We start from the raw sequence: 483,595 nt of genomic DNA, 5'->3' as shown, positions 1-483,595 counted from the left end.
ATAAACATGAATTGTATTCCATGAAATTGTGTACTGTGTTAGTCGTATTAAATTATTTGTGTGATTTATTTCAGACATATTTTGTAAGTTATTGTCGTGAGTTTCGCCGTGTATTAACTAATATCCGAGAGAAATGTGGGATAAATAAAGGAACAGAGGGAGAGGATTGGTCAGATTTTCAACATTCATTACGTCTCATTCAAACTTGTGGTATGTATGATTTTATCAGAGGGGAGAGGTATCCGAGCAGTAGAGTACAAGGGCCTGCCTTAATCACGAAAACTTAAGCTAAAATATCTTAAGGAATCAGCCATTTCATTGGTTGAGGGGAACACCCTATTACAAATTGTAGCTTTGTGCCAATGAAAGGGCAGAATTCTTGAATACTGGCATGTTGACAAGAATGTCGCAGGTTTGAATCATTCGTGCCGTAGTCCTAGAAGATCCCTCGGAATTTTTTCTACTTGGTTCTCACTTTGTCAGTGGTGGCAAATGTTGGACTGACAAGGAAAGTTATCTTAGTCGTAAAACTGGTTAACCAATGTACACATTGTGATTGTTCGGATGAGACATAAAAACAAAATTAATACAGAATAAATTGGCAGTTTGGATTTACAAAGTTGAAATGAGGAATAGATGGAAATACTTCTGTTTATTGCAATAAATATTATATTCCTGGTAATAAATATCGTATTCATGGTAAAAAATATTATATACATGGTAATAAATATTATATTCAAGGTAATAAATATATTCATTGCAATAAATATTATATTCATTGCAATAAATATTATATTCATTGCAATAAATATTATATTCATTGCAATAAATATTATATTCCTGGTAATAAATATTATATTTCTGGTAATAAATATTGTATTCCTGGTAATAAATATTATATTCCTGGTAATAAATATTGTATTCCTGGTAATAAATATCATATTCATGGTAATAAATATTATATTCCTGGTAATAAATATCATATTCATGGTAATAAATATTATATTCATTGTAACAAACATTATACTCATGGTAATAAATATAGTATTCATGGTAATAACTATATTATATTCATTGTGATAAATGTTATATATTGATTGTAATAAATATTATATTTAAGGTGATTTAATATTACATGCTGAGGAATTAGATCAAGAAGTGGTTAGCTCAATATTACATTCTGTTGGTAAACATATTGGTACTGCCTCGCCATCTAGAGATGGAGAGAAAAGGTATTAAGTCTAATAGTTGATATTATTTAAGATGCATTATGTCAAACTTAGATAAAGAGCTGGTCGTTCTTGCTACAATAGTTCAAAAATAGATATTTATAAATGAATATTTTGATAATTTCAGTTAAATTACTTTATTCTGAGCAATGTTAAGAGTGTTTGGAGTACCATTTCTTTGATAAACAAACTATTAAATAGCGATTCTGTTTTAATCCATTCAATTTACGACCATGGTAGTTTTCCTATCTATAAAGTGTTGATAGAGATACACTGTAACCAGGGTATCATTTAATCTTTAAATTGTTGTTTAAAAATACATAAAAGTTGTCTTAAATATCCCATATCACTTAATTTGTAGGCCCACATGTGTCCAGTTTAAAGCTGACCATTTAATTAGGATATCGAGTGTCTAAATTACAAGCCCTTAGTTTCCTAACCCCTGTTAAAAATTCAATTGTTATTCATTAATACCAGTAACCTATTGGGTCGTTCGTTACCTTACCATTTAAACAATGATTTATTTATTTCCGCTAGAAATACCAAGAACAGAAACAGTTTGCAGTTTCAAGCCAGCCTGTTTCTAGAGAAGAAAGAAGATATAGAGGCTCTAGAAACTATGATGATAAAACTTGAAGAAGGTACAAATACTTCATTTCAATAGGCAGTGGTGCAGGACAGAGGGTCTGACAAGGACAGCTATCTAGTCGTTCAGATAGGATGGAAAACCCAGGTCCCAAGTATACATTGGCGTGCACGTAAAAGATCCCTTGGCTGTTGGAATTTGATATAAGAGGCCATAATGCCACAGCCCGGGCAAAATTTCCCTCATAGCACACTGTATGGCGTATGCACGTCTTCATTAACCCAGTCGGAGCAGAACAGTAGGAAGTTAAACCCCATTTCATTTCATTTCATTTCTTAATTTTTCAGGTGACACACCATCTAAACTAATGGAGATCAAAACTGAAATGTGTAAATTAAGTGAAGAGGTGCATAAGTTTGGTTTTGAGATTGTTTTTGCACAGCTGGAGAAATATCTCACAAACATTTCTAACATGGAGGTAATTATATGGATCTCATATAATGATGGTGGACTGTTGGGGTGGGATGGGTCCGGGTTGAGATGGCCTGGTCTAAGGCTATGTAAATGAAATAACTGATGAACTTGAATTATATTACAGGCGAAGCAAAGTGTTTGCTATAGCCCCAAAATATATACAGATCTGAATAATATGCATTATAAATTAAATGTACATACATAACATTAAAGTATATTTAATCCCAGGGAAAACCCCAACCAATGCTCCAAATATGTTAATTGCTACACAAAATGCATGGTGTTTGTTTGCAAATACCTACAGTGCAGTAAAACGAATTGCTACATAAGTTTAGCAAATCTCACTCAAAACAAAATGATACTGAGAAAAAAAATGTTATGCAAATTATCTCTCATTAGAATATATAATTATACTGTTGTCATATTACAGATTTATTCAAATTATCTCTTGTTAAAATATATAATTATACTGTTGTCATGTTACAGATTTGGACATCAAAGAGAGCTGAAGGAGCTTTAACATCGGATTTACCAAGTTTTAGTTTATCACCACAAGAATATATAACAAAGGTATTTATTAATATGATGGCCAATCTGATTAAAACACAGATCCTATTTCATCTCGTTTTTTATAGTTCAAAATTTCATTTTACTTTTCTTTACTACACTAGGATCTGGATGAGTTGTTATATAACCCATGTTCTGGTTGATGTGAAGGATTAGCTAATGAAACGATCTGTATGACCTCTAACGTGACCTTCCATTACAACAGGTCAGATCTTCATGTAGTAGAGGCCATCGAAAGTATAAAAAGACGAAACTAAATATAGATCTGTATTTTAATCAGATTGTATGATGGGGGTTTGATGGCCGAATGTTTACCGTGTGCGCGTTGTACCATAAGGTCTGTCAACTGGTGTGGTTTCGATTCCCCAGTTATACGTAACAAGGAGTAGGGTAGTCTGTCCAGCCTCGTGGGTTTTCTACGGATGTCCAGTTTCCTCTCACTGATAAAGACCGCTACGCGCAAGCGAATTATTGAAATAAACTAGAATCACATGTTAGTCCTAAAATTACCTATTTTGTGTTGAGTGGATGTTAAACCCTCTCTCTCTCTCTCTCTCTCTCTCTCTCTCTCTCTCTCTCTCTCTCTCTCTCTCTTTAAATTAAATATTATGTTATACATAGAATGGAGGTCTGGGTTCGCTCTCTGTGTTGGCCGAGAAAAGTTCCTCTGGATTGTCCACATGGTTTCACCTTGTCAGTAGTGCAGGACAGAAGGCCTGGTAAGGACAGTTTGTAGTTGTTCTGGTGGAGCAAAACAACAGGGTCCCATGTGTACACATTGGCGTGCACGTAAAGGAACTCTTGACATTTGGAATTTGAAATAAGAGTAGGCCTTAGTGTGGCTGTGGACAAAATTTACCACACAGACATTACATGGTGTGTACTTGTCTTCATTGGTGTAGAACAGTAGGACATTAAACCATGAATTTTGAGATTATATTAAATATTTTTGTAACATCAATTTTCAGATTATATTAAATATCTTTAAAACATCAATTTTCAGATTATATTAAATATCTTTAAAACATCAATTTTCAGATTGGTCAGTATTTGATGACGATACCACAACATTTAGAACCGTTTATGTTACATGATAACCCTTCATTAACAACAGCACTAAAATATGGTAAATTACCATACATTGATGACCAGGGTAAGACATTTTAACTTTCATCTTTATTAATAGTGCGGGGGGAGGTGGATGGCCCGTGCGTGCTGTTAGCACATGCACGCTGTATCATAAGGTATGTCATTGAGTCAACTGGCATGGTTTTGATTCCTTGGTTGCACGTGACAAGGAGTAGGGTAGCCTGTCCAGCCTCATGGGATTTCTCCGGGTCCTCTGGTTTCCTCCAACTGCTAAAGACTCCTAGGCGCAAGCAAATTATTGAAATAAAATTAAACCTAGTTGTGTCGAGTGGACATTTAACCCCATCTCTCTCTTTCTCTCTCTCTCTTTCTCTCTCTCTATTAAATATTATGTTATATATAGAAAGGAGAAAAAATAAAATCTGTTTTCTTGTTTTATTATCAGATTTACCAGATCATCTAGCTGATTTATGGTTAGAATCAGTTGCCAAGGGAACAATGCATATTTATTGTGAAGAAATCCTAAAGATTCATATTCTATCAACTCATGCTACAAAACAGTTAATAACAGATATTGGTAAGATTATTTTGTTATATATCTAGAAGTAATGATTTAAAGATGCATTATGTTATGTAAGAGCTAAATCTCACTGAAGACTTAATGGTTTATTAGCATGTAACGTTTACATCAGTATATTCAATTTTATAAAGTTGTCAATGGTGCAGGACGGATGGAATGACAAAATAAGGTCTCATGCATACATTGGCGGGCACGTAAAAGATCCCTTGACAGTTGGAATTCGATATTAGAGTAGGCCATAGAGCCAATGCTCCCGCGAAATTTCCCTCATAGCACACTGTATGGACGTTAAGCCCCATTTCATTTTTCATTATCTATTTTTAAACTATTATAGCAAGAACGACCAACTCTTTATCTAAATCTTACATAATGTATCTTTAAGCCACTGTAATCATATAATACATTGTTATATTTTGTTAAAAATCCCAAATTCAAATGATTGCCTGGGGTTTTTTTATATGTCTGTCCTGAACTTTTCAGAAATATGTAGGGAAATGATTAACTTTTGGAGTTGTTCCACTTTCTAGTGAAACTATGGGGATGCTTGATTGAATGTACCGTAATTCAATTCTCTCAATCCTAAAAATATTGACAATTGAGTGAAAAGGGGCATTTTTGGGTTACACTGCATCATTTGACTGCATAAGAAAATATCTCAACCAACCATGACAGCTGAAACTTATTCGTTTTCTTTAATTACGTCACAATGCTACTCACGCGCTATTGTGACAGGACCGAATTCCATGTCACTCGACTGCAGTTTGGGACATTCTGGACTGCTAATCGAGCATCCTCTAATAGTAAGTGCAAGGGGACTGCACCTCTTATAAGATTGTCAATCCAGAACATCTGGAATGGACAGAACTGAAGAATTCAATTGGAAGTCAGATTCTGACACCGCAGTAAATTAAATTTACGTTATATTTTCAGAATATTTGACGAATGTATTAGATGATTTAGGACTAAGGTCAACAGAGAACATCAGTAATATTATTGTATTGTTACATGCCACTCCTGAAGAATTTACTGATAAAGCTGAAACAATGCCACAAAGATTAACGCATGCTATCAGTGCCATGCGACGTATAGAATTATAGATTTCAATTATAGATGTGGGTTTAATATTTAACAGGGGCCCTCGGACTAACAGGTTTACTTGCACCTCCCATTGCGGTGAAGAATATGTGACATGTTGTAAAACAAAACTAGCTTGATTCACATTTTCAACACCCCACTCATAGATCATTTTTCTCCTCGGATTTAGGTCATTATATTTTTCAATGGATGCAAAGATGAATTGTATTTATTTTTGCGAAACAATATATGTTTTTAAAAAATTTCCAATCAAAGCTGATGGAGCCCCCGACAACTCTGGGCCCCAGGACCATGTACGACAGTTTGAGGCCCAGTCCATCACTGATATTTAATATACTTGTGAAATTAAATTATCTAAGGCAGATCCATAGCTACTGGACGCAATACGAAGCCAAGGACCGGGGTGCCCAAATCAGTATGGGTGACCCATAAAGCCGGGTGACATTGGTTGGGCTGGCCTCGCTAGCTACGGGCCTGTAAGGGAATGCAGTTTAATGGCTGTTCAATACAAACTAGGTTTTTTTGGTTCTAGCATGCTACATAATTATGAGTGGGGATCTTTAGCAATGGGAGGAAACTGAAGGAACTGACTAAAAAACACACAATGTTACAGGATTCCCGCGGTCCTTGAAAATCCTTGAATATCCTTAAATTTAAAACTTCATTTTCAAGGTCTTGAATATTCTTGAATTTCGCGGAAATAGGAAAATATCCTTGAATTTCAGTTGAGATCCTTAATTTTGTTTAAAATGTCTTCAATTCCTTTTAACTATGAGATTTTAACGATAGTTGGTAATGTTTTGGTTATTTTTAAGATGAAAAATTGTAACTTTAGGCTAAAAAATGTCCTTGAAAATCCTTGAATTTGATGTATATTTATCCTTGAAAATCCTTGAATTTGAAGTATATTTATCCTTGAATATCCTTGAAAAAATGTTTGACGAAGCCGCGGGAACCCTGTGTTAGATGAGTGACTCTACTCATTGTCACATATAATCAGTCATTATGAAATATGTAAAGACAGCCCTGGTTAAAGTGGGAAAAAGTACTATTTGTTATTGACTAATATTGTTATGTTTTGTATTTAAACTTATTTTATAATAAAAGGTGAAGAAATATATCAAGACATGTTATTATCTTTTGTATTTGTTTGTGTGGATGCCGACGGCATTGACTCAGCGAGGTAGACGCTGGCTCTGTAAACAAGAGGTCTTAGGTTCTCTCCCAGTTTCGGCTGAGAAAGTTTTTTTTTTTTTTTTTGGCATGGTTTCCCCATGTTAGTTGTGCAGGACGGAGGGCCTGGAATAGAAAAGTGTCTAGTCTTTCAGATGGGAAAAAAAACAATATGTCCACAATGGCATGCACTTAAAAGAGATATACATTTTTTAAAACGCCATTTAAGAATCGTACACAGGGCTGCCGAAAGAATTTTTATGTGGCGAAGTAAGACAAAATTTGCCCCCACCCCCACGGTATGCAAATAAAATAGTGTTTTCTAACTTTATCCCTGCATAGCCAGGGTAGAGCATCAGCAATCTGATCTGGGACTCTGCACTCCGGTTACCACCCACTATAGAGGGCAACCACACATCCTCGATTGAGCCTGAAGAGTTCGAATAAAACAAAACTAGTAGCTTCCCGAGAGAAATCTATCAGTTAGATGACTGTTTAAATACAGATTTGATGCCATCCTTTGATGTTGGCGTACCATTATTTCCAATAATATACGGGCAACTTGCCAATCGTACATTATCTATACTAGATGAAATATTGGACTCGCGTGACTTATTTCATTGAAAAGCATGTGCGGGATAGTGTCTGTATTTTAAGTTGTTTAAAGGGGGGGGGAGGGACAGAATAAAACAGTTGTATTTACTGAAATATATCCTGAATTTCTCCATTTAGTGATGCTGTATTCACTAACAATAAATTAAGTTCTATTTAAAATGTATCCTCATTTACCATTAGTTTTCCAATAAATTGTGCATGTAATTTTAAGTTACTGAATTTTATTGTTATGTGCTTCATTAATAGTAAATTGTGCATGTAATATGAAGTGTGTGCATGTTTAATAGAATATTATTGTCATTTGCTTCATTAATCATAAATTGTGCATGTAATATGAAGTGTGTGCATGTTAATATAATTATACTGCTAAAGAAATAATTACACCTGGTATCGTTAATCATTCCCGTCATCATGTCATTTTATAATCACCACTGAAAATACATCTTTTTATGGCCAAACCAGTTTGATTAACTGTTCTTCGAGAACACCTGTTAAAATTTTCCTTGTTATTTCTTCTGGAAAAAGACATATTTAAAATCAACAGTACTTGGTTCTGCTTTTCTAAAGCTTTTAGTGCCAAATTTTTCAGTTTTGAAATTTTAAACAAAACATCTTTCACTTGATTTAATTTTCTATTTATTTATCAAGTTCACGAAGAACAGAAAATCAAATTAATGTGGCCTAAAGCCCTAAAGGGACAGAATTCATGAATATCCATTTAGCCCCCAAGTTCACAAAGCATTCTTAAACTTAAGTTAAGGTTTTACTCAATATTGTTGACCTTATTTTAACTAAAATATAGCCCTTTATAAAACTTTTATTTTATTATAACAAATACATCAATAAGAAACTATGTGCAAAGTTTTGTGTTTTTGGATCAAAGATATTTCTCATAAACAGTGGTTGAAAGTTGAGTAAATTCTTAACTTAAGTCTAAGAATGCTTTGTGATCTTGGAGCCCATTAATGTAGAGACTGTTATAATATTCTAAATAAGCAGAGTTTAAACAAAACAAAAAAACATAAAGAATCTTGGCTTGTGTGGAAACGATTGCAGAGTTATTAATGCTATTTTACAGGTTGTATATGTGTGTTTTTAAATTGGTTTCTTAGGAAACACTTGTCTGTGATATCACCCTAGGTGGAAATGAAATGAAATAGCCACTTATATAGCAGTTGTATTTTTGCATGCAGTGTCGCTGTGGCTCAGTGAGTAAGGTACAGGATCTCGAACCAGGAGGTCCCGAGTTCAATCCCAGTTTAGGCTGAGATAAATGTCCTCAGGATTTTCCAGCGTGGTTTCCCCTTATCAGGAACACTGTCTAGTTGTATGGATGGGATGTAAAACGAGATCCTGTGTACACGCTGGGTATGCATATAAAAGAACCTTTGACAGTTGGAATTAGAAATAGAGATCTATAGCACCATTGTTAGGGCAAAATTCTCTCATAGCAGACGGTATGGCGGATGCCCGTCTTCATTAGTCCAGTCAGTGCAGAATACTAGGACATTAAACCCTGTTTCATTTCATTTCAATAGCAGTACATATAATTTTGAATTAAATTTTTATTTTTTGCATGTTGTCCCTTTAATTGAGAAATATTTTTTTCTGGAGTAGATGATAGAATAGTAACAGATGTGGTAAAGCTATCTTAGATAAAACAGTCAGTCATTTAAATAAGTATCAGGTATTACCCCTCATTTAATTCAGAATGATGTTGTCATCACCACTGTCTGTTGGTAGGATTGCTGGGGGAGGCAGGGGGGGGGGGGACTTTAGACCATAAGATGTGTCATTGACTCAAGGGACGTGGTTATTTGTCCTCGCTTGTACATGACAATTAGGAGTAGGATCATCTGTCAGGTATTGCCCCTCATTTATTTCAGATTGATGTTGTCATCACCTCTGTCTGTTGGTAGGATGAGTGCGGGGATGGACAAATGTATGCACTTTGGATCATAAGGTCTGTCATTGATTCAAGGCACGTGGTTATGTTTCCCCGCTTGTATATGACAAGGAGTAGGATCATCTGTCCAACCTCGTTTTTCTACACCCCTTGGTTTCCTCCCACTTCTATTGTATAAACACACACAAATTATTGAAAACAAGTTGAACCATATGTTAGTCCCAAAATTACCTAGTTTGTGTCGAGTGGAAATTAAACTCCATTTCTCTCACTCTCTCTGTTGGTAGGATTGTTGACTGGGTCATAATTGATTGAGTTGTCAATTGAAATTGCTGTCGCCAATATTCACTCATCCACAATTCCTTATCTGATCATTGCTTGTCTATAAAATGGCCAATCTGATTGAAATACAGATCTATATTTCGTTCCGTCCTTTTATACTTTCGATGGCCTCTGCTACTTAAAGATCTGACGGGTTGTAGTGAAAGGTTGTGTCAGAGGTCATATGAGCGACTTTTGACCCTATGATATTATTAATCAATCAGCATTGATGTCTCTAGTGGGTTACCCACAGTTCCGTGCACCTCACGTCAAAAACTTGCCGTAACAGATCATTTCATTGCAGCTGGCTAATCCCTATCATCCAGAATGCAGGTTATATAACAACTCTTCCAGATCCTAGTGAAGTAAAGACAAGTAAAACAAAATTTTTAACTATAAAAAACGAAACGAAATAGGACCTGTGTTTTGATCAGATTGTAAAATAGATGAAGATATGAGGCTGATCTCCATATATAGTGTCTGAAACACTTATTTTTTTGTATCATAAGGTCTGTCATTGAGTCAACTGACGTGGTTTAGATTCCCCGGTTGTATGTGACAAGTAGCTAGTAGGGTCGCCTGTCCAACCTCGTGGGTTTTCTCCGGGTCCTCTGGTTTCCTCCCACTGCTAAAAACCCCTACATGCAAGCGAATTATGGAAATAAAATAAAACTTTGTGTTAGTCACAAAATGACATAGTTTGTGTCAAGTGGACGTTAAACCCCATTTCTCTCTTTCTCTATATATATTCTTGTGGTGATAAACTAAAACTTGGTAAATCAGAAATTTTTAACAATAAAAAATGAAACAAAATAGGATCTGTGTTTTAATCAGATTGTAAAATGTCTGAAGATATGAGTCTAATCTCTGGATATAGTGTCTGAAACACTTATTTTTTTGTGCACATTTTTTGCTTGAAAAAAAATCAATTACGACTGTACTGTGTGCCTTATACATTGGTACAGTTAATACAGTAGGTATTTGATTACACATGGTTATATACAGTATACTTCTGTCTGGTTTTAGTTCTAGATAAAATTGGACCTGAGGGAAAAACCAAGAAGATAAGATAATAACTCAATAAATACCAACCTAACAATTGTTTACATAGGTTCTACTGAGTGCTAACTCAATATAATGGATCTCTTTATCTGATAATGTTGTGTGTAGTCTTTAGACTGTGAAAAACAGCAGCAGAAATTGATAATAGGTTACATCTGAATGTAGAAACTGGATTTACAAGCCTTTGGGTCATGGATAACTCAATAACTTGTTAACTTTTTGGATTGTAAAAAAGACAAAAAGCTTTTGATCTTGAATTAAGGTGATGAAAAATACTAGTATACCCACAGGTGCTTGTAACTCTTGATAGGTGCACTTTCAGATGGAGTTGTTATGATTGAACAAGGCATAGAAATAATTAGAGTGGAGTCAGGAATATACAGAAATGAAATAAAATGAAATTTGGTTTACTATACGGTCCTACTGTTCTGCTCCTATGCTGGGCTAATGAAGATGGGCATACGCCATCCAGTGTGCTATGAGGGAAATTTTGCCCGGACAGCGGCACTACGGCCTACTCTTATATCGAATTCCAATTGCCAAGCGATATCTTTTACATGCATGCCAATTGTACATGGAACCTAAGTTTTTCATCTCATCCAAATGACTAGACAGCTGTCCTTGTCAGGCCCTCCGCCCTCGCGTCTCCATTTTTAAATTAAATCATTAAATGGCGATTTTATTTTAATCCATTTACATCAGTGCCATCCGATTGTCTAAAGAGTTGAATACAGACTTGTGCAAATAAATGTCTAAATGATAATTTATATAACATTTGAATCCAAATTAAAAACCTGCTATAGGCAGATTTAGCTTTTCCTTAATGCATCTTTAAAGATCAGACAGGGGGGTTGGATGGCCGAATGGTTAGCATGTGCGCGCTGTATCATAGAGTCTGTCATTGAGTCAACTAGCGGGGTTTCGATTCCCCGGTTGTACGTGACAAGGAGTAGGGTTGTCTGTCCAACCTCAATGGTTTTCTCCAGGTCCTCCGGTTTCCTTCCACTGTTAAAGACCCCTACGCGCAAGCTAATTTTTGAAATAAAATTGAACCATGTGTTAGTCCCGAAATGACCTAGATTGTGTCGAGTGGATGTTAAACCCCATTTCTCTCTCTTAAAGCTCAGACATGAATTATTGACATTTACATCATAGAGAGCATGATAAAATGCAGTATTATGTAATTATTGGATATTTAAAACAAGTTATTTTTGTAAAATTATATTTAGGTTAAGTATATACATTGTACTTATCTTTGACAATAGTGAATATTGACATATTGGAGGTGTTCAATATTTTTATAAAATTATATTTAGGCTAAGTATATACAAGGTACTTATCTTTGACAATGATATATACTATTCAAAAAAAGTAGGGGATATTTGATTTTGGGGGCATAATACTAAAATATGCAAATGACTACGAAAAAAGTCACTATAGAACCTAACAGAAAAAACATTTCCAGTTACATGTGACGCCCAAACGCACCAATAGCTACCGCATGGAATGCAGGTGATGCTTGGGATCATCATGGGGGTCCAACCCAAGATTTGCACGACTCTGACTTTGAATGTTACAGTCATTGTGGCATTGAATTCCAGGGTGGAAACATCAGTTTAATTGTTTTGGTGACCAGAAAACAAATTTTGATATGCGTCGGCTTACCCAAAATGAAAGGTTACGTGCCCTTGGCATGCTACAGATCGGCACAACACAGGCGGTTGTGGCGCGGACGATGAATGTTTCTCAGTCTGTCATAAGCAGGCTATGGTCCAGATACCGTGATACACAATCTGTACAGGACAGACCACGCTCAGGTCGACCAAGGGCAACAACTCAAGCCCAGGATCGATTTATCCGTACCTTGGCCTTGAGAAATCGTGTCATCACAGCAAATCAGATCAGCGCTCGTCTTCAAACAGACACTGGTGTGAGAGTGAGTGGCCAGACGATTCGGAATCGACTGCATAGGGGTCACCTTCGCGCCCGACGTCCTCGCGTGATCCCTTGTTTGAGAGATCATCACATTCAGGCAAGACGTCGTTGGTGTAGGGATCGTCAACACTGGGATAATCGACGCTGGAGCAATGTGATGTTTTCAGATGAGTCAAGGTTCACTGTTGATTTTTTGGACAGACGTAGGAGGGTGTGGAGTCGTCGAAACAAGCGCTTCCAAGACGTTAACGTCATCAGACATGATCGATTTGGGGGTGGTTCTGTTATGGTGTGGGAAGGCATCACTGTTGCTGGAAGAACGGCTTTACATGTTGTTGCAGGGTGAGTTACAGGCCAGTACTACCGGGACAACATCTTGGCAGTCCATGTTGTGCCGTTCGCACGACGTCATGGCCGCCGTTCATCTTCCAGGATGACAACGCAAGATGTCACAGGGCCAGGATCGTTACAGGTTACCTCCAACAACAGAACATCACCACATTACCTTGGCCAGCACTGAGTCCCGACCTCTCCCCCATCGAGCATGTCTGGGACATGCTTGGACAGAGGTTACGTCAACGTCAACAACGTCCTGCCAATGTCCAAGAACTTGCTGCTGCGTTGCAACAGGAATGGGACAATCTGGACCAAAATGACCTTAGACGTCTCATTAGGAGTATGCCACGTCGGATCAATGCTTGTTTGGCAAACAGAGGAGGATTTACCCGTTACTGACTTGGTTGTGATGCTGTGGTAACTTTGCTGTTTGACCCCGGGTATCATTTTACCCTTATAATGGTCAGTCTGTGCCTTACTTAGTCTAACGATCATTTGGAATAAATCGATGAATGTGAACTTCATTTCATTTTGTCATTTGTTTCTTCGTCAGTTTCATTAGGTGACTTTAATAACACTTAAAAATCAAATATCCCCTACTTTTTTTGAATAGTATATATTGACGTATTGAAGGTGTTCAATATTTTTGTGGGGTCATGGTGACTGAGTGGGTAAGACGCTGGCTCGCTAGCCTAGAGGTCGAATGTTCGATCCCTGCATTGGCCGAGAAAGTTCGTCCAGATAAGGACAGCTGTCTAGTCGTTCGGATGGGACAGAAAACTGAGGTCCCGTGTACACATTGGCGTTCACATAAAAGATCCCTTGACAGTTGGAATTCGATATAAGAGTAGGCCATAGTGCCGCTGTCTATGCAAAATTTCCCTTATAGCACACTGTATGGTGTATGCCTGTCTTCATTAGCCCAGTTCGTAGCAGAACAGTAGCTAAGACATTAACATAGGCGTAAGAGCTCAAAGTAATTCAGGGGGGCATAAGAGAAAATTGCCCGAAATCAATACCGTTTTTTCGGGCATACATATCATAAGAGAGCTTCGGGTATATTTTCGGGCATGCAGTGGACAAGAAAAAGACGAGAAAATACTTTTCGGGCAGTGTGGATCTCATAGAAATAAGTTAGTTATATTTTTTCTCTAAACGTTAATAGAAAAAAAAAGGTCATCAAATTTTTCATTGCCCGAAAATAAATTTTTGGGGCCCCCCCTGCCCCCCGGCTTCTACGCCTATGGACATTAAACCCCATTTCATTTCATTTCATTTCAATATTTTTGTAAAATTATATTTAGGCTAAGTATATATATACAAGGTACTTATCTTTGACAATAGTGTATATATTGACATATTGAAGGTGTCCAATATCATAAATGGTGTATAACTGTTATAATACAACTTATCTCACTGTGGCTGAGATCTAGAGCAAATCTGTATATAAGTGTAGGTGAGGTCCATTATAAATTGAAGTGTACAGCTCTATAGTTGATAACAAAACTCTCAACAGTGAAGGTAGATTTTATGGTTGTTGACATCAGTTGTGGCTAGATTTTTTTACTTGTTTCTATTATTATATCGGTTGTAGCAGAACTGTTATTATTACCAGACAGCAGACATGAGTGTGACAGGAAAAGTAGCTATTGTGACAGGTGCAGCAATGGGATTAGGAAAAGCCTTCTGCAAGATCTTGTTGGAAAATGGAGCGAAGGTATGTGGACTTGAATATATTATTATTTACCTGGTTTTATTTTATCAATGAAACATGTTTAATTGTAAATAGTCTATAGTGTGGTGTATGTGTGTGTGTGTTTTTTATTTTTCTGAAATGACCTAGTTTGAGTAAATGGTTTAACCTCTCTCTCTCTCTCTCCCTCTCTCTCTCTCATATTCATCTCTCTCATTCATATTCATCTCTCTCTCACATTCATCCCTCTCCCTCTCTCTCTCTCTCTCTCATATTCATCTCTCTCATATTCATCTCTCTCTCATATTCATCCCTCCCCCTCCCTCTCTCTCTTGGCTGTAAATAGTCCACTGTGTAAAATATTGTTATGATGTGGTTAGAGGCAGAATAAACAGGGAGGGGGGGTGACTTGGCCCCAATTCTACCAAAAATAAATATTTCATTTATTATGTTTTATATATATGTTTGTGTCAAATAAATCAATATCTACCATACTGACATAATAAATCTTATCTTATCTTATCTTACAAATTGCATTTGTGTGTGTCATGGACAATGACCAGAATATGCTCCCTTTCACTTCACTGTTAATGCAAGCGCCACACCGACATTATCATTCTGAGGACCCATGCAAGCTTAATTCAGCCAAGGTGTGGGTGTTTTATAGTGTATGAATGTTGATCTACATCCTGAAGGAAACTAAATAATATGTATGCCAAGTTAGAAATGTGATCGATATATGTTATGCAGTGGGTATTGATCTAACATATATTCAGTGTGTTTTCTCACAGTTTGTCCTTATATAAATAGACTCTATTCATGTATTTGCATTTATTAGAGTGTAAAATCATCCTTTGTTATAATGTATTTGTGATATCTTGGAGAGAGAGAGAGAGAGAGGGGAGAGAGAGAGATTAACCTCCACTCAACACAAACTAGGTCATTTTGGGACTAACACATGGTTCAAATTTATTTCAATAATTCGCTTGCGCATAGGGGTCTTTAGCAGTGGGAGGAAACTGGAGAGAGAGATGGGGTTTAACATGCTCTTTTTAATATGAAAATATTTAAAGTTACAATTTCATATTTTCTAAGAAAGTCAAAACCTAATTATTTCTATGTCTTTTGCTCAATAGGTTGTCAACTCACTATTATACGATCATAGGTGTCATTCTCACACTTAAAACTCATTTACACCAGAAATAATAACACAATTACCTCAAAATTACTTCCCTTGTTTTCTATTCTCCACCATGGAGTAGTTACCTTCAAACGTTGGAATTTGAAGAAGAAAATGATATTTTTGCCAATTTCTCAACTGGTAATAGTGAATTAAAGAATTAATAGGATTATTCTTTAACAAGGTAGGACTGTTTATAGATACCATCTATTTTAAGGCTTTATTTTAATAAATTTTTAAAATATAACTTAAAAATATGAAATTGCAACTTTAAATGGGTGATAATTCATATTATTTGTGATATCTTGTCTGATAGTATGATATAGTTTAGTAGGGCGATAAAAGGGAATAGGAGATTAAATTCCCAGGAGCTGGTGACTCTTTTTGCTCCCTTTTCTTTAGATTTATATGGAAATTAATGTCTTTAGATTTATATATTTGTTGATCTTTATGTTCCTCTGGGTGAGTACCAGATGTATACTTGAAACAAGGTGGCACGCTGCGTGACAGATTAGATTTAGTAGGCTCCCAGATACCCTACTACGCTTATTGGTAAACCTGGCTGTGTGTATATCATTGTCACTTATATATTTAAAATTAAATAACTTTCATCATAAAATTCCAGATGTGAATAATAAAGGTATCTATACATTAATTTCCTCATTGAAAAATAATTTTATTATCAGAATTAAATACAATAGATAAATATTCAATTTACAAATATGCAAAGTCTGTATTAATGCAAAATATCAATATATATTTTGAGAGAGAGAAATGGGGTTTAACGTCCACTCAACACAAACTATAGGTCATTTCGGGACTAACACACGGTTCGATTTTATTTCAATAATTCGCTTGCGCGTAGGGGTCTTTAGCAGTGGGAGGAAACCGGAGGCCCCGAAGAAAACCCACGAGGTTGGACAGGCGACCCTACTCCTTGTCACATACAACCGGGGAAACGAAACCCCGCCAGTTGACAGATCGTATGATATAGCGTTTGACTCAATGGCAGACCGTATGATACAGCGCGCGTGTGCTAACCATTCGGCCATCCAACCCCCCCATATCAATATATAAATAAATTTTCCAGCGTGGTTTCCCCTTGTCAGGAACAGTGTCTAGTTGTATGGATGGGATGTAAACTGAGATCCTGCGTACACGCTAGGTATGCATGTAAAAGAACCATTGGCAATTGGAATTCAAAGTAGGGACGGAAAACCAAGATCCCGTGTACACATTGGCGTGCACCTAAAAGAACCCTTGACAGTTGGAATTCGAAATAGAGAGCTATAGCACTAAGCCAAAATTAATTTATCGGTCAAATTATTTATTATTGTAAACTGTAAAACTTGTAAGGATAGATTGGTAGGCAACAAAATATACTCAAATAGCCCAGTCAGACGCTCGAGCTGACCCAGTTCAAAAACCCTTTTGATCGTTAAACTTAACTGTCAGTGGTTCAGAATGGAGGGCCAGACAAGGGACAACTTATAGTCATTTGAATGGGACATTTGAATTGGTCAGAATGGTGTGCACGAAAAAGATCCCTTGGCAGTCGGAATTCGATATGCAAAATTTCCCTCATAGCACATTATATGGGGTATGCCCATCTTCATTGGCCCAGTCGGAACAGAACAGTAGGACGTTAAACCCTATTACATTTCATGTCATCTTTGTCATCTTTGTAGACATTTATTAACTCGTTAAGTTTGTAGGTCGTTATATAACATCCTGGATAACTGCCACTCACTGTGTGTAGCGCGTAATATAACGCCTTGGAGGTATTTTCCCTAACCTATTCTTAGAACATAGTACATAGTTATTCGTCACTTCGTCAAATTAATTACACAATAGGGGGTAGTTAACTTTTTAAAAACATCACGCTTAACAGGTTAACATGGTAAGACCATAATCAACTCTCGATGCCATCTGATGCTTCCGATTTTCATTAGATTTGAATCCGATCTACCGTTCGACAGCCATTGATGATAAAGCGCAAGAATGGATAATCAAGACTTTTTATATTTTTGTCACCATGACATTTGGGACTACAAAGATTTTAAAATGAATATTTCTCAGTATTATAGTGAGAACTGTCAGCTCTTTATCTAATCATCAATAATTTATCTTTAAGTAAATGTTTATTTTTTTTTGAGTCAAAATTTTGGTCCTGTCATTCACATTACATTAATACACTTGACTGAACATGAAAAATGACTTCTAACTAAACAAGTCCACCAAATAGATATCAAGATAAAATTCTTTTGTTCAGAAATTTAAAGAGATGGTAGTGAGAAATTGAACCTTTATTAGAAATGATAAACCCTGCTTGACATGAGCTTTATTGAACCTTAAAATTATTTCATCGATCAAATTAAATCACCTAACCGAGATAAATTTAAAGAGAGGGTGATGAGAAATTAGAAAAGTTACGGTTCAACTCTGTTTGCTATGAGTATTATTGAACTGATTTTTGACAAAATCTAGTTTCCTAATCTCATTATCCATGAAAATATGTTTTTGACTCAAGACAAAAGTTAAGAGTCTCTATTGCATTATCCATGGAAATGTAATATGTTTTTGACTCAGGACAAAATACAAGTCTCTCTATTGCATTATCCATGGATACGTAATCTGATTTTGACATGGGGCAAAATATAAAGCTCTCTATCTTATTATCCATAATCTGTTTCTGACTTGCGACAAAATTTAAGGTTCGCCATCTCATTATCCATAAATATTTAATCTGATTCTGGCTCTGAAAATGCACCAAAAATGGGGCAAAATTTGAGGCTCTGAACCTCATCAAAATGGCCAATTAATTAAGCGTTTCAACCGAATGGAATATTCAGATAGTAAAATTAATAAATTAAACGTAGAAAGTTGAAGTTTGATTATGATTTTTCAACATCATATTAACATTAGAGATCAATCTCACAGGATCTCATAATGTTAATATTAGAAATTAGAGTAAAAACGGAAACTATTGAATGTAAATCAGTTTATATATATTCATATTACATTATTATATGCATTGTGACCCATTTGTGTCAATTTCTAGGTCCCAAATATTAGCAATTTAGCTCCTTTAAAACAAATATAGCACAATTGTCAAAGGAGCTAAATCGTTTCTGTTTTTACTGAAATTTCTAATCAGTTAGGTTCGGCGAAATACGCCAGAAGTCTCAATCGAATGGCAATCTCTAGCGTCTGGTTATTCCAGTCTACGCTGTTAGTATTTATTGCGCATGCTTTCCAGATGAGAATATAGCGTCACCATTTGACATGACTTATGGAACATGCCTAGCCTCATTTTTCGAGTCCCTTATTACAAATAGCGCTGAACATTGTAAAATGTTTATTTTGTCTTAAATATTGGATATCAGAAGGCCATCTTTTCCCAGTAAGATCACAACATCAATGTTGATTTAAACCGACAAATAATTTGTGTTTTCAATGTCATAGATTTTGGATGATATTGAGTTAGAGACTTAAAGCTAATTTAATATTGGGTGTTGAAAAATTAACATTTGATGACCACACCACTAATTGTAATGATAGATTCAGATTATTCCAACATTTTGAAGTGAGAGTCCGGTCACTAAATGTTTCACTACCAAATCCTTCATTATGATCATTTGCCAGCAACAATTTACCAGTTTCCTAGCAAACACAACCATTAGATTGATAATAAATGATGATATCAGTTTAACCTTCAACAAGATAACCAGATACATAGAATTCCTTTTATACTATACATAGATTTATATCCATCATGTAGATATAACTAGACTAGAGGGGGGTTTGGATGGCCGAATGGTTACCGGTTATATCATAAGGTCTGTCATTGAGTCAACTGGCGTGGTTTTGATTCCCCGGTTGTACGTGACAAGAAGTAGGGTTGCGTCATCTGTCCAACCTCATGGGTTTTCTCCAGGTCCTCCAGTTTCCTCACACTGCTAAAGACCCCTACGCGCAAGTGAATTATTGAAATAAAATTGAACCATATGTTAGTCCCGACATGACCTAGTTTGTGTCGAGTGGACGTTAAACCCCATTTCTCTCTCTGTATATATATAAGTAGACTACATCAGAGTTCATTGTTGAAAGTTTCTTAGTTTGTCAGTTTTCCGGAAGGTGCAGGGGAGTTAGGTGGTCGATTGGAGAGAGAGAGACAGAAATGGGGTTTAATATTTTTTTTGTTTTTGTTTTTTTTTTTTTTTAAAAATGGAGTTTAATGTCCACTCGACACAAACTAGGTCATTTTGGGACTAACATATATATGGTTCAATTTTATTTCCATAATTTGCTTGCGCGTAGGGGTCTTTAGCAGTGGGAGGAAACCGGAGGATTCGAAGTGGTCGATTGGTCTAACTTCTGAGCTGTATGTCATAAGGTCTGTTTTTGAGTCAAGTGGCGTGGTTTTGATTCCCAGCTTATATGTGGGTTTTCTCTGGGTCCTCCGGTTTCCTCCCAATGCTAAAGATCTCTGCCTACAAGCGTATTGTTGAAATAAAATTGAACCATTTGTTAGTCCCGAAATGGCCTAGTTTGTGTCGAGGGGATATTTAACCCCATTTTTAAAAAAAAAAAAAGAAAAACAAAAAAAAATATTGCTTTATAGGAAATTCACTCATATGTCAAAGTTTGAATTATGAATTGTTTTGTTTTATTGTTTATATGGTTGCCAAGGTTTGAAGGAATGGCAGCTATAAGTCTATTGACATGTCATTACACCATCAATATACAGGCAAGTGTCCAGAGGGTTGGGTTGTCGAGGTTGGGGGGTGGTGGAGGGGTCCAAGGGTCAACACTCCACTCTAATTCTATTCATGAATGCATCTAAATGAGCAATAATAGTTTCTGATTTTATAAAATTCCCTGGTAAATCGCCTGACCTCATGCCAATTAAACTTGACATCTCCATCATGGGCTAAATCTATTTGTTAAGGCCAACTCAACTTTCGTCAAGGTCGCTGAGATGTAAATAAGGTTAGGGCACATGATTGTTGGCAAGTTTTTAGGTTAGGGTTAGGGTAAGCATTAGGGCTAGATCCAGGGTTAGGGTTGGGATTAGCGCTAGCCCTGTTTACATCTTGTTACCTTTGACCAAACTTAAAGTTGGCCTTATCAAATAACATGCCTGGCCTTTGATATATCCCTGTTGTTAGTTCCTTGTTGACACAGCAAGGTGTGTGTCTGTTCAATCTAAATAGATATGCTAATATAATTTAAGCCAGCACTCACCTGAGGTGCCCAGACCACTAAAGGCAGTGAGCCACATAGATTAAAAATATCCCAAAATTCGAAACATGTAGGCCTATTATTTGACTGTTTTCTTATTCAAAGTCTGAGTTTAAATTCTGAATACACCTACACATATTCAACACTGACAAGGAGTAGGGTCACCTGTCCAACCTCATGGGTTTTCTCCGGGTCCTCTGGTTTCCTCCCACTGCTTATAAAGACCCCAACGCGCAAGTCAATTATTGAAATAAAATTCAACCATATGTTGGTCCTGAAATGACCTAGTTTGTGTCGAGTGGACCTTAAACCCCATTTCTCTCTCTCTCTCTCTCTCTCTCTCTCTCTCTCTCTCTCTCTCTTTCATATTCGACACTTGGTGGATTTTAAAATTTAGTAAAGAATGTTGACTTGATTGATTTCAGCTTTCAAAACATCAAGGGGATTATTTGTTGTCCTTTATGAACCAAAGCTAATGCGTGGGTGTCTGTCAACCTAACTTATCAAAAACATATGTATAACATTTAATAACAGCTTGTTATTCAGTTTGCTATACCTAACTTCTGTCAAACTTTTATTATTATGACATCTTTTCTACCGGGGCCCTGAGTTCACAAAACATTCTCAGATTTAATTTAAGAATTTACTCGAAATTGTTTGCCATATTTTAACTAAAATATAGTCCTTTATAAAACTTTTGTTGTTTTAATATATCAAATACATCAATAAGAAACTATGTGTAAAGTTTTGTGTTTCTGGATAAAAGATATTTCTCATAAACAGTGTTTGAAAGTTGAGTAACTTCTTTACTTGAAGATACTTTATGTAAGATTTAGATAAAGAGCTGACCATTCTTGCTATAATAGTTCAAAAATAGATAATGTAAAATGAAAATATTGGAAATTTCATTCAAATTACTTCATTTTGAGCGAACATACTATTTGTAGGGCCGATATATAGGAAATTATAAGTTGTTAAATTGTTGCTGTTAATTATTTGCTGCTGAAATAAAGCGTTGAAAATCCATTCCAAGAATCTGTATTCATTTCTGATACTTAGAGAACACACGTCGACGAGCTACATTCCCTGAAAGTCGAACGGTGTTACCTTTCCCAAGAGAGAATTTAACTGTAATAAAAATATACAGGTCACAGAATTTATAGAATTTATTGTTTATTATGAAGTAATGTATCAAATTGCAGTGCGAACATTTTCCATTCTGTACAATTAATCTGCTTTGAAGGGATTCATGTTCTTTATAAAGATTACCCTTACTCATAATTTTAATTTCTTTTAAATGTGTATTTATAAAATAAATGTCCTTGGACTGAAAACTATTTCTTAACAGAAGATTGACTTTTTTGTATTGCACAATAATATAATGTTCAAAGTTCAATTTATTAACAGCAAACACACTTGTGAGCACTCTATTTATTTAGCTAAGTAAATATATTACGACTATATGAAAAGGAATCGTATCCATATAGACATGATAAAAACAAGTGTTTAAACTCTTAATTCTAGTTTATTTTAATCTTTAAGAGCCATTCCACGAGAAAACCATGCAATATCATGCAGATGTTCGAAGGTGGGGGTCGGCCATTTTAGTTCATATTCATAGGGTTTGGTAGACCCATCGAGCCTACTCCCTAGCCAAAATCGCCGATTTCAGAAATCAACCGTTTCCGAGATACTGACCGATTACTTTTTTCGGCTGATTTTTGCCATTTTTAGGCAAAATTTTAGCTATTTTTGTCGCACTACTACCACTGTTACATGACCATGGAGAACTAGGTTTTGGTTTTTCGTGATAGTCGGGGTCTTACCCGATCACATTATCATGGTAACCCGGTTCAAATTCATTTTCCATAGGTGTCAGGAGACTACACAAGATATGTGTCTGGAGATACCTGAAATGTACCCTATCTTCAGATCGCGATAACTCCACTGGAGCAGGGTTTGCGATAAAAATTAAAATCAATATATTTGCAGCTTGACCAATTCTAACAACATAAAAAATAAAATCTTTGTCAGCTAACTTGCAACAGTATGAAAATTTGTATCGAAAGTTACCAAGTTACAGTTTTTATTGGGATACATCGGCGGATTATTCAGGTACCCAATCACCTATATTGTTATTCCTGTTACTAAATTGGTCAATATATCAACTCCAGCTCCCCTTCAACCCGCTTTGCCAAAATATTCAGTCTCGGTGTGGTTTGGTATCCAGTCTACAAATCCAAGATGGCGTCTCCCAGTGAATTTGGATTTTCGCAAATTCTCGATCTAAAATGTCGATCGTGATTATTTAAACATTTTTTTTTTTATGAAAAAATGAGAAATTTCAATTCAAATGATGAAAGTCGACAATTATGCAAAACAGACCCAATTTCCATGAAAATCGCCTATTTGACCTTGACCGTGACCTTCAATCGCGAGGTCATCAGGGATACATGCAATTGGAAGTTCACACGTTGCTCTATCAACAAACCATATCTCATTCGAAAATATCGAAAAACAAATGAGTTAGAGTTGGGATTTCAAAAAATTTCTTGTCGGACATTTTACCGAAAGTAAAGGGGCATAACTCTGATCGTTATTTAAGCAGACGGATTCATACCACAATTAAAAATCATGTGTCAACAAAATATTCAAATCCCGTATACGTAATAACAATATGAGCACCTCGATATTTTTGATATTTAATTCTCCCGTCTTCATTAGCCCAGTTGAAGCAGAATAGTAGGACGTTAAACCCCATTTCATTCCATTCATTCCATTCATTCTATCTAAAATACCGTATGGTATTCAAATTTATTAATTGACACGTATACTATTACTGTCTCCCTGATGTCTACTACATCGTTAACACAGTTCATCGCGTGCATTTTGCATACCGATAGTTCATTGGCCAATCACGCTATTTTACCGACATTTCGCCTAATAGTTTGGATGCAGCTATGGCGGGTGTGGCGCCAGGCAGGGTAAGCTTACTCTTCCGGAAACCTGTTACCACTGTTTGTCGTGTATTTTGTACACGAGGAGCAGTCCATTTGCTGATTACACTATTTTGCTTGAATACACTATTTTGCCTATAACGTTTTTTAGGACTTCGTACTTGGTTTTATTTTATTTATATTCGTACAAAATTACGTGTTTTCGTAATGTATTGATTGAATGAAAGCTTGCCGATCCTGCTTCGGCTTCAAGTTCATCTCTGTCCATCTCTTCAAAAATGTGGGCGTATCTTGCATGGCAATCGCTTATTCATTATTTAATTCCCGTATGGTATTCACATTTATGTCAGTAATATTCCTACAAAATTACATGCTTTCGTAATACGATAGGATGAAATTTGTCGATCCGTGCCTGCTTCAATCAAATTCACGGCAGTAATATTCCTCCAAAATTACGAGTCTGTGTTTATACGGCAGCAAATGAAAGAAAGACGTCCGAAATGAGAATTACTTGTGGTGATGTAAATCATTTTCGTAAAATGGTATTTTAAAATTACATTGATAGTTAAATCGCTTCTAAAAGACATACAGAACTTTAGCATATGGTGAACGACACTGTTAACATATAACACATACAGTAGTTTCGTTGTTGTTGTTAGTTAGTTGTATTTTACGTCCGCTTCCACCGAGGTGATATCGCAGAGAAGTATTTTCGTAGTAAGCACTGCCTTATAGGGTAAGCGATTTTCGTGCGATAATCGAGATCGAGGGAAAGTGCCACTGTAGATGGGAATTTATATATGGTGTCTTAAAAGAAGTAGTTTCATTACGGAAAATAAGTTAAAGGTTTAATAGGATGTTATATACTATTAGGATAATATGTGACATCAATGATTAGTTTCTACGTGCTGTCGGTTGATATTAATGAGATTAAATTGTCCGGCAATGGAGAAACAACTGAGGTAATCACGTAGATAAGGTTGATACTCACTCTTATTGGATTGATAAATAGTCCTACAAAAGAGAAGCAATGACCTCTGTTCAAGACTAGATTGATGAAATAGTGCAGGACATGTCCGGAATGTACGGACGAAATCCCAACACTTAAAAAGCGGAAATTCGATGCGAAAAGTGACGAATTTCGCAACTTTCGACACAAATTTTCATACTGTTGAAGGTTAGTTGACAACAATTTTATTTTTTATGTTGTTAGAACAGGTCAAACTGCAAATAAAACGATTTCCACTTTTATTGTAAACCCTGCTCCAGTGGAGTTATCGCAATTTGAAGAAAGGGTATAATTCAGGTGTCTGCAGACACGTATTTTGTGTAGTGTCATGACACCTACGGAAAGAGAGGTTGCACTGGGTGACCATATAATATGGTAGGGTGAGACCCAGACTATAATTACCCACCAAAACTTAGTTCGCCATTGGTCGATTAACGGCTATAGCAATGCTACAAAAATGGTCAAAATTTGACGGGAAAATGGCGAAAATTACCCGAAAAACGTAATCGGGCTGTATCTCAGAAACGATTGATTTTTAAAATCGGCGATTTTGGTTGTGGAGTACGATCGATGGGTCGACCAAACCCTGTAAATATGAACTCAATCGGCCGACCCCCACCTTCGAACCTTCTGCATGGTTTTCTCGTGGAATGGTTCTTAAAGCCACTGCTCCAGGGGCGGATCCAGAGGGGACGATGGAGTGTTTACCCCCCCCCTTCTCAGATATATAAAAACAATTTTGAACAACAATACATTTATGAGAAAAGTGTCAGGTTCACGTGCTTTATCTTTTATCATCAGATGGTGGGATGCGATGGGCATTCAAATCAAAGCACAAGATAATGATACAGACATATGTGATATCACAATTAATGAAATTGAATCACAATTTCATCATCATTCATAATAAAAATTGACGTCAAAAGGGGTGTTGGATTCCTTTCTTTAAAAAGCGCAGTGTGTATGTATGCCTACGTAATTTGGAGACGATGATGGCATCATGCATTGGCAACTGTCAACTGAAAAACCACCTCCTGCAAAAATTCCTGAATCCACCCCTATGCTTGTTATTTGATAGATTTTTAAATCCCTCTTGAACTACAATATTGTTAAGCTTGAATATCAGTCCACTAATGGTTCAATTCTTTCTAGTATTTACAAGTATTAAAATACATTATATAAGATTTATATAAAGAGCTGACCATTCTTGCTATAATAGTTCAAAAATAGATAATGTAAAATGAATATATTGATAATTTCATTCAAATTACTTTATTCTGAGTAAAGTTATCACTGTTTGAAGTTTTGACAAGATGTGTGCATGGATTGTGTATTATTGTAGCAACCTTTTAATACTAAGCCTCTATTCATTATTTTTAAACTAAATCATTAAATGTCAATCATGTTTCAATCCATTTAAAACTTTGCCATCCAATAGCTCTAGTCTACACATCCCAAACTTAGGCTGCCTGTCTACATGGTGGTGGGGGTGCATAACTTTAGATTAACAGGTCAATATTAGTTATCCCCGTTAACTACAGATTAAAAACAACTGGTCTAGTTAGCTACGCCTGAGAACATCGCTGTGTGCAGTATATAGTCTAGAGAGTTGATTATAGGCTTGTCATATTAATAAATCTCTAAATAATAGTTTATATAACATTTGAAGCAAAAAAAAGAAAAGCAGCTCTTACATAATGCAACTTTAATGAATTGTAAATTCTGCAACATTCATCATACTCTGCCGACTATATACCAGTAAACAGAATATGGTCAAAGTTCACATTGATTAAAATGGCTGTTATTAACCCACATAAACAATTATGTTTTTAATCCAATTATCTGCCAATTATCTTTCCTTCATTAAATAATCCAATTTGGGTGGATTTTAAATCATGAAAAATTAGATATTGTCTTGAAACAGCAAGGCTACACCAATTTGATTTTGATAAATAAATAGCCACATGAATCATATGAAAGATGTTTTGTTTAAAATTTCAAACAATTGAAACTAAAAGCTTTTGAACAGTACAACCAAATACTTTGGGTTTTTAAAAAAATCTTTTTCCTGAAGAAATAAGAAAGAAAGATTTTACAGGTTCTTCCACTACTAAAGACCCCTATGCACAAGCAAGGTATTAAAATGAAATTGAACCATGTGTTGGTCCCAAAATAACCTAATTGGCTATTGATTTATCAAGACTCCGAAGAACATAAAATCAAATTGGTGTGGCCTTACGACAATCAGTAGCTATGAATATTAATATGCAAATTATTTGAGTTGTTTTTTGAATTAGAAAAAAGTATTTTAAATTGTAATACCAGAGATGTTCAGTGAACCCATGTATAAATCACCTTGTACAAGGTGATTCACTGACTGCCTTTTGTATTTTTCTTGATTTTTTCTGATCTCATGACAATCCTATACTCTCGTATAACAACTCTTCGTCTTGGGAAGAATTATTAGACCTGAAAAAAGTCAGTCAGTAACAACAATTGCTTTCATATTTTTATGTCACTAGCAGAATCTTCCAATCTGATTAAAACACAGATCCTATTTCGTTTTTATAGTTCAAAATTCGGTTTTACTTGTCTTTACTACACTAGGATCTGGAAGAGTTGTTATATAACCTGTGTTCTGGCTGATGTGAGGGATTAGCCAATGAAACGGTCTGTTACGGCTATTTTTGGGTGTGAGGTGCACGGAACTGTGGGTAACCCACTAGAAACATCAACGCTGATTGGTTAATCAAATGTCTGACATCATAGGGTGAAAAGCCGCTCGTATGACCCCTGACATGACCTTCCACTATAATCGGTCAGATCTTCATGCAGTAGAATAGATAAAGAGCTGACAGTTCTCGATATAATAGTTAAAAATTAGACAGTGAAAACAAAATATGCTAAAAATTTCACTCAGATTGCTCCACTCTGAACCAAGATATTAGCCATTGAATTCTAGGCTTGTCACGGTCGTCGATTATCCATTTTTATGTTAAATTATCCATCACGATATGTATTCAAATCCAGTAAATATCGCAGGCTTACGATACCATCGAGAGTTGACTATGGTCTGGATAAGTTAATTAATGTCCAATTAATAATAACATTTAATAATAACATTTAATTCAGGCCTAAATAAAGACCTGCAATAGACAGATTTAGCTCTTGCATAATGTATCTTTAATGACACAACAGGCAGTAATATAAACAAGCCACCTGTCAGGAATTGTTTTTTATTCAAATAAATCCAGATTATCTACTGTTGATATTTTGGATTTATCTTCTTAAGCAAATGTTAGAAAAGCAATTAGAGGACATTGTAGCATCGATTAGAGGAAATTTTAACATCGATTAGAGGACATTTTAACATTGATCAGAGGACATTTTAGCATCGATTAGAGGACATTTGAGCATTGATTTGAGGATATTTTAGCATCGATTAGAGGACATTTTAGCATACATTAGAGGACATTTTAGCATCGATTAAGCAATGAAAAATTAGATATTGGCCAAAATACTTTCCAGTCTTCTCATGTAGAACTCAGTGAGGAAGACACTGGCTTACTAGCCTGGAGGTCTCCGGTTCGTACCTGGTGTTTGCTAAGAAAGTTCCTCAGGTTTTCCTAGCACAGTTTCCCTTTTCAGGCCCTCTGTCCTGTCCGTCTAGTCGTTTGGATGGTTCTGTGTACACATTGCCGTGCACATAAAAGAACCCTTGATAGTTTGAAATCTATATAAGAGGAGGCCGTGGCTTCGCTGTCTGGGTAAAAAATCCCTCATATAGCACACTGTATGGCATATGCTCGGCTTCATTAGCCCAGTTGGAGCTGAATAGTAGGACGTTAAACTTCATTGTATATCATTTAGAACTGTGTTTATTTACAGGTTTTTATGACAGATGTAAATGAAGCAGCAGCACAAGTAACATTAAAAGAATTTCAAGCTCAATTTGGTGTTAATGTCGTGACCTTTATGAAATGTGATGTATCGTCTAAACAACAAATGGAAGGTAATATTTTATACGATTGTTTTCAACATTTTATCAATTGATGAGACAGGAATCCTGGGAAATATATGACCTTAAAGGAAGGGGGGGATCAAGTCATGGGAAATGAAATGAATGGGGGTTTAATGTCCTACTGTTCTGCACTGACTGGCCTAATGAAATGAAATGAAATAAAATGGGGTTTAATGTCCTACTGTTCTGCACTGACTGGGCTAATGAAATGAAATGAAATAAAATGGGGTTTAATGTCCTACTGTTCTGCACTGACTGGCCTAATGAAGACGGGCATGCGCCATACAGTATGTTATGAGGGAAACTTTCCCCGGGCAGCGGGACTATGGCCTACTCTTATATCAAATTCCAACTGCCAAGGGATCTTGTACGTGCATCTCAGTGTATACACATGACCTCGTTTTTTTTGTCCCATCCAAACAACTAGACAGCTGTCCTTGTCAAGCCCCACTTCCTGCACCACTGACAAGGGGGGAAACTAAGTTGGAAAATCAAACATGCAGGAATCAAACATGTGACCATCAGACTAGCGAGCCAGCGACTTATCCACCAGGGTTCCCACAAATCTTGGGATTTCAAATCAAAGTTGAGTCAAGTTCAAAGTCCCATTCAAGTCATCAAATGAGTCAGCAATTGATTTTGAAAGACCAGCTAGGCCATGGCGAATAAGACAAGTTCGAATTACGTCTCCCTAGGTCTTTTAAGTCAAGAGAATTAATGTGACAAGTCTTGATGGTGGTCGTCTGCTGAATGGCGATTATCTGTCTGTCGGTGGTCATGAGTTAGAACATTTTTAACAATGACAACAGTGCTAAGTCTCTAACTCAATATTTTCCATAATATTCGAAATTAAAAACACGAAATAGGATTCAATATTGATCAATTTCAATCAATATTGATGTTGTTATCTTGCCGTGAAACTATAGAATCCTAATATCCAAGACACAATTAACATTTTATTATCAGTACCCTATGGTTTCGGGTGCCATTTTGTAATGAACAAATAAAATCATATCCTACAACACTAAGTGGAAGTAATTAGTAAAGGCTGATTCACAAACGACAAAATGATAATTTAAAGAACATGTGGAATGGACTAAGCGGACGTAAACGACTGTCGTTCACTTGGACTGTTCACATACTTCACAGAACGTAATTGATTAGAAATTATAATATTGTTTTCAAAAATTGAATACAAATCACTTTATATACAATCATATAACATTAATATCTGCTTTTAAAAGTATTATTCGTCTATTTCAAGGTTAAATACAATAGAGCCATGCGGTCTTTAAACACTAAAAAGTGTAGTAAGTAATTTAGTAGATAAAATCTAATTTTGTAAATAATCAAAAGAAAGTGTGTCAACAATATGTAATTTTTATTCTAATAAGATCATAAATGTCATATCAATACAGCAAAGGTCAACAAATTATTTAGTAAATGGTCAATTTGTATACGTTTCGCCTCTCTGATTACCGCCAACAAAATGTCATTCTTCTACCAAATAAAATATCACTTTACTAAATACTGGCAAGATTGTTTTAATAGGGATTGATTCTTTTTGCTTCAACTGTGCTAATAAAGATGACCATACTCCATGCAGTGTGCAATGAGGGAAATTTTGACCAGTCAGAGGCATTATAGCCTACTCTTATTTCGGATTCCAACTGTTAAGGGTTCTTTTACATTCAAGCCAATGCACGGGAGAGAGAGAGGGGGGTTTAACGTCCCCTCGACACAAACTAGGTCATTTCGGGACTAACATATGGTTTAATTTTATTTACATAATTCGCTTGTGTGTAGGGGTCTTTAGCAGTGGGAGGAAACCGGGGGACCCGGAGAAAACCCACGAGGTTGGACAGGCGACCCTACTCCTTGCCACGTACAACCGGGGATTCGAAACCACGTCAGTCAACTCAATGACAGACTTTATGATACAGCGTGCGCACGCTAACCATTCAGCCATCCAACCCCCCATGTGTACACGGGACCTCGGTTTTTGTACCATGCAATCGATCAGATGCTGTCCCGCGTCGAGTTCACAAAGCATTCTCAGTCAAAATTGTTCGCCTTATTTTAACTAAATTATAGCCCTTTATAAAACTTTTGTTGTTTTAATGTATAAATACATAAATAAGAAACTATAAGTAAAGTTTTGTGTTTCTGGATCAAAGATATAACTCATAAACAGTGATTGAAAGTTGAGTAAATTCAAAACTTAAGTCTGAGGATGCTTTGTGACCTCGGGGTAGGTTTGTATAAGGCCATATAAAAAAATATTCCTGTTCTCAGATAATCCCATATCACTTACAAAAGTCTGCATGATGCATTTTTATTTTTAAAAATTTAAGATACATTATGGGAGATTGGTAAAGAGCTGTCAGTTCTCGCTATAATAGTTAAAAACTAGATAATGTAAAGGTAATTTGTTGAAAATTTCAGTCAAATTGATCCACTATGAACCGAGATATCAGCTTTGTAAATTTCTGCCTAGCCTCGTTCATCATTACTAAAGTTAGTACGTTGAAAAGCATAGTCTCGATTATCCATTGTTTTTGATTTAATTATCAATGAGCGTTTGCAGCATATAGGATTCTAATCCAGTCGATATCGAAGGCTAGCCTTGACATCGAGAGTTAATTTTGGTCTGGATAAGTTAATTAATGTCTAATTAATACTTTAGAAAACATTTCAGGCCTAAAGAAAGACCTGCAATAGGCAGATTTAGCTCTTGCATAATGCATGTTTAATCTGTGATATTTCATCATAGAAAATTATCCCACAGGTTTGTGTGAAAATTGACAATATTAATCTGTGCTTTAATTACAATTACATATTAGATAATTACCGGTAACTAGTGTCATAAGAACACACATGTCATGTTACTTAATCTGTGATATTTCATCATAGAAAATTATCCCACATATTTGGCTACAGTTTGTTGTATGCTGTCACCCCCTAGTAGGTCGTTGATTTTTATACGCCCACATTTTCACATTTTTACGTGGTTAAAAACAAATTCAAAGTTGTTTTCTCAGAGGATGTAAGTTTTTACATTTACGGAACCTTAGATGCTATAAAAGATGGTTTTATGATACCCATGACTTTGTTTTTAACCACTCCTAGCTACTGGTGTCAATGTATCAAGTTTATTATGAATTGGATCCCAACAAAGTTGGGGGGTTGGATGGCCGATTGGTTAGCAAGTGCACAGTGTATAATACGATCGGTCATTGAGTCAACTGGTGGGGTTTCGATTCCCTGGTTGTACGTGACAAGGAGTAGGGTTAGGGTTAGGGTTAGGGTTAGGGTCCAACCTCATGGATTTTCTCCTGGTTCTCTGGTTTCCTCCCACTGCTAAAGACCACAACGCGAATTATTAAAATATAATTGAACCATGTGTTAGTCCTGAAATGACCTAATTTGTGTCGAGTGGACGTTAAACTCCATTTCTCCTCCCAACAAAGTTTATGTTATTCTATTGGTTTTGGATTCCTCTCTCTTTCTTGGGGGCGTATACTGTGGTCGTCCCTGTTTGTGGACACCTTATAGGTCACAAGTTTTATCTGATTTTGATGAAACTTGAAATACAGGTTTATATCTTTTTCATATTGGCATGTATCCGGCCGTAACGTCATGGATTATGGCCCTGATTGTATGAAAAATCATGTTTTCAACTTGTGGACACTCTAGAGGTCACAATTACACAATATTGTAGGTATAATCGGACCAAAACTTCCCGTCCAACTGACTGCTCTCCATATGTAAATAGTGTAAAGTATGTAATACCAAGGTTGTGGACTCTCTAGAGGTCACAATTTTTATCTGATTTTGATGAAACTTGAAATGTATGTTTATATCCCACAAATCTGAGTTCCTGTTGATATTCGATAAAGTTATTCTGAGGAAATCAGTTTGAAAATGGGGTCATGAAGAATATGCCCGTATCAAGATGTCGAAATTGACCAATGAGTTGTGAGTACATTCGGTGAATGTTTTAAAGACAATTAGTTCTGACCAACATATATGAACAGGATCAAAGCCATGATCCTTACCCTACAAACTATAAAAATTTGACATGTAGAAATTAATTGGTTAGTTGTTGAGAATTTCTAATGTAAAATGCTATGAGAAAATGAGCCCAGTAAACATTTCCCATTTCAACGCGATCCTGGTGTCAGTCCCAAAAGTTCCTCATTATTTTCCAGCAAGGTTTTCCCTTGTCAATGATGCATGATGAAAGGCCTTGCAAGGACCATGCTTAGTCGTTTGAATGGTACGGAAAACTGAAGTCTCGTGTACACATTGGCATACACGTAAACAAAAACGTTGACAGTTGAAATTCAAAATAATATTTCTCATAAAACACTATATGTCGTAGGCCCATCTTTATTAGCCCGGTCGATGCAAAATGTTAGACTTCATTTCATTTATTTCATTTCCTCCCAAAAACCAGTCACAAAACATAAGGTCTCACTTAACTTTTTATATGCTCACACTGACCAAATGGCATGAAATGGGAGTTTAACGTCCTACTGTTCTGCACCGACTGAACTAAAGAAGACGAGCATACGCCATATAGTGGGCTATGAGGGAAATGTTGCCCAGGCAGCAGTGCTATGGCCTACTCTTATATCGAAGTCCAACTGCTATGGGATCTTGTTTTTTTCGTCTAATCCAAATGACTATACATTGTCCCTTGCCAGGCCCTCTGTCCAGCATCTCTCACTTGTGGGAACCATGTGGAAAAATCCTGATGAACTTTCTTGGCCAATGCATAGATAGAACACGGGACCTCAAGGTTAGCGAGTTAGCGTCTTACTCACTGAGTCACAGTGACTTCATCTCACTGACAGCAATATACTTCCACATAAAAAGTTATTTACAAACTGAGATAATGTTTAAAAAGAAATGTGAATTGATTATTGAAACAAATTATGTGAATATTTTGGGAATATCATTTTGTCACGTACATATGGGTAATCAAAACCACGCCAGTTGACTCAATGACAGACCTTATGATACAGCGCGCATGTGCTAACCATTCGGCCAACCATCCCCCCACCCCACATGCCATTTGACTCATTGATAGACTTTATGATCTAAAAGTACATGATTGTGTTAGACGATTTGGCCAGTTAATCCACTCAAACTTTTCAGGTGAGAGATGTGTGAAATAAATGAAATACATTATTTAACCTTAGATGAAGAGCTGGCAGTTCTCACAATAATAGTTAGATAAGAGATAATGTGACAGGAATACTCTGAAAATTTCAGTTAACTGAAATAGGCAGATTTAGCTCTTACATAATGTATGTTAAACCTATTTGATTTAAATCAAAATATTATTTTAAATTCAAAGGAAACTTAATAAGAGCTTAATTCAGTTATATTTGTATCTTTTGCCTGAAAAAGATGACATGAAATTAAATGGGGTTTAACATCCTACTGTTCCGCTTCGACTGGGCTAATGAAGACGGGACGTGTGCAGTAATACTGCAGTATACACATAAAGTAAATAATTGCATGACTGTTTATCATTAAAAATTTAGTTCATCTAACCCAAAAATACTTTATTATTGCACTAACAATCACCAAGACGAAAATTTAAAAGCCTTTTCACATAAAACTTTCATTATTTTTCTCTTTCAAATGTCAAATCTGTTTTTTTTAATGGGCTGGTTGTTTAAACACATAATAAACAGAATGAAACTAGGTTTCTCCATGTTATATCTACATATATAAAATGGCAGTTATTGTCTCTCGACATATGTTCATGATGAGATGTTATGAAGGAGAAAGTTTTAATGTAAATATTTATGGAGTAAAGACGAACCTGGAGTAAAAAATAAAGATATTAAATTAATAATATCAGAGGTGATATCAGGTTATCAGTTGACAGCAGCCTCACATCAACCTAAAGGCCACCCATAATATGTCATGAAAATTAAAGGAGCTAAACCTCTTTATTCAGTGGTTCTCAACCTTTTTTTGCCAACGGCACACCATGGAACACATGAATAAATAGCAGCACACCTGGCTAAATGTATATGAAAAATATTTGAATTTTGCAAAATAAAAACATGGCAAGTAATAGACGGCATACAACCGTAGACACAGACTAGTCATAGACACATCGAATGACTCAAACTAAATAAAGAAATGAAATGAAATGGAGTTTAACGTCCTACTGTTCTGCTCCTAACCTGGGCTAATGAAGACGGGCATACGCCATACAGTGTGCTATGAGGGAAATTTTGCCCGGGCAGCGGCACTATCGCCTACTCTTATATCGAATTCCAACTGCCAAGGGATCTTTTACGTGCACGCCAATGTGTACACGGGACCTCGGTTTTTCGTCCCATCCGAACGACTAGACAGCTTTCCTTGTCAGCCCCTCCGTCCTGCATCACTGACAAGGGAGAACCACGCCGGAAAAACTGGATGAACTTTCTCGGCCAATGCAGGGATCGAACACCCGACCTCCAGGCTAGCGAGCTAGCGTCTTACCCACTTAGCCACGTGATCCCCAACTAAATAAAGAAAAACACATCTATGAACACCAGTGAATACTCAATTCGGATCAAGTGGTTTTTCGCATTTTCTCAGTGTGCAGTCCAAAACTTTGTGGCACACTTAGGAAGAACACTGGTTGAGAATCACTGCTCTATTATCTGTAATATTTGAAATTAAGGGCCACCCGTAAAAAGGCATGAAAGTTAAAGGAGCTAAGCTTCTAACTCAATATTATCCATAATATTCGAAATTAAAAATATGAATTAGAATTTAAAAATCAGTACAAGACGTCAAGTACTTTTTGGACATAAGGGTTTTGGACACCATTTGTAATGAACAAAGAAAAATATATCTCAGAAGACAATGTTGAAGTAATTAAAATGGCCGATTCACAAACGATAAAATGATAATTAAAAAAACCAGGTAGAATGGACTCAGCAGACAAATGACTGCCGTTCAATTTGGATTGTTGATTAGAAAATACAATAAAAATATAAAATTGGATAAGAATCACTTTTTATACACTCATATTACATTAATGTGTGCTTTTAGAGACCATTTTCGTCTAATTTAATTCAGGTTCCCCAAAGAATAGAGCTATACATGCTTAAAATGGTTTTCTTTAGGTCCTCCGGTTTCCTCCCACTGTTAAAGACCCCTATGTGCAAACGAATTATTGAAATAAATTTGAACCATGTGTTAGTTCCAAAATAACCTAGTTTGTGTCGCGTGGACGTTAAACCTCATTTTCAAAGGATGAATCCTATCGATATTCAGAGTTCCGCGACCAGGATGAATCTTGTTAATATTTTCAGCAATCTAAGATTTTCTGTTACAGAGATATGTTATTTGTATGAATAAGCTTGTGAACACTATAGAGATTAGATTACTTGAAGGTTAACATCCAGTTTTTCCTTACGGATAATTTGCTGTTGAGATATACTTGCTGTGTGGGTGTATTTCCAAACTTTGATTGGTGTCTTAGTGATATTCTTATAACATAATTTTGTTAATGTACTTTGATTGGTTTGAACTAGTATGATATCAAGGACGATAAAGCAGCTAGTAGTGAGTGTTTCTTTGCCTGGCAACCCTTGTTTTGGTATTTTATAGATGCCTTTAAAGCTACTAAAGAGAAGTTTGGTGGACTAGATATTGTATGTAATAACGCTGGTATTGGTGGGGAGACTGATCCTCTTTGGGAGAAGGCTGTAGATATAAATCTGGTAGGTATCTAAATGGAAATGAAATGAAATGAAATGGGGTTTAACGCCCTACTGTTCTGCTCCGACTGGGCTAATGAAGGCGGGCATATGCCATACAGTGTGCCAGTGTGCTATGAGGGGAATTTTGCCCAGACAGCAGCACTACGGACTACTCTTATATGCACGCCAATGTGTACTGTTGTCCCTTGCCAGGCCCTTTGTGCTGTACCACTGACAAGGGAGAACCACGCCAGAAAATCTAGATGAACTTTCTCGGTCCTATGCAGGGATTGAAACTAGAAAAAAATGATGGGCAGATTTATCTTTTACATAATGCATCTGTAAAGTTGCTTACAAATATTGTGCATTTTATCAACATTAAAATGTCCTTCACACGCTTGCCTCACTAATCACGAGGTTGTGGGTTCGCTAGTCGTATTGGACAAGAAAGTTCCTCGGATTTCCCTGACAAGGAACAGTGTCTAGTCATTTGAATGGGACAGAAAACTGGTATGAATTTGTAAACTGGGACTTCTCTTTGAAAGATAAAAGATAAGGCCAAAACAATTTTATTTTTAGTTCTTTGCTACCTTGATAAATAGCCACATTAATCATGTGAAAGATGTTTTGTTTCAAAATTCAAAACCCGTCTTCATTAGCCCAGTAGGAGCAGAACAGTAGGACGTTAAACCCCATTTCATTTCATTTAAAAATTCAAAATATTAAAATTTGAAACTAAAAACTTTTGAACAGTGCAACCAAGGTACATTTGGTTTTTAAATGAATCTTTGTCCAGAAGAAATAAGAAATTTAATTTTTACAGGTGTTCATGAAGAACAGAAAATCAAATTAGTGTGGCCTAACAAAAATTTACATATTTTCTCTTATTTTAGTGTTAGCCCCCTTAAATTCCCCTTAAACTGTAAAATGCCTTTCAATGACTGGCATTAGATTACATCATGATGGTATTATGTAGATTAGTGATGCAGCTAGTTGCTCCAAGGATTTTCTATGTAAATAGAGGGATGTACACAATTAAACATTTGCCTCATTAAAATTCAAAGTTTGCAGGTGAAAAAACAAACAGTCTATTCATACTGGGTCTGAATACATATTTTGACAACGTATGTCATAAGCCAGTGATTCTCAACCAGTGTGCTGCAGCACACATCTTCCAATGTTTGCTGCAAAATTTTGAATGGCACACTAAGAAAAACCACATGATCCTAATTAATTATTCATTGGTGTCTGCTAATAAGTTACTCCCCTGCGTGATCATATTCCATAGAATTGTGTATCAATATTCCTGATGTGCGGTTGATATGACGTTTAATCATCTGAATGGTATATATTGAAATTTTTCAAAGAATTTTAATTATATTTAGGTTATTTAAGGTTGAGTAGAGAGAGGTATATACTGATAAGTAAATTATGAATAATACAGGGGGGTTGGATAGTTGGATGTCTGAATGGTTAGCGCATGCGCGCTGTATCACAAGGTTCTGTCATTGAGTCAACTGACGTGGTTTCGATTAACTGCTTGTATCTGACAAGGAGTGGAGTCACCTGTCCAATCTGGTGGGTTTTCTGTGTGTCCCCCGGTTTCCTCCCACTGCTAAAGACCCCCTATGCACAAGCGAATTATTGAAATAAAATTTAACCATGTGTTAGTCCCGAAATGACCAAGTTTTTGTCGAGTGGACTTTGAATCCATTTCTCTCTCTCTCTCTTAAATAATACAGCCACAATAACTGCAGGATCTTTAGCCTACATACAATATATCATTATCTGATGATTGATGTTTTCCTCCAGTATTTTAGACATATTTATCTCTTAGAACTGTCAAAAGCCCCGTAAACATAAGATAAATCTGTTCTTTCAGACCATATTAATTAATAATAACACATAAAGACACTTATATGGATATACTACTTCTGAATTTTATCATCATGCTACGTTTCAGTACACATTTGCTTGATAACGATATCTGTATGTGTATCGAAACGTAGCATGTTAATAAATTTAGAAGTAGTACCGTATATCCTTATTAGTTTTTTTAATTAATAACACATATTGTAGACTACAATATTCATAACACATTATAAAATATGTTCAACCAGAATGTCCTAATTTTGAACCCAGCATTGGCTGAGGAAGTATTTCAGGAGAATTTCCAAGCATGGTTTCCACTTGTCAGGGCAAGTAATGTGATGTATAGTCATTTGGATGGTACAAAAAACTGAGGTCCACTGTGTACACATTGAGGTGCACGTAAAAGAACACAGTCTGCTATGAGGGGAATTTTGCAACAAACTACTTTTATATCAAACTCCAACTATCAAGGGTTCTTTTACGTGAACAGGACCTCTATTTTTTCATCCTATCCGAGCAACTAGACACTGTTCTTGCTAAGCCATCTGTCCAGGACCACTAACAAGGGAAAACCAAGCTGGATGATCCCAGAAAACTTTTCGGATAACACCAGGATCGAACCTTGGTATTAATGACCAATTGTGATAGTTTCTCGAAAAACATCGGCATCGAACCATGGAACTCCTGGTTTGTGAGGCAGCATCTTACTCACCAAGCCACAGCGTCTCCCTAATTTAAAAGATGTCTCACATAGATCTAGAATATTACACAATTCTATTTTACGGGTTCTTTACAGGTATGCCAATGTGTACACAGGACCTTGGTTTTTCATCCCATTCGAACGACAAGACACTTGACAGGACCCCATTTTTTTTGCCCCATCCATGCAACTAGAAACTGTTCTTTGCCAGGCCTTCTGTCCTGCACTACAAGGGGTAACCATGCTGGAAAATCACGGAGAACTTTCTAGACTAACACCAGGATCGAACCCTGGACGTCCTGGTTAGCAAGTGAGCATCTTATTCACTGAGCCACAGCAACTCCCTCTATCAAAGAAATTAATGAATATTATGATCGATATCACTCTTACTTCTTTAATTGTATTCATAAAACATAATTGTACTATATTCATAAAACCGGTGTGGTTTCCCCTTGTCAGTGTTGCAGGATGGAGGGCCTGACAAGGACAGCTATCTAGTCGTTTGGATGGGACAAAAAAAAAGAACCCGTGTATACATTGGAATGCAGGTAAAAAATCCCTTGGCAGTTGGAATTTGATAAAAGAGTAGGCCATAGTGCACCTGCCCGGGCAAAATTTCCCTCATAGCACACTGTATGGAGTATGCCCGTCTTCATTAGCCCAGTTGAAGCAGAACAGTAGGACGTTAAACCCCGTTTCATTTCATTTCATTTTTGCCTTCATAAATCAACATATGTTAAACAACAAGGATACATGCCTTATCAAAATGATATTTAATTCTTCTTCTGACATTTCTTAAATGTCGGTAACATGCATGTCTTCAATTCTTTTTGAAAACATCTTGAAGGAGGTTAGAGTATTATTCTTACATCATGTGAATACATCTTACATGAGGTTAAAAGTATTATTCTTAGATCATGTGAAAATAACAGTGGAAAGCTTTTACACTGATTTGTCAACAAAATGGCAAATGTTTTATATGGGTGGAGTTGCATCTATCGCGTACATTAGAATTCTTCAGTAAAAGAAATACTTTTGTACAAGCAGATGGGATTGTTTGAAAACAGAAAAACTTTGGTTCAGTTTCTTCAGTATTAATGTACATGTATTTAGAAATAGATAATCATTCTTGATTCATCTTTTCCGGAGTGGTTTCCCCTTGTCAGTAGTGCTGGACAGAGGGCCCGACAAGGACAGCTGTCTAGTCATTCGGATGGGGTGAACAACCAAAGTCCCATGTACACATTGGTGTGCACGTAAAAGATACCTAGACAGTTGGAATTCGTTTTAAGAGTAGGCCTTAGCGCCGCTGTCTGGGAAAAATTTCCCTCATATCACACTGTATTGCGTATGCCCGTCTTCATTAGCCCAGTTGGCGCAGAACAGTAGGACGTTAAACCCTGTTTCATTTCATTTCATTTCATTTCCTTGATTCGTCATTATAAGACTGATAAAGAAACATGTTACAGCACTACAGTGGTGGTTCTAGACAGGGGTGTCTAGAGGACCTACTCTTACATAACAGTATAAAAATTCACTTTTTAATTTGTTTCCATAAAACCTGTAAATTTGATATTTTCATTGGCTCGGTTTGACATAATTGAATGTTATGTTTGGGTCCAGATAACCGCCATAAAATCACCATTGACTACCCAACTTTTCAAACCTAGGAGGATAACCCCCAGAGGGCTCCTCTAAATAAATATCCAGTAACATATAAACATGTTGATGTAGAAACACACTTTTTTTTATGAGAACAATAGACGCCTACGGTATTAGAAATACAAAACCAATGTTACTTTCTCAGCCAATGCAGGGACTGCACATGCGATCTCCAGGCTAGCGAGCCAATTTAAACTTTTCAGTTGCTAAGTATAAATGACAAAAAAAAAGAAAGCTAGTATGTTAGTTGAAGACATGACTGTTGTTGTAGGCGACAAACAAGTTGATTGACTTCTTAAAGATACATTATGAAATGAAATGAAATGAAATGGGGTTTAACGTCCTACTGTTTTGCTCCGAACTGGGCTAATGAAGACGGGCATACGCCATACAGTGTGCTATGAGGGAAATTTTGCCCGGACAGCGGCACTACGGCCTACTCTTATATCGAATTCCAACTGTCAAGGGATCTTTTACGTGCACGCCAATGTGTACACAGGACCTCGGTTTTTCGTCTCATCCGAATGACTAGACAGCTGTCCTTGTCAGGCCCTTCGTCCTGCATCACTGACAAGGGGGAACCACGCCGGAAAATCTGGATGAACTTTCTCGGCCAATGCAGGGATCGAACACCCGACCTCCAGGCTAGCGAGCCAGCGCCTTACCCACTTAGCCACCGTGATCCCCAAAGATACATTATGGGAGATTAGATAAAGAGCTGGCAGTTCTCACTATAAAAGTTAAAAACTAGATAATGTAAAGGGAATTTGCTGAAAATTTCAGTCAAATTGATCCACTCTGAACCAAGATTTTTGGGATTGAATTTAGGGCCTAGCCTCGTCGTCATTACTAAAGTTGGTACGATAAAAAAACATAGTCTTGATTATCCATTTCATGATTAAATCAAGAATGAAAGTTGAGCAGCAAATGGGATCCTAATCCAGTAAATATTGCAGGCTAGCGTTGACATCGAAAGTTGATTATGGTCTGGATAAGTTAATTAATGTCTCATTAATAATTTAGATAACATTTCACACCTAAAGAAAGACCTGAAATAGGCAGATTTAGCTCTTGCATAATGTATGTTTAATAAACATGTAATAATTAACCCGTTGTACTTTAGCCGAAAGCCGAATGATTTATGATACCCTAGTGGCTGGTTTATTGTTTTACCAATCGGCTAAATAAACATCAATCAGCTAAAGCTGACAAAAAGCAGCCTTTTAAGAACAGTGCTGGTAACCTATATTCAATATGTTACTCTGATTTCAGAAAGGTTGTATAAGAGGAACACATTTAGCTCTACAATATATGAGACAAGATCAGGGTGGAAGAGGTGGAGTTATTGTCAACATATCATCAATGGCAGGTACAAAATATTCACTAATTAAATTACTCATTGAGTCAGCTTGCGTGATTTCGATTCCCTGGATGTACATAACAAGGAGTAGGGTCGCCTGTCCAACCTCTTGGGTTTTTTACGGGTCAACCGGTTTCTTCCCACTGCTAAAGAATTATACTGAAAAATATTGTATGTTTTAGTGAAAAATATTGTATGCTTTACTGAAAAGTATTGTATGTTTTACTGAAAAGTATTGTATGTTTTGCTGAAAAAAATATTGTATGTTTTACTGAAAAAATATTGTATGTTTTACTGAAAGTATTGTATGTTTTACTGAAAGTATTGTATGTTTTACTGAAAAGTATGTAAAAAAAATGTTTGCTTGAATTTTATGAATGCATATTATTTAAAATTTCAGGTTTAAATCCTAATCCATTTGGACCAGTTTATTGTGCAACTAAACATGCTATTGTTGGATTTTCAAGAAGTGTAGCAGTAAGTTAAATAACTATTTGGTTCCTTATATTTCAAAGAGGGAGTTGGATGGCATGCGCTGTATCATAAGGTCTGCCATTGAGTCAACTGGCGTGGTTTCAATTCTCCGGTTGTATGTGGCCAGGAGTAGGGTCGCCTGTCCAACCTCGTAGGTTTTCTCTGGATCCTCCAGTTTCCTTCCACTACTAAAGACCCCTACGCACAAGCGAATTATTGAAATAAAATTAAACCATGTGTTAGTCCCGAAATGACCTAGTTTGTGTCGAGTGGAAGTTAAACCCCATTTCTCTCTCTCTCTCTCTCTCTCTCTCTCTTATAATATATTTCTAAAGGGAAAACTAAAAAAACATACAATTAAATGCTTTTTCTTTAGTAATGAGCAATGAATAGAAATGTTACACTTCATGAAATATTTTTAAATTCTTCATCAATCTTTTTTTTTTAAAATGCCCAAATTGTGAGCCTTGCATCAATTTATGCTTAGTTATTGCCCCTGACATCAAATTCGAGTAAATGCTCAACAGGTAAGAGTTTTATAAAAAAAAAACCTCAAACTTAGTGGAATTATTTGGCTAATCATTAGCAGGAATCCTTTCCGAAACCAGACTCACACATTATATTTATGCATAGTTATTATCCCTTAATTAGAAAAGCTGTTGATAAGTGCCTATTTGTTGCCTGGCAACACTATGTTTTACCACCGAAGTGATATCACAAACAATTACGTGTTATACATACAAATGAAATATTTACAAAGTGATTAGCGAATTCGTAGAATAAATATATTTTATATTCTATTTTCAGATGTTTCCCGAGACGGCACAGAATGGTGTGAGGATCAATATTTTATGTCCTGCGTTTGTTGATACGAATCTGGTATCATCTTTAGCAGAAGAAAATTGTTTAAGTGTCAGTAAAGCCAAAATATATGCACACAAAGATGGTTTAATGACGTAAGTTTTATAGGAAAATGTCCTACCATGGTTAAAAGTTTTATAGAAAAATGTCCTACCATGGTTAAAAGTTTTATAGAAAAATGTCCTACCATATAAAAATGCCCTACCATGGTTAAAAGTATTATAGAAAAATATTCTACCATGGTTAATAGTTTTGTAGAAAAAAGTCCTACCATGGTTAAAAGTTTATAGAATAATATCCTACCATGGTTAAAAGTTTTATAGAAAAATGTCCTACCATAGAAAAATGTCCTACCATAGTTAAAAGTTTTATAGGAAAATGTCCTACCATGGTTAAAAGTTTTATAGGAAAATGTCCTACCATGGTTAAAAGTTTTATAGAAAAATGTCCTACCATATAAAAATGCTCTACCGTGGTTAAAAGTATTATAGAACCAGCGGCTGCCAGGCAGGATACGCCCACATTTTCGAGAGATGGATAGAGAACAAGGTAACAAGAAAGTGATTTTTCCTACAATCAAGGGCCATAATTCAGGAAATTACAATTCAATATGCGCAAATATCGAAAGGAACTGAGATCTTTGTGTTATAAACTTACATTTCAAGTTTCAACAAAATCAGATAAAAATTGTGACCTCTATAGGGTCCACAACCTTGATATACACATGTACCATATTTTTATGCTATTTGAGAACGAACGGCGGCCATTTTGTCTGTCAATTTTGGGGCGATTTTCACAAAATTCAAACTCAACTGTCCTTAGGGTGGAACGGTAATATAATAATACAGTTTTTTAAATCGGTCCACAAGCTAAAAACATTATTTTTCGTACAATCAGGGGCCATAATTCAGGAAGTTACGGTCCGATATGGGCAAAAAAAGAAAGGAATCGAGATCTTTGGGTTATAAACTTATATTTCAAGTTTCAACAAAATCGGATAAAAATTGTGACCTCTATAGGGTCCACAACCTTGATATACCATATTTTTACGCTATTTGAGAATGAACGGCGGCCATTTTGTCTGTCAATTTTGGGCCGATTTTCATGAAATTCAAACTCAGTCGTCCTTAGGGTGTAACGGTGATATAATAATACTTTTTGTTAAATCGGATAAAAATTATGACCTCTATAGGGTAATCAAGCTAAAAACGTGGTCATAATTCAGGAAGTTTCAGTCCGATATGCGCGAATATCGAAAGGAACCGAGATCTTTGGGTTATAAACTTACATTTCAAGTTTCAACAAAATCGGATAAAAATTATGACCTCTATAGGGTCCACAACCTTGATATACCATTTTCTTACGCTATTTGAGAACGAACGGCGGCCATTTTGTCTGTCAATTTTGGGCCGATTTTCACGAAATTCGAATTCAGTCGTCCCTAGGGTGTAACGGTGATATATAAATGCAATTTTTTTTAAATCGGGAAAAATGATGACTTCTATAGGGTCCACATGCTAAAAACGTGATTTTTCGTACAACCAGCAGTCATAAATCAGGAAGTTACGGTCCGATATGCACGAATATCGAAAGGAACCGAGATCTTTGGGTTATAAACTTACATTTCAAGTTTCAACAAAATCGGATAAAAATTGTGACCCCTATAGGGTCCACAACCTTGCTATACCATATTCTTACGCTATTTGGGAACGAATGGCGGCCATTTTGTCTGTCAATTTTGGGCCGATTTTCACGAAATTCGAACTCAGTCATCCTTAGGATGTAACGGTGATATAATAGAACGGTTTTTTAAATCGGAAAAAAATTGACTTCTATAGGGTCCACAAGCTAAAATCGTGATTTTTCGTACAATCAGGGGCCATAATTCAGGAAGTTACGGTACGATATGCACGAATATCGAAAGGAACCGAGATCTTTGGGTTATAAACTTACATTTCAAGTTTCAACAAAATCGGATAAAAATTGTGACCCCTATAGGGTCCACAACCTTGATATACCATATTCTTACGCTATTTGGGAACGAACGGTGGCCATTTTGTCTGTCAATTTTGGGCCGATTTTCACGAAATTCGAACTCAGTCATCCTTAGGGTGTAACGGTGATATAATAGAACGGTTTTTTAGATCCGATAAAAAATATGACTTCTATAGGGTCCACAAGCTAAAAACATGATTTTTCGTACAATCAGGGGCCATAATTCAGGAAGTTACTGTCCGATATGAGCAAATATCGAAAGGAACTGAGATCTTTGGGTTATAAACTTACATTTCAAGTTTCAACAAAATCGGATAAACATTGTGATCTCTATAGGGTCCACAAGCTAAAAACGTGATTTTTCGTACAAACAGGGGCCATAATCCATGAAGTTTCGATCCGATACATGCCAATAGAGAGTCCACAAACAATTGTGGACGGACGGACGGACGGACAGGGGCGACTGCATAATACGTCCACATGAAAATGTGGGCGTATAAAAATATTCTACCATGGTTAATAGTTTTGTAGAATAATGGCCTACCATGGTTAAAAGTTTTATAGAACCAGCGGCTGCCAGGCAGAATATACGCCCACATTTTCGAGAGATGGATAGAGAAGACAGCTAAAAACAAAGTGATTTTTCCTACAATCAAGGGCCATAATTCAGGAAATTACAATTCGATATGCGCAAATATCGAAAGGAACCGAAATCTTTGGGTTATAAACTTACATTTCAAGTTTCAACAAAATCGGATAAAAATTGTGACCTCTATAGGGTCCACAACCTTGATATACCATATTTTTAAGCTATTTGAGAACGAGGGGCGGCCATTTTGTCTGTCAGTTTTAGGCCGATTTTCACCGTTAGGGTGTAACGGTGATATAATAATACGTTTTTTTAAATCGGATAAAAATTATGACCTCTATAGGGTCCACAAGCTAAAAACGCGATTTTTCGTACAATCAGGGGCCATAATTCAGGAAGTTATGGTCCAATATGCGCGAATATCGAAAGGAACCAAGATCTTTAGGTTATAAACTTATATTGCAAGTTTCAACAAAATCAGATAAAAATTGTGACCTCTATAGAGTCTACAACCTTGATATACCATGTTTTTACGCTATTTGAGAACGAAGGGCGGCCATTTTGTCTGTCAATTTTGGGCTGAATTCCACGAAACTCGAACTCAGCCATCCTTCGGGTGTAACGGTGATATAATAATACGATTTTTTAAATCGGATAAAAATTATGACCTCTATAGGGTCCACAAGCCATAATTCAGGAAGTTACGATCCGATATGCGCGAATATCAAAAGGAATCGAGATCTTTGGGTTATAAACTTACATTTCAAGTTTCAACAAAATAGGATAAAAATTATGACCTCTATAGGGTCCACAACCTTGATATACCATATTTTTACGCTATTTGAGAACGAACGGCGGCCATTTTGTCTGTCAATTTTGGGCCGATTTTCACGAAATTCGAACTCAGTCGTCCTTATGGTGTAACGATGATATAATTATACGTTTTTTTAAATCGGATAAAAATTATGACCTCTATAGGGTCCACAAGCTAAAAACACGATTTTTCGTATAATCAGGGGCCATAATTCAGGAAGTTACGGTCCGATATGCGCGAATATCGAAAGGAACCGAGATCTTTGGGTTATAAACTTATATTTCAAGTTTCAACAAAATCGGATAAAAATTACGACCTCTATAGGGTCCACAACCTTGATATACCATATTTTTACGCTATTTGAGAACGAATGGCGGCCATTTTGTCTGTCAATTTTGGGCCGATTTTCATGAAATTCTAACTCAGTCGTCCTTATGGTGTAACGATGATATAATTATACGTTTTTTTAAATCGGATAAAAATTATGACCTCTATAGGGTCCACAAGCTAAAAACACGATTTTTCGTACAATCAGGTGCCATAATTCAGGAAGTTACGGTCCGATATGCGCGAATATCGAAAGGAACCGAGATCTTTGGGTTATAAACTTATATTTCAAGTTTCAACAAAATCTGATAAAAATTGTGACCTCTATAGGGTCCACAACCTTGATATACCATATTTTTACGCTATTTGAGAACGAATGGCGGCCATTTTGTCTGTCAATTTTAGGCCGATTTTCACGAAATTCGAACTCAGTCATTCTTATGGTGTAACGGTGATATAATAATACGTTTTTTTAAATCGGATAAAAATTATGACCTCTATAGGGTCCACAAGCCAAAAAACGCGATTTTTCGTACAATCATGGGCCATAATTCAGGAAGTTTCAGTCCGATATGCGCGAATATCGAAAGGAACCGAGATCTTTGGGTTATAAACTTACATTTCAAGATTCAATAAAATCGGATAAAAATTGTGACCTCTATAGGGTCCACAAGCCAAAAACGTGATTTTTCGTACAAACTGGGGCCATAATCCATGAGTTTCGATCCGATACATGCCAATATCGAAAGCAGCCACGATCTTTTGGAGATACACCTATATTTCAAGTTTTGTGAAAATCGGATAAGAATTGTGACCTGTAGATGGCATAATACGTCCACATGAAAATGTGGGCGTATAAAAATGTCCTACCATGGTTAAAAGTTTTATAGAAAAATGTCCTACCATGGTTAAAAGTTTATATAAAAATGTCTTACCATGTTAAAAAGTTTTATATAAAAATGTCCTACCATGGTTAAAAGTTCTATAGAATAATGGCCTACCATGGTTAAAAGTTTTATAGAAAAATGACCATGGTTAAAAGTTTTATAGAAAAATGGCCTACCGTAGTTAAAAGTTTTGTAGAAAAATGTCCTACCATGGTTAAAAGTTTTATAGAAAAATATCCTACCATGGATAAAAGTTTTATAGAATAATGTCCTACCATGCTAAAAAGTTTTATAGCAAAATGTCTTACCATGCTAAAAAGTTTTGTAGAAAAATGTCCTACCATGGTTAAAAGTTGTATAGAAAAATGTCCTACCATGGTTAAAAGTTTATATAAAAATGTCTTACCATGTTAAAAAGTTTTATATAAAAATGTCCTACCATGGTTAAAAGTTTTATAGAATAATGGCCTACCATGGTTAAAAGTTTTATAGAAAAATGGCCTACCGTGGTTAAAAGTTTTATAGAAAAATGGCCTACCGTAGTTAAAAGTTTTGTAGAAAAATGTCCTACCATGGTTAAAAGTTTTATAGAAAAATATCCTACCATGGTTAAAAGTTTTATAGAAAAATGTCCTACCATGGTTAAAGGTTTTATAAAATAATGGCCTACCATGCTAAAAAGTTTTATAGAAAAATGTCTTACCATGGTAAAAAGTTTTATAGAAAAATGTCCTACCATGGTAAAAAGTTTTATAGAAAAATGCCCTACCATAGTTAAAAGTTTTATAGAATAATGGCCTACCATGGTTAAAAGTTTTATAGAAAAATGTCTTACCATGGTAAAAAGTTTTATAGAAAAATGTCCTACCATGGTAAAAAGTTTTATAGAATAATGGCCTACCATGGTTAAAAGTTTTATAGAAAAATGTCTTACCATGGTAAAAAGTTTTATAGAAAAATGTCCTACCATGGTAAAAAGTTTTATAGAAAAATGCCCTACCATAGTTAAAAGTTTTATAGAAAAATGTCCTACCATGGTTAAAAGTTTATATAAAAATGTCTTACCATGTTAAAAAGTTTTATATAAAAATGTCCTACCATGGTTAAAAGTTTTATAGAATAATGGCCTACCCATGGTTAAAAGTTTTATAGAAAAATGGCCTACCATGGTTAAATGTTTTATAGAAAAATGGCCTACCGTAGTTAAAAGTTTTCTAGAAAAATGTCCTACCATGGTTAAAAGTTTTATAGAAAAATATCCTACCATTGTTAAAAGTTTTATAGAAAAATGTCCAACCATGGTTAAAAATGGTGATTCAGAAATTAATATCCTGATTAAGAAAGTTGTTTAGATTGTTTCAGTAAATCGTCCTAACAACTTGTTCTTGGTTAAAACAGGAATTTGAAAAAAAGAAATGCTAGCCATAGCGCGACTTTCCCTCATATTACACTGCCTGGCGTATACCCACCTTCATTAGCCCATTTCATATTTTTGAATAAGGATACATGCGTTACCGGTACTCTATATTTCATTCATTTTGAATATTTTCATTTTTTGACAGGCCAGATTATGTAGCAGAAGGTTTCCTGGAATTAGTCACAGATAACAGTAAAAATGGTGCCATTCTAAAAATGGGTAAAACATTTGGAAAAGTGTATCATGAAACCTCAAGAGCATAAATAATCATCTTTCATACAACAGTTTTTATAATACAATTCATCTTCTCAAACAGTAACCAGAATCATTGAAACTTCTAAAATGTTTTATTATCTGTTTGTGATTAAAGGATGACCACACTAAACACAACAATTTTATGGATACACAATGACCAGGCCTGGAAATAACGGTTTTAGATGTACCTGACAAAATGTCAGGCACTAATGAAATAGTACCTGATATTTTCAACTTAGTGCCTGACATGTTTTAATAATATCAATAAAAAAGACAAATCGATGCCAGACAAAATGACAGGCACCAGAGGTTTTGTGTCGGACAAAACCTGATCTGTGCCTGACATTGTCTGTGACAGGTGCCTTATTTCCAGGCTTGGCTTAGTTGAATATTAAGCGACGTTACGACAAGGATACTCTTGTCTTTATCAAGGAAATGATTGGCTTGATAAAGACGAGATTATCCTCGTTGAAACATCACTTAGTATTAAACTCAGTAATTGTGTATCCATAAAATAATACCTTGTGTTAATATGTTCAATTACTAAATGCCAATCAAAGAACACAATAAAATACTATGTTATAACATTCAATCAAATTTAGACCAATACCATGGTCTTATTCATAGGCTACGCCTTTATAAATGAACATATTTCCGACAACTTTCTTACTTTTCACGGCTTAATCTACGCAAAAATGTATTCAGATTTGATTATTTAATTAAACATGCATTATGTAAGAGCGAAATCTGCCTATTGCAGGTCTTTCTTTCGGCCTTAAATGTTATATAAATTATTAATTAGACATTTATTAACATGACAAGACCATAACCAACTTTCTATGCCATCAAATGGCTCTGATTTTAAATAGATTAGAATGGTTTGGCCATTTAATGAATTAATTTAGAAATGGAGAAACAAGGCTAAGACTCGTATGACCAGTAGGCTACACGATCAATGCACACATCTTGTCAAAACTACAACCATTAATAACTTCGCTCAAAATAAAGTAATTTGAATGAAATTTTCAATATATTCATTTTTCATTATCTATTTCGAACTATAATTATAGTGAAAACGGCCAACTCTTTATCTAAATCTTACATAATGCCCCTTTAAGAAAACAAAGCCAAAAATATCAACATTAGATAAACCCCCATCTTGGATTGTGTCACATGGTCTGTCAGGACCTCATAATTAATTCAACGTCCTGACAGACCGTAGTGACAATTGAATCAGAATAAAAAGAGGCAGCTTTAATGTAAATTTAAATTATCTTAAAGGCTCAATACCACTCTTGTTGTAACTGAATAATATGTCCCAATCTTTATTCTGGTCAACAAATTATACTATTTTACAATATTCCAATTAATTGATGATACAAATTTCATCTTAACACACCTAATTTAAAAAATTGGACAAATTCAACTTAATGATTTGAAAAGCCTAACATAAACCTTTTCGACTGTGAATTGGATTTAAAAATATTTTCGAACCCTCTGGACAAGTAAAATAGGATGTAATAGATAATTTACATAACAGGTAGGACACTTAAACATCTAATACTTAGAATAAGGCTATTTTTTATTTTCTGGAGCTGTCAAGCCAGCAAGAGTGTTATTGTCCCTTTAAAGAAGATCAAAATATTGTATTATTATCATCTGTGTGTAGGAATTTCCATTTGCATATAAATGATCGTTTACCATTTCAATTTTTTTTAAATAAATTGTGGATATGGAGATGTTATTTTTTGGACTATTTTTTTTTTTGGTGTTATTGTCAGATTTCTTATCGGCATGGACCTAACTTCTATAACCTCATAATAATATCCGTTATTTTATAATTTGTTATAATATGTTATTATGTTATTAGATTTATATTATATATATATATATGTAGTTAGGCCACACCAAAAATACATGTGTTTACCGTTATCCAAACGTCCCTCTTTTTTTTTTTAGCCTAAATCGCTTACCTTAAACTTTTTTCTCATTCCCCAGGCTCTATAACTCGATGTTGATGTGATTTACTCTTGACAAATTCCAACATTGACATTTCTGTATTATTTCTAAGATGCTTACTCGGTAATTAAGTTAGATATAGATAATACCATGGACCGTATATACACGGTCCATGATATTACAATCCACACAAAAAAAAAGAAAAAGCTTGTTCCCACTATCATGATTTGTGCTACGATTGAAATCATGGAGTTATCGTGGTGATCCTATCAGGTTGTATTATATACTGTTGATGGTATCGAGACGTATCTGTGTGTACCAGATCGAGGACTCAACAGGGACAATCCTATCATAACGCATCGCACGACAGTGGGAAACTAGCATTAGTCAAATGGGAGGGCCTAGTAACCATAAACACAGGTATTTTTTTTTTCTTGACCTTATGTACATTGATATTTATATTAATGTAGTTTAGGACTCTTACTTGAATATATTTTGTTATTTATCATTTATCAAAATCTACCAGGCCATCATGTCAAGTAATGGCAATATTTAATTACAGTTAATCCTTTAACACTTGGTATATTTAGATAATGACTACCTCAATTCCTTGAAGATAATTAGTGATATATTAATAATACCGGTAGATCCATGAAAAGTCCGAAACTGTTGTTCCTTAGACCACTTCAAACCTTCTGAGGCCTAGTTAGTATGTTTTGAGGCAGTGTAAGAAGCCCTAGTTAGGATGGTTTGGAGTGATCTAAGGAGACCTGGTTAGGGTGGTTTGGGCTAGTGTAAGAAGCCCTAGTTAGGGTGGTTTGAGGCGGTGTAAGAAGCCCTAGATAGGGTGGTTTGGTCTAGTGTGAGAAGCCCTAGTTAGGGTGGATTAAGGTGGTGTAAGAAGCCCTAGTTAGGGTGGTTTGAGGCGGTGTAAGAAACCCTAGTTAGGGTAGTTTAAATTGGGGTAAGGAGACCTATTTAGGACAGTTTGGAGTGGTCTAAGGAGACCTGGTTAGGGTGGTTGGGGCAGTGTAATAAGCCCTAGTTAGGGTGGTTTGAGGCGGTGTAAGGAGACCTAGATAGCGTGGTTTGAGGCAGTGTAAGGAGATCTAATTAGGGTGGTTTGGACGGTCTAAGGAGGCCTAGTTAGTGAGGGTTGGGGCGGTGTAAGTGCTAAAGGGTTAAAACAATATTCAATGAATAACCTGCTCGGCTGGCAAAATATTAATGTAAGAACCTTGATGTAGCTAACTATTTCTAGTGTGTTGTGTTTGTTTATATTGTTTACATATATTATATTAATATACTTTATAAATTATCTTATCAAGTTTATGAGAACATCAAAATATTGGACCCTATTGGTATCTATCAGATAGTTCTTGCAGTCTTATCTTTTTCAGAATAGTTGGACTAAAAACTGACTATCATTTTTTAAACATTTCTTTTAGGCCAAAAGTAAATTAGATTTATTGCAAATAATTCTGTGAAATAGGGCTAATATATTGATCTTCTGTGCAGAGAGTTTTGTGTTATTTTCAAAATGTCAATAAATCTATTTATTTTTTTTTTTTTATTACATCATGTTCACCTTTTAAGTCAGATGTCATGTTGATCATTCAGGGATAATCAGCGATTAAAATGGTGTATGCACAAAATTGGTCAGGCACAAGGTGAGGGGAGTGTCGCTCTGGGGCCCATGAAGCTCCATAGTCGGTGTTCATGCTGCAGAGCCCATGATTCGATCCTCGATCCCTGATCCCTGATGCCCTACCCTGGCTAAGCAGGGTTAAAGTTAGAAACCCTATTTTTTACAAAGTTGGACAGTATGTTTATTAGATCCCCACTTAAATTAATTAAGTTAAACCTTAAAGTGCACATAAGATCACCTGGCGAAATTTTCTGTACTTAAGAGAGGTCTATATTTGCAACTTTGAGTGAAGATGGCTGAGTTAAATTTAATCAGATTGGTGTGAACTTGCCGTAAAGTGCATATAGTAACCAATGGCTACAAGTACAGTAAAAATTTCGTTGGGTGACCTTATGTGCACTTTAAGATGTAACATTAGTAATGATGGTGGGAATCTATGTCCTTGCACATGAAAAAGTAGAACCAAAAGCTTTTAAGAAGAGCAACCCAAGTATTTGTGTTATTTTTGATTATTTATTCCCTGTGAAACAGGACCAACAATTTTAAAACGGAAAGTTCAAATTGATGTGGCCTTTAGCTTCATGAAATAAATAGGAAACTTAAGCTATTTGGATTCTTCAAATTAAGTCTGATATATTATGTTTACATTATAACTGACCAAACTGTTAATGCCAACTATAAGTTAATTAATCTGCATGCTGTGATAAAATTAATATCAAAACAACTGAATGATAAAAATGTATTAATAAACCTTTTTTTTGTGAACAATATTTTTGTTCAGTAAAATAGATTTGGGTAAAATCCATGATCTATGTAAGACATCTCCTTGTAAATCATTGCTTTACATGGCAGGCACGTGGTGAGCCATGAATTTGTAGGGGGAACAAGATCCTGTCAGGGCCCCAAAAAACAATATTTATATGTGTGTACAGGGTTGGGGATGGGGTGGCAGTCCCTCCCAGTGCCACTGGGTAATATTGGGCTGTGTGGAACATGCTAGTCGATTTGTAGCATATCTGACCCGTGGTATATGTTTGACACTGGTTGAGCATTACTGGGATGGAAGGGGAGGGGATCTAGTGATATAACTTTGCGCCTTAAATCAAAAGGCCTGTCATTGAGTCAAGTGGCAAAAGGTCATACTCTTATTTCGAATTCTAACTGTAAAGGTTTCTTTTACATGGATGCAAACACGTACACACAGAAACTCGGTTTCCGTCCCATCCGATTGTTTAGACAGCTGTCCTTGTCAGGCCCTTCTTCCTGCACCACTGACAAGGGGGAACCATGCTGGAAAATTCCAGGAACTTTCTCAATCTTGACCCCGAAAAAATCGTGGACCTATGATATATATGAGCCAGCATCTTAAACGCTGAGCCACCCGACAACCCAAACTGTTGGGACATTGCACATGCAATTTTCATACTACCGGTACTGATCAGCAGGCCCATTGGCAAGGGAGGGAAAAGCTCCCCTGAAAAAATATTTTGCCCCTCCCCCCCCCCCCCCCGGAAAAAAGTTGCTGACTATAGATCTAAAATACCTACTGTAGACTGTGCCCCCCTAAAACCTTCACTGCCTTTCTGCTTTATCCTTTATTGTCAGATGGTGCGACAGATGGGCACTCAACGCGTGACTTAATGATATAGATAGACATATGTGATATCAGTATCACAATTAATGCTTTGCATCAATAAAATTGAATCACAATGTCATCGTATTAATTCATAATAAAAATTGACGTCAAACAGGATGTTGAATTTCTCTGTTAAAAAGATCAATGTGTATGTATATACGCCAAAATAACGATAGAGACCATATATTTCTCAAAAAATTTCAAGTCGAGGGGGGTGGGGGGAATACATTTTCTCAGAAACCTGGCCCCCTCCTGCAAAAATTCCTGGATCCGCCCCTGATTACGTAAGATCTTATAAAACCTTCGAAGGTGAAATCAGTAGCCTATATAATTTTTGGAATAAACTGCAAAAATATATTTGTAAACCCATACCAATTTTTCTTTTATTGTGCGGCGGCCATGACCTGTAAAATATTATGGCACAACAGCTCCGTGCTGAGTTACGGGTCAATTTTGCAATAAAAGGGAAATAACTCCTGTTTGTACGAAACTGTACACTGAAACCGCACAGCAATTGTTTGCCATACAACCAATATGGCGCCTTACATGAAAAAGCAATGAAATGTGATAAAAACATGTTTTTAATTATTTGGACAGGTAATAAATGGCAATGTATTTGTTTATTCTTGGAATATTAATAAAGCTATCTTCTGAAATTATCGGATTTCATCTGTGTAAGGGAGCGTATATATATTTCTTGGTAGGGTACGATAATGTCCCCTAAAGTCCTAATCAAATAGGATTGATTACCGGTACAATGGAGGTCTAGGACTCTTTGTCATGTTCAAATTATGATGTGCAATAAATATCCGAGGAACATGACCCTTGTCCAACTAACAGAGAGTAAGGGCAGAAGAACAGCACGAAACATAACCAAATAGAAACCCAGAAAACAAACCTGCAGCAGAAACATACCACCATTACATGACATACAAAAATAATGAATTGCAGAGGCGAGTAGTAGTAGTAGTAGCAATCAATGTTAAACATCAATGTGACCCATTCACTGTATAGTTTATAAAACCTTTATAGTTATATCGGCCTGGAGGTACATATAACATTAAATTGAGTACTGTCATGAATAGAGTTGATCAGTAGGCCTACAACTACAAGCATTGGATAGATTGTAATGGAAAATATACCAAGAAATAATTACAGTACTACATGATAGGGCTGTACGATATTCCTGATATAGTCATTTATCGCGATATGGTATTTTCAGACCCAACTACGATATCATGTGGCCAAAAATCGTCGATAAAGTGGTTTATCGAATATCGCCAAAAACTTCAAATATCGAAACAAATTACCATAAAAATAGATAATAAATACACTATACAGCAGTGGAAATTAGCTGACAGCAATAAACTATAATAAAAATAATGTTTTGAGAATCGTTAAATGTTGAAAACACTTGCGCAGTGTCCGCAGCCGTTTTCACTGCATCCTGTATGCGTTACTTTTACTTTATTTTTAGTCGACAATAAATTGTCAGTTGTTACTACATGTAAAGCTTAGGCCTACTAAACGCCTGAAATTTCCCACTACCGCGGCTAATTACCAGGCTATAAATAGGTTGTCATGTTTTTAAAAAACGAATATTTTTTAGAAAACTCGACGAAACTTAATTTCTGAAAGCAAGAATAAAACGATCTATAAATAGATTACTGTCACTGTTAGGCCAGGAATACAGCAGCCAATCGAATGCGTGAATGGAAGATAGTCCGGATCATTTAATACTTGAAGACCGCATCCACTTACTTCTGCTGCAGGTGATATTTGAGAATTTTCTTACACACGGTCACAAGCAGACTCTTTTTAAACATCAGCGGTTGTATTTAATTTTTATCCAAAAAGGATGTTGTTTTGTTCATTTTAATAAGTTTAAAGTGTATGAATAAAGCAATTCTTACCCACAATCTTACTCACACTGAATCAGCTTTAATGCATTTATATTTAATTTATTTAATAGCAAAGTGACATTATTATTAAATATCGCGATATTTAACTATATCGTTGAAAAAATGCCAATATCGATATCGTCCCTTTTTGCAATATTGTACAGCCCTACTACATGATCGAGTCATGACATCATTACAGGCCCATGTGTGACTGTACAATGCTGTGGATGCTTAGGGCCTCACCCCAGGATCCATTCACTTGCAATGTCTGTGTAGTTTGTCGATCGTGTCCACAGGTTTTTTTTTATCAGACTTTGTTTGCATGTAGTGTACTGTGTGGTCCTCCTGAATGTTGACTGAGGGAAGGTTTTTCTCCCTCCCCATAAAATTGAAAATCGCTGTTCTTTACAAAGTTATGGGGGGTTTATTATCATTTATATGAAACTAGGAATGATCTTACATGCAGTTATTGATCTTCAGAACCATTTCCCATACACACAGCTTAATATCAAATCACTCTCCTTAATTTCTAAATAACTCTTCTTAATGAAACTTGGAGAGCATTTTTTAGGTTAGCGATTGTTTCAATTTGTTGATTAAAAAGTGCCTTTTTCGGCTCTCCTCTAAAATACAAACAACAACGGCTGCTTTGTGTTAAAACATCAAATTATTTTGTAGCACTGACCCCTTATGTATTTCAGATTTGATCTAGATTTAAAAAGAAAAAGAAACTCTAGTGTAAGTGGTGATAAAAGATCAGGATGTATTCAGTATATAAACAGATACATCAACCAACTGGTATAGAACACAGTATATACTGTAATCTATACAGTACAGAAGAGAAGAACCTGGTGATAGCTGGTGTTAATCAACTTATTATTTATAGACTAAATATTGATGCTGAGGTATATATATCGTTTATAATTTTGATATTCTAGAGCAGGGATGGCCAACTGTTAATCAAATCTCGGTACCACCTGATATCTCCGATATTAAGTAGATTAGAATGGTTCAGACATATTTTGATTTAATTTTAACAGTGGTTACATTAAATGCACACATCTTGTCAAACCTTCAAAAGCTAATATCTTTGCTTGCAATGCAGTAAATTGAATGAAGTTTTCAATATATTCATTTTTCATTATCTATTTTTGAGCTATTAAAGCAAGAATGGTCAACTCTTTATCTAAATCTTACATACTGTATCTTTAATTAAAGCAACGTTAATTTTGTTCCATGTTATATTTTTGTATTTGTTATGTCAATTGCTAAATGCCACTCAAAGAAGATATTCATTTACCTGTATTAAAAGATATTGTTTTTTTATGTACCGGTATACACAACTTGTGAAAAACTTCTACCATATTTTATTGCAGGTGATCACCAGTAGTGATAGTGAAAATACAGAAGGTACGTATTTGTTCAAATGTTTTTCTTCTATTGATTATGTATTATTGATGTTTGAGTAATTGACAATACAATTGAAATAAACTATAACACATACTTATGAAAGAGTAATTACTAATTTATTTGGCCCACGTTTCAAATGCTATTTTCTCAAAATTTGTGAAACATGACCGAAATAAATTAGTAATTGTTCTTCCATAATTATACGTTGTACAGAGCTCTTTTCCAGACAAAATTTGGGGATCACGTGGGTAAGTGGGTAAGACGCTAGCTCGCTAACCCGGAGGTCGGGTGTTCGATCCCTGCATTGGCCGAGAAAGTTCATCCAGATTTTCCGGCGTGGTTTCCCCTTGTCAGTGATGCAGGACGGAGGGCCTGACAAGGAAAGCTGTCTAGTCGAGGTACCGAGGTCCCGTGTAAACATAGGCGTGGACGTAAAAGATCCCTTGGCAGTTGGATTTCGATATAAGAGTAGGCCGTAGTGCAGCTGTCCGGGCAAAATTTCACTCATAGCACACTATATGGCGTATGCCCGTCTTCATTAGCCCAGGTTAGGAGCAGAACAGTAGGTCGTTAAACTCCATTTCATTTCATTTGATTTCCAGACAAAATTTCTCTCATAGCTCACTGTATGGCGTATGCTCGTCTCCATTAGTCGAGAAAGGAAGGACGTGACAAAGAGTAGAGTTGCTTGTCCAACCTCATGGGTTTTCTCCGGGTCTTTCGGTTTCCTCCCACTGCTAAAGACCCCTACCTGCAAGTGAATTAATAATATAGAATTGAATCATATGTTAGTCCTGAAGTGACCTGATCCCTTATCTAACTAGAGAATTGATGTTTAGATCTGATGTATGATATTGTATTTTATTATTGTAGAGCTACGTCGTACTAAGTTAGAATGTGTTGGAACATATAGTTTATTTGGTACTGTTATGTCTTTACAATCTGTAAGACTACCTGGAGCTGTTAGAGATGCTTTAATATTAAGTTTCTGTGATGCTAAGGTAAGAAATGATACAATGATACTTTAACACTTTAACCCTTAGACCACCACAAACCGTCCTAACTAGGGCTCCTTACACCCCCCCAAACCATCCTAATTAGGGCTCCTTCAACTGACCCAAACCGTCCTAAATAGGCCTCCTTAATCCACACCAAACCGTCCTAACTAGATATCTGTTGCAAACCTTCCTTACTAGGGCTCCTTAGACCACCACAAACCTTCCTTACTAATGCTCCTTAGACCACTGCAGACCGTCCTTACTAGTGCTTCTTAGACCACTGCAGACCGTCCTAACTAGGGCCCCTTAAACCACTGCAAACCATCCTTACTAAGACTCCTTAGACCACTGCAAACTGCCTTTACTAGGGCTCCTTAGACCACAGTAAACCGTCCTACTAGGGCTCCCTAGACCACTGCAAAACCTCCTAGCTAGGGGCCCTTAGAACACCCCAAACCGTCTTTACTAGCACTCATTAGACCGTCCTAACTTTGCTTTTAGTGTGGAATTAGAGCTATATATAGTTCATATTATTATTATTATTATTGGGTTGTATATAAATAGTATTAATTATTTCAGCTATCTGTACTAGAGTATGATCCAGCTACACACAATTTAAAAACTTCTTCTTTACATCAATTTGAAGAAAGTGAACTCAAGGCAAGTAGAAACTATACATATATTCGTTGATGGATTTGTAATAAGTCTTTTGATTGGTCCTAAAACTTTTATTCCACACAGGCCAAACCAATACGAATTTCATGTTTGAATAAGGGAACCAAGTACTTTTGGTTTTTGAATTCGATCTTTTCCTGAAGAAATAAAAATTAAAATTTCAACAGAAAATCAAATTGGTGTGGCCTTTATATACAAATTCTTTATTTGTTTGAATAATAAATTAAGGGACGGGAGAAAGGGATTCTGTACTTGATTTACTTTTATTTTGGAATAATGGATCATGTTGCATAAGTTAGAGGTGTTATTGCACAAGGTTAGGCGGTTGGATGGCCAAATGGTTGGCGCGTGTGTGCTGTATCATAAGGTCTGTCATTGAGTCAACTGGCATTATTTTGATTCCGCTTTTGTATGTTGCAAGGAGTAGCGTCGCCTTACAAACCTTGTGGGTTTTCTCCGGGACATCCGGTTTCCTCCCACTGCTAAAGACCCCTACTCGTAAGTGAATTATTGAAATATAATTGAACCATAAGTTAGTCCCAAAATGACCTAGTTTGTGTTGAGTAGAGGTCAACCATCCCTCTCTCTCTCTCTCTCTCTCTCTCTCTCTCTCTCTCTCTCTCACAAGGTTTCTCTAACAAATCCCTAAGAGGGAGCTACGTTTGTTCAGCAATTATGACGTTGGCTGGCTAACTAGTAGGTCCTGTGTTCGCTGCTGGTGTTGGCAGGGAAAGTTTCTCTGAACTTTTCTGGGTGTTTTCACTTGTCAGTGGTGCACAACCGAGAGCCAAACAAGGACAGCTGTCTAGCCATTCGGATGGAATGAGAAACAACGAGGTTCTGTGTACCCTTTACAGTTGGAATTCAAACTAAAAGTAAGCCGTAGCGCCGCTTTCCTGGCAAAATTTCCCTCATAGCACACTATTGCGTATGCCCGTTTTCCTTATCAACAGTTTGTCCAGAACATTAGGATCTTAAAGCTTATGTCACTAGTTTATTGGGATTTTCCGACGTGGTTTCCCCTTGTCAGTGGTGTAGGACGGAGGGCCTGACGAGGACAGCTGTCTAGTCATTCGGATAGTCCTGTGTATACATAGGATTGCACGTAAAAGATTCCTTGGCAGTTGGAATACGATATAAGATTAGGCCATTGTGCTGCTGCCTGAGCAAAATTTCCCTCATAGCACACTGTATGGCGTATGCCCGTCTTCATTAGCCCAGTCAGAGTAGAACAGTAGGACGTTAAACCACATTGCATTTCATTTTCACTTATATCAATTCATTTGATTTGATGAATTTTGTAGGGTGGTTTTGTTAGACCACAAGGTATACCTTATGTCCGTGTTGATCCTGACGGAAGATGTGCTGCCATGTTGGTGTATAATACACATCTAGTTATTCTACCATTTAGAAGAGATGCTGTTATAGATGATATTGACCAAGCTACACCTGGAGGGTAAGATATTCCATTACATTTTGGAGCCACTGTGGCTAAGTGGGTAAGATGCTGGCTCGCTAGCATTGATCACTGCATTGGCCAAGAAAGTCCATCGGGAGGTTCAGACATGGTTTCCCCTTGTCAGTAGTGCAGGATGGAGGGCCTGACAAGCACAGCTGTCTAGTCATTTGGATTGGACGAAAAGACCGAGGTCCAGTGTATACATTGGTGTGCACATAAAAGATCCCATAGAATTTGGAATTCAGTTTCCTCCCACTATTACGAAACCCTAAACTCTACGTACAAGCGACTTATTAAAATAAAATTGTACCATATTAGTCCTGAAATGACCTTGTTTTTGTTGAGTGGACGTTAAACCCCATTTCTCTCTCTCTTTATAGTAGACAAAGATTTAGCTAAGATGTACCAATTTCAATAGTTTTGCGTATTTTTATATTTTCAGTGGTTCCTCCCCCATCATGTCAACGTATATAGTAGATCTGAGAAAATTAGATGAGAAGATAACTAATGTTATAGATTTCCAGTTTCTCCACGGTTATTACGAACCAACTGTATTTATTCTTTATGAACCTTTAATGACTTGGGCAGGGTATGTACAGTTATTCCTATATGACTATTAAATAATACTTTATTATATCGCGATTAACAAAGTTAGGGAGAGAGATATTATTAACAATTGCTGGTGATTCATTATCTTCTGCGGTGATATTCCACTGATCATTCCGGGAGCCACAGTGGCTCAGTGAGTAAGACGTTGGCTCGCTAACCTGGAGGTCCAGTGTTCAATTCCTGCGTTGGTTGAGAAAGTTCATCAGAATTTTCCGGCATGGTTCCCCTGGTCAGCGGTGCAGGACAGAGAGTCTGGCAAAGGACAATGTGTAGTCGTTCGGATAGGACAAAAAAACCAACATTCTGTGTACACATTGGTGTGCATGTGAAAGATCCCTTGACAGTTGAAATTCAAAATAAGTGTAGGACATAGTGCCGCTGTCCGGGAAAAATGTCCATCATAGCACACTGTATGACATATGCCCGTCTTCATTAGCCAATTTGTAGCAGAACAGTAGGATGTTTCATTTTTAACTTCCAAAGTTTGTAATAAATCAATGGACGGCCTGGCAAAGACAGTGTCTATAGTCATTCGGATGGGACCAAAAATCGAGATCCAGTGTAAAAAAGCCCTTGACAGTTGGAATTCGAAATAAGACCAGGTTGTAGTGCCACTGTCAGGGCAAAATTTTCCCCATAGCAAACTGTATGGTGTATGCTGAAAATTAACATGTTAATCCACATTTCATTTGTAGCAAATGTATAATTAAAGATAAAATTTGTGTTTATTTGTAGTCGTGTTGCTGTGAGAAATGATACGTGTTGTATCGTCGCTATATCTTTAAATATACAACAGAAAGTTCATCCTATAATCTGGCATATCAATTCATTACCATTTGATTGTTTCGGATCCATAGCAATACCAAGACCAATAGGTATGTATTCTATTGTCATACAATCTGATGAAAATACAGATCTATATTTCGTTTCGATTTTTTATATTTTCGATGGCCTACACTACATGAAGATCTGAACAGTTGTTTTGGGAGGTCGCGTCAAGAGGTCATGCGAGCGGCTTTTGACCCTATGATTTCAGACACTTGATTAACCAATAATTTGTTTCTATATTACAGGTGGTGTACTTGTATTTGCTGTTAATTCATTATTATATTTAAACCAAAGTGTTCCACCATACGCTGTCTCTTTAAATAGTATAGCAGAATCAAGTTCAGCTTTTCCTTTACGTAAGTTACCATTGTATTGTATTACCAGTATGCTTAAACATACATTATGTAAGAGCAAGTCTGCCTATTTAAGGTCTTTTTCTCGATCTGAAATGTTATCTAAATTATTAAATAGACATTAATTAACTTATCCAGACCATAATCAACTCTCGATGCCATTGCTAGGCTACGATATTTACTGGATTTGAATACAATTTTTGAAAAATAATTAAACATAATAATGGATAATCAAGACTTTTTTTTTTATCGTACCGACTTTAATAATGATGATCGAGACTACTCTAAAATTCTGAAGCTAATATCTCGGTTCAGAATGGGTCAATTTGGCTGAAATCTTCAGCATATTCTATTTACGTTATCTATTTTTTAAAACTATTATAGCGAGAATTGTCAACTCTTTATCTAATCTCCCATAATGCCCCTTTAAGAACCTCACTCAGTAATTAAGTTAAAAATGCTAGAAAATAGATAATTCAAATCCATGACAAACAAAGTAAAAAGAATATTTCCGACCAACCGTATACACAGGTATATTTTTTCTTTGACCTAATATAATTGTTTATGGATATTAATAGTATTATTATAAGTTTTTATGTTTATGGATGGATATTAAATGAAATTATATTTAAGTGGAATGAAACTGTTACACCACATCAACCAATTTTAAATTTCTATGGAAATACTCTCAAATTTCTGTTACAAATTTAATCTGTTGCAGACAAAATACCAACACAAGGTATTACTGAATTAAATAATTTAAACAAAGATCTTATCTTAAATTTTTTTTTATAACAGGTCCTCAAGAAGGTGTAAGAATAGCCCTTGATTGTTCACAGGCGGCCATGATATCAACAGATAGACTTGTCTTATCTCTTAAAGGTGGAGAACTGTAAGTTTTTAAGTTGTTACCATTATACATTTAGGCCGGTTGCGCAATCTGATTAAATACAGATCTATATTTCGTTTTTTGTTTTTTTATACTTTCTATGGCCTGCACTACATGAAGATCTGACCGGTTGTAGTGGAAGGTCACGTCAGAGGTCATGCAAGAGGTTTTTTACCCTGTGACTTCAGACATTTGATTAACCAATCAACGTTGATGTTTCTAGTGGGTTATGCACAGTTCCATGCAGCTCACATCATCCAGAACACGGGTTGCATAACAACTCTTCCAGATTCTAGTGTAGTAAAGACAAGTAAAACAAAATCTTGAACTATATAAAACGAAACGAAACGAAATAGGGTCTGTGTTTTAATCAGATTGGCATGTTGCGTGGCATGCACTTTATATCATAAAGTCTGTCATTGAGTCATATAGCGTGGTTTCGATTCCTAGCTTATAAGTGACAAGGAGTTCGGTCAACTGTCCAATCTTGTGGGTTTACTCCAGGTCCTCCTGTTTCCTCCCACTTCTAAAAGATACCTACATGCAAGCGAATTATTGAAATAAAATTGAACCATGAGTTAAAAATCCATTTTTCTCTCTCCTCAGAATCATTCTGACACTTTGACCCACTCTTGCTTCGATTTTATTCTGATTTTGAAATAAAATTCCTGGACAACTTTAATATCTTTTCATTAATCTATAACTGATGTTGAATAATTTAAAAGCTTCTTTTTTTCATTTATTTGTAGCTATGTTTTAACACTGGTCGTTGATGGTATGAGAACTGTTAGAAGTTTCCATTTTGACAAGGCAGCATCCAGTGTGTTAACAACCTGTGTAAGTAGTTTTACATGTTTTAAATATTGTTCCTCGCTATAGTTTAGATTTCGATTCCCCGGTTGTACATGACAAGTAGTAGGGTCGCCTGTCCAACCTCGTGGGTTTTCTCCGGGTCCTCTGGTTTAATCCCACTAAAAAAGACCTCTATGCGCAAGTGATTTACTGAAATAAAATTAAGCCAAATGTTAGTCCCAAAATGACATAGTTTGTGTCGAGTGGATGTTAAATCCTCTCTCTCTCTCTCTGAGTGATGTTCTATATATGACACTAATGGTTGTATATATAAAGTTTGAGTTTGCAGAATTTGTATTATTAATTGGTGTTTATTTTATTTTTATTATAGACGTGTCAATGTGATGATGGTTATTTATTTCTGGGATCACGATTGGGTAATTCTCTGTTGTTAAAATATACCGAGAAAGCTCAAGATAAAACGGATAAATCAGAAGCAGATAAAAAAGCTATGGTAAATATAACATTCTTTTGTGAAATTAATTGTTAATTTATTCTATTAAAGTCGAATGATTTGCCTCCAGATAATGAATAAAATATCTAAAACATGAATAACATTTCTAGTATTCTTAAAACATTTTGACTGCTAAAGCTTGGGACAGAGTTCATAGAGGATTTATTAATCCCTGCAGGATTTTTCACCATTTGGTTTTAGAGTTAGGAAGGTAAGTGGGTAAGACACTGTTCGCTAGCCTGGAGGTCCGGATTTTCCGACATGGTTTCCTCCTAGACAGCTGTCTAGTCGTTTGAATGGTACAAAAAACCAAGGTCCCGTGTATACACTGGCGTGCACGTAAAAGGTCCCTTGGCAGTTAGAATTCGATATAAGGGCAGGCCGTAGTGATGCTGCCCCTTCCAAAATTTCCCTCATAGCACACTGTATGGCGTATGCCCATCTTCATTAACCCAGTTGGAGCAGAACAGTAGGACGTAAAACCCCATTTCATTTCATTCCCCTGCAGGATATGTCACCTTTTGGTTTTAGAGTTAGCACTATTGGGTGTATTGAAGTAATATAAACTGTTATTTTAATTCTAGGAACCATCTAATAAGAAGAGGAAGGTAGAAGGAAGTGAACATTTAGCATCAGATATAACGGAAATAGAGAATTTAGATGAATTAGAAGTATATGGTGTTAGTGATACAGCTGCTAGTACAACTATTACATCTTATGTCTTTGAGGTGAGAATTTTAACATACTGGATATATAGAAATTTAAGTGTCGAGGAAGTGAACAACCTGTCAAAGTACAGGCTAGTTAGGGGGGGTTGGATGGCCGAATGGTGCAGGAAAGTGAGCCTGGCAAGGGACAATTTATAGTTCTTCAGATAGGACCAAGAAACAGAGGACCTGTGTATACATAGGCGTGCACGTAAAAGATCCCTTGAAAGTTGGAATTTGATATAAGAGTAGGCCATAGTGCCTCTGTCCGGGCAAAATTTCCCCCATAAAACAATAGACTGTTAAACTCCATTTTATTTCATTTCATTTCTCTCAAATACAATATTTGTTAACTACTTCAATTTTTCAGGTTTTAAACTCCATTTCATTTCATTTCTTTTTGTTAGATTTGCAAATAGCCTTTTAACGTTTAAATTTGTTGTATACTATAGGTTTGTGATAATATATGGAATATTTCTCCATGTGGACAAGTCGAGATGGGTGAACCAGCGTTTTTATCAGAAGAATTTGGTAACTCTATTGATCCAGATCTAGAATTAGTCACTACGTCAGGTTATGGTAAAAATGGTGCCTTGTCTGTTCTTCAGGTAACATGTTTATCACCTTTTAGATTTACAAATTAATGCTGTGGGATATACCTGTTGCCTGGCAACCCTATGTTCATCACCTTTTAGATTTACAAAATTAATACTATGGAGTATATCTGTTGTCTTGCAACCCAATGTTCAGATTTAATTATTATCGTTATTGTGTCATTATTTTAAAGCTGAATTATGTAAGAAATAAATAGCTGACGTACACTATTAATCATCATACTACAAATTATTAATTAAAGATGCATTATGCATGGTATAAATAGAGAGCTGGCCATTCTTGCTGTAATAGCTCAAAAATAGATAAGGAGTAGGGTCGCCTGTCCAACCTCGTGGGTTTTCTCCGGGTCCTCCGGTTTGCTCCCACTGCTAAAGACCCCTATGCGAAAGCGAATTATTAAAATAAAATTAAAAACCATATGTTAGTCCCGAAATGACCTAGCTGTGTCGAGTGGACGTTAAACCCCATTTCTCTCTATCTCTCTCAAAAATAGATAATGTAAAATGAATATATTAAAAATTCCATTCGTATTACTTTATCCTAGACTATTGTGTCATTTGATTAGATTTTATGGGATTCAGCAGTTTTCTTGTGCAAAATGATGAAATTTTTATTCTGTACTAAAATTTTACAGTTACACTCTAGCTCACTGATGGATGTTTGAATAAATTTTATTTTGTGTTTATTTTGATTATTTATAGAGAAGTATACGACCACAGGTAGTAACGACCTTTGAACTACCTGATTGTATTGATATGTGGACTGTATTTGATGCTCAAGATCCAGAAGAAAAGGTCAGTAAAGAAAATAATCCTATCCGTTGCGATAGGATTGTCCCAAATGAGTCCATGATCTGCTACGTGCAGATATGTTTCGATACGATGAACAAGATTGCTACGACTGATATATGATAGTATCACCATGATTACTCCACAATTAAAACCACCATTTCAATCGTAGCACAAATCGTGATAGTAGGAACCTAGCATTACCAGTACGTCTCAGGTTTGATCCAGGTTTTGTCCGAGAAAGTTCCTCAGGATTTTCCGTCCCAGTTTACCCGTGTCTGTGGTGCAGAACGGAGGGCCCTGGGAAAGACATTGTACCGTACGCTCATTGACGCAGATGAAAAGATCCCTCGACAGTAGGAATTCGATATAAAATAAGCTGTAGTGTCACTGTCCGGGCAAAAAAGTAGGATGTTAAACCTTAACCCCATTTCATTTTTATTTCAGGTTCCAACAGAAGGAGAAGAAAATGAGGAAGAGGCAGCAATCAAGGGAGGTCACTCTTTCCTTATTCTCAGTCGTCCTGATTCTAGTATGGTTTTACAAACAGGAAATGAAATAATGGAGTTAGACCACAGTGGATTTAGTACACAGAATCCGACTGTATTCGCTGGAAATATTGGTGAAAATAAATATATTTTACAAGTTTCTACTAACAGTATTAGACTGTTGGAAGGTGGTAAGTTAATTCTTCCTCTATTATATCCTTTATTTTCTGTCCATCTTTCTTTAATTAGAGAGTTTTAAGTTAATCATTCTTCCATTAACCTTCTCATTCATTCTGTTCATCTTTCTTTAATTAGGAGGTGGTAAGTTAATCATTCTTCCATTATATCCTTTATTTTCTGTCCATCTTTCTTTAATTAGGAGGTGGTAAGTTAATTCTTCCTCCATTATATCCTTCTCATTCATTCTGTTCATCTTTCTTTAATTAGAAGGTTTTAAGTTAATCATTCCTTCATTACATTCTCATTCATTCTGTCCTTCCTTCTGTAATTTCCGAGGGTGTAGTGGTCTAATGCGTGCAGATTAGATCATAAGGTCTGTCATTGAGTCAAGTGGCATTGTTTCGATTTGCCTGTCCAACCTCATGGGTTTTCTTTGGATCCCCAGTTTCCTCCCACTTCTAAAGACCCTTAAGCACAAGCGAATTATTGAAATAAAATTGAACCATATTTTAGCCCCGAAACAACTTAGTTTGTGTCAAGTGGATATTAAACCCCACTTCTCTCTATATATATTCTATATTGAGTCACATCCTTTGAAAATAAAAAAAAAACATGTCCAATCTCTCTCTTTAAAAAAAAAATTTGTATTCAACCTTTCTTTAAATTGGTTTACTTTCTTTTAAAAAAAAAAGAATTTGTGTGCAATCTCTCTCCCTCTCTTTAAAAAACCCAAAACAAATAAATTGTGTTAATATTTTCAGTAAAACAACTGCAGCATATACCATTAGATACCGGTAGTGTTATAGCACAGTGTTCAGTAGCTGATCCATACGTTGTTATTATGATGGAAGATGGTCAGATTATGTTATTAACATTAAAACAAGATAGTTACGGTTCCGGTGTTAGATTAGCTGTTACTAGACCACAAATATCTACAGTATGTATTTAACTATTTCTTCGCTTATTTTCAGAGCTGTCTTAACAGCATTGTAGGCCTTGTCTTCAGGGTCAACTGGCGTGGTTTCAAATCCCTGGTTGTACGTGACAAGGAGTAGGGTCGCCTGTCCAACCTTGTGGGTTTTCTCCGGGTCCTCTGGTTTCCTCCCACTGCTAAAGACCCCTACGCGCAAGTGAATTATTGAAATAAAATTAAACCGTATGTTAGTCCCGAAATGACCTAGTTTGTGTCGAGTGGACGTTAAACCCCATTTCTCTCTTCTTCAGGGGTCTTAGTAAAATAGTCAAATGAATTACGTATAAGGTGTTTTGTTTTAAATTTTAATAATTTGGAACTAAACCTTTTGAACTGTGCATCCAAGTACTTTTGGTTTTTAAGTCTTGTTTAAAATAAGTCTTGTTCAAAGTACACCCTGCTTGGTGGGTTAGGTCTAAATATTAAGGCCAACTGCATATTTGGTCAAAGGTCACAGGATGTAAATGGTGCTAACACTAACCTTAGCCCTAACCCACAAAATTTCAACACTTGTGTCCAAACAAAGAACCTGCGGAACTGTGTGGATGGGTTGAACGACACTGCAGATAGAAAATAATAAATTAAATATTCCGGTTATTATTGAATAATGAACAGAAATTTATCAACATTTTCTTACTTTGTTGGTGCTGATTGGGCTCTGAGATCTATACACGGAATATTCGTTTGGATGCAAGTGTTGACATTCCCTTAATTAATAGTTATTATTTCATTGATAATATAATAATGTTCTTTTTGTTAGAAATTCCCTTTTATTAGTAGTTATTATTTCAATATAGTAATGTTATTGTTATTAGAAATCCCCCGTATATTAGTTGTAACAGCCTATAAAGATTGTATATTTTTGTTGTTAGAAATACTGAGTATTAGTTGTACCAGTCTATAAAGATTGTTATATATTTTTGTTGTTCGGATGGCCAAATGATTTTGATCATGAGGTCAAGTGTGTGGTTTCAGTTCCCTTGTTGCATGTGACAAAGGACTAATTTCGACTGTCCAAACTCTTGGGTTTTCTCTTGTTGCTCCTTTGGTTTCATCCCACTGCTAAAAGTTAAACTATATGTTAGACCCAAAATGACTTAGTTTGTGTCAAGTGGATGTTTAATCTCTCTCTATCTCTCTCTCTCTCTCTCCCTCTCTATCTCTCTGACATCACTATCATATTCAGGGTTACAGTGAATCGCCCCATTAGTAGTTCCTCTCTCTCTCTCTCTCTCTCTCCCTCTCTCTCTCTCTCATTACTAGTTATTATTTCATTGATATATAATAATGTTGTAATATATTGTTGATAGAAATCACCTGTATTAGTTGTAACAGCCTATAAAGATGTGAGTGGTATGTTTACGACATCCTCCATTACAACAGATGACAACATGGTTAACAATAAATTTGATAAAACAGATAAACAGCCACAAGCAGAAGACAAGTATGTTTATTACAAATAATTTTATCAAACTACGACCCGATCTACATGGTTTGTACACATGTATAGGATTACGTTTCAACAAGTGTTCTCTTATCGTTATCAAGAACAAATCAGGGGCTAAGTGAGAAGGATGCAATGACAAGCTTTGCATCATGGTTTTGAGTTTTTGAGCCTCCTTAAGTTTTTGCACCCCTCACAAATAGTAAAAATCAATCGGTTCCAATGCGGTTTTCAACATTATAATATTAATGCTTAAACAGTATCAAACATATACGGTGGGTTAGATATGCTACAAATCGACTTTAGCATGTTCCACACAGCCCAGTATTACTTGGCGGTACTGGGAGGCCCATTTTCCCCCGCACACACATATTAATATTGTTATTCGGGGGGCTCTTGACAGGATCTTGCTCGTCATGCAAAGTCATGGGTCACCACACCCCTTGGAACAAATGATACATCGTGCTATATGTATACAAACTAGTGATTGTTTTCCATATTACATTATTGGCCGAGAAAGTTCATCCAGATTTTCCGACGTGGTTTCCCCTTGTCAGTGGTGCAGAACGGAGGGCCTGACAAGGACAGCTGTCTTGTCCTTCGGATGAGACGAAAAACCGAGGTCCCGTGTATACATTGGAATGCACGTAAAAGATCCCTTGGCAGTTGGAATTCGATATAAGAGTAGGCGATAGTGCCGCTGCCCGGGCAAAATTTCCCTCATAGCACACTGTATGGCGTATGCCCGTCTTCATTAGCCCAGTATAGGAGCAGAACAGTAGGACGTTAAACCCCATTTCATTTCATTTCATTTCCATATTACATTGCTTCATGTTGTCACATTTTATTTTTACATGCTGGGTGTTTTCCAGGCTTATGAGTTACAATCTTAAAACAATATATACCTATCTTCTATGAATATAATAACCTGTAGACTTATCATGCAGATGTAATAAAGGACGTATTATATCATCATTCCCGCCCAGAATGTGCAGTTAATGACTTCGATCATTGTTAGCACTATTAATTTCCATTCATAACACAGTAAGTCCTGTAGAAGTATGTCATCTTAAAATACTTTTGTATTCAAAATGACTTTAATATTTATACTGCAATAGGCAGATTTAGCTCTTGGCATAATGTATGTTTAAATAATCATACTGCTTTTATCATGTGATGATGTTTCTATTAATAGTAATATAGAAGATGAAGATGAGATGTTATATGGTGCTTCTGATACTTCAGTATTCGGTTCATCATTTACCACCAATACACAAGAACAATCTAATAGGTAAAATACTCTACTTTAATTTTCAATCATTGTGAAAGTGTTTTGACGTCTAATTCGTAATGTCAGCTGGTTGACTGTCACCATTCCGAATGGTTCAACACCAGGGCCGTATCTAGCGGGGGTGCAGGGGGTACATTGCACCCCCAGAAAAATATGGCGCCTCGAGAAATGCCCCCCCCCCCCCAAAAAAATAAAAAAATTTGATAACCTTTCAATCATAAAATAATACACTTGATTATGATCACACAGCGATGCTCTTAAGGCACTGATCAGTCGGTCTTTTTTTAAGGGCGCCCACATTCCAATGGGTAACTTGGGCATTATTTTGGCGCCCCAACACTCTGCTGCACCCCCACTTTTAAAATCCTACATACAGCCCTGTTCAACACATATGCTTTAGATTGTATGGTTTCTATTCCCCACTTATATGTGACAAGGAGTGGGGTCACCTATGAATTTTTTCCAGATCCTCTGATTTCCTCCAACTGCGTGCATTCGAATTATTGAAATATAATTGAATCATATGTTAATCCCTTAATGACCTAGTTTGCATCTCTGTCTCTCCCTCCCTCCCTCTATCTATCTATCTATCTCTCTCTCTCTCTCTCTCTCTGTCTCTATCTCTCTCTCCCTTAATGACCTAGTTTTCGTCTCTCTCTCTCTCTCTCTCTCTCTCTCTCTCTCTCTCTCTCTCTCTCCCTTAATGACCTAGTTTGCGTCTTTCTCTCTCTCTCTCTCTCTCGCTCTCTCGCTCTCTGTCCTCTCTCCCTCCCTCTGTCATTCTCCCACATTTATTGTCTGGTAGACAGGAGTAGATTTCACATTCATGTCATGTCTTACAGTAATTATTTTATACAAGTCTAGAATCTAGATTAGATCTATTTGTTCAATAAGTTTAATGTATGGGTATATATTTTTTCCAGTAAATTTAAGAAGAAAACAGAGAAAGTCATCACTCCTACATATTGGGCTGTACTTTGTAGAGAAAATGGAGAACTTGGGGTATGCTTAATCTTGTCTCCACTTCTTATTTTTTGCGGTTGTACGTGACAAGGAGTAGGGTCTCCTGCCCAACCTCGTTGGTTTTCTCCAGGTCCTCTGGTTTCCTCCCACTGCTAAAGACCCCTACGCACAAGCAAATTATTGAAATAAAAAATTAATACCATATGTTAGTCCCGAAATGACCTAGTTTGTGTCGAGTGGACCTTAAACCCTCTCTCTCTCTCTCTCTCTCTCTCTCTCTCTCTCTCTCTCTCTTATTTTTTGGGGTCGTTAGCATAGCTAAAATATTTACCAAAGTTATGATGATGAATTAGTTTTTAGAATTAAAGACAAGATAACTAACAGACAGGAAATAATTCAATTCATCTTCCTTGGGCAACACCAATTTAATTTTTTTCTTCAGGGACTTGATAATTAAATAGTCACTTGAATCATGTGGGGGGATCATGTGGCTAAGTGGGTAAGACGCTGGCTCGCTAGCCTGGAGGTCGGGTGTTCGATCCCTGCATTGGCCGAGAAAGCTCATCCAGATTTTCCGGCATGGTTCTCCCATGTCGGTGATGCAGGACGTAGGGGCTGACAAGGAAAGCTGTCTAGTCGTTCGGATGGGACGAAAAACCGAGGTCCCGTGTACACATTGGCGTGCACGTAAAAGATCCCTTGGCAGTTGGAATTTGATATAAGAGTAGGCCGTAGCGCCGCTGCCTGGGCAAAATTCCCCTCATAGCACACTGTATGGCGTATGCCCGTCTTCATTAGCCCAGGTTAGGAGCAGAACAGTAGGACGTTAAACCCCATTTCATTTCATTTCATTTCATTTGAATCATGTGAACGATGTTTTGTTTAAAATTTCAAAACTTAATAATTTAGAACTAAAAGCTTTTGAACAGCACAACCAATGTTATCTTTACCATTTATAATATATAAGCTTTTCTTTGTAGATGTATTCCATACCTGACTTCAAAGCTTGTTATTTTGTAAAGAACTTTCCTGGTGGTCATAAAGTTTTAGTCGATAGTGGGCAGGGTGTAGAATCAGTCAAAACAAGGTAAATATATTGAATTTCACTTGAATACAATTAAAACTGGAACCCATTTCAAAAGAATGCAAGCTAATCGATTTGTGAAATATATCCAATCATTTTCAAATTGGAATCGGAATCTGGAGTCCAAAGTTCATGTGATAGCAACAAAGTATAACAGGAACCAGTTTGATTGAAATGGATGCCATTTGGTTTATGTAATGCACCAATCGTTTTCAAATAAGGAACTGGAATCCTGATTTCAAGTGATGGCAGCAAAGTAGAACAGGAACCAATTTGATTGGAATGGGTGCCATTTGGTTTATGCAATGCACTGGTCATTTCCAAATAGGATACTGGAATCCTGATTTCAAGCAATCGCAACAAAGTGGAACAGGAATCAATTTCATTGGAATCAATGCCTTTGGGTTTATGTAATGCATCCAGTAATAGGGAACTGGAATCATGATATCAGCTGATCGCAACAAAGTGCTTAATCTTTTTTTGTTTTTGAATAGTACAAGTTCTACGAGTGAAAACCAGGATGTTAAGGTTCAGAAAGAAAGAGAGAATTATCTTGAACTGCCAAAAGTGAAAGAGTTGTTAGTCGTTGGACTTGGATACAACAAATCTCACCCATATCTTTTTGTAAGTTTATACTTTGATTTCTCTAAATTTTATGGTTTTTATACGCCCACATTCAAATTGTCCTCATCTCTGTCTGTCTGAGGGGAGTTGGATGTCCGAATTGTTAGCGTGTTTGCGTTGTATTATATGGTCTGTCATTGAGTCAACTGGCGTGGTTTCGATTCCCCGACTGTACGTGACAAGGAGTAGGGTCGCCTGTCCAACCTCGAGGGTTTTCTTTGGTTTCCTCCCACTGCTAAAGACCCCTACGTGCAAGCGAATTATTGAAATAAAATTGAATCATTTAAGTCTCAAAATGAGCTAGTTTGTGTTGAGTGAATGTTAAACCCCATTTCCCTCCCTCTTTCTGTCCATCCGTAGTTCACAATTGCTTGTGGATACTCTATAGACTAACGCTATATTCCAATTGACTTAAAACCTATTCATGTTGTTTATAATCCTGAGACGAGGGAGCCTATTGATTTTTAGCGATATCAGATTATTAGTGCCAGAATAATCTTGTGGACACTTTTACCTAACTTTTGGTTTTTTGAATATCATTGATATTCATAAATGTTGAATGTGAACAAAAAACAGGTCCTAGATGCAAGCTGGGTATAATAAAGTATGTAATCTTGTAATAACCTAGTTCTAGTTTATGGGTAATAAACAGCCACAGTGGCTAAGTGGTTAAGACGCTGGCTCGCTAACCTGGAGGTCGGGTGTTCAATCCCTGCATTGGCCGAGAAAGTTCATCAGGATTTTCCAACATGGTTTCCCCTTGTCAGTGATGCAGGACGAATAAACCACAGTCCCATGAATACAGTGACATGCAGGTAAAAGATCCCTTGGCGGTTGAAATTTGAGTGGGCCATAGTGAAATGCCCTGGTAAAATTTCACTCATAGCACACAGTATGGCCTATGCCCATCTTCATTAGCCCAGTTTAGCAGCAGAATAGTAGGACGTTAAACCCCATTTCATTTAATTTCCTCATGGTAAGAATTTAAGTAAAACCCTGTTTATAAGTAAACCAAAGTGTAAACACATCTTTATATTATATAGGCCAGAGTAGAACTGTTTATATATGAAGTTTGCTTTAACACTATTTTTTTAGTATGTGGTTAAGCATTTTAGTAAAGCACTGTAAGCACATTTTTATTAGTTGTTCGGATTGAACAAAACACATGGGCGTGCACTTCAAAGAAACCTCGACAGTTGGAATTAGATATAAGAGTAGGCTGTAGCGCTGCTGTCCGATCAAAACTTCATGTCACAAATTTCTATTTTTTATAGGCTAGAGTAGAAGAAGAACTGTTTATATATGAAGCTTTCCCCTTTCAACCTAGTCAAAGTGAAAAACACAATCATCTGAAGATACGATTTAAGAAGTACCAGCATGATCTCATCTTAAAACAGAAGAAAACAGCGAAGAGTAAAAAGAAAGGAGAATTAGATATAGAGACATCTATAGGAAAGAAATCATTTGTTCAATCTATGAGATACTTTGATGATATATCAGGATATGCTGGTGTAAGTAGTCATAGATGGGGGGTGGGGGGATGGTGCACGCTGTATCATAAGGTCTGTCATTGAGTCAACTGGCGTGGTTTCGATTTCCTGGTTGTACGTGACAAGGAGTAGGGTCGCCTGTCCAACACCGTGGGTCTCTTCTCCTGCTGCTTCAATACATGTGGGGTGGGGAATGGCCGAATAGTTAGCCGGTTGTATGTGACAAGCAGTAGGGTCGCCTGTCCAACACCTTTGGGTCTCTTCTCCTGCTCCTTCAGTACAATTGGGGTGGTGAATGGCCGAATGGTTAGCGCGTGCGCGCTGTATCATAAGGTCTGTCATTGAGTCAACTGGCGTATTTTCGATTCCCCAGTTGTACGTGACAAGGAGTAGGGTCGCCTGTCCAACCCCATGTGTCTTCTCCTGCTCCTTCAGTTTCTTACCACGGCTAAAGGCCCCTATGTGCAAGTGAATTATTGACCATCCCAATTCCTTGAAGAAAATTAGAGAAAAGTGATATACTTATTATCGCTACAGGAATAGACCGAAACAGTTTGAAACTGCTGTTCCCTAGACTACCTCAAACCACCAGAGATATGTGAATAATTTTCCGTATTACAGAACCATCTACTAGTTTGTTCAGGCAGTTTAAGTAGCCCTACATAGGACAATTTTGGGCTGTCTAAGTGCCAAAGGTTAAAAGTATGTAATAATATTTGATATTTTCTGTTGTAGGTTTTTCTGTGTGGTGCTTATCCTCATTGGTTATTTATGACCTCTAAAGGTGTTTTAAGAATACATCCAATGAATATGTAATAATATCTGATATTTTGTATTGTAGGTTTTTCTGTGTGGTGCTTATCCTCATTGGTTATTTATGACATCTAAAGGTGTTTTAAGAATACATCCAATGAATATAGATGGTCCTGTTATATGTTTTACACAGTTTAATAATGTCAACTGTCCGAAGGGTTTTCTATACTTTAATCAACAGGTAGGCCAGTAAAGATTGTCATATTAAACATGCATGTACTGATATAGATAGAGCTGGTCGTTCTCGCTATAATAGTTTAGTAAAGAACAGGTGGGCCATCATGTAGCAGATAAATTTCTAGTTGATTTTGATAAGTTTATAATTGTATTTGTTAAGTTTATAATTATATTTAACAAGTTTATAATTGTATTTGTTTGTAGAGTGAGATGAGAATTTGTGTTTTACCTACTCATGTTACATATGATGCTCCGTGGCCAATTAGAAAATTACCGTTACGATGTACACCACATTATATCAGTTATCATAATGACAGTAAGGTAAAGTACCCAATATTTTATCATAAAGTACACCATATTATATCAGGTATCATAAAGTACACCATATTATATAAGGTATCATAAAGTATACAATATAATATCATGAAGTACACAATATTTTATCAGTTTTCATAAAGTACACCATATTATATCAGTTATCATAAAGTACACCATGTTATATCAGTTATTATAAAGTACACCATATTATTTCAGTTATTATAAAGTACACAATGTTATATCAGGTATCATAAAGTACACCATATTATATCATAAAGTACACCATGTTATATCAGTTATCATAAAGTACACAATATTATGCCAGTTATCATAAAGTACACAATATTATACCAGTTATTATAAAGTACACAATATTATACCAGTTATCATAAAGTACACAATATTATACCAGTTATTATAAAGTACACCATATTATATCATAAAGTACACAATATTATACCAGTTATCATAAAGTACACAATATTATACCAGTTATTATAAAGTACACCATATTATATCATAAAGTACACAGTATTATATCAGTTATTATAAAGTACACCATGTTATATCAGTTATTATAAAGTACACCATATTATATAAGTTATTATAAAGTACACAATGTTATATCAGTTTTCATAAAGTACACATGTTGTCTTTATCATTATTGGTATGTTTTTATGAAAATAGCCTGTATAATATAAATGTAGGTTATTAAAATAAATGTGTATGTAATATAATTGTAGATTGTTAAAATAAATGTGTATGTAATATAATTGTAGATCGTTAAAATAAATGTGTTTATAATATAATTGTAGACGTATGCAGTTGTTACAAGTACACAAGAAATTTTTAATAAACAGGCAAAGGTGACATCAGATGAAAAAGAATTTGAAGTTGTTGAAAAGGGTAGGTTAATATATCTTGGAGCCAACATACATTGTATTTGATAATGTTTCAGTTTTTTTGTAGGAGTTTTAAAATGAAATTATTTCTACTTCATGTGGTTAGCTTGTTTCTAGTCTAACCAAAACAGCTAGCTTGCTAACCAAGAGTTCTCGGGGTTGCTCCTAGTGTTGGTCGAGAAAATTCTCCAGGATTTTCTGGTGTGGTTTCCCCTTGTCAGTGGTGCAGGGCGAAGGACCCGACAAGGACAGTGCCTAGTCGTTTGCATGAGACGAAAAACCACGGTCACGTGCACATAACAGAACCATTGACGGTTGAAATTCAAATTAAGGGCAGGCTGTAGCGCTGCTGTTTGGGCAAAATTGCACCCATAACACACTGAAGAAAGCAATCCTGTCTTCATTAGCCCAGTCGGAGCAGAACAGTTCGATGTTAATCCCTATTTCACTTCATTTCCTGTATAGTCTTATGTTTACCAAAAAAAAACAAACAGAGATGATATTTAAATATAAAAAATATATGACAAAATATCTTGGCAAACTATGTACAGACTTATGTCAACAGATTTCAAGGCGGTGAACATGAATCAAGCTAATATTAGGTTATAAGGGGAGGTTATGTAAATAAAAAATGAACTGGGGTTTGAGGTCCTATTCTTCTTAAGGTACTATTCTTCTTACAAGGGGAGGTTATGTAAATATAAGATGTAATGGGGTACTATTCTTCTTACAAGGGGAGGATATGTAAATATAAGATGTAATGGGGTCCTATTCTTCTTACAAATGGGGTTTAAGGTACTATTCTTCTTACAAGGGAAGGTTATGTAAATATAAGATGTAATGGGGTTTAAGGTCCTATTCTACTTACAAGGGGAGGTTATGTAAATCCTATTCTTCTTACAAGGGAAGGTTATGTAAATAAAAGATGAAAATAATTTTATATTACAGATGAACGATTTGTGTACCCTACAGAAGATGTTTTTTCTCTTAACTTATTTACACCAAGTACCTGGGAATTAATACCTAACTCAAGGTGAAAATTTATTTTAATACTGGGGGAGACACTGTGACACATGGGTTCACTCCTGATGTTGGCTGAGAAGGTTCCTTGGGATTATCCTCCGCAATTACCCATTATCAGTGGTGCAGGACAAAGCGCCTGGCAAGGACAGGGTTCAGTCCTTCGAATGTGACGAAAAGATGCAGCCCCATGTATACATGGAAAAGCATGTAAAAAGAAACCTTGACAGCTGGAATGGGGTGAGGGGTGGGGGTTGTATCATAAGGTCTGTCATTGAGTCAAGTTGCGTGGTTTTGATTCCTTGTTTGTACATATGTATGTGACAAGGAGTAGGGTCGCCTGTCCCCCATGTGCAAGCAAATTATTGAACCATATGTTAGTCCCGAAATGACCTAGTTTTGGTGAGTGGATGTTAAACTCTCTCTCTCTCTCTCTCTCTCTCTCTCTCTCTCTCTCTCTCTCTTCTCTCTCTCTCTCTCTCCCCTAATAATGTAATTCCATAAATAGGCCAGTTGCTGATCATATTTGATAGTATATTGTTATGTTTATTATATTTTAGTTTTGAGTTAGAAGAATGGGAACAAGCTACATCATTGAAATGTGTGCGATTAAAATCTGAAGGAACTGTATCAGGATTAAAGGGGTATATAGCTCTAGGAACCATGTATTGTTATGGTGAAGAAATACATTCTAAAGGCAGAGTAAGTTATTTTAAACACACAATTTATTATTTAATAGAATTTCACATAATCAATTGTATTTACTCACTTCAAGACTTTGTATCGGGTGTTGGATGGCCGAATGGTTAGTGCGTGCGCGCTGTATCATTAGTAGGGTCGTCTGTCCAGCTTTGTGGGTCCTCCGGTTTCCTCCCATTGCTAAAGACCCCCTACGTGCAAGTGAATTATTGAAATAAGATTGAACCATATGTTAGTCCAAAAATGACCTACCTTGTGTCAAGTGGACATTAAACCCTATTTCTCTCTCTCAGGACTTTGTAATGGAAAAGAAATGAAATGGGGTTTCTGTTTTGACTGGGCTAATGAAGACGGGCATACACCATACAGTGTGCTATGAGGGAAATTTTGCCTGATCAGCAACGCTATGGCCTCCTCATCCAAACGACTAGACAGCTGTCCTTGTCAGGCCCTCTGTCCTGCACCACTGACAAGGGGGGTACCACGCCAGAAAATACACTGACCAGGAGATCCTTGGTTTGATCCCCGTGTTGACTGAGAAAGTTTCAACTATTCAATTTTTTTCTTTTTTCCTTGTAGGTTTTAATATTTGAAGTGATAGAAGTTGTCCCAGAACCAGGTCAACCGTTAACAAAAACAAAAATAAAGGTCAGTGGTTAAAGAATTTATTTCAAGAAATTGATTCACATAAGACAACTTTTAAAACCTGAAACTGGGGTATTATTTGGTCTTGCATATTTAGCCCTAATTTCTTTCACATTCATTCAATAACAAATCTTCATTTGAAAATTTGTTAAAAACATCCAATTTACAAATTGTTGATAAATAAACGGCCCAATTGATTATTAATGTCTTTAAACTTTAGAAATTAGATGATTTGGGGTGATTTTTATGAATTTTCAAACAAAGATTTTACATTAGATGATTTGGGGTGATTTTAGATGATTTTTATGAATTTTCAAACAAAGATTTGATATTGAGTTAGATGATATGGGGTGATTTTAGACGATATTTATGAATTTTCTAACAAAGATTTGATATTGAAGGATAGTAAAACAAATAAAACCTCTTTCTCTTTAATTGTTGTAGCTTGTATTAGAGAAAGAACAGAAAGGACCAGTTACAGCTATGGCAGATGTTAATGGTTATTTATTGACAGCTATTGGACAAAAGGTAAAATATAAAAAAAATATTATATTATCTATTTGTTATAAACATTAAAGGTAAAAACAGTACTAGTATGAACCTTTAGCACTAGGTACATATAGTTTTAAATACTCCAGTCCCTTGGACAAAAGGTAAAATAATATGAAACTTATTCCTTTGTACAGTAATATTATATGATCTGTTTGTTATAATCAATAGTTTAACATATAGTACTTTGTATATGTAAATATTGAGTAACTCATTTAATTGAAGATAATTAGAGAAAAGTGATATATTAATATACAGATACACACAGGGGATTGTATGGCCAAATGTTTAGCGTGTGCACGCTGTATCATAAGGTCTGTCATTGAGCCAACTGGCATGGTTTAGATCCCCGGTTGTACGTGACAAGGACTAGGGTCGCCTGTCCAACATCTTGGGTTTTCTCTGGCTCCTCCAGTTTCCCCCCACTGCTAAAGACCCCTACGTGCAAACGAATTATTAAAATAAAATTGAACCATATGTTGGTCCCGAAATGACGTTTAACCACATTTCTCTCTTTCTCTCTCTCTCTCCCATGTTGTTTAACCCCATCTCTCTCTCTCTCTCTCTCTCTCCTGATACACACCTGAACAGTCCGAAATTGCTGTTCCTAGATATGTGAATTTCTATCCATATTATACGACTATTTAGCGTATAATACAGCAGTGGTTTAAGGCTAAAGGCCTTACTTAATTTAGCTATGTCATATGTCATAATAACACAACTTTATAGTTTTACTACTTGTTGGTTTATGACATACAACATTTCAATACTCTTACAGGTATCTTGATCAAGCAATGGTCATTAATGAATAACAACCTTACATTTATAGTACATCCATGAATAGGGTCCAAAGTCACCACCACATTAATTATTTACTGTTTCATCACCTTCATTATTCATTTCAGTTATATATGTGGACATTAAAAGATAATGATTTATCTGGTGTAGCGTTTATAGATACGTTTATCTATATTCATTCTTTAGCAACTATTAAGAATCTGATAGTAGCTGGTGATCTATTGAAGAGTATAGCTTTATATAGATATCAAGAAGATTATAAAGTTTTATCATTAGCTAGTAGGGTAAGTTTTAATTATTTTCTTCCGCAACTTTTGGAGCCACAGTGAGTAAGACGTTGGTTCGCTAACCTGGAGATCCCATGTTCGATCACGGTAAGGGGGGTTGGATGACTGAATGGTTAGCATGTGCGCGCTGTATCATAAGACCTGTCATTGAGTCAACTGGCATGGTTTCGAATCCCCGGTTGTACGTGACAAGGAGTAGGGTCGCCTGTCCAACTTCGTGGGTTTTCTCCAGGTCCTCCAGTTTCCTCCCACTGCTAAAGACCCCTATGGGCAAGCAAATTAAATAAAATTAAATCATAGGTTAGTCCCGAAATGACCTAGTTTGTGTTGAGTGGAAGTTAAACCCTCTCTCTCTCTCTCTCTCTCTCTCTCTCTCCCTCTCTTTCTCTCTCATGATCACAGTGTTGGCTGAGAAAGTTCATCGGGATTTTCCCGCGTGGTTCCCCGTGGGCCTGACATGGAACAGTGTCTAGTCGTTTGGAAGGCATGAAAAACCGGGGTCCTGTGTACAAATTGGTGTGGATGTAAAAGAGTCCTTGACTGTTGGAATTCGAAATAATAGTAGGCCTTAGTTTTCGGTGCAGAAAAGTAGGACGTTAAACCCCATTTCCTTTCATTTAATTTTGGTTTATCCCATCATTTGTACGAGTGCTCCATTGTAGTTGAGTGGTACTGCACTGGCTTCGCAATTAAAAGAATGTCTAGGGTTCAAATTATGACATGTCTCAAATTTACCAAAGTATATGTTGATGAAACTTAAAACTTCAAAACCAAAATATCAGTCAGATTAAAAGAAGATGCTGGTTTATATTGTTTTCAGAGGATGCCAGAAGATGCAAAATATTCAAATTATCATATTTTTGTAAATACTAAACAAAATTCAACCATTTTGTGGATTGATATTTATTTTGTAGATTAAACTTTAACAAAATGTTCGTTTAAAATCTCTCAAATGACAAACAACATTTTTAAGAGATATTCCTTTTAGATAATGCTAATTTAAAGTCTCTCAAATGACAAACAACATTTTTAAGAGATATTCCTTTTAGATAATGCTAATTTAAAGTCTCTCAAATGACAAACAACAGTTTTAAGAGATATTCCTTTTAGATAATGCTAATTTAAAGTCTCTCAAATGACAAACATCAGTTTTTAGAGATATTCCTTTTAGATAATGCTAATTTAAAGTCTCTCAAATGACAAACAACATTTTTAAGAGATATTCCTTTTAGATAATGCTAGTTTAAAGTCTCTCAAATGACAAACAACATTTTTAAGAGATATTCCTTTTAGATAATGCTAATTTAAAGTCTCTCAAATGACAAACAACAGTTTTGAGAGATATTCCTTTTAGATAATGCTAATTTAAAGTCTCTCAAATGACAAACAACATTTTTAAAAGATATTCCTTTTAGATAATGCTAATTTAAAGTCTCTCAAATGACAAACAACAGTTTTAAGAGATATTCCTTTTAGATAATGCTAATTTAAAGTCTCTCAAATGACAAACAACATTTCTAAGAGATATTCCTTTTAGATAATGCTAGTTTAAAGTCTCTCAAATGACAAACAACATTTTTAAGAGATATTCCTTTTAGATAATGCTAGTTTAAAGTCTCTCAAATGACAAACAACATTTTTAAGAGATATTCCTTTTAGATAATGCTAATTTAAAGTCTCTCAAATGACAAACCACAGTTTTAAGAGATATTCCTTTTAGATAATGCTAATTTAAAGTCTCTCAAATGACAAACAACAGTTTTAAGAGATATTCCTTTTAGATAATGCTAATTTAAAATCTCTCAAATGACAAACAGTTTTAAGAGATATTCCTTTTAATAATGCTAATTTAAAGTCTCTCAAATGACAAACAACAGTTTTAAGAGATATTCCTTTTAGATAATGCTAATTTAAAGTCTCTCAAATGACAAACAACAGTTTTAAGAGATATTCCTTTTAGATATTGTAATGTGCATGGGATTCCAATCCCTTAATGACAAGCAGGGTGTTTCAGAGATTATATATTTGTAAATATTGTGATTATATATTGTATAATAACCAGAGGGTTTAATAGATTGTATATATGTAAATATTGTGTATATATACTGTATATTATATATTGTGTATATATTTTGTATATTATATATTGTGTAATACATTGTATATTATATATTGTAGGATATTAATCCATGTAAATATTGTGTATATATATCATATATTGTGTATATATTGTATATTATATATTGTAGGATATTAAACCATGTGAAGTTTATGCTGTTAATTTTCTAGTTGATAATAACAATCTTTGTTTTATAGGTAAGTTGACCAAATAATATTACTAATTAGGGGTGTATTCAGGAATTTGAGCCGAAGGGTGGGTGGGGGGACCAGGTTTTAGACGCCGTCAAATTTGCCAAAAAGTCTGTTAGATAACCCGAGAATTTGATCAAATCAGAAGCTCTGACACAAGATTTCTCCTCATTATTTCTGTTGATGAATTTGATCGGAGGGAGGCGTCAGGTTTGGCATGAAGTCTGGGGGATTAACCAAGATATATTAAGACATAGATGCTCTGCGACAATATTGATGCTTATTTAGACGGAGACATGTATTGGATTAGAATATAGTGGGGTCAAAACTGCGGCAATTCTTATCGTGTTTGGCGTTAATTTGATGAATGTAGGGAAAAAACCAATAAGATTTGCACAATGAGATGAGGCAGGCTAGTGTCGCATGGCGCTAATCTCTCTCTCTCTCTCTCTCAATCTGGAGGATTACTGGAGAATTTTATAACATAGAAGCTCTGAGATAATATTGTGCTCATTTAGATACATATATGTATAGGATTAGAGTGGAATGAGGCCAGAACAGACGCAATATGCTTTGCATGTTTGTTTGTTCAACGTAATTTTAATGAATGTAGGAGAAAACAATATGCTCTGCGCAGCCCTCTCTCTAGATATGCATCTTCTAATAGTGTCACTTTACTGTCACAGAACTACATGAATTCATATTTGCTATAAGAAAATGTGATAGACTGGTTAAATGTGAATATATTTTTCTTTCCAGTTTCTGACAGAAATAAGAATATTTTGATCTATAGTTATCAACCAGAAGGTAAGTTATAGAAGGATTGCATGATGGGAAATAATAAACTAGAGGCGTTTTTATTGACTTGCCAAATCGATTTGTATTTAGTGGAGATGTCATGTGACAGTATAGGCAATTTCAAAGCCGATTAGCTTTAAACAATTCTTGTGGCTGGACAAAGTTGAAAAAAACACATGATTTGGTGATTTTTGGCAATCGCTTCGGAAATCAGTGTCGATAAATTCGTTGATTAGGGTAACCAATTTGAATTAGATAAGATGAAAATTTGATTGAATGCATATCACTTTGGCTAATCAGTAGTCGATAAAAATGCCTGTAAAAAATATCTCTTATTTCTAGTTTTGAGTCTGATAAAAAGAGTTAGACCAGGGGTGTTTGGGTAGTTGACTTGTCATCGATCAATAACAAACTTGTACAGGAGTTTGGTCATCTGTCCAACTTTGTGGGTTTTCTACTGTTTTAACCCACTGCTAAAATCCCCAACACGCAAGCAAATTATGGAAATCAAATTGAATCAAATGTTAGTCCCAAAATGACCTAGTTTGGACGTTAAGCAGAGGTTCTTGATGTCAGTAGTTGTAACCTTTGCCTTTATTTTCATGACAACCACTGCTACAGCCTCCCTGTGTCTACTTCATTTACTGGAAGCTGGTTTGAGCATGGTAATGCTCTGTGCGAGGTAGTTCTCTGGTTCACCATGGATGGCATGGATTAAAATGTATTGAATCCAAAAAACCACATGTGAGATAGGCCATGTTTTATTTAACTTCTCCCAATACAAAAAAATTCTACACATGGGAGATAACTCCTGAGGACTCCAATAAAAAACAAAGGGGAGGGAACTCTTCCTTGAACGGTGGCATTACTATATGATAGTATTGTTTGTTAGCCATTGAGACAACTGCTTCATATGCTTGTTCTCTGAAATAATCATTAAACATGAATTATATTTGATTCCAGCACGAGAAAGTCATGGAGGTCAAAGACTAATAAGAAAAGCAGATTTTAATTCTGGTTCACATATCAACACTTTTTTCCGTGTTCGATGTAAACTCTCTGATCCATCTATAGATAAGAAAACATTGGCTCTTGTCGAGAGAAGACATGTCACATATTTTGGTAACTATTAAATTCATTAATAATGATGAACACCTTCTTGTGAGGATGACAATCTTTCTAGTTTTATTTCTATGTAGTTTTACCTTTAGTAAAAATGAGGGGGTTTGGGGGGGCCTGTCATTGGGTCAAGTGGCGTGGTGTCGATCGCACACTTGTACTTAAAAGAAGGAGGATCACCTGTCTAGTCATTTGGATAGTACAAAAAAACAAGGTCCTTTTACACATTGGCATGCATGTAAAAGAACCCTTGAAAGTTGAAATTCGAATGAAAAGTAGGCTGTAGGCAAAAATATCCCTCATATCACACCGTATGGTGTACTCCCATCTTCATTACCCTGGCCTTGGCAGTTGGAATTCGATATAAGAGTAGGCGATAGTGCCGCTGCCCGGGCAAAATTTCCCTCATAGCACACTGTATGGCGTATGCCCGTCCTCATTAGCCCAGTATAGGAGCAGAACAGTAGGACGTTAAACCCCATTTCATTTCATTTCATTTCATTTCATTATACACCATTTCATTTCATTTGATTTATATATTTTTAATTTATAAATTGTACATATATTTGTATTGTAGCCACGTTAGATGGTAGTTTAGGGTTTTTACTGCCAGTAACAGAGAAGGTATATAGAAGATTAACTATGTTACAGAGTATAATGTTAACATTAATACCACATTTAGCTGGTCTTAATCCTAGAGCTTATAGGTATGTTATAATACAAAATGGGAAATTTTCCACCCAGAAATTAAAAAGCTGAGAAATAAAAAAGCTGAGGAAAAAAATGTTAACCCTAAATTTTTCACCCAGAAATGAAAAAAAAATGTTTACCCTAAATTTTCCACCCAGAAATAAAAAAAATGGATTTTTTTTTTATAATACAGTGTTCATAATAATTTTGTCCTGGAGTAAGGGTGAAATTGAAAGTAATATTTGAGTCACTGAATTCACACCACAATATTCCAGACAAAACATCATATTGATCCAAAAATTATAAATATCCAACAATCCTAATAAGGGCCAGATTACTTACTTGTGGGCCATAGGCCAAACCAATCAGTGGGCCCTCAAATCTATATGCCTACTCTGTGTCATATACTTATTTTAAAGAGGCTTCATAATTCTAGCCCTATATACTTACTGTAACAGGTACCCCGTAATCCTGGCCTTGTATATACTAATCGTACAGGTACCCCATAATCCTGGCCATATATATATTTAAAATACAGATGTGACGTCATCCTTTGATATGACGTACCATTATTTCACATAATGATACAGGCAATGTGCCAAGCCTACATTATTTATACTAGTTGAAATTTTGGACCTGTGTGACGCATTTCATTGAAATGCACGTCTGGATAGTGTCTGTATTTTAAGTTGTTTAATGGTCTCGTGTTTGACATTGTATAATATAAAGATATAGTCCTTGTACTAAACGCACTCGAGCAGTATCAATATATTAATTAATGTCTCACACTCGACCATTAAAATACTTATTGTATAGGGGCAACGAATTAGTTTCAGTGAACCTTAGGTCTATGGCTCATGATGCCTATTGGTAATTCTGGATCTGTAAATTATAGCCATCTAAATTTCACATTACTTTCTATTGCTGTCATACCATCAGTAGTCTTATTTTGGAAATAAAAAAGAAATCTGGAGTCTTATTCACAAAATTTAGACCTATAATATTTTAAGAATGCTGCCATTTCATTGGCTAAAAGCAGATATTTGTACTAGAATTTTAATTCTCGGCCAATGAAAATCCTGAATTCTTTAAATAGTTTAGTTTTTTATACCTATATATAAATAATTTATAGAGCTGTCCAGACTACCACACCTGAACTGTGTAATCCATGTAAGAATGTATTAGATGGAGAATTATTATGGAAATTTTTACATCTAAGTTATAATGAAAGAAATGAAGTCTCTAAAAGAATTGGTACTTCTACAGATCAGGTAAAAATACACTTACATTCATTAACCCGTTAAGTGTGACGTTTTTTTAAAATGTTAACTACCTACTATTGTGTAATTAATTTGACGAAGGGACGAAGTACTATGTTCTAAGAATAGATTGGGGAAAATACCTCCAAGGCATTATATTACACCCTACACACAGTGAGTGGCAGTTGTCCAGGACGTAATATAACGTCCTACACATGCTGCGATCGTGGGGGAATTGCCAAGGGATTCCCCCAAGTGACGAACTATGTTCTAAGAATAGGTTGGGGAAAATACCTCCATGGCATTATATTACGCCTACACACAGTGAGTGGCAGTTGTCCAGGACGTTATATAATGACCTAAGCACTTAAAAGGTTAATATATGCTTGGTTAAATTAAATTTTTATACATCCACATTGACATGTGCTTGTATATTGTCAAAAGCCTGATTTATCCCATCCGCAGTATCCTCAGTGGTCTCATTCCGTTCTACTCCACTATACTGGGGTATTGCCGTATTCAAATTATCTACCCTTGATTATAGTTTGGTTCTATGAACCAATCCCCATTTCATTTCATTTTAGTTTTTGTCTCCCAAAAAATTAATATGCGACAACCTTTATGGACCGGTGGACAACTTGGCTACTGTGGGCATAAGTTCCATTGCCTGGCAACCTATCTTTATTTTAAAACTGAATTAATTGATACATCAAAACCCATGTGAACTATTTACAATAAACAGTTATTAAATATACGTTATTCAGATTATTTTGGGTTTTTTTCTAGAATGCACAAAAAACTTTTAACAATCCTTACTTCTAAAAATAGCACAGAATATTTGCACCTGATATCATATCAATGTTGAAAGAATCAAACATGAGTTATTGTTAATATTGCACCTTTATCGTATTACACCTACAGCTCTTTTCATATGTTGGAAATTGGTCAAAGAAAACAAAATTACTGCACTGGTTTCTTAGTTAGGCCAAAGCTATTTGATTTTTTGTTCTTCGGAAAAAGGGGGGTTGGGTGGAACGTGCGCATTGTGTCATAAGGTCTGTCATTTAGTCAACTGACGTGGTTTCGATTCCCCAGTTATATGTGACAAGAAGTTGGATCGCCAGTCCAACCTACTTGTTTGTGTTGTTTAAAATCTGTTAGTTTCAAATTTTTCTGTTTTGAAATATTAAACTATCTGTCACTTGTGGGGGGGGGGGGAGTGAGTTAGTGATCAAATGGTTTAACGAATGCGCATTAGATCACGAAGTCTGTCACTTTGACCCCCCACTTGTACTTGACAAGGAATAGGGTCGCCTGTCCAACCTCGTGGGTTTTCTTCTGGACCCTGGATAAATTTTATTTATTGAAATAAAATTGAACCATATGTCAGTCCCAAAATCACCTAATTTGTGTCGAGTGGAGGTTAAAACCCATTTCTGTTTTCACATTTCAAAAGGCTATTTATTTATCAAGAACCTGAAGAACAGAAAATCAAATTGTTGTGGCCTGACTGCAGTTTTTTTTTTCACACTTAAATCATGTTTGATTTCTATTTACAACCACGGAAATGATCAAAAGAAGAACTTGATAGTCTTACTATTAGTTTGTTTTGGGAGTAGATTTAACGATTCAGGGGATAATATAAATTGCCTCCCTCATCCTAACTTCCCACACGTTTGGGTTGGGAGATTCCGGCCAACATTTATATTAAACAGTGATTGGTCAACAGATTAAGATTAGTTAGTACAAGTTGTTATACACCCACACTTTCATGTGAGAAACTTACAATCAATAGAATACAATATCAAACACCATCATTTTATTCAACGTTTCGTCAGTAAAAAAACTAATTTCTTCAGGGTTGACAAAACGGATAAAACAATGGTTTTTTGATATTGTATTATATTATTTATTGTATACGTACTTTCATATGGACATGTTATGCTGTCACCCCTGTCCATCTGGACGTGGGGGTCACGGTGGCTGAGTGGATAAGACGCTGGCTCGCTAGCCTGGAGGTCAGGTGTTCAATCCCTGCATTGGCCGAGAAAATTCATCCAGATTTTCTGGCGTGGTTCCTCCTTGTCAGTGAAACAGCTGTCTAGTCATTCGGATGGGTCGAAAAACCAAGGCCCTGTGTACACATATTTTTATATCCCAAAGATCTCAGATGGAGTTGCCATGTAATGATTTGTTACAAGCTCTATGATTGGTCATTTCCATGGTACAGCATAATCAGAGAAAGAAGAGAGAAATGGTGTTTAAGATCCACTTGACACAAACTAGGTCATTTTCGGACTAACATATGTTTCAATTTTATTTCAATAATTCTCTTGCGCATTATAGAGGTCTGTAGTAGTGGTAAAAAAAAAATAGATGACCCGAAGGAAACCAAGAGGTTGGACAGGCGACCCTACTCCTTGTCATGTCCAACCGGGGAATCAAAACCACGCCAGTTGACTCAATGACAGACCGTATGATACAGTGCGCACACACTAACCGTTCGACCATCCAACCCCCCCGGGGGGAGGGGGAATGATTCAACCTGTGTGCTTTGGATCATAAGGTCTGTCATTCAGTCAAGTGAATCATATGTTAGTCCCAAAATGACCTACTTGTGACATTAAATCCCATCTCTGTCTCACCCTTTCATATAATTTTGAATGTGGTAGTTTTAAAAACAAATTTGTTTTATTTTTTAGTTAATTGATGATCTCATGGAAATTGAAAGAGTTTCAGCACATTTTTAGACGTACAACAGATTAAATCTTGATGGCTGGAGATGTTCATAACATTTCTAACATTTATATGTTCATAACAGATTAAACTTGATGACTGGATTGTTTAAGTGGCATTTAGTATCTGGATGAGAATAACACATGACACAATTATATAGAATACAAGTTATGCTTGAAAAATTCATTTCTGGTGATGTTTGGACAAGGGTTCTCTTGTCTTGATTAAGCCAACCTTTCAAGTAACTTGTATTCTAAATAATTGTGTCATATGTTATTCTCATCCAGTTACTAAATGCCACTTAAACAATTATATGGAATACAAGTGTTCTCTTGTCTTTATCAAGCAGATCTTTCAAGTAACTTGTATCCCATTTAAAGATGGGTTCCCGCGTACAAACTCGGTGATTTAATGGTATATATGGACCAAAAACATATTCAAACTAATTAATTTGTCATAATTATGCTTCAAATCCTTCTCAAACATTGTAATTGCGAAGGAATGCCCTGCTATTAAAATTCGATCAAACCAGGTCATGTTTACGTCACATCTTGGGAATCAGAGGAGAATTCATTGCATACATAAGACGATGTTGTCTTTAATTGCTTACTATTTATTACAAATATCGAATCCTAATTAAATTCTCGGATTATCCACTACCCGTGTCTTTTTCCGTCATTTTTATCTCAGAAAGTATTGTACGTTTAACTCTTCATAAAGTTTATCTACTTGTACATCAAGCGCTCAATGTTCGCTTGTGACCTTTGACATCACGCGTGCAGAAGTTCTTAATCGTCGGGCTGTTGATTAGGGGAACCCTTACATTTTTGTCCTGTATACGCTCCATGAGTGTTTTTCGGGGAATCCAGTATTTTTCTAGTAAGATTGGATATCTCTACTTTCCATATATACCAAAATTGCCATACTTTTATTGGAAATAACCACCCGATAAATACTTTTCTGGGAACCCATCTTTAATTGTTACTTGTGTTATTGATGCCTGAAGTTATTCATAACATACATTAACATTGTATAGTGCTTTAAAGACTAGCTTTGTATATAAGAAATAGAAAAAAGATTTGATCATTTCAGACATTTGTATATTAGCCTTTTCAATTTGATTTTCTTTTGAAAATCACTTTTCTTTTTGTATATATTATTGCGAATCATTCATTTTGTTCTGTTCACATTTTAAATCATATCGCGTAAATATTTTCATCCTCTTGTAACATTCATTCAAATATAATAACTTGTCCATTTATCAAGATCAAAAGTTCATTCACCCAGGTGAAGAGTAATAGGACGTTAAACCCCATTTTATTTCATTTATGATTTAGGTGTAATAGAACTGTAACGAAACCTCATTCTGTCTATGCTGCATGTTAAAATATTTGCCCAGTGCTTTAATAAATGTTTATAGTAAATGCAGCATACATTGTAACAATTGTTGTATTAATTAGGCCACAATAAAAAAAATATCTGTGTTTATGGTTATCAAACCGGTCTCTATTTTTTCCCCGAAATTGCAGACCCTGAGGTGTTTTTTTTTCTCATTTCCCAGGTTCTATAACTTCGTCTTGGTGTACTTTTCTCTGGACAAATTCCAACACTGAAATTTCAGTATTATTTTCAAGAAACTTAGTTAAACAAAACCCAAGTAAACACAGGTATTTTTGTTTTCTTGGCCTAATATAAAGTGATCCCAGTGTTTTGTATACTAATTGTTATAAATAAAAAAATATTATCATCTCTGTAGTTTGTTTATTTAAAAGGAAATATATGATAAACACAGGACTTCGGTTTTTCATCCCATCCAAATGACTAGACAGCTGTCCTTGTAAGGCCCTCCGTCCTCCACCACTGACAAGGGTAAACCATCCTGATGAACTTTCTCGGCCAATGCAGGGAATGAACACGCTAGCGAGACAGAGTCTTACCCACTTAGCCAACACAGCTGAAGATGATTAAGAGAGGGGGGTAACGTCCACTCAACACAAACCAGGTCATTTCGAGACTAACATGGTTTAATTTTATTTCAATAATTCGTTTGCGCATAGGGGTCTTTAGCAGTGGGAGGAAACCCTAGGATCCGTAGAAAACACACGAGGTTGGACAGGCAACCCTACTCCTTGTCACGTACAACCGGGGAATCGGAACTGCGCCAGTTGACTCAATGACAGACTTTATGGTACAGCGCACACGTGCTAACCATTCAGCCATCCAACCCCCCTTGATGATTAAGACTACAGTACATATAAGAAAGTCTTATGACATTGTCGTATGCGACAAGGAGTAGGGTCGCCTGCCTGTCCAATCGCATAGGTTTTCTCCAGGTACTCTGGTTCCCCCCCACTGCTTAAGACCCCTATGCGCAAGCGAATTATTGAAATAAAATTGAACAATGTGTTATTCCCGAAATGACCTGGTTTGCGTCAAGTGGACTCTCTTATGACATTGTCAAAAATATTATATACTTCGATCAAAGACTAGATCTTGAGGTCAGTCCAGCACTGGCCAGAACATCGGTCTCCAAAACAGGGTTAGATCTAAATATTAAAGCCACCTGCAGATTTTGTCATGGTCACGTTAACCCTAACCAAAGACCTAGTTATAACCCTTACCCAAACTCAAAATCATCAACAATAATGACATGCCCAAACTCTGTTTATGTTCTTGACTTACTGTCACCCCTTTTTAGTAGAATGGTTAGTGTGTGCACGTTGTATCATAAAGTCTGTCATTGAGTCAGCTGGCACGGTTTCGATTCCCCGGTTGTATGTGACAAGGAGTAGGGTCGCCTGTCCAACCTCCTGGGTTTTCTCAGATCCTCTGGTTTCATACGCGCAAGCAAATTATTGAAATAAAATTGAACCATATGTTAGTCCCGAAATTACCCAGTTTGTGTTGAGTGAATAAACTCCATCTCTCCATTAGAATACACATATTGTTCTGTCATTTTAGTTTGTTTTAATGATGTTGCTGTTGGAATCAATTCTTATCCAGATGTATAAAAAAAAGGTTACATTACCATAAAAAAAAATTATAAAACACATTACAGATAAAATGACTTTTTTTTACAAAGCTTGACTGGTTTGATTTATAATTTTATGATAAAGACGATATTAACCATTAATCAATACACTAATCTGATTATAGCCACACAAGCCTTGTAAAAACATTATAGAGAAAAGTTACAATGAATGAAACTTGTCTGGTTTAATCATATTATCCATGAACATAAAACCCCCCTTTCCTCATTTATCTACAGAGTTATTGTCCTTCATAGACTTTTTGTAATTAAAGAGAAACATTCTTAGAATCAGAACTAACACAGTTATATGGGAAACAATCACTGGTTAATTATACACAAGCACTACGTTTCGATAAGTATTCTCTTATCGTTAACAAGTACAATGACATTTAGTAATTACATATGGCTTCACATTGTACATGTACATGTCGTTTGTCTGTCTGTCTGCCTGTCTGTTCGGGGTTGGCGGCTACACTAGGTCTGCCCCGAGTCTGAAATTTGGGGTATAGGGGTAGCTCGGACCGGGGAGTAACATAGGCCAGGTGGCGTTAGTCTACCACTTCCTGTTTCGGAGTTATGACCCCCGAGCGAAGCCGGGTATCCTGCTAGTATATAATAAACCAGTGATTGTTGTCCCATATAGCTGTTTTAGTTTTGATATGTTACTAATCATTAAATTCCACTGAATGATTAGATTATGTGGATTAACTGTATAACATAATCATGATAACTACTGGCTTGCTGACCAGGAGATTTCCCCTTGTCAGTGGTGCAGGATGGAGTGCCTGATAATGACAGTGTCTAGTCATTCAGATGGGACAAAAAAAGAGGTCCTGTGTACACATTGACATACACATAAAAGAACACTTGACAGTGTAGGCCGTAGCTCCACAGTTTGGACAAAATTTCCTCATAGCCACAGAAAAGTATGACGTTAACCACATTCATTTCATTTCCGGTGTTCGATCCCTGCATTGGCCGAGAAAGTTCATCGGGCTTTTCAGACGTGGTTTCCCCTTGTCAGTGGTGCAGAACGGAAGGGCCTGACAAGGACAGCTGTCTAGTCCATCGGATGAAACGGAAAAACAGAGGTCCCGTGTATATATTGGAATGCACGTAAAAGATCCCCTGGCAGTTGGAATTCGATATAAGAGTAGGCTGTAGCGCCGCTGCCTGGGCAAAATTTCCCTCATAGCACACTGTATGGTGTACGCCCGTCTTCATTAGCCCAGGTTAGGAAAAGAACAGCAGGACGTTAAACCCCATTTCATTTCCAGATGAAATTTTCATGGTAATCGATCATGCGGCGCGAGGGCAGAGACTGAGCTATCCCTCAGCCTTTTATGTGAAGTTCCAGACGGTGATCGGTCTAGGCATCGAGCGGCACGATGGGCGGAGACTGGGTGAATCTGCAATCCCTCAACCTTCTTTGTGATTATGTAGATTAACGGTATAACATAATGATGACAACTACTGGCTTGCTGACAAGGAGATTTCCCCTTGTCAGTGGTGCAGGATGGAGTGCCTGACAATGACAGTGTCTAGTCATTCAGATGGGACCAAAAAAGAGGTGCTGTGTACACATTGACATATACATGTACCTAAAAGAACCCTTGACAGTTGGAATTCAAAATAAGAGTTGACCGTAGTGCCGCTGTTTAAACAAAATTTCCCTCATAGCCACAAAAAAGTCATATTCCTGAAGTAATGGCCCGAGAAATCCCTCTCGGGCCATTGCTGGATTGGCTTCTGATACTTGCGCTTTTGAGGGAGTGTGTCTATTCTTCCCGTTCAATCAAATCTACCCAAAAGCACAGCAACATGACAGCCCTTCGTTTAATCAGGGGTCTTCCCTAAAACTTTGGACAGTGATTTAATTAAAAACGGTGAAAGTGTTGTTCGTCTCAAAACAATATAGTTTACTTTATATCCACTAACAGTTGATAGCCTTGTTTGTCACACAATTAGTTTTTCTGCAATATTCTGCTATGCACTTGTTAATTGGGCATAATAAAATCGTAAGTCATGACGTAACGTTATGTAAACATATTTGGTCCAATTTGGAGCTCTGTTTGGTATTGTTACGCAGTAAGCTATTGGTTGTTAATCGGACTATTGACCAGTCATAATTTAGAACAAGAATTTGCTTTGTTTACAGCAGTGAGTAGTGGGATTAGCTCTAATCAAACGAAACACTGCGAGGAGTATGCAGGAAAGTAGGATGTTAACCCCATTTCATTTCCATTCCACATGCTGAAAACTAACCATGTGGTCAAAACTGGACATATGGCTCAACTTCATTTAGACTTCATTTGTTTTATTATCGAAATAACAAAGTCAAATAGAATCAGTCGAGTTTATTATTTACACAGATTAAGATATAAATCATTATTATATTAGGAAAGGGGATTGTCAATACGATAATTTTGGGATAAGGCCACACCAGTTTAAATTTCTGTTCTTCGGAAACGAGAGAGAGATAAATGGGGTTTAAAGTCCACTCGATACAAACTAGGTCATTTCGGGACTAACATATGGTTCAGTTTTATTTCAATAATTCGCTTGCGCGTAGGGGTCTTTAGTAGTGGGAGGACACGGAGAAAACTCACGAGTTTGGACAGGCGACCCTACTCCTTGTCATGTACAACAGGGGAATCGAAACCACGCCAGTTGACTCAATGACAGACCTTATGATATTCTTTGGAAACACCTATTCAACATTCTGCCTCCAATTTCTTTGGGAAAAAAAAATAATTTAAGAACAAAAAGTACTTAAAGAATTCTAAAGCTAAATCTGCCTATTGCAGGTCTTTCTTTAGGCCTTAGATGTTATAATATAAATAATCAATTAGACATTTATTAACTTGCCAAGTCCCAGGCGCGGATCCGGGGGGGGGGGGGCTGGTCATCACTGTTCACTAGCTGCAGCACCTGCAGCCAGCAATGGGATTCACAGATTTTAGTTTCTGTTTAATGAGGCCGCGACGAAGACTCTGGGGACTACACCAAACCACTAATGCATGCGGCACTCTGATGATTACCCTTTGCTCCAATGTATGCCCCCCTCCCCTCGACAAAATCCTGGATCCGGGCCTGAAGACCATAATCAACTCTCTATGACATTGGATGCCTTTGATTTTTAACGGATTTAAACAAGATTGGCGGTTAACGATTTAATCAAAAAATGGATAACCATGGCTTTGTTTACAATCACCGGTAATAATTTTATGACAACAATCAAGATTCCGCTATCAGCCATCAGCCCTAACGTCACTCTAAATGAAGTAATTTGACTGAAGATATTCTCTTTTCGTTATCTATTTTTAAACATCAAGAACTGTCAGCTCCTTATCTAAATCTTACATAATTCATCTTAAATCTCACTTCTCAAAGGCCTTAAGTTCCAAATATTTAAATTTCGAAATTTTAGCAAAACATTGCACACAAGATATAGAGTGGGTACTAACGATTAAATTGGGTTGGCCTCAAAGTAGTCCAGCTCTGAACGTAATGAGACCTACGTTCAGAGCTGGAGTAGCCTCAAAGCTGAATGCATCTTGAATTTCTCTTCTCAAAGGCCTGAAGTTCCAAATATCTAAGTTTCGAAATTTTAACGAAACCTCTCACACACGACTTGAGACTCTGAACTCTGAAAAACAACTAATTAAACTGGTTTAGCCTAAGAGCTGAACTATAATATTCATGAACATGTATATGGTTAAGATTTGTTGAGTTATTCCAGGAACTGTTAATTCAGCTCATGATACGGTGTATCTCGGGAGTATTAGTCAGACATCATGTTTGATAGATAATTGACTGACTTATACAAGAGGTGGTATTTTATTATTCCTTCTATTCATTTGATTCATTCCATCACACAGTCGACCAGTGTCAGTGAACTACGATTTATTGTTGACACAAGTTAATCATCACTTGATCTGTTCAATGTTAGAAACTGGTTTTATGTTAACACCATGTCAACATTTAGTGAGATCAGAAGTAGAGGGTGAGAGACATGAAGAGGGAGAGTTGGGGTTTAACATTCATGCAACAAGAACTAGGTCATTTTGGGACTAACATGTGATTTTATTTTATTTCAATAATTCGTTTGCATGTATCGGTTATAGCAGTGGCAGGAAACCGGAGAAAACCCATCAGGCTGGACAAGCAACCCTACTCCTTGTCACATATAAGCATGGGATTGAAACCATGCCACTTGACTCAATGGTTGACCTTATGAAGTAAAACACAAGCGTTAAACCACTTGGGCAGGTTGGATGGATGATGAATAGTTAGCGTGTGTGCATTGTATCATAAGGTCTGTCATTGAGTCAACTGGCATGGTTTTGATTCCCTGGTTGTACTTTCCTCCCAATGTTATGCACAAGCGAATTAGTGAAATGAAATTGAACCATATGTTAGTCTCGAAATGACCTACATGTAGTTTGTGTCAAGTGGACGTTAAACCCCATTTCTCTCTCTCTCTCTTAACCCATTTGGCCACCCAACCCCCAAGGTCAGACTTCAGATTTAGATCCATGCGTAGGGTGGGGATGTCAATGTATAATAAATGTTAGCCATAGGAAAAACCAGAAGTCCATGTATATCTGATTGACTTTTACAGGTCATCGAAAGTATGAAAAAATGAATCGAAATATAGATTGATGTAGGTTGTTGTACGTTGATTAATCAATGTCTGATGTCATAGGGTCAAAAGCCGTTCATATGAATCCTGACTCAGCTTTTCACTACAACTGGTCAGATCTTCATGTAATAGATGCCATCGAAAGTATGAAAAAATGAATCGAAATGTAGGTTGTTGTACGTTGGTTTATGAGTCTTCATTTAAACTAATGGTTCAAAAGATTGCTAACATTCTTTCTCTGTGGTTTGGTCTGAAATTAAATAGTTTTTGTATCAGTCAACACCATGTCAACATATGTATAGTCCAGCCAAGAAGCTTGTCCTCTCTTTGGGGATATACCAACAGCTCCCCTCCGTGTCCTCCCATTAAAGGTAAATAAACCAAATCTAGAAGAGATATTTACAAAAACTCTTGTCAGTTTTCCAGTAATCTTTTGTTGGTCAGGAAGTTTAAAAAAAACAAAACAAAAATCATCTGAAATGTGTCCTTTTCCAGATGATCCATAAGCCCTAAATCGATCTTGGCATGGATTTTATTGCATTCGATAAACACAGAGAACTACCGGTAATTTGGGGGCCTCAAAATTCGGCCCTGGTCAAGTCAGCAGTAGCACAAATTACCCAAATCTACCGAAATCCATCATTACTTCAACTCATTGAAATAATCGATATTCATTATTCATAATTTACCATTTTTTATGCCAAATTGTCATTTTTGATTTTAAAAATGTAGCATTTGTGTTTCCAAAGGTGATGTTAAAATAATTGTGGCTTTAGGTAGATTTGGGAATTACATGAGTTTTGTCCCTTGGTTACAACTTCCAATTGACTTGGTAATCGCATTTTGAGAGGCATTTTGAAACATAATTTTTAATTAAAAATGATAAGAACAGTATATGATCCAACCTACGTTGTGATTCGAGTTGAAATAATGGTGATTTTGGGTAGATTTGGGTAAATTGTACTACCCGTCAGTCAATTATGTATGAATGGCCAAGTTGGAACCGATATAATTGTCTAATCTGCCAATGCACCGTTATTAGAGGAGCTTAAACCCTATTTTTTGGCACCTAGAAATGTACACAAATGCGTAGCAACATATATATAATAATTCAATTGTTTCTGTTTTTACTGTTAATTTTTAATCAGTTACATTCGGTGAAATATGCGAAGAGTCCAATTGAATAGCAGTCTTTGGTGTCTGGTTATACCACTCTACACAGGTAGTATTCTCCTTTTGGGTATGTTTAACCACATTTATCTAGTCGCTTCTTTACAAATGGTGCTCGAAAGCATTCTGGCACACGATGCGCATGCCAATTTAATAATGTTTATTTTGTCATAAATATCGGATACCAGAAGCGCATCTTTTCAAGGTAAGATAACAACATCAATGTTGATGTAAATTGACCAATAAGTCATGTTTACGATGTTGGAGACTGTGGATAATATTGAGTCTTACCTCCTTTAACTAACCTTAATCAGTTAAATAAAGATAATCTGTTGTACCAACTGCTGGGTTAATATCTACTATATATACACAAAAAGCTGTTTTATATCAGGATCATATTTGAATGTCAAATTTATAAAAGATTACTTAAAACTTTGGCTATCTTCCAGTTTACAGGTAGAATATGAGAATGTTTTGTTTTTTATGCTGTTATTCAGATCAAATTAAAAGATTTTAAGATTATATTATGACCAAAATGTAAACTATGGGAACCCATCACATGATCAATGGTATTGTGTATTTGATCCCTGCCCAGCAATGGCGGAGAAAGTTCATCAGGATTTTCCGTCGTTGTTCCTTTATGTCAGTTGTGCATGACAGGGCATGGAAAGACACAATGTATAATCGTTCGGATGGGATGAAAACCTGAGTTTCCATGTACACATGGGCGTGCACGTACAGTTGGAATTTGATATAAGCGTAGGCGTCATTCCCCCATGTCAGTTGTGCACGGCAGGGATAAAAACTTGAGGTTCCATATACACATGGGCGTACACGTACAAGATCCCTTGGCAGTTGGAATTTGATATAAGATTGAAGAGTAGGTATCATTCTCCCATGTCAGTTGTGCATGACAGGGCATGGGAAGGAACCATCTGTAATAGTTTGGATGGGCGTGAAAAACGTGAGGTTCCATGTACACATGGGCGTGCATGTACAAGATCCCTTGGCAGTTGGAATTTGATATAAGAGTAGGCGTCATTCCCCCATGTCATATGTCCATGACAGGCCATGGGAAGGAACCATCTGTAATAGTTTGGATGGGCGTGAAAAACGCGAGGTTCCATGTACACATGGGTGTGCACGTACAAGATCCCTTGGCAGTTGGAATTTGATATAAGAGTAGGCGTCATTCCACCATGTCATTTGTGCATGACAGGCCATGGGAAGGAACCATCTGTAATAGTTTGAATGGGCGTGAAAAACGCGAGGTTCCATGTACACATGGGCGTGCACGTACAAGATCCCTTGGCAGTTGGAATTTGATATAAGAGCAGGCGTCATTCCCCCATGTCATTTGGTGCATGACAGGGCATGGCAAGGAACAATGTAAAATCGTTCGGATGGGATGAAAAACTGAGGTTCCATGTACATATGGGGGTGCACGTACACGATCCCTTGGCAGTTGTAATTTGATATAAGAGTAGGCGTCATTCCCCCATGTCATTTGTGCATGACAGGGCATGGCAAGGAACAATGTATAATCGTTTGGATGGGCTGAAAAATTGAGGTTCCATGTACACATGGGCATGCACATACAAGATCCCTTGGCAGTTGTAATTTGATATAAGAGTAGGTGGTAGCACACTGTATGGCCTATGCCCATCATCACGGAGCTCCATGTAAGCCAGCCAAAATCTTACACATTGAGCCACCACGGCTTACTGGACAATGACACTATCCAGAAATATATGATATCGGTGAAGACAACCACAAGAATGTGTGTGTGTGTGGTACTGTGAACCTAACCCTAACCCTAGCTGTTCTGTGTTTAATATTCCTAAAGTGGTGAATAGATTCTGGTATCCAGCCAATTTGATTATCTTCAACATAGATATATACCTACTTTAACATAACAACAGCCACCATTACATCCAATAAAACACACACACAAATTTGGCAAGAATACATGTATATAGACTTTAACTTGTTAACATTGGTGTCTGCTCCTTAAAAGCACAGAATAAAAAAAGACAAAGAGAAACAGAGAGAAATGGGGTTTAACTTCCAATCGACACAAACTAGGTCATTTCGGGACTAACACATGGTTCAATTTTATTTCAATAATTCGCTTGCGCGTAGGGTTCTTTAACAGTGGGGGGAAACCGGAGGACCCAGATAAAACCCACGAGGTTGGGGACAGACGATAAAAAAAATCCCCAAAACACAGAGGAATTTTGGTTAGATCTATTTGATAAGGCCAATTTCAAGTTGGGTCAAAGGTCACAAGATGTAATAAGGTTAACTGCCGCAAATGCGTTTTCCGGCTATTCCAGCCCGTGAATACAGCAACTTCAATTTGGTCCAAAATAGCCTACCTGGCCGACACGAATTCCAAACAACCAATCAATCATCTCGGGGTATGGGGGCCTCACCCTCCCGGAGAAAATTTTGAAAATTTAACCACCGCAAATGCGTTTTCTGCTATTCTAGCTCACGTAAGCAACTCCAAAGAGTATCCAATGGTTTTGTAACGGCAATGCCATTCTGAATTACAATCATCCAATCAGACTGTTGCAGCTGCATTCACAAATAATAATCGATACCCGAAAAAAGGCGCACAAAGTAGAGTGGCTCCAGACAAAATTTTTTTATCCATAGTCAATTCTTGGTATTCAATTAAAAGAAAAGTAAAATTAGTGTTTTATTAGGGCTCGATGACAGTTAGGGAAGCAAAACTAGAAATGTCCGAAAAAATTTCAGGTTTACAGACAGCGGCGCCGGTTTTCTTCGAGAGGCGAAGAAGTGGAGCTGACCTTGTATGAACCCCCACAGAAAATTTTGGAATATTTGACGGCCGCAAACGCGCTTTACTCTTATTCCAGCCCGTAAAATTAGTGTTTTATTAGATTTCAGGCACTTTATTTTGCCAAGTAGATGAAATAAAATTTGTTTTCACTTTACCCGTCCGCCCGAAAAGTCAGCTTGCCTGAAAGTTAGGGGGGCAGCTGCCCCCCCCTGCCTCCCTCTAGTTCAATATTTTCCATAAAATTCAGAATTAAACACAAATTAAAATTCAATATTGGTCCATTTTGATCAGTATTGATGTTATCTTGCCGTGAAAATATGTGATCCTAATATAAAATTAATTAATTAATCACACATTTATTTTTTTTCAAGCAAGTATCAAGCAATCAAACTATACACTAAGTTTCATCACTCTCTATCAGATAGAATCAAGATTATCTTGTTCTAAGCATTGACCAATGAAATTGATTAGCTCTGCTTAGCTTCAGCTCGAAATGTTAATCATTGAACTCAGTCAAGACATTCACCTAATGAACATCTACATCAAGTCTAAACATTTTACCTCAATTAAAAGCAGAGTTGTTAAGTTCCAAAGTCTTGACCAATCAAATTGCTTATCGCTCATTATAGCCTAAGCAGAAAATCTGATATGACAAATGTCTGATTTGTAAAACATATATTGATTTTCAGATACAAATGTTAATTTTAGTGTACAAATGTCGAAATACGACAACAAATGAAGAAATAAGAATTAAGGACTATGAATTAAGAAATAAGGACTAAATAGCGGCGTTTACAAGATACAACCAATCCATACAACCGTCTGATGCAACATATTGGACGACCGTTTACACGATACAATGGTTCTGTTCGTTGTATGGCAACATTTATTCCTTCTTAGTAACTGAATAAAATGGCAGTAAAACGACACTTCTCATCCCCGTCTTCGTGTAGTGTTGATGCCACTGGTTCAACAAAGACATTGCTTCCTATACAAAGTTATTAGATTTTTTAATTCAGTCTAGGATAGGTTTAGATCCATTTTAGAGGACATCAAAGTACTCGAGGCGTCAGAAGAAGACATCTTTAATCAGGAATTCTGGTTGCCAAGTCAGATATGACGTTGTCTAATAAAACGCACTTTGATTGGCTATTGCATGGGTTAGTCCATTCCATTCCATGCAATAAGCTGTCCATCCGACCATTTGTCTGATCAGTTGGTCGGATGCGACAATTGTATGGATTGATTGTATCGTGTAAACGCCGCTTTAGAACACTGAATAAAGAGCTGTTTGGTCTTCCATACCATACGCCCTTTAATCAAAGTAATTAAAGTTATCAGAGGCAAAAACTGCTTCAGTAATTTAATAAGATTCTTTGTTCTAAAGGCTCTATATTGTTGACAGTAGAGAGACAAACAGAACCTGTCTATAGCCCCAAACCAATGTCACATTGTTTATCCTGCAAGCCATTGTTCTAAAGTTGAGGGACAAACTTATTGACAGAGAATGTATGGGAATATTAAAACCATTAATTGTTTGTAATTTACTTAAAAATACATTATACAAGATTTAGATAAAGAGCTGACCATTCTTGCTATGATAATAGTTCCAAAATAAATAATATAAAATCAATGTATTGAAAATTTCATTCAAATTGTTCAATAGCGAGCAAATAAATATTAGCTTTTGAAGATTTGACAAGATGTGTGCATTAATTGCAACCACCATACTGGTTGATTGAAGCTAAGCCTCGCTTCTCCATGTTTGAATTAAATCAAAATATGGCTGAACCGTTCTATAACCTACCTAATATCGGTGATATCCGATGGCGTCGAGAGTTGATTATGGTTTTTTCATGTTAATAAATGTCTAATTAATACTCTATATAACATTTAAGGCCTAAAGAAAGACCTGCAATAGGCAGATTTAGCTCTTGCATAATGTATGTTTAAATACCCACCAAAATCTTGGTTTAGTCATGTTTATAATTAATGTGCACTCTAAAAACAAACAAAAAATTTACAACATATTTGTGCTCATGGAATGAAACTTGAAGCAAATTATGCTAATCATACTTATAATAACAATTTGTAGGCAGACTTCTGGGAAATGTAATCTGCATTTTTTAGACTGGGTTAAAAGAGAAATCTCAAATATATTTCAATAACAAAAACTAGCTAAACATACATTATGCAAGCCCTAAATCTGCCTATTTTAGGTCTTTCTTTAGGCCTTAAATCCAGACCATAACCAACTCTCAATGCCATAGGATATCTCCAATCTTAAGTAGATTAGAACAGTTCAGCCATATTTTGATTTAATTAAAAATAGAGAAGCGAGGCTTAGCTTTGAACAACCAGTATGGTGGTTACAATTAATGCACACAAATAATGTCAAACCTTCAAAGGCTGATATCTTATTTTGTATTATCTATTTTCAAACTATTATTATAGTAAGAGTATCTAGCTCTTTATCTAAATATTTCATAATGTATCTTTAATTCTGTGTGGAAGGCTGTTGGAACACTCTTTTCTTGAATATCTAAAACATTCCATGAGAATATTCTAAGTTATTCAGTCATCAACAAGAAAAACACAATCTTTATAGTTAATCACCCGTGATGTTTCTTGTTTTAAAGGGACTGTCAAGTGTGGGTTTAACAACGCAAATTAAAATACTGATTTACATCTACCTAACTCAATTCAGGAATTTCATTATTCTCCTGTTCATTTTCAAAGAGAGAGAGAGAGAGAAATGGGGTTTAACGTCCACTCAACACAAACTAGGTCATTTCGGGACTAACATATGGTTTTTAATTTTATTTCAATAATTCGCTTGCGCGTAGGGGTCTTTAGCAGTGGGAGGAAATCAGAGGACCCGGAGAAAACCCACGAGGTTGGACAGGCGACCCTACTCCTTGTCACGTACAACCAGGGATTCAAAACCACGCCAGTCGACTCAATGACAGACTTTATGATACAGCGCGCGTACGCTAACCATTCAGCCATCCAACCCCCCTCATTTTCAAAGCCATACCCATGTCCAATTATCAAGTTGAGTTTGAGATGTGGTTTTTGACTTGCAATATGCTGGTGAAACTCTTTATAACACAAAATACATGCACCATGATAATGTCCCATAGATTGGTAAAAGATTTAATTACCTCTTGGCAAAGTTGCAAACAGTATTAAATAGTCACATTTATCAGGTCACCCAAGCAGGGGCGTAAATGTGGGGGTGTGTGGGGGGGGTACACCCCCCCAGGAAAAAAAATAGTCGGTCGCAAAATCAGTGCAGTCGGTCGCAAAATAAGAGCAGTCGGTATCAAAATAAATGCTCACTGCACACGTCACGCTACTAACGCAAAACTTTAGTATAAAATAACCTTGTCAACTTAATGTGTTTCACTCTTATTCTGTTGTGAGTATGTAGGTCTAAGAACAAAATTTCCCCCAGGGAGAAAAATAGTCGATCTCAAAATAAGTGCAGTCACTGCAGTCGGTCTCAAAATTATGCATCGCCGTCTTGATTAATTAATGAGGTAAACAAATAATGCCAGAATAGATCCCAAATACTAGTCGGTCGCAAAATCAGTGCAGTCGGTCGTAAGATATGAGCAGTCGGTATCAAAATAAGTGCTCACTGCACACGTCACTCTACTCACGCAAAACTTTAGTATAAAATAACCATGTCGACTTATCATGTTTGAAAAAAATGTTTTTCACCCCATGGCAAAAAAATAGTCGGTCTCAAAAAAAGTGCTCACCGCAGACGGTCTCAGACTAAATGAATTAATGGGGTGTTTTCTGACCATCAGAATTCTGCAAAATCTCTCCCCAAAGTCCAGGGCATTTCTGAGACCAAGTAAGCGCCCCATTGAGGTAAAGTGCCCTCAGGCCCAGTCCTCAAAAATTAAAAGCTCAGTTACATATCGGCGCTCAATTCCATTATGCCATCATTCTTCAACTTCTTCTCTGTCTTATACTATCTCATCACTATCATATTCACAGTTACAGTGAATCGTCCGGTTAGTAGTACCACTATAAGTGAGTGAGTCGTGGGTCAAAAAATTGTAGAATTGTTAGTTCTACTCTCACAAAACAGGCGACATTGACAGATAGGCCTCAAGATTCTGTCCCATTTCTTATCCTCTCATTAACGAGAATTTGGATTCATTTGCCATGACATTGACTAAAATTGTCAGGCCCAGTCCCAAAAATTAAAAGCTCGGTTACACATCTCAAATTTGTTCGTGCCTGCGGCGCTCGATTCCATTATAACATCATTATTCCACTCCTCTGTTGTCTTATACTGTCTCAGCACTATCATATTCACGGTTATACTGAACTGCCTAGTTATGTTAGTAGTACCACTGGCACTGGTGTGTGGGTCGTGGGGCGTCAGACTATACACAAGTTCTGTCAACTCTAAGAAACAGGCGGAATTGACAGGGGGCAGATCTCGAGATTTTGTCTAATTGACTCACATTTCTGGTCCTCTCGTCCACAAGAATTTCTCCCAGCAATGACCTCAAATGCAAGATATTGACTCAATTTTTCAAAATTTTCTCAGGTTGCTCTGTATAGGCACAATCATATATATGACATAAACTTTATGTCAACTTAAATAAAACTGCTTTCCAGCGAGACAACGATCGGCAAACAACTATATAATTATACAATACCATCTTTGTTCTACCGGGACGCTTAATGTTATAGCCAGTATTTTGTTGACATTCATTGTGGGGTGGGATTGTGGCTGGGGTGGCGCCCTAGATTAGGACCCCCCCCCACCCCTATCTAGATCCGCTACTGCACATGGCCCCTACAAAACTCGCACCTGTGGTGCTCGGTTCCTGACTGCGTCACTCGTACTAGAGTATGGGCATCAGTCGGTCGCATTTTGGCTAAACACCCCCCAAACAAAATCGTTATGTACGCCCCTGCACCCAAGGAAAAATTGGGGACAAACAATATAAGCAATTATTTCTAAGCAGCTCCATATTTTTTTGAGGAACCTTGTGAATGTTGGGACTTCTCTTTTTAAGGTAATGTACTTAACTGCTAAATTGTTTTAATGGCATTTAATTGCTGTGTATAAATTTGAGATGAGAGTTCTAATAAACAATTTTGGCAATGATTCCAAAATAGAGAGTTGTTTTGAATTTTTTGGGAGAAACCCTGTGAATATTAATTGGACCTCTTCTTTGTAATGTAAAGTTAATGTAATTTTAACTGCTGTGTACAAGACAAGTTTTTGGCAATCACTTCCAAACATACTTTTTTTAAAATTAGGACATCTCCTTTAAAGGTAATGTACTCAACAAGAGTGTAGAAGACTAAGTTTAAATTTGAACATTTGATTTTGGGACTTCTCCTTTAAAAGTAATGTACTTAACTGTTGTTAGATCTATTTCACAAGGCCGCCTGCAGATTTTGCAAGGTCACGAGATGCAAACAGAGTTAGGGCGTGTGATTGTTGACCAGGATTGTGACTTAAGCTCTGTTTACACTTGGCCGCGATAAGCGTGCCGTTCTGGGCACGGTACCAGGCCGCGATAAATTTCAAGAAATTGGCCCGTTTACATTACTGTAAAATAACCGGTCTCAGAACCATGCCAAGCACGCCAAATGTGGAACTCTTCACAGAAAAGTTAACTTCAGTCCCTATACAAATTACCCAGATGAAAACAATTATGATGGTTGATTTAGTTTGAGCAGCCATTTTGACAGAACTGATGACAGAGCTGTCAAAAGTCTGCGGGGAAAAAAGGTCAAGGTTCATTTGGCGCATGCGCAGTAATCCGTGCTCAGACCGGTTAGCGTTTACACTACGAAAATTTAAAGCGAACCAGTCCTGGTACCGTTCCGAGACCACCTCACTTCAGTGGGCCAGATTGGCACCATACCAGGCGCGGCACGCTTACGTTTGACCCGTTTACACTACAAAAAAGCGAAGCGTGCCGTACCTGGTACCGTGCCAGGTACGATTAAAATTTGTAATGTAAACAGGGTTATTGGGTTTGGTTTAGGGCTAGACCCTGGGTTAGGGTTAGATGACGTTGTGAAATCGATCTAACCACTTAACGGTAGTGTTGAAGACCAGTTTATGGCAATCACTTCCAAATCTTTTTTATATTGGGAGAGAGAGAGAGAAATGGGGTTTAACGTCCACTCGACTCAAACTAGGTCACTTCGGGACTAACATATGGTTTAATTTTATTTCAATAATTCTCTTGCGTGTAGGGGTCTTTAGCAGTAGGAGGAAACCGGAGGACCCGCAGAAAACCCACAAGGTTGGACAGCCGACCCTACTCCTTGTCACTTACAACCGGGGATATTCAAACCACGCCAGTTGACTCAATGAAAGGCTTTATGATACAGCGCGCACATGCTAAAACCATTCGGCCATCCAACCCCCTTTTTTATATTGGGACTTTACCTTTAAATGTAATGAACTTAATAGCAGGACAAATTTATTTTGAAATTTTTCTCCTTTAAAGGTGATGTACTTTTAATTACAGTGTAGAAGACCAGTGGGACTTCACCTTTAACCCGTTAAGCGTGACGTTTTTAAAACGTTAACTACCCCCTATTGTGTAATTAATTTGACGAAGTGACGAAGAACTATGTACTATGTTCTAAGAATAGGTTGGGGAAAATACCTCCAAGGCGTTATATTACACCCTACACACAGTGAGTGGCAGTTGTCTAGGACGTTATTTTGAACATTTTTTTTTTCGGGAACCCGTGAATATTGGCACTTCTGCTTTAAAGGTAATTACTTGCACTGCAGTGTTCAAGACCAGTTTTTGCCTGTAACTATAACATAATTAACTTTGTAGCAGAATGTTGATGTTGGGGTAAAAACTAATATTGTCTAACCTGCAGATATATGCACACTAGATTAATATCAAGTTGGGGATATTTACCATGAGATTATGAAACAAACAAGCATATAGAAGTTCCTTGAATCACATTCAGAAGTAGAGGTATAATATTCATAATAACACAACTTAATGGATTTACTACTTCTTAGTTTATTACATTCAACATTTCAATACTCTTACAGGTATCTTTATCAAGCAATGATCAATAATGATTCGTTTGTTCGTTTCTAGAGTTTTACGTCCACTTTCACCTAAGGTGATATCGTAGACAATCAATAATGTTGATCAATAATAAATAATAACCTTACATTTATAGTACATCCATGAGTAAAAACAATTTAACAATCAAAACATAACATTAATTAAGACTTATAACAACAACCATTTCCCTTTGAATATGACTTCACTATCTCTCTTAAATATAACAGATTTAAATTGGGGACTGAAGCCACCAACTAGACTAAAATGTAATCCTGCAATCAATACCCCTTATCTACACAATTGAATAGGTTTATGTCTTTAAGTTTATCTTCTTAATAATATGGTAATATAACTAATTTAATATATTAGGCATAATTAATTAGGTTGATTCCACTCCCCTCCTTCCTTATGATCAAAATATAAGCTAACCACTTATAATGGTTGTTGTTATAAGTCTTAATTAATGTTATGTTTTGATTGTTAAATTGTTTTTACTCATGGATGTACTATAAATGTAAGGTTATTATTAGTTATTGATAATTGCTTGATAAAGATACCTGTAGTAAATCCATAAAGTTGTGTTATTATGAAGCATATAAAAGATTCAAATGAAATGAAAATGAAATAGGGTTTAACGTCCTACTGTTCTGCTCCGAACTGGGCTAATGAAGACGGGTATACGCCATACAGTGTGCTATGAGGGAAATTTTGCCAGGACCGCGGCACTACAGCCTACTCTTATATCGAATTTCAACTGCCTAGGGATCTTTTACGTGCACGCCAATGTGTACACTGGACCTCAGTTTTTCTTCCCATCCGAACGACTAGACAGCTGTCCTTGTCAGGCCCTCTGTCCTGCATCACTGACAAGGGGGAACCACGCCGGAAAATCTGGATGAACTTTCTCGGCCAATGCTGGGATCGAACACCCAACCTCCAGGATAGCGAGCCAGCGTCTTACCCACTTAGCCACTGTGACCACCTGATTAATATCAAGTTGAGGATATTTACCATGAGATTATAAAACAAACAAGCATGGGGAAGATTAACTATTTATTTCTGATTAATTCAATAATAATTTCCTCAGAATAACATAATTAATAATATAAGATTTGACAACACAATACATACTAGTTTTCTAATACACTTAAACATACATTATGCAAGAGGTAAATCTGCCAATTGCAGGTCTTTCTTTAGGCGTGAAATGTTATCTAAATTATTAATTAGACATTAATTAACTTATCCAGACAATAATCAACTCTCGATGTCATCGCTAGCCTGCGATATATACTGAAGTAGGATTTACTGCTTTGTGCTAATTCATGATTAAATCAAGAAATGGATAATCAAGACTATGTTATTTATCGTACCGACTTTAGTAATGATGATCGAGGCAAGGCCGAAAATTCAATCGCTAAATTCTCGGTTCATAGTGGATGAATTTGACTGAAATTTTCAGCAAATTGCCTTTACATTATCTAGTTTTTAACTATTATATTGATAACTGCCAGCTCTTTATCTAATCTCCCATAATGTATCTTTAATATCCCTAAGTCATACATGTATTATTTGACAATCATTTTATTGAGATCTACAATGTGAAATGAAACAAGCCAACAGTATTAAGGCTGATGCATGCAGGTCTGTCTTAAGGCGTGGGCATGCTGGGCAGTTGCCTGGGAGCCCAATCTATATTTCATTTCATTTTTTTATACTCTCGATGGCCTACACTACATGAAGATCTGACCAGTTGTAGTGGAAACTCGCGTCAGAAGTCAAACGAGCGGCTTTTGACCCTATGATGTCAAGTCATTTGATTAACCAATCAGCGTTGAGGTATCTAGTGGGTTATGCACAGTTCTCTGCATCTCAAGCAAAAAACTTGCTGTAACAAACTGTTTCATTGGCTAATCTCTCTCATCATCCAGAACGTAGAATATATAACAATTCTTCCAGATCCTAGTGTAGTAAAGACAAGTAAAACAAAATTTTGAACTATAAAAAACAAAATGAAATAGGATCTGTGTTTTAATCAGATTGATGGGGGCCCCACAAGGATTTTGTTGGAAGTACAAATACAGTAAAATTTTATTCAACTGGACAGTTCTCCGGGGGCCCACAAGAATTATAGGGCCCTCTTGCTTGTCTATGTATTTTGTGACTTGCTGTAACATTTAAAAGCTGATTTTGTTGTAAGTACCAATATAATAAATATATGTTTATATATGAGTGGTTGCGTAGGTAGGGGCCCCAGAGCACTGCTTTGCCTGGGGGCCTATAATGCTGTTAAAACTGCCCTGGACAAAATAATTTGATAGCACTCACAAATTACTGGTACATACAGCAACAGTCAGACTGGTGTTCCCCGTCTTAATATCCTAGTTAGCACGTGCGCGCTGTATCATAAGTCTGTCATTGAGTCAACTGGCGTGGTTTCGAATCCCTGGTTGTACATGACAAGGTCGCCTGTCCAACCTCGTGGGTTTTCTCCGGGTCCTCCGGTTATCTCCCACTGCTAAAGACCCCTACACGCAAGCGAATTATGGAAATAAAATTGAACCATATGTTAGTCCCGAAATGACCTAGTTTGTGTCGAGTGTACGTTAAACCCCATTTCTCTCTCTCTCTCTCTTAATATCCTAAACAAATACTTGCATATTTATCTTTTTATAATTTATAATGTGTATATTTTTAATGCGCTTTATTCGCAACATTTAAGGTTATGCTCAAAGCGCGATACGATTCCTACCTCTGTCTTAAACATACATTATGCAAGAGCTGAAATGTTATCTAAATTATTAATTAGACATTAATTAACTTATCCAGACAATAATCAACTCTCGATGTCATCGCTAGCCTGTGATATTTACTGGATTAGGATCTGATCTGCTCTACGCTCATTCATGATTAAATCAAGAAATGGATAATCAAGACTATGTATTTTATCGTACCGACTTTAGTATAGATGATCGAGGCTAGGCCCAAAATTCAATTGATAAATTTTCGGTTCAGAAATCAGAGTGGATCAATTTGACTGAAATTACATTATCTAGTTTTTAACTATTATAGTGTATCATTAAAAAAAGCATCAACGTATGCTGTCCAAAGAGCACAGCAGGTTATTGTGTAATTGTATCCTACCAATGTTATCGACGTAAAACAGAAATGAAATGAAGTGAAATGGGGTTTAACATCCTACTTTTCTGCTCCAACTGGGCTAATGAAGACGGGCATACGCCATACAGTGTGCTATGACTGAAATTTTGCCCGGGCAGCGGCGCTACGGCCTACTCTTATATCGAATTCCAACTGCCAAGGCATCTTTTACATGCACGCCAATGTATACACGGGACCTCGTTTTTTCATGCCATCCAAACGACTAGACAGCTAGTAATTTGGTATCTTAAAATATTAACATTTATGTTAATCTTATAGCAGATTTGGTGGAAGCTGTAGTGGCTCAGTGAGTAAGATGCTGGCTAACTATAGCCAGCCAGGAATAGTGTCTAGTCGTTTGCATGTTACAAAAAACAGAGGTCCTGTGGTGTGCACTTAAAAGAACCCTTGAAAGATGGAATTCGGAATAAGACATTGTGTCATATATTGATACAACACTCAGACTAGTGTCCTCGTACAGTATCAATATATGATTCGCTGTCAATCATTAATCCATATAATCTCTCCAAGTCAGATATTTGTTAAATAATTCACAATGTGGGCAGTTGAATACGATACAAATAAATTAGATTAATAAACAAAAAGGGAATAAAATATAACAATGTAAAAAAGGGGTCCCCTTGTATATTATATATATAAATTCATAACAATTAAAGATGCATTATGTTAGATTTAAATAAAGAGCTAGTCGTTCTTGTTATAACAATTCAACCAACCTAGGGTGTGGGGGGGGCAATGCCCCCCTGAAAAAAAATGTTGCTGATGATACCTCTAAAATACCTACTGTAGACTGTGACCTGTCCCCCCACAAAAAATTTAACTGCCCCTCTGCAGTCAGCAAGCTGGCTATGTGCCTGCCCCCTTCAATAGGTAGATTTAGCTCTTACATAATACATCTTTAATAATAACAGCAGTAACATGCAACAAAATAACACTTCTTTGTACCATTATAATTATTATAACAGTTTTATTTTAATGATATTCAGGAGATGATTATTTTTAATGACAACCAATGGGTTTCAATGAGGTAATTATTTTTCAACAATTATGTTAATACTAGGATCTCACTTAGTTCAACAGTATAAATGTTAATACTAGGATCCCACTTAGTTCAACAGAATAAATGTTGAGACTAGGTTCTCACTTAGTTCAACACTATAAATGTTGAGACTAGGATCCCACTTAGTTCAACAGAATAAATGTTCAATCAATAGTATAAATGTTCAATCAATAGTATAAATGTTAAGGATCCCACCCAAGCAGCACTTTGGACCATCAGTGAAATCACCCTTTCTTTAATAACTAACTGTGATATTACCCTTTATTTAATAACTAACTGTGATTCCATCTTCTATTTAATAACTAACCCAAGATATCACCCTTTATTTAATAACTAACTGTGATTCCATCTTCTATTTAATAACTAACCCAAGATATCCCCCTTTATTTAATAACTAACTGTGATTCCATCTTCTATTTAATAACTAACCCAAGATATCACCCTTTATTTAATAACTAACTGTGAAATCACCCTTTATTTATTAACTTACTGTGATACCACCTTTTATTTAATAACTTTCTGTGGTATTACCCTTTATTTTATAGCCAATTGTGATATCACCCTTTATTTATTAACTTACTGTGAAATCACCCTTTATTTAATAACTAACTGTGATATGACCTTTTATTTAATAACTGTCTGTGGTATTACCCTTTATTTTATAACCAATTGTAATATCACCCTTTATTTAATAACTAATGGTGATATCACCCTTTATTTAATAACTAAATGTGATATCACCTTTTATTTAATAACTAAATATGATATCACCCTTTATTTAATAACTAACTGTGATATTACCTTTTATTTAATTACGTTGATATAACCCTTTATTTAATAAGTAACTGTGATATCACCATTTATTTAATAACTAACTGTGATATTTAATAACTAAATGTGATATCACCTTTTATTTAGTAACTACCTTTGATATCACCCTTTATTTAATAACTAACTGTGGTATCACCTTTTATTTAATAACTTACTGTGATATTTAATAACTAAATATGATATCACCTTTTATTGAATAACTAACTTTGATATCACTCTTTATTTAATGAGTAACTGTGATATCACATTTTATTTAATAACTAACTGTGATATCACCTTTTTTTTAACTAGGTAAATGTGATATCACCCTTTATTAACTTACTGTGATATCACCCTTCTGTGGTATTACCCTTTAATTAATAACTAATTGTGATATCACTATTTATTTATTAACTAACTGTGATAATGAATGTCTTGGTATCTAGTCGTAATGTGCAGAGTTGGATTAAAGGGAGGGGCTGACAGGGCTGCAGTCATGGGCTCCAATGCTAAAGGGGCCCCCAAATTAGTTCTAAAATAATTTTAATACCATAAATAAATATCTCATATTAGGGTAGAGTTTAACAAGGGGAACACAGGAATTTCGCAGCTACGGTAAGACAACCATGGCGCCTGTGCCGGAATATGCCCCCTTTTCACTATTGAATACGATAGAGTTTAACAAGGGGGACATAGGAATTTCGCAGCTATGGTAAGGCGACCATGGGCCCTGTGCCGGAATATGCCCAATTTTCACTGTTGAATACTGTCAATTGTCAAGCCCCATGTAAGCTTAATGTGGTCCAGACAATGTGTGTTCATCCTGCCGATGCAAGATACTGACATTTTTTTGGACATAACTGAAATGTTGTTAAATGGACAGAGCACACAGATGCAAGACGTCACAAATGAATGAATTTCTAATTTTCACACAGTTGAGTGATCCACTGATACCATTCGCACATTTTTAGTATTTCTAAAAGAAATTCCTGGTTGCCGTGGCACTGGTTCACAGCATAGCACTTGTTTACACTTACAACGAAATTCTGCCGAATAAAAACTATACACAAGCGGATTGGCAGCATTGTTCCACAGCGGGCTGTAATATCCCAGATCATAAAACGCTCGTCTTAATGGTGACAAATTTGAATCCAAATGTCTGAACGAAACAATGACCAAGTGCGGTAAATAGCTCAAGATAAATACAACGGTAATAGCAAAGAAAATTTTGAACGTGCTTATATGTGTATTGCAATTTGGCTGAGAAGATTCTGGTTGGTCTTGGCAAAGTTGAGCCCTTTTTTGATTGCATCGGATCAGCTCCCTCCACATTAATATATACAAAACAGACAACGTAACGATTATTCCAAAAAACAAAATGGCCAGAACAGCTTGGTATATGAAATAAAGAACACTTTGTCGTTCTTCATCCGTAACCACGCACATTGTTATATTAAATTTTAAATCATTGAAGCTAACTTCTGATCGTAAACCATAATCTAAAAACAGTCTTAAAATACTGGGTAAGATAGCTATCAAGATTGAAAAAAGACAAAGTTTTTTGGCTTGCTGTAGTTCGAATACAATAACCATAGGTTTACTGATCCCATAATATCTTTGATACGCAATGATCGTAAACAGTACTCCAGACGCAATGGCAGTGTAAAGTGAGAGAAATGGCATCATAGTACATAATATATCCATGTCCACATGATCTTGTCCGATCACCAACGCCAAAGCTCCTGGCACACTCGTAAGACAGTTTAAGAGATCCAATCCTGCTAAAACTTGCACAAATAAAGTGAAAGTTGATAACTTTGATTTAAAGTGATAAATATATAAGACAAGAACGTTACCAGTTGTTCCGACAACTAAAATGACAAATAAGAATATAAATCTCGGAAGTAGAAGTAGAATCCTTGCATTCCGAATTTCCGATTCCAGGGGAATGTCCAGGTCAACGCTTTCCGTAGATAAAAAGCTAATGTTACGATCTGTGGTACTGTACATGTTGTTGTCTCGATGTCCTGTTGATTGGTTAATTTTGATAAAACATCATAAACCTTCCATTGAATAATGAATCTGAAATTATATAGAACAATAAATTTACACAAAATCAAAATTATATTAATTTATTCATTTTAATTCCCATTTAAACATACATTATGCAAGAGCTAAATCTGCCTATTGCAGGTCTTTCTTTAGGCCTGAAATGTTTTCTAAAGTATTAATTAGACATTAATTAACTGATCCAGGCCTTAATCAACTCTCGATGGCATCAGATTTCTCCGATATTAAATAGATTAGAACGGTTCAGCGATACTTTGATTTAATCAAATATGGAGGACCGAGACTTAGCTTCTATCAACCAGTACGGTGGTTGAAATTATTGCACACGTCTGTCAAACCTTCAAAGGCTAATATCTTCGCTTGCAATAGAGTAATTTGAATGAAATTTTCAAATTATTCATTTTACATCATCTACTTTCGAACTATTATAGCAAGAATGGCTAGTTCGTTATCTAAATCTTACATAATGTATCTTTAAGTCGTCAAAGATCACAAAGTTTAATCAGTAGATTTTTTGTAACAGCTGTCAACTATATCTGCAATGCTTTAACTTCCACGAGAGAGAGAAATGGAATCTTTAGGAGTGGGAGCAAACTGAGGACCTGGAGAAACCCCACAAGGTTGGACAGGCGACCCTACTCATCACGTAAAAGCGGGGAATCGAAACCACACCTCTTGATTCAATGACAGACCTGATGATTGATCTAAAGCACATGTGTTATACCATTAAACTCAATAACAAGCAATCAGGGCTGGCTTTATCTACTCGCAGACCCTAGGCTGTCGTGTCAACCCCCAGATATGAAAAAACAGGAGCCCAGCAATGAAAAAACATGGGAATCCAGGAGATTTTTCTATTCATCAAATAACATCCTTTTTATTCATCATTAATTCTATATTCACAAGTTTTTAGCATTTTATTAATATACACAAGGCTTTAGCACATTATACACAAGGCTTTAACATTTTATACACAAGTCCTTAACATTTTATACACAAGTCTTTAGCACATTATACACAAGTCCTTAACATTTTATACACAAGTCCTTAACATTTTATACACAAGTCTTTAACATTTTATACTGTTCGATCCCAGCTGCATTGGCCGAGAAAGTTCATCCAGATTTTCCGGCATGGTTTCCTCTTGTCATTGATGCAGGACGGAGGGCCTGACAAGGACAGCTGTCTAGTCATTCGAATGGGATGAAAACCTGAGTTTCTGTGTAAACATTGGCGTGCACGTAAAAGAACCCTTGACATTTGGACTTCGATATAAGAGTAGGCTGTAGTGCCGTGGTCCGGGCAAAATTTCCCTCATAGCACACTGTATGGCGTATGCCTGTCTTCATTAGCCTAGTTCGGAGCAAAACAGTAGGACGTTAAACGCCATTTCATTTCATTTAACACTTTATACACAAGTCTAGGATCCCCAGGCCAAACTTGTCAGTGGGACCACAAACTGTAGAAATGATGGCATGTTTCTAGGTCCTATACGTTATTGTAAAAGGGGAGTCCCCTGAGGGGACCTTATGGTTTTGAATACATTGTATAATGAAATACGCAGTTTACATTTGAAACAAGTTTATTCCCTGACATGCTGCTCGACAAATTAGTTTCAGTGGACCCTGAGATACCTGTTGACCCTAGGCCAATAGCATATTATTGGTAAATCCAAGTCTTCCAGACATATATAAATCATTAGAATCTATTTAACCACAGGAAAAATAATTTCCTGTACTCTGTTATTCTCTCAATATTTTAAAATTTTATTGACAGTTTAATATAGTAGACAAAATAGACCTGGATCATTCTGTCATTCTTTGATCCTCATGTTTTTTTTAGATAAACCAAAGCATATTACACTGTAATCTTGTGCATTTAGCTCTAATTTCTTAGAGTAATCCTAATTTGAAGGATACGCTGATGAAAGCAAGATTCATCCATCCACCACGGGATCCGCAAACCAGCGGAGTTACGTTTCAAAATCTATTCGAAAATTGTATCAAGAAAGACTGTGATATCTGCTACAAATTAGACCAAAATATCTACTTTATTAGTGGTAAAACTGGCAAGAAATATTCCTGCCGCACGGGCTATAATTGTTTAAGTAGAAATATAGTCTACCTATTAACATGCTCCTCCAAAAAATAATACGTACATAGGAGAAAGCAAACGTGTCTTTTCAAAACGAATAAAGGAACACTATGCAGCTATTATACACAACAGGCCAAAGCCGGTCACACTACACTTCAACTTAGATAGACATATGAGTAGAAATGTTATGATTAAAATTATAGAGCTTTTTAAGACTGACCCAGATAACGGCAAAAACGATGCCGTAAGGAAAGCCAATGAATTCAAATGGATTCACACTTTAAGAACATTCGCACCGGATGGCATTAACGATAAGATGTAGTCCCGAGGGGTCCCCCACTTAATTATTGTTTACTCTAATTTCTTTCACCTTCATTCAATATCAAATCCTTGTTTAAAAATTCGCAAAAATTGTTTAAAATCACCAAATATCATCTACTTTGTACTTGGTGTCCAGTTAGATGATGTTGATTTTTATGAATTTTTAAACAAAGATTTGATATTGAACGAATGTGAAAGAAATTAGTGCTAGATACACAAGATTAAATGATACACAGGTTACAGCGTTAATTACTTCAATTTTTTGTGATTTTGAATGATTTTTAATAATTTTTAAACAAAGATTTGATATTAAAAGATAAGAGGATACTTGTCGAAACGTCGTGCTTTTAGAATAAAACTAGTGATTGTTTCCCATAAAAACTGTGTTCTGTTAATTCATTATGCAAGAGCTAAATCTGCCTTTTGCAGGTCTTTTTTTAGGCCTGAAATGTTATCTAAATTATTAACTAGACATTAATAAACTTATCCAGACCATAATCAACTCTCGATGTCAATGCTAACCTGCGATATTTATTGGATTAAGATCTGATATGCTGTTCTTGTCTGCGATATCACCTCGGTGGAAGCGGACGTAAAATACAACAAACTACTACGATATGCTGTTAAACTTTCATTTATGATTTAAACATGAAATGGATAATCGAGACTATGTTTTGTATCATACTGACTTTAGTAATGTTGTTTGAGGATAGGCCAAAAATTCAATCGCTAAAATCTCGGTTCAGAGTGGATCAATTTGACTGAAATTATCAGCAAATTCCCTTTACATTATCTAGTTTTTAACTATTATAGTGAGAACTGCCAGCTCTTTATCTAATCTCCCATAATGTATCTTTAAAGGGGGCTTTCTGAAAATCCATTAAGTTGGACAGGTGACCCTACTTCTTGTCACGTATAAGCTAGGAATCAAAACCACGCGGGGGTTGGGTGGCCGAATGGTTAGCATGTGCGTGCTGTATCATACGGCCTGTCATTGAGTCAACTGGCGTGGTTTCGAATCCCCGGTTGTACGTGACAAGGAGTAGGGTTGCCTGTCCAACCTCGTGGGTTTTCTCCGGGTCCTCCAGTTTTCCTCCCACTGCTAAAGACCCCTACGCGCAAGCGAATTAATGAAATAAAATTAAACCATATGTTAGTCCCGAAATGACCTAGTTTGTGTCGAGTGGACGTTAAACCCCATTTCTCTCTCTCTCTCTCTCTCTCAAAACCATGCCACTTGACTCAATGACAGACCTTATGATCTAAAGCACACTCTTTAACCATTCACCCACCTTTCCCTATTTGAAAATTGGGTAAATTTTCAGACTTGTGAGAAGGGCCCCCGAATTCACAAAGCATTCTTAAGTTAAGCATTTACTCAAAATTGTTTGTCTTATTTTCATTACAATATAACCTTTTACAAAACGTTTGTTGTTTTAATGTATCAAATATATCAATAAGAAACTATGTGTAAAGTTTTATGTTTCTGGATCAAAGATATTGCTCATGAACAGTGACTGAAAGAAGAATAAATTCTCGACTTAAGTCTGAGAATGCTTTGTGAACTCGGGGACAATAACTGATATACCTCTACATAATACACTAACATCGACATTAAGATGGCATATTTAAGTAATGTGAATTTAGATCCAATAGTAAATGTTTAACTATATTGTGCTAATCCACGCAGTATTACTTAATTCAGTGAACTATATTTTAATGGATCTTAATCCACCTTAATTACTAACCATTTATATCTATTTTATATTGTTGTATATTGTGCTAATTACTTAATTCAGTGAATTATATTTTAATGGATCTTAATCCAGCTTAATTAGCTCCCCATTTATATATATTTCATATTGTCTTACATATCGTGCTAATCCACACAGTATTACCGGTACTTAATTCAGTTAACTATATTTTAATGGATCTTAATCCACCTTAATTAGCCCCATTTATATCTATTTCATATTGTCTTATATATTTGTTTAATCACCTGTCTCCAGTATTCTTTGTTTTACACTTTAAATTGATCTTATGAATTGTAATTAACGTCTACGGGCTAAAACATTTTAAGTTACCATGGTATATATGTTGTTTGTATAGACGATATATTTATAGGATTAATGCCATAGGCGATGCATGGGGATATATAGACCCAAATGACAGAATTAGAGGGGATCTTGCCTCACACGTGTCATTGGGAGATCAGCTTAGATCACATTCCTAAGGAAATGAAATGAAATGGGGTTTAACGTCCTACTATTTTGCACATTCCTAAGGACAGAGCTCACTTTACCCTGTATTTGGATATTTGGAGACACAAGTTTATCTCAATTCCCATATCCATATTGGAGCTAATTTACTATTAAGCATTGAACCAATAATTGTTACATTAACTGTCTGCTGTAAGTTATGTAAGTTTGTTAATCAAAGAATAGAGAAATATTAACAATTAACAAGATTCCTGTCTTCATTCATTCAACCACCAGAATTCAAGAAAATACATAAGGATTCCACTTGTGCAATATCTCTAATGTGCAAAACCTTACAAATTTTTTTCTATAAATTGTTGATGTCAAGTATTTTTTTCATCTATCATTTTAACCCTCTTCTGGTCATTTTTCATGTTTGTAAAAAAAATTGTTTTTAAGATTAAGAGTTCAGTAACATTATACAATGTGGGCGTGAAATAAATGTCTTCTTAAAGAGAGAGAGAAATGGGGTTTAACGTCCACTCGACACAAACCAGGTCATTTCGGGACTAACATATGGTTTAATTTTATTTCAATAATTCACTTGCGCGTAGGGGTCTTTAGCAGTGGGAGGAAACCGGAGGACCCGGAGAAAACTCACGAGGTTGGACAGGCGACCCTACTCCTTGTCATGTACAACCGGGGATTCGAAAACCACGCCAGTTGATTCAATGACAGGCCTTAAGATACAGCGCGCACATGCTAACCATTCGGCCAATCAACCCCCCTGTCTTTTTAAAGGGTTAATGCATGTTTTGTATTTTCAATAAAATATTCAAGTTCTCACGACTTTATCCAGACTAAATATGTTTCCGGATTGATTATTTAACATTTAATCCAGGAAACAAAATCAATGCTTGATAATGTCCTGTCTTGAATTTGATCGGATTTTAAATTGACTTATTTGGTTTCTCAGCTATCAAAAAAAACAAAACGGTGACGACTGATATTTCTATTAAACTTTCAAAATATTGTAGTTTGCAAGGTATTGACATAGAACTAATGATACACCAAGTCTTGAAAAAACAGGATACTCCCCCCCCCCCCCCCCCCCGCAAAAGAAACCCCCCAAAAAACAGAACCCAAAGAGGAATGTGTTTGAGTAATTGAAAATTTTGTGCGACATATGCAAGTTTGCCTCCAACGCTGCGGAGGCCATTTGGAGCATATGTTGGAAAGAACATGACTTTTATGCAAAGCATTCAAGAAAACTGAAACTTTGTTGAATGTTCGTTTAAGAAATTTGCTGGATTTTTGTAGGATTTAATAAAAATTTGATGGATTCTGGTTGTTTTTTGGGGGTGTCACCCTGTAAAAGACTTAAAATAGTAATGCGATTAACTTTGAAAAATAGAAAGACAGAATGTTGCGGCTATGATAGATCTACAGATCTGAACACTACTGCACAAACCACACGTAACCAATCTCTTTAAGTCAAACAATTTGCAATAAATCTCTTTAAGAACTGAAGAACTTACAAGTAACATAGCAGTACCCCGGTTTATAGCAAATTTTATTATAAATATCCTCTTTTATTATCTTAAAAAAAAATACTGGTTGTCTGACATTTAACATAAAACATCTTTATATCTGAAACAATATCCAGGTGGTACTCTTGTAATATGACATAAACCCACAACTCATTCTTCAGAGACCAATCTTGTAATATTATATAAACCCACAACCCATTCTTCAGAGACGGTATTATTTGGTTCCAATCTAGGTATTACATAAACCCACAACCCATTCTTTAGAGACGGTATTTGATTTTTCCAATCTTGTAATATGACATAAACCCACAACCCATTCTTTAGAGACGGTATTTGATTTTTCCAATCTTGTAATATGACATAAACCCACAACCCATTCTTTAGAGACGGTATTTGATTTTTCCAATCTTGTAATATGACATAAACCCACAACCCATTCTTTAGAGACGGTATTTGATTTTTCCAATCTTGTAATATGACATAAACCCACAACCCATTCTTTAGAGACGGTATTTGATTTTTCCAATCTTGTAATATGACATAAACCCACAACCCATTCTTTAGAGACGGTATTAGTTGGTTCCAATCTCGGTACTGGTGGAGAAGATTCATCAGGATTTATTAGGACTTTCAGATGGACAAAATTTATCTCATAGCACACTGTATGGTGTAAGCCCGTCTTTATTAGGCCAGTTGGAGTAGAATAGTGGGACATTAAACCCCATTTCATTTTATTTATATATATATATCCATGTCTTCAGAGATGGCCGAATGGTGAGCATGTGCATGCTGTATCATAAGGTCTGTCATTCAGTCAACTGGCAGGGTTTTGATTCCCCGATTGTACGAGACAAGGAGTAGGGTTGCCTGTCCAACCGCGTGGGTTTTCTCCGGGTCCTCCGGTTTCCTCCCACTGCTAAAGACCCCTATGCACAAGCAAATTATTGAAATAAAATTGAACCATGTGTTAGTCCTGAAATGACCTAATTTGTGTCGAGTGGACGTTAAACCCCATTTCTCTCTTACTCTCTCTTTTGTCTTCATTATCCCAGTTGGAGTAGAATAGTGGGACATTAAACGCCATTTCGATTTGTATTAGCTGGGCTATAAAACAACATTTTAAATATGAGTTAAGATAAAACAGACAGTTTATAATCATATAAAGATTGTTTAATCTTCCAGCAGGACATTAATCGGACTGTTATCCCATTATTTATAAAGGATGTTTACCATGTACTTATACTCATTAGTTTTACAACTAATAATCAATAACAACCCACAGAGGCCATAAAAACAAATACTTGGAGAGAGAGAGAGAGAGAGAGAAATGGGGTTTAACGTCCACTCAACACAGACTAGGTCATTTCGGGACTAACAGTGGGAGGAAACCGGAGGACCCGGAGAAAACTCACGAGGTTGGACAGGTGACCCTACTCCTTGTCACGTACAACCGGGGATTCGAAACCACTCCAGTCAACTCAATGACAGACTTTATGATACAGCGCGCGCACGCTAACCATTCAGCCATCCAAGCCCCCACAAATATTTGGATTCTGGGTTGTGGTTTTACGTGGGTTTATGTCTAATGTCTGTATGATATTTGTTTTAAGCCGCAGGGAACACGTTAACTGCCGTGGTTTCGAATCCCCGGTTGTACGTGACAAGGAGTAGGGTTGCCTGTCCAACCTCATAGGTTTTCTCTGGGTCCTCCCGGTTTCCTCTCACTGCCAAAGACCCCTACCCACAAGCTTATTATTCACACACTCTCCCTCTCTCCATTCTCCCTGCTGTCTCTCCACTCTCCTTCTCCCCTCTCTCTCTCTCTCTCTCTCTCTCTCTCTCTCTCTCTCTCTCCAACACCTTTCAATTTTAAAAACATTGAAGACAAGTGTAGTTTGTTGAGCGTTCACAAACAATTATGGTCAGCAGGACCATTTACACAACACCTGCCCAATACTACCAAATACTAATTAAATATTATCAGGTTTCCCCTTGTCAGTGATGCAGGATGGAGGGCTTGACAAGGAAAGCTGTCTAGTCATTCGGATGGGACGAAAAACCGTGGTCCCGTGTACACATTGGCGTGCACATGAAAAGATCCCTTGGCAGTTGGAATTTGATATAAGAGTAGGACGTAGTGCCGCTGCCCGTGCAAAATTTCCCTCATAGCACACTGTATGGCGTATGCCCATCTTCATTAGACCAGGTTAGGAGCAGAACAGTAGGACATTAAACCCCATTTCATTTCATTTCATTTCAAATATTATCAAATACGACCACAAACCACTTCATGGGAGCACAAAAAAAGTCACAGAAAATATCATAAAAAAATAGAGATTTCAATCTCGTTCAAAGAAGTTAGAGATTTGATTGTTGATACAACATATTAGTTTTTATCATAAAATCTGACGATATCTTAATACAAAAATATAAAGAATTACTTCAAAATCAAATTACGTCCAGAAACTTCCCAAATTATAAAATTGACGTAACACTTCAAAGAGGAAATAAAATTCCATAACAAGATCACATCACAGGCAAACTCTAATCAATTCTGACATTAACCAAGATTACATACAGAAATTCACCATGATTGATAGCCATTTGGTCAAAAATTTGGGGAAAAAATCAAAGTATATTTAATTAAAAGTTTACAACGCAGAGACATAAACATATTAAAAACATGATCGTGATATTTATATATCTAATTGATGTAGTAATTTTGTACATATCAATATCGTTTTTCAAAGATGGCCGAACAGAGGGATGTCTGGATTTATAATCTCCTCACATAACAGACCCTATCTTATTACCAGAAGCAGACGGCGATTACCTCATAATTAAATAATTATACGTAGTTTGATCATCTTCTGTAGTCAGACTTAAATTTCCTAGCAAATATTTGGATAGCTTGGAACATTTCTCTCGAATATATGGTTTATACATGCAACGTGTCAATACTCTTACAGGTATCTTTATCAAGCAAAGACATAGAAATAATTATGTTTTGACTTTCTTAGAAAATATGTAATTCTGGCTTTAAGACTCTTGTCATTACTAAACAAGTAGAAATGATAAAGATACCTGTAAGAGTATTGAAACGTTGCATGTAATAAACCAAGAAGTAGTAAATCCATAAAGTTGTGTTATTATGAATATTACATATCTTATATTTAAACATTTTTATTCATTAGCAAAATTTGTCATATTTATCAATTAAAAGATTTTCAGACAAATCAAACACTTAATTCTATCTCCACCATCTCTTTATTGGTAATTACCAAAATTCACTGACAGCAAAACCATCGCCAATCTGTCAATATCAACGATTCTAACAAATCAAATAATGGAATCATGAATAAACACTTGCCTTGTTTTCATAGTTCTCCCTAAAGCCTGAAAAAACACGTTCAGTTAAACTCTATTTCTAGGGCTTTTTCGTTCTCTATTACAGAATCACAGAAGGGAACACTGGTTTCCAGTGCTTTCATAATATAACCGCAAGTAAGAAAATACTTCTCTGACATTCATGTGTTATTTTGTTCTTCTGAAGTAATACTTCAACATTCTTTTTTTATTTCTTTGATAAAACTCAGGATGAAATGTTGCTGAAGAGCAGTTAGTGAATTAACCGCACCATTTGATAAATCAGAGATAGAAATGTTAAGTTAACGTTATATTAATTCCAACAGATCTATTTCCAGACCACCGATTTTATATCTCATCATATCAGAATTCATTAAATCAATGATGGGGGGGTGGATGGCCGAATGATTAGCGTGTCGTATCATAAGGTCTGTTATTGAGTCAACTGGCATGGTTTCGATTCCCCGATTGTACGTGACAAGGAGTAGGGTCGCCTGTCCAACCTCATAGGTTTTCTCCCACTGGACCCAAACGCGCAAGCGAATTATTGTAATAAAATTGAACCGTATGTTAATCCCAAAATGACCTAGTCTCTCTCTCTCATGATTGTACGTGACAAGGAGTAGGGTCGCCTGTCTAACCTTGTGGGTTTTCTCCGGGTCCTCCGGTTTCCTCCCACTGCTAAAGATTCCTATGCGCAAGTGAATTATTGGTAATAAAATTGAACCATGTTAGTCCCGAAATGATCTAGATTGTGTCAAGTGGAGTTAAATCCCCTCCCTCCCTCTCTCTCTCACTCTCTCTCTCTCTCACTCTCTCTCTCTCTCTCATACCCATTTCTCTTTCTTTCATTAAATCAATGAGAAGCCATAAACTATTAAAATCTGGCATCTAAAGCCATTATTTTGACAAGTTATCTGTTCGGAACATTCACCTTCTTGCTACAGTGGGAATCTATTTAAGATATTTTAACCACAGCTAAGAAATGAACCAACAAGCATCCCATGTTAGTAAAATAGAATTAAGCTTATACTCCTGCCAAAAATAACACGCATATAAAATCTCTTTTATGTCCAACAAATACGACCACCATTTAAGCAAGAAGTATTAAGTTTTCTATAATGAGCCTATTTTGCCGGGTATAAGAAATCTCTGTGCCAACAACTTTTACCAATGGATGTTTTGTTTAATGTTACGAAGCATGTGTATCATAAAAAGTAAATTACGTCAAAATAAACAATCCTTGATTATATGTTTGTTTTTATCTTTATATTTTATCACAACTTTAAGGCCAATTTATTTAATGCTACAAAAGACCACATTCATTTGATAATCAATGTTTTATCAGAACTACAACTGGCGTGGTTTCGATTCCCCGGTTGTACGTGACAAGGAGTAGGGTCGTTTGGCCAACCTCGTGGGTTTTCTCCGGGTCATCTGGTTTCCTCCCACTGCTAAAAGACCCCTACGCGAAAGTAAATTATTTAAATAAAATTGAACCATATATGTTAGTCCCAAAATGACCTAGTTTGTGTTGAGTGGACATTAAACCCCATTTCTCTCTCTCTCTCTGTGTCTCTTATCAGAATTAAAGATGTATTATGTTTAAAGAGTTAAATCTGCCGATCACAGGTTTTTATCTTGATTCAAATGTTATATGAATTATTATTTAGACATTCATTTACATGACAAGACCATAATCAACTCTCTCGGCCATAAATGACTCTGATATTAATTGGATTAGAACAAATGTGTCATTTAATCAGTTAACATTAAAGTTGAAAATCAAGACTAGGCTATTCTTGTCCAAACTTCAAACATTCATAACTTTGCCAAGAATAAAGTAATTTGAATGAAATTTTCAATATTGACTTTTTTCTTAATTATCTATTTTGTCACCTTCAGTTTACTGACCAACCAAGGTGATGCGAAAAGAAAAGTATCGCATACTTATCGAGGTCCTGTGTACACATTGGCATGCACGTAAAAGATCCCTTGACAGTTGGAATTTGATATAAGAGTAGGCCATAGTGCCGCTGTCCGGGCAAAATTTCCCTCATAGCACACTGTATGGTGTATGCCCGTCTTCATTAGCCCAGTTCGGAGCAGAACAGTAGGACGCTAAACCCCATTTCATTTAACAATCATATGAAATACAAGTTACTTTAGAAATTTATTTCTAGCAACATTTAGAGGAGAGTTCTCCCATCTTATCGAGCAAAGAGAGCTTACTATAAAATTATTTTTTGTTGGAAAATAACATGCCAATTTAGGTGTCAATTTCATGCAGTTTATTCCATCCCTTATCTAATTCCCAGACCAGAAATACTTACGAACATGACTTGAATATCGCTGAGATAAAATATGTCAGATTGCCACTGATGCTGTTGGGAATGAGTAGAACAGATGTAAATCACATTATGATCGTTTTAAAATAGTGGTTTAACATGATTTATACAGATTAATATTTCAATAAAGTCATTTAACCTGGTATTTCACATCATCTTCAATCCTAAAGGTAATTAGGGCAATGTCATCATTAAACTATAAAATATCAGATATATCTCCTGAACAGAATATCAGATATATCTCCTTAAGGGTATAACAGTTTCTCGTACAATATATGCTCTGAACAAAGCAAATTTCGTCCACACTGTTATTTACACTGACATTAATTTAACACTAAGCATTTTGCAATGCCAGTACTGTAATAGTAAGTGCAGGGGGACCGCACTACATGCAAAACAAAAATCTACAAGATAAACCTGCAGAAAAGTCAGAAAATAGACATTGCACCCCAAAAAACAAATATCAAATAAAGTGAATAAAGCAATCCTGAAGATGAATATTGTCCGCAAATTTCAGTTAACATTGATTGATATTCAACAGACATTGAACACACAACAATGCTAGTAAACCACATTACTATGCCAATAAGCCCCATTGTAATACCAGTAAAACACATTGTAACAGATTACAATGCCAGTAAAATACAATGTAATATATAATGCTAGTCAACCACATAGCAATGCTGGTGAACACTTTACAATATCAACAAGCCAACAGTGAGGCTGATGTCCCCCGCCGAAATTGCAAAATAAATAGATGACACATATTAATTAATCGCACATTTATTTTTTTCACTAAGTTTCATCACTCTCTATCAGATAGAATCAAGATTATCTTGTCCCAAACCATCGACAAATGAAATCGATTAGCTCTGCTTAGCTTCAGCTCGAAATGTTAATTATTGAACTCAGTCAAGACATTCACCTAATGAACATCTACATATACATCAAGTTTAAACATTCACCTAATAGACACCTATGCCAAGTTTGAACATTCTACCTCAATTAGAAGGAGAGTTATTGTGTTCCAAAGTTTCTACCAATCAAATTGCTTATCACTCTGCTTACCCTCAGCAAAAAATGTTCATTATCGAACTTAGTTAAGGTATTCATATAATAAATCTATACACCAAGTTTCATCAATCTCACTTAATTAGAACTAAAGTTATCGTGTCCCAAAGCATCAACCAATCAAATTGCTTATCTCTGCTTACCCTAAGCGGAAAATGCTCATCTTCGAACTCCATCAAGGCATTGACCTAATCAACACATACACCAAGTTTGAACATTCTAGCCCAATTAGGAAGAGAGTTATCGTGTCCCAAAGCATCAACCAATCAATTTGCTTATCTCTGCTTACCCTAAGCGAAAAATGCTCATCTTCGAACTCCATCAAGGCATTGACCTAATAAACACATACACCAAGTTTGAACATTCTAGCTCAATTAGGAAGAGAGTTATTGTGTCCCAAAAAGTGTGACGGACAGACAGACGGACAGACAGACAGACAGACGGACGGACAGACGGACAGACAGACGGACGAACCCATTTTAATAGTCCCCTGCTTTCTTCGAAAGGCGGGGGACAATAAAACATATGACAATGTCAATACTGCACACCTTATCAGCAATTTTATAATTTAGTACTTTATATGTTTTCTTCTGAATATTTCTTAGTAGTGGGGGGTTGGATGGCTCAGTGGTTTGCATTTGTGTCCGTGCGTGCTGTATCATAAGATCTGTCATTGAATAAACTGGCATGGTTTCGATTCCCCAGTTGTATGTGACAAGGAGTAGGGTCGCCTGTCCAACCTTGTGGGTTTTCTCTGGGTCCTCTGGTTTCCTCCAACTGCTAAAGACACCATAACGCACAAGCGAATTATTGAAATAAAATTGAACCGTATGTTAGTCCCGAAATGACCTAGTTTGTGTAAAGTGGACATTAAACTACTCCATTTTCTTCTCTTATTAATTGAACTGAGATATTTGAGCTTAAAGATCTTAACCCATGAGAACAAGCATGATCTGTGTGCATCAAGATCTCCGCAGATATTTTCTCAACCAGTGTGCTGCAAGGTCTTCCTAAGTGTGCACACTAAGAAAATTTCTCACTAAAGAAGCCAACTATTTGACTTATGAAATTCGAAACACTGCAATATAGTTAGTTCATAGCTGTGTTTTTCTTTATATAGAGTCGTTCTATGTGTCTATGACTAATCTGTGTCTACGGTTGTATGTCGTCTATTACTTGCCATGTTTTTATTTTGCAAAATTCAAATATTTTTCATATATATTTAGCCAGGTGTGCTGTTCCAAGGTGTGCTGTTGGCAAAAAAAGTTTGAGAGCCACTGACCTAGGATAACTTTCTGTTTATTTACAGCCTTCTAATCTCTTATCTTTCGTTTTATCCCTAAATCCTTCACAGAAGGACAAAATATCACCCCATCTCTTCAGATTATCATGATCTCGACAGATATTTCTCATACAATAACCTAGGACAATGTGCCATTAACTTTCTGTTTATTTACAGCCTTTGTTTTATCCCTCAATGACAAAATATCACCCCATCTTTTCAGATTATCAACATTTACATGTCATTACAAGTGTGAGCAGATTATCTACTAAGGACAAACCAATATGATTTTCTGTTCTTCGGGAAAACCGGTTAAAATTTGGATTCTTATTTCTTTGGGGCGAAAAAGACAATTTAAAAACCGAAAGCAGTTGATTCCATATATTTATGTTTTTAAATTCAACAAAACATCGTAGGCAAGAATTGAGTTGGGTTTTTTTTTTAACAAAAGCCAATCTGATTAAAATACAGATCTATATTTCGTGTCGGTTTTTTTTTTCACATTTTTGATGGCTTCCATTACATGAAGATTTGACATGTCATGGGTCATACAAGCGGCTTTTGATCATTTGATGTCAGACATTTGATTAACCAATCAACATTAATGTTTCTAGTGGGATACCCACAGTTCTGTGCACTGCACGCCAAGAACCCACCTTAAAAGACTGTTTCATTGGCTAATCCCTCACATCAACCAGAACATGGGTTATATAGCAACTCTTCCCGATCCTAGTGTAGTAAAGACAAGTAAAGGGAAAAATTTTGAACTATAAAAATGAAACGAAATATCAGATGTTTTAATCAGGTTGAACAAGACCCTGGAGAACAAAACATTAAATTTGTTTGGCCTAAGCTTAAAAGAGAGAGAGAGAGAGAGAAATGGGGTTTAACGTCCACTCAACACAAACTAGGTCATTTCGGGACTAACATATGGTTTAATTTTATTTCAATAATTTGCTTGCGCATAGGGGTCTTTAGCAGTGGGAGGAAACCGGAGGACCCGGAGAAAACCCACGAGGTTGGACAGGCGACCCTACTCCTTGTCACGTAAAACCGGGGATTCGAAACCACGCCAGTCGACTCAATGACAGACTTTATGATACAGCGCGCGCACGCTAACCATTCAGCCATCCAACCCCCCTACCTAAGCTTAAAACACCATGATGCAAAGAAAAATTGCATGTCCTATTTGTTATTTCTCTATCATTATTTTAACAAAACATTTATGTACTGCTGTTTTCATCAAAATGCTTTGATGTACTTTACATAAAAGTTAACTTTCTGAATGATTAAACATTGTAAATGAATATCAACTGCAAGTTTGTTAAAATAAATCTGATTTCAATTTTTTCTTAAAACATAAAATAGGTATCGATTGGCAATTTGCGTAAATTAAAAGGAAGACTAAAAAAAAATGAAATGAAATGAAATGGAGTTTAACGTCCTGCTGTTCTGCTCCGAACTCGGCTAATGGAGACGGAGAAATTAAATGAAATGGGGTTTAACGCCCTACTGTTCTATAGTAAAAGGTGATCAGAAATTTATTTAAAGCGATAATTTCATATTTTTAAGCTATATTTTTAAAATGTATTAAAATAAAGCCTTAAAATAGATGATATCTATAAACAGTCCTACCTTGTTAAAGAATAATCCTATTAATCCTATACTTCACTATTGCCAGTTGAGAAATTGGCAAACATATCATTTTCAACTTCAAATTCAACTGTTTGAAGATAGCTATTCCATTAGTAGGGTAGAAAAACAAGGGAGGTAATTGTGTTATTATTTCCTGGGGTGAATAATTTTTAAATGTGAGAATGATACCTATGATCGTATTATAGTGAGATGACAACCTAGTAAATCCATAAAGTTATGCTTCCTTTCTGCTTCATCTTGGCTAATGAAGACGGGCATATGTCACCGAATAGTGATACTAATTTTTAGTTCTTTTTCAAATTTTATTTTAAGAAAACCTAATTTAATTCTTATCTCTTTATTCATGTACATAGGCAATATAGCTAACATTAAGGTTATTAGTCTGTCTGTCTTTACTTTTAATGTTAATATTTTGATTTAAAGTCTATAAAGTAATTACCTAAAATCAACAATGGTCTTGACTGTGTTATGACAATGCAGTCAGATCAGTGCCAAGCAAGTGTCAATGCTTTTTACTTAATTTTGGGCTTAAAGCTTATTAACTAATTCTATTAATTATATATTATTTACTGTAAAACTTTTACCCAATGAAATTTATATATTAATTTAACTTCTTTCATTTGATTCGTTACTATATATTTTTATCCCTAATTTTATCTTTAATCTGATTTGTTGAAATGATTGTCTTTTTGTCTGTATGCAAATTAGTTTGTTTAAAAGACCCCTACACAGACAGAAGAGAAAAAATGAAAAATATACCGGGAGATCAGATGAGATAGGAGATTTATAAATTTAAGGCATTTATTAACCCTTTGATATGATCTTGTAAATAATGTATTTTTAAACTGTATATATAAAGTAATATAGAAATGGATTTGGAATTGGACTTATAATGCACAGTGACCACCTTCACTAGAATACTTTCCAAGGAATGAGCTATACACCCCCAATCCTAGCTCATTCATATGTATGAAATATTACATACATGTATGTATCACCTGGGTGCATATTCAAACACAGAATAGCCCCGAAACATGGGTGATATAAATGCCATGCAGTGTTCTATGAGGGAAATTTTGATCGGATAGTGTCGCTATGACCTACTCTTATTGAATCATTTATGACATGTGTTTTTATTTTGGGGGCCAAATTACTGTAAACACAATTATACCTTAAATGAATTACAGTAGCAGGTGAGACTATTCATTTTTCACTTTGTTCATAATTAAATGTTTGGAGAACTATGGTAATCATTTTTGAAAATAATTTGTGTTTTCTAGGCTATACTAACGATAATTTAAATTTACAAGATAAAACACAGAGTGCTAAAATTGGAAGGATTCTGAGTAGAGTAAGATGATTTAAATATATGATAGCTAGTGAAAGAGGATAAAATTAGACAGAGAAGAGGTTGTTACCTAATGTTCAATGTTTATCTAAACTGTAAAGTTTTAACATATGGTATCTGATATTACATGTACAATGTCAGCAACACCACAAACAGAAGCTCATAAAAACACATATCACCTTATACACAGATTAGTTTTTTTATAGTTTCTCTTATAACCTCTGATATAAATAGTGGGCTTAAAGAGTTGTATGGAGCCACAGTGGCTAAGTGGGTAAGTGGAGGTAGCGTGTTCGATCCCTGCATTGGCCGAGAAAGTTCATCAGGATTTTCCGACGTGGTTTCCCCTCTTCATAGAAGCAGGACGGAGGGCCTGACAAGGACAGCTCTCTAGTCGTTTGGATGAGACCAAAAAACGAGGTCCTGTGTATACATTGGCGGGCAAGTAAAAGATCCCTTGGCAGTTTGAATTCGATATAAGAGTAGGCATAATGCTGCTGCCCGGGCACAATTTCCCTCACTGTATGACATAATAATGCAGGTCTTCATTAGCCAGTCAGAGCACAACAGTAGGACGTAGGGGTCTTTAGCAGTGAGGGAAAACGGAGGGCCCGGAGAAAACCCACGAGGTTGGAATCAATGTGAAGTCATTTACCAAGTTAATAACAAGGAAATTCTTTACAAACAAACACCAGAAAACTACCGGAAAACCACTGGAAAATACCATGTTATAGCCTACTAAATACTGGAAAAACACTAAATACCAGAAAACACACTATGCCGGAAAACACCCTAAACACTGGAAAACACCCTAAATAGGTAACCAGAGCCTGGTCCTCTGGAAAACCTAACGCTAAGCCTAGCCTAGTCCTCTGGAAAACACCAGAAAAACCTAACCCTAATCCTAACCCCCTGCACACAGAGGACCCTACTCCTTGTTACATACAACTGGAGAATCAAAATCACGCCAGTTGACTCGATGACAGACCTTATGAAACAAAGCGCACGCGCTAACTATTCGGCCATCCAACCCCCTGTAGGCCTATATGTAAAAGCATAGACATAATAATATACGACTTTTGCATTAGTGGCGGGGTGTGGGGGGAAAAGGTTCAGACCACTGAATTTCTCTACTTCTACCTGAATGCAGAGCGGCAGTGGAGTTTTTAGGGGGTGCACAGTCTACAGTAAGTATTTTAGGGCTACGGTCGCCAGTGAGGGGAGGGGGCAAAAACATTTTTTCAGGGGGGCATTGCCTCCCGCTGCATGGCTACCGGCCTGATCTCAACAGACACTGATCACCTATTTATGTGAATATAGATCAACAGTCAGAAGAATTAATGAGTTTATAGCAAAACATTAGAGATGTCGAACAAAAAAAATACCTGATTACTCCAGACAGATCAAAAAATTATGTGTGCTCTGTCTGTCTGACTGACCTGCACTCAAAGTTAGTTGAGTGTTCTGATCATATTACGACTAATTAGTTTGTCAGTTTGGTCTGGATAAAACAAATGAAGTCTGGTTTAGTTAGACATCCCTGACCCATATAGATCTAGTTTTTTGTTTATATTATCCCCACAGCTGTCCCACCGAAACTAGGCCAAAACTAGCTCAAGACAAAAGCATCCTACAGATTGGAATACTAGCCTTGAAGAATCTCATTTGATTTTTAACCTTAGTGTTTAAAGAAGGTTGCCAGGCAACGAAACATGCTGTCAATAAGGGTTATTGCATATCTATTCTTTTGTAGGTAATTGGGGGCATTTACACAACAATTTCAGACAGATCAGATTATAATATTCGTCATTTGAGGGTTCACAAGGTTCTACAAACTGAAACAATTGCCATAACTCTGGAAGTAATTTATAGAAATTGTTGAAATTTGACAGGCTTTTGGGTTTTATTAATTTAAATAATGCATATAAATTTCATACAGTAAAACAAGAGCCATAACTGTAGAAGTAATTACGGAAATTCCTGAAATTCAATAGACCTCCTTTTCACAAATTTAAATGATGCGTATAAATTTCATACATATCGGATGACAATGTTCAACAAAGAGAAACAATTAAGGGCCATAATTGCTCAAATTCAATATAGGTTTCATTGTTTCACTAATCTAAAGGATTGATATATATAAATTTCATACAGATGATAACTTTTGGCGTTAAAGCATTCACAAGGTTCAACAAAGTGAAACAAGGGCCATAAGTCTAAAAGTAATTAACGGAAATTGCTGAAATTCAATAGGCTTCAATATAAATAATATTGAAAGTGTTGGAGCGTTCACAAGAAAATTGTGGACGGACAGACCAACAGACAGATGGACGGATGGGGGCGAAGGTAATATACGTCCACATTTCCAAGTAGGCGTATAATAAAATATTCTGTGGTATAGATAAAAGTGCAATGCTTGCCAAAATTCTGTGACCTGTTTACATAAATTTTTAGTCGCCCAATCTGTGTATAAATTTACCATAGTTCTAATTCCTGGTTACCTGATACTGTCTAATTTAAGGGTATCTAAAGCAGCAGATTGAAGTCTTATTAATTTTAGATATCTATCTACCTTTAAAATAAACATAGAGAACAATTAATCTTTTATTGACAATTCCAACAATTTTCTAAAACTGGTTTATCTGAAGAAGAACAGAACACACTCTCAATTTCAAGAATCTAAAATTACAAGGAATGTTTAAAGTGAATTGAATTTTTCAACACCCAATATTAACATTATGAGATCACGTGAGATTGCATCTTGCCCGCGAAAATCAGTGCGTGCTTGCCCAGTCACAAGCGAAGGACGTGTTTCGAAGCTCTTTGCTTATTTGTCATTGTGTCTTTTTTAAAAAAGTTTTTTTTTAATATTTGAACATTTCTGTTACGTAGTAACAACGAAGATTGTATTGACGTAGTCAATAATTTGCTAAAGCAGTTTACTTTTTAGTTAACTTAAAAGCAGTTTGTTTTTTGGGGTTCATAAAGCACATGGCTGAAAAAATGGCGAAACATGCTCCTGCTACTAAGCAGATTCTAAAGGAAGATTTACAGGAAACCACGACTGGTGGTAAAAGAAAAATCCAAAATCCATTAAAAGAATCTGGGAACGTAGTTCCCTCTAATTTATTAATTAATGACTATACCAGACACAATATATAGGTTTGACTAAAAGATTTAAGTTACATTTCTGTGTTGATAGAAGAAAATTGAGAGAGAGAGAGCTAGAGAGAGAGAGAGAGAGAGAGAGAGAGAGAGGGGGAGGTTAACATCCACTCAACACAAACTAGGTCATTTTGGGACAAACACATGGCTCAATTTTATTTCAATAATTTGCTGGCCCATAGGGTTCTTTAGCATGAGAGGAAACCAATAGACCCATGAGGTTGTAAAGGGCATTTTATATCAAATTCAAACTGTTAAGGGATCTTTTACGTGCATGCCAATATGAACACAGGACCTCAGTTTTTCGTCCCATGCGAAGGGATAGGAACAGGGGAACTAACCAGCTCTCTCTCTCTCTCTCTCTCTCTCTCTGACTCACACTCACAAAGACAACTTAATAATATAACCAGAATGACTATGCTTGCCTGGTTTGTAGCCAACATTTGGCAGATTATAAAGTTCATGAGGTTTTATAGTCTATAAAAGAGTTAATAATTAGATTTAGTACTATATCGGAGAAGATAAGTACCAGTTTTACAGTCATCTTTAAATAGACCCATACTCTAAGAATAATTAATGACTGGATAAAGATACCACTTTCCCACACCATACTTAATTCAAACAGACTGATGTGGGCATTTGGTCTTAGATTCCTGTTGGGGATAAAATAAATGTGTTAATTATGATTATACTAAAGATCATAGCTAGAACTAAATTTGGTATTTGGCATAGTTTTTAAGTGATCAATGTGAAATGTACATTACCCTACCAGGTATACAAATGCAAAACTTGTGTAGAATCCGCATGCAACAGGAATATGAAAACCTTGAAGAAGAAGAGGGTATACTTCTTCGAAACGTTGGTTTAATAATATCTTACGATTAAAGGGAAAGCCGTGTTAGTTAGTGTTGCTTTTGTTTATCTACTTTTTTAGGTATACAAATGATTGACAACCTCTGGCACAATTCTTTTGTGCGTAGCCTGTATAACAAAACTGTTTGTAGGCATATGTTTCGTTGCCTGATAATGAAAAACGAATATTTAAATCTGATTGAAAAATACTAAATCGGTGATCCCTTTAAAAATATATGTGTTATTATACAGAACTCTAATTCCAATTTTCTAATACTGATATGTTGATTAGATAATATATTTCAAAAGAAAGAGTTTCTTTCATGTTAAAAATATTAATCAACTAGGTTAAACTTGGCTGTAGCATTAAAACCATGACCTGACCAATATACTTTGACCCCATCATCTTATAATAAGGTAAACAAGCCAACAGTGAGGCTGATGTCCCCCGCCGAAATAGGAAAATAATTAGAGGACACATATAATTATCGTGCCCCAAAGTATCAACCAATCAAATTGCTTATCTCTGCTTACCCTAAGCGGAAAATGCTCATCTTCGAACTCCATCAAGGCATTGACCTAATAAACACATACACCAAGTTTGAACATTCTAGCTCAATTAAAAGTTATCGTGTCCCAAAGCATCAACCAATCAAATTGCTTATCTCTGCTTACCCTAAGCGGAAAATGCTCATCTTCGAACTCCATCAAGGCATTGACCTAATCAACACATACACCAAGTTTGAACATTCTAGCCCAATTAGGAAGAGAGTTATCGTGTCCCAAAGCATCAACCAATCAAATTGCTTATCTCTGCTTACCCTAAGCGGAAAATGCTCATCTTCGAACTCCATCAAGGCATTGACCTAATAAACACATACACCAAGTTTGAACATTCTAGCTCAATTAGGAAGAGAGTTATTGTGTCCCAAAAAGTGTGACGGACAGACAGACGGACAGACAGACGGACGGACAGACAGACAGACGGACAGACAGACGGACAAACCCATTTTAATAGTCCCCTGCTTTCTTCGAAAGGCGGGGGACAAAAAAAATAAGTGTTCAGGGTCTTGTTCAATAGGGGGGTCAGATGGCGGATTGGTTAGCACGTGCGCGCTAAATCATTAGACCTGGCGTGGTTTCGAATCCCCGGTTGTACGTGACAAGGAGTAGGGTCGCCTGTCAAACCTCCTGGGTTTTCTCTGGGTCCTTCAGTTTCTCCTCTCACTGCTAAAGACCCCTACATGCAAGCGAATTATTGAAATAAAATTAAACCATATGTTAGTCCCAAAATGACCTAGTTTGTGTCAAGTAGATGTTAAACCCTCTCTCTCTCTCTCAAATTCGGCTATCAGATGGTGAACATAGATAAAGGTTAGTGGGTCTAGTAGTTACCAGTGGTTTCACCATACCAATTTAATCTTTAGGTCTTTAGGGTCTTATTCAATAAATAAACCACTCACCTCATGTGTGTGATGTCTTGTTAAATTTCAAAACATAAATACATGTATATGGAACTAAAAGAACAACTAACTACTTTTTGTTCTCACATAAGTTTTTTTTCCAGAGGGAAAATTGGCGGTACAACTTTTAATACAATGTAGGTTTTCCAAGAGCATAGAAATTTAATTTGTTGTGGTCTAAAGCTGTGATCTGTATTACCAGGAGCAAATACTACGCTGGGATTGACAGGATTAGAATTTGTGTAAGCAGATGAAATGGATTATCCAAAGTATCTACATACGCTTATACCAAGTGGATTGGTGACACTAATCCTAATGTGAATGGTTTAATGTGAGCACTTTAGAACATAAGGGCTGTCATTGCGTTAACTGGCGTGCCATGTCCAACCTTGAGAGTTTTGTTCGGGTTCTCTGGTTTCTTCCAACTGCTTAAGAGTAAGACCTCTACGATTTATTGAAATAAAATTGGACTATATGTTAGTCTCATAATGACCTAGTTAAACTCTCTCTCTCTCTCTCTCTCTCTCTCTCTCTTCTCTCTCTCTCATGTGAATGCATCCTTAGCATCCTTAGATGATGATACAGCTAGAATTTCATTAACAGTGCATACAATGTTAAAGTGTCAATCTCGATTATATTTTGGAGAATAAAACTGCTTAATTTTGTATTTGAAAAGCTCTTAAAAAAAACCTAACTCAATATACGTGATGACGTGATGCGTTTTCAAACAACTTAAACCCGTCAGTCTTCATCTGTACTATACGGTAGCTAGATAAAACCAGACTTTTATTTTATAAAAAATAATGTGTAGGTGAAATTTACAGTTCGTTATAAAATACTGAACATGCATCACACACTGTTTTGACCTCTACAGGAACGGTAATAGATTATCAGGTCATCCAACGAAAAAATTGACCCGAAATCTTAAAAGGGGTATGTGTCCTAATAAGCGGTTTTGAAGTTCACGTCCAAACGACTCAAAATTTTGAGCTGAAATTTTGAGACAAGGTAAATACGAATTTCCTCTATATTTTGGCGCTTAAATTTCATATGTACGCAGACTTTTATTTCTGAGACCCTGTTAAAATCAGGATGGTCCCTTCAATATTAATCAAATGAAAATTCCATTTGTTTATCTCACTGACCAGGAGGTTTGGATGGTGGCCGTGAAATATCCTCACGATTTTCCAGTCGGTCATGTAAAAGCGTCTAGGCATTTAATAGGTATGAATAATTTGGGTCTTGTGTACACATTGACATTTACGTCAAAGAACTCATGGTAGATGAAATTCAAAGATGGCTAGGCGAAAACGCCACTGTCTTAGTAAGATTTCCCTTATAGCACATGGACAGTGTAAAATTTCCCTATAACATATGGACAGTGTAAAATTTCCCTCATAGCACATGGACAGTGCAAAATAGCATGGACAGTGTAAAATTTCCCTCATAGCACATGGACAGTGCAAAATAGCCCTCATAGTACATGGACAGCGTAAAATTTCCCTCATAACATATGGACAGTGTAAAATTTTCCTCATAGCACATGGACAATGTAATATTTCCCTCATAGCATATGGACAGTGTATGCCTGTCTTAAATAGGTTGGTTATAAGTGCAGAAGATAAAAAATACTGGGAAATAAGATTACGGAGAACTGGTTTGATAAAATAATACCATTATGAACCAAGCAATTTTGTTGTAGTTTACTTAGAAAGCGGTAGGCCTATGTTTATTATTTATTGGGCCCTAGGCCAAAATCATCAGTGATACACTGGCACGATAAAAGAGTTTCAGTGGGCACCCAGACACACGTGAACCCTTGACCAATGACCTTCTATGCCTATTTGGTAAATCCAGCCCTGTCTGTAGTTACCAATCTAGTAATTTTATAGTAGTTTCTACAGAAAGCGATAAGTTTACTTAAGTCAGGAATTAGTTACCAATCCATGTAGTTTATATTGAAGGCGATATGTTTACTAAAGTCAGGAATTAGTTACCATCTAAGTAGTTTATATAGAATGGGGTTATTTACTATAGTGATGATTAAGAGCTATGATATTTATCAACAATGGATGAAGTTAATATTAAACATAATACTATCACAGAACAGTTGTTATATATATAGCATTACTACAAATACATATACTTTACAGTTTGTTCATATATCTTCTTGCTGGACTGAATGAAAGGCATATTCTATGCTGAATTATGATTGGTTAACAAGCACTATAACAGCCAATCAATTACAGAATGGGTGTTATTGTATTACTACAAATATGTTTATATATATTCCCTACAGTGCCAATATTCACATTTCGCTGGACTAACTGAAAAGTATTTTCTAAGGTGAACTACGATTGGGAAGTTATTTATTATTGATATTTTGGAGAGAGAGAGAGATGGGGTTTAATGTCCATTTGACAAATGAAATGAAATGGGGTTTAACGTCCTACTGTTCTGCTCCTATACTGGGCTAATGAAGACGGGCATACGCCATACAGTGTGCTATGAGGGAAATTTTGCCCGGGCAGTGGCACTATCGCCTACTCTTATATAGAATTCCAACTGCCAAGGGATCTTTTATGTGCATTCTAATGTATACACGAGACCTCAGTTTTTTGTCTCATCCGAAGGACTAGACTGCTGCCCTTGTCAGGCCCTCCGTCCTGCATCACTGACAAGGGGGAACCACGCCAGAAAATCTGGATGAAATTTCTCGGCCAATGAAGGGATCGAACACCCGACCTCCAGGCTAGCGAGCCACGTGATCCCCTTGTCCCCTTGACACAAACTAGGTTATTTTGGGAAAAACATATGGTTCAATTTTATTTCAATAATTCGCTTGCGCTTAGGGGTCTTTACACTGTAACTTGGGTATCATTTAATCTTGTTTAACTAGCACTAATTTCCTTCACATTCATTTATTATCAAATCTTTGTTTAAAAATTGGTAAAAATCATTTAAAATCACCCAAAATCATCTAATTTGTACTTGTGTCTAGTTTAAAGCTGACTGTTTAATTTTGATAATGAATGTCCAAAGACCTGCAATAGGTAGATTTAGCTCTTGCATAATGTATGTTTAGAAGAGAACGTCTATCAGCATTGATGATCAGAAAGTCAATATTTATCTTATTTTTAGACTGCTACTACAAGATGCTGCCTTTGTGACAACTGTCCGGAGGACAATAATTATTTATGCTTGTAAGTTATAACAGAATTATGCTACAGAAATAACATTGTGGGAGATCTCATCTACTATTAATGATACTATAATTATCAACGGTTCCTAAGTGACTAATAACATAAACCCACATAAAAACATAACATTGTACTACTTTGCTTAAAGCAATATTTTCCTATATGTTTCATTCAAGATTCTGAGTCATTGAGTGAACTGGCGTGGTTTCGATACCCCGGTTGTACGTGACAAGGAGTAGGGTCGCCTGTCCAACCTTGTGGGTTTTCTCCGGGTCCTCCGGTTTCCTCCCACTGCTAAAGACCCCTATGCGCAAGTGAATTATTGAAATGAAATTAAACCATATGTTAGTCCCGAAATGATCTAGTTTGTGTCTAGTTGACGTTAAACCCCATTTCTCTCTCTCTCTCTCTAGATTCCGAGAAAGAGTTCCCCTGTGGCTTAAAACAAATATCATACAGACATTATAAATTAAGCATAAACCCAAGTAAAAACAAAACCCAGAATCCAAGTATTTGGCTTTTTGGAGAAAGTAATGGAATGGGGTTTAACATCCACTCGACACAGGCTAGGTCACTTCCGGATTAATATATGGTTCTATTTTATTTCAAATATTTGCTTGCATGTAGGGGTCTTTAGCAGTGTGACAGACGACCCTACTCCATGTCACGTACAAGCTGGGAATCAAAATCACATCACTTGACTCAATGACAAAAATGAAATGGGGTTTAAAGTCCTAATTTTCTGAACCGACTGGGCTAATGAAGACAGGCATATGCCATACAGTGAGCTATGAGGGAAATTTTGCCCGGACAGCGGCACAACGGCCTACTCTTATATCCAATTTCAACTGCTAAGGGATCTTTTACGTGCATGCCTAGGTATACACAGGACCTCGGTTTTTCGTCCCATTCGAACAATTAAACAGCTGTCCTTGTCAGGCCCTCCGTCCTGCACCAATGGCAAGGGGAAGCCAGGTCGGAAAATCCCAATGAGCTTTCTCGACCAATGCAGGGATCAAACAACAATTAAACAACTTATAATTTCCTATAAATCGGACCTCCAACTAATATATAGGTTCCCTAAGCTGGTCTCTCCAACTAATGAATCATCTTAAATACATTTGTCTTTTTATATAAATTAGTTCCTATAAAAGGTGTTGACATAAACATATAACTATTGAAAGATTATTTCTTAAGGCATTTAAAACAATAGCTAGAAGAAACTTAACAGATCAACCACTTTAGTTGCCAGTCTGTCATAATTTGACTGACAGATTGCTGTCTGCCTCTAATGACTAACCAACCAAGCATTAATGAATATTAAAATATGGATCCGAAATTAAAAACAGAATTAAAAAATAGTAAAATAATTACCTAGACATTGGTCATACTTCACCGAATTGTATCCCATGAGTTTTCAGTTCAGTTACTAAATACCATTCAAACTTATTTACATTATAGTTAATCATGCATGAAGAATAAAAGTGATATATCCAAAGGGGTACAGATACTGGTCAGAATTATATAATTTTATCTTTAACCAAGCTGGGATGACCTCAACCACTCAACCATTACTCCGTGTGAAACAATGAGACCTCCTGCAGCTATGGAACATTCCAAGTCGTTATCCATTATTGCACAGAAACTCCATTTCTGCTTTAATAATGCTAGTTAATAGAGGAGAATCGGTCGTTAGCCATCAATCTATCTGACAAATTAATATAATATAGTAATTGGAACAATTAAATTATTATTTTAGAAGTCTTTCATATTAACTGACGACCTTTAACACTTACTTTTCAAAATAATAACCGAGTTTGGTAAATATCAAAATAATTATCCTTCAATGAATATTTTATTTAGATCAACTTAATTTGTCGAATGAAAGGACTAGCATGCTCAAATCTATTTGACAGAAATCGCATTGCTATAGACACTATGGAAAAGAGGTGTGGTCTTTGAATGGTTGAGAACAGAGAGAGAGAGAGTTTGAGAGTTTAACATCCACTCGACACAGATTAGGTAATTTCGTGACTAACATATGGTAAAATTTTATTTCAATAATTTGTTTGTGTGTAGGGATCTTTAATTAGTAGTGCGAGGAAACCGGAGCACCCGGAGAAAACCCATGAGGTTGGATAGGCGACCCTATTCCTTATCACATACAACCCGGAAATCAAAACCACGCCAGTTGACTCAATGACAGACCTTATGATACAACGCGCACACGCTAACCATTCGGCCATCCAACCCCCCCCCCCTGTTTAAAAAGGTGCTTTTCATCATAACTTTAATTCAACAGACGGAAAGACAAGCATGCACATAATATTACACGCTTAAATCGTCGAATGGTTGAATGCGTGCACTTTAGATCATAACATCTGTCATTTGTGTCAAGGATTTTCAGACATGGCATTGAAATCTATAGTTGTCTCCTGTTTCACAAGGCGGGGACTAATAATTAAACAAAAATTATGCAAGAGCTAAATCTGACTATTGCAGGTCTTTCTTTAGGCCTGAAATGTTATCTAAACTATTAATTAGACATTAAAACACTTATCCAGACCACAATCAACTCTTGATATTTACGGGATTAGGATCCGATTAAATCATGAAATGGATAATCAAGACAATGTTTTTTTATCATACCGACTTTAGTAATGATGATCGACTTTAGTAATGATGATCGAGTCTAGGCCCAAAATTCAATCACTAAATTCTCGGTTCATAGTGGATCATTTTGACTGAAATTTTCAGCAAATTCCCTTTACCTTATCTAGTTTTTAACTATTATAGTGAGAACTGCCAGCTCTTTATCTAATCTCCCATAATGTATCTTTAATATGCTGATTGATGAAATCATGGATTGCAATGGCAAGCATTTCTTCCATACTAGTACTGCACACAGGATTCATTCATAGTTGTCATGGCCTTTTTGGGGTTATATCTTTTAACCGATCTGATTAAAACATGGATCCTATTTCGTTTCGTTTTTTATAGTTCAAAATTTCGTTTTACTTGTCTTTACTACACTAGGATCTGGAGGAGTTATTATATAACCCGCATTCTTGCTGTTGTGAGGGATTAGCCAATGAAACGGTCTGTTATGGCGAGTCTTTAGCGTGAGGTGCATGGTGCACGGAACTATGGGTAACCCACTAGAAACATCAACACTGATTGGTTAATCAACTCTCTGATGTCATAGGGTCAAAAACCGCTCATATATGACCCATGATGCGACCTCCCTGTACAACTGGTCAGATCTTCATGTAGTGTAGGCTGTCGAAAGTATAAAAAAAAAACGAAACAAAATATACAATTGTATTTTAATGAGATTGATCTTTTCACTGGCAGCACTCTGGGGATTATCCGAGAACATGTACATCCTAATCTGAATTTATAAAACATGGAGGCATTTATATAATAATATATCAGACACACATCTATGGATCACAATTACTGAGTTCACTGAATTATTCCTGTTCAATTACGGTACAAAATACCATCGGAACAGTTTACATGTATAACATTACGCTAACATTTACACAATAATTGTTCCTAATAAGAGTTAATTAGTAAAATATTTGTTTGATTGTATATTTCGGCTAATTAGTACATAAATAAATGACTCTTTGTAATAATTAATGAATTATTTTTTATTTATCACAGTATCGTATTAATTATGAAAATGTCAGATCCAGTAGAATAATGTGTGGTTTTGATCGTTATTTGACAAGCTTTAAATTCTTGCGGTCAATGACTAATTGTGTAAGAGGGATTAGGATTTTATTGAAATTGCTCGATTGAAAGACGATACAAATATACCGTTTAGAACACAAAGGTCAAACCAGTTTAAAATAATAAAAGCTTGAAATGAAATGAAATGGGGTTTAACGTCCTACTGTTCTGCTTCGAACTGGGCTAACGAAGACGGGCATACCCCATACAGCCTACTTTTATATCGAATTCCAACTGTAAAGGGATCTTTTACATGCACGCCAATGTGTAAACAGGACGTCGGTTTTTCATGCCATCCAAAAGAAAAGCTTGAAATGTACATGGGCTAACGTACAGTGAAATTTTGCCCAGACAGTGGTATTACAGCTTACTCTTATATTGAGTTCAAAATGGCAGGGGATCTTTTACGTACATGCCAATATGTACACTGGTTTATCATCTCATCCTAACGACTAGATTTTGTCATTGCCAGCATAGGCGTACGGGGAAATTTTTTACTGGGGGGGGATGGTGGTGGTTGGTGCCCCAAAAATGTAGTTAGGTTCTTAGTATGTTACATAATAATCATAATATCTCTTTTGCGATGAATAAGTTCTTAATTTCTAAATCATCAATAAAAGAGAACTAAATTTTATTTACTTGTAATATACACAACTAAAAACAGTTGTTTATGTAACTGTAATTTGTGGCATACTGTACTCCAAACAATAGAGGGTTCTAGTCTTAAGATTTCTATTTAAATGCCTAACTATAGACACTCTGAATTTAAATTCGCTGTTAAATTGGACGCATTCAAGAACACAATATTTTTTTATACAACTTTTACAAAGTACAATTGTGTGCCCAAATTTTCCCAGCATTTGGTGCCCAAAATGGGTGGGTGGCCGCCCCCCCCCCAGCCCCCCCAGCTCGTACGCCAATGATTGCCAGGCCCTCCATCCTGCAACACTGATAAGGGGGAACAATGCTGGGAAATCCTGGGAAACTATCTTGGGGTCAGTGCCTATTAAAATCTTTTATGTACAAGCCAATATGTACACTGATTTTCAATCCCATCCTAACGAATAGACATTGTCATTGCCAGGCCTTCCATTCTACAAGACTGACAAGGGGGAACGATGCTGGGAAATCCTGGTGAAACTTTCTCGGTCAACACTGGGACCGAACACAGGATCCAGTGGTTAGTGCCAGTGCCTTTCTCACTCTGCCACCACTGCTTCCTCTTTGAGAAGGGTTCAATTCCCAAACAGGCTGATAGTGGCCATGGGAACAGGTTGGCTTGAAATTTGGGGCTTTAGTAAAATTAAGGTGTGTGCAATTAAGCAGTTTTTGTGGAAATTTGCGGTTCCATGTAGTTCTCTGGGTAATTAACTGTAAACTTTGACCATTGGTACTGTCTTTTTGCTTTTAGTTTGTGTTCATTAACATGGTTCGACTTTCAGGGAAAGTATATATAGCTTGTTGACATGTGTTTATTAAGTATCAGAAATGAATACAGATTCTTGGAATGGATCTTCAACACTAGTTTTCAGGAACAAATAATTAACAGTAACAACTTATAATTTCCTACACATTGGACTTCCAACTAGTATAACACTACTCCTAGTGTTTTTAAACATACATTATGAAAGAGCTAAATCTGCCTATTGAAGGTCTTTCTTTAGGCCTGAAATGTTATCTAAATTATTAATTAGACATTAATTAACTTATCCAGACCATAATCAACTCTCAATGGCATCGCTAGCCTGCGATATTTACTGGATTAGAACCCGGTCTGCTGCTTCTAATTAAATCAAAAAATTGATAATCGAGACTTTGTTTATCGTACCAACTTTAGTAATGAAGATCGAGGCTAGGCTCAAAATTCAATCTCTAAATTCTTGGTTCTGGGTGGATCAATGTGACTGAAATTTTCAGCAAATTCCCTTTACATTATCTAGTTTTTAACTATTATAGTGAGAACTGCCAGCTCTTTATCTAATCTCCCATAATGTATCTTAAAACTAGTTTCTAACCTTTCTGAAATGGGTGTCATTTACCCTGCAAAAAATGTCCAAATCTCTAATGCTGAGGGAGATTCATTTGCAATTATGTGTTTCTAATTAGTCTAAAAATTAGCCCTGGGGGAATTCACTATGGTATTATGAATGTAAATTTTGATCTGAATCTAGATGTCTTTGGATTGAGCAATTTGATTTCATATTTGTGATACAATCTATCACCTTTAATGGTACTCACGCCATCCTACATGAATATCATCAATGATTAGCAGAATGCCCGGCTTCGCTCAGGGGTCATAACCCCGAAACCGGAAGTGGTAGACTAACGCCACCTGGCCTCACGCCACCTGGCCTATGTTACTCCCCGGTCCGAGCTACCCCTATACCCCAAATTTCAGACTCGGGGCAGACCTAGTGTAGCCGCTAACCCCGAACAGCCCGGGGGTTATAACCCTGAAACCGGAAGTGGTAGACTAACGCCACCTGGCCTATGTTACTCCCCGGTCCGAGCTACCCCTGTACCCCAAATTTCAGACTCGGGGCCGACCTAGTGTAGCCGCCAACCCCGAACAGACAGACAGACAGACAAACGATAGTCACAAATATTAGTATAGATAGATTAATCTTGAGCCATTATCTACTTGTGGGTCCCTAGGCCAAACTCATCAATGGGTCCCCACATTTATACAAATCTTGGTCATAGCCCATCAGTTGTCATTTGAGTGTTCACAATGTTCACCAAAGTGAAACAAGGGACATAACTCTAGAAGTAATTAACAGCAATTGCTGAAATTCAATAGGATTCTTTGTTTCAATCATTTAAATGATGTATATAAAATTCATACAGATCGGATGATAACTTTTGTCGTTAGAGCATTCACAAGGTGAAACAAAGTGAAACAAGGTCCATAACTCTAAACGTAATTAACATGAAATTGCTGAAATTCAATAGGCTTCTTCATCTCACTAATGTAAACAACATATATCAATGATAACTGTAGTCTGTTAAGTGTTTATAAGAGATTGTGGATGACGGCAATATTTCCATGTGGGCGTATAAAAACTATCTGCTGAATTAATTGTTGGTATGTTACACTTGATGTCCGAAACTGTAGTTTACTGTAGTAACCACAGAACTCAAATCTCCACACTTTTTAATGATATACGGGTCACAAGTCGAGGCTTCTCTAATCATTATCAAGCAATGATAGAATATGAAAATTCTCTGGGCAGGGGCGGATTGGGCCATCGGGGATTCCGAATTTCGTCCGAAAATTTCATCGGATTCACCCGACGCTGTCGCCAGAAACGTCTGCCGATGGTTCGTAACTCAAAAAAAAATTCAATTTTAAGGCCTCAGCAAAACTTGATGATAGCTGGTCTTGACGATACAATGATAATACGTTAATTAATAATATGGCGATATGATAATTTCACAGGTTGATGGTTGTAAATTACTTGCAGGTCGGGGTTTTGGCCTAAATTAATCGATTTATGAGATATATTATTTTACAGAGATTATAATCACATATGCCACCAAATCGCATATTTGGGGTTCATTTTTCAAAATTTTCATGGGGGAGAGCCCCCAGACTCCCCATCCGGGCTTCACGGTCAGTAAAAGGGGCCGCTCCGACACAGGAGCCAGAGCCGGTTCCCGGCCCCAATCCGCCCCTGTATGGAGCCTGGGATAATACAGCTTTAAACTTCTCATTTTCATAAACCTTAAACCTTAAACCATAAACCATGTGTTAATAATTTACAAGACTATACAACAATCTGGTGTTTATTATATTTGTCACTGACTTACGGCCTTCTTTATACAATAAATACAAACCGAACCATATAAACCTCGACTTTATCCTAAATCTTGTTTACTTTATACTAAATAATCACAGTGCTGTATGATATATATATATATTAAAATTTATCAACAATTATAACATGTTTATATAAGTTATCTCCCAAAATGACTGCGTACAGGTCTATATATTAAAATTTATCAATAATTATAACATGTTTATAAACTTATCTCCAAAAATGACTGCATATTGGTCTATATATTAAAATTTATCAACAATTATAACATGCTTATATAAGTTATTTCTCAAAATAACTGCATATTGGTCTATATATTAAAATTTATCAACAATTATAACAAATTTATATAAGTTATTTCCCAAAATGACTGCATATAGGTCTATATATTAAAATTTACTATCAATAATAATAGCATGTTTATAAAAGTTATTTCTCAAAATGACTGTATATCAAAATTTACTACTAATATACTATAATAATAACATGATTTAGAAATATATAAATGAAATGAAATGAGGTTTAACGTCCTACTGTTCTGCTCCAACTGCACTAATGACGGACGGGCATATGCCATACAGTGTGCTATGAGGGAAATTTAGCCCAGGCAGCGGCACTATCGCCTACTCTTATATCGAATTCCAACTGCCAAGGGATCTTTTACGTGCATTCCAATGTATACACGGGACCTCAGTTTTTCGTCTCATCCGAAGGACTAGACAGCTGTCCTTGTCAGGCCCTCCGTCCTGACAAGGGGGAACCACGCCAAGGGATCTTTTATGGCATGCCAATGTATATATCAAAATTCACTATCAGTAATAACATGTTTATATAAGTTATTTCTCAAAATGACTGCATATAGATAGGTCTATATATTAAAATTTACTACCCATTATAAACGTTATTTCTCAAAATGACTGCATGATATATATTATATCAAAATGACTGCATGATATTATACACTGTAGATATTAAAATTTACTACCAAAAATTTACTACTAATAATAATAACATGCTTATATGTTGATACAATTGATTCACATATGTTTCTCATATCGGAACTGATTTTATTCCTGCAAAATGTCAACCTTTTACAGTCATTTTATCAGTGTGACATGTACACACTACTCAAATGTATATATATTTGGTTGCCATGGTGGTTCATGAGTATGGCAGTGGCCGGAGGAAACCGGAGGACCTAGAGAAAATTCACAAGGTTGGACAGGCAACCCTACTCCTTGTCACGTACAACCGGGGAATCGAAACCACGCCAGTTGACTCAATGACAGACTTTATGATACAATGCGCACATGCTAACCATTCGGCCATCCAACCCCCCTGAATGTTAAAGAAATCAGTGCTAGATACACAAGATTAAATACCTGGGCTACAGTGTATACCTATATTAAGGAAAAGTTAATTGTGGAAAATGATTTATGGTATTTTCCTTAGCTTTCATGAGCCTCGTTTAAAGAACCTCAACAAGATCACATCAGACAAAGAAATGGAAAGAAATTAGGTATTTTCATTGTTTGACAGTTTCAGCTAAAAAGAATTTCGGGTCAATAATTGTTCTATTTTCCTCTTCACCCTTTCTTGGGACTAAATGCAACATTCTTTAAATTGTAAATAGATAGTTCTAAAATAGCTAATATAATTTTCCTGGATAATATTTAAAAAGGATATGTAGTCTACTATCATGCATTATCCAGACACAAATACAGTGAGATGATTTTGACTCAAACCACTCTAATAGCCCGTTCAGACGCTTTTTTTTAAACCAGTTCATAATCGCTGGGTTTTTTAAGACAGCATCGTGTCGCGTTCACACGTACTATAAGCCAAACCAGTTTAACTATTCTGACCTCTTCGGTCGGAGGTTAGAGTTAACTACGCATGGGTAGCTACATATTCTTTATTCGGTTCTCGCACGCGTTCGATAACATTGGCACTGTCTGACCCCGATATTTTCACAGGAATGTAACTTACTGCGTACTGCGCATGCTCAAAGCAAGCTGGAGCCGGGGTTTTTAAGCCAACTGTTCAGACGGCTAAGATGAACCAGTTTAAAATAAAAAGCATTCTCGAAGACGGGTCGTGAGCTGGGTTTTTTAAACTGGTTTATTTGCCACACATTTGCGTTCAGACGCTTAAGTTAAACTGGTTTAACGATCCCCAGGGTTTTTAGACCAGTTCAACTTAAGCGTCTGAACGGGTCGCGAGCTGGGTTTTTTAAGCTGGTTTATTTGCCCCACATTTGCGTTCAGACGCTTCAGTTAAACTGGTTTAACGATCCCCGGGGTTTTTAAACCAGTTCAACTTAAGCGTCTGAACGGGCTATAAGAACATTTGAACTTTTAGGAAAGATTATCGGGTACTCCAAAGATATTGTTCATCAGATGGCTAGAACAAAGGGTTGTAAAAGCCCTTTACCCTTAATTAAGGGTCGTGAGCTGGGTTTTTTAAACTGGTTTATTTGCCACACATTTGCGTTCAGACGCTTAAGTTAAACTGGTTTAACGATCCCCAGGGTTTTTAGACCAGTTCAACTTAAGCGTCTGAACGGGTTGCGAGCTGGGTTTTTTAAGCTGGTTTATTTGCCCCACATTTGCGTTCAGACGCTTCAGTTAAACTGGTTTAACGATCCCCGGGGTTTTTAAACCAGTTCAACTTAAGCGTCTGAACGGGCTATAAGAACATTTGAACTTTTAGGAAAGATTATCGGGTACTCCAAAGATATTGTTTATCAGATGGCTAGAACAAAGGGTTGTAAAAGCCTTTTACCCTTAATTAACCTGTTGTATTCACTACAATATATCCGGGATGGGTCTATAAGATAAGATTAGATTTATTGTATCTAAACACCCATTAGCCATTGTCAGGTTCATTATGTATTTGTATTCTGCCTCAATGAATGAATGTATATAAATAGAATTACTAATTGTCTAATCTGTCTAAAATCATAAATTTATAAAAATAAAACTGACATTTAAATTACACAGGTGCTGAATGAGAAATTCCCATAACACTATTAATCGTTGTACAATCAATCAATGTTCATATTGATAAAAAATAATCCCTTGTCTTATACATTAAATATAGGAGAAAAAGAGAGAGAGAGAGAGAGAGAGAGAGAGAGAGAGAGAGAGAGAGATGGGGTTTAAAGTTGCAATTTCATATTTTTAAGTTATATTTTTAAAATTTATTAAAATAAAGCCTTAAAATAGATGGTATCTATAAACAGTCCTACCTTGTTAAAGAATAATCTTATTAATCCTATAATTCACTATTGCCAGTTGAGAAATTGGCAAAAATATCCTTTTCAACTTCAAATTCCAACGTTTGAAGATAGCTATTCCATGGTGGGGAATAGAAAAACAAGAGAGGTAATTGTGTTATTATTTCCGGGGTCAAAGGATTTTTAAGTGGGAGAATAATACCTATGATCGTATAATAGCGAGTTGACAACCTATTGAGCAAAAGACATAAAAATAATTATGTTTTGACTTTCTTAGAAAATATGAAATTATCGCTTTAACGTCTACTCGACACAAACTAGGTCATTTTGGGACGAACAAATGGTTTAATTTTATTTCATTAATTTAATTGCGCGTAGGGACCTTTAGCAGTGAGAGGAAACCAGAGGACCCAGAGAAAACCCACGAGGCTGGGCAGGCGACCCTACTCCTTGTCACGTACAACCGGGGATTCGAAACCACACCAGTTGACTCAATGACAGGCCTTATGATAGAGTGCGCACATGCTAACCATTCGGCCATCCAACCCCAACAAATATAGGATTAAACTAGCCTACATGTATTTTTTATAAAATGCATTTTTCTTAGTTATCTTGTAAAATAATTTCAATTTAAAGATGTATTATGCAAGAGCTAAATCTATCTATTGCAGGTATTTTGTTTAGGCCTGAAATGTTATATAAATTATTAATTAGACATTAATTAACTTATCCAGACCATAATCAACTCTCGATGGCATCGGATGGCTCTGATTTTAAGTAGATTAGAATGGTTCTGCTATTTAATGATTTAATTTAAAAATGAAGACGCAAGGCTAAGATTTGAATGACCAGTATGGTGGTTAAGATCAATGCACACATCTTGTCAAAACTACAGCCATTGATACCTTTGCTCAAAACAAAATAATTTAAATGAAATTTTCAATATATTCTTTTTGCATTATCTATTTTTGAAATATTAACTAAAGATAAAATCCAAATTTTAGTAGATACTTCAATTTTGATTGGCTAAGCACTAAAATCAATCTAATCCAATAAAATTACTAAAATTTGGATTATATCTCAATTAAAATTTCATGAAACAGGCCCCTGATCTTTAGTAGTGGGAGGAAATAGGAGGACCAGGGACAAAAACCCACTAGGTTGGACAGACAATCCTTCTCCTTGTCACGTACAAGCAGGGAATCAAAATCATGCCACTAGACTCAATGACAGACCTTATGATCCAAAGCACATGTGTTAAACCATTGCCCCCCTCCCCCCAACCCCATGTGTTATAAAAACACATCTGTATTATTTATATATTGGAAATAATTTCTATATCAAATAATGAATATATTTTTATATTTTAACTTGATAATATTTAATTCATTATAATTTAAAATATTTGAAACCAATCTGGAGACATGAGAAGTATTTTCTTGATTTTAATGGATATACCTGTCGTCTCACATTCTATTACCTACAATTTTATAATCTTGCTAAGTTATTTTCCACTTTAATTCTATAACAGACCAAAATTCTAAAATAAAATATGAAACTTGAATAAAAGCTGTCTCTATGTAAACTTCCCAAATAAATAGGAAATGGAATGGGGTTTAATACCTTGTCAAAAAAATACTTTATATCATTTTGAGACTAACATATGCCAGTTTTTATTTTTATTGAGTGAGATTCTCAGGGAAAATAGGAAAATCATTACACTTCGCTTAAACATTAAAAGAGCTATTTCAATCTATAGGGTGCTTTTAATGTAACGCGGGTATCATTTAATCTTGTGTATCTAGCACTAATTTCTTTCACTAATTTCATTTAAAATCACCAAAAATCATCTAATTTGTGTCTAGTTTAAAGCTGACTGATCAATTCTGATAATGAGTGTCCAATATACAAGTATTTAATTTCTCGATCACCTTTCAAAAATTAATCATTATTCATCAATAATCAATGGGTTGTTTATTTTTTAAAAGTAAAAGGAAGCCATAAGTATATACATAACAAACACTAATCAAAGCGATGATGACAAACTCTAAATAATTACAGTAAACCGAAGCCATAATTAAAGGAGCTATTTCAATCTATATGATGCTTTATTGTCAAAACTAATATTCCACACTATATAGTATCAGGAATATCACTCTCCACATCAATAATCATAGCAGAAGCCCAACTTTTCCTGGTAAGATCACACCATCAATGTTGATTTAAATTGACAAATAATTCATGTTTTCAATGTCGAAGAAGAATGAATGAGACTTAGCTACTTTAAGGGTAAAATTCAAACAAGAATCTTCAAGATTAATATTTCAATCTATAGAATGAATTTGCCAAGACTAATATTCCAAACTACGGTATAGAACCAAGAATCGCACCAATATTATCAATAGGTCTAGTCCTTCGTAAAAAAACCCAATCTGTACGAGTAACGTATATTCACTAAATCAGTGTTGGCTGATATACGAGAAAAATAGAGAAATTCAGGCACCCAAACCCTTAATTGTCCCCCTCCCCAAAAATCAAATAGACCAGTCCCTGAGTTCGCTAAGCATTCACAGGCTTAAGTTAAGAATTTATTCAACTTTCATTCACTGTTTATGAGAAATATCTTTGATTTATAAACACAAAACATTGCACATAAGTTTCTTATTGATGTATTTGATACATTAAAACAACAAAAGTTTGATAAAGGACTACATTTTAGTTCAAATAAGGCAAACAATTTTGAATAAATTCGAAACTTAAGTCTGAGAATGCTGTGAACATGGGATCTGAAAGCCTTAAGATTTAAATACTTTAAGCTTGTTTGGTTGTAAGTGAGCCCTTAATTCAAATTACTTGATTGCTGAAGGAGATTACATAACAGTAGCTACATAATAAAGTTACTCAATAAAACACTTTTTTCTTTTCTGACCTAAATAAGGGCTTTAACGCTTTGGTACACATGAACAAAACTTTTATAGGAAAGCCCCAATAAGTGACTGTTTGTGTCCAAAACAGTTATAGTTCAAATACATGCCATGCTATAGTATTTAGGAACAATTAACCATTGATTTGAATTAAAACTTTTATAGTAGTCTAAGTGAATGTGTCCAAAACAGTTCAATTAAAAGTATTTATCAATATCTATAGAAATGAATAAAAAATAAGAGATAAAATGTTTGACCAACCTATAATTAGTATTAATTCACCAGTTTGTGATGTTTTATAACCATTCCTTATAACTGCGGTGAAATCTGTAAAAACACCAAATATTTCACTCCTGTTTCAGCTGACTGGTTATGACAGACATCCACTTGATTTTTGTACTAGTCCTGTTATTGATAAGTAGTGTATTCAAGAACACCAGTTGGCTTCTATACTGGGAGAATCCATTTTAACAGCTGGGGAGCAATCTACAGATCTGCTACTGTGTGTAGGTTAAACACAGGGCCAAGAAATGAACACTCTGAAAGAGAATTTTATTTTTAAAGAAACCGAATATTATAACTATTCATTTTAAACAAAAATTTGACTTTGAAAGGGACACTCTAAAAGAGAATTTTATTTTTAAAGAAACCGAATATGATAAATATTCATTTTAAACAGAAATTTGACTTTGTAGAAGATTTGAATAAAAAATGAAAGGAACACTCTAAAAGATAATTCTATTTTTAAAGAAACCGAATATGATAAATATTCATTTTAAACAAAAAAGTAGACTTTGTATAAGATTTGTAAAAAATAAAATGTTGGCAATAAATTATAGAAATATGCTTGTTGCCAGAATGATCCATTATAATTAACCACATTCTTCATTTTAATATTGGGGGGGGGGGGGGGGGTCAGCATCTGTGTCATAAGGTCTGTCATTGAGTCAACTGGTGTGGTTTCAATTCCCCAGTTGTATGTGACAAGGAGTAGGTTGCCTGTCCAACCTCGTGGGGGGGGAATCACGGTGGCTAAGTGGGTAAAACGCTGGCTCGCTTTCCTGGAGGTCGGGTGTTCGATCCCTGCATTGGCCGAGCAAGTTCATCCAGATTTTGTGGCGTGGTTTCCCGCTTGTCAGTGATGCAGAACAGAGGGCCTGACAAGGATAGCTATCTAGTAGTTTGGATTGGACGAAAAAAACGAGGTCCCATGTACACATTGGCTTGCACGTAAAAGATCCCTTGACAGTTGGAATTCAATTTAAGAGTAGGCTGTAGTGCCGCTGCCTGGGCAAAATTTCCCTTATAGCACACTGTATGGCATATGCCCGTCTTTATTAGCCCAGTCCAGAGCAGAACAGTAGGACGTTAAACCCCATTTCATTTCATTTCCAACCCCGTGGGTTTTCTCCAGGTCCTCCGGTTTCCTCCTACTGCTAAAGACCCCTACATGCAAGCAAATTATTGAAATAAAATTGAACTGTATGTTTTGTCCTGAGTGGATGTTAAACTCTCTCTCTCTCTCTCTCTCTCTCACTCTCTCTCTCTCTCTCTCTCTCTCTCATTTAAGTCTTTAGATATAATCACATTGTATTAAAATCATAGGTAAAAGAGAGAGAGAGAGAGACTATCATAGTTGTTCCATTCGGATAGAACGAAAACCGGGTTCCCACGTCTAATTGCACATAAAGAATCTGTAATAGTTGAAATTCAATTGCTGTCCGGACAACTGTCTAGTCATTCCGATGGGATGCAAAACCGAAGTCCTGTGTATACATTGGCATGCAGGTAAAAAATCCTTTTAGAGTTAGAATTCGATATAAAAGTAGGCTATAGTGCCACTGCCCGGGCAAAATTTTCCCTCATAGCCCACTGTATGGAGCATGTCCATCTTCATTAGCAGAAAGTAGGAGTCAAACCCTATTTCATTCATCATCACCAATTTAAATACCAACACTGCTTAACCCTGTATTCACCCTTTATAACAAATGCTCTTTAATGATTATTTCATTATCTAGCCAATTATAGTATTATGAAATTGTCCCTCTAATTCATACATTGTCTGGGTGATAATAGTAGGCGCCTACTGGTTGCCTTCATTCCTATAATAGTATATTGATAAGTTATATCATAATAATAGCTAAATAAAGTGTATTACTGAGTCTCCAAATGCTGTTTTTTCTTAGTAAAGAGAGAGAGAGAGAGAGAGAGAGAGAGAGAGAGAGAGAGAAAGAGAGGTATTATTGAGTCTCCAAATGCTTTTTTTCTTAGAGAGAGAGAAAGAGAGAGAGGGGGGTATTAATGAGTCTCCAAATGCTGTTTTTTCTTAGTAAAGAGAGAGAGAGAGAGAAAGAGAGAGAGGTATTATTGAGTCTCCAAATGCTTTTTTTCTTAGAGAGAGAGAGAGAGAGAGAGAGAGAGAGAGAGAGAAAGAGAGAGAGAGGGGGGTATTAATGAGTCTCCAAATGCTGTTTTTTCTACGTAAAATAAAAGAGAGAGAGAAATGGGGTTTAACATCCACTTAACACAAACTATGGAATTTTGTGATTAAAATATATAACTTGCCTGCGATTAGGGCTCATTTACCTGTGGGAGGAAACTAGGGCTCATTTACCTGTGGGAGGAAACTAGGGCTCATTTACCTGTGGGAGGAAACCGGAGCATCCAGTGAAAACCAATGAAAAACCAATTCCTTATTTAATACAAGCAGGGAATCAAAATCATGTTACTTGGCTCTATGATTCAGAGGTGCACGTAAAAGATCCCTTGGCAGTTGGAATTTGATATTTAGCCTGTAATGCCGTTGTCTGGGAAAAATTTTCCTTACAACACATTGTATGGCGTATGCTCATCTTCATTAGCCCAGTTGGAGGTAATGGACCGCTGCTTAATTTTGACTGTTCAAGTATTTCACTGAACATAATTGACTAGATGTTACAAAAAGAAATTAAAGAATTGAATGTAATTACATTTTCGTCTATTTTAAATTAAGGTTTAAAAAAATAGAGCCATATTATAAGGCCTTTAACCAGTTGGAGGTAATAGACCGCTGTTTAATTTTGACTGTTCAAGTATTTCACCGAACATTATTGATTAGAAATTACAATTATTTTTTTTTAAAAATTGAATATAAATCATTTTATATACATTCATATTACATATGTGTTTTTAGATTCATTTTTGTCTATTTTAAATTAAGGTTTAAAAAAATATAGCCATAAGGCCTTTAACACTCCTTCTTGTCGACAATATGGAAATGACAAATATCTTTTTGACTAAATATTTTATTATAATTTATAAACGTCTAGTAATAATAAAAGAGGAATAGGTACGGTGGATGATTTAGGACACGCAAAAAATAATAGTATCTTGAGCTCTTGAGATACTAAGTCGAGTGCTTGAAATACTAAGTCGAGTGCTTGAGATACTAAGTCAAGTGCTTGAGATACTAAGCTGTATAATTTTGTGCATTATTTAATGATAAACTTGCAGAATAATAATATTCATTTACAGCCCATCCAAAGCTGCAGTGATGGAGCGGATACCCCCCGCCCCCTCCAACACACACACACACAAAGTCCATCCCATGCTCGTCGCCACCACTAAATATTTCCCCGTTATATTTACCCTCTTCCAAGTGGGGAGTATATCACATGTTATGTTACGAATCAATAATTGTATATATCAAGGTTACAGAGTTTACTCCGGTTTCCTCCCACTGCTAAAGACCCCTACGCGCAAGCGAATTATTGAAATAAAATTTTTAAAAAACATGTTAGTCCCAAAATGACCTAGTTTGTGTCGAATGGACGTTAAACCCCATTTCTCTCTCTCTCTACAGAGTTTACAGAGTGCTCAAGGTATTTTTTTTTGCGTGTCCTAAATCAGCCACCATAGATAGGGGTGTGACATAGCCATTTGGCCTGTTCCCCCCAATCTTCCATTCATTTATAGTGGAAAAGGAAAAAAAAGAGAAATAGTTTGTTAAGTCATGAACGAGAGATTTCTCCTGATATTTTGATGCATGATCAGGTAGTCAATAATAAATTCAAGTTGATTCAAAGCATGAACACAAAGCTTTTCAATTTTCATGAATAAAAAGACTGATCGAAGTGCATTTCCTGTCTAACATTTAAAATGTAAGGTAGATGATATACAGGCAAATCATAATGTAATTGAATTGAACAGGGGAGCCACGGTGGCTAAGTGGGTAAGACACTGGCTCGCTAGCCGGGAGGTTAAGTGTGTTCGATCCCTGCATTGGCTGAGAAAGTTCATAAGGATTTTCTGGCATGGTTTCCCCTTGTCAGTGGTGCAGGATGTAAAATTATTATAATTTTTTTTTTTCTGTCAGTAATTATACCTACTTCTGTTCTTCATTAACTATAATTATTTTGAGTAGAGGTCAGAGGTCAGAGGTCACAAGATGACATAACCTAATTATCCAGTGATAAAATAGGTTCCATGTCAATCAGAAGTCAACAAAGTGTGAAGTATTCTACCATATGTCCAGTCTTCAAGACTATCTTAAACCCAACATATCTTGGCAAGTTCATCAAAGGTTTTACGCTGTGTATCATGCGCTTAATTAAAGATCTCTATGATAATTAACCATTTTAAATTAAACGTCTTGAATTAGTTTATTTAATGATTAAATTTTTTTTAACACAATTTTTTTCAAAGTACTTTTAGTCTAATCAAGGTAAATTATTTACCAGAAGATTAAAGAAAATAAAAAAAATGTTGCCAGAAATATCTGCAATATAGGTTTTTCATACAGTTTTTGTCTAGATTTGTACTTTAAACTTATGGTACTCACAAATTTTTGATTTATAAACCTACAGGTTTAAACAATAGAGTATAAAAGTAGTTTTCTTCAATAATATGCATTTTGAGTGCAATGATTGATGAACAATATTCAAAAAGATAGAATAGTAATGGTGTTTAATGTCTAAACTAATAAATAATGTTTTTTTTTAATATGAAAATTAGATGACCACAAATGTCTTTCCTGCTATTTCAGCTTGTGAATACAGCAGAAGAAGTCTAATATAGGCTTATTTATATGGTTTGCATCCGAAATCCCACTCAACGTCCACATGCACCCCAATCAACCAATCAATCAAACTGTTTGTATTCACAGAACTAAACAAATGTCATTTCTAGAAAAATTGAAGAAAGAAATGATGTTCCCTTCAATAAACCCATAAAGTAGAGTGACTACGTGTGGCGCTAGGCACTGAAAATTTGCCAAATAGAAGACAAAAAGATTGGCACCCACCCCACCCATCTTGTACGCCTATGACCGTACATTAAGGAACTGGCAATACAAATCTCTTCAAAACAAGATTTAATAAGTAGGGTTGTAGCAGAAGAGAGTTTTATCAATTTTGTGGAATTAGAAACAGGATGCTACCTGCAAGCCTATAGACGGATGTAAATAAACTTTTTAATTTTTATGGAAAATTTTATGTCTCATGCCAGATAATAATTTACCGGTAACCTTGACACTGAGGTAAATAAGAAACGCATAAAAAATTATCATTAAAATTACAGGTGAAAATAAGAACCTTTTCAGGTAAAATATGAAAATGTTAGACGCTTTCTGCTGATAATTGTGCTTAACCTTTTTCTTAGCCAATTTCCAATTTCATTTCTCTCTAAGTTCATTGGACATGCTTTGGGTTCAGTGAAGATGAACAAATCAGATAATCTTACATCCACCAAAATACATACCCATAATATTATTATAATCCCTGTTACATTGGACATGCTTTGGGTTCAGTGAAGATGAACAAATCAGATAATCTTACATCCACCAAAATACATACCCATAATATTATTATAATCCCTGTTACATTGGACATGCTTTGGGTTCAGTGAAGATGAACAAATCAGATAATCTTACATCCACCAAAATACATTAACATGTGGTTCAAGAGAGAGGGAGAGAGAAATGGGGTTAAACGTCCACTCGACACAAACTAGGTCATTTCGGGAATAGCATATGGTTTAATTTTATTTCAATAATTACTCTTATATATCAAATTACAACTGCCAAGGGATCCTTTACGTGCATGACAATGTATACACAGGACCTCGGTTTTTCGTCCTATCCGAATGACTAGACAGCTGTCGTTGTCAGGCCCTCCATACTGCACCACTGACAAGAGAAAACCATGTCTGAAAATCCCGATGAACTTTCTCGGCCAATGCAGGGATTGAACCCGCGACCTCTAGGCTAGCGAGCCAGCGTCCGACCCACTTAGCCAGCGTGACTCCTTCAACAAGTGCTCTAATCTCTTATCCTTACCAAGAACAAAGAAAATGTCATACAATGATTATTTTCCATATCAATTGTATTGTTATGGTTTTAAAATTTGGTATCTGATGTTGAGGAGTCTACAGCTGGTCTGATCCTTCAATATAGCCCGCCCACAACAGTTACTATGATAAATAAAACATTCATTAACAAAGATCAAAGTAGACAGCCGTACTATACAAGACGCCAAGAAAAAGATAAATCTCGATCCATTCATTCACAAATTTAAATAATATGAAGACTATCTCAGCCATTAACTGTTGCAACCAAGATGCCAAGCAGTGTTGTTGTAGTATTTACAGTGCTGTTGTATTATTTACTGTACAGTTACTGTATTTACAGTGCTGTTGTAGTATTTTTAGAGATGCTTTAGTATTGACTTGCTATTATTGTATTTACAGTGTTGTAGTATTTGCAGTGTTGTAGTATTTACAGTGGTGTTGTATTTGCAGTAATGTTGTATTAGTATCCCATACAGTGTTGTTGTAGTAATTACAGTGCTGTTGTAGTATTTACAGTGTTGATGTAGTATTCACAGTGCTGTTGTAGTATTTACTGTACTGTTGTATTTACAGTGCTGCTGTATTAGTATCTTGTACAGTGCTGTTGTAGTATCTACTGTGCTGTTGTAGTATGTACAGTGTTGATGTAGTATCTACAGTGATGTTGTAGTATTTACAGTGCTTTTGTAGTATCTACTGTATTGTTGTAGTGTTTACAGGGATGTTGTAGTGTTTACAGTACTATCATAGTATTCACTATGCTGTTGTACTATTTACAATACTATTGTAGTATTTACAGTGTTGTTGTAGTGTTTACAGTGTTGTTGTAGTGTTTACAGTGATGTTGCAGTGCTTACAGCACTATTGCAGCATTTACTGTGCAGTTGTTGTATTTCATTTACATTGTACAATTATTTTTTGTTTTTCAAATCCCAGGAAATGTTTATGTAAGTGTCATTCTCTGCACATATTTCTTGAAGTTTCAAAATGTCAAACAATTTTTAATGTCTTGATAGTCATAATATTTATTGTTTAAAGAATATCTAAATCTGAATATTGATACAACTAAAATAATATTATTAAGTGTCAAACAAAGTTTATATGAGAGAGAGAGAGAGAGAGGGAGAGAGAGAGAGAGAGAGAGAGAGAGAGAGAGAGAGAGAGAGGGGGGGGTAACTCCACTTGACACAATCTAGGTCATTTTGGGACTAACATATGGTTCAATTTTATTTCAATAATCGCATGCGTGTAGGGGTCTTTAGCAGTGGGAGGAAACCGGAGGACCCGGAGAAAACCATCAAATCAATCGCTGTATGAAACTATTGAGTTTTTGGTCAAAAATATCGATTGGCTGTGTCTTCATGGGTCATTTTCATAGGTGAATTTCATCCCACCTCAAAATCCAGAATATTTATTTACCAGGGGAGGGGATGGAGGGAATTACTACTGCTCCCCATTTTGATTGAGCAGAAAGAATAATCGTCCTGCCCGGCCATTTTAATCCACCAATACCACTGCATTTCATTTATTTACATTGGTTGCCAACAGAAAGAGTTAAGCCTAAAGAATATAACAATTTTACTTTCTAACATCTTCATGTTTGTTGTTTATTTCTTACAATGCCTGTGTAGTTTGTCTTGTCTACGTGTTTGTCTTATCGGTTTTGCTTTGGGTGTAGTGAAGTTCTCCTGCACATGCTATCATAAGCTTTGTACTGACAGAGTTAAGCCTAAAGAATATACATGTAACAATTTTATTTTTTAACATCTTCATGTATTGATATTTATTGTTGTTTATTTCTTGTAATGTCTGTGTAGTTTGTTTTGTCTGCTGGTTTGTTTTATTGACAATGTTTGTGTGTAATGGAGTTCTCTTGCACTATTCTATCATAAGCTATGTAATGTCTTTACCACAGTTATTTAATAGATAATACCATATAAACTGTAATTTTCTATTACATATAGACTAGACAGCAGCAGATTAACTTGTTCCCAGCTGGCATGTGTAACAGGATGATAACAGGTAAAAAAAATACCTGAAGAGGTATATATATATATATATATGTACCTGTAAGATGAATGAAATGCATCATTAACATTCTTCCAAAGATCTACAGTACAATGCAGAGAAAGAGAGAGAGAGAGAGAGAGAGAGAGAGAGAGAGAGCGTTTAAGTCCACTCGACACAAACTAGGTCATTTAGGGACTAACATATGGTTTAATTTTATTTTAATAATTCGCTTGCTCGTAGGGGTCTTTAGCAGTGGGAGGAAACCGGAGGACCCGGAGAAAACCCACGAGGTTGGACAGGCGACCCTACTCCTTGTCACGTACAACCGGGGATTTGAAACCACGCCAGTTGACTCAATGACAGGTCTTATGATACATGCTAACCATTCGGCCATCCAACGCCCCTTAGAGAGAGATAGAGAGAGTGGGGGGGGGATGGGGCTTACCCTCCACTATTCATCATTCATTACTAAATAATTTATATACCGGATACAAGAAGAGGGATATGAGAAGAGGGATATGAGAAGAGGTGACTAAAGCTGCACAGGCTGATGTATCTGTGTGGATACTGGTTCAAGACAGAGATGCCCAATTTATATACCCAATAAAAACCATATCTAGCTAAAATATATAACGAGAGAGAAATAGGGTTTAACACCCACTAGACACAATCTAGGTCATTTCGGGATTGACATATGGCTAAATTAAATTTCAATAATTCGTTTGTGAATAGGGGTCTTTTAGCTGTTGGAGGCAACTAGAGATTGCAGAAAACCCATGAGGTGGGACAGGCAGCCCAATTCCTAGTCACATACAACTGTGGAATCAAAACCAAGCCACTTGACTCTATGAAAAAGTAGAACAAATATTAAAAAATTAAAAAAAATTTAAATTGGCAAGAGTGAAAATATATAATAATTTTCAGTGCTTGATTTAGGACATGGCTATTCCACTTATCAGGGCTCTCCCAATCCCCCCATCCTTATGACTAGAGGAAGATGGAAGTGTGTAAAGCCTGCCAATCAAAAAGAAAGCAATACAGTTAAATGACATGTCAGTACCAATCGGTTTATATTAGGTAAACAAAACACAATCCTCACTAGCTCGATAACCAGGGGAGGACTGGGTAGCTCTGGGCTCTCCCATCAACTGGATTCCATGGGTCCTCTCACCATCAAATAGATTCAATGGGCCCTTAAACCAACTGGTTTCCATGGGCCCTTCCATCAACTGGTTTCCATGGGTCCTACCAGCAACTGGTTCCCATGGGACCTTCTACCAATTGGTTTCAATGGTTCCTTCCATCAACTGGTTTCCATGGAACCCCATCATGATGATTTGTCAGTGTATCATGCCAAATAGTATGTTCCTATTTTCAGTGTATCATGCCAAATAGTATGTTCCTATTTTCAGTGAATCATGCCAAGCAGTATGTTCCTATTTTCAGTGTATCATGTCAAATAGTATGTTCCTATTTTCAGTGCATGTTCCTATTTTCAGTGCATCATGCCAAACAGTATGTTCCTATTTTCCATATTTATAATCCACCCACTAAAATGTATTTTTTTCTATTTTGTATTTTGTCATGCGAAAACCATTAAGTTTCTAAAAGCTTTTCCAGTGAATTTTATTTTGATAAGTTAGTGTTTAAACATTTCTAGGTCAAGGTATACATTTTTTTTTCTAATTTTTAAATCTTAAACCGAAAGTTTAAAGGCACAATAAAAAAGAGAGGGTTTACCGTCCACTCCACACAAACTAGGTTATTTCAGGACTAACATATGGTTCAGTTTTATTTCAATATATTTCGCTTGCATGTAGGGGTCTTTAATTAATTTAGCAGTGGGGGAGACAGGAGGACCCAGAGAAATCCCACAAGCGTAATGCTTTTGTAACGCAGTTAGCTATTGGTTGTTAATCGACCATTGACCAGTCATAATTTGGAACAGAAATTTGCCTTCGTTAAAGCAGTGTTTAGTGGGATTAGGTATAATCAAACTAAACTCTGCGAGGAGTATGCTTGAAAGATGTTTTGTTTAAAAAGTCAAAACTTAACCCTTACATTGCGTCTACCCGGTAGTACCGGGTACGTATTATAAAATGTCGGTAAAATACGCGTACCCGGTATTACCGTGTACTCAGTAAAGCCCTCGCTAAAATTAGTACCGTAACTGCAAGTGCCATCTATTGTATTTTCTATACACTAGAACATATTTCCACATGTTTCAAAGCAGCAAACCATAAAATGGCGGAGTGCATAGTGACAACGTAGATGATACACTCTCGACGAAGTCGTGAATGACGTCTTGCTGACACGTGGACAATTTCGAAGCGGGTGATACACATAATTCGTTTCCAGTTACTTGATAATGATAGTATTCAGGACAGTGATTGGTATTATGAAGTGTGTGATTTGTTGCGCGACGTTCCGCCCATGGCTATGTCTCCCGTGCATGATGAACAAGCCCAGTGTGAACACGATAGAGCTGTGTCTGCAGTAGATTCTGACAATAATTCTGATGTTGATAATAATGCTGGCCTGCTGGATCGTAAAAGACGTAGGCAATTCCTGAGTCCCGAACGTGTAGATCTATTGACTGACTATATTGATAATGATATGGGACTTCGGGATGAAAGTGAAAGTGAAAACAAGGTATTGCAATCCACACGTGGGCATGGCAGTGGGAGATGTGATGCGCGTGTTCATGGTGGCATTGCTCATGGCTGCTATTGATATTTTTGTTCATGTTATATATCTTTATCAAAATCCAGTGAGAAAACCCACGAGGTTGGACAGGCGACCCAACTCCTTGTCACGTACAACTGACTCAATGACAGACCTTATGATACAGCACGCACCTGCTAACCATTCGACCATCCAACCCTCCCAGAAGAGAGAGAGAGAGAGAGCATGCCATTTGACTCATTGGCAGGGGAGGTTGGATGGCCGAATGGTTAGCACCTGCGTGCTGTATCATAAGACTTGTCATTGAGTCAACTGGCGTAGTTTCGAATCCCCGGTTGTACGTGACAAGGAGTAGGGTCGCCTGTCCAACCTCATGGGTTTTCTCTGGGTCTTCCGGTTTCCTCTCACTGCTAAAGACCCCTACGCCGCGCAAGCGAATTATTGAAATAAAATTAAACCATACATTAGTCCCGAAATGACCTGGTTTGTGTCGAGTGGACGTTAAACCCCATTTCTCTCTCTCTCTCATTGGCAGACCTTATGATCTAAAGCACACAGGTTAACTCATTTGGAAACCGATCCCCCATTAACTAGGAGGTCTGGAGTTCGATCCTGGTCTTGGTTGAGAAAGTTCCTCAGTATTTTTTTAGTTTGGTTTCTCCTGTCAGCTAGAGAAGCAGGACAATGGACATGACAAAGAAGTGTGTAGTTCTTCCAATGGAAAAATAAAACCCCGAGGTTGGTGACTTTAAACAGATTTTTCTATAAATAAAAAGAATGTTCTAGTCCTGATCAGCCACACCATTTATCATTTAATAATCAACACCGGTACTATCAATTCTAGATTTCTTAATTTAAAAAGTTCAAATTTCTCGTAAAACAGGTTGGGCTTCATTTCTTATTAAAGATAATCGAAACTATCTGAAATTATAGGATGTGAAAACATTCTAAGATGATTTATTTACTTTCTGGTTCCACCTGGTGCCAATGAGAGATAAGATACCGGTATTTGTTGTGATGTTGATATCCATACACTGAAGAGGTGAAAACTGAGGAGTGTAGAATGTTATGACGTAGATGAAATAAGTAAACAATTATGTCTAAATTTAGAAAAATATTAAACTTCTGATAACATATTTTAAATTTCATGCCTGAATTTTATTCGTGAATATCTGGGCAATGCGGACATCCGGTTGTTTTATCATGATTTCTATCAGGTCACACGTAACAAATGAAATGAAATGAAATGGGGTTTAATGTCCTACTGTTCTGCTCCTATACTGGGCTAATGAAGACGGGCATCTGCCATACAGTGTGCTATGAGGGAAATTTTGCCCGGGCAGCGGCACTGTCGCCTACTCTTATATCGAATTCCAACTGCCAAGGGATCTTTTACGTGCATTCCAATGTATACACAGGACCTCAGTTTTTCGTATCATCCGAAGGACTAGACAGCTGTCCTTGTCAGGCCCTCCATCCTGCATCACTGATAAGGGGAAACCACGCCGGAAAATCTGGATGAACTTTCTCGGCCAATGCAGGGATCTAACACCCGACCTCCAGGCTAGTGAGCCAGCGTCTTACCCACTTAGCCACGTGTTCCCCTCACACGTAACAAATATAGTGTAGGTCTGGTTGTGGTTTAACTAACATATCGGTGATTCCTTCTTGAGAGAGAGAGAGAGAGAAATGGTGTTTAACGTCCACTCGACACAACCTATGTCATTTTGGGACTAACACATGGTTCAACTTTATTTCAATAATTCGCTTAACTTTATTTCAATAATTCGCTTGCTCGTAGGGATTTTTAGCAGTGGGAGGAAACCGGAGGACCCGGAGAAAACCCACGAGGCTGGACAGACTTTATGATACAACGTGCACGCGCTAAACCGTTTGGCCATCCAACCTCCAAGATTCCTTCTAAAAGTTTTGAAATATTTTGATGGTGTTTTAAATATATCCTATAAGATGCAGTTTGGGTAGAATTGTAATTGAATCAAGGGTAGCTAATTTTAAGGCGACATGAATTTGATTTTCGGTTCTTCATAAACACTTGTTAAAACTTTACTCAAGACTAATTCATTCTGCACCACTGACAAGGGTAAACCAATGCCGGAAATCCAGAGGAACTTTCTCTGCCATCAACGGGAGCCAACCCAAGGTTTCCAGTGTCTTAATCCATCACCATGGTCCCCCTTTTAAAATGGACCAGGCCATATGATTCAATACAATAACCACAGATATTAGTGAATGTGTTCAATGTTGCAATTGACTGACAAGACAGAGGTCATCATATTTATTGAATTGCTAGTCATTCACCTTAAATAATCAAAATTTTGATTTTGATTTTCAAGTCCAGGCCCAAAGTTCAAAAGGTACTCTCAGATTTAAAATTAAGAATTTACTCAGAATTGTTCACCTTATTTAATCCCTTTATAAAATTCTTGTTGTTTTAAAGGGACAATAACACTCTTGCTGGCTTGACAGCTCCAGAAAATAAAAAATAGCCTTATTCTAAGTACTAGATGTGTTAGTGTCTTACCTGTTGTGTAAATTATCCATTAAATTCTATTTTACTTGTCCAGAGGGTTCAAAAATATTTTTAAATCCAAGTCACATTTGAAAAGCTTTACACCAGGCTTTTCAAATCATTTAGTTGAATTTTTCCAATTTTTTTAATTAGGTGTGTTAAGATGAAATTTGTATCATCAATTAATTGGAATATTGTAAAATAGTACAATTTGTTGACCAGAATAAAGATTGGGACATATTATTCAGTTACAACAAGAGTGGTATTGAGCCTTTAATATATCAAATACATCAATAAGAAACTATGTGTAAAGTTTAGTGTTTCTGGATCAAAGATATTTCTCATAAACACTGATTGAAAGTGTTTGAGAAATATCTTTAATCCAGAAACACAAAACTTTGCACATAGATTCTTATTGATGTATTTGGTACATAAAAACACTTGGTGAAAGTTAAGTAAATTCGAGAATGCTTTTTGAATTCAGGGTCAGGACTAATTTTAGAAAGAAATGTGTTTTTACATTGTAATTTACAGCACCGAATGGGCCAAGGAAGACAGCTTTTAGAAAATAAAAGTAACAAGCCAACAGATAACGGTCTGATAAAAGTGAGTAGCCAAGGTCTGACGGTGGTTAAGATGCTGGCTTGCTAGCCTGGAGGTCACGGGTTTGCTGCCGGTGTTGGGCGAGAAAATTTATTGGAATTTTCCAACGTGGTTTCCCTTTGTCACTGGTGCAGAAGGGAGGGCCTGACAAGGATAGCTGTCTAGTTGTTCGGATGGGATAAAAAAAACGAGGAGTAGGGGGTCTTTAGCAGTGGGAGGAAATAGGAGGACATGGAGAAAACCTATGATGTGGGACAGACAACCCTACTCCTTGTCACGTACAAGCTAGGAATCGAAACCACGCCACTAGACTCAATGACAGACATTCTGATCCATCCATTCTGCTACCCAACCCTGACAAGACCAGAAAGAACAGAAAATCAATTTTGTATGGCATTATATGAAGTGCTGTATACATTCATCTGATTTATGATAAATATTACACCATGTAATAAAATAAAGTGAACATGTAATAAAACATATGTCATTATTCCTTGAGAGAGAGAGAGAGAGAGAGAGAGAGAGAGAGAGAGAGAGAGAGAGAGATGGGGTTCAACATTCACTCGACACAAACTAGATCATTTCAAGACTAACATATGGTTTTATTTTATTTCAATAACTCACTTGCGCGTAGCAGTGAGAGGAAACCGGAGGACCCGGAGAAAACCCACGAGGTTGGACAGGCAAACCTACTCCTTTAAATTTAAAATCATTCTGATTAATGGTCAGATCTAAATATTAAGGCTACCTCCAGATTTCGTTATGGTCACGAGATGTAAACTGGGCCAGGACATGTGATTGCTGCTCAGGATAGTGGGGAAGGGTAAGAGTAAGGGTTAGGAATAGGAATAGGGTCAGAGTTAGCGCTAGCCCGTTTTACATCTCGCGACCTTGACAAAACCTAGAGGTGGCTTTATATTTAGATCTGACCCTGATTTATCTGCCAAATGAAGAATTTAATCATATGGAGTTTCCATCATTGTTTGCTTCCAAATATCATTAAAGGAGCTAAATCGCCAATATTTGGGACCTAGAAATTGACAAAAATGGGTCGCAATGCATATAATGTAATATGAATGTATATAAATTGATTTACCTTCAATTGTTTCTGTTTTTACTGTTTCTAATCACTTATTTTCGGCGAAATACGCCAGAAGTCTCATGTGAACTGCAATCTTTAACATCTGTTTTTTCCAGTCTACCCCGATGGTATTTATTGCGCATGCTCTCCAGATAAGAATATAGCGTCACCATTTGACATGACTTGTGGAATATGTCTAGACCTGTTCTTTAAGTCCCTTGTTCCAAATGGCGCCGAAACGCATTATGGTACACAATTCGTGTACCAATGGTAAAATGTTTATTTTGTCTAGAATATTGGATATCAGAAGCCCATCTTTTCCCTGTAAGATCACAAGACCAATGTTGATTTGAATTGACAAATAATTTGTGTTTTCAATGTCGAAGATTTTTGATGACATTGAGTTAGAGACTTAGCTACTTTAAACTAAGCCAATTTAAGTCTTGTTTTTACTTACACCGAAGAAGAATTTACGACAAGACCTTGTATTTACCAAAGAATAATTACTCCAACAGAAAATCTTTAACTCATCATATCAGTATATCAAGCTTACAGGTAAAATTAGAGCATAGTTAATTTGAGGTCTCATCCACTACAGATTATTATAGCTTTTAAGTCTCATCAAAGTCAACTCTGTAATTATATTAGAGAAACATTGCTTTATAAATTATTATCTATTGTCCTGTTAATCCAGTGGACATTAATGTATTAAGGATTATAAATTTAGGGTAACTAAGAAACAAAGACAGGCAAGGGGACATACTGAAGGGCCAGTCTCTGATAAGTTATTTCTTAGAAGCTGTTCCTTATTAAGTTACCTAGCCTGTTCAGAGCCTGTTGGTCATCTAGTTGGGGGTACAAGATTAAGATTGGACAAACAATAACTGAACAACCTACAGTGTCTACTGGATTAACTAGTTGACTTTGATTAGACTTAAAGGCTAATCTGTAATGGCTTGGACCTCAAATTAACTATGCTCTAATTCTACCTGGTAATATTTCTATCAGTGATTTGCACCAGTGTTTTTAGGAAGAATAATGATAGTTTACTTTATAAAAAGACAGACTGAATAAAAAAAAACAAGTTCTGGCTGTCTGTTACATTCTACCTCTTAAATCTTTAAACTATTAATAGAACACTCATAAAAACTCTCTAGTTCAAATAATTTCTGAAGAACAACCAACGCATTTTTATTTTTGGTCAGCATGCGCACACTGTATCATACAGTCTGTCACTGAGTCAACTGGCGGGGTTTCGATTCCCCGGTTGTATGTGACAAGGAGTAGGGTCGCCTGTCCAACCTCATGGGTTTTCTCCGGTTTACTCCCACTGCTAAAGACCCCTATGAACAAGCGAATTATTGAAATAAAATTGAACCATGTGTTAGTCCCAAAATGACCTAGTTTTTTTTTTGTCGAGTGGAAGTTAAACCCCATTTCTCTCTCTCCCTACGCGGACTGAGCCAATGAAGACAGGTACACACAGTGCAGTGTCCTAAGAGGGAAAATTTGCTCTGACAGGACTACAGCCTATTATTATTTCAAATTCTGTCAAGGGTTATTTTACATGCACAAAACCTTGGTTTTCCATCCCATCCAAAAGACTAGATATTTCTTATCACACCCACCATCCTGAACCATTGACAACACATCGGAAAAGTCCACAAGGACCTCCGGGATAGCGAGTCAAGGGTTATTGTACACGCATAATACTGTGTACATATGACCTCAGTTTTTCTTTCCTTTCAAAAGACTAGATGTGCTTTCTTGCCAGGCCCTTTGCCCCGGATCATTGACAAGTAAAAACAACAAGGGAAAATCCCAAGAAACTTTCTATTCCAATACCAGGATCCAAACAGGGACCTCCAGGATAGCAAGCCAGTGTCTTAGTCACTCTGCCACTACAGCTCCCAAAACATCCAGCATTTCTAAATTTGAACATTAAAAATTTTAAATTCAGAAAATAAAATAAGACACTCACCTTTTCTGTTCAGATATTGTTATAAGTTTTCCTCCTCTATTTCTGGTGTCTGGTTATTGATTCTACTGGTTGGTTCTTTATCAACAATAGCTGCAATATGTAAGAGATAAATCTGCCTATTGCAGGTCCTTTATCTGGCTTCAAAATGTTATATAAATTATTATTTTAATACTTATTAACATGACAAGCCCTTAAAGGAGCTAAATTGCTAACATTTGGAACCTAGAAATTGACACAAGTGTGTCGCAACTCATATAATACTGTAATATGAATGTATATAAACTGATTTACATTCAATCGTTTCCGTTTTTACTCTAATTTCAAATCAGTTATGTTCCGTGAAATAAGCCAGCAGTCTCAATCGAATGCAAATTCCTAGCGTCTGGTTATTCCAGTCTACATACGCCGTTTGGTTTGGTGCAATACGTCTAGCCTCATTCCTTGAGTCTCTTGCTAGAACTGGGACTGAAACGCATTATGGTACACGATTCGTGTACCAATGGTGAAATATTTATTTTGTCTTAAATATTGGATATCAGAAGCCTATCTTTTTCCAGTAAGATCACAGCATCAATGTTGTTTTAAATTGACAAATAATTTGTGTTTTCAATGTTGAAGATTTTGGATGATATTGAGTTAGAGACTTAGCTACTTTAATCAACACTCTAGATCATTGGATGATAAACAACCTAAGCTGCATTTTGTAAAACCTTCAAACACTCATAACTTTACACATAATAAAGAGAGAGAGAGAATGGGGTTTAACGTCCACTCGGCACAAACTAGGTCATTTCGGGACTAACATATGGTTTAATTTTTATTTACATAATTCGCTTGCGCGTAGGGGTCTTTAGCAGTGGGAGGAAACTGGAAGCCCCAGAGAAAACCCACGAGGTTGGACAGGCGACCCTACTCCTTGTCACGTACAACTGGGGATTCGAAACCACGCCAGTCGTCTCAATGACAGACTTTATGATACAGCGCGCGCACGCTAACCATTCAGCCATCCAACCCCCCACATAATAAAGTAATTCGACAGAAATTTTAAGTACAGTATATAGGCCTACATTTTTCCTTATCTATTTTTGAACTATTATAGCAAGAACAGCCACCTCTTTTATTTAATTCTTACATTATGAATCTTTAAGAATTTGATCATGTCATTGTTAAACATTTCTTGAGTTGAGAATCATATTCAAATTAGATATCTTCCTTAAGAATCTTTGCCAGGTTACTCTATTTTTATAAGCTCTGGAAATAAGTAAATCAGTTAAAATCAAAATTACCTGTATGTTAGTCCCAAAATAACCAAGTTTGTTGTATGAACATAATAAAGACCCTTTCTTCTTACCTCGCTCTGATTTTATTTTGTAATGCAGTTATCAGACCAGGCACCTTCAGAAATTGCACAATTATTAAAAGCTTATCAAATTTTATTTGCTTTAACACAATGCCTAATGTACGATGAATTGCAGGAGTGTTGAATTTGATGGACAATCCAATATCATTTGCAATCTGTTTAATTGTGTTTTTATCTCACATTTCACTGCTACATGGTTGTAATTCATAATAGTATGAGCAGGACGCAGGTAGTATTTAATACAGCCATTCACCCAATATCAGACCTAGCAGCATGGTGTTTGATTACACTGTATTACATAATCACATAATGAACAGACCCGTTTACTACGATACTGGCATTATTACAACACTTCAAATATTCACACAGAGTTTGCTTTGAGAGAGAAAGAAATGGGGTCTAACTACCACTCACACAAACTAGGTCATTTTGGGAATAACACAAGGCTTAATTTTATTTCAATAATTCAGTTGTGCTTAGGGGTCTTTGGCTGTGGGAGGAAACCGGAGGACCCGGAGAAAACCGGAGAGGTTGGACAGACGACCCTGCTCCTTGTCATGTACAAGTGGGAAGTCTGGAGTCTAAACCACTTCACTTTATTCAATTGACAGACCTTATGATCTAAAGCACATGAATTAGACCATTTAGCAGTGGGAGGAAACCGGAGGACCCGGAGAAAACCCACTAGGTTGGACAGACGACCCTACTCCTTGCCACGTACAAGTGGGGAGTCGAAACCACGCCAGACCTTATCATTTAATGAACATGCATTAGACTATTTATCCACCCAACCTTCCAATGAACACAGCAACTCCATTGAAATGAATATGGATGGAGGCACAAACGGACAAGTATGATAACAATACACCACCCCATTACCAAATCATGTGCTCATAACAAAAAAAAAAATTTAAAATTGTTTATTTTGATTATTTTATTAATTTGGAACAGTGCAACCAAATACTTTTGGTTTTTAAATTAGTCTGTTTCCAATCTAATGAAAATACAGATCTATATTTCATTTCATTTTTTTATACTTTCGATGGCCTACACTACATGAAGATCAGATTGGTTTTAGTGGAAGGTTGCGCCATAGGTCATACGAGCGGCTTTTGACCCTATGATGTCAGACATTCGATTAACCGATCAGCATTGATGTTTCTAGTGGGTTACCCACAGTTCCGTGCACCACACACCAAAAGCTCGCTTTAACAGACTGTTTCATTGCCTAAACCCTCACATCATCCAGAACACGTCCATGATAACAACTCTTCCAGATCCTAGTGTAGCAAAGACAAGCAAAACGAAATTTTGAACTATAAAAGACGAAATAGGATCTGTGTTAGATTGGTCTGTTTCCAGAAGAAATAAGAAGCCCAATTATAACAGGTTTTCCCGAAGAATGAAAATCAAATTGGTGTGGCTCATCTTGTTCTTGGGGTGACGCTCTTCGAAAAAGCGTAAAGCGCCATCAATTGAAGTCCAATCAACATGAAAATAGGCATGCTTGTTCTTTGAACAATTCTGCATCGCCTTGGTGAATTAGATTTTTTAATTTCATCCAACAACATGGTCAGTTCCTGGTACATATTATGATCGTACTTCTTCTTGTTATTTTGGCTATTTACATGATTTATGACATTACATGTAGAGAAGAGCCATAAGGCCAAATAAAAAAAAAAAATAAGTGTTTACGGTTACTTAGCCACAAAATATAGGGTTGGTGGGTTGGTTCAATTTTATTCAATAATTCGCTTGTGTGTACAGTGTAGGGGTCTTTAGCAGTGGGAGGAAAATGAAGGACCCGGAAAAAACCCATGCGATTGGACAGGCGATCCTACTACTTGTCATGTACAACCGGGGAAACAAAGCAAACATTGATTCACATCACCTTATTCTAACTAAATACATATATTTGTTGATGTTTATCTTATTTTGGAGGGGGCTGAAGTTATTTCCACTAGAGTACATCTTTTATTAAACTATATACACATCTTGATGATATTCATGATTTGTTTTTATTTGCACACAAACTCACACAGTAATCCAGGTATTATTTAATCTTGTGTGTTTAAAAATTTGTAAATATTGTTTAAAATTCTCCAAAATCATCTAATTTGTACTTGTGTCCAATTTAAAGCTGACCATTCAATTTTTGATAATGAGTGTCCAATTTAAAAGCGTTTAATTTCTCCATCACTGTTAAAAAAATAAACAACCCAATTGATTATTGATGTATAATGATTAATTTTTGAACAGTGGTCAGGAAATTAAATACTTGAAAATTGGACACTCATTATAAAAATTAATCAATCAGCTTTAAACTGGACACTAGTACAAATAGATGATTTTTGGTGATTTTAAATGATTTTTACGAATTTTTAAAGAAAGATTTGATATTGAATGGATGTGAAAGAAATTAGTGCTAAATACACAAGATTAAACGATACCTGGGTTACAGTGTCACTTATTTCATTTTTGGGGATAAGTCATTTTCACAGGAGGTCACTTTTTATGGTGTTGATGCTCTATACATGATTTTATTAGATTATTTACAAATGAACAAAACAAAAACAATAACAAGGAGGATAATTCATTACAAGTACTTCTTCTTGAATCAAAACCGGTATTAGTACAACAACGCACTTTCATCTGCTCATACAATCCTGTGTATCAATTTGAAAATGGAATCACCATGATTGAGTACATCATTTGCATACAAAGGTAATGCTGTCTGTCTATGATTAGCTCCACTTGAGAACAGTCACCAAGCTAATTGACCAACATAATCAATGATTTTAGTCGAAAACATTAAGTATACTTCACTTTGAGAAGTGTTTACTCTGCTTCCATTTAATAAAATCGACAATTTAGTCTTTGTGTATATGAAAGATGTAAAACGGATTAGCACTTTATTACAAAATAGGCTACTCATTTTAGAAAATGTCAGCCATTCAAGGCAGAGATCTATTCTCAAACTAAATAGTTCTCTGCATGCAGAATGCAATCTTTGAAATCAACAAGGCCAAGTGTACATCAATACATCAGTTTGAAGAAGTATAGTCCAGGAGCATGTTCAGCTAAAGTAGTCAAAGTACTTTACAATAAAATAAATCTAGTTATTGAGTACTTCAATTTGAACTAATCCAGGAACATGGTCATCTAAAGTAGTCAATGTACTTTATAATAAAATCAATTAGTTCATGATAACTTCAATTTGAAATAATCTGGAATTGGTCATCTAAAGTAGTCAATGTACTTTACAATAAAAATAAATTTAGTTCATGAGAACTTCAATTTGAACTAATCTGGAATTGGTATCTCCTGGTAGACGATATGGTAACATGCCAGCAAACATAATCAGTACACGAGCTTGATTTCTTAAATAATCCAAATACTGGAAAATAAAAAACACAAACAAATGGTTTAATATTCTACATGACAATATTTATTACAAGACATGAAAATTGTACAGAGTGGATGCTTGACTAAATATTATAATAGGCCTACTCACTGTTTCCTTTCTCACCGAGTTAATGAGCAGATGTTGTTATGAAAATTTCAAAATTTGTTTTTAATTAAACATACATTATGCAAGAGCTAAATCGGTCTATTGCAGGCCTTTCTTTAGGCCTGAAATGTTATCTTAATTATTAATTAAACATTAATTAACCTATCCAGACCATAATCAACTCTAGATGGCATCGCTAGCCTGCAATTTTTAGTGGATTATGAGTCGATTTACTGCATAACTTTCTTTCACGATTTAACAATTAAATGGATAATTGAGACAATGTTATTTATTGTACTGACTTTAGTAATGATAATCAAGGCTAGGCGTAAATTTCAATTGCTTAGTTATTGGTTCATAGTGGATCAATTTGAATGAAATTTTCAGCAAAATGCTTTTACATTATCTAGTTTTGAACTATTATAGTGAGAACTGCCAACCCATTATCGAATCTCCCATAATGTTTCTTTAATATTATCATACTGTTTCCTTTCCGCCATGATTTGATTGAGTGGTGTCAATGGGATATAAATATTGACTGTATGTTGTTATGAAAATTTCAAAATTTGTTCTTTTTTCTTAATATCATAATACTCACCGTTTCCTTTCCGCCATCATTTGATTGAATCCCTCGACCAGGTACTGGACTATGTATACTTGTATTCCTACAATATCAAAGAAAATCTTTTATTATTTCAACAAATTTCTTAACTAAATATTTATTCCACCGTAAAAATCAACCATTTTGGGGTGCATACAGCAAAATATATGTGGTGATTTGGTTATTCTTGACACACAGGGGAGTTGGCATGGCCGAACAGTTAGCATGTGTGTGCTGTATCATAAGGTCTGTCATTGAGTCAACTGGCGTGGTTTAGATTCCCCGGTTGTAAGTGACAAGGAGTAGGGTCGCCTCTCCTCCGGTTTCCTCCCACTGCTAAAGACCCCTATGCGCAAGCGAATTATTGAAATAAAATTGAACATTGCAAGTCTGTAAAATAGCATACATACGACAATGGGGATATTTGAATTAACATTATGGTTTTGAATTCTCTCAATTGCCCGCCCCCCCCCCCCCCCGGGTTCATGCGGCATTGTCGAACACTTTTCAAGGATATTCAAGGATAAATATACGTCAAATTCAAGGATTTTCAAGGACATTTTTTAGCCTAAAGTTACAATTTTTCATCTTAAAAATAACCAAAACGTTACCAACTATCGTTATAATCTCATATTTAAAAGGAATTGAAGACATAAACTGTTTTTTTATTATTACAGATCGACTTTCAGCACACCAGAAAAACTCCCGCAATTTTTAAAACAGAGGTATTTCCCTTTTCGACTGATTAAACTAAAGTACGAATAAAAAGTAGTACAGTTTATTGACGTTAATTTGCCGATTATTAATATATTCATAGTTTAATGCAATTTCTAATACCGATATTGATTAGTCAGTGTAGTGGCTTCTAATATGTTAATTGGACAATGGGGTCACGTGAGAGTATTTGGTTGCCTAACGGTAAATGTCATTGGCTTATCTTGTTATTACGTGACAAAACACAGCTATTTATTTAGATCAGTTGATTGACAGGAATACGTCAGAGTTATTGTTTAGTATAAATAGCATAACTTCTAATCTGAACGGGATTTTCATATCAACTTACTATTATTACCAATTTGAAACAAAATTAAGGATCTCAAGTGAAATTCAAGGATATTTTCCTATTTCCGCGAAATTCAAGGATATTTTCCTATTTCCGCGAAATTCAAGGATATTCAAGACCTTGAAAATGAAATTTTAAATTTAAGGATATTCAAGGATTTTCAAGGACCGCGGGAACCCTGCCCCCCTCCCCACCCCCAACATCTTTAACTTTATTATGTAACATATTAACAGCATACCTTAGATCCTTATATTTACTGTGTAATGTATTCATTGCTGCTAATAAAATATCTGGCAAACATCTTCTTATCTGAAAATTTTAAAAATTTTATAATAAACACTCTTATCACTTTAATTCTACCACACCAGTTTCTCTTTTAATTCCGTTTGGCAGATATCAAAATACTTATTGAAAGATATAACATTTAAATTGTAGCCAAAATCTGAATTCTCAGATACTTCCGGGTCATCCATCACAAATGGGCTGCGTCACACGTTATTTTAAAAAAAGAAAGAAAGAAATTAAAACAAAATTATCCATTCTGCATGTTCGTATTTCCCACAATCAAGGGAATTAACTCTATTAAGCATTTCTTGAATAGAGGAACTGAACCCTAGCCTCGGCTATCAAGTATGTAACCATGGGAAACACTATTGACAATTACGAACAGCACTGGATAATCAATAGTTAATTTGTTATTCCACAATGACGACAATATTTTGCTGTCAATCTGTCATTTTTTACGATCAAAATACCTAAGTATCTTTCCCAGGAACTATAACTGATAACTTTGAGAAATGAAATGAAATGAAACTGAATGAAATGGGGTTTAACGTCCTACTGTTCTGCTCCTAAACTGGGCTAATGAAGACGGTCATACGCCATACAGTGTGCTATGAGGGAAATTTTGCCCGGGCAGCGGCGCTACGACCTACTCTTATATCGAATTCCAACTGCAAAGGGATCTTTTACGTGCACGCCAATATGTACACGGGACCTCAGTTTTTTCGTCCCATCCGAACGACTAGACAGCTGTCCTTGTCAGGCCCTCCATCCTGCATCACTGACAAGGGGAAACCACGTCTGAAAATCTGGATGAACATTCTCGGCCAATGCAGGGATCGAACACCGACCTCCCAGCTAGCGAGCCAGTGTCTTACCCATGTGATTTGAAAACATTTTCACAAGAGTTAATCTAGAAGAAGTCACAGAATCATTTGGCCGATATTTTAAAATCTTACATATTTTTTCTTATTAAAGATACATTATGGGAGATAAGATAAAGAGATGACAGTTCTCGCTATAATAGTTAAAAACTAGATAGTGTAATGGTAATTTGCTGAAAATTTCAGTCAAATTGATCCACTATGAGCCGAGAAAGAAGCCGGTGAAATTTTTGCATAGTCTCGGTTATCATTACTAAAATCATTAATATAAACAGCATAGTCTTGATTATCCACTTTTTCTGATTTAATTATCTTTGGCCGTTAGCGGCATATAGGAATCTAATCCAGCCTACATCGAAGGCTAGCCTTGACATCGAGAGTTTATTATGGCCTGGATATAAAGTTAATTAATGTCTAATTGATAATTTAGATAACATTTCAGGCCTAAAGAAAGACTTGTAATAAGCAGATTTTGCTCTTGCATAATGCATGCTTAAGAGTAAAATAAATTTTAAATTTATAATTTTGTGTGATTGTATGAGAATCAGAATAAGTTCTTTTTGGTGTGGCCTTAGTTAAACATACATAATGCAAGAGCTAAATCTGTCTATTGCAGGTCTTTCTTTAGGCCTGAAATGTTATCCTAAATTATTAATTAGACATTAATTAACCTATCCAGACCATAATCAACTCTAGTTGGCATCACTAGCCTGTAATCATTAGTGGATTATGAGCCAATTTACTACATAACTTTCCTTCACGATTTAACGCTTAAATGGATAATCGAGACTATGCTATTTTCGTACTGACTTTAGTAATGATGATTGAGGCCAGGCAGAAATTTCAATTGCTTAGTTCTCGGTTCATAGTGTATCAATTTGAATAAAATTTCAGCAAATTGCCATTACATTATCTAGTTTTTAACTATTATAGTGCAAACTGCCAACTCGTTATCGAATCTCCCATAATGTATCTTTAAAAACTGTGGTTTGCTAACTTTGAAAACAGGATGTGTTTAAATTACCTCCTAAATGAATCTATAATATTCTAAGAAATCCATAGGAGCAGAACAGTAGGACGTTAAACCCCATTTCATTTCTAAGAAATCCTTTATCCTAAATTAGAATTTGATACTTGCTGGATCATATCATAAACCCCATTTCATTTCATTTTTAAAAAATCCTTTATCCTAAATTAGAATTTGACGCATGCTGGATGATATCAGATAATAAAGACTCTTTTAAACATACATCTGTTATAACAAATATCAACAAATGTGTTTTATAAGATAAATATGCCGTTATGTCTGCATGCTGACAAGATATACCTTTATCTTAAATTTTAATATTAAACACACTAGGGTGTACGTAGCTATCAATCATCATATTACACATTATTCAATTAATAACACACACAAACATTTCACTTTTACTAAGTATAATTAAATTATAACACGAGGATGTACACTATCAATCATCATACATACTACAAATTTTTAATTATAGGTACATATTATGGGAGATTTAGATAAAGAGCTGGCCGTTCTCTCTATAATAGTGCAAAAATAGATAATCAGGGTGTGCACAACTTAAAACACTTGAGTTATTTACCTGATTAAAGGAGTCTGTATTTTTTTTACTTTTGAAGAACATGGTTTGACTGATTCGAAGAAATAAATGATATCATCAAAATTAAATTGATAAAATACCGAAGACGAGTCTATTTACGGCGCCAAACTAGTGAACTTATGAAGAAACTTGCCAAAATATCTGGGGGCTTAAAATACTACTGCACGGACGTTTCTAATGAAGATGGATTATCACATGCCACCAACAGTTTCTGATTAAACAAGAGAAATGAAAGGAAATGAAATGGGGTTTTTACGTTCTACTGTTCTGCTCCAAACCTGGGCTAATGAAGACGGGCATACGCCATACAGTGTGCTATGAGGGAAATTTTGCCCGGGCAGCGGCGCTACAGCCTACTCTTATATCGAATTCCAACTGTTAAGGGATCTTTCACGTGCATGTCAATGTGTACACGGGACCTCGGTTTTTCGTCCCATCCGAACGACTAGACAGCTGTCCTTGTCAGGCCCTCCGTCCGGCATCACTGACAAGGGGAAACCACGCCGGAAAATTGGGATGAACTTTCTCGGACAATGCCGGGATCGAACAACCGACCTCCAGGCTAGCGAGCCAGCGTCTTACCCACTTAGCCACGTGATCCCCTAAACAAGAGAAGAAGATATTATGTTTTACCTCATCTGTATAATGTCTAAATGTGTTAACACGATGTTCAACTTCATCTGATGTCAGTGGTAACAGTTTTAATTGCTTCAACACCTTCAACAAAACAAAAATACTAATTAAACATACATTATGCAAGAGCTAAATCTCCCTATTTCATGTCTTTCTTTAGGCCTGAAAAGTTATCTAAATTATTAATTAGACATTAATTAACTTATCCAGACCATAATCAACTCTCGATGTCATCGCTAGCCTGCGATCGTTACTCGATTAGGATCCGATTTGCTGCTCAACTTTTATTCGTGCTTTAATCATGAAATGGATAATTGAGACTATGTTTTTTATCATACTGACTTTAGTAATGATGATCGAGGCTAGACCGGAAAATCAATCGCTAAAACCTCGGTTCAGAGTGGATCAATTGGACTGAAATTTTCAGCAAATCTCCTTTACATTATCTAGTTTTTAACTATTATAGTGAGAACTGTCAGCTGTTTATCTTATCTCCCACAATGCTGCTTTAAATAACGATAAAACATAACATAGACCACCTACAAGTAGGTTGGTGAAATTATAAACTAATTAATATATCAAGTTTGCAATATTTAAAAGGTATATGCTTTAAATATGGTTTTTAATACAAACTAGGTCATTTTGGGACTTATTTCAACAATTTGCTCGCCCGGAGGAATCTTTAGCAGTGGGAGGAAACCCATGAGGTTGAACTGGCTACCGTACTCCTTGTCACGTGGAGAATCAAACCATGCACATCATTTGACCCAATAATACACCTTATGACATAAAGGGCACATGTTAAACTTTTCGGCCGCATGCCAACCCCCCACCTCCCTAAAGCTGTGGACACACTAGCAGACTTATTTGGCCAAATCAATTGCCACTAATATATTCGGGGGAATTATATTCCTCTAGTGTATTCGCTTCATTAGCCAATCACCACTGATATCGAGAAGTCATGTGATTGTTTAAAGACATGGTCACTACCATGCTTAATCATGTGACATGAAAAGAGACTGGTGTGTCCACTTATTCGGCTCCAATTTAGCGAAATGATTCAGCTAGCGTGTCCACTGCTAAATTTAAAAGATAAAAGTCACTTACTTCATAAGCTTGATCTATTGTACCAGAATGATAGAGATCAAAAAAGGTGATTAAATCAAGTAGTAAATAGAATGTACTGGTATTAGCTGTACTAGCCGTATTATCTGTCTTACGATATCTACAAAATAAATATATAAAACAATAATATGTATACTTTATCAAAATTTAAAATACAGATGTGACATCATCCTTTGATGTTCATGTTGACGGACCATTATTTCAAATAATGGTACCGGCAATGTGCCAAGCATACATTATTTATACTAGTTGAAAAATTGGACCCGCATGACGTATTTCATTGAAATGCACGTGCTGGATAGTGTCTGTATTTTAAGTTGTTTAATGGTCAAGTGCAAGACATTGCGTAATATATGGATATAGCATATCAATATATTACTTAATGTCTCGCACTTGACCATTAAACCATACATAATACATAGTTTAATGTAATGATAATATATACTTTATTGTTATACTAATATATATTTTAATGTAATAATATTATATTAATGTAATAATATTAAATTAATGTAATAATATTATATTAATGTAATAATATTAATAATATTATATTAATGTAATATTATATATCGGGACATTATAAAATAATATATACTTTATTGTAAAAGCAATATGTACGTTAATGTCATATAATATTTTAATAACAATATATACTTCATTGTAATACATACTTTACTTGAATATAATACATATTAAATATATAATTTAATGTAACATAAATATATACTTTATTGTAATGGTAATATATACTTTATTGTAATGGTAATATATATTTTATTGTAATATTAATATATGCTATATTGTTATATAATATATATTTTATTGTAATAATAATATAATATATATTTTATTGTAATAATAATATAATATATATTTTATTGTAATAATAATATATATACACTTTAATGTAATAATATACCTTAATGTAATAATATACACTTAATTTGTAATAACAAAATATACTTTATTGAGCCTGCCACCCCCACATGCGTGTTTTTCTGGGAATCAATTATTTTCTAGTGAAATTGAATATTTCTATTTTAATATATAACAAAATTGCTGTGCTTTCATTGGAAATAACCACCAGATAAATACTTTTTCAGAATCGTTTAAAAATTAATCTTAATTCATAACCAACCTTTTGACAGGTACTCGCCTCTTTTGTTCGAATGTGTTTAAATATAAAAGTCAAGTCATAACAAAATTTTTTTAGGTATCATATCTGACTGTGGTAATTAAAATGAAACATACCTTTCTGCCATTCCTACTGCCATGTTTCTTAATCTATCTCTATTACTCTGTGGTGAAGTTGGTTGAGGTACAACTTGACTCAGTAATTTATTCATCAATGATAGAGCTTTATCATGATTCTAAATATGAAAGAAAACATAAATTAACAATAAATTAGGATACTTATCTTGAAAATAATTTGTTGGGGTGTCAAATTGTTCAGGAGAATTCTGGTATGTTAACAAATGAAATATCTAGTCTCTTGAAGGCTTTGTGTGAACAAAGTTTTGGTGATTTGAAACAATTCTTGTGAATTTTTAAACAAGGATTTGATATTGAATGAATGTGACAGAAATTAATGCTAAATACACAAGATTAAATGATACCCAGATTACTGTGTAATGATAATACTATTTTGTACCATACCTTTGATAAATCATAAAGTCTTATAGCATCTTCAAATAAACCTTTAGATTCTGTATCTTCTGCTACATGTTTTATAATCTTGTGTGTATCACGATTAAATTTATCAATTGCACCTGCCCTTCGACTACCATCTCGCTCTAATTTACCTAATAACATCTCAAACTAAAAGATAAAATATTATAATTAACTGAAACTAAAAAATAAAATATTATAATTAACCAAAACTAAAAGACAAAATATTATAATTAACTCAAATTATCAAAAATATTATAATTAACTGAAACTAAAAGTTAGAATATTATAATTAACTCAAATTATCCGATAAAATATTATAATTAACTCAAACTAAAAGTAAGAAGATTATAATTAACTCAAATTATCAGATAAAATATTATAATTAACTCAAACTAAAAAATAAAATATTATAATTAACTCAAACTAAAAGATAGAATATTATAATTAACTCAAATTACCAGACAGAATATCCTAATTAACTCAAACTAAAAGTTAGAATATTATAACTCAAAACTAAAAGATAATCTATCATAATTAACTCAAACTAAAATATGAAACATTATAACTGACTCAAACTAAAAGATAACATATTATCATTAACCCAAAACTAAAATAAAATATAATAGTTTTATTCTTTAAACATTAAAATAATCTTAACAGCCAAGCATTATATGTGTCTTGATTGAAATACCTGCACTGCCCACATTCAAGTACGCAGAAGGTAAGCGAAAGAGAAATGGGGTTTAACATCCTGTTTACTGCCAAAATGAACCTAAACAGATCGGATCAACGCCTCGCAGAAAATTAAAAGGTTCATCTAATAGTTAAACACTGTAGATAAATTAACCGTGTGTTGATTTATACATGTATCTCAGGAAATTAAAAGGCTTGTCTAATAAGTAAACGCGGTAGACAAGTGAATGGGACGTCCATTTATAAACGCCTCTCGGAGAAACTAAACCGGTTACCATTAAACTGAGCCATAGTACTAACTAAACCATTTTTGTAATTCTCAAACGATTTTTATCAATTATTGAACGACGTTTTGAAAGTAAACTATATGCTTACTTTCTAGCGCTAAAAACCCTGTTCTAAACGATACCAATGTTACAGTGTGTGGTCCCCCTGCAATTACTATTAATACAAACTGAGGTCTATATAAGATATAATATACAACTAACCTCTCTAGTTTCTAAAACCAATTCACTAACACAGGATATAAATAAATTCTCTCCTTGGGCAGTTTTTAGATCTCTATATAAGTATATAAAAAAATGTTTCACATCATGAACAAATTCATAGTAGTTAATTTAAGTTCAATTTCAAAGTAGTTAATTTAAGTCCAGTTTTAAAGAAGTTAATTTAAGTCCAAATTTGAGGTATTTAATTTAAGTTCACTTTCAAAGTACTTAATTTAAGTCCAAATTTGAGGTATTTAAGTCCAAATACAAGGTATTTAATTTAAGTCCAAATTCAAGGTATTTAATTTAAGTCCAAATTCAAGGTATTTTATTTAAGTCCAAATTCAAGGTATTTAATTTAAGTCAAAGTAGCTAATTTACGCCCAAATTCAAAGTTGTTAATTTAATTACAAATTCTGATGCCTTTATACCTACCTTAGGAAATAGAAATATTGCAAAGCCTCTCTAGAATCGGTAGCTTCAAATTTTCTTGTATACATCATAATTAAACGTGCTAGATTTATTCTTCTCATTGGTGGCTGATCACTAACATCTTTAGTTACTGTTATACAATCATATAGCAAAGATATAGCCAAATCAGATTTGATAAAAAAAAAACACAGGGAAAGAAATGAAATGAAATGGGGTTTAACGGCCTACTTTTCTGCACCGACTGGGCTAATGAAGATGAGTGTAAGCCATACTGTGTGATGTGGCCTACTCTTTTTTCGAATTCCAACTGTCAAGGGTTCTTTTACATGCACGCCAATGTACGTACATGGAAGCTTGTTTTTTTGTTCAATCCGAATGACTAGACATATTTCTTTGACCACTGACAAGGGGATAGCACTGTGAGCGAACCCAAGACTTGGTAAAGGAGTCACAGCATTACTCACTGGGCCATCAACTGTGCATGGAACTGTGAGTAACCCACCAGAAACATTAATCCTGATTGGTTAATCAAATGTATGACATCAGAGGGTCAAAAGCCATTTGTATGACCTCTGACATGACCTTCCACTACAACCGGTCAGATCTTCAAGTAGTGTAGGCCATCGAAAGTATAAAAAAACAAAATGAAATATAGATCTGTATTTTAATCAGATTGTGCTTCTATAAAATAAATAATCAAATATAAGAGAGAGAGAGAAATGGGGTTTAACATCCACTGGACACAAACTAGGTCATTTCGGGACTAACATATGGTTTAATTTTATTTCAATAATTCGCTTGTGCGTAGGGGTCTTTAGCAGTGGGAGGAAACCGGAGGACCCGGAGAAAACCAACGAGGTTGGACAGGCGACCCTACTCCTTATCACGTACAACCGGGGATTCGAAACCAAGCCAGTTGACTCAATGACAGACCTTATGATACAGTGTCCACATGCTAACTATTCAGCCATCCAACCACCTCAGTTGACTCAATGACAGGCTTTATGATACAGTGCGCACGTGCTAACCAATCGGCCATCCAACCCCCAAAATAATCAAATAAACATGTTGAAATACTTACATAATTGAGACTGTGGATTGGACGGCAGAAGAAGTAGCTTTAGTTCGAATAAAACTAAAGCAGCATGAACAGCATGACACCGTAATCTTTCCAGACGTGATAAAAATTCAATGGCTGCCTCAAATTGACTGGTTAAAACTAAAACTTGGAAATACATGAATGGTTGTTGATATCCATTAAAATGATTTTCACCTGGAAATGTAAACAATACATGAATTAATTAACACAACAAAGACAATGATCAGAGTAAAATAAAACATTTATGGAATAACAATTACTATGGTTTATTTCACAAGTCGTTGTCAAACATGTGTTATATGCTTGATAACGACTTTTGAAATCTTGTTGAAACGTCGCAGTGAAATAAACCATAGTAATTGTTATCCATAATGTTTTATTTAGATTTAACTATGTTCCAATTACTAAATGCCATTCAAAGAACAATGATAAGAGATATAAACGAGCGACTGCCATACAAGATACGTCTATATTTTACAAGAAATGGAAGGGAAACAGGGAAAAATCAATAGACCTTATTCTCTCATTGTCCAAATGCTTCACATCGAATTTGAAAAAAAAATAAAGCTGTTTAGATGCACACCAAATTCAAACTCATTCAAGATCTTTCAATACTTAACATATTTGTTAAATTTTATCTCAGTGGGACAAAAATTCTCCCGGAGGCCCTACAAACTTCTACATATTGCACATTTTGAGTAAAAAGATCAGGCTATAACTCTAGAATGGAAGGTCTGATACGGGCCAAAGTTGAACTCATCCAAGAAGTTTTGATCCCTAACATATACTTCAAGTTCGATCTGAATGAAACAAAATTATTGTTTCTGGAGGATCCACAAACTTTGTACATATTTCACATTTTGAGTAAAAGGCAACGGGCATAACTCCAGAACAGAAGGTCTGATGTGGACCAAAATTGAAATTATCCAAGAATTTTTGATCCCTAACAAATAGATTAAGATTCATCTAAATTGGAAAAACATTGTGGCTTCTAAAATTGGTTCAATGTTCAAAATATGAACTCAACCACACTTACTGTATGGTATAATGGTGATATATATGAACGGTTTTTAAATTCAAACAAAAATTGTAACCTTTAGATGGTCCATGAGTAAAATGAGGGGGTTAATGGCTTGATAAATTGTAATTTCATCAATCTATGCTGCTCACTAGTAACAAGATGCCAACATCTTTAACTGGTGGTGGAGAAACCTGATTGGCCTAGTTTAAATCTCATTGAATCAAACTGGGAGATTATCTCCAGCGGGAATCGAAACCCCGCCAGTTGACTCAATGACAGACCGTATGATACAGCGCACGTCGGCCATCCAAACACCCTACAATAGGCAGATCTACCTCTTGCATAATGCATGTTTAAAGAAGTCACTTACCAAAATCTTCATATAATAATGTTTGTAATTTCTGTAAAGTAAACTGTTCTTGTCCTGTCTCATCAGGTTCAAATTGTACTTGTGATAATTTCAACCATAAATAATCATCTATTTTATCAGAGACTTCTGTATGATCTTCATTTGGATCACATTGTCCAACTACACAATACACAGCCCTGTAAATACATGTTACAATACACAGTCCTGTAAATATAGATTACAATGTACAGCCCTGCAAATACAGATTACAATATATAGTCCTGAAAATACAGATTACAATATATGGCCCTGTAAATTATACAGATTACAATATAGTCACATAAATTACAATAAACAGTCCTGTAAATACAGTATAGATTACAATATACAGCCTTGTAAATATAGATTACAATATACAGCCTTGTAAATATAGATTACAATATACAGCCTTGTAAATATAGATTACAATATACAGCCTGGTAAATACATGTTACAATATATCATGGAAGGAAATGTCTATGGAGTAAAATCACATGAGAGCAAACTGACCCAGTATGTTATCTTCTGTGACAAGATATAAATATATTGAGAAGTAAATGGGCTAAAAAAATAACATCAACAGCTTTTTTCACACATTCTCAAGTGTAACATATTGTCAATCGATAGAAACTAAAGATGTTAGACACTGACAATCAATTGAATATGCTCGTCGGATACCTCTATATCATCCAACAAACAGACAGTAAGACTCGAGGTAAAACTCACCTTGTCTATTACAATGACTTAAGAGAATACAATCAATCGATCGATCACAGTTATTTAAAGGTTTGATGCATCATTTGCATTAAGAAAACAAAATCAAAATACCAACGTTAGACACTACAACTCAGGTATCATTTAGTTGTGTTGTTTTAACAGGAGTTTCTGTATTTAATGTTTAGTTTCAAGCCATTGTTAGACAACTGTTCAAATCCACTGAGAAACATAGAAAACCATTTGGTTTCTACTGTTGTTGTTTAAAGGGTCTGTTTAGATTAGATACTTGTAATGAGTGTTGAGTTTATAACTGTTCAGTTTTCTCAAAAGGTGTGAGTAATCAACAGACTAATTAATTACCCAACACTGCTCTAGAAATACATTTTACAATATACAGCCCTGCAAATACAGATTACAATCGATGGCCCTGTAAATACAGATTACAATATATGGCCCAGTAAATACAGATTACAATATACAGTAATATTATATTTCTCAAAAGGTGTTGAGTTATTGACAGACTAATTAATTACTCAACACTGCTGTAGAAACTAAACAGTTATAAACCCAACACTAATTAACTAATCTAAAACAACACAACTAAATGATACCTGAGTTGTAGGAAGATAATCTTCCGTTTTGATTCAATCAGATATAAACTAGGCCCATCAGGTTTCTCTGTTGCCAGTAAAATAAGTTGGCGTCTTGTTACTAGTGAGCAGCATAGATTGATAAAATTTCAATTTATCATAACTTTGTAAATACTGAATGGAATTGGACTGATATTCCTTTTAGAGATTAAACTGTCGCAATATTGTAATTGAATTCTATAGTGTTAAATGATGCATCACACCTTTAAGAAAATACAATCAAATTTGGTAATTCCCCAAGGTTTTATTCTTGAAATGTTTTTAGATATTAAAATAAATTGGACAGCAATCAATCTGATTAAAATACAGATCTATTTTTCATTTGTTTTTTTTTTATACTTTCAATGTCCTCTTACTACATTAAGATCTGACTAGTTGTAGAGGGAGGTCGTGTCAGGGGTCATACGTGCGGCTTTTGATCCTATGACGTCAGACATTGATTAATTAATCAGCGTTGATGTATCTAGCGATTTATCCACAGTTCTGTCCATAGCATGTAAAGAACTCGCCATTACCGACCGTTTCATTTGCTAATTCATCACATCAAGCAGAACTCCTGTTATATAATAACTCTTCCAGATCCTAGTGTTATGAAGACAAGTAACTCATTGCCTAAACCGTCACATTATCCAGAACACATCAATGATAACAATTCCAGATCCTACTGTAGCAAAGACAAGTAACCTCAAAATTTTGAAGTATAAAAAACAAAACAGGATCTGTGTTTTAATCAGATTGAACATCATACCTTTTATATGGATCTGTACTACTTTTTACTATTCTTCTGTATTGAAGTTTAATCTTAGTATCGTTACCAGGCGACAATCTGTAACAGGTATATCAGATGACATAAGAGTTTAATGCCCAGTTGACATGAATTAGGTTATTCGGGACTAACATATGGTTCAATTTTATTTCAATAATTTGCCAGTGCGTAGGGGTCTATAGCAGTGGAGGAAACCGGAGGACCCGGAAACCCCATCACGATGTTGGACAGGTGACCTTACACCTTGTCATGTACAAGCTGTGATTCGAATCCATGCCACCTGACTCAATGACAGACGTTGTGATCAAACGCACATTAACCATTTGGTCACCCAACCCCCCGAAAATATATGGACACCAGATGGGAAAACATCATCAGGTTTACTGTCCATTCAAAGGAACTAACAAACACACACATATCGCATAGATCTTTATCTCAACATGGGTGAACATAGAACAAATTAGCTGTGGAGGGAATTAAAGTTCTTTGAGAAAACACAGACTTTTAGGCAGATGGCCATGTAGTTATTTGTCATAAAACAACATAAGATGTTAGCCAGTTTTTGTTATCAAAAGATTTTGTTTTCCCTTGACGCCTTCGAAACAACAACATTCATCTTTATATTCAGAAAACTGAATTTTTGCGGAATTCAAATATATTGTTAACATGCCTACAGACTTTTTAAAAGGCCTGTTGGCAGAGCTGTGAAAGTGATCGAATAATAATAATATACCTGTGTCCATCAGACTGAACATATTCGCTATAAAAAGCTGCAAAATCTCCCAGTTTATGTCTAGAAAAGAAAAGATTATTTTGAAATCACAATTTTTGCATTTATAATCTATCGTAGTGAAAAAGAGAGAGAGAGAGAGAGAGAGAGAGAGAGTCATTGAGATGGGTTTTAAACCTCCACTCGACACAAACTAGGTCATTTTTAGACAAACATATGGTTCAATTTTTTTTCAATAATTTGCTTGCGCGTAGGTGTTTTTTAGTAGTGGGAGGAAACCGGAAAATACCTACATGGTTGGGCAGGTCACTCTACTCCTTGTCACGTACAACCGGGGAATCGAAACCCCACAAGTTGACTCAATGACAGACTGTATGATACAGCGTGCGCATGCTAACCATTCGGCCACCCAACCCCCCAATACCTATGAAGTTGGGCAGGTCACTCTAATTTTTGTCACGTACAAGTGTGGGCTCAAATCTAGCCACTTGACTCAATGACAGACCTTATGATCTAAAGTGAAAACGTTAAACCACCCAACCCGCCAATTTAAATGAAATGAAATGAAATGGAGTTTAACGTCCTACGGTTCTGCTTCGAACTGGGCTAATGAAGACGGGCATACGCCATACAGTGTACTATGAGGAAAATTTTGCCTGGACAGGGGCACTACAGCCTACTCTTATATCAAATTCCAACTGTCAAGGGATCTTTTACGTGCACAAAGGTGTACACAGGACCTCAGTTTTTCGTACCATCCAAATGACTAGACAGCCAGAAAATCTGGATGGACTTTCCGGGCAATGCAGGGATTGAACACCCGACCTCCAGGCTAGCAAGCCAGGAGGTCGTACCCACTTAGCCACCGTGATCCACCTACCGCAATTTAAAGTGAAGATGTTTGGTAGAAGGACAACAACGTATATATATTTCATACCATCTCCAGTATATTTTTCAAAGGATTCTGTTTATCAGTATGTTCATTTTATTCAATGTTCAATTCATCTCTGAATTGGGGAAAAAAAACTCACTGAGCATCAACTTACTGAGCTTTTTTCACGACATCGTCAGCAGCTTTTAAATCACCACATCTTAAACAATAATATATGACAGCCCACACTGGCTGACCTTCTAACAGAAAATCCTGTAATAATAAATGTATCTTAAATAATGATACATCACAGTCCACACTGGCTAAACTTCTAACAGAAAATATTTAAATAACAAAACATATCTTAAGTAATTATATATCAAAGCCAAAACAAATGTCTACACGCAGATAAACCTCACAGAGCCCACCCCAACTCGACCTTCCTCGACAGTGTAAGATCTTGCAGAGCTCACCCCCACCTGCCCCAACAGAGTAGGACCTTGCAGAGCCCACCCCATCTTCCCCACCAGAGTAAGACCTTTCAGAGCTCACCCCACCTGCTCCGACAGAGTAAGAACATTTTGACATATTCAATAACCGATATCTAATTTACATGTATCATCTTATATCTGCGGTGTCGTTAAACCCACTCACTCAGTTAAAGATTGGACGCAAATGTTAAAATTTTGCCATGGTCCTTGATGAATATAAAGATTTCAGAAGTCATTCAAGATCTTACCTCTGATTCTCTAATAGATACTGGTGGTCGTACTTTCAGAAAACTTTTAACTAAGTTGTAAGTTCCAGGAACGCCTCCTAACTGAGCTTGTTGTAAATTACCATATATAGTAGTCGTTATATATTTCAAATATCTAAAAAAAATAAAAGTCACGAGTTTGGCATATACATCAATAAAATAAAATTTACAAAAAAGATATTTTTCTTGCAATCTGATTAAAATACAAATCCTATTTAGTTTCGTTTTTTATAGTTCAAAATTTTGTTTTACTTGTCTTTACTACACTAGGATCTGGAAGAGTTATCATAAAACAGACGTTCTTCTTGATGTGAGGAATTAGCCATTGAAACGGTCTGTTACGACGAGTTCTTGGTGGGTAAACCACTAGAAACATCAACACTGATTGATTAATCAATGTCTGACGTATTTCAATCTTAGTCGGTCAGTAAAAAAAGAAATCAAGACCTTAAAAATGGGAAGAAACTCTTGCTTATTTCAATAATTGAATTTTTGCTAGCGGCATTAAAAAAGAAAACTTACGTTTGTTCTAGATAATGCTTAGCATTTTCTACAAAAGCGGTCTGTATTCGTTGATCTGATCGTGTGTTAGAAATACTGTCACCAGTTCGACCAAACGGTACCTCTATCATACATTTCATCATTTCCCATAAATCTGTTACATTCTATAAAAGTTTTCAAGGATACATGTACAATACATCACAATGCAGGGGAATACATCTTTAGCCTGAAGATGTATTTATTTATTTGTAAATAATATATGCAAGCTCATACTCCTCGCAGCGTTTCGTTTGATTAGACCTAATCCCACTCAACACTGCTGTAATGAAAGCAAATTTCTGTTCTAAATTATGACTGGTCAATAGCCCGATTAACAACCAATACCTAACCGCGTAACAATATCATTCGGGTTTAAACAGAGCTACAGATATGTTTACATAACATTACATCATGACTCACAAAATATATTACGCCCAATTAACCAGTGCATAGCAGAATATTGCAGAAAACTAATTATGTGACAAACGAGGCTATCAAAACGACTACAATGTAAATAATATTGCTTGGAGACGAACAATACTTTCGCCATTTTTAAAAAGCTCAATTATCAGAAGTTAATCCAGCAATGGCCAGGGAGGGATTTCTTAGGCCATTGCTTCAGGAATATGATGCAAGCTATACTATGGGCTAATGAATACTGGTGTAAGTCAAATTCCAAATGACAGCGTGTAAACAGGACCTCAGCGTTTTGTCCCATCCGAATGACTTGACGCCGTCTTTGCCAAACTCAGTCCTGCACCACCTTGGAAAATCACTGGGAACTTTATCGGCCAACACTGGGATCTAACCTGAACCTGGACAAGTAAGTGTAAACAGATGGACTGACAGGGTTGGGGGTAGGGTTAGGTGTATAATAATACTTTACCTTGTCATCAAAACTCTTAGCTACATCATAGAACATATCAACTAAACTAGGTTTTATTCCTCCTTCTATCACTTGTTCATTATATACATAAACCTGTAAAACAGAATATATCAAATAAACTAGGTTTTATTCCTTCTTCTCTCACTTTTTCATCATACATGTATACATAAACCTGTAATAGAGAATAATATCAAACTAGGTTTTATTCCTTCTTCTATCACTATATACATAAACCTGTAACATAAATATATCAACTAAACTAGGTTTTATTCCTCCTTCTCTCACTAGGTCATATCGGGACTAACATATGGTTCAATTTTATTTCACTGACAAAGGGGAACCCCACTGGAAAATCCTGATGAACACCACGGCACATTGGGTTACAAACACAAATAATTTATATAAGGTCTGCTTACCTGTCTAGCATAAGCCGTTTCAATATGATCTAAATTACTTCTACCTTGTGTAAACAGAGAATCACCAATAAAACTCTGAAAAAATATATTTATATATACACAGAATAGTTATAAGTACAGAATAAGTGATTCTCTTTATATTTTGACCACAGACAGAGGGGTTGGGGTGCTGAATGTCATCGAGTCAAGGGGTGTGGTTTTAATTCCCAGTTTGTATGTGACAAGAAATAAGGTTGCCTGTCCAGCTGTATGGTTTTCTCCAGATCTTCCATTTTCCTCTCACTGCTAACGACCCCTGTGCGCAAACAAAGTATGTGTCAACCATCAAAACACCATCACTTCCACTACATACAGATTCACTCTGAACCTGTCAGCTGTCTAGTCGTTCGGATGGGACGAAAAACCGAGGTCCCGTGTACACATTGGCGTGCAAGTAAAAGATCCCTTGGCAGTTGGAATTCGATGTAAGAGTAGGCCGTAGTGTCGCTGCCCGGGCAAAATTTCCCTCATAGTACACTGTATGGCATATGCCCGTCTTCATTAGCCCAGTTTAGGAGCAGAACAGTAAGACGTTAAACCCCATTTCATTTCATTTCCACTCTGAACCGAAAATTTAGTGATTGAATTTTAGGCCTAGCCTCGATCATCATTACTAAAGTTGGTACGATAAAAAACAGACTCAATTATCCATTTTTTGATTTAATCAAGAATGAGCGTTGAGCAGCAGATTGGATTATAATCCAATAAATATCGCAGACTAGTGATGACATCGAGAGTTGATTATGGTCTTGTCTTGATAATAAATGTCTAATTAATAGTTTATATAACATTTCAGGCCTAAAGAAAGACCTGCAATAGGCAGATTTAGCTCTTGCATAATGTATGTTTAATACCTCTGTTTCAGGTTGGAAGTCCAAAGTTTCTTGACCAGAGCCAAGTAATGTATTTAATATCTTCTGTTTTTCTCTTTCCCATTCATTCTCTAAAGATTCCCATTGTCTCCTTTCAACTTCTTCAAAAGTCTACAAATAAATACAAATATTAGTCATTCTATTAGCAACAAAGATGCACATTCTGAAACAAGATAAAATGTAAATAAACATTCATTTATTACTAACTCATTCATATACCTAATAAAAACCATATCTAGATAAAATATAGAGGTGATAAATAGGGTTTTACATTCACTTGACACAAACTAGGTCAATTTGGGACTAACATATGGTTTAATTTTATTCCAATAATTTGCTTGTGCATAGGGGGTCTTTAGCAGTAGAAGGAAACCGGAGGACCCGGAGAAAAGACACTAGGTTGAACAGGCAACCTTATTCCTTGTCATGTACAAGCAGGGAATCAGAACCACGATACTCGACTCAATGACAAATCTTATGATTTAATGGGGTTTAACGTCCTACTGTGCTAAATGATGAAGGGCATATGCCATACAGTCTGCTATGAGTGAAATTTTGCCCAGGCAGCAGTGATATGACCTACTCTTATTTCAGATTCCAACTGCCAATGGATCTTTTATATGCACGCCAATGTGTACAAGGGACTGTACGAACAGCTAGACAGCTGTCCTTGCCAACCCCCCATCCTGCACCACTGACAAGGGGGATCAACGGCATATTTTCAAGGACCTTGGTCGATAACATTTTCAACCGTTTGGCCGCCATATTGGATTTTACAAAAAACATTCAAATCGATATTCAGCGTCAGTCGCCATTTTAATTCTGATTTTCGAAAACTTTTTTTTAGTATTGAACATACTCCAAATGGCAACAATCCTAAAAGAGCCGATTTTTGAATTTCGATTTTGTTTACTTTCGGTTTCACTTTGAAGTTTGTTCACCTTTCACCATCTAGATGGTGACGTTACCTATCCATGACCCTTTACCTTTGTATGTATGATGGTTTAAACAATATTTATTCATAAAATATCATATATTACATTACAATTTTAAAGATATGATACAAAAACCAGCTAAAAGCTTATATAAATTTGCTTCATATGTATGATGACCCCGATGTGTACTAACAATTAATATTAAAAAGTTTAACTTCCTGTTTTATCCAGAGTTCAAAATGACAGGTTTTTCCACTTTAATAGGTATTGGATCTTACTATACTCAATGATTCATGGTTTAATTTGATTGTTGACGTGACAAGGGGTGACGTGACGTGACATACCAAAACACGTCAGAACTCCTTGACAAAGCGTGACGTGATGTGACGTGACATACCGAAACACGCCAGAACAAAACCGGAATTTATACTTCATGACCAAACTTTTTAATATTAATTGTTAGTACACATCGGGGTCATCATACATATGAAGCAAATTTATATAGGCTTTTAACTTGTACTCCTAAGGAGTTCTAGTATCATATTATATCTAATTAAAATGAATACATTGTCTCTACTTACATGTTTTCTAGTTTGTTCAATTACAGCTAATAATGCATTTTCTCTTTCATTTCTTAAAAAACCCTATAATAAAACAAGATGTGTAATTACATTCTGTCTTTCATTTCCTAAAAAAAACTGTAAAACAAATAGACATGTAATTATATTTTTCTCTTTGATTTCTTAAAGGCTCAATACCACTCTTGTTGTAACTGAATAATATGTCCTATCTTTATTCTGGTCAACAAATTGTACTATTTTACAATATTTCAATTAATTGATGATAAAAATTTCATCTTAACACACCTAATTTAAAAAATTGGAAAAATTCAACTAAATGATTTGAAAATCCTAACGTAAACCTTTTCAAGTGTGACTTGGATTTAAAAATATTTTCGAACCCTCTGGACAAGTAAAATAGGATGTAATGGATAATTTACACAACAGGTAGGACACTTAAACCTCTAGTGCTTAGAATAAGAGAGAGAGAGAGAAATGGGGTTTAACGTCCACTCGACACAAACTAGGTCATTTCGGGACTAACATATGGTTTAATATTATTTACATAATTCGCTTGCGCGTAGGGGTCTTTAGCAGTGAGAGGAAACCGGAGGAACCGGAGAAAACCCACGAGGTTGGACAGGCGACCCAATTCCTTGCCACAGCTTAGAATAAGGCTAATATTTATTTTTTGGAGCTGTCAAGCCAGCAAGAGTGTTATTGTCCCTTTAAAAAAAAACTAATAAAAAACAAGCAATATAATTACATTTGAAGAGTCAACATAAGCCAAGTCACTGTCCGATTACACCACTGGATGGTTGTTTTGTCAATTGTAGTGCTGTGATATGGAATTGATTTTCAAGTTGTAAAGGAAGTACATGTTATTCTCCGACTTTAACAGTTGTAAAAACGTTTGACATGGGATGAGAACTTAATTAGAGACCATGTCTATTGTTGGCATCACATGTGACAAAGTACTCTATAACTTTCATCAAACCGAACGATCATTTAGGTGCATAGGACTTATTGACCTAAGCTGCTTTTGATAATATATTATATTGACTTTTCAACTTTGTATATAGTTCTGTTAAGGCACGAACTGACTATGATCTCATTAAAAATGTAATTGATCCAATATGTCATTTACATATGATCTGTGTACAAGCTCCACATGACTTCAAAGGCATACGCACTGGTCAGTAAGAAATCTATGATGTGATAAAGAGACAATTGCATGTATGATCATGAGTCTTATCTATTGTCAGAGGGTATATAACTAGAAGTTTGCTGACAGACGTCTAGAGAGACGAGGAGAGACGCAGGGACGGCAGACGACTAGAGCAGAGGCGAGACGCAGATGAGAGACTGGCGTATCGACTCACCCGAGTTCAGCCGCTGCCTTGGCAGAGGGGCGGAATGGTAGATTTAATATAGTTATGTACCGTACTGATGAGTTCCTGTATAATAGTTTAAGTTTCTGTATTGTTTTGTATGTAGATGTGTTATATTATGTTCCGATGTAAATAAATCATATATTTCTTAAACTGATCTACTGTTATCACTAAAATAATGTTACACATAGCAAAGCAAAACTCTGAAGATAACAGAGTGTAACATAGCCAACCTCACAAGCAGCAAAGGTATTAAAATCACCATGTTCCTGAAGCAAAGACCATGAGTTTTACAACATCTAGCCATTGCTAGTTTAGTCGGAAATTTCAAAACTCTTAGGTAGTTATCTCCCTTTACAGCATTATCCAATCAAAGGTCGTGACACTCTAGAGAGTGGACCAACTTCACCAATGGTGCTGCAATCTGATTAAAACACAGATCTTATTTCGTTTCGTTTTTTATAGTTCAAAATTTCATTTTACTTGTCTTTACTACACCATGATCTGGAGGAGTTGTTATCATTGACGTGTTCTTGATGGTGTGAGGGATTAGCCAATGAAACGGTCTGTTACAGTGAGTTTTAGGCGTGTCTTGCACGGAACTGTGGGTCATCCAATAGAAACATCAATGCTGATTGCGTAATCAAATGTCTGACGTCATAGGGTCAAAAGCTGTCCGTATGACCTCTGACGCGACCTATCGCTACAACTTGTCAGATCTTCATGTAGTGAAGGCCATTTTAATAAGATTGATGGTGCTGAAAACATCCCAAATTAAAGTCTTATTAACTTCAACGACCATCTTTTAACTAACTCACCTGAATATCGGTATCTCGTACTGGTTCTAACGGTTCAAAAGTTTTCATCGCACTTAAACCTTCTAGTTTCTCTGATATCTTTGGAACATCATAACCTTTTGATCCCAATAAAATTGACCTATAGATGGGAACAAAACAGAGTCTATGAGAAGAATGACATTGATTTATAATCAAAATTCAATATTAATACAACATTTAATTTGAAAATGTATAATATATTTTAAAGCCCAAATAGCTTTACCGTAAGGAGGTCCTTAATAAATGCTTTGGATATACTTACACTGTAACGCGGGTATCATTTAATGTTGTGTATCTAGCACTAATTTCTTTCACATTCGTTTATTATCAAATCTTTGTTAAAAAATTTGGAAAAATCATTTAAAATCACCAAAAATCATCTAATTTGTAATTGTGTCCAGTTTAAAGCTGACCATTCAATTTTGTTAATGAGTGTCCAATTTACAAGCATTTAATTTCCTGACCACTGTTAAAAAAATTAATCATTAGGCCTATACATCAATAATCAATTTAGGTTGTTTATTTTTGGTGATTTTAAGCGATTTTTACAATTTTTAAACAAAGTCTTGACATTAAACGAATGTGAAAGAATTTAGTGCTAAATACACAAGATTTAATGATACCTGGATTACAGTGTTGGTGCCTTGACAAAGGAAGACATCAAAAGGTATAAAAGGAAGGCTTTACACTGCAAAGAAATGAAATGGGGTTTAACATTCTACTTTTTTGCACTGACTGGTTTGCCTGGTCCTGGGTGATACAACTTACTCTTATTTCGAATTCCAACTGTCAAGGGTTCTTTTACGTACACACTGATGTGTACACAGGACCTCAGTTTTTCATGCCATCCGAGTGACTAGACACTGTACTAGCAAGACCCTGTGTCTTGCACCACCACTGACAAGCGGAAACAATGTCAGAAAACACTGAGGAACTTTCTTGGAAAACACTGGAAGTGAACCAGAGACCTCCTGGTTGCGAGCCAGCATCCTACCCACTGAGCCAGGAAGGTTTTATTCAAGAGACTTTACTTCAAAGAGAATCATAAATACATACGCTTTCACATCAGTTGAATCTTGACTAACAGGAGCTGTTTTCGACAGAAGTCTGTTGCCTGCTTCCAATATCTGTTGTAGATTTCTCTCAACATGTGGTAAGTCACTTCCACTGTCCATTTCTGCAGTCAGCTGTTCTGCTTTTTGGAGCAAATCTCCAAACCCTTCTAAATCCATATCCATAATGAGTTGTCTTTTGAATCAAATTTTTATACCATAAATAATTGATTATTTTCTATTTCTGAAAAAAGATATTTCAAAAAGAAATTATTTTGTCGGTGCAAAGACAAAAGTCAATTTAATGTAGCAGGAACATTCTGTACGTTTCATTCAATAAATCTATTGCAATACATGTATGTAAATTTTATTGAAAATAATCTTTCAACATTTAAGAATAATGCAATATATCTTTTGTTACTTTTTTAAAAAATCTTTTAATCAAATTCTTTAATAAAGAACTTCAATTAGACAATAATCTCAATTTCCAAACTAAACTGTTCACATGGGATAATAAATCACAGAAAGAGAGAGAGAGAGAGAGACAGAGAGAGAGAGAGAGAGAGAGAGAGAGAGAGAGAGAGAGGGCATGACACAAATTACATGTAGGTATTTTCTGGACTACCATATCGATCAATTTTATTTCAATAATTTGTTAGTGCATAGGGGTCTTTAGCTGTGGGAGAGAACTGTAGTACCCAGGTTGGAATAGGCGAATCTACTACTTGTTCATATAAATGCTGAATCGAATGTTGTTATTAGTGTTTTAACGTCTGCTTCCACCGAAGTAGATATCGCAGACAATTTGTCTTTTTTTTGTTTCATGATCTTAGCGCATGCAAAGGGGTCTTTCCTGTGGGAGGAAACTGGAGTACCCGGAGTAAACCCACGAGGTTGAGAAGGCGCTCATATCTCCAAGCCACATACGCTCACACCAGGGATCAAAACCACAGTCGCAAGACAGAGGTGACCGGCCAGCTAGAGGTCGAAGCGCGGCACTCTAGACCACAAGGCCATCCCAATTTCCCATCTAAGCCACTGACTATATACATGTACCTTATTATCTATAATGCACACCATGTTAAACCCCCTAGATAATACAGTAAATCAGATTATACTGTTCATATAGGAATTCATCTGTCTGTCACATCTGTATTACCATAGATAATAATTCAGATAAAGATATTAACAGGTGCCCTTATTAACAAATGGTTTCAGAAATCAATGAAGATTATACCATTAACACTAGATATGTTACTATATTTAGATATTAAACACGAAAGTTTACACTGATTCTATTGTAATCTGTTAGTTGTTAAGACAATACTGATTAGTAAAATTTGTTAATTATCCTAATTCTAGTTAATCTCAGGATGTATGTGTTATAAACAATCCTTTATAATTAATAGATAATTAATTAAAGGGGCCATATGGGAAACTAGACAAAGAGTCCTTGCCATGGTGGTTAAAAAATGGATAATGTAAATAAAATATGCTGAAAATTTCAGTCAAATTGCTAGCCTCAATCATCATTAATAAAGTCGGTACGATAAAAAACAAAGTCTCGATTATCCACCTTTATGTTTAATTATTTTTTAAAAAATGTTTTCCGATCTACTAGATATCCCAGGCTAGCGATGGCATCGAGAGTTGATTATGATCTGGATAAGTTAATTAATGTTTGATTAATAATTTAGGTAACATTTCAGACCTAAAGAAAGACCTGCCAAAGTCAAGCTCTTGCATGTGAAATATGCATTAAAAACAATAATCCGACATGCAGATGTGGCCATACTCAAGAGAACAGCGATCACTATTTTCTGCATTGCCCAAATTATTGGACTCGGCATTTCTCAACATTAAATACCCTCCCATTAAAAGCGTTCTTATATGGCGATCCCAACGAAAGTAACTTGTACAGCGCATTGATTTTTAGTCAAGTTCACAAGTATTTAAACTAACCAAACACTTTGAATAGAAAAGGTAATTGGCAGACGACAGTGATTAATGATAAATAATGAAGATTACATGTGTATTTGTTTATATATTTACTTACTCATTTACTTATTTATCTATTTGTTAAAATGTAAGATACATGTAATATACCTTTGAAATTTGTACATTATAGCAATGTTATTGAAATGCATAATTTACATTGAGATGAAGTTATACTGTACATTTATAAGCTACGACTTGTTCTCAGATTCCTTACATAGTGTAAATAATCATTATAATAGAAATAAAATATTGTTTAAACCAGCTTCTTGCATAGTGTATGTGTAAGTTTGTTTTTTTATGTTGATGGCTCACTTTCTTCCTAAATTTAGAGTTCAACCTGTGTCAGTTGCTTCCAGTGGTGTAACCAGGAAAGGGGGGTTGGGATATCCTACAATGTAGTTGCCTAGTGTGACATGCTTTGAACTGTAGTTGGACAGTCCCCTCTGGCTTGCAGTTGTGGTTTTGATCCCTGGTGTGAGCGTGTGGCTTGGAGATACATGTAGGGGCGCCTCTCAACCTTGTGGGTCTTCTACCGTTTCCTCCCACAGATCCATGAAAGACCCCTGCATGTGTGCTAAGATTACGATAATAAAAATAAACAGCTTGTCTGCAATAAAACTCTGGGTGGAAGTGGACGTTAAACACCACAAACTAGAACATAATCGGAATTAAGTTTAGGGGGATTTTTTTTACCATCTGAACGACTAGTTTAGTACATGTAACTTTTCATTGCCAGACCCTACAGTATACTCAATTTTTCAACTTTGTAAATAATGTACTGAGGCCAAACCAATTTGATTTTGAGTTCTTGGTGGGGATTCATCAATGAATAAATAGAGAGACACAGAGAAAGGGTTTAACATCCACTTGACACAAACTAGGTAATTTCAGGACTAACTCTCATGGTTTAATTTTATTTCAATAATTTGCTTGCACATAGAGGTCTTTAGCTGAAGGAGGAAACCAAAAGAACCCAGGGAAAACCCACTAGGTTGGGCAGGCAACCCTGCTCCTAATCCTCCTTGTAACGTACAAGTGGGGAATCGAAACCACACCACTTAACTCAATGACAGACCCTGTGATCTAATATGCATTCACCCCCTCTACATGTACATCCTCTACCACTAATAAGAGGGGAACCATTCTGGAAATCCCAGAGGGATTAAAATGAATTGGAATGAATTCTGATCCAACTGTACTAATGAAAACAGACCTAGCCAAAGTAAAAATTATACTGATTGTATAGTAATAAAGTATCTTTCCAAAGTGAACAAAAGATATTTCACTGCCAGTTCACCCTGAATTTTGTGCAATTTGATGGTTGGCATCAGACCTATCGGCTTATTTTTATAATTTTGTGAAAATCCGAATTTTTAAGTTGATTGCCAATTTGGGCTCATCAACTGCTTGTCCATTCACTGCCGCCAGTAACAGGCTGTAAAAGGGAAGATTTCGATCTTTCTTCTACTTACAGAAACCCTAAAAGGTATATCGCCTTGATATCTAAATCGTTAATAGAATGTATTACCAATGACCAACTAAACCCTTGGAAAAGGCCGCCAATACTTTTCTCCATTTAATCTGAACAGTTACAGCTCAACACAGGATTAATACGCGAAACGAAATTATTTCTCAACGTTTCTCTGTTTAATCTCCCTTACCAGTTAACTTCTAATTTGTATCAGTCTACTTCAAAATCAGATTTTGCAATTTAAAGACGATTCTATATTGAATCTCACAATTATATAACTATCATAACTATCTTTCGGTAGTCTGAGGCCGCACGTTTTTCAAATCCTAAATATTTGTCCACCATTTTCAAAATGGCAGCCTCCTTAAACATGAGACATATTTTATTTTTTTATGGATAATTATCAATTATATCCCCAACTGTGCGAACAAGTTTGATTTTGATGATTAAATATATGCTATTCTTAAGTTTTTATTAAAACGAAGTATTGAATGAATGCAAATTTGGATTAAAATCATAACATTATCTTCCGTAAAACATGTTTTGTAGAAACCGGAAGTTTTTCAAATAATGTCGATGGGGGCGCTGCGATTTGTTTTGGTTATGATTTGTTTGGACTTGTTAGATTTTTAGGCGGAAGAGATGAATTAAATCAATTGACACATCAACGATATTTTGTATTGTGCATTGTGGAAGTAATAGTGCATTGCAAGGAAAGGGAATCAGTTATGTGAACTAAAGAAGAGTTAGCAGAAATAAATGAATGTGCAATTAATATTGCACTGAATTTAGAACTGGCCTTTTCTTAGTACAAATCAAAGCTTTCCTTTTTTTTGCAACCGGCTGCTTGATTGAAGCGGTTATTAGTTTGTTGACATTAGTTTCAATTGTTCTACAAGCCAGTAGATCTAATTCAGAACAAGATGTCTACTGGAACAAGTGAGGATTATTATGAGGTACGGGACCATTATGTTCCAGTTGATCCAAGAACAGTTGATCAGCTCAATTCCAATTTACGGGACACAAAACAAAATTTAAGAAGTTTGGATAAAATGCTGGGAACTTACAGAGACCTTAGTGAAGAACGTCAGTCAGCAGTCAATAGACTAAGAGATGAATTGGATCACACTCATGAACAGATACAGGATGAAATGTATAGAAATTCTTCACTTCGTGATCGAGACTACCTGAGTGATTCAGAGAACTCGCGCAGTCGGAGTAGAAAGCGTAAATCTCAGGTGAAATTTGCAGATGATATGCATCGAGAATTACATGGGATACATGGCACTGTTCGAGATTTATCTGCAGAACAGATGAAAATCGAAGAAACTTTCAAAAGAGAAATGGAAAGAAGAGAGAGGCATGACCGAGAAACCAGAAAAGCCTTGAGAGACTTGAATGACAATGTTCGAAATCTGTCTCCTGATCCCTTAGCCACTAGAGTAGAGAAAAGACTTCAAGCGATACAGACTGACTTAAAGGCTGATAATGGTCTACATAATATATCAACAGAGCTTAAACAAGCTTTGCATCGGCATCCAAGTCGTGAAGATCTTATAAGACATGAATACCTGGCTTCAGAAACTTTTAAACATAAACTAGACTTGAATTTAGAACATGTGAAAAAAAGACTGGATGAAAGTGAAGGAAGTAGACGGGTTCTACAACAACAAGTGGATGATCTACGAAATCACCTGTCAAAAGCCGAAGCCGAAAGACAAAGATCCAAAATACAGATGGATCAATCTCGCATGGAAGAAGAATTTAGACAGCGTCAGTTACGAAATGAATATGCCCCAGAGCGTAAATCTTTAGAAAGAGAAATACACGAATTAAGAACGCAACTAACAAGATCTGTAAGTGCAGTGACAGAAGTTGAGGATTTACGACGTACCAATGAGAAAAGTGAAAAACAACGAGCACAATTATCTGATCATATAGAGACTCTAGTTAAAGATTTAGAAAATCGTGATAAAACTAATGCTAAACTTATTACGGAACTTAAAGAAATGACGGATAAATATAGCGATAGTGAAAGGCAAAAAAATTCATTTAGTGCTCAGTTAGAGGACGTTACTCAAAAATTTCGAGAAACGAGCCAACAATATCAGCAAGCTAGTAATGAATTACGGGACACTCAGTCATCTTTACAGACTACGGAGAAAAAGAAGGATGAATTCAAGGGAAGAGCGCAGGAGACGGTCAGGCAGTGGAAAGTGAAAGTAAAACAACTGGAGAATGAGCTTGATCGACAAAAACACAGTGGGAAGGAAATGTTGAAGAGAAATGAACAGCTGATTAAAGAAATGGAAGGCTTGCGTCACGGTACAAATCATTCCTTGATGCATGTGGATGCCATAAAACGGGAGTTGGCCGAAGCCCTAGCTGTGAGAGCGACCCAAGATGAACAACTGCGGATTAAGGATATTGAAGTCAGTGATTTGAAATCTTACAAGTTGGATTTAGAAGGAGAAGTAAGAGATGCTAGATCAATGGCAGAAAGGATGGAAAGTGAATTGCAACATTGCCAGACCCAGTTGATGAGAGTTACCCAAGATCGTGCTATATTAGAAAGTCGTTTAGCAGCTGCAGAATCATCACAGATGACATCACAGGACCACGCTTCACAGCTTCAGAGCGAACAACAAAAGTTAAGCTCAGCGAAGTCCGAGTTAATGACGCAGTTAATGGAAGCTAATGGCAATGTAAATGGTTTAAAAAAGAAGGTGGCAGAATTGCAACGCAGCGAAAGAGGAGCTCGCGAAGACCTAGAGTCATGTAAGAGGCAGTTAGCCGAAGAAAGAGGAGGCCATCATAATGGGGTGGAGTCTTTAAAAGAAGAGCTGAATCATCTTAAAAACAGAGAGGTTCAAACACGACTCGAGGTGACCAGAAGATTCAAACACGGTTTAGCTGAATACGAAGCTATGGTTAACGCTCTGAAAGTTGACCTAACAGAAGAAAGATCTGCCCGGAAAATATCCCGGAAAAATGAAGACTCTTTGTTGATGAAAGTAGATGAATTGGAGAGTCGACTGAAAGAATCCCAGGACGAGAACATAGCATTACTGACCCAGATTGATCATTTGCGTTCTGATAAAGAATCCAAAGCTAACTTCCTACATCAAGATGACGTGAACCGTGTCAAGAAACTAGAAGACAGTCTCGAAGATGCACAATCGGAATTACTACGATTAGAGAAAAACCAACGTGCAGTCATCGCAGAAATTGCCCGTGAAATAGATGAGCTTTTGATAGCTGCTTCTTTCTGTCCTTCCTCTATCTATCAGCCTTTAAATGGTAAAACCGGTATTTTTGGTAGTGTTAGTCATTTGATAGCGGATGTGAAAAATAAATTAAAATGGTTAAAATCTGAAATTGAAGTGCGAATCAATAGAGAGTCAAAGTGGCAAAAGGCTCTCCATGAAGTGTTAAATGGAACTGAGAAAGACAGAAGTTATTTGTTAAAAGAACTTATTAAACAAGAAGGTCAGTTAGAGGATGTATTAGCCGCCAAAGAGGATCTTGTGTTAACTCTTAAACAATGTAAAGCCAGTTAAAAGTGACTTCATATTAATAGACTTAAAGGACAATATTGGTGTCAGTCATTATCACATGATGTGATAGAACTGGATAAACACGTTCCAAATATAATTAATTTTAACACAGAGATCATTGCTACGATAGATGTGTTATGAAGCTTTCAAGAAAGGGAAGTGATGAACGCAAAAGGAAAACACAGTCTCATATAACAACTTTGGTCTTGAAAGAATCATTAGTGAGCAGAAATTCACCCGTGAATCTGTTATCACTCGTCACTTCAGTTAGTTATATACATTGTAGAAGGATAACTCGTGTTTTCCTTTTGCATTCGTCACTTCCCTTTCTTGAAAGCTTCATAACACATCTATCATTGCAATGGTCTCTGTGTTAAAATTATATTTGGAACGTGTCTAACAAGTTCTATAACATATGTGATAATGACTGACACCAATATTGTCCTTTAATTTGTGCCTTACTGTGATATTCAAAACTTTTCTGTTCCATCTTTTAAAACTTTTTCTTTTCTCTTTGATAAGGTATTTTACATATTACTCTATATGTAGGATCTTATTTATAGTATTTTTCTGTGATATTCATTTGTTTTATTTTATAAATATTTTTTAAAAAAACGAAACAACAAAAACAAGAATGAAAATCATTATCACTTGTTGAAGAATTGCTAAAAAAATCAAAAACTTTTTATAGTGCACTTATTAAGTTTTCTTTTTTCTTGTATAAATTTGATTTTTGTTATGATTATATATTTTTTTATTGCATTTAATTGTATAATTGTACATAGCATGTATAAAAAAAAAGATAGGACGATTACATGTATAGCTAGACATTTTTTAGGTTTTTTAAAAGATCTTTGTTGATTTTGACTTAATCGGGTATGTAATTTAATCAATGTTAGTTAGTCGACCTTTAACCTTGATTCATTACAATGGTTATCTGTTTGTTATTGATTATATAGAATTACTTAGTTGATATAGAATGTTTACAAGGGAGATAACAAACCTCTAGTCGACCAACCACTTCGATCATGTCAATTCCCTTTATTTGTGTGCATTGTACTTAACTCCAGATATGACCTTAATCTCCCTATACACAAAAACCCATTATTAGGGAATTAAGTATTAATTTATCAAAGTCATATAACCGAGCCCACTCCCTTTCAATCTACATGTATTAAAGTAGTGGTAACCATGAAAATAATAGAGTTGATTTCTATTGTTAAGATTAAATGAATAATGTGAATACCCTGACGAAGGATTTACTTCTTTAGTATTTTTTATTACTTTATACCAAATATGTGTGCTTGAATAATCAATTTTATTATAGTTATCAAATTTTTCTAAATCAGATGTTTATTAATCAAATTTTAATCAAGGTCATTTGAATTACATGTATTAAAGAATAAAAAAGGCAACAGAATTAATCTCAATTTTACTTTTAAGTTTCATAATTGTTAGCTATCCAGTTTAGTTAAAGATACATTATGGGAGATAAGATAAAGAGATGGCCGTTCTCGCTATTATAGTTAAAAACTAGATAGTGTAAAGGTAATTTGGTGAAAATTTCAGTCAAATTGATCCACTATGAGCCGAGAAAGAAGCGGGTGAAATTTTTGCATAGTCTCGGTCATCTTTACTAAAATCATTAATATAAACAGCATAGTCTCTATTATCCACTTTTTCTGATTTAATTATCAATGGCCGTTAGCGGCATATAGGAATCTAATCCAGCCAACATCGAAGGCTAGCCTTGACATCGAGAGTTTATTATGGTGTGGATAAGTTAAAGATACATCGGCTCACAATCCACTTAAGATCGCAGGCTAGTGATGCCATCTAGAGTTGATTATGATCTGGATAAGTTAATTAATGTCTAATTAATAATTTAGATAACATTTCAGGCCTAAAGAAAGACATGCAATAGACAGATTTACCTCTTGCATAATGTATGTTTAATTAATGTCTTATTGATAATTTAGATAACATTTCAGACCTAAAGAAAGACTTGTAATAAGCAGATTTTGCTCTTGCATAATGCATGTTTAAGTTACAAATATACAATTTTACTATAGTTATCAAATTTTTCTAAATCAAATGTGGATTGTGGAAATTTTAATCAATGTCGTTCGAAAATCTCAGCCTACGATTACATGTATTAAAGAATAAAAAAAATAGAAATAACTGAATTAATCTCAATTTTACTTTAAAGATACATTATGAGAGATTAGATAAAGAGCTGGCAGTTCTCACTATAATAGTTAAAAACTACAATGTAGATAATGTAAAGGCAATTTGCTGAAAATTTCAGTCAAATTGATCCACTCTGAACCAAGATTTTAGCGATTGATTTTCGGTCTAGCCTCGATCATCATTACTAAAGTTAGTAGGATAAAAAACATAGTCTCGATTATCCATTTAATGATTAAATTATGAATGGAAATCGAACAGGAAATCGGAACCTAATCCAGTAAATATCGCAGGCTAGCGATGAGATCGAGATTTGATTATGGTCTGGATAAGTTAATTAATGTCTAATTAATAATTTAGATAACATTTCAGGCCTAAAGAAAGACCTGCAATAGGTAGATTCAGCTCTTGCATAATGTATGTTTAAGTTTAATGATTGATAGTTATCCAGTTTAGTTACAAATTTCTAGTGATTTCCTTGCAAAACTCGAATGATTTCTTAGTATTCCCAAATTTCAGAATTAATTTGAACCAAAATTTTAATAATTGTAATGCTAGGTTTCCACTGTTATGTGATGCGTGCAGATACGTTTCGATACGATCAACACGATTGCTACGACTGACATCAATATATGATAAGACCTGATAGTATCACCACGATTACTCTATGATTAAAACCACGATTTCAATCGTAGCATGAATCGTGATAGTGGGAACCTAACATTAACTTCATGTATGCAGTTATGATACAAGTATATATGTGACAATCAATGTCTACAATCAGGCAATGTGTACAATGCCTGAAATATACCAGTCAATGTGTAAATTGCCGGGTTAGGGTTAGGTTTAGGGCTAGGGTAAGGGTTGGGGTTAGGGTTACAAAGGCATTGTATCCATTGCTTGATTGTAGACATTGACTGTAACATATATTTAGGAAAATCATTATCATCTAATTGTATTTAATGTGCACCGGAAATCCACACAAAAAAACATTTATTCATATGACAGTATAATAGCATAGTCCTCGCAGTGTTTCGTTTGATTAGAGCTAATCCCACTTAACACTGCTGTAATGGAAGCAAATTTCTGTTCCAAATTATGACTGGTCAATAGTCCGATTAACAACCAATAGCTCTCTGCATAACAATATCATTATGTTTTAAACAGAGCTCCAAATTGGACCAAATTTGTTTACATAACGTTACGTCATGACTCACAATTTTATTACACCCAATTAACAAGTGCATAGCAGAATATTGCAGAAAGTTAATTGTGTGACAAACGAGGCTATCAAAACAGATACAATGTAAACAATACTGTTTGGAAACGAACAATACTTTCACCGTTTTTAATACTGTCCAAAGTTTTAGGGAAGACCCCAGATCAAACGAAGGGCTGTCATGTTGTTGTACATGGGATAGATTTGATTGAACGGGAAGAATAGACATACTCCCTCAAAAGCTCAAGTATCAGAAGCTAATCCAGCAATGGTCAGAGAGGGATTTCTCGGGACATTGCTTCAGGAATATGTATAATAGTTTGTGGCACACAGTGTGCTTGCCATTAAAAAGCAATCAAGATATTATCAATTAAAAATATTGTGAATATAGCCGTGGATATCGATTCCTGATATTGAATTAGCTTTAAACATTGCTGAATTGGAATAAGAAAATGTTTATAAACAAATATTGGCATTGCATATTGAAAATAAATTGATCTAGAAATTTCACTTAACAATAGCCTATCATTCATTTTAGGCCACAATAATTTGATTTTCTGTTCTTTGTGACATTTTAAACAAAACATCTATCACACCATTAAATGAAATGGAGTTTGACATGCTACTGTTCTGCTCCGAACTGGGCTAATGAAGAAGGTACATGTATCACGCCATTAAAGTGGGTATTTATTTATCAAGACCCCCGAAGAACAGAAAATTAAATTAAAGGGACAATAACACTCTTGCTGGCTTGACAGTTCCAGAAAATAAAAAATAGCCTTATTCTAAGTACTAGATGTGTTAGTGTCCAACCTGTTGTGTAAATTATCCATTAAATTCTATTTTACTTGTCCAGAGGGTTCAAAAATATTTTTAAATCCAATTCTCATTTGAAAAGCTTTACGTCAGGCTTTTCAAACCATTTAGTTGAATTTTTCCAATTTTTTAAATTAGGTGTGTTAAAATGAAATTTATATCATCAATTAATTGGAATATTGTATAATAGTACAATTTGTTGACCAGAATAAAGATTGGGACATATTATTCAGTTACAACAAGAGTGGTATTCAGCCTTTAATATGGCCTGAGTATCAATAGAGTACATGTATGTTTAGTTTATCTTTTAACTTGTACTTATCTTTTTATGTATATTATACTTACGTTTAAAGTACCTCTACAAGTCTGTGTACATTTACTCCCATAGGCGTACATGAGTATTTGATTTCGAGGGAGGGGGGTGGCAGGATCAGGGGCCTGTTTCACGAAATTTTAACTTAAGATAAAATCCGAATTTTAGTAGATACTTCAATTTTGATTGGCTAAGCACTAAAATCAATCTAATATTATCCAATCAAATTACTAAAATTTGGATTTTATCTGAGTTAAAATTTCGTGAAACAGGGCCCTGGTGTCCAAATTTTTCATATTTTAGTCGAATATACGAAAAAGATTACTTTCTCAAATTTTATTTTAAGGGAATGAATATTGATAATAAAATTCCTGATTCTTGATTCTATAGACTGGAATAATAGTCTTGACGATACTCCTTAGAGTCTGACCTCGAATAATGTTCAGTGGAATATGGGAATGATTGCTCGAATTTCTGTGACCCTGTTTCTTGAATTTACTGTCCACAACCCACCCCCAGTGTTCTACGCCACTGTATACCAAATTTGAAGATTTGCTTCCATGTTCCTAAATATAGCGTTGGGGTTTGACAGCCGAATGGTTAGCGCATGCACGTTGTATCATAAGGTTCGTCATTAAATCAACGGGCGGGGTTTCGATTCCTCGCTTGTACATGACAAGAAGTAAGGTCGCCCGTCCAACCTTGTGGGTTTTCTCAGAACTCCGGTTTCCTCCTACTGCTAAAGACCCTGACGCGCAAGCAAATTTTTGAAATAAAATTGAACCATATGTTAGTCCCAAAATGACCTTGTTTGTGTCGAGTGGACTTAAACCCCATTTCTCCCTAAATCTAATGTTTGTTACAATAACAGATATAAAATATTTAGAGAGTGGGGTTTAACATCCACTCCACACAAACTAGGTCATTTCGGGACTAACATATTGTTCATTTCTGTTTCAATAATTCGCTTATGCGTAGGGGTCTTTAGAGCTGGGAGGAAACCGTAGGACCCGGAGAAAGCCCACAAGGTTAGACAGGTGACCCTACTCCTTGTTATGCAAAACAGGGGAATCGAAACCACGGCAGTTGACTGAATGACAGACCTTATGATATAACGCGAACCAATCGGCCATCCAACTCCCACCCAGTAAAAATTTGAAAAAATGGGATGATAGAAAATTTGAAACTACTACTTTAATAAGTATACATTTATATCAGACAACCACATGGTGATGTAATTTAGATAATATTATTTATTAATGACAGTATATCAGACAATCTGATTAAGATTAGCATACATTTAGTGTAGACTATGAAATTGCTAGCCATGTACCGGTAATTTAGATTATAAATTATTACTAGACTGTGTCCATGTACATTGTGTACATAATATATTTAGATAAGTAATAATGTAATAAGATTATATATATATATATACATTGCATCTTGCATCATATGTGTGAAATAGGCTTACATATTATTAGAGACCTAGTGTTAAACTTTAATTAATTAATGTGTTAGGGTAGATTGCCTTCGATTAAGAAATAAAATGAAATGAAATGGGGTTTAACGTCCTACTCCTATACTGGGCTAATGAAGACAGGCGTACACATACAGTGTGCTATGAGGGAAATTTTGCCCGGACAGCGGCACAACATCCTACTCTTATATCGAATTCCAACTGTCAAAAGATCTTTTACGTGCACGCCAGTGTGTACACGGGACCTCGATTTTTCATCCCATCCAAATAACTAGACGGCTGTCCTTGTCAGGCCCTCCTTCCTGCATCACTGACAAGGGGGAATCTGGATGAACTTTCTCGGCCAATGCAGGGATTGAACACCCGACCTCAGGAGTCAACTGGTGGGGGTTTCGATTCCCCGTTTGTGCGTGACAAGGAGTAGGGTCGCCTGTCCAACCTCATGGGTTTCCTCCGGTTTCCTCCCACTGCTAAAGACCCCTATGTGCAAGCGAATTATTGAAATTAAGTTGAACCATGTGTTGGTCCCGAAATGACCTAGTTTGTGTCGAGTGGACATTAAACCCCATTTCTCTCTCTCGTTATATTTTATCATTACTTGATAATGACTAGAGAAGCCTAGTCGAAACGTCACTCAGTAATAATCAGTAATTGTGACCTGTATAATATAAAAGAACTGTAATATGTGACCATAATTAAGATTGACTTGTTTCCTGAATAATTAGAGCGACGTCGTTGATTAATGTAATCCCCTAGTAATTATAAGGGTATTAGAGGTCATCAATTATAATTGGATATAATGTTAATGTATAGATAGACGAAAACAGTCCAAATGTAACGACAGTCGTTTGTGCCTACTTAGACCATTCTACACAGGTGTATCGGCCTGGGCGCTGTTTCTCGAAATCTTAACTAAAGATAAAATCCAAATTTTAGTAGATACTTCAATTTTGATTGGCTAAGCACTGAAATCAATCTAATATTATCCAATCAAATTACTAAAATCTGGATTTTATCTTAGTTAAAATTTCGTGAAACAGGCTCCTGGGCCCTGTTTCACAAAATTTTAACTAAAGATAAAATCCAAATTTAAGTAAATACTTCAATTTTGATTGGCTAAGCACTAAAATCAATCTAATATTATCCAATCAAATTACTAAAATTTGTATTTTATCTTAGTTAAAATTTCGTGAAACGGGCCCAGGCCCTTAGCAAGCTTGTTGGCTGCAGAAGGGGCAGTGAAGATTTTATAATGGTTTGGGGTGGAATCGGCCTGAACCAGAGAGTGGGTCCTGTGTGTTCCAAAATCTTGGTCCAGTGGAGCAAACCATTTTTTCAGGTTGGCATTGCCCCCCCCCCCCACTTGCCCCCTTGACTATGGGGCTGGTATTGGCCATTTGTAATTACTTCTGCATTGCTTTCTCGGATAATATGCTGTTCTCTTTTCATTACAAATGGCACTCAAACAATGTTGTGTACTAATTTTAAAACTTTCATTCTGCCACAGAATCCCATATTTTTACGTCAAGATAACCAAAGTCATAATTATTAAAATCAATCTGACTAAAATAGAGATCTATATTTCATGTCGCTTTTTTATACTTTCGATGGCTTACACTACATGAAAATATGACAAGTTGTTTCGGGAGGTCGCATCAGAGGTCATACGAGCAGCTTTTGACCGTAGGATGTCAGACATTTGATTAACCAATCAGCATTGGTATTTCTACTAGATTACCCACAGTTCTGTGCACATCAAGCCAAAAGCTTGCCGTAACAGACCATTGCATTGGCTAATCCCTCACATCGTCAGATCACGTGGCTAAGTGGGTAAGACGCTGGCAGGAGGTCCGGTGTTCGATCCCCGCATTGGCCGAGAAAGTTCATCCAGATTTTCCGGTGTGGTTCCCCCTTGTCAGTGATGCAGGACGGAGGGCCTGACAAGGACAGCTTTCTAGTCGTTCGGATGGGACGAAAAAACCAAGGTCCCGTGTACACATTGGCGTGCACGTAAAAGATCCCTTGACAGTTGGAATTCGATAAGAGTAGGCCGTAGTGCCGCTGTCCAGGCAAAATTTCCCTCATAGCACACTGTATGGCGTATGCCCGTCTTCATTAGCCCAGTTCGGAGCAGAACAGTAGGACGTTAAACCCCATTTCATTTCATTTCAGAACACTTCAATGACAACAGGGGGTTGGGTGCAGGGGCGGATTGGGGCCTAAAACCGGCCCGGGCTCCCGTGTTGGAGCGGCCCCGTTTACTGACCGCGGAGCCCGGATAGGGGGTCCGGGGCTCTCCCACGGGAAAATTTTGAAAAATGAACCCCAAATATGCGATTTGGTGGCATATCTGATTATAATCTCTGTCAAATAATATATCTCATAAATCGATTAATTTAGGCCAAAACCCCGACCGGCAAGTAATTTATAACCATCAACCTGTGGAATTATCATATTATTAATCAACGTATTATCATTGTATCGTCATGAAGCAAGAGTCAAGAGAATTTAACTGGGTAAAAAATGGGACTAGTTGAGAGAATTTTGACCATTTGAGTAACCAGATAGGAATATTGAATAAGTAGGAATATTTTCATTGAAAAATGTCACATTTTTTATCCGGGAGCGCTAGTTGATTCCTCATGTAATGGAAGGCCACGAGACACAGTGGTACAGAGTGACGAAAGTGAAATTCTGTAATTTCATCTCTGAAAATAACGAGTTAATAACAATGTCAAGGAATGTTTAACACCAGCCTCAGGAAATCGTCTCGCACTCATATTCAGCCAGCAGACCAGCTATCATAAAATTTTGCTGAGGCCTTAAAATTGAATTTTTTTGGGAGTTACGAACCATAGGCAGATGTTTCTGGCGTATCCCCACAAACAGGATGCAGGTGACTTAATAATTAGTAAATTTGCGGGCGACAGTGTCGGGTGAATCCGATGAATATTTCGGATGAAATTCGGAATCCCCATTGCAGGATTCCGAATTCCAGCCCACACCCAGCACACCCGGCCCAGAAAGTCTATTATACCAGCCCATTGCAGACTCCAGTGATGGCGTGGCGGCCCGTTAAAGCCACCGGCCACATACAACATGACCATCATCGCTCCATGGTCGGTCCAATACCCCCCCCCCCCATATAATGTTCAGCAGAAAAAGTTTTTTTTAGACGAATTGGACAAAATTATTTTTTTCATTTTTTGACCGACCGGCCCTTCGGGCGATTGCCCGATGGCCCAATCCGCTCCTGGTTGGGTGGCCGAACGGTTAGCACATTCGCGCTGTATCATAAGGCCTGTCATTGAGTCAACTGACGGGGTTTCGAGCCCCCGGTTATACGTGACAAGGAGTAGGGTCGCCTGTCCAACCTCGTGGGTTTTCTCCGGGTCCTCCGGTTTCCTCCCACTGCTAAAGAACCCTACGCGCAAGCGAATTATTGAAATAAAATTAAACCGTGTGTTAGTCCCGAAATGACCTAGTTTGTGTCAAGTGGACGTTAAACCCCATTGCTCTCTCTCTCACATTGACTAATAGTTCGGTGGCTGAATGGGGGAATCGCCACCTGAGCTGTGAATTTATGAGGCCAAGTTTTTCTAGACCAGTTTTTTGCGTAGATTCCGAATCTGGGTGGTGATCAGTCGTTTGAGGGGGCGTTTTCGAGATATGGGGGGGGGGGGGTCCAATGTCTACAACTGGGGGGAAAATGTGATTATGTTGACATCAATGATGATCATGTTATATATTAATAATACATAGATTTCTAGGACTGTCCATCTCTAAATAAGTGTATATGATGCCCCTGGACAACTGTTTTGATTTCTTGGGTTGGGGGATGCCGGTGTGCGTGTGTGGAAGGATGGGGTGGAGGATAAAATTGGCGGGAAATGAGTTCACGTTGATTTAAATGATGATTTTCTTAGAGCTTGATAAAAACATTACTTTTCTTTTTCGCTGCCCATCTCTAAAGCTTCGTCTACACTAGGCTTGAAAAAGCCGGCTTTTTAAAAACCCGGTTTTTTCAAAACCCGTTTTTTTCAAAACCCGGCTTTTTCAAGTGTAGCGTCTACACTGACTGAACGGAAAAAGACGATGAACACCGACCTTCGTTATTTGTGGAACTTCCGGTTTATTTATTACGCCATCGGCTTCAGTCAATTTTGCAGAGATAATGACATCCGGGTACTTGATAAATCCCGGATTTACCGTCTACACACATAAAATTGCCGGTTTTTTGAAAAAGCCGGCTTTTTGATTTTGAAAAATCCCTCAATAATTGCCGGATTTTAAAAAGCCGGCTTTTACGATTGAGAAATTGAAAAAGCCGGCTTTTAGGAAAAAACCGGGATTTAAAAGGCTAGTGTAGACGGTGAATGCTGCTAGTGTAGACGTAGCTTAAATATGTGTATAAGATTCACATTGTATGGGGGGATGGGGGGGGGGCCAAAATTGACCTGAAAAGTGGCTTTTCGTTAGCTTTTTCTTCGTTCAGTACCAATTTCGTCATTTAAAATATTAAATTATAATGCAATCTGATTAAAACACAGATCCTATTTCGTTCCGTTTTTTATAGTTCAAAATTTGGTTTTACTTGTCTTCATAACATTAGGATCTGGAAGAGTTGTTATATAAGCCGCGTTCTGGTTAATGTGGGGGTCTGCGATATCACCTCGGTGGAAGCGGACGTAAAATACAACTAACTCACACACATAATGTGGGGGATTAGACAATGAAACGGTCTGTTACGGTGTGTTCTTGTCAAAGCTGGTTAATTAATCAATGTCCGACGTCATTGGGTCAAAAACCGATCGTATGACCTCTGACACCACCTCCCACTACAACCGTCTCCGATCTTCATGTAATGTATGCCATCGAAAGTATAAAATCTAGATCTGTATTTTGATTATAACAGTACTTTTCAAGAGATCTGGAAATGTAATTAAAAAAAACACAGTAAACAAGAGACTGTCATAATGTGGGGGATTAGACAATGAAACGGTCTGTTACGGCGTGTTCGTGTCAAAGCTGGTTAATTAATCAATGTCCGACGTCATTGGGTCAAAAACCGATCGTATGACCTCTGACACCACCTCCCATTACAACCGTCTCCGATCTTCATGTAATGTATGCCATCGAAAGTATAAAATCTAGATCTGTATTTTGATTATAACAGTACTTTTCAAGAGATCTGGAAATGTAATTAAAATAAACACAATAAACAAGAGACTGTCATGTTTAGATGTTAGTTTATTCTTATATTCTTCATCAGAAGATTCAAAATCAAAGTTCATAATATGAGCGGGATAAATATCTTATTTATGGGTGATCAACAGCTTGCATATATCCTTTGGATATGCTCCAGATACCCATTCGCATAGTAAATCTTCATTCCAGCCTTGTATTGTATCGCAAGGTCATTTTGTTCGATCCTTGGTTTTGCAATCTGACTCCATATTATTGCTACATAAGTGTTGCGTTTAATGTGCAGACTACCCAGGCAAGATGGTAATAAAGAAAGAAAACTAAAATTCCTCCAGAAAATCTTTCTTCTAATGTCATCTACTGATGTAAGTCGCCTTTCGCCGTACATGGTACAAACAATTATTTCTAGTCCAGTAATTACGTCATCAGAAGCATCATTTGCCTGTCCCAGCTCTTTAAAAATTGTTAGAAATTTGAAATTATCTTGTAAAAGAAAAACAGATAGTCATTACCACTGAAAACATGCAGGCCGAGATATTCCTCGACACTTAAGCGGTGGACACACTAGCCGAATCAAACAGGTTTGATTAGTTAGTGTTAGTTGTATTTTACGTCCGCTTCCACCGAGGTGATATCGCAGACAAACAGGTTTGATATATTCGGCCGATTTATATTCGCCTGGTGTGTCCGCTTCGCCGAAGCATTCGACCGAATATAGAATTCATTAGCCAATCACCACTCATATCGAGAAGTCACGTGATAGATTGAAGACATAGACGCCGCCATGTTTAATTATGTGACGTGAAAGGTGATGCAATCGACAGGCTGATCGGGCGAAACGTTCGGCTAGTGTGTCCAGTGTCCACCCATTCGGCGGAATAAAATTCGGCGCCGATTGATTCGGCCGAACGGTTCGGCTAATGTGTCCACTGCTTTAATTCAAGATTAGTATTGAAAGTGTCGAGAATATCCTGGAACTGACAACAAACCACGAGGACACCAAATTTAGGTCACCTACTCCTCTTCACATTGCAAATTGATGGAGGCGCTGAAACAAATTGTATTTTGTGTTCTTGCTCGGGTGAAATAGACATCCATCCCAATCGTTCTCCTCGCAAACGATGGTCCAAAAATAGGCTACACATTTTGATCGATGAGACGAGCAAAGGTAGAAAATATCGCGGAAGGCGCTTTACATCAGTAGATGACGCTAGAAAAAACATTTTCTGGGTGAAAAAAATAACATGGCTGGAATGAAGATTTACAATGTGAACTGGTATCTGAAGCATATCCAAAGGATCTATGCGAGCTGTTGGTAAGCAACCAAGAAGATATTTATCTCGCTCATATTATGAACTTTTGATTTTGAATCTTCTGATGAAAACTAAGGAATAAACTAATATCTAAACATGTCTCTGATTTACTTTGTTTTTTATTTACATTTCCAGATCTCTTGAAATGTTCCATCATAATTTAATATTTTGAATGATCAAATATAGGTACTGAAAGAAAAACCTAACGAGAAACCACTTTTAGGGTAAATATTGAACCAAATGATTTCTGTCCTCAAAAATACATGTTGCCGCCCCCCCCCCCCCCACACACACAATGGGAATCTTATACACATATTTATAGAGGTGTTTCAGCAAGTTCTAAGAAAATAATCATTTAAATCAACGTGAATTCATTTCCCGCCAATTTCCCCCCACCCCCTCCTTGCCACACAGCACACCTGTAACCATGCACCCACCCCACCTCGCCACAAATCAAAACAGTTGTCCAGGGGCATTATATACACTTATTTAGAGATGGACAGTCCTAGAAATCTATGTTTTATTTATATATAACATGATCATCATTTATGTCAACATAATCACATTCCCCCCCCCCCCCCAATTGTAGACATTGGACCCCCTATATCTCGAAAACGCCCCCTCAAACGCCTGATCACTACCCAGATTCGGAATCTACGCAAAAAAACTAGTCTAGATAAACTTGGTCTCATAAATTCACAGCTCGGGTGGCGACCCCCCCCCCCCCCCATTAGCCACCGGACTATAAGTTCGATAATGATCATTTTCTGCCGAGGGAAAGCAGAGCGATAAGCAATTTGATTGGTCGAGACTTTGGAACACAATAACTCTCCTTCTAATTGAGCTAGAATGTGGTCCGACTTACTGTAGGTGTTCATTAGGTGAATGCCTTGATGGAGTTCGATGATTGATCAAGACTTTGGTACATAACAACTCGGCTTTTAATTGAGGTAGAATGTTTAAACTTGATGTAGATGTTCATTAGGTGAATGTCTTGACTGAGTTCAAAGGTTAACATTTCGAGCTGGAGCTAAGCAGAGCTAATCAATTTCATTGGTCGATACTTTGGGACAAGATATCTTTGATTCTATCTGATAGAGAGTGACGAAACTTAGTGTATAGTTAAAGGACAATATTGGTGTCAGTCATTATAAAATATGAGAGAGAGAGAGAGAGAAAGATGGGGTTTAACGTCCACTCGACACAAACTAGGTCATTTCGCGACTAACATATGGTTTCAATTTTATTTCAATAATTCGCTTGCGCAGGGGTCTTTAGCAGTGGGGGGAAACCGGAGGACCCGGAGAAAACCCACGAGGTTTATAAAATATGTGATAGAGATCGTTAAATACATCCCAAATATAATTTTAACACAGAGATCATTGCTACGGGAGATGTCTAACAAGCACGTGAAGAAACGCGAAGTGACGTCAAACATGAGTTGTCCTTCTACAGTAAAAAACTGACTGAAGTAACGAGCGGTAACAGACAAACGATCGAATTTCATTTCACTGAAAAGTTGTTATATCTGACGATGAGAGGATATCTGACAATTAAAAAAAAAGAATTGGCTGTCAGTAGATAAAAGATAACGAACAAATTAGAAAAAGTCCGTGCATTACCATGTTTTAATTAAGAACAGAATGAATAAAAACGGGGGAATGCACGGGATTTTTCTATTTTTTCTCGTGTCCCTTATCTAGTGACAGCCAATTCTATTTTTGAATTGTGAGATATCCTCTCACCGTCCCATATAATAACTTTTCAACTTCGACGGAATTATCAGTGAAATGAAATTCGATCGTTTGTCTGTTACCGCTCGTTACTTCAGTCTGTTATATAGAAGGACAACTCGTGTTTGTCATGTTTGACGTCACTTCCCGTTTCTTCACGTGCTTGTTACACGTCTCCCGTAGCAATGATCTCTGTGTTAAAATTATATTTGGAATGTATTTAACCAGTTCTATCACAGTTGTAATAATGACTGACACCAATATTGTCCTTTAAGTTTTGGAAAGAATAAATGTTCGTCATTTATTTATTTCGGGATGTCAACGCAAGCCTGCGATGTTTACTGGATTAAAATCCCATTTGCTGCTCCACTTTCATTCTTGATTTAATCATGAAATGGATAATTGAGACCATGTTTTTTATCGTACCGACTTCAGTAATGATGATCGAGGCTAGGCCGAAAATTCAATCACTGTAATCTCGGTTTAGAGTGGATCAATTTGACTGAAATTTTCAGCAAATTCCCTTTACATTATCTATTTTTTAACTATTAAGGTGAGAACTGCCAGCTCTTTATCCAATCTCCCATAATCTATCTTTCATATTCGATCCCTGCATTGGCCGAGAAAGTTCATCCAGATTTTCCGGCGTGGTTCTCCCTTGTCAGTGATGCAGGACGGAGGGGCTGACAAGGAAAGCTGTCTAGTCGTTCGGATGGGACGAAAAACCGAGGTCCCGTGTACACATTGGCGTGCACGTAAAAGATCCCTTGGCAGTTGGAATTCGATATAAGAGTAGGCCGTAGTGCCGCTGTCCGGGAAAAATTTCCCTCATAGCACACTGTATGGCGTATGCTCGTCTTCATTAGCCCAGGTTAGGAGCAGAACAGTAGGACGTTAAACCCCATTTCATTTCATTTCATTTCATTTCATTTCATTTCTATCTTTCATAATAGTTAACTTAGGTATGTATGTGGTTTGACTTTGAATGGCTTTGGCTTCAAATTGTTAATTAGTTTATTGTATATGACCTTCTTTAACATGTTGATTGTATCATTGTCCTCATTGAAACGTTGTAGATAATAAACCTAGTAAATGTCATCCATAAAGCTGTCTGTTTATGTCAGTTAATGTTACCATAAACAAATGATTTAACCATACATTAGTATTAAGGTAGCCACACCATGAGTCTACAGGCGAGATCATAGCCTATTATTGAACATCAAAGACGAACAGACTGTAAGCATACCTGCTGATCTTACTAATTATTCATACCTGTAATTAACTAATTGTGTGTTGAGAAAATCTGGGAAGAAGTGAACTGTCATAGTGGCACTACGGGGTAGATGTGATTATCCCTCATCACGGCACTAAAGAGGAATTAGCTGTGACATTATCGTCTAGGACTTTCTTTGACTTCACGTTGTGATAACTATTTCCAATGATCAATTAAGCCCGAAACACCTTTTATGTTGTTACTATGTTTATATATCAGCAAACGACAAAGGTTAAATACAGGAAACTACAATATCTTTGATAGTACTTTTCGAGTTATTGAAATATCCACGGTCTGTTTTAATATCCTTTCTAACTCAGACCTAACGGCTTAAACATGGCATACTTCTTGATAGTTATACATAAGGTTCGCGCTAGGATGATGTGTTCACAGCCTCTAAGCCGAAGAGGCTGAGTATGATGTTCCCCTGAGCCCCGAATGACGTCTGAGGGTAAAAAAACCCAGCTCGCTCCTATATAGAAAGTATAATGCGTCATCTATTAGGGCGGGACAATTACCATTTTTGGGTAAGTGTTTCGTATAGACACCGTTTTACGTGAACAATATTCTAGTTAATTGTACTAATATGTGCACGAGATAACTGGACTATAGTACCCTTCTTCCAGAAATGGATACTGACATAACTGTCGATGAGTTAGTTTAAGAAAGTAGTAGATTAATGCAAGCTACTTCATTACCCTAGTTTTCGTCACACATCATGTAGGTAACGAATTTCTATATCAAATAGAACACCTTTCTTAGAACTAAATTAACCCCCATAGTATTAAATTATGAACTTGTTGTATCTATGATGGACCAAAGCCTGTGGAGAAATCTACCTGAAGACTTTAAAGAATGACTGGCTGCTGGATACATGTTCAAAGAACGACAGGCTGCTGGATACATGTTCATGTTTTTATGTGAATCTATTTATAGTCATTTTTATCTTGGTAGGTTCTGGCCAGCTGGTCTAAAAACTTCAATGTTTTTGACCCCAAAGAGTCTCTCTCTCTCTCTCTCTCTCTCTCTCCCTCTCTCTCCACCTCTCCCCACTACCCCCCCCCCCCCCTGCATGTACATGTATCTCCAATCTCTTTACATTCTCTCTATCTCCCTTTCTCCCACTACGTCTATTTCCCTCACTCCCTCTCTCTTTCCCCCTCTCTACCCCTTTCTCTCACTCCCTCTATTTCCCTCATCCCCACTCTCTTCCCCCCTTTCCAATCTCTACCCCCATCTCTCTCCGTCTCTCTGTTATCAAAGATAAATATTCCGTCACTCACTATAGATCGGTAGACCGGAATTCCTTGTGATGAATAACTTTGATGAAGGAAGTATAGGATGAGATCCTGTACATATATTTAGACGGCAATGTAATAGTAATTTTAATTTTCCTGAATCCAAGAAAAGAATGTCGTTTGGTATATACAATGTAGCCCCCCCCCCACTCACTCACTCACTGTTGCCAACTGGTTGGTTTGATCATAAGCGTATCAGACGGAATCAGTTGCGCAAGGGCCGCACTGTATAATCAGGGGGATGGGAAGGGAGGGAGGGAGGGGGTAAACACTTTACAAATATTATTTATTTGAGTGCGCATGGCCATATAAGTAGTGATAAAATCAGGTTATATCCGTCAAATTGCGACGTTTTCTTACCAATTGTACAATTGAAAAAAAAAGTTAGAATTGGACCACAGGATTTACAGCTATGCCCGGAATAGAAAGCCGGGGGGGGGGGGGTGTTTGGATATATACAGGGAAATTCGGGGTTATTCTTCTGAAAGTTTTTCTTTAAACCTGTAACAGGTTATTCTTCCAGGGTAGGTTTTTTTTCATAAGAAAACATGATCTAAGGTTTTTCTTATGGGAATTCTGAGATATTCCCATCTTGCTTACATGTAAACAAAGACGGTTTATAAGCAAGATAAAGTCCTCGACTTCGGTTATGCTGGGGAAGGAAGACTTCAGAAAAAAAAACCTCCACAGAAAAACCTCGGCCTTTTTTTCCCCAGTATAACCTCAGTCTCGTGCTTTATCCCACACTTAGAGGGACCGTTGCAAAATTGCGTCCAAACGAATAACTCGCGGAACTGGATGAGTTGATAGAAAAGGATAAATTAACAAATGTCGATTGTTTTGTCTTATACTGACCCACGGTATATGTTTGACACTGGTTAAGCATTGCACAAAAACTCAAAGGGGCGCAAAACCTTAAAAGCATGACGCAAAGCTCGTCATTGCTTCCATCTCATTTAGCCCCTAGAAGAGAGGGCACTTTTTCAACCTCGCATGGGCATATTTTCGAAAGAGGGGACACACAACCACTCCACTCCCTATATCCTGATTGGAAATCTCATCGGATTCGAGTGCTATCAATTTAAATCAAACATTTCCGGTTACCTATGTTTCTTGCGCATTTATAAGGGCAGATAGGCGGTAGTTACTATACTTGTAACGTTAAACTGTGTGTTTAACGTTACAATTGATACAGTCTAAGACTCCTTACGCAAGTTCAAATACGTTCAAGCGCACAATTGTCAACACATATCATTACAGTTTGTATTGGAATAAGTAATCCTATGACAAATAGTGAAGACTGGACCACTACAATAGTTACCGAACAGTTTTTCTTTGTGGTTATGCGTTCTACAGTGCTCTGAATTTATGTCCGTCCATAATTCTGTATCCGTCCAATTTTTTGCACCTGTATTTCATATTTTGTATATTGGATGTTGTCCTCAAGGGAGGTTCCGATGCACCTGTACTTAATATTTCGTATATTGTATGTTGTCCTCAGGGAAGGTTCCGATGCAATACTGTGTGTCTTGTGTTATAATTGTCATATTGTTATAATTTTATGTACATGTTTATATTGTATGCTGTCCTAAATGGATGTTTCGATGCAATAAAATCGTATCTTATCTTATCTTTGCATAGCGATGTTTCTTGTAATGACGTATTACGCAAGCTGCCAGTTGAAATTTCGCGTAGCAGTTGGGTTTCATCAAATCATATAATTATGCGGTAAGGCTTCATCTTTATTTCAATGGGAATTGATTTATTATATGTTAAGCTATGTGCAGTACTGTTTTGTGTCAGTTTATGTGTAAATTAAGGAAGCTATAGGCCAGTAACCTTTTTGTAGTGATTTGACTAAAAAACTTGCGCAAAGGAACTCTGTAGGACGAGCCACTACTGTGACTGGAGTAGGGCGGAAGACATCAGTAGTGGAACCATTTCTAGGTAGGCAGCTGTCCACCTTGCCTATCCGTCCAGCACGAGTCTGATTTTAGGGTTTAAACGTCCATTTTGAGTTTCCAAAATATCGAGCCATACGTCCTTTAATTCTGAAATTTAAGTATAAGCTGGTGGGTGTCTAAAAATTTGAGTTTCTGTTGTATCGTTTAAAGATTTAGATAAAGAGCTGACGATTCTTGCTGAAATAGCTCAAAAATAGTTAATGTAAAATGAAAATATTGAAAATTTCAGTCAAATTACTTCATTCTGAGCCAAGTTATCAATGTTTGTAGTTTTGACAAGATGTGTGGAATGTGGTAACCAGGGCACTGGTGTGTTCGAGTCTTAGCCTCACTTTCCCATTTCTAAATGGCGAACTGTTCTAATCTAGTTAAAATCTCCAGTATCCGATGACATCGAGAGTTTTTTTTAAACAATATTTTATTCACAGGATACCGAAACAAGTCAAAGGCTTATATTATAAATCGGCTTCCCAAAAGCAAGATACATAAATGATATAAACATATATTATAATTATCAATATACATGTACATGGATTATTAAAGTACATATATTCTATACTAATATTTGTGACTGTCGTTTGTCTGTCTGTTTGTTTGTCTGTCTGTCTGTCTGTTCGGGGTTGGCGGCTACACTTGGTCTGCCCCGAGTCTGAAATTTGGGGTATAGGGGTAGCTCGGACCGGGGAGTAACACTGGCCAGGTGGCGTTAGTCTGCCACTTCCGGTTTCGGAGTTATGACCCCCGAGCGAGGGGTTGGCGGCTACACTAGGTCTGTCCCGATTCTGAAGTTTGGGGTATAGGGGTAGCTCGGACCGGGGAGTAACATAGGCCAGGTGGCGTTAGTATACCACTTCCGGTTTCGGAGTTATGACCCCCGAGCGAAGCTGGATATCCTGCTAGTATATAATAAGATTACAGGAAGAATATAATCATGTTTTAGCTATCATCAGGACCAAGAAGGGGTCGATACTCGACTGCTGAGTTTAAGTTCGTTACCTCAAAATAATGGGCGGCTATTGTAACGTATAACCGACGTTGGTGGGCGGGGCGGGGCGGGGCGGGGCGGGGCGAAGGTCCAATATACAAAGGACATCGAAAAGACTGTATAACATCCATAATGAAACTATTCGACAGGGTGCAGTTATTTGAGTTGATTATTAATTATTAAATTTCAAAGCGCTTGCATTATTTAATAAAATCATGAACAGCACATACAATATTTTCGTTAGTTGATTTGTGTGAATTCGAGTCACCATATAGTAAGATGCGAATCAGGGCCGGCGGAAGCAATTCTTTATTGGGGGGGGGGGCTAACATCCTAGGTCCTTAGGTGAGGGTCCAGGGGCCGTCTAGGCCCGGGAAGCTCTTGGGGGTCTAGATCGTCGGAGATGCTTTCTGAGCGATTTCTGGCTAATAAAACTATTCAGCAATGAAGTGAAATTGTATGTCTTTTTTAACTTCCTTACCATACAAACACAGTCGATGGTGAACTTGACAAAAAATGCATAAAAATACCAAGGTTGTGGACACCCTAGACGTCACAAGTTTTATACGATTTTGATGAAACTTACAATGTATGTTTATTACCGAAAGATCTCGGTTCCTTGCTATATTGGCGCATATAGGACCGTCACTTCCTGGATCAATGCCCCTGTTTGTACGAACAATGACATTTTAGTTTGTGGACCCTGTAGAAGAAATAGTTTTTTTTTGATTGTAAAAACCGTTCAACTATATCAGGTCACAACTTTAATCCCATATTGACGAAACTTGAAATATAGGTCTATCTCCCAAAGATCTCGGTTTTATTACTTTCGATATTGGCATAAATCGGACCATAACTTCATGGGTTATGACCTCTGATTATACGAAAAATCACGTTTTTAGCTTACGGAAACTCTAAAGGTCACAATTTTCATCCTTTCCATATTCGCGCATATCCGATTGTAACTTCCTGGATTATAGCCCCTGGCTGTACGAAAAAAAGGGGTTTTAGCTTGTGTCGGTTACAATTTTTATCCGATTTATCCGTTCGAATATATCACTGTTATACCATAATTACGGTTGAGTTCACATTTCCTGAAGATCGGGTCGAGCTGCCCAACTAAACGCATGTAATACCCGAGTTAGATCTAAATCAAGGTCACCTACAGATTTCACCAAAGTCACAATATGCAAAATTGTAAACAGGGATAGCACCAATCTTAACCCGAGATCTAGCCCTAACCCTCGGCAACAATCACGTGCCCTAGTCCTGATCACATATCGTGACCTTGACGAAATCTGCCGGTGGCTTTAATATTTAAATCTGACCGTAATACCCAGATTGTAGACTATACAGCGGCTTGAATTCTTATCCGATTTTGATGAACCTTAAAATATATATCTTCAATCCAAAGATCTGGGTCCCTTTCGATATTGGCGCGTATTGGATCGTAACTTCCTGGATTATGACCCCCTGGCTGTACGAATTATCACTTCTTTAGCTTATGGGAAGTCTAGAGGTCACAATTTCTATCTTATTTTCAAACATCTTCTACACCATAATTATTTCCTCAAAATGGGACCAAAACTTCCCCGTCAAATAGCCACTCCCCTTTACGAAACTAGTATAATAAAAGCATGTAATACCCAGGTCGTGGACCATCTAGAGGTCACAGTTATATACTCGATTTAGATGAAACTTCAATCGGTATCGTGAACCGTTCACGATGAAACTTAAACTGTGTGTTAAGGATCAAAAGTTCTTGGATGAGGTCGACTTTGGTAGCATCAGACCTTACATTCTAAAGCTATAGCCCCTGCTTTTCACGCAAAATTTGAAATATGTACGGATTTTATAGGCCTTCCATGGGGGCGACCCTCGGAACCGTAGGTCTCTTAACCCAAAGATCGGTATAGAGCATAGCAGGGTTTTCTTCTTCTGAAAGTCTACGTACTAGAAGTCTCACTTTCATGTTAAAATCAAGCCTCTTCTTTTTATTGAATAGTTACGTGCGTGCAATAACCTGGAGAAAATAGTACTTGTGGCCAAATAATTTGCCGCCCCCCCCCCCACTCCGCCGGGCCTGCGAATGTTTTGTTTATCGGGTGGGAGAGTTTTTATAGTTGTTTGTCGTATTAAAATAATTTGGACAGTGTAGAAGGAAGTGGTAACTATCTTCAATGTTATGGCCGCGTCTACACAATGGATTATTTGATACATGCATTATTAATAGTTTATATAACATTTCAGACCTAAAGAAAGACCTGTAATAGACAGATTTAGCTCTTCCATAATGTTTAATTAATAGCTTATATAACATTTCAGACCTAAAGAAAGACCTGCAATAGACAGATTTAGCTCTTGCATAATGTAAGTTTAATAGAGATTAAGTATACGCTGGTGGGTATCTAAAGAATCGAGCCATACTTCCTTTAAATCTGTTGTATCGTTTAATGCAGAATACGCTGGTGGGTGTCTTAAACATCTTGACATTGTGAAAACTCTCTTTAAAGTAGCTTAGTCTTTAACTCAATATTATCCAAAGTCTTCGACTTTGAAAACACGAATTATTTGTCAATTTAAATCAGCACATTTGTCGTGATCTTACCGGGAAAAGATGGGCTTCTGATATCCAATATCTAAGACAAAATAAACATTTTACCATTGGCCCACGAATCGTGTGCCATAATGCGTTTCTGCGCCATTTGTAACAGGGGATTCGAAGAATGGGGCTAGACATATTCCACAAGTCATGTCAAAATGTGACGCCATATTCTTATCTGGAGAGCATGCGTAATAAATACTATCAGTGCAGACTGGAATATCCAGACGCTTGAGATTGCCATTCGACAGAGACTTCTGCCGTATTTCGCCGAACATAACTGATTAGAAATTACAGTAAAAACAGAAACGATTGAATGTAAATCAGTTTATATACATTCATATTACATTATTACATGCGTTGCGACCCATTTGTGTCAATATTAGCGAATTAGCTTCTTTAATGTCACTATAGCTAAGAATCACTAAAAGTTATATCTAACGATGGATGTGTTTCTTGTTTTTGTATTCTCTGTAAATGTCACAATTTGAAAAAAAAAAACAGTTTGACGAAACCCACTAATGTCCTTGCCACATTTATTTACACAGGAAATTGATCATCCTTTTTCTGTACCTGCTATTTATTCAGAATCTGGTGTCTCTACGCCTGCAACAATTTTATGGTTTCTGATAAGATGGTCCCCATAATGTTTATTTTTCTCCGATTACCAATTCGCTATGATTAATATTATTTATAAATTTCTGAGATTACCTGAAACAAATAAAAGAAAATCATGTATATTTTTAGATGCAATAAGAGGAGTCTGGGCCGTCTAAACATCATTAAATCCCCCGGTGGAGGAGTCCACTTGGGCCCCTACCTACCTACAAGAGGAGTCACGGTGCAGAGCTCACACTGTCGGTCGCCAAAGTTGCAATTTTGGCTTGGCGATAATCTTTTGCGGTACTGGCGATTCTTTTCGAGAACTGTCAGGAAAAAAAAATCTTAAAGACCACATAAGATGAAAAATCTTAATTGCATGTACTTATAGCCAATGGTTATTATATTCATTTTACGGCAAGTTCAAACCAATCTGATTAAAACTAATTCAGCTATTAAGATTTAAGAATCCGAAAGCCAAAAACGGTTTTCAAATTTTCAATTACAACCTTAATCCGGTTGATTGGTTGGTGAAGTCACAGGCACTACACATACCTTATAATAATAATAATAATAATAAAATAATAATAATAATAACTAGATCTGCATAGCAGATATCAAAGCTTTCATATAAACTTCAAAAGGGGTTATTAGAATCTATGAATCAACAACCACTCTGACGGAAGATATTCTCTGGGCTAAAAAATCTTTTTTCTCTCAGCTACGAGAGATACGTAGAATTAAACCGGCCCAGAGCCGACCGTGTTGATACGAAGCCGCTTATTTGACATTGACACATAACTGAAGGTGAATAGGCCTACCCGTCCAGTTAATACAATGGGCAATCTCACATCGGTCCACTAAAGAGAGGCACATGCTAGTCGCCCCCTACTTCCCCAAGACATTTAGTCCAAACCTTGACTCTCATACATATAAACCATTTGGTACTACATGTACATGTATTTCGTACTTATATCATATTAAACCCCTCGGCCGCCATGTTGAATCACACAGTATTTAACGTTCTATATCCTAACATCTTTATGAAATCAACGACAAATCTAAACTTGGGCACTCCAACCATTTTTATTTTTACATCATTCAGTTTTTTTTAAATAAGTAATTCTATCACAAATTATAGTGAAGACTGGACCACTAAACTAGTTACCCATCAGTTTTTCTTTGTGTTAATGCGTTCTACATTTTCAAAGCAATGATTCTTATAATGTGCGAGCCGCCATGACACCGGCGGATATTATAACTTCGATAGGCGAGAAACTTCAGGTAGCAGTTGGGTTTCATCAAATCATATAATTATGCGGTACGGCTTCACCTTTATTTCAATGGGAATTGGTTTATTATATGTGCAGTGCAGTTTTAGGTCAGTTTATGTGTAAATTAAGGGAGCTATACATAGGCCAGTAACCTTTTTGTAGTCATTTGACTAAAAAAAACTTGCAGAAAGGAACTCCGTAGGACAAGCCACTACTGTGGCAGGAGTAAGGCGGAAGACATCAGTAGTGGAACCATTTCTAAGTTAATCCCGAAGTGCGTTGCTATTGTAAGAATATATAAAATCGGGTTTCCGTTCCGCTTTTTTTTTGCTGTAGTTTGAGTAATGAGTTAGAGCGTATATTTTGTAGTCAAAAAATCATTGCAAATAGAAGACCTCATCCCCACCACCACCAACCTGTAATACACTAGCTAGCTTGTGTATTTCCATATTCCATTTCCGAGAGATAGATAGAGAACACGCGAAATATAAAGTGATTTTTCTTACAATCAGGGACCATAATTCATGAAGTTACGATTCGATATGCGCAAATATCGAAAGGAACCATATCTTTGGGTTATAAACATGCATGTCAAGTTTCATCAAAATCTTTCACTGTGAAAAACCGGGGCTAAGTCATCTGAAATCAAACAAATTTTACAATGTAGGTAGTGAAAACAAAATGTTATGTTAAGCGTTGTTCGAGGGTGGGGTGGGTGCATAAAATTCCAAATGCAAAGGGTTATTTTTCGTGCACGCCAATATGCACACAGGATTTCGATTTTTCGTGCTACCTAAAAAAAACTGCACGCAAAGTTAGTTGTCGGGCCTTCGGTCAAGAACCACAGACAAAGGGAGAGAACGGGGACCTCTGTTTTGCATACCATCCAAGCGACTAGGCACTAATCCTTGTACCATGGACGAGGGGACGGGCGTTTTTCGTCCCATCGAAACGACTAGACACAGATCCTTGCTAGGCCTTCCATACTTCACCACTGCCAACGGGGAACCACTTTGACCTCGGGTTTTCGTACCATCCAAACGACTAGACACTAATCCTTGCAAGGCCTTCCGTTCTGCAGCAAATGAGCCACGCTGGCCTCGTTTTGTCGTAACATACAAACGACTAGACAATGTTTCATAATTTAGTCATGTTCGCGTGGGTGGGTTGGCAGCAGAATTGATATGTACATGATAGTGACCTCTGTAAATAGGCCCGTTCCTTGCATTTAGTTTTAGAGTTAGGAGTGCTAAAATTGAGAGAGCGAAATGGGGTTGATCGACCACTCGACACAAACTAGGTCATTTCGGGACTAACGTATGGTTCAATTTTATTTCAATAATTCGCTTGCGCGTAGGGGTCTAGCAGTGGGGGGAAACCGGGTGATCCTGAAAAAATACACAGGTTGGACGGGCGACCTACTCCTTGTCACGTACGGAAAGATACCCCAGCAGTCAAAATAGGTCAAAATAGGCGATTTCGGTTTCTAGTGTCGATGCATCGTTACGGTCAGTTTAAAAAATTGTCTTTTAAGGATAATGTGTATAGTACCAATACCTATCACATACGGAAGAGGCGATAAAATCTCTTTGCATTTCCAATTTCAAAATTAATTAAAACCAATATTAAATTCCGAAAATCGTTTTTTTGCTAAAACTCTTTTCTTTTTAATGTGATCAAAATGGGGGTAAAGCACAGAGTCAGGGGTGGTAATGGGCGTATTGTGTCCTAATTTCATGGTTTTCGGACAATCGGTGCCGGTGTCACGGCGAAATTCCACTTTTTTCCCCTCATGGAAGCCGTAAATTGACGCAAGGAGTGGGGTCGCCTGTCCAACCTTGTGGGTTTTCTCCGGGTCCTCCCACTGCTAAAGACCCCTACGCGCAAGCGAATTATTGAAATAAAATTAAACCATATGTTGGTCCCGAAATGACCTAGTTTGTGTCGAGTGGACGTTAAACCCCATTTCTCTCTCTCTCTCTCTCTCTCTCTCTCTCTCCGTAAATTGACTTGAGGCCAGTGTCCTTTCAGTTGTACAGCGGCACCAGGTGACCGATATTTATTTAACGGGGAATAAGTGATAATTCATATTATAGCAGTAAATAATTAAAATATTTCATAGGGATTATAATAATATATCATGTCTGGGTATTACAGGGTTAAAACCAATATTAAATTCCGAAAATCGTTTTTTTGCTAAAACTCTTTTTTTTTAATGGGATCAAAATGGGGGTAAAGCACAGAGTCCGGGGTGGTAATGGGCGTATTGTGTCCAAATTTCATGGTTTTCGGACAATCGGTGCCGGTGTCACGGCGAAATTCCACTTTTTTTCCCTCATGGAAGCCGTAAAAACGACGAAAGGCAGGTGACAAGAACAAACGACTTGAACGAATGCAGGTATCACCTTGAAATTTTCAGGGTGCCTAGGTACCAACGTGAAAAGTTGCTCGCCGGAATTTAGTACTCATGGTACCGTTGGTTCCTGTGTAGCGCATGCGCGAAATCAAAACCAGCTAAACTCGAAAACAACCTTGTCGGCACGGAAAACATCAAAGGAGAAATTCGAATTTTTGAAATATTCAAATACCAAACATTCGACCATGATCCAGGCTATCCTCAAATGTATTAATTTCGGTAATAGGAGACAGATTCTCTAAGCCACGACCAATTGTGTATGTTTTCAAGCCCATAAATGTGGATTTTTCACTAATTTTCATTTTCATTTCAAAATGGCGTCCATCAGTTGACCTAAATCAAAATTCTAAACCGATAGATTTTTAGGCTTTCCTTCAAGCATTCAGAAAATGTAACTCTTATGTCTTTAAGTAAAATATTGCAAAAGCCGTATGGACTTTTCACATTTTGAGATGGTGGCACTTCCGGTTTGCTCGACAAACTCCATATTTTGTGTACTCATCAGTACTGTCTTAGCTAGTACAGAAAAAAAATTTCAAGGCAATTTGACCTATATTTCGTCGATTTTTTTGAAAAATTTGATCCTTAATTTCACCAAGGGGAGATAATTTAGAAAATTTCCGAGGACATCATTGAAGTCGCATTGGCAAGATCTACTAACATTCTAAATTTCACGAAAATCGCACAACTATTAAAGAAGTTGTCAAATTGATAATAACTTCCGGTTCGAAATGACAGCGACGAATTTTCGAAATGCCAAAATCCGAAATTGCAGATTTGAAGTAAATGTTTCAAGATACTCAAAGAAAAAAGAATTAGTAAAATAGGTCAAATAGTCACAGAGTTACAGCATTGTAGGTCAAATGCATTCCTTCGTAAAATTCGGTGATTTCGGATTCGTAAAACGTTTTGAAAATATATTTAATCAACAGCCACCACCCATTTTTGGGGGGATTGGTAAAAGTTTCAGAACGATCCTATGGTTAGATTCTGAGAAATCCGATTTGTGGACAAAACACAAAAAAAAAATAACAATAATAATCTTAACAGAAACAATAAGCTTTCATATGTAATATGAAAGCTTAATAATAATTTATTAAACTTATATAGCGCCAAAATCCAGCTGGAAACAGCTGCTCTATGGCGCTTTTACAATGATACAATTTGAAAAAGCGAATAGATTCTTTAAAAATAAAAAATAAGGTACAACAAAGAAAACCATAACATATAATAGACATGTAAAAGTATATTAGTAAACTTATTAAATAACATAAAAGACAAGTAAAAGTATTTCAGTAAACTTATTAAAAAAAACCCAAAAAACACATCAGGCATTTGGATCTCCTATTTTAACTTGTTTTCATTATGACAAAGTGAGAAGATGACCCGCCCTCTCTTCACACGACAGCATTTTTAAAACTGTGTTTTAAAGTGATTTTTAGATAAACAAGAATTTTGTATTATTTTAAATCTGTTTTAAATTGACTTTTAGATATACAAGAACTTTGTATTATTTTAAATCTGTTTTAAAGTGACTTTTAGATATACAAGAACATTTTACTATTTAGTGTTTTTACCTATCTTCTATATATTAGGCCTACTCATTCAGATGTAAATAACTTAATTAAATCAACCTGTTCATAATATCATGCATTATGTATTAAAAGTTAAATTTGTAATAAACAACAACAGGATGTAATCAAAATGGCCGACAGTTCCTTTCGAAGAAAATTAAATATTTTGATAGCTGAATTCCGTTTACAGTGGCTTCATATACGGCATGTAAAATAGGCTATACAAACATGCCTATCGGATATCATTATTTCAAATTATATTAACACCACTGATCGATAATTGTGACGATTCTTGAGAGAGAAAAGTTCGCCATTTGTATTATATTTGTAAAATTGGCAATCCTTGGATGAGATTTGACGTGTAAAATACTGAAAATATATTGTGCAGTACCGTGTTCAAATAGACTAAAGTCATCAAAAATAAAATCGGATCTTATAAAATCCAAACTTTGCTAATCTATTATGTAAAGACAGGTTTTTAAAGTTGTTGTATATTGTATATATCGGTAGGTAAATAATAAGCCTAGCTGAGACATAAAATTGTTAGGTGTTGTCTTTTTTATCAAACATTTTTGGCAGATAGAATATTCTAGTTGGCGGGAAAAGATATGAACATTGTTTTTATATAAAAATTATCATCCATTTTAGCGAAAAAAACAATTGAAAGCCAGTGTGAGCTCTGCCACGGTGGCTTATAAGTGGGTAAGACGATGGCTCGCAAGTCTGAAGGTCTCGTGTTCGATCCCTGCATTGGCCGATAAAGTTCATCGGATTTTCCGGCGTGGTGTCCCCTTGCCAGTAGTGCAGGACGGAGGGCCTGGCAAGGACAACTGTCTAGTCGTTCGGATGGGACGATAAACCGAGGTCCCCGTATGTACATGTACATTGGCGTGCACGTAAAAGATTCCTTAAAAGTGTAGACTATAGTGTCGCTTCCCGAGCAATATTTCCCTCATAGCACACTGTATGGCGTATGGCCGTCTCCATTAGCTCAGTCGGAGCAGAACAGCAAGACGCTCAACCCCATTTTATGTCATTTTTATTTCATTTCCTACAGGACCACCCATAGCAATAAAAATATAACTGATCGATAATCAGTGTTTCAACAAACAAGAGCATCGCTACCGCTGCAATATACGTCCACATTCCTGCTTTGATTGATATGGTACTTTTTAAAACTAGAAATGGGCGTGGCTCTGCCCCTGGGGGTCGGGCATGCACCAAAAACAATAGGGATCTTCCTTGGGGTATAAGGAATAAGTATACCAAGTTTGAAGAAAATCCAGTAAGAATTGCGCCCTGTAGGCGACACAAAGACACACGAAAAGAAAATGGGAAATGGGCGTGGCTCTGCCCCTGGGGGTTGGGCATGTACCCCAAACGATAGGGATGTTCCTTAGGGTACAAAGAATGTGTATGCAAGATTATAAGTTAAGAAATGTGGCCTGTAGACGACAAACAAACAAATACTAGAAATGGGCGTGGCTCTGCCCCGGGGGGTCGGGCATGCACCAAAAACAATAGGGATCTTCCTTGGGGTATAAGGAATAAGTATACCAAGTTTGAAGAAAATCCATGAAGAATTGCGCCCTGTAGGCGAACCACAGACACACACACACACACACACACACACACACACACACACACATACATACATACACACACACACACACACAGACAGGGGCGACGGCATAATACGTTCACATTATGAATGTGGACGTATAAAAATAAACACACTTGTATGGATATACTACTTCTGAATTTTATTAACATGAGAGAGAGAGAAATGGGGTTTAACGTCCACTCGACACAAACTAGGTCATTTCGGGACTAACATATGGTTTAATTTTATTTCAACAACTCGCTTGCGCGTAGGGGTCTTTAGCAGTGGGAGGAAACCAGAGGACCCGGAGAAAACCCACGAGGTTGGACAGGCGACCCTACTCCTTGTCACGTACAACCGGGGATTCGAAAGCACGCCAGTCGACTCAATGACATTTTATTAACATGCTACGTTTCAATGCACATACAGGTATCGTTATCAAGCAAATAATGATTAATTAACAAAAACGTGGTGCAATATATAGATGAACAGAAATTGGCGGGGGGGGGGGGCATGTACCACATGTTCTTTTTTCTTTTTACCTGCTAAAATAGTTTCTTCTTGTTATCTATATATTTGTTCTGGTTAATTAATTGTGGTCATTGGTTTATCTGCAAAATGGTTTCTAATTGTTATCTTTGATCTGGTTGATTAATTGTTATCTTTGATCTGGTTGATTAATTGTTGTTATTGTGTTATCTGCTAAATGGTTTCTACCTGTTGTCTATATATTATATCTTTCATCTTGTTAATCAATTTGTTGTTATTGTTTTATCTGCTATATGGCTTCCAAAGTGTTCATCTATATATTGCACCACGTTTTTGTTACTTAATCATTATTTGCTTGATAAGGAAAAAACGATACCTGTATGTGTATTGAAACGTAGCATGTTAATAAAATTCAGAAGTAGTATATCCATACAAGTGTGTTTATTTTTAGTGAAATCTATTTCTATATGTCTTATTTCTATATGTCTTATATGGGGGGTTGGATGGCTAAATGGTTAGCGTGCGCGCGCTGTATCATAAAGTCTGTCATTGAGTCAACTGGCGTGGTTTCGAATCCCCGGTTGTACGTGACAAGGAGTAGGGTCGCCTGTCCAACCTCGTGGGTTTCCTCCGGGTCCTCCGGTTTCCTCCCACAGCTAAAGATCCCTACGCGCAAGCGAATTATGGAAATAAAATTGAACCATATGTTAGTCCCGAAATGACCTAGTTTGTGTCGAGTGGACGTTAAACCCCATTTCTCTCTCTCTCTCTCTATATGTCTTATAAGGGTTAGTGTTTAAACATTAAAGATCATGTTGTATAGCAAAGATGGGACACGGCTCGAGGTACACATTGTGTTAAGACGGCATTGACCCGCTAACAGGAGGTTTTGAGTTCCCTCTCCGCAGTGTTGGCCGAGAAAGTTCCTCTGGATTTTCCGGCGTGACCAATGCCCCCCCCCCCGTTTGTAAGTGATGCAGCCGCCCAGAATAGAGGGTCGGGCAACGAACAGCGTCTATCCGTTTGGATGAAACGAAAAACCGTGAACGCATTGAAAATAACTATAGGCCTATTGTACACGCAACACATCAATTTATAGAAAATTGGCAATCCTTGAATGAGATCTGACGTGTAAATACTCAAAATATACTGTGCAGTACGGTGTACAAATAGTCTAAAGTCACCAAAAATAAAAAAGGATCTTATTGTATCCAAACTGTGCTAATGTATTATTAACAGACAGATTTTTACAGTTGTTGTATATTGTATTGAATATATCGGTAATTGTTTTAGAATATTAATAAGCCTAGCTGAGACATAAAATCGTTAGATGTTGTCTTTTTTATCACATATTTTTGGCAGATAAAATATTCCAGTTGGCGGAAAAAAATATGAACATTTTTTTATATAAAAATTATCATCTATTTTGGCGGAAAAAAAATTGAAAGCCAGTGTGATCCCTGTTCAAAAACAATGATAACCCAATATTAAATTTACAGGTAATTACTCACTCAAAAATGGCGATATTTACAGATACATACTCACTCAAAGACCCAAAGACCGTGAAGTCCAGAAAATTCTTCCCAGAAATCCATTGCCATAGAGACCGGTGTAGAGTTTGTTTCCTGTGACGTATTTTTTGCCTTTTTTGTAAGATCCACCCGTAAATAAACGGTTTAATCTGTCTTGATTTTGAATAATATTTAGATACTGTGGTCGAAAAACACTATATACTGGGCCATACATCCCATACAATCCACCAGGGGATGTGGCATTACTCGCCAACACCAACCAAAATATACACAGAAAAACTGACCGATTCATCTGCAAAGGAAAAAAAAACAAAACAAAAATATTTACCCAAACTTAATTGTCCCGTTCTGGGGTGGACTGGGACCAACTGGTTTCCTTGGGTGCTCATTGGCATGAGGATTACGTCATACAGAAATTGGACATACGGTACTGGGGCGGACTAGGTAACTCTGGGCGGACTAACTGGTTTCCTTGGGCCTCGGTTGCCTGGAGGAGATCTCGAAACGAGCTTGATTTAGTTTTCCTGCACCCTACTCACAGATCAGCGATAAGGTGCAGGGACGGACTGGGTAGATCTGGGCCGCTTAGACCAACTGGTTTCCTTGAAAAAACTAGCTTTATTTACCACCAAAGGGGCATTATAGAAGAATAGATAAAGAGCTGACAGTTCTCGCTATAATAGTTAAAAACTAGATAACGTAAAAATAATATGCTGAAGATTTTAGTCAAATTATTTCAATCTCAATTTTAATAAAAATACAGATCTATATTTCGTTTCGTTTTTTTTTATACTCTCGATGACCGACACTACATGAGGATCTAACCGGTTGTAGTGGAAGGTCGCCGTAACAGACCCTAAAGGTCCGTTCATACTACATCCGTATCCGTATCTGTAAATACGTACTGGTATACTTTAGTCATTTTTAGAGAAAGGGTTCAAATAGAATCCGGCATGTATTGCGCACAAAAACAACTGCGTCCGTGAAGCCGGATTGATTGCTCCCAGAGCGTATTTTTGTAAAGAGCGTCCGGCATTTCGGCTAGTGAGCCTGGTGAGCCGAGCTTTAGCCAATCAGCAAGTACTTTCCCCATATTACATCATCTCCCCATATAAAAAGTCAATCTCTGACAGACAATTCAGTCTTGAAAACCGGACGTTTTCGCGTTTTCTATTTGAACGGCAAAATGCGGGTGCGGATGCGGATACGTTTATGGATACGGATGTAGTATGAACCGAGCTCAACCCCTCAGTCAGAATGCAGGTTATAACAACTCTTCCAGGGTCATGTTTCACGAAATCTTAAAGATAAAATCCAAATTTTAGTAGATACTTCAATTTTGATTGGCTAAGCACTAAAATCAATCTAATATTATCCAATCAAATTACTAAAATTTGGATTTTATCTTAGTTAAAATTTCGTGAAACAGGCCCCTGATCGACTAAATCTATTTGTTAAGCCCAGCTTAATTTTTTGTCAAGGTCGCTGAGATGTAAATAAGATTACGACACGTGATTGTTGATGAGATTGTAGGGTTAGGGTAAGCATTGGGACTACGTCCAGGGTTAGGTCGAAAAATTGAGCTAGCCTTATCATTTAGAAACAACTCTTCCAGATCCTAGTGTAGCAAAGACAAATAAAACGAAATTTTGAACTATAAAAACGAAACGAAATATGATCTGTGTTTTAATCAGATTGGCAGATCTCCAAAGCCTCTTTATGCCCTTCTTCATTATCCCAGTGGGTGCCGAAATGTAGAACGTTAACCCCATTTCATTTAAAATTACAAATGCCACGGTTTATAAAAATTCTATTAATTCAAAAACTTAAATAATGCATTATGTAAGATTTAGTTAAAGAACTGGATGTTCCAGCTATAATAGTTAAAAAAACAATAGATAAAAAAATGGATAATATTGAAAATTTCATTCAAATTACTTTATTCTGAGCAAAGTAATTATGACTATTTGAAAATATAGTATAGATCATTCGTTATCGTAGCAACGGTACTTGACAACCGAAACTTAGCCTCGATTGTCTATAATTTTAAATCCATTTAAATTTCACCCAAGGTGTAGAGAGTTGATTCTAACTTGTCATGATGTTATTAAATGTTATTAGATAATTTTGGGGGGTCGAATGGTTAGCGCCTGCGCGTTGTATCATAAGGTCTGTCATTGAGTCAACTGGTGTGGTTTCGATTCCCCGGTTGTACGTGGGTTTTCTCCGGGTACTTTGGTTTCCTACCACTGCTTAGGGCAAAGACCCCTACGCACAAGCGGATTATTGAAATAAAATTGAACCATGTTTGTCTCGAAAAGACCTAGTTTGTGTCGAGGGGACGCTAAACCCCCAACCTCTCTCTTAAATAATTATTATAACATTTGAAGCCAAATTACACACCTGCAATTTGCAGATTTAGCTCCCAACCTAACGCATCTCTAAAAACACAAAACTATATCGTTCACCTTTATACTTATAAAGATATGCATAAATATAAATATCGGTTATTTATCCAAAATAGAAATAAAATTCACAAACATAATTACGTTGTAAGCGACTTTTCTTATAGACCTACCTTTAAGATCCAATAATGCAGCTTCTCTGTGTCGTGTCGTGTTCGTCGTTCAGTGTCTGAAATACAATAGAAGAAGGTAATGGAAGCGGCGAAAGCGCAAAGACCGAAGACCTTAAATAGCGAGTGAATGGATAATGAAAACATCTACCAATCATATTGTGCTAACGAATATAATCCTCATCGTTATAACACCTTGTCTTATTAAACGACGCTAGTTTAATTTCCTGTTCTTTAAATGGCATTTAGTAATTGGAACATAATCAAATAACACACTATTTATGGATAACATTGTGGATTATTTATGTAAAGATTGGCGTGTGATTTGGACCAATTCCACCATAATGAAGGAATTGTGTACCGCAGGGCATATTTTAAAGTTTTATTGACGAAGCACGGTTCCCGGAGATGGAGGGGTTTTGTTGGGTATTTCCCCCGTTGGGTTCCGACAAAATGTCCAAAACGTGATTCACGATTTCCCACACAGAACTTGATACGCTCAATTTAGTTTTTTCCATCACCTTTATCAGCTCTACTATGTCGAGGGAGGGGGGGGGGGTTGGATGACCGAATGGTTAGCACGTGCGCGCTGTATCATAAGGTCTGTCATTGAGTCAACTGGCGTGGTTTCGATTCCCCGGTTGTACGTGACAAGGAGTAGGGTCGCCTAGCTGTCCAACCTCATGGGTTTTCTCCGGATCCTCCAGTTTCCTCCCACTGCTAATGACCCCTGAAATAAAATTAAACCATATGTTAGTCCCGAAATGACCTCTCTCACTATGTCAGAATAAACCTTCTGAAATCGTAACCAATTAGTCGTTACCTCTATCGCTTCCACAAGGTTTTCGAGGGGGGCTACTCCGGAACTGATGGTCGCGTAGCTACGAGAACGTAACTAAAAACGCTGAGATAAACTGATGTGCTTATTTTTTAGCTACGATTGGATGCCTTTAGTTCCAAGAGGCAAACTCAATTTCTTTATTAATGTATGTACCATCTTAAAAATAAGTTAATTTTATACTATTAGTACTTATTACACATACGCAGTCCAATCTACCGAAACAACATTCATTTATCAGCAAATATTGACAATAAAGTAAATCAAGCGTTGTTTTTATCAAAATTAATTCGGACGTTCATAATTACGCCGTATAACTACTGCGCCTTTATGTGTTACAGACGTAAATTTAAAATGTCGGAAAGAGCAATCTACTGTCGCTTTGATTTAAAAAGAAGGGATTTGTACCCGTTTCAGGTAGGATTATATGCTTAATTGTAGTTGGGTGTGGCAGAAATATTATAAATAACAATAACCAATTGTTGTTTTGATTAAAAATATTGTCAATTTTGTTTACAAATGCCGGGTGCGAATCGCTCCCGCATGTGAGCCACATTGAAGGTAATGGCATCATCTCTTATCTCGAAACACGGAGGTTTGGTTGAGAGATTAAGGTTTGTTATCTAAAGGTCGCGGAATGCTGATTATCGATAGGATCGTGCTCCCATGTTCCCAATTGTTAACACTATAAAGCCCACAAACTTGGTTACGCTTTGTGTATATAAGGCCATAACCCAAGCAGTTAGACTAAGATCGAATTCAACCAAGATCTCTTGACCCTCAACATATGAAACAGGCAAAACTTGATCGACAAGTAAAGATGCTACATTATCAAAATTTACATAATTTATAGATTTGTATGTATAACTGCGTATCGGTATCACCGACCGTCTACCTGGCAAAATTAATTTCATTATTGATGCATGTAGCATCTTGAAAATAAGTTAATTTTATACTAATAGAACTTATTAAACATACGCACCCCACTAGTGAAACAACTTTGGTTTATTTTCAAATTGTAAATCAAGTGTTGTTTTTATCAAAATTAATACGGACATTCATAATAACGATGTATTATTCCTGCGCAACTCATAACAGGTTAGTACTTTATATAATTTGTACACGATGCGCCCCGCCTTCATGACGTCAAAGATATCTAATTTAAAATGCCGGGGCGTCAGTCTGTTATTTCTTCGATTTAAAATGTCAATTTTCCTTAATGAAACCCGACGTATATCACGTGGGGTTTTGTAAGGTAAAACTATAAAGCACCCTCTCTTATCTCGAAACACGAAGGGTTGAGGGGTGAGGTTTCTTATCTGCTAGGCAACATGACCAGATCGTCACCCATGCGTCGCCGCAAGTGGGTTTTTTTTTTTTTTTGGTTTTTTTTTTGACTGTCAGTTGCCCAAAGAGGTTTTGGACGCCAGTACCGCACAGTACTGGTAGCCACTGTGCCACATCTCGCAACACTGTGTTACTCATAAAGATGTAAACACATGTATATGTATTTCTGTGCTTTCCTTTTGCGTTCGCGTCACTTCCTATTGTTGAAACATTGATTCCACATCTATCGTAGCAATGATCTCTGTGATAAAATAATATTTGGAACGTGTTTAACCAGTTCTATCACATATGTAATAATGACTGGCACCAATATTGTCCTTTATCGTATACAGGGCAGAAATAAATGAACGTGTTCAAAAATGTAATTAACTGATAATTCTGAGCTTTAAAGCTCATTGCTATTTTCTTGCCATGACACCAGTTCATAATTTACATCGAAAATGCTTACAAATGTTTTTTCCAGCAAATGCCAGACCGAGTTTGTAGTAAGTACTCATCCCCTTGCTGCTACTGGACAGGGCTTTGGGAAGAATTGACCGAATTTGATTTAATGGAAGTAAAGTAGTATCCGGAATTTCAGGTTATAACCTAAATGACCCCATAACTGTCAGTCATCATTGATTTTATCAAATCTGATTCTTGGAAATACATAAAGTGTGATCCGGACGCTTGTGGTGTAATTCCGGACAAGTGTCAGGATGTACTGCTACAAAATTGGAGATTATTTAGGAAAATGTCAAGTAGCAACCTTGGCGCATGAAATTGATTAATACATCTTTAAAGGGACAATAACACCCTTGCTGGCTTGACAGCTCCAGTAAATAAATATTAGCCTTATTCTAAGTATTTAATGTTTAAGTGTCCTACCTGTTGTGTAAATTATCCATTACATCCTATTTTACTTGTCCAGAGGGTTGGAAAATATTTTTAAATCCAAGTCACATTTGAAAAGGTTTACGTTAGGCTTTTCAAATCATTTAGTTGAATTTTTCCAATTTTTTTTAAATTAGGTGTGTTAAGATGAAATTTGTATCATCAATTAATTGGAATACTGTAAAATAGTACAATTTGTTGACCAGAATAAAAATTGGGACATATTATTCAGTTACAACAAGAGTGGTATTGAGCCTTTAACATGTAATGACACTGCGCGGTGTAATTCCGGACAAGTGCCTAGATATACTGTTACACTTGGAGATTTTTTTTTAGAAAAATGTCAAGTAGCAATCTTGCCGCATGAAATTGATTAATACATCTTTAACATGTAATGACACCAGGTGTTCGACACTGGGGCGGCTGGACACAACCATATACAAGTCATTATGTATTACAGCTAGCCCGTGTTAGGTAATGTCCTTTTAATTGTCTTATAAAGCAATCTGAACGCTTAAACATGCATTATGCAAGAGCTAAATCTGATTATTGCAAGTCTTAATTTAGGCTTCAGATGTTATAGAAATTATAAATTAGATCTTTATTTAAACAACAAGACCAAAATCAACTCTGTAGACCAACGGATGGCTCGGCTACAGCTCGGATTTAAATAGGATTTCACTAATTGATTAAATCAGATAAGGGGTAACCTGGTGAAAATACGTCAGTTAGATCGAGGCTAAATGATAGAGTGTACTTAGCGAGGCCGCTGTAAAGCGTTTCCGTATGCCACATACTGCACGCAGCGACCCATCTACGTCATACTTCCCAGAATGTGACACTGCACTGATTACCCGCCATTTAAAACGTTCACGTGATCATTTTGGGGCGGGACTTATCGACTATACAGCGTTGTGTTTAGACAACAGAGTAAAAGTAACCAAGCACGTGTGTTTTATGTAAACACGCCATGTCGCTGACACTCGCGTAAAAGCGATATATAATATGTGCTATGGGTAATATTGCAATAAATTCTTTATCATTGTAAACTGTCTTTAAGAGTTTCAATCTGTTTATCTTTCAAAACAAGGTTAGATACTCCTAAATTTGTTTTCGCAAACAAAACCGCATCTGAGAAATTATGTTTCATGGGCGCCGCCATATTGAATAATTAGAGGACTATTTTGTGATTCGGCTTTGATTAGTTTGACATCTTTCATACACACAGCGGCTAAATAAACATATTTAATTTCATTCAATATGACAATAGAAGAGAAATATATACTTTTAAAAATTTCTAAAAGCATACTCAGTGTTTTCGACTAAAATCGTCGATGTAGGAATTAAAATGTCGGTTAATTAGCTTAGGGCCTATTCTCAGCCGGAGCTAGCTGTAGATAGGCAGCCTAAGTTTGGGATGCGTATGCCATTGAAAACTTTACTTGATAATCGAGATATGTAGGTGGAGTTAACGCCTGTCAATCAAACGTTCGGCGACGGTGAAGACACATTTCGCTATCATTTCTAGGCAAATATTACAACGATGATAACTATGTTCAGAATAAAGTAATTTGACTGAATTTTTCAATATATTCTTCTTTCATCATCTTCTTTTGAACTGTTATAGCAAGAATGGCCAACTCTCTATAAATATCTCCCATAATGTATCTTTAAAAATGCATTATGCAAGAGCTAAATCTGATTATTGCAAGTCTTAATTTAGGCTTCAGATGTTATAGAAATTATAAATTAGATCTTTATTTAAACAACAAGACCAAAATCAACTCTGTAGACCCACGGATGGCTCGGCTACAGCTCGGATTTAAATAGGATTTCACTAATTGATTAAATCAGATAAGGGGTAACCTGATGAAAATACGTTAGTTAGATCGAGGCTAAATGATAGAGTGTACTTAGCGAGGCCGCGGTAAAGCGTTTCCGTATGCCATTGAAAACTTTACTTGATAATCGAGATATGTAGGTGGAGTTAACGCCTGTCAATCAAACGTTCGGGGACGCTGAAGACACATTTCGCTACCATTTCTAGGCAAATATTACAACGATGATAACTATGTTCAGAATAAAGTAATTTGACTGAATTTTTCAATATATTCTTCTTTCATCATCTACTTTTGAACTGTTATAGCAAGAATGGCCAACTCTCTATAAATATCTCCCATAATGTATCTTTAATCTGGTATTATATAATAACCAGCTGCCTAATCGTTTTGACATAATCCCTTGTAAGCTTCGAACACACTGGTCAGCAGTTGGCTAAACTTTCTAGAGCATAGTAATTTCAGGGATTAGGCCCCTGTTCACTGGAAGGGATTATAAGCAGAGGTCTAATTGATAGAAAGCCCAGAGAACACTGCTTGCATCCCTGAACCTATAGGTCGGACAGGCGGCGGGCCCTGGGACCCGGCTGACAGTCAAACCTAAGTATACCTACATTGTACTACACCCAAGATCGTAGCATTTATGGCAAAGCGGGCCACACTGCGTACGATCACCATTCTTTCTTTTCTTACACTCGAAGCCTCTCGACCTTTGGATGAAATATGCCTTGGACGCTTCCCTGCAAAGACATTGTGTCTTACCCCAAAAAGCTAGATCAAGCCTATTTTGTGGCTTCCTCTGGTATGTTTTTAGGCAACACTAATATCACCCTGGGTTGAAGTGAACGTAAAACTTCAGGAACGAACGAAATGATAGAAAGTTAGTTAAGACCGGAGAGCGACCATGGCTCAATCAACACAAGCTAATATGGAGTCTTTAACTAAACGAATTTTGTACTTGATATGTTTGAAGTACAATAACAGTATCAAAAGTTAAACCATTGTTTTCATAAATTTAACCAATACTGTAACAGTACCCCAAACCCATATTTCTGATGTAAGCAACCAGTATGCTTATTTACAATGAATATATGATAAACTTTCAGTCCATTTCTATTAATTAGTGAATGAAGAAAGACGTGACAGCAGGGCCTAAAATAAGGTTAAATTCTCAGAGCACGGATTTAGAGTCGACCGCCCGCGAGCGCCGCAGGCGCGAAACGCACCGGCGGGTGGTCTGGGGGGCCTCCCCCAGAAAATTTTGAAAATTGAGAGCTTGAAACCGGCATCTGTGGACAATTCTGGTGGAGTTTACATAGGAATTTATTTTGTCGCGAGCAGCTTTTTTCGCATGAAAACTAAGCACTAGGAAGACAACACATCACTTTCGTTACGATAATACAGAACTGTAAATCAATTCGAGCTCCCGTTTCCCATATATTTCAATACTTAAAATCGCAGATAACACCGAAAATACGTGAAAATAAGTCAAAAACAAACTTTTTCAAAGTGAAAGTGAAATGACGGTCAAGGTCGCAGGGAGCGGACTGGATACCAAGCCTACTGAAAATTGAGAGCTTGAAACCGGCATCTATGTGGACTATTCTGGTGCAGTTTACATAGGAATTTATTTTGTCGCGAGCAGCTTTTTTCGCATGAAAACTAAGTACTAGGAAGACAACACATCACTTTCGTTACGATAATACAGAACTGTAAATCAATTCGAGCTCCCGTTTCCCATCCATATTTCAATACTTAAAATCGCAGATAACACCGAAAATACGTGAAAATAAGTCAAAAACAAACTTTTTCAAAGTGAAAGTGAAATGACGGTCAAGGTCGCAGGGAGCGGACTGGATACCAAGCCTACTGAAAATTGAGAGCTTGAAACCGGCATCTATGTGGACTATTCTGGTGCAGTTTACATAGGAATTTATTTTGTCGCGAGCAGCTTTTTTCGCATGAAAACTAAGTACTAGGAAGACAACACATCACTTTCGTTACGATAATACAGAACTGTAAATCAATTCGAGCTCCCGTTTCCCATCCATATTTCAATACTTAAAATCGCAGATAACACCGAAAATACGTGAAAATAAGTCAAAAACAAACTTTTTCAAAGTGAAAGTGAAATGACGGTCAAGGTCGCAGGGAGCGGACTGGATATCAAGCCTACTGAAAAACCTGACTCGTATGAGTCGAGTGAGCGCCAGGTGATCTGATCTGATCTGTGCAACTGACCACATCACAAGAACACAAGAAGAAACACCCAATTAGGGGTCAGGAGGCATCGCTGACTACACTTTTTTAGAGCACTACACCATTTTTCTGAGCACCGTTTTCTTATTTTCGAAGCACGGATTTTTCATTTCAAGGCACGTTCGTGCTCCAAGGCACGTTATTTTAGGCCCTGCGTGACAGTGTGAAACTTGTAAAACACTGAAGTAATTTAATCATTGAACTTCAGAAAATTATCTGCACCTATATTTGAATGTTTATATCTGCCATGTATTTTGAATGTGATAAGATGTGATCATAAGTATTTAACCAATCAAAAAACAAATAGCATTGTAAAGATTAAAGGGGGTGTGTCCGAACCTTCCCACAACCCGAACCATCCCCGCTCTCCCCTACACAAAAATTACCTCGTTTTATTGAAAATTCCAGCACCGAGTTGCGACTTTTGTATTAAGTTTATTCTTAAAGAAAAGGCTAAGATGGATAAAACCACCCGGGATTGTTTATGCATAATATTTCGATTTCCAATAGTGTTACTATAAAGATGCGAAATGTACGATGATTTTGGGGGCAATTTTCGAATTAATAATAACAACAGGTATTAGACATACTGCTACCCTTTGTAATTCAAGCCGTCATAACCATGTAGATTCAGACAATGTGAAAAATACGGCGAAATTAAAATAGAATTTATACTGGATAAATGGAAACAAAATTTGAAATTTTTATAAATATTCCTGTTATTTGGACATGATCTAACATCCTATACATTGTTCTGTTAGTCCGAATATTCCAGTGCTCATTAAGGACAGACTGAATTACAACAGAAATTTACATTGCTTATATGCCTGGGAGTTTCATAATATTATGTAGAAATGACATGGATAAAACATTAAATTCTGGGAAAGAGAATTACCAGTCTGACACCTTCTGAATAGTTGTCCCCCTTTAACCAAATTATTAGTTCGGGTATAATTTAGAAAATATCTAACAATCAATTGCCCCTTTTTTTCGTTGAGAATTTTAAAATGAACCCCGATATAACATATGAACGAAATGTTCAAATATAAGCTATAATATTAAATTAGTAAGCCATACCAGAGTTACTCCCCCTGCTGAAGACTTGATGTTAGGAGGTCGCCATGGTGTATTTCTAATTTTAATTTAGGAAATCCCTCTTTGGACTTTATATTATGAAAATTTTAACAGTCACTTTTGTATTATGTCATCAAGTTTCCTGGATCAATAGATTTCTGTAGAAATGGCTACTTCGTCCAAAACGCAGACGAGAATACATTTTGCTGTTGATAAAACTAAACTAGATCTTGTAAACAAATTAAAATCGAAAATAGAAGACATTTTTGATGTGGAACTTGGATGCGAAGAAAACACAAAGAACTTTGATAACCTGTGGATATTTGTGAAAGGAACCAATTGTGATTGTCAGAACACCAAGGTAAAATGTTTGTTAATTAATCTGAAAATAATATTGGCGTCGAATATAGCACAAGCCACAAGAAGACAATCACTCATTCGGTTGTCATTCAGATTAGTTAGTTCTGTACGTGTAAACCCCCCCAAAAAACATATTAAATGGCAATGTTTAATAAATAAAACATTTGGATCAACTGAATTTGGCGATCACAACACAATACTGGTATACAAACTGAAACAAAATTTTATTTGAATCTTCATTGTTTTTAGAAAAATTCTACCAGTGCTAGGACTGGTATTGTTAACCTTTTTATTATGACAATTATGACAACAAATGTAAGGAATCTTTCTTGTTTTTTTTATTAGCACATTTTCACATTAAAAGTAAAGCACAATATTGTGTACTTTTGAAATAAATGTTTTAAAGACAATTGTTCATCAATAATATGTTATAACAAATTAGCATATAGCATGGACAATTAAATGGGCAATTGTTCAACAATTTGCTGTATCAAAAGAATAACAATCTGGCTTGTTGTGAATATATTTAAGGGAGCTGTGGTGGGTCAGTGAGTAAGATGTTATCTCGCTAATTAAGGTCCCGTGCTTGATCCTAATGTTGGCAGAGAAAGTTCATTTGAATTTTCCGATGTTGCTCCCTCTTGTCAGTGGTACAGTACGGAGGGCCAGGCAAGTGACAATGTATAGTTGTTTGGATGAAATGAAAAACTGAGGTCTCGTGTACACATTGGCATGCACGTAAAAGAACCCTTGACAGTTGGAATTTGAAATAAGAGGATGAAAACTGTCTATAGTAATTCTCAGAATTAAAAGAGGAGGCCGTAGTACCACTGTTAGAACAAAATTTTCTTCATAATTCATAGCACACTGTATGGCGTAGTACCACAGTCGATGCAGAACAATAGGACGTTAAAACTCATTTTGATTATAAGGGACCTAAGCTTACATGGTGATTAATGCCTAGTTTTTGTGAAGTATGAGTATTGTTACCGTAACCATGATAATTATTTTTCATTTCTAGGAGTATGTAATTGGTTTATGTTCACCAGAAGATAAAGTGAAAGTAAAATGTCCATATGAAGATGAACGTCTGAGATTTGAAATCTTTATAGGAATAGAAAAAAACACCAGAGCAGTCATTCAGATTTGTGAGAATGATATCATAGAAATATCTGGTTCCGTTTTAGCCGTTACTCTGGCTGTATCGTCTCTTGAGGAGTTACTAGGACCAGAATCTGTCCAAGTCAAAGAGAGCGGAAAGACCGGTGGAAAGGACAGGCTTGATCATGTTCTTAGAGAAACGATATCCCATAACAAAGACTGTAATATTGACGACTATGAGGTAGAGTCTATACCAAGTAACGTAAAAAGGGCAATGATAGACAGCATGATACTCGACACTACATTGGATCAAATCCACGATTCAGATTTATTTGAAGATGGTGCAACTGGTGGTAAAACGAACGTAAAAACATCTTACGCAAAAGGTTTAAATCCAGCTGCAGAAAATGCTACTCCAGAAACATCCAATGAGGATCGACATGTCATTTTGTCGTCGAATGGTGAGCAAGTAATAAGAAAACAGGGTACTGGTGATAACTTTGCAGAGGTTTGTGAAATAGCGGCTTCAGTGGGATATTCGAGGATAGAAATAGAGGAAGGTTTACTCTATGTTAAAAATTCAACCAAACCAACAGAATTTCTGTCTATGTTAAAAGAAATAAGACAACAAAAAAAGAACCTCGGGTTGATCGTAGATGATAACAACCAACCTGATGATAGAGTAGAAGATATTCTAAATTATTCTTATGAACCTGGACAAGAATCTGTTATTGAATGTATGGAGAGTAGCGATGATAATGATGTTATATACGTAGGGGTAACTCCACCCAAACCAGCAGAGGAAAATGCTCAAGCTAAGCAAACAGTAGCGGCCAAGGCTGAAGACGATCAGCTTCAATTAAAATTACAATATGAAGAACAGCAAAAACAAGCATCCAAATGTGAAAGGAGCGAACGTAATGATGATAGTGAACAAACACATGTTATGAGTGTTTGGAATGGTGATCAATCTTCATCCAAAAAGTCCCATACATCAAATGAGACATCTTTTGTGAAAGAGTCCACTAGTACAAGAAATGAACCCAACAGAAGTCGGGTTTTAAATACCCATATTGAGAATCGTCAAAATGTTAGTAGACAAAAGCCAAATCGATTTGCTGTCGACACAAAATCTGTTCCCCAACCATCAAATGATAGAATTCCACAAAATTTTGCAGCAAAAGCTGTTCAGCCACCTAACATTCCACTTCCAGGGCCTTTAATAGAAACACTTGCAGAGAATCGACCAAAAAAATGCGGAGATCCACGCTATGTAGTGGTAGATGGCAGTAATGTAGCAAGAGGGTAAGTGTTGAACTGTACTTGTCTATATTTCAGCAGTCTCGTTAATTTTTGCGTGTTAATCAAAGTTTGGCTAAGGTAATTAAAGGAGCTAAATCGCTAATATATGGGACCTAGAAATTGACACAAATGGATCGCAATGCAACGCATATAATAATGTAATATGAATGTAAAAAATTATAAACTATAAACTGATTTACATTCAATCGTTTCCGTTTTTACTCTAATTTCAAATCAGTTATGTTTGGTGAAATTCCCCAGAAGTCTCAATCTAATGGGAATATATACAATGTAGCGTCTGGTTATTCCAGTCTACACCAATACTATTTAATCTCCAGATAAAAATATGACGTCACCGTTTGATATGACTTATGGAATATGTCTAGCCTCATTTTTCGAATCCCTTGTTACAAATGGCGCTGAAACACATTATGGTACACGATTCGTGTACCAATGATAAAATTTTATTTTGTCTTAAATATTGGATATCAGAGGCCCATCTTTTCCCGGTAAGATCACAACATCAGTGTTGATTTAAATTGACAAATAATTCGTGTTTTCAATGTTGAAGACTTTGGATGATGTTGAGTTAGAGACTTAGCCACTTTAATAGTCTAGAGGTCCTTATCAGCAGGAAAGTTACATGAATAGACCAGTAAGTGGCTCAGTGAGTAAGATGTTGGCTTGCTAACTTGGAGGTCCCGTGTTCGATCCCTCCGTTGGCCGAGAAAGTTCATCAGAGGTGCTGGACAGAGGGCCTGGCAAGGGACAGCGTATAGTCATTCGGATGGGATGAAAAACCAAGGTCCCGAGTACACATTGATGTATGCCCGATTTCATTAGCCTAGTCCAGAACAGAAGGATGTTAAACCCCATTTCATTTCATTTTTCTGCAATCCTTTGACAGGCCTCTTTTTAATCCAATTGACATTTCACTGTTAGAATTTGTCCAAAGAAAATCACACTCAGACCAAGTTATAGAGCCTGGCCCCGAGTTCGCAAAGCATTCTCAAAATTCAACCACAGTTTATGAGAAATATCTTTGATCCAGAAACACAAAACTCTGCACATAGTTTCTTATTGATGTATTTGATACATTAAAGCAACAAAAGTTTATGAAGGGCTATATTTTAGTTAAAAAAAAGACGAACAATTTTGATTAAAATCTTAACTGAAGTCTGAGAATGCTTTGTGAACTCATGCTGGGGCCTGGGATTTGAGAAAAAAAATTTCAGGGTCCTCGATTTTGGATACCGTTAAAAAAAAATAGAGTTGTCAGATAACTCTGTAAACACATGAATTCCATATTGTATTATTCAGGCATGGTAATGGAGTTATTTTCTCTTGTCTGGGCATAAAACTGTGTGTAGATTACTTTCTGAAGCGAGGTCATAAAAAGATAACAGTGTTTGTACCTGGTTGGAGACAGAAGAGGGGGACATACCAGAATCCGATTAAAGATCAAGAAATATTATTAGACTTGAAGAAAGATGGGTATTTGGCGTTTACACCTCACAGACAATTACCTAGTGGTCAAAAAGTTGCCAGTTATGACGACAGGTAAATCAGGAATTTGTCTGTTAGTTACATGTTGTTCTTCAGTATATTGTGGGCCTGGCAAGGACAGTGTCTAGTTGTTCGAATGGGACAAAAAAATGAGTTCCTGCGTACACATTGACAGTTTGAATTCGATATAAGTGTAGGCCATAGGGCTGCTGTCCGTGCCAAATTTCACTCATAGCACAAAGTAGGACGTTAGGGTTAAACCCCATATCATTTCTTTCATTTGTTTAGCCTAATAAAAAGAGAGAAAAGACTGTAATTGTTTTGTATTATTCAGGTTTATTTTAGAATTGGCTGATAAAGAAGATGGGGTTATTGTGTCTAATGACCAGTATCGAGATTTTTTTAATGACAAAGCAAGTTACAGAAAAATATTGGAAGAAAGGTAAATTGAATTTATTATTAGATAGTGATTTATTTACAAATTTTATATTAAATATGTAGAGAAGCAACCCCTTTAACCAGTGAAGATAGATGAACTCCTAGGTAGTAATCAACAAATTTATTCGTGTAGATGTTTCGGACTATAGGTGTCCTTCTTCACCTACATATTTCATCGTCTTCCTGAACCCCTTCTCTGGGGATCATGTGGCTAAGTGGATAAGACGCTAGCTCGCTAGCCTGGAGGTCGGGTGTTCGATCCCTGCATTGGCCGAGAAAGTTCACCCAGATTTTCCGGCGTGGTTCTCCCTTGTCAGTGATGCAGGACGGAGGGGCTGACAAGGAAAGCTGTCTAGTCGTTCAGATGGGACGAAAAACCGAGGTCCCGTGTACACATTGGCGTGCACGTAAAAGATCCCTTGGCAGTTGGAATTCGATATAAGAGTAGGCCGTAGTGCCGCTGTCCGGGCAAAATTTCCCTCATATCACACTGTATGGCGTATGCCCGTCTTCATTAGCCCAGGTTAGGAACAAAACAGTAGGACGTTAGATCCATTTCATTTCATTTCATTTTTGAACCCCTTCTGTATCACTGAGATCCCAGTTTAGATGTCCTCCTAGTACTAGTCTCCAGCTATATTAGACCTACTTTACGAGAGTTGTTGTGCTCTTCCACTGCTGATTTTATATCAAATGTTAAATCATGCCTTCTAAGATTTTACATGGGTCCAGATCAGCTGTGGTTTCCCCTTATCAGTGGTGCAAGACGGAGGGCCAGACAAGGACAGCTGTCTAGATGTTCGGATGGTACGGAAAACCGAGGTCCCATGTATACATTGGCATGCTGGCCCGCACGTAAAAGATCCCTTAGCAGTTGAAATTTGATATTAGTGTAGGACATAGTGCCACTGTCTGGGCAAAATGTCCATCATAGCACACAGTATGAAATATGTCTGCCTTCATTAGTCCAGTCGGAGCAGAACAGTAGGACGTTCAACCCCATTTCATTTCGTATTTTGTTAACCTATCAGTCATTTTAATATATAGATATGTTATCTACCTGTATTACCATAGATGACATAATTTCATATCTAATAAACCTTGTTTATGGATTTTAAACCAATATTATGCTAGGGCCATAATATTTGCAATACATAAACCAGGTCATTTCGGGAATAACATATGGTTCTTTAATAATATTTCCATATTTACCAAAATTGCTATACTTTTATTAGTTTTAATGGAAATAACTACACGTACCCTATAAATACTTTGGTGAAAATTATATGTTTCTCATTTTGTTTCTTTTCCAGATGCATACCTTTTGTATTTGTGGGTGATAATTTTATGCCACCAGAGGATCCTTATGGACAAAATGGCCCAATGCTAGATGATATTTTAATCAAACCAGAGAAACGTAGAGTAGATTATGCTCATCATCAGTCTCATCAACAACAGAATTATTATCAACAACAACAACAACGCCCAGAATATAACATGTATCCACAACAACAAAATTATCAGTTTGGACAAGATAATTATCAACAACACGCATTAGGAGGCTATTTTAGGTAAATTAACCCTATAAATGTTGTGGTAGTAGACAGTCTGCATGGATGGCGATTTAACAGAAGATATGATTAGATTTGTAGAACAGTAGAAAGAACGCTCAGCCTGTCGATCACCATTTCCGCCCATTACGATCAAAATAGAAGGAACCTTACATGAACATATAATATAATAACTATTTAACAAATAAACCAAGATGGCACCCACATATTCAAGAATAACTCAACATATTGACATTGACATCATCATCATCATCAATCAGCATCATCATCATTTATTATTTATCATCATCATCATCATCATTTATCAGATGAAGGTCAAGAGATAAACAATATGAAGTTCTAGTTCTGAGATTTCATTGATTTAAAAAATTGACAAATTTTGTCTTAAAAAAACTGAATTCAGATGCCAAACTTGCTTCTTTTTATATGCCCACATTTTCATGTGGACGTCGCCCCTGTCCGTCCGTCCGTCCGTCCACCCACAATTTGTTTGTGGACACTCTACAGGTCACAATTCTTATCCGATTTTAACGAAACTTGAAATATAGGTGAATCTCCAAAAGATCTCGGCTGCTTTCGATATTGGCATGTATCGGATCGAAACTTCATGGATTATGGCCCCTGTTTGTACGAAAAATCACGTTTTTGGCTTGTGGACCCTATAGAGGTCACAATTTTTATCCGATTTTGTTGAATCTTGAAATGTAAATTTATTACCCAAAGATCTCGGTTCCTTTCGATATTCGCACATATCGGACCATAACTTCCTGAATTATGGCCCCTGATTGTACGAAAAATCGCGTTTTTAGCTTGTGGACCCTATAGAGGTCATAATTTTTATCTGATTTAAAAAAACGTATTATTATATCACCGTTACACCCTAAGGACGACTGAGTTTGAATTTCGTGAAAATCGGCCCAAAATTGACAGACAAAATGGCTGCCCTTCGTTCTCAAATAGCGTAAAAATTGGGTATTTCAAGGTTGTGGACCCTATATAGGTCACAATTTTTATCCGATTTTGTTGAAACTTGAAATGTAAGTTTATTACCCAAAGATCTCGGTGCCTTTCGATATTTGCGGATATCGAATTGTAATTTCCTGAATTATGGCTCTTGATTGTAGGAAAAATCACTTTCTTTTTAGCTTGTTATCTATCCATCTCTCGAAAATGTGGGCGTATTCTGCCTAGAAGCCGCTGGTTTTTATTAGTTTTTATGTGTTCATGGTGGTGGTGATCTCTCAACCCTTAACCGGTCATTGTCGACTATAATCAACACAACGTTATACAGCTAATTGGTCACGGTTGACTAAAGTCGACCACAGCAAGAACCTTTTTTATAAGCTGCATTTGAGTATTTAGTTTCGTAATTTAATTGATATGGCCACGCATGCGTGTCTGTCAGAAACTTGTCTTGTCAAGGGCATTGAGAAAAACATGTCTTTGTTCAACATTTTTTAACGAAAAACGTAATTTAACGATGTTGGGAACGTTAAAGACCCTCGAAGTGGTTGAAATACTTATGAATTATTCCAACTCGGATTGTATCGATGACACCGATTCCGAAGACGATATTTCTGATGAAAAGGATTTAGAATGATTTGCAAATTATAGATCAACTTATCCCCTTCAACTTTTTTATTGGTGTCAAGAGTCTATCACTTATAATACAAAATATTTCACGTCATGATGTCAAAGAGATGTCGACCGGTTAAGGGTTAAACCATAATTTTGACAATTTGCTATTTCTTTGATATGTCTCTAAAAAAAAGATTTCTTTTGTCTTAAGCACTCTTAAAAGCTAAGGACTCCTTATTTCATATTTGTTCATGGTGGTAGTGGTTAATTAAACCATAATTTTGGCAATTATTAAATTTAACTCGTTAAAATATTTATACCATCCCAGTAGTGCTATTTAAATATTTTGATATGTTTATAAATATGTTTGTTTTTTTTGTTCGTCTATATTTTAGACGCGATAATGCTAGAAGTCAGACTGAAAGAATTCAAAGACCGGTTAACCATAACGCAGATCGAAGACCTAACTATTCAGCGCCTTTGTTCCGACAGAAAGCTGCAGATGTTACCGATGGTGTGAATAAACCATATTTGCGCTCCAATACGGAAACAACTGAACTTATTCTTCGGTTAAAAGATATTTTCTCAGAAAAAGAACAGGAAGAAAAGATAAATGACGTTTTAAAGAATCATCCAGCAGAAAAAGACTTTAATAAACTAACTAATTATTGTCTCAATGCCATGGTTATGTAGTTACAAACACCAGATTTTCTTGATTATTTTAGCTCAAAGGTTGCGGAAACCTCCAGATTTTTATAAAAATTATTTATAATTTTACAGCTGATTATAATATCCCTTCATAAATAAAGACTTATTATGCACAGCAATCATTTAGATACTTTGAGACTACATCAATCTAGTCGTTCGGATGCCCAGGTTAGGTGCAGAAGAGTAGGACGTTAAACCCCATTTCATTTCATTTCATTTCACTACATCAATCTAATTAAAACACACATCCTATTTCGTTTCGTTTTTTATAGTTCAAAATTTTGTTTTACTTGTGTTTACTACACTAGGATCTGGAAGAGCTGTTATATAATGCACGTTTTAGTTGAAGTTAGGGATTTGCCAATGAAACAGTCTGTTATGGCGAGTTCTTGGCTAAACCACTAGAAACTTCAATGCTGATTGTTTAATCAATGTCTGATGTCATATGGTGAAAAGTCACTCTTATGACACCTGACACGCGACTTCCACTCAACCGGTCAGATCTTCATGTAGTAGAGGCCATCGGAAGTATAAAAAAAACCCAAAAAACGAGACAAAATATATATCTGTATTTTAATCAGATTGAGACCGTTATCACTTGCATCAAAACGAATAACCAGCGACTCGCAGAACTAGGTTGGTGGATTGAACGACACCGCAGGTAGAAAATGATAAAATTAATTATCGATTATTTAATATAGATAGTTTCCCAGTTAACATTGATCATTAGATTTACGTAAAGTTTACGTCATTTTGCATCCAAACGAATAACCCGCAGAACTAGTTTGGTGGATTGAAAGACACCACAGTTGAAAATGATAAAATTAATTATCGGTTATTTTATGTCAACAATTTCTTACTACATTTGTGCAGATAGGGGCCCAGTTAACATTGATTGTTAGATTTAAGTAAAGTTTACGTCATTTTGCATCCAAACAAATAACCCGCAGAACTAGTTTGGTGGATTGAACGACACCACAGGTAGAAAATGATAAAATTAATTATCGGTTATTTTAAGTCAACAATTTCTTACTACATTTGTGCAGATAGGGGCCCAGTTAACATTGATTGTTAGATTTACGTAAAGTTTACGTCATTTTGCATCCAAACAAATAACCCGCAGAACTAGTTTGGTGGATTGAACGACACCACAGGAAGAAAATGATAAAATTAATTATCGGTTATTTTATGTCAACAATTTCTTACTACATTTGTGCAGATAGGGGCCCAGTTAACATTGATTGTTAGATTTAAGTAAAGTTTACGTCATTTTGCATCCAAACAAATAACCTGCAGAACTAGTTTGGTGGATTGAACGACACCACAGGTAGAAAATGATAAAATTAATTATCGGTTATTTAATGTCAACAATTTCTTACTACATTTGTGAAGATAGGGGCCAATTAACATTGATTGTTAGATTTACGTAAAGTTTACGTCATTTTGGTTAACGTCCAATAATGGTAGAATTTTACAGTTAAATTTACTTGCTGTTTCGTCAGAATGGTTATGGTTACTTTAACATCAGAAAATGACGTAAATGTAACGTAAATTTTATGATGGTTTTCTAACCAATTTTTTTCGCTTTGAATACTTCTGGATTAAGATTTATCTGCGCGGCCCTTGTTTGAAATTTTGAGACATTACCTTAATTCAATCCCTTAATTCTAAAATTTACCTTTCATAAGATGCTGCTCGTCAGTTGCACTTTTCAGACAATTTTTTTTACGGCTTAATCCAGTGTTGAGATTTCGCCCGTATATTCCAGACATGTCCTACACTATTTTCCAAACATCTCAAAACGTCTGACCCGGAATATGCTCAATTAGACATCAAGATACGGTGAATAATATTCAAAATTCCAAAATTAATATAGTGTACTGAGTGTATATCTACATCTCAACCGGATTATCGTTGATAATAGGCTGGATTTATTTATTAAGTGATCAATGTATTTACAGTGTTACTCCATCCATACACCTACCTTGGCTGTATCATTTGTGCCTAAAAAACTATGGCTGCAGCACACGAAAGATGAACCTTACATAACTTTACCACAAAATAACTATACAATCTTGAAAAAGTAACAGCTAGCGCCTAGCGAAGCAAATTTTCTGGGACTGCTGTGTTTGAATTTGAGAACTAGACACCCTGAATCAAAATCAGAATTATATGGTTTTAGGAAACTCTGAACTCTGGTTGGGAATTGCATCACCCCACACGATGGCCAGTTAAAAAGTCCTGGTTTTCAGCGCTTCATTTTGCGGGATGGATACTTTTTACATTTTCCCTTTTATATCCACTAAATTTCTATTTTTTTCATCATAGTGCCTGAAAAATTTGATCGCCGAAAAAAAATTGTTTTGCCCTACTCCAAGGGTTCTGTGCAATAATATTATATATATAATTATTCAATATTCACCAATTAATATGTCATCTGCAGGATTTCCGATGGTTAAAACATTTATATATTTTCACTAGAAATTACCATTGAAAGATTTCATTGGAATTTCTTGTAGATATCTTTGTATAAAGACTGGCTTTTTATTTGTGATAAAAAGAATTTGTTGTGGTGTTTTCATTACTTTTAATCACATTTTCTGAGGTAATATTTTGTAACTTGAATATCTGCTTGCCGTATTTTCATTCATGATTAAAATTGATTTTATATCACATTTTCTGAGATAATATATTGTAACTTGAATAACTTTTAATATAATTAACATATTTCAACGCCTTTCATCATAATCTACCCGTTATTCTAGTTTGTCCAATTTAAAAAAAAGGTGATGATGTTGATATAAGGTGATGATGTTGATATATAAGGGCTGTTCTGGACAGTTATTGGTATTTTATTCCACGCTTATGAACCAGTGTAAATAAATATATTCTTATCGATTGTGAATAGAATTCGTCATATGTTCATACATGTAAACTTATAACTAAGGATATAGTGCCACACTTATTTAATATAAAAAATTTTGAATAGAATTCGTTATGTGTCCATACATATAAACTTAAAAGGAGATATATAACCAAATTAGGCTCCATGTATGTATACATAAAACTCTAAAATTCTAATAGATTTCGCCATATGTCAAATGTTTGCGGTACTTTGTTTTCAGGTTATGCTTATTACTTGTTTGTATATATAAAACTCTAAACTTTGCTATCAATCTGATTAAAACATAGATCCTATTTCGTTTCATTTTCTTATAGTTCAAAATTTCGTTTTACTTGTCTTGGCTACAATAGGATCTGGAAGAGTTGCTATATAAATTGCGTTCTGGATGATGTGAGGGATTAGCCAATAAAACGATCTGTAACAGCGAGTTTTTGGTTAATCAAATGTCTGATGTCATAGGGTCAAAAGCCATCCGTGTGACCTCCTGCGTGACCTACCACTACAACCGGTCAGTGTAGGCCATCAAAAGTATAAAAAAAAAAACGAAACAAAATATAGGTCTGTATTTTAATCAGATTGGTTTGCGATAGTTTGTCGTCAGCAATTTCTCATAGTATTGTTATATCTTCAAAACTATTTTTATATATTCAAACTCTAACATGGAAGAAACATTACTGATATATTTTGGCAAAGTTTTGAATTGAGAGAATATCCTTCGAAATGGTGACAAATTAAATTAGTAATTTTTCTTCCATACAGTTTATTGCACTATCCACTTGATAAATGCTTCTAAAGTTTTTTTTATTTTTTGGTAAATATTTTAGTGCTTTATAATTTAATTTAAATTTGACATAAATTTGGTGCCATATGTTGATAAAGTGTACTGATTGCTGGTGAGTATACATTTGCCATTTGGCACAAAGGGCGACGAGTTTGATTACAAATGTAGGTTCTTTTTCCTTATTCAAATCAATAACAAAATGAAAAGCCCTGGGGAAGAACGATCTAAGTCACTTTTTCAACGGACTCCAGTTAATGCCGCCATCCGGAAGCTTATTGTATAAGCTTTCTGTGGAACAATCAATTTCTGTTAAGAACAATTGAAGTCACATCAAACCAAGGCCCTTCTGAAATGGCCTCCCGGACAAATACAAGTCCATCGTACCCTTTATTTAACCTTAATTTGTCTGAAAAGTTGAAGTCAGTTGTCCTGGTAATTATGGTTCGTATTAAACATCATTTTGAAGTTGTAATTAAATGCACTCGTTGTTCTGTTCGCGTGAAGCATTCTCGTCCAAAAGTCTGTTTTGGCTTTTATGCGAAAAGACAAAAATGTGACTTCGATCATTCTTTCCCTGGACTCTTCAAATAGATTCTGGATCTGGAAATAGTTGAGATTAGCCATTGTAACCCACAGAACTTAAACCGGCTGCTTCAATTGTAGAGGTAAAATGAAGGATAAACCAATTGATCTCTTAGATGTATATATTATGGTCAATATATTAGTGCTAAAAACAACATTTTCTTTGTTTTAAAAAGAATTTATATTAAATGATTTTTTAAAAAAAAATCAAAACTATATTTGTATTCAGGATATCTGAATGCGATTGGGGATCAGACTCAGTCTGTATTAAACCCCTCTCCCGAAAAATTGACTGATGGTGGTAGGATAAGCTTACGCTTGTATATATTTGTTGTAATAAATTAATAAGTCTGTAATTCCAATCAATCCATATAGTTAGAATAATTTATTGATTTAACCATGTTGAACCTGAATGTGACGGTTTTGTAATCACCAAATCTAATTAAAATGTTTGTAATGTCAATCCTTATTGATTCTACCACAATCTGGTTAAAACACAGATCCTATTTCGTTTTGTTTCTTGTAGTTCAAAATTTCGTTTTACTTGTCTTTACTGCACTAGAATCTAGAAGAGTTGTACTTGTTTTTACCCGTGTTCTGGATAATGTGAGGGATTAACCAAGGAAACGGTCTGTTACGGCGAATTCTTGCGGTCAGAACTGTGGGTAAACCACTAGAACTGTCTGATGTCATAGGGTTAAAAGCCACTGATATGATGTCTGATGCATCCTCCCACTACAACAGGTCAGATCTTCATGTTGTGTTGGCCATCAAAAGTATAAAGAAACGAAAGGAAATATAGATCTGTATTTTAATCAGATTGATTCTACCACACATAGGCGTACGAGCTGGGGGGGGGGGGGCACCAAATGCTGGTAAAATTTGGGCACACAATTGTACTTTGTAAAAGTTGTATAAAAAAAATATTGTATTCTTGAATGTGTCCAATTTAACAGCAAATTTATTATTATTATGTAACATACTAAGAACCAAACTACATTTTTTGGGCACCAACCACCACCGCCCCCCCCAGTCAAAAATTTCCCTGTACGCCTATGCTACCACATACTGCGGTTTGTAATCAAATCATATATTTACTTCACACTTTTGTAATTTTTTAGTTATTAAGTACCCTGTATTATTTTAGTCAAAAGACTTTTGTCATTAATATGTCATCGGCCTTCCACTTCTCTTTGCCAGGGTTAGATTTTAAAATAATTGTGGTATGAATGCTTCTTCGACCTGGTGCAGGGAGATATTTAGACATTTAGTTTTTCCACACTGCTTGGTGGCTTTCAACCAAATTAGTAGATATATTGACTGGGAGGTGCTTATTTAGACGATTCCATAGAGTTGGGTTAGGGCCAGGACAAAATTTAAACAATTTTTGATTGTCAACCTGTTAATGGATTCCAACTAAATTTTGTGGTTATGTTGCTTGATTGGTATTTATTTGGATATGTTCAAATCAAGTTACTTGAAGCGGCATCATTTAAGTTCGAGATAAAGAGCTGACTGTTCTCGCTTTAAAGATAATGAAAAAAGAATATGCTAAAATTTCAGTCAAATTACTTCACTCTGAGCTCAGGTATCAGCAATCTGATTTAGCCTCGATTGTCACTACTACCGTTGTTATGATAGTAAACAAACGCTTGATTATCCATTTTTATAGTAGACCACAAATCTACTTATATCAGAGCCATGATCTGGTGGCATCAAGAGTTGATTATGGTCTTTGGTAAGTTAATTAATAGTTTATATATAATTTCAGGCCTAAAGAAAGACCTGCTATATATGGAGATTTAGGTCTTGCATAATGCCTGTTTAATACTCATGGCCATAGTTTTAGGACAGAGTTACTCTACAAAGGGAAATTTAGATATACTCAACTTGCTGCTTGAAATATTTCAATGTTTGCCTCCATTGCAGGTGATATCGCAGACAAGTTGTCTGATTTTAGCATATCCATTGCAAGTGCAGGGTGGAAATCCGGAGTAAACTCGTGTGGTTGAGAAGGCGCCTTGATTTCCAAGCCGGGGAGCCACGGTGGCTAGGTGGTTAAGATGCTGGCTCGCTAGCCTCGAGGTTGGGTGTTTGATCCCTGCATTGGCCAAGAGGTGCAGAACGGAGGGTCTGACAAGGATACCTGTCTAGTCCTTCGGATGAGACAAAAAACCGAGGTCCTGTGTATACATTGGAATACACGTAAAAGATCCCTAGGCAGTTGGAATTCGATATAAGAGTAGACGATAGTGCCGCTGCCCGGGTAAAATTTCCCTCACAGCACACTGTATGGTGTATGCCCGTCTTCATTAGCCCAGTATAGGAGCAGAACAGTAGGACGTTAAACCCCATTTCATTTATCTCCAAGCCACATGAATTCACACCAAGGATTGAAACCATGACTGAAAGCCAGATCGGCCAGCTTGAGCACAAGGCGCGACGTTCTTGACCACTAAAACCCCCGTTTACATTACAAATTTTAAGTCTACCAGACTCGATATCAGGTATGGCATGTTTCGCTTTATTGTAGTGTAAACGGGTCAAATGTAAGCGTGCCGTGCCTGGTAATCTGGCCCACTGAAGTGAGGTGGTCTCAGAACGGTACCAGGACCGGCTCGCTTTAAATTTTCGTAGTGTAAACGCTAAACGGTCTGAGCACGGATTACTGCGCATGCGCCAAATGAACCTTGACCTTTTTCCCGCAAACTTTGACAGCTGTCATCAATTCTGTCAAATTGGCTGCTCAAACTAAATAAACCATCATAATTGTTTTCATCTGGGTAATTTGTATAGGGACTGAAATTAACTTTTCTGTGAAGAGTTCCACATATATCGTGCTTGGCACGGTTCTGAGACCTGTTATTTTAGAGTAATCTAAACGGGTCAATTTCTTGAAATTTATCGCGTCCTGGTACCGTGCCCAGAACGGCACGCTTATCGCGGCCATGTGTAAACGGGGCTTAAGCCATCCCTCTCCTCCTCTAGCACATTGAATGTTTCCTTTTATTGAGAACCCCATTTGCATATTGTCTCATGAAGCTACTTGTTAAACAGGTAATCATGTGCCGTTTTCACAAATTCATAAGGCAGCGCAAACATCGGAACTGATAGTTCACAAACAATATAAATGAAGGCCCACTATTTAGTTAATCCAAAGAATAGAGCCATCTGATGAGATCAAATTTATATGTATATATATTTCTATAACTTGTTTGTTGTTACCCAATATGTAATTAAAATTGTTTAAATAAAATTGATGTTAAATTTTGTATGTGTTGTTGGATTCATACTGATCAGCAGTGAATATTCGCTAGGTTGCTACAGTCACTGATAAGGATGACATCGATGCGACATAATGAGCCCCAAATTTTAACTTTTTTCCTCCGACAAATTAAATTCTAAAACATTTTTTTTTATGGATGAGAAAAATAAATAAAGACGTTTGACATATTTGTAGGTAAAAATTATTTCCTATTTAGTGTAAATGGGTATTAGAATGAGTAAAAAACAGCATTCTGCCCGAACCAGTCATGTCTTACGTAATCAATGCACGCGCCATTGAGCCAATGATTGACGCTGCGTGATGAGACGTCACATGTTGAAGGTAGTCAGTGGTGCAGGACGGAGTTCAGATGGTTCGAAAAACTGAGGTTCCATGTACACATTGGCATGCACATAAAAGATCCCTTGGTAGTTGGAATATAAGAATAGGCCGGAACGCTGCTGTCCGGGCAAAATTTTCCTCATAGCACACTGTATGGGGTGTGCCCGTCTTCATTAGCCCAGACGGAGCAGAACTGTAGGACGTTAAACCCCATTTCATTTTCCTTTCCATTCCCAGCGGAAAATAGTCCTCCACAGCAGTACTGAAACGACAACGGGGCCTAGTGGGGCCCAGGCCTCATAACAAATGTCAGTCACATAAAATGCAGTGAATGTAAGTTCGATCTAAGGTGTTCCATTTTATTCCGAGCACAGTTGATCAGCATACATCACGTTTCCCCAATGTACGGACAATCAGGCCTCGAGTTCACAAAGCAGTCTCAGACTGAAGTTGAGAATTTACTCAAGTTTCAAACACAGTTTATGAGAAATATCTTTGATCCAGAAACACAAAACTTTGCACATAGTCTCTTATTAATGTATTTCATACATTAAAACAACAAAAGTTTTATAACTGTCCATACTTTTGTTGAAATAAGGCAAACAATTTTAATTAAATTCTTAACTTAAGTCTGAGAATGCTTTGTGAACTTGAGGACTGGTGTTTGGAGCGGCTCTTTCTATTAGGCAAAATCACATCTCTTGGGTTGATTTTATTTCAATAATTCAATAGGGGTCTTTATTAGCTGTGGGAGGAAACCGGAGGACCCGGAGAAAAAACACATGGTTGGACAGGTGACACTACTCCTTGTCATGTACAAGGGTAGACTAGAATGCACGGCACTTGACTCAATGACAGACCTTATGATCTAAGGGCATGTCAGATCATTTGGCCATCCAATCCCCATCATCTACAATAAATACTGTAACAATTAAATATAATTTTAATATTTTTGACATAATCAATGGAATATATAAATACAATTAACATCCTTTATACATTTATCATACAGAGAAATATATACAGTAACGGCCAAGAAAAAAAATACCCCTGTTTACGTTGTTGTTGTTCTTAGTGTTTAACGCCCGCTTCCACTGAAGGTGATATCGCAGACACGTTTTTTTTTATTTTCATTATCTTAGCACAAGCGCAGGGGTCTTTCCTGTGGGAGGAAACCGGAGTACCCGGAGTAAAACCACAAGGTTGAGAAGGCGCCCCTATCTCCAAGCCACATACGCTCACACCAGGGATCGAAACCACAACCGCAAGCCAGAGGTGACCGGCCAGCTAGAGGTCGAAGCGTGACACTCTAGACCACAAAGCCATCCCAACCCCCCACCTCTGTTTACGGTTATATGGCCCCTAAAATAGGGTCAGATTTTTTTATTTTTTTTTGTGAGGTTTATAATATCTAAATTTTCCTAGCATTTCCAGATGGATTTCTGAGCATGGTTCTTGAAAATAATACCAACATTTGAGTGTTGGAATTTGTCTACAGAAAACCATGTCAAGACTGAATTATATAGTGCCTGGAAAATGCAGAGAATAATAGTTAAGGGTTGGTGAATTCGGCTAAACGAAAATTGGGTCAAAGAGATAGAGAAAGAAATGGGGTTTAACGTCCACTTGACACAAAGTAGGTCATTTCGGGACTAATATGGTTAAATTTTATTTCAATAATTTGTTTGCGCGTAGGGGTCTTTAGCAGTGAGAGGAAACCGGAGGACCCAGGAAAAACCCTGTGACTCCTTGTCATGTATAAGTGGGGAATTGAAATCACACCACTTGACTCAGTGACAGACCTTCTAATCCAAAGCACACACGCGCGTAAACAGTTTGGCCCCGCAACCCTGCAAACAGAGTCAGTCCGGTAACCGTAAACACAGATTATTATTGTTGGGGCCTAAAAATAAAAACATAAAGACAAAATGAATATATATTTTTGGAGCACTGTTGGAAGAGCTAAATCTATTTGTTAAGGCCAGTTGAATTTTTGTCAAGATCGCGGAGATGTAAACAAGGTTAGGCCACGTGATTGTTGGCTAGAATGTAGGTTAGCATTAGGGTAAGCATTGGGGCTAGGCCCAGGGTTAGGCTTTGGATTAGTGCTAGCACCATTTACATCTTCTGACCTATGACGAAAAATTAAGCTGGCCTTATCATTTAGCACTAATCCTATTGGAAGTCATACCATGGCCATATAATATATCTGAGGAAATTTCTAACTATATTTACCAAATCCATACACTGTTTTGAAAAAATATTGTTTTGGGAAGACAATTACTTTTAGTTACAGGAGCAACGTCTCTAACTCAATATCATCCATAAAATTCAAAATTTAAAACACGAATTAGAATTCAATATTGATCAATTTTTATCAATATTGATGTTGTTATCTTGCAGTGAAACTATAGAATCCTAATATCCAAGACACAATTAACATTTTATAATCAGTACACAAGTCGTGTACCCTATTGTTTCCGGTGCCATTTTGTAATGCACAAATAAAAACATATCCTACAACACTAATTGGAAGTAATTAGTAAAGGCTGATTCACAAACGACAAAAATCATAATTTAAAAAACGTATAGAATGGACTAAGCAGATGTAAATGACTGGCGTTCAATATCTCACCGAACATAATTGATTAGAAATTACAATATTTTTTTCGAAAATTGAATATAAATCACTTTACATACATTTATATTACATTGATATGTGCTTTTAGAACCATTTTTGTCAATTTCAAGGTTTCAAAAATTAGAGCCATACGCCCTTTAAAGGGGAAGATTAAATATACAACAACCTATACCTTTTGAGGTTAGGCCGAACCAATTTGACTTTCTGTTCTTTGATAATTAAATAGCCATTAAATTATTATTGCTCGATTTATATAGCACTTCATTACACATGAGTGTTTCTAAGTGCATTCACAACAAAACAGTTCAAAAACATTTTTGAAATAAGTATGTTTTTAAGTGAGACATAAAGCTCTGGATGGAAGAGGACTCTCATAATTTGGAAATAAAAGCCTTTGAACTGTACAACCAAGTCTTTTTCTTGATGAAATTTTAACCAATGTTCATAAAGAGATAAGTAAAATTTTAACAGGTGTTCATGAAGAACCAAAAATCAAATTCTTGTGGCCTTATAATTAGCTGCCCTTGATTAGGTTACAATCCTACCCAAATAATATCTCATTGCACTGATTTAAAACACCCTCAAATTTTCCAGAACGAATCATCAAAATGTGAATTCTTCCAAAACCATAATAATCAATTTGTAAACATTTATCTCTTTTTGTTTATAGAATGTATGATTATCCAGTATCATGTATCTCCTGTTGTTTATAGGAATGTATGATTATCCAGTATTATTTATCTCCTGTTGTTTATAGGAATGTATGATTATCCAGTATCATGTATCTCCTGTTGTTTATAGGAATGTATGATTATCCAGTATTATTTATCTCCTGTTGTTTATAGGATTATGATTATCCAGTATCAGTTATCTCCTGTTGTTTATAGGATGATTGATTATCTAGTATAATTTATCTCATGTTGTTTATAGAATGATTGACGTTAAACCCCATTTCATTTCATTTCATAGAATGATTGATTATCCAGTATCATTTATCTCTAGTGGTTTATAGAATTATGATTATCCAGTATCATTTTTTCTCCTGTTGTTTAAAGGATGTATAATTATCCAGTATCATTTATCTCCTGTTGTTTAAAGGATGTATAATTATCCAGTATCATTTATCTCTAGTGGTTTAAAGGATGTATAATTATCCAGTATCATTTATCTCTAGTGGTTTATAGGATTATGATTATCCAGTATCATTTATCTCCTGTTGTTTAAAGGATGTATAATTATCCAGTATCATTTATCTCCTGTTGTTTATAGAATGAATGATTATCCAGTATTATTTATCTCATGTTGTTTATAGAATGATTGATTATCCAGTATCATTTATCTTATGTTGTTTATAGAATATATGATTATCCAGTATTATTTATCTCATGTTGTTTATAGAATGAATGATTGTCCAGTAACAATTATAAGGGTTGTGTATTTAATAAATGAGCCTATGCATTCATTCAAATTATTTTATAGATTTATTTCCAGTAACCGGGGTAAAATATTTACATGCGATAATCAATGAAAATGTTTCTATGACCCTTCGATACTTGTAGATTATAGTCAAAATTAAATGCATTACTTTTAATCATTTGGAAGAAAGAGAATACAAATTGAATAATTAAACTATATGGTCATGTTATTTGATAATGCTGTAATATCATGAATATACATGAAATTTAAACAAAATGGCCTCTATAATTAATTATGGCTCAATATTCAATAAAAATCAAAACAAAAACTATGAACAATATTACATTTAAACATAGTGTATAAACTACGCCCAGTTACCACCTTTGTCAATACAATTGCTAATAGGTAAATTGGAGTCACTGAAGAAAATACACAAGATAATAGGTAAAATGTGAATCACTAGATAAATGCAAATAGGTAAATTGTGAGTCACTAGAGAAAAGAAAATAGGTAAAAGGCAAATTGTGAGTCACTAGAGAAAATACAAGAGGTAAATCACGAGTCACTCGAGGAAATATAATAGGTAAATTGTGAGTCACTAGTGAAAAGAAAATAGGTAATTAGGCAAATTGTGAGTCACTAGAGAAAATACAACAGGTAGATTGTGAGTCACTGGAGGAAATTGTGAGTCACTAGAGAAAAGAAAATAGGTAATTAGGCAAATTGTGAGTCACTGGAGTTAAATACAATAAATATAGCATGTGTAAGGCTTCAGTCACAGGTGAAAATCACTGATTAATCTATAGGGTTTTTACTTCATTATACTTTGACCACATTAAAATATTAGTGTAAAAAAAAAACTGTGTTGAGCATTTACATTGTAACAGGAGCAACAGCTCCACATAAAACTGATGTGTGATTCTTTCTTATGACTAGCAGAACAGTCCTAATACACTCCACAGAGCATTTACCAGGTTTCGATGATGTGACCAACAATTGTTTCACTGTGTAGATCTGACAGTATAAAAACTACTGGCTACCTTTAATAAGCACTAGTTCCCAAAGTAGCACTCGGCAAACCTCAGCAGATTCCAGTACCCTACATCTAGCCTCGGCTGTATGACGACGTCCGCCAAGTTCCCGGATTGCCATTGACGACGCCTTTGAAGAATTATTATCATACAAATATTTCAAAGTCTGAAGCTGTTTTACTTTCAAGTTTATCTGATTTTCCTCAAACAAGGACAACTTTGCACTGAAAATTCGACACACTTGGCGAACGACGCAACTTTGAGAACTCGGTTTTAGAATCGACAAGTTTTCCTAATAAGTAAACTGGTGCCGCATCGCAATTGTACAGGTGTAGGTACATATCACTTACCGCCATACAACCAAGGCTAGATGTAGAGTAACTGAATCAGCCGAGGTTTGCCGAGTGCATTGAACCCACCAACCGACTGGCCAAAGTAGTAATCTTTCGGAGTATTTAAAAGAACTTAGTGCAGGGGAGATAACCCTACAATAAAAAATACATTGTCCTAAATTTAAAATCACAACCACATGTCATCATCTTCTATCACGAGCAACATTAAATAAATCTTCTTCATCATCGTCAGTGTTAGCGTCGCCATCTCTTGTTAACATTTCTATTCTTTCTTCTGTAGCGTGTATTTTTTCTTTCTTATCAGTGCCTGAATAATAAACACATTTATCTCATCATTTTATCTATAAATGAGAGAGAGAGAGAGAGAGAGAGAAATGAGGTGTAACCTCCACTCATCACAAACTAGGTCATTTTGGGACTAACATATGGTTCAATATTATTACAATAATTCACTTATGTGTAGGGGTCTTTAGCAGTGGAAGGGAACCGGAGGACCCGGAGAAAACCCATGAGGTTAGTTAGGAGACTCTACTCCTTGTCACGTACAACTGGGGAATCAAAACCACGCCAGTTGACTGAACGTGACGAAAACCGATTTAAACAAGCCTACAGTGAGGCCGATGTCCCACGCCATTAATCCCAAAATAAATAGAAGACACATATTAATTAATTCTACATGTATCTTTTTGAAAAGTATCGAGCAATCAAACTGATCATCTATACTTATAAGCACAAAATGTTCACGATCAAACTCAGTCAAGGTTCTTAAGTACCTGGTAGTGAATCTCTACACTAAGTTTGACCACTCCATAAGTTAGAATCAAAGTTATCTTGTTCCAAAGCATCGAGCAATGAAATTGCTTAGCTCTAATTATATTCTGCAGAAAACGTTAATCATTGAAGTCAGTCAAGACATTCACCTAATGAACATCTACACTGCAATTCAAAGCAGATTTGTTATGTTCTAACTTCTTAGCCAATCAAATTGCTTTTTGCAACTTAGCCTCAGCAAAAATTCTCATCTTAGAACCAAAGTCTCAACAAATCAAATTGCTTATCTCTGCTTAGCCTAGGGGAAAATATGCATGATCGAACTCTGTCAAGCCGTTCACCTAATAGACACCTACACCAAGTTTGAACATTTAACCTCCATTAGAAGGAGAGTTATTGTCACGACCAATCAGATTTAAGTCTCTACTATTGGCCTAAGCAGAAAATGCTCATCATCAAACTTAGTCAAGGTATTGATTTAATGAAACTGTACTCAAAGTGTCACCACTCTCACTCATTTAGAATCAAAGTTATCGAGCTCCAATATCTTGACCAATCAAATTGCTATCGCTCTGCTTACCCCGAGCAGAAAATGCTCATTATGGAACTTAGTCAAGGTATTAGAACCAAAGTTATCGTGTCCCAAACAATTAACAAATTAAATTGCTTATCTCTGCTTAAGTGGTGGACACACTAGCCGAATGATTCGGCCAAATCGTTCTGCCGAATCAATCAGCGCTGACTGATTTGCCCAAATCAAACATGTTTGATATATTCGCCTAGTGTGTACGCTTCGCTGAAGCATTCGGACGATTGGAGAATTCATTAACCAATCACCACTCATCATCCACTCATATCGAGAAGTCACATGATTCTTTGAAGACATGGTCTGTGCCATGTTTAATCATGTAACATGAAAGGTGATGCAATCGACTGGTGAATATCGCGAAGGATTCGCCTAGTGTGTCCACTTATTCGGCCAAATGATTCGGCTAGTGTGTCCACGGCTTAAAGCCTAGCTCACAAATTTTAGTAAACGTTTTCTGCAGAATATAATTATAGCTAAGCAATTTCATTGCTCGATGCTTTGGAACAAGATAACTTTGATTCTAACTTATGGAGTGGTAAAACTTAGTAAACTTGTGTGTGTTTGGCAACGTAGCAGATCGCAGACTGGCCATAGAGACTTTTGATCCTGTTTCCCCTTGTACACACTGACACGCACGTAAAAAATCCCTTGGCAGTTGGAATTCGATATAGGAGTAGGCTGTAGCGCCACTGTAGGGGCAAAATTTCCCTCATAGCATACTGTGTCATTAGCCCAGTCGGAGGAGAACAGTAGGATGTTAAACCCCATTTCATTTTCTGTCAGAAGGGGGACAAATAATGGGTTAGTTAAAGCTTCATAAATCATTTAAATAATGCGAGTAATTATGGCAACATGTCCTTTCCATAAATCGTTTAAATAATGCGAGTAATTATGGCGACATATCCTTTCCATAAATCGTTTAAATAATGCAAGTAATTATGGCAACATATCTTTTCTATATATAAATCGTTTAAATAATGCAAGACAGAGAGAAATGGGGTTTAACGTCCACTCGTCACAAACTAGGTCATTTCGGGACTAACATATGGTTTAATTTTATTTCAATAATTCGCTTGCGCGTAGGGGTCTTTAGCAGTGGGAGGAAACCAGAGGTTTAAATAATGCAAGTAATTATGGCAACATATCCTTTCCATAAATATAACATGACTAGAGTAAGTACAGACTAGAATACGAGCCGAAGGATTAAAATTATGTCACAGCTTTTTTATAGGTGTAAAGTTACGACTACTCAAAAAAAAAAGGCAAAAATCGTTAATATTGAAAAATACCTGTGGCAGGTAACATTGACATTCGGGATTGTGTTATACTTATGGAAATATTGACATAATTACTTGCATTATGTTGACATAATTTCATGCATTATTTAAATGATTTAAGAAGCTATCTCAGTGAGCTTTAAAATGTTAGAAGCAAGCAAATAAGCAAATCATGCCAGGAGCTGATGAGGCTACATGCAGTGGGTAAACTGATTCACCTAATAATAGAATCCTGACACAATATATTAACACTATTATATATTATATGTAGTTATCAGTAGGTAAACAAAGATCTAATTGACCAGACTTATATAAGACCATATCAGATTAACCAGACATAAATAAGACCATATTTTGGGTGTCAGATTAACCAGACATAAATAAGACTATATTTTGGGTGTCAGATTAACCAGACATATTTATGGCCATATTCTGGTTCTCGGATTAACCAGACATATATGTGACCATATTTTAAAATATATTCTGGATCTCAGATAGGGGTTTAACATCCACTCGACACAAACTAGGTCATTTGGGGTCTAACATAATAATATGGTTAAATTTTTTTACAATAACTCCCTAGCATGTAAGGGTCTTAAGCAGTGAGAGGAAACCGCAGAACCCAGAGAAAACCCATGAGTTTTGAAATTAATGACTGAAATTAATTGGGTGATGTTTCAAAGAGTTTTCAACTAATTACAGTAACAAATGTGTAGGGCATAGATAAGAAATAACAGATAGGAGATGGACGATGAGAGGTGTTAGCAGACAAATCTGTGTTTTCATTGATAGATCAGACAATAATAAGCTACTTTTATAAACTTTAGCTTAGCATAGAGTAACAGTTACATTTAGCTATGTTATACGAGAATTAGTTATTGATAGATCAGACAATAAGCTACTTTTATAAACTTTAAACGTAACAGTAAAATTTAGCTATGTAATACGAGAATTAGTTATTGATAGATCATACAATAATAAGCTACTTTTTATATTAACTTAGCATAGAGTAACAGTAAAATTTAGCTATGTAATACGAGAATTAGTTATTGATAGATCTGACAATAATAAGCTACTTTTTAATATAAACTCTAGCTTAATAGGCTTAGCATAGAGTAATAGTAAAATTTAGCTATGCAATACAAGAATTAGTAATTTTTTCACTGATGGATCTGACAATAAGCTACTTTTTATATAAACTTTAACAGTAACAGTAAAATTTAACCATGTAATTTTTCATTGATAGAACTGACAATAATTAGCTAATTTTTTATATAAACTTTAGCTGAGCATACAGTAACAGTAAAATTTAACCATGTAATACAGGAATTAGTAATTAATTGATGATGAATAATATGTAGTCCAACAATAATTGAAATAGGATGTTTATGATGAGAAATTAGCCACACATTATTTAGAGGGGTGTTACGTACTACCAAAGACATGTTAACAAGTTGCAATCTTTTACAAAGTGAAAACATAAACCACCTCTGCCATCAGATTTGTTTTGAAAGATATTTTATTGGCATGGCCTAATAGAGATATAATTTGAATGGCCTAATAGCTACAAGTATATCGATAAAATAGATAACAAAAAACAAAGGCCTGCAGGGTTTTAACAATTTTTTGACTGCAGGGGAAAATTTTTTTTAATAAATCAACAAGCAAACGTGAAATTTTGTAGGCATTTGCTTGCACAGTTAAACCAAGTTAGCAAGTTAGATATAAAAAACTGAGAACAGACAAAATCAAGTACAATCACAAAATTTTATCTGACAACGTAAAAGTCTATTTAAAATGTTTTTTTTTACCATTTCAGTAATTTTATGAATTTAATAATTCCACCTATTTTATACCATACACACATACTTCAATTATGACCTACTTGTTATTTGCAGTTTTTGCCAAAATATCAAATTTCTCATGGTTTAATCCATTCTAATAGATAGAGAGAGAAATGGGGTTTAACGTCCACTCGACACAAACTAGGTCATTCCGGGACTAACATATGGTTTAATTTTATTTCAATAATTTGCTTGTGCGTAGGGGTCTTTAGCAGTGCGAGGAAACCGGAGGACCCGGAGAAAACCCACGAGGTTGGACAGGCGACCCTACTACTTGTCACCTACAACCGGGGATTCGAATCCACGACAGTTGACTCAATGACAGGTTTTATGATACAGCGCGCACGTGCTAACCATTCGGCCATCCAACCCCCCTCCACGCTGATATGTTCTCGGATTATTTAACATTTAACTGAGACAACAAAATCAAATTACCAACAGAGATTCCAATTCCACATATCTTTGTAAATAGTGAATGGAATTAAACAATTTTGGACTGATATTCCTATTAGAGATATATACCAACATGAGATTCCAATTCCACATATCTTTGTAAATAGTGAATGGAATTAAACAATTTTGGACTGATATTCCTATTAGAGATATATACCAACATGAGACTTCAATTCCACATATCTTTGTAAATATTAAACGGAATTAAAACATTTTTTGGACTAATATTCCTATTAGAGATTAAATGTTCACAATATTGTCGTTTGTAAGGGATTCTTATAGAGCTAAATATATCATTGAGATTTCAATTCCACATATCTTTGTAAATACTGAATGGAATGAAAACATTTTTCGGTCTAATATTCCTATTCGAGATTAAATGTTCACTATATTGTCGTTCGAAAGGGATTCTTATAGAGCTAAATATATCATTGAGATTTCAATTCCACATATCTTTGTATATACTGTATGGAATTGAGACATTTTTGGACTGCTATTTCTATTTGAGATTAAATGTTCACAACATTATAGTTTGGAAGGGATTCATATTGCACTTCAATGATGCAGTTGAAGATTCAATATTTTACGTTTGTCACTTTCAATTAATACTATTAGTGATTAACCATTCACATTTTTTTTTGTTTGCGTGGGATTCATATTGCGCTTCAACGAACAAACTGAAGATTCAATATTTTACGTTTTACACTTTCAATGTCGTTTGTTAATCTTTTCAATTTAATTGTTTGATCTTTTGAATACATACTGATTCAACTACGAAATACAAATAGTGTTAACACATCTATAAAATCAAGACTTACTATCAGGAACTTTGAGAATTTCCAAGACTTACTAGATACAGCCCTTAGTAAAACATGTAATGATATTCCAAAAAGGCATACAACTAATCCTAAAAGATTTACTGAGTTCATCGTATCCCCATTAATCTGTGTAGCCAGGTACAGGGTACAAATTTCCTGAAAAATAAAAAAAAAATAAAGATATTTCTTAACTAAAATTATGTACCTTGTTTTCCTGTTATTCAAATTAATTAAATCACTGCTGTTCCTATTTTACAGAGAGAGAGAGAGCAAAATGGGGTTTAATGTCCACTCGACACTCGAGATCCCCGTGCCTACCATATTCACAGTCCATTCATGTAGGGAGAGAGAGAGAGAAATGGGGTTTAACATCCACTCGACACAAACTAGGTTATTTTGGGACTAACGCATGGTTCAAATCTTATTTCAATAATTCGTTTGAAAGGTAGGGGTCTTTAGCAGAGGGAGGAAACCGGAGGACCCAGAGAAAACCCACAAGGTTGGACAGGCAATCCTACTCCTTGTCACGTACAAATGGAGATTTGAAACCATGCCAGTTGAGTCAATGACAGACCTTATGTTACAGCGCGCTGCTAACCATTCAGCCATCCACGCCCACCACACCCCACCCCCCCCTACCCTATTTTACACAAAACAAATATATTTCATACTAATTAAATTTATGTACCTGATTTCTTAATTGATTTTTAACTAGATTTTCATACATCAAGTAAATCAAATCAAGACAGAAAATCTCTGTTTATCCAACATCAAATTGTAATTTACCCAAACCAACAATCTGATTAAAACACAGACCCTAATTTCGATTCGTTTTTGTAGTTCAAAATTTCGTTTTATTTGTCTGTACAACACTAGGATCTGGAAGAGTTGTTATATAAACTGCGTTCTTGATGGCGTGAGGAATTAGCTAATGAAACCATCTGTTACGGCGACTTCTTGGCATGTCATGCACGGAACTGTAGGTAAACCACTAGAAATGTCAACGCTGATTGATTAATCAATGTCTGACGTCATAGGGTCAAAAACCACTTGTACGACCCCTGACGCGTAGTCTAGGCCAGTATTTTAATCAGATTGCCAAACCAATAGGTATTTCTAAACAAATCACTCAGATTCTATATTTTCTTTCAAGTGGAGGATCCAAGTAGGGGCTGTAGAGCCCTCCCCGCCCCCTCAAATGAAAATTTGAGCTTTTTGTTGGTTGGGGTAATTGAGCAGATGAATTGAAAGTTATATTCAGGTCCCGATAATATGGACAATTGACACCCCAATTTTTCTAAATTGTATCGAAGGAGGACCCCAGAGTCCCCCCCCCCCTCCACCAACCATTTGTGTGCTGTCATGCCCTTCGGATTTAGGTCACATCCGAACAACTGGACACTTTTACATGTCAGGCATCCCGTTTCGCACCACTGACAAGGGGAAACCAGTAGACTGGACAATCTGGAGTCACTTACTCGACCATTACTGAGATTGAACCCATGAACTCCTTGTTAGTGAGCCAGCAAAAGAAAGAGAGAGAGCGAAATGGGGTTTAACGTCCATTCGACACAAACTAGGTCATTTTTGGACTAACATATTATTCAATTTTATTTCAATAATTCACTTGCGCATAGGGGTCTTTAGCAATGGGAGGAAACAGGAGGACCCAGAGAAAACCCACAAGGTTGGACAGGCGACCCCACCAGTTGACTCAATGACAGACTTTATGATACAGCGCACACGTGCTAACCATTTGGCTATCCACCTCCCCCTGTTGAAGAGAAACCATGTGAATAAATCAAAGTTGATAAATTTCAATGTGCAGGGAATATAGAATTAGTATGTTTATCTCACACTATAAGAGTTAAAATGTTAAGAGAGAGAGAGAAAAGATGTGGGGTTTAATATTCACTAGACACAAACTTGGTCATTTCGGGACTAACATATGGGTCAATTTCATTTCAATAATTTGTTTATGCATAGGGAGGGGTCTTTAGTTGTGGGAGGAAACCATAGGACCCACAAGGTGCAGGGAATAGCATTAGTACATTTACTAGGGGTCTTTAGCAGTGGGAGTAAACCGGAGGACCCGGAGAAAACCCACGCGGTTAGACAGGTGATCCTTCATCTTGTCACGAACAAGCAGTGAATTGAAAACCATCGCCGTTGACTCAATGACAGACCTTATGATACAACATGCACGCGCTAACCATTCGGCCATCCCCCCCCCCCTTACACGATAGAGTTAAAATGTTAAAACAATTACCTTAAATATTCCCGATATAGATAGAGTTAGACTAGAGGTGCGAGACAGCAAGAGAAATTCACTGAATTCTAGTAAGAAAGCCAAACAAGCACCAATTAATATAAGGCCTATTGATGTCAATAAAACCGTTGTATCTTCATAACGAAACAATCTGTTAGTTGTTGATATTTCTATACCTGTAGTAACCATAGCAACATTAATATATGTTTATTAAAGAGAAACTCTCACTATGTCAATCATTAAACAGACCTAAATCTGCCTATTGCAGGTCTTTCTTTAGGCCTTAAATGTTATATAAATTATTAATTACACATTTATTAACCCGTTAAGTCCATAAGTCGTTATATAACGTCTTGGACAACTGCCACTCACTGTGTGGAGGGCGTAATATAACACCTTGGAGGTATTTTCCCCAACCTATTCTTAGAACATAGTACATAGTTCTTCATCACATTAATTACACAATAGGGGGTAGTTAACGTTTTAAAAACATCACGCTTAACGGGTTAACATGACAAGATCATAATCAACTCTCAATGCCATTGGATTGCTCCAATTTTAAGTAGATTAGAATGGTTTGTCCATTTAATGATTTAATTTAAAAAAGGTGAAGGGAGTCTAAGACTCGAATGACCAGTACAGTGGTTAAGATCAATGTACACATCTTGTCAAGACTACAAACAGTGATAACTTGGCTCAGAATAAAATAATTTAGACTCAGTGCGGGGGAGTGTTCATCAAATGACACAAACAAAACCAGACCCAACTTTTCTATAGTAAAATTTTGCCTAGAATACGTTGCCAAGTGGTAATCAGTCCGCCGTTGGGGCGTTTTCGAAATATTTGGGGTCAAAGGTCAAATGAGGTCAACGTATTCTATGCAAAATTTTACTATAGAAAAGTTGGGTCTGGTTTTGTTTGCGTCATTTTACTATAAGTGATGACCATAGTGATTAGTGAACACATAGGCTTACAGGGAAATTTTTGACTGGGGGGGCGGAGGTGGTTGGTGCCCAGAAAATGTAGTTAGGTTCTTAGTATGTTACATAATACGCCTCGTACGCCTATGAGTGAACATCAACAAAAGAGTTAATATAAGATTATGTGCAAAATTAAAGGTCAATATACAATCGGATTAAAATACAGATCTATATTTCGTTTCGTTTTTTTATACTTTCGATGGCCTACACTACATGAAGATCTGACTAGTTATAGCCATAGGTCACGTCAGGGGTCAAAAGACCGACTTATGACCCTATGATGTCAGACATTTGATTAACCAATCAGCATTGATGTTACTAGTGGATTACCCACAGTTCAGTGCAAAACACGCCTAAAGCTCGCTGTAACAGACCGTTTCATTGGCTTATCCCTGACACCATTCAGAACACGAGTTAAATAACAACTCTTCCAGATCCTAGTGTGGTAAAGACAAGTAAAATGAAATTTTGAACTATAAAAACGAAACGAATAGGATCTTTGTTTTAACCAGATTGGGTCAATAATATATGACATGTGCTGGGATTTTCAATAATTAGGTAACTCTAGTTTATTTTTCAGTTAGGGCACTGTTACAGAATCATTCACTTTTTGACAAAAGCATGAAAATTGGCATATAGGTAGTATTTTGTTTTCGACAAATGGCAGTTGAAAATGAGGTCATATCGTACATGTCCCGCTCTTATTCAAAAGAGGAATTCAAAAACCACTTTTATGCCAATTTTCATGCTTTTATCATGGTAAGACCAGTAGATCTAGATTTCAACGGGAATAGATTTCAGAAAGCTGGATTTAATTGTTTTTGTATCTAGGGTACTTGCTTATCAACAAACTAAAAGTCTTCCAAAATCAGATATGTGGATGTGGGTGAGAGATAGAGAAATGGGTTTAACGTCCACTCAACACAAACTATCCCATTTCGGGACTAACACATGGTTCAATTTTATTTAAATAAATCGCTTGTGTGTAGGGGTCTTTTAGCTCCGACTGGGCTAATGAAAACTGACATACGCTATACAGTGTGCTATGAGGGAAATTTTGCCCGGGCAGTGGCGCTACAGCCTACTCTTATATTGAATTCCAACTGCCGAGGGATCTTTTACATGCACGTCAATGGTACCTGTTTTTTGTCCCATCTGAACAACTATGCGCTGTCCCTTGCCAGGCCCCCAGTCCTGCACCACTGACAAGGAGGAACCATGCTGGGAAATCCCAATGAAGGTTCTCGGCCAACGCCGGGATCAAACACGCAACCTCCAGGCTAGTGAGCCATCATTTTACCCACTACCATAACCTGCACAGCTATAATATGGAGGTTATCAACAAAAATTAAAGGGTAAAAAATCAAAGTGAAAGTAAAGTCTGATAGCGTGACTGGTCTGATCCCAAATTTAGATAAGGGACTGTCACAGAATTTCAACACTTGCCTCCAAATGAATAACCTGCAGATAGAAAATGGTAAATTAAATGTAGATTATAGTCTTAATTTCGCATCAAACTCCATCTGTGTCAACATTTTCTCACTCTATTCCCAGGTTGTTTATATTTTGCCACAGTCCCTACGATAAAGTACAGTATTAAGTGTATTTACAAACCTTCAAATGTTGTTGATAAAGGTAATAATCCTAACATCATCCATGGTTGAACATGATACATCATATCTAATGGATTACTTAAACCTGAAAAAGACAGAGAAATGGGGCTTAACGTCAACTCGACACATAATAGTTCATTTCGGGACTAACATATTGTTCAATATTATTCTGTCCTTATCAGCCCAGTCGGTGCAGATAAGTAGGAGGTTAAACCCCATTTTATTTCATTTCATTTTTATTTCTTAAATTCGCTAGCGAGTTGGGTTTTTTGACAGTGCAAGGGAACTGGAGGACCCAGGCATGCCGTCATACCAAAAAATTAAATTCACATTTATGGGTTCCCTGAGTCTCCGAGAACTACCCTAGCTTTCGGTCTGAATGAAGTCCCTGCAAGGTGCTTTTTATTTTTCTAAAACTGATCAAGTGACTTTTCTAAAGCTGATCAAGTGACTTTTCTAAAACTGATTACCGGTAAGTGAATTTCTAAAGCTGATCAAGTGACTTTTCTAAAACTGATTAAGTGACTTTTCTAAAACTGATCAAGTGACTTTTCTAAAAACTGATCAAGTGACTTTTCTAAAGCTGATCAAGTGACTTTTCTAAAAACTGATCAAGTGACTTTTCTAAATCGTCTAGTGAGAGAGAGAGAAATTGAGTTTTACATCCACTCAACACAAACCAAGTCATTTCCGGACTAACATGCGGTTCAATTTTATTTCAATAATTGGCTTACACTTAGGGGTCTTTAGCAGTGGGGGAAACCTGGGGACCTGGAGAAAACCCACGAGGTTGGAAAATCTTTTAGTGACTATAAATGTAATAAAATGAGGGCGTATAAAAATGTTACTTTAACGTACCTAATTCTTTTTTCTGAAGTATAAACTGAGACAACGTCCAGCGTATACCAGAGAGGAAGGATGCTATCATAACCATTATAAAACCTTCTAGATTGAACTGTGTAGAATGATAGGTGAACATAAATAATCCACCAGATATAAATAACACAACAAAAACTAAACTACATCGCTGGAAATATAGAAAATAGTTCTATTATAAACAACACAACAAATACTAAACCACACAGCTGGAAATATATAAAACAGTCCTATTATAACAAAACAACAAACACTAAACATCATCACTGAAATTATATAAAACACAACAACTAAACCACATTGTTGGAAAAACATAAAACAGTTCTATGATAACAACACAAAATCCACTAAACCACATTGCTGTAATTATATAAACCAGTTCTATGATTAACAAGAGAGAGAGAGAGAGAAAGAGAGAGAGAGAGAGAGAGAGAGAGTTTAACATCCACTGGACACAAACTAGGTCATTTCGGGACTAACATACGGTTCAATTTTATTACAATAAATTGCTTGTTCTTTATCAGTGGAAGGAAACCGGACGACCCAGAAAAAACCCATGAGGTTGGACAGGCTACTCCTTGTTACGTACAAGTGGAGAATTGAAACCACTGTGCTTAGCTCAATGACAGACCTAATAAATGACGCAATGCGCACATGTTAACCATTCCACCACCACCCAACCCCCCATTTTATTGAAGAATGATGAGCTGTCCTATGAAACATCAAATTTACAAATACATGAACTGATATGTTACATGTATATATTAGAATTTCTGAATTTTTTTCTTGTTTTTTTAGAAAACAGTCAATGCTTCTACTTACCATTTTTTCTAATCTAAAAATTATGCTAAAAATAAGAATAAAAATCACAGACGTTGATTTACACATTGTATATCTGAAAGATAAAAAAACCTTCAATTACCTTAAAATCTCTCTATGTGACATGTGTCATTTGGTTACGGCGTGGTTCCCCCTTGTCAGTGATGAAGGAGTGAGGGCCTGACAAGGACAGCTGTCAAGTCGTTCGGATAGCACGAAAAACTGAGGTCCTGTGTACACATTGGTTTGCACGTAAAAGATCCCTTGACAGTTGGAATTCGATATAAGAGTAGGCCGTAGTGCCGCTGTCCAGGCAAAAATTCCCCCATAGCACACTGTATGGTGTATTGTATGCCTATCTTCATTAGCCCAGTTCAGAGCAGAAGAGTAGGACGTTAAACCCCATTTCATTTCTTTCATTTCTGTGTCATTTGGAGTGTGTTACATTCATTGTTAAATTGTTAAATTGAATGCATTTATTTCAATCTGGATAATCAGTAAACAATCTATGGCAGTAAACAAGGTCAATGAGTAAATTAAAGGGACAGTACCCAAATCTATAAAGGGGCAATACCTCACTATGATTTAGTGACAGAGTGAGAAATTTGATATTTTAGCAAAAAATGCAATTGATGCATTGTTACTTTAAACTTTTTGAGTAATATATTACATAAATATTATAATCCCAGTAATCATAAAAATATCGAGCCAATCTCGTCAAAAGGAGCTACTTAAATAACAAAAACATATAACTAAAGGGGCTCTAGGACAATTCCTCCCCGGAGAATTCATCCCCAGATAACTCGTCCTTAAGTACAATTCGTCCCATATGACTATTGGCCCCCTAAGGCTCAATTGTCCCTGGAGAACTCGTCCCCTTATGAAACAACTTTTAGAAAATTATTGTTATTGTTCCATTCTTGTGGCTTCATCACTTTTTGTGACTTAAACTCCCATTTGTTTAAATGGTTTTCCACTGTGAATTAAATTGATTTATGACTGAAAATTGAAAGGACGAATTGTCTGGGGTCGTATTGTTCGGGCCGAATTATATGCAGACGAATAGTCTCAGGGTATGAATTGTCCAGGAATGAATTGTCAGACGACAAGTCGTCCGGGGACAAATTGTCCCTTACCCACTGAAGGATGACAGGCCCACTCCTCCAGTTAATGTAACAAACAACCATTTCACCTCAGCCCAAAAAGGAGAGACAAATACCAGTTGCCTCTTACTTCTGATTTTCATGACATTTTAGTCCAAATCTTGACTGTCACATAAATAAACTGTTTGGTACTATCCCGTACCTAGATATTAACCCTTTCGAAAAACCTTACTACATTATGGAATCAATGACAAATCTAATCGTTTCTTTTGCTTTGTCATAAATATATTTACCTATATACTTACAAAGAAACTGTGATAAATTCGAAACTCCAATTAGAAAAACCTATATCTAAAACACTGGTTATACCTGTAAAAAATAAATATATATCTTAAACACTGGTTACACCTGTAAAAAATATATATATATCAAAAACACTGGTTATACCTGTAAAAAATAAATACCTGTAAGACTTTCTCAAAGAATTAAGTTTAAAGGCTCAATACCACTCTTGTTGTAACAGAATAATATGTCCCAATCTTTATTCTGGTCAACAAATTGTACTATTTTACAATATTTCAATTAATTGATGATACAAATTTCATCTTAACACACATTATTTAAAAATTTTGAAAAATTCAACATAACGTAAACCTTTTCAAATGAAACTTCGATTTAAAAATATTTTCGAACCCTCTGGACAAGTAAAATAGGATGCAATGGATAATTTATACAACAGGTAAGACACTTAAACATCTAGTACTTAGATAGAGATATCATTTATTTTCTGGAGCTTTCAAGCCAGCAAGAGTGTTATTGTCCATTTAACATTAATGAAGATGGGCATACTTCATACAGTATGCTATGGGGGAAATTTGGCCTGGACAGAGGCGCTACAGCCTATTCTTATATTGAATTGCAACTGTCAAGGTATCTTTCATGTGAATGCCAATGTGTACACCGGACCTTGGTTTTTCACAAAACAGACAAGGAGTTTAAACGTCCACTTAATGTAACTAGCCATTTTGGTATAAGATATCTTTCCAAGTTTGAAATGAAATGAAATGGGGTTTAATGTCCTACTGTTCTGCTCCGAACTGGGCAAATGAAGACGGGCATACACCATACAGTGTGCTATGAGGAAAATTTTGCCCGGGCAGTGGCACTATCGCCTCCTCTTATATCGAATTCCAACTACCAAGGGATCTTTTACGTGCATTCCAATGTATACACGGGACCTGGTTTTTCCATCTCATCAGAAGGACTAGACAGCTGTCCTTGTCAGGCCCTCCCGTCCTGTATCACTGACAAGGGGGGAACCACGCCGGAAAATCTGGATGAACTTTCTCGGCCAATGCAGGGATCGAACACCTGACCTCCAGGCTAGCGAGCCAGCGTCTTACCCACTTAGCCACGTGATCCCCTTCCAAGTTTGAGGAAGATTATTTCAACCCAATGAACATTATAAAAGCTGGGGGACTGCACCACACATAAAAAATTACTCAAGATAAACCTACAGACAGGATAAAATATAAACAGACAACTCAAATAACCAACGTATCAATGATTAAATTTACAGTACATTATACAAGAGCTAAATCTGCCTATTGCAGGTCTTTCTTAAGGGCTGAAATTATTAATCAACCCTTAATCAACCCTCAATGCCATCTTAAGTGTCGGATTTTCACTGGATTTGAATCCGATCTGCTGCTCGACTCTCATTGATGATTAAATCCAAAAATGGACAATGGAAATTATGTTTTATCGTACCGACTTTAGTAATGATGATCGAGGCTAGGTCTAAAATTTAATCGCTAATATCTCAGTTCAGAGTGGAGCAATTTTATTGAAATGTTCAGCATATTCACTTTTCATTATCTATCATAGTGAGAACTGCCCGCTCTTTATCTAATCTTCCATAATGTATCTTTAAGTGAATGGATAGAGATATTTACCTGTAGGTCCTAATTTTCTGATATACTGTCCCCAATCTAAAGTTATTCGTGGAGTTTTGGATCTAGATTGTAGACAGGAACGTATAAGACCAGCTAATACAAATTTAACAATAAGATGACACATGGTAACGGATAACGGGTACGTATAGGACTGAAAAATACAAGAATATCTAACACTACTATAAATAATTTCTCTTTGTAATAAAAAATTATATAAAAAGATAAAAAAGAAAAAAAAATCAACAAAAACTAAATCTTTGGTAAACAAGCATAAAGCTTATTTAGTGTGTGGCAATCTTACAAATTCATCGAAATGATGTAAATTTAAGCCTAAAAAAGGTGAGCACAATTTTCGAAGGGCCCAGTAAATATGTGAGAACATAAACTTCTTCAGAGATCTCCGCGACTACCATACTAACAGGCTCCTGTCAGTCCATCCATGGGGAGAGAGAGAGAGAGAGAGAGAGAGAGAGAGAGATGGGGTTTAACGCCCACTTGACAAAAACTAGGTAATTTCAGAATCTGGACTAACATCTGGTTCAATTTTATTTCAATAATTCGCTTGCATGTAGGGGTCTTTAGCAGTGGGAGGAAACTGGAGGACCCGGAGAAAACCCATGATGTTGGACAGAAATAACAAACAGATCAATTCACAATATTGAACTGACCTATGGCTATCATTATTGAAAACATTACAAATACATATAAGACAACAAGTGATGCTATGCAAGATGCGCCATATTGCAATAGGTGGATGTAGAACAGTGAAATCAATAGGATTCATCATGGCATTATCTCAATGTTTCACCACAAATTCACAAGTTTTTCAGAAAAGGGTGGTAACGGAATGTCATAAACTGCTCAATATTGATAAGGTATGTCCTCTTGTGACCCCAATGCTGCACACCAAATTTGAAATAAATCCATTAAAAACAACAGTCTCTATCGCATTCAAAAGGTTTGTGACAAATGTGGTAAATCCGGAATGGAAAGTCGAAGAATGCCTATTTAATTAAAATACAGATCTATATTTCGTTTCGTTTTTTTATACTTTTGATGGTCTCTACTACATGAAAGTCTGACTGGTTGTAGTGAGATGGCGTGTCAGGTCATATGAGCTGCTTTTTACCCTATAACATCAGACATTGATTAATCAATCAGGGTTGACATTTATAGTGGTTTACCCACAGTTCCGTGCATCGCACACCAAGAACTTGCTGTAACAGATTGTTTCATTGGCTAATCCCTCACATATAACAACTCTTCCAGATCCTAGTGTAGTGAAGACAAGTAAAAAGAGATTTTGAACTATAAAAAACGAAACGAAATAGGATCTGTCTTTTAATCAGATTGGACGGACATGAAAATGTGGGCGTATAAAAAAGTTGAACATACATGTATAAATCTTTGATTGTAGAACGTTAAACTGATAGAAAACGTATAATACACAAGAACAAGAACACCAGTTGACAAAAGGTTTCCGAGGAATGATCTGGAACATATTGATTTCTTCACTAATTTGGCTTTAGGTTCCACGACATCTTCCAGGATATGTTTTCCGAGTGACGTTTCTTTCTTATTTTTAACCATATTGCCCTCCTCTTATCTCCACTAAAAGATGATAATCAACAACCACAGGAGCTACATTTTATTCCATTTCCTTAAAAATAAGATGAACATATAATTAGCATCATATAGTTACATCACTCTTGATTTTGGGGGATCACAGTGGCTAAGTGGGTAAGACGCTGGCTCTCTAGCCTAGAGGTCGGGTGTTCCATCCCTGCATTGGCCGAGAAAGTTCATCCAAATTTTCAGGCGTGGTTCCCCCTTGTCAGTGATGCAGGACGGAGGGCTTGACAAGGACAGCTGTCTAGTCATTTGGATGGGACGAAAAACCGAGGTCCTGTGTACATATTGGTGTGCACGCAAAAGATCCCTTGACAGTTGGAATTCGATATATGTAGGCCATAGTGCCGCTGCCCGGGCAAAATTTCCCTCATAGCACACTGTATGGCGTATGCCCATCTTCATTAACCAAGTTTGGAGCAGAACAGTAGGACGTTAAATCCCATTTCATTTCATTTCTCTTGATTTGGTTGGGGGGAGATGGCTGAATAGTTTACGAGATCAGTCATTGAGACAAGTGGTATTGTTTCAAGCCCAAGCTTGTAGTGACTAGGAGTATGTTTGCCTGTCCAAAATGAAATGGGGTTTAATGTCCTACTCTGACTGGGATAATGAAGACAGGCATACGCCATACAGTGAGTGTGCTATGAGGGATAATTTTCCCGGGCAGCGGCACTATGGCCTACTCTTATATCGAATTCCAACTGCCAAGAGATCTTTTATGTGCACGCCAATGTGTACATGGGGACCTCATTTTTCTGCCCATCCAAATGACTAGACAGCTGTCCTTGTCAGGCCCTCCATCTTTCACCACTGACAAGGGGAAACCGCACTGGAAAATCATGATGAGCTTTCTTCTTGGCCAATGCAGGGATTGAACATGTGACCTCTGGGTTAGCAAGTCAGCGTCATACTATCTTAGCCACCGTGGCTCCTTGCGTGTCCAACCTCCGTGAGTTTTCTCCAGTTCCCCCCCTACTGCTACAGATACACCCCACCCCCAGCATAAGCGAATTATTAAATTATTAAAAAACTGGTTTATGCACTTACAAACATATCGCACAACGTTGTAACACATGTTCTTTTATCGTTATCAAGCACAAATGATGAATATATGTGTATAAAAAAACAACTGACTATTGTTCATATGATATAAAAAAACAACTGACTATTGTTCATATGATATGTTTTTGAAAGAACTATAGAATTAGTCAATAAAATTGCATCCAAGCTGAACTGTAACATGCTGTAAAGTCAGTATATAAAATTTGATCAACCGGAACTAGTGGTATTGGTATTGTTAACTGTATATCACTCTATGATAACATTACACAGCATTAGCTGTATTAACATACAAATTATCACACAACATTTATGAATGGTTAATTGGTCGAGAGTGAGCCATTAAGTAATATATTCATACTGCACGAGGCGTTAGCCGAGTGTTGTTTCAATATATTACGCAATGTCTTTAGCTCGAGACCATTAAACAACTTAAAATACAGACACTATCCCGCACATGCTTTTCACTGAAATATGTCACGCGAGTCCAATATTTCATCTAGTATAGATAATGTACGATTGACAAGTTGCTCGTACAATATTGGAAATAATGATACACCAACATCAAAAGATGACAACAAATCTGTATTTTATATTCTAATAAAAAACATTGTGTGATAATTTATGTCTGATATTTTGTACTTGACAAGGTCAGTGACAGGTGTGCGCATCCATGCTTGGAAATGAAATGAAATGGGTTTTTTAACGTCCTACTGTTCTGCTCCTACTGGACTAATGAAGATGGGCATACACCATACTGTCTGCTATGACTACTATGAGGGAACTTTTACCCGGGCAGCGGCACTATGGCCTACTCTTATATCGAATTCCAAATGCCAAGGGATCTTTTACGTGCACGTCAATCTATACACGGTTTTCCGTACCATCTGAATGACTAGACAGCTGTCCTTGTTAGGCCCTCCGTTCTGCACCACTGACAAGGGGGGAATCACGCCGGAAAATCTTGATGAACTTTCTCGGTCAATGCAGGGATCAAACACGTGACGTCTTACCCACTTGGCTCCCGCAGTCAAGGATGGGGGAGAGAGAGAGAGAAATGGGGTTTAACGTCCACTCGACACAAACTAGGTCATTTTGGGACTAAAACATGGTTCAATTTTATTTTAATAATTCACTTGCACTTAGGGGTCTTTAGCAGTGGGTGGAAAATGGAGGACCTGGAGAAAACCCACGAGGTTGGACAGGCGACCCTACTCACATACAACTGGGGAATCAAACCACACAACTTGACTGAGCTTGAATCAATGACAGACCTTATGATATACACTCACGTTCGTATCAGTTGTATGTGCTAAAGGGGGGTTGGATGGCCGAATGGTTAGCATGTGCGCGCTGTATCATAAAGTCTGCCATTGAGTCAACTGGTGTGGTTTTAAATCCCTGGTTGTACGTGACAAGGAGTAGGGTCGTCTGTCCAACCTCGTGGGTTTTCTCCAGGTCCTCCCACTGCTAAAGACCCCTACGCACAAGCGAATTATTGATATAAAAAAATAAACCATATGTTAGTCCCGAAATGACCTAGTTTGTGTCGAGTGGACATTAAATCCCATTTCTCTTTCTCTATATGTGCTAAAATGATCTTTATTTTAAAATAATATATCCTATAAATAGAATTGTATAAATGTCAAACACATTTGTTGTTTGTATTTTGTATATATCTTATTGTTATTTAATAAAAGCCATATTTGTTAGGATCTGCATGCAGTTGTGAAACTAACAATCTAAAGCTTTCTGCTTTTCAAAAAATAAACTATAAATAAAACCATTGTTCTCGGATCAAGTCTGGACAAAATACAACATCAAAGAGATGTGGCCCTGCAAGAGCATGCACCATATTCAATCATGAGTAGATTTTGTGCAGTTCACATTGAAAAATATTTGTGTCCATGGTCCATGGTTTGATCTACATGTATAAATAAGCAGCTGACCAGATTTGTATTGACACATACATGTACATCGTCTTTCAGACCACCGACGTTGAAGAATAAATTTATTTGAAACCTGAATTAGGGTCTTTAGCAGTGGGAGGAAAACTGGGGGAATCGGAGAAAACCCACGAGGTTGGACCACCGACCCTACTGCTTGTCACCAGGCCTACTAGTTCCTTTAGGAACTGTCTCTGATCGGATGATGTCCTCTGACAGTTCCGATCTGTTCCTATATAGCTGCAATATGAATATACAGTAAAATACCGTTCTTCCCCACCTCTGTTCTTAGGCTATTTTGGAACCTTTATACCTGCTATTTTTCACCGGGATACTTATTTTTCACAAAAGTAATTATTTCTCACTATATGATCTAACACAAATTTACAATAATTCAACACTATTTTCAAGTAGATTAAATAAACACGCGATTCACGTAATGGCTGATCAGTTCAAACTATTTTGTGTTATGTTTTTAATCGCAAAATTCCACTTGAAAATAGTGTTGAATTATCGTAAATGTGTGTCAGCTGTGACAAGAAATGATTCCTTTGGCAAACAAAGAAGAATAGTCGGTAAGGCTCCAAAATAGCCCTAGACAAGGGAGAGAGAGAAGAAACTGGAGAATCCGGAGAAAACCGACAAGGTTGGAAAGGCGACCCTACTCCTTGTCACATACAACCGGGGATTAGAAACCACACCAGTTAACTCAATGACAGACCTTTTATGATACAGCGTGCACAGGCTAAACATTCGGCCATCCACCCCCCCGCCTTAGATCAGAGGTGGGGATGAGAGGTATTTTCATATTGCAGCTATATAGGAAGGAGTAGGAACTGTCAGCGGACATCGTCTGTCAGAGACAGTTCCTCGGGCTAAAGAAACTATAATAACTACAGGCCTACTTATCCGGGAAATCGCAAAAATTCCATGAAAGACAATTCATAATAAGTAAAGTAAATATGGCATAATAATATATTATAAATTTTTTTTTTTTTCATAAACTAAAATAATTTTAACCTGTTGAACTTTCCAATCTTAATCTTACGTTACAATTTACAATGAATAAAGTCCAGTGCTCCAAACATACGGTACATCATTCATAATCATAGTTACATAGTAATAAAAAACGGCTTAAATTAAAACGAATATGTCACTGTCATGCATTAATTTTCACGGCTAATTCGGGTTTCTTCTTTGCAGACCTGTTTCTTACGAAACTTCTCTTTATAAATTATTTGAAAAGTTTACAATATTTGCCTCATCAATCATTCAATATTATTTACACCACTTCTATCCGTAACTTCATAGGAAATTATTGACGTGTTGTTAATTTCGTACACTTCGTTGTCCAGACATAAATTACAATGTTATTACACACAAAGGTACTGGTTAATCACGGTTAAACGCCGGACAAAATTTTAATCAACCGGTTTCTTGTAAATTTATGAACCTATTATATAAAACGAAATTTGATCTACCCTCTGTTCAACTTTTACAAACTCCTTTTCATTATCATAACTTTTGACACTGCGACGCAAAAGTATTTTAGGTTTGCCTGCAGCTAGTCACAGTTGGTGTTTAGCTAGCTATGTGGAGGTTGTTGGGGTTTTTTTTTGTGTTGGCACAGAGACAACTGGTTTAACCTGTTAGCACTCGCTGCATTTAAACATTGACTACCCTATGTGCCAGTTAGGAGATGTACTTAAAAGGGACAATAACACTCTTGCTGGCTTGACAGCTCCAGAAAATAAATAATAGCCTTATTCTAAGTACTAGATGTGTTAGTGTCCTACCTGTGTAAATTATCCATTACATCCTATTTTACTTGTCCAGAGGGTTCAAAAATATTTTTAAATCCAAGTCACATTTGAAAAGGTTTACGTTAGGCTTTTCAAATCATTTAGTTGAATTTTTCCAATTTTTTAAATTAGGTGTGTTAAGATGAAATTTGTATCATCAATTAATTGGAATATTGTAAACTAGTGCAATTTGTTGACCAGAATAAAGATTGGGACATATTATTCAGTTACAAGAAGAGTGGTATTGAGCCTGTGTTCTAAGTGTTAAAAGGTTAACAATAAATATTCATACTCATGCCAACCAATATTGTTAACACATATAGAAAGATCCATTCTGGACTAATTTGCTACTTGTAGGAATCGCTGTGGCTCAGTGCGTGGACTCACTAAACTGAGGTCCCGGCATTGGCTTAGAAAGCTTCTCAGCATCTTCACGCGTGGTTTCTCCTTGTCTGTGGTGCAGGACGGAGAGTCTGACAAGGAACATTATCTAGTTGTTTGGAGGGTACGGAAAATCCTGGTTCTATGTACATATTGGTGTGCACTTAAAAGAACCTTTGACAGTTTGAATCTGAAATGAGAGTAGGCCTAGCCTAGGCCGTAGTGCCCTGAATAGGGCGCAAAACCTTGGTTGCATGTAGGGCCTACACATTGACGTGCACATAACAGAACCCTTGACAATTGGAATTTGATGTAAGATTGGCTGTAGTGGCGCTGTCAGGGCAAAATTTTCCTCAAAACACACTTCATTAACCCTGTTGGTGCTGATAAGTAGGACGTTAACCCCATTTCATTTCACTTTAGCCATTTTAGATTGCTATTTTAGTTCCGCTGATACACTATTGCATTGAGATGGGTTTTAGGGAGAGAGAGAGAAATGGGGTTTAACGTCCACTCGACACAAACTTGGTCATTTCGGGACTCACACATGGTTCAATTTTATTTCCATAATTCACTTGCGCGTAGGGGTCTTTAGCTGTGGGAGGAAACTGGAGGACCCGGAGAAAACCCACGTGGTTGGACAGGCGACCCTACTCCTTGTCACGTACAACCAGGGAATCGAAACCCCGCCAGTTCACTCAATGACAGACCGTATGATACAGCGCGCGCTAACCATTCGGTCATCCAACCCCCCATGGGTTTTAGGATGAAAAGATTATTTATTAGAAACTGAGCACTTTCATCAGCAACAGAAGAAAATGCCATCAAATATCTTTTAATCCTCTTATGTAGGTTATTGGTTGAAAATGCCCCTTGACACGAATGATACTACTGGAGGGATCATTTCTTCACATCTTATTACCGGTACCACAACTTTGATATATATAAAAAAACACTTTTAAACTAAATACATTGTCATTTAAATTTAATAAAACATAAAAAAGGTACAAACTTTAGACCGATGAAAGACAAAATAAAAGAATGATAACCCTGATTATAAAATGTTTAAATTTGTTTCCTTAAAAGATCATGTAAAGTTATTTTCTTTATAAATAGGATGATGGGATTAAAATGGGATAAAGCATGATGGATGATCTTAAAAAATGGATTAGATTTAACGGCTTTTAGGCCGAACCAATTTGATTTTCTGTTCTCTGGGGTCTTGATAAATAATAAGCCACTTAAATCAAGTGAAAGAGGTTTTGTTTAAAATTTCAGAAATTAAAAATTTGGAACTAAAAGCTTTTGAACAGAACAACCAAATAATTTTGGTTTTAAATTAGTCTTTTCCCCTAAGAAATAAGAAGAACAATAACAGAATATTAACATGTTCAATTTAACATATATATTAGTAGCCTAGGCCTAAAGTGGGTCTACTACATACACATGTATGCCACAGAAAAAAACAAAGTTGTTAGGCCTATAATAAGGACCGGCAGGTGGACAATTCATAAAAACATAGAACTTTTAAAATTTAAAATCATTTAAAATGTTTTGGTCTCATTTCAGTCAGACATTTATATTGCAACTGATAACAAGTATAAATCAATTACCGGTATTCAAAAACAATTGTACTGTTAGCAAACCGAGAGCAGTTTCTATTAAAATATATCAGTTATTATTGGAATTATTCTAATCAGAGTTCTTGCACATCAATTTTAATTTACCTTTTAATGCCTTTAAAAGGCCAACAACACTCCCTTTTATATTCAAATCTTAGGCCAGACCAATTTAAATTTTATTTCTCTGGGGTATTGATCAATAAATAAACCACCCAATCTTGTGTGCGATGTTTTGTTAAAATTTCAAAACCTAAATATTTGGAACTCAAAGATAATTTTTGTTTGTTTTTATAACATTATTTTTGCGCATGGGGGGTCTTTAACAGTGGGAGGAAACCCGTGGACCCGGAGAAAACCCTTGAGGCTGGACAGGTGACCCTACTCCTTGTCACATACAACCGGGGAATCGAAACCACGCCGGCTGACTCAATGACAGACCTTATGATGCAGCGCTCTCACGCTAACCATTCAGCCATCCAATCCCCCTCAAATTTCTTCAGAATAGAAAACCTATTTAAAAACAAAACTTACTTAGTTGCTTTCCTCAAAAACTTTTAGTTATAAAATTTTAACAAAAAAACATCACACACAACAATTGAGTGGGATAAAAAATTAAACTGGTATGGCCATATAATAAATGGCAGAAAGCATGATACAGGAAACAAGAGAAAAACAAAGGAAGGGATTTCATGAAAAACTTTGGGAAAAAAGCTAAAAAAAATATGTTCAACTAAAATAAACCCTGCAATAAATTACACACGAAAACAAAGATCAGAGAAAATAAAATGACAAAAACATCTACAATGAACAATAAACTATAAACCATACTTATGGAAAAACAGCGACTTGTTTTTTATTTGGGTGACATTTCGAAGAGTATTGATAACGTTGAGAGAATAGTCTTCAAAACATCGCCAAATAAATAAGTCGTTGTTTTTCTATAAGTATGTGTTATGGTTTATCGCTTTATCCAGTTACTATAAAAGGTTATCTACAATGAAATATAGGGAAAAGATGAGAAAAACATGTTTGATAATAAAACAGAAAATATATAAACAATAGATGATATAATATACGACATCGTTTCAAACTAAAACTTAACAAAAGATATCTTCTTCACGCTAACATGGATTAGACCCCCCCCCCATCCCCCTGACTCAATGACAGACCTTATTATCCAACGTTCACGTGTTAACCATTTGGCCAACTAACTCCTGCGAATCAAACTAAAAAAGATGGACTTTTGTTCTGCTATCGCCCCGTAACAATTCAATACGTGTTGGCGTTTTTGAACAACTTGGTGCATGGTATGTAAAGGGTTGACCACCTCTGGTCTAAATATGGGCATATAAAAACACCAGGGTTTCACGGTTGTTGGTGTCCTACATAATGGCAAGTCCCCTTTAATATACCCTACATGATGGCAAGTCCCCTTTAATATAACCTACATAATGGCAAGTCCCCTTTAATATACCCTACATAATGGCAAGTCCCCTTTAATATAACCTACATGATGGCAAGTCCCCTTTAATATAACCTACATGATGGCAAGTCCCCTTTAATATAACCTACATGATGGCAAGTCCCCTTTACTATAACCTACATGATGGCAAGTCCCCTTTACTATAAGCTACATAATGGCAAGTCCCCTTTACTATAACCTACATAATGGCAAGTCCCCTTTAATATACCCTACATGATGGCAAGTCCCCTTTACTATACCCTACATGATGGCAAGTCCCCTTTAATATACCCTACATGATGGCAAGTCCCCTTTAATATACCCTACATAATGGCAAGTCCCCTTTAATATAACCTACATAATGGCAAGTCCCCTTTTAATATAACTTATATTGGACTTATAGCGAACCATAAAACGTCATTCCTATATAAATATAATATAATATGTAATCCGTAATCTTTGACTATATGAACAAAAATGTTAAAATATGGTAAAAGTTTAGATTTAAGAAATAAAGCAAACTAATTATTTTTTTTTATATATTTTTATCCTATTTCGACATTTTTGTTCATATATGGTAAACGATGACTTGGGACTTCCGGCTCATTTTGCTGTCACAGGTCACCCATATTATCCATTTAACAAATTAACACTGATTTAACATCCCATGTAACACTCAAATAACATCATATACTTAACAAAATCACAAACATTTTTATCCGTAAAATATTTAACAACTTTAAACATACAAAACTTATAACACACAAAATATATTCACCACATAATATAAAATAAATCTCTGTATTTGCCCTCCATAAATATTTCCATTCATCCAATAATTTTCACTAATCCACTAAATCTTCATCATAACCCATTACTGCTGGCTCAAATAAGGTACATGCACGACCCAGGGCTTTATTTAAAAAATCTTTACCATATTTTAAGGTTGCAGGTTTTTCATTGGTAATGCTAGCTTCCCACTATCATGATTGTGCTACGATTGAGAGAGAGAGAAATGGGGTTTAATGTCCACTCGACACAAACAAGGTCATTTCGGGACTAACATATGGTTTAATTTTATTTCAATAATTCGCTTGCGCGTAGGGGTCTTTAGCAGTGGGAGGAAACTGGAGGACTCGGAGAAAACCCACGGGGTTGGACAGGCAACCCTACTCATTGTCACGTTGCTACGATTGAAATCGTACTTTTAATTGTGGTTTTAATTGTGGAGTAATTGTGGTGATCCTATCAAGGTCAGTCGTAGCATGTGCATGTGCATGCACCAGATCGTGGACTCAATAGGAACAACCTATCGTAAAGCATCGTATGACAGTGGGAATCTAGCATTAAGAGTTAAAATTTGTACTAGGATTTTAACCATTTTTCAAGGATGCAGGTTTTTCATTGGTTAAGAGTTAAAATTTGTACTATGATTTAAACCAATGATAAGTCAGCTTCTTAAAATATTTTAGCTTAAATATTTTTGTTAATAAACCCCCAGTACTTTAGTGCGGGTGTAATTACATAGTTTGAATTAGTCTAGCCCTGAGTTCACAAAACATTCTCAGACTTAAGTTAAGAATTTACTAAAAATTCTTTGCATTATTCTAACTGAAATATAGCCCTTTATAAAACTTTTGTTGTTTTAATGTATCAAATTCATCAATAAGAAACTATGTGCAAAGTTGCGTGTTTCTTGATCAAAGATATTTCTCATAAACAGTGATTGAAAGTTGGGTAAACTCTTAACTTAAGTCTGAAAATGCTTTGTGAACTCGGGGCCTGGCCATGGTCAGTTATTCATCATAACAATCTGAGCAGAGTGAATTACCAACAGGTTATAAAGTAAAATGTACTTGTGTCGAATGCCATTTTCATATACACGTTATAATACAATTGTTCATAACACATGAGAATATGATACAATTGTTCATTACACACAAGGTTCATAACACATGAGAATATGATACAATTGTTCATTACACACAAGGTTCATAACACATGAGAATATGATACAATTGTTCATTACACACAAGGTTCATAACACATGAGAATATGATACAATTGTTCATTACGCACAAGGTTCATAACACATGAGAATATGATACAATTGTTCATTACGCACAAGGTTCATAACACATGAGAATATGATACAATTGTTCATTACGCACAAGGTTTATAACACATGAGAATATGATACAATTGTTCATTATGCACACTGTTAATAACCCATAAGTTATAATACAATTGTTCATTACATACGTGTTATAATACAATTGTTCATTACATACGTGTTATAATACAATTGTATCATTAAACAATTACACATGAGTTATAATACAATTGTTCATTACACACATGTTATAATACAATTGTTCATTAAACAATTACACATGAGAATATGAGTATATCACCATAAATGTGTTTAGATTTTCTTCACGCTACGTTTTTTACCAGGTGTATTGCCACCAGCGTCAATTAATCTTTTTCTCGTATTTTCCACCAAAGTTTTCAACTCATTCTGAAACAATAAAACAGCGACAACGCTAGATATGTGAACGACACAAATTAATCTTGAATTCCCATTGTTACTATTACGATGAGACTTTGGATGTGCATCCCTTCTGAATAACTAGACACTTTTGTAGCTTTTTGTTCTGCACCAGCGAGGCGGAAGTCAGGCTGACAAATCGTGAGGAAGTTTCTAAGCGAACACCAAGCTAGTACCCAGGCACAACGGCACCACAGAGTTAACACAACTTTATACCACTGACAAGGGGAAACTATGCCAGAAAGTCCAGAGAACTTTCTTGGCCAACAGGAGTCCTCCATGCTAGTGAGCCAATGTCTTACTCACTAGTCCATCGCTGCTCTTAAGCTTTGATTTCTCAAACAGGCACTAGAATGTTGCAGTTTCCAAGCTAGCATGTGAGAGAAATAGGGTTTTATTACCACTTGACACAAACTAAGTAATTTTGGGACTAACATATGGTTCAATTTTATTCAGTAACTTGCTTGCCCATGGGGATCTTTAGCAGTGGAAATCAGAGGACCCAGAGAAAACCGTTGAGGATGGATAGGCGACCCTACTCCTAGTCACGTACAAGCGGGGAATAGATACCACACCAGTTGACTGAATGACAGACCTTATGATCTATTGCTTACCCCCCCGCCGGAGATAATATAATAAAAACCTACATCTGTATATCTGTACAGTAATCGCCACGACTTTAAACTCTTCTTTTTATGAAGATATTTTAAAGCCTCTTTTGGACATAGAGTTGTCTTCTCAGCATCATTGGTTACCTGTTAATAAGAAAGAAGATGTCATTACACATAAATTGATTTAAACTGTTTTAAAGGCTTGAGGAGTCATTTGGATTTTCGTTAAAATATCACGGCTTAATCCATGCTAAAAGGTCTACATGTACCCAGATTGCAATTGATTATTTAACATTTAATTAAGAAACAAATCAAAATACTAATTCTAGATAATATCCCGGCTTGGATTGAATCGGATTTAAACTAGGCTCATCAGGTCTCTCTCCGCTACCAATAAAATATGGCAGAGTTACACTCGAGCAGCATAGACCGATGGAATTTCAATTTCAGTACAGCGTGTGCGCGTTGTATCATAAAGGCCTGGCATTGAGTCAACTGGCATGGTTTCGATTCGCCATTCACCGGTCGTACGTGACAAGGAGTAGGGGCGCCTGTCCTACCTCATGGGTTTTCTCCAGGTCCTCCAGTTTCCTCCCACTACTAAAGATCCCTACGTGCAAGCGAATTATTGAAATAAAATTGAACCATGTGTTAGTCACGAAATGACCTAGTTTGGTGAGTTGACTTTAATTCTCTCTCTCTCTCTCTCTCTCTCTCTCTCTCTCTCTCTCTCTCTCTCTCTCCTTCTTCATTAGCCCTGCAGGTGTAGAAAAATAAGGCGCTGTAATCTTACCATTGATAAGTAACAGATTTTTTTAGAAATATCACAGACATTATCATCAGCATCTAATAAATCTTGGGCTCGTTTTCTTGGATACGCAGACATCATCACATCATCTGTCACGGCCATTCTCTCAAATATCTTTAAACCTGCATCATATAGTTGTCTTCTTAATGATATCTCTTCCGTTCTACAATAAAAACAAACCATACTAATCAACCAATCAATCAATCAATCGATACAATTAATCGACATAATCAATCAATCAACACAATCGACATAATCAATCAATCAATCAATCAATACAATACAGAATAGGTATATATATATATATATATATTATGTTAGTTTCTAATAATCATAGAGGGTTGCGATGGCTGAGTGGTCTAAGTGTCGCACTTTGAGCTCTAGCTGGCCGGTGACTTCTGGCTTGCGGTTGTGGTTTCGATCCCTGGTGTGAGCGTACGTGGCTTGGAGATAGGGGCGCCTTCTCAACCTCATGGGTTTACTCCGGGAACAATGGTTTCCTACAACAAGAAAGACCCCTGCGGTAGTATCACCCTCATGAACAACACCAATAATAATTATGTTTAAATTAATTGAGCCACCATGGCTCAGTGAGGAAGACACTGGCTCACTAACTAGGAAGGCTCGCGGTCGTACATACACACTGGTGTGCTTGTAAAACAACTCATGAAAGCCGAATTAACGGAATTCGATATAAGATAAGTCCATAGTGCCACTGTCCTGGGGAAATTTCATTCACGTATGGCGTATGCCGATCTTTATTAGCCTGACCCATTTCATTTCATGTGAATTCTTATTCATCAGGGGAATGTTTTAAGTGAGCAGTGGAAAGAAAGAAAGAAATGGGCTTTAATGTCCACTCGGCACAAACTAGGTAATTTCGGGACTAATAAATGGTTCAATTTTATTTCAATAATTCAACATCGCATAGGGGTCTTTAGCAGTGGGAGAAAAACGGAGGAGCTGCCAGTTGATTCAATGACAGATCTTATGATGCAACGCCACCTACCCACCAGCAGTGAAGAGTAAGTAGCCTACTTACACAACATTCTCTAGGTAACCAAGTGTAAGAGACAGGGTTTCTTTATCTAGAGACTGATTGGTTGATAGCAAATACAACAACGCATCCATTGAAAATAATTCTCTTTCACAACTCTCATTTAATATCTGAAGTAAAAATACAGAAAACAAAGATAAATGATAATCTACCAGTAACTTTATTAAACATACATTACGCAATAGCTAAATCTGCCTATTGCAGGTCTTTCTTTAGGGCAGAAATGTTATCTAAATTATTAATTAGACATTATTTCACTTATCCAGACCATAATCGACTCTCAATGTCATCGCTAGCCTTGATATTTAATGGATTTGAATCCGATCTGCTGCTCATGTCTGTAACAGGTGCCTGTATATGTCCAGGCTTGTGTATATACATTGTCTGATAATTTGTACTGGACAAAACCTGCGACAGGTGTCTTATATCCAGGATTTTATATATGTGACAGGTGCCATAAATCCAGGGTTGATGACATTAAATACCTGAGCAGCTTGCATTCCTAAAGGTAACCATTCTGGTGTAGCATAGTGTGCTGACTCCGACACATTATAGCCACAGCTAACGGTTGCTGTATAGGATTTATCAAATATAACTATAAACTGTCTAGCTCTCTGTATACATCTACCAACCGATACACCATTCTCTGTTAATAACTCAGGATTTACCTGTAAAATAATAGGTAAAAACTATTAAAATGACATGAAATGGGGTTTAATATTCCATGGTTACACACCGACTGGGCTAATAAAGACGGGTATAAGCCACACAGTGTGCTATGAGCAAAATTTTGAGCGGACAGCGGTACTCTGGCCTACTCATATTGCAAATTCCAGCTGTAAAGGGATCTTTTATGTGTATGGCAATATGTACACAAAACCTCAGTTTTTCGTATACAGTCCTTACCAGGCACCCTGTTCTGCACCACTGTCCTTACCAGGTCTTCCCCATCCTGCACCACTGTCCTTACCAGGCCCTCACCATCCTGTACCACTGTCTTTACCAGGCAATTCCCATCCTACACCACTGTCATTACCAGGCCCTCCGGCCTGCACCACTGAAAAGGGGGAACCCACCCAGAAAGCCAGAGGCCAACAAAGGGAGCAAATGAGGATCAGTGGCTTTAACGGAGAGAGAGAGAGAAATGAGGTTTAACGTCCACTCGACATAAACCAGGTCATTTCGGGACTAACATATGGTTTAATTTTATTTCAATATTTCGCTTGCGCGTAGGGGTCTTTAGCAGTGGGAGAAAACCTGAGGACCCAGAGAAAACCCATGAGGGTGGACAGGCGACCCTGCTCCTTGTCACGTACAACTGGGGAATCGAAACCACGGCAGTTGACTCAATGACAGACTTTATGATACAGCGAGCACACGCTAACCATTCAGCCATCCAACCCCCCCGTACACCCGGGGAATCGAAACCACGCCAGTTGACCTAATGACAGACTTTATGATACAGCGCGCGCACGCTAACCATTCAGCCATCCAACCCCCCCCCCCCCCGTACAACCGAGGAATCGAAACCACGCCAGTCGACTCAATGACAGACTTTATGATACAGCGCGCGCACGCTAACCATTCAGCCATCCACCCCCCCCGTACAACCGGGGAATCGAAACCACGCCAGTCGACTCAATGACAGACTTTATGATACAGCGAGCACACGCTCACCATTCAGCCATCCAACCCCCCAGATCAGATAGGGATACCTACCATAACGACATCTTCTTTCAACCATTGAGGATCATCGCTAATTAGATTTGGTGTAAGATCTATCATAGCCTCTTTAAACTTATCTTCTAACTGTTTCGGGACAGAATACCTGAAAAATATTAAATATTTTCACCTACACAAACTCAAAAATCTGGCACCTGTATGTTGAGAAAGACTGACATCCTTTAAAAGAAAGAGAATGATAAAGAGCAAGAGAGATAGGGAGATAGAAATACGGTTTGACATCCATTTGACACAAACTAGGTCATTTTCGAACTAAGATGTGGTTCAATTTAATTTCTATAATTCGCTTACATATATATATATATATAGAGAAATGGGGTTTAACGTCCACTCGGTACAGACTAGGTCATTTTGGGACTAACATATTGTTCAATTTTATTTTAATAATTTGCTTGCGCATATGGGTCTTTAGCAGTGGGATGAAACCAGAGGACCCAGAGAAAACCCACGATGTTGGAGGTCACATTTAACTATTGGACTATTAAAAGAGAGAGAGAAATGGGGTTTAATGTCCACTGACACAAACTAGGTTATTTCGGGACTAACATATGGTTCAATTTCATTCCATAACTTGCTTGGGCGTAGGGGTCTTTAGCAGTGGGAGGAAACTGGAGAACCCGGAGAAAACCCACGAGGTTGGAGGTCACATTTAACTATTGGACTATTAAAAGAAATTGAAATGATTAAATACCATAAAACAGCAGTGGGAGAAACCGGAGGACCCGGAGAAAACCCACGAAGTTGGAGGTCACATTTAACTATTGGACTATTAAAAGAAATTGAAATGATTAAATACCATAAAATATCAGCACCAGAATGTAGATATTGTATATAAGGCAGGTTATGTGGGTTACAGCTCCAACAAGATGTAGCATATAACATTCCAATATGGAGGGTAGGAATAGTAGTTCCTGAAACACAAATAAAATTAAATATATTTGAGTATCTACAATTAATTGTATGTCAAACAATTCAATTGTGTTTAGTGAATATTATTAAACCCTGAGTACCCAATCTATGGGGCGTGTCCCAAGCTTTTCGTGGGGTTTGTGGTTTACTACTCTGCACGTTTTGAATAAATGCTGTGTTTTCATGAAATGAGTATAAACCTCTTGCCACATTGCCAATTGTCTTTCTCTCTCTCACGACCATGATTAGTTTCCTCAGTCTCTCATTACAACAGTTTGATCTGGAAAGTTAAACTAGTTTTAGTGGATTTCCCACTCTATCTATGAGGGTATGTGTATATGACATGCTTGTTAGATGAGCCAGCAGCCTAATAACTGCATCACCGTGGTTACCTATATAGGTAATAAACAATGATAAATCATAATACAGTGCATTACTTAATAAATCTATTGTAATAATAATAATGCACATTTGTGTAGCGCCTGAGTTCCCAACTTTTTGTGGGTCGTGGCGGACTACTCTAAACAGCATATAAATCTCTGATATCTATACACCTCTTGCCACATTGCCAATTGTCTTCCTCTCTCACTCTGGACATGTCTAGAGGACTACTGCTTGTATTATTCAATTTACATCGCATTGTGTTTGACATTACGTTTGTCTTCAATTTAAAGTAGTTACTTGTTGTGAAAGGAGATGGCTGGAAAGGTGTGCGAAAGGAGATGGCTGGAATGACGTGCGAAGACCTTATCAAAAGGTGACTTGTGCGTAAGGGTCTTTACCAGTGGGAAGAAACCGGAGGACTGGGAGAAAGCCCACGAGGTTGGATAGTCGGCCCTACCCCTTGTCATGTACAACCAGGGAATTTAAACCACACCAGCTGACTTAATGACAGACCTTATGATCCAGCATGCACGCGCTAACCATTCGGCCATCCAACCCCCCTAGATAAGAAGAGAATAGTTTTACCTGTAATAGGACCAAGCACCTTTAATAAAGACTGAGAATTTTGTGGCAGGTTATTCAAGTTCCAGCTGTGTCTGAAAATAAGAATTAAATGAAATGAAATAGGGTTTAACGTCTTACTATACTACACTAATGAAGATGGGCATATGCCATAGAGTGTGCTATGAGGGAAATTTTGCCAGGACATTGGTGCTGGAGCGATCCTCGAGGCCTGGTTAGTAAGCCATTGTCCCACCTACTGAGCCACTTACCTAAAATATGGGTTATCTCGTTTAGCAGGGAAAGCTGTACCCTGTGTTCTAGTATTAACGTGTCCACATTGTACAGCTACATGTTGTTTACCATCTTCTACTATCTTCCAATATTCTTCCTATAACAAAATATAATCTACATTTATTACAATATTCTTCCTATAACAAACTATTTATTACAATATTCTTCCTATAACAAAATATAATCTACATTTATTAAAACATTCTTCCTATAACAAACTATTACAATATTCTTCCTATAACAAAATATAATCTACATTTCTAACAATATTCTTTCTATAACAAAATATAATCTGTATTTATTACAATATTCTTCCTATAACAAAATATTATCCATATTTATTATGTTATTCAGCTCCTTCATAACACATTCACTTAAAAGAGTTCTCTCAATTGACTTCAACAGAACAATTTCATGAGCAATTCCCAAACCCTCTAGGCGGAAGTGTCTCCTCCCGTCCTGAACACTGCGCATGCACAAATACATATTTATATATGGTAAGTAGAAGCAAATATTATGATTACGATTACAATAAAGGCTAACAACTGTTATTATGATTACGATTACAATAAAGGCTAACAACTGTTATTATGATTACGATTACAATAAAGGCTAACAACTGTTATTTAAATTTAACTTAGCACTGATCAAAAAAGAGCATCCTTAAATATTTTAGATCTTAAAAAAATGTAGATTTAAAGAATATCTTAAATACATATATATATATATATGTAGAGAGAGAAATGGGGCTTAACGTCATAAAGTCTGTCATTGAGTCAACTGGCATGGTTTCGATTCCCTGGTTGTACGTGACAAGGAGTGGGGTCGTTTGTTCAACCTCGTGGGTTTCCTCCAGGTCCTCCTGGTATACTCACTCTCTCATATTCAGGACTAACATGGTTCAATCTTATGTCAATCATCCACTTTAGCAGTAGGATCAAACCAGAGGACTGGTAATCAAAACCACATCATTTGACTCAATGACAGACCTTACGATCTAAAGTGCACCCCCCTCTATAGTAAAATCCATGTAAAATAATACCTCGACTTGTTCAGCTGTAGGTTCATCTTTATACCACATGGATTGAACATTTCTAGCTACACGTATAAATGTACTTAATGGATTAGATTTACCCTGAAAAATACAGTCAAATAAATATGCAATTAAAAATACTATGAATTTCAATAGGGGTCTTCCTGCGAATTTGAAAATAGTCTGTAAAGGACTCTGAATTTTAGAGTAGTCTAGGACTACAGATGAGAGAGAGAGAAATGGGGTTTAACGTCCACTCAACACAAACTAGGTCATTTCGGGACTAACATATGGTTTAATTTTATTTTAATTATTCGCTTGCGCATAGGGGTCTTTAGCAGTGGGAGGAGACCGGATGTTCCGGAGAAAATCCACAAGGTTGGACAGACGACCCTACTCCTTGTCACGTACAACCAGGGATTCGAAACCACGCCAGTTGACTCAATAACAGGCCTTATGATATAGCGCGCACATGCTAACCACTTGGCCATCCAACCCTGGACTACAGATGAAGGAAGCACTAATTTATGTTCACATTAAATGTGTTCGTATGCGGATAATTTTCAAAAAATGTCTGGACTTCCATTTTGATAACCTTTGCACGGCTAATCAACAGATGATTGCTTTAACGGAGTTAAATCGCTAATATTTGGGACCTAGAAATTGACACAAATGGGCCGCAACGCATATAATAATGTAATATGAATGTATATAAACTGATATGCATTCAATTGTTTCCGTTTTGACTCTTAATTTCAAATCAGTTACTTCCAGCGAAATACGGCATGAGTCTCAACCGAATGCCAATTTCTAGCATCTGGTTATTCCAGTCTATTGCGCATGCTCTCCAGAAAAGATTTGACATGAGTTGTTGAATATGTCTAGCCTCGTTCTTTCTGGCCACTTGTTACAAATGACGATGAAGCGCACTATGGTACACGAATGGTAAAATGTTTATTTTGTCTTATATATTGGATATCAGAAGCCTACCTTTTCCCGGTAAGATCACAACACAAATGTTGATTTGAATTGACAAATAATTCGTGTTTTCAACGTGTAAGACTTTGGATGATATTGAGTTAGAGACTTAGGCAACACAAATAAAATAAGTTGCTTCTCGGGCATCGCCCGCACGCAAAATTGGTTGCGCGTGTGGCCTATTTATTAGTCTTGATGAAAAATAAAAAATATGTAACGCATGTATCTACATGCCCCATACGTGAATATCCATTCAAATGTATTAAACTGATTCAGATGTAAACGCTCATTTACGGGTCTTTTTTTATTGATATCGAAAGAACCTCCATTTTTGTATCACATGATTTTAATTACCTCCCCTTGTGAACTAGAATTTGATTCGTGTTAAACATCGAAAGTCATTGACAACAATGCAATGTATTTCAATCATTCGATCTTAATCGGTTCATTATTGCCGGCTTCAGTCGGCCCATGTTTGAAAAAATCCTACTTATAAAACAATGAATTGTAGAACAGGTTAATTATTATAACTTGTGGCTACGAATACGATACGATGATAGTCACCATACCTTAGTCAGAATCTGGGTCATTAGCACATTTAACGGTAGTTTTGATAATCCGGAAAATAATAATTGGATTACACATTTGATGGTTTTACTGACGAGTTGTTAGTTAAATTTAAATAGTCATTCGATATAAACCCCAGATAGAACACCGAATATCCTGAGAAACACACTGAATAACCTGAGAAACAGTCATATCCCGATGACACGTGACATTGGTTGGAATTAGGTCAATCATTATAAACCAGCGATACTAGATTTAGATCGCAGTGTCGTTCACCGTGATGATTATTTTTGATACACATGCTGACAGAGGTTTACTCTTTAAAATATTGTCGTTATTATGGACGGCTATTAATAGTCGTACGGAATTTTATTTTAAACCAATTTCAATTATGGTTGTCACCATTACCATTAGTAAGCTACATTACGTGAATTAAATATGGAAAATTATTTTCCTTTCAGTCAGTGTTCAGTGTTTGAGTGGACTTGATTTTTGGGTTTATGTTCTAAGTATGTATAGTATATAATTGAAAGCAAAACCGTAGACAAGTAATGACTTTCTCATTAAAAAAAAAAAACAAATACAAGGCCGCCCTCCCGCCCAAACAATTTTCAACAATAGGCAAATTTTATTTTGCACCATCCTCTAGCCATAAATGAGATAAAAAAAAAAATAAACCGCCCTCCCCCCCTACAGTTTCAGCTGTCAGTTGCCCGAGAAACAAGACATTTATTTTGTGTAGCCTTAGCTACTTTAAATCACTAAACATCATTAGAAATGAAATAAAGTTTGACGTCCTACTTTTCTGCACTGATTGGATTATTGAAGACGAGTAAAGATTTTGCCCAGGCAGCTGCACTACAGCCTACTCTTATTTCGCATTCAAACTGTCAAGGGAGCTTTTAAGTGCATGCCAATATGTACACGGGACACCTGTCGTTTGTCCCAGTCTGAGGAACTTTGTCGGCCAACACAGGGTGTAAACTAAAATGAAATGGGATTTAACATGAACTTGAAACATGCTAGTTAGCGGGCAAGATTCTTCCTCACTGAACTATCGCAGCTGCCATTAGAAATATGACAATAAAGACAGGCACACGGCACAGTGTGCTATGAGGGAAACTTTGCTCGGACACCGGCACTATATCTTACTCTTATATCGAATTGCAACTGTCAAGGGAACTTTTATGCTAATGTGTACATGGAACATCGTTTTTTTGTCCCATCCAAATGACTAGACAGCTGTTCTAGAGGGGGGGGGTAACGTTCACTCGACACAAACTAGGTTATTTCGGGACTAACACATGGTTTAATTTTATTTCAATAATTCACATGCGCTTAGGGGTCTTTAGCAGTGGGAGGACACAGGAGGACCCAGAGAAAACCCACAAGGTTAGACAGGCAACATTACTCCTTGTCACGTACAACCGGGGAATCGAAACCCCCCCCACTTGACTCAATGACAGACCGCATGATACAGCGCAAGCGTGCTAACCATACGGCAACCCAACCCCCCGCTCCCATTAGAAATATGATGTACAATGATTGAACTGACCTTTACAATTCCTTCTTCATCATCATTCATTTGTTCTATCCTCTGTTTATCAGCTAAAACTTGTTGTTTTAATTTCTTCTTCTCTTCAGTACTCAGTGTATCATAAGGCAATAAATATTTACAATAGGCATCAAATATCTTTGTACCTCGATCCACAGCCTGACATAGAAAATAAATAAATGAAAAATGAAATGAAATGAAATGGGGTTTAACGTCCTACAAAATGAATTGAAAATGGGGGTTTAATGTCATCTGTATTGACCGGGAACTGTGCCTATGGGTCTTTAGCAGAGGGAGGAAATTGGAGAACCCTACTCCTTGTCATGTAAAACCAGGGAATCACATGGTATCGAGTTAAATTATTATCATTATCGTTTCTGTTTGGTACATTGTAATCAATCAGTAATTTGATTGTGCACAATGAAATGAAATGAAATGGGGTTTAACATCCCACTGTTCTGCTCCTACTGGGCTAATGAAGACAGGCATACACCATACAGTGTGCTGTGAGGGAAATTTTGCCTGGACAGCAACGATACAGCCTAATCTGATAACGAATTCCAACTGCTAAGGGATCTTTAATGTGGGAAACCACGCTAGAAAAATCTCTATGAACTTTCTCAGCCAACACCAGGAGCAAACCTGCAACCTCCAGGCTAGCATGCCAGCGTCCTACCCACTTAGCTACTGTGGCAGTTTTCCTATAGTCATATCGTCTTATAGAACTTTTTAACTGAAACTGCAAAAGAACTCACATTTTTTGGAAGCTGTAAAATATCGGCTATTTTGATCCATTTTTTTTTATCTATAACATTTTGCATGCCACCATGTTCGTGTATTGTCTGTGATAATCTTGCGAGATCTAATTCAACACTTCCAACCTGAAACATTACATATAACATGAAACAATTCTTACAGCGGAATCTAATTACATAAATGGGGTTTAACGTCCTATTCTTCTGCTCCGATTGGACTAATGAAGGCGAAAGAAATATGGTTTAATGTCCTACTGTTCTTCTCCGACTGGGCTAATGAAGATGGGCGTACGTCATGCAGTGTGCTATGAGGGAAAGTTTGCCCGGACAGTGGCACTACAGCCTACTCTTAGTTTGGAACGCAAATTTGTGTCTTCATTTACGTGCACACATCCTGCAACCAAGGGTGAAACCACACAGGGAAAATCCTAAAAAATTTTCTCGGTCACACCGAGAGCGAATCTGAGACTGTGTCTTACTCACTGAGCCACTGCGGCTTCCAAGAATGAGATAGAGAAATTGGATTTAACGTCCACTTGACACAAATATAGGTCACTTGGGGACTAACATATGGTTCAATTTTATTTCAATAATTCGCTTGCTTCTAGGGGTCTTTGCAGTGGGAGGAAACCAGGGGACCCGGAGAAAACCCATGAGGTTGGACAGGCGACATTACTCCTTGTCACCTACAACCGGGGCATCGAAACCAAGCCAGTTGACTCAATGACAGACCTTATGATAAAGCGCGCTAACCATTCGGCCATCCAACCCCCACCAAGAATGAGATGAAATCATTATTTGATTTGTTGCACGTTATTAGAATCATAACAATTACCTTAGGAATGGAGTCATATTCCACTCCTATATGTTTCAAGTGTTTTAATATACACGCTGTTTTCTCTACATTCGGTCCCCATCTATAAACAAAGCATAAATGAAAATGACATGAAATGGGGTATATCGTCCTACTGTTATGTGCGGACTGGTCTAATGATGATGGGCTTTGAGAAACTCTGTGTTGTCACCCATTCTTATAAAGTGAATTATTTTAGAAACAAATCTATTAATTTAATTTATCCTGCATGAAACAGGAGCCACAGTGAGTCAGACGGTGACTCGCTAACTGGGAGGGACCATATTCAATCCCTTGGTGGCTTAAGATGTTCTGGAGTTGTTCCCCCTTGTCAGTGGTACAGGACGGAGGGTCTGGCAAGGGACAACATATAGTTGTTCGGATGGGACAAAAATTGGAAGACCCATGAAGTTTGCCCAGAAAGTGGCACTGCGGCCTACTCTTATATCGAATTCCAACTGCCAAGGGATATCTTACATGTGTACACAGAACCTCATTTTTTTTTCATCCCATCCAAACAAAGGAAATGAAATGGGGTTTAACGTCCTACTGTTCTGCTCCTAAACTGGGCTAATGAAGACGGGCATATGCCATACAGTGTGCTATGGGGGAAATTTTGCCCGGGCAGCGGCACTATCGCCTACTCTTATATCGAATTCCAACTGCCAAGGGATCTTTTACGTGCATTCCAATGTATACACGGGACCTCGGTTTTTTTTATCTCATCCGAAGGACTAGACAGCTGTCCTTGTCAGGCCCTCCGTCCTGCATCACTGACAAGGGGGAACCACGCCGGGAAATCTGGATGAACTTTCTCGGCCAATGCAGGGATCGAACACCCGACCTCCAGGCTAGCGAGCCAGCATCTTACCCACTTAGCCACGTGATCCCCCCCATCCAAACAACTAGACAGCTGTCTTTGTCAGGCACTCTGTCCTGAACCACTGACAAGGGGAAACAACGCCGGAAGAATCCTGATGACTTTCTTGGCAAAGACCTGCGATATTTATGACAACAATATATTCAAAGCATGACATTAGTTTTGATGAAATTAATGAAAATTAACAGAATGATTTGTGAAAAAAGAAAGGCTCGATTCATCATTTATTGTGATAGGAATCCCTTGCAAACTACAATACTATAACAGGAATATCAGTCCAAAAATGGTTCAATTCATAAAGTTCAATTTATAAAGTTGTGATATGCTAAAATTTCATCAATCTCTGCTGCTCGCTAGCAAAAAGATCCCAACATCTTATACTGGTAGCAGAGAAACCTGATGGTCGATCAACCTAGTTTTAATCTGATTAAATCCATGCCAGGAAATTATCAAAAATGGTATTTTGATTTTGTTTTCTTAATGAAATGAAATGAAATGGGGTTTAACGTCCTACTGTTCTGCTCCTAACCTGGGCTAATGAAGACGGGCATACGCAATACAGTGTGCTATGAGGGAAATTTTGTCCGGGCAGCGACGCTATGGCCTACTCTTATATCGAATTCCAACTGCCAAGGGATCTTTTACGTGCACGCCAATGTGTACACGGGACCTCAGTTTTTCGTCCCATCAGAACGACTAGGCAGGTGTCCTTGCCAGGCCCTCCATCCTGCATCACCGCGCCGGAAAATCTGGATGAACTTTGTCGGCCAATGCAAGGATCGAACATCCGACCCCCAGGCTAGTGAGCCAGCGCCTTACCCACTTAGCCACCGTGATCCCCCTGTTTTCTTAGTTAAATGTTAAATAATCAATCTGAGTACATATTAGCATGGTTTAATTATAAGACGTAAGAAATTTGATATTTTTTCTCAAAAATGCAAATGACACTTCAAGCCTTTAAACATACATTATGCAAGAGCTAAATCTGCCTATTGCAAGTCTTTCTTTAGGCCTGAAATGTTATCTAAATTATTAATTAGATATTAATTAACTTATCTAGGCCACAATCAACTCTCGATGGCATCAGATTTCTCCGATATTAAATAGATTAGAACAGTTCAGCCATATTTTAATTTAAGCTAAGAATGGAGGAGCGAGTCTACAAACAACCAGTACAGTGGTTGAAATTATTGCACACACCTTGTCAAACCTTTAAATGCTAATATCTTTGCTTGCAATAGAGTAATTTGAATGAAATTTTAAAATTATTCATTTTACATTATCTATTTTCGAACTACTATAGCAAGAATGGCTAGCTCTTTATCTAAATCTTACATAATGTATGTTCAAGTTTAGATGAAATAATGTATGTTTATGTTTAGATGAAACAAGTTACCTTTTATACAGTTTGTGTATATACTGTACTTGTGCTGTGAATCGCATATCTTCATTTATTCGACTTTCAGGCTTTAAGAAATAAATACACAAATCTTTTAATTGATAAATTGTTTTTTTTTAGAAACAATATTTTATTCAGTTAGGTTTAAGAAATAATTACCATAATCTTTTTATTGATAATTTTTTAAAACAAAATTCTATTCAGCAGGTTTTAAGAAATAAATATGCAAACCTTTGATAATTTTTATTTAGGTTTACTCAACACAAGGTCATTTCGGGACTAACATATAATTTCAATAAATCAATTGTGTGTAGGAGTTTTTACCAGTGGTAGGAAACCAGAGGAACCAGAGAAAACCCGGGAAGTTGGACAGGTAACCCCCCATCTTTCTCACAATCTGATTCAAATACAGATCTATATTTCGTTTCGTTTTTTATACTTTCGATGGCCTACACTTCAAGAAGATCTGACAAGTTATAGCCAGAGTTCACGTCAGAGGTCAAACGAGCGGCTTTTGACCCTATGACGTCAGACATTGATTAATCAATCAGTGTTGTTGTTTCTTGTGGTTTACCCACAGTTCCGTGCATAAAAAGGCCAAGAACTCGCCGTAACAGACCGTTTTATTGGCTAATTCCTCACATCAAGTAGAATGCCTATTATATAACAACTCTTCCAGATCCTAATGTGGTAAAGACAAGTAAAACGAAATTTTGAACTATAAAAACGAAACGAAATAGGAACTGTGTTTTAATCAGATTGTGTTTCTCACATACTAGCAGTAATCCAAACCATATCACATGGTCAATGACAGACCGTGTGATCTAACACGCACGCTTTAACCCATTCGGCCACCCAACTACAAACTGTATAGAAAACCTACCATCCAGCTTGTTGGTGGAGGTTGGACAGACAACCCCACTCTTTCTCACATACTAGCGGTAATCCAAACCATATCACATGGTCAATGACAGACCATGCGCACGCGTTAACCCATTCGGCCACCCAACTACAAAATATTTAGAAAGCCTACCTCCAGCTTGGTAGGGGACGTTGGACAGACAACCCCACTCTTTCTCACATACTAGCGGTGATCCAAACCATGCGGTTAATGACAGACCATGCGCACATGTTAACCCATTTGGCCACCCAAACTCCAAATTTTAACCCATTCGGCCGCCAAACAACAAAATCTTAGAAAACCTACCTTCCAGCTTGGTGGTGGTACTATTTTACACATTCCATATGGTTCAGCTGTAGATTTAATACTTTCTATATAGCTTATAGGATCACGAAATTCTTGTTCCGTGGGATAAAATATGGGTATATCTACCATCTCAGCTTTCTGGTTAATGGAGGGGAATGGTTTAAATTGAATGGATCTATCAGAGGCAATGCTTAATCTTCTTGGTGAACCTTGAATATAACAAAATATACATTGATTCTTTAAAGGAGAGAGAGAGAGAGAGAGAGAGAGAAATGTCACTCTACACAAATTAGGTAATTTCGGGACTAACACATGGTTCAATTATATTTCAATAATTCGTTTGCGCGTAGGGGTCTTTAGCAGTGGGAGGAAAACGGAGGACCCGGAGAAAACCCACAAGATTGAACAGGCAACCCTACTCCTTGTCACGTACAACCGGGGATTCGAAACCACACCAGTTGACTCAATGACAGGCCTCATGATACAGCGCGCACATGCTAACCATTCGGCCATCCAAACCCTCCTTTTTTTTTTAAAGAAAGGAGCTGCAGTAGGTCAGTAATTAAGAAGCTGGCCACCGGTTTGCTCCCGGTGTTGGCTGAGAAAGTTCCTAAGGATTTTCCGGCATGGTTTCCCCTTGTTGATGGTACAGAATGCAGGGCCTAGCAAGGAACAGTGTCGAGTCATTTGGATGGGATGAATAACAGAGGTCCGGTGTACACGTTGATGTGCACGTAAAAGAACCCTTGACAGTTGGAATTTGAAATAAGACTATTTCGTAGTGCCACTATCCGGGCAAAATTCACCTCGAAGTACACTGCATGTCTGTCTTCATTATCAAAGTTGGTGTACCACTGTCAAGGGGGAACAACCCCATCCGAACAACTATATGTTTCTTGCCAGACCCTCCATCCTGTACCACTAACCAGGGGGAACAACTCCAGAACATCTTTAGCCACCAAGAGATTGAATATGGTACCTCCCGGTTAGCGAGCCATCGTTTTTACTCACCTTTACTCCTTTTTCATGCAGTACGGCATGGATTAAGCTGGGAGAAATTTGACATTTTAGCAAAAGAGCAAATGACGCATCGAGCAATTAAAATAATATAGAACAATGTAAAATCTAAGCTGAGAAGACACTATGGTTTTAATTACCTGATGATTTACTAGCTGATCTAGGAGAGGATTTCCCTGGACTTCTCTTACTCGTACTTGGACTAGTTGTAACTTGTTCTTTTTCATGATCTGTTAGATCCCCAGATCTAGGTCGACGACGTTTTTCAATTATATTAGCCAATTTAGATTGATCTTTCATAGCAGATTTCTTCAGTGTGTTCACAGCGGCTAATTTTTTCTTTGCTGCCAACTTTGAAAGAGAAGATTTTTTCTTCTCTGCGGGTTGAGAGGATGAAGATACAGATGATCTTCTAGTAGCCATCCCTGTGCCAAAATCTTTCTTATTTTTGGATCCCTTTGGTCGTCCACGTTTCTTTGTCATAAAATCAAGATCGTCGTCGTCATCTGCCTCATCAATTTCAAAGAACACATCGTCGTCTTCAAAGATTTGACGTTTCGATCTTTTATTTAAGGAATGTGTGAGAGTTTTTACTCTGGAACTGCTCCGTCTCTTGGGAAATTTTTTAGAAGATGGTCTACAACTATAGTCTTCCGAACTTTCTGAACGACGTTTGCGACCTTTAGAATGTCGGGAAATGTTTTCGTAAAAGTTATCAGAGGTATGATATGACGATGAACTGCCAATTGGCTGACGTCCCCGTAATACTTTGCCTTTGTTGTCCGCCCTTTTGCCAGCTTTAGATTTCCTTTTATCAGCAGGTTCAAGTGGTTTAAAAGTTCCATGTGGAGATTTCTTACCCTAAAATTAGAAAGTTGCAGTTATCAAGACTTAGAGTAAATCAACAATGTAACATACCTAAGGAACATACATTTAACGTTATATTCTGTGGGAAATGGCTAAATCTATTTGTTAAGGCCAGTTTAATTTTCGTCAAGGTCGTTGAGATGTAAATAAGGTTAGGGCGCCTGATTATTGGCGAGATTGTAGATTAGGGTTAGGGAAAGCATTAGGGCTAGGTCCGGGGTTAGGATTATGATTGGGATTAGCGCTAGCCCTGTTTACATCTCGTGACCTTTGACCAAACTTGAAGTTGGCCTCATCAAATAGATCTAACCGTGGGAAATGATTATCAACCCAATTAGTCAAATACACTAAGCTATAAATAAACACAATTTATATCTAAAGATACATTATGTACAATTTATAATAGCTCAAAAATAGATAATGTAAAATGAAAATATTGAAAATTTCATTCAAATTACTTCATTCTGAGCCAAGTTATCACTGTTTGTCGTATATAAGTGAACACGGAAAGTACACACTTGTTGAGTTTGTCAATAAAATCTGGGTGTATATTTATAACAACTCTATCGGCATACAGATTTTACATTTAGAAATGAAATAAAATGGGGTTTGAAATGAAATGAAATGGTGTTTAACATCCTACTGTTTTGCTCCGAACTGGGCTAATGAAGACGGGCATACGCCATACAGTGTGCTATGAGGGAATTATTGCCCGGACAGCGGCACTACGGCCTACTCTTATATGTCAAGGGATCTTTTAGGTGCCCTCCGTCCTGCACCACTGACAAGGGGGAACCACGACGGAAAATCTGGATGAACTTTCTCGGCCAATGCAGGGATCAAAATGGGGTTTAAGGTCCTACTGTTCTGATCCGACTGGGCTAATGAAGACAGGCATAAATCATAGAGTGTGCTATGAGGGAAATTTTTCCTGGACAATGGCGCTACACCCTATTCTTATATCTAATTCCAACTGCCAAGGGATCTTTTATGTGCACACCAATGTGTACACGGGAACTCAGTTTTCCATCCAATCTGAACAACTAGACAGCTATCTGTGTCAGGCCCTCCGTCCTGCACCACTGACAAGAGGGAAACCATGCCGGAAAATCCCTATGAACTTTCTCGGCCAACACCGGGATCGAACCCGCAAACTCCAGACTAGTGATCCAGCGTCTTACTCACTTAGCCACCGTGGCACGTGCATTTAGAAATTCTGTCATGGATCTAAAGTGTGGAAAAAGCATGAAATACATTATGGGATATTCATAATACAAAAGAACTGAATTAAAATAGGTCTCAAAAGGATCAAAACAATAAGGTTAAAAACAAAATCAGAAAAGTCTTGGAATATTCCTTTGCCATTCCTATGGCAAGTTAAATGTATGTAAATAAAGAATTTGGATGGGAAGATAGCATGCAACTGAAAGAAAGATTAATACATTTATTGTCTATCTGGACATAAATGATGAAACAGGTAGAACAAAAAAGAGCAAATGACAACATGAACTTCTGCAAAGATACCTGAGCTAGAAATGGCACAGCATGTACAAGAGATGGGGGTAGAGATAAATGTCGTATATTAATTTGAGCTTCAGTACATTTCTTATCAATACTAACAATAACTGATGATGGTTTTGGTCTGGCTTCCACAGGAGGTGAAACAAAGTTTTCAGATGTTTTTGTTGCCCGATTTTCTGGTTTTAAATTCTTATTATTGTCACACCCAGTATGGATACTGCTACATGTTGCAGCTGCATTTCTGAACACCTCCGACAGAGAATTTACAACTGACAATGGAGGTGCAGGAAGGGGAGTGAACTCTGCTTGCGCTATTAGAGGACAGATATCTGAAGTAATATTTGGTTTGATAATATTCTCTGAATCCGATTCTTTAGGGCTGTCCACATTTTCATGTTGAGTTTCACAATTTGCTATTTTGCAAAATGTTTTTGATTTTTCATTGTATGGAAAAAAATCTGGGATGGAAATGACATGTGATACAGCAGAATTAGCTGGTACGAGAAATTCATTATCTTCGTTTTCTTGGTCATACATGTAATCCTTAACCACACTAACATCCATATGATCTACTACTTCTGTTTTCTTAACATCATCTGTAAGCTGTTCAGCTTCCATAAAATGTAGAAGTTGTTCAGCTTCCTTTACATCATTTGGAAGTTTTTCAGTTGTCTTAACATCATCTGTAAGTCGTTCAGCTTCCATAACATCATCTAGAATTTGTCTAGCTTCCATTACACCACCTGGATGTTGGCCAGCTTCTATTACATCACCTGGAAGTTGTTCAGCTTTCATAAAATCATCTGGAAGTTGTTCAGCTTCTAGAATTTGTTCCACTTCCATAACATCACCTAGAATTTGTTCAGCTTTTATAACATCATCTAGATGTTGTTCAGCTTCCATAACATCATCTAAAAGTTGCCCAGCTTCTATTGTGTCACCTGGAATTTGTCTAGCTTCCATTACACCACCTGGATGTTGTCTAGCTTCCATTACACCAGCTGGGAGTTGTTCCGCTTCATTAACATCATCTGGAAGTTGTTCAGCTTCCATGACATCATCTAGAATTTGTTCAGCTTCTATAACAGCATCTATAAGTTGTTCAATTACATTACCTGCAATTTGTTCAGCTTCCATAACATAATGTGGAAGTTGTTCAAATTTCTTAACATCATCTTCAATTTGTGTGACTTCTTTAACATTGTCTTCTGTCAAATTTGGTGTTTGTCTGACTTGCTTGTTATCATCTGGAATTTGTATGGCCTGTCCCTCATGATCTGGAATTTGTATGGCCTGTTCATAATCATCTGGTATTTTTATGGCCTGTTCATAATCATCTGGTATTAGTATGACCTGTTCATCATGATCTGGAATTTGTATGGCCTGTTCATCACCATCTGGAATCTGTATGACCTGTTCATCATGATCTGTAATTTGTAAGGCCTGTTGATAATCAACTGGTATTTGTATGGCCTGTTGATAATCAACTGGTATTTGTATGGCCTGTTCATAATCAACTGGTATTTGTATGGCCTGTTCATAATCATCTGAAATTTGTATGGCCTGTTCAACATCATCTGGAATTTGTATTGCCTGTTCATCATGATCTGGAATTTGTATGGCCTGTTCATGATCATCTGGAATTTGTATGGCTTGTTCATAATCATCTGGTATTTGTATGACCTGTTGATCATCATCTGGAATTTGTATGGCCTGTTCATCATCAACTGGTATGTGTATGGCCTGTTCATAATCATCTGGTATTTTTATGGCCTGTTCATAATCATCTGGTATTTGTATGACCTGTTCATCATGATCTGGAATTTGTATTGCCTGTTCATCACCATCTGGAATCTGTATGGCCTGTTCATAATTATCTGAAATTTGTATGGCCTGTTCATCATGATCTTGAATTTGTATGACCTGTTCATCATCTGAAATTTGTATGACCTGTTCAACATCATCTAAAATTGGTATGGCCTGTTCATCATCATCTGGTATTTCATACTCTGTGGCTTGTATAACCTTTACTAAGTCATCTATTGATTGCATGGCTGCTTTTTCACCATCATATGTGGTTTCTTCAATAGTCTGCACACTATTTGTTGTTTGTGTAACTGCCTTTTCATCATCTGTTCTTTGCATAGTAGCGTCTTCATCATCATCTGCTGTTTGCATGGCAGCTTCTTTATCATGTACTGCTTTTGAGGTTTCTTTTACATCATCATTCTGTTGAATGTTTATTTTTACAGCATCCCTCGTTTGTATAGCAGCCCCTGCTGTTCGCTTAGCTGCCGTTTCGTCATCTGTTTGTTGAATGCCAGCTTCTTTGTGTTCTGCTATTGTGTTTGCTTTTACATCATCTGTGTGCTGTATTATTGTCTTTACATCATTTGCTGCTTGCATGATTCTGACAGCATCTGTTGAGTACGTAACTATCTTTTCATCATCTATTTCTTGCATAGCAGCTTCTTCATCATCTGGTTCTTGCATAGCAGCTTCTTCATTATCTGGTTCTTGCATAGCAGCTTCTTCATTATGTACTGCTTTTATGGTTGCATTTACATCATTCTGTTGAATATTTGTCTTCACAACATTTGTTTTTTGAAAAACTGTCCCACGATTAACTGTAGCTCGTGTGACAACATTTATGTCGTCCATTGTTACTGATACTGCCTCCATATACCTTTGTTTATCAGGTTTGGTTTTCAAAGACGAATTTGTATCTAATTGTGTCAAGCAGTTTCCATGATACATCATATGATCCATATTAGAAACTGGACACTCCAATGTGTCAATGTCAATAACCCTATCATCAAAATCACATGTGTAGGGTAAAAGGCTAGGTGGTGCATCAAATTCTAAGTCAGTGTTGTCCATAAATGGAACATCTAGTTGTAAAAAAGGGGGATCAATGGAATCATTTTCTACGTTCTTAAAATTTACTGTGTTTGGCTCATAAATACTTTCAGTGGCATAATCATCCATATGTATACTGTCATCATTCCAATAATTCAACATGACATCCGTGTCATTAATAGAACCACTGTCAATATTTTCAATATTCAAGTAATCTGAAGAATCATTTACAAGAAAACAACTAGCCAGGTTTGTTGTTGAATCTATGTCTGTCGAGTCTTCAAAAGTCCAGTTATGGTCCTCAATGATCAAATGCTCAGATAAAGGGATTTCTGTTCTGATTTGATAATTATCAGACATATTCTCTCTATTTAGATTATCTTCATCATAAATAACCGATCCACTACACAAGTCGAGGATTTCTGGTCTGATCTGATAATTATCGGACATAATCTCTGACTTCACTTCATCTTGATCATAATCAATTGATCCACTACGCAAATGATCAACATTTTGTGCAGAATCAAAATTGGAGAAACATTTGTTGGAATCGAGATGTCTGTCGTTTATATGTAAATAATTTTCTGAATAAGAGTTGCTGGACAGTGACAGCGATTTTTTCTGTGTTGATACAAAAGGTGTAAAGATCTTCCATCCATATAAATCAACATTCAAATCATTTGTTTGCTTTGATTCATTTGTGTTTGTTGTGGATGTAGAAGATGTTTCACAAGATCGGTTGCTAAGGGCAGACAGAGAAATTTCTCTGTCAGTCTGGACTTGTTCTGCTTCCATTTTCTTCTCGTTAGTAAACGTAGGGGTGTCAATTCTCACCAAGTTTATGGATAATTCATGAGTTGTTACCTGGTTGCAGAACTTTACAAAAAGTTAACATAGAAAAAATCATAAAATTATACTTTGCTGTAATAGAAAAACACTCAAAACACATGGCATTAGAAAAAACTTCAATGGTTATATTACCATAGCAACCTTAATTCCACCAAACCTTAGAAAGATGCATCAAAAATGGTAAAAGCTCCACGCTAGTGGGTATATTACCATAGCAACAATTAAAAGCTCCACAACATTGACCAAGAAGCATCAGACAGAAAATAGAACAAGGCCACACCATTTAATTTTCAGTTCTTCAGGGTGATCATCAATATATAACCGTTTGAATCATATGAAATATGTTTAATTTATAATTTTAAATGAAATGGGGTTTAACGTCCTACTGTTCTGCTCCCACTGGCCTAATGAAGACATGCATATGCCATACAGTGTGCTATGAGGGAAATTTTGCCCAGACAGTGGCGCTACAGTATATTCTTATATCAAATTTCAACTGCCAAGGGATCTTTCAGGTGCACGCCAACATGTACTCAGGACCTCAGTTTTTCATCCCATCCACATGACTAGACAGCTGTCCTTGTCAGGCCCTCCCCATCCTGCTATGATAGTAAAACGTAAAATTTTAGAGTTTAAAGCTTTTAATGAGCACAACCAAGTCCTTCTGGGTTTTAAATAAGTCTTTTTCCCCAAAAGAAATCAGACGGAAAATTTAACAGGTATTCTCAAAGAACAGAAAATCAAATAAGTGATATTCTAACCTGAACTAATGTGGTATATTCATTATTTGTGATTAACTAGAACTTTAAGGTTCACTATAGTGAAGCTAAATATGCCACAAGCACAATGATAGAAAATAGCTGCAAATTTCAATAATTCACTTGCGCACAGGAGAGGTCTTTAGCAGTGCGAGGAAACAGGAGGACCTGGAGAAAACCCATGAGGTTGGACAGACGTCCCTACTCCAGGTCCCGTACAACCGGGGAATCGAAACCATGACAGTTGCCTCAATGACAGACCTTATGATACAGGGAACACACATTACCCATTCAGACCCCCCCTCCCCCCATATTACACGACTAATTCGAGTGCGCCACAGCTGTACACATGACAGGGTGGTCTGAGGCGGTCTAAGGAGTCCTAATTAGGGCTGTTTCAGGTGGTCTTAGAGTGCCAAAGGGTACAATAAGTTAATGCGAGGGAATTAGTAACAAATTTACACGTAAATTACCTTTGTTTTTCTTTTTGTATCATTGAAGCTGCCCTCAATAAAGCCCTCTCTCAAGTTTTTCTTGGTGCCAGCAGCAAGCTTAGAAGCTAAAAGAGCTTTACGTTTAATAGCAAGCTTCCCTGTTGGGGAATATTTTGAAAAACTATTAGACAAGCTCTTTACCCCTGCTCTACGACTAGATGATACAGTGCTGCTTCCCTTACGTGTCTGTGAACCCCGTGACGTGGGTGTTTTTTCTGGAGTGCATAGAGAGCGTCGTGTCCGCTGAGGTGAAGGTGTATGTGCCAGACTTGATACCTTTCTAGATAGACCTTGTCTCAGACTCACAATACCACGAGCTGTCTCTGGGGTACCAGCGCTGGCTCGTGCTGCTTTTCTCAAGGCACTATTAATACCACTATTTCTGGTACTCTGGAAAAAAAAGAATAATATCTCCATAGATAAGAATTAATGAAGATAATTGTAGGTTCTTTAAGCAGAATATTACATATAATAAAGAAATAAAATGGTTTTTAACATCCTACTGTTCTGCACCGACTGGGCTAATGAACACAGGCATGCGCCATGCAGTGTGGTATGAGGGAAATTTTACCTGGACCGCGATGTTTAGCCTAATTCTATTTTGAATTCCAAAATGTCAAGGGTCCCTTTCATACTAATTCGAAATGAAATGATATGGGATTTAACGTCCTACTGTTTTGCTCCGAGTTGGCTAATGAAGACAGGCATACACCATACATTGTGCTATGAGGGATATTTTGCCTGGGCAATGGCACTATGGCTTACTCTTATATCGAATTCTAACTGGCAAGGGATCTTTTACATGCACACCAATGTATACATGGGACCTTGGTTTTTCGTTTCATCCAAATGACTAGACAGCTGTCCTTGTCAGCCCTCCGTCCTGCACCACTGACAAGGGGAAACCACGTCGGACAATCCTGAAAAACTTTCTCGGCCAATGCAGGGATCGAACACGCTAGCGAGCCAGCATCTTACCCACTTAGCCACCGTGGCTCCCTCATACTAATTCGAAATACTTACATCTATTGTATATAAACCATCCAGTCCTCAGCTGGAGTGTTGGGATAAATGCTTAGCATAGCAGGAAACATCATCCAGCAAAGACTTCAGCTGGCATGTTGGGGATAAATGCTTAGCATAGCAGGAGACATCATCCAGTACAGACTTCCATCCACTCACACACATACACACGATATGATCTTGTCCAGACATCCCGTTATTATATACAATGCTGGGTCTCTAAGTAGGTTCACCACAGAATAACAAATGACAATGATTAAAAAATCTCATGTGCTTTGAATACTTACAGGAGATGGTGTTCGTAGTTGCTGTAGTTCGTCATTACTACTGACACTAGATGACTCCGGCGTCGACTCCCTAGTTACTTCCCCTGCTTTGGTATTTTTCGAGGAATTGGAACCAGCGGGTGTGTCTGTTCGACTTGTTGAGTGAGAATCTCCTGATTCTTCTCTTGAAAAATTCAGAAAATCTAAATGGGGTGGCAGTACGGAGGTACCTACAACCAAACATTTTGTTTTAAACTCAGATGTTTTGAAATAATGGAAAACCATGCTTTCAATACACAAGGGATAAAGTGTTGAGAACTTTTTTACAGGCTATTTTAACAATGATTTTGGGGACACCAAATTTCAAGATTTGGTTGTCCCTAGTTTTAAGGTAATACTAACAGATGTTTAAGACTACAGAGAGTGTAAGAAAGAATTATGACAGTGTCAAAAATATTCTACACCTTGGCGAGGGGTCCCTAGATATTGTTGCCCTAGGCTTAAGAAAGAGAGGAGAGGGAGGGAGAGGGGGAGAGAGAGAGAGGGGGGAGAAAGAGAGAGAGATAGAGAGAGGTCAAGAAATAGTTCACTTCGAGACTAACATATGGTTCAACTTCATTTCAATATTTCGCTGCTAGTGGGATTCTTTAGCAGTGGGAGGAAACCAGAGGACCTGTAGAAAACTCACAAGGTTGAACAGGCGACCCAACTCCTTGTCACTTTCAAGCCGAGGCTCAAAACCATGCCACTTGACAGACCTTGTGATTTCATGTGCAGGTGTTAAACCTCTAGAGCATCCACCCCCCATCCTAGGCTTAACCCTATAAAGCCTTTAGGTACATCTGGCACTGAAGACCACTCGGCCAACCAATCCCTCTAACCAAACCCACTCGGCCCACTCGGTACATCTGGCACTGAAGACCACTCGGCCAACCAGTCCCTCTAACCAAAACCAGTCGGCCAACCAGTCCCTCTAACCAAAACCACTCGGCCAACCAGTCCCTCTAACCAAAACCACTCGGCCAACAAGTCCCTCAAAAACCAAAACCACTCAGCTAACCAGTCCCTTTAACCAAAACCCCTCAGCCAACCAGTCCCTTTAACCAAAACCACTCGGCCAACCAGTCCCTTTAACCAAAACCACTTGGCCAACCAGTCCCTTTAACCAAAACCACTCGGCCAACCAGTCCCTTTAACCAAAACCACTCGGACAACCAGTCCCTTTAACCAAAACCACTCGGACAGTAAAGTGTCTCTAACTGAAACCAAGTATTTAATTAATTGTTACCTCTAAGGCACAAGAAAGTTAGAAAATCTTCTGTTTTGGCTGTTTTCGGCAAGAGTTTAAATGGTGAAGTGACAGATTTCACTGGTGTTGTACTTGGAGTAACTGGCAATGAACCCTGGGCAAATTTACGTTGAGCATGAACTTTAGTTCTGGAAGAAAATAATTTAAAAAATATTTTATCCAAATACTAATATTTACAGTACATGTATAAGAAAATTGTGAATTAAATGTATTTAATATCTATTATTAAATGAAATGAAATGGGGTTTAACGTCTGACTGGGCTAATGAAGACGGGCATACGTCACACAGTGTGCTGGTATGAAAGAAATTTTGCCTGGACAGCAGTATTACAGCATACTCTTATTTCGAATTCCAAATGTCAATGGTTATTTTATGTGCACACCAATTTGTACACAGTACCTTGGTTTTATATCCCATTCAAACGACTAGACACTGTTCCTTGTACGGCACTATGTCCTGACAAAGTGGTAAACATGCTGGAAAAATAGCAGAATAATAGGACACTAGACTCCTTTTCATTTCAATTTGAAGATAAAAACCCATTGCATAAAAAGGTCAAGTATTTTCCTTGTAAGGCACTATGCCCTGCACAACTGACAAAGTGGTAGCCCAACCATGCTAGAAAAGCAGAACAATAGGACATTAAACTCCATTTCATTTCCATTTGAAGAAAAACCCCACTGAATATATTTTCCTTTAAATACCTGATAGGTTCTGATATAGACGTTGTATTCGTATAGGAGCTATTGTAGGATTTCACCGAGTCTTGACTACTCTCATCTATACTGGGAGCAGTACTTGAGACATAAATTCTAGGAGATGGTTCTTCGAAGGCTGGAACGGAGGGTGGAGGTTCATTCCTAGAGGTGCTGACAACCTTTCCATCAACAACTGTCTCATAAGCGTAAGTTACTTTTAATTTGGTTTCTTGTAAAGAAGCATATAAAGCTTTTTTTAATTCTTTTTCTTCTTTTTTTGATAATCCTACAGTATCATCCTGAACAAAAATAAACGACAATCAACACATATAACTGATCTGAGAGAGAGAGAGACAGAGAGAGAGAGAGACAGAGAGAGAGAGAGAGAGACACACACACACACACAAACTAGATCATTTTGGGACTAACACATGGTTCAATTTTATTTCAATAATTCGCTTGTGCGTAGGGGTCTTTAGCAGTGGGAGGAAACCAGAGGAACTGGACTGGAGAAAACCCACGAGGTTGGACAGGCGACCCTATTCCTTGTCACGTACAACCGGGTAATCGAAACCATGCCAGTTGACTCAATGACAGACCTTATGATACAGCGTGCACGTTCTAACCATTCGGCCATCCAACCAACCCCATAACTGATCTGAACACAGCATATAAATTTCAAGCATATAAAAATGAACACTATAGTGTTAGTATCATTATCTAAAGTGAACGAGGGCCAGAAATGCGATAAATCAATTTGATTTTATACAGATCTATATTTCATTTTGTTTTTTATACTTTCGATGGTCTACACTACATGAAGATCTGACCGGTTGTTGTGGAAGGTTGCATCAGAGGTCATACGAGCGACTTTTGACCCTATGACGTCAGACATACCAATTAGCATTAATGTTTCTAGTGGGTTACCCACAGTTCCATGCAATTCACGCAAAAAATTTGGCGTAACAGACCAATTCATTGGCTAACCCTTCACATCATCCAGAACATCGGTTATATAACAACTCTTCCTGATCCTAGTGCAGTAAAGACAAGTCAAACGAAATTTTTCACTATAAAAAACGAAACGAAATAGGATCTGTATTTTAATCAGATTGGCAATAAATGGAAACTGCTGAAATTTGATAGGATTCTGCATGTCACTAATCTATAGTCTGTAGAGTGCACAAGAAATCGTTGACTAAGGAGCGATGGACACGGGCAACAGCAATATACACCATACTACCTAAATACAACCACGTACTATTGGGTAGTATTGGGTAAATCTTACTGCCGTCATTGTGGGCATACAATCAAAATAATAAACTCACTATGCTTTTAACAGGAATATTTCGTTTCGGTCTTCGTATTGTTGGATTATGTCTTAATCTTTTAGCAGTTTGGGCAACTGAGCGTTTCCCAACCATACTCCTGAAATATGAATTAAGAGACAGTTAACCATTCATTCAGTTGTATTACCCTATTGGAAACGGTCATAACAAAAAATCATTTTATTTTAAGGTTTTCTACAACCAAGCCTGGATAGAGGGCACCTGTCACAGACTTTGTCAAGTAAAGAAAGATAGAAATGGGGTTTAACGTCTATTTCAATTGATGATCAAATTCTAAAGCCCAGCCGTTTGTATTTTAACTTATGTGCATTTAAATTCACTTTGCATTTAAAGTGAAACATTGAATTTTAAATAAAAGTTTGCCAATCAATAGCAATATGTAAAGATATGTATGGAAAGATTCAGTTCAAAATATTGAGGCATTTTGAAATGATAGCTTAAGTTTTATTCGCTGAAATATGTCTGTGATTTTTACAAAACAGCACCAATGAATGGATAATGTTCTCTATAACTAGAAAACCTGAAGATATGCAGCTTAAATATAAGTTGTGATTTTTCCTGCCTAATACAGGTGTCTGTCATGAAAACCAGGACTACTTCTACCTTCCTATGGAGTCCTGCTTTAGACTTCAGATAAGTAACATTGTGATTATTGCAGACTTAACTTGGAAGATAAAATGAAATGAAATGAAATGGGGTTTAACATCCTACTGTTCTGCTCCGAACTGGGCTAATGAAGACAGGCATATGCCATACAGTGTGCTATACTATTTAAAAAAAGTAGGGGATATTTGATTTTGGGGGCATAATACTAAAATATGCAAATGACTACGAAAAAAGTCACTATAGAACCTAACAGAAGAAACATTTCCAGTTACATGTGACGCCCAAACGCACCAATAGCTACCGCATGGAATGCAGGTGATGCTTGGGATCATCATGGGGGTCCAACCCAAGATTTGCACGACTCTGACTTTGAATGTTACAGTCATTGTGGCATTGAATTCCAGGGTGGAAACATCAGTTTAATTGTTTTAGTGACCAGAAAACAAATTTTGATATGCGTCGGCTTACCCAAAATGAAAGGTTACGTGCCCTTGGCATGCTACAGATCGGCACAACACAGGCGGTTGTGGCGCGGACGATGAATGTTTCTCAGTCTGTCATAAGCAGGCTATGGTCCAGATACCGCGATACACAATCTGTACAGGACAGACCACGCTCAGGTCGACCAAGGGCGACAACTCAAGCCCAGGATCGATTTATCCGTACCTTGGCCTTGAGAAATCGTGTCATCACAGCAAATCAGATCAGCGCTCGTCTTCAAACAGACACTGGTGTGAGAGTGAGTGGCCAGACGATTCGGAATCGACTGCATAGGGGTCACCTTCGCGCCCGACGTCCTCGCGTGATCCCTTGTTTGAGAGATCATCACATTCAGGCAAGACGTCGTTGGTGTAGGGATCGTCAACACTGCGATAATCGACGCTGGAGCAATGTGATGTTTTCAGATGAGTCAAGGTTCACTGTTGATTTTTTGGACAGACGTAGGAGGGTGTGGCGTCGTCGAAACGAGCGCTTCCAAGACGTTAGCGTCATCAGACGTGATCGATTTGGGGGTGGTTCTGTTATGGTGTGGGGAGGCATCACTGTTGCTGGAAGAACGGCTTTACATGTTGTTGCAGGGCGTGTTACAGGCCAGTACTACCGGGACAACATCTTGGCAGTCCATGTTGTGCCGTTCGCACGACGTCATGGCCGCCGTTTCATCTTCCAGGATGACAACGCAAGATGTCACAGGGCCAGGATCGTTACAGGTTACCTCCAACAACAGAACATCACCACATTACCTTGGCCAGCACTGAGTCCCCGACCTCTCCCCCATCGAGCATGTCTGGGACATGCTTGGACAGAGGTTACGTCAACGTCAACAACGTCCTGCCAATGTCCAAGAACTTGCTGCTGCGTTGCAACAGGAATGGGACAATCTGGACCAAAATGACCTTAGACGTCTCATTAGGAGTATGCCACGTCAGATCAATGCTTGTTTGGCAAACAGAGGAGGATTTACCCGTTACTGACTTGGTTGTGATGCTGTGGTAACTTTGCTGTTTGACCCCGGGTATCATTTTACCCTTATAATGGTCAGTCTGTGCCTTACTTAGTCTAACGATCATTTGGAATAAATCGATGAATGTGAACTTCATTTCATTTTGTCATTTGTTTCTTCGTCAGTTTCATTAGGTGACTTTAATAACACTTAAAAATCAAATATCCCCTACTTTTTTTGAATAGTATATGAGGGAAGTTTTGCCCGAACAGCAGCACTACGGCCTACCATACACTTTATATCGAATTCCAACTGTCAAGGGATCTCTAAATCAAAATGACAACAGATCCAAAACAATATTTTGGTTATAGATCATTAATTTCTACTTTACCAGTAATGTCATCACACAGGCAATCAAATTACACTGATTACTGAAAGATGCATTATGCAAAAGCTAAATAGATCTGCCATTAGCAGGTCTTTTTTTCGGGCCTAAATGTAGGCCTACACTACAATGGTTTAAAACACAATCGCCATTTAATAATTTAATGTACCGTAGCGGATAATTAAGATTTTGTTTATTATCGTAGCAATATAACTTGACAATCAAGACTTTATTGTGAAAACTTGAAACACTTGAAAATAAACTTGCTCATTCAGAATAAATTAATTTGACTGAAATTTTAAAATAAATATACAATATAAATGAATATTCAATATTCATTTTTCATTATCAAAGCAGGAACAGCTAGCTCTTCATCTAAATCTTACATAATGCGCCTTACAGTAACCTACATGTACAGATATATGCCGGGGTTTTTTTTTTAGCATAGTAGGACTAAAAATAAAAATAGTTTTATTTGTAAAGTTAATTTGAACTTGTTTGTACTGACACTGTAGGCTACTTCACTGACTGCAAACTTCTTGCAAATAAATGACCTTAATTGCTTAATAATTAGTCAGCTCTTTCTGCAAAAGTAAAATGAATGCATAAATACGATATATGGAACAATTATCAGTAAAATAAATTAGCTTACACTTATTTTATAAACGTTTATGTTTTCATAATTGGAACAAAATAAAAATAGGCGTCTAGCCAAAATTCGTGCTTTGTTCAGGTCTTGTCGCTTATGTCAATAACAAAATTCACATGTGGTTTTGGGCGAGGAAAATTCGTAAATACTTGAAGCTGATTGGTTAAAATAGGGGCACGTACATAATAATCAATCAAAACGTGAAATATAATTGTCTAAACTATTATATTTTAATATGTAGATTGAGTTTCGATAAAAATAAAACAACCTGTTAATAGAAGGAGAACACTTGTGATGTTTTCTAATTATTCAAGCGGCACCTTCAGTGCGGAGGTTGCAAATATGGCAGCCACCATGAATCGAATTTTGTTAGTTTTGTTTATTTATACAACAACAACGTTAAATCTAAAAATTAACGCCGAAGTTATAGATGATTTCAAGGAAGAATTATTTATAAAACCACTTCCAAGTGGACATGTATATTTTCACTTTCAGTTTACCACAACATGGGAGGCAGATTTTGAAAATCCCAAATCATGTATGTATTCATGCCATGCCATGAATCTATGATAAACTTTGGCATGCGGATGGTGTCTAATTAATAAATATTATTTTGAAGACAATGTCTAATATATTCATCATAGTTTTCTAACAACATTATAATATAGTTTTCTCAATAAGAAATATCATTGACTATGACTTATGACTTATAACTCAATATCATCCAAAATCTTCAACATTTAAAACACAAATTATTTGTCAATTTAAAACAACATTGATGCTTTGATCTTACCGGAAAAGGGTGGGCTTCTGATATCCAATATTTAAGACAAAATAAATATTTTACCATTGGTACACGAATCGTGTACCATAATGCGTTTCAGCCCCAGTTGTATCAAGAGACTAGAGGAACGAGGCTAGACATATTGCACCAAACCAAATGGCTTATGTAGACTGGAATAACCAGACGCTAGGAATTTGCACTCGATTGAGACTGCTGGCTTATTTCACGGAACATAACTGATTTGAAATTAGAGTAAAAACGGAAACGATTGAATGTAAATCAGTTTATATACATTCATATTACGGTATTATATGAGTTGCGACCCACTTGTGTCAATTTCTAGGTCCCAAATATTAGCGATTTAGCTCCTTTAAATGCTCCATATGAAAAAATTGGTAGGCTACTATTTCAGTAACGCGCCCCTACAAGTGCCAGTGATCGTAGAGACTTGAAATTTTTAGGGGATGTTCAGCGTGGCTAGCCATGACCTCACATAAATCTCAGCCGATTTGGTCACTTTTTTCTTTTACCGTATAAGCATTTGTTGTGATCATTAAAGATAAGATATCGTTTATCTAGAATTAGCTAGATAATTATTTTTTATTTACTTAGATAATTTTACATGTTATAATTAGGAATAACGACTTAGCACATAAACTAGTTGATTTTTTGTTATGATATGTTTAATTTTTCTTTGCAGTTGAACACTATCGTCTTTTTCCAAAATCCCTAGGACATGTATTGACGACATATAAAGTTCAAGAACTTCATCTGTCTCAAACTCAAGGTCTGTGGAGGCATGATAAATGGGGCTATCCTGTCAGTAGTGCTCCTCCAGGAGCTGAACTATGGGTATGGTTCCAGCCAAGTATAAAAAGGTTAGTCTGTTTACTGATGTACACAAGCGGGCCAGACCACGCACGCTCACCATTCTTCCATTTCTTACACTCGGAGCTTCTCCTTTGGGTGCTTCCCTGCACACATTCTAACCCAGGTATCATTTAATCTTCTGTATCTAGGCCACTAATTTCTTTCACATTCGTTTAATGTCCAATCTTTGTTTAAAAAGTTGTAAAAACTGTTTAAAATCAGCATAAATCGTTTAATTTGTACTTGTCCAGTACATCATTAATCAATTGGGTTGTTTATTTTTTAACACAGATTAGTTTTAGATACACAAGATTAAATGATACCTGGGTTACAGTGACAGACATCATATCTTACCCAAAAAACCTGGATCAAGCCTATTTTGTGGCTTCCTCTGGCAAGTTTCGTAGGAAACACTTGTCTACAATATAACCCTTGGTGGAAGTGGACGTAAAACTCCAGGAACGAACGAACGTACTGCTATATTATTACCCTTGGATGCTACCCCTCAAAAGGCATTGTGTCTTTATCTAAACAAAAAGGAAATGAATAGGCCCCCATTGCTCTTTTGTCTCCTACTGAATGGTGATGGGGGAATGGGCTAATGTTTAATAATATGTACACTTATGATCATAAGGTCTGTCATTGATTAAAGTGGTGTGGTTTCGAATATTGGATGGCCGAATGGTTAGCGCCAGTCCAACCTCATGGGTTTTCTCTGGTCTCCGTTTTCCTCCCACTGCTAAAGACCCATAGATATAGACGGCTAGATTTAGACCCCTCTCTTTTTCTCTCTCTCAAAATATATGAGCAAAGTAGATGTTAAATGATTAGTTTTAATGGCTGTTTTCTTTTGTTTTCTTCAGCTTAGATGATACTTGGTCCGAGTTGGTCAATGCTGTTTCTGGACATTTCTGTACTTCCCTTAATTTTCTTGATTCAAAGTCCACAGCGGCACCAAGGTGGTCGTTCAGACCCCATGGTGTGGCCTCGGATGGATACTCCAGCTTTTCAAAGTTTATTAGATATGGAGCTCTACCCAGAGAAATAGTTTGTACAGAGAATCTGACACCATGGAAGAAATTGTTACCTTGTAATACAAAAGTAAGAGAAGTACATAATAGTAACATTTATACTAGCAAAAGTTTTTAAACACAGAACAGAAAGTGTTTCCGAAGTGGAATTTACCCTCAAAATATCCAGCTGAAAGTGTTTACAAAGCGAAATTCCCCCCCCCCCCCCAAACCAATGAAATATCCAACAGAAAGTGTTTCCGATGTGAAATTAACCCCTAAGAAACAACAAAATACCTAACAGAAAGAAATGATGAATAATTTTAAATCTGTCTTGTTGGATTAAATTTTAGCTGCCATTTTGCATTTCCTAAATTTTGTGTTTTCGAAATTCATTTTTGAGACCAGAATTGTGACCTTTATACATATACAGTTACTAAATACCATTGAGATAATTTATATTTTCAGGTTGGATTTGGTACATTATTTAAAGCTATTAAACTATATGATGCTAATTATCATTCCTTGGGTCTAGATGTTCGTCCAGTTTGTAGGGTAAGGGTTCTTATTACAAGTCACTTAATTAATTCAAGCATGTAATATTCAGCAATGGTGGCTAAGTGGGTAGGACGCTTAATCGCTAGCCTGGAGGTTGGGTGTTCGATCCCTGCATAATCCGAGGAAGTTCATAAGGATTTTCCGACATGGTTTTCCCTTGTCAGTGCTGCAGGACAGAGGGCCTGACAAGGACAGCTGTCTAGTCATTCGGATGGGATGAAAAACCAAGCTCCCGTGTACACATTGACATTCACGTTAAAGATCCCTTGGCAGTTGGAATTTGTTATAAGAGTAGGCCCTAGTGTCGCTGCCTGGGCAAAATTTCCCTCATAACACACTGTATGGCGTATGCCTGTCTTCATTAGCCCAGTCGGAGCAGAACAGTATGACGTTAAACACCATTTCATTTCAGTTTCATTTGTTGTCTTGATTAGCCCACTCGGTGTAGAACACCAGGACATTAAACCCCATTTAATTACACACTGAAGGCTCTGCTAAAAAGTGTGTTTCAGACCTTGATTATCATTGAATCAAGTGGTGTGGTTTCAATTCCCCGCTTGTTTTGCGGTAAATAGAGTGCTGTGATGAGTCCTGCAATCCGAGACTAATTGTGAGATGTTCACATTATTAATTTATAACACACGATATCCACCACAGTAAAAAATACCAGTTGATAAAATTTCATATACCCTACAGTATGTTACAGTTATCACACAACATTTATATTATATTATATACATTATGTAATAATTTATGTCTGATAAAGTCTGTAACAGGTGCCTGTATATGTCCAGGTTTATATTGTGTGATATTTTGTACTGGACAAAGTCTGTGACAGGTGTCTTATGTACAGGATTTTATATATGTGACGGGTGCCTTATGTCCAGATTTGATCATTCTTTGCTTGATAAAGACGATAACACCCTTGTCGAAATGTTGTCAGTAATAGACTTCTGAAGTAACTGGGGGTTTGGATGGCCGAATGGTTAGCGCGTGTCATTGAGTCAACTGGCGTGGTTTCGATTCCCTGGTTGTATGTGACAAGGAGTAGGGTCACCTGTCCAACCTTGTGGGTTTTCTCTGTGTCCTGCGGTTTCCTCCCACTGCTAAAGACCCCTACGCGCAAGCGAATCTCTCTAAATTGTGTCATGTTTTATTCTTATTCAGTTACAAAATGCCGCTCAAAGAAGTTATTATTTGATGTTAAATTTATTTTTAGGATTCTGATTGTAAACGTACATCAATAGAATTAAGTCAGAGTTTGTCTGTTGTTTTTGATCCAACCGTCAAAAATAATGACCACCAGGGTGAGCTCAAAAATGTTTTAATATTCCAATTGAGATTTATTAAGTTGCAAACTTTTGGAGATATTGACACTGTAACCCGGGTATCATTTAATCTTGTGTATTTAGTACTAATTTCTTTCACATTCATTCAATATCAAATCTTTGTTTAAAAATTTGTAAAAATCCGTTAACATCACCAAAAATCATCTAATTTATACTTGTGTCCAGTTTACAGCTGACCAATTGATTATTGATGTATAATGATTAATTTTTGAAAAGTGGTCAGGAAATTAAATACTTGTAAATTGAACACCTATTATCAAAATTAATCAGTCAACTTTAAACTGGACAAAAGTACAAATTAGATGATTTTGGTTGATTTTAAGCGATTTTACGAATTTTAAAACAAAGATTTGATATTAAACAAATGTGAAAGAAATTAGTGCTAGATACACAAGATTTAATGATACCAGGTTACAGTGTGAAGCCAGAAATCTGATCCAATAGGGAAGATGAAAAGTGAATAGCTACTCGGCCTTGAATGATTTAAACGGTGTCTAATGCATATAACGGTCCTCTACATTTCTTGGATGACGGGGTTCCTAGAATTAGGAGGAGTGTACGGGTTTCTATTTATTTCTCTTTTTTTATGTTCTGTCATGGGGAAAATCCATTGAAGAAGATAACATTGGTTACCCATGCCTTGTTGCTGTTTGTGATAGGCCTCCATTACTGTTGAAGCTTCAGGTTCTCCACAATATAGGTCCCTAACTGAAGATGTGCATTGGTTGATAACAAAGTAATGATGGCCGAATGCTTAGCACGTGCGCGCTGCATCATAAGGTTTGTCATTGACTCAACCGGCGTGGTTTCGATCTTCCGGTTGTATGTGACAAGGAGTAGGGTCGTCTGTCCAACTTCATGGGTTTCCTCCCACTGCTAAAGACCCCTACACGCAAGGGAATTATTAAAATAAAATTGATCCATATGTTTGTCCCGAGTTATCCCCCCTCTCTCTCTCTCTCTCTTTCTCGCTCTCTTTATCTTCCGGTTCAAAGTCATGGGTTAGACCTTTCTCCACCAATGATGACTTAAATATAGTTTGTGAATTAGTCATTATAATTATAACTATTGTAGATTAGTTTGTGAATTAGTTATTATAATTGTATCATTTGTAGATTAGTTTGTGAATTAGTCATTATAATTGAATCTATTGTAGATTAGTTTGTGAATTAGTAATTATAATTGTATCATTTGTAGATTAATTGTGAATTAGTTATTATAATTGAATTTATCGTAGATTAGTTTATGAATTAGTCATTATAATTGAATCTATTGTAGATTAGTTTGTGAATTACTCATTATAATTGTATCATTTGTAGATTGGTTTTTAAATATATTTTGTGAATTAGTAATTATAATTATATCTATTGTAGATTGGTCTTTAAAGAAAATATTGGGAGATGTTTTATCTTCAAGATGTCCTCTAGCATCATCTAGTAAGATATTTGTTGATACAACTAGCAACATAGTAAGTACAGGACATATTAATTATAAGAATGTAGGAGCCGCGAGGGCTAAGACGCTGGCTATGTAAACAGGAGATCTCGGCAGATAAAGTTCTTTCATGTTTCCCCTTGTTAGTGGTGCAGGACGGAGGGCCTAGCAAGAACAATGTGTAGCTGTTTGGAAGGGATAAGAAACTGAGGTCCTGTTTACATATCCGTGTGCATGAAAATGAAAATGAAATGGTGTTGAACATCCTACTGTTCTGCTCCTAAACTGGGCTAATGAAGACGGGCATACGCCATACTGTGTACTATGAGGGAAATTTTGCCCGGGCAGCGGCGCTACGGCCTACTCTTATATCAAATTCTAACTGCCAAGGGATCTTTTACGTGCACGCCAATGTGTACACGGGACCTCGGATTTTCGTCCCATCCGAACGACTAGACAGCTGTCCTTGTCAGGTCCTGCATCACTGACAAGGGGAAACCACGCTCCATGTGCATGTAAAAGAACTCTTGCTAGTTGGATTTCAAAAAAGGAGTCGGCTATAATGGACGTTAAACCACATTTCATTTCATTGTTTTATGAATTGTCTTTTTCAAACATCACGCAACTTAAGCTAAAAATAACTAGTCGATTAAGATCCCTACACGTCGTATTAATACTTATAAAATAATGTACAATTGATACGTTGACCATGCATTATTTTAAATAATGGTATGCTAACATCAAATAGGGGGGTTGGATGGCTGAATGGTTATCGTGCGCGCGCTGTATCATAAAGTCTGTCATTGAGTCGACTGGCGTGGTTTCGAATCCCCGGTTGTACGTGGCAAGGAGTAGGGTCGCCTGTCCAACCTCGTGGGTGTTCTCTGGGTCCTCCTGTTTCCTCCCACTGCTAAAGACCCCTACGCGCAAGCGAATTATGTAAATAAAATTAAACCATATGTTAGTCCCGAAATGACCTAGTTTGTGTCGAGTGGACGTTAAACCCCATTTCTCTCTCTCTCTCGCTAACATCAAATAACCTGTATTCCATTTTACAGCCGAAATCAATCTTCACGCTTTCTCCTGATCCAGATAGTGTTGAAACAGTTACACGTGGTGGTGAGAAGAGACAGTATGCTGTATATGATGTAGGACTTCAAACAGCTGAGGGCCGTGTACTAAATTTGGGTGCTAAATACGATAATCCTGTACAATATAATGACATCATACCTCCACCGATATACGCTCAAAGATATATAACAGGTAGGCATTTTCTCCGGGTCCTATGGTTTCTTTCTACTGCTAAAGACCCCTGCGTGTAAGTGAATTATTGAAATAAAATTGAACCTATGTTGGTCCCGAACTGAGCTGGTTTGTGTTGAGTGGACATTAAACCCCATTTCTCACTTGCTTTATATAACGGGTAGGCACTAATAATATCTCCAACCTACTCTAGGCGAGCCTCTCACTTACGACTGGCTCTTTTCACAAGATCATGATATCTGTCATTGAGTCAACTGACGTGGTTTCGATTCCCTGGTTGTACGTGACAAGGGCCCTGATTCACGAAAACTTAAACTAAGATACAATCGAAATTTTAAGAAATACTGCAATTCGATTGGCTGAACAATATGCAAATTGGATATATGCAAATTGATTTTACTGGTCAGCCAATCGAATGGCAGTATTTCTTAAAATTTCGATTCTATCTTAGTTAAGTTTTCGTGAATAAGGGCAAAGGAGTAGGGTCGCCTGTCCAACCTTGTGGGTTTTCTCCGGTTCCTCCGCGTTCCTCCCACCGCAAAAGACCCCTATGTGCAAGCGAATTATTGAAATAAAATTAAAACCATATTTTAGTCCTGAAATGACCTAGTTTGTGTCGAGTGGACCTTAAACCCCATCTCTCTCTCTCTCAGTTATGAATGTATTTTATATTATAGGTTATGGTTTAGAACAAGGTGGTGTAACATGTGTAATATATAATAATCTAGATACGAATCTAACAGTTATATATATGGAGACGTTACCATGGTTTACCAGGTTATACTTTAAATCATTAACTATTGTCAACCAGAATAAACAAGTACATCCATGTAAGTCAATTATTTAGTTAAATTTGTTTCCATGGAAACACAAAAATAATTACATCCAGGTACAATTACTATAAGGAGTTTATCTGTGTACACTGTTTCATAAAGACATCTTGAACAGTTTATGATATAGTGAGGAAAAAGAAAATTTTATACAAAAAGTCAAGTTAAATCTGTTCCCATGGGCATGGAAATAGAAAAAAAATCATATCGGAGACATTTCTAGTTGGGGAGCCACAGTGGCTCGCTAGCCTGGAGGTCGGGTGTTCGATCCCTGCATTGGCCGAGAAAGTTCATCAGGATTTTCCGGTGTGGTTTCCCTTTGTCAGTGGTGCAGAACAGAGGACCTGACAGCTGTCCAGTCATTCGGATAAGATCAAAAACTGAGGACCCTTGAGTACATTGGCGTGCTTGTAAAAGATCCATTGGCAGTTGGGATTCGATATAAGAGTAGGCCATAGTGCCGCTGTCTGAGCAAAATTTCCCTCATAGCACACTGTATGGCATAATGCCCATCTTCATTAGCCCAGTATAGGAGCAGAACAGTAGGACATTAAACCCCATTTCATTTCTTTCAGTTCGAAAATCTTAATTTACAAGGCATTCACATGGACATTTGACTACACCGGTGTAAAAGGCTTTGTTTTTAAGAGTGCCATGCAGACAGTGGTTTATAAAGGGGAGGGAGGTCACCACAAAAACTAGGCCTGTTTCTCAATCTAATTGAATAAAATATGATAAATAGATGTGGTTTACAATAGATATATATATTAACAATGATTAAAAATGGGTCAAGGGGTCAGATGCAGGAATGCCCCCCCCCCCCACCAACCTTTTCACACCCTATACCATGTTTGCAATAAACGATTAAATTCCTGGTCCTTATCCACAAAATTTTAAAACTAAATTATTTTAAGACTGCAGCCTTTTCATTTGCTAGGAGCTAGAATTTGAACTAAAATTTTAAACCTCAACGAATGAAAAGGCTGCATCTTTAAATTATATTAGTTTGATTTTCATAAATAAGGCTAACGAATTACTTGTAACTTTGCATTGTTTCAATTTCCCGGCTGTATGTGACAAGGAGTAGGGTCGCATGTCCAACCTCATGGGGTTTCTCCAGGTTCTCCAGTTTTCTTCCACTGCTAAAGACCCCTACGTGCAAGCGAATTATTGAAATAAAATTGAACCATATGTTAATCCTAAAATGACCTATTGTGTGTCGTTTGGATGTTAAACCCCATTTCTCTATCTCTCTCTCTGTAACTTTGCATATTTTGTTTCCAGATAAAGTTCACTACATACCCGGTAAAGACAGAAGTCGATCATATCATTTAGAATTAGTATTCAGACTGAGAGCTAACTCGGTTACTAAAATCAGTTATAAGTTTGAGAGGGCGTTTTTAAAATGGACTGAATATCCTCCGGATGCTAATCATGGTTTTTATATAAATTCTGCTGTTATATCAACTGTTTTACCTACAGCTTGTAATTATACATCTACACCTCAATCTTCATCTTGCATAGAAAGCAGGTAAGGCTTAACCACACACTGATCAGCAGAGAATATTTCCTAGGCTGATAAGGTTGACATTGATGTGACTTAATGAGCCACAAATATTAACTTTTTTCCTCCAACAAATTAAATTCTAAAACATTTTTGTTATGTATTAGAAATAAAGACGTTTGAAGTATTTGTAGGCAAAAATTATTTCCTATTTAGTGTAAATGGGTATTGAAATGAGTAAAAGGCACCATTCTGCCTGAACCAGTAACATATTATATAAACAATGCTCGCGCCATTGAGCCAATGATTGACACCGCATGATGAGACGGTTACGTGTTGAAGACAGTCATCTTTTACAGAGATATTAGAAGACTTTCGTAATCCTCTGTGAAACAGATTGACCTAACCAATTTAATTCTTAGTTATGGGTATCTGGATAAACATAAAAGCCACATCTGACTTTAGTCTAATAAAATATTTAAACTAAAAGCTTTTGAGAGGAACAACAAAGTATTTTTGGTTTTTAAATTTTCATTTTTTCCTCAAGAAATAGGACACAAACTTTTAATAAGTTCAAATGAATGTGGTCTAATGGATAATTTAGTTTCTATACTTGACGTATATGAAGAGCCCACGGGAAGAATGATCTAAGTCACATTTTTGTCTTTTCACATAAAAGGCAAAACAGACTTTTGGACAAGAATGTTTGATGCGAACCGAACAACGAGTATGTTTAATTACAACTTCAAAATGATGTTTAATACAAACCATAATTACCAGTACAACTGACCTCAACTTTTCAGGCAAATTAAGGTTAAATAAAGGGTACGATGGACTTGTATTTGTCCGGGATGCCATTTCAGAAGGGCCTTGGCTTGATGTGACTCCGATCGTTTTTACCTGAAATAGTTTGTTCCACAGAAAGCTTATACAATTTGCTTCCGGATGGTGCCATTAACTGGGGTACGTTGAAAAAGTGACTTGGATAGTTCTTCCCCGGGGCTCCTCATATGGTTGTATGTTGTGGTCATGCATGTCTGTCTGTCCGTCAGCCACAACTGATCTAGAAGCCTTACTCAATGAACAAAATCGCATTGTATCATTATTTTTATAACTGCAAGTAATTAAATATTTGTTTTGTTTCTTTACAGTTTCCAAGATAAATCTGAAAACTTTTTTCTAAGAATTCATACCGAAACACTGTTGGTATCACTACCTACCCCAGATTTTAGTATGCCATATAATGTAATCTGTTTAGCATGTACAGTAGTAGCCATTGCTTTCGGTTCCATCCACAATTTAACAACTAGAAGATTTATAAAATTAGATCCGTCCAAGAAAAAGGGATTATTAGCAAAAATTAAGGCCATTTTTATAAAAGAGAAGAACACCAAAAGTGATGAAGTTAGTGAAAAAGAAACTGACAAAGAAAATGAAACAGAAAAGGATGAATGAAGATGAACTATTGAGAAAATACAATCTGATTAAAACACAGATCCTATTTCGTTTCGTTTTTATAGTTCAAAATTTCGTTTTACTTGTCTTTTACTACACTAGGATCTGGAAGTGTTGATATCATTGACGTGTTCTGGATGGTGTGAGGGATTAGCCAATGAAACGGTCTGTGACGGCGAGCTTTAGGCGTGTTTTTCACGGAACTGTGGGTAATCCACTAGTAACATCAATGCTGATTGGTTAATCAAATGTCTGACGTCATAGGGTCAAAAGCCACTCATATGACCTCTGACGCGACCTATCGCTACAACCGGTCAGATCTTCATGTAGTGTTGGCCATCGAAAGTATAAAAAAACGGAACGAAATATAGATCTGTATTTTAATCAGACTGGAGAAAAATTGACAAGGAAGATGAAAAAGAAAAGGATGAATGAATGAATGAACATTTTGGTGCAAGGCATCTTTGATTTCAAGGGGTGGGGGTGGGGAGGTTAATGCTTTAGACCATAAGATCTGTCATTGGGTCAAGTGGTGTTGTTTCAATTCCCTGCTTGTACATGACAAGTTGTCCAATCTTGTGTTTTTGTGGGGTTCTCCCTAGTGCTGGGTATTGCGACTGCAGTCACGATACGATACGTATTGCGATTCATATGCCATGATACGATACGTATCGCGATTCATAACTAGGTCATAGATTTATCAATAAAACAACAAATTGAATATGTAATTGTGTGTTTAATGAAGCTTGAACTTCACCGCAGGTTTAACTGGCCGTCTTCTTAATCTTAGCAGACGAACTTAGACAGTCGCCCCTATGGTGTCTTGTCAAGTGAGTGCTGAGATTGGTTGTATTACCACAATATTTTAGAATAGTTTTGCATATTCTACAAACAACTTTCGTTGTATCACCTTTTAAAAACCCAAAGTTTTCCCAAACTTTAGATTTATATTTCGCTAGAGGATTTATTATTGTGACTGTGTTTTCCGCCATTTTGATTTTTACAAGAGCTACTATCTATTATATTTACGTTCTAAATTTATAAAATTCTAGAGTAAAATGTTGTTTTATGTATTTAAATATGTATGTTTTATTAACTAAGCCTTAAAACAAACTTTAAAATTCGGAAACAAAATGAAAAGGCGTTAAAATGTTGTTAATCTAAACCTACGTAACTAACGGTAATTACGGTTGTGCGCTATTTATAGTAACACACATGTCAGGGCTACTGGACATCGTTTGCGAAGTGTCATTGTTTCAAATAAAGTTTAGGGTATAATTTAAAGTTCATAATATATTTGAGAAAACACAAAAAAGAATCGTGAAAAATCGATTCGGCATCCCGCGATTCAATACAGGTATCGTGAGACTTGAATCGCGATACATCGATTCAACAATTCAACGATATATCGTGCCAGCACTAGTTCTCCCACTGCATATATGTATAAAGACCCCTATGATTAAGCAAGTGATTAAATAAAATTGAATCTTATGTTAGTCCCAAAATTCCCTAGTTTGTGTCGAGTGGACGCTGACCATTTCTCCCTCTTTCTCTTTTATTTCTGTGAGTGCAGAATCTGGTTACTCTAAGAAGATAAAACTAATTTTGCTTTCAACAGTTCACACTTAAGAAAAAAAAAACATCAGTAGCGTAAGATGTTCATATATTCTTCATGACATTAATTGTGATAACACAAAGGGAATTCATTTATTTCATAATTCACTTTGTATGTTGTTCATATATGTAAAAAAATTTAAAATAGAACAAAATTTATGATCGATCGAACTTTCTTAATACATTTTATTATTGTGTGTAGTTGTATATAATCGTATGTGTTATTTATAGTAGATTCACATATTTATCATCTGTATATAATTCACATCATTTTATAAGAATCGTAGCTTAAAGGTCACCAGAAAAGCTTCATAAATATTTTAAATAATGCAAGGAATTATCTCAACATATCCTTTCCATAGGTATAACACGATCCTGAAATATCAATGTTACCTGCCACAGGTAAATTTCAACGTTGGCGATTTCCGCCGTTTTTCGTGAGTACTCGTAACTCTCCGCCAAAAAACAAGACTAGAATATGAACGGAAGGACTAAAATGATGTTACTGCTGTTTTATTGGTGGAAAGTTACGACTACTCATGGTGTAAATGGCTAACTTTGAAATTTACCTGTTGCAGGTAACATTGACATCCAGGATCGTGTTATTCTTATGGAAAGGATATATTGACATAATTACTTGCATTATTTAATAAAAATTATGAAGATTTTCCAGTGATCTTTAATTTGAATGTATATCATTTTTCTAATTCCTTGGAATATTTACTTATATTGCAATTTTTGAAGTATTTTTTTTACACTGAACACCAATTTCTTTGAAAAAACTTTATTCAGTATAAAAATTTGTAGGTAATCGAAGCATTAAATTTATTTGGCTTCTAATATTTTTCTGAAGTTCAGAAACACTTTGTGTGAATTTCAAGCCAATCAGATTATAACTTTTGCCTCTGCAAGATTTTTCTAATGTTCAAGGGACATAACTCCATCATTCAAAATCAATAGAACATAAACATTGCTTATAATTTTCATGTTAATTGGATAACTTGCTTGTGGACAACAGAGAGGAGGGGCCAATATACAACCCCATTTTAATGTGAGCATATAAAAGGTATTACACAGAACTATGCACATTCCATGTATGTTTTTATTTGTATTTAAAGAAACATAACAAGTAGTCTATTTAAAACATTGTATTTTCAAATACAGCATAATGTGGAGAAGGCTAGCTCGGAGACGGTCCTGCATATTTTAGCACATATGACGTCATATGTGGATTGTGGGTTAGGACCTACAGATTTCGTAAGTCTTGAGATGTAAACACGACTAGTGCTAACCCTAACCCTGGATCAAGCCTAACCCTTACTCTAACGCACAGTCCACATGTGCAGGAGAGTCTCTGATTAATGTGTTTTTGTAATGCTTACTCCTAGGATACCTGCAATACCACTTCTGACGAGAATTTTATGTATTTGAGAATACATGTATTAAGAAAATCCTATTATATTTTCCAGATTCTATTCTTAATGTACATATACGATAAATAAAAATAATGCACTTACTGTGATTGTCACTGTTCTTAGTAATAGTATTATTCCTTTGTTCTTTTCGTTGAATAAGCAGATTGTTTTCCCTCTAGAAGATTGGTTAACTGGAGCTTAACCGTTCAATAACTAGATATGTTCAGTGTTGTTGCACTCTTTTTCTGGTTTACACTAGTTTTAGTAGAAATCATATAGAGAAGTGGGGTGGGTTTTCTGTGAAATAACAACAAGCATGTTGAGCAGGTGTCAATGTTACAAGTCAATTATATGCTTCATTCGTTAACAGGTTTAACATCTCGGCCTACAGCCTCGATGTTTAAACCTGTTAACCCATGAAAGCTGTGCTATAAATATAACTTATGACTATCCTAATAAATGAAATGGTGTTTTATTGCACTAATGAAAATGGACATACATGATACAGTGTGCTATGAAGGAAATTTTGTTCCTGCATTAGCACAATCTGGTTAAAATACTGATCCTATTTCGTTTCGTTTTTTTAGTTCAAAATTTCGTTTTACTTGTCTTTACTACACTTGGATCTGGAAGATTTGTTATTTAACGCGTGTTCTGCTTGAAATGAGGGGTCAGCCAATCAAATGGTCTGTCGAATCGAGTGTTTGACCTTTTTTGCCCGGAACTGTGGGTAATCCACTAGTAACATCAATGCTGATTGGTTAATCAAATGTCTGACGTCATGGGTCAAAAGTTGTTCTTTTGACCCCTGACGTGACCTATTGCTATAACTTGTCAGATCTTCATGTAGTGTAGGCCATCGAAAGTATAAAAAAACAAAACGAAATATAGATCTGTATTTTAATCCGATTGGCATTAGCACAGCCTACTCTTTAATTTCTAAATTAAACTGTCGTGGGTTCTTTTACGTGCATGTAAATGTGTATAAGGGACCCCAGGTTTTTCGTCCTATCCAAAAGACTAGACCCCAGGTTTTCTGTCCTATCCAAATGACTAGACACCATTTCTTGTCAAGGCTGCACCACTGACAAAGAGAAACTGTGCCAGAAAATCAAGAGGAACTTTCCCAGCCAACCACAAAAAGCTGTCAGCACCTTTATCTTAATGACTGACCCACTGCAGCTCCAAACTACCCTATAGGAATTCATTCAACGGGGCACGAACATGCATACTCCCCTGCAGTGTTTCGTTTGATTAGAACTAATCCCACTAAGCACTGCTTTAATGGAAGCAAATTTCTGTTCCAAATTACGACTGGTTAATAGGCAGATTAACAACCAATAGTTTTAGGGAGGACCCCAGATTAAAGAAGGGCTGTCATGTTGCTGTACCTGGGATAGATTTGCTATAACGGGAAGAATAGACACACTCCCTCAAAAGCTCAAGTATCAGAAGCCAATCAAGCAATGGGCAGAGAGGGATTTCTTGGGCCATTGCTTCAGGAATTTGACCAACATGTGGCATTGGATAGTGTGGTCAGCTGTAATCGTTACCTTGTTCTAAGTGTTTAATGGCAATGGAACACCCTTCAAGGGCAGACTGTTAGTTCTTGACCTCTCGACTTCAGCTGCAGGATATTTTTAAATGGATGCAAATATGGGAAATTAATTGTCGAATTAGACCCAAAATGGGGTTTAACTCCTACTGGGGGATCACGGTGGCTAAGTGGGTAAGACGCTGGCTCACTAGTCTGGAGGTTGGGTTTCGATCCCTGCATTGGCCGAGAAAGTTCATCCCGATTTTCCGACATGTTTCCCCTTATCAGTGGTGCAGAACTGAGGGCCTGACAAGGACAGCTGTCTAGTCCTTCGATATACGAGTAGGCAAAAGTGCCGCTACCCGGACAAAATTTCCCTCACAGCACACTGTATGGCGTATGCCCGTCTTCATTAGCCCAGTATAGGAGCAGAACAGTAGGATGTTAAACCCATTTCCTACTGTTCTTTACTTTGACCTTGAATTAAGGGCAGAAAAATTTCATCTTTAATCCACAGCTGCTACCAGCCTCCAGTGGGTGCCGAAGACCCCATTTTTGATTCGCTACACTAACAGCCCCCCCCCCCCTGAAGATTTTCGCTCCCATGGCACTGTGTAAACAGATTTTCTCACAGAAAGGGCAATGCGGGGTCCCATCAACCTGTGAAAGAAATTAGACTGGTCATCTTCCCTAATACCCCAAGTGTAAAAGGCACTTCATCTGGTGGATTCCTTGTTACATAAATAAAATCACCTCAGGATTGGACATGAAGTGAACAGAGAGAAATGGACTTAACGTCTAATCAACACAATTTAGGTCATTTCGGAACTAACATATGGTTCATTTTAATAATTTGCTTGGACGTAGGGGTCTTTAGCAGTGGGAGGAAACCAGAGGACCTGGAGATACCCACGAGGTTGGACAGGCCTAGACAAGCCTGCATTTATTCAATCCCCTGCTCATTTTGAACAATGATTAACAAATTTTAATGCTATCTTTTTAGTTACTTTATTCATTCATTTTGATTCTTGGCCGTAGTTTCAATTTGAGTAGTTTAAGATTGAAGCAGAAATGTTTATATTTAAGCATCTTCTTGCTCTTCTTCCTCATCAAATTCACCTTCTTCCTCAGCTGTTGCATCCTGGTACTGTTGATATTCAGAGACCAGATCATTCATGTTGGATTCGGCTTCTGTGAATTCCATCTCATCCATACCTTCACCAGTATACCAATGGAGGAAAGCCTTTCGCCTGAACATAGCTGTGAATTGTTCAGAGATACGCTTAAACAGCTCTTGGATTGCGGTGCTGTTGCCAATGAATGTGGCGGACATCTTGAGACCTCTTGGTGGAATGTCACAAACGGCGGTCTTAACGTTGTTGGGAATCCATTCAACGAAGTAACTACTATTCTTGTTCTGGACGTTCAACATTTGTTCATCAACTTCTTTCATGGACATTCGCCCTCGGAACATGGCAGCAACAGTGAGATAGCGACCATGACGTGGGTCACAGGCAGCCATCATGTTTTTGGCATCAAACATCTGTTGAGTAAGTTCAGGTACTGTAAGTGCTCTGTATTGCTGGCTACCTCGAGATGTGAGTGGGGCAAAGCCTGGCATGAAGAAATGAAGACGTGGGAATGGCACCATGTTGACGGCTAATTTACGGAGATCAGCGTTCAGCTGGCCAGGGAACCGGAGGCATGTTGTAACACCCGACATGGTTGCGGAGACTAGATGGTTCAAATCACCATATGTGGGTGTGGTTAATTTTAATGTACGGAAGCAAATGTCATATAAAGCCTCATTATCAATACAATAGGTTTCATCTGTATTTTCAACCAGCTGATGCACAGAGAGCGTGGCATTGTAGGGTTCAACAACTGTATCTGATACCTGAAAAATACAAGAAAGAGGGAACATTAAATTGAGATAATTACTTTTCATTTTATCTCTAAACCATCTACATGTATCGAGTCAGTTGTTTTGAATTTCAATATAATGGTGTGACAGTCCAACAAGAATCTATAAGCAAATAAAAACAGAAAAATATTTACCTTTGGTGATGGTACGACTGAGAATGTGTTCATGATTCTATCTGGATATTCTTCACGAATTTTACTAATAAGGAGTGTTCCCATACCGGAGCCAGTGCCTCCACCCAGAGAATGTGTAAGTTGGAATCCTTGTAGACAATCGCAGCTTTCTGCTTCTTTTCTCACAACATCAAGAACGGAATCTACTAATTCTGCACCTTCTGTGTAGTGACCTTTGGCCCAGTTATTACCAGCACCAGATTGTCCAAACACAAAGTTATCGGGTCGGAAGATCTGACCAAAAGGTCCAGATCGCACTGAGTCCATTGTACCGGGTTCTAAATCTACAAGTACTGCTCTGGGAACATATTTGCCTCCTGCAATAAACAAAATAAATAAAATTAGTAGCCTACAGTACTGTTTCCAATTTTCTTCTCATAAAATTTGAAAGTTAGATCTTTATAATTTTATATCGGAATTGCAAAAGACAGTATAGAAATCTTTTTATTTTCAATGTTGAATTAAGTAGGATCCTAGATCAATAAAATTTAGAAAGTTTTACCTGTGGCTTCATTATAATAAACATTGATTCTTTCCAACTGAAGATCAGAATCACCATGGTAGGTTCCTGTTGGGTCAATGCCATGTTCATCAGATATGACTTCCCAGAACTGCAAGAAAAAACACAAATAAATAATGACTAAAATCATTCAAGATCAATTGGGGATCAATAATATTGAGTCTTAATTACATGGGCATCGCTGAAAATAATTCAGGCCTTGAGGAAAGGACCAGTCTCAACATAAGAACATAGACTGATGACAATTAATTATTGAATTAATTATCAATCATCAAAAGAGTCGGCGTCATTAAATATTTAACAAGTCTAGATGTGGGCCTAGATCTAGGACACAGTAAGAAAATGTTTTATTTGAAGAATGCCAGGTTAGTTCGTTGACGCCCTAGTAGATTTTGTGTTGAACTGCACAGAATCTACGGAAGCTTGACATTCAGGTTGACATTATGACAACCAACCAAAATCCAGAAATAACCGGTTCCCTAGACCAGTTGATCGAGATTAAAATTGAAAATTTGAAGATATTCTGGAAAACAGGTTACCCAGCAATACAATGAGCCTAGATCTTGAAGACTACTAAACAATGTTATTTGTAAATTGAACCACTAAGCTAATATTAATAAAAAAAAATGTCAACTGCAGCAAATGAATGACCGCCACCGCCCGACTAAACCGATCACGCGGCACGGCCATTTTATTTGCTCATCTCATGCTCCAGATGTTTAACGTTGTTCCATCTCGCCCTGTCCCTACTAATTCTTATAATTTAAATAACTCACCTTAGCACCGATTTGGTTGCCACATTGGCCTGCTTGCATATGCACGATCTCACGCATTTTGAATGTTAATAAATTTTAATGTGTAGCTTCTTTCCTTGTTCGCTACTTGGTTGCTTCTAACTGTAAAATGTCGTCACACCCTTTTATAGCGGGCCGTTACCAAGACCTGCGTACGCATTAGAGACTACCAAACAAATAACTTCATTGGTTAGATAGTCACGTGAGCCACCGTATTTTTATTTACCGTAGAAACGACCTCTAGACACCGCCATTGTCAGTGCATGAATCATCATGTCATTCTTTGTTTTTGTTGATCAGTGTTTCCATGACTAATCAAAGAACATACGAACACATCCACGTATCCTACTATAAAATGACTAATTAACATAATTAGATTAGATAATGAATGGCTTATTGATTCATTTATCTATCCGATTGAGGAAAATAAAATTTAGTTTTAGTCATTTTAGATGAACAATGAACTTAGCAGTTAGCTGAACTGTGTTAATTTTAACTACGATTGTACGAATGAAGAAATAGTTTTGTTTTTAATATTTTATTATTTTTTTTATTTAGTGTTAGGCTACAGTCTACTATTAGTATTAAACCCGATGACGATGTTCAACAATGCACGTAACCTAGTAGCCGTCTAGTCTAGTAGTAGTACTAAGTAATATATAGGAGAACTCGGAGAAGAATTTTGCCCTGCTCGTAAACTGCAAATGGGATGATCTTTTATTTGCTAATTGAAGGTTATCCGAACACAACAGTCACTGAAGCCACAGTCGAGTCATCCTGAACATTTAAAGGACTCTAAAAGTAGTAATAGCGCCCCCCCCCCCCCAACCTTGTCACAGGTACAGGTACTCAAATAGCATACCTAGCACACCTTGTCGAATTCCAACTCGCAAAGGGTTATTTTACGCGCATGCCAATGTGTCAAAATATGTTTCTATCGTACCATCCGAAGGACATAGACGAAGGCTTACATGTTCCTTGTCATGCCCGCCGTCCTGCACTACTGATGGGAAAACCACACCCAAAAATCCCGAGACAACACCGGAATCGGATCCAGGATTACCTTGTTTGGGCCAGCTTTTTATCTCACTGTCACTTAGCCACCATCATGGGCTTTCTAGATTCCAACGAAAAATTAATAGCCCAAACCTATGATTCACTGGAATACTGTAAGTAAAAGTTAGACAGCAAATTATGTAGCCTATCCTACAACAATCTAATTTTCTGTACTTCGTAACCAGTATTTATTTTATAAAATGTGTCTATAGCGTAAAAATATTCTATTTTTTTTTTTTAAAAACAAAACAACTTTATACTAGGTATTAATAGTTGATAATGGGGATTGGGTGACCGAATGATTTAACGCGTGCGCATTAGATCAGAAGTTGTCATTGAGTCAGGTGGTATGGTTTCGATTCCCTGGTTAAGTACGTGACAGCATATATAGATAATACGGTATCATCTACGGTGACAAGGAGTGGGTTATAGCCTGTTTAACCCCGTGGGTTTCCTCCAGCCCCCCCCCCCCATTGCTAAAGACCCTTACTTTACAGGTATAGAAGAGTCAAATGTAAATCATGGCAGCCCCCCTGAAGAGGATAGCAGGGAAATATTTTTTACCCAATGCCAAATAACATTAATACCTGATGTATAGGTCTACACATTGAAATTTGAAATGTGTAGGAATAAACCGTTCATTGACAACAATAATATTTTGATCATCAATATACAGTATTATACAATACATTACAATATTTTTATTCAGTATTATGATCTAATGGTAACCGGCGGAGTTATTCAAATGTTTGTAAATAAAGACCAGTATGTGAGAACCCCTCAATGTGAAATCAAGCGTCTATTTATGGCTTCTTCATTTAGTAAATTGTATGGCCACACCTCCGATTAAAGATCTATTTATTAATGTAAATAATAATTGACTATCCTTCACCATGGAGCTATATCAATAATTAATAAACTTGTATGTTAAACACTTCTGATAGTAGCAAATTGAAGAAAATACTTTTATAGGAGTCATTTAGGCCTATAAAAATATTTAATATTATATTCTATTAAAGAATAGAAGTCGAAATGGCTACAGTAGTGTGTCTGCATCTAAATTTGTAACCACCGTACCGTCTGCACAGGACAACAATGCACAGAGCCTTGAATGCAAGTTTAAAATGTTTTTTATTGTACAGATTTAACGTCCAATACAATGAATATATTATGGACAGGTTGATTTAATTAATTCATTTACACTTGAAAATTGTTAAAACCACAAATTAAAAAAAAAGAAAGAAAAAAAAAGGTCATCGGATAGCAAAAGTTCATTAAAGCACAAGTTAAAAAAGAAAATTGAAACATCTTAAACGAAAACACCTGTCGATGGGAGTGGGGACCGACGCCTTAGCAACGACGCCCGGTGTTGATATAGGACGTCTGATACCGTAACCATGTTAGCCGAATTTGTTGGATTTAGCCTATAAGATTACGAAGGAAACAAATATATATATATTTATTTAGAAATATTTTAGATGTATCAGAATTATGAACACATTAATATTTTAAAGTATCATCGTAAAAAATAATCGTGTATAAATACAGGCTCAAAAAATTCAACCGGGTCATCAGGAGGCTAATTCTCAAATCAATCTTTTATCATGCAGTAATTAGATATCACATATATGAAATGCGATAATTATACGAACAACAATAGCACACAGGTCGAATATCTTCTAGATAATACCCCGAAGTATGCATGTATTATTGTTTATTAATAGGACCTCTGTCAAACTATATTGGCCCAATCAGTATACAGCATGTCCAGACAGGTACATCACAAAAATACTTTTTAAGGTATGGTATATCGATTACGATTTCGTATAGTAATTATTTACCTGGATTATGGTGTAATTAAAGGTAGCTTACATTAGAAAAAGAATTTGCATAAATTTATATGTCCATGGTTTTAACGTTTGGTCGTGTCAAGTTTTTGACGTCACAAAACACAATAAGAATGGGAATATAAGGATTCTTTTATGTGCACGCCAAAAGGGCAGATCTATAGGGGGTTGCGCACCCGGCGCATGCCCCCTCCCCTATCTGGATTCAGGGAGCGCACTATAGAACCGAATTCTTGTCTCAGATCACTGGAAATGGCATTTCCGGGCTTCTATAGTTTTCCAAATATTCCGGGTGAGGCCAACTAGATCCACCGATGTGCGCTTCGCACCGTCGCCGCCCGTGCCCTCCCCACCACCTCCATGGTTTCTGGATCTGCCCTTGCCCTAGTCTGTACACAGGACCTTGGTCCTCGGCACGACTATACGTTGTCCCTTGCCAGACCATCTGTATCACTGACAAATCCCTGTGAACTTTTCCGGCCGACACTAGGATCGAACAAGGGACCTTCAAGTTAGTGAACCAAACTTGGCTCCCTTATTGTATTAGATAATCGGGGGTGAGGTGGTCTTGTTAAAAATTATACACGTTCTAAACCAATTTACTTTAGTTTTATCAAACTGCAAAAAAATAAAACAAACCCACAAAAATACTAACAACCCCCACCCCACCCCCGAAAAAAATTGCAGTATAGTTTTGATAATTAGTATACGTAACAGGCCTGTAGCCAGCTTGCTAGCTTTGAAGGGGCAGTGAGGTATTTAGGGGGGGGGGGGCACAGTCTACAGTAGGTATTTTAGAGCTATGGTCGGCCAAATTTTTTAGGGGGGGGGGGGCAAAACGTTTTTTTCGGGGGGGGGGGCATTGCCCCCCCCTCTCTGGCTACGGGCCTGATCAGTAATCGGTAATCGATGGAAATACTTATTATCTCACCACTTGATACTATATATAGAGAAGCCTATACCAAGCGTGACTCAATAATCAGCATATAAAAGGCTGACGGGCTCGATGAATGTTAGGTATAGGCTTCTACATGACGGCGCCCCCCCCCCCCCATACGATTATTAAGTATTAGGCAACAAGGCTCGTAAGTAGGAGGAGGGGGCAAAGAGTTTCGCCCCCCCCCCCCGTGAAAAAACTTTCGACCCATTAAAAAAATTAGATATACATTGTCCGTCAATATTACAGCACCCCTGAGAACACTTCCCGCCCCCCCCCCCTTGTTGCTCTGAGCTACTTACGGACCTGTAAACATGCGGTAAGCAATACTGCATAGGCGGACGGGCTCGATGAAAGTTAGCGGGGCAGAACCTGCAATGCCCGAAAATATTTAGGGTTGCTGAACTTCAAAGTTTCCAATCGTCATTTTCACTATATACCCGTCTGTCCGAAAACTCACATTGCCCGAAAGTTAGCTGGGCAGCTGCCCCCCACCCGCCCGAAAGTTAGCAGGGCAGCTGCCCCACCCCACCCTGGCAGCTGCCCCACCCCACCCTTTATTCCATAGAATTGTGGACTGTATAAGTCATAATACTAATTTGGTCGGTTTTATATATTACGAGGTTCCCACTGTAGTGCGATGCTTTACGATATGGTTGTCCCTATTGAGTCCAGGATCTGCTTAGTGCAGATCTGTTCGGATACGTTTCGATACGACCAACGCGATTGCTACGACTGACCTCAATAAATGATAAAATCTGATAGGACCACCACAGGCCCGGCGGAGTACTCTTTTCTCCAGGTTATTACGGCCCCTGGACCCTTGCCTATAAGGACCTAGGATGGAAGCCCCCCCCCCCCAATCAAGAATTGCTTCCGCCGGCCCTAGTTGCACCACGATTACCCCACGATAAAAACCACGATTTCAACCATAGCACAAATCGTGAAAGTGGGAAACTAGCATTATATAAGGTACGTATTTAGTTCTAATTTTCTATGGTGTGATATGTACACAATTCAAGCCGTTAACACCTTTTCTTCTGTATCCCTTGATCACGAATAAACACTAAACAACCTACGTGCGGTCAAACAAATGAGCGATAGGCCTATTGTCAACGGAGAACGACTATTATAAAATTTGAATATATAATATTCACTGTTCAAATAGCCAAGCAGGGGGTGTTCAAATAGTTTTGTCCTTATGTCTCAAGGACCGAATGGGAATAGTTTCAAATGGAATGTGATTAAAGGGGCCAGTGTTTAAAATTCCCACTCCAGACTGGCATATATGGACCAGTCATTTGAATTTCCACGACTAGCGATACAAAGTCTCTGGAAGAAGAGGGTGGGTTCGGATAAGGTTTTAAAGGGCATTTTTACATCAAAATGTTAAAACTTTTGTCATTCTTTACCTCCCACCAATCATTCAGCCTAAAATCGTTAGTGAAAAGGCTTGTTTCTAAATTTTGAACAATTTATTTTTCATTATGTTAGAATAATAAGCGTTTTGAGGGTTTGGTATAGAATTGTTATCTAAATATAATTTTTGTACGGCAAATTCTTTTCTATGGAGTACCATTTGCAGCACATCATATGTTCCTATCAAACATTCAGCTGGGCATTTCTACATTCAGTTGTGAACTATTAGTGTACACAGGCGCGGATCCAGGGGGTCGACCCCCCCCCCCCCTTCTCAGCTACATAAATTTTTTTGTAAATCAACACTTTTTATGACAAAAGTTTCTCGGCCGTGTGCTTTATCCTTTATCGGTAGACGTGGGACAGGATGGGCACTCAAAGCACGAGATAATGATATAGACATTATTTGATATCACAATTAATGCTTTGCATCCATGAAATTGAATCACAATGTCATTGTATTGATTCATAATAAAAACTTCCGTCAAACAAGGTGTTAACATTCTCTTTTTAAAAAGCTCAATGTGTATGTATATACGGCAAAATGACGATAGAGACCATGCGGGGGGGGGGGGGAGATACATTGTCTCAGGAGCATGGCAAACCCCCTCCTGCAAAAATTCCTGGATCCGCCCCAGGAATAAATATTGAATAAAATGTATTACAAAATATTTTAATTAAAACTTAGAAAATAATATGTCCAATGTATAATTGTCAGTGTATCTTTATGCTTCCAGGCAATGTGTATTCATCAGGCCTATAAAAAGGAGTTCGAAGGAAATTTTGATGCAGTATTTAGTATTTGCCATATATATTTGCCATATTTGCCATATATCCAGATGATGTTTATGATGGTAATCCATACTAAAAGTCTGAAAGTAGTCCCTTAAAAAAAAATGGAGGCTATTTGAAAAAAAAATAGTTTGATTATGTGGACTTGTTAAGTGCTAAAAAAAGATAGTTTTCAAAATTTGAAGTCTTGATGGTTGTAGTGTATATATTCAGCCATCTGTGTGAGACTTTGTGTTTTCCCATGTTGAGTTGTTTACCCTGTAACTGTGTAGTGCTGAATGGTATATTTCGTCGGTGAAGTGTCAAAAGGGTGTATCTAAGAATTTGTTAAGATTAAGAAATAGAACCCTTTTCATTTCAAAATTTCCACAAATCAAGATACGACATTTGGACACATGATACCCAGAACAGTTCTAATTGGCGTAGGGATACACAGCTTTGATAGAAATGTCCATATTAATTGGGAGAGTTTAAAAATGCAAAAAAGTGTATTTGACTAATTTCCTGAGATGCACCCTGTTGACACTTCACCGACGATTTGGTTCATATTTTCCAAATTAACAAATTCCAAAGTCATTACTTTTGATTTTCAACCATTTTTTTATTGTTCAGTATTATCTCAAGCACACTTAGATAACAAAATACAGGAACTAAGGTTGTCCTTCCAAGAAAAATCATTGGTCGGCATGTCAACATCATAGACAGGCCTGGAAATAACGGTTTTAGATGTACCTGACATCAACTTAGTGCCTGACATGTATTAATAATATCAATAAAAAAGACAAATCAGTGACGGATTAAATGACAGGCACCAGAGGTTTTGTGCCAGACAAAACCTGTTCTGTGACAGGTGCCTTATTTCCAGGCTTGACAATCAGCATCACATGCAGATGGTATAAACAGGATATGATTTACACAAGCCAGCGCCACCTATGATTTTCGATTAAATATTTTGATGGGCCTCTTATTAATACGACTGAAACCAAGACAGGAGATTATAATTTACCACTGACATTTTGACTTTGTTTTCTTAATTAAATTTTTAATAAACAATATAAGTACATTTTAAAATGGATCAAGCCGTTAAAGATTAGAAAGTGTCAGAAAATGCAAATGATGCTTTGTGGTTTTAATGAATAAAATTTTGGATTCTATACCCTGGAGATAAAATATAAAGACTCTAATCCTCACTCATGGCTGGCAATTTATATTAAGGCAGGATTTTGTCGAGGGGCTGCATACATTGGAGCAAAGGGTAATCAATCATCAGAGTGGTTTGCATTAGAGGTGTGGGCGGGCTGACGGGGGGGGGGGGGGGGGGGGGGGAAGGGGGGCACGGCCCCCTGGAACCGGGCCTGTAATGAAGTTGAAATCCATTGATTCAGAGGAGTAGGCTAATACAAATCGATGGTCGTAACAATGGCCACAGGACTATTTTTACGACTATTCCGTTTTTAACTTCGCCGATGCCACTGGCCTTATATTAATCCAACAAACAAAACACACTGAAAATATTCAAATATTTTCTCTTATATTATATTAGATTATAACTGACAGTAAGACTAGGTGTGTGTGTTATTGACATGTTTACAAGTCACCTAAGGTAAATACTATAGAATCTGGTTCTGGAGGAGATAAATGTCTTTTATTCTGTCTACTCCTGTCTATTAAAAGACGTCTGCTCATAATTTCATCACTGTCCGTCTCCGAGTCAGTAAATTTTATTGTGTCTGGTAATTCTTGAAATTCAAATCGTTTACCATGAAATTTGTTCATAAGCTTAGAAGAATTATCTCCCTTTGATTTCAAGGATTGCGTTTTGAATTTTCTATAATATAGATTTGTTTGATGAGGTGAATGACCTACTTTATCTACATCACAATCATCATTATTACCTTTTTGTCTCAGCAACTCAGAACATCCAATGCCATTTTTGGTACTCTTCAATGAAGACTGTCGATATTGAAGCAAAGCATTCTCACTACATATATTTTCACATTTTTCATTTAAAGATATTTCGTAATCAGAATTAATATTAGAGCTATTTTCAGAATCTACTGAAGAGTTTTCAGTTTCTGATTTTCGATTTTTCAAAATCATTGCTGTTCGACAACACTGTACATCAATTTGCCTTTCAACAACAGTTTGAGACACAAATTCAATATCAGTATTTTCCTCGGTCAACCTTGGACAAAATATGGTTTTTCCCCTCTCCTTCATCGCAGAATTACTTTTACTGTTGAGGCTGACATCACTATTATTGACACAATGTTGTATATTTACGGACAAACAAGGATTTTTTATTACATTACGATCACATTTTACATTATCACATATTTTTGAAAGACTTTCAGGGTTTTTGACTTTTGCTCTTTGACTAAAAAATTCAATATTGGAAATATCATCAACAAGATTTTTATCTTTCACATCATCTATGTTTATAAGTGATGTTCTAGATGAAATTCTTGTACATGTAGCGGACTCTTCTTGAGATGAGAATTCAATATCACTAGGCCCACAATCTTCATTTTTATGTTTGGCTGTCCCAGAATATGCTTGAAATTTTTCACCACTAAATCTCTGGCTCATAAATTCAATCTCTGAGCTATCGTCAGACTTGTCACATTTATGTTCGTGAAAAGTCTTTGCAAGTTTAGAATTTTTTCCCATGGAATCTTCATTTTTTTTATGTTTGCCTGTCCCAGAATATTCTTGAAGTTTTTCACCACTAAATCTCTGACTCATAAATTCAATATCTGAACTATCGTCAGACTTGTCACATTTATGTTCGTGAAAAATCTTTGCAAATTTAGATTTTTTTCCCATGGAACAATTTCTCTGGCTGATAAATTCTATATCATTATTATTATCAGTTTCGTTGCCTTTAGTCTTATGGTATGGAAATTGTATTATTTCATTATAAGCATTGGGTCTTTGACTGACAAATTCAATATCAGAATCATTCTCGGAATCAGTTGTGTTATTTTCAGAAATGTTTGAATTTGAACTGTTATGTCTGCAATTGTCACCATCTGTATTTAAAACCTTAATATCTCCTTTATCTTGTTGACTGTTCCTTTGTTTTAACATGGAAACATTGTTTTCCATTGGTTGTTGTTCATCTTGGCTGAGAAATCGAAACTGATTTGTCAATAGTTGTTCTTCAGATTCACCATAATCTGGATCAAAATCATCACACATTTCTTCATCATTAGTATTATCTGAAAACAAAAACCCATTCTATCAATCCAGATTAGACATTTTAAAGATACATTATGGGAGATTCGATAACGAGTTGGCAGTTCTCACTATAATAGTTAAAAACTAGATAATGTAAAGGCAATTTGCTAAAAATTTCATTCAAATTGATCCACTATGAACCGAGAACTAAGCGATTGAAATTTCCGCCTAGCTTCAATCATCATTACTAAAGTCAGTACGATAAACAGCATAGTCTTGATTATCCATTTAATCGTTAAATCGTGAAGGAAAGTTATGCAGTAAATTGGCTCATAATCCACTAAAGATCACAGGCTAGCGATGTCATCTAGAGTTGATTATGGTCTGGATAGGTTAATTAATGTCTAATTAATAATTTAGATAACATTTCAGGCCTAAAGAAAGACCCGCAATAGATAGATTTAGCTCTTGCATAATGTATGTTTAAAAAAGAAAGTCTTTAACCCAATATTTTGTCTGCGATATCACCCTAGGTGGAAGTGAATGTTATACAACTGACTGCTAACACAATTAATTGGTTATACCATCAAAACAAATGCCTAGATATTTGGACATTTTTGTTTTTTTTGACAAATGGTTAGCACGTGCGTGCTGTATCATAAGGCCTGTCATTGAGTCAACTGGCGTGGTTTCAAATCCCCGGTCGTACGTGACAAGGAGTAGGGTTGCCTGTCCAACCTCATGGGTTTCCTCCGAGTCCTCCGGTTTCCTCCTACTGCTAAAGACCCCTACGCGCAAGCGAATTATTGAAATAAAATTTAACCATATGTTAGTCTCGAAATGACCTAGTTTGTGTCGAGTGGACGTTAAACCCCATTTCTCTCTCAATTGAATAAATTACAGGTACATGTAAGTAAGTACTTACTCCGACCAATATTTTTGTTAAACATACATTATGCAAGAGCTAATTAAAATAAAATTAAACCATATGTTAGTCCCAAAATGACCTAGTTTTTCTCTCTCTCTCTCTTGAATTAGTACACTAGGGATTAATAATAATAGAGCAGCACTATAGTATGTTTACCTTCATTTTTAGTCTTATTAAAGAAAGACATTAAAACACTCTGTTTTGTAGATGAGAACAATTGAGGAGGCGGTGGTGAATTCTGGGTTAGTTTCCATAATTTAGAGCTAGATACAGTCTTCCTGGTAGAAGCTGGGTGCCTCTTGATGCTTGGTGATGGCTTTGAGATCTACATGTGATGAAAAGACAGTGGAATAACTTAAAACTATCACAATTTATTTTTATATCATCTGAGCATAATTAGGTGATTTATTTCACTCATAAAACGTATTTTAATAATACGAGGTGATATTTCTAATAACCAGCAACATTGTCCTGTAAGATACCTTTTATTGGTAGAATATTTGACCTAATTATACTCAAGGGAATTTCTATTTAAAGATCATAAAATATGAGAAACTTTATTCAATACTTATAAAATGGTATGCACACGGCTGGGACCAAGACCAGTTGGACCAACCAGTTGACCAGTCGGACCAAGACAGACGACCACTTAGATCAATATTATGCTTGACTAATAATAGCACTGTAACCCCGGTATCATTCAATCTTGTGTATGATCTAGCACTAATTTCTTTCACATTCGTTTAATATCAAATCTTTGTTTAAAAATTCATATAAATCATTTAAAATCACAAAAAATCATCTAATTTGTACTTGTGTCCACTTTAAAGCTAACTTAGTAACTGATTCATTTTGATAATGAGTGTCCAATTTACAAGTATTTAATTTCCTGACCACTGTTCAAAAATTAATAATTTTACATCAATAATCAATTGGGTTGTTTATTTTTCAAGTGAACGGAAAATTAAACGCTTGTAAATTGGACACTCATTATCAAAATTGAATTGTCAGCTTAAACTGGGCAAAAGTACAAATTAGATGATTTTTGGTGATTTTAAACAATTTTTACAGATTTTTAATTTGAAAGAAATTAGTGCTAAATACACCTGATTAAATATTACCAGGGTTACAGTGTAGCCTCCATAATTCAAATAAAAGACTACTCCGACCAAGAAAGTATATTCACTCAGACAAATATTTTGCTTGACTAATTGAAATGAAATGAAATGGGGTTTAACATCCTACTGTTCTGCTCCGAACTGGGCTAATGAAGACGGCATGTGCCATACGGTGTGCTATGAGGGAAATTGCGCCCGGACAGCGGCACTACGGCCTACTCTTATATCAAATTCCAACTGTCAAGGGATCTTTTACGTGCACGCCAATGTGTACACGGGACATGCATAAACGCAAAGGCCCCAAGCTCAATGGGAAGTTTGGACTCTGGGTCACGGTTGGTTAGTGTTAATGACTGGAGGTCGTCATGACCTTCATACTGACCACCCTCTGAGTTTGACCATTTTCTGACCATGACTTTCATATTGACCAGACCCATTGACTTCTTTTCGAACACAGGGCCTCTGGGTTTGACCATTTTCTGACCATGACTTTCATATTGACCACACCCAGTCCAAATGTCCAAAATGGGAATTTGAAAATTTTAAGCTTAGTTTTCTTTAGTGCGATATTGACCCACGACTTTGACCGAATTATCTTTTCTGAAGCGCATTGTCTTTTCTTTCACCTCAAGCATTACCCGCTAAAATCGATAATACAGCAAGAAGTATGGCAATATTCACACGTAAAGGACAATCCAACTGGTCAACGCCAATATAAAAATTGGTGGCTTAGCACAAAATTTAAAATATACGAAAATTATTGTTATTATCATGAACTGCAGCATTATGCAAGAAGCACAGTGTGTTGGAACGCGTCTTAGTGTCTTGTTATTTGAGTTTAAATAGTCAACAAACAAAATGGCGTCAACATCGGATAAACCTTTCTCTAGGCTGAAGCTAAATTACAGTAAAATAAAAAGTTATTGACCGATTTGGTATGCGGTCATGGTCATGGATTGGACAGTCCCCTGAAAATTTGAAGTCTCTACCATCACGCGACCTGGTAGAGGTACGTTAATGAAATAGAACCACGAATATTCACTGCTGATCAGTGTGAGCTTTAGCTATGAGAACGTAGCTAGAACCGTTGAGATATACTGATTTGCTTGTTTTTAGCTACGATTGGGTGACTTTAGTTCCAAGCGGCAAACTCAATTTCTTTATGAATGCATGCAACATCTTAAAATTAAGATAATTTAATACTATTATTTAAACTTACAGAGGCCAATCAATGTAGTGGCACAACTATCGCCTAACTCCAAATATTTGTGTTTAAATTAATGAAGCGCTGTTTTTATCTGACATACACAGTCATACATCTCCCTTTTAAAAATGGTGTTCCTACTAGCGGCTTAGCCTTAACGCCTCGATTTTAAATACAATGATTTACACCCGTTTCAGCCAGGATTATTTCTGTTGGATGTGGCAGAAATATTATAAATAACAATAATCAATCGTTGTTTTGATGAAAAATATTGTCAATTTTGCTTACTCAGGCCCGATGTGATTTGCGTTGGGCTCTGCTACATGGAACTACATTAACTTCGACAAAATCCTGGATCCGGGCCTGCTCTTATCTCAAAACACGGAGGGTTGAGAGAATAGAGATGAGGTTATTTATGTGAGCTTGTTCAATACTGACACTGTACCTTTTTCTTATTTCTCGTTGACAACCATTCGTCACACTTTTCTTGTAAATTTGACACCGGTTTAAATTTCATCTTGCCTGACTAAATTATATCAACACTTCAGAACAAATCAAAAGTAACCCTTATCGTCTGTTTTTATTTATTTATTTTTCCCGCCAGGACTAAATATATCTCCTTCTTTGGAGTAATTTAAGGGGGACATAATTAATTCACTTTATCCCGTTTATATAGGAATCAGACCACCTTTTTTCTCAAGATTAAATTCTTGTATTCTGTTAGTCCTAAATACCATTGCATAAGGCACTTTGATCGCTGTTTTGTGGAATAATTGCAATCTACCAATCCTAGTCAATACACGACAGTGTGTGAAAGTGAATGGTTCAAGCTCCTCATGGGAAAAGGTGACCAGTGGCATACCACAGAGTGGTATCCTCGGACCAGCCCTCTCCGTTATCTTCATAAACGATCTCCCAAACTGTACAGATTCACCAACCGAGATGTTCGCAGATGACGCGAAACTCTACAGACTAATAAGACAGACAGAGACAACCTCCAAGAGGACATCAACCAGCTCACAACATGGACCGATACTTGGCAACTCCGTTTCAACACAGAGAAATGCAAAGTCCTGCACATAGGGAAAAGTAACCCCAAACATGACTACAGCATGCAAGGGAAACAAAGCATTACCAGCTTGACGGAAGCATCCCTAGAAAAAGATCTCGGAGTCAACATTGATCCAGAGCTAAAGTTCTTAAAACACGTGGAAATACAAGTGAACAATTTAAGGCAAACAGAATATTGGGACTAATAAGAAGATCATATCAACATCTAGATGCAGAATCCCTCAGGCTCTTCTACACAGCACTTGTTAGACCCCATCTGGAGTTCAGCAACACAGCATGGTCCCCACGACTACAGAAAGACAAGAAGTTACTTGAACAGGTGCAGAGAAGAGCCACAAAACTCATCCCCCAGACAAGAGACATGGATTACGAGGACAGATTGAAACATCTACGCATACCCAGCCTAGTGTACAGAAGGCAAAGAGGAGACATGATAGAAACATACAAATTCACCCACAATATATACAAGGACTCCACTAATTTCCTTCCACTACAAGAAAGCACCATCACCAGAGGCCACAACTACAAACTACCGACCAAGTATTGCAAAACTAGCACCAGGAAACACTTCTTCAGCCAAAGAGTAGTCCACCAGTGGAACAAACTGCCGGATAACGTTGTTAATGCACCATCTTTAAACAGTTTCAAGGCCAGCTTCGACAGGCTATGGAAGGAGCGGATGTACACAACAGAAGAGACCAGTAACTACAATTCCCCATACCACCACAATGTCTTAACCCACCTCCCGCTAACCAAACAGACTTTGGTAACCAATTAGAGAACCCCATAGATCAGCTTACAGGCACATCGCCTAATCGAGGCTGAAGAGGATGTATGTATGTATGTATGTATGTAAATCATATTTTTTTCTGGCAAATAGGTAAAGTGAACAGAAACAAAAAACTAATAAACTATTTTGGATGCAAAAGCACCCTTTTGTTTTTTAGTCAGCAAAATAAAATGTCCAAAATCCCGTGACTTTTTGGTCTGGTGACATTCTGCGTTGTGCAGCAGTTTTCAGGAAGCGATCATTATTTGTTTCATCACTCATTCGGACAGACGGGTAATATTCTTGGGAAAAATAATGTTTTGCCCACTAGTCGGCAAAATAAAGTGCCGGAATCGATCTAAATTATGCGAACGTTTTCGGGCATCGATCATGTTTTTTGTCATAAATTTTTCGGGAATTGAAATTTCTATAAATTGACTAATGCATAATTTTTTTAGTCATTTAAAAGTGTGTCTATTGAGTAAGGCGGGTTGATATTGGAAATGTGAACTTGGACTAGTCTAGATACAATACTATTAGTATATGATTAATTTTACCCATAAACTCATGAATGTGACAAAACAAAACTTTTCAGATGAATTTTTTGAGTTATTTTCATTATTTATTATTATTATTATTTTTTTAAGGCGACCATTTTCGACAAAAAATATCTATGATGGTGATCTTTTTTTTTAATAAAAAATAAACTCAATCATTTTCAGGTTACCTACAACCAGTAAAAGAGAAAGCTGCTTTCATTTAATTTTACTTATTTTCAATGTTGAAATCTGATCGATGATTTACTTTACATAAGCCAAGCCTGTAGGACGTTAAACTCCATTTAATTACATGTACATATTATTTTACTAATTAGACGAAATAAGTCAACCACGATCTCCTTTTGCTCTAAAAATAACAGAAAAACTGCCTTACCCCAAACAATAACAAATCTATCAATGAACACCAACCATTTTTTTCTTATTTCTTGAAATGTTTTGCACAACAATGTAGAAATACCAAATAATTTTCTGCATCAAATGGCTCTGGCATAGTTATTGATTGGGGTATGGCAGTTTTTCTCTAATTTGGTTGGCTTAGTAAAAAAATATGTACCTGATCAGACATAATAATTGTGTAGCAATAATATTTTCAGTTAGCTGAAAGTAGTGATAGTGAAAGAACTTCGATCAGTCAGGATTCAGGAGGTAATTGACACGGCATGTACTGGACGTGGGCGTGGCCTGCCTGTGTTTTTGTTACCCCTAAGCGATCGCCATGTTTCTTCTACAAATTGAAAATAAGTATGGCGGTCATTTAGGGCGTTACCTTTTTATTTATTTAATTATTTCTGTAGTTTTGTAATCGGAGTTCATCTTTAAATTCAACTAAATTGTTATTTTGTGTTTCCAACGTCAACATTTTGGAGTTATTGGGTGTTATTGGACAGTTATTGGGCAGTTATTGGGTAATTCGACGCCCCAGGCATATATGGACCAGTCATTTGAATTTCCACGACTAGCGATACAAAGTCTCTGGAGGAAGGGGTGGGTTCGGATAAGGTTTTAAAGGGCATTTTTTTTTTACATTAAATTACTGAAAAAAAACTTTTGTCGTTCTTTACTTTCCACCAATCGTTCAGCCTAAATTCGTTAGTGAAATGCATATAGACGCCAAGAGTATCGTCCCTTGAACATATTATTGAGCTGCCATAATGGTTCTTAATTCCATCAGTTATCTAATTTGTGCATCGGTGATTTTTTTTTAAATAAAGAGTTTATAATTTTAGTGGCAATGCCAGCTTTTGAAGTTGAAAAAATGGGCGATGGTTTATCAAATCAGAGTGACGTGAGATTTTATTGCGGTTTTTTTTTTCTCTCAGATAAAAGCATTCTATCATTTTGCACAGACATCTTCTAGTAAGAGGGAAATGGGGTTTAACGCCCACTCGACACAAACTAGCTCATTTAAGGACTAACATATGGTTTAATTTTATTTCAATAATTCACTTGTGCGTAGCCTGGGTCTTTAGCAGTGGGAGCAAACCGGGTGACACAGAGAAAACACACGAGCTTGGACAGGCGACTCCTTGTCAAGTAAAAGGGGGGGGGGGGGATCGAAACCACGCCGCTGACTCTATAACAGACCTTTTGATTTCACGCGTACGCGTTACGCCCCCCCCCTACACACACATCATCTGGTATAGCGATCATATTTTGTATATTGTTATTGTATGTTGTCCTCAAGGGAGGTTCCGATGCACCTGTACTTAATATTTCGTATATTGTATGTTGTTCTCAAGGGAGGTTCCGATGCAATATTGTGTGTCTTGTGTAATAATTGTCATATTGTTATAATTTTTATGCATAGGCGTAGGAGCTCAAAGTAATTCAGGGGGGCATAAGAGAAAATTGCCCGAAATCAATACCGTTTTTTCGGGCATACATATCATAAGAGAGCTTTGGGCATATTTTAGGGCATGCAGTGGACAAGAAAAAGACGAGAAAATACTCTTCGGGCAATGTGGATCTCATAGAAATAAGTTAGTTATATTTTTCCTCTAAACGTTAATAGAAAAAAAAGGTCGTCGAATTTTTTATTGCCCGAAAATAAATGCAAATGCCCCCCCCCCCCGGCTCCTACGCCTATGTACGTTTATATTGTATGCTGTCCTAAATGGATGTTTCGATGCAATAAAATCTTATCTTATCTTATCTTATCTCTAAACAATATCAATATACAAAACCCCTGTTTTCTATCAACAATTCATGCATTCCAAGTTTGACAAAACTATATTTTTATGCCTTGGACATTTCAAATAATAATTGTCAGCTTTCATTTCAATTAAGGGATGTCCCGTCGAACAAAAATGGGGTGAGGTGGGGTGTGGGGGTAATTTTGAAACTGAGGAACACATATTTGCAAATTATTGCCACACCCCGGTCCCGACGGGAATGATATCACACCTTTTTAATATTTTTTGTCTTTCATGAAAATGTTCTAAATAAAAATGCTCAAAATATATTTACTCAATTATTTTAAACATTTGCATACCGTATGGACTTAATTTAATTGCTTTTCAGAAAATCTCACAATCTATCTGATTTGATCAATCTATAATAAAAGAAATTACGTTGGGTGTATAATCAGTAACAAAACACATTATTTGTCTGGGAAACCCGACAGAAGGACTAGTAATCATGCTAATTCGGATTCTCAAAACAACGAGCGCATGTTCAAAAATAAACTCCAGCTTCACAAAGAAATTTAGATAACAATTTAAACAAACCTTAATCTCTCAACCCTCCGTATATCTCAGCGTTTTTAGTTACGTTCTCGTAGCTAAAAGAAATTGTGCAAGAGAAAAGAATGGATCACCTGATATGTAAAAAAAAAATAATAATAAATTCTGTAAAGAAACCGAGAAAAAAACCCAAAACTTTTCGCAGTTCGTCGAAATGATGCCAAATTAGTCTGGTTAAGCACATAAAAAGTCACATTATCCAGACTGTCGTAAAAATAACCGCGGTAGAAATTGTTACTAAATTTAGACGTCACGTGATGACTCATGCACAATATGGCCATCAATTGTCAACAACGCAACAACGTGTCTAAATAATCAAATGATTATTTCTTGATGGAATCCTCGAATTTTACATTTGTTTGTAAATTAAAGATAATATGCTATATGAGGACAACTTAACGAAGCAGGTAATGTGAATATTAATCAGCTTTGCGTGACTTTGTGAACAAAAAAAATATTTGCAAAATTTCAACCGTTTTCACTTTTTCCGAATTTCCGGGAATTGACTGGAACAACCTACTTTCATTATCAGTTTTAGCATTTTATTTTCAAAATTGCTGATATCATTTGAAAATACCCACACACTTAAATTCCCAGATAATTTATTTTCTAAGAATGAATCAGTAGCAACAGATACGGAGAATAGAACTAGAACACGAACTGACATTAGTAAATATTACTTCTAATATCTAAAGTAGGCAACAGATTGCATTAAATTTAAGACTAATATGCCTATTGATTTACCAAAAGCTCAGGTAAATATTTGAATTCATTAAGTCGATGTGTTTATTAAATGTAATAATTTTTAGGTTCCAGAAATATCATATGAAAATGAATTTTTGACCGGCTCCCACAGCCATGTGTTCAAAATTAAACGCAAGAATTATTACTAGTTCTAGCTGAGCTGCCTTTTTGAATACATCAATTTGTGATGCCTATATTGAGAAATATGTATTAAAATTATCTTATAAATTAGAGAGAGAGAGAAATTGAGTTTAACGTCCACTCAACATTGACACGGACTAGGTCATTGCGCGTAGGGGTCTTTAGCAGTGGGAGGAAACCGGAGGACCCGGAGAAAACCCACAAGGTTGGACAGGCGACTTGTTAATTATTAAGAAAATATAAGTTACGAATTTAGTTGATTGGATATGTTATTTCGATAGTGACGACAAGATTGTCTGTATGAAGAAATTTTTCATTTTGAAATATTTTCTAAATTTAGTTTTGTTTTCGGCTTGAACTGTCATCTGTTGTTTTTTTTTGTCACTTCAGAAGGTAAATCTGTCACTCTTAATTACCCATGTCACACATTATTTTAAATTGTTTTGGTCCTTGTTTTCATCCACATCAATATCGTGATATAAAACAGTTTTATTTCTTCGACATCGGCAGGACTAAAAATATTCATTTATTCTGTTCTTTTCTTGGTAAATATTGACATGGTTATGAATCGTGAAACGAATTGTATCGTAACACCTTAAAATAGATGAAAATGTCTAAAAGAATCATTATGTCCATAGAGTACACAAGGTCCTGAACTGATCTTAAAATGTACATTGTGTCTTAAATGTTGGATATTAGAATCCCATATTTTCACGTTAAGATGACAACATCAATATTAATTGAAATGGTCCAATATTGAATTCTAATACATGTTTTTAATTTCAAATATTTTGGATAATATTGATTTAGAGGTTTAGCTCCTTTAATTTTGGGGGGTTGAATGGCTGAAAGGGGGGGGGATGTCTGAATGGTTAGCGCATGTGCCTTAAATCATAAGGTCTGTCATTGAGTCAACTGCCATGGTTTCGATTCCACAGTTGTACGTGACAAGGAGTAAGGTTGCCTGCCTAACCTTGTGATTTTTTGGGGGGGTCCTCCGGTTTCATCCCACTGCTAAAGACCCCTACGCGCAAGCGAATTATTAAAATAAAATTAAACCATAATATGTTAGTTCCGAAATGAACTAGTTTGGGTCGAGTGGACGTTAAACCCCATATTGTAATATTTTATTTTCCAGGTTGAAGAAATTGAAGCATTATCAGCCATTTATAATGATGATTTAACAGTTGTTGATGTCACGAAAAGAAAATATGAAATCAAAATCACAAATGGAGAGGAAAGTTCAAAAAGAAAAATTTGTCTACAGGTATAGATCATTTGAAGTCACAGGCCCGTAGCTGGTGGGGGGGGGGGGCAAGGGGGCCCAACCAATGTCACTTGACTTTATGGGGTGCCCATACTGATATTGGCATGTTTGTAGTTGGCTTCGTATTGCGTCCAATGGAAAGGGCATGGTTGGGCACAACGGGCCTAAGTCATCGCTCGCTAACCAGGAGGTTGCAGGTTTGCGCCTGGTGTTGGTTGAAAAAGTGCCTCTGGATTTTTCAGCATGATCGCCCCTTTTCATTGGTGCAGGACAAATGACGAGGAACAGTGTCTAGTCGATGGGATGAAAAACCGAGGTCCCGTGTATACATTGGCGTGCACGTAAAAGAAACTTCGACAGTTGGAATTCAAGGTAAAAGTAGGCTGTAGTGCCGACTTTCAGATAAAGTTTCCCTTCTAGCGCACTGTATGATGCATGCTCGTCTTCATTAGCCCAGTCAGTGCAGAACAGTTGGACATGAAAATAAGTCAAAATTCCATTTTGTTGTCACATGATTGTCATGTGGAAAGTAGATCAGTCAATCTGATTAAAACACAGATCCTATTTTTTTTTTTTTTTTATAGTTTAAAATTTCGTTTTATTTGTCTTCACAATACTAGGAACTGGATGAGTTGTTATATAAGCCGCATTCAGGTTGATGTGAGGGATTAGCCAATGAAACGGTCTGTTACGGTGAGTTCTTGGCATGTGATGCACGGAACTGTGGGTAAACCACTAGGAACAATAACACTGGTTGATTAATCAATGTCTGATGTCATAGGGTCAATAGCCGCTCATATGACCCCTGACACGACCTTCCACTACAACTGGTCAGAACTTCATGTAGTCTAGGCCATCGAAAGTATAAAAACGAAACAAAATAAAGATCTGTATTTTAATCAGATTGTAGATCAGTTAATTTTTTGTTTGCTTTCTGACTACAGAATAAAACAGTTACAATTAATTAAGGTTCTCTTAGCTTAGCTGTTTGTTTTTCACTGATTAAACGAGGATATATTATATAATTTTTATTCTTTCAGGTCACATTGCCGGAAGATTATCCTAAATCATCTCCACCACAATATCAGATACAGTAAGTTGTCCTTTTTAATTAATCTCAATTTTATTGACATGGGGTTGTAAAAAATAGGGATAGTAATTTAATATAAAAGATAGACAAACTGTTTATATATTCTAACAATAAACAGAGAATGGTGATAGTTACTCGAATAACATACTCCTCGCTGTGTTTTGTTTGATAATACCTAATCCCACTAAACACTGCTTTAACAAAGGCAAATTTCTGTTCCAAATTTTGACTGGTCAATGGTCCGATTAACAACCAATAGCTAACTGTGTGTGTGTTACAAAAGCATTACGCTTAAAACAGAGCTCCAAATTGGACCAAATATGTTTACATAACGTGATGTCATGACTCACAATTTTATTATGCCCAATTAACCAGTGCATAGCAGAATATTGCAGAAAAACTAATTGCGTGACAAACGAGGCTATCAAACTGAAAACCAATGTAAACAATACTGTTTGGAGACGAACATACCTTAAATCACTGTCCAAAGTTTTAGGGAAACCCAGATTAAACAAAGGGCTGTCATGTTGCTGTACTTGGGATAGATTTGATTGAATGGGAAGAATAAACACACTCCCTAGCAATGGCCAGAGAGGGATTTCTTGGGCCATTGCTTCAGGAATATGCTTGAATAAAGGTTTAAAAATTCTGAATACTTGGTTTATAACGGTAATATAATAATTCAGTAAACTGCCCAAGATCATATTGGTTGTTGTGTTGTATATATGCTTGGAAGTTGTGGATTGCTTTAATTGCAGAAGTTGATAATTTGAATTTGATGATATATTTCAGTGCCATGTGGTTATCTGATGATGAAAGAAGAGACATAGAAAATAGTTTGGCTGATATTTTTATGTAAGTATAATCTAAAATAAATAAAGATGCATTATGTAAGATTTAGATAAATAGCTGGCAGTTCTTGTTATAATAGTTTGAAAATAGATAATGATAAATGAATATATTGAAAACTTCAGTCAGATTTCTTTATTCTCAGCATAGTTATGAATGTTTGAAGTTTTTACAATATTATCGAGTACCATTCCTACGATAATAAATAAAGTCTCTATAATCCATCTTTACATTAAAATATTATATGGCGATTGTGTTTTAATCCATTAAAAATCTGATGATCTAGAGAGTTGATTGTGGGCTTGTCATGTGAATAAATACCTAATTAATCATTTATATAACATTTGAAGCTAGACAAAAGACCTGAAATAGGCAGATTTAGCTCTTAAATCATGTATCTTTAACTGACAAAGCAGAGTAAACAACTAGAAATTGAAATGATAAAATTAAAATTCAATTAGACTTAGCCTACTGAGGAGATCGAGACATTCAAATGGTCTTAGATCTTCTACTCCATTTATTAATACTCTCAGTGAACAATAATTTGACCTGGGTGAGGAAATATGTGTATTTTGCCTAATGACAATTCAATGAGAAGGGGGTTTAATATAGGCTAGTTCCCCAATCCCTAATTATATACAAATCTGAATAAAAATAATGTTTATAAAGATAAGAAAAATGACAATACATTTGTTACCTTGTTGCTAGACCTGTCATCATAGCAGAATTCTATTATTCTCACTGTTATCATATAGCAGTCTTATCTGGAACCAGGGGTAGATTTTACCTACTAGGCAAAACTTATCAGTTTATAGAAATGTTGAAACAGGATTATATGCTAGTACACTGCACGACAAATTAGTTTCAGTGAGTCCCCAGTAAGAAATTTTGATAATAAAAGCAATTTATATAGCCAAAAGGGAATATTTCACTAAATAATAATTATTATAAGCCCTACTAATATTTTATTTCTTAGTGCAATATATAATTTTTTGTGTAGACCATGCTGACAAAGTTTTCGTGCGTTATCAAAAATGGCCGACAGTGAAATTTTGAAGTGGAAGCCCTGTGCTGAACTGTGTTGTATAGAGGTTCTAATGTGTTTGCGTCTTTTTTCCCTACAGAGAGAATATTGGTGATAGTATCTTGTTTATGTGGATAGAAAAAATACGAGAATTTCTTCAAACTTCAACTAATAATACAGGTGAATATTATAATATTTATATTTTATAAATATGTCGTCTTTAAACGTCATCTACTATACCAATATGGATGTATCTTCTTTAAGCAGTATTTAGCAATTGACATACGTTGAGGGTTTTCTCAACGTTTTCAAGCAAATCATGCTGAAAATAATATAGATGTAATTTAACAGTTTAACTCACATTTTGAAAGGTTTGGTGGTCTAGTAGTTTAATGTGTGCACGTGAAATCACAAGGTCTGTCATTGAGTCAAGTGGCGTGATTTCAATTCCCCACTTTTACGCGACAAGGAGTAGGGTCGCTTCTCCAACCTCATGGTTTTTCTCCGGGTTCCTCTGGTTTCCTTCCATTGCTAAAAACCCATACGAACAAGCGAATTAGTCCTAAAATGACCTTGTTTGTGTCGAGTGGATGTTAAATCCCATTTCGCTCTATATATATATATATATATATATGCTTATATATATATATAAGCATTGTCACAGGGAACTTTCTCCTCAAACACCCGTATCAAACCCGGATCCCCTGGTTAGTGAGGCAGAGCATTTAAACACTGGGCCACCATGGCTCCCCCCCTCCAACCCATCTTAAAACTAGTTCTATATGCATTGTATTTCAGCATCTGCTGGTGCTAGCTCAATTAATCTTGAAACCGAAGAAAGTAATGGTGCTCAAAATGACACTCCGCATAATAATGAAGACGAAACCGTCCCAGATACTACAGATGCTTCACTTGCCGCGGAAGTTGATAACCTAGAAATTGAATATGATTATACCAAATATAAAGCCGAAGATAAAACGAAAGTAGAAGAAGGTATGTCTCATCATACGTCAATTGGTTAATAGTAAATTAAATCCCTAGTGGTACACTGCAGAACGGGGGTGGGGTGGGGTGGATGGCCGAATGGTTAGCATGTGTGCGCTGTATCATAAGGCCTGTCATTGAGTCAACTGACGTGGTTTCGAATCCCCGGTTGTACGTGACAAGGAGTAGGGTCACCTGCCCAACCTCGTGGGTTTTCTCCGGGTCCTCCGGTTTCCTCCCACTGCTAAAGACCCCCATGCGCTAGTGAATTATTGAGAAAAAGAAAAAAAATATGTTAGTCCCAAAATGACCTAGTTTGTGTTGAGTGGACGTTAAACCCCATTTCTCTCTCTCTCTCGGTACAATGCAGAACATGGATTCCACGTCAGTCGTATATGCCGATCATACTCAATTGATAAAAGTATTGACCTAATCGTCTCTGGACCCTTGGTTCAATTTACACACTGTAGAACTAGCATATTTTGATAATAAAAGCTATTTCAATAGCCAATCGTTAATGAATAATTAATATTTTATTTCATAGTCCAATATATAGATTTATAGTGTAAAGTGGTATAGATATGTGAATTCATAAACACATGAATTCAAGATATAATACCATTAATAAAAAATCAGGCATGTTTAATTTAATTTACAAAGTTTCTGTGGAAGAAGCCCTGATGCAGACATTCAACATTAGACAATTGTTTGACAGATTGAATCAGGGCTTTATGCAGATATCTTCTGCTTGTGGAACTATGCACTTTTCCAATTCTCTCCAATTAACACAAATCTTTATTTTAAAAAAAATCTCGCTTTTAGTCTGCAAATGACCACCCTAATATCTCATATGTCAAACTATTTTGAATATTGTGATTGAGGGTGGGAGGGGGGATCTAGTAGGTTAAGGCATGTGCATGCAATCACAAGGTCTGTCATTGAGTCAACTGGCGTTGTTTTGATTCCCGGCTTGTACGTGATAAGGAGTAGGGTCGTCTGTTTTACCTCGTAGGTTTTCTTTTTGTCCCCCAGTTTCCTCCCCCTACGCGCAAGCGAATTATTGAAATAAAATTGAACCATATGTTCGTCCCGAAATGACCTGGTTTGTGTTGAGTGGACGTTAAACCCCATCTCTCCCTCTCCGTCATTGAATATTTTTTTAATGTAAATTTTTTTTTATTATTGTTCACTTCAGAGTTGAAATGTCCTGAGATTTTACATGGAGAATTTATACATGATAGAAAAAGTTTTTTTCAGGCACATTGTGCTCCTGTTAATTCTGTAAAAGAGGTAGGTAGACAAGTTATATAAATATGAAATTACCTGTTAAAGATGCATTATGTAAGAAGAGCTAAATCTGACTATTGCAGGTATTTTTTCTAGCTTCACATGTTGTATAAATTGAAACAAGCAGCGGAAAACGACGAAAACTCTCGTAAAGTAGGTATGATGTAGCTGGAGACTAGTAGTAAGAGGACATCTAAACTGGGATCTCAGCGATACATAAGGGGTTGAGGAATCGTGAAGATTGGACGAACTCCTTGGTAGTAATAAACAATAATACACCAATAAATTTGTTTATTTCTACCAAGGAGTTCGTCTAATCTTCACTGGTTATAGGGGTTGCTTCTCATTATATTGTCGCCTGTCCAACCTCGTGGGTTTTCTCTGGGTCCTCCGGTTTCCTCCCACTGCTAAAGACCCCTACAGGCAAGCGAATTATTGAAATAAAATTGAACCGTGTGTTACTCCCGAAATGACCTAGTTTGTGTCGAGTGGACGTTAAACCCCACCCACCTCTCTCTCTCTCTCTCTCATTATATTGTTGTATAAATTATTATTTAGACATTTATTAATATCGGGCCATCGGATAGTTCCAATTTTAAGTAAATTAGAATACTGTGTCCTTTTAAGAATTTAACAATGAAATAGATAATCAAGACTTAGTCTCGATTGTCAAGTACTATTTCTACAATATTAAGCAATCTATGCTACATTTTGTCAAAATTTCAAACATTTATAACTATGCACAGAATAAATTCATTTCACTGAAATTTTGAATATATTCTTTTTTCATCATCTATTTTTGAACTATTATAACAAGAACGTCCAGATCTTTATCTAATTTTTACATAATGTATCTTTAACAAAGTCTAACATTTGGTGATATTTTTTATGGAGTCAAGGACGTTGGATGAGTGGGGTACACAAAACTATATTTTTGAATAATGTAAATAAATTTTGATGAAATTTAAATTTTTTTGAAATTGTGATGATTTTCCTAGTTTCATTGAATAGGTAAATATTCATACCGTTTTTTAGGTGCAACTGGTAATGGATAAATTATTAGAAAATAGAAAAATAGCTGCAGCAACACATAATATGCAGGCATACAGGTATTTTACTCAGATATTATACTACTGGGGAGTTGGGGTGGCTGAATAGTTTATTGTGTGTGCTTTATATCATAAGGTCTGTCATTGAGTCAGGTGGTTTGGTTAACAATTCCCTGCTTGTACTTGACAAGGAGTGGGGTCGCCTGTCCAACTTCCTGAGTTTTCTCCCTTTGCTTAAGACCCCTACCTGCAAATGTATTATTGAAATAAAACTGAACCATATTTTAGACATTAAACCCATCTCTCTCTCTCTCTCTCTCTCTCTCTCTCTGTATTAATTATAGTTTAATTGAAAAGAGTTAGAGCAGTGTGGAAAAAGATAAAAGTATGGTCAAAGGGGAGATAATTTGCTCACTTATTTCAAATCCTCCTAATCCTATTCCAGGTATTATGGATGCTTTCAGAACAACAGTAACATAACAATAAACATTATATTAAAATATAACACATGCTAATGGAATAACAATTACTTAATTTATTTGGGCAACGTTGGGAAGAGTACCGGTTCTCTCAAAACTTTCAATCAAGTACAGTAACAAATGTATAGGGCAATTATATATAGACAAGCATTAAAAACAAATATGAAACCATGCAGAATAACAAGAAATAAATGAAATGAATTGAAATGGGGTTTAACATCCTACTGTTCTGCTCCGAACTAGGCTAATGAAGACGTGTATACACCATACAATGTGCTATGAGGGAAATTTTGCCCTGACAGAGGCACTACGGCCTACTCTTATATCGAATTCCAACTGTCAAGGGATCTTTTACTTGCACGCCAATGTTTACACGGGACCTGTGTCTATGACTTGCCATGTTTTTATTTTGCAAAATTCAAATATTTTTCATATATATTTAGCCAGGTGTGCCGCTTTTTTCCCATGTGTTCCAAGGTGTGTCATTGGCAAAACATGTTTGAGAACCACTGCTTTAGAGGGATTTAGTAACTGGATAGGGCAATAAACTGTATTGGTGTTATTTATGATTATTGTAGAATTTGTCAGGAAGGTAAAAAGAATGATTTATGGTATCAAGACTGTAAAGATGATGGTGAAATACATGCTGGTAATAGAATGCTTCATTTAATGGAGGTAGGTTCGATAATGTTTGGGTAGCCACAGAGGCTCAGTGAGTAAGACGTTGACTCGCTAACCTGGAGGTCCCATGTTCCATCACTGCATTGGCCGAGAAAGTTTGTCAGGAATTTCTGGTGCGGTTCCCCCTTGTCAGTGATGTAGGAGGGAGGGCCTGGCAAGGGACAATGTACAGTCATTTGGATGATATGAAAACCGAGGTCTCGCGTAGACATTTTGTGCACATAAAAAATCCCTTGACAGTTAGAATTTGATATAAGGGTAGCACATTGTATGGCATATGCCCGTCTTCATTAGACCAGTCGGAGCAGAACAGTAGGACCTTAAACCCCATTTTAGGCCGTGGTTAATTGTTTGTTTTGCTTGACCTGCCGGCGTGTCTGTTTTCATCCGTAATAATTACGCACTTCCATAATTATTTGGTCAAAATTTAATGAGGTCACAAATTTGTCCTGTAAAATTTGTAAAACTATATTAGTTTGCCTTCAAGTATGAACAATGAATTGGCGCATTAAAATCGACTGTTTATCGATAAAAATGACACTGTAGGTGATAAGTAAAGTCTAGTTGGCTAGAATGTGAAAAAAAAATTTGCAAGTCCATACGTGAAATGGAAACAGCAATAAACTAAAAAAAATTAAATTCCATCTCAATAATTACCTCATGTAGCATGTATATTTCACAAACACAGGTCATGTGAAAGAAACAATTAATTAACCGCAGCTTTATGCCAATTCAATAACTTTTCCCCAATTGGCAATAGCCAGAAGACAATTTACCCAAGGCATAAGCAAGTGGACGTCATGTGACAAGAGGTCTTTTACATGCCTATCAATGCTTCATGGAGATATGTTGAATACAGATTTGACTGTACCCAATTGGTGGAATGTTTTATACATTGGCAATTGAAATGTTGATCCTGACTCATAGCCTGAAAAAGAATGTAGCCATGACAAACGCAAATGGACAACATATAGCAAGGGTTCTTTTATGTGCATGCCAACATGTACACAGGACCTTGATTTTCGTGATACCTGAATGACTAGAAACTGGTCCTGGCAGGCCCTCCGTCCTGCATCATGGACAGAGGGAAACCAAGGCGACCATGCTAAAAAAACCCTAGCACCTTTCTTAGCCAACACCAGAATCAAACCACAGATCTCCTTGTTAGCGACCAGCACCTTACACAGTGAACCACAGTAATTGATCTAGATATTCCTGTACCCGAAACACTTTTCTGTGGAATATAACGTCACATTTCTTGCGAACCGACAAATCTGATATATTTAAATATTGAGAATTACGCGTTTGAAATTTGCACTTTGTTGTTATCTCTTTGGCCATCATCGTTTGGCGGATATGTGACGATATTTAATATACTGTTTATTACCTAGGGTCCACTAAGTGTGGTTTAATGTTAGAGAGCGAGACATTAAGTAATATATATTGATACATGTGCATTTCAATGAAATTGTTACACAAGTCCAATATTTCATCTAGTACATGTATAAATAATGTATGATTGCCATGTTGCATGTACCATTATATGAAAGGATGACTTGACATCTCTATTTGTATCTTTATGAAGCCAATAATATGCATGTTCTCTACATCTTCATTGGTAGTACTAGGAATTATCTCATGGTATTAATTCATGTGTTGTCTCGTAAATATCACCATATGTTTGGGGCAGTATAGCCCGGTTGGAGCTGACGTGCCATTAAACAATATTTCATTCATTTAATTTCTGTGTATTTTAGATATTAAGAATGTTTTATATGATATTAATTTATGTGTATTTTAGATATTAAGAATGTTTTATATGGTATTAATTTATGTGTATTAAGAATGTTTTATATGATATTAATTTATGTGTATTTTAGATATTAAGAATGTTTTATATGGTATTAATTTATGTGTATTTTAGATATTAATAATGTTTTATATGGTATTAATTTATGTGTATTTTAGATATTAAAAATGTTTTATATGATATTAATTTATGTGTATTTTAGATATTAAGAATGTTTTATATAATATTAATTCATATGTATTTTAGATATTAAGAATGTTTTATATGATATTAATTTATGTGTATTTTAGATATTAAGAATGTTTTATATGGTATTAATTTATGTGTATTAAGAATGTTTCATATGATATTAATTCATGTGTATTTTAGATATTAAGAATGTTTTATATAATATTAATTCTGTGATTAAGTTATGTGTATTAAGTTATAAAGAATGTTTTATATGGTATCAACTTATGTGTATTAAGTTATTAAGAATGTTTTATATGGTATATATTTCTGTGTATTTTAGATATTAGAAGTTAAGAATGTTTTAGTTGTTGTAACACGATGGTATGGTGGTATTCATCTAGGACCAGACAGATTTAAACACATCAATAATTGTACTAGGGATATACTAGATTTAGGAGGCTATATTAAAAATAAGGTTTGTACTTCTTTACATTATTACTCTTTATTCTATTTAACTCTGTAGCACTTGACTACCCCAGTTCCTTGAGAAAAGTGATATATTAATAATATCGGTACATCCCTGCACAGACTGGAACTGTTGTTCCTTGGACCCCATCAAACCTTAGAAGATATGTGGATAGTTTTCTGTATTATAGGTCTATTTACTTTGTCCTATGCCGGGTATGAGGCAGTCAAAGTGCTTGTACGACCACTGACACAACAAAAAAAGCTTGATAACGATAAGAGAATACTTGTCGAAACGTCGTGCTATGTTTATAAACCAGTGATTGTATTTCCATATAAACTGTGTTGTGTTTTTTAATGTGTTCAATCGCTAAATGCCACTCAAGGAGGGGATCACGTGGCTAAGTGGGTAAGACGCTAGCTCGCTAGCCTGGAGGTCGGGTGTTCGATCCCTGCATTGGCCGAGAAAGTTCATCCAGATTTTCCGGCGTGGTTCTCCCTTGTCAGTGATGCAGGATGGAGGGGCTGACAAGGAAAGCTGTCTAGTCGTTCGGATGGGATGAAAAACCGAGGTCCCGTGACACATTGGCGTGCACGTAAAAGATCCCTTGGCAGTTGGAATTCGATATAAAAGTAGGCCGTAGTGCCGCTGTCTGGGCAAAATTTCCCTCATAGCACACTGTATGGCGTATGCCCGTCTTCATTAGCCCAGGTTAGGAGCAGAACAGTAGGACGTTAAACCCCATTTCATTTCATTTCATTTCATTGCCACTCAAGGATTATACCCTGACACAACCTTCGAGTACAACTTGTCAGATCTTCATGTAGCGTAGGCCATCGAAAGTATAAAAAAAACAAAACAAAATATAGATCTGTATTTTAATCAGATTGAATCCCGAAATGATTTAAATCTGTTATTGTACGTACCAGACATTAATTCTACACATATCTGTTTCAGGCCGAAAAGAAAGGTCCAAAAAGTGGGAAGAAATCCAAGAAAGATTCCTAGGACTAACTGAAGATAAAATTATACACCTGATTATATTTAATGACAATATTTTAATGAAATTGTAAATATGTCAAATGTAAATAAACTCCATATGAAATCTGTTTTATTCTGGGGGTCACGGTGGCAAAGTGGGTAAGACGCTGGCTCGCTAGCCTGGAGAAAGTTCATCCAGATTTTCCGGTGTGGTATCCCCTTGTCACTGATGCAGGACGGAGGGCCTGACAAGGACAGCTGTCTAGTTGTTCGGATGGTAAGATCCCTTGACAGTTGGAATTCGATATAAGAGTAGGCCATAGTGCAGCTGTCCGGGCAAAATTTCCCTCATAGCACAATGTATGGTGGATGCCCGTCTTCATTAGCCCAGTTCGGAGCGATTTTTAGTGACTGGAAGCTAATGGTTGACACCCTCTCCATTTAATTTGCATTCCAAGAAATGTTGATTATGACAATCCTATTGTCATAGTGAACACCATTAGTGTCATAGCCCTTTTTTACACCACATAATAGTCCTTGATTGAAGCCAGTAAAAAAACTGTTTGGCCTTGCCCCTAAGAATTTAAAAGTAAACGAATATTTCAAATCAGATTTTATTTTTTTTCTTATAGCAATATGCCAATATACACATCAAATATTTTCTTATAGCAAGATCCATGAAATATTTTCTTATAGCAAGATCTATGAAATATTTTCTTATAGCAAGATCTATGAAATATTTTCTTTAAATAACAATACAAGTAATCTGTATAAAATAAAGTATAAATACAAAGCCATACAAAAAAAAAATTCTGGTTGACAGATAATTTCGCATCACTTAAAAAGGGCCGCATAACCTGTTTTTATTTTAAAAATAAAAACATACATAATGTAAATATTTTGCAGAGGTTATGAGAAATAACTCTATAAAACAATTTGAATGAAACCAGGCCTACCAAAAGCTCAATTATCAAATGTGCAACCCTCATAAAAGTTTCTGGCAAGAATAAGCGCCCCTAAGGTTAACAAAAAAACCCGATAACAATCATAATGTGACATCAACTTTAATAAAACTGCTTTCCGGCTAGTTAATGGTCAGTGAACAACTATACTGGCAATATGATTTATGTTCTATTGGGGAGTTCAGTGTTATTTCATGCATTTTATTACGTATTTTGTTGACATTCACTGTTGATGGCACCCTAGATTTGAACCGCCCTCCACTATTTACAGCTTCTAGATCAACTACTGTTTATTTTCATATTGTTAGGGGGAGTTGAAGGCCCGAATGGTTAGCGTGAACAAGTTGTATCATAAGGTCTGTCGTTGAGTCAACTGGCGTGGTTTCAATTCCCGGGTTGTATGTGACAAGGAGTAGGGTCGCCTGTCCAACCTCGTGGATTTTCTTTAGGTCCTCCGGTTTCCTCCTACTGCTAAAGACCCCCTACGTGCAAGCGAATTATTGAAATAAAATTAAACAATATGTTAGTTCCAAAATGACCTGGTTTATGTCGAGTGGACGTTAAACCCCATTTCTCTCTCTCTCTGTGTATAATATTATTGAAGCTATGAATTATATCCCATAGAATAAAAATATACTTATTAATATTTATTATAATATTGGTGAAGCTGGGAACTATATTCTATGGATTATGACAATACAAAATGTTAAAAATTACACAGTTATTCTTGTAACTATAGCAGAGGCATAGATTTTACTTCTCTGTATCACATTTGGCCAAAGCAGCAGGTAGATGTTCTCCGGCAGGACCCTTAAAATGATACCTACAAGAAATACAAAATGAATCAAATTCATAACCTTTTAGAGGCATTTAGTAACTGGACAGGGCAATAAACCATAACTATACTTATGGAAGAACAGCTGCTAATTCATTTGGGCGAGAATTCGAAGAGTATTCTCTCAACGTTACAAAGCTAATATCAAGAAACATCACCCAAATAAATTAGTAGCTGTTCTTCCATTAAGTATCTGTAGGATAAAGCACGAGACTGAGGTTCTGCTGGGGAAAGAGAGACTGAAGAAAATAACCTGAGAAAATACCCTAAAATGAGAATATCCCAAAATTTCAGTAAGAAAAACCTTATATCATGTTTTCTTATGGGAAAAAAACCCTACTCTGGAAGAATAACCTGTTACAGGTTTAAAGAAAAACGTTCAGAAGAATAATCCTGTATATATTCAAAGCCGCCCCCGACTTTCAGACAGCAAGTTACATCAAAGAGATTTACTGTTACAGGTTTATAAAGTTTATTAATCAACTTCAGTAATACTTTAGTTTATTTTAAACAAATCCTACATAAATGTATATAATGTGTAAAACCTATATAAACTCGCTAGTAATGGGCATATCTTCCATATTAAACTCAGAATGCGTATATAATGTGTAAAACGTACATAAACTCGTTAGTAACGGACGTATCTTCCATATTAAACTCAGAATGTGTATATAATATGTAAAACGTACATAAACTCGTTAGTAACGGACGTATCTTCCATATTAAACTCAGAATGTGTATATAATGTGTAAAACGTACATAAACTCGTTAGTAACGGACGTATCTTCCATATTAAACTCAGAATGTGTATATAATGTGTAAAACGTACATAAACTCGTTAGTAACGGACGTATCTTCCATATTAAACTCAGAATGTGTATATAATATGTAAAACGTACATAAACTTGTTAGTAACGGACGTATCTTCCATATTAAACTCAGAATGTGTATATGATGTGTAAAATGTACATAAACTCGTTAGTAACGGGTGTATCTTCCATATTAAACTCAGAATGTGTATATAATGTGTAAAACGTACATAAACTCGTTAGTAACGGGTGTATCTTCCATATTAAACTCAGAATGTGTATATAATGTGTAAAACGTACATAAACTCGTTAGTAACGGGTGTATCTTCCATATTAAACTCAGAATGTGTATATAATATGTAAAACGTACATAAACTCGTTAGTAACGGGTGTATCTTCCATATTAAACTCAGAATGCGTATATAATGTGTAAAACGTACATAAACTCGTTAGTAACGGGTGTATCTTCCATATTAAACTCAGAATGTGTATATAATGTGTAAAACGTACATAAACTCGTTAGTAACGGGTGTATCTTCCATATTAAACTCAGAATGTGTATATAATGTGTAAAACGTACATAAACTCGTTAGTAACGAGTGTATCTTCCATATTAAACTCGGCCACTGTTACTCCTCTACTCGCTACATTAGGTGCAAACATACAGGCAGGATAAACCACTGATGATGTTCCAACCTGAAAAATATTTGGGGAAAGCCATGTCGATCTTTATAAAACGCATGGGGATTTCTTGTTTGGGCGAGAATGGCCCCGATTTGGCGAGTATGACCCAGGCTTGACGTGTATGGCGCTGGTTTGACGAGTATGATGCTGGTTTGATGAGTATGGCGCTGGCTTGGTGAGTATGGCACTGGCTTGGTGAGTGTGGCACTGGCTTGAAGAGTATGGGCTGGCTTGATTGCATCACCTTTTGCGTCACATAATTAAACATGACTTCTCGATATATGAGTGGATGATGAGTGGTGATTGGCTAATGAATTCTACAATTAGCTGAATGCTTTGGCGAAGTGGACACATTAGGCAAATATAATTCGGGCGATTGAAAATTTGGCCAAATAAATCAAACGTGTTTGATTCGGGCAAATCATTCTGCTGAATGACAGTGGACACATTAGGCAAATTTTGAGCCGATTGATTCGGCTGAAACATTTGGCTAGTGTGTCCACTGCTTAAGGAAAACTAAGATCCAGCCTAAATAATATAACCTGTTTTCCTTGTTTGGGGTAAACCATGGTAGATTGATGAAATGAAATGAAATGAAATGGGGTTTAGCGTCCTACTGTTCTGCTCCTATACTGGGCTAATGAAGACGGGCATACGCCATACAGTGTGCTATGAGGGAAATTTTGCCCGGGCAGCGGCACTATCGCCTACTCTTATATCGAATTCCAACTGCCAAGGGATCTTTTACGTGCATTCCAATGTATACACGGGACCTCGGTTTTTTGTCTCATCCGAAGGACTAGACAGCTGTCTTTGTCAGGCCCTCCGTTCTGCACCACTGACAAGGGGAAACCACGTCAGAGGTAGATTGATGAATATAGTGCTGGATTGCCATGTTTGATATCAGTGTTGGCTGAGAAAGTTCCTCCCGATTTTTCAATCCAGCCTCCCCTAGCAAGGAAAAGCGTCTAGTAATTCTGATGTCATGATCAACTTAATTAAACCATTGACAGTATATGAAAGATCCCCTGACTGATGGAAATCGATATAAGAGTAGGCTGTAGTGCCACAGTCTGGTCAAAATATACCTCATAGCACACTTCAAAAAAAGTAAAACATTAAATCTCATTTCATTTATTTAGTTAGGGAAACAAAACAGCAACTAGCCACAGCAATTATGCTCATTTGAATATTAATGAACCGTTATGGTTGAAATTAGAACAAATATCCCTGGCCCTGAGTTCACAACGTATTTTCTGACTTAAGTTAAGAATTTACTCAAAATTGTTCACTTTATTTTAACCAAAATATAGCCCTTTATAAAACTTTTGTTATGTTAATATGTCAAATACATCAATAAGAAACTGTGCAAAGTTTTGTGTTTCTGGATCAAAGATATTTCTCATAAACAGTGATTGAAAGTTAAGTAAATTCTTAAATTAAATCTGAAAATGCTTTGTGAACTCAGGGCCAGATGACTTAAAAATAAAATAATTATCTAATAGAAGTTTTTTACATCTATATAGATATTCTAGAGATATATTAAAGAAGTAAATTATAAGGCTATTTACCACTAAACACAGATCACATTTGTCAAGTTCTTCACCTGCCCTCTCTAAAACCTGTCTATCTAAAGCTTCTCCGAACCAAACAACATGTGGTCGTAATAATCCACCACAACCAGCTGTCTTACATCTACAAAACAGTCAAAAAAATAATTCTTTCTAATTCCAGGTTCCCACTATCACGATTCGTGCTACGATTGAAATCATGGTTTTAATTGTGGAGTAATCGTGGTGACCCTATCAGGTTCATTTGTAGCAAGCATGTCGAATGTATCGAAACCTATCTGCACGTAGCAGATCGTGGACTCAATTATAGGGACAATCCTATCGTAACACATTGGGCGACAGTGGAAACCTGGCATTAAGATTAAAATCAATGTAACAGTTTTCATTTAAACGCAGAAGGGGGTAGGGTGGCCAAATGGTCTATGTGTTGTGTTGAGGAAACCGGTAGGAGCCGGAGTAAAACAACAAGGTTGGACAGGCGACCCTTCTCCTTGTCACGTACAAGCGGGGAATCGAAACCGTGGCACTTGACTCAATAACAGACCTAGTGATTTCACATGCATGTGTTAAACCACATGAACACCTAACCCCTCCAAATCAAAATGAGAGTAGGCCGTTTAACTAATAGCATACTGCATGGTGTATGCCAGTCTTCATTAGCCCAGTTGGGGGGGTTGGGTGGCCGAATGGTTAGCACGTGCGTGCTGTATCATAAGGCCTGTCATTGAGTCAACTGGTGTGGTTTCGAATCCCCGGTTGTACGTGACAAGGAGTAGGGTCGCCTGTCCAGCCTAGTGGGTTTTCTCCGGGTCATCTGGTTTCCTCCCACTGCTAAAGACCCCTACGCACAAGCGAATTATTGAAATAAAATTAAACCATATGTTAGTCCCGAAATGACCTAGTTTGTGTCGAGTGGATGTTAAACCCCATTTCTCCCTCTCTCTCATTAGCCCAGTTGATGCATAAAAGTAAGACATTAAACCCCTTGTCATTTTTCTTTGTTTCTTTGTGATTATTGGTATCTTCTACAAGCCAACAAATGAACTAAATGTGCCATACATTAAAGATACATTATGGGAGATTAGATAAAGAGCTGGCAGTTCTCACTATGATAGTTAAAAACTAGATAATGTAAAGGGAATTTGCTGAAAATTTCAGTCAAATTGATCCACTCTGAATCAAGATTTTAGCGATTGAATTTTGGGTCTAGCCTCGATCATCATTACTAAAGTCAGTAGATAAAAAAACATAGTCTCGCTTATCCACTTTTTGATTTAATTATCAATGAGCGTTAAGCAGCAGATAGGATTCCAATCTAGAAAATATCGCAGGCTAGCGATGACATCAAGAGTTGATTTGAGGTGAGTAGATATTAATCTTTTATCTCTATACATTTTTAGATCTTTTACAAAATCTCTTGAATCAAAATTTTAGGTTTCAACTCTTTTTCATCAACAAAATCACCTGAAAGTCATAATTTTTGTAATATAGTGTCCAGATGATCAAGACTACCATACATTGTCCAGATAATCAAAGTTACACATCAAGTGACACTAGTGTCTAGGTAATCTGGATATACAGCCTATACAAGAATGGGGAGCTGCAGTGGCTGGCTAACCAGCAGGTCTCGAGTTTCATTTCTTTTATATAAGAATGGTTGGAAAGGCCAAAGAATCTAAAATGATGAATATTGTTACCTGGGTAATTTTTCTACCGGTATCTTAGCATCGACAGCAGAAGGATCTGGTTCCCTAGCAACAGAAAACAAAGCAATATATATGTATGTATTGAAGTGTCATACCTTTTTATGTTTATTTTATTATTAAAGGATCCTTTTATGGAATTAGAGTAAAACAATTTTGTTCGGGAAGCCAAGCTCGTAAATAAGATACCAGGCAATGTCTGATACAAATGAAATGAAACGGGGGTTTAACGTTCCACTGTTCTGCTCCGACTGGGCTAATAAAGACAGGCATACACCATACAGTGTGCTATGAGGGAAATTTTGCCCGGGCAGCAGCACTATGGCCTACTCTTATATCGAATTCCAACTGCCAAGGGATCTTGTAAGTGCATGCCAGTGTATACACAGGACCTCAGGTTTCCGTCCCATCCGAACGACTAGACAGCTGTCCCTCCTGCACCACTGACAAGGGGAAACAACACTGGAAAATCCTGATGAACTTTCTCAGCCAAAGCAATATCAAATCCAAATTTAGGGTGTTACAGACTCAATTCCTATGTTGTCCTGTTATTTTGTACGGCAATTAGTTTATTGTTTTGTAATGTGGTCCTATTCCGGTTCGCATCTTTTAAACACAAAATTAAACCTTTTCAATTTTATTAAATAAAAGCAGAATCTATACTTCTCAAAATTCTCGAAATATATACTTTGTGTTTTCGACTAAAATCGTGGATTTAGGACTTAAAAAGTTGGTCAACTAGCTTAGTGTCTGTTCTCAAGGGGAGATAACTGTAGACAAACAGTGTAAGTTTAGTATGGGCACACAAAGTTAAAGAGCCATTATTTTATTACCCTTTATCACGAAGAGCTTCACATATCGGACTATCATTATTCACGGCGACATCTTTACATTTCTCACATCTTGTTTTAAACAAATTACCTGCAAAATAATAAATCATAAACAGGGGCGGACTGGGTAGCTGGAGCCAGAATTCAGATTTTAGGCCAAATCAATTTTATTTCAGTTCTTCGAGGTATTCATAATACAATGAATACGGAAGAGAAAACCCACAAGGTTGGACAGGCGACCCCATTCCTTGTCAAGTACAACCGGGGAATCAAAACCACGCCAGTTGACTCAACGACAGACCTTATGATACTACGTACATGCGCTAACCACTCAGACATCCTCTGCCCTCCTCAGCTCCTGCGTAATGTATGTTTAAAAGGAGTTGTATTAATGCGTGTAGCTTTAAATCTAAATATAATTACACATGATACAATTATATGGCGACGTTTCTATACTTGTTCATGGTTTGTGAGCGTCTGATTAATTCTTACACACACGCATGTGCTTCGTTTCATAACTTTATTACTATGACCAAAAACCCGGGAAAATATGCCAATGTATACGACCATGTATATGACCATGTGACCATAGTGAGGCTTAGCCTGTTACACTTTACATGGTTATATATTTAGATCTAACAATTTCGACGTGGGTTCTCACTTGCCCGACAAAGACGATCGAAACTAAGTCTAAATGTAACCAGAATTAAACTTCAAAAGTATTTCATATAAATTGTGTCATGTGTTATTCTCATTAGGTTATTAAACATACATTATGCAAGAGCTAAATCTGCCTATTGCAGGTCTTTCTTTAGGACTGAAATGTTATCTAAATTATTAATTAGACATTAATTAACTTATCCAGGCTATAATCAACTCTCGAATGCATCAGATTTCTCCGATATTAAATAGATTAGAATGGTTCAGACAATTTTGATTTAATCTAAAAATGGAGGAGCTATAATCAACTCTCGAATGCGTCGGATTTCTACGATATTAAATAGATTAGAACGGTTCAGAGTGTTCAGACAATTTTAATTTAATCTCAAAATGGAGGAGCGAGACTTAGCTTCGAACAACCAGTATGGTGGTTGAAATTATTGCACACGTCTTGTCAAACCTTCAAAGGCTAATATCTTCACTTGCAATAGAGTAATTTGAATGAAATTTTCAAATAATTCATTTTACATGATCTATTTTTGAACTATTATAGCAAGAATGGCTAGTTCTTTATCTAAATCCTACATAATGTATCTTTAAACAATCTAAAAACAATTACCATGAAGTTCAATAATAGAATCTGAACCAGCTCTTTTATGTAGACCATCTATATTCTGTGTTATTACTGTCACATTACGATTTTGTGGTTTGAGTCTTTTCTCACATTCAGCAATTGCTTCATGAGCCTGCGACAGAGAGATATTAATGGTGTTTAACGTCCACTCGACACAGATTAGAGCACTTTGGGAATATTATTCACTAGATCTTCATGTGGTTAGTGATAATGATAAGGCCAGCTCAATTTTTTGTCATAGGTCACGAGATGTAAACTGGGCTAGCGCTATTCCTAACCCTGGACCTTACATAGCCTTAATGCTTACCCTAACCCTAACCTACAATCTCGCCAACAATCACGTGCCCAAAGCTTATTTACATCTCAACGACCTCAACAAAAATTGAGCTAACCTTAACAAATAGATTTAGTCTTCTTGATGTCTGATTGGGCATATCCCTGCTCGGACATTAGGAAATGTTTGGCATATATGGGTAAAATAGCATCAATGGGACTAAAAAATGATTCATTTTTTTTCAATAACATGCTTGCAGTGGGAGGAAACAGAAGAAAACAGGGGACCCTACATCTTTTCATGTACAACCGGGGAATCGAAACCACACCACCTAATTCAAGGATAGGGCTTATGATATAGCGCGCACGTGCTAACCATTCGGCCATCCAGTACCCCCAAACCCGAGAAAACAGCTAGGGACCCTACTCCTTGTCACGTACAAGTGGGGAATCAAAACCACGCCCCTTGACTCAATGGCAGACCTTATGATTTCACCCACATTAAAAAGATGTTTGAAACTGATTTCCTTGAAAAATTCATGGAACTAAAGTTCATTAATTTAGACAATGTAAAACTTACTGTACCAACAAATAGTTTTTTTTATTTTCACCTTATTTGGGTATTTTTACCTTATTTGGGTATTTTTTACCTTATTTGGGTGTTTTTACCTTATTTGGGTTAATACCTTATTTGGGTATTTTTTACCTTATTTGGGTATTTTTTTACATTATTTGGGTATTTTTACCTTATTTGGGTATTTTGAAGCCATTACTTCTCTTCTATAATGGTAAAATTCCCATACTAATGATGGATTTTCTGCAAATGCTTCTGGTGTTGCTAACGTCTGTTAGGAATAAATAGTATACTTTTAGTTCTTGGCTAGAATTGTATTACAATACGATCATAAACTAAACATGATTACGATAGCCTATATATAAAACAAGAAGGTTTCCCTTTTAAATAATGTATAATTCACCTTAAAGTAGCAAAGTATCCAAAGTCTTCGACATTAAAAATACAAATTATTTGTCAATTTAAATCAACACTAATGTTGTTATCTTACCGGGAAAAGATTGGCTTCTGATATCCAATATTTAAAACAAAATAAACCTTTTACCATCGGTACACAAATCATGTACCATAATGCGTTTCAGGGCCATTTGTAACAAGGAAGTCGAAGAACGTGGCTAGGCATACCCACAAGTCATGTCCAACAGTGACACCATATTCTTATCTGGAGAGCATGCACAATAAATACAAATGGTGTAGACTGGAATAACCAGATGCTAGAGATTGCCATACGATTGAGACTTCTGGCGTACTTCGCCAAACATAACTGATTTGAAATTAAATCAGTTTATGTACATTCATATTACATTATCATATGCATTTGTGTCAATTTCTAGGTCCAAAATATTAGCGATTGAGCTCCTTTACATTTCATATTTACCCTACTGTGTTAAATATGCCTTTATTCTATTGAATACTAAAACGGTTCTTGATTGACTACCTGGTTTTTTTTTATACATTTCATCTATGTGGTTACTTTACTACAATATGCTTACATTCATATTTCTTGTAACATATAGCAGATCATGACTCAAGCTGGCATTACACAATGGTTTCTCTGGGTTTTATTCCTGATTGTTTTCAAATTTGAGTGAAGTCTGTGTCACTACAGACCCGGGACTGTACAGCACAGTGAACGCTTCTGGCTACACCGCCCGGATCCATTCACTTTATTTGAATTGTGCGTTTGTTTGTGAGTTCTGCGTAATATGTCTTATCCGTATATTTGTGTTTGTGTAAATTATGTGTGGTGCAGTCCCCCTGCACTTACTATTACAGTGTTTTGTCCGATATATCTGCATGCAACATTTCTGAATCAAGGCATAAGGTGGGTTTTTCCCACTCTCTGGGTAAATATTTAGTCACATTTCTTTTCTGTGGTAATTGATTAGTTTTCATTGCTAAAACATATTTTATTGCAAAAATATTCTTTACAAAGGGATAAAAACGATTTACAACTTGACCCAAATTGATTACTGATTGGTGTTTACTTAACCGATTGTAACCAATCAACCAAGTTCGGCAAGGCTTGTGTTGCATAGCTTGAAAAATATGTGTAGATATGTTTGGAATAAACAAAAGAAATCGATCAACGTTAAAAGGGAATTTGCCATGACTGACTTCCGATCTCTTCTGGGGAAAACAACAAATATACCCCAAAATCTATAAAATTCTGACCCAAAAGATTTGTAGATGGATAGGATAATATATGTGACCCATCATAGCAGGCCTCATGAGAGGGGGGTGCAGCCGGTGTGTCGCCCCAGGGCCCATAAGAGTCTATGGGGCCCATGAATATCAAAGTTCAAAATTGAAGTGGGCAATTATGCATGAATTATATAAGTATGTACAAAAGTTTTCGCTTTATCGCAATCTGCTGGTGATATGACTAGTGTTGAAAAGAGGGGGGGGGGCAAAAAAGGTCTCTCCTCAGCAATTCTTTTTTCCTCTCAAGCACCCTACATGATAGCAATATGAGCCTTAAGTCTTTTATGAAATGTTCGAAAACGTTAAAATTGGCTTTCAACTTTGAACTTTATTACAAAAAAAGCAAAGAGTTTATTGCTGTAGCCAAGAATACGTGTATACAAATGTATACAGATATAAATAGAAGGCATTGTAAATTAAGTACACATAGATAACAATAAGGTAGAAATAACCCCACTTATTAAGTGCAAACTCCTATCAGGAAAAAAAACCCCCAACACAATATTCATTACTCACCCATATATTGCCAACTCCTATCAGAACCCCCCCCCCCCAAAAAAAAACCCCAACCCCAATACAATATGCATTAAACGATTTTAACTATACTGAGTTTTTTTATTATTGTCTCCGTGATTTAACCATTTGTTTTAGCTTGAAAAGACCAACAATAACGCAAAAAATATTTTCTACAGACAGAAATATAGGCAGGACAGAACAGCACAGCAGAAAGTGAAATTCATCTTTAACAGCCCTCATATTACAATATTTGCATAAACTTTTATCTCTTTCGATTTTATTACATTGCCTGGTTTCAATATTTAGTTGGAGAATACCACAACGAAAATGACATTAGTTTTATATTTTACTTGAATATTCGATTGGCTAAGAGTTTTGATTTGCAGATATTGCAAACTAATTTCTTTTTAATATTTATATTCGATTTCGAGATTTTTGTTCATATATTGTAAACAAGGACTTGAGATATCTGACTCATTTTGCTGTCATAGGTCACATACTGTTTAAAAACATTACAGCTTACCTGTGCTTGCCATTTTCTCCAATATCCGCCAGCACCTCTAAATGTAGGAACCCCACTTTCAGCACTAACCCCAGCTCCCGTTAGTATGACTATATTTTTAGCTTTAGCAAATTCTTTCCTGAAAGCAGTCATGTCGGAACTGGGCCGAGTCTGTAACGTAAAACATAATAAGACGACTACATATATACAATAACAAAGCGTATAAAAACGTATTTAATCAACTGTTTTAAGAATTGTGGACGAATTGACTAACGTACAGAAGTTAAAATAATATACTTCCACACAAAAGAAAATGAAATAAAATGGGGTTTAACGTCCCACTGTTCTGCTCCGACCGGGCTAATGAAGGCGGGCATATACCACACAGTGTGCTATTAGGGAAATTTTCCCCAGGCAGTGGCACTATGGCCTACTCTTATATCAAATTCCAACTGCAAGGGGATCTTTTATGTGCACGCCAATGTATACAAGGGTCCTCGGTTTTTCGTCCCATCCGAACGACTTGACAGCTGTCTTTGACAGGCCCCTCCATCCTGTACCACTGACAAGGGAAAACCACGTCGGAAAATCCTGATGAACTTTCTCAGCCAATGCAGGGATCGAACACCCGACCTCCAGAGTAGCGAGCAAGCGTCTTACCCACATACCCACAGTGGCTTCCCACCACACAAAAGGGACTGGAGATTATTTGGTTGAATAAAAATTTCTTTTTAGCCGAAATAGCAGCCCCGAAACGTTCTCATTTCCCAGGCCCTTTGTGTGGGGTTTTCAAGACAATTTAAAACACTGACATTTCGGTATTAATTTACCCCCCCCCCCCCCCCCCCCACATTAAATAAATGAAAAGATTTTCAAACCGACCGATCCAAGTAGCCTAAGTTTATGTATTATTATTGTTCTTAGTGTTTAATGTTCTCTTCAATCAGAGGTGATATCGCAGACAAGTCTTATTTTCATTATTTTAGTACAGGGGTCTTTCCTGTGGGAGGAAAGCAGAGTACCCGGAGTAAACCCACGAGGTTGAGAAGGCACCCCTATCTCCAAGCCACATACGCTCACACCAAATAAAAACATGTTAAGTCATAGACAGTATACAACCATAGACAGAGACAAGGCATAGACATATAGAATGACTCAAACTAAAAAAAGAGAAACACAGATATGAATTTATCAGTAGACTACACAGTGACTACACAATTGGGATCACATGGACTTAGTGTGCCATCCAAAATTTTGCGGCACACTTAGGAAGACTGGTTGAGAATCACTGCTCCAGACCACTAGGCCATCTTAACCCCCCTAGTTTATACATTCTAATACCTACTAATATATACTTACAGATTTTGCTGTCATATCAGCCATTTTATTGGTAAGTAATGGTCTTACTGAGCCTGTCGACAAATTGAAGATAGTGAAACAGTTAAAGCGAACAGCCAATCTGGTAGTCAAAACACTCATTTATAACTTTATTGTTGTAAATCCACACCTTCAGTCAACTATATCTAAAAGTAGTAACATGGTCATTATGACTTAAAGGAAAGTATTACCTGGTATATAGATAAAACGGATATAATATAATAGCAACAGAGAAATTGATATCCTGAGAGAGAGAGAGAGAGAGAGAGAGAGAGAGAGAGAGAGAGAGAGAGAAGCAGAGTTTGAGGTCCACTCCACACAAACTAGGTCATTTTGGGACTAACATATGCGTAGGGGTCTTTAGCGGTGGGAGGAAACTGGAGGACCGAGAGAAAACCCACCAGGTTTGACAGATGACCCTACTCCTTGTCATGTACACTCGGGGAATCGAAACCATGTCAGTTGACTCAATGAGAGAGAGAGAGAGATGGGGTTTAACCTCCATTCGACACAAACTAGGTCATTTTGAGACTAACATACGCATAGGGCTCTTTAGCAGTGGGAGGAAACTGGAGGACCCAGAGAAAACCACGAGGTTGGACAGACGACACTACTCCTTGTCACGTACAACCAGAGAATCGAAACCACGTCAGTTGACTTGTCAATGACAGACCTTATGATACAGCGCGCACATACTAACCATTTGGACATCCACCCCCTTTATGGTCAAGTACCATTCCTACGATAAAATACAACGTCTTGATTATCTATTTTTACATCAAATTATTAATCCACTCAATGTCACTGCCATCTGATTGTCTAGAGAGTTGATTATGGGCTTGTCGTGAATAAATGCATAATTAATGATTCATATAACATTTGAGACCAGAAATAAGCAGATTTAGCTCTTACTGAAATGAAATGAAATGGGGTTTAACATCCTACTGTTCTGCTAAAACTGGGCTAATGAAGACGGGCATATGCCATACAGTGTGCTATGGGGGGGTTGGATGGCTGAATGGTTAGCGTGCGCGCGCTGTATCATAAAGTCTGTCATTGAGTCGACTGGCGTGGTTTCGAATCCCAGTTGTACGTGACAAGGCGTAGGGTCGCCTGTCCAACCTTGTGGGTTTTTTCTGGGTCCTCCGGTTTCCTCCCACTGCTAAAGACCCCTATGCGCAAGCGAATTATTGAAATAAAATTTAACCATATGTTTGTCCCTAAATGACATAGTTTGTGTTGAGTGGACGTTAAACCCCATTTCTCGCTCCCTCTCTACAGTGTGCTATGAGGTAAATTTTGCGCGGACAGTGGTGCTACAGCCTACTTTTATATTGAATTCCAACTGCCAAGGGATCTTTTACATGCACGACTATGTGTACATGAGACTTGGTATAGGATTCTTCGTATCTGGAGTTTAACCCTGTATATAAATCTAAAGTCAATCAGATATTAACTGAAGCCACAAGCAATTGTGAACGACAGACAGAGATGGGTGTTGACAATACATGTATACAACCACATTTCTACTAGAGCCAGAAATATTTTTTTTATATGGATTAACATATCAAAACAACAAATTTTTTTATTCAATTTAATTTTATTTATTAGTTTATTGTTACTCCTGGAGATATAAATAAATCGAGATACCTCATTTAGGAAGTTCAGAGAGGAATTTTATATCAAATACAATTATCAAATACAATTTTATTGACATAGAAATGAAATGAAATGAAATGAAATGGGGTTTAACGTCCTACTGTTTTGCTCCGAACTGGGCTAATGAAGACGGGCATACGCCATACAGTGTGCTATGAGGGAAATTTTGCCCGGACAGCGGCACTACGGCCTACTCTTATATCGAATTCCAACTGTCAAGGGATCTTTTACGTGCACGCCAATGTGTACACGGGACCTCGGTTTTTCGTCTCATCCGAATGACTAGACAGCTGTCCTTGCCAGGCCCTCCGTCCTGCATCACTGACAAGGGGGAACCACGCCGGAAAATCTGGATGAACTTTCTCGGCCAATGCAGGGATCGAACACCCGACCTCCAGGCTAGCGAGCCAGCGCCTTACCAACTTAGCCATCGTGATCCCCCTATTGACATAGAAACAGGATGTTTAATTTAAAGATACATTAGCTAAACATACATTATGCAAGAGCTAAATCTGTCTTTCTTTAGGCCTGAAATCTTAACCAAATTATTAATTAGACATTAATTAACTTATCTAGACCATAATTAACTCACGTTGGCATAGCTAGCCTGCGACGTTTATTGGATTAGGTTCCGATTTGCTGTTCGACTTCCATTCATAATTTAATTATTAAATGGATAATCGAGACTATGTTTTTTATCTTTTTATCGTACCGACTTTAGTAATGATGCTCGTGGCTAGGTGGAATATTCAATTGCTAAATTCTCGGTTCATAGTGGATCAATTTGACTGAAATTTTCAGCAAATTCCCTTTACAGTATCTAGTTTTTAACTATTATAGTGAGAACTGCCAGCTCTTTATCTAATTTCCCATAATGTATCTTTAAGAGTTTTATAAAGAGTTGGCCATTCTTGCTATAATAATTCAAAAATAGATGATAACATAAAAGAAAATGTTGAAAATTTCAGTCAAATTACTTTGTTCTGAATGGAATTGTCAATGTTGGAGGTTTGGACTAGAAATAGTCATGAATTGTGTCTGCACCATCTATGGGAATTGGCGATCGTTTGATTGACAGATGATAACTCCACCCACATATTCTCGATTATCAAGTAACATGCTCAATGGCTATGGTAGCCTTGCTTGGCAGGCCTTTCATCGCCAGTTTCCGGTAGTGACATCAGCGACTAACGGTAAACGTTAGCTTGGTCCGCCATTTATTGATTTAATTTTAAATGGACGACTGTTTAAATCCAAACTGTATCCAAGCCATCCGTGGGTCTACAGAGTTGATTTTGAGCTTGTCGTGTAAATAAAGGTCTAATTAATAATTTCTATAACATCTGAAGCCTAAATAAAAACTGGCAATAGAGAGATTTAGGTCTTGCATAATGTATGTTTAATTTCCCCAGTATATAAATACAGGTTATAGATTACAGGGGCGGTCCAGGAATTTTTGCAGGAGGGGGTTTACCCGGTTCCTGAGAAAATGTATCCCTCCCCCCACTCCCCCTTGGCTTGAAATGTTTTGAGAAATACATGGTCTCTATCGTCATTTTGGTGTATATACATACACATTGATCTTTTTAAACAGAGAAATCCAATATCCTGTTTGACGTCAATTTTTATTATGAATTAATACGATGACATTATGATTCAATTTTATTGATGCAAAGCATTAATTGTGATATCACATATGTCTATATCATTATCTCGCGCTTTGAGTGCCCATCCTGTCACACCATCTGAGGATAAAGGATAGAGCACAATTATGACACTTTTCTCATAAAAAAGGTTGTTTTACAAAAACATGTATGTAGCTGAGCGGGGGGGGGGGGGGGGGGGGATTATATCTCCTACAAAGATCACAAAGCAGACATTTCAAGGGGAAATATGGGGGATTTCCCTTTTCATTCTGCTTTATTTACCATTACATGTATATACAGCCTGGCATTGAAATGGACAGGCTGACAAAATAACATATAAGAAAAACAATAATATTCAAATTCTAAGGATGTAAAAGATACATTATGTAAGATGTAAACAAAGACCTGCAATAGACAGATTTAGCTCTTGCATAATGTATGTTTAATATTTCATACAAATGACATTTTTTTATGTCCATTGGTTTTTAGTGTAGTTCACATGTACAAACATTATGTTGCAAAAATAAACAATCTGATACAAAATACAGGGGCCTGTTTCACGAAATTTTAAGTAAAATAAAATCCAAATTTTAGTAATTTGATTGGATAATATTAGATTGGTTTTAGTGCTTAGCCAATCAAAATTGAAGTATCTACTAAAATGTGATTTTATCTTTAGTTAAAATTTCGGGAAACAGTGCCCAGATCCATGTTGTTGTTGTTGTTGTTGTTGTTGTTGTTGTTGTTGTTGTTGTTGTTAGTGTTTAACGTCCGCTTCCACCGAAGGTGATATCGCAGACAAGTTGTCTTTTTTTTTATTTTCATTATCTTAGCGCACGCGCAGGGGTCTTTCCTGTGGGAGGAAACCGGAGTACCCGGAGTAAACCCACGAGGTTGAGAAGGCGCCCCTATCTCCAAGCCACATACGCTCACACCAGGGATCGAAACCACAACCGCAAGCCAGAGGTGACCGGCCAGCTAGAGGTCTGACCAGATGTAGTTTGGGGGGGGGGGGGGCGCCAGGGGCCATATGAGCGGCTTTTGATCCTATGATGTCAGACATTTGATTAACCAATCAGCATTGATGTTTCTAGTGGGTTACCCACAGTTCCGTGCACCTACCTCACGCAAAAACTCACAGTAACAGACCATTTCATTGCAATTGGCTAATCCCTCACTTCATCCAGAATGCGGGTTATATAACAACTCTTTCAGATCCTAGTTTAGTAAAGACAAGTATAACGAAATTTTGAACTATAAAAAACGAAACGAAATAGGATCTGTGTTTTAATTAGATTGCAAAACAAATTTCCTTCCTTCTTCAGATTAATAATTTGTGTGAAAGTTGTGTGTTCAATTCCTGAACTTATTTTATAATATTTCATGATTTATCAGAACACTTGGAATGACTAGAAATGCTCTCATAATATAATACAGCAGAGCCAGTACTGGATTGACCGAAAGGAAATGAAATGGGGATTAACGTCCTACTGTTCTGCTTCTACTGGGCTAATGAAGACAGGCATACGTCATACAGTTTGCTATGAGGGAAATTTTGTCTGGGCAGCGGCACTATGGCCTACTCTTATATCGAATTCCAACTGCCAACAGATCTTTTTCGTGCATGCCAATGTATACATGGGACCTAGGTTTTTCACCCCATCCAAACGACTAGACAGCTGTCCTTGTCAGGCCCTCCATCCTGCACCTCTGACATGGGGAAACCACATCAGAAAATCCTGATGAACTTTCTTGGCCATAAAACACCCGACCTCCAGACTAGCGAGCCAGCATCTAACCCACTTAGCCACTGTGTTACCCTTTACCTAAAGAAATGGCAGGCTGATGTCTAGGGCCTCAAGATCTTGGGTCCCCTGCCAAGGTGTATAATATTTTTGACACTACCTTTCTTACACCCACTGTATTCTTAAATATTCATCACCATCCTCGACTATACTCAATTGTGTTTAAGACATACTTTCACCTTCCTCTAATCGTGAGGGTGGGGGACTTGGAGGGGTCTTTGTTTTGTCTTGATGGTGGGAGATTGGGAAGGGTCTTCCTCTAATCTTGAAAGTGGTAGGGGATTTGGAGGGGTCTTCCTCTAGTTGTGCATCTTGTGGGTGGGGGATTGGGAGGGGTCTTATTCTAGTCCTGAGTGTGGGAGATTGGGAGGGGTCTTCCTATAGTCGAGAAGGTGGGGGATTGGAAGGGGTCTTCCTCTAGTCGTGAAGGTGGGAGATTGGAAGGGGTCTTCCTCTAGTCTTGAGAGTGGTTGGGGATTTGGAGGGGTCTTCCTCTAGTTGTGCATCTTGCGGTGGGGGATTTGGAGGGGTCTTCCTCTAGGAATGAGGGTGGGGTCTTCCTCTAGTCATGAGGGTGGGGGGGGCTTCCTGTAGCCGTGGGGGGTGAGGGATCCGGAGGTGCCTCAGAAGTGGAATAGCCCAGGGCCTCTCTTCATCCAAATCCAGCCCTGAGTTGAGCTCAAAATTCGATATTTTTAGTTATTCAGGTTTTTTTTCTGTCAACAGCTATCATTAACTTGTATTGACTAGATTTAATAATACATAGTCAGGACCAGATATAGCTTACACAGAGAACCTGGCTGAAAATGTTGTTGCATCAAAAGTTAAAAGGGGGCATATCAGGTCATTGTCCGTCACACTCACACAAATGCCATTTGTATGTCATGGTAGATTTATTTGGCAAAAACCTAATGAATAAAATAATTTGGGCACCTGGCAGTGACCCAGTCTGTAATCCCCTTAATCTGGGACTGACAGCAATACAGAACCAGTTTGTATCAAAGAAATCTTCTGTTTTTGTCTGAACACCGCCGCACAAAATATAAATTACACACATGTCTTGTCAAAACTTTTCACTGTTGATTAATGTTGAATACCACCACACACTTCTATATACACAGCTGACGCACACTTGAAACGATATGGGGTTTAAAGCACCACTTTTCTGCTCCAACAAGGCTAATGAAGACAAATGTATGCAATACAGTGTGCTATGAGTGAAATTTTGTCCGGAAGGTGATGCATACCAATGTGTAACAGAACCTTGTTTTTTGTCCCATGCTAACAACAAGACATTGTTGACACACACCAGATTAGGTCCTATCGGGAGTCTGAAGTCTTTTCTCTATTAATCCTGTATAAAGCCGCTGGTTGTATAATCTTCCTGTCTGATGAATCATATTGAATTATTGCACAAGTCATGACTACACATTGAATAAACCATTTTAGATACTGTAACATGTTATGGAATTTCTTACATGTTTTGGATGCTGCTGAGTGTTCTGATATTGCTACATGTTCAGAATATTGATATGTGTTTGGGATATTAAAGGTGTTGGAGAAACTAGTTCACAGCACTGCAATTACGTTAAGAGATTTCATCTTTAGAAACAAAAAAAAAAAAAAATTTGTTATTATGTAAAGTCACATATTGTTAGAATTCCACATAAAACCTCTATACACTCCTTTTCACCATGATCACAGATCAATCCAAGATGAAAACTATTTCAGTTCGTTTCTTCATGGTAATTTTTTTTAATTCTATAATGTGGCTAATATTCTTGTAAATGACACAAAAGACACAATAATACTCTGTCCAACGCCCCACACTAACGCATAAAACGGCATCATTTCAAAATCTGCAGCTCGATATAAACCTGCCACAGCAGCACCTGTAAATAACAACAACAATCTTTAAACATACATTATGGGAGATTAAATAAAGAGTTGGCAGTTCTCACTATAATAGTTAACCAGTGGCTGCAAGGCAAGATACGCCCACATTAAACAACCATATTAAAGATACCTTATGTGATATCAGATAAAATGAAATGGAGTTTAACGTCCTACTGTTCTGCTCCTAACCTGGGCTAATGAAGACGGGCATACGCCATACAGTGTGCTATGAGGGAAATTTTGACCGGACAGCGGCACTACGGCCTACTCTTATGTCGAATTCCAACTGTCAAGGGATCTTTTACGTGCACGCCAATGTGTACACGGGACCTCGGTTTTTCGTCCCATCCGAACGACTAGACAGCTTTCCTTGTCAGCCCCTCCATCCTGCATCACTGACAAGGGAGAACCACGCCGGAAAATCTGGATGAACTTTCTCGGCCAATGCAGGGATCGAACACCCGACCTCCAGGCTAGCGAGCTAGCGTCTTACCCACTTAGCCACGTGATCCCCAATATCAGATAAAGAGCTGACAGTTCTCACTGTAATAGTTAAAAACTAGAAGATGTAAAGGGAAGTTATTCTCTAAAGTTACGAGTAGATAAGCTGATTAAAGTGGCATTATGGGAGATAAGATAAAGAGCTGGCAGTTCTCACTATAATAGTTAAAAACACGATAATGTAATGGGAATTTGCTGGAAATCTGAACCGGGAATTTTGGGCCTAGTCTCAATCATCATTACTAAAGTCGGTACGATAAAAAACATAGTCTTGATTATTCATATTTTGATTTTGAGTGGCAGATCGGATTATAATCCAGTAAATATCGCAGACTAGCGATGACATTGAAAGTTGATTACGGTCTGGATAGGTTAATTAATGTCTAATTAATAATTTCGATAACATTTCAGGCCTAAAGAAAGACCTGCAATAGGCAGATTTACCTCTTGCATAATGTATGTTTGAGTGACATTTAGTGATTGAGAAACACATTAACATAACACAATTTTTAAGGGAGAAAATCACAGATTTTATTATATAAGCACCAAGTTTCCACAACGTACTTAATAACGACAAGAGGATACTTGTCGAAACTTCATGCTTTTAGAATAAATGAATTGATTTGTTTCCCATAAAAAATTGTATTTGGTACAATAACACACTTAATTTCACAGAAAGTGAGAGAGAAGTGGCATTCAACATCCACTATATAAATTTTCGGACAGATTTCTAATGCCACGTTCCCACTGTCCTGCGATGCGTGACGATATGGTTGTCCCTGTTGGGTCCACGATTTGGTATGTGCAGATACGTTCGGATACGTTTCGATACGATCAACACGATTATTACGACTGACCTCAATATATGATAGGATCATCACGATTACTCCCAATTAAAACCACAATTTTAATCGTAGCTCGAATCGTGATAGTGGGAACCTACATGTAGCATTAACAGTGTGACAAAATGGACAAAGACAGCAGAAAGCTTACTTGGTAAACTTACTTTCATAGAATTGCTAATTCACATAGATACATATAAAATCAATCTGATTATAATACAGATCTCTATTTCGTTTCGTTTTTTTTTTATACTTTCGATGGCCTACACTACATGAAGATCTGACAAGTTGTACTTGAAGATCGTGTCAGGGGGTTGTACGAGCGGCTTTTGACATAATGACGTCAGACATTGATTAATCAATCAGAGTTGATGTTTCTAGTGGTTTACCCACAGTTCCGTGCATGACACGCCAAGAAGTCGCCATAACAGACCGTTTCATTGGCTTATCCCTCACTTTAACCAAAACACCGGGAATATAACAACTCTTCCAGATCTTAGTATAGTAAAGACAAGTAAAACGAAATTTTGAACTATAAAAAACGGAACCAAATACATGTAGGATCTGTGTTTTAATCATATTGACTAAATGGTGTAGCCTTGATTAGTGCAGTAGGTGCAGATAATTAGATCGTTAAATCCCATTTCATTTGTACTAATCATGTAAAGAGAAAATAAATGAAGAGCCCCGGGGAAGAACGATGTAAGTCACCTTTTCAATGAACCCCAGTTAATGGCGCCATATGGTAGCAAATTGTATAAGCTTTCTGTGGAACAATCAATTTCAGGTAAAGATGATTGGAGTCACATCGAACCAAGGCCCTTCTTAAATGGCCTTCCAGACAAATACGTCCATCGTACCCTTTATTTGACCTTAATTTGGCTGAATAGTGGAAGTCAGTTGTTGTACTGGTAATTATGATTCGTATTAAACATCATTTTGAAGTTGTAATTAAACCCAGTCGTTGTTCTGGTCATGCCAAGCATTCTCGTCCAAAAGTTTGTTTTGCCTTTTATGCGAAAAGACAAAAATGTGACTTAGATCCTTCTTCCCCTGGACTCTTCAAATGATTACTAACTTGTGACAACTCCTCCAGTTAATGGAGACAGAACACCCATGGCTAAAACACCGGCTGGTATCCATCGACCTATCTTATGTTTCCTTAATCTACAGAATGCAATCAGTGCTGCTATAATATGTACAAACATTGACGAAAACAACGCCCATAAAAATACTTGATACCACATTTCTGAAAAGACAGGTTTACACAGCTAATTTTTTACAAATTTCAAAATGAATGGATTCTTTTATTTCTAGTTTGAAAAGAAATTTCATCAACTCTGGAATGGTTATACATTATTTTGCACACAATTCATTCTTTCAAATTTTAATGTGAATGTTAGAAGAACTAGGCAAAGAGTTTGATGCAAATTTAGCAAGTTCTCTAACGGCTTTATGATGAAAATTTCTGAATAAAAATGTTAAGTGTATATCCTATTATTTCCAATTTGAGAAGCTATTTGAATGAAATGTTTGTACATTGTTTCAAACACAAACTACTGCTATTGAATTTCATCAAAAGTGCCACAATGTAATAATTGTTCAATAAGTCACTAATTAAGTGGAGTTACTTCCCTAGAAATAGATCTACTATCAAAACATATCTCAAATTAACCCTAATATACTCACCCCCAAAACTGTTCAAGGGATCATTTGGTGACAAACCAATTACATTCAACACAGAATCAAGATCTTCAGTTTTGAAATCATTCACAGCAGACGACATTTTAATTTAGCGATCTGTATCCACTTTTTAGGGGCCTACTTTAGTGCTCAGACATTTTCCATTAGGAATTCAGAAACAAGGCGCTAGGATACAATAACTTAATCTGTTATGTTATTGTAAGATTACCATATCTCCAGTACGTGTCCAATTTTTAAAGTTTCCTCTTTACTGATAAATACACAGTCAAACAATTTCACTCGGAATCTTTGAACATAACAATTGACCATTCTATACACTTAGCTATTATCGTATTGTTAAAATATTAAATCATAAATAACGATAACATATTTTCATTTCGTCTTAGTCTTAAGGGTTATTTCACTTAAGACCCAGGATGCAATCCTTGCAGTTATGCCCGACTATGTTTTGCATGGACTTATGATTTAGCTCGATTTATAAATTGACCTCTCGGCGTATTGGCATCTGAAAATTCTGACAGATCTTGGCATACCATCTTGGCCTTTCATTTCTTCTTACTCATTTGTTCTTTGTCTGGTTAAAAGACACTAGTGGGGTGGAAGAAAAGATGATGGTTATAATATAATTTCCAGTGACCATGAAAAGGTTTGTGAATGGCATATAGAGACAGAGACCTATGTCGCTCACACTCAATGACCTTCAGTTGTTCGCACCTTGGCATACTAAAAATTACCCTTGAAGTAAAAACAGAAAAGCCTCAAAAGATATCATGTAGGAACAACATGGGATGCACCACGCAAAGAAGACTGTAGCTTGCATGTATGTACTGAAAAAGTATTACAAATGCAGCAAAAGATATGTTTTTTACTTATGGAAATATTCTCTTATGCAATTGGAGATCACATCAAATAGTGGTAACTGTTTTAGAATTGCTTATTGCTCAGTGTTAAGTTCAGCAGGTAAATTGACAAGTGTCAACAGACCCAGTCAACTGACTGCACTATCAATATCACAACTATCATTTGACTACATGTACGTCCCAACACTAACTACTAGAGGCTACAGCCACAGGTCTGTTCGATATTAATGTAGGCCTACTGACAGTCACAAATTCCAATATTGACATTAAACTAATACACAGGGTATACAAATATCAACAGATTAAAAGAAAGTATTTTTTACTGAGGCATTTACTTACTACTTGTTACATAAAATCATAATGAAAAAGCTTTGTTTTTATTTTGCGTGGAGTGATAAACCGGAAGTAGAACTTTCGTGGAATAATACAAATTGCAAATTGTAAATTATTATGACAAAACGAAATAGAATTGTGTGTAATTTCACAATTTCTATTCACCATACTCTAGATCTAACTAATATTTGTGTTAGAACGGTTTCAGAAAACATAGTCTGTCTCTTTTAAGATTGTATCAATGTAGAAAAAGGTATATATATTTATTTTCGTTTTCCACTATATTAGAATTCAGAATTTTAATAGTCAAATTTTCTTACAGCATTACAACCCTACTACAAATCGAAGCACGACAACAAAGTATTTTACGTAGATTGGGAATTCTTTTATAAATATTTTATTAGAGACTAGTTTAGCAACTGATCATCAGCTATGTCTGACGAAGAAGATTATGATTCTGAAGAAGATGTAGATTATGTACCACAAGGTATAATGTGTTAATGTTATTAGAGTGACGACACCACTGCACAGATCCCAGCATTGGCCTTGAAAGTTCATTCAGGTTTTCCGGCGTGGTTTCCCCCTTGTCAGTGATGCATGATGGAGGGCCTGACATGGACATCTGTTTAGTCATTCGGATAGGACGAAAAACCGAGGTCCTGTGTACACATTGGCGTGCACATAAAAGATCCCTTGGCAGTTGGAATTCGATATAAGAGTAGGTGGTAGCGCCCTTGCCCGGGCAAAATTTCCCTCATAGCACACTGTATGGCGTATGCCCGTCTTCATTAGCCCAGGTTATGAGCAGAACAGTAGGACGTTAAACCCCATTTCATTTCATTTACAACTGCACAGTACAAAATAAGGGCTTTTTTTAGGGGCTTGGGTTTCCGTTGTTGTATAATGGGTAGCTGCCCCTGTTTGTGCAGCAAACACGTTATAATAAATAAATTGAAGCTGGGTTGAACGCTCCACTGTTCTGCTTCGACTGGGCTAATTAAACAGGCATACGGTGTGTGCTTTGAGGGAAATTTTGCCTGAACAGTGGCGCTAAGGCCTAATACTCTTATATCGAATTCCAACTGCCAAGTCTTCTTTTCAGTACACGCCAAAGTGTAGATCGGACCTCAGTTTTTTGTCCCATCCGAATGGCTGTACGTTTGTCCCTTGCCAGACCCTCTTTCTGCACCATTGACAAGCCTAGAATAGCAACGAACACAGTAAACCTGAATGGAATGAATGAAACATCCTACTTTACTGGTCCAGTGTTAACTGGGCTAATGACAGTGTGCTCCACATATTCAAAAACATGCTCTTTTAAAGTTGAACATACTTCTTCGAATGTTCACGCTCAAATGACAATTTCTCAAGTGATTACATGACAGAAACACAGCATGTGCATTGTGGGCAGTAGCTTGTATTAAAAATAGCCATTGCATGTGACATCGTCTACTACATCTATCAACTAGATAATATTAAAGTCCTAAAGAATCTACTGTTATGGTACCGATTCTGAATTACAGTAATATTTAACTTGTTGGTTGTTAGAGAAGATTTAGAAAATTAGATCCTTTTTTTTTTTTTTTTTCAAATTTGGGGGGGTTGGATGGCCGAATGGTTAGCACGTGCAAGCTGTATCATAAGGCCTGTCATTGAGTCAACTGGCGTGGTTTCGAATCCCCGGTTGTACGTGACAAGGAGTAGGGTCGCCTGTCCAATCTCGTGGGTTTTCTCCGGGTCCTCCGGTTTCCTCCCACTGCTAAAGACCCCTACGCGCAAGCGAAATATTGAAATAAAATTAAACCATATGTTAGTCCCGAAATGACCTAGTTTGTGTTGAGTGGACGTTAATCCCCATTTCTCTCTCTCTCTCTTTTTTTCAAACTTAATAAAGTGGCACTGGGCAATACAATTTAATTAACAAAGGGTTACTGAATCCAACTCAGGCATTAAGATTAAATAATGAAACATTTTGTAAAACCTGCTAGACCGTTGAAGCTGGCGAGAGTGTTTATATAGGCCAGTGGGTAAGTCAGACGAAATACAACCGTAGACAGAGACTAGTCACAGAGACATAGAGTGACTCAAACTAAATAAAGAAAAACACAGCCATCAAGTTATCAGTAGACGCCAGTGAATACTCATTTGGGATCACATGTTTTTTCACATTTTCTTAGTGTGTCGTTCAAAATTTTGCGGCACACTGGTTGAAAATCACTGATATAGGCTGTCATCCAAGAGAACGTCAGGATTGAAACATGGCTTTCGTCTACGCAAGAACAGAGTATCGGTACTATAACTAGTAGTATTTTCCCTTTGCTTTTACAAGGTTCTTCAAACATTCTTTAACTTTTCTTATAGCTGAGTTGTTATCTATATTTTACAGCTGAGGATGTGAGTGAAGAAGATAATTCAGGTGATGAAGAAGATTTGTCTGTCCTTGGAATAACAGATAATATAACTGGTTCTCGGAGAAAGAAACCATCAAAATCTAAAAAGGATGATTTAGGTCCACGGTAAGACTACTAGTGGTACAATCTCTCTCTCTTCAAAATACTGAATTAGCTCAAAATAATGTGAGCGTACGGTAATTAATGAACATTACAACTGTCACTCTTCTCTTGGCCTTTTTTTTAGGGGGTTGGATGGCTGAATGGTTAGCGCGCGCTGTATCATAAAGTCTGTTATCGAGTTGACTGGAGTGGTTTTGAATCCCCGGTTGTATGTGACAAGGAGTAGGGTCGCCTGTCCAACCTCGTGGGTTTTTCTCCGGGTCCTCCGGTTTCCTCCCACTGCTAGTTTGTGTCGAGTTGACGTTAAACCCCATTTCTCTCTCTCTTTCTCTTGGCCTTTTCAAATTAGTTGAACAATAAAAGTTTGAAAATGTTCCAAACCATTCTCTAATATACAGGTCACAATTCTATGGAATATGAATACTGCTTATCGATAAGGGACAAGAGAAGCCTAGTCGATACGTCGCTCAGTAAAAAGCAGTAATTGTATTCCATAGAATTGTGAACTATATATTCAAGATCAGTTACAAAATTCCATTGGAACAATTCATTCTCTAAGTGGGGTTGGATGGTCGAATTATTAACATGTGTGCGCTGTATCATAAGGTCTGTCATTGAGTCAACTGGTGGGGTTTCGATTCCCCAGTTGTATGTGACAAGGAGTAGGGTCGCCTGTCCAACCTTGTGGGTTTTCAGTGGGTCCTCCGGTTTCCTCCCACTACTAAAGACCCCTACTTGCAAGCGAATTATTGAAATAAAATTAAACCATGTGTTATTTCCGAAATGACCAAGTTTGTGTCGAGTGGATGTTAAACCCCATTTCTCTCTCTCTCTTTTTCTGTTGTTTACTTGTTAATTGTCTAGTGTGTCACTTTAAATCGTATCTCAACCTCGGAAATGTATATTATGTATATTTCAGGAAAAGACAAGGAGGAATAAAACTAGAAAATGAAGAATGTAACGAGGAAGAGAATACAACAAAAGACGAAGAAAATTTAAAATTAGCCAAAGAAATAGCCAACGAAAAAGTTGCGAAAAAAGTTGAACAAGAGAAGAAAAGAGCAGACGATTTGTGGAGTAGTTTTTTATCAGATGTAAAACCGCCACCTAAACGTACGCCATCATCTCCTGCAACACCAACGATATTAAAGGTTTTTGTTTCTCACATAATGATTTTAACCCTCTTCTTTAAAGTTGCAATTGCAAATTTTCAAGTTATATTTTCAAAATGTATTAAAATAAAGCCTTAAAATAGATGGTATCCATAAACAGTCCTACCTTGTTAAAGAATAATCCTATTAATCCTATAATTCACTATTGCCAGCTGAGAAATTGGCAAAAATATCATTTTTAACTTCAAATTCCAACTTTGGAAAATCGCTGCCCCGTGTTGTCAATAGCAAACAGGGGAGGTAATTGTGTTATTATTTTCTGTGTCATAGATTTTTAAGGGTGGTAAATAATGCCCATGATCGTATAATAGTGATTTGATAACCTATTGAGCAAAAGACATAGAAATAATTATGTTTTGACTTTCTTAGAAAATTTGAAATTCTCGCTTTAAAGTAACAAGGGGGTGGGGGATGGCCAAATGGTTAGCGTGTGCGCGCTACATTATAACGTCTGTAATTTTAGTCAAGTGGAGTGGTTTCGCCTGTCCAACCTCGTGGGTTTTCTCCGGGTCCTCCGGTTTCCTTCCACTGCTAAAAAACCCTATGCACAGTTGAAATTATTGAAATAAAATTGAACCATATGTTAGTCCCGAATTGACCTAGTTTGTGTCGAGTGGACGTTAAACCCCATTTTACTCTATCTCAATCTATCTGGTTTATTTTATTTTAATCTACTTCTTTGATGTTTTCACCATATGTTTGGCGCAATATAGCCCGGTCGGAGCTGACATGCCATAAAACAACATTTCATTTTATTTATTTGATGTTTTCTTTCCATAGAATAACAATGGTGCTACAAGTGTATCGGCCAGCGCCAGTAAAAAAGAGGAAAACCCTGTTAAAACCATGAAAATTACAAAAGTTTTTGATTTTGCTGGAGAAGAAGTCAAGTAAGTATACCCCATGCTTAGTTGGATTTGAGGAGACATCAACTTCAGGTGACTGTAGTAAATAGCCAAACTTGTGCTCATTAGGTCTGTAATTTGAGTGGTTTCGATTCCCTGCTTGTATGTGACAAGGTGTATTGTCTCTTGTTGAACCTTGTGGGGTTTCTTCGGTTCCTCCAACTGCTAAACTGTTAGTCCCGAAATGACCTAGTTTGTGTTGAATTGAACTTAGTCTCTATCATCTAGAAAAATATTCTATGAATATAAGTCTGGATCCGTTGTCATTATTTGAGATTAATAGGTCATTGGCTAAATTATCTGGTCTTTTATATTATCATAAACAAAGTCTAAGGGAGGTAACTAGTCCAAAAACAAGATGTCGACATCCATGAAATTAATTTAAGAATGCCATTTCAGAAAATCCATTTGATTGCATTGCCAGTTCAATATCTAACACACTATATTTTTTTAAATTAATCCTATTTCGTCATCACGATTCATGTTTGTTTATAATAATAATGCAATAATTATGGAATTTATTGCGGAAAAGAATGGCTCTACTCTTACTGGATAATCAACCACATAACTCTCGGTTACGCATGGGCAATGGAACTTTTCGTCAAATATTGACAATGGTCCCAGACCCTCCGTACGCAATCTGGTTAAAACACAGATCCTATTTTGATTCGTTTTTTATAGTTCAAAATTTTGTTTTACTTGTCTTCACTACACTAGGATCTGGAAGAGTTGTTATATTACCAGCGTTTTTGTTGAAGTGAGGGATAAGCCAATGAAACGGTCTGCTTACAGCAACTTCTTGAAGTGCCATGCACGGAACTGTGGGTAAACCACTAGAAACGTCAACGCTGATTGATTAATCAATGCCTGACATCACAGGGTCAAAAGCCACTTATATGTCCCCTGACACAACCTTATAGTACAACTTGTCAGATCTTCATGTAGTGTAGGGCATCGAAAGTATAAAAAAAAAACCGAAAAAGAAATCTAGATCTGCATTTTAATCAGATTGTTTCGTATGCTGGGGGTTTGGGTGGCCGAATGGTTAGCACGTGCGTGCTGTATCATACGACCTGTCATTGAGTCAACTGGCGTGGTTTCGAATCCCCCGTTGTACGTGACAAGGAGTAGGGTCGCCTGTCCAACCTCGTGGGTTTTCTCCGGGTCCTCCGGTTTCCTCCCACTACTAAAGACCCCTACGCGCAAGCGAATTATTGAAATAAAATTAAACCATATGTTAGGCCCGAAATGACCTAGTTTGTGTCGAGTGGACTTGAAACCCAATTTCTCTCTCTCTCTCTGCTTCGTATGCTGAAGACTAGGAGGTTCTGGGTGACTGAGACTAAACTGAACTTAAACCACATTGACATCTTTTTATTTAGCTTATAGATTTTTTATTTCAGAATTACCAAAGAAGTTTCAACTGATTCTAAAGAAGCTCAAAAAGAATTGAAGAAACAAGAAGAATCAAAGACTGGTGTTACCTCCCCTTCTGTTCAAAAAGATACTGGTTCAGTTTTAAGCAATATGTGAGTTAGGCCACACAAAAAAATATTATGGTTCTCAGACAATCCTTCCCAAAAAATTCTCCTCCAACTGGGCTTATGAAGACAGGCATATGCCATACAGTGTGCTATGAGGGACATTTTGCACGGGCTCTTATATCAAATTCCAACTGCCAAGGGATTTTTTACGTGTATGCCAATGTATACACGAGGCCTTGTTTTTTCATCCCTTCTGAACGACTAGACAGCTGTCCTTGTCAGGCCCTCTGTCCTGCACCACTGACAAGTGGAAAACACGTCAGAAAATCCTGATGAACTTTCTCGGCCAATGCAGGGATCGAACACGCGACCTCCACTTTAATAAGAGAGTTTTTCTGACATGCGTTTAAATCTATAAACTAATTTATATTTATATTTCTGATCTATTTAAGAGGAATCAAAAGACCTGCTGCCGGAGGTGGATTGGGAGGTGTATTAAATAAAATTGGAAAAAAACAAAAAATAAGCGTTTTGGTATGTATAATAACTATATAACACTGTTAATATGATACAGACTCGATGTATCTGGCTTCGTGACTAAAATCGGGGGTGGGGGGATAGCAGAATGGTTTAGCATGTGTGCTTTATATTAGAAAGTCTGGTTTTGATTCACTGCTCGTACCGGACGGGGAGTAGGGTTGCCCGCCAATCTTTTTGGCTTTTTCCGGGTCCTTGGGTTTCCTCGCACTGCAAAAGAGAGGAGAGAGACGGAGGTGTTAACATCCACTCAACACAAACTAGGTCATTTTGGGACTAATTTCATCTCGTGGTCATAGAGGAAAATATCTTTTAATGAATACAAAAGAATCTATAGTTTGTCTCAATTCTAATTAAGTCTTTTTTCTTTTTCTTTTTTTTTTATAGGATAAATCGAAAATGGACTGGAATTCATTTAAAAAAGAATATATAGTTTGTCTCAATTCTAATTAAGTCTTTTTTCTTTTTCTTTTTTTTTTTATAGGATAAATCGAAAATGGACTGGAATTCATTTAAAAAAGATGAGGGTATCGAAGATGATTTGAAATTACACAATAACAGTAAAGAAGGGTAAGGAATATGTCTTGTATTCTCTGAGATCTTGACCTGTTGTCAAATATACAGGTTTATGGAATTGGATGCCTTTGTACATTTTAACTTATAACATATTGTAGCAGACGACCGATGTCTAGGCTAGTCACATTTTTTCCGAATGCTTCTTTGTATTTAGGGGGGTTGGATGGCTGTATGGTCAGCGTGCGCGTTGCATCATAAGGTTTGTCATTGAGTCAACTGGCGTGGTTTCGATTCCCCAGTTATACGTGACAAGGAGTAGGGTCGCTTGTCAACCTCATGGGTTTTCTCCGGGTCCTCAGTTTTCCTCCCACTGCTAAAGACCCTAGTTAATTAGTCCCGAAGTGACCTAGTTTGTGTCTAGTGGAGGTTAAACTCCATCGTTCTCTCTCATCTTCAGTTTTAGTTTTTGCTTTGTTTTATATAAACAAGAAACAGATAAGTATTATTCAATTAATTGTTGCACAAAATATAATCAGCTGTACACTTGCAAGAAATTTCCAACAATGGTGGTATGTTGAAAAAATGGAAATTTCGAAATTTCTTTTAAAATACGTAATTGTGTTCAACACTTGGCAGTGCCGTTAAAGATACATTTTGGGAGATTAGATAAAGAGCAGACAGTTCTCACTATAATAGTTAACCAGCGGCTGCCAGGCAGGATACGCCCACATTTTCGAGAGATGGATAGAGAACAAGCTAACAAGAAAGTGATTTTTCCTACAATCAATGGCCATAATTCAGGAAATTACAATTCGATATTTGCATATATCGAAAGGAACTGAGATCTTTGTGTTATAAACTTACATTTCAACAAAATCGGATAAAAATTGTGACCTCTATAGGGTCCACAACCTTGATATACCATATTTTTACGCTATTTGAGAACGAACGGCGGCCATTTTGTCTGTCAATTTTGGGGGCGATTTTCACAAAATTCAAACTCAACTGTCCTTAGGGTGGAACGGTAATATAATAATACGTTTTTTTAAATCGGATAAAAATTATGAACTCTAATGGGTCCACAAGCTAAAAACATGATTTTTCGTACAATCAGGGGCCATAATTCAGGAAGGTACGGTCCGATATGGGCAAATATTGAAAGGAACCGAGATCTTTGGGTTATAAACTTATATTTCAAGTTTCAACAAAATCGGATAAAAATTGTGACCTCTATAGGGTCCACAACCTTGATATACCATATTTTTACGCTATTTGAGAATGAACAGCGACCATTTTGTCTGTCAATTTTGGGCCGATTTTCATGAAATTCAAACTCAGTTGTCCTTAGGGTGTAACGGTGATATAATAATACGTTTTTTTTAAATCGGATAAAAATTATGACCTCTATAGGGTCCACAAGCTAAAAACGCGATTTTTCGTACAATCAGGAGCCATATTTCAGGAAATTACGGTCCGATAAGCGCGAATATCGAAAGGAACCGAGATCTTTGGGTTATAGACTTACATTTCAAGTTTCAACAAAATCGGTTAAAAATTGTGACCTCTATAGGGTCCACAACCTTGATATACCATTTTCTTACGCTATTTGAGAACGAACGGCGGCCATTTTGTCTGTCAATTTTGGGCCGATTTTCACGAAATTCGAATTCAGTCGTCCCTAGGGTGTAACGGTGATATAATAATACGTTTTTTTAAATCGGGTAAAAATTATGACTTCTATAGGGTTCACAAGCTAAAAACGTGATTTTTCGTACAATCAGGGGTCATAACTCAGGAAGTTACGGTCCGATATGCACGAATATCGAAAGGAACCAAGATCTTTGGGTTATAAACTTACATTTCAAGTTTCAACAAAATCGGATAAAAATTGTGACCCCTATAGGGTCCACAACCTTGATATACCATATTCTTACGCTATTTGGGAATGAATGGCGGCCATTTTGTCTGTCAATTTTGGGCCGATATTCACGAAATTCAATCTCAGTCATCCTTAGGGTGTAACGGTGATATAATAGAACGTTTTTTTAAATCGGATAAAAATTATGACTTCTATAGGGTCCACAAGCTAAAAACGTGATTTTTCGTACAATCAGGGGCCATAATTCAGGATGTTACTGTCCGATATGCGCAAATATCGAAAGGAACTGAGATCTTTGGGTTATAAACTTACATTTCAAGTTTCAACAAAATCGGATAAAAATTGTGACCTCTATAGGGTCCACAAGCTAAAAACGTGATTTTTCGTACAAACAGGGGCCATAATCCATGAAGTTTCGATCCGATACATGCCAATATCGAAAGCAGCCGAGATCTTTTGGGGATAAACCTATATTTCAAGTTTCGTCAAAATCGGATAAGAATTGTGACCTGTAGAGAGTCCACAAACAATTGTGGACGGACGGACAGGGGCGACGGCATAATACGTCCACATGAAAATGTGGTCGTATAAAAACTAGATAATGTAAAGAGAATTTGCTGAAAATTTCAGTCAAATTGATCCACTCTGAACCGAGAATTTAGCGATTGAATATTTGGCCTAGCCTTGATCATTACTAAAGTCGGTACGAGAAAAATCATAGTCTCGATTATCTATTTCATGATTAAATCATGAATGAAAGTTGAGCAGCAAATAGAATGCTAATCGCAGGCTAACGATGACATTGAGTGTTGATTATGGTCCGGATAAGTTAATTAATATCTAATTAATAATTTAGATAACATTTCAGGCCTAAAGGAAGACTTGCAATCGCCAGATTTAGCTCTTGCATATTGTATGTTTAATTCTAAAAAATTTAATTAATTATGGAAAATTTAATTATAAAAAATTTAATTAATTCTAAAACATTTACTTGTAATTTTAAAAAATGTACTTGTAAAGACGTGAAAATTCAACGACAGTCAGTTCTGCACATTTCATTTAAATTATTATTTATTTTTTTGTTGGAAAATCTGTCATTTTTATACACCCAAATACAAACAACAGCTTCTGGCTGAATATGATTAATGATTAAATCTGTACTATGTATAGGTGTTGATTTTAATTACAAGTTCATTTCTACATTATTGAATATCCACACTAATTTTAATATAGTAATAAAAGTCAGGGAATTCTTAACAATAGCTTAATTTACGTCTGGGAGACATCTGTCAATGTACAACATGCTGACTGCATAATTAGAAATCTGTTCAAAGAAATCTGTATAAAAATTTTAGTAATGAATCAAGTTTCCGTTCTGTAATCAATAAAATGTCTAAACATTAAATACCTGATTCTTACAATGGCTATGGTGGGACTTAGGTTAAGGATTAAATACTGTAGCAGATGTGTAAATATTGTTCATAAACAAGTGATAAAGTGAAGTGTATATTAATTCTAATTGATTGAACTTGTATTGCCCCCAAATCCTGCTTGTAAAGCTGCTCTATGGCGCTTGTATAGCCCACAAATCCTGCTTGCAAAGCTGCACTATGGCACTTGTATAGCTGTTTTATGGCGCTTGTATAGTGCCCAAATCCAGCTTGTAAAGCTGCTCTATGGCGCTTGTATAGCGCCCAAATCCTGCTTGTAAAGCTGTTCAATGGTGCTTGTATAGCGCCCAATTCCTGCTTGTAAAGCTGTTCTATGGTGCTTGTATAGCCCACAAATCCTGCTTGTAAAGCTGCTCTATGGGGCTTGTACAAAATCAAAATAATTATGGTTATAAAGAATACAGTGTAAAACAATATAGTTAGAATATCATAAAAGGGGGTTGGATAGCCGAATGGTTAGCGTGTGCGCATTGTATCATAAAGTCTGTCATTGAATCAACTGGTGTGGTTTTGATTCCCCGGTTGTACGTGACAAGGACTAGGGTCGTCTGTCCAACCTCGTGGGTTTTCTCGAGTTCCTCCTGTTTCCTCTCCTGCTAAAGACCTATTTGCGCAAGCGAATTATTGAAATAAAATTGAACCAAATGTTAGCCCCGAAATTACCTAGTTTGTGTTGAGTGGATGTTAATATCTCTCTCTCTCTCTCACTCTCTCTCTGTGTTTAGTATTTGATTGTCCCCCACCTTTCGAAGAAAGCAGGGGACTATTAAAATGGGTTTGTCCGTCTGTCTGTCTGTCCGTCACACTTTTTGGGACACAATAACTCTCTTTCTAATTGAGCTAGAATGTTCAAACTTGGTGTAGGTGTTTATTAGGTCAATACCTTGATGGAGTTCGAAGATGAGCATTTTCCGCTTAGGGTAAGTGGAGATAAGCAATTTGATTGGTTGATGCTTAGGGACACGATAACTTTAGTTCTAATTAAGTGAGAGTGATGAAACTTGGTGTATAGTTTCATTACATCAATACCTTGACTAAGTTCGATAATGAGCAATTTCTGCTGAGGGTAAGCAGAGCAATAAGCAATTTGATTGGTCGAGACTTTGGAACACAATAACTCTCCTTCTAATTGAGGTAGAATGTTCAAACTTGGTGTGGGCATTCATTAGGTGAATCCCTTAATGGAGTGCAATTATGAACATTGTCTGCTTATGGTAGGCAGAGATAAGCAATCTGATTGGTTGATGCTTTAGAGGCACGATAACTTTGGTTATAATGAAGTGAGAGTGATGAAACTCTGAATATAGATTCATTATATCATTACCTTGACTAAGTTCGATTGTGCGAATTTTCTGCCTGGGCTAAGGAGCGATAAGCAATTTGATTGGTCAAGACTTTGGAACATAAAAACTCTGCTTTTAATTGAGCTAGAATGTTTAAACCTGATGTAGAAGTTCATTAGGTGAATGTCTTGACTGATTTCAATGATTAACATTTCAAGCTAAAGCTAAGCAGAGCTAATCAATTTCATTGTTCGATGCTTTGGGACAAGATAATCTTGATTCTATCTGATAGAGAGTGATGAAACTTAGTGTGTAGTTTGATTGCTCGATACTTTTGAAAAAAAAAAATGTGCGATTAATTAATAGGTGTCATCTATTTATTTTGGAATTTCGGCGGCGGACATCAGCCTCACTGTTGGCTTGTTTCTTTACTTTATATTTGAATTTTAAAATAACATGTTGTTTTTTTTTATTTTCCAGTTACATTGAAAGAATGAAATTTTTACAGCGAACAGATTTAAGACAATTTGAAATTGAAAAGAATCTGAGAATGAGCAGTAGTAGGAAATGATCTGTGTGGATGTCAATGAAATAAAAAAACTAAATGTGTGAATGAAATGGATTTAAAACTATGTGAACTAAATGTTTTTAATGTATGACCGTGCCAAAAGACATGGACACGAAGAATAATAACTGAATTCGTTTATTTTTTGTTGAAGAGACTTTATTCCGGCAACATATACAACTACCACAGTACAGTGATGCTTCTTGCTGTGTGCGTGTATGGGCTGACTACTATCAACTCAACTCTACTATCAACTCAACTAACACTCTCTCTCACGTTCTCATGTGCAGTCGCTTCCCTACGGGAAAAGGGTTACTATTAATAGCTATGAGTAAGGTAATGGTGTCATTAAAGGGACATTTTATCCACTGTCTCGCATATGAAAATTAAAGGGGCATTCTATCCACTGTCTCACATATGAAAAGACAAAATGGAGGATGACAGTTATTATGGCCAATGTGTGTGTAGGTTTAAAATGGATACTTGTATGAGCAGGGCTGGAATTTGCCTATCTGTGAGCTCCAAACCAAACTCATTGGTGGGCCTTTACTTATTGTACAGGTGCCCTTATGATTTTCAATATTATATAATGAAATACCCAATGTACACTTAAAACAAGGTTATATGCTGGCACGCAGTGGGCCTCTAGATACCCGTGTGTCCAAGGTCAATGGTCTACTAGGCCTATTGGCAATTCCAGCTCTGTATATGTGGAAAAATGAATATTGGACTTCTAGCAGACAGAAGGAAAAATATGAGTTTCCAGATTTCTTTCTACCTGTTTTTATGAGAATTGCGACAATAATGAATTTGGTGATCAGATTTATAAACTGTGATGTATAAAATCAGAGAGTTCGAAGTTCAATCTACATGTATTTCCAATTTAAAAAACAGGACTTCTGTGGTATTTGAATTGCCTGAGATGCACACAGATTTACAGAAATTTCGATTTGACCAAAAATAATGAAATTTACTAAATCAAATAATTCATGTTTTCAGTTTGTGATGTGCAGATTTAAATAATAAAGTCATCATACCAGTAATTTGTCAGAACTTTTCAGATTAATTTCGCTCATGCGTTCATTCAAACACTTTTATTATACTTAAAGATACATTATGGGAGATTAGATACAGAGCTGGCAGTTCCCACTAAATAGTTAAAAAGCATATAATGTAAAGAGAATTTACTGAAAATTTCTTTCAAATTGATCCACTCTGAACTGATAATTTAGCGATTGAATTTTGGGCCTAGCCTCGATCATCATTACTAAAGTTGGTACAATAAAAAACATAGTCTCAATTATTTATTCCATGATTTGATCATGAATGAAAGTTGAGCAGCAGACTGGATCATAATCCAGTAAATATCGTAGGCTAGCGATTTTGGTCTGGATAAGTTAAAGATACATTATGGGAGATTTGATAACGAGTTGGCAGTTCTCACTATAATAGTTAAAAACTAGATAAGGTAGAAGGCAATTTGGTGAAAATTTCATTCAAAGTGATCCACTATGAACCGAGAACTAAGCGACTGAAATTCCTATAAGCCTCGGTCATCATTACTAAAGTCAGTACGATAAACAGCATAGTCTCGATTATCCATTTAATCGTTTAATGAGAAGGAAAGTTATGCAGTAAATCGGCTTACAATCCACTAAAGATCGCAGGCTAGCGCAGCCATCTAGAGTTGATTATGGCCTGGGTAGGTTAATTAATGTCTAATTAATAATTTAGATAACATTTCAGGCCTAAAGAAAGACCTGAAATAGGCAGATTTAGCTCTTGCATAATGCATGTTTAATTAATGTCTAATTAATAATTTAGGTAATATTTCAGGCCTAAAGAAAGACAGCAATAGGCAGATTTAGCTCTTGCATAATATAAGTTTAATTAACAAATAAATTAGTATGTTTTTGGAAGATTCTTCTACAATGCCTCAGACCAAACTTAGGGCACTTGGGGGGGGGGGGGCAGCGCCAATAAATGTTTGGTTCTGTGGCACATGCTAGGTCGATTTGTCGTATATCTGAGCCATACCTTGACACTTGGACGGGGATCGGATTAAATCCTCAAGGTCTGAACAAGTACATAGCTATCAACAACCAAAAGCTAAACCACCAACGAAGGGGTGGGGGTGGATTGCCGAATGTTTAGCGTGTGCGCGCTTCATCATAAGGTCTATCATTGAGTCAACTGGCATGGTTTCGATTCCCCGATTGTATGTAACAAGGAGTAGGGTTGCCTGTCCAACTGCTAAAGACCCCAACGCTCAAGCGAATTATTGAAATAAAATTGAACCTTATGGTTGTCCCGAAAATACCAAGTTTGTGTCGAGTATACGTTACCCCCCCCCCTCTCTCCCTAATATTTCCTTTGGACTCCCATGCATGAAAGCCATGTTATGAAACGTATTAAGGATATGAGATATCACCCTCTGATGATGCACAACAGGTTTACGGATGCTTCAATAAAAAGGACAGGCATTGCTGGCATTCTTTCTTTTAACATTTGATTCACTTTTCATACGCCCACATTTTCATGTGGACATATATTGTCGTCGCCCCTGTCCGTCCACAATTGTTTGTGGACACTCTACAGGTCACAATTCTTATCCATTTTTGATGAAACTTGAAATATAGTTTTAAAACCAAAAGATCTCGGTTGCTTTCGATATTCACACTGATCAGCAGGGAATTTTCGCTAGGTCGCTACAATCACTGATAAGGATGACATCGATGCGACTTAATGAGCCAGAAATATTAACTTTTTTCCTGCGACAAATTAAATTCTAAAACATTTTTTTTATGTATTTGAGAAATAAATAAAGGCGTTTGACGTATTTGTAGGTAAAAATTATTTCCTTTTTACTGTAAATGGGTATTAAAATGACTAAAAGGCAGCATTCCGCCCGAAGCAGTAACGTCTTATGTAAACAATGCACGTGCCATTCAGCCAATGATTGACGCGGCGTGCTGCGACGGCACGTGTTAAGGCAGTCATCTTTGACAGAGATATTACTCTAGACTCGTAATTCTCTGTGAAACAGATTGTTCGATATTGACATGTATCGGATCGAAACTTCATGGATTATGGCCCCTGATTGTACTAAAAATCACGTTTTTAGCTTGTGGACACTCTATTATCACAATTATTATCTGATTTAAAAAAACGTTCGAATATGTCACCGTTACACCGTAATGTTGGTTGAGTTCGAATTTTGTGAAACTCGGACCAAAACTGTCGGACAAAATACCGCAAATAATAGATCAAGGTTGTGGACCCTCTAGAGGTCACAATTTTGATCCGATTTTGATGAAACTTGAACATGTTTATAACCCACAGATCTTGGTTACTTTCGATATTTGCGCATATCGGATCGCAACTTCCTGAATTATGGCCCTTGATTGTACAAAATTTAGAGGTCACAATTTTTATCCGATTTAAAAAAACGTGTGAATATATCACCGTTACACACTAGGATCTTGGTTCCTTTTGATAATCGCGAATATGCGAACGTAACTTCCTGGATTATGGCCCCTGATTGTATGAAAAATCCCAATTTAACTTCCGGATTCTCTAGAAGTCACAATTTTATTCCGATTTTAAAAACCGTTTAAATATATCTCCATTCCACCATAATAAAGTTTGAATTCAAATTTCGGGAAAATTGAAATCAAACTGAGTTTTGTGGTCATCTGTATTTTCATACACAGGCAAGTAGACTCTTGATAGTGTGTCAGCAAGGGGCATGTTCTTGCCCTTTTTTTAATACACAATTTCAATCTCATAGTTTTGTAGTGAGAGCAACATTCTCTGGAGCCTTTTAGGAGCGAGCTGTAAGAAGTGGTTTGTTCTGTACAGAGACCAGTGGTTTGTGATCACTCTCTACGAGTACTTTCCGGCCATAAACGTATTGCTGGAACTTGTGAAAACCATAAACAATACTCAACAGTTCCTTTTCAATTTTGCGCATAATTTTTTTCCGCGGGAGTTAGAACGCGACTAGGCCCGTATCAGAGGCTTCACACTGGAGACAAACACCTTCCTGGCTATTATAGTATTTTATAATAGGTGCTTCAGTTACTGCTTTTTTCATTTTTTCAAATGATTGGTCATGCTCAAATGTCCAGTTCCAAGCAGAATCTTTCCGAGTTAACGTTCGGAGTGACTCACAAATATCAGTGAAACCTTTCAAGAATTTAGATAAGTAATTAACCATCCCGAGGATCTGGTTTTAGACAATCTGATGAGAGAATAATATGTCCAATGAAGAAAACTTGTGTTTGTTTCAGATCTAGTTTATCTGGATTCAGTTTTACATTCTTTTGTCTACACCGTTCAAGAAGTTGAATGAATCTTTGGTCATGGTTTTTACAGCTTCATCTACAGTAGGGCCTTCTCCGATCCCAAGGATGTCATCGGCCACTCTAAAAGTACCATCAAGACCTTGAAGAACTTGGTCTATTCTGTACTGAAATATTTCAGGAGCAGGTGATATGCCAAAGGGAAGTCAGCCATCTGTACCTTCCAAAAGGTGTACCAAAGGTTGTGAGAGAGCTTGAACTTTCTTCAAGTGGTATATGCCAGAAACCATTGCGCAGGTCACACTTTCAGAATACTTTAGCTTGTGTAATACTAGGTAGTATATCCTCTATTACAGGTAAAGGATAGTAACTTCTTTTTGACGCTGTATTTAATGGTATGGGGTCTATGCAAACCCGAAGTTTGCCAGATGACCTTTTTACTAGTACCGGGCTGGACACTAGTCAGTCTGAGTGTCAACTGCTGTAATTAAATCTTGGCGTTCCATCAGGTCAAGTTTAGTTTTAAGCTGATCTCGGATAGCATGGGGCATTCTTCGTAAAGCTTGTTTCACTGGAGTAATAGATGTATCTTCTTCAGGTTTCTGTTCTCCTTCCAGCAATCCGATTTCATCATTGAAGATATCTTTGTAGACAACAAGAGTATCTTCCAGAGTTATGGGTTTTATAGTGATGTGATTTGGTACCACAGATGTATTTTCAATTTGCAGAATATTCTCCTCCAGTACTTTCAGAAGATTCAACTGTAGAATTGAGCGAGAACCAAGAAGTGGAATTCTCTTTTGAGGAACGACCACAAATATTCCACCGTAACTCAGAGAATTCTTTGGATTAACAAGTCTAAGTGTTGTAACACCATCAGCGGAAATCTGCGAACCATTATATATTTTTAATGTTTAGTCAGTTTTCTTAACTTCACAGTTTTCAGGCAAGTTTTCTAGAAATGACATTACAGGTAGCACCGCTGTCGATTTGAAATTTAGTGAGAGTTTTGTCAAGAAGAAGAGTGGTGAAGATCTTCGATGGATATGTCTTTTACAGCATGGACAGTTTCTTCGTTACAGATTTAAGAGTAAGTGAGAGTGAAATCGGGATTAAACTCCACTCGACACAAACTAGATTATCTCGGGACTAACACATTTTATTTCAATAATTCGCTTGCGCGTAGGGGTCTTTAGCAGTGGAAGGAAACCGGAGGACCCGGAGAAAACCCACGAGGTTGGACAGGCGACCCTACTCCTTGTCACGTACAACTCAATTACAGACCGTATGCTACAGCGCGCATGGCTAACCAATAGGCCATCCAACCCCCCCTTCAAGAGTAAGTAAGAGTTCATCTGAGTAATCACTACTAGAAGAATCATTCACAGCGTGTACTTGCTTCTTTATGAATTGCTTATTCTTCCATTTGCGTCGATACTTGTGCTGATTGTGGGAATTTCTAGTAGGTTTTAGCTTAGGCGGTATTAGGCACTGGGTACCAAAATGGGAAAGTTTTCCATAATTAGAGCATGTCTGATCCAATGCAGGGCATGAACCTTCTAACTCTTTTCATGTTTTCTGCCGCAGAACTTGAAATTATATTTCAGCTGTGAAGTAGAACTATCGTGCATCGACTTGGCACCAGTGTAAGAACTTTTATACACTACACAATGTCCTCGTTGTTTTACAACACATTACAAGACGTAGGGTGATGACGTAAACACTTCTGACACCATGTTTTGATACCACTGAAACATTTAACGGCCGTATACTTAGGTTTTATTCCAAAGAAGCTACATACAGTAAGAGGGCGACGTAGAAAGATGGTGACGTAATAACAGTGAATAAACATCACGTGACAGGTTATAAATAATCTGACAGATTTTAGTCAATCTAGCGAAAAAAATCACCAAACCTAGAAAAAATTGCAACAGAAACGAGGTTTGCGGTAAACAACTTTTGAACTGGTTCTTAATAACATATCAAAAATGTAAATTCATGGGGTAGGCCTACGGGAAAATTTATAATTTGCATAAATCCAAGATGGCCTCCCCATGCCTGTTTTCTGTCGACAATTCTATGTCGGTATTGCATTGGGGGATTGTATTTTTAACTGTAGGTATAGATGAATACATCTTTGGTTAAAAATAGACATCGGGTAAATGCTGAAGATCTTTCTCTTCTCAGAATTTAAAATGGTTGCTATTTAACAAGATGGCGGCGATTATTCTACCAGTATGGAAATCTGACAAAAGAAGTAATAGTCCAATCAATACATAGTTTGAGATTTAACAAATAGTCTGATCCATATTGTAAATCCGTCGGCTTTTTGGGTAGATATCGAGGAACATACTTTATTTTGTAGGTTTTGATGTTGAAACATGGGACGCCATTATTTGAAAGGTAATAGCTATTTTGCGATAATATTTCAACTTTTTTTTTTATTTTCACCCGATTTATAATGTTATCGACATATCAACTGTAAATTGGCAATGTATTAATATTGGCAGGGGTCATGACTGTAGTTCAGATTTCTTTCCATCACTTCATGAAGATATTTCCAAGATGGCAATAATTTTTGGCTGGAAAATCGGACGATGTACTGATTTTTATTATGTAGTAGTGTTTGGTGTCAATATATATGTTTTCAGTGGCACAGATTCCATTCCTGTCAGTTACAACTGTGTAAAATAATCACGTGTTCACCTAATTTGCATATATCCAAGATGGCCGCCATTGTTCGCGGGAAAATGGGCCGTTTTGCTGATTTTAATTAAGTAGTCATCTTTGGTGTCAGTATATGTTTTTGTGGGCGCAGATTCCATTTCTGCTGTTAACAACTGTGTAAAAGGATCACATGTTCACTTATTTAGCATATTTCTAACATGGCTGCAATATATCTCGGGAAAACGGTACGATGTGCCGTTTTTGAATAATATTCGATTTTTGCTATTTACAACTGCATAAAATGATCGTATGTAGTGAAATGAGCATATGTTCACCCATTTAGCATATTTCCAAAATTGTCGGACGTTTTCTTAACTTATTTCTGAAAAGATTTCTGAATTCAATTCTGCTATGTATTAGCTTGTAGCATATTCCTGGAAGCCAGCAGTGTCTTATTTTACCCATTTGGTATATTATCCAACGACGACAATTCGTTGACCACTGAGTTGATATGGTTTTTCCGGGAAAATAGCATTATTCACTTGGTCAATAGCACTTTAGTACTCCAGTCTGATTTCATGACTATAAGGGGGGTCACGGTGGCTAAGTGGGTAAGACGCTGGCTCGCTAGCCTGGAGGTCGGGTGTTCGATCCCTGCATTGGCCGAGAAAGTTCATCCAGATTTTCCGGCGTGGTTCCCCCTTGTCAGTGATGCAGGACGGAGGGCCTGACAAGGACAGCTGTCTAGTCATTCGGATGATACGAAAAACCGAGGTGCCTTGTCACATTGACGTGCACGTAAAAGATCCCTTGACAGTTGGAATTCGCTATAAGAGTAGGCCGTAGTGCCGCTGTATGTCGTATGCCCGTCTTCATTAGCCCAGTTGGGAGCAGAACAGTAGGACGTTAAACCCCCTTTCATTTCATTTCCTGACTATAAGAGATATAAAGCTATAAACAAATAAAAACCAAGAACTGCAAATGAAACAGTAATAATTGCTATAAAAAGCCTTCGTAGCATAGATTATATTATCAACTGACACCCAAGCTGCTTGTGGAAAGAGTCGTTGAGAGGAATGCTATTGCATTGGAAAAACAAACTATGTCACTACTTAAACGGCGATCTCACCAGTCATCTATGACATCACTGCCATCGCCATTGAAAGAACTGACGGCAGTGATAGCAAAGATGATCATTGTGTAAGTGGTGACATACTTTATTTTTCCAACGCAATAGCATTCCACATGCTTGTTCCACATTCGGCTTGGAAGTCAGTTGATAACATCATCTTTGCCAAGAAAGCTTTTTAGCAAGTATTTCATTTACAGCCAAGTCTCCATCGCCCTGGACTACGTTGCCGACACACTGGAACGACGCTTAGTCACATGCTTGCTACACAGTTAGGGCCTTTTTGTATATATGGCAAAGATACTGAGCCCCGTGCTTCAGCCCTTGTCTCGCAACCAAAGAAGAATCATCAAGAAAACTAAAACTTGTTCTTGATTGTTTTGTGTTTGGTTGTTCTCTGCTTTGAAAGTGAATGAGGACGGGCACTCGGCAATCCTCAACAGACTCCAGTAACCTTCATCTAGCCTCGGCTGTATAACGAATTCCGCCATTAGAGTGTTTTATCATACAAAGCTTTCAATGTCTAAAGCTGTTTTTCTTTCAAGTTGATCCTATTTTCTTTAAACAAAGAACATCTTTGCAATGAAAACTCTATACACTCTTCGAACGACGCCAAGTTTTCCTAATAAGTAAACCGATAGCTGCATCACAAATGTATGGGTGTAGCTACATCAATCTGGTTAAAACACAGATCCTATTTCGTTTCGTTTTTATAGTTCAAAATTTCGTTTTACTTGTCTTTACTACACTTGGATCTGGAAGAGTTGTTATTTAACTCGTGTTCTGAATGGTGTCAGTGATAAGCCAATGAAACGGTCTGTCACGGCGAGTTTTAGGCGTGTTTTGCACGGAACTGTGGGTAATCCACTAATAACATCAATGCTGATTGGTCAATCAAATGTCTGACATCATAGGGTCATAAGTCGGTCTTTTGACCCCTGACGTGACCTATCGCTATAACTTGTCAGATCTTCATGTAGTGTAGGCCATCGAAAGTATAAACAAGCCAACAGTGAGGCTGATGTCCCCCGCTGAAATCCCGAAATAAATAGATGACATATATTAATTAATTGCATGTTTATCTTTTTCAAAAGTATCCAGCAATCAAACTGATTATTAAGTATACATTAAGTTTCATCACTCTCTATCAGATAGAATCAAAATAAACAAGGCATTGACCTAATAAACACATACACCAAGTTTGAACATTCTAGCTCAATTAAAAGTTATCGTGTCCCAAAGCATCAACCAATCAAATTGCTTATCTCTGCTTACCCTAAGCGGAAAATGCTCATCTTCGAACTCCATCAAGGCATTGACCTAATCAACACATACACCAAGTTTGAACATTCTAGCCCAATTAGGAAGAGAGTTATCGTGTCCCAAAGCATCAACCAATCAAATTGCTTATCTCTGCTTACCCTAAGCGGAAAATGCTCATCTTCGAACTCCATCAAGGCATTGACCTAATAAACACATACACCAAGTTTGAACATTCTAGCTCAATTAGGAAGAGAGTTATTGTGTCCCAAAAAGTGTGACGGACAGACAGACGGACAGACAGACAGACGGACGAACCCATTTTAATAGTCCCCTGCTTTCTTCGAAAGGCGGGGGACAAAAAACGAAACGAAATATAGATCTGTATTTAAATCAGATTGTAGCTACATATCACTTACCGCCATACAGTTCAAGGTTAGATGTAGGGTACCGGAGTCTGTCGAGGTTTACCGCGTGTGAGGACGGGGTGAGCATGGCGCAATGGTATAGGCGTGGCGAGAGAGCAGCTTACGGTTGGTAGGCACGTAAGGGGGTTGTAGTGAGAAAATATCCCGGTCTGGGCATAGTGAGCACTTAGTGTAGTCGTGGCAGGAGCGTGATGGGCTCTCTAGCATGGAGACTGCGTGAATAGGCATTTCTTTTCCAGGAAAACCGATATCAGCCCAGTCGCCAACTCGTATGAGGACATATCACTACATCTTTCGTTTTTTAAAAGAAAACAAAGGAATTAACAGTGAATTATAGATCACGTGACATTCTATAAATAATCTGATGGATTATGGTATATGGTAATATATACCACATAGATTTATTAAAAATAAAAAAAAAATAATAAATTACTTGTTTCGTCATATTTCATACACAGATCCAGTTACCGAATAGTTTAAAAAAATGCGACAAGTCATGCAAATCTTATTCATTGGACATTTCATACTCCTCGCAGTGCTTCATTTGTATCGAGACTTAATCCAATTTCTCGGGCTATTGCTTGAAGAATATGTAGACATCTGACTGGATGAGTTTTAATTTACGAGCCGTAGGCCTACGTGTATATATTAAACTCAGTTTAAAATGGATTCCAAGAGCTTCTACAAACGTCTGTGCATTGGCCATGTTCAAGCGGACATTAAGAAAGTTTGTGCCACACTATGCTACCTTATCCGACTGTTGTCATTGTCACGACGAAGGTAAGAAAATTTCTTTCTGTTCCTTTATAAACAATATTTCATTTCGTATGTGAATGAAATGAGGGGATCACGTGGCTAAGTGGGTAAGTGGGTAAGACGCTAGCTCGCTAGCCTGGAGGTCGGGTGTTCGATCCCTGCATTGGTCGAGAAAGTTCATCCAGATTTTCCGGCGTGGTTCTCCCTTGTCAGTGATGCAGGACGGAGGGGCTGACAAGGAAAGCTGGGACGAAAAACCGAGGTCCCGTGTACACATTGGCGTGCACGTAAAAGATCCCTTGGCAGTTGGAATTCGATATAAGAGTAGGCCGTAGTGCCGCTGTCCGGGCAAAATTTCCCTCATAGCACACTGTATGGCGTATGCCCGTCTTCATTAGCCCAGGTTAGGAGCAGAACAGTAGAACGTTAAACCCCATTTCATTTCATTTTTTTTTTTTTTTTTGCTTCAAATGGTATGTAATTTATTATCTTGACATTGTCATACTATACTCTTCAAAAAAAAAAGCTGGGGATATTCAGAAACAATACAAAACTGCGGCAATGCACTGCTGTTTTTATTAGAGGTAACCAGTGGATGTTAATAACAGGCCAATTGCTTACACATGAACATAAACTGTTCATATGGTTGGCTTATCTGACGGCCCCATTTCACTCCCAAAGAGATACAGCGTCAAAAGTGAAAATGGACGTTGTTGATTTTTGTCTTAAAAATGAGTAATTGCTCCACCAATCCTTAGACATTCAGCAATTCGTCGTGGCATGCTCCTAATCAACCGTCCAATCACGATTAGGGACAATCTGACCCACTCCTCTTGCAGTGTCACGGCCAATTCGTGCAGTGTTGTCGGTGTCGGTTGACTTTGACGTCGACAAACACGTCTCTCGATCAAATTAAACGTAACACACTAAACCAAAGATACGCTAAACAGTAAATCGTATGCAAGAACCTATAGGAAAGCAAACATGGATAGATAAGCCAGCACGCGGCAGTTTTCATCAACCCTTCTTTGAAGTGTCAAATTTGACAATGCCCCACCCCCCCCCGCCCCCACGTGTAGGGCGCTATTGCGTGTCGCATGTGCAGCTCAGTGGTTCTATTGGGGCGATAAGTTCTTCTCATCTGTGAATATACTCTCAAAGCATGTCAAGTGTCCACCTCCCCACGTGTAGGGCGCTATTGCGTGTCGCATGTGCAGCGCAGTGGTTCTATTGGGGCGATAAGTTATTCATCTGTGAATATACTCTCAAAGCATGTTAAGTGTCCATGATTATTTATCATATCACAAATTGCATATGTATTTGCATTTCAATATCTCTTACTTTTTTTGAATAGTTTATAATCAACCCTCTAGACCAGTGGTTCTCAACCTTTGTTTTTAGCCAACGCCACACCTTGGAACACATGACAAACTAGCGGCACACCTTGCTAAATATATATGAAAAAATATTTAAATTTTGCAAAATAAAAACATGGCAAGTCATAGACGGCATACAACCGTTGACACAGATCAGTCATATACACCTAAAATGATTCAACCTAAATAAAGAAAAACACAGCTATGAACTTATTTTGTTGCAGTGTTTCGAATTTCATCAGTCAAATAGTTGGCTTCTTTACACCGTTAAAGTTACAATTTCATATTTTCTAAGAAAGTCAAAACATAAGTATTTCTATGTCTTTTGCTCAATAGGTTGTCAACTCACTATTATGCGATCATAGGTTATCTTTCTCACACTTAAAAATCTTCACACCGGAAATAATAACACAATTACCCCCTAATTACCTCCCTTGTTTTCCTTTTTCCCAACCATGGAATAGCTATCTTCAAACGTTTGAATTTGAAGTTGAAAATGACATTTTTGCCAATTTCTCAACTGGCAATAGTGAATTATAGGATTAATAGGATTATTCTTTAACAAGGTAGGGCTGTTTATAGATACCATCTATTTTAGGGCTTTATTTTAATACATTTTAAAAATACAACTTAAAAATATGAAATTGTAACTGTAAAAGAATAGTGTTACTTTACACCTGTACGAGTGGCAACTGAGCTGTCACTTGCATTAGCGTATATAAGCACTTCATTGAGTGTAAATAATTACACTTATTTGAGGATATGGAAAATCATCTCAAAGTGTGAAATTATATCTAACGAAAGTGTAAAATGTTCTTTTAAAAATATAATTAAACACTATTTAGGGTGTACTTATATTTGAGGATATGGAAAATCATCTCAAAATGTGAAATTATATCTAACGAAAGTGTAAAATGTTATTTTAAAAATATAATTAAACACTATTTAGGGTGTACTTATATCCTTTCAAAGTGTAAACCAACAATATCTAGGGTATAGATATATTTCTCAAAGTGTAATTCAACCCTATTAAAGATATAGGTATACCTTCTGAAAGTGTAATTCACCACTATTTAGGATATTGGTTTACCTTCTGAAAGTGTAATTCAACCCTATTTAAGATATAGGTATATCTTCTGAAAGTGTAATTCACCACTATTTAGGATATTGGTATACCTTCTGAAAGTGTAATTCTACACTATTTGGGATATTGGTATATCTTCTGAAAGTGTATTTTAACACTATATGGGATATTGGTATATCTTCTGAAAGTGTAATTCTACACTATTTGTGATATTGGTATATCTTCTGAAAGTGTAATTCACCACTATTTAGGATATAGGTATACCTTCTGAAAGTGTATTCTAACACTATATGGGATATTGGTATATCTTCTGAAAGTGTATTTTAACACTATATGGGATATTGGTATATCTTCTGAAAGTGTAATTCAACACTATTTAAGATATAGGTATATCTTCTGAAAGTGTAATTCAACACTATTTGGGATATTGGTATACCTTCTGAAAGTGTATTTTAACACTATATGGGATATTGGTATATCTTCTGAAAGTGTATTTTAACACTATATGGGATATTGGTATATCTTCTGAAAGTGTATTTTAACACTATATGGGATATTGGTATATCGTCTGAAAGTGTAATTCAACACTATTTAAGATATAGGTATATCTTCTGAAAGTGTAATTCTACACTATTTGGGATATTGGTATATCTTCTGAAAGTGTAATTCTACACTATTTGGGATATTGGTATATCTTCTGAAAGTGTATTTTAACACTATATGGGATATTGGTATATCTTCTGAAAGTGTAATTCTACACTATTTGTGATATTGGTATATCTTCTGAAAGTGTAATTCAACACTATTTGGGATATTGGTATATCTTCTGAAAGTGTAATAAAACTCTATATAAATGGAATAGCTATAACTGTTGAAAGTAGCTATATCTGTTGAAAGTGTAATCAAACACTATCTACAGGGGCGGATCTAGGAATTTTGAAAAGGGGGGCGCTGTAAAATAAGGGCACTGACCGCGGAGACGGGGCACGCCGCTGAGAGGGGGGTTGGAGGGGGGGGGGGGTCTTTATCCGTCATTTCCTTGCATCTGTAGCCATTTCAAGAGCTATTTGGCTGATATTTTCGTCTAAGTAATTAACGTTCGGAAATTGTTGAAAAAGAGCCTTAAAATCGAGCAAAAAAGCCAGGCGAGCGAGGCATTATGATGGGAAAAAAGACGAATCTATTCCCTAGTCACTTCACTATTTAAGCCTTGTAACTTGTACTGTGCACTGTCCACACATGAAGGAGATCTCGTGGCTAAGTGGGTAAGACGCTGGCTCGCTAGCCTGGAGGTCGGGTGTTCGATCCCTGCATTGGCCGAGAAAGTTCATCTAGATTTTCCGGCGTGGTTTGCCCTTGTCAGTGATGCAGGACGGAGGGCCTGACAAGGACAATTGTCTAGTCCTTCGGATGAGACGAAAAACCGAGGTCCCGTGTATATATTGGAATGCACGTAAAAGATCCCCTGGCAGTTGGAATTCGATATAAGAGTAGGCGATAGTGCCGCTGCCTGGGCAAAATTTCCCTCATAGCACACTGCATGGCGTATGCCCGTCTTCATTAGCCCAGTATAGGAGCAGAACAGCAGGACGTTAAATTGCAAATTCTAAATTTCAGTCCTAAATGGGGTTTAACGTCCACTCAACACAAACTAGGTCATTTCGGGACTAACATATGGTTTAATTTTTATTTCAATAATTCGCTTGCGCATAGGGGTCTTTAGCAGTGGGAGGAAACCGGAGGACCCGGAGAAAACCCACGAGGTTGGACAGGCGACCCTACTCCTTGTCACGTACAACCGGGGATTCGAAACCACGCCAGTCGACTCAATGACAGACTTTATGATACAGCGCGCACACGCTAACCATTCAGCCATCCATCCCCCCCCCCCCCCCTAACTATTACAATACAAGATAAACATTTATCATTTAATCAGGTAGACATACACATGCAAAAAGTTCAACAAAGGAACAAAAAATAATAATACATGTAGGCTTATTGGTTAGATACATTCATACCCTATTACAGATATCTTATCTTTCAATTGAAAATAAAGGGAAATGATTGGAGGCAATGGGATAAGTAACTTTAGTTAATAACAACATTTCTTTTAAACAATTGTTAACAATTGTAAAAAAGGTGAATCATTGAAAAACAATTTCTTTGGATCCCGAAACCACACGCTGAACTTACCATAGTTGTGGCAAATAATATCGTAACCAGTAAATCATAGAAGACATTACACACAGTTCAGAGTTCACTCCTGTCACAAATTTCTTAATACTTTCAAAAAACTGATCAGCCTGGATGCTGGCTTGCGATTTGATTTCATTTCCAGTATACAATAATCAATGTACTGGTAAAAATTTGCCCCCTTTTTTAGGATACTGAATGTTAAATGAGCTAAATCGCTAATATTTGGGACCTAGAAATTGACACAAATGGGTCGCAACGCATATAATAATGTAATATGAAGGTATATAAACTGATTTACATTCAATCGTTTCTGTTTTTACTGTAATTTCTAATCAGTTATGTTTGGCGAAATACACCAGAAGTCACAATCGAATGGCAATATTTAGCGTCTGGTTATTCCAGTCTACACCGATGATATTTATTGTGCATGCTCTCCAGATAAGAATATAGCGTCACCATTTCACATGACTTGTGGAATATGTCTAGCCGCGTTCTTTGGGTCCCTTGTTCGAAATGGCGCTGAAACGCATTATGGTACACGATTCGTGTACCAATGGTAAAATGTTTATTTTGTCTTGAATATTGGATATCAGAAGCCCATCTGTTCCCTGTAAGATCACAAGACCAATGCTGATTTGAATTGACAAATAATTCGTGTTTTCAATGTCGAAAATTTTTGATGATATTGAGTTAGAGACTTAGCTACTTTAAATACATAGTATGAAGAAAATAAACAATAAACAGCTTCTAGTCAAGTCAAGGCTTGTTAGTATTTGTCCATCAATCAGAATATAAAATATGCGGGTTACATTCATCTTTCCTACTGATGCTATTTGTGGGGTTAAAATTGATTCCCTTAAAATATCTTCCTTGGTTGCAATTACCGGAAATATATAAACATGAAATAATTGGAATACTTAATACCGGCACACATTTAGCAAATCGTATTTGGGGAGAGAGGGATTCGACACAGACTAAGTCATTTCAGGACTTATTCCCCACTACCATATGGTACAATTTTATTTCAATAATTCGCGTGCGCGTAGGGATCTTTAGCAGTGGGAGAAAACCGGAGGACCCGGAGAAAACCGGAGGACCCGGAGAAAACCCACGAGGTTGGTCAGGCGACCTTACTCCTTGTCACGTACAACCAGGGAATCGAAACCACACCAGTTGACTCAATGACAGACCTTATGATAGAACGCGCACGTGCTAACCATCCGGCCATCCAATACACCTTTCTTCCTTATAAACATAGATGTTAAAGATACCTCCCCGCATACAAACCCCCAGAGCGTATTCTGTCAGAGATTGAGTTTCTTTTTGGGGAGATGATGTAATAAGGGGAAAGTAGTCGCTGATTGGCTAAAGCTCGGCTCTGGGAGCAATCAATCCGGCTTAACGGACGCAGTTGTTTTTGTGCGCAATACGTGCCGGATTCTATTTGAACCCTTTCTCTAAAAGTAACTAAAGTAATAATAAATTTTGTGTTATACAGGTTATAAAATTCTGTGTTATTTATGTATGCTAATTGCTGTCGTTTACTTACCCGGTTGTACGTGACAAGGAGTAGGGTCGCCTGTCCAACCTCGTGGGTTTTCTCCGGTTTCCTCCCACTGCTCAAGACCCCTACGCGCAAGCGAATTATTGAAATAAAATTAAACCATATGTTAGTCCCGAAATGACCTAGTTTGTGTCGAGTGGACGTTAAACCCCATCTCTCTCTCTCTCTCTCTCTCTCTCTCTCTGTGTCTCGTTTACTTGTTAATTGTGTAGTGTGTCACTTTATATCGTATCTCAAACTAGGAAATGTGCACGCAGTAAATTACGTCAAGATAGGATATAAAAATATACCAGGAAATAAAACATCCTACGTTTCTACACTAACTATTGAAGACGAGGAAATATCTATCTCTGACCCGAAACATTTGCCCATATTTCTCTGTGAACAGCGTGTTATATACATTGTTAAGAAATGGGAGTGTATTAAAGATGCATTCTCGCGTAAGTATTTATAAAGAAATGAAATGGGGTTTAACGCCCCTACTGTTCTGCTCCGAACTGGGCTAATGAAGACGGACATACGCCATACAGTGTGTTATGGGGGAAATTTTGCTCGGACAGCGGCACTCCGGGCTACTCTTATATCGAATTCCAACTGCCAAGGGATCTTTTACGTGCATTCCAATATATAAACGGGACCTCGGTTTTTCGTCTCATCCGAAGGACTAGACAGCTGTCCTTGTCAGGCCCTTCGTCCTACATCACTGACAAGAGAGAACCACGCCGGAAAATCTGGATGAACTTTCTCGGCCAATGCAGGAATCGAATGTTCTAGATAATAATATCTATCTTCTATTATTATACTAATATTTGTGACTGTCGTTTGTCTGTCTGTCTGTCTGTTCGAGGTTGGCGGCTACACTAGGTATGCCCCGAGTCTGAAATTTAGGGTATAGGGGTAGCTCGGACCGGGAGTAACATAGGCCAGGTGGCGTTAGTCTACCACTTCCGGTTTCGGGGTTATGACCCCCGAGCGAAGCCGGGTATCCTGCTAGTTATATCTATCTATCTTCTATCTATATATTTGTGACTGTCATTTGTCTGTCTGTCTGTTCGGAGTTGGCGGCTACACTAGGTCTGCCCCGAGTCTGAAATTTGGGGTATAGGGGTAGCTCGGACCGGGGAGTAACATAGGCCAGGTGGCGTTAGTTTACCACTTCCGGTTTCGAAGTTATGACCCCCCCCCCGAGCGAAGCCGGTCTGTTCGGGGTTGGCGGCTACACTAGGTCTGCCCCGAGTCTGAAATTTGGGGTATAGTCTACCACTTCCGGTTTCGGAGTTATGACCCCTCGAGCGAAGCCGGTCTGTTCGGGGTTGGCGGCTACACTAGGTCTGCCCCGTGTCTGAAATTTGGGGTATAGGGGTAGCTCGGACCGAGGAGTAACATAGGCCAGGTGGCGTTAGTCTACCACTTCCGGTTTCGGAGTTATGACCCCCGAGCGAAGTCTGTCTTTTCGGGGTTGGCGGCTACATCTGCCGGGGAGTAACATAGGCCAGGTGGCGTTAGTCTACCACTTCCGGTTTCGAAGTTATGACCCCCGAGCGAAGCCGGTCTGTTCGGGGTTGGCGGCTACACTAGGTCTGCCCCGAGTCTGAAATTTGGGGTATAGGGGTAGCTCGGACCGGGGAGTAACATAGGCCAGGTGGCGTTAGTCTACCACTTCCAGTTTCGGAGTTATGATCCCCGAGCGAAGCCGGGTATCCTGCTAGTAATATATAAATCCATATACATTTCTAAAATGGGGCACCTGTTACAGATGAAATGAAATGGGGTTTAACGGCCTAATTTTCTGCACCGACTGGGCTAATAAATACGGACATACGCCATACAGTGTGCCATACAAGAGGGAGATAAAGTCCCCGGGCAGCGGCACTACGGACTACTAATCTGGTTAAAACACAGATACTATTTCGTTTCGTTTTTATAGTACAAAATTTCGTTTTACCTGTCTTTACTTTACTTAACTCGTGTTCTGAATGGTGTCAGGGATAAACCAATGAAACGGTCTGTTACGGCGAGCTTTAGGCGTGTTTTTCACGGAATTGTGGGTAATCCACTAGTAACATCAATGCTGATTGGTTAATCAAATGTCTAACGTCATAGGGTCATAAGTCGGTCTTTTGACCCCTGACGTGACCTATCGCTATAACTTGTCAGATCTTCATGTAGTGTAGGCCATCGAAAGTATAAAAAAACGAAACGAAATATAGATCTGGGCCCTGTTTCTCGAAATTTTAACTAAAGTTAAAATCCAAATTTTAGTAGATACTTCAATTTTGATTGGCTAATAACTAAAATCAGTCTAATATTATCCAATCAAATTACTAAAATTTGGATTTTATCTTAGTTAAAATTTCGTGAAACAGGCCCCTATATTTTAATTAGATTGAATTCCAACGGGATCTCGGTTATTCTTCCTATCCGAACGACTGGATATCGTTCTTTAGGGAAACTTTCTCGGCCAACACACTGAACCACCGCGGTTCCCTGATTAAACTATTTGGGCAATCTCGATACGATTAAAATTTCGTTTCGAAAGATCAGCCGGAAATCGGCTTCTTTACTTATTTTACTTCAAATTTCGGATTACTGTGTCGACAGTGACACTAAAAATTGCCAATCAATCTATGCCTATGGGCGTAAAATTGTCAATCGCTATGCAACAAAAGGGGTAGTTTAAAGGGACAATCTCGATTATATTTTGGAGAATAAAACTGCTTAATTTTGTGTTAAAAACCCATAAAATCCTCTACTTTGAGGCCGAGCAACTAACTCAATATACTGGTACGTTTTCAGACAATTTAATGCCAACAATCTTCATCTGGAAATGAAGACCTGCGTCCCAAGCCGTATTATACGGTGTCTGGATAAACCAGACTTTTATTTTATAAAATAACGTGTAGGTGAAATTTACCTTCCGTTATCAAGTACATCACGTGGGCAATACACTGTATAGACCTCTAAAGGAACGGCTATAGATAATCGGGTCACCCAACGAAAAAATTGACCGGATATGCGGTTTTTGACGTTCACGTCCAAACGACTCAATATTTGGAGACAAAGTAAATACACTATTCCTCTTTGGCGCTTTAAATTTACATGTACACGGACTTTTATCACCGAGACCGTTAAAATCGGGGGGGGGGGGGCGAATGGTTAGCATGTGCGCGCTGTATCATAAAGCCTGTCATTGAGTCAACTGGTGTGGTTTCGAATCCCCGGTTATACGTGACAAGGAGTAGGGTCGCCTGTCCAACCTCGTGGGTTTTCTCCGGGTCCTTCGGTTTCCTCCAGCTGCTAAAGACCCTAGCTACGAGAACGTAGCTAAAGACGTTGAGATATACTGATGTGTTTGTGGTTGAGAGATTAAGGTTTGCTATCTACTAAAGACACCTACTACGCGCAAGCGAAATATTGAAATAAAAAATTAAACCATATGTTAGTCCCGAAATGACCTAGTTTGTGTCGAGTGGACGTTAAACCCCATTTCTCTCACTCTCTCTCTCTCTCTCTCTGTTAAAATCGGGATGGTCCCTTTAATACCGTGCACTTCAATATTCTCGTGCGCTTTAACATGTCATCTTACAGTCCATCCCATGACATGCTTGACCCTAATAATGTTCAGCTTATCTTGTATCTTACTGATAGTACACAACATTCAGTAGAAGTAGTGACAGTACGGTCATTGTATATTAGGCTAGGTCTACTCCCAGGTGTAGTCCATTGTGAATAACTAAACAATTAATCGATCAGTGATTTGTTAATACAGTCATCGAACTTATTAGTCGTGTCTCAAGCAGGTTTAAACAAGGATATAAAGAAGCGCGGGGTGTTTTATTGGAATGGCGTATATACCTTGGCTTTGTGTGTAATTTGATATATAGATAGGATAAAGGTATGTTATTTCGTTTTTTTTTGTCGTGAATGTGTCAAGCAGGTTTAAACAAGGATATAAAGAAGCGTGGGGTATTTTTTTGGAATGGCGTATATACCTTGACTTTGTATGTAATGTGACAAAAATGTCGTTTTGTGTTTTTTTTAAATGATTAAACACGGATTTTATTGGAAGTATCGGTACTAATACATGTATGTTTATATATCAATTGGTCGTGTAGGTGCCTATAATGCTGGGAATTCGGTCCCGAGGCTACTATAAAATAAAGCACAAATTTGTCTGTACGTGTACTATAAAATGCAAACAAACTATGTCGTTATATTTCCATTCAATGTATTCATTGTGTGGGTACAATACTATCCCTACGTTGGTCAACAGTATGAACGACATAAGTCATATATGCGTTCTATATATTAAAAACCTATGTTACATTTGCCATTTTGGAGCAGAACAGTAGGACGTTGAGCCCCATTACATTTCCCATTTTGGTAAACATATCTTTGACAATATTAATGTATTTTAAAGTCTATTTTAGTTACCTAATTATTCTCCTGTAAGATACGCTTTGAATTACAGACACTCGCATGAGTGATATAATAATATTGTCCTTAGGGAGTATAACTCTTTATACAAACACATAGGGAGTATAACTCTTTACAATTAGTTTAAACATATTTTATTGACAAATATCAAAAGGATTGAGCACAAGTTTCAAAAACTTAGAAAAGCCCTTTCCATACATAGAAATGATAGACATTATTTAATACTAACAAGATTTCGAAATAGTATATACAATAATAAATAATTTATAAGTAATATAAGTAAAGTCAGATGAATTATATCTCAAAGCTCTATATAAAATAAGTGAAGAGGTGATAAAGAGAATATAAAATTATATTTAAAACATTGAAAAATAAAGTTTAATAAATGGGATATAAATGAACTGATGCATGTATAAAATGATAAAAAGAAATAATAAAAAAAAAAAAAAAAAAAAATGGGGGGTGGGGGGTGCGGAAAAAAAAAAAGAAAAAAAAAAAAAAAAAAGTTATCCACCAAAAAAGCTAAAGCTAATAATTTATTCTAAGATGTAACTACTAACAATAACTTTTATTTAAATTTAAATCGTTTTGAAAGTTTGATATATTTGTGAACTTCAAGGAAAAGGTTTGTATTCATCTCAATTGACAATTCTGAATTGCCGCACAATAGGATATCTATATTTATCACAGAATAACTTGACAATGTATTTAATAGTTCAGCACGAATTACATCATATAAGTGACATTGCAGGAAATAGTGTTCGGCATTTTCTATAAATTTGCCACAAGAACATGTGGGATCATTCACAACGTTTATTTCATACAAATCATTTTGCAACGAACTACACCCATGCCGTATTCTAGTGTGAATAATATTTTCATGTCTATTACCTTTACAGTAGTAGATTGGCGCTTTATGTATTAAGGAACGTAATTTTTGTTTGTATAGATATTTGAAGGATTTAAGAGTGGTTGATTGCTTTATGGGGTCCTCTAATAATTCCCAATCTCGAGTTGTTGTGGGGAAGTACGAAGTTTGGGGTAATGCTGTTCTACAATAAGGATATCTATATTCGCTAATGTTTCTTAAATTGTATTTTTGTGGTGTTTGTTGATAATATTCTAGAATGTCATATAAGTATGCTGGGTTTCTCTGATTTTTAATTTGAAAAAATGTGGTTAGTCGCTTTTGTGTACGTCTGTCTGACAATTTATTCCATCCGGTTTCAAAATAAAGCGCTTCACGAGAACAAGTTTTAGTTAGTCCAGTCACAATCCTGGCAGCTTCTAGCTGTACCTTTTCAAGTTTTTCGGTATTGGAAACGTTACACCCATCCCACACTTCACATGCGTATTCCAATTTTGGCCTTATGAATATCAAATATACGTTATTTAGAGTTTGTCTATTAAAGGTGAATTTTAGTTTACGCAAAATATTTAATAATTTTGAGGTGGACGAGATAATAGTTTCTATATGGATGGTCCATTTGGCGTCATTTGAAAGGGTAATGCCCAAGTGTTTGTGACATTTAACCACTTCAAGTGCTTGATTATCGAATATCAGACTCGGATAATTTTCTGTTTTTTTGGAGCTAAATAAAATAGCTTTTGTTTTGTTTGGATTAAAGTTTATAAGCCAATTATTCGCCCAAATGTTGAGATTTGTCAGATCGTAGTTTAGGGACTGTTCTATCTCTGAAACTGACTGTTTGCTACACCCAAGTGCCGTGTCGTCTGCAAATAATCTAGCCACATTATGGAGTACATCTTGTACATCATTGATGTAAGTCAAAAACAATTAATTGTCAACAGGCCTTGTAACAGCATGCCTCTATCGCTGAAGCAGCCAAATAATATTGACAGAGGAATGATGCTCTGCGGACGAATACTCTGAAGTCAATGCTTTCTACACTGAAACATTTAGCGAAATATAAACAACGACGTGTAGTTCTTCAATGTAATAAACTTTATATATTAAATAACAGCTACAAATATAAACAGTTCACACATCAGCTTACACAAATCAGGTCGCATACGCATGGGCCTACATAGCCTAATGAGAGAATTCGAATACGGATGAATTCCTCTTTTAATTCTGATTATAATCAACGTGCTACATATTATACTGAAGACATCATGGCTGAATATTACTCATTACTGACGATGCTGAATAATACTTGATTACATGCTGAATATTATATTCTGAAGCTTTCACTGAATATTACATGTACATTCTGAAGATTTCACTAAACATTACGTGAAAACTGAAATAAGAAAAATACATCGGATTACCATGCAGTACTGATTAACTAACTTTAATGACAACAATGAACACAACGTAAACAATACGTAGCCCTGTTCAAAGGCCAAGGACGATGACACTGACAGACGACAGCGGACGACAGCGTTGTCTCCACGAATTATAAACCTGACTTAATGTGACTAAAAACATTGCCTGGCAAAGCACACAATAATACTGACATGTACTTAAACATACAATAAACATATTAGCATACTATAAATATATAAATTATGTGTTTATAAAACGTAATAACCTTTTTGACTTCACCCCTTTCCCGATTTCATGCATTTGGCTGCCATGATGATCTACGAAAGACCACGTATTTTGAGGGAAGCTTATTAGGTAAACATAATAAACTTAACTAAATGCCTATAATCATAATTTGATTCCCTGAATAAATATCTACATATTTAATACTCAAACTAATAATATATAAACTATGATATTATACAAGCTTAAGACGTAAAGGCAAAATTAAAGAGAAACAACAAACAACATCAATTAATTCTCCCTTTAATAGGAAATTAGCCGACAAACAGCCAGTAGACAAAGTTAGCAATCGGAACACTTCGTCTATCGCACGACTACCGTTACATGGCTCCCCAAAATTAGGAACTAATTTTCAATTAATCTACGAACAAAGAAAAAGCAGAGATATAAAAGTAAACCAAATAACTAAACGGTTAAGCATAACAGTTTGATAGTTCTACTGAAAGTCTGTGGCTCCTCGATGGGGAATCCCGGTTTATTCATGTTCCAAAATTAATATCAGTTTCTGAATAGGACGTTCAAGAACACTTCTCGGATAGACACGTTTCCCTTTCGCATTAAGCTTCTTGTCACCAACTAAAAGTTTGACAGTTCGCACATGATTATCTTTATCTTTGTAAGTTTCTATAATTCGTCCCAAAGACCATTGATTGCGAGCAGATTTATCATCAACCACGAGCACTATATCACCACAATGCATATCACGAGTTTCACGATTCCATTTTTGACGTACTTGTTGATTCTGCAGATACTCTTGCTTCCATCTACTCCAAAATTCATTTGATATATACTGAACGCGACGCCAACGTTTTCGTGAATAAAGATCAGGTTTCTGGAATTCACCAGGGGGAGGCAATATTATCTTAGACTTCATAGTTAAAATGTTATTAGGAGTTAAGGGTGTTAGCGAATTGACGTCGTTCAAGTTATCTACTGTAAGTGGCCTACTATTAATAATTGACATAGCTTCATACATAAAGGTGCGCAAGGAATCGTCATCCAACTGAGAACCATTCTGTAACAAAAGTGACGATAGAACATTTCGAATAGAACGAATGTGGCGCTCCCACACCCCACCCATATGGCTAGCATTTGGAACATTAGTTTTAAACTGAAAATAGTCACACCCATTTTCTACAAGATATTTCTGAATTCGACCACTGTCCATCTCGTGAAAGGCTTGATGTAACTCGCGTTTTGCTCCAATAAAGTTTGTTCCGTTATCACATCTTAACTGTCGGATAGGTCCACGAATACACTGGAAACGTCGTAAACCGTTTATAAATGCGTCTGTACTTAGATCATTTAAAGTTTCTATATGTATAGCACGGCTAGCCATACATACAAATAATATACGATTCGCAACGAACATTTGAAATCTTCTTGCATCATTGTTAATATAACCTAACACTACTTTACTATCTGACCAAAATACTTCAGTTAAATTACTATAGTTCAATTCACGTCTTAACTGCAAACTAACTCTTACCGACACTAAAGCTGCAGCTAATTCTAAACGGGGAATTGTTATTGGTTTAAGAGGTGTCACTCGAGATTTACTCATTACTAATGAACAAGATACATTGCTATTATTGTCAATCAATCTCAAATACGAACATTGTCCGTAACCGAACGTTGACGCGTCTGAAAAATGATGTAATTCATTTACCACAATATCACCAAAGTCTTTGGGTTTATAACAACGTTCTATTTTCACGTCTGCAAGTTGAGATAAGCTAGATCTCCATTTTTCCCATCGGAATCTCAATATATCCGGAATGTCACTGTCCCAATCGTTATGAGCTCTACAGAGTTCCTGCAAGATTTGTTTACCAACTAAAATAACTGGCGAAATAAGTCCTAACGGATCATAGATCGAGGAAACAGTTGACAAAATTCCACGTCTGGTGAGTGGCTGATCTTTGAGACATATACGAAACTGAAAAGTGTCGGATTCAATGCACCACTGTAAACCAAGACATCTCTCAATAGGTGAATCTTCGAAGAAAAGGTCATGATTCTGAAGAACCTTTGCACGATCCACAACCGGAACTGATTCGATCACTGTGTTAGAATTTGACAAAAATTTATGAAGTCTCAATCCGCACTTGGCTAACAGTTTTTTGGTATTTTCAATCAGCGAAATTGCTTCTTCGTCAGTTTTGACTGACAACAAACCATCATCAACATAGAAATTATTTCGCACGAAATTAGCAGCTTCTGATCCAAATTCCATTTCAAAATCATTTGCAGCTTGCTTTAGCCCAAAGTTCGCACAACCTGGTGACGAGGTAGCACCAAATAAATGCACAGTCATTCTGAAATCGGCAGGCTTATCATCTCCCTTATTCCACCATAAAAATCTGAGAAAATCACGATCTTGTTTTTCCACATTAAACTGGTAGAACATTTGCTCAATATCACACATAATGGCTACATTCTCCATTCTAAATCGACATAATACACCGAACAAACTATTGGTTAGATCGGGCCCCTTTAACAAATGATCATTAAGCGAAACATCCTTAAATTTCGAATTACAGTCGAAAACGACTCGAATTTTACCAGGCTTTTTTGCATGATAAACTGCATGATGTGGTATATACCAAATCTGTCCAATATTACAAATTTCATGCGCAGAAATCGGTTCGGCGTAATTCTTTTCGATAATCTCATTCATGAATTTACTGTAATCTTGCTTAAAATTTATGTCTTTTGTAAAACGATTTACCAAAGGTGTCAAACGATTTTCTGCCACAATGCGATTATTCGGAAGCGTTGGTTTAGATCCACGGAAAGGTAAAGGCATTTCATAATGACTGTTTTCATTTAAGCGAATTGATGAGTTCATCTTAAGTACAAATTGATTATCTTCATGAGAACAACCAGAGTCATTATTATTACGATCACTGAAGTCTATCTCCATCATTTTCAGTATGTCAACAGGATTAATAATTTCTCGGATGTGTGTTTTAAAGGAAACAACAATATCACTTGAAGTTAGTGATTGTTCTGATTTATTATTACATGATGTTCGAACTTGAAATGTCTGACTACTACAGCCTATTGAATCCAAATTTTCTGACGCACATTGATCTATAATGCCAACTACACCCCATCCTAAGTCAGTTCTCTGGGCGTAAGGACCATTTCCCGAATGAGGTATTACTTCTCTAGGTGTAAGAGCTTTAGGACAATTATAACCTATTAAAAGGGCAATCTCGCAATTCAGAATAGGAGGAAGTTGATCTGCTATACAGTGTAAGTGAGGCCAACGTCTAGCCATGTCGGAATTAGGAATATGACTTCTATTCGCCGGCATTATTCTTCTGGAATAAACTGGAGGTAGATTGATGATTATATTACTGTCATATCCTCGAACACACAAACCCGGAACTTTACGGCTATTTATTATCTGATTTTCAGCAGTCATTGTTGAAAGTGAAAGCTGGATTTGTTGTCCATCAACACCAAGAGAATCTAACAAAGTGTCTAAAACAAAAGTATTGTCCGACTGAGTATCAAGCAATGCATAAACTAAACGTTCTCTGTCTTCAAAGGATATCCACACGGGTACAATCATTGCGCTTTTATTACCAACGTCGTACCAGTCAACTTTAATACTATGCGCAACGGAAGACCTTGCAACTGGATCGTTTCTTTCCGGAACATCACCATGAAGAGAAGTTGGGTGCCTTTTATGACAGATATTACACCACAATCTGCTTCGACAAAATACTGACATGTGACCCGAGCTTAAACAGCCAAAACACAGGCGATTATTTGCAATGTACTCCTTTCTATCTTTCAAATTCTTCTTTAAAAATTCAGAACATGTGTCCAAGTGATGCTGACCTTTACAAACGGTACACGGTTTTCGTTCGGAGCGATTAAACTGACGATTTTCACGAGTTTCCAAAGCATGAGCCGTTGCAGCTCTCCTAGGTTCATATGGATTACTTCGATTTGAGTTTGACTTATAACTACAGGACGTAACTGGATCGCAAGCGATATCTGCCTCTCTTGATAAATATTTTACAAATTCCCTAAAGGGAGGAAACTGCTGATATTTCTGCTTATAGTCGTGCACGATACGAGCCCAACAATTGACTAAATAATCTGGTAACTTAATCAAAAGTTTCTTATTTTCTCGTGGATCATCGAGAACTTTAAGACTATCAATAGAGTTCATACCAGATTCACACTGTCTGAGAAAGTCTGCAAATTTTCGAAGTGCCAAACCATCGCGAGGATATATCTTCGGCCAACTTTCTAGCTTGTCGCGAAAAACTTGCGAAATAATAAAGGGATTACCGAATCTTTCTTCTAATAAGGACTTTGCATCTTCAAAGGCGTTATCAGTTTGTAATAAAAAGTAACTCTCAACGGATTCACGTGCAACACCACTTAAATATTTTTTAAGATAAAACATTTTTTCGACCGGTTGAATATTCTTGTGTTCTATCAAAGAACGAAACCCAGATTTCCATGTTGGATACTTCAATGGATCGCCAGAAAATATTATAGGTTCAGGAGCTGGCAATTTACTTAAATTAACTTGTTCTGCAAACATTTTAGCAATTGATGATAAAGTTTCATTGTTACTAATGTTACCACCACAATTTTCCACTGAAACTTCAGTTGGCGAATATCTTGAGTCAGGAATGTTATTAATGTAACTTTGAACATATTGATTTACATCTTGATTAGCAGTAGGTAGAGGTACATGTACAAAATTACGTTGACGATCTTGACGCGCATTAATTTCAGGAGCATTGTGACTACATGTATTATGACGGCTTTTATCAGATTCACTACTGTCAGTCAAGACACAACTGTCTTCTCTTTCAACTTGATCTAAGGCTTGAAGTTTAGCTTCCGCCATATCCAAATCTCGTATCATCTGAATACGTGTAAGTTCTGACTGTTTCCTGGTTTCTTCCTCTAGATATTTGAGTTTTACTTTAAGTGCAGCAGCTTCAATAGCTATGTCAGCTTTTACAGAGTGCGACCGCGATGCAGCACTTCGTGTTTGAAGAGATCTCTTTGATGAAGAATGATGAGATGATTTTATCTTGTAGGTATCATTACCACCGGATGCCATTGTACTTGTATATAATTTATCCGAAATCGAAATCACCGATAATATACTGCTTATTAGAAATATTGTCAATGGTAAAGTTGCTGAATACATAACACCAGTCTCTTCTCAGTATGCGATATGAAGTGTCTACTCATATAACGCAAATGAATTAAAAGTTCGCCTACTTATAAACGAATGTGAATAAAGTTTTCACTGTAACAGCATGCCTCTATCGCTGAAGCAGCCAAATAATATTGACAGAGGAATGATGCTCTGCGGACGAATACTCTGAAGTCAATGCTTTCTACACTGAAACATTTAGCGAAATATAAACAACGACGTGTAGTTCTTCAATGTAATAAACTTTATATATTAAATAACAGCTACAAATATAAACAGTTCACACATCAGCTTACACAAATCAGGTCGCATACGCATGGGCCTACATAGCCTAATGAGAGAATTCGAATACGGATGAATTCCTCTTTTAATTCTGATTATAATCAACGTGCTACATATTATACTGAAGACATCATGGCTGAATATTACTCATTACTGACGATGCTGAATAATACTTGATTACATGCTGAATATTATATTCTGAAGCTTTCACTGAATATTACATGTACATTCTGAAGATTTCACTAAACATTACGTGAAAACTGAAATAAGAAAAATACATCGGATTACCATGCAGTACTGATTAACTAACTTTAATGACAACAATGAACACAACGTAAACAATACGTAGCCCTGTTCAAAGGCCAAGGACGATGACACTGACAGACGACAGCGGACGACAGCGTTGTCTCCACGAATTATAAACCTGACTTAATGTGACTAAAAACATTGCCTGGCAAAGCACACAATAATACTGACATGTACTTAAACATACAATAAACATATTAGCATACTATAAATATATAAATTATGTGTTTATAAAACGTAATAACCTTTTTGACTTCACCCCTTTCCCGATTTCATGCATTTGGCTGCCATGATGATCTACGAAAGACCACGTATTTTGAGGGAAGCTTATTAGGTAAACATAATAAACTTAACTAAATGCCTATAATCATAATTTGATTCCCTGAATAAATATCTACATATTTAATACTCAAACTAATAATATATAAACTATGATATTATACAAGCTTAAGACGTAAAGGCAAAATTAAAGAGAAACAACAAACAACATCAATTAATTCTCCCTTTAATAGGAAATTAGCCGACAAACAGCCAGTAGACAAAGTTAGCAATCGGAACACTTCGTCTATCGCACGACTACCGTTACAGGCCTCAAGGTTATAAAACCTTACGTCAGATATAAATTAGATAGGCATTGAAATCTAACAATGGAGTGTGTGTGTGTGTGTGTGGGCGGGGGGGGGGGGGGTGAATGATCTGTCGAGTCAACTGGTGTGGTTTCGATTCCCCGGTTGTACATGACATGAGTAGGGTCGCGTGTCCAACCTCGTGGCTTTTCTCCGGGTCCTCCGGCCCCCCCCCCCCCTCTGCTAATGACCCCTACGCGCAAGCGAAATATTGAAATAAAATTAAACCATATGTTAGTCCCGAAATGACCTAGTTTGTATCGAGTGGACATTAAACCCCATTTCTCTTTGTCTCTCTCTTTCAGCCAATGGCTATTACTTCAGATATAATTTAGACTAAGCATTGAAGTCTAACAATGGAGGAGATTAAGAATAGGTAATGGATCAAACACTCTAACAAACGAACTATTGTTTTAGATTTCAACTTATAAGCAATATATTATATAGTTTAATTGTCAATGTGTCCTAGTTATCTATTAAATATTTTTTCAAACTGTATGCCACATGCAGAGTGCGCTATGATAGAATGGATCGGATCTCCCTCTTTCTTGTTCATATATTTGTTGAACTATTTATGTTTAATAAATCACATAGAAGTTACTTGAACTCAGTCTTAATTGAATAAGACCAGAAATGAAATGAAATGGGGTTTAACGTCCTACTGTTCTGCTCCTAACTAGGCTAATGAAGACGGGCATACGCCATACAGTGTGCTATGAGGGAAATTTTGCCCGGACAGCGGCACTATCGCACTCCGGGCTACTCTTATATCGAATTCCAACTGTCAAGGAATCTTTCCACGCCACTGTGTACGCGGAACCTCGGGTTTTCGTCTCGTCCGAATGACAAGACAGCTGCCCTTGTCAGGTCCTCCGTCCTGCATCACTGACAATGGGTAACCACGCCGGAAAATCTGTGTGAACTTTTTCTGCCAATGCAGGGATCGAACACCCGACCTCCAGGCTTGCGAGCCAGCGTCTTATCAGTGATGCAGGACGGAGGACCTGACAAGGACAGCTGTCTAGTCGTTCGGATGGGAGGAAAAACCGAGGCCGCGTATACACATTGGCGTGCACGTAAAAAATTCCTTGACAGTTGGAATTCGATATAAGAGTAGCCCGGAGTGCCGCTGTGTGGGCAAAATTTCCCTCATAGCACACTGTATGGCGTATGTCCGTCTTCATTAACCCAGTTTGGAGCAGAACAGTAGGGGCGTTAAACCCCATTTCATTTCATTTCAGTGTCTTGATTCTATAAATAGATTCAGGTGAAAAGGGTCAAAATCGATATTGTTTCTATGGCGACAGATTACGCGTCGCCACCCGGAACAGTTGCAAGGTACTGATGTGTTTGTGGCTGAATTAGGTTTTATTCAGTCTCGCTAATTATAGATGCGAATTTTCAGGTAACCATTGATGTCTATTCGACCATAACGGGTTTAATTAGTGAATACCTGCGTTGCCCCAGGTCAGGAAACAAGCCCGTGTTCAATTATAACCATCGCTCATTCACCTTGTTGTTAATGTTTAGATACGTCATGTGACCACGGTTACCTTTCAATGATTTGATTACCTGCCATGTTCTACCGTAAACGGATATATTTGATCAGTGGTAGTTTTATATATCTTGTTGGTCAATTCATATCTTACACACCACCTTCAGTAACCCGGATGTCAGGGATAGAACATTACTGGGTGTTGCGACTTAGTTTACACACCTGGACCGTGGACTTTATTAACCAGAACTAAGGTATTGATTGTTGCTACCATTTTTATTCTTATTTTCCATTCTTCTTTTTTAAGCATAATTTAATCCAAGACAAATCTCCACTTGTCCAGTTTAAAAGTTGTTTCAGGTCGCTATAAATGAAATGAAATGGTTTTTAACGTCCGACATTTCCAGATCGCTGTAAGGTGATCCTAATGCTTTGTTCTTGATTCGATAGTTTATTTTAAACATACAATATTCAAGAGCTAAATGGGCCTATTGCAGGTCTTTATTTGGGCCTGAAATGTTATATAAATTATTTAGACATTTATTAACATGAAAAGACCATAATCAACTTTCGATACCATCGTATGTGTCGGATGTGCTGCTCAACGCTCATTGATAATTTAATCCAAAAATTGATAATCGAGACTGTCTTTTATCGCACCAACTTCAGTAATAATGATTGAATTGAGTCTAGGCCTAAAATTCAAACGCTAATATCCGGGTCTGAATGGAGCAATTTTAAATTTTCAGCATATTCCCTTCACATTATCTAGCTATGAACTACTGTAGTGAGAACTGCTAGCTCTTGATCTAATCATCCATAATGTATCTTTAATACAACGTTTTATTCCCTAGCCATGTAATATTACATTTATCACAGGTCTCTGTGTATTGACAACTGTCCAACCTCGTGGGTTTTCTCCGGGTCCTCCGGTTTCCCCCCACTGCTAAAGACCCCTACGCGCAAGCGAATTATTGAAATAAAATTAAACCATATGTTAGTCCCAAAATGACCTAGTTTGTGTCGAGTGGACGTTAAACCCCATTTCTCTCTCTCTCTCTCTCTCTCTCTCTCGTATTGACATTTGACAACACAAACCTGTTTATACAATACATGTATACACACATGCGTAACCCACCCTAACCCTAACCGTAGGTTACATATGAATTAAATGATATCCATACCATTATACTTCTCAAAACTGGCTAGACTGACAAAGGGGCATTACTCCATTAGGCAAGATTCCGTTCTCGCTGCCATGAGCATGATTCGTGTACCTATTGTCATATTGTGGAAAATTCTACATCATTGTGGTCTGAAGCCTTATGTGTAAGCAGACACAAGTTGTCTCCCTTATGTTGTAGTTCTTCTGCCTTTTAGAGTAATAAAGATAGAGATTGGAATTCTAACATGGAGAATGGTTGATTTTTGTTTTCACCCACATTTAAGGGTAATTATCTCGTGAGTGTGCATTCATGGTATCAGAGTTCCGAATTATTGAACCATCTCGAAGCGATACATTTTTGACTTTGTTTTGACAACTAGTATCTTCTACGTCCTATGTTATGAACTGACATGCAGTCTTTAGAATTTTAAGACAAAAAATTAAGCTTTTAGTGGAACGTGTTTTACAAAATCTCAACACCGTAACGGTATTGTATAGTCAAAAAATATTTTAAATTAACCAGAAAACGCAAAAACATTCACCCTTCTGAAAAGATGAAGGGGATTACACTTCAAAAATAAAATTTCTTTTTATATCGTCATAATTTCTTTGCTGTAATTTGTAGTTTATACCACTTACCACAAATCACTCCACATTTTGTAATTGTATTAAAGTGTAGCGCAATAAAAACATGATTTTGTATTTGATTTCTTGATTCAGTAACACAGACTGATCAATTAGTATTTCTGTCCGCTTATAAAATGGTTCTTTAACTTTAAGAAAAAGTAGCAATGAGAGATTTTACACTTTGTGACGGTGTTGAATTCCCGTGACGGTGTTGAAATTATGTGACGGTGTTGAGATAACATAATATGCCCTTATACGAAATGATAATGCTCAGATTTATATTTTTAAATTGGTGACTTTATATAATAAACAATAACCTTATATTAGATATTATAAAAAAAAAGTATGTTTACATAACAGTTTGCTACTTTACAAAAAAATATATATATTAAACCTTTCAAGAACACGTAATTTATTGAACATTTTATTCCAGACACAATCAAAACTCTTTGAATATTTGATCGATATTATCGGGAGCACATTAAAATCTTGATAAAATACTGATTTAACACTAATTAATTATACGGTTGGCATAAAAACCATGCGGTTGGAAATAAAATGTATGGGAAGTAAATAAAATATACGGGTGGTAAGTAAAACACATGGTTGGAAATGAAATATATGGGTAGTAAATAAAATATACGGGTGTCAAATAAAACACACGGTTGGAAATGAAATATATGGGTAGTAAATGAAATATACGGGTGTCAAATAAAACACACGGTTGGAAATGAAATATATTGGTAGCACCCCGTATAACTAAAATTGGTCGACAATAAAAAATTTCGCCCCATGTGAAAAAAATCATCGGTATTTGATATCGGATTCGCAGTGTTTACGGATTTTATCCAGATTTCTGGATTTTTTACCTTTTTCAGATCTTCAAAGAGGACTATTTTGAGGTTTTCTGCTCAAATTTTCTTCAAATGAGGGGTCTTGCATGAAAATTGACCGATTTCTTCGGTGTGAAAGGGAGAAAGACGATTGACGAGGCTGCCCAAAGTGCAGGAAATAGCGTTTCCGGCAGTTCAATTTGAAAATTTTTCTCGAAGCCCCCCTAGATATACATTGTCCGTCATTTTTACAGCACCCCTGAGAACACTTCCCCCTCCCACCCTAGACAAAATCGAAATTCTCATTTCTCAAGACATAACAACAGATCATATTATAACAGTCGATTTTCTTCAAGTCGTCAAGATTTTTCTCCAAATCACCGAGAATTTTCTCTAAGACGTCAAGATTTTTTTCAAAGTCATAGGAATCGTCAAATTGTCTGTGACTACTGTGGAACGCCTAACCATACTTGGCGCTCTTGTTTCGTCCGCCAAAGGCACATGACTGACAAACATAATCAGGATTTTTAATACAGGGAATTTGTTCCATTGCTCCGAATAAATTCCCGATGTCATCATCACAGACCAAACCTTTAAACATACAATTGTCAAAACGTAATTATTGTAAAGGTAATTTCCCTGATGGACATTCTGCTTTACTTTTGTTTGATAGTGGTGCTACTCGATTACTAATCTCATCATTTACTATTGAGTCATCTTCATATCTCAGTAGTTTACCACTTCATACATTAGAACAATCCCTAAAATTTAGAATGGCTAATGGTCAACTAATAGTTTGTTCTCATTCGCTACAACTTGAGATAGTTATTCAAGGTCATACTTTAGTTTTTGAAGTGTACATTGCTTCCAATCTTGATGGAATTGATTTGATCGTTGGTCAAGAGACATTGGCAAAGTTGGATGCCAACCTTAGTTTTAATAACAATGTTTTGCAGTGTAAATCTACCAACATTTCATTCTCAACATCTAATTCAATCTATGTCAAACCCAATCAGCAACGTTATGTTACTGTTCATGGTAAAATTCCAGGTATTTTTCGCAATCGCGAGGTTTTACTGACATGTAATAGTAAGATTAAAACTGCTTGTCCTTCAACATTTCTTATCAAGCTAAAAAGAAATAGTGCTGTGATTCCAATATGTAATACAACTTCCAAGACATTACATATTCCATCATCTAGACCTATATCCCATGTTTCTCTACATGACATTTTCGTTTGTGACTCTATTAATATATCTACAGAATATGAGTCTAATTATACCAGTCATTCATCAGACTCTGTATTTCGCTCTACAATTGACCTTACCAAAAGTCTTCTTACAGCCAACCAGAAAGACAATTTCTACCAGCTTTTGACTAAACATAAAGAAGCATTCAGCTTGAATGGCGAAATCGGAAAATGTCCCAATATCCAAGTTGATATTGACGTCACTGATGACAAACCTTTTTATATTAGGCCTTACCCTAAAACTGAAAAAGAAAAACGTATAGTTGATCAAGAGTTACAGAAATTAGTGAAGTTAGGAATACTTGCAGTTGGTAGTCAAGCCTACACATCACCTGTATTGATTCTTCCAAATAAGGGAACCAATGAAAAGCGAGTCGTTGTAGATTTCAGATATTTAAATTCGCGGATTAAGCGCTTAAAACATCCGTTTCCACTGTTGACAGACACTCTGAAGAGAATTGATAACTCTTCACCAGCCGTTCTTAGTTGTTTAGATCTTAAGTCGGCCTTCTTTTCCCTTCCTTTATCGCCTAAGGCCCAACAGTACACAGGCATATCTTCATACTCTGGTGGAAAACATTACTATTTTAAGAGACTAACACAAGGATTATGTATATCTCCAGCGGTTTTTCAATCAACAGTTGATAATGTTTTAGCAACTATTCCAGGTAGTTATGACTTCTGTATCGCACACCATGATGATATAATTGTTATAATAATAATAATAATTGATATAATAAGTCTGGAATGGTTCTTCAATCTTTTAATTACTGGAACTTATCTCTTACAAATGACAATAATTCAATACATACAATTTACACTTACAGCACAGTGGATGACCGACGTAGCTGCTACTAAGTCGGATGACCTAATGACTACCTATTGATGTGCATATTCTAACTATAAATGGATAAGCTCAAGTGTTGACATCAAAACATATACTATTCAGGATTATCCCTAGAGACAGTAACATACATAAACAATAATGGATTAAGTACTTAACTAATTGGCTTCTACCCTGATTGATAACAAACCATGACACATTAAATACTATTTAAAACTGACTGGTCATTGTGCCTGGTCATATACCCTCTTCACTTCAATTAAAATCTGCATTTCTTTTCTTCAGACAACGCTGTCAAAATATGAACTGTCTAAAATATCAGGTAAGGTAGCCTTTCATAATATTATTTTGGCCTATATTAATATTAATTTTGTAAAAGCTTAAAAGACCTAGTTTGTGTCGATGTTAATCCCCATCTGCCCCTCCCTCTCTCTCTCTCTCTCTCTCATAATATTATTTTGGCCTACATCAATATTTTTAACTTTATAAAAGCTTAATGCGCACCTAGAAATTTATCCTCCGTTTATGTGGATGGGGAATAAACTTGAATTTTCACACACATCGTGTCCGCGGAGATTTCCCATCTTCTGCCCCTTGTCTTGGGTTAGTGCTCAATGATAGGCCAGCTCAATTTTTCGTCATAGGTCAGGACTAGCGCTAATCCTAACATCGGACCTAGCCCCAATGCTTACCCTAACCCTAACCTTATTTACATCTTGGCGACCTTGACAAAAATTGACCTGGCCTTAATTTTTAGATTTAGCTCTTGGCTTGGGCCATTCAAAGCACTAAATACAGCTCAATGGGGTTTAACTTATTGTTTTCATTTTTACAACTGATATATTTCGTTTCATTTTTTATACTTTCGATGGACTACACTACATGAAGCTGACCAATTGTAGTAGGAGGTCGCGTCAGAGGTCATACGAGCGTCTTTTGACCTATGACGTCAGACATTGATTAATCAACCATCGTTGACGTTTCTAGTGGTTTACCCACAGTTCCGTGTACAGTACGCAAAGAACTCGCCGTAACAGACCGCCTGATTGGCTAATACCACAAATCAAGCAGAACGCCGGTAATATAACAACTCTTCCAGATCCTAGTGTAGTGAAGACAAGTAAAACGAAATTTTGAAATATAAAAAACGAAACAGCTGTCTAGTCGTTCGGATGGGACGAAAAGCCGAGGTAACGTGTACACATTGGCGTGCACGTAAAAGATCCCTTGACGGTTGGAATTCGATATAAGAGTAGGCCGTAGTGCCGCTGTCCGGGCAAAATTTCCCTCATAGCACACTGTATGGCGTATGCCCGTCTTCATTAGCTGTCCTTGTCAGGCCCTCCATCCTGCATTACTGACAAGGGGAAACCACGCCGGAAAATCTGGATGAACTTTCTCGCCCAATGCAGGGATCGAACACCCGACCTCCAGGCTAGCGAGCCAGCGTCTACCCACTTAGCCACGTGATCCCCTAGAGTTGATTATAAGCTTGTCATGTGAATAAATGTCTAAAGAAAGACCTGCAGTAGGCAGATTTAGCTCTTATATACTTTATCTTTAAACATACATTATGCAAGAGCTAAATCGGCCTATTGCAGGTCTTTCTTTAGGTCTGAAATGTTATATAAACTATTAATTAGACATTAATTAACTTATCCAGACCATAATCAACTCTCGATGTCATTGCTAGCCTGCGATATTTACTGGATTAGGATCGCTTTTGCTGCTCAACTTTCATTCATGATTAAATCATGAAATGGATAATGGAGATTATGTTACCGACTTTAGTAATGATGATCGACGCTAGGCCGAAAATTCAATCGCTAAATTCTCGGTTCAGAGTGGATCAATTTGACTGAAATTTTCAGCAAATTCCCTTTACATTATCTAGTTTTTAACTATTATAGTGAGAACTGCCAGCTCTTTATCTAATCTCCCATAATGTATCTTTAACTATTTAACAAATAAACTACAAACTCTCTTTTATATTTTACAGGGCGTCAGAATATGGATTATAATTGGAATTTTTGTTTTGAGTACCGTAGTGTTCGTACGCTTTGACAAAGTTCTGTTTTCAACCGTATACACTCTTCCTATGGGAGCAGAATTTTATAACACAACACGCTTATTATCGACGTCAGGGAAAACGTCATCTTCAAACGTCAGTGTGTCTACCGCGAAAGCGCAGACGCCTGGTGCTAAACCAACTAGTATATCCACTACGTTAAAATTTGTGAACACGACAGTAAAAAACGAAACGAAAGGCCCAGATAAGTACGTATTTTATGTGTGTGATGGTGGAAATTTGTGTGGCGGTTTTGGGGACCGACAGAAGGGGATAGTAGCTGCTTATCTTATATCGCTAATGATGGAAAGAAAATTTGGTGTTTGGTTTACAAAACCGTGTAACCTAAACACCATGTTCGACCCCAATATAGTCCAGTGGAACATTAATCCGGATACACTGAAAACTAGATCCTCTAAAAAGATAGTCGCCATTGATGGTTACTCTGCCCAGTTACGCGAGAAGTTGAAGAGCATGGATTTAAACAAGGAGTACAAAGAAGACGTTTTATATTTTTCTTTAAATCTGGAATTTGTGCGTTTTATAAAAGAAAATAAATTATACAAAAAACAATTGGGATGGATGGACCAACTTTCTGTGTCTGAAGTGTATAAGATAGTCTGGGAACGCTTATTTAAACTTAAACCAGATCTCCAGAAACGAATAGAACCTTTTCAGCAGCTCAAAACGAAAGGTTTAAAAGTTGTTGGGGCTCAGATCCGAATGGGGAGGAACCCCTCGGTCCCGACTGACTCGGAAATAAGGAATAATATAAACAATATTCAAATTTTGTGGAATTTTTATAAGAAATACAACGATTCTTCGAAATACAGGATTTTTATTACAACCGATAGTGAAAATGTGAGGCTAAAAGCTAAAGAGTTGTTTCCCGCTGTATTCATGGATATTGCCGGAAAAATTGTTCATGTTGAACGAAGTAGCGGTTCAGACGTTTGTGAAGGATTTAAGAAAGTTATTTTAGATCAAGTCGTGTTAAGTTTATGCGATGTTTTAGTCGTTAGTAAAAGTGGTTTTGGTAGAATTGGAGCGTTTTTTAGACATGATGAAAATAGTTTGTATTGTTTAAAACTGGACAAGCTAGTCCGTTGTACGACTCAGTCGCCTTATTTTTCCGAAACGTCTTGGTAATCCGTCAATAAAAATTGTGATAAGAATCAGGAATGGGGTGTGCGAACTGTTCTGTTGCACAGGACCCGCAACTAAGGGGAGCCCGATAATTTTAAGAATTCACCATGACGACAAAACTAATTTCTCTTTCCGAAACAGAGCATGCCTTAGAGTTATTTTCCAGGGAAAGACCAACACATAGAATTAGTTTTGATTTAGCATGGGATTAACTTAAAAAGGAAAAGAGCTTCAGACATTGAAAGCTTTGTATGATAAAACACTCTTCACATGTGTCTTCATGGGCGCCGCCATTTGTAATCCGGTAACTTGAAAGTATAGTTTCAATGGCGGACTTCGTCATACCGCCGAGGCTAGATGTAGGGTACTGGAGTCTGCCGAGGTTTGCCGAGTGTACAATATTGTGACGCAGAAAGTTTAATTTTCAAAAGGAATATCAGTAGGACTACAAAAATGATTCAGTTCCGTTCAGCATATCTCCATAATCAGACCATGTTGTTTGTCCAGTGGTAGTCCAAATCTTTTGGCTGGTAGATAACTATTGGTTGTGAGCATTTAGCCTGAACCTTCTAGCTGGTATAGGCCCTATAACTACTGACCGTTAGCATTGTGTCTGAACCTTCTGGCTGGTATAGGCCCTATAACTACTGACCGTTAGCATTGTGTCTGAACCTTCTGGCTGGTATAGGCCCTATAACTATTGGCCGTGAGCATTTAGCCTGAACCTTCTGGCTGGTATAGGCCCTATAACTATTGGCCGTGAGCATTTAGTCCGAACCTTCTGGCTGGTATAGGCCCTATAACTATTGGCCGTGAGCATTTAGCCTGAACCTTCTGGCTGGTATAGGCCCTATAACTGCTGACCGTTAGCATTGTGTCTGAATCGTCTGGCTGGTATAGGCCCTTACTATTGGCCGTGAGCATTTAGTCCGAACCTTCTGGCTGGTATAGGCTCTAACTATTGAACGTGAGCATTTAGTTCGAACCGTCAGGCTGGTATAGTCCCTAACTATTGCTAGAGCATTTGAACTGTTATCTGTTAAATGTTCCCAGTAAAGATATATCCTACACGTGGACCATTCCATATATGATGTAGACTAGATTGTATTTATTTCAAGGGGATCCAGAAAGGAGCCAAGCGTTTTTTGTTGTTTTTTAACATTACATTCCATTAGAACATTATCTAGTACACTAACGATAAATGAGATGTTATATTCACGATAAGCCATACACTATCAGGGGCTGATTGGGTAGCTCTTCGACCCACGACCCAACTAGTTTCCTTGGGCCCCAATGGTGGTGGAAGAATATGTGACCTATATCGAGGAAACGAAACTGGCTTGATTCACCTTTTACGCACCCACTCTCCTCTGATTAAGGCCATTATATTTTTCAATAGAAAAAATTGTCTTTCCAATCGGTGCCGTCGTATGGTCGTTAGTATAATAATTGCATGTATGAACAAGGAGTCATATGTTCGCCATTTTGTTACCCAAGTTGAAACAGGCATTATGTAAGAGCTAAATCTGCCTATTGTAGATCTTTCTTTGGGCCGTAAATGATATATAAATTATTAATTAGACATTTATTAACATCACAAGACCATAATCAACTCTCGATGCCATTGGATTGCTCCGATTTTAAGTAGATTAGAACGGTTTAACCATTGATTTAATTGAAACAATGGAGAAGCGAGGTTGAGACTGAAATGGCCAGTCCCGTGGTTGCGATCAAGGCACACATCTTGTCAAAATAAAGTAATTTGAATGAAATTTTCAATATATTCATTTTGAATTATCTATTTTTGAACTATTATAGTGAGGAGGACTAGTTGATATTAGATTTGTATATATTTTTGGGTTTAAGTTGTTGTTGAAAATATATGAAATAACATTGTTATATTATGGTATTTTTATTGTTTTTCGGTTTTAGATAATATAAGTTAAACCACACTAAAATGAATTTCTGTCCTTCGGGGAAAAAGACTTAGGACCTATTTAAAAACCAAAAGTACTTGATTGTGCTGTTCAAACGCTTTTCATTCGTTCCAAATTTGTAAGTTTATAAATTTTAAACAAAACATCTTTCAAGTGGCTATTTCGGTTGTATGTGACAAGGAGAAGGGTCGCCTGTCCAATCTCTTGGGTTTTCTCTGGGTCCTCCGATTTCCTCCCACTGCTAAAGACGCCTACGCGCAAGCGAATTATTGAACCATATGTTAGTCCCGAAGTGACGTTAAACGTCATTTCTCCCTCCCTCCCACAGCTACCCTATCCGCCCCTAAACACTCCCACATGACTGAAGGACCTGTAGGTCCTGTCACAGACGGTCTTGCCTACTTAGTTTTTTATTTAAACATACATTATGCAAGAGCCAAATCTGCCTATTGCAGGTCTTTCTTTATTAGGCCTTAAATATTTATATAAACTGTCATCTCTTTATCTTATCTTTCATAATCAATGTCACTTTAATGATTGTTAATCACGATTTGTTAAAATTGCATTACTCATGTATTTACACAGAGAAAATAAACCGTTATCTTTTGTTGAAGGTCTTTTGTTATATCTTGAAGAATACTCTTATTGTGTTGTTGGGGGTAATACGCAAATATAATTCACTGTTTATTCAAACAAAGAAAACTTACATTCAAATTACAACCGTAGAAACTGAAACAAAAAACCCAAAAGAATCCCGCTTAAATGGGAATGATCTCCCCTTACTAAACATGCATACGTCGACTGTCTACAAGTAGACATTACGCTAATTGACCGACATTTTAATTCCTAAATCGACAATTTTACCGAAAGCACTAAGTAAGTATACTTCGCGAATTTTGAGAAGTATTTATTTCGCTTCCATTTTAAAAAATTGAAAAGCTTTATTTAGTCTATGTGAAATAGTCTCGGTCACCCAGAACATTCTAGTCTTCAGCGGATTGGGGGTCAGGGACCGTTTTCCGTATTTGACGAAAAGTCCATTGCCCATGCGTAACCGGCAGTTTGTTTTTTAATGTGGTTGATTGTCCAGTGTCTTTGGCCAAGTCAAGGAAGAGTTGCGCCCCTTCCCGCAATAAATTCAATAATTCTTGCATTAATATAAACAAACATGAATCGTGACGACGAATTAGGATTAATTCTGAAAACATAGACATGGCCCATGAAGAGAAAAGTTTACAATAAAAAGGTTGGATATTGAACTGGCATGCAATCAAATGGATTTTTTGAAATGGCATTCTTAAATAATTAATGTCATGGGCGTCAACATCTTGTTTTAGGACTAGTTACCTCCCTTATAATAATGTAAAAGACCGGATAATCCAGCCAATGACCTATTATTCTCAAATGTTGACAACGCATCCAGACTAATGTTCGTAGAATACTTTTCCCGGTGATAGAGACTAATGTGAAACGGAATAGAGCTGCATTACAATATAGTATAATAATTTATAGATATGGTGGCCATTCAGGGCAGATATCTACTCTTGAGTTCTGAGCTCAGACTGCTAATAAAAGTTAAAAATTAAAAAGAATTAATATTTAAAAAAAGGCTAAGGGCGTCGACTGCAAAACGGGTCATTTTCTATGGTCTATCAAGGCATGACTATAAGTTATAACACTCTGTCACAGGGCGTGGTTGAGTGGACAAATTCTCTAACACGTGCGCTTTAGATCATAAGGTCTGTCGTTTTGTTTCTATTCCCAGCATGTACGTGACAAGGAGTAGGGTCTTCTGTCCTACCCTGTCAGGCCTCGGATTTCCTCCCACAGCAGAAGTCCCCCTACGCGTAAGCGAATTATTGAAATAAAATTTAACTATATTTTAGTCCCGAAAAGAGCTAGATTGTGTCCTGTGGACACCAGAGTTATACCCCTTTTTGCCAGACTTCTTGTCAGTGCAATACGCCCAGGGCTGTTTTTTTTTTGTCAAGGCAGTGGCTATTGTTACGACGAGTCGTAAAAATAGTCCTCAGGCTATTGTTAAGACGATGCTTTCAGAGCCCTCCATCGGCGAAGTTAAAAACTGAATAGTCGTAAAAATAGTCCTGTGGCTATTGTTACGACCATCGATTTATATTACTCCTCTGAATTAATGGATTTCAACTTCACTACAGGCACTCTGATGATTACCCTTTGCTCCAATGTATGCCCCCCCCCCCCTCGACAAAATCCTGGATCCAGGTAATCTGACAGCAGGGCTGTCAGGCGTGTCTATTTTCAGGTATTAATCAATTACTAAATGTGAAGTAAAGCATAGTTTGCCTTAAAGGAGCTAAATCGCTAACATTTGGGACCTAGAAATTGACACAAATGGGTCGCAACGCATGTAATAATGTAATCTGATTGTATATGAACTGATTTACATTCAATTGTTTCCGTTTTGACTCTAATTTCAAATCAGTTATGTCCAGCGAAATACGGCATGAGTCTCAACCGAATAGAAACTTCTAGCGCCTGGTTATTCCAGTCTATTGCGCATGCTCTCCAGATAAGTTATGACGTCGCCGTTTGACATGAGTTGTGGAATATGCCTAGCCTCGTTCTTTCTGGTCACTTGTTACAAATGACGCTGAAACGCACTATGGTACACGATTCGTGGATATCAGAAGCCCATCTTTTCCCGGTAAGATAAGATAACAACATCAATGTTGATATGACAAATAATTCGTGTTTTCAACGCGTAAGACTTTGAGTGATATTGAATTAAAGATTTAGTTTCTTTAAATATGACTAAATGTAGGTCTAGTTAAAGCTATTCATATCCTGCAATGTGTTCATAATATCCTGTTTTCTACAACAGGCCCTGGATACCTTAATATGCACTACAGTTTTTATCGTTTCTTCTAAGAATGTATGCTTGAGTCATAATTAAAATGGTAGACTTTACCCGAGCAGACTACAGCAATTGTTACAATATTTGTGTGTAAACAGGTGTGTCGTGAATAGCCTACCTATTACTAAGTTTATATATATAGAGAGAGAGAGGGAGAGAGAGAGAGAGAGAGAGAGTAGGTCATTTCGGGACTAATATATTGTTCAATTTTATTTCATTGATTCACTTGCGCGTAGGGGTCTTTAGCAGTGAGGGGAAACGGGAAGACCCGGAGAAAACCCACGAGGTTGGGCAGTCGACCCTACTCCTTTTCACGTATAGCAAGGAATCGAAGCCACGCCATTTGACTCAATGACAGAACTTATGATGCATCGCGCGCACGCGTTAACCATTCGCCCCCCACTACGATTAGAAGACTTAAAGATGCATTACGTAAAGTCGCCGTTCTTGCTACAATACTTTAAAAATAGATTCTGCAAAAGGAATATATTGTTGAGTGTTGAGAGATGTAGCATAGATTGTTTATTACCGTAGTAACGTTACTGGACAAACAAGACTAAGTCTCGATTATCTATTTTAACGTGAACATTTTAAATCTCGCGGGCGTTCTAATCCATTTAAAACTAAGCCATCCGGTGATCGAGGAAGTTAATTATGGGCTTGTAATCTTAATACATGTCCAAATAATAGTTTATATAGCACTTCCCAGCAAACACAAAACATATAAAAAACGTTTTTTCTTGGTTTCTAAAATGTTAGATAAAAAAATGTTTATTAAATGTTTTTTAAACGTTTTAAGTGAAAGTTAAAAAAAAAAAACCCGATTAGCCAAAACGTTTTAGAAACGTTAAAACGAGTCCACAATTTGAGGTTTTTTAAACGTTGAAAATAAACGTTTTGGAAACCTAAGTGAAACGTTTTTAATACGTTTAAAAGATGTTTAATTGTTTGCTGGGTTGAAGCCAAAATAAAGTCTTGCAATAGGCAGATTTAAGTCTTACAAATACAAAATGTATCTTTAACGGAATGTAAAGACATGTTGTGACTACGTGACTTTGTTATCATAAAAGTTATTGTAAACAAGCATTAATCAGAGGGGAACAATTATAAAGTACAAAGTGTGTTCACTATGTTAAAGATGCCTTCCCGCGTACAAACTGGGTGATTTGATGATATATTTTGGAATAGAAACATATTCAAACTACTTAAACATACATTATACAAGAGCTAAATCTGTCTATTGCAGGTCTTTCTTTAGCCCTGAAATGTTATCTAAATTATTAATTAGACATTAGTTAACCTATCCAGACCATAATCAACTCTAGATGGCATCGCTAGTCTGCGATCTTAAGTGGATTATGAGCCGATTTACTGCATAACTTTCCTTCACGATTTAACGATTAAATGGATAATCGAGACAATGCTGTTTATCGTACTGACTTTAGTAATGATGATAGAGGCTAGGCGCAAATTCCAAACGCTTAGTTCTCGGTTCATAGTGGATCAATTTGAATGAAACTTTCAGCAAATTGCCTTTACATAGTTTTTAACTATTATAGTGAGAACTGCCAACTCGTTATCGAATCTCCCATAATGTATCTTTAATATATCAAGAATTTGCTTCAAATGTCTCTCAAAAGATTGTATTCCCGAAGAAATACCACAAGATATAAAATATCTATTTTTAGAAGCCACTTGATTGAGGGAGGTTCCAATTTCAGAATGTATTTGTCGTTACTTACTGTCCATTTGCCATACATATTGAAGCTTAAGTAAATTCTTGGATTATCTTCTACCAATGTTTTTTTCCAACATTTAATCGCAGGGGCTGTTGTACGTTTAAACCCACCAATGTTCCCAAAACCGCCTTACCATCTGATGAAGAAATAAGTCAAGCTGGCAGACAATATACCGTCGGGTTGCCAGTTAGTGATACCTTGGCATTTTTGCCTATTGCTCGTCTACCAGAAAAAAAATTAAACGATTTCAAGAACATCAAAATAAATCAGCCCGGATCAGAACAAGACTAAACCAAATGAACATAAAATGACGATTCTTCACCTCAATACTTTAGAGACCTTATCAACACCAATAAACTTTGCAGAACCCTTCGATCACAACCAGAAAACTTCTTAATTACGCCTTTTTCAAAAACCAACTCCGGTGATAACTCTTTCGCAGTCGGTGCTCCGAATTTATGAAATTCAATATCAAACGAAACCAACAGCGCAAATTCTATTAAAGGTTTTAAAAAGTATCTCAAAACCAAACTTTTGTGACAAAGTGATCTAAACTTTTCATCAAATTGAACGGTCATTTAGGTGCTTAGAACTGTATGAACTACATCCATGTTTCTTGATAATATATATGATATTGACCTTTTAACTGTTCTTAAGTCACGATTGTCTGTGTTGTAATTAAACATGTAATTAATCCCATATGTCATTTACAAACTAAATATGATCTGCGCACACGTTCCGCTTTAATTCAAAGGAATATGCACTGGTCAGTAAGCATACCGTGACGAGATAAAAGAGACAATTGCATGTATGACCATGCGTCTTATCTATCGTACGAGGGTATATATTGAGGAGTTCACTGACGGGTAAACAAGTCAACTAACACGACTAGACAGAGCAGAGAGAGACGGAGAGACCGGCGCATGGACTCACCGGAGCCTTGGAAAAGGGGCAGAATGATGAATTTAATATTGTTATAGTGGTGTTCCTGTCGTAGTCTAGTCCTCGATGTAGTCTAGTTCCAGTATAGTCTAGTTTCTGTAGTATTGATGTAGTTGTGTTATATACCTGATGTAAATAAATCCTATGTTTACCAAACTGATCGGGGATCGCGTGGCTAAGTGGGTAAGACGCTGGCTCGCTAGTCTGGAGGCCGGGTGTACGATCCCTGCATTGGCCGAGAAAGTTCATCCAGATTTTCCGGCGTGGTTCCCCCTTGTCAGTGATGCAGTACGGAGGGCCTGACAAGGACAGCTGTCTAGTCCTTCGGATGATACGAAAAACCGAGGTCCCGTGTATACATTGGAATGCACGTAAAAGATCCCTTGGCAGTTGGAATTCGATATAAGAGTAGGCGATAGTGCCCCTGCCCAGTTTAGGAGCAGAACAGTAGGACGTTAAACCCATTTCATTTCATTTCATTTACCAAACTGATCTCTGTTATCACTAACATAGTGTTACAGCTTTTAATCAAATATACAACTGACTGAATACGGTTCTAGCTGTGTTTGTGGCAGAATTTTACCATGTGTACTAAATAATGTTCTCTGTTGATTTTTTTTTTTGTCTCTTTTCATGGATTTAAGGTGTTGTGATTGTTGTAAATTAATTATTAATTATTATTTTTTGTGTTTTTCATGGAACTGGTATATCTTTAGTAGGATTGGTCGTCTCTAATTTTCATTTATACCATACTTTCATTGAAAATAACTACCTTAAGACAGTCAAATAAACACAGATACATTGTCTGTTTTTCAGCCAATCAGAGATTTTCAAATTTAATCATTATCTAAATATTAGCCTAATGATAAATTCCCACGAGAATATTTTTCAGGTAGTTATTTTCAATAAAAGTATGACAATTTGGTATATATGGAAAGTAAAGAAAGTAATAGATTCCTTGAAAAAAAAACAATGGGGCGCGCACAAGACAAGAGTGTGAAGGTATCCCTAAAACGCAGCGTGTCTCCTCGAGTGACGTCAAGGGCGTTTCTTATGTGTTGAGAGAATTAAACTTCTAATCGGAGGAAAAAGGAGTTGACAGGATAATTGAGGAATTTAGGTGATATCGCAGACAAGTCTCATTTTTTCATTTTTATTATCTTAACGCACGTAGGGGTCTTTCCTGTGGGAGGAAACCGGAGTATCCGGAGTAAACCCATGAGGTTGAGAAGGCGCCCCTATCTCCAAGCCACATACGCTCACACCACGGAGCGAAACCACAGAGGTCGAACCGCGGCACTCTAGACCACTCGGCCATCCCTACCCCCCCCCCCCCCCCTTTCGAGGAATTTACTTATTCTTCGGTATTGATGGAAAATGGACAGCGACTAACGACACAGATACAAGCTGATTGGATTCTCCCTCATCAAGTCTTGTGATAAACAAGACTGAAACAAATAAATACAACCTGAGGGATTGCAATCTGATTAAAACACAGATCCTATTTCGTTTCGTTTTTATAGTTCAAAATTTCGTTTTACTTGTCTTTACTACACTAGGATCTGGAAGAGTTGTTATCATTGTCCTGTTCTGAATGGTGTGATAGATTAGCCAATGAAACGGTCTGTTACGGCCAGCTTTAGGCATGTTTTGCACGGAACTGTGGGTAATCCACTAGTAACATCAATGCTAATTGGTTAATCAAATGTCTGAGGTCATAGGTCAAATGCCGCTCGTATGACCTCTAACGCGACCTATCGCTACAACCGGTCAGATCTTCGTGTAGTGTAGGACATCGAAAGTATAACCAGCGGCTGCCAGGCAGGATATGCCCACATTTTCGAGAGATGAATAGAGAACAAGTGATTTTTCCTACAATCAAGGGCCATAATTCAGGAAATTACAATTCGATATGCGCAAATATCGAAAGGAACCGAGATCTTTGGGTTATAAACTTACATTTCAAGTTTCAACAAAATCGGATAAAAATTATTGTGACTTCTATAGGGTCCACAACCTTGATATACTATATTTTTACGCTATTTGAGAACGAAGTGCGGCCATTTTGTCTGTCAGTTTTGGGCCGATTTTCCCGAAATTCGAACTCAGCCGCCCCGAGAGTGTAACGGTGATATATTAATACGGTTTTTTAAATCGGATAAAAATTATGACCTCTATAGGGTCCACAAGCTAAAAACGCGATTTTTCGTACAATCAGGGGCCATAATTCAGGCAGTTACGGTACGATATGCGCGAATATCGCAAGGAACCGAGATCTTTGGGTTATAAACTTACATTACAAGTTTCAAAACAATCGGATAATAATTGTGACCTCTATAGGGCCCACAAGCTAAAAACGTGATTTTTCGTACAATCAGGGGCCATAATCCATGAAGTTTCGATCCGATACATGCCAATATCGAAAGGATTCGAGATCTTTTGGGGATAAACCTATATTTCAAGTTTCGTCAAAATCGGATAAGAATTGTGACCTGTAGAGAGTCCACAAACAATTGTGGACGGACGGACAGGGGCGACGGCATAATACGTCCACATGAAAATGTGGGCGTATAAAAAAACGAAACGAAATATAGATCTGTATTTTAATCAGATTGAATGGATTGTGCAATATTGTACACATCTTCATGATTCATAGAAATTCATTTTCGACTTCATGTCATCTAATAAAATATTTACAAAGAATAACACTTATTTCACAATAAGATTGTATAACACCACAATAGAGCTTTCACCTAAGACAAAGATTGTATAACACCACAATAGAGCTTATTCAAAGAAGCATTCATTATATTGCTGGGCTACGGACGTTTTAAGTTTCAATGTATAGAATTTCTCCGTTGTTCAAATGAACCCAAGTGGAAAATCAACTGTGTTGCATAATACCGCCTCTTTAAAGTAGCTAAGTCTCTAACTCAATATCATCCAAAATCTTCGACATTGAAAACACGATTTATTTGTCGGTTTAAATCAACATTGATGTTGTGATCTTACCGGGAAAAGATCGCCTTCTGATATCCAATATTTAAGACAAAATAAACATTTTACAATTGCTACACGAATCGTGTACCATAATGCGTTTCAGTGCTATTTGTAATAAGGGACTCTAAAAACGAGGCTACTCATATTCCACAAGTCATGTCAAACGGTGACGCTATATTCTTATTTGGAGAGCAAGCCCAATAAATAATATCGGCGTAGACTGGAATAACCAGACGCTAGAGATTGAAATTCGATTGGGAATACTGGCGTATTTCGCCGAACCTAATTGATTAAAAAATACAGTAAAAACAGAAACGATTGAATGTAAATCAATTTATATACATTCATATTACATTATTGTATGCGTTGCGACCCATTTGTGTCAATTTCTAGGTCCCAAGTATTAGGGACTTAGCTCCTTTAATTTGATCTACAAAGCACACGCGAGAAACCATTCGCCCCTACACCTGTCATTTGTTATACAGAGCTAGCTTATATTAATATCGAGATAACACGAGTAACACTTTTTTTCTAAACTATAGCAAGTGGGTCGCAACGCATACAATAATGTAATATGAATGTATATAAATTGATTTACATTCAATCGTTTCTGTTTTTATTGTAATTTTTAATCAATTAGGTTCGGCGAAATACGCCAGTATTCCCAATCGAATTTCAATCTCTAGCGTCTGGTTATTCCAGTCTACGCCGATATTATTTATTGGGCTTGCTCTCCAAATAAGAATATAGCGTCACCGTTTGACATGACTTGTGGAATATGAGTAGCCTCGTTTTTAGAGTCCCTTATTACAAATAGCACTGAAACGCATTATGGTACACGATTCGTGTAGCAATTGTAAAATGTTTATTTTGTCTTAAATATTGGATATCAGAAGGCGATCTTTTCCCGGTAAGATCACAATATCAATGTTGATTTAAACCGACAAATAAATCGTGTTTTCAATGTCGAAGATTTTGGATGATATTGAGTTAGAGACTTAGCTACTTTAAGTTCTGCCATTGTCATAGAGACAATTTACCTTGTTTCGATTCCCCGGGTAGTACGTTAAACCACATTCTGCCCATTGCTAAAGAACCCTAACGCAAGTGAATTATTCAAATAAAATCGAACCATATGTTAGTCCCGAAATGACTTCGGTGTCGACGAGAGTTGAACTGAAAGGCTTTATGGATATGAGAAGAGAGAGAGAGAGAGAGAGACAGAGAGAGAGAGAAGGGGGGGTTAACGTCCACTCGACACAAACTAGGTCATTTCGGTCATATCGTACAACCGGGGAATCGAAACCACGCCAGTTGACACAATGACAGACCTTTAATGATACAAAGCGCACACGCTAACCATTCGACCCCCCCCCCCCCAACCCTTTATGGATGAGAGACTGTTGAATCAAAGACATACATAAAGATAGCGTAGTGATTAAACAATCTATCAATTCACCGGAAGAATAATAAGGCGTTCTACTGTCACGGTGTCCGTGATCTAACAACGTATTTACAAGTTTCCTACGAGTTTTAAATATCACATAAAATCAGAAGATTAAATCGATGATACACGTAGCTTGTCAAGGGCTTTCTGCACCAATATGTCGTGTAGTTTTAGTTCTCTGGTATTCATACGCGTACAATCGTCCCGAGTGAACACAAATTGTTCATTCCACTGAGATTCTGTCACTGTAAATGTTTTTCCTGTAACACCGATGCAAAATTTGTTAACTTGTCTTAAGATATCTTTAAAATTTCGCACTTCCTGTAAAAAATCGGAACCAGCCGAATGTATCAGCTGACTGAATTTTAATGAGAAATGCTTGTAGATCAAAAAGTCTGCTTCTTGCCACTCGTTAAGTCGAGCAATATCCGCATTCGATAAATCATGATCCGAATCTTTGTGACCTTTAAAAAAGTTTAATTTTATATACAACACGTGTTGAATATCCCAACACAATGACTTCTTCAGAAGAATCAACGATTCATCAAAATATTCTAATAACATTACAAAATGGAAATCTTTATCCAGTTGTTTCAGATAATCTTTTACGAAACTAATGTTATGGATTTGTTTTCTAGGTACGCCAAAATCTCGAGCCATGCCGTTATCGACGTAATCATTATGACCAGTTTTTAATTTCGTTTGATTCTGAAGGAATTTCGAGAATATGTATTTTGTAGAATTAGCATCGAGGATACCATTTTTGACCAACTGCTTTTGCAATCCGTAATACCTGGCCGCAGATAAAAACCTATCTACCGGTTCCCGCACGATGGCAAAATAGAAGGCGTCTGGTGGCAAAATGGCGCGAAAAAATGTGCGATTGTAAATCACGTGATTGTACAGAATGTCATATGATTGGCCATCAGGTAACGGTATAATACTTTTTTTTGTAAGTGGCTTACCATCACCGATGTAATTATAATGTGACACATGGGTTTTTTTCAATGGTAGAACAACGTTCAGATTATTTTCCAAAGCAAATCGTTGGATTATGTTGGCCACGGTGCTACTTCCTGATTTGTGAACCTTAAGAAAAGCGATGTGATATTTGGGGACACATCGGTCTACAGACAATGGACTTTCAGGATTAAATTCCTTTTTGTTATCTGGTTTTATGAAGTTCCCGGATTGCATGAACAGTACCAAAGCTATTAAAATCACGAATCTGAAATAAAAGGAAAACGTATTGATAATGAATTGAAATCAAATGGGGTTTAGCGTCCTAGTTTTCTACACCGGCTGCGATAATGAAGCTATGTCACAGTGTGCTACGGGGGGTCAGTTTGCCCGGACAGTGGCACCACGGCCTACTCTTATTTCGAATTCCAACCGTCAAGGGTTCTTTTACGTACACGCCAATATGTACATAGGACCTAGGTTTTTCGTCCCATCCGAACAACTAGATAATGTTCCTTGTCACGCCCTCCGTCCTGCGCCACTGATAAGCGGAAACCGCCACGAAATATCCCGAGGAGTTTTCTCGGTCAACACCAGGAGCGAATCCTAGTTAAGAAGTCACTGCCTCACATACTGAGCCACCGTCCCGTACCCCCCCCCCCCCTCCATATTCCCCTACCCACGTGTTGGTAATCAATGGTGGGAGGGGGAGGGGATGGCCGAATGATTAGCGTGTGCGCGCTGCATCATTATGGAAAATGACCACGAGTTTAAATATTAAAGTATAATATATTTTCCAAAGTGTAACCCTTTTTTCTAATCTGAACATCAAATTAAGGGGCTCGGGTTAACTCTTCTACTGACACAAACACTTACACTAGCACGAACTTTTTGTTGTGGCCTCACCTATTTTTCCACTGGAGTAGTGCAGGGGGGGGGGGGGCAATTTGAGTCAGCAGCGGGGCCTATTACAATATACTTACATTAAAACAAATTTCTTGAATAAACCGCGTCTGACAATTGACCAAACAAGTCCCAAACAATGCTAAAAGAAATATAAAATACGTAAAGATAAAATAAAATATCCACGTCCAATGATCACAATGGCCGTGTACATTAAATTTCATTTTTTAATCGTATTTTTACAGAGTAAATATCAAGTTATCTGTGAAATTCATTTTGTACATACATGTAGGTAGAAATTTATGCTTAAATGTTACGATTGAGAATTCGAAATTCTCTTGATTGAGAAAAATAGTGTTTAAAAAGTCGTCTTTCATCATTACTGAAGAATTCATGTCGATAATGCAAATACGCATATGTGTGTATTTTAAAAACAAAAATGATATGCAACATGATAGTACACTGGCCGGGAAAGGACATCCAATGATTTTATTTTTCCCAAATTTTCTCGATCGATCGAGATACTAAGTCGATCGATCGAGAAAATTTGGGAAAAATAAAATCATAGGATGTCCTTTCCCAGTCACCGAATGATGGACATACTAGTTGAGATATTTCTTCAAAGCACAAGTGTGTAAAATCTAGCGGTTACATTAATTTTATCTGTAATGATTTCAGATGATGCCTGTGAAACCCTTCGTTACTGCGACACATTTTTGTGGACACATTATTAATCACCTAGAACCGACAAGAGCAGGTTTTTATATTGCCAGATGTGACCGACAATGATAGATATTATAGATATGCATATTCTACACATTAAATGCAAAATTTAAATGATTTCACACAAGACTGACAGTATTATAAATAAGTAAAATTGACCCCCCCCCCCCCACCTCTCCACAATTGTCAAAATTTCAATAATCCATAACTTTGTCAACATTTATGAGATCATTTAAACGTGGGGTATGATGTGTATATAAAATATGTGATCTATAGCATACGTTTGTTTATGGCAATTGTTTATCGCTAAATTTCATCTGCTATTACCTTGTTTTTGAATGATTGAATAGTACATATATGTATATTATACTTAGTAGTCCCTTCTGTCCAGTTGGGTCACGGTGGTTAAGTGGGTAAGACGCTGGCTCGCTAGCCTGGAGGTCGGGCGTTTGATCCCGGCATTGGCTGAGAAAGTTCATCCAGATTTTCCAGCGTGGTTCCCACTTGTTAGTGATGGAGGACGGAGGGCCTGACAAGAACAGCTGTTTAGTCGTTCGGATGGGACGAAAAACCGAGGTCTCGTGTACACATTGGCGTGCCCGTCTTCATTAGCCCAGTTCGGAGCAGAACAGTAGGATTTTAAACCCGATTTCATTTCATTTCCCTTCTGTCCAGATTTTAATGTTTTCTTTAGAATATTCACAACTTCCTAAATTTCACAGATCTTAGTAAGATTCACTACCTAGCTATACTTTGAGATTGTCCTCGCAATAATTCGCCATGTTAATTAAACTTCTGGGTGTCAGGAAATAGACATTGGTCTTATTAAACTTCTGGATATCAGGAAATAGAAAATGTTCTGATATTAATGAAATTTTCCTACCTTTCTGTTCACCATAATAAAGAGTAAAGATTTATAGACTCGGGTAGGATAAGTGGGACGCGGTTTTAAAATAAAGTTTTGTAGACGAAACTGTTATAACTATATTAAAGGAAAACTTCGCTGATTTTGTTTTTAGGTGTTAGTGCTAAATGATAAGGCCAGCTCAATTTTTCGTTGACATGTAAATAAGGTTAGGGCACGTGATTGTTGGCGAGATTGTAGGTTAGGGTAAGCATTGGGGCTAGGTCCAGGGTTAGGGTTAGGGTTGGGATTAGCGCTAGTCCTATTTACATCTCGCGACCTATGACGAAAAATTGAGCTGGCCTTATCATTTAGCACTAACCGGGTATTTAAGCATTTCATAGCGACCTCACCACGCTCTGTAGCATTTTGGCACGTTGTAATCCAAGCAAATCTAGCATTTTTCGCAACATTTTTGAAACACCAGTTATTGACGCGAATATTTTTATTTATTGATTTCTATATCCACAGTAACTGACATCGAGTGACATGGTCCTTTAAGTAATTAGATAATATTTTAACAGCTGGAATATTGTTTACTGTTCAACATACATAATGATACAATAAGTAAAACAACACGTATATTTGTTACATTTCAAAATAGATCAATAAATGCTAAGAAGAAATAAAATAAAATAAATGCGCTCTGTTCTTGATAGCTGATCAGGGTCGAATTTACAAATATGCATAGTAGACCATTCGACTAGGGCCCACGTGTATCTTGTGGCCCACTGAAACAAATCTGTTGTGGAGGATGCTAGCGTTTAACCTTGTTTTAAGTGTAAGCCGGGAATTTCATATATTCAAAACCATAAACCATCTTTAAGAACCATTTTGGACTGGTATTCTTCAAATGCCGATCTTTGGCTATGACAAATTGTTTAACGTCCACTCAACGGGAACTAGGTCATTTCGGGATTAACATATAATTCAATTTAATTTCAGTAAATCGCTTGCTTGTAGGAGTCTTTAGGAGGAAACCGGGGGACCCGGAGAAATGGGGGACCCTACTCCTTGTCACGTGAAAGCGGAGAATCGAAACCCCGCCACTTGACTCAGTGACAGATCTTAAGATACAACGCGCTCGCGTTAAACCATTCGATCACCCAACCCCCTATTAAATAGGGAGACGAATTGATATAAGCCCTTGGCATGTTTTTCAATCCTTGAATAAATACTGTTTAAATCAATAGGGAGGTAACAGTTTAATTTATTTTTTCAGATTTTTCCCAGACCCATCACAAGGTACCAAGTCCAGGGGCGGATCCAGGAATTTTTGCAGGAGGGGGTTGGCCAGGTTCCTGAGACAATGTATCTCCCCCCCCCCACACACACACACAAGGCGACCCCCCCCACCCCTGGATCCGCCGCTGCAGTCTTATCAGCGTTAAGTTTTAGAAAAGTATTGCTCATCCAAGTCTTGATATCCTGAATATATAATCAAAAAAAGTAGGGGATATTCAGAAACAAAACAAAACTGTGAATCTGACCCAAAATTGCGAGTTTGTATACATTGAGTTGCGGAGCGATCATTTTCGGCTGTTCGGCGAATAAAAACCAGGTTGAGATCAACGTTAAGAGAAGAACGCCTGAGTGCCCTGGTGCTCATCAACGTTAACAGAAAGCTCCAGCTAAATGTCGAGAATATCGTTGGACACGCCGACTTTTCTCTGCATTGCACAGTTAAAGTGAAGGTCCCACATAAATTTTGGAAGATAAATCTGTTTAATTTTGTGTGAAAATTCCCTGTAAACCTCCACATTTATGATTAAGCCTGTGCAACTATTGCAAGCTATATTATTTATTTTTATGCGCTGAAAGTAAAAATAGTAAACCAAGTCTATAGACTTTTCGTCTGTGAAAGTTTGTGCTCTGGAAAACCCCGACCAACTTTCCTATACTTAAATGGACTGGTTACTCTAATAGTAAATTGATACTGCTAATAAAACTTGTTAAGAACAACCATAATATGGTATCTGAAGATATTTTGTTCCTCACATGTGAAGGGAGCATTCCCCATCAACATTTTAAGGACATTTTATGCGATTTTATTGGAGATTTTGACTTTTAGACCTGTAAATTTGGAATTTACCTTCCGGAAATACGTCAGAATGCACCAAATTGAATCTAATTTACCAAATTTTTCTGGGGGAGGACCCCCATACCCCCCGTTACAACGTTTACCGCCTTCGGCGCTCGTGGCGGTGGGCTAAGCCCACCGCAATTAGTTAAGCAATTATCCAACCTAGACCCCCCCCTACAAAAAATCCTGGATCCGCGCCTGGTATTTGCATTTCAATATCCCTTACTTTTTTTGAAGAGTATATGTTTCAATGTTGATTCTGAACAGATTAAAATCACACAGAGTAGATACAAAGGAAATGTAGTTGGGTGTAGAAAGAGTATACGTCAAATGATTGATAGTCCATGTTGCCGAGGGGTTTGGACACATTAAAATCACACCGATTAGGTTTAAACGAAATGTAGTTGGGTCTAATAAAAGTATACGTCAAATGATTGATAGTCCATGTTGCTGAATATATGGCCGAGGGGGTTTGGTATGAAGACTAACGTAAATTGGTCCCAGAACGAATCCTTGTTGGGCTCTTATGATCAACATCCGAGGAAATTGGTGATATAATATTTATGCAAATGCTTTGTGAACAACCCTTAAATTATGCCCCCCCCCCCCCCATGACCCACCGAACTCCGATTCTAGACTATGGAGGGGAATATCATGAACTACCAATTCAAATGCTTCAGATTAATCCATGGACCTTATATATATTATAAGGTCCATGATAAATCTAACACCAGCAGTGAGCGAACTGGATCATGGTCTCGGTATGAACTTCCTGTAAACACTCTGTAATTATTCCATTAATCTGTTTTGTGACCGACGTGAGAGACAGGTAATTAATCGTTCTAATTAAGGTTTTGGAATTAAAGAATTTTTTAGGTTGAGTAAACTCATATTAAGCTATGAACCCGCCCGAAGAGTACCTCCAGTTTACCTCCACGCCTGCGCGAATCTGCCTGAAATTAACTTTACTAAAATGACCTAGTTTGTGTCAAGTGTACGTTAAACCCCGTCTCTCTCTCTCACTCTCTCTTATTAACCACCATAATACGCAGGGGTAATTACATTGAGGTGTGAAGGTCTCGTGGGTTTTAAGCTGCATTCATGTACAGGCTACACGAGCTTTCGTCCCATCCGAACGACTATACTTTGCTCTTTGCCAGACCCTCAGTTCTGTACCACTGACAAGAAAATCCAGATGTACTTTCTCAGCTACCACAGGGATCAAACACGGGACTTCCTGATTAGCGAGCCAACGACTTACTCACTGAGTCACTGTCGTTCCCCTTTAAGTGTGTGTGTGTACGTGTGTTTGAGAGAGAGAGAGAGTGAGAGAGAGTTTGACGTCCACTCGACACAATCTAGGTCATTTCGGGACTACCCCCCCCCCCCCGCCACCCCCACTTAGTTACGAACCTGGCCAAGAGATGCTTGAAAATGGATCCATTTTGGTAATGCAGTCCTTAAATTAGACTTAGAGTGTCTCTAAAATTCTGAATACTTAGAGTTTCTAAAACTATAATTCGTCTCGAACATTCCTTCATTCTTTATAAAATATATTATACTTTTCAGGAATAAAATTCTGTTTCATTGAGGGTGCTTGCGGGACGAATGGATGAAAATGACGCTTGTGGATATTCGAAAATATTCGAATATGGTGAGTTCTATTCGAATATTATTTGGACATACGTTAAATATATTAATAAATAAAAATGGGATCAATAGCAACGTAAATGTAAACTTACATTCCTAAACATTTTTTTTTTTAAAATATAAATGTGAAAGTCAACGAAATGTGCACCCTATGTCGAGGCATTTACAATGATTGTATGTAACATTTAAAACGAGGTAAAAGATGACTTTGTGCTTTAGACTTAGCTCTGGTCGCAATCAGATGATGCAGGTTTCTGTAGTGTAATTGGCCGAGAAAGTTCATCTGGATTTTCCGACGTGGTTTCCCCATGTCAGCTGTGGAGCAGAACGGAGGGCCTGACAAGGACAGCTGTCTAGTCCTTCGGATGAGACGAAAAACCGAGGGCCCGTGTATACATGAATGCACGTAAAAGATCCCTGGCAGTTGGAATTCGATATAAGAGTGGGCGATAGTGCCGCTGCCCGGGCAAAATTTCCCTCATAGCACATTGTATGGCGTATGCCCGTCTTCGTTAGCCCAGTTTTGGTGCAGAACAGTAGGACGTTAAACCCCATTTCATTTCATTTCATTTCATTTCATTCATTTAAGACTTCCAGTTTAGTCGAGGTTATCCAGTTCTTTCTTTGCACTTACAGTGAAGACACACTGTGATGTCCACGTCTACAGTAATGGCGGGTGTTTCAGATTCTAAACGTAAACAACACGATAAAACAGGGAGTAGTTATGTACAAGACTTTACAGAAACTCCCGTGAGAGTTCCGTATGGTCATATTGTTGTCAGTGGCAGGTGGCGTAATACTGAACTTATGGAAACATTACAGTGTCAGTATGATTAATATTTCTATATATCGAGATCGCAAACTAACGATCCCGCTGTTGTTACAAACATGATCATTAATTAACAGCATGTACAAATAAGCAAAAGATGTATGGAGAACGCTAGATCGGAGACGGTCCTGCACATTTTAGCACATATGGGTTAGGATTAGGACCTGCAGATATCGTCTCGAAATGTAAATAGGGCTAGCGTAAACCTTAACGTGTAAATAGCTTTATTTAACGTCTGTTCCACCGAAGTGATATCGCAGATCCTAGCCCAAGCCTAATGTTAGGGGCCTACCATAAACGGTCACAATCCACAAATGACGTCATATGTGCAGGATCGTGTCTGATCTAGCGTTCTCCCAAATGTATAAGTGTTCCATAGGTATAGGCAGGTTACTCTAGTACGTTTCAGAACAGTCTAATTAATGGACAAAGTCCACTGCATGACCGATCCTGTCTCTTTTACTTTATTAATATTAAGGTGCAATTAAAAAAAACATAAACAAAAAACACAACTTGCTCAATTTTGCCCGGACAGTGGCACTACGGCCTACTCTTATATCGACTTCTAACTTTTACGTGCACGCCAATGTGTACATGGGACCTTGGTTTTTCATGCCATCCAAACAACTAGACAGCTTTCCTTGTCAGGCCCTCCGTCCTGCATCACCGACAAGGGGGAACCACACCAGAAAATCTGGATGAACTTTCTTGGCCAATGCAGGGATTGCAGAGAACTCAGTCCATGCATTCAGAAATGAACTAATGACTTATAAGTTATACTGTCTACACCTTGTCCATGCTAAAAATTTTAAGTGTTTTCGTCGTGTGCGGCAGTACGAACGCACTAACTTGGAGTTGGTACAATAAAATTTTCCAACACATCAAAAAAAAGCTTTCTCTCTGAGTTTATCACAACATGACACCTGATTTTACAATTTTATTTTTTTCAGCATCAATTCCTGTTCATTTTGAAGATAGTTTAGGTGTTGTTGATTTTCACACATCTAGTTATACTGGTATTATCTATATATCTGAAGCTGATCTGATATCATCTACAAGTTATAGAAGAAAACTGGCCAAACTTAGAAAGGTGTGTCTTTCATTCCAGGCATTTTTCCAGAGTGGGGAGGGGGGTTGGATGGCCGAATGGTTAGAGAGAGAGAGAGAGAGAGAGAGAGAGAGAGAGAGAGAGAGAGAATTGGGGTTTAACGTCCACTCGACACAAACTAGGTCATTTTGGGACTAACACATGGTTCAATTTTATTTCAATCATTCGCTTGCGCGTAGGGGTCTTTAGCAGTGGGAGGAAACCGGAGGACCCGGAGAAAACCCACGAGGTTGGACAGGCGACCCTACTCCTTGTCACGTACAACCGGGGAATCGAAACCCCGCCAGTTGACTCAATGACAGACCGTATGATAGAGCGCGCGCATGCTAACCATTCGGCCATCCAAACCCCCCGAATGGTTAGCACGTGCGCGCTGTATCATGAGGTCTGCCATTGAGTCAACTGGGGTGGTTTGGAATCCCCAGTTGTACGTGACAAGGAGTAGTGTTGCCTGTCCAACCTCGTGGGTTTTCTCCAGATCCTCCGGTTTCTTCCCACTGCTAAAGACCCCTACGCGCAAGCAAATTATTGAAATAAAATTAAACCATGTTAGTCCCGAAATGACCTAGCCTGAGTCGAGTGGATGTTAAACCCCAATTCTCTCTCTCCAGAGTGTGGAGGGGGGGGGGTCCATGGGATCCAGAATCTGGGTTCCATGTCGGCCATCCATATATGCCGGTCAAGACCTAGGGTTATGGAAAACGACCGTAACTAGATTCCAGACCCTCACACTGACCATATTTATTTCTCCCATGTTCATCGAAATAATGTGGGAAGAATTGCTGCTGCTCTGGCATTACTCCAGTCTAATCCTATTCACGTATGCACCTAAATGAGCAGAAATTTTGTCTAAGAGGTAAGGTGCTGGCTCGCTAGCCTGGAGGTTGCGTGTTCGATCCCTGGATTGGCCGAGAAAGTTTATCTGGATTTTCCGGGGTGGTTTCCCCATGTCAGTGGTGCAGGCCAGAGGGCCTGACAAGGACGCTGTCTAGTCATTCGTATGGGACAAAAAACGATGTCCTGTGTATACATTGGCTTGCATGTAAATAATCCCTTGGCAGTTGGAATTCGATATAAGAGAGGGAGATAGTGCCGCTGCCAGGGCAAAATTTATTTCATAGCGCACTTTATGGCATAGGCCCGTCTTCATTAGCCCAGTCGGAGCAGAACAGTAGGACGTTAAACCCCATTTCATTTTGTTGAATTTGTCTATTTCATTACCAGGCTAATAAAGTTAGAGGTGTGGTGATAGCCGAGAAGACATCTGTTAGTCAACAATATTTAAGTGATTTACAGAGATTTGCTAACCTAGAGTTAGGACTGGTTCTCTTATTTGTTGAAAATGAACAAGAAGGAGCTAAACTATTAGTTCAAATGGTAAACATTTCATTAAAAATATTAATTAAAATTTGTCTATATATTATGTGATACAACCACAATCAACTTATAATTCATTGAATGCATGTAACTTTATATTATTAGGAATTCGAAATAAGAGTAGGCCGTAGTGCCTCTATCTGGACACAATGACCCACATAGCACACTATATGACGTGTGCCCGTCTTCAATAGCCCAGTCAGTTTAGAACTGTAGGACGTGTGGGTAAGACACTGGCTCGCTAGCCTGGAGGTCGCGCATTCGATCCCTGCAGTGGCCGAGAAAGTTCATCGGTGGTGCAGGACAGAGGGTCTGACAAGGACAGCTGTCTAGTCATTTGGATGAGATGTTAAACCGAGGAAAACGAAGTCATGTGTATACATTGGCGTGCACGTAAAAGATCCCTTAGCAGTTGGAATTCGATATAAAACTAGGTCATAGTGCCGCTGCCCGGGGAAAATT

At 36.8% G+C, this 483,595-nt stretch overlaps 17 protein-coding genes and 3 long non-coding RNA genes across 33 annotated transcripts in view; 10 read left to right on the top strand and 10 right to left on the bottom strand.

The window, feature by feature from the left end:
• The first annotated feature begins 14,413 nt into the window (after positions 1-14,413).
• On the top strand, positions 14,414-52,215 carry LOC126815347 (15-hydroxyprostaglandin dehydrogenase [NAD(+)]). The gene is made up of 7 exons (XM_056099699.1): positions 14,414-14,685; positions 28,940-29,063; positions 36,705-36,817; positions 42,303-42,399; positions 42,791-42,867; positions 43,672-43,820; positions 49,900-52,215. The coding sequence occupies exons 1-7, from the start codon at positions 14,593-14,595 to the stop codon at positions 50,015-50,017; spliced, it is 771 nt and encodes a 256-aa protein (XP_055955674.1). The 5' UTR covers positions 14,414-14,592; the 3' UTR covers positions 50,018-52,215.
• Positions 52,216-55,789: 3,574 nt separating this feature from the next.
• LOC126815016 (cleavage and polyadenylation specificity factor subunit 1) lies at positions 55,790-93,196 on the top strand. Of its 2 annotated transcripts, XM_050540529.2 has the most exons (38): positions 55,790-55,849; positions 57,855-58,058; positions 58,530-58,563; positions 59,437-59,564; positions 60,141-60,221; positions 61,541-61,692; positions 62,138-62,284; positions 63,040-63,179; positions 63,378-63,488; positions 64,284-64,377; positions 65,124-65,211; positions 65,558-65,680; positions 66,265-66,408; positions 66,840-66,995; positions 67,704-67,796; positions 68,238-68,469; positions 69,220-69,395; positions 70,742-70,875; positions 72,071-72,166; positions 73,090-73,168; positions 74,110-74,216; positions 74,708-74,837; positions 76,112-76,348; positions 77,063-77,111; positions 77,218-77,321; positions 77,522-77,638; positions 78,451-78,541; positions 79,486-79,570; positions 80,118-80,259; positions 80,836-80,904; positions 81,346-81,429; positions 82,356-82,532; positions 84,785-84,851; positions 85,605-85,652; positions 86,607-86,765; positions 87,340-87,469; positions 88,585-88,723; positions 91,414-93,196. In XM_050540529.2, the coding sequence occupies exons 2-38, from the start codon at positions 57,915-57,917 to the stop codon at positions 91,459-91,461; spliced, it is 4,335 nt and encodes a 1,444-aa protein (XP_050396486.2). In that variant the 5' UTR covers positions 55,790-55,849; positions 57,855-57,914; the 3' UTR covers positions 91,462-93,196. The 2 variants fall into 2 exon arrangements, with proteins under 2 accessions (XP_050396486.2, XP_050396485.2); XM_050540528.2 differs by lacking the exon at positions 77,063-77,111 and having other exon boundaries at positions 55,791-55,849; positions 77,169-77,321.
• A 2,295-nt stretch (positions 93,197-95,491) lies between these two features.
• LOC130012270 (uncharacterized) lies at positions 95,492-268,868 on the top strand. 2 transcript variants are annotated; one of them, XR_008787663.1, is made up of 2 exons: positions 95,492-95,504; positions 267,715-268,868. It is a non-coding gene; the product is annotated as an uncharacterized LOC130012270 (long non-coding RNA). The 2 variants fall into 2 exon arrangements; XR_008787664.1 differs by lacking the exon at positions 95,492-95,504 and adding an exon at positions 161,240-161,257.
• Positions 111,233-157,361, bottom strand: LOC126815032 (growth hormone secretagogue receptor type 1). Its single transcript, XM_050540559.2, has 2 exons — positions 157,207-157,361; positions 111,233-117,325 (listed from the first exon to the last, which is right to left on the bottom strand). The coding sequence occupies exon 2, from the start codon at positions 117,251-117,253 to the stop codon at positions 116,171-116,173; it is 1,083 nt and encodes a 360-aa protein (XP_050396516.1). The 5' UTR covers positions 117,254-117,325; positions 157,207-157,361; the 3' UTR covers positions 111,233-116,170.
• On the bottom strand, positions 178,040-206,652 carry LOC126815020 (nuclear pore complex protein Nup93). Of its 2 annotated transcripts, none has more exons than XM_056099735.1 (23): positions 206,586-206,652; positions 203,064-203,303; positions 201,990-202,107; positions 199,802-199,864; positions 198,268-198,396; positions 197,375-197,449; positions 196,959-197,051; positions 196,055-196,197; positions 195,515-195,647; positions 194,951-195,048; positions 193,908-193,967; positions 193,157-193,234; positions 191,024-191,199; positions 189,615-189,806; positions 188,537-188,663; positions 188,102-188,174; positions 186,906-187,067; positions 186,501-186,619; positions 185,229-185,346; positions 184,122-184,205; positions 180,933-181,003; positions 179,629-179,695; positions 178,040-178,916 (listed from the first exon to the last, which is right to left on the bottom strand). In XM_056099735.1, exons 2-23 carry the CDS (start codon positions 203,243-203,245, stop codon positions 178,797-178,799), a joined length of 2,481 nt encoding a protein of 826 aa, XP_055955710.1. In that variant the 5' UTR covers positions 203,246-203,303; positions 206,586-206,652; the 3' UTR covers positions 178,040-178,796. The 2 variants fall into 2 exon arrangements, with proteins under 2 accessions (XP_055955710.1, XP_055955711.1); XM_056099736.1 differs by having other exon boundaries at positions 206,530-206,628.
• LOC126815018 (centrosomal protein of 128 kDa) lies at positions 207,010-214,001 on the top strand. Its single transcript, XM_050540533.2, has one exon. It carries the CDS (start codon positions 207,452-207,454, stop codon positions 210,086-210,088), a length of 2,637 nt encoding a protein of 878 aa, XP_050396490.1. The 5' UTR covers positions 207,010-207,451; the 3' UTR covers positions 210,089-214,001.
• Positions 232,808-244,652, bottom strand: LOC126815038 (uncharacterized). Its single transcript, XR_007677829.2, has 3 exons — positions 244,540-244,652; positions 241,975-242,253; positions 232,808-233,184 (listed from the first exon to the last, which is right to left on the bottom strand). It is a non-coding gene; the product is annotated as an uncharacterized LOC126815038 (long non-coding RNA).
• Positions 252,840-268,868, top strand: LOC126815019 (NEDD4-binding protein 1). The gene is made up of 6 exons (XM_056099734.1): positions 252,840-253,126; positions 254,147-255,531; positions 256,849-257,088; positions 257,369-257,476; positions 258,786-259,043; positions 261,017-268,868. Exons 1-6 carry the CDS (start codon positions 252,932-252,934, stop codon positions 261,312-261,314), a joined length of 2,484 nt encoding a protein of 827 aa, XP_055955709.1. The 5' UTR covers positions 252,840-252,931; the 3' UTR covers positions 261,315-268,868.
• A 1,263-nt stretch (positions 268,869-270,131) lies between these two features.
• LOC126815031 (solute carrier family 35 member C2) lies at positions 270,132-296,002 on the bottom strand. Of its 3 annotated transcripts, none has more exons than XM_050540555.2 (10): positions 295,910-296,002; positions 291,408-291,672; positions 290,013-290,163; positions 288,363-288,426; positions 286,958-287,030; positions 286,118-286,286; positions 285,261-285,344; positions 282,667-282,842; positions 280,430-280,553; positions 270,132-274,952 (listed from the first exon to the last, which is right to left on the bottom strand). In XM_050540555.2, the coding sequence occupies exons 2-10, from the start codon at positions 291,600-291,602 to the stop codon at positions 274,828-274,830; spliced, it is 1,161 nt and encodes a 386-aa protein (XP_050396512.2). In that variant the 5' UTR covers positions 291,603-291,672; positions 295,910-296,002; the 3' UTR covers positions 270,132-274,827. The 3 variants fall into 3 exon arrangements, with proteins under 3 accessions (XP_050396512.2, XP_055955624.1, XP_050396513.2); XM_056099649.1 differs by lacking the exon at positions 295,910-296,002 and adding an exon at positions 295,670-295,894 and having other exon boundaries at positions 280,398-280,553; XM_050540556.2 differs by lacking the exon at positions 295,910-296,002 and adding an exon at positions 295,670-295,892.
• A 1,806-nt stretch (positions 296,003-297,808) lies between these two features.
• LOC126815017 (protein Jumonji) lies at positions 297,809-334,249 on the bottom strand. 2 transcript variants are annotated; one of them, XM_050540530.2, is made up of 22 exons: positions 334,161-334,249; positions 331,053-331,152; positions 329,731-330,023; positions 329,004-329,152; positions 327,737-327,945; positions 326,568-326,816; positions 319,219-319,939; positions 318,062-318,270; positions 316,852-316,922; positions 314,558-314,639; positions 313,723-313,848; positions 312,968-313,126; positions 309,877-309,969; positions 308,813-308,931; positions 308,565-308,635; positions 307,483-307,597; positions 306,663-306,771; positions 305,429-305,611; positions 304,929-305,053; positions 303,872-304,049; positions 303,115-303,222; positions 297,809-302,437 (listed from the first exon to the last, which is right to left on the bottom strand). In XM_050540530.2, exons 2-22 carry the CDS (start codon positions 331,146-331,148, stop codon positions 302,342-302,344), a joined length of 3,561 nt encoding a protein of 1,186 aa, XP_050396487.2. In that variant the 5' UTR covers positions 331,149-331,152; positions 334,161-334,249; the 3' UTR covers positions 297,809-302,341. The 2 variants fall into 2 exon arrangements, with proteins under 2 accessions (XP_050396487.2, XP_050396488.1); XM_050540531.2 differs by lacking the exons at positions 297,809-302,437; positions 303,115-303,222; positions 303,872-304,049; ... (10 more) ...; positions 316,852-316,922; positions 318,062-318,270 and having other exon boundaries at positions 319,862-319,939; positions 326,609-326,816.
• A 243-nt stretch (positions 334,250-334,492) lies between these two features.
• LOC126815026 (GPI transamidase component PIG-T) lies at positions 334,493-348,345 on the top strand. Its single transcript, XM_050540545.2, has 10 exons — positions 334,493-334,695; positions 335,642-335,819; positions 336,675-336,912; positions 337,290-337,376; positions 338,599-338,686; positions 340,102-340,196; positions 341,221-341,425; positions 342,103-342,255; positions 343,540-343,786; positions 344,911-348,345. The coding sequence occupies exons 1-10, from the start codon at positions 334,500-334,502 to the stop codon at positions 345,212-345,214; spliced, it is 1,791 nt and encodes a 596-aa protein (XP_050396502.2). The 5' UTR covers positions 334,493-334,499; the 3' UTR covers positions 345,215-348,345.
• Positions 348,346-350,772: 2,427 nt separating this feature from the next.
• Positions 350,773-353,332, bottom strand: LOC126815030 (tubulin beta chain). The gene is made up of 4 exons (XM_050540554.2): positions 353,174-353,332; positions 352,380-352,488; positions 351,839-352,194; positions 350,773-351,677 (listed from the first exon to the last, which is right to left on the bottom strand). The coding sequence occupies exons 1-4, from the start codon at positions 353,228-353,230 to the stop codon at positions 350,862-350,864; spliced, it is 1,338 nt and encodes a 445-aa protein (XP_050396511.1). The 5' UTR covers positions 353,231-353,332; the 3' UTR covers positions 350,773-350,861.
• Positions 353,333-360,576: 7,244 nt separating this feature from the next.
• LOC126815023 (myb-like protein F) lies at positions 360,577-366,239 on the bottom strand. The gene is made up of 3 exons (XM_050540541.2): positions 366,118-366,239; positions 363,507-363,675; positions 360,577-362,463 (listed from the first exon to the last, which is right to left on the bottom strand). Exons 1-3 carry the CDS (start codon positions 366,187-366,189, stop codon positions 360,830-360,832), a joined length of 1,875 nt encoding a protein of 624 aa, XP_050396498.2. The 5' UTR covers positions 366,190-366,239; the 3' UTR covers positions 360,577-360,829.
• A 4,839-nt stretch (positions 366,240-371,078) lies between these two features.
• Positions 371,079-383,964, top strand: LOC126815033 (protein IMPACT-B). 2 transcript variants are annotated; one of them, XM_050540560.2, is made up of 11 exons: positions 371,079-371,220; positions 372,837-372,965; positions 374,006-374,058; positions 374,848-374,910; positions 376,029-376,108; positions 376,727-376,921; positions 378,108-378,202; positions 379,235-379,308; positions 380,306-380,402; positions 382,730-382,864; positions 383,813-383,964. In XM_050540560.2, the coding sequence occupies exons 1-11, from the start codon at positions 371,191-371,193 to the stop codon at positions 383,861-383,863; spliced, it is 1,002 nt and encodes a 333-aa protein (XP_050396517.1). In that variant the 5' UTR covers positions 371,079-371,190; the 3' UTR covers positions 383,864-383,964. The 2 variants fall into 2 exon arrangements, with proteins under 2 accessions (XP_050396517.1, XP_050396518.1); XM_050540561.2 differs by lacking the exon at positions 371,079-371,220 and adding an exon at positions 371,421-371,568.
• Positions 383,965-384,432: 468 nt separating this feature from the next.
• LOC126815036 (NAD-dependent protein deacylase) lies at positions 384,433-408,805 on the bottom strand. Of its 2 annotated transcripts, XM_056099604.1 has the most exons (10): positions 408,723-408,805; positions 397,453-397,616; positions 396,115-396,264; positions 393,544-393,642; positions 392,510-392,636; positions 391,234-391,321; positions 390,395-390,448; positions 388,698-388,821; positions 387,023-387,138; positions 384,433-385,621 (listed from the first exon to the last, which is right to left on the bottom strand). In XM_056099604.1, the coding sequence occupies exons 2-10, from the start codon at positions 397,570-397,572 to the stop codon at positions 385,552-385,554; spliced, it is 948 nt and encodes a 315-aa protein (XP_055955579.1). In that variant the 5' UTR covers positions 397,573-397,616; positions 408,723-408,805; the 3' UTR covers positions 384,433-385,551. The 2 variants fall into 2 exon arrangements, with proteins under 2 accessions (XP_055955579.1, XP_050396521.1); XM_050540564.2 differs by lacking the exons at positions 396,115-396,264; positions 397,453-397,616; positions 408,723-408,805 and adding an exon at positions 394,364-394,535.
• On the bottom strand, positions 403,455-407,066 carry LOC126815037 (transmembrane protein 170B). Its single transcript, XM_050540565.2, has 2 exons — positions 406,967-407,066; positions 403,455-404,472 (listed from the first exon to the last, which is right to left on the bottom strand). The coding sequence occupies exons 1-2, from the start codon at positions 407,064-407,066 to the stop codon at positions 404,342-404,344; spliced, it is 231 nt and encodes a 76-aa protein (XP_050396522.1). The 3' UTR covers positions 403,455-404,341.
• A 237-nt stretch (positions 408,806-409,042) lies between the features above and the next one.
• LOC126815034 (craniofacial development protein 1) lies at positions 409,043-422,064 on the top strand. The gene is made up of 8 exons (XM_050540562.2): positions 409,043-409,203; positions 411,103-411,232; positions 412,149-412,380; positions 413,182-413,291; positions 414,710-414,835; positions 415,243-415,324; positions 415,812-415,897; positions 420,937-422,064. The coding sequence occupies exons 1-8, from the start codon at positions 409,149-409,151 to the stop codon at positions 421,025-421,027; spliced, it is 912 nt and encodes a 303-aa protein (XP_050396519.2). The 5' UTR covers positions 409,043-409,148; the 3' UTR covers positions 421,028-422,064.
• Positions 422,065-431,404: 9,340 nt separating this feature from the next.
• On the top strand, positions 431,405-463,182 carry LOC126815028 (uncharacterized). 6 transcript variants are annotated; one of them, XM_056099603.1, is made up of 4 exons: positions 441,423-441,680; positions 457,710-457,746; positions 458,313-458,502; positions 459,424-463,182. In XM_056099603.1, exon 4 carries the CDS (start codon positions 459,523-459,525, stop codon positions 460,639-460,641), a length of 1,119 nt encoding a protein of 372 aa, XP_055955578.1. In that variant the 5' UTR covers positions 441,423-441,680; positions 457,710-457,746; positions 458,313-458,502; positions 459,424-459,522; the 3' UTR covers positions 460,642-463,182. The 6 variants fall into 6 exon arrangements, with proteins under 6 accessions (XP_050396504.2, XP_055955578.1, XP_050396506.2 ...); XM_050540547.2 differs by lacking the exons at positions 441,423-441,680; positions 458,313-458,502 and adding an exon at positions 431,405-431,589; XM_050540549.2 differs by lacking the exon at positions 458,313-458,502.
• Positions 443,420-446,140, bottom strand: LOC130012184 (uncharacterized). Its single transcript, XR_008787559.1, has 2 exons — positions 444,778-446,140; positions 443,420-444,486 (listed from the first exon to the last, which is right to left on the bottom strand). It is a non-coding gene; the product is annotated as an uncharacterized LOC130012184 (long non-coding RNA).
• Positions 463,183-480,477: 17,295 nt separating the features above from the next.
• The window catches only part of LOC126814970 (Fanconi anemia core complex-associated protein 24), a 5,557-nt gene continuing 2,439 nt past the window's right edge, over positions 480,478-483,595 (top strand). Inside the window, exons 1-3 of the mRNA XM_050540458.2 lie at positions 480,478-480,642; positions 481,599-481,738; positions 482,981-483,133. Coding sequence (XP_050396415.2) covers positions 480,489-480,642; positions 481,599-481,738; positions 482,981-483,133 — 447 coding nt within the window. The 5' untranslated portion in view covers positions 480,478-480,488. The remainder of the gene's footprint in view (positions 480,643-481,598; positions 481,739-482,980; positions 483,134-483,595) is intronic.

The sequence above is a fragment of the Patella vulgata genome, chromosome 3 (assembly GCF_932274485.2).
Source record: "Patella vulgata chromosome 3, xgPatVulg1.2, whole genome shotgun sequence".
Lineage (NCBI taxonomy): Eukaryota > Metazoa > Mollusca > Gastropoda > Patellidae > Patella > Patella vulgata.
This window is presented reverse-complemented; position numbering and strand designations above follow the sequence as displayed.

What these genes read in the sequence shown, in the direction of transcription:
- LOC126815019 (XM_056099734.1), top strand. Translation starts at nt 252,932, where the DNA reads ATGGCTACTTCGTCCAAAACGCAGACGAGAATACATTTTGCTGTTGAT. An exon ending in GGCAGTAATGTAGCAAGAGG is followed by an intron (nt 255,532 to 256,848) that starts GTAAGTGTTGAA and finishes TGTATTATTCAG; the next exon opens with GCATGGTAATGGAGTTATTT. An exon ending in GTTGCCAGTTATGACGACAG is followed by an intron (nt 257,089 to 257,368) that starts GTAAATCAGGAA and finishes TGTATTATTCAG; the next exon opens with GTTTATTTTAGAATTGGCTG.
- LOC126815036 (XM_056099604.1), bottom strand. Translation starts at nt 397,572, where the DNA reads ATGAGTGTTTTGACTACCAGATTGGCTGTTCGCTTTAACTGTTTCACT. An exon ending in GAAGCTCTTCGTGATAAAGG is followed by an intron (nt 390,449 to 391,233) that starts GTAATAAAATAA and finishes TTCTGTTGCTAG; the next exon opens with GGAACCAGATCCTTCTGCTG. An exon ending in CCGGTAGAAAAATTACCCAG is followed by an intron (nt 388,822 to 390,394) that starts GTAACAATATTC and finishes ACTGTTTTGTAG; the next exon opens with ATGTAAGACAGCTGGTTGTG.
- LOC126815032 (XM_050540559.2), bottom strand. Translation starts at nt 117,253, where the DNA reads ATGTACAGTACCACAGATCGTAACATTAGCTTTTTATCTACGGAAAGC.
- LOC126815034 (XM_050540562.2), top strand. Translation starts at nt 409,149, where the DNA reads ATGTCTGACGAAGAAGATTATGATTCTGAAGAAGATGTAGATTATGTA. An exon ending in AAGGATGATTTAGGTCCACG is followed by an intron (nt 411,233 to 412,148) that starts GTAAGACTACTA and finishes TGTATATTTCAG; the next exon opens with GAAAAGACAAGGAGGAATAA. An exon ending in CAACACCAACGATATTAAAG is followed by an intron (nt 412,381 to 413,181) that starts GTTTTTGTTTCT and finishes TTCTTTCCATAG; the next exon opens with AATAACAATGGTGCTACAAG.
- LOC126815028 (XM_050540547.2), top strand. Translation starts at nt 431,474, where the DNA reads ATGGATTCCAAGAGCTTCTACAAACGTCTGTGCATTGGCCATGTTCAA. An exon ending in TTGTCATTGTCACGACGAAG is followed by an intron (nt 431,590 to 457,709) that starts GTAAGAAAATTT and finishes TCTTTTCTTCAG; the next exon opens with ACAACGCTGTCAAAATATGA. An exon ending in TGAACTGTCTAAAATATCAG is followed by an intron (nt 457,747 to 459,423) that starts GTAAGGTAGCCT and finishes TATATTTTACAG; the next exon opens with GGCGTCAGAATATGGATTAT.
- LOC126815030 (XM_050540554.2), bottom strand. Translation starts at nt 353,230, where the DNA reads ATGCGTGAGATCGTGCATATGCAAGCAGGCCAATGTGGCAACCAAATC. An exon ending in GCAACCAAATCGGTGCTAAG is followed by an intron (nt 352,489 to 353,173) that starts GTGAGTTATTTA and finishes TTTTTCTTGCAG; the next exon opens with TTCTGGGAAGTCATATCTGA. An exon ending in CAGTCGTACCATCACCAAAG is followed by an intron (nt 351,678 to 351,838) that starts GTAAATATTTTT and finishes TGTATTTTTCAG; the next exon opens with GTATCAGATACAGTTGTTGA.
- LOC126815031 (XM_050540555.2), bottom strand. Translation starts at nt 291,602, where the DNA reads ATGGTTAAAAATAAGAAAGAAACGTCACTCGGAAAACATATCCTGGAA. An exon ending in ACAATCAAAGATTTATACAT is followed by an intron (nt 290,164 to 291,407) that starts GTATGTTCAACT and finishes TGTATTTTTCAG; the next exon opens with TCCTATACGTACCCGTTATC. An exon ending in ACTTCAGAAAAAAGAATTAG is followed by an intron (nt 285,345 to 286,117) that starts GTACGTTAAAGT and finishes TGTCTTTTTCAG; the next exon opens with GTTTAAGTAATCCATTAGAT.
- LOC126815017 (XM_050540530.2), bottom strand. Translation starts at nt 331,148, where the DNA reads ATGGTTGGGAAACGCTCAGTTGCCCAAACTGCTAAAAGATTAAGACAT. An exon ending in AACTTTCTTGTGCCTTAGAG is followed by an intron (nt 327,946 to 329,003) that starts GTAACAATTAAT and finishes GTTTGGTTGTAG; the next exon opens with GTACCTCCGTACTGCCACCC. An exon ending in ATCAGCTAGTAAATCATCAG is followed by an intron (nt 318,271 to 319,218) that starts GTAATTAAAACC and finishes GTTATATTCAAG; the next exon opens with GTTCACCAAGAAGATTAAGC.
- LOC126815018 (XM_050540533.2), top strand. Translation starts at nt 207,452, where the DNA reads ATGTCTACTGGAACAAGTGAGGATTATTATGAGGTACGGGACCATTAT.
- LOC126815020 (XM_056099735.1), bottom strand. Translation starts at nt 203,245, where the DNA reads ATGGATATGGATTTAGAAGGGTTTGGAGATTTGCTCCAAAAAGCAGAA. An exon ending in CAATATTTCTATTTCCTAAG is followed by an intron (nt 188,175 to 188,536) that starts GTAGGTATAAAG and finishes ATACTTATATAG; the next exon opens with AGATCTAAAAACTGCCCAAG. An exon ending in CAATAGATCAAGCTTATGAA is followed by an intron (nt 184,206 to 185,228) that starts GTAAGTGACTTT and finishes GTTTTGTTGAAG; the next exon opens with GTGTTGAAGCAATTAAAACT.
- LOC126815347 (XM_056099699.1), top strand. Translation starts at nt 14,593, where the DNA reads ATGAGTGTGACAGGAAAAGTAGCTATTGTGACAGGTGCAGCAATGGGA. An exon ending in TGTTGGAAAATGGAGCGAAG is followed by an intron (nt 14,686 to 28,939) that starts GTATGTGGACTT and finishes GTTTATTTACAG; the next exon opens with GTTTTTATGACAGATGTAAA. An exon ending in CACAAAGATGGTTTAATGAC is followed by an intron (nt 43,821 to 49,899) that starts GTAAGTTTTATA and finishes ATTTTTTGACAG; the next exon opens with GCCAGATTATGTAGCAGAAG.
- LOC126815033 (XM_050540560.2), top strand. Translation starts at nt 371,191, where the DNA reads ATGCTATATGAGGACAACTTAACGAAGCAG. An exon ending in TAAAACGAAAGTAGAAGAAG is followed by an intron (nt 376,922 to 378,107) that starts GTATGTCTCATC and finishes TGTTCACTTCAG; the next exon opens with AGTTGAAATGTCCTGAGATT. An exon ending in CATAATATGCAGGCATACAG is followed by an intron (nt 379,309 to 380,305) that starts GTATTTTACTCA and finishes TGATTATTGTAG; the next exon opens with AATTTGTCAGGAAGGTAAAA.
- LOC126815026 (XM_050540545.2), top strand. Translation starts at nt 334,500, where the DNA reads ATGGCAGCCACCATGAATCGAATTTTGTTAGTTTTGTTTATTTATACA. An exon ending in TGTTACCTTGTAATACAAAA is followed by an intron (nt 336,913 to 337,289) that starts GTAAGAGAAGTA and finishes TTATATTTTCAG; the next exon opens with GTTGGATTTGGTACATTATT. An exon ending in GAATAAACAAGTACATCCAT is followed by an intron (nt 342,256 to 343,539) that starts GTAAGTCAATTA and finishes TTTTGTTTCCAG; the next exon opens with ATAAAGTTCACTACATACCC.
- LOC126815037 (XM_050540565.2), bottom strand. Translation starts at nt 407,066, where the DNA reads ATGTGGTATCAAGTATTTTTATGGGCGTTGTTTTCGTCAATGTTTGTA. An exon ending in ATTAAGGAAACATAAGATAG is followed by an intron (nt 404,473 to 406,966) that starts GTCGATGGATAC and finishes TGTTATTTACAG; the next exon opens with GTGCTGCTGTGGCAGGTTTA.
- LOC126815016 (XM_050540529.2), top strand. Translation starts at nt 57,915, where the DNA reads ATGTATTCAGTATATAAACAGATACATCAACCAACTGGTATAGAACAC. An exon ending in TAACAAAAACAAAAATAAAG is followed by an intron (nt 80,905 to 81,345) that starts GTCAGTGGTTAA and finishes TAATTGTTGTAG; the next exon opens with CTTGTATTAGAGAAAGAACA. An exon ending in TGACAGCTATTGGACAAAAG is followed by an intron (nt 81,430 to 82,355) that starts GTAAAATATAAA and finishes TATTCATTTCAG; the next exon opens with TTATATATGTGGACATTAAA.
- LOC126815023 (XM_050540541.2), bottom strand. Translation starts at nt 366,189, where the DNA reads ATGAAATTTAAACCGGTGTCAAATTTACAAGAAAAGTGTGACGAATGG. An exon ending in CAACGAGAAATAAGAAAAAG is followed by an intron (nt 363,676 to 366,117) that starts GTACAGTGTCAG and finishes CATCACATGTAG; the next exon opens with ATCTCAAAGCCATCACCAAG. An exon ending in TAATAAGACTAAAAATGAAG is followed by an intron (nt 362,464 to 363,506) that starts GTAAACATACTA and finishes TTTTGTTTTCAG; the next exon opens with ATAATACTAATGATGAAGAA.